Here is a 515,674-nt window from a genome sequence, read left to right as displayed (position 1 = left end):
GACCGATTTGAACACACCTACAGTGCCTTCGGAATGTATTCAGACCCATTAACTTTTTTCACATTGTTACGTTACAGCTTTATTCTAAAATGTATTAAATAAAAATAAATACTCAGCAATCTACATACAATACCCCATAATGATGAAGCGAAAACCGTTTTTGTTTTTATTGTAGCAAACGTATTAAAAATAGAAAAACATACCTTATTTACATAGGTATTCAGACCCTTTGCTTTGAGAATCAAAATTGAGCTCAAGGTGCATCCTGTTTCCATTGATCATCCTTGAGATGTTTTTACAACTTGATTGGAGTCCACCTGTGGTAAATTCAATTGATTGGACATGATTTGGAAAGGCACACAACCAAGCCATGAGGTCGGAGGAATTGTCTGTTGAGCTCCGATACAGGATTGTGTCGAGGCACAGATCTGGGGAAGGGTACAAAACATTTATGCAGCATTGAAGGTCCCCAAGAACACAGTGGCCTCCATCATTCTTAAATGGAAGAAGTTTGGAACCACCAAGACTCTTCCTAGTTCTTGCCGGTCAAACTGAGCAATATGGGGAGAAGGGCCTTGGTCAGGGAGGTGACCAAGAACCCGATGGTCACTGACAGAGCTCTAGAGTTACTCTGTGGAGATGGGAGAAACTTACAGAAGGACAATCATCTTTGCAGCACTCCACCAATCAGGCCTTTATGGTAGAGTGGCCAGACGGAAGCCACTCCTCAGTAAAAGGCACGACAGTCCGCTTGGAGTTTGCCAAAAGGCAGCAAAAGACTCTCAGACCATGAGAAACATGATTCTCTGGTCTGATGAAACCAAGATTGAACTCTTTGGCCTGAATGCCAAGCGTCACGTCTAGAGGAAACCTGGCACCATCCTACGGTGAAGCATGGTGGTGGCAGCATCATGCTGTGGGGATATTTTTCAGCAGCAGGGACTGGGAGACTAGTCTAGACCGAGGCAAAGTACAGAGATCCTTGATGAAAATCTGCTCCAGAGCGCTCAGGATATCAGACTGGGATGAAGGTTCACCTTCCAACAGGACAATGACCCTAAGCACACAGCCAAGACAACACAGGAGTGGCTTCGGGACAAGTCTCAATGTCCTCAAGTGGCCCAGCCAGAGCCCAGACTTGAACCCGATCGAACATCTCTGGAGAGAACTGAAAATAGATATGCAGCAACGCTCTCCATCCAACCTGACAGAGCTTGAGAGGATCTGTGGAGAAGAATGGGAGAAACACCCCAATTACAGGTGTGACAAGCTTGTAGCATCATACCCAAGAAGACTCAAAGCTGTAATCACTGCTGAGGTGCTTCAACAAAGTACTGAGTAAAGGGTCTGAATACTTATGTAAATTTGATATTTCAGTTTATTTGTATTACAATTTCTAAAGTAAAAAAAAATAACTGGTGTGTAGATTGATGAAGGGGGAAATAAGGCTTTAGAATAAGGCTGTAACCTAACAAAATGTGAATAAAGTCTGAATACTTTCCGAAGGCACTGTATCTCCCACTGTGAATTATCTTTTGTGATTTTTTTTTTTTACTACTGAGAGTGATGACAAATGATAAACCTTAATCAATCGATCAATCAAATGCAGTTATAAAGCCCTTCTTACATCAGCTGATGTCACAAAGTGCTGTAAAGAAACCCAGCCTAAAACCCCAAACAGCCAGCAATTCAGGTGTAGAAGCACGTTGGCTAGGAAAAACTCCCTAGAGAGGAACCAGGCTCTGAGGGGTGGCCAGTCCTCTTCTGTCTGTGCCAGGTGGAGATAATAACAGAACATGCCAATGATGTTCAAATTTTCATAGATGACCAGCAGGGTCAAATAATAATAATCAGTGGTTGTAGAGGGTGCAACAGGTCAGCACCTCAGGAGTAAATGTCAGTTGGCTTTTCATAGCCGGATAAGACAGGAGAAATGCTCCAGATATAACAGACTGACCCTAGCCCCCCGACACAAACTATTGCAGCATAAATACTGGAGGCTGAGACAGGAGGGGTCGGGAGACACTGTGGCCCCGTCCATCGATACCCCCGGACAGGGCCAAACAGGTAGGATACAACCCCACCCACTTTGCCAAAGCACAGCCCCCACACCACTAGAGGGATATCCAACTTACCATCATGAGACAAGGCCGAGTATAGGCACGAAGATCTCCCCCACGCATAACCCAAGGGGGGGGGCGCCAACCCGGACAGGAAGATCACGTCAGTGACTCAACCCACTCAAGTGACGCACCCCTCCTAGGGATGGCATGGAAGAGCACCAGTAAGCCAGTGACTCAGCCCCTGTAATAGGGTTTGAGGCAGAGAATCCCAGTGGAGAGAGGGGATCCGACCAGGCAGAGACAGCAAGGGCGGTTCGTTGCTCCATTGCCTTTCCGTTCACCTTCACACTCCTGGGCCAGACTACACTTAATCATAGGACCTACTGAAGAGATGAGTCTTCAATAAAGACTTAAAGGTTGAGACTGAGTCTGCGTCTCTCACATGGCTAGGCAGACCATTCCATAAAAATGGAGCTCAATAGGAGAAAGCCCTGCCTCCAGCTGTTTGCTTAGAAATTGTAGGGACAGTAAGGAGGCCTGCGTCTTGTGACCATAGCGTATGTGTAGGTATGTATGGCAGGACCAAATCGGAAAGATGGGTAGGAGCAAGCCCATGTAACGCTTTGTAGGTTAGCAGGAAAACCTTGAAATCGGCCCTTGCATTAACAGAAAGCCAGTGTAGAGAGGCTAGCACTGGAGTAATATGATCACATTCTTTGGTTCTAGTCAAGATTCTAGCAGTGGTCCTAAAATGGAGCCTTGAGGAACACTGAAATGTACAGTTGATTTGTCAGAGGAAAAACCATCCACAGAGAAACTGATATCTTTACGACAGATAAGATCTAAACCAGGCCAGAACTTGTCCGTGTGGACCAATTTGGGTTTCCAATCTCTCCAAAAGAATGTGGTGATCGATGGTATCAAAAGCAGCACTAAGGTCTAGGAGCGCGAGGACAGATGCAGAGCCTCGGTCTGACGCCATTAAAAGGTAATTTACCACCTTCACAAGTGCAGTCTCAGTGCTATGATTGGGTCTAAAACCAGATTGAAGCGTTTCATATACATTGTTTGTCTTCAGGAAGGCAGTGAGGTGCTGTGCAACAGCTTTTTCTAACATTTTTGAGAGGAAAGGGAGATCAATATAAGCCGATTCATTTAAATATATATATATTTTCTTGGTCAAGGTTTGGCTTTTTCAAGAAAGGCTTTATTACTGCCACTTTTAGTGAGTTTGGTACACATCCGGTGCAAAGAGTGCTGTTTATTATGTTCAACATCGGAGGGCCAAGCACAGGAACCAGCTCTTTCAGTTGTTTAGTTGGAATAGGGTCCAGTAAGCAGCTTGAAGGTTTAGAGGCCATGATTATTTTCATCAATGTGTCAAGAGATACAGTATTAAAAAACTTGAGTCTCTCCCTTGATCCTAGGTCCTGGCAGAGTTGTGCAGACTCGGGACAACTGAGCTTTGGAGGAATACGCAGATTTAAAGAAGAGTCCGTAATTTGCTTTCTAATGATCATGATCTTTTCCTCAAAGAAGTTCATGAATTTATCACTGCTGAATTGAAAGCCATCCTCTCTTGGGGAATGCTGCTTTTTAGTTAGCTTTTTAGTTAACAATGACAAGCCACCGTGGTCTGACAATCTGGATGGAAAATTACTGAGGATAATAGCAGACGATATTGCCTCTCCTATTTGCCACATCTTCAATTTAAGCCTACTAGAGAGTGTGTGCCCTCAGGCCTGGAGGGAAGCTAAAGTCATTCCGCTACCCAAGAATAGTAAAGCCCCCTTTTTCTGGCTCAAATAGCTGATCAATCAGCCTGTTGCCAACTCTTAGTAAACTTCTGGGAAAAATGGTTTAACCAGAAACATTGCTATTTCACAGTAAACAAATTGACATCAACATTTCAGCATGCTTATAGGGAAGGACACTCAACAAGCACAGCATTTACACAAAAGACTGATGATTGGCTGAGAGAAATTGATGATAAAATTATTGTGGGGGATGTCTTGTTAGACCACAGTGCAGCTTTTGACATTATCAATCATAGTCTGCTGATGGAAAAACGTATATGTTATGGCTTTACACCCCCTGCTATAATGTGGATAAAGAGTTACTTGTCTAACAGAACATAAAGGGTGTTCTTTAATGGAAGCTTTTCAAATATAATCCAGTTAGAATCAGGAATTCCCCAGGGTAGCTGTTTAGGCCCCTTGCTTTTTTCAATTTTTACTAACGACATGCCACTGACTTTGAGTAAAGCCAGTGTGTCTATGTATGCAGATGACTCAACACTATACACGTCAGCTACTACAGCGACTGAAATGACTGCAACACTCAACAAAGAGCTGCAGTTAGTTTCAGAGTGGGTGGCAAGAAATAAGTTAGCCGTAAATATTTCTAAAACTTAAAGCATTGTATTTGGAACAAAACACCCACTAAACCCCAAACCTCAACTAAATATTGTAATAAATAATGTGGAAAGTGAGCAAGTTGAGATGACTAAACTGCTTGGAGTAACTCTAGATTGTCAAAACATATTGATGCAGTAGTAGCTAAGATGGGGAGAAATCTGTCTATAATAAAGCGGATGCTACACCTTCTTAACAACACTATCAACAAGGCAGGTCCTACAGGCCCTAGTTTTGTCGCACCTTGACTACTGTTCAGTCGTGTGGTCAAGTGCCACAAAAAAGGACTTAGGAAAATTGCAATTGAACAGGGCAGCACGGCTGGCCCTTGGATGTACGCAGAGCTAATATTAATAATATGCATGTCATTCTCTCCTGGCTGAAAGTGGAGGAGAGATTGACTTCATCACTACTTTTATTTATTAGAGGTATTGACATGTTGAATGCACCGAGCTGTCTAAACTACTGGCACACAGCTCGGACACCCATGCATACCCCACAATACATGCCACAAGAGATCTCTTCACAGTCCCCAAGTCCAGAACAGACTATGGGAGGCACACAGTACTACATAGAGCCATGACTTCACGGAACTCTATTCCACATCAAGTAACTGACGTAAGCAGTACAATTATTCTTTTTTTTTAAAAGATTAAAAAAACAACTTATGGAACAGCGGGGACTGTGAAGCAACACAAACATTGGCACAGACACATGCATACACATACACACGCACACGCACACACGATAACATACACACTATACATACACATGGATTTAGTACTGTAGATATGTGGTAGTGGTGGAGTAGGGGCCTGAGGGCACACAGTGTGTTGTGAAATCTGTGAATGTATTGTAATGATTTAAAATTGTATAAACTGGCTTAATTTTGCTGGAACCCAGGAAGAGTAGATGCTGCTTTGGCAGCAGCTAATTGGGATCCATAATAAATACAAATACAAATGGTATCAATTTCAAAGCGTTTCTCGAGTTTCAACCTTCTGCCATCGGAGTTGCAGTTTCTCATTTTATCAGTTTCTCAGTTTATGTGCGTACATATGGGTCAAAGTGTCCATGGAGGACCGCACATTCTCCCGTCAAGTTTGTTTTTTATAAATCCCAACGTTTGCTTAAAAAGTGGCGTACGTCTTCTTTTGTGCCTATGCAACGCTTATAAATGAGGTCCCTGGTCTGGTGTCGTTGTGCTTGGCACTAGATGTAGATGACGCCTGTTCCTTTTGAACTGCTCCCCTTGGGCAGGTTCCACCCAGTATGACCGTGGGGTGGAGCTGGGGTCTTGAACAACAGCTGGTGTCTTCCAGTGTTTTGTCCATCAAGTTTCTGACTCCATTCCTGTTGTTATGACTCTCCAAGACATGACACTGTGGTTGTAGTAAAACGCCTGCTTCAGTGTTGCAGCAGCGTCTGCCTGTCTGACCTTCTCCTGGTCGGTCCAGTTTGGTTTCAGATTCTCTTCTAAGGAAGGGAGGGTTGTCCTGAACCTTCTCCCCATCAGTAGCTCAGCCGGGCTGAAACCTGTGGATGTTGAGGGAGTGGCTCTGTACGTCATCAGAGTAAGCAGAGGGTCTGTCTGCTTGAGTATCCACTTTGCTGTCTGTACAGCCCTCTCCTCATGTCCATTACTCTGTGGGAAGTGGGGGCTGCTTGTCACATGTATGAAGTCATACTCCTTACTGAGTTCTTTTAGCTCTGTACTTACCAACTGGGGGCCATTATCGCTAACCGGGATCTCAGGGATTCCAATCCTAGCAAAGGTTGCTTTGTGCTTGGCTATGACCTGGCTACTGATTGTGTTTGGAAGGTGGAGGATTTCTAGGAGTCTCTGACACTACTAGATAGTTTTGCTTTTTGTATTTACACAGATCTATTGCTATTTTCTGCCATTGTCTGGAGGGAAGCTCACTAGACATGAACGGCTCTTTTCTCTGTGTGCTCCTAGTTTCACAGCAAAATGTACACATTTGCGCCTCTATGATTATCTCCTGGGAGATGTAAGCCACCACACTGACTGGTTAGCGCTCTCCCTGCACTTAATCTAACCTTGGTGTCCATCATGAATCCTATGTAAGATTTCTTTCCTCATGCATGTGGGAATGACTATGCGGTTTCCCCTGATCACTAGTCCATGTGTCACTGATAGTTCCCCTTTCATCTGATAAAAGTCTCTTATCGATTCAGGGGTTTTCTCTAAGTACTCAGGCCACCCATTTCTGATGAACCACAGCACCGACTACAGCTGTGGGTCAGATTCTGTGTTCAGTCTGATGTCCTCCATTCTCTGTGGGGAAGCAGGTAGATTACTTACAACTGATGTGACAAATGAGGTCACGTCGCTGTGGGAGTCTGTTGCACCCTCGTGGTTTCTCAGTGGATCCCTGGACAGAGCTCAGCTACAGCGAATGTCTTTCCTGGTGTGTACTCTGCAATTCCACTGTAACGCATCAATCTCATCAACAGTCTTTGACACCTGATAGGAACATTGTCCAAGTCCTTGCTGTTAATGAGGGGCACAAGAGGTTTGTGGTCGGTGACCAGCCCAAAGCTGTCTAGTCCGTAGAGGTACTTCTCAAAGCATTCACAAGTCCACACACTCGCTAAACACTCTTTTTCAATCTTAGCGTACCTTGTCTCTGCATCACTCAGATTCCCAGTGCAGTAGGAGACGGGTTTCCAGTCCTCACCATGCTGTTGAAGTAGGATGCCTCCTACTCCGTAGCTGCTGGCATCAGTTGACACTGTTGTAGGCTTCCTGGAATCATAATACGTTAAAGCAGGCATGCTGACCAGGAAATATGCCCAGAGTTCAAAAGCACTTGCAACAAGTGTAATAAGAAAGGACATTGGGAACATATGTGTAAAAGTAAACCACAATCTTTGAGGTAGATCAGTTAGCAAGCAGTCTAGCGAGAAAACTGGACTGTACTGCCCAACATAGGGGACACCCCTACAAGCTTTAAAATAGACAGGCGCAGACGCAAACATTATTAGTGAAGAGACTTTTAAGCAACTCTCACCAAGGATGAAATTGAACCCCGCTGAAGTGAGTCTGAGCAGCCCAGGGGGCGAGTTATAGTGTCTAGGGCAGTTTCAGGCTAACACTAGCTACAAGGGACAACAGTACAGTTTCCTTGTGTACGTCATATCAGGAGGAGGTGTAAGTGCTGCAGATATGAGCCTGGTTAAGCGCATAAATGAGGTCAGTGATGTTTTCGGGTCCTGTGGGCAGCTAAAAACTGAACCAGTGAAAATAGTCCTAAGAGGACATAGCGGTAAAAGTAACAGAGCCGACAGAATGGTGTGCAGCTATGGTGCCAGTTCTAAAGCCAAATGGCAATGTCAATCTGTGTCGATCTGAAACCACTGAACAAAGTACTGAAAAGCACATTCTTCCCACGATGGAAGAAAACGTGTCGAAACTGTCAGGAGCCAAAGTGTTCACATCGCTAGATGCAGCAAGTGGGTTCTACCAAATCCCTCTACACAAGGAGTGTAGCAAGCTGACTACTTTCGTCACCCTTTTGGGAGATAGTGCTTCAAACGTCTCCCGTTCGGAATTATCAGTGCCCCCAAGATTTTTCCTGCAAGGGCTCAATGCCAACTGTGAGCAGAAACATGATGAGCACCTGGAAAACATGCTCAAAGTCATTGAAGAAACAGGCATCAAGCTCAACAAGGACAAGTGTAAGTTCGAACAATGCCAGCTTCGCTTCCTGGGGCACATCATTGACAGAAACGGCCATCAGGCCAGACCCGGAAAAATTCACTAGGATAAGTAACTCCCCCAGCTCCAGAATGTCAGCGAGCTAAAGCGTTTTCTCAGGATGTTACAGTATCTGGGGAAAAACATTCCTGAGCTCTCCACTGTGGGGCAGCCGCTCTACAAGCTCCTCAAAACAAAAAGGTAGAGTGGGTCTAGGGACACACAGGAGGCAGCACTTCAGAGACTTAAACATTCACTAACCACTGCTCCAGTGTTAACCTGTTTAGGATAGGGGGCAGTATTTTCACGGCCGGATAAAAATTGATTTTAAACAGCGTTTGACATGCTTCGAAGTACGGTAATGGAATATTTTGACATTTTTTGTCACGATACGGCGCGTCACCCTTCGGATAGTGTCTTGAACACAAGAACAAAACGCAGCTATTTGGATATAACTATGGATTATTTGGAACCAAAACAACATTGGGTGTTGAAGTAGAAGTCCTGGGAGTGCATTCTGACGAAGAACAGCAAAGGTAATCCAATTTTTCTTATAGTAAATCTGAGTTTGGTGAGTGCCAAACTTGGTGGGTGTCAAAATAGCTAGCCATGATGGCCGTGCTATCTACTCAGAATATTGCAAAATGTGCTTTCACCGAAAAGCTATTTTAAAATCAGACACCGCGATTGCATAAAGGAGTTCTGTATCTATAATTCTTAAAATAATTATGTTTTTTGTGAATGTTTATCGTGAGTAATTTAGTAAATTCATCGGAAGTTTTCGGTGGGTATGCTAGTTCTGAACAAAACATGCTAATGTAAAACGCTGGTTTTTGATATAAATATGAACTTGATTGAACAAAACATGCATGTATTGTATAACATAATGTCCTAGGAGTGTCATCTGATGAAGATCATCAAAGGTTAGTGCTGCATTTAGCTGTGGTTTTGATTTTTGTGACTTATATGCTAGCTTGAAAAATGGGTGTCTGATTATTTCTGGCTGGGTACTCTCCTGGCATAATCTAATGTTTTGCTTTCGTTGTAAAGCCTTTTTGAAATCGGACAATGTGGTTAGATGGAGAGTCTTTTAAAATGGTGTAAAATAGTCATATGTTTGAAAAATGGAAGTTTTTGCATTTTTGAGGTATTCGCGCCACGCTCTACCATTGGATATTGGTGAGGCGTTCCGCTAGCGGAACATCTAGATATGAGGTTAACCACATATTTCACAGTTCCTTGCACCGTGGCTTGTTTTAGAGCCACCATTACCTTGACTCACACCCTTTTTCTCCCAGTAGTCGTCAGGTCTTAGAGGAGCTGCGGCTAGCTACATATTGTATTAGTCTGTGCTGCGGTTCCCCTGTCTGCAAGCTAATCTGCATAGCAACATCCTCAGACTTGTTGAATAGCCTGTGCTAACGTCAATGTCAGCATCAACTGTAACTTTATGAATTAACCCATTCATCACACCACTTGAACAGAAACCAGTCTTGGTAGGATCTGCAGTGGTTGAGGCTTGGACCAAGAGAAAAATGGATACAACATCTCTGTAAACGTGATGTGATCAAAAGGTGTGGATATGCTGGAAAGCGCCTGGAGTATGATTGAAGAAGGACACCAACCCCTTTTTAAAGTCCAAGCGCACCCTGACTCGCTTGGGTTTTGGCTCGACTGTCTGTGGCCCACTCGCTTGTGTTTTGGCTCGACTGTCTACGATCCACTCGCTTGTGTTTTGGCTTGACTGTCTGTGGTCCTACCACAGTTTCTAATTTCTCTCGTTTTCTGGGCAAAGATTCTCTGGCCACCCCTACCCTCCAGTCCTCACTTTTCCCACCTCCACCTCCCAGTAGTGATTCCCTGAGGAGAAGCCCAGTGGACCCAGGACAGAATGGTATTTACCAAACCTGTAGGTTGAAGAGGGAGGTTCTGCTGTTAATCAACTTGACATGTCAGACTAGTCAGGTCCTGAGACCGATGAAGTGGGAGCAGTGGTGTTTGGGTCCAGAATCACAGGAGGTCATTTCAGCACCTTCTTCCAAACATTGAACTGGAGGTTGCTCATGTATTTGGCCACATCGATCAGTGCTCCTGGTCCCAAGGTCAGCTCTGGATCCAGTAAGGGAGGTAAGTTCGGGGTTCTCCTTCGCAGTCCTGTACAAACGCCAAATCATCACCCCTGCTAGCTTCTCCTCCAACTCTCTGATCTGGTCTGACATAACCACTTCACTCATCTCCATCACTCTCTCCTCCATCCTTGTCATCTTCTCCCTTTCTTCCTACAACAGAGCAACCAGCCTGGCCTCCTCTCAGAGGAAACGGTACAGCTCCTCAAACGCCTCTGACCTACCTGTTGTCTGGGCCGGTGCCCTGGTAAGCCAGTGTTGGTTCACATTCACAGCTCATTTTGCCTCTGTTGAAGGACACCATCTGATTTCGTAGCTCCTCTAGTGAGGTTCCTATGAGCTCTTTTCTCCTCTAACCTGCAAATTTTGCCACAGAGCAGAAGCTATGGTCTGGGCCTCCAGGCAGAAGTTCCCCATACTCTGAGAGTGGAGGCTACACACCCTGACCATGTGGTCTTGGAGCCATGGAACCGGTATCAGTGCGTTGGCACGTCAAGGGCCCGGGCCCCTCAGTAGTCTGCTGCTCTCTGGTGCCCTCAACTGGCCCGTGGGTCTCCCTGTGTGATACAATTAAATGTGCCTTAGTATCATGAAGAAATACAATAGTACAGCATCATGTGTATCAACAAGCAATATGGCAATAATTTATCTGAATGCGATAACTCCCCTTCCAGGGGTACAACAGCTGCATTCGTTTCCTCTCCCTCAGCATGGTCTCAGCTGCATTCCACAGAGCCAGGTTGGCAGGGGGCTGGGCCCAGGAGGACCTCAGTCTGCAGATGGGGCAACCCCAGGCCCCTCCTGGCCTCCAGGTCTCCTCCAGGCAGGGTCTGCAGTAGAGCACAACAGAGTCCCTGAAGATGTCATGGCAGATGGAAGGTTAGATCCTCCTCGAGAATAGAGAGTTTGGTTGGGACCGACAACATTCTCTTTGCTAGACAACTGGAGATCTATCTATCTATCTATCTATCTATCTATCTATCTATCTATATAATATGCAAAAGTTGTACTATATCAACAATTAGACTAAACAATTTACAAACAGTATTAAGAAATGTCAGAAACCTACAAATACACACTACAATTATGACAATTTACATTTATAAAACCCATAACATTAATGACAAGTGATGGTCTGACTATTTGACATTTTAGAAAAATTATACTGGTCTTGTATGGTTCAGTTGGTAAGAGTGTGGCATTAGCAACACCAAGGTTGTGGGTTCAGATAAAGCAACAACGTAAATACACAACTGGATGGAGGCTGGTTTCACTCAGATGCTTGGACCTCCCAACACAACACTGTCTCCAAACACCTGGCCCAAACTGCAACTAAAACAAAGATCAATTAATTAAGATCATTTGATCATCCCGGTGGCATATACTGTGTAACTTCACATACATTTTGGATTTTGTCAAACATTGTTAAAAATGCCCAACCCTCAACCTAACGTGACGCTAGTTTCTCTCACACCAAACACCTGTCAATCACCCTTCACAACTCTGCCAATTTGAACTAATTTGAACATAGTTCCTATCGTGTCAATTCTCAGTTAAATGAGAAAGTTCAGGCGATTTTATTTTAATTAACATTTTTTAAAAGTTGCCCTTAAACTACAGACAGCTCAGCAATAGCAAAGTAAAACAAATCTAAAATTGCTTCTTCAAAGAACGAGAGACGACAGTGCGTACAGTACATGTAGGTCTGAACTGCTTCACTGAAGAGCGAGGTATTGCATTGCTATTTCTATTCACACACACTTCAACTAAAAGTGCATCTAGTCTTTACACTAGCAAAATATGTTGTAAGATCTTCTATTCAACATCATATTTGTAACTTTTGGGGGCTGTATGCAATTTGGTGTGGGTCCAGGGTGTCTGGGATGTTGATGTGAACCATGACTGGCCTTTCAAAGCATTTCATGGCTACAGATGTGAGTGCTACAGGGCGATAGTCATTTAGACACGTTACCTTGGTGTTCTTGTGCACAGGGACTATGGTGGTCTGTTTGAAAGATGTAGGTATTACAGACTGGGTCAGGGAGAGGCTGACTCTGGGCCTGACAGGAATACTTACTCTGGGCCTGAAAGGGAAACTGCCTCAGCCTGACAGGGAAACTGACTGGAAAAGGGGAGCAGGAGTGCTCTGGGCCTCCTGGAGAGACTGGTAACTCTGAGCCAAGAGGGGCATGAGCCTGATGACCCACTGGGGCTAGGTACAGAGGGCAGACTAGGGCTAGTGACAGAAGACCTAGGACCTAGTGCTAGAGACTGAGGACTGAGAACCTAGCACAGGTAACTTGTGGGGTAGGAGGCTAAAGGCCTGGTGGGCTAGGGAGCTGTGGGCTGATTGTCTGGACAGTGAGCTTAGTGCCTACCAACCAAGGCAGGGGGCTGAGATCTGAGCAAGGCAGGGAACTGCAGACCTGGAAGAAGGGCAGCTAACTTAGAGCATAGGGTTCTAAGCCTGGCAGGATAGGGAGCTGCATACCCAATAAGCCAAGGGGCTGCGATCCGAGCTTGGCAGGAGACTGCAGACCTGCCAGCAAAGCAAATGTGGATCCTAGCTGGGTAGAATACTTAGGGCCTGGCAGAGCATCAAACCTAGGGACTACTAGTGCAGGGAACAGTGGACCTAGAATGGCAGAGGACTGGGGGCATACTACTAAGTCAGGATTCTAGGAAAGGAACCTAAGTCAACCTGCAACTAGTGCCAGAGACTGAAGACCGGGTATTGCCGGAAACTGAGAGACTCCTGGTGGGAGAGGGTGGGGGGCAGGATAGACGGGACTTACCAGGAAGGCAGGGCAGTCTATACCTACCACGGGGGCAGGATACACTTGACCTACTTGAGGGGCAGGACACTCAAAGCCTGGACACTAAACCTTACAGGTGGGCAGGACATGGAAACTCTGACCCTACCAGGAAGGAATGGAACTCTGACCCTCAGGAAGGAAGGGAACTCTGACCCTACCAGGAAGGAAGGGAACTCTGACCCTACCAGGAAGGAAGGGAACTCTGACCCTACCAGGAAGGAAGGGAACTCTGACCCTACCAGGAAGGAAGGGAACTCTGACCCTACCAGGAAGGAAGGGAACTCTGACCCTACCAGGAAGGAAGATAACTCTGACCCTACCGGGAAGGAAGGGAACTCTGACCCTACCGGGAGGGAAGGAAAGGAACTCTGACCCTACCGGGAGGGAAGGGAAGGAACTCTGACCCTACCGGGAGGGAAGGAAAGGAACTCTGACCCTACCGGGAGGGAAGGAAAGGAACTCTGACCCTACCGGGAGGGAAGGAAAGGAACTCTGATCCTACCGGGAGGGAAGGAAAGGAACTCTGACCCTACCGGGAGGGAAGGAAAGGAACTCTGACCCTACCGGGAGGGAAGGAAAGGAACTCTGACCCTACCGGGAGGGAAGGAAAGGAACTCTGACCCTACCGGGAGGGAAGGAAAGGAACTCTGACCCTACCGGGAGGGAAGGAAAGGAACTCTGACCCTACCGGGAGGGAAGGAAAGGAACTCTGACCCTACCGGGAGGGAAGGAAAGGAACTCTGACCCTACCGGGAGGGAAGGAAAGGAACTCTGACCCTACCGGGAGGGAAGGAAAGGAACTCTGACCCTACCGGGAGGGAAGGAAAGGAACTCTGACCCTACCGGGAGGGAAGGAAGGGAACTCTGACCCTACCGGGAGGGAAGGGAACTCTGACCCTACCGGGAGGGAAGGGAACTCTGATTCTACCATGGTACCAGGCGGGGCTGGAGAGGCCCCAACATTCTGGCTGCACTGGACATTCGCAGAGGCTGCAGGCTGTGGCTCCACCGCTGGAAACTTCATGGTTCTAGGCGACGATCAGGGGAGTGGCAGGGCTGCCTCGACGTATAGTAGAGGTCCCAACCGTCCCATGGTGGTGGTGAAAGCTCAGGCCGGAGGGGCTTGGAGTATTGTCACTCGGGGGAGTAAACTGCCTGACTCGGGGAGTAATTGCAGTGGCGCTTAGGAGAGTAGCGGTGGTACAGGTGCTGCCGCAACGGTGACTCAGGCAGGGAGGGTCTAGAGTACATCCTTCTGGACTCTTCCCTCTCATAGGGCAGCTCCTCGTTGTCGCTCAGAAGCTCCCAACTGATGAGGGTGATGAGGAGGCCTGGAGCAGGATTTGTAGTAGCTGATGAGAGAGATGAGAGAGATGCGTAAGGCCTTGCAGCTCATCTTCCTCAGGTGCATGAATGCTTCATGTAGCTGTGTGGGCTGAGGTGGGTGGTGACAGGCATCTCGTGAGACGCACAAATTCCTCTTCCGCGTACCTCAACATCACAACTATAGCAGGTCAGAATCCGGCGATACGAAAGACAATGAAAAAACGGCTATGGAACGCATAACTACATGGTTCACGTCACTGGAGATGGGGGATAACACACTATCACATTTCCTAATGCTTTATAAACAATTACCTACACTCCAGACTGCCAAATCAACCAATAGATGGAATATCCATCAGTTTATAGCGTCAAAACAAAGTATATATTTTGTTAAAATGTGCTCAATCTAAACAGTGTACAAAATTATTAAACTCAGTTGCTCCTTCAGGTACCAACTCACAATGTGCCCTGTGGGAAACCTGGGAAAGGGCCACTGTTGCCATAGCAACGTCCTCTGCACTCGAACTGCAAGTTGAACTCGGTGAGATAGAATCCTAATATGATAGTGCAGTTTGTTAAAGCGAGCAGAGTTTGATACTGTGACCAAAACTGTCGCATTTGCGACCGTTTGACTTGACTATGCTTTAAAAAAAAAATATTATCTTAATTTATTCAAACAGTAATGTGTGAATGGCCAAAAATAAACCAACTTTCTGAAGAGAAAACAACCGCACAGGAATGCCCCTGTCTGTGTGTGTGTGTGTGTGTGTGTGTGTGTGCAGTGCGCAGAGCGTCTTTATGTCTACCACTTTGTGCAGCCGTTAGCGATGCTAATGATAGCCGTCTTTGGGTAGATGAAAATGTAATTTAAAGGTAACAACAAAGTAGCCTATACCTACCTGGAAGAATCATGATTATTTGCATCAATCCAGTGGCCATTTGTTTTGAACTCCATCACAAGTGCACTACAGACAAGTGCACTACAGACTTTAGGGGAAGCTTAGTTTATGGGTGCGCGCCCATAAACTAAGCTTCCCCTAAAGTAAATTGAATACAATTTCAAAAATTATATAGCTTAATCGGCCTACTCCTGTGAACAGAAATAAATTAAATCATTCAAAATAGGCTACTACACCAGAAGCATGATTTGGCCACAGAGGATCATTAGCTTCTTTAAAAAAAAATTAAACAGTGGATTGTTTTATAGGTGCTACACCTAGAATTTTGCAGAATTTCTACCATATGTGGAAGCAATCTGAATTGCAACAGCACTGGGCTGGGCTGCATTCAAAATAAAATCCCCCTCCCCCACATGCCATTTCCGAGTAACATGGCGGAGAATCAAGCTTGAGCCTTTTACTTTCGGTTTTGGTCCACCAGATTCAAACAGCTGTAAAAACGATATTTTCTGTTATTGAAAATATATTTCACAGCAATTTAGTGGACACACTATGGTTCCCTACATTATTCAGTTCTTGTTTCCTCACATCATTTGAAATTCAGCGAACAGTGTAGAATTTTAGCAACAATGAAATGACAGAGAGACTTCTACTGTACATTTGCTGCTTGACCTGATTTCCACTAGATAACACAGCCACAAAGTCAAAAAATCTTTCCCATTTTGACAACAGATTCTGCTCCGGCAGGACAACTCAATAAGCAAATATTACAGCCAATCACAACAGTGGTGGGTATGTAATGCTGTGAAAAACGATCATTCCATGACTGCCGATATTGGGGGTGGTCCAAAATTCAATTTGATGGAAACAACTCTGATGGGAAAATGTGCATATTGTTTTTTTTGCATATTTTAGAATATTTGCTTGAAAATATGACGCCAATTGGTTTAAAACCTAGCTATAGACACCCTAAAGACTCTGGCAAGTGTGCTAGTCCAGTGTCACTTTGATTATGCCTACACATCATGGTTTACCACAGGCCCCAAACGTCTAAAGAATAAGCTACAGACCAGCAAAAACAAGCTTGTAAGAATTGTACTTAAACGCCCCCCCCTCATACTCACCTGGAACTCAAAAAAATTGTGTTTATCTCTGTAATGTGTCTGCGTCTCTGTAATGTGTCTGCGTCTCTGTAATGTGTCTCTGTAATGTGTCTGCGTCTCTGTAATGTGTCTGCGTCTCTGTAATGTGTCTGCGTCTCTGTAATGTGTCTGCGTCTCTGTAATGTGTCTGCGTCTCTGTAATGTGTCTGCGTCTCTGTAATGTGTCTGCGTCTCTGTAATGTGTCTGCGTCTCTGTAATGTGTCTGCGTCTCTGTAATGTGTCTGCGTCTCTGTAATGTGTCTGCGTCTCTGTAATGTGTCTGCGTCTCTGTAATGTGTCTGCGTCTCTGTAATGTGTCTGCGTCTCTAATGTGTCTGCGTCTCTAATGTGTCTGCGTCTCTGTAATGTCTGCATCACTGTAATGTCTGCATCTCTGTAATGTCTATGTAATGTGTCTGCGTCTCTAATGTCTATAATGTGTCTGCGTCTCTGTAATGTGTCTGCGTCTCTGTAATGTCTGCATCTCTGTAATGTCTATGTAATGTGTCTGCGTCTCTGTAATGTGTCTGCGTCTCTGTAATGTGTCTGCGTCTCTGTAATGTCTATGTAATGTGTCGGCGTCTCTGTAATGTGTCTGCATCTCTGTAATGTGTCTGCGTCTATGTAATGTGTCTGCGTCTCTGTAATGTCTATGTAATGTGTCTGCGTCTATGTAATGTGTCTGCGTCTATGTAATTGTACATGTATTTATGTAAAACATAGGGACTTATTTCCATTTTGGTCCCTGTCTTTATTGTGCAATCCCGGTCACTTAAAAAAATATTTGTACTGTGTGTGTGTGTGTGTGTGTGTGTGTGTGTGTGTTTGTGTGTGTGTGTATTTTTTTACTGACAAATAAAATCAATCAATCAATCCAAACTGTGCAGCGGCCATTTGATGAATGGAAAGAGAAATGTGTTACAAAACACCAAAATGTTGAATGACACTCGGAGATTGTCAAGCCAAACCTTCGATACTAGGTAGGCCTACAAGGTAGGGAGGGATGTAACCCTGCGTGGCATCGAATGTACCAGGAAAGCATGCTGAAGTGGCAAAGTCGATATCCATGTTTATGAAAACAGGGTCGATACAGATCATTGTTATTTGTGGTCGCAAACATTATTTTGAGTTCATTCTATTAGGGGGAGGGTGTGCAATTAATTTGACAGTACAAAAGGAGGGGGGGTGCATTTTTCCGTATGACACCTTGAGTTGGACCAACCCTTAGATCAGGGTTTTCCCAACTCAGTCCTGGGGCACCCCCTGGGTGCACATTTAGGTTTTTGCTCTAGACCTCTTTTCAGTTACACACACGTCAACTGAAAGTGCATCTGGGGCTTGATATTGTATAGAAGAAGATGGAGCTGTCTCTCTGTAGGTTGGTGGCCAGTTTTTTTTTTTTATTGTTGTGAATACTCTCTCATCACCGTTTGTGTACTCTCTTGATCCAATGTAATATGTTTGCGACTCCCTCCCCATGGCAACGTGTCTTCCCCTCAGTGCTAGGCCTTACAAACACTCTCAAGTTCAAGGACTGATGGAAAAAAAAATATATCTATATACAAATATCCATCTACACCATACCTACTGCAGCTCTCTCTAAGACTTTACAACCTCTTACATCTACACGTTCCGCTAGCGGAACGTCTGCTCCAATATCCAATGATGGGCGGGGCGCGAAATACAAACTCCTCTAAAATCCGAAAACTTCCACTTTTCAAACATATGACTATTTTACAGCTATTTAAAGACAAGACTCTCCTTTATCTAACCACACTGTCCGATTTCAAAAAGGCTTTACAGCGAAAGCAAAACATTAGATTATGTCAGGAGAGTACCCAGCCAGAAATAATCAGACACCCATTTTTCAAGCTAGCATATAATGTCACATAAACCCAAACCACAGCTAAATGCAGCACTAACCTTTTATGATCTTCATCAGATGACACACCTAGGACATTATGTTATACAATACATGCATGTCTGTTCAATCAAGTTCATATTTATATCAAAAAACAGCTTTTTACATTAGCATGTGACGTTCAGAACTAGCATTCCCACCGAACACTTCCGGTGATTTTACTAAATTACTCACGATAAACGTTCACAAAAAGCATAACAATTATTTTAAGAATTATAGATACAGAACTCCTCTATGCACTCGATATGTCCGATTTTTTTAAAATAGCTTTTCGGATGAAGCACATTTTGCAATAATCTAAGTACATAGCCCGGCATCACAGGGCTAGCTATTTAGACACCCACACAGTTTAGCCTTCACCAAAATCACATTTCCTATAAGAAAAATGTTATTACCTTTCCTGTTCTTCATCAGAATACACTCCCAGGACTTCTACTTCAATAACAAATGTTGGTTTGGTCCCAAATAATCCATCGTTATATTCCATCAGCGACGTTTTGTTCGTGCGTTCTAGACACTATCCCAACGCTAAATCTCGGTCACGAGCATGGCGCAGAATGTGACAAAAAATTTCTAAATATTCCATTACCGTACTTCGAAGCATGTCAACCGCTGTTTAAAACCAATTTTTATGCAATTTATCTCGTAGAAAAGCGATAATATTCCGACCGGCAATCTGCCTGTCTGTAAACTGAGGAAAAAACCGAAAGCCGGGGGCGGGGCGGGTCGCGAGCGTAAGGCTTACTCCACTGAGAGACCACTTAGCTTTTGCTCTCCTTTGTTTCAGCCAGGGCTTTGAATTACGTCATTCCTGTTTTTCCCGGGCTCTGAGAGGCCATTGGAGACGTGGGTATTGTCACGTAACAGCAGAGATCCTTAGTTTTTGGAAGAGATGTCAAAGAAAGAAAATAAATGGTCAGAGAGGGTACTTCCTGAACAGAACCATCTCAGGTTTTTGCCTGCCATAGGAGTTCTGTTATACTCACAGACACCATTCAAACAGTTTTAGAAACTTTGGAGTGTTTTCTCTCCAAAGCTAATAATTATATGCATATTCTAGTTTCTGGGCAGGACTAATAATCAGATTAAATCGGGTACGTTTTTTATCCAGCCGTGAAAATACTGCCCCCTAGCCATAAGAGGTTAAATGCTGCTTAATTAAAATAAGGGATTTGATGCTGTGCATTTATGCTTATGGTTTCAATTGTCTTTTCTTATGTTTACTCTGTGCTAGGGACGTCACTAGAGATGAATTTATAGGGGGGCTAAATGTCTTTTTTTGGGGGGGGGCATTCTGGGCATACTCCCCCAGGAGTATGCCATCATCCTGGACTACAACCACATCCTGGACTACAACCACAACAAAGGAGGCGTGGACAACCTGGACAAGGTGATTGGAACTTAGAGCTGCAGGAGGATGACTGCCCGCTGGCCCCTGGTCATCTTCCATAACATCATTGATGTGTCCTCATACAATGCCTTCGTGATATGGAACAAGATCAACCCTACCTGGATACCTGATAAGCGGAACAAGAGGAGAGTGTTCCTGGAGCAGCTGGGAAAGGCACTGGTAACCCCACATATTCAAGAAGGGAAAGCCTCTCCCGCACAGTAGCCTCTGCAGCGCTTGTGAAAGCTGTTCAGGGGGCTGAATCTTGTCCCGATCTGCTAAATTTTAGGGGTTTAGTGAAGGCGGGTCATTTTTTACCCTTAGGAAAAGGGGAGTATACACAATGTTAAGACTACACAAGGGTAGCATGATGTATCAAGGAAGTTTTGAGTTGGGGCTGCATGCCTGTATGCCTTTGAGCAGACCTGCATCTAGAGTCGAGAATCACTGGTCAAGCTCACAAACCATCCTGTCCAAGCAGGGGAGCAACAACTGTTTTCATTGTTTGGGAACATGACAATTCTGTGCCTAAACCCAAGGAGGTCTCCACCACAAAATCTCCCATTTTCCTTTGTTTGCGCTTTCTTGCTGCATCTGCCTCTGGAATGTTGTGAATTTCACAGAGTGCTTTTGTTCTGTCATATAGTTCTGTGGCAAATGCATCTGTGTGTTTGCCTATCAGTGTGTCACATACAGCTTGTTTGCCAAACAAGCTTCTGCCAGGTCTATAGTCTCTTTCTGGAGGAACTTGTGTAGTCCCCCCAGTTATAGAAAGAAGGGACTGAAACATCAGTAGCAAAAACACGGTGGAGAACTTAAGAAGCTTTGCTCTCAGACCAACAGCCATGGGGGATCCAATGGCAATCAAAAATAGCAGTTAGTGTCCAGGACTGCATTTATGGACTGTAGGTGGCATGCCCAGCGAGTGTTTGAGAGCTGTACAAGTTCAGCTGATTCCAAGTTTGAACTGAGCTTCTTTCAACTTGTGGGGATTAACTAGGGATGTACTGAAAAACGAAAACACATTCTCCAAGAAACTGAAAAACTCAGCAGCCTCTGGAATAGCCCTGCAAGTATGACACAACACCAAATTAAGCTCATGAGCATAGCAATGTACATAAATTGCCTCCGGATGCAGCACTTTGAAATGTGCTTGCACACCTCCTTTGGATCCACTCATGACAGCTGCACCATCATTTGTCTGTGCAACGCACTTTAGGCCTGCTACCCCTCTCATTTGGAGCTGCTGTTGCAACTCATTTGCTATCGATTGGGCATCAAATTACTTGATTTCTGCTAGTGCTAGTAAACACTTCTTAACTGTACCCTCGGTCACATACCTAACACACAAAGCCAACTGTTCAGGCTGCCCATCCCTTGCCTCATCCGCCATAATCGCATACATTCCAGACTTTGACATCTCAGAGACTATGGTGTCCGTAATCTCTTGAGCACAGCATTCGATCATGTCATTCTGAGATTCTGGAGAGAGAGATGTCGTATTTGATGGAGTATTGTACCTTTGCTGGAAAGGGTTGAACTCCTTCAAAAGCTCCATACATTCCAGAAAGTTCCCATTATTTGTGCTTTCACTAGATTCATCATTGGCACGGAAAGAGAGTCTGTCTTCCTAACATTGAGGTGACCGCAGCAATTCTAGTCAGATACCCCCTCTCTCTGCAATATCACTAGCATGGGTAGATGTTCAAATCTGAGCAATGTTCCCATAATTGATAGTTGCCTGGTAGCTTTGCCATGCCACAACATTGTCCCTGTGTGTTTGTATCTATTCAGTTTCACTTGTCTGGGCCCAGTGTCTTTGTCACCTAAATCGCTCTCATTTCTGGAAGGTGTTGCTGCAGCGTCTTGATTACTTTCTCTCTCCGGATCTGTTTGTTGTCCCTCCCTCTCTGGATCTGTTTGTTGTCCCTCTTTTTCTTGGCATTCTTGCTTTCTCTCACTTATACAGCTCACATATTGATCTCTGCCTTGCACAGAAGCCTCTCTTTCTGCATGACCCTTTAAGATATCATGAACATCATTTATTTATGCCTAACAAAAGTAAGACATATGCTGTACACATTTAACTGAAAGCTTAAACATCTACTCCCTTTTTTTATCACTAACCTTCACCAGACATGCTCCCTCAGCCTCCAGCTTCTTTCCCTCATTCTTGTCTGCTGTGTTTTGACATGTATTGTTATTAAACTCATATTTACAATAACTCAAGGCTTAATATGTGATTAATCAGTTTAAGTTTTAATTTGTTTGTTTGAACTGGTCATCTTAATTTCTCACCGGATTGGCCTTCTGCAGAGCTGCTGGCACTGCCTCTTGAAGAAGTTCTGTATATCCATCTAACGTTAGTCGTTAGCTAGCCTACAGTTGAGAAATTTAAGATGATACAATGACATTGTGATCAACACTGTCACCTTTTCTACACATGACCTACTGATAATTGTTTTGCAATGGCCTACTGAATGAAAGCAATTGAGTATGAAATATATGTGCATGATGTTACATCATCTGTCTCATTTATAGCCTGGCAAAACTACATTAAATACAACGTTAATTAGATATCATCACCACGTAACTTATGTCGAATTTAAAAGACACTGTTAACATTACTGTTAGCTAGCTCGCAATGTCTGTTGCACTAACTTACAGGCAGCCTCACATAAAAACGTGTTGGATAACAAAGCTTTGATTATGACCAATGTCTATAGTAGTGAATTCTCTCTCTGTTCTAACTTACCACAAATTCACATCGTAGCTTATCTGCATGAATCTATCCTGTCAGAGCCTTTTCCTGTCCGTTTACTGTTAGCTAGCAGTCTCAAGCCACAGCTACTAACAGTCACTAGCGCATGCAGCAACCTCTGCAGCAGCAGCCTCCCCCTGGTCCTAGTGCCCACCCGGTAAGAAGTTTAAGATGCGATGGAACGGTTGACAGAAAGAAAAAAAAAAATCACAGAGAAAATATGTTGACTGATATATTTATTTATTTATGTGGGCTAATGAATATTTTAGGCCTAGTGACGTCCCTGCTCTGTGCTATCATATATGGTGGAAAATTACTGTTTGTGTGTGTGTGTGCGTGCTTGCTTGCTTGCTTGCATGCGACACACACACCACACACCAACACCCAAGGGTATTACTATTCCATCCCAGAGTCCAGCCGGCGTCACTGGTCCTGGGGAGTTAGAGGAGGGAGGATGTGGGTACCATCCTTGTTAGGACCAGTGTGAGGTAGTTTGTTCCACTACAGAGCTCCAGTGGGCTCCAGACTGCCCCAGGCCTGCAGGAGAGAGACAGCTGCCTGATTGTCCTCCTGGGTCTGGGGCTCACACAGAACAGAAGCCCTGGATAGCAGCATAAAACTTCGGACTCACTCGTAAATAATTGCCTATTCTTTCTCTCTCTCTCTGTTTCTTATGTGGAAGGACCACCAGAGGGCAGGCTGGGCTCACGGATAGTAGCCCAACAAGGCATGTGAGACAAGGTAACCAGAGGCAATTAAGCACAGCTGACGGTACTAATGACATATTCTCTTTCCCCTACAAGAGAGAGAGGATGGAACCAGCAAGAAGGGAGGAAGATAAACTATCTCTGGAGAATGGCTACTGAGAGAGAGGTGCTATCCAAGAAGATCCATTAAGACGGTGACGAATATGTGATTGTTGTTATAGTTTGAAGATAATCGTAATGTGATCCTGTGTCATCTAAAGAAGATGTATGTTGTTCCTTTGGAGATTCTCATTGACTGTGGTGGAGTGTTTGTATTGTCAGAAATCCCTCAATAGAGAACTGTGTTGAATCAAGAAAACCTACTCTTGACTCGTTTATTCCACCTTTCCACTTTAGTGACACCAAATGACTTGGTCCACTCACACTTACAATCTCTGTTTTTCTGTCTCTCTCCTTCATTTTCTCTCTCTCTCCCTCTCCTCTTTTTCTCCCTATCCTCTTTTTCCTTGCTGCCCTGGTTTTTGAATAGATGCAAAGGACTTACCCACTCTTTCTGATCAAAAGGTATCCTGTCCTGTGTTCTACCCCTATCTGCATTGCAGATGTTTGGGATGGTGCAGCACTAGTCTAGTGCCAGGTTGATAGCAGCCTCATGCGGGGCTGCCAAGATTGAGGTATTTTCCCTGGTCATATCATTATGTGCCCTCAGGCATTTTCCCACTCCTTTCAAAATCGGTCTCTCCTCTCTCAACCTGACTCTTAAAAATCAAAATCAAGGGGAAGTAAGGTGTAGAGTTGGCTACAGTTGATTATGCCAGTCTCTTGCAGATGCCCTTACTCCTTTGGGCAGCACAGCGGAAGCTTTGAAGTAAATGAGACACATGATGACTGATATGAATAAACAAGCCATTTCTAGGCCCACTGTGCAGGGCTTGGGCCTGTATGTGGAGGCCAGTTTACAAGTCCACAGTACTCTCTGTGGAGTCGGCAAAAATCAGATGTTTCCTGTTTTCAGGAAAACAGTATTTTCAACCTAACTTTTATTTCCCCTGAAAAGCGGATGTGGGGACTCCACTCAGACGTAATGTTTTTCTTGTTCTTCAAATCAATGAAATTACATTTTATTTGTCACATGCTTCGAAAAAAAACAGGTGAAGACTAAGAATGAAATTAATGCAGAGAGAAAAATTGAAAAATAATGGCACAAGGAATAAATACACAATAAGTAACGATAACTTGGCTATATACACGGGGTAAGTACCGAGTCGAAGTGCAGGGGTACGAGGTCATTGAGGTAGATACTGTATGTACACTACCGTTCAACATTTGGGGTCACTTAGAAATGTCCTTGTTTTTTAAAGATTATTTTTGTACATTAAAATAACATCAAATTGATCAGAAATACAGTGTAGACATTGTTAATGTTGTAAATGACTATTGTAGCTGGAAACGGCTGATTCTTTTAATGGAATATCACACAGTCATCCGATGGAACAGCTGGTGCTCTCATGCATGGTTCAGTGTTGCATGTCTCAAAGCGAGCATAGAAGGCATTTAGCTCATTTGGTAGGCTCACGTCACTGGGCAACTCGTGACTTGGTTTCCATTTGTATTCCGTGATAGTTTGCAAGCCATACCACATCCGACGAGCATCAGAGCCGGCGTAGTAGGATTCGATCTTAGTCCTGTGTTGATGTTTTGACTGTTTGATGGCTCGTTGGAGGTCGTAGCGGGATTTTTTTTATAAGCGTCTGGATTAGTGTCCCGCTCCTTGAAAGTGACAGCTCTAGCCTGTAGCTCAGTGCGGTTGTTGCCTGTAATCCATGGCTTCTGGTTGGGATCTGTACGTGCGGTCACTGTGGTGACGACATTGTCGATGCACTTATTAATGAAGCCGGTGACTGGTGGTAAACTCCTGAATGTTATTGGTTGAATCCCGGAACAAATTCCAGTCTGTGCTAATGAAACAGTCCTTTAGCTTAGCCTCCACTTCATCGGACGACTTCCATATTGTGTACTTCCTATTTGAGTTTTTGCTTGTAAGCAGGAATCGGGGGGATAGAGTTCTGGTCAGATTTGCCAAATGGAAGGCGAGGGAAAACTGTGTGTGGAGTAAAGGTGATTTAGAGTTTTGTCTCCTCTAGTTGCACAGGTGACATGCTGGTAAAAATGAGCTAAGACGGATTTCAGTTTCCCTACATTAAAATCACCAGCCACTCAGAGCGCTGCCTCTGAATGTGCAGTTTCTTGTATGGCCTCATACAGCTTGTTATTTAATAATAACGAGCGTCTGTGTAGCCAGGCGCTAAAATAGAACTTGGTAAAATGGAACTTGGTTCTATTTTTGACGCTTGATGTGCTGCAAGTCCCGCTACGAAAAATATAGATGAAAACTCTTTGTAATAGTGTGGTCTACAGCTTATCTTGAGATACTCTACCTCAGCCGAGCAAAACCTTGAGACGTCTTTAATTTTAGATTTTGCGCACCAGCTGTTATTGACAAAGAGACTCCGACCACCACCCCTTGTCTTACCGGAGGCAGCTGTTCTGTCTTGCCGATGCATGGAAAACCCAGCCAACTGTATATTATCCATGTCATCATTCAGCCACGGTGAAACATAAGTTATTACAGTTTTTAATGTCCCGTTGGTAGGATCGTCTCGACTGGAGCTCATCCAGTTTATTCTCCAATGATTGAACGTTGGCCAATACGACGGATCGTAAAGGTGGGTTAACCACTCGCCAACGTATTCTCACAAGGTACCCGGATCTGCATCCACTATATCGGCGTCTCTTCTTCATGCGATTGACGGGGATTTGGGCCTGGTACGGTATCAGTAGTAAATCCTTTGCCTCCGACTCGTTTAAAGAAAAAATCTTTGTCCAGTTCGAGGTGAGTAATCACTGTTCGGATATCCATAAGCTCTTTTCGGTCATAAGAGACGGGGACAAACAACACGACTAACAGACAAGAGTGTACAATTGGTTAGGAGCCCGTAAAATGGCAGCCATCTCCTCCGGTGCTATTCCATTTACTCGCCGACAGTCTCATCAGTGTGCCCGCTCGTTTGCCTCTAGTCTCAGAGATGGCTGCCAATTCCTATTTCGAGTCCTGGGGATTAGGGCCTGGTCTGGATTGAGCAGTATGTCCAGAGCTGCTGACTCGTTGAAGTAGAAATGTTCATCCAAATCGAGGTTAGTAATATCTGTTTAGATGTCCAGAAGCTGTTTTCAGTCATAGTACATTATGTACAAAACACAGGAGGCTTCTCAAATGTCTGTGTGTTTGTCTTGGGTGCGAGATACAAATCTCTCACTTCAAGGAGGGCCAGTCAGTTTTTCCACCATCCAACCCATTGTGTCAGTCCTTGAGCTGTATTCTCTGAGACCAGAGCTGTTGCCAAGGAACCAAGATGAACTCCATATGAACTTCCCTCAAGGAACTTCACTGTGCGTGTGTGGGCTCACTGTGCCAGGCCAAACAGACATTATTCAGACTGAGGAACAAGAAAATGCACCTGTGACACAAGCTGCTGAGGCAACATCCTAATGAGCAAGGAGCAGAGGAGAGGAGGCAGCTATATTTTCTTCACAATAACACCTCTACATGTCATTCGACACTATCTGATTCCTCCTAAATACACTTGAGTATACCAAACATTAGGAACGCCTTCCTAATATTGAGTTCCACAGGGATGCTGGCCCATGTTGACTCTAATGCTTCCCACAGTTGTGTCAAGTTGGCTGGATGTCCTTTGGGTGGTGGACCATTCTTGATACACACTGGAATCTGTTGAGCATGAAAAACCCAGCAGTGTTGCAGTTCTTGACACAAACTGGTGGCACCTACTGCCATACCCCGTTCAGGAACAAGTCTAAATGATGGCAAGAAGAGCTAAGAATAAGCAAAGAGAAACGACAGTTATGTTTGGTTATGGTATAGTTATGGTATAGTGGGGTTGTGAGTGTTGGTTTAGGTTGGTTTAGGTTCTAGGTTAGGTTTTCTATGTGTAGGTTGGGTGCTGGACTCTCAATTGAAGGCAGGTGTGTTGAGTTGGCTTTGATTGGGAGTCCTATATTAGTAGGGTGTGTTTGTCTGTGTGTTTGTGGGTAATTGTATTTTGCACTGTGTTTCGTTTCACCTGTGAAACTGTCACCTTTCTCCTTTGCGGTTTATTTTGTTTTGTTTCCATCTATAATAAATATGATGTGGAACAGTCAACCCGCTGCGTATTGGTCATTGAGTGATTTCGACATATCTTCCGATGAGGGAGAATACGAGGAACGTGACACGGGTCTAACGGTCATCTCACACGGAACTGTGCATGTGCAGGCCGTCAAATCAAAGGCACTTCTTTGATATTAAGTTGTTTTTGACTAAAATTAAAATGTCAGTTTGTCACTTTCACAAGCTTGGAGTAATAACATATTCAACTACTTAAGACATTGGCTCAAATATAGTTAGTGCCTTTAGATTTCGAGAATATTAACAACTAAGGAACATATTTTTTTTACTTCTCTCATTGACTTCTCAAATCCCAAACCCAAGCCTGGTCTGCTTGGTCTGTTTCACAAGCATTCCCATAAGTCTCGCTGATGTTGTGCTTCTGGGTTTAGAAACTCTGGGCGGGTTTGAGTGGTAAGCACTGTTCCCTCTAAACTGCGCATGTGAGCGGGCGCCTAATAGCCCTGAGACTGCCACAAGGCAGTGCGCAGATTTCAGAAGAATTTCAGCCCATTTCAGCCCACTATAAACGTTTCCCTTTACTGTGGCAATATTAGACACTTTCAATGCAACATACCACAACAAAACGAACTATGCAAGAGATTTTGTTGTAGGCAGAACGCATTGGAGTAGGATTCTATTGTGCACTACTCAGCCCATACTCTACACAGACCAGTGTGCCATAACCAATCAGAGCTGCAGTAGGCCTATATGCAAATAGACCATTGCCAAATATGGATCTGGGTTGTCGGAGACGGCTTGGGAAAGATGGTGTAAGTGGATGATGAGTTCGAATCAAGCAGCACATCGAGCAAAGTTGGTGAAGACGACTGTTCTGAAAGGACAACAGTTGTATCGAAAACTGGAACAAAAAGGAAATTGTCTGACATTGGAGAGGAGGATATGTGTATGCATGATAATGAATTAAATCTTGTTGGGATGTGTTTATGGAGTAAGGATGCATATATGGGAGACTCGTTTGAGGTGTATGCACTGGGAAAAGTGGAGTCTGTCAAGAGTGACAAGGAGTGGTCTTACTTTGATTAATTGTATTTTTGAAGAACAGAGTAAGATTGCAGGGAGCCTTAAAAGAATCCGGACAATAGAAGTTTTGTGTTTTGAACTTCAGAGCAGCCCGTCAAAGGTGTCATCTCAGTGGTGATGATTGATGTTCAGGTTGAATCCCTGAAGATAATTCCTGGTGTGGTTGGTGCCCGGCGTCTGACCCGCTGGGTGAATGGAGATGAAGAAGAAAGTCTGTCAGTCCTGTTGTTTTTTGATGAAGAGCAAATACATACGCATGTGAAGCTTGGTTATGTAAGATAAGCTGTAAGAGCTTTAGTCCCCAATCCATTGCAGTGTAAGAATTGTAAAGGATTTGGCCATGTTTCAAGTGTGTGCAGACGGACAAAGTATATTGAAGAACGGTGTGTAGAAAGACAACAGTGTTGCAAGTGTGGTGGGGATCATGGTCCCAAGTTCCTGGAGTGCCCTGTAAGGGTGAAGGAGATTGAGGTGGCAAAAGACAGAGCGGTCAATCAAATCTCCTGTGCAGAGGCGATTAAAAGAGCACAAGCCTCAAAGAAAACAACTTAAACTATCAGGCACATACCTGGTTGAGCAGAGACACATGAAAAGTAGAAAGTATACAGAGGGTACGGGGCAACAGAGGACGAACATCAGAGGGGCTAATGATCTTGGAGCAGGGGGAAATGTCTCAGCTTCCGAGGGTGTAGTCGCGGGGCTATAGCGGCGTGCCAGCGCATCCGGCTTAACATCCTTGGGTACCGATCGGTGTTGCGGAGGCGAAGTGGTCTGGACCTTACTGAACCCCTCCTTAAGGTCCTGGTACTCCGCTGTAATGCTGGAGAGGTTCTGGGCAATTTCCAAGCCCCCGGGAATATGCTGATTTCAGGCAATGAGTGTGGCAGAATTGGCTCCAGCCCACGATGGCACCAGTAGACCAGTAAATCGTGGGATTGTGTTGCTGGAGCCAAGAGAATCCCAATACCACAGTAACCTGCAGAGACTCAATTAGCAGGAATTGGATCGTCTCGCTGTGGTTCTCCGACACTCGTAGGTTGATGGGGGTGGTATAGTGGGTGACCTGGCCTATAGAGCACCCGTGTAACACCCTAACATTCATGGGAATGGAGAAGGGTTGAGTGGGGATGCCCAGCTCGGACGCCAGGGTAACGTCCATAAGACTCACATCGGCCCCCAAGTCGATGAGTATCTGGAGAGACTTGAACTGGTTGCCCCACAGCAGGGTGGCATGGAGAGGGGGGCGAGTAGGGGGAGAAACAAAATTGTCCTTAAGACCCACCAGAATACTCATTCATACAAATGAGCTAGGTCTCTTGAAGGGACAGGTAGACACATAATGACTGGCAGTACCGCAATATAGACAACACTGGGTGTTAAGTCTGCTTATGCGTTCGGCTGGAGACTGCCTTGCCCTTCATTGGCTTGGGAACTTCATTGGCTTGGGAAGAGGTATATCGGCAGACTTCGGAGGCTCTATGAGGAACTCGGATCCTCTCGGGGGCGTAGACACTGGGGACTTCAGGAGTTCAGATGCAAGGTGGGATCCTTGAGTGAGCGATTGGGACCGCAATCAGACCTCTTCTCCCTCCTACGTTCCCGTAGCCATTCATCGATCCGGATGGTTAAAGCGATGACTGAGTCAAGATCTGGAAGCTCATCCTTCACTTCCTCTGACAATTCGTGCAGGAACGTGTCAAACAGAGCTTCTGGGTTCCAAGCACCCTCGGCTGCTAGTGTGCAGAAATCCACCGCACAGTCTGCCACACTGAGGGACTCCTGCCGAAGCTGGAGTAACTTCTGGGCAGCTTCTCTCCCGGACACCGGAGCCTCAAACTGCTCACCTTCACCACGAATACCTCCAGACTGAGGCAGATGGTGGATTGTTGCTCCCAGACCACCATGGCCCAGGCGAATGCCCTCCCAGACATCAGCATAATGATTTACGCTATCCTCGAGCGGTCTGAGGGGAATAAAGAAGGCTGCAGCTCAAAAACGAGGGAGCACTGGGAGAGAAATGCCCGGCAGGTTCTGGAATCTCCATCGCAGTGCTCCGGGGGAGATAAGCGGGGTTCCTGGGAAACCGGGGTGACTGCGCTGCTACCAGCCTGGTTACTGAGGGGCTGGGAGGTTACCGTCATGGTAGGGTGCCTAATAGGCAACCCATGGAACTGCTCCCGCAATGCGTCCAATGCTGGGTCGTGACGTTCGGCCATGTTCTGGAACCCTTCCATCAGACCGCGAAACAACTCCTCGTGCCTACCAATGGTGGCTCCTTGGGAGGAGATGGCGTTGCAGAACTGGTACAAGTCTGCTGGGTCAGTCATGGCCATCAGGTTTCAGGTAAGACCCAAATGTAGACTGTGTTGAAGTAACAATGTTTATTACAGCAACAGTGGCAGGCAAACGACAGGTCAGGGCAGGCAAACGGCAGGTCAAGGCAGGCAGGGGTCGATAATCCAGAGTAGTGGGCAATGGTACAGGACGGCAGGCAGGCTCAGGTTCAGGCAGAATGGTCAGGCAGGCAGGCTCGAGTCAGGACAGGCAAGGGTCAAAACCAGGAGGGCGAGAAAAAGAGACTGGGGAAAGCAGGAGCTGAGCCAAACCGCTGGTTGACTTGACAAATAAGATGAACTGGCAACGGACAAACAGAGAACACAGGTATAAGTACCCAGGGGATAATGGGGAAGATGAGTGACACCTGGAGGGGGGTGGAGACGAGCACAAGGACAGGTGAAACAGATCAGGGCTTGACAGAAACTGGACATTATTGTGGCAGAAAAGTTATTGGGACTTAAGGATTTTACATTTGAAGACTTGCAAGGATTACTGGCGCCGGAAGACACGCCCTCCCAGGATCCCCTTGAGCGAGCTTGTGTAGGGATCAGATCTGTTTTATTTTTTTAACAGAAAAGTTGTTTGATTTAGTTTATTTATTAATTTATTTATTGGTAGTTTGGTAGTGTTTTCTGTATTTTGTTAAATTTTGGGGAATCCTGTTTCCATCCCTTACAGTAGGTGGCGAAATGTACATTAAATTGTGCGATCGCCAATATACCATAGAAGAAGAATATATGGATCTGTGCCATTTACTTTAAACTGGACTGTGTTTACAGCTGTATTCATGAGTAGATGTGCTTGTTTTGAGATCAAAGCAAGAGCTAAATATAGTCACGGGCACATTTTGTTCCTATCCTTTGCTAGTTAGTGAGTTATTAGCCCAGTCATAGATAATTTGTGGTCAGCAATAGGGGAGTGATTGCTTCCTGCAATAACACAATACGTGTACATTTCATCTTTGAAAGGCAAGTCAGGTAAAGAGCTTTTTTTTGTCTTAAAGGGGCAGTGTTGTATTTTGAAACGGGCTTGACTAAGCTAAGTAGGTAATAGGCAGAGGGTAGCATAATTTGTTGATTCTCTCTATTCATTTTATGGGAATAATAATGCATTTTATTTTGTAAAGTGGTTTCTTGCATCAAACAACACAACAACATTTTCAGTCACCTCCTTGTCTGAAGGACAAGTGGAAAACAGGTTCATGTCAAGCCCTGCACGTTTTTTTAAAAAAGTCTCATGGAATGTAGGCCTACATTGAACACGACACATTGGCTGCTGCTATAGGCTGAATGATAGAACAGCTATTTCTAGGTGTTTCTTAATCACCAAAGCTTTATTAAAATATCACATTTGAGAGGAATAAAACAGTGAGCTGACGTTCCCTTTTTATCTATGCATTGTAGGCAGGCCCACATTATTTTAGACATGCAGGTCCCGTTTTGGTGTAGGCTTCATGTCCATGCCCATCATGAAACGAGAGATGAGAACATCGGTGAATTCCAGTGAACCTCGTATTTAGCAGTTATCTGTAACCTGTAAAAATTGCTTGTTTTCCGTTTCATATGTTCAAAACCCAAGCCCTCCCTTAGGACTACCATTATTTTTATTTTTTTTGGCAAGTCAGTTAAGAACAAATTCTTATTTTCAATGACGGCCTAGGAACAGGACTGTTCAGGGGCAAAACGACAGATTTGTACCTTGTCAGCTCAGGGATTCGAACTCGCAACCTTTCGGTTACCAGTCCAACGCTCTAACCACTAGGCAACCCTGCTGCTGGTTCAACAGCAATGCGTGTGTTTTTTATCATGCCGATTTTATGATATCATTACATTTTACATGTATTTATTGTTGTTAAAAAGAATGGATTGCTTGTTTTTTGTTTAATTTCATTACAACCAAACTTATTAGAATGATTCACCTTCCTGGTTTTATGGTGACAATGTCTGTGGCGCGCTTGCAATGTTACTTCTGGAGATAAGTGAATGCGATCTGATCTGTAAGATGGTTTCGATTATATTCATAAAACATAGGCCGATTTGGGAGCCATATAACGGTGAGTGGACATTCTCCCTTTCTCCTTTTAGGCCTTATCAATAACAAATTTAATCTTGCTCATTGACAATGTTTGGCAAGTCCATGCTCAACCATAATGCAATGTAAAGTAGGCCTAGCCCCTACAGTATATCAGTGTGAATGCTATTGAAGCCATGCTATTACTTCGAACAATGTGGACGGGAAATGGGTTCAGCAAAGATAGGTCTACATTTTGTTATTTCATTTCTTTAAGCCATTTAACCAACTATAACGGGCTAACATTGGAAATGGAGTTGATTCCAAGGCAACACATAAAAGACCGTAAGTACACAACTTGAAGCAACCACATATTTCACCGTGGAGCAAGTTCTGATTAGCCAGTGAGGGGCCAAGCCTTGACACACCCACAAGTTTATTAATTCAAACCCAGCTCTTTTGCGCCAACGCCAGCAAGTGCGCCAATAATTGTGATAGTGAAAATAGCTAAAATATTTCTGACACAGGCCTGCATCTATAACGCTACCGCCTGTGCTTAGATTTACCATTGTACAGTGGGGGAAAAAAGTTTGTGAACCCTTTGGTATTACCTGGATTTCTGCAGAAATTGGTCATGAAATTTGATCTGATCTTCATCTAAGTCACAACAATAGACAAACATGGTGTGCTTAAACTAATAACATAAAAAGTATTGTATTTTTCTTGTCTATATTGAATACATCATTTAAACATTCACAGTGTAGGTTGGAAAAAGTATGTGAACCCCTAGGCTAATGACTTCTCCAAAAGCTAATTGGAGTCAGGAGTCAGCTAACCTGGAGTCCAATCAATGAGATGAGATTGGAGATGTTGGTTAGAGCTGCCTTGCCCTATAAAAAACCCTCACAAAATTTGAGTTTGAAATTCACATGAAGCATTGCCTGATTTGAACCATGCCTCGAACAAAAGAGATCACAGACTTTGTTGACTTACAAAAGGGTTACAAAAGTATCTCTAAAAGCCTTGATCATCAGTCCACTGTAAGATAAATTGTCTATAAATGGAGAAAGTTCAGCACTGTTGCTACTCTCCCTAGGAGTGGCTGTCCTGCAAAGATGACTGCAAGAGCACAGCGCAGAATGCTCATTGAGGTTAAGAAGAATCCTAGTGTCAGCTAAAGACGTACAGAAATCTCTGGAACATGCTAACATCTCTATTGACGAGTCTACGATACGTAAAACATGAAACAAGAATGGTGTTCATGGGAGGATACAACGGAAGAAGCCACTGTCCCACAAAAACATTGCTGCATGTCTGAAGTTTGCAAAAGTGCACCTGGATGTTCCACAGCACTACTGGCAAAATATTCTGTGGACAGATGAAACTAAAGTTGAGTTGTTTGGAAGGAACACACAACACTGTGTGGAGAAAAAAAGGCAAAGCACACTAACATCAAACTTCATCCCAACTGTAAAGTATGGTGGCGGAAAATGGCAGAAAAAATGAATTCTTAAGTTTATCAAGCCTTTTTGCAGGAGAATGTTAGGCTATCTGTCCGCCAATTGAAGTTCAACAGAAGTTGGGTGACGCAACAGGACAACAACCCAAAACACTGAAGTAAATCCAAAACGGAATGGATTCAACAGAACAAAATACGCCTTCTGGAGTGGCACAGTCAAAGTCCTGACCTCAATCCGATTGAGATGCTGTGGCATGACCTCAAGTGAGCAGTTCACACCAGACATCCCAAGAGTATTGCTGAACTGAAACAGTTTTGTAAAGAGGAATGTCCAAAACTCCTCCTGACCGTTGTGAAGGTCTGATCCGCAACTACAGAAAACATTTGGTTGAGGTTATTGCTGCCAAACGAGGGTCAACCAGTTATTAAATCCAAGGGTTCAGACTTTTTCCACCCTGCACTGTGAATGTTAACACGGTGTGTTCAATAAAGACATGAAAATATATAATTGTTTGTGTGTTATTAGTTTAAGCAGACTGTGTTTGTCTATTGTTGTGACATAGATGATCAAATTTTATGACCAATGTATGCAGAAATCCAGGTATTTCCAAAGGGTTCACATACTTTTTCTTGCCACTGTATTAAGTTTGTTCAAATAAAGCCCTTACTGTGAAAATTATACCAATACAGACAATGTGATTATAGGCCTTGCATAAAAGTGATCTGGCGATCTGGATGGGGGACATGTCCAAAGCATAGGCTACACAGTTGTTTCAAAACACATTTGATAACCTTCCTGTTCAATACTAATAGATACGCTTATTTTATTCAAATGTTCTTCTAGCCTTGATGTTGCCAGGAACTACGGCTACTCAAGAGCCAGAATAATGTCCAAGAACTGCTTTGGGATCCTTGCTGTAAGATGGAGGATCCTGGGACGTGCCTTGGAATTTGCCCCAGAAAAGATGAGAGCATTGTTAAGGGCTGCGTGGTCCTCCACAACTAGCTTTGCACTACAGAGACTAACAACACAGAGTCATCAACACTGTGCATCCACCTCATATTTGTTGACCACTCCACACCCACTAGGGACCTCTGTCCAGGAGAATAGAGACAGGTGGTACAAGTGGACACCAACTTCCTAGACGCAAGAAACATGTAGGCAGACGGGGCAACCAGAGTTGCTGTACACGTCCGCAACAACAACAACAAGGACTACATCCTCACACCAGCTGTTTGAGTTTCATTCCAGGATGCTGCTATCACACGTGGCACCATACAGTAAATGTTCAAATGTTGGATTGTGGTTTAGAAAACATGTTTGTACTTACACTGTATGTTCCTTTCCTCTGGTTGATTATTGTTTTATACAGGGCATTCCGAAAGTATTCAGACTCCTTGACTTTTTATACATTTTATGTTACAGCCTTATTCTAAAAATGATTAAATTGTTTTTTTCCCCTCATCAACATACACACAATACCCCATAATGACAAGGTTGGCACACCTGTATTTGGGGAGTTTCTCCCATTCTTCTCTGCAGATCCTCAAGATTGTTAGGTTGGATGGGGAGCATTGCTGCACAGCTACTTTCAGGTCTCTCCAGAGATGTTCGATCAGGTTCAAGTTCGGGCTCTGGCAGGGCCACTCAAGGACATTCAGAGACTTGTCCTGAAGCCACCCATGCGTTGTCTTGGCTGTGTGCTTAGGGTCGTTGTCCTGTTGGAAGGTGAACCTTCGCCCCAGTCTGAGGTCCTGAGCGCACTGGAGCAGGTTTTCATCGAGGATCTCTCTGTACTTTGCTCCGATCATCTTTCCCTCGATTCTGACTAGTGTTCCAGTCCCTGCTGCTTAAAACCATCCACACAGCATGATGCTGCCACCATTTATTTTATTTTTATTTCACCTTTCACAATCCCTTCGACCTCATGGTTTGTTTTTTGCTCTGACATACATTGTCACCTGTGGGACCTTATATAGACAGGTGTGTGCCTTTCCAAATCGTGTCCAATCAATTGAATTTACCGCAGGTGGACTCCAATCAAGTTGTAGAAACATCTCAAGGATGATCAATGGAAACATGATTCACCTGAGCTCAATTTCGAGTCTCATAGCAAAGGGTCTGAGTACTTATGTAAAGAAGGTATTTCTGTTTTTAATTTTTAATAGCAAAAATTCTGAACCTGTTTTTGCTTTGTCATTATGGGGTATTGTGTGTAGATTGATTGTCACGTCCTGACCAGTAAAGGGGCTGTTTGTTATTGTAGTTTGGTCAGGGCGTGGCAGGGGGTGTTTGTTTAGGGTGTTTCGGGGTTGTTTGGGTTATGTTCTATGTTAGTGTATTTCTATGTTATTTCTAGTTGGTCTATTTCTATGTGGTGTTTATTGGGTTGACCTTCAATTGGAGGCAGCTGCTTCTCGTTGCCTCTGATTGAAGGTCCTATTTATAGGGGTGTTTGTTCTATGGGGGTTTGTGGGTAGTTATTTCCTGGTTTAGTGTTTGTTGCACCTGACGGGACTGTTTGGAGTCGTTTGTTTTGTATACGTGTTTATTTTGTTTTTCCTTCAAATAAAAAAAGATGAGTATACATTTTCCCGCTGTTTTGGTCCACTCCTTACGACAATCGTGACATTGATGAGGAAAACCTTTAATTTAATCAATTTTAGAATAAGTCTGTAATGTAACAAAATGTAAAATGTCAAGGGGTCTGAATACTTTCTGAATGCACTGTAATTTGTGCACAACATTTGAGAGAAATGTTTTTTTGTGCATTTGAAAAATGTCTGGGATCTTTTATTTCAGCTTATGAAATGTGGGACTAACACTTTACATGTTGTATTTATATTTTTGTTCAGTTTATCATGTTGTGAGGTACACACTTGGTTTTGGTGTTTGGATACTGCTGTTTTTTATTCACACTTTACAAATCACAATAATGACAATCACTCCAAAGGATCCTTCCTATTTTGACCACTGGAGCTGGGCCTGAGAGATGGGGCGGAGGATGATGGAGTTGCAGGGCTGAGAGCAGGGGTACTTCTGGGCGACTCGTGCATTGGTAAGAATTTCTGCTGTGATTTAAGTATAATTTTTTTTCTCAGCGACAATGATTTTTCTGACTCAATGGATGTTTTGTGCACACATGGGATGACCAAAGTGTCTTATTAGGAATTTTCAAATCTGACTTCTCTATGTGGCCGTCTATGGAAATGGTCTTTCTGGGCCGGGCGTCAGTTAAACTGCAGTACCGAAGCAAAACTAGGAGCAGTCCAAACCATGCTTCTAGACCGGAACCCTGGACCTTTGGGAATGATACCTCAGGTCTCAATTTCCAGTTAGAAAAAAAATTGTGACGAAAAACAACATTGCAACACTGCACTACGATGCATAGGGTCCATTTCCATAGGGTATAAATTGGCCTTAATGTGGATTTCCAAAAACAGGGCTCAGATCAACATGGCAGTGTTGCCTTTGTTTATAAACGTTTTTCTTAATGTCGAAATGAACATGGCTCCAACCCCATATCACAAACTCACAAACTGAAATCATATACAGTAGTGTGTGTAAAGTATAATATAGTGTATAGGCCTACATTGTACAATCAATCAGTGAGAGAGGGTCTCAAATATCACATTCATATCCACTCTATACATGAATCATGGCAAAGTTGGTTCCTGTTTCAGTCATGTCTTTGGTCATGTTAGCATGGTCAAAGAAAAACATCCTAATGATTGGTTGACAATAGATCCTCCCACATTGCAGGAGATGGCTGCAGGATGAAGTTGGTAAAGAGCAACTACAAAGATGTGCAGTCCATTGCAGTAAAAACTTCATCACCTTTGATCACATAAATATATTATATTTGCATACTTTTATTTATATATATATATATATATATATATAATGTAATTGTGGTTAGATACTTTATTGAGACAGTAATGACATGAGATAGGGAGACAGGCAAATGCTAGAAACAGTGGCAAGGTTGGAAGCAGGGATTGATCCCTGTTCTCAGGTGGAAAGTTGTAAGCAACACATGCCGGGGAGTGTTACCACTATACCAAGGCCCTGCACAGGAACATTTTATATTAATGGTTGATGGCAGTGGGTAACCAAATCATAGATTGCAGACTCATTTTCCATAGACTGCTTTCAGGGTAAGGACACAAACATTTTGTATTTTGCAATTTGGGAGAACTCTCTTTAAAATAGGGCTGGAAGGAAATCCTGCTTGCTCTCCAGGAGGGTTGGCCACACCTGATCTATGTTTCCAATAGTTTCTCAAAATCAGCCAACCTTCAAGAAAAATGTAATGAACATCAATATCCAGGTGCTTTATGCCTACAAGTTGAAGATACTTACCATAATCTTATTCTACATAGACAAAATATCATGTGTGTATGAGTTGTGAGTCCCCCTACCATCTCTGCCTAGTATGTGCAAAATACTAAAATGTCCAAAAATATATTTGATTCCTGGAGCATTTAATATCCAATGCTTATTTATATGACTTACTCAAAGCTGTCCATGAATGGCTGCAATAATGCATATAATACATTTTCAAAGACACAAGTAGGCATACCTATTTCAAATATGTGATTACACTGGAAACATTGGGAAGAAGTGGAAAAATAAAATAAGTGTGGGGAATAACAGTAGTGTTCTTCCTGACAAGCATAGTAATTACCCTATATTTTAAGAATGATAATTGTTCCACTGATCAGACTAAATAAAGTAAATATATAAAATAAGATGACAAAATCTGCCCCTACACCCTAACCAAATTATTATTTTATTAATTGTCCCCCTCTCTAGAATCAAAATTACACTTTTCTGTTGACAATCTGTTTGACAAAATAATGGACATAGTTACAAATAAGGTAACCCAACCAAATTTCCCTGCTAAAACATACCGTTGTTACAGCCTAAATGCCAATCACCAAACGAGAGGACTAAGCCAAGTGTGGATTAAATCGACTTTAGTACATGCTGTCAAAAGGCTGCATTGTGAAATAACAGGGACGGGAGAAACATTGTACATAAAACAACGCTACCGTGCTGCTCTTTTTTACAGTTTAATACATTTAGCGGAGAACGTTCTATCTCTCAATTCAGCTCCAATCTAATCTCGAGGGGCGTTTCTTTAAAACATGCACCCAATTCCCTTGATCCCTTACATAACTAGACTAATCATATGCTTCAAATGTACGGTTCACATTGTTCTGGCAAGACAGGACAATGCTAGAGGTTCCGCTCCTGATGTTCAATTTCACGTTCAGATGCTCCGATTTCAAAACGATTTGGAGCACAGTTTAAAAGTTCACGCACTGACTACACAATGGAACTATTCGAAAAATAAAAGCGGTACTTTTCAATGCGTTATATATGAGACGTGCCAAACGTGAGAAAAAGCATCAAATGCGTGTGTCTCACGGCCAATACGTGAGAGTTGGCAGCTCTGACTGGCTAGGATCATTTATGCAGCAGGTTAGGATAATTAACGTAGCAGGTTTGGAGACATGAGGTTAAGGAAAATAGTTAGCGAAAATGCTCTCCTAATCTGCTAGGAAAATCACTTCGTATCGAAGTGGCGTGAAAAGAGTGTCCCTTGTTACCGGTCAACCAATCCACATTTACGGGATTGGTTGAACAGTGCCGAAGACAACCGTTTTTTTCCTACTCAATAAGACCAGTATGTAGGGGATATATACTGAACAAAAACATGAACGCATCATGCAACAATTTGAAAGATTTAGCTGAATTACAGTTCATATAAGGAAATCAGTCAATTGAATCTATGGAGTTTCTCATGACTGGGAAGGGGCGCAACCTGGGAGTTCATACATACAGGTCCACCGACTTGGGAGCCAGCCCAGCCAATCACTCCTCCCTGATGTGGAAGTCCTGGGCTGCAGTTGTGAGGCTGGTTGGATGCACTGCCAAATTCTCTAAAACGAAGTTGGAGGCAGTTTATGGTAGAGAAATTAACATTCAATTCTCTGGCAACAGCTCTGGTGGACATACCTGCAGTCAGCATGCCAATTGGGCTCTCCCTCAAAACTTGAGACATCTGTGGCATTGTGTTGTGTAACACAACTGCACATTTTAGAGTGACCTTTTATTGTCCCCAGCACAAGGTGCACTTGTTTCTTAATATGCCACACGTTTCAGGTTGATGGATTATTTTGACAAAGGATAAAATGCTCACTAACAGATATGTAAACAAATTTGTGCACAACATTTGAGAGAAATAAGCATTTTATGTGCATATGAAAAATATAGTATTTCAGCTCATGGAACATGCGACCAGCACTTTACATGTTGCTTTTATATTCTTGTTCAGTGTAGTTTCAGGCGTTTATTTTACGCCTGTTGCGTTAGATTAATTGCGGAAGACAGGGTGTGAACAATAATGTACATAAACCCTGGATCTCTAATGCTACGCAGTTGACAGTGAAATGCACCGATCGGCCATATTGGCACTCCCCAGCAGAAGCAGTCCTCTATTGGAATGAATGGAATTCTACAGTATTTCAATAAAACATGTTTCAAGGACAGAATTACATGTATTTAAGTATTTTGTTGTTGTAGTGGGGACAGTAACATTATAACTTTCTAAAAATGATACTTTAAGGAAAATGTTTGCATACATTGTTTTATGTTTATCTCACTTAATGTAATTCAAACGTATGGATTATGGTGTCTACAATAGAATAATCGTGCCCAAAAAATATATCCTTGAATAAATGCATTTCTTTGCAAGGTGTGGGAGTGCCAAGATGTGGGCGCGGTGGCATCAAAACCGCGCCCCCTGAGATTCAACTGCTGTATATATAGATCATTGGGTGTGAACGATGGGACAAATTTCAGCGCACAGTATAGGGGACAAGGCGTGTTTCATGTTGGATTTATAAAAGCGGTTGTCCGACATAAAGTAATTTTCGGTTGTTGTAGCCAATATTATTCGGCTTTTATGTTAGTGATTGAACGCTGTGTCACTGTCACAATACCGACGGTTCCAGCTGGGACATCAATCTTGTGCTCGAGGGCTCTCCAAAACATATTGGTCCAGGCGTACTGCTTATTCCGGTGATTATTTCGGTGAGTGAAACTTTTTGAAATACCATTGGACACATTTGTTTACCCCACAATGTCATATGCCTGTCATAGCTTTCCTACTCTTATACGGGCATAGGGTATGGTCAATTGTGTATGCTATTGCAGCATTTGGAACAAAAGAACCTGGATTCATGCGTTAGGCTACCTGATGTATACTAATGTTCGCATGCACTGTACATGTTGCCTATACTGTAGTCTGTTCTTCACACTTTTATTCTCTCTCTGTCTGAAACGTCAAGACAAGTTTACATGCGGACGAACATCATGTCCACCCTTTGTTACAATGTAGTAGCGCCTTGACATTCAATTGACGTGTATGTTACGAGCTGCGATTATTGCAATAGATAAAGCCATTTGTGCACTCACAATTTTGGCATATCAAGGTAATATAGAATGTTCTGAATGCTAAAACAGTATACTGTCCTTCCCAGTGGCGATTTTAGCATGTAAATCTTGGTGGGGCAACAAACAAAAAATAAGTGGGATGCATGCCAGCAAAGCCACTACACAACACTAAACAATACATGAATTGCACTATAACGGTGACAAACGGTGCCCACAAACGGCCTAAGTAAAGCTGTCCCAACAGCAGTCCCAACATTTTACCACTGCTACACCTGACTATCAGCGGAGCATTGTCTGGCAGCAAAACAATTAATTCAGCATCATAGCCTTTAAAGAAAACATAGCTGATGTTGGCTGACTTGCTTAAACAAATGTGGTTTCTAATGACAATTGAGATGTACAAGCTATGGCATAAGGGGACGACAAGCAGATAAGAGGCAATCCGTAATTTCGATTAAGACATTAATGAGCGAGCTAGGACGGACATAGTCAATATAATATGTGTTTAGCACTTTTGAAATGTACAGTGACAGAATACAGAACATGGTCCGTTCTTACAGTGTTCTCCCTGTACACCAAGTCAGAACCGTAGGATAAATAAAAGGGGCATATAAGCAAACAATGAAAACTCTTACAATATTCGATGATTACATTTCTCTAAAACAGGTTATAGGCTACATGTGCACCACCAAGTCCGAACAGTAGGTGAAATTTAGAGGGGTAAATAGACCAAATTATTAGGGTGAGGTACATGGGCTACTAACATCTTACTAAATAACATACAGTATTACTTTCTTAGCTACAGTATACATAACTCCCTGGCATATTACATAATTTATGCAGCATCATACAATACATTTTTGGACTCACCTTGTTGTGCTGTTGCTCACTTGACAGGAAGGTGGCGCGGCGGTCCTTTGTGGGCAAATTTTGTCATCAAAGTCTGACATTCTCGGGATTTATTGTGCTTTCAAAACAACTAGGAACTCGGAAAAAAACATGATCGAATCATGATGACGTCATTAATCTTCAGGTCGTAGCTAGAAAACAGGACGGATTTACAATTCCGAGTTGGATGACCATTCAAAACGCCTTCTTAGATGGGCACTTCTAATGTAACTCTATGGCAGCACCCAAGGGGCTAGAATATTTGCTCTGCCCTTAGACTTGACTGTGACGTAGTGTCCCCATGAGTGACAGAACACTGAGCCAATCACGGTGCAACACTTTTCTGCTGGCTTGCCCCACCACCACAGAAAGCTCTGAGCTAGGCTGAAACACCTGCATTTTGGAGCTGCCTTACTCAAGAAAACAAAAAGGAAACCATGCTTATATGTGGCTTTATTAACTTGGTGATATATATATATATATATTTACATTGTTTGCAAACTGATATGTGACACGTATTAATGCCAAAATAACATGCAAAACAGGCAAGCCCCACCCCAAAAAAATGAATGATGCGTCCTTCCTATGCATGTTCTGTCAATGTCCTAGCCCATTCATATACGTTAACTACCTTAGCGCCTATTGATGATCATATCTTCTGGCCGGGGGTTTTGTTAAGCGCTCTGACGCTTGCTCTAAACTAGGGGTGTAGGACCTACATTCATATAGTTTATTGACTGTGTCCAGCTCGCTAATAATCAACGAAATGAAAGCTAGACACTCAGGGACCATCGAAAATAAATATTTATGTAGCAAATTTTGACAGTAAGGAAATATAACCAATTTTCAGTGCGTCCATCCAGACCTTCAGAATGTGGACCCCAGGGCAAAATTAGTTTGACACCCCTGCTCTAAACATTAAAGCGCATTGCTTGCGACACGGTTTTGGAAACATAAGGAAAGTATATTTCATATCAGCAAGAAATAATAATAATAATAATAATACTAAAATAATTACTACACAACTTTATAGGTTTAGGGTTCCCACAAGGCCATATTTCCACATTACACGCTTGTTTACAGAAAGCCGACAGAAAACAGTGCACTACCTGTGCTAATTAGCTACAGTATCTGCGTTTCCGAACACCTGTGTGTAAATGGAAAGAGGATGCCAAAAAAACGTTGTCACTGAAAAATACTGTTGGCTGCAACTGTGTTAAAACAGGTTCTATTTTGTATAATGTGGTATGGGCCTATTGAGTGATGTCATTATTTGAAGTCAGCAAGTAGTGATTCCTTAATTCACCATGCCAAGTCTCTTTGATACAGGCTTTGTCTACAGTGCTACCCAATACTTGCATGTCTTGGTTAGTGAGAAAACACAAGTAAAGCAGTAGTCACTGTCCGAGTGGCTGTGCACTTAGCAGGGCATTCATCAGCAAAACAGTAGTTGATCATGTTTTTGAGTCTTTGATACAGTCGTTGTGTACTACCCACAATACCACAGCAAAATTAGTTTCTGGCTATATAATGCTATATAGGGCTGTGCACTAGATTATTAATCAATGAGTCCATAATTGACTAATATACAGGCATTGTTTACTAGTAGTACCCACCACAACACATCAAATCGTAACTACTGTGCTGCTGCTCATTAGGCCTTATTACCAATATAGCCTATGATTGATCGGCCGGGAGAGGAGTGTCTGATACAGCTCATTACATTCACTGTCATCACAATGTGTGTCTGTCTGTGTGTGTGTTTGTGTCTGATTTGGTTTGTGTTGGCTGAGTGGGAGATGTGATGTGTAGGCAGCAGTAGCACTACAGGTTCTGTACGGGGTTTAACGAAACCGGTACACACACAACAGAGTCAGTTTGTTAGCTCGCCTTATTCAAATCTGAAATGCACCCTGTAATTTACATGACATTTTGAATTTATAAGTCTGTTACTGAACTCTCTCTCTTTCTCTCGCTCTCTCAGTATGTAGGATCTTAATTTGAGGCAGTTTGCTACAGCAGGAAAATGATCCTGCAGCAACAGAGAATGTGGATTATAATGAATGGCCATTTTTTTTATAAGGGTTGATACATTTTTCATTAGCGCAAATAAAGTCTGACATTTTAAAGTGGAAATTACAAACTTTTTATAAGCTTTTAAATCTCAAATACACTACAAGTTTGAATTTCCTGCTGTGCAGCAATAACAGGATGATCAAATTTAGTTCTGGCCTCTGTTCTGTATTGGTAGCATACAGTAGTATTGGCCACTGAGATCCTAATTTCCAAAGGAATGGTTTGTGTTCATTGGTGTGTATTTCAAGAAGCTGCAACATGTTTGTTTTAGTGCCTGTGTGTTTGCAACACAAACATCACTTGTTTCTCTACGTTTTCATTTACTTCCTGTAGTGCTGAGTGTGTAGATACAATAGGCAGGATTTGTTCAATATTTGTTTTATTTAACCTTTATTTAACTAGGCAAGTCAGTTAAGAACTACTTTTTATTTACAATGACGGCCTACCCCGGCCAAACCCTAACGACGCTGGGCCAGTTGTGCGCCACCCTATGGGACTCCCAATCACGGCTGGTTGTGATACAGCCTGTGTGTGGATGTGTGTGTGGATGACAGTCTTGCTTCCAAAACATCTAGTCACAATTTTCTTTTAAGTAGGTGTGTCCAAACTTTTGACTGGTACTGTAGTTAAAGGCATGTAATGTCTGTCAGATGTATGGTGATATCACTGCTGTTCAGTGGACAGATCTGTTTAACATGACAGTATTGACCAGAGGATTTGCAGCCAGGGAGGGGCCAACAGGCTGAGCTCAGACTAGCAACAAACGACATGACCATGACGGCTACTGTAGGTGGTGGAGGTATTTTTCTCAGGGCTTGTAACATTGACAGAAGGGTTTTCCACTCCCTAAGCCCTCTTCTCCTCAGTAGCAACCTCACATCGTCGGTTTCAGCCATGATGATGAGTTAGTTTGAGACTGTTGCTGCTCCTATCTGTTTCCTTACCCGTGTCAGAACTGATAGCTTGACAATAATGAACGTCATCCCCTTTTTTTCTATTGTTCAAGTGCTCTTGTACTTTTGGGTTTTGTTTTGTGTGCCTTGTTGCTGCAAGTTATGGTTGTCAAGTTGGATTAAAATAAGGATCTATTGCAGACAATTAGGATTGAATATAGCATATTGAGTTAGATGTACTGATATCATCATGAATTTAGTAATATTGAAGGGCACTGTTTGGTGTAGCCCAAAGGCCGGCAGATGGCAAAATTGAGTCGTTTCATTTTACCGTCCAAAGGGAATGCATACAGCTGACTATACACTTGTATCCCCGTGGACCGGTTTGTATATAAAACAATCTCCATTCAGGCTGCAAAGTTGTCAATTTCCTCCATAACTCGATTTAATGGTGAGAAGGCAGAAAAAAACAGGGAAAATATCCGGGACTAGCATTGCTAGGCATTAGCTACTTTAGCATGGTGGTGGAAAATGGTGTTTCATAAAGAAAGTACACTTATTTTCCCCATTTCTTTCCGGCTTCTCGCCATTAAACTGAGTTAAGGAGGAAATCAACTCCTTTGCAGCCTGAATGGAAAAGGTTTTATGTACAAACCGGTTCACGGGGGATACGTGTGTATAGCCGGCTGCATGCATTCCCTTTGGACGGTAAGATGAAACTACTCAATATCGCCATCTGCCATCCTTTGGCCTACGTATGGTGCAAAGCAGAGCTGTAGGCATATGAACTGTAGTGATGGGGGGGAATCTATACAGTTACATATTGCAATATTATTTTGGATAATGTTATATTGTTGACTCTAAATAATATTTTGTTACAGGAAGCGTTAGCTTGTGCTAGTCTGCTGTACCTGTGCCAAAACTTTTCATCCTATAGCTTTTTCTCCATCTTCTTTCTAAATAGGTAGCCAACGTGTTTTCAGAACTTTTATTTCCATGACTGATCAAAAATAATTTACACATGCTCTCTGTCGTCTCTCTGCAGCAGACATACTGTGAGCAATATGTTTTGAACATCAAATCACAATTAAATCGAACAGATTGTTTTCCATTTTAAATGGCATCTATCCAGCCAAACTGTCCAGCTAAAGACTGTCTCTGCTTCCCAAGTGGCACTCTATTCCTTATATATTGCTCTACATTTGGTCAAAGTAGTGCACTATAAAGGGAAAAGGGTGCCATTTGGGACTCACACAGACTTTCCTAGGGTGACCTACCCTTTATGTTTGATTGAAAGGCCCAGTGCAGCGTTGCAATACCCAAATATCCTTTTAAAATCCATATTGGATTTTAGCACTTTATGTACCTAGTCTTTCATGTTGTTGCTTGATGTTCATAGAAAAGAGCGGCCATGTTTCAATAACAGACACAGCCAGGACTCCTGGAAGTAAAGGTGTGTTTATGTAGCAACAACAGAGCAACTGCTTGGAGTGATATTTTGTGTGTTTCTGCCTGTCTATCTGTCGTATAAGGTGAACGACCTACCTACAAAGTCAACTTCATCACAGTATACTGTATAAACTACTCAGGCTTTTGGAAAATTTATTTGAAATGAATTCAATTACGGTACATTTACACACACTTGTTAAGAAAGGGTTTAAAAAAATAATAGTATACTTGTTTGATTATGTCCAATTTGTGTGTGCATGCATGTGTAACCGATGTGAAATGGCTAGTTAGTTAGCGGTGGTGCGCGCTAATAGCGTTTCAATCGGTGACGTCACTCGCTCTGAGACCTGAAGTGGTTGTACCCCTTGCGTTGCAAGGGCCGCGGCTTTTGTGGCGCGATGGGTAACGATGCTTCGGTGGGTGTCAGTTGTTGATGTGTGCAAGGGTCCCTGGTTCAAGCCCAGGTTGGGGCGAAGAGAGGGACGGAACCTACACTGTTACACATGCATGTGTGTGTGTCTGGCTGCCTGCCTGCATGTGTATAAATGTGTAATTACGGCACTGTAACAAACAGGCCAGGGCGATGCCAGCCCGGTACAGCAGGAGTGTCAGAGAGCAAACTAATGAATTTACTCAATAAGCTCTACCCCCTGATGGTCTCCTAGGATGTGTCACAAATGGCACCCTATTCCCTACATAGTACCCTATAGACCCTGATCAGAGTTTGGTCACTCACCCCCTCTCTCCTGTGTATGTGTGTGAGTCTGTATATTTAATGTCATTGACCAGGTATGTATTCCTGTGTATGTGTTATCTGTATGGTTAGTCCTTGTGTTTAAGCCCTATGTGAGGAGTTCTGGGAGCCTCTTTAAAAGGCCTGATCTGATCAGCCTGTGTTCCAGTCTGTTTTCCGCAGAGCCTCTCCCCCTGGGCACCAGCGCACTGGCTCTGGCTCTAGCTCTCTGTGCCCATAGATTATGCGTGTGTGTGTGATGTGCATGTGTGTAACCTGCGTCCAGGTCTGTTCAGGTAAATAAAGTATTTATTAGTTTACACCACCACCATCACAGGCGGGTAGGCAGTCAGGCCAATGGCCTGGTCTACAACGGAAAATGTTAGAGGCCCTCCTTTTTTTCTCTCTCTCTTTTAAAGTCAATTTCCTGCAAATCTACACATTTTGCCATAGTGTAGAGAGAACATTTTAGCATTTTAAAGTTAGTTTCCTGCAGTTCTACACATTTTGTCCTGGGGCTCAGAGAAAAAAAATCAGTTTTGAAGCAAATCTACACATTTTGCCATGCCTTATGCTGTGTTCTTATGCTATCTGAGTGACTCAAACATTATAACAAAATCAATTGGGACCCCATGCCATAACATTTTTAAAACATTTTATTCTCCCTGACTGTCTAGTTTTTTATTTATTTTGGTGGTTGTTAGTTCTCAAATATATAGCTCCATTATATATATTTTTACATACTTTATATCTGGTTTTAGTCTTTTAAGTTTACACTGAAAAGTTTTACCATCCTGAAAATTATCCCCCCCACAAAGACAAAATAAATAAATATTTTGAAATTTTTTGGTGTGGCAGCAACGATTTAGCAGCGGCGGCCCGGCGCTGCTAAATTAGTATAGGGGAAACAGAGTTTGGTTGTTGCAAGACCAATTTAGAGGGTAGAAAGTTAAACCTTGGAGCACACTGTACTATTTCTCCCTTTTTGTTTGACTGGTTGTTCTCTATGACTCTGAGTGCCATGCCATTTTATTTCTCTGAAACATTATCTGCCCTTGGACCACTTAAACTGATAAAGATAGCACTTTAAAACCCCAACACTCATAACTTAATTTGTGTCAATGTTTGCAGGGCATTTGTCAAACAGACCCTGACATAATAAGCACTGTCCTGCTCCTTTTATTGGTCCGATAGTGTTTGCCCAATGATAGGAGGAGACGAGCGTTGGCTGCCTGCTAATGATTGGGACTGGGGAGAACTACAAACACACTTCTGAAGTGCTGCCCAGAACAGGTTAAGTGATAGGCAGATGCCAATGAGCACAAGACAATTCTCTGAAGGATACTGTCACACCCTGATCTGTTTCACCTGTCCTTGTGATTGTCTCTACCCACTCCAGGTGTCGCTTGTTTTCTCCAGTGTATTTATCCCTGTGTTTCCTGACCCTCTGTGCCAGTTCATCTTGTATGTCAAAGTCAACCAGCATGTTTTTCCCGTGCTCCTGCCTTTTTCATTCTCTTTTTGCTAGTCCTCCTGGTTTTGACCTCGAGCCTGCCTACCACTCTGGACTCTGAACTGGTTTTGACCTTTTGCCTGTCCATGACCATTCTCTTGCCAACCCCTTTTTGGATCAATAAACATCTAAGACTCCAACCATCTGCCTCCTATGTCTGCATCTGGGTCTCACCTTGTACCCTGATAGATACAACTTAATAAAGACCCACGAGTGTCCTTCTGAAACACGAGATTGTTCAGTTCAGGCTTTCACTAAATGTTCTTCTGACACTCATTTCTAATGCATGAACTTTCACAAAGCACCAACAATTTATCCTCTCCTAAGTGTCCTCCATTATGTGTCCTCAGCAGGGTCACCACATCCAATGTGTTGTTTTCCCATGACAGGTAAGGTGAGGTAAGCAGGCTGAGGTAACAGATGGCTGTTCCCGCCTGTGTTATGTCTCTGGTCCTTTGAACAATCTAGGCCAGGCTCTATCTGTATTACTTTAAAATCCATACTCTCCTTGTCTCCCCTTCATCTGTACTGATTGAAAAAGACTTGACAGGTGAAAGCAATATAGCAGATGTTTCCCGTTAGAGTTGTTGGTCAGTCCTTCCAGATTAGTAAAATGAAGGAAAGGAGAGGAGGTAAGGAAAGGAAAAGAAAGAACAGACTTCTTAGACATCTGAAAAAAAGCCTAGAATCTGTCACTCAAGAAGAGCATGTCTCTGAGAACTGTCTGGCCCACAAACCCTATGGCTCACACCATAGACTTTTGGCTCACACTCCCTCTGTCTCTGTCATTGGAATGTGTCTTTCGCTGTGGCCCCTTGTGGTTTTCATCACTGCACAAGCACAGAGCGATTCCAAGGCTTTTTAGGAGTGTTTATAAACCAACTATCTTCAGTTTTATGGTATTGACTTATCCCGGGCTTACCAATAAAAGCCAGGATGTCATAGATCTTGGTAGAGGTGTATGGATGAGATTGGATCATGTTAATTATTAGATGTTTTTACACTTATTAATTCACATCAAAGCTCTTTACCAATTAAACTACACCGAACAAAAATATAAACATTATACAGTGCATTTGGAAAGTATTCAGACCCCTTGACTTCTTCCACATTTTATTACATTACAGCCTTCTTCTAAAATGAATTAAATAAATACAGAAATCAGCAATCTCCACACAATACCCCATAATGACAAAGCAAAATGTTTTTGTTTTTTTAAACGTTTGCAAATGTAAAAAAAATTCTAAACAGAAATACCTAATTTACATAAGTATTCAGAACCTTTGCTATGAGACTCAAAATTGAGCTCAGTTGCATCCTGTTTCCATTGATCATTCTTGAGATGTTTCTACAACTTGATTGGAGTCCACCTGTGGTAAATTCAATTGATTGGACATGATTTGGAAAGGCACACACCTGTCTCATATAAGGTCCCACAGTTGCATGTCAGAGCAAAAACCAAGCCATTTGGTAGAAGGAATTGTCCGTAGAGCTCCGAGACAGGATTGTGTTGAGGCACAGATCTGGGGAAAGTCACTCCTCAGTAAAAGGCACATGACAGCCCACTTGGAGTTTGCCAAAAGGCGTCTAAAATACTCTCAGATCATGAAAAACAAGATTCTCTGGTCTGATGAAACCAAGATTGAACTCTTTGGCCTTAATGCCAAGCGTCACGTCTGGAGGAAACCTGGCACCATCGCTACGGTGTAGCATGGTGGTGACAGCATCATGCTGTGGGGATGTTTTTCAGTGGCAGGGACTGGGACTAGTCAGGATCGAGGGAAAGATGAACGGAGCAAAGTACAGAGAGATCCTTGATGAAAACTGTTCCAGAGGGCTCAGGACCTCAGACTGGCGCTCAGGTTCACCTTCCAATAGGACAATGACCCTAAGCACACAGCCAAGACAATGCAGGAGTGGCTTTGGGACAAGTCTCTGAAGGTCCTTGAGTGGCCCAGCCAAAGCCCGGACTTGAACCCGCTCGAACATCTCTGGAGAGACCTGAAAATAGCTGTGCAGCGACATTCCCCGTTCCAACATGAAAGAGCTTGAGAGGATTTGCAAAGAAGAATGGGAGAAACTCCCCAAATACAGGTGTGCCAAGCTTGTAGCATCATACCCATGAAGACTCAAGGCTGTAATCACTGCCAAAGGTGCTTCAACAAAGTACTGGGTAAAAGCTCTGATTACTTATGTAAATGTCATATTTAAGTTTCTAAAATCCTGTTTTTGCTTTGTCATTATGGGGTATTGTGTGTAGATTGATTGAGGGGAACAAAATGTGGAAAAAGTCAACAGGTCTGAATACTTCCTGAATGCACTATATGCAGCAATTTCAAAGATTTTACTGAAATAATTTATTTTATTAAATTGAAATAAATCCATTAGATCCTAATCTATGGATTTCACATAACTGAGAATATAGATATGCATCTGTTGGTCACAGATACCTTAAAAAAAAAGTAGGGTCGTGGATCAGAAAACCAGTCAGTATCTGGTGTTACCACCATTTGCCTGCCTCATGCAGCGTGACATATCTCCTTTGCATAGAGTTGATCAGGCTGTTGATTGTTGCCTATGGTATTACTCCTCTTTAATGGCTGTGCGAAGTTGCTGGATATTGGCGGGACCTGGAACACGCTGTTGTACACGTCAGTCCAGAGCATCCCAAACAATGGGTGACATGTTTGGGCCTCAGGATTTCGTGACGATATCTCTGTGCATATAAATTGCCATTGATAAAATGGAATTGTGTTCATTGTCTGTAGCTTATGCCTGCCCATACCATAACCCCACCGCCACTATGGGGTACTCTGTTCACAACGTTGACACCAGCAAACCGCTCACCCACATGACGCTATACACACTGTCTGCCATCTGCCCGGTACATTTGAAACCGGGATTCATCTGTGAAATTCACTCTTCCCCAGCGTGCCAGTGGCCTTCGAATTTGAGCATTTGCTCACTGAAGTCAGTTACGACGCCAAACTTTAGTCAGGTCAAGACCATGTTGAGGACAACGAGCATGCAGGTGATCTTCACCGAGACTGTTTCTGACAGTTTGTGCAGAAATTCTTTGGTTGTGGAAACCTACAGTTTCGTCAGCTGTCTGGGTGGCTGGTGTCAGACGATCCCACATGTGAAAAAGCTGAATATGGAGGTTCTAGGCTGGCGTGGTCTGCGGTTGTGAGGCCTGTTGGTCGTACTGCCAAATTCTCTAAAACAACGTTTGAGGCGTCTTATGGTAGAGAAATTAACATTAAATTCTATGGCAACAGCTCTGGTGGACATTCCTGCAGTCAGCATGCTAATTGCACACTCCCTCAAAACTTGAGACATCTGTGGAATTGTGTTGTGTGACAAAACTGCACATTTTAGAGTGGCCTTTTATTGTCCCCAGCACAAGGTGCATCTGTGTAATGACCATGCTGTTAATCAGCTTCTTGATATGCCACACCTGTCAGGTGGATGGATTATCTTGGCGAAGGAGAAATGCTCACTAACAGAGATGTAAACAGATTTGTGCACAAACTTTGAGAGAAATACGCTTTTTGTTCGTATGTGTCACGTCCTGACAAGTAAAAGGGGTTATTTGTAATTATAGTTGGTCAGGGCGTGGCAGGGGGGGTGTTTGTTTTGTGTGTTTGGGTATTATGGGTTTAGGTTCTAGTTTTCCTATTTCTATGTTTAATTTAGCTTTTCTATTTCTATGTGAGTTTTGGAAATGACCTCCAATTAGAGGCAGCTGGTTGTTGTCTCTAATTGGAGGCCATATTTAGTTGTGTTTGTTTTCACTTGTGTTTGTGGGTGGTTGTTTCTAGTATAGTCTGTGCACCTTACTGGACTGTTTTTGTTTGTTTATTTTGATTAAGTGTTTTCTTTAATAAAATTAAGAAGATGAGCACTTTACCCGCTGCGTTTTGGTCCACTCAATACGAACCTTGTAACAGTATGGACATTTTCTGGGATATTTTATTTCAGCTCATGAAACATGGGACCAACACTTTACATGTTACGTTCATATTATTGTTCAGTGTAACTTCAACATAGCCCCTGCTTTGAGTCCCCACGGTAACCAAGATTACTGTAATGTACCACAAAACTCCACAGATGTGCTCACAGTCTGTCGTGTGGATGCAAAGCATTGTGAGACACAGATAGTGTTGTTTTGTTAGATTTTCAGAGCATACTTACTTGTTTTTGGGTTGGGTGTTTAGGCACGGCTGCACGGCTGGTGGAGGCTGTCTGTGCGTGCGTGCGTGCGTGTGTGCGTGCGTGCGTGCGTGCTTGCGTGCGTGCGTGCGTGTGTGCGTGTGTGTGTGCTTGAGTTCCGCTCTATCCATTACTTACATCTCTCCATCCCTCTGCTTTGGAGTCATAAAGTATGTGTGTAAACCCTGCAGTGGCATGGCAGGATTGCAGGCAGTCTAACAGTGCTTCCAGAGTGCTGTTGAGGGAGCAGTAAGCTGTTATTGATGACTGGGCTCATGTGTTTGTCATTTCAACGAGTGGAGTGCTGGGAGACGTTGGAGTCTGAAGGAGAGGAGGGTAGAACACGGCGAGCGGGGAGGGCCACACCTTGTTCTCTCTCTCTGACTGGCATTAGCTATCATTAAGGCCCAGAGTTTTTCCTTAGGTCAGAGTTACTCCTGGACCAGAGTTACGCATCAATCAGGCAGTTAATTGCTTCTATTTGGCCATTAGAAATGGACTGGGCTGACTCATCAGATAACCAATTAAGACAGAAATCAGGATCTCTGCTCGTTGTCAACGTGGAACATTATTTATTAAGGGAAGAGAGATGATTTATGGAGGGGCTGTGCTAAATATTTTGGAAACATTTATTTTGGAAACATTTATGCTTTATAACTGGCTTTACTCATTAGTAAAGATTGAAAAAGTAAGGGGCCAAGACAACTGCCAGGGGGTATTCCTCATTTTAACTGGATTATGTTGGAGAGGATTCCATTAAAGAACACCCTCTGTCTTCTGTTAGGCAGGTATCTCTTTATCCACAATATAGCAGGTGATGTAAAGCCATAACACATTTTCCAGCAGTAGACTATGATCAATAATATGAAAAGCCGGACTGAAGTCTAACAGAACAGTTCCCACAATCTTTTTATCATCAATTTCTCTCAGCCAATCATTAGTCATTTGTGTAAGTGCCGTGCTTGTTGATTTTCCTTCCCTATAAGTGTGCTGAAAGTCTGTTGTCAATTTGTTTTCAGTAAAATAGCATTGTATTTTCCCAAATGTTTACTAAGGGTTAGTAACAGCTATTTGAGCCAGTAAAGGGGCTTTACTATTCTTGGGTAGCGGAATGACTTTTGCTTCCCTCCAGGCCTGTCGGCACACACTTTATAGTAGGCTTAGATTGAAGATATGGCAAATAGTATTTTTTTATTTTTTTATTTCACCTTTATTTAACCAGGCAGGCTAGTTGAGAACAAGTTCTCATTTACAACTGAGACCTGGCCAAGATAAAGCAAAGCAGTTTGACACAAACAACAATACAGAGTTACACATGGAATAAACAAGTGTGCAAATGGTGTGAGGAGGTAAGGCAATAAATAGGCCATAGTAGCAAGTCATTATAATTTAGCAAATTAACACTGGAGTGATAGATGTGCAAGTAGAAATACTGGTGTGCAAAATAGCAGAAAAGTAAATAAAAACAATTTGGGGATGAGCTAGGTAGATTGGATGGGCTATTTACAGATGGGCTATGTACAGCTGCAGCGATTGGTTAGCTGCCCGGATAGCTGACGTTTAAAGTTAGTGAGGGAAATATTAGTCTCCAGCTTCAGTGATTTTTGCAATTCGTTCCAGTCATTGGCAGCACAGAACTCGAAGAAAAGGCGGCCAAAATAGGTGTTGGTTATGGGGATGACCAGTGAGATATACCTGCTGGAGCGCATGCTACGGGTGGGTGTTGTTATCGTGACCAGTGAGCTGAGATAAGGCGGGGCTTTACCTAGCAAAGACTTATAGATGACCTGGAGCCAGTGGGTCTGGCGACGAATATGTAGCGAGGGTCAGCCAATTAGAGCATACAGGTCACAGTGGTGGGTGGTATATGGGGCTTTGGGGACAAAACGGATGGCACTGTGATAGACTGCATCCATTTTGCTGAGTAGAGTGTTGGAGGCTATTTTGTGAATGACATCGCCGAAGTCGAGGATCGGTAGGATAGTCAGTTTTACTAGGATATGTTTGGCGGCGTGAGTGGCGGAATAGAAAGCTGATTCTAGATTTAATTTTGGATTGGAGATGTTTAATATGAGTCTGGAAGGAGAGTTTACAGTCTAGCTAGACACCTAGGTATTTGTAGTTGTCCACATATTCTAAGTCAGAACCGTCCAGAGTAGTGATGCTAGTCGGGCGGGCGGGTGCGGGCAGCGAACGGTTGAAGAGCATGCATTTAGTTTTACTAGCATTTAAGAGCAGTTGGAGGCCACGGAAGGAGTGTTGCATGGCATTGAAGCTCGTCTAGAGGGCTAGCTAGCTAACACAGTGTCCAAAGAAGGGCCAGATGTATACAGAATGGTATCGTCTGCGTAGAGGTGGATCAGGGAATCACCCGCAGCAAGAGCGACATCGTTGATATATACAGAGAAAAGAGTCGGCCCGAGAATTGAACCCTGTGGTACCCCCATAGAGACTGCCAGAGATCCGGACAACAGGCCCTCCGATTTGACACACTGAACTCTGTCTGAGAAGTAGTTGGTGAACCAGGCGAGGCAGTCATTTGAGAAACTAAGGCTGTTGAGTCTGCCGATAAGAACACGGTGATTGACAGAGTCGAAAGCCTTGGCCAGGTCGATGAAGACGGCTGCACAGTACGATCTTTTATCGATGGCGGTTATGATATCGTTTAGTACCTTGAACGTGGCTGAGGTGCACCCGTGATCAGCTCGGAAACCGGATTTCACAGCGGAGAAGGTACGGTGGGATTCGAAATGGTCAGTGATCTGTTTGTTAACTTGGCTTTTGAAGATTTTAGAAAGGCAGGGCAGGATGGATATAGGTCTATAACAGTTTGGGTCTAGTGTCACCCCCTTAGAAGAGGGGGATGACCGTGGCAGCTTTCTAATCTTTAGGGATCTCGGACAATACGAAAGAGAGGTTGAACAGATTGGTTATAGGGATTGCAACAATGGCGGCGGATAATTTTAGAAAGAGAGGGTCCAGATTCTCTGGCTCAGCTGATTTGTACGGTTCTAGGTTTTGCAGCTCTTTCAGAACATCTGCTATCTGTATTTGGGAGAAGGAGAAGCTGGGGAGGCTTGGGCAAGTAGCTGCGGGGGGTGTGGCGCTGTTGGCCGGGGTTGGGGTAGCCAGGAGGAAAGCATGGCCAGCCGTAGAGAAATGCTAATTGAAATTCTCGATAATTGTGGATTTATCGGTGGTGACAGTGTTACCTATCCTCAGTGCAGTGGGCAGCTGGGAGGAGGTGCTCTTGTTCTCCATGGACGTTAGTGTCCCAAAACATTTTGGAGTTAGAGCTACAGGATGCAAATTTCTGTTTGAAAAAGCTAGCCATTGCTTTCCTAACTGACTGCGTGTATTGGTTCCTGACTTCCCTGAACAGTTGCATATTGCGGGGACTATTCGATGCTATTGCAGTCTGCCACAGGATGTTTTTGTACTGTTCGAGGGCAGTCAGGTCTGGAGTGAAGGAAGGGCTATATCTGTTTTTAAATCAACATTTTTTGAAAGGGGCATGATTATTTAATATGGTAAGGAAATTGCTTTTAAAGAATGACCAGGCATCCTCGACTGACGGGATGAGGTCAACAACCTTCCAGGATAGCTGGGCCAGGTTGATTAGAAAGGCCTACTCGCAGAAGTGTTTTAGTGAGCGTTTGACAGTGATGAGGGGTGGTCGTTTGACCGTGGACCCATAGCGGATGCAAGCAATGAGGCAGTGATCGCTGAGATCCTGATTGAAAACAGCAGAGGTTTATTTAGAGGGCAAGTTGGTCAGGATGATATCTATGAGGGTGCCCATGTTTACGGATTTTGGGTTGTACCTGGTGGGTTCCTTGATAATTTGTGTGAGATTGAGGGCATCTAGCTTAGATTGTAGGACTGCCGGGGTGTTAAACATATCCCAGTTTAGGTCACCTAACAGAACAAACTCTGAAGATAGATGAGGGGCAATCAATTCACATATGGTGTCCAGGGCACAGCTGGGAGGTGAGGGGGGGTCTATAATAGGCGGCAACAGTGAGAGACTTATTTCTGGAGAGATTCATTTTTAAAATGACAAGCTCGAACGCTTTGGGCGTTGACCTGGAAAGTATGACAGAACTTTGCAAGCTATCTCTGCAGTAGATTGCAACTCCTCCCCCTTTGGCAGTTCTATCTTGACGGAAAATGTTGTAGTTGAGGATGGAAATCTTCTAATTTTTGGTGGCCTTCCTAAGCCAGGATTCAGACACGGCAAGGACATCAGGGTTGGCGGAGTGTGCTAAAGCAGTGAGTAAAACAAACTTAGGGAGGAGGAGTGGCATTTTTGCCCTCTATTATCCTTAGTAATTTTCCATCCGAGATGTCAGACCACGGTGGCTTGTCATTGTTGATAAACAACAATCATTTTTTCATTTCTTACAAATTACAATGCTTGTCTTTCATAATTTTATCAGTTATACTTGGATGTGTCTCCCACCGGAGAGGGAGACAGAAGAGGACGAAAGTGCATGTACCTCTAGATCCAGGGCGGCCAAGCTGTTTATAGTCTGTGTCCGGTCCAGGCTTAACATCTCCGAGGCCCCCGCTGCCAGAGGATTTCCACATCGAGTGACCCATCTCCATGGCTTGTTGGTAGGATCAAGAACAGGAACATCCACAAAGTCATCCAGGAACATCCCACCAACTCCATTCTCCATGGAAGAGGGAGACCCCTTCTGGGTGGGATTCCTGCAGAGTAACGACCAGTTGGCTGTGGAGAGCCGACACGGCGGCGACAATTCCAGCAGGCCAAAGCGTTGTTCGGTTCCTGATGTGGAAGAGAAAGAAAAATGAGGCGGGCTTGGATTCCCAGGTAGCTCGTTTAGGTTTGCTACCGGTTGCTAAGAGTAGCCACTTTGCCCCTGTAGTCCTGTGCAAGCAAGCAGTTGCTACATTGAAAGTCTGGGCGGTCCACATTGTACCTGAATAAAGCAAAATAAACACATCTTCTGCAGCTTTGAAAACGTTTGTTAGCATCCTCTATTTGAGGCTCCAGGCTAGCTAGACTAGCTAAGCCAGTATCTCCTCCTGACAGGGGAACTTCCAACCACACGCTTATCAAAAACATCAGGCCAAGGTAAGCCTACACCAAGCACACAATTAATTTGATTTTTTGTCAAATTCACAATGCAAAAAATGAATGGCGGTGTAGAGTATTTGGGTATTTGGCTTGTTTATAGGTCAAGTACCCTCGGGAGTCCTAGTACTCATAGATGGGAACCACTGCTTTAAATAATGTCTTATAGTAGGGTCATGGAGATAAGTGGTCCTCCCTGTAATGGCTAGATACACTGTAAAACTTTTCCCTGCACATTTACAGTATTATACTGGCACCAGAGTTGCCCACTTAATACTGTAAATTTGCTTTACAGCAGAGATGCTGTAATGTATTTTACAGTACTTTTTTCCTTACTGTAAAACGTATTACAGGATCCCTGCTGTAGATTTACATGGATGCTGTAATGTTTTACAGTAAGGGAAACAGCACTGTGAAATACTATTACAGAATCTCTGGGGTTTACAGTGAATTTACAGTGAAATTCTTCCTGAAATCTAAATTCTAATTCTACATAAAATAAAAATGTTTAAAATAGTAACAACAAATTAAACAACAATATTTAACAACAGAAGAAGTAACAACAGTTAACACATATGTAACCAAATAAGAGCATCATTACAACACTAATTTAAAAACGATATTGTTTTTGTGGGGTGTGGGGGGAGAGAGACAAAGAGAGGGAGTTAAAAATTGGGATAGGGGTACAATCCTAGATCTGAGATCAGGGGCAACTCTATTGGGGGTAAGGGGGTTCAGGGGTGGTGAAACACAACGGAACAGTTTGGGCTGGAGAGCATCCAGGAGAGAGAAGTCAACACAGCATCATGTCTTCCTCATGGGGCTCTGTAACAATCCTCCTCAGTTCTGATTTGTCAGCACTTCTCACCCCAAGTATAGAAAAATAAATAAGGGCTGTTACTCTGTGGGTAAAAAGACAGGTGACAAGGGACATATCAAGCCGATGTGTGTGTACTTATCTCACTGGAGGTCTTCATTCGAACTCAGTGAGCTCTTGGAAGAAAGGGGCAATGTAGGCATTGAGAACAGCTGGCTTCCTCTGGGCCACCTTGTCATGCACTTTGTCCCATTTTCAGGGTTCATCATCTTTAGTTGATTTGAACCAGGTATCTGTACAGCCATATATCCAATATAGTTTATAAAATGAATTGAGGCATTGAACAAATACAAATAAAACAGCTAGATACTAACAAACTCTAACAAATTCTAACAAACTAATACAACATTGCTATAGCCTACACAATTCTACAGATTATTTTACCAGACTCACAACATTTTCCTTTCTTTCTGTGCCACCAAACGTTTGCATACTACTACTATTAAAGTGAACAGGTTTAAGCTACTAATGGAACATTATGGAACAGTGTTAACTAATATTTGTAGCCATCTAGATGTCACCGTGAAACGGACAACTCAATGGGGAGAGCATGAAAGGCAACAGCACCAGAACACATTGTCCTCCTTAGCTGTTACAACCCTGTGTGATTCGGTTCACTCCGCTCTCAAGTGCGCAACATACGTCATCGCTTTGCAGGCCAGGAGTGTCCGTATAGCCTCTCCCCACTAACCATTTGTTTAATTTGAACAACATTGTTCCATAATGTTACACCATCTACTTTACTAGTAGTATGCAAATGTTTGGTGGCACAGAAAAACCCTCAGACTCCCTTGATTGATACAGTATGTTTCCCTACTGAAGACTCCAAAGCCAGCCGTCCTCAACAAACCCCACAAGCAGTCAACCAGTCTCTACAGGCAGTCAGACAGTTTCTCAGTCTTTCAGTCAACCAGTTGGTCAGTCAGTCTCTCAATCGGTCAGGCAGGCAGGCAGACAGGATAAGCTGGTGCTAGTCCCTGTCCAGAGCAGGCTCATTATTCATCAGGGTTGGCCTTGGACAGGCTTGCTTGGCTCACACCATTGATTGACATCTGACAGGCAGCCTGGCTAGCCTAGTGCTAACAGGGATGACACAGGAAGAAGCATTGTGGGGCATTGTGATACGTGGCTATCCTGGACTTAACAGGGATGACACAGGATGGTGCATGGTGGGGGCATTCCGATAGCTGGCTAGCCTAGTCCTAACAGGGATGAGAGAGGATGGAGCGTGATGGGGCATTGTGATAGCTGGCTAGGCATTACAACTTCTTTGCTTGAAAACTACCCATAGGCTATGGTAAAAGTTGAGTGTATCAAGTGTAGCCGACAGCCAGCAATTGATTGAAATTAAGTCACCACAAACACGGCATACATCAACATATTAATATGAATATATTATATTAAATCAGCCCAAGCAAGGCATTTGATTTGTTTGATGTGTTGCGAGGCGTCATTGATTTACACCAGGCTACTTCCTGCTATTGACTTCACCAGGCTTTCAAATAGGGACGCCTGGTTCTCGATGAGGCTAGCCTAGCCCTAATAGGGATGAGAGAGGATGGCGCTCAACAATAGCAGGGCATTCTGCCACTGGGAAGGATTTAGACAGTACAAAGGATCAGTCCCTGGAAGACTAACAAAGATAGAGTGATTTGTGGACGACTAAGTCTTTGCATTTTCAGTTTAGAGGATTCTTGCCACATGTTTTACTAACAGATACTTGTTGTTTAGGTCTATTCCTGTCGTGTAGGTAAGATATTGGATGTGTGCAGTCAGTGTAGCACCTCTGTTTTTTCCTGGCTTGGCTGGTACCTTATCTAAAACCCACCGGGTCTCCCACTGCACCATAGCTGGGTTTTCTAGACATAGTTCCCCCCTTACTATCCTTATGTAGCATCCATCATGTGAATGCAGTTCTATAAGTGTACACTCAGGCATGGAACTTCCACATCCACCTGTCAAGAGAGAGAGAAGCCTGATGACATATCCAGATTCCCACTGCCCCGAGGGTACAGTGGTACGATTACTTCCTACTAATCTCTTTCTGAACTTTCCACCGCTGGGCTAACTACCTAGCCCATATTAAAAATAGACACACAGCCAACCAGTGGCTTGCTGAGGTCATGGATGGGCTTAATTCAATGCAGGGCGGCAGGTAACCTAGCGGTTTAGAGCACTGGGCCAGTAACAGAAAGGTTGCTGGTTCGAATCCCCAGGGCGACTAGGTGAAAAATCTGTCTGTGACCTTGAGCAAGGAAGGCACTTAAACCTAATTGCTCCTGTTAGTCACTCTGGATAAGAGTGTCTGCTAAATTACTAAAATGTAAAATGGGCTCCAGTTTCTCACACCTGCCAGTGTGAGGGATACAGGGCTGCACTCGAGGGAGGACTTTTGGATGTTGGTTACACCAGGGAATTATCCTGAACTTCCCTGCCTCTGTCTCGAGGGCCCAAAGTGGGGTGCCTTGTTTCTCTGAGCCCCCTAGGCCTGGAACTTTGGCTTTGCCTGAGAGACCAGCCATGCAGAGGCTCCAGTCTCAGCCCATCTGAGAGTGTGAGTAGTAGGAGAGAACAGCAACTCTTCTCCTTTTCCTCCTCCTTCACACCTCTGTATCCTCCTCTGTAATCCTGATTTAGCAGCCCTGGTCCTGGGTCGGGTTAGCCATAGGGAGGTAGGTGAGTGTTAGCCCTGGATTTGGCTGGGATTGTCTGGCTCTATTTCTGTCCATTGAGATTGACAGTCTGCTGATGTCTCGATGTGTGTACTCATACACTGTGTGTACAAGCTGTCTGGCACTGCCTGGGTTTTCTAAGTGGAAACGGCTGTGTTTTGTACTGTGGTCACCTTCAAGTGTACAGGGAGAGATCTCTGACAGGTTTATTGCTAAGGCTAGCTGTAGCGGTGTGGCGAACTGTAACAAGCTAATCCAGCATCAAAGCTAATGATTTAATTAAAGCGTGCCTGATATGTAGGCTCTGATGGTTGTTGGCACAGGGGAAAGAGGCTGCTTGGAACTATTGCCTAGTCAACCACACTCAGTCAATGGGTCAATAGCTGGAAAGTATAGTAGGCTATACTTAGACGGTAAGTACAGAACCCTATTAATAACCTGTTATAAGCCTTTTATAAACCTTGCTATTAATACTGTAGCTAATGTATGGCCGTCTTGTTCCCATTAGCACCTAAGCTGCCAGAGGTATGTCCTAGTCATTAGATGCAGTAATCCACCCTCCCCGGAGTGTCTCATTGTCACTGATCATCACAGTGCTATCACAGACAGTCATCAGCAGAAAGAGAAAGAGCTAGTCTCTCTTTCTCTAGGTATGCTTCGTAGGGCACAGATAAGTCCCATGCTGAAATGTATTGTATGGAGGAGATTCAGTTCAGTCACTCGAAGGGGATGAGGTTCTCAAAAAGACTGCAGGTTTTTACTTCAGACAGTGGCATGGCACCACAGGCTGCCAACTGTTCACTGCCTATAGATACAGTGGGGTCTGAAATGATTGACACCCTTGATAAAGATTAGCAAAAATTGGGAAATTATATTATTTTATACGAATACGAATGCTCAGAGAACACGATTTTGTTTAACAGCCCTGATTTCAATACCTTTCAATTCCTCACCTGGCGAGGATAACGGCACTGAGACTTTTTCTAAAATGTTTATTGAGATTGGAAAACACATTGGAAGTGATCTTAGCGATTTCGACGCAAAACCCACGACTAGTGTGCGTGGCCAAAGAGCTCTATTTTCTTGTCATCTGACCATAGTACCGGTTCCAATCCACGTACCAATGCCATTTCACAAACTCCAGGCGTTTATAGTTGTTGGATGACATGAAAATAGGGCTCTTTGGCCACGCACACTAGTCGTGGGTTTTGCGTCGAAAGAAAGATGCATGGCCAGAAAAGAACCACATACCTACTGTAAAATATGGTGGTGGATCTTTGATGTTGTGGAGCAATTTGCTTCCACTGGTCCTGGGGCCCTTGTTAAGGTCAACGGCATCATGAACAAAAACCTGGTTGCCTCTGCCAGGAGACTGAAACCTGGCCGAAAGTGGATCTTCCACTAAGGTCCCATTTGGCTCAGTTGGTAGAGCATGGCGCTTGCAACGCCAGGGTTGTACAGTATGAAAAAGTATCCGATTAGCGACAGATTTCCATGCAAATATTCAAAAATCCACATAAAAACAATATGCGTATTTTCCCACCAGAGATGTGTTTCCATCAAATGTACTTGTTGCGGATAAAATACTGTGCGTGATGACATAGTGCACATAAAAATACCTTTTACGGTTCAAGTCCCATGTATCGAAACAAAAATGCAAGTTAAATGGGTTTCCATCACATTTTCAACTCTATTTATGGTTTTCTCACAAAAAATGTTGCGTTATATAGCGAGTGTGCCCACTCTGGTATTGGCACGTGCACTCTAGTCAACGGCTCGCAGATAAAATGTGAGTATTTGCCTACATGATGAGATTATTATGGACAAAATCGCAAGACTTATTTTTATTTGTCAAATGGCAGCCAAGCATCGATGATCATGTCACCAGAATAAGACCTTCAATATTAATTGGAAAGGAGCATCAAGCTCATCACCTTGCACTTTCATCTGTAGCTTAATAAACTGCACGCTTTCCCGACGAGTCGTTGTGGGACGACCACACAACATGTCATCGCGTGACTCCAAGTTTACTTCAATTTGATGGTTATTATATCAATATTTGCGCATAAAAGCGTTTCCAGCGTCATTTCTCGCACCGTCAGATACCACCTTGTCTAGCGTATTTTGATTTGTCGACATTTGGAAAGTTTACTGACAAATTTTCTGTTTCCAGCAGGACTGTCGTTACATTGTTTTCCGACATGTACTTTACTCACATAAAAAGGTTGTATGGAAACCTGGTTAGTGATCTGGAAAGGTTCTGTATGGAAGAATGGTCTAAGATCACTCCCAATGTTTTCCCCACAAAAGGGCTTTATTACAGACTGAAATACTCCTCAGCATTCGGATTTTCTGTTGGTGTTGTTTGGCATGACAACTAATGAAAAAAACAGGTACAGTAGAAGTTATGACAGGGTAGAAACCAAGGTTAACAGGGACCCTTATTATATTTGAATTCATGGTGCTTAAAAACATAATTGCAGCCTCTTGCGATATGGATATTGCACATGTCAATATTGCAATTTTGATTAAAATTGTATTAATTGTGCAGCCCTATTGAGGAGAACAAAGTCTTTGTGCCAATCTTTTGTATCTCTTATTTTATTCTTTCTCCATCTTTACCTCCATCCCCATCTTTCTCTCTCTCTCTTTCTCTCTTTCTCTCTCTTTCCTCTGTGCATGAAGCATGCCACAGGGCTGGTCTTCTCCTACATGTGTCAGCAAGCACTAGGCCAGGCTGTCATTCTTTACAGCTCCCCCTGCCCCCTCCCATATACCTTTTTACCTTTCCTTTCCCATCCCCCTCTCACCCCCCTTCTCACAGCATCTAATGTGGAAGTGTTGGCTTTCACCCTCCACCTCTCCACCTCTTCTTCAGCATCCATCTCTTGATCCCTCTCTCCCCTAGTCCCCCAGCACCTAATGTGTCACATACTCCCCCTGACTGGGATGAGATGTGACAGATGAGGCAGCCATGCGGACCTGGTCCAAACTGCTGGGCCCGGCGGGTTGTAACGAGGACAGGTAGCAGAGCAGCCTCTCTCTCTGGTTCTAGACAGATGACAGAAAGCCTCCTCTACCCTGTCTCCAGCCCCTCCTTTCTCAACTATCAGCACTGGGATCATAGTAAGAGAGCTGAATATCTGATGCTATTAGATGGGGAGTGTTGTTTTTTTTCGTAGCTAGCCAAACCCTTGTTATTCCAAATAGTGACCATAGCAGTTGGCTATATAGTATCAATAGGTCTGGAACCAGGCTAGGGTTACCTTGTACATAGGGTGATTCTGAGCCATGTTTCTCAATCTGTTAATGAACATTGAAGATAGTATTGTCTTCCTGCCATTTAGAACAATGGAGTGGGTGGTGATCCACTTACAGTGTCCTCTCTCTCACTCCTGACATTTGTCCTTTAGTAGTTTAAACAGCTTTGGAGAAGAGAAATCCTTTGTGTTTGTTGTTCGGGTGTTAAGAACTGAAGTACGCCTTGGCAGGCTTCCCATGTAGTGCTCTTTGCTTTGTTGGGCACTTGGGTTAAATAGAGGCATCAGCAGTGCTCTCTTTCTCTCTGTTGTTGTGGCCAACATTTTTCTCTTGGGTCTGGTCATTGGAATTTCTCTGGGCTTGACTGTGTGCTAGTTGGGCACAATGCTTGCCCCGACTGTGGAATGCGTATTGGTCTGAGTGTTAGATAAAGACACACGGTCACTGTATAAGGGGAATGGTTAAAATTGTTGTCTGCCTGGAAGACTCATGCAGAATCGAAACACAAAGAACCTGGTTGCATTAGGACTGTGAAAGCAGCTCCCCTTGTTTAGTGGAAGGTCAATCTCATGGTCCCTTGTGTGGCGGGCCAACATAGTGTGTGTGTGTGTTTTTTTGTGGGCTTTTGTGTAGCTGTTGTCGATGTGTTCAGAGGGTCTCTGGTTCAAGCCCAGGTTGGGACAAGGAGAGGGACAAAAACAATACTGTTACATATGCGTGTGTGATGATCTTTCTGAAGCCTTCTCCCCTTATGTTATCTCTGTTTATATGTACTCACACCACCGTTAAATGTCCACCACTAAAGTAGCCACCTTTGGACAGGTGCAGGAGGTGACAGCCCTCCTGCCCTCCTGCAGCTGTCAGGTTGCAGAGGCCACATTATTGTTACCAAAAGCTTTTCAACTCCATATGACTGCATGCAGAACATTATGCAGTATGAAGGCAACTGAATCTAGGCCTGCATGTGATCAGAGGTGATTGTTGGGCCTGTCGGACTGGATGATGGCTTTTGTTGTTTGATCGCTATTGTTCTATAAACTGTACTGACAGACCTCCTTAAGTAGTACTTAAAATCATTTTTACTTAATTACTTTACACCACTGGGGAATTGAAGGAGGTCTCTCAATACGATTTATAGAGCAATAGCGATCAGATACAACAACAAAAGTCATCATCCAATCCGACAGGCCCAACAATCACCTCTGATTATTGAATTAAGAATTTCACATTTCATGGTATACCCTTCTGTGTAGCACCGTCACATACATAATTACATTTAATTTAGACAAAGCCTTTTCAATTTCTTTGTTAAACTAGGCCTATGATTATACATTTTATGAATACTCTCGCAGACATTGAATACCAACGTCCGTTCGGATATTCAAGTATCTGTGCCTCTCCCTAAGTCAAATTGGACAAAACTGGTTGAAATTACATCTTAGTTTCATAGTTTTGCCTACTGGTTAGTTGCTGCAATCACTGTTGCTGACGGAATCGTAGGTAGGAGTAATAGTGAGGGCAGTATTTGAATCAATACATACAGTATCAAATCAAATTTTATTAGTCACATGCGCCGAATACAACAGGTGTAGTAGACCTTACAGTGAAATACTTACTTACAAGCCCCTAACCAACAATGCAGTTTATAAAACACAAACAAGAATAAGAAATAAAAGGAACAAGTAATTAAAGAGAAGCAGTAAAATAACAATAGCGAGACTATATACAGGGGGTACCGGTACAGAGTCAATGTGTGGGGGCACTGGTTAGTCGAGGTAATATGTTCATGTAGGTAGAGTTATTCAAATGACTACGCAGGGTCAACAGTTTGGACACACCTTCTCATTCCAGGGTTTTTCTTTATTTTTACTATTTTCTACATTGTAGAATAATAATGAAGACAATAAATAACACATATGGAATCATGTATTAGCCAAAATAGTGTTAAACAAGTCAAAATATATTTTATATTTGAGATTCTTCAAAGTAGCCACCATTTGCCTTGATGACAGCTTTGCACACTCTTGGCATTCTCTCAACACTTAGACTATATACAGTCGTGGCCAAAAGTTTTGAGAATGACACAAATATTAATTTTCACAAAGTTTGCCGCTTCAGTTGTCTTTAGATATTTTTGTCAGATGTTACTATGTAATACTGAAGTATAATTACAAGCATTTCATAAGTGTCAAAGGCTTTTATTGACAATTACATGAAGTTGATGCAAAGAGTCAATATTTGCAGTGTTGACCTTTCTTTTTCAAGACCTCTGCAATCCGCCCTGGCTTGCTGTCAATTAACTTCTGGGCCACATCCTGACTGATGGCAGCCCATTCTTGCATAATCAATGCTTGGACTTTGTCAGAATTAGTGGGGTTTTGTTTGTCCACCCACCTCTTGAGGATTGACCACAAGTTCTCAATGGGATTAAGGTCTGGGGAGTTTCCTGGCCATGGACCCAAAATATCGATGTTTTGTTCCCCGAGCCACTTAGTTATCACTTTTGCCTTATGGCAAGGTGCTCCATCATGCTGGAAAAGGCATTGTTCACCACCAAACTGTTCCTGGATGGTTGGGAGAAGTTGCTCTCGGAGGATGTGTTGGTACCATTCTTTATTCATGGCTGTGTTCTTAGGCAAAATTGTGAGTGAGCCCACTCCCTTGGCTCAGAAGCAACCCCACACATGAATGGTCTCAGGATGCTTTACTGTTGGCATGACACAGGACTGATGTGTCACCTTGTCTTCTCCGGACAAGCTTTTTTCCAGATGCCCCAAACAATCGGAAAGGGGATTCATAAGAGAAAATTACTTTACCCCTTTACCAGCAGTCCAATCCCTGTACCTTTAGCAGAATATCAGTCTGTCGCTGATGTTTTTCCTGGAGAGAAGTGGCTTCTTTGCTGCCCTTCTTGACACCAGGCCATCCTCCAAAGTCTTCGCCTCACTGTGCGTGCAGATGCACTCACACCTGCCTGCTGCCATTCCTAAGCAAGCTCTGTACTGGTGGTGCCCCGATCCCACAGCTGAATCAACTTTAGGAGACGGTCCTGGCGCTTGCTGGACTTTCTTGGGCGCCCTGAAGCCTTCTTCACAACAATTGAACCGCTCTCCTTGAAGTTCTTGATGATCTGATAAATGGTTGATTTAGGTGCAATCTTACTGGCAGCAATATCTTTGCCTGTGAAGCCCTTTTTGTGCAAAGCAATGATGACGGCACGTGTTTCCTTCCAGGTAACCATGGTTGACAGAGGAAGAACAATGATTCCAAGCACCACACTCCTATTGAAGCTTCCAGTCTGTTATTCAAACTCAATCAGCATGACAGAGTGATCTCCAGCCTTGTCCTCGTCAACACTCACACCTGTGTTAACGAGAGAATCACTGACATGATATCAGCTGGTCCTTTTGTGGCAGGGCTGATATGCAGTGGAAATGTTTTTTGGGAATTCAGTTCATTTGCATGAAAAAAGAGGGACTTTGCAATTAATTGTAATTCATCTGATCACTCTTCATAACATTCTGGAGTATATGCAAATTGCCATCATACAAACTGAGGCAGCAGACTTTGTGAAAATTAATATTTGTGTCATTCTCAAAACTTTTGGCCACGACTGTACATAGTGTGTACGTATGTGTCTATTCCCTTGTGTATTAAAAAAGCCTCCTTTCTCTAGGTAGCTGGAACACAATCCTGTACGTGACCTTGAAGGCTTGGACAGAAATGATCATATTGTCAGCATGTAGTCTCATCTCCATCCACCAACACAAAACTCTCTACAGGGCAGTGGAGGCCATGTTTAACACTTTTTTGGTTACTACTTGATTCCATATGTGTTATTTCATAGTTTGGATGTCTTCACTAGTATTCTACAATGTAGAAAATTGCAAAAATAAAGATAAACCCTTGAATGAGTAGGTGTGTCAAAACATTTGACTGGTACTATAGCTCCTGGAGTTGTAACGATAGTAGCGATTCTAGTGTTGTGCCTCTCCCCGTAACCATGGTAGATGTAGCATTAGTATCAAGTATTCACATTTATTTAGCTCACTCTCAATGTCCCTGTACTGTGGCACCTCTCTCCCAAGTTTAAACATGTTTTTTTTTTAAACACATGTATTTCGACTATCCGGATATACGGGGGGTAAGAATAATGATATTATTCGAATAGTGAAATTATTTAAAATGCCAATGCCTAGTTTGACTGAGCTAAATTGGTCCCAGTGTAATACTCCGTAGGCACAGAAGGCCTGTGCTTTCTGTCAGTGTGCTCTCTCTTCCGCCTCAGGAGCTTCTAGCCTGTAAATCAATACCCATCACATCAACAGCATACAGTACTCTGGGGTCCTCATTCACCAACACACTGCTATCTGTGATCAAGATTTTTATAGATTTTCTACACACAAACACACATTCATTATACCAGGGGGAGAGAAAGAGAAAGAGAGAATGACCTCCACTGCCCTCCAATCTGTAGAGAGAGTTTTGTGTTGGTGGATGGAGATTAGACTACATGCTGACAACATGATCATTTATGTCTAAGCCTTCAAGGTCACGTACAAGCTTGTGTTCCAGCTATCTAGAGAAAGGAGGCTTTTTTTAATACACAAGGAAATAGACACACACACTATGTATATAGTCACAGTGTTATATCAATGACTCAGCTGTCAACTGGGAATGAAACCCAGTGAGAAAACAACTCAGTGTGGAGCGAGAAAACCTCATTTCCAATTCGTGCTATGGCATAAAAACAACTCAATGAATTTTTGTTTTTTTCATCAGTAGTATTATTGAGATTTATTCATGGTGCTATCCGCTCAGCGCTGTCTCGCTCTGAAAACCTATAAATTATCTCCATTTTGGCCTTCGCAGTCTTTACTTGCTGCCTGGGACACAACAAACCAATTTAGAAGACAAATTGAGACAGAGCAGGAGGGAGATATGGGTTGCTAATAGAGGAACATGTGTCAATCAGAAGAACCTGTATGCACTCTCTTCGTCTCCTCCTAATTAGTTTGGCGAACGAATGTACTTTCAATATGAATTGGGAGAAAGATGTGGAAATTTGGCTCTCATTCATAAAAGGATCTCTATAAGTTTTTCCACCGTCAATTATGTATTTATTTATACATTTCCTTTGCTCTGCCTCTACAATATGCTATGAAAAAATAAGCTTGTATTATTATTATTATTATTATTATTATTATTGGATTGGATGGAAGTAGAGGAGCCCAAATGGGGTTAAAATGGTTCCCAAATGTGCTTCAAACAAGAAGGTTGGGGCTCCTGATGTATCCGTAAACGTCATGGAGAACACAGACTCACACACACAAGATGATGTCAGGCTTTTTCAATCTGTTCTGGCATTTTCATCATGGCTTTATTCAGTTGTAGACAGCAGAGGAGATGTGAACTGCTCAATTAACCGTATTCAACCATATGGAATTACACCATATGTTTGGTGGTGGTAGTGTGAAAGTGAAAAACTTTTCTCCTAGCTCCCATTCCCCTCCCTCAGTCACTTCTGTGCTAGCTTCAGTCGCCTCTTGCCACACAGCAAATTTGTGATCGGAAGTTTAACACCCACTTTCTTCTAAATTATATGTGACCATCTCAAATAGTGTTAAACTAACACTTTTGAAATTGTTGATAAACTAACACCCCAAGAGTGTTGGGTCCCTAACACAATGTGTGTTTCAAATTCCGACTTAAATTAGCACTTTCTCAGTGTTAGGGAACTTGTTAGTAACTTGTTTTGGGTAGTTGTTTTAACACTGTAGGGTGTAAAGCCTTATTTGCATATTTATTCCCCAGGGTGCCTTTCGAGTGATTTTAGAGGTACCAGTACCACCCATGACTGTGTTTGCTAGTGACAGAAACATGATTGTTGCATTTAGTGGCTTTCAGTCCTATAGCCTTCACCAATTGAGTGCCTAATATAATATTTGATCATAAAAATTATATTATTTATGACAATACATAACTTAATTTTGACAATACCATACTTCGACAGCCTAGTTTTACCCTAACACAATGGTCTGAAACTCCTGGTTTGCGGCCCCATCGGCAGGTCACATTATGCCGGCTTGCAAAGTGTTCTATAATTCCTATTGTAATCCAGCTACAGTTAGGTTAGCCAACAATTCAAACTTTTAATCACCCGCAACTGTAGTTAGAATGACTGCCAAGCAGTGCTTGATTTGTAAATTGGGAGGTGCCAGGGGAAAAAAAGTGAGCGCGGTAGGGGGGTGCTCTGGGGGTACTGGAACGCATGAGAAAAAAAAATCACCTTTAATAATAAAGCATTGCATGCATATCATCGCATTTGCGTAGTGCATTGGACCTTTTTAGAAATGCATTTTATGCGTTTGGCAGAATGGCAGAATGTTTTTTTAATACCGCGCAAATGATCGAAATGACAAGCTACTTTGACACTGACAAACTGAGAATATGAGATCAATAGAAACTACCTTGAATCCATCAGTAGCCTAGGCCTAGGTGTGTGGAGACATATTGTAAGCTACAATATGAGGAGGAAATTATAGTCCTAAACATGCTTTCCAGTTTCACTGACTCACCCAATGATGCGCAGCTCACTCACCAGTGATGGCCAAAGAATTCGTGCCAAAAGCCTATATCTCGCTCTTGTTTTACTTTGCAAAACAATATTTGGAAGTTGATCAAATATTTTGTTAGTCTACAGTAGACAGATTAGAGTCTTCTCTTTTCAGCAGGAGCCATTTGGTTTCCAATATTTGAAATATTGCAAAAGGCCTGTTTTGTCTGCATGCTGTTCACTGACAGATTTGCCGTGCGTTACCGACTGTAGGCTATGCCTTGTTATTGGGCTACACACAATCCACAGCAAGGCTATTTTTTTTAAAATAAGCTGTTGATCCTCTGTGGCTAAATTATGGCCATTTTCATGGTGTAGTAGGCTATTCTGAATTATTTCATTTATTTCTGAACAGAACAGTTATTCTATCACTTTGGCAATTGTATTTAAATTTATCAGGGTTGCTGCAGCTCCTCCTGAACCCTTTGCGAGGCTATGATTTTATAATGAAATGATTAAGTGCTACGCTGGAGATATGTAAGGACCAACGCTGGAGTAGAGAAGCAGGTACGGGGAGTCACACATTTATTCGGAACAGACATGGAACAAGACAAGAACAGCGTCGGCACACGGGTAAACAAGGACATATCACAATCAATGCTGAAGCGGGGAACAGACAGATATAGGGGAGATAATCAAAGGAAGTCAAAACATAGGTTACAATGTTACGCAAATCATAATCCCGGGCCAACCAAACCAAAATCAACTCTTAGAATATCAGGCTGAAAATCTACTTTTTCACATAATAAAAAAAAACGATCTAAGAGAGGCAAATTGAACGAACTTTGATCACCTTTATTCAATTTTTTACACTGCAAAAAGTGACAATTATTTTTCATGCTGCGAGAGGTACCGGATCCGGCCAAATAGTTCCGGGAACGAAACATTCCAAAACGGAGAGGTGCACTGCTACCAAGGTAGGGAAGATTGATAAATGAGACTACCTGAACCATAAAACTGGAACAACCATCTCAAAAACAGGTGAAATAAGTCCAACCACTTACAGATTGGATTAGTTTAGAAAAATGTATGTTATTTATCTTTGTGTAGTATTAGATCAATGTATCAATCAATGTGCATGCAGAAACATAGATATTAAAATTCACTATTCTAAAAAGAAACCTGCAACAAAGCATACTGGGAATGATATAATAATGAGCCCCCTCCCATGTCTTTTTCCCTCTGAGAGAGTGACAACACAGCCGATTAACAACACCACGCGGTGGTGATTCCATTGTGATTTAAAATAACACTTCATTTATTCACTGCAGGTGGTGTCAATTTCAATCCCGCTGGTGTTACTACTTGAATCAATACTCAGATACAACACTTTTTACCTCAACACCAAGATTTCAGCAAATTTTCTGTGCGGGTTGTCATTGCAAATAATAATTACTAAAAGTCATCACATCCTCTTGTTTATTAAAAGTCATCACAGTTCTCTTGTTTATTAAAAGTCATCACATCCTCTTGTTTATTAAAAGTCATCACATCCTCTTGTTTATTAAGTCATCACATCCTCTTGTTTATTAGAAGTCATCACATCCTCTTGTTTATTAGAAGTCATCACATCCTCTTGTTTATTAAAAGTCATCACATCCTCTTGTTTATTAAAAGTCATCACATCCTCTTGTTTATTAGAAGTCATCACATCCTCTTGTTTAGAACTCTTTCTCTCCCTGACATATGAATACCATTCCCTGATTGGCTCAGTCCCTATGAATGGGTCCTGAAGACTAGAGTGCTGCTGTAGCTAATAGAGAACGGTTAATACCAGTAAGTGGCTTTTCAATGGGGTCAAGAGTCAATGGTATTTGTCTCTAACTCTCTCCCTCCCCTGCGTCCGCCACTCCTCTCCGCCTCAACCACCATCCCAATCAATTAAAAGGCTTTCCCAACTGTTAGGTAGAACAACAGTTATCAGACCGGGGAACATTGGAAGCTATAAGCTGTAATATTTTGGTTGAATTCATGTGTGCGTTGTCAATATCCTCCACATTAATGGTTGTCAGGGGCAACAAGCAGCCAGCCCTCCAGGACTGAGATTGCCCGCCCACTGTGATGGAACTGTCATGGTGGGGTCGACAAGTACGCCCGCACACACACACACATACACACAAACGCTCGCACGCAAGCACACACACACGTACACATGCTGGCACCCACATTAACAAATACTATCATATACTATAGTATACACTGTAGTATATAAAAAAGAAATTGTATGCACTATAGTAATTACTGTAGTGTTTTTGTGGACTGTAGTGCACTATAGTATTCCAACAGTATACTACAAAATTCTACAGTAAGTACTACACATGATCAAGGTATACTACATTGTGTAGAACAGTATACTACTGTTTACTTCAGAATTCTAAGTACTGTAGTATTCTATATTGAGCTGAAGTGTTTTTTCATGTGGGCACACACACACACACACACACACACACACTTAAATGGACACTTTGTCTGCTGAAGCACAGAGTTCTCCATTTCAATAAGCCCTGACTGTTATCCCTCCAGGGATGGAAACAAATTGCCTTCCCCTTTGTGGAAAAGAGAACGCCATATTTATTCCCCCCCCCTGATATGTGTGTCCTGCCGTGCTTGTTGTGAGTGAGAGAGAGGCAGTGATACTTGATAAAATCAAACATGTATGTTTCTGTGAAAAGACTCCAATTGACATGGAGCCAAGACTGCCCTGGTGAAAAATAAAATGCGGCATGAAATCATTTGACCCAAGTTAAAACTGGAGCACTCAGCTATTTTAGAATATGAGGCACTCTTAGTCCAACTAAACGGATAGGGTTTTCGTGTCCTGAGAAATCTCAGGAATAGCAGAAGATGACGATGTCCCAATTCACTTCTCTGAATGTAACCTCTAACAGAGTATTGATATTCAGACAACTGAAACTCCTCACAAAGGTTATTGTAAATAGATTCACCATTTTATATCCAATCAAGCCCCTTTGTCTGGATTATCAACCCTAAAGAGGTGGACACATTGAGCTCTTGGAGGTAAAAGCATTAATCACCTTCACATAGCAGCTTTTCACTAAGGGGGTGTGTGTGTGTGTGTGTGTGTGTGTGTGTGTGTGTGTGTGTGTGTGTGTGTGCACGTGTGTGTATGTGTGGGTGCGTGCGTGCATTACTCACTGTGTGTGTTACTCCCTGACTAAGATATATGTAGAAGGGCTCTTTGAGATGGAAGGATTGTAACGTGAGAGATTTCTCATCAGTTCTTCTTCCCTCCCTGGCCTTTGGATGGATAACTGGATGGAGTAGATCTGGTCCACTTTGCATATCTGTGTTCTCTCATCTGCAGAGACAACAACACATCAACCAACTGGCTGCACAGCCTTGCTTTGATACCAGCTCACTATGACTATCTACTTCCCTGATTTACATTTGTGATAAAAGGGCTCACAATGAACAAAGATCTGCCGTGATTGTCACACAGGTTCAAGCACACACACATACACCTACACACACTCGGTGTAATTGCATGAGAAAGTGGATGTTGTTGATCAGAGCTGTGTTAACACACACACACACACACACTCACAGTAGAGGCATGTCCAGAGGAATGGATCATAATTAACTGTGCTGGGCCTAGATTGACTTTCATCACAGGGTCATTTATTTCAATTAGATCACCCATGCCTAGACAACTACACACGCGGCACACACACGCACACACACACACACGCTTGGACGACTTAATCTGCTGGCCGGCCCTGCTGGAACAATCGGCTTCTCACAGAGAGAGAGAGAGAGAGAGGGAGAGAGAGGGAGAGATAGAAGAGGGGCACTGAGGTGTCTGGATGACAAAACACTGTCCTTTAGTAGTTATTTACCTTGGCTGTCCTCAGAGCACAATGTCATAAACTTCCTACACATGACAGTGTGACCTTTTTAGATATGTGAACTTGACTCAATCAAACTACACAGTATATTGTGATACATGTTATTGGGTAGATTACATTGTTCTGGTTGTTATCACTTACCTGTTAATCATGGAACATAACACAATATCAATGTCCATATCATTCATTTCATATGATATCCATACCATAGTAGTGTGTTTGGTCTATGGCTTTTTATTGAGCTGCCATCTTGGCCAGCTCTTGGAAAAGAGGTCTCCTGACCTCAATGAGACCTCCCGGGTAAAGAAATGTGAACTCATCCCTCTCGCCTCTCTCGGTTCCCTGCAGATCCAGTGCTCCCCCAGGCTGGCCCAGACCCACACCACGTTGATGCTGGTGGGCTCTCACCTCCTCATCGTCCTGCGCTCCCCCATCCCTCCATCCAGTGATGGCGATGAGTACCGACCCGGGCTGCAGAAGGGACGACCTCAGCCCTGACCCCGACCCAATGACCCCTGACCGCAGTGACCTCACTGCCATGATGGCCACCGTGACTGTGACGACCACTGAGACGGGCGGCTCACCGGCCAATGGCGTGAGGATTGGGGCTCAGCAAGTAGGAGCTAAGAAGGGCCCTGCTCAGCGGCCACACCTCTCAGGGAGGAAGCTGTCGCTACAGGAGCGGGGCACGTACCCATCTGGGAGGTCAGGAGGGGCTCACGTCTCCCCCCGTGTGGTACGCAGACCCACCGTGGAGTCCAAACGGGTCTCCATCTCAGACGCCGAGGTGAGAGAACTGACTCTGCACCTACACAGGGAGAGGGAGAGAAATTCAATTCAATGAAATAAACATTATTATTGCTCCTCTGGAATAAATTGAGTTGAATTAAGAGGGCTAACTGTTAGGGTTATAAGGGGTTTGGAGGCATAGTTAAGTGGTAGAGCATCTGGCAGAATATCAAGAGGTTCACGTTCATCTGGGTTTAAATAAAGGATGAATAGAATAAAATACAAAATGTTGAGGACACGAACCAAAGCTAGTGAAAAAAAAATCATATTTTCTCCTTGTTGCAGTCAAGGTTGTCGTGCGTGTTTTAGCTGTGCGTGTTGTGACCAGGGTTCTCAGACATTGAATGAGTAGGATTGTATGGTCCATCGTGCTATTGTGACTCGTGCTTTTTAATGCAAAGTAGACTTCTGTTTCTGTATTAGATAGAAAGTGAATGTCCTGCGTGTGATGTGCCACTAAGCGGTCAGTCAGACAGAGGGGTCAGCTCAGGAGATTTCTCTCTCGTAGAGCTTAAGTCTTAACAGCGTGTGTGTGTGTGTGTGTGTGTGTGTGTGTGTGTGTGTGTGTGTTTGTTCAGTGCGTGTAGCCTACATGTGTGCTCTGAATGAATCAGTGCTCTGCTCGGGGACATGAAATCTGTAATCTACATCTTGAATATTCTGCCTCTAGCTGAATTACCATCTGGTCTCATCTGAGCGAGCACTAGGAAATAGTCTCCAAGAGTGCGTACTAAATGGCACCCTATTTCCTAGAGCCCTGGTCAAAAGTAGTCCCCTTAATAGGGAATATGGTGGCATTTGGGATGAAGACTTACTCTTCACTACTTCAGTTAATCTTCGACTATACACTCCTCAAGAACTGGAATCCAAATCATGTACCTAATAGTTAATACCCAAGTGGATCCAATTGCAATACTGTGGGGAATTGTGTATTACCGGTAAAACAAATACATATCTCCAGTCATGCATTCAATTGAGACTTCCTGTCATTTTCTTCCCATTAAAATGTATCTTTGGAGAATTAGTGAATGTCAGAGTACATCAGTCTTCACGTCATTATTGAGTGTTGTATTAGAATTAGGGTAATTGCATAAAGAACATGTGGTTGATTGGTCACATCGGTGAGCTCAGCAGGTACCTGAATCACTCACTTACATGTAGGTGCAATCAAGTCACACGTGTGTGTTTGAGAGAGGTGTGTGTGTGTGTGTGTGTGTGTGTGTGTGTGTGTAGTTTGTGCGTGCTGATAATGACATCCTATGGGCGGACAGAGAGAGCAGGAGAAGGGATCATGACTGTTAGTCAATACCGCTTTACCTTGTGTGGGACACATCCTCCTCTATACCAGCCCCCTGATAAACACTCAAAGTGGCATGGTGTTTTATGTACAGAGAGGCTCAGGAGTTGGTTGTCTGGACATGGAATGAGAAGGAAATAACCAGTGTAGTATATAGACTATTTCTTACATTTAAGGACCTGTACACAATTAGGTTTCACATCTGATGTAAAATGAATTTTTCACAATCGTTATGAAACATCTTATATTTTTGTGATAGAGGTTTTGTCTGCACAACCCTTGTGTACTTGTTTTTGTTCAGAGAAACTCTGTTGAATCACAACCATTATGCCAAATGTGTTGTACATCAGTTGAGTGTATTCCACCAGCTTCTCTGAAAGACTCTCTTTTTCATGAAAGGTTGGTTTTCCTCTCTTTTTTCAGTTCAGTTAGTAGAACTGTCAGGTAGGGAGATGAGTGTATCCTACTTTGGTATAACATGCTAGCCACTCTGACTGACACATGGAGAATGTTCAGAAATACAAATGTGGGAATGAGCAGTTTAAGAGTTCTTTCTGGCTCTGGCTGTCAGTTTGTCTCAAATGGCACCTTGTTCCCTAGTGCCCTACTTTTGACCGGGACCCATAGGGCTCTGGTCAGAAATAGTGCACTATATAGGGAATAGGGAGTCATATGGGACGCACAGAGGTTAGCAGAATCCGGGCTTAGGATCTGTCCCAGATGGCACCCTATTCCCCGTAGGGCTCTGGTCAAAAGGAGTGCACTTTTAGGGAATAGGGTGCCATTTGGGACGCATGAACGTTGTTCACGCTGTGCATTCTGTGGAGGTATACAGGCTATAGCGGTGCTGATTGACAAGGAACCAGGAAATGCTTCTGACCTCACCCACAATGGATAACCTACGGCAGGGGTCGGCAACATCCATTCGTGGGAATACTTGGTGAACAGATTCCCTAAACGAAACAATTTTCCTGCTGAATTCCTGCTAGTTTTAGCATTTTTGAGCAAACCTGAAACCATCCCACGGGTGATTGTTTTTAATAAAAAAATACTAAAATCATCAGGAATTCAGCAAAAAATGTGTTCACTGGGCCTCCCAAGTGGAGCAGCGGTCTAAGGCACTGCATCGCAGTGCTAGAGGCATCACTACAGACAAGTGGAGGCTGGTGACTTGAAAAATTGAGGAGGATGGGAGACCCACGGTATAGGTGCGGAACATCCAATGTGCCAGTGGTTGAGCGGGCTCGTGAGATGTGGCTTCAGTTCATGTCAGGAGAAAGTTGACAATGGTAGTGTATTGGAGTGGTCATCACCTTATATTTGTTCATATACAGTATATTTAGGGGAAAGAAAAAGGGTACCTAGTCAGATGTACAACCGTATGCATTCAACTGAAATGTGTCCTCCGTATTTAACCCAACTGAATCAGAGAAGTGTGGGGGGCTGCCATAATCGACATCCACGACTTTAGACTAGATTAGGAGAAGCATAGACAATACTCACAATACTCAAAACTCACAAGGCTGAGCTTGCTTTATGCATGTTTGCATCATGCAGGCCAATGCAACTGTAGGCCTTCTACATTTTTTTACTCTGTCATCACTATGAGGTTGATTGATTAATTCCAGTTAATAACATTGGAAATAAAAATGTATAGGCAGCCTAGCCAGCCCAATTTTGAATATAAACTAAATTTGATCACATTCACATTTTCTCCTGACACACAAATGGACTATAAATACATAACGTTACCAATTAGTTTACCCTGACCAGATGGACAGGGCGCATAGGCTGTATGCATCTGCTATTATTAGTAGCCTACGGTTGATCAGACTGAAACATAGTCTTGTTTTCATCCCATACAGAATTTCCGATTTCTAATGCTGCAACATTTATGTCATGAGTTTTTGCTTGTGTCTGTCCGGAGTGATTATGTGTTATCATCTTTGCTAAATAAATACTGGAGGAAAGTGGAAAGCTGAGCACACTCAAAAAAATGTGCTGCGTCTTTAATCTAACTTTTAATGGATGGTAGCTATCAAATCATTCGGAATTGTTTTTGACATCCCAGAAAAGACAGTCGAAAGTTCGATATGTTCAGCAAGTAAAGCATTGTAACGTGCAATTATCTCTGCAAGCTCCTTGTAGTTGCCCTTGTTGGCGGAACTTTCCGTCTTGTCGTGTGTCCTCTAAAAGCAAATTCTTGCATGGCCAAAAACGCAGTGGTGTTGAAACATCCCTTTTTCTTCTTACTTTCTTGTTTGAATACGCAGACCTTTGTCATAATCGATGCAGCTTTTTCCCCAGAAGGTGGAATCTGATGTAGGCATTTATCTGCTCCCTGCTTTTGTTTTGCCGTTTAGCTCAATGTTCTTCAGGTCACTGTACCCACCTTTTGACCAAGGCTCAGACTTTCAAAAAAGCAGGCAAGGCCAGCAATACAGGCGGCTTGATGAAAGGCTCCCTGTTAATTCCCACCTTTTCTGTGTACCCCAGAGAATGAAAGGGGTTCTTCAACAAAAAGTCCAGCATATTTTTGGCATTGTTGGCCATTCTACCATTCTGGTGGAGAAAACAGCACACTCAAGCTGGTAGCTAGCTAGCTACTGAAGTTAGCAAGGAAAATGTAAATAAATTGCACTAACTGGACACAAAAATGATCAGGAATCAAGGTAAGACCCAGATGCAGACTGTCGAAGTAACAATGTTTATTGTAGCAACAGGGAAAAGACAGGTCAAGGCAGGCAGGGGTCGATAATCTGGGGTAAGGCAAAGGTACAGGACAGCAGGCAGACTCAGGGTCAGGGACAGGCAGAGTTCAGTAATCCAGAGGTGGAGCAAAGGTACAGTCAAAAACTAGGAGGACGAGAAAAGAGAGGCTGGGAAAAGATAGAAGCTGACAGGAAACATGCTGGTAAGCTTGAACAAACAAGACGAACTGGAAACAAACAGACAGAGAACACAGGTATAAATACACAGAGATAATTGGAAAGATGGGTGAAACCTGGAGGGGGGTGGAGACGAGCACAAGGACAGGTGAAACAGATCAGGGTGTGATAAAAATAAAGTTCTAAAACCAAGAAAAACAATTTATAATTGAGAAGAGACATACACTGAGTGTGCAAACCTCCTCCGTCTCCTGTAATTAGAAAAAACACATTTGAGTTGAATAATATAAAGAAAATGCTCAACTATCACTCTTCAATCTTAATCTTTATCCAGCAATGACACCAAGCAACACATAGAACCCCCATAATGCTCTGTGGCATAACCCCAACACAACACACTAGGTTAATTCTCTGATCCTAATTCTATTATTGGATGGATAACATGTCAGTTCATACTGCAAAAGCTTTGATTGTTTGGAGGACGTCCTCCGGAAGTGGTCATAATTACCATGTATGTCTATGGAAGGGAGTGAGGCCTATGAACCTCCTAGATTTTGTATTGAAGTCAATGCAGCCAGAGGAGGACGGAAGTTAGCTGTCCTCCGGCTACACCATGGTGCTACCCCAGACAGTGCTGTTGAGGCTACTGTAGACCTTCATTGCAAAACAGTGTATTTTAATCAATAATTTTTTTGACATGAATATATTTAGTATAGCTTTATCTAAAAAGGATAACTTTTTTAATGTTTCACTTTTTTAAATTTTTTAAATGAAATTTCACTGAGGAGCCTCCACTGCTACAGACCCGGGTTCAATCCCGGGCTGTGTCGCAGCCAACCACGACCGGGAGACCCAAGACATGGTGCACAATTGGCCCAGCGTCGTCCGGGTTAGGGGAGGGTTTGGCAGGCTGGGATGTTCTTGTCCCATTGCGCTCTAGCGACTCTTTGTGGTGGGCCAGGCGCATGCACGCTGACTTCGGTCGCCAGCTGTACGGTGTTTCCTCCGACACATTGGTGCAGCTGGCTTCGGGGTTAAGCGAGCAGCATGTCAAGAAGTAGTGTGGCTTGGAGGGTTCGTGTTTTGGAGGACACATGGCTCTCGACCTTCGCCTCTCCTGAGTTGGTATGGGAGATGCAGCGATGGGACAAGATTGTAACTACCAATTGGAAACCACGAAATTGTGGAGAAAAAGGGGTAAATAGAATAAAAATGTGTTCACCAATTATTTCCATGAATAAAAGAAGAGACATACACTGAGTGTGCAAAACATTAGGATATTGAGTTCCTAATATTGAGTTGCACCCCCCTCTTTTGCCCTCAGAACAGCCTCAATTTGTAGGGGCATGGACTCTACAGGGTTCTACAGGGATGCTGGCCCATGTTGACTCCAATGCTTTCCAAAGTTGTGTCAAGTTGGCTGGATGTCCTTCGGGTGGTGGACCATTCTTGATACACACGGGAAACGGTTGAGAATTAAAAATCCAGCAGAGTTGCAGTTCTTGACACACTCAAACCGGTACGCCTGGCACTTACTACCGTACCCCATTCAAAGAGACTTAAATATTTTGTGTTGCCCATTCACCCTCTGAATGGCATACATACACAATCCATGTCTCAATTGTTTCAAGGATTAAAAATCCTTCTTTAACGTGTCTCCTCCCCTTCATCTACACTGATTGAAGTGGATTTAACAAGTGACATCAATAAGGGATCATTGCTTTCACCTCGATTCACCTGGTCAGTCTATGTCATGGAAAGAGCAGGTGTTCCTAATGTTTAGTACACTCAGTGAATGTGATCGTGTCTCAATGTAATCAAGGTATGAAATTATATATATATATTTTTGGCTTAGTTGTGGTCAATTTGCAGTGTACAAATGATTATAATTATGTCCCGCCCCCTCGACCATCCGCTCCGACAACAATCAGCCCGCGGCTGAATCAAGTTCCAACCCCTGACCTACAGTATAATGGCATAGAGAGAACATGTTTTTCCTCTATTATTAAGCGGTGGAGTATTTTTTTCAATGTTTGTCATTGTTTCTGTCTGTCTCTTTCTCTCTCAGTCACTATGCTTCGCCTCTCTTTCTTTCTCCTTCTGTACCTTCTTGCTCTATTTTTCTCCCTGCTACTCCCTCATCCCCCCCTCTCCACCATTCATTTGATTTATGTGGCTTTAATTTCAGTCTCTTGTTTTTAAACCGAGGATTAAACACAGTAAACTGTAGAGAAACACCTGAAACAAACAATGCAGAGATACTTTAACAGTATTCGACAAAACACAGCACACAGAAGCATGATTACAACCACATCCACAATAGCATCCCACATCCTTTGTCTCATATATTTTATGTTCCTGTAGAATCTCTCCCTTTCCTCTCTCTCTCTCATCTCTCGTCTTTTGTCTCTCTCCCCCCACACTCTCTCCTCACTTCCCAACCACAATGACAGCATCACCTTCCCACTTTGCAGAAAAAGCATGAGCAGCGTTGTGGCACCAATAAATCTCCCTTCTCTAATTATTGACTCATCACCCAATATTTAGTCAGGGTTGACTAATGTCTATCCTCCCGCAGTGCACTCAGGTATGTGTGTGTGTCTCTGCGCTCACTGAGGGGTTGGAAGAAACTATTGATCACTCTCTCCTACAGGGCCACTTCGAGTTGAGGGACAGAACTAAAATGGAGGTGTAGTTTATACTCTTCTCCACCTCCATGCTAAGTAAACTAAGGCAGGCTACACAGGAGGTTTGCTTGGTTGGAGATTCTCTTAGTGAGCTACAGTATTCATGACTTTGTCTAAGGGTGCATCCCAAATGACACCCTATTCCCTACATAGTACACTTGTTTTGATCAGTTACTAAATGAGGAACATGATAGCCATCCTCCCTGTAAGACATGAGGAGAAATGAGAAATCAATGGACGAGGAGAGGAGGAAGAGACGTGTCAAGGGAGAGATGCATAGAAGGAAATGACAGCTCAGCAACTCTCACCCCCGAGAGGGTAGAAGGGAGTGGAGGGATGGGTGGAGTAATAGAGGGAGGGAGGGAGGAATGGCTTTCTGGGTCATCTGATGCAGTAGCCCATCCGTGACGAGGACTTACAAGTTGTGCTTTCCGAGATGGCGTTCTGCACACCACAGTTGTACTGTGCCGTTATTTGCCTGTTTGTGTCCTTCGACCTCATTATTAACAAGCTGTTTCGCCGACTGGACTGCCGCTGACTGGATGTTTTTTGTTTGTTGCAACATTCTCGGTAAACCCTAGACATTGTTGTGCGTGAAAAGCTCAGGAGGCCAGACATTTTTGAGATACTGGAACCAGTGGTGTAAAGTACTTAAGTAAAAGTACTTTAAAGTACTACTTAAGTCATTATTTTGGGGATCTGTGCTTTACTTTACTATTTATATTTTTTACAACTTTTACTTTTACTTCACTACATTCTTAAAGAAAATAATGTAATTTTTACTCCATACATTTTCCCTGACAGCCAGAAGTACTCGTTACATTTTGAATGCTTAGCAGGACAGGAATATGCTCAAATTCATGCACTTATCAAGAGAACATCCCTGGTCATCCCTATTGCCTCTTATCTGGCGGACTCACTGAACACAAATGCTTCGTTTGTAAATTATGTCGGAGTGTTGGAGTGTGCCCCTGGCTATCCGTAAATAAAAAAACAAGAAAATTGTGCCGTCTGGTTTGCTAAATATAAGGAATTTGAAATGATTTATACTTTTAATACTTAAGTATATATTAGCAATTACATTTGCTTTTGATACTTAAGTATATTTAAAACCAAGTACTTTTAGACTTTTACTCAAGTAGTATTTTATATGGGTGACTTTCACTTTTACTTGAGTAATTTTCTATGAAGGTATCTTTACTTTTGCTCAAGTATGACATTTGGGTACTTTTTCCACCACTGACTGAAACTGGCGCGCCTGGCACAGATGATCATACAACGCTCAATGTCACTTAGGTCAGTCATTTTGTCCATTCTAACATTCAATCGAACACTAACTGAATGGCTCAATGCCTGTCTGCCTGCTTTATATAGCAAGCCACGGCCACGTGACTCACTGTCTGTATGAGTTAACAATTTTAGTGAATGGGGTGGTGTACCTAATAAACTGAGTATATATCATAAGGCCTTTAGTTGAGGGCCTAGTTATACCATTACGCAGTGGTGTTAGGAAACCCCTGGTTTATAGGCCACATCTGGCCTGCAAATCACATTATGTTGGCTTGCAAAGTGATGTGTAATTCCTATTGGAATCCAGCCAGTGTTAGGATATCCAACAAGTAAAAATGTGTATCATCTGCAACCTACATTCAGACTGACTGCCAGGCTAGGGAAGATTGAATACTGAGACTACCTCAATGATCTAAACTGGAACAACCATCTCAGTAATGGGTGCAATAAATCCAACTACTAACAGATTAGTTTAGTAATAAAAAAAACGTTATTTATCTTTGTGTAGCATAACATTAATCAGCCAATCAATGTACATGGCCGTCATTGTAAAATAAGAATTTGTTCTTAACTGACTTGCCTAGTTAAGTAAAGGTTAAATAAAAACAAAAACATGCAAAAACACATATTAAATAAACAATTCTGAAAATCACCCTGCAATACCGAATGTTGGAAAATATGATATATTTATGTAGAACCCTTCTTGCCTTCCAAAGAATCATCAAATAACCCTTTCTTCCCAAAACGCTACTCTGCATGTTAAAGATTCTAGGTAGAACCCTTTGCCTTACAAAGAACCGTTGTCTTCCAAAAAGGGTTCTTCAGTTCAAAACGAATCTTGGTAGAACCCTATCCCTCCGCCAAGAACCCTTTTTTCTAAGCATGTAGGGAGGGGACAGGGCCACTCTGATGATGATGAGGTGATGGAGTAAGACATTGTGATTTATGAAGACCTGGGTGATTTATTGAGGTGTGTGTGTGTGTGTGTGTGTGCGCGCGCATGTGTGTGTGCATGCTTTTGTATGTTTTGTATGTCCTTCAGCATGGCCCAGCTCTTTATCCATCAGCTCAGATACAGTATATACTGCAGTGGAGATGTCACTGAGCATGCGCCAAACAATAGCTGGACCTGGCACAATGGGCTAACGACAGTGTCCGGTTTCTCTTTATCTCTCCCTCGCTGTCCCTCTCTCTCTCGCTCACTCACTTTCACTTCCTGCATCTCACTCCACATACAGTAGCATACCTTTCACTCTGTCTCACTGTGTGTTTGTGTCTTCATACCTCTTGTAGTACTACGCTTGACTCACACCCTCTCTGGCTCTTCCTATGCAGTGGCACACGCCACTTATCCCCCATACTGTACAGTACTACACTACCTCACCCTCTGTGCTGTACTACACTACCTCACCCTCTGTGCTGTACTACACTACCTCACCCTTTATGCTGTACTACACTTCCTCACCCTCTGTGCTGTACTACACGTCCTCACCCTCTGTGCTGTACTACACTACCTCACCCTTTGTGCTGTACTACACTACCTCACCCTTTGTGCTGTACTACACTCCCCTCACCCTTTGTGCTGTACTACTAGACCCAAACTGCTACAGACCTATATCTATCCTACCCTGCCTTTCAAAAGCCAAGTTAACAAACAGATTACCGACCATTTCGAATCCCACCGTACCTTCTCCGCTATGCAATCTGCTTTCAGAGCTGGTCATGGGTGCACCTCAGCCATGCTCAAGGTCCTAACCGCCATCGATAAGAGACATTACTGTGCAGCCGTATTCATCGACCTGGCCAAGGCTTTCGACTCTGTCAATCACCACATTCTTATCGGCAGACTAAACAGCCTTGGTTTCTCAAATGATTGCCTCGTCTGGTTCACCAACTACTTCTCTGATAGAGTTCAGTGTGTCAAATCGGAGGGCCTGTTGACCTCTGGCAGTCTCTATGGGGGTGTCACAGGGTTCAATTCTCAGGCCGACTCTTTTCTTTGTATACATCAATGATGTCGCTCTTGCTGCTGGTGATTCTCTGATCCACCTCTACGCAGACGACACCATTCTGTATACCTCTGGCCCTTCTTTGGACACTGTGTTAACTAACCTCCAGACAAGCTTCAATGCCATACAACTCTCCTTCTGTGGCCTCCAACTGCTCTTAAATGCAAGTAAAACTAAATGCATGCTCTTCAACCGATCGCTGCCCGCACCTGCCCGCCCATCCAGCATCACTACTCTGGACGGTTCTGACTTAGAATATGTGGACAACTACAAATACCTAGGTTTCTTGGTTAGACTGCAAACTCTCCTTCCAAACTCACATTAAGCATCTCCAATCCAAAATTAAATCTAGAATCGGCTTCCTATTTCACAACAAAGCATCCTTCACTCATGCTGCCAAACATACCCTCGTAAAACTGACCATCCTACCGATCCTTGACTTCGGCGATGTAAATTACAAAATAGCCTCCAACACTCTACTCAACAAATTGGATGCAGTCTATCACAGTGCCATCCGTTTTGTCACCAAAGCCCCATATACTACCCACCACTGCGACCTGTACGCTCTCGTTGGCTGCCCCTCGCTTCATACTCGTCGCCAAACCCACTGGCTCCAGGTCATCTACAAGTCTCTGCTAGGTAAAGCCCCGCCTTATCTCAGCTCACTGGTCACTATAACAACACCCACCCGTAGCACGCGCTCCAGCAGGTATATCTCACTGGTCACCCCCAAAGCCAATTCTTCCTTTGGCCGCCTTCCATTCCAGTTCTCTGCTGCCAATGACTGGAACGAACTGCAAAAATCACTGAAGCTGGAGACTCATATCTCACTCACTAACTTTAAGCACCAGCTGTCAGAGCAGCTCACAGATCACTGCACCTGTACGTAGCCCATCTGTAAATAGCCCATCCAACTACCACATCCGCATACTGTATTTATTTATTTATCTTGCTCTTTTGCACCCCAGTATTTCTACTTGCACATTGATCCTCTGCACCTCTACCATTCCAGTGTTTAATTGCTATATTGTAATTACTTCGTCACCTTGGCCTATTTATTGCCTTACCTCCTTTATCCTACCTCCTTTGCACATACTGTATGTAGACTTTTTTCTACTGTATTATTGACTGTATGTTTGTTTATTCCATGTGTAACTCTGTGTTGTTGTATGTGTCGAACTGCTTTGCTTTATCTTGGCCAGGTCGCAGTTGCAAATGAGAACTTGTTCTCAACTAGCCTACCTGGTTAAATAAAGATGAAATAAAAAAACAAAAACAACTACACTCCCCTCACCCTTTGTGTTGTACTACACTACCTCACCCTCTGTGCTGTACTACACTACCTCACCCTCTGTGCTGTACTACACTACCCCACCCTCTGTGCTGTACTACGCTACCTCACTCTCTGTACAGTACTACACTCCCCTCACCCTCTGTGCTGTACTACCCTCTCCTCACTCTCTGTACAGTACTACACTCCCCTCACCCTCTGTGCTGTACTACACTCCCTCACCCTCTGTGCTGTACTCCACGCCCTCGCCCTCTGTGCTGTACAACACTATCCCAACATCTGTGCTGTACTACACTATCCCAACATCTGTGCTGTACTACCCTCTCCTCACTCTCTGTACAGTACTACACTCCCCTCATCCTCTGTCCTGTACTACCCTCTCCTCACTCTCTGTACAGTACTACACTACCTCACCCTCTGTGCTCTACTATACTCCCTCACTCTCTGTACAGTACTACACTCCCCTCACCCTCTGTGCTGTACTACCCTCTCCTCACTCTCTGTACAGTACTACACTCCCCTCACCCTCCGTGCTGTACTACACTCCCTCACCCTCTGTGCTGTACTCCACGCCCTCGCCCTCTGTGTTGTACTACACTATCCCAACATCTGTGCTGTACTACACTCCCTCACCCTCTGTGCTGTACTCCACGCCCTTGCCCTCTGTGCTGTACTACACTATCCCAACATCTGTGCTGTACTACACTATCCCAACATCTGTGCTGTACTACACGCCCTCGCCCTCTGTGCTGTACTACACTACACCACGCTCTGTGCTGTACTACACTACACCACGCTCTGTGCTGTACTACACGACACCACGCTCTGTGCTGTACTATACTACCACACGCTCTGTGCTGTACTACACTATCCCACGCTCTGTGCTGTACTACCCTCTCCTCACCCTCTGTACTGTACTACACTCCCTCACCCTCTGTGCTGTACTACACTACCTCACCCTCTGTGCTCTACTATACTCCCTCACCCTCTGTGCTGTACTACACTACCCCAACATCTGTGCTGTACTACACGCCCTCGCCCTCTGTGCTGTACTACACTACCCCAACATCTGTGCTGTACTACACACCCTCGCCCTCTGTGCTGTACTACACTATCCCACCCTCTGTGCTGTACTACACTACCCCACCCTCTGTGCTGTACTACGCTACCTCACCCTCTATGTTGTATTACGCTCCCTCACCCTCTGTGCTGTACTACACTACCTCACCCTCTGTGCTGTACTACACTACCCCACCCGTTACACAGTAGAACACTCCCCTCTCCCCCTGTGTGTCTGTGGCCTGTAATGTACAGTAGTTGGTTCCTCTCTAGATTTATTCCTAGGATCTTGCCTTCTAGGGAGTTTTTCCTAGCCACTGTGCTCTTCTGCCTCTGCATTGCTTGCTCTCTTTTGGGGTTTAGGCTGGGTATCTGTTAAGCACTTTGTGACAACTGCTAATGTAAAACGGGCTTTATAAAATAAGTTTGATTCATTGATTGACTGTATCCAGGGCTTAGTTTCAGCCCCAGTCAGTCTGTAAACATGCTCCCAGCTCCAGTGCAGATCCCCAGTTCCAGGGGCCAGGATCTGGGCTGTCTAAGCCTAAACCGCAGCTTTCTCACCGTAATGAGAGAACTCCACTCAATCACTCAATGTTCTCGCTCTTTTCCTTTCGCTCTTTGTCTCTCTCTATCTCTATCGATCAACCCAACAGAGCAGGCTAGCAACAGCACCCAGTTTAAATCCCCACCTTTCTCATTATTTTTCCTTCCTTCTCTCCCTCTTTATTTTAATTTTCCCTTGTCTGTCCATCTATCTCTTTCTGTCTCTCTTCTCTTTCCCCCTCCCTCTCTCTCTCTCTCTCTATTTCACTCACGTGTTCTTTCCTCTTATGTTGTTGATGTACTGTTGGGTCTTGACCCTATAGAACCCCACACTAGAGGTGTCATAATACCCATAAAACCTAGCGGTCAAACAGGGCGATTTTAGAAACACTTGGGGATTTTAGAAACACTTAAAATAAGGTCTGTGTTTCATGTAGGCTTACCCTGGTGTAACGTTTTGATAACCATGGAAATCTCTCTCGGACAAGGTGACTTTTATCAATATTTTTAGCTCTATTTACTCTCAGATTTGAAAATGCTAATTCGCATCAATGTGGGCATCATTCAAAACTACAAATCCCTGCCATCTCCTGCACGTCATCTCTAGCTGACACCTTTGCTAACAGGTAAAACTTGCACAAGACAGTTCACAGAAGTGTCCATTTAAAGACATTTCGCCAATTTATTCATTACTACATTTAGTTAACATTAGAGAGTTCATCCAGAGATTCTTACCCTAACATTATATAGTTGATCCAGAGATTCTTACCTTTGCCTTGATTCGGCTGTCTCGTCCAGATCATCATGGCATCTGTAGTTCTTTATGATAGCCACATTAGCAGCTATTTAGCATTTCATTTGTTGGAGGTAAATATATTGATTCAAGTCACCTGATCCTAGAGAAATTTACTCGGTTTTCAAAACATGACACCAGGGTAAGCCTACATGAAACACAGCCCTTATTTGAAGTGTTTCTAAAATTACCTATGGGAAAAATGAATGGTGGAAAAATGATTGGAACCATTTCCCTGTTTGACCGCAAGGTGTTATTGGTATTATGCTCTATAAAATAGAACTTAAATTAAAGTCTCTCTCTCTTGATCGACCCGACCCTGAAAGAGCGGTCTAGCTCCCCTCTCCCTTCCTTTCACTATTTTCCATCTGTCCATCTCTCTCTCTCTTTCTCTCTCTCTCTCTCTCTCTCTCTCTCTCTCTCTCTCTCGATAGATAGATAGATATATTTAGTTTCTCTCTCCTCTTCTTTCTATCTCCTCCTCTTTCCCATCTCTCTCTGCCCTGTTTAACTCTTTGCTCCTCTCTCTGCCTTGTCCCTTGTTGACTACATGCATTATCAGTGGTTGCTATGGAGCTCCAAGCAGTTTATACAGCACTGTAATGGATGTATGACTGTAAACAGAATTCAGTGGCCGTAGGCATCACTAATAACGTCTCTAAAACGAGCTAGTCGGTGGAGAACATATTGTTCATGTATCCAGCGCTGTATTTGAGTCATCCAATGTTCTATTTCTCTCCTCAGGTAGACATGGTAGATGGATGAATCATCCATCTCTTCTTTCATATTTTCTCGTTTAATGTCATCCCTTTGTTTTCTTCCTCCTGCAGAACTGTATCCAGCTGAACCAGTACAAGCTGAAGAGTGAGATCGGAAAGGTGAGCCTAGAACTAATTCAGAAATGCAGAATACCCTGTCTTCAATCAATCACCTTTCTGATATTTGTACATCATGTTCTTTTACAATTGTGTCCCTGTTGTATCGAGCTATTTCACACTGATTGTGCTGTCTGCTATCATTATCACTAAATACAAATTAATTAATTAATAAACTATTCTAATCAATATTATCCCTAAGCAGAATAGCTCATGTTCAATTACCTTATATCAACCCTGTTGTAACTATCAGAGAGGACCAATAGATTGTAATGTACATTCACTATTAGAGGGCCTGGCCATCAATACAAGAGGCCCATATTTTAGAGTTACAGTAGTAGCTGTTCAATCTACAGTGCATTCGGAAAGTATTCAGACCCCTTGACTTTTTCCACATTTTGTTAAGTTACAGGCTTATTCTAAAATTGACTAAATCGTTTTCACCCCTCATCAATCTACACAAAATACCCCATAATGACAAAGCAAAAACAGGTTTTTAGAAATGTTTGCATATGTATTTTTTTTTAATTACTGAAATCCAACATTTGCATAAGTATTCAGACCCTTTACTCAGAACTTTGTTGAAGCACTTTTAGCAGTGATTACAGCCTCGAGTCTTTTTGGGTATGTTGCTTAGCACACCTGTATTTGGGGAGTTTTTCCCATTCTTCTCTGCAGATCCTCTCAAGCTCTGTCAGGTTGGATGGGAAGCGTTGCTGCACAGCTATTTTCAGGTCTCTCCAGAGATGTTAGATCGGGTTCAAGTCCGGGCTCTGGCTGGGCCACTCAAGGACATTCAGAGACTTATCCCGAAGCCACTCCTGCTTTGTCTTGGAAATGTGCTTAGGGTTGTTGTCCTGCTGGAAGGTGAACCTTCGCCCCGGTCTGAGGTCCTGAGCACTCTGGAGCAGGTTTTCATCAAGGATCTCTCAGTACTTTGCTCTGTTCATCTTTCCCTCGATCCAATCTTGGTTTCATCAGACCAGAGAATCTTGTTTCTCATGGTCTGAGAGTCCTTTAGGTGCCTTTTGGCAAATTCCAAGCGGCTGTCATGTGCCTTTTACTGAGGAGTGGCTTCCGTCTGGCCACAATACCATAAAGGCCTAATTGGTGGAGTGCTACAGAGATGGTTGTCCTCTGGAAGGTTCTCCCATCTCCACAGAGGAGCTCTGTCAGTGACCATTGGGTTCTTGGTCACCTCCTTGACCAAGGCCCCTCTCCCCCGATTTCTCAGTTTGGCCGGGCGGACAGCTCGTGGAAGAGTCTTGATGGTTCCAAAATTCTTCTATTTGAGAATGATAAAGGCCACTGTGTTCTTGGGAACCTTCAATGTTGCAGAATTGTGTTGGTACCCTTCCCCTGATCTGTGCCTCGACACAATCCTGTTTCGGAGCTCTACGGATAATTTCTTTGACCTCATGGCTTGGTTTTTGCTCTGACATGCACTGTCAACTGTGGGACCTTATATAGACAGGTATGTGCCTTTCCAAATCATGTCCAATCAATTGAATTTACCACAGGTGGACTCCAATCTCAAGTATGATCAATGGAAACAGGATGCACCTGAGCTCAATTTTAAGTCTCATAGCAAAGGGTCTGAATACTAATGTAGGTAAGGTATTTCAGTTTTGTTTTTTTTATAAATTTGCGTGGCCAAAGAGCTCTATTTTCAGGTCAGATGACATGAAAATAGAGATCTTTGGCCACGCACACCAGTGGTAGGTTTGTCCTTGAAAAGCGGAATCATATGCAGAAAAGAACCACACAAAATATGGTGGTGGATCTTTGATATCACAGTAGACCTGATCCAATGGTAGTTTCTCTTTAGAATGATAACCCAGGCTAGCGTCTCTCCCATATTATGAAAGGCTCTGATCAGATCAGAACCTGAATCATACAGTATAGCTTGCCGATGAATCACCTCATCCCTCTTCACTACAGAATACAGTATTATGATATAAAAGGTGAAACAGGGGCCTCCCGAGTAGTGCAAACGTCTAAGGCACTGCATCGCAGTGTTAGAGGCGTTACTACAGACCCGGGTTCTTTCCCGGGCTGTGCCACAACTGGTCGGGGCCCGGGAGTCCCATAGGACGGCGCAAAATTGGCCCAGCGTTGTCCGTATTAGGGGAGGGTTTTGCCAGGGGGCTTTTACTTGGCTCATCGCTCCCTAGCGACTCCTTGTGGCGGGCTGGGTGCCTGTAAGCTGAGCGGTGTTTCCTCCGACACATTGGTGCGGCTGGCTTCTGGGTTTTGGAGCTCGGTTAGGCGGGTCATGTTTCGGAGGACGCATGACTCCTCCTTCGCATCTCCCGAGCCCGTTGGAGAGTTGCAGCGATGAGATGAGATTTTTTTTTTTAAATGGGGAGAAAAAAGGGGGGGAATAATATATATACAGTGGCAAGAAAAAGTATGTGAACCCTTTGGAATTACCTGGATTTCTGCAGAAATTGACCATAAAATTTGATCTGATCTTCATCTAAGTTACAACAATAGACAAACATAGTGTGCTTAAACTAATAACACACAAATTATTGTATTTTTCTTGTCTATATTGAATACATAATTTAAACATTCACAGGGAGGATTCATGGGAGGACACCATGGAAGAAGCCACTGCTGTCCAAAAAAGTTCGCAAAAGAGCACCGGGATGTTCCACAGCGCTACTTGTAAAATATTCTGTGGACAGATTAAAATAATGTTGAGTTGTTTGGAAGGAACAGACAACACTATGTTCAAAATGTTTAATAGAAATGCAATGGTTCATTGGATCAGTCTAAAATCTTACATACACTGCTGCCATCTAGTGGCCAGAATCTAAATTGCGCCTGGGCTGGAATAATACATTAAGGCCTTTCTCTTGCATTTCATAGATGATGGTAAAACAAAATACAAAAAAAACAATGTTTTTTTTCTTTGTATTATCTTTTACCAGATCTAATGTGTTATATTCTCCTACATTAATTTAACATTTAAACAAACTTCAAAGTGTTTCCTTGTTTCCTCAAATAGTATCAAGAATATGCATATCCTTGTGTCATATATGTCATTTTAGGCAAAAATTGAAAAAGGGGGCGGATCCTTATCTTCAAGCTCTGTTAAGTTGGTTGTTGATAATTGCTAGACAGCCATTTTCAAGTCTTGCTATAGATTTTCAAGCCTATTTAAGTCAAAACTGTAACAGGAACATTCAATGTCATCTTGGTAAGCAACTCCAGTGTATATTTGGCATTGTGTTTTAGGTACATTTGTCTCCCAGTGTCTGTTGGAAAGCAGACTGAACAAAGTTTTCCTCTAGGATTTGGCCTGTGCTTAACTCTATTCCTTTCTTTTTATCCTAAAAAACTCAGTACTCCTTACTGATGACAAGCATAACCATAACATGATGCAGCCACCACCTCTCTTGAAAATATGAAGAGTGGTATTCAGTGATGTGTGGTGTTGGATTTGCCCCATACATAGCGCTTTGTATTCAGGACAAAAAGTCAATTTCTTTGCCCCATTTTTTGCAGTATTTCTTTAGTGCCTTATTTGCAATAAGGATGCATGTTTTGGAATAGTTTTATTATGTACAGGCTTCCTTCTTTTCACTCTGTCATTTATGTGGAGTAACTACAATGTTGTTGATCCATCCTCAGTTTTCTCCTATCACAGCCATTATTAAACTCTATAACTGTTTTAAAATCACCATTGGCCTCATGGTGAAATCCCTGAGCGGTTTCCTTCCTCTCTGGCAACTGAGTTAGGAAGGGCACCTGTATCTTTGCAGTGACTGGGTGTATTGACACATTCATAATGAATAACTTCACTATGCTCAAAGGGATATTCAATGTCTGCTTTTTTACACATCTACCAATAGGTGCACTTGTTTGGGAACCATTGGAAAACCTCCTTGGTGTTTGTGGTTGAATCTGTGCTTGGAATTCCCTGCTCGAATGCGAGACCTTACAGATAATTGTATATGTGGGGTACAGAGATGGGGTAGTCATTTAAAAATCATGTTAAAACACTATTATTTTACACAGATTGAGTCCACACAATTTATTATGTGACTGTTAAGCACATTTTTACTCCTGAACTTATTTAGGTTTGCCATAACAAAAGGGTTGAATACTTATTTACTCAAGACATTTTAGCTTTTCATTTGGCTTTTCATTTTTAATTCATTTGTAAACATTTCTTAAAACATAATTCCACTTTGAAATGATGGAGTATTGTGTGTAGATCAGTGTGTGGCGGATGAATCAGAATTAGTTGGGTAACATAGATAATTAAGATGTTTTATTTGCTTAATATGCTTATGTGAGATACTTGTCATTAGAATGTATCCCTTTGGACTCTAGTGTTGGCAGTTGCACTTTTCCCTTAACTAGGGCTCAGTCACTTGGGGCCCAGAGAGGGGAGAGGTCAGGCTTGTCTTTCACATGTCCCTGATGCTATGCAGAATATCAGAAAGGGAAGAGGACAGAATGGAACATTGTGAATGTGTCTTTACCTATTCTAAACCATGTGAAGGGATGGCGTGATTAATGGGGAACCAATTACTTGTCTCCACAATGTCTGTGCGTAAGTCACTCCCTCCTTTTCCATTGGGGGGAGGTGTATGGCAGTGTCTGGAACCATTGTATGTCCCCTCTGATGTTGCACTTATTCTGGGATAGTGTATGACCTAGAAGCTCACTCCCCTCAGTGAGCTTGTCCGGGAGTAGGGTCAAGAGGGGGTTTACTTGAGATGGGAGTATCTAGAGTTGACAATTGATATATGCCATTGGATGAGTTTGTGTTTTTGTACTATGAAGTACCAGGAACGAGATTAGAACCTCGTCATAGGGACCAAACTGAACAATAATTTATAGCGAATGCTATCTGGCTATGGGATACTCCTCTCTCAAGTAAACATCTTTCTTTGTGAACAGTTCCTAAATATCTGTGGTTTGTCATGTCAAAGTGGGGTAGATCTTTGCTATAAAAGATCTCAGTAGCCATTGTGTTGACACTCTCAACGGTTCATTAGAAATGGCGAATTGTTGAAGGTCAAGTGCTAATGCAAAGCTCTTATTATTAAAGATGTAGTTTAAGTATAACTCTGACTGGTGTGTGAAGTTTGTAACTCTCCTCATTTGGTAATGCAGAAATTAGCCACCACAAATGACACAAAATCTCAATGTAATCCATTTTAAATGCAGGCTTTAACACAACAAAATGTGAACAAAGTCAAGGGATGTGAATACTTTCTGGCACTGTATGTTATTGCATTGAATGATTAAATATGTTCTATTATTGACATCTATCTTTTTCCTCTCCTGTGACTTTGCAGGGCTCCTACGGGGTGGTCAAACTGGCCTACAATGAGGATGACGACAAACACTATGCAAGTGATGTGTGTGTGTGTGTAGCCCTCTTTCTCCTTCTAAAAGGAGACAATTATGATCCATTAACCATTTTCAGCTCTTTGTAAAGTGGACTGCTTTGTTAGCTTGATAGGTTAATGGCCCAACTCAATGCATTTTATCTGCCTGCACACTGTCTTTGTTGCCCCCAGTGTGTGTGTGTGCGTGTGTCGTGCGTGCATGTGCATGTTTGCGGCTCACGTCAATGGTGTCGATGCAAAGCAATTATGTCAGCGGGAATTGGTTCCCCGTTCCCATGTTAGTGCTCATACTAGCTGGGAGATGGCCTGTAAATGCATGGACAAATTACATGTTATTACAGATTTGTCAGCCCCTCTCCCCTGCATGGTTCACAACAGAGACAGACTGGTCTTATCTGGAGAGAGATAGGGAAGCAGGGGAGAGAGAGATAGAGGGGGCGGGGGCAGAGAAAGATAGAGGGGGTGAGAGCGAGAGAGAAAGGGAGAGAGAGGTAGAGGGTGGACAGAGAGAGAGAGGGGGTGTGTGAGAACGAGAGAGAAGGGGAGATAGAGGTGGACAGAGAGAGAGAGGTGTGGGAGAGATATACAGAGGGATGAGAGAAAAGGGAGTACAGAGGGAGATAGAGGCTTGCTCCTGTCATCGGAGACCTTGCAAACACTCTCCTCTCTGCTCCGCTCCACCCTGGCTGCCGGAGAAGGAGAGATTGTTGACAGAAAGATGGAGATGAGGAGAAGGAGGTGGGCACCTGCCAGGGTTTAATTCTATTTCCTGGCATTCAAACTTGGCTCCACACTGTATTGATTGGATCTGTGCATCTGTGCCCACAGTGGGAGCTCAGCCCATACACACAGACACACACATAGACCAGTAATCTTCACACACACACACACACACACACACAGAGCACAATACCAGTCACCTTATCACGGCAACGGGGAAGGCTTCCATGCAACAGAAATGCCAAGTACATATTTTGATTTTGCAACAGATTATTTTGTGTGTTAGGATTTTGGTGTCCAGTTTTGCATGCTATAATCGCTTAAACAATCTAGCCAGATTACAAGATCATCTCGGATGTTCTCTCTCTCTGTCTGTGTTTGTGTATGTTTGTGTGTGAGTGTGTGTGAGTGTTTCGCTCAGCCCGTGTTGTAATTACAATGCTGACGAAGCTGTTACCTTGTCTCAGCCAACGTGACTGGCAGAGGTCCAGTACCATCGAGGTCTGGCAGTATTAGAGGGACTCGTGCTCTACCAGGCTCCAATCTCTGCAGCGTTCGCTCATTTCGTATACTGCTAAAAAAGAGCAGTGGGGAATAATTAGGAGTATCCCTGGTCCCTGGTTTTGTCTCTGGGGCTCCAGTCTGTTGTTCGGGAGGACGCATGCATGCACACACTTCCCTGACCACTGGGCTGAGACGGACAGTGTTATTCCCTAGACTATGGGATGGTGAATACTAGGGTTGCAAAGGGTCTGAAACTTTCCGGTAAATTTCCGAAAATTTTCCATGGGAGGTTAAGCCCGGGAATTTGGGGAATTTTTCTTAAATTCTTAAAAACAATTATCTTGTAACAGTGAACCTTTTTTGTGGGATACACATTAAAACCTGTTGAGGCCACGGGTTAGCAATGAACCCTGAGACGGGATTGCTAGCAAGGCTGGAAATTCAAAACATCAAAAATCTAATAATTTCAATTTCTCAAACAATCAACTATTTTACACCATTTAAAAGATAAACATCTCCTTAATCTAACCACATTGTTCGATTTTCAAAGAGGCTTTACGGCAAAATCATAAAGTTAGATTATGTTAGGACAGTACATAGCCACAAAAGTACAAACATCCATTTTCAATTCAAGGTCAGGCGTCACCAAAAGCAGAAACCAGCTAAAATTATGCACCAACCTTTGACAATCTCCATCAGATGACACTCCTAGGACATTATGTTATACAATACATGCATTTTTTGTTCCATCAAGTTCATATTTATATCCAAAAACCGCATTTTACAGTAGCGGTGAAATTCAGATTTTTTTCTTCTCTGAAATGCTTCCGGTGAACAACGTTACAATTTTCAAAATTACTATTCGAAAACATTGGTAAATTATAATATTGTCATTCAAATAATTATAGTTTAACATTTCGTAAATGATACTGTCTTGCCAGATTTCAAAATAACTTTACTGGGAAATCACAAGTTGCAATAAACCGGGTGCTGTGCTAAGAACAATAAGCTAGCCTAATTAGCTTAGCATCATCTTGTAACCATGTAATATCAATAATACTATTGTCAATAATCCATTACCTTTGATTGTCTTCATCCATTGGCAGTTCCAGGAATTCCAGGTCCACAACAAATGTGGTTTCTTTTGACAAAGTTCATAATTGATGTCCAAATAACTCCAAGTTGTTCCATGTTGTTAGCGCTTCGGTGGCTACTAAAAAGTAGCGCGGGGGGGGGGTGTGTGAAGTCACGGCGAAAAGTTAAAAAAGTTACAAAAATAATCTATTTATGTTTGTTCAAACATGTCAAACGTTGTTTAGCATCAATCTTTAGAGCCATTTTTAACGTGAAACATCAGTAATGTTTCAACCCGACCTCACCTGTGTCTAGAAAAACGTTTTTTAAAAATGTCTCGTGTCTCATGATTGCGCAGGTGCAGGCCATAATGGAAGTGACGACATCCCACGGACGTCAACTTCAATGCATCCTAATTTGCTCCCTGTTAATCATAGAAGCTTCAAACAACTTTATAAAGATCGCTGACATCTAGTGGAATCCGTAGGAGTTGCGAACTGAATCCTTTCTCACTATGGTATCTAATAAACAATGACACTAAATAGTACAGCCACAAAATTCTCATTTTTTTAAATCAATTTTTCTCAGGTTTTTGCCTGCAATATGAGTTTTGTTATACTTACAGACACCATTCAAACTGTTTTAGAAAATTCAGAGTGTTTTCTATCCGAATGTGTTAATAATATGCATATCCTAGCTTCTGAGTTGGTGTAGGAGGCAGTTAAAAATGGGCACATATTTTTTCAAAATTCTCAATACTGCCACCGTGGCCCGTAGAGGATAAATTAGATTTCCATTGATTATTTTTGTGTGTTTTTGTTGTCAGCACATTCAACTATGTAAAGAAAAAACTATTTAAGAAGATTATTTCATTCATTCAGATCTATGATGTGTTATTTTAGTGTTCCCTTTATATTTTTGAGCAGTGTATATTGGTCATATTGTTCATGGCTCCCGAGTGGAGCACAACGGGATTGCAACTATTTTAGCACCATTTTGCACTGCTCTGAGACAAGCATGGGGAATGGTCTTGATAAATCAGTCCAATTTTTTTATTTTCACTGAATTTCCATTTGGATGTTGGTTAGACTAGATTGAAAATATTAGGGTGTAGAAATGTTGTGCTCTCAGTCTAACCTTAATTTAACTAGGCAAGTCAGTTAAGAACAAATCCTTATTTACAAGGACAGCCTACTCCTTCCTCCCCGATGGGGAATTTAACCCGTCTCCCGTGTGCCCGCACGACACAGAGATTCTTTAGCTAAATCGCCCAGTACTGTACTCCCGACCGTCATGTTGTACAGCGCCATATTTTCAGTTCCATCCTAACGGACACCCAGAGGGTTTTTTTATTTTTCTTGAATAGGAACACCATAATATTAATCAGATTAATTAAGCAAGTACCAGTCAAATATTTGGACACACCTACTCATTCCAGGGTTTTTCTTTATTTTTACTATTTTCTACATTGTAGAATAATAGTGAAGACATCACAACTATGAAATAACACATATGGAATCAGTTAAGAGCAAATTCTTATTTACAAGGACAGCCTACTCCTTCCTCCCCATCGGGGAATTGAACCCCAGTCTCCCGCATGCCCGCATTCTCTAGTACAGCCATTATTGAAGGCTATCAAATGCTTCTCAAAGATGCCCTCTGGTGGTCAAACTAGCACTAACAAGCAAACATGTCAAACGTTGTATAACATTAATCTTCAGGGCCTGTTTCAACAAGAGAGCCAATAAGATTCGAGGGGGACGATTGTATTGTGTTTCAAAACGTTTCGAAAAGAGGGGGTAGACAGTCACAATGGTGATGGCCCTCCTACTGTGACCAATTTCCACAGCGTCTCATTCATTCAGTTTCGACAGTAGAAGGCTCAAAACACTTTGTAAAGACTGGGGACATCTAGTGGAAGCAATAGAAAGTGCTCAGTGAACGATAGCTCACGGTGTGAATAATAGGCAAAGATGTGAAGTCGAGTCCACAATTCAGAATTCCACTTCCTGTTTCAATCGGTCTCGGGGTTTTGACTGCCATATGAGTTCTGTTATACTCACAGACACCATTCAAACAGTTCTAGAAACTTTAGGGTGTTTTCTATCCACAAGTATTAATTATATGCATATCCTAGCTTCTGAGTTTGAGTAGGAGGCCGTTGAAAATGGGCACGAATTTTTTCCAAAATGCGCTGTGGCGCCCCCTATCCTAGGGTAAGTCCAAGAGGTTAAGCAATACTAGGTCTTCTGGCATATTTTGGTTAAACTATCCCAAATGTAATGGAATTGCAACCCTCTGCGTGCACAGTGCATTCTTCATCACATGTACAGCTGATTCTCACGATCTTGCACACTAATGAGATGCTATTGAGCCCACACTACTACACTGTCTGAGCCAAGGACTACATGCTTTCTGGTAAGTTTTGATTACAATACTGAGTGGGGTGAATATATTTTATTTTACATACATGATTTTTTGTTAACTAGTAAATAGTAGCCTACAGCAGAGTGTGTTAAAATCGGGCCTCGTGAGTGGCGCAGTGTTCTAAGGCACTGCATCGCAGAGCTAGCCGTGACACTAGAGATGCTGGGTTCGAGTCCAGACCGGGAGACCCATGGGGCGACGTACAATTGGCTCAGCGTCGTCCGGGTTAGGGGAGGGTTTGGCCGGCAGGGATGTCCTTGTCCCATCGCACACTAGCAACTCCTGTGGCGGGCCGGGTGCAGTGCACGCTGACACCGTCGCCAAGTGTACGGTGTTTCCTCCGACATATTGGTGCGGCTGGCTTTCGGGTTATGTGGGCATTGTGTCAAGAAGCAGTGCGGTTTGGTTGGGTTGTGTTTCGGAGGATGCACGGCTCTCAACCTTCGCCTCTCCAGAGTCCTTACGGGAGTATCAGCGATTAGAAAAGACTGTAGCTATCAATTGGATACCACAAAATTGGGGAGAAAAAAGGGTAAAAAAAATATATATATATAAATAAAAGTGTGTTTAAATCATAGTTTTTGCTACCATGTGGGTTTTAGTTTGCTTGAGCCTGCTAACTGAAGAGTGTTAATTCACCTGTTTCCATACATGTTTCATTTTAAAAGATGTATCTTACAAAGGAGTTGTTTAATCTAACTGCTTAACTTTATCTATACATGGAATTGTATTTGGGATTTTTTTTCCCAAAAAAATGCTCATCTATACAGGAAAATGCCACGGGCACTATCTGATGTCTGGAGACATTTCACTGCAGCTAATGTAGAAGGAAAGGCTGTGTACATTTGCAAATACTGTGCCAAATCATATGTGAAGAATGCAACAAAGATGGTAGAATCATCTGGCCAAGTGCAGAAAGTTCCCTCAGCGCTCACAACAAGCAACCTCTGACAAAAGTCCCTCTACTTCTATTTGAGGTGAAAATGATGAATCAGACACCTTATCGATAGCAACAGCTCATGGTCTTCCTGGAATCAGAAGTTTTGTCTCAATGAAGGAATGTAGTCAGAGAAATGCTGATGAATGTCTTGCTCGAGCTGTGTAGGCAACTGGTTCACCTCTGATGCTCACAGGCAATGTGTATTGGAAGAGATTTCTGAAAGTTCTTCACCCAGCATATACCACTCCAACCAGACATGCTTATCTACTAATTTGCTGGATGCAGAATTCAAGTGAAGGTCAGGCAAATCATAGAGAAAGCAGGCTGTAATGCAATCATCTCTGATGGGTGGTCGAATGTTCGTGGGCAAGGAATAATTAACTACATCACCTCCAACACTCAACCAGTATTCTACAAGAGTACAGACACAAGGGACAACAGACACACCGGTGTCTACATTGCAGATGAGCTGAAGGCAGTCATCAATGACCGTGGAAGGTATTTGCACTGGTGACAGACAATGCTGCGAACATGAAGGCTGCTTGGTCTAAAGTATAGTCCTACCCTCACATCACACCCATTGGCTGTGCTGCTCATGCATTGAATCTGCTCCTCAAGGACATTATGGCACTGAAAACAATGGACACACTCTACAAGAGAGCCAAGGAAATGGTTAGGTATGTGAAGGGTCATCAAGTTATAGCAGCAATCTACCTCACCAAGCAAAGTGAGAGGAATAAGAGCACCACATTGAAGCTGCCCAGCAACACCTGTTGGGGTGTTGTTGTCATCATGTTTGACAGTCTCCTGGAGGAGAAGGAGTCTCTCCAAGAAATGGCCATATCACAGTCTGCCGATATGGACAGCCCCATCGAGAGGATCCTCCTGGATTATGTATTTTGGGAGAGAGTGGTAAGCAGCCTGAAACTCCTGAAACCTATAGCTATAAGGGCACAAGGCGAGACCCAGATGCAGACACAGGAGGCAGATGGTTAGAGTCCAAGATGTTTATTAACAATCCAAAAGGGGTAGGCAAGAGAATGGTCGTGGGCAGGCAAAAGGTCAAAACCAGTTCAGAGTTCCAGAGGTAAAGAATGGCAAGCAGGCTTGAGGTCAGGGCAGGCAGAATGGTCAGGCAGGCGGGAATGGAGTCCAGAAAAACAGGCAAAGGTCAAAACCGGGAGGACTAGTAAAAGAGAATAGAAAAGCAGACAATCACAAGGACAGGTGAAACAGATCAGGGCGTGACAATAGCAGTAGCCACTGCACGGATTGAGGGAGACAGTGCCATCCTGTCTGATGTTCAGACTCTGCTTGCAGATGTAAGAGAAGAAATCCGTACTGCCCTGCCCACTTCACTGTTGCTCCAAGCAGAGGAAACTGCAGTTCTGAAATACAACAAAAAGCATGAAGATTTCTGCCTGAAGCCCATACACGCCACAGCGTACATGTTGGACCCCAAGTAGGCTGGCAAGAGAATCCTGTCTGGTGCAGAGATCAACAAGGCCTATGGTTTCATCATTACTGTGTCTCGCCACCTTGGCCTGGATGAGGGCAAGGTTCTTGGCAGTCTGGCGAAGTACACTTGCAAGCAAGGGCTTTGGGATGGAGATGCAATATGACAGTCGTGCCAAGATATCTCATCAGCCACCTGGTGGAAGGGACTTTGTGGATCTGAGGCTCTTTCCCCTGTTGCATCCATCATCCTCCAAATCCCACCAACATCAGCCACCTCAGAGCACAACTGGTCCTTGTTTGGGAACACACACACCAAAGCATGCAACAGGCTGACCAATACAAGGGTTGAAAAATTGGTGGCCATCTGGGCAAATTTGAGGCTTTTTGAGCTTGACAACGAGCCATCCTCAACAAGGTTGGAAAGTGACAGTGAAGATGAGGCCTCAGAGTCTGATGTTCAAGAGGTGGACATTGAGGAGGTCCAGGGAGAAGACATGGAAGCCTGACAGGAAGACAACCAAAGCTTTAGTTTCTAGACTATCATTTTACATGTGTATGTAGAAAATGTTTTTGGGAGATGCGATGGATCATTGGGGATCATTCAATATTCCCTTTCTTTTGTTGTTCAGTGAAATCATCCCATGTGAAGAGTCAACTCATTTAATTAAAGTTCAATTCGTAACTAAATTGTTTTTTAAAATTTCTATTGGAAGGATTTCATCATTTGCAATTATGTCTACTTATGATAAGGTAAAGGTTTATGTTTCTGTCTCCATATGATATGGTAAATATATCCAATGCAAAAAACATCTACATTTAAATGGTATTAATATTAATTTGTATATAATTCCGCTAATTCCCATATATTCCTGTTAACTCCCCTATATTCCCATTATTTCCCATATATTCCTGTTAATTCACATGGAAATTTTCCATGTCTGAAAATTCCCCAAAATGTGCAACCCTAGTGGATACGATACACACTGTAACACACTGTAAAAATGTTCTAATGACTAACAACCGGTCCAGCCTCCACTGCTATGGAAATGGTGTACTACAGCAGTGGTTGTGGTTGTCACTGTCTGTCCTCAACATGTCTGCTGGAGGCAGCAGGCAGGGGGCCAATAAAATGTCCTGTTGTCCTTTTACAAGTCATGGATGGAGGATAAAAGCGACATGAATAAGGATATGAGGATGCAACAGGAAGGGATCGCCAGGAGGGACCTGCATGGTGTCAGCTGTACAGTACACCACTGTTAACAAGGAGGTTGTTACATTTGATCATTTAAAGTCACTGTCCAGTGTTTTTCATTGCCAATAATTAAAGGAACATTTCAAATGTTTTTAACTTCATATTCATCATCTCCAGCACCACCCTAATATCAACATATGTGAAGATTGCGCGTTTCTATGTTTTGTAGTATAAAAGATAAAGGAAGAGAAGTGTTTCCAATGACATCAACCAATTAGTAGGCAACGCCTATTCATAATGGATTAAAATCACATGATGCACACCTTGGAAACACTTATCTTCCTCCAACTTTTACTTCAACACCTAGAAACGTAACATTTACACATGTTGATCTTAGGGTGGTCCTGGAGATGATGAATATGAAGTATAATTTTATTATTATTATTACAATATGAGTGAAAATTTTTTCCTTCCAAAATGTTTTTATTAAGTATGGTAAAAAGCTGCTTTTCTGTGTTTAAATAGTGTGGGTGTATAGCGGTCATGAAATATATTCATGACAATTAAACATCACATTATATGAGGAAATAGCAAGCATTTTTAAACAGTCTGTTTGACATACAAGTTTGAGGTGTGTTTTTTTAAAAGTGTTCTTTCTTTAATTTATGCTTTGGCAACAAATAATTGTATAGGACTAGCCCTTTCACACATACCATCACACATGGTGTGATCGTTCTACAGTGGTCCCTGGAGCGTATGATCACACCCCGTGTGATTAGAACACTCATTTAGAACGCTCATTTAGAACCGCCAGTTTCGAATGATGCAACAATCAGTATTTGATCTGGCCACACTTTTTTTCAGAAACTATTTACACAAATACAGTCCTTACAAAGTTATGTCCAGAATGTGAGCAGTTTATTTCTGGATGCAATGTTCAGATATTCACAGAAGTATCTATAGCATAACACAATCATCCTAACCGGAAAAATGTAGGCTACATTTGTCCTAGCGCTGAGGAAAGATTGACACAACACAAGCGGTCATATTTTCTAACTCTCAGCTGACATAAACTACACTATGAATTAGCTAATAGCAATTACTATGTATAATTAATCACATCACGGGTGAGCTCACCGTTGATCAAAATAATTGAGTAAAACACTTTCTAGAAATCAAAGTAATCCGACGATTAGTTTCAGCGCTCAGCCATGCTTTTGTACCTCACAGAAACCAAAGATAATAAGAGAAGACAAGATTAGTTTGGTCTGTTTATAGTATGCATGTTGAAGGGGTATGTCGTCTACCATCGTTCACATCCCACATTCACTTCCTGAAGTTCTCAAAAAATGAGTGAACCCTTACTCACCTCATTTTGTTATAGCATCTTTGGTCCGACAAACGATCAAGTGAAACCCAGAATGCATTGTATGTCAACAAACATGGCTCCATACACATAGCTGGAATTAGCTTAGCTCATCATAATCAGTACAACCTTCAAAACATTATCTTGCACACATACTATGTGCCCATTACAATTTATGCAAAAATCGGAACGCATGATTTATCACCGGTAATTGAAAAACGTGAATAAAATAGTAAATATATCAATAATACCACACAAAATATTTTCTGATAGTGATTTATTGATACAAATGGCGCGTGCAGGCAGTCAATCACGTAACCTCTCACTCCCACTCCGAGCCATTCAGTGTTGTTGTTTATGTAACAATCACATTTTGGAATGGAGAGAACGTTCTAACATCACGTGCATAAAAAAAACTCATGCTGGGGCGACCGTTTGAGATATTTGGAACTCACGCATGAAAGGGCTAGTTAACAACATTATTTGGGTATGAGTTAACAGAATATACACTTTTAAAGTGAGATTCTCACTTGACGGTTCCTTTAAAATGTAAATGAAGTTATTTAGCAAGTAAACACTCTTATCCAGAGTGACAAACAGTGCATTCAACTGAAGAAGAGCAGTTCTGGAAACCCTACTGTAGTAGTAGACCAGTGAGATGGTGTTTTCTGTCAGTGTTATTTAAATCTGTGTGATTGAAGAAGCGTTTTGCTATCTCTTCATGCATTTGTAATCAAGCCTAATTGCACTGTCAGCTCATTGCCACGGGCTCATTGTGTTCTCTCTGGCACTGTAGTAGTAATAGTAGTAGTACACTCCCTACCTGGTAGGGTTTTGAAAACAGCAGTTTTGCCTGCGTAGCACACACACAGACAGACAGAGACACACACACACACGGTTTTGCCTGCGTAGTGTTCCCCTGACACACCTTTTAATATGCATGACTTTCTCTTCCCTCTCTCTTCCCTAGCTTTGCTCTGACAAACCGATGCTTCTCAACTTGTCAGCACTACAAAGGCTCTGTAAATCCCTTTACCAAGGGAGGGATTGTCCTTGAACTCAAGAAAATGTCATTTATTTCTGTGGTGGAGAATTCAGATTATGTATGGCTCTTAGCAGTTTGTGCCCTTTTGGAATATTACTTTTATCTGTTGAGATAGTCATCAGGACCACCCCAGGCCTTTTGAAAAGCAGATAAGACATATAGGACATCAGTGGATGACTAAACTCTTAGAAAAAAGGGTTCGAAAAGGTTTCTGCAGCTGTCCCCAGAGAAGAACCCTTTTTGGTTCTAGATAGCCCTTTTTTTCCTCAGAGTGTACACTACACTGTAAAAAAATCCTCTTTGGATCAACCTAAAAAAATTACTTCAACTGGTTACAAGTAAATTCGTTTTCTCATTTGAAAACTACTCATTTGTTGAAACCAAATATATGATTCAATGTCAACTGTTTTATTTGATTATAATCAAACCTATATTTCAAGTTGCAACCTATTTCTTTAAACACTCAACTTACTTTTCCTCTTTGGTTAAACGTAATAAATAACAAATGGAGCAAATTTCATCTTGTTCCAAATTTACTTTAATTTGAAATGACCTTTTCAAATTTCTTACATTGAGTTACAAGCAATTAAATAAATACCCTGTAAATCAAGAAATAACTTGAAATAATGTCCAAACATATTCTTTACACAAGTGTCACAATAGTTGCAGCCGTGTTGTATGGACCAAACTGCAGACGGAATGTGGATACTCATCTTTTAATGTAAAGAATAATAAATTAAAGCAAAGTATACACAGGAAAACAATAAACACGAACTCACGACAGGCTAACCGGCTACGTACAAACGAAAGACTAGCAGTGTTAGCACAACCACCCACAAACCCAAGTGACAAACATACTCCTAAATATATGACTCCCAATCAGGAACAATGATCCCCAGCTGTTCCTGATCAGGAGTCACAAGACTAACACAGAAAAAGACATACTAGACAACCCATACAGACTTCTTCTGCCACGTCCTGACCAAAATACTACACCACTACTCCCTCTGCTGGTCAGGACGTGACAACAAGACTTTCAGATTTAGAAGCCACAATATCATAACCAAGCATTGGCTACCTTAACATATCACTCTCGTTATTAGAGGGTTTCCGAAAATGTGGCGCCCGACAACATGACCGGACCCATATGCAGTGAGTGCATAACTCATTAGGGCATCCGCCCATGGTGCTCAGAATGACAGAAATCACATTTAGATTATGGAAGTAGCGATTTTAGCATGTAAATCTTGGTGGGGCAAACATTTAAAAAAGTGGGATGCATGCCGGCAAAGCCACTACACAACACAACACTAAACAATACATGAATTGCGCTATAACGGTAACACTATAACTATAACGGTAACACTGATTCCTTCCAAACCACTCATTGTTGAATTTGCGATTTCCAACTTGTTGTTTAATGTTTATGTCCAATGGCTGATGAGCACCGATACGTTTTATCTACAATTTCTCTTCATTATTTATCTTCATATGACAAGGATTAAAAAGGATTTGCCAGTAGATTGTCCACTTGATTCATGATGATGACTTCTAGCTAAGATTTTGAAAGTTTGATGTTGACATGATCAGTCCAATCAAAGCTACTGTACATATAACGTGATTTGATGTAATTTGGTGGCCAATGACCTTGAGCCTTCTTGGATGGGCACTTCTAATGTAACTCTATGGCAGCACCCAAGGGGCTAGAATTTTCTAGCTCTACCCTTAGACTTGGCGGTGATGTAGTGTCCCCATGAGTGACTGACACTGAGCCAATCACGGCGCAATGCTCCATATTTTCTGCTGGCTTGCCCCACCACCACAGAAAGCACTGAGCTAGGCTGAAACACCAGCATTTTGGAGCTGCCTTACTCAAACAAAAAAAAGAGACCATGTTTGTATGCAGCTTTATTAACTCAATGATATATAATTTTTTACATTGTTTGCAAACTGATATGTGACACGTATCAAGGCCAAAATAACATGTAAAACAGGCAAACCCCCAAATATATAAATAAATTGAAGGGTCGCCACTGGATTATGGTATTGCATTTTAACAGAACATGCAACTTGTGTAATGAAGCAGCCAATAAAATATAATTTTCAAACGTTTGCTAAAATGCAATTTGCTGGAAAACACCATTTTAAACAGTGCAGCTGGGAAAAGTCCATTCTAAACAGTGCACCTGATAGCGGTTCCATATGTAACAGAGATGAAAATCTCTGTTAGAAATTTTGAAAGTTGGGGAATCTAAAAATGCAATAACTAGGATGGGTTGCTAATATGACTAGGATTGTGCCTTTGGTTTCTGTGCTTTTGACTTCATTGTGTGAATTGATCGGCTATGAAAAGCCAACTGACATTTACTCTTGAGGTGCTGACTTGTTGCACCCTCGACAACTACTGTGATTATTATTATTTGACCATGCTGGTCATTTATGAACATTTGAACATCTTGGCCATGTTCTGTTATAATCTCCACCTGGCACAGCCAGAAGAGGACTGGCCACCCCTCATAGCCTGGTTCCTCTCTAGGTTTCTTCCTAGGTTTTGGCCTTCCTAAGGAGTTTTTCCTAGCCACTGTGCTTCTACACCTGCATTACTTGCTGTTTGGGGTTTGAGGCTGGGTTTCTGTACAGCACTTTGAGATATCAGCTGATGTAAGAAGGGCTATATAAATACATTTGATTTGAATTGTTTGCCCTTTTTATAATGTTTTTTGTCAATTCCTCATTACATATGTCACCATTAGTAAATGTACCATTAATCCCTGTCATTTAGTTACATACATTTCTGTTAATGCATGTATTAATTACAGAGTTCTAAACCTGCTACACTTGGGAAAGGTTTTTGGTTTATTTCATAACCATCATTTATGAGATTTGTAAATGTTTTCATTGTCCTTTGTTTGGAGTGCTCAATGTGAGCAATGAACATGTGTCTGGTTTCTCTGGCCTGATAACGTTGAGGGAGTGTGCGTGTAACAGTTTAGCTTCCGTCCCTCTCCTCGCCCCTACCTGGGCTCGAACCTGGGCTCGAACAAAGCTCTGCACACACAGACAACAGCCACCTTCGAAGCATCGTTACCCATTGCTCCACAAAAGCCGCGGCCCTTGCAGGGTAAGGGGAACAACTACTTCAAGGTCTCAGAGCGAGTGAAGTCACCGATTGAAACGCTATTAGCGCGCACCCCGCTATCCATTTCACATCGGTTACACGCGCAACTGAGCACGCATAGGAGTACCTGGCCTACAGCGTGGACATTTAGGAAAGTGGTTTTTAACATCCATTGCGAATTATAATATATTAAAACTATAGTTTCTCACAGTAAGCTATTTGAAAAATCTTTACAACAATCCTCCCCTCAAATAATCACCAATCCTCGATGTGAAAAATCAATGGAAGTTATAGGCCTACTGCTGCATTGGCCTATTGGCAATGAATTCCATGCGATCGTTTCTTTAGCTGCCAATGGATCACGGTGTATCAATGTGTCCATATGGCAGAGGCTGGTGATCTGGCCTTAGTTGAGTTTTCAATTTGTATCATTTTAATTCCGATTTTTATAATTAACCACGTGACAATGATTTTGACAAATGAAACATTATTGAAATGAAACTGTTCCACAAAAATGTGCATATGAAAATCATAAATGACACATCAGAACGGTAGAAATGGTAGGATAAATTGTAAGCTTCCCCAAACATGAAACTCATGCGCTGCCTATAAAGTCTTTATAAAAGAATTGCCTCCATGTTGGTCAGATTTTGCCTATAGGCTACTTTGGAGCAAGGCAAGACATCCCTAATAATATGACAGTAAGTATTCAGGTTTTAAACGATTAAGTATGTTTTCAAAATGCATACTGCCTTCAGCTCACATTGTAAAGTGGTGGGTGACGCGCTGATAGCCTGTTCCCTGCACTTGATTGGTGAATGGGAGGTGCACTGCAAATCCCATTTGAGAAATAAAAATAGTAGCTATTTTTAGTCATGCACCAAAGCTGTTTTTAACACGTGATTGCATTTAGGATGAATGGGCTTATAAAAGCACATGTTTTTACTTCAGCAGCAACCAGCTGAGGAGCTGCAGAAGAAATCCTGCTCAAAATAGGTTCTGTATGCTGCGCCTGTGATAGTTGGATAAATAAGATACATGATCACTGACGAAATACACACAGGCCAATTTAATAGCACTAAATGATTAACCTATAGACCAATAATTATTTGATTTCAGACAAATTCAATAGAATAGGTTGAACGAACCAGAGTGTTTTCAATCATTCCAATCAGTTATACCTCTTCAGATGAACAATGGCTTCATCCCACTTTTTACAGTGTATGAAATCAAATCAAATTGTATTTGTCACATGCTTTGTAAACAACAGATGTAGACTAACAGTGAAATGCTTACTTACAGGCCCTTCCCAACAATGCAGAGAGAAAGAAAATAGAGAAATAATAGAAAAGTAAAACACGTAATAATAGATATATAATGAATAACAATAACTTGGCCATATACTAGTGGTACCAGTACTGAGTGGATGTGCAGGGGTACGAGGTAATTGAAGTAGATATGTACATATACTAGGAATAAAGTGACATATAATAAACAGTAGCAGCAGTGTATGTGATGAGTCAAAAAAGTTAGTGCAAAAGGGGTCATGCAGATAGTCCGGGTAGCTATTTCACTAATTATATAGCAGTCTTATGGCTTGAGGGTAGAAGCTGTTCAGGGTCCTGTTAGTTCTAGACTTGGTGCATCGGTACTGCTTGCTGTGTGATAGCAGAGAGAACAGTCTATGACTTTGGTGGCTGGAGTCTTTGACAATTTTGAGGGTCTTCCTCTGACACCGCCTGGCATAGAGGTCCTGGATGGCAGGGAGCTCGGCCCCAGTGATGTACTGGGCCGTACGCACTACTGTTTGTAGTACGTTGCGGTCAGATGCCAAGCAGTTTGCCATACCAAGCATTGATGCAGCGAGTCAATATGCTCTCAATGGTGCAGCTGTAGAACTTTTTGAGGCTCTGAGGGCCCATGCCAAATCTTTTCAGCCTTCTGAAGGGGAAGAGGCATTGTCAGGCCCTCTTCACGACTGTGTTGGTGTGTTTGGACCATGACTGATCCTTAGTGATGTGGACACAGAGGAACTTAAAGCGCTCAACCCGCTCCACTAAAGCCCTGTCGCTGTGAATGGGGGTGTGCTCGGCCCTCCGTTTCCTGTAGTCCACGATGAACTCCTTTTTCTTGATGACATTGAGGGAATGGTGGTTGTCCGGGCACCACACTGCCAGGTCTCTGACTCCCTCCCTATAGGCTGTCTCATCAGCGTTGGTGATCAGGCACACCACCCTCGTGTTGTCGGCAAACTTAATGATGGTGTTGGAGTCGTGCGGGGCCACGCAGTCATGGGTGAACAGGGAGTACAGAAGGAGACTGAGCACGCAACGCAGAGGGGCCCCCGTGTTGAGGGTCAGCATGGCGGATGTGTTGTTGCCTACCCTCACCACCTGGGGGTGGCCCGTCCAGGATCCAATTGCAAAGGGAAGTGTTCAGTTCCAGGGTCCTTAACTTAGTGATGAGCTTGGAGGGCGCTATGATGTTTAACGCTGAGCTGTAGACAATGAACAGCATTCTTATGTTGATGTTCCTTTTGTCCATGTGGGGCCGTGTGGAGTGCAGTAGAGATTGCGTCATCTGTAGATCTGTTGGATCTTGAATAGGCTTCAATGTTGTGATCTTTGACACAGGCAGGGAATAACTAGCAACACTACTGCTGGTGGTACTGTAACTGTAGCAGTGGAATTAACAGAATGAAAAAACATCTCTCCTCTGAGATATGCAACATCCATTCATCCTTTTCATCCGCTGAACGACAACTAGTCTGATGTCCCTGACGTTACACACATAGTCAGGGAATGCACTGGCATGGTGGTGGTACTGTCTGAAGAAATGGTCCATGGTCCTTCATCATCGTGTCTGAACAGCATCTGATGTCCTTAACATTACACACACAGGGAGAATATGAATGCTGCCATTAATAAAGCTGTGTGATGCTTTCAGATGGGTCTTATTCATTAGCCAACGCAAAAAAATACATTTAATCCGCAGGTGCAAGGAATTAACACCTAATTAGTGCTATAGAGGAGAAGGTAATTAGGTGTGTGTGTGTGTGTGTGGTGTGTGTGTGTGTGCCACTGAAGGAACTGGGCTCTCGCATCATTTGAACACCAGAATACTCTGAAGATGTGATGTCACAGAATGTTTTTAATTCTATCCTGAGCTGAAGGATTGAAAGATCTTACTTACAGAAGAATGTGTAGGATTTAACTTCAATAGCATTACTGTAGGTAACTAGTTAATGAGTTTATATTTGAATGTATGGCCAGTGGCCACCGCACCTTGTAGACCTACTGCATGGTGTCGTGTCTTTGGGCACCATTAACTGAAGACATGTTTATCAAAATAACTCCCTGTAATTATTATCACGCGATTAAACTGATTAATCGTTTAACTGTAATTAACTAGGAGACCGGGGCACCAAGGAAAATATTCAGATTACAAAGTTATAATTTTCCTAATATAACTTTCCAATATTATAACATTATATATTATATTATATTATAGTATAGGCCGATTATCTTCTGGTTTAAATGGTGTATTTTACCTCGCATCCAGTCTCATTCCAAACGTCGTAAATTGTTGTATCTGCACGAATCCAGCCTTTACTAAAAGTCCTCCATACATCAATTGTCTTAAAATCATTTATTTACTAAACTAAGTAATTCACAGAAAGCATACAAACAGTTGGTTATCGTTACAAAGCATTGGTGGAGTAATGTGCCCTAGTGGGCTAAACAGGCATGGCGGCCTGTTAAACAAATAAGGGGGGTGGGGGCAGCGGAGAAGGCACACAGAGTTGATAAATATTAACAATTGATATGCTAATCCTTTGCACATGAACGCTCACTCATTCGGGAACAATTGCAATCAATATATATTTACGCTCAGTGTGTCATCGGGATCCTTGTTGGAGAGTTTTTGTCCTTTTGGAGAGTTTTGTCCGCGTTCTCTCTCTCTCGGTTAGAATGGATCTTTCAAAGCGACATTAATTAATGTCGTAATAGAATGGATGTTTCGTCGGTCTTCGCGTTCAATGATATCAAGTACTTAGCTGCAGACTAATAATTAATATCAAAGACTTGTTCTTATTCTGTCGGTATCGATAGTCTAAAAGTTAACCACGTGGTGTAGTTAACTTTCAGTAGAGGAATTGGATGGTCAAACCTATTGGCCAACTCGTAATTGAGTAGAGGCCTGGTCTGATGAAAGAGAAAATCAGGGTGGGGGTTTTATACGTGAACATAGAACAGGCTTTCACATGACGCCTGGTCCTGTCTGTGTCCCTTGGGGGCATGCCGATGACTGATTTAAGCTTTGAACAGAAATACATTCTATCACATTAACATCACTACATAGCATCTCAACGTATTCCACTTAGCTTTATCCTTATTAATACATTTTAGACAACCATTTAGATGCAAGTCCCATAGCTGAGGCTATTATATAAACAGTATTATGGTAATATGGCTATATTGTCTCTTCTGAGTATCACAAAATTGTACCAAGCGGACCAGTTCATAGCTGGATTTTTCACCGATCTTTTATACCTTCTCCAGAACATAAATGTCGTTCGGTTCCCCAATTCTGTGAGTTGGAAGAATTTCCTTTGTCTCTCTATGAAACCACTCTGTGTCTCAACTGGGCCAGGCGGCAGGACATTCTCCTTTAGAATTTTACGACCCCCTTCACACAGGGCCTGGGTGGAGGGAGGTAGGTTGGGGGAGGGGGTCAACTGTCCTCCCTGTACTCAAAGAGGGCAACGTCATGACAATGGTAACAAACTGTAGGCTCCAGTATTGGACCATCAACTTGCTTTCTGGAGTCATTACCATAACTGTATTCTACATGGTAGCTAGTAGAGTTAAACTAGTCACTAACAGAAGTCAACCCTTCCTTAACAGAAGCCGTCTTCCACCGTGTATCACTTCATTTCTATAGTCATTTATGCAATCACTTACCCACCGGCAGAGAGAGTGGTGCTGGGAATTTTAAGTACGTCATTAGCACAAGAAACAATATTCATGAAAGCTTTTCTTTTATTAATATCGAAATGAATCCAGGAAGTTAGAGATGTTATTATGCCATCCATTTCACTAGAAATTAGGATGCTTTGACTGCGAGTGTCATGCCGACCATTGTGTACTGAACACTAATGAATATGACATTTATTGAATGCTGAAAGACTTCAGACTTCTTTACACCTTTTAAAAAAACAGCTGTTCTGTATGTACAGTATCTAGTAAGCCCCTTTTTGTTAGTCTCTCTCTCTTAATCCTGTTCAGCATGTAATGAATGAAGAAATGAATGAATGAATGGATGGATGGATGGATGGATGGATGGATGGATAAATAAATGGATGGATTAATGAATTAACAAACATTATTGAATAAACTTGATGTACTCAAATCTGTTCTGCACTAAAGTGCACTGTATGGTGTGTGTGTGTGTTTATTGTTATAGTGATTCAACTAATAGTGAGTGAGTGACCAGAATGAAATATATGGCATGTTAGCTCAACAATATCACCAATCTTATCCCCCTCTCCTTTCTTCCAGGCCATGAAGGTGGTGTCCAAGAAGAAGCTGATGAAGCAGTATGGATTCCCACGTACGTGGAACACGGTTTGGCTTTTACACATTCAACACTCATTGGTCTTCTGGTCCTCTGGAGCTCAGTTGGTGACTTTGTTTTTCGTGTGGGTGGTACAGGGAAATCGATGTATACACGCATGACTGTAAGTCATATTGGATAAAAGTGTCTTCTAAATGGAATATATTATATAATTACATTGCAGCTCAGAAGGAACATCAAACAAAGGATACAGTTAGGATGTTAAGTAGTGTGACCACATGCTCCAGATTGTGTGGGACAGTCACACATTTCAGTCCTTTGTCCCGCGTCCTGCAACCAAACAATCCTGCATTTTATCAACAAATTAAAACACCACTAATTTGCAAAAAAAGGTTGATTTGTCCTGTATTTCAGTCATACATTCCAACCTGTCTTTTGGGGTTGCACTTCTGACAAGATATACAGTGCATTCGGGAAAGTATTCAGACCCCATTACTTTTTCAAAATGTTGTTACGTTACAGCTTTATTCTAAAATGAATGAACAAAAATGTTTTCCCCTCATCAATCTACACACAATACCCCATAATGACAAAGCAAAAACAGGTTTTTAGAAATGTTTGCAAATGTATTAAAAATAACAAACTGAAATATAACATTTACATAAGTATTCAGACCCTTTACTCAGTACTTTGTTGAAGCACCTTTGGCAACGATTACAGTCTTAGGTCTTCTTGGGTATGACGCTACAAGCTTGGCACACCTGTATTTGGGGAGTTTCTCCCATTCAGCTCTGCAGATCCTCTCAAGCTCTGTCAGGTTGGATGGGGAGTGTCGCTGCACAGCTATTTTCAGGTCTGTCCAGAGATGTCACCTCCCTGACCAAGGCCCTTCTCCCCCGATTGCTCAGTTTGGCCGGACGGCCAGTTCTATGAAGAGTCTTGCTGGTTCCAAACTTCTTCCATTTAAGAATGATGGAGGCCACTGTGTTCTTGGGGACCTTCAATGCTGCAGAAATGTTTTGGCTACCCTTCCCCAGATCGGTGCCTCGACACAATCCTGTCTCGGAGCTCTACGGATAATCCCTTTGACCTCATGGCCTGGTTTTTGCTCTGACATGCACAGTCAACTGTGGGGCTTTATATAGACAGCTGTGTGCCTTTCCAAATCATGTTTAATCAATTGAATTTACCACAAGTGGACTCCCAGAAAGTTGTAGAAACATCTCAAGGATGATCAATGGGAACAGGACTCACTTGAGCAAAATTTAGAGTTTCATAGCAAAGGGTCTGAACACTTATGTAAATAAGGTATTTCTGTTTTTATTTTTAATACATTTGCAAAAATGTATAAAACCTGTTTTCGCTTTGTGATTATGGGGTATTGTGTGCTGATTGATGAATAAGGCACAAAATCTGTAAAAAGGAAAGGGGTCTGAATACTTTCCGAATGCACTGTATATCATAAGGATATGGCACTGGTGATGTAAAACAGTTCTCCAATTGCTGCCAATTGCTGTTGAGATCTGTTATTATGTGCAGCACAAAATCAAGACGTGGGCCAATGTCATATCGTCGACCAATCACATTTGTCAAATCGTTTAGGGCAATTTGGAGAGGACAGCTTGGAGAGGACTACTTAAGAAGAGCTACAAAAGTAAGGAGGCCTGTCACTATTATTCGAGTCACAGGCATATCTCAAGTCACAAGATCCCGTTCTCAAGTCGACTCCCAAGTAAAATGTGTCTCGAGTCAAGTCCAAGACGTGCATTCTAAGAGCAAGTCGAGTCACAAGTTTTTTCAAGTCCAGTCTCAAGTCAAGTAAAAAAAAAAGTAAACAGTTAATATTCTTGATCACCAAACAATTTTTTGAGCTGCATATTTATTTATGGAAATCCTCTCTTCATACAATTTCACATTTGAGCTGCACCCAATCTTATAGCTGTACAGGAAATCAGCAATCTGTTCGCTAGCTCAGTGGTTCTCAAACTTTTTGACCCTTGACCCCCAAAAAGGAGTGGTTCAAAGCTTGCTACCCCCTTGAACACGCGCGCACAATCGCTGCGCAAATGTAGCTTGTCATTAAAGCCATAAACGTTGATGCATTTTTAAAACACAAGATATAGAAATAACCTGGGTTTTAGACCTGCATTTTGAGCTGAAAGTCATTTGTGTTAGCAGTCAGTATCAACTAAGGATATCATTCCACATTTTCACTTCTCTGGAGTCCAGAGCGAGCAGGATCATATGGTCTACCTGTACACAGCGGAGAATACAGGATCTGATGGAAAGCGTGATTTGTCTTTAGCTTTTTTCTTCCTCACAAATATTGTAATTCATTTGTCAGAATATGTTACATCTTCATCCCATAAGTATCGAAGGTAGTATGATGTTACAGCTATCTCTAGACACATAACCACTGAGGTATATAATTAGATACTCACCCAAACTAGGCCTATTTGAAATATTAAAATAATCAATGGAATCATCACCAGGTCTGGCAAAGATGCGTCTGTAGCAGATTGCTAAACTGTATTTTATATGGATAATATGAGTGTAGGTAGACTACTCTGTTTTTGCCATGAAAACCCATAGAAAATGAAACAACCGCTTTCAGGTCACTAATCTGGATATGTTCGCCCATTATTGTGCACCAATGCTGATGACTGGACTGGTCATGACTGGTCACTGGTCAACAGTCAAAACAAGCAAATCTTTGGTTCTGAAGAACAGATTAGATGTTTTTGAAACAAGATTTGGTGCAATGCCGTAGGCCTATGTTAGTGATCAGAATGAATGAGAAAAAGTATTAATATGAAATACAAATGGTAGGCTATATGAAACCTATTAAAATATGAATAAAAAAAATCTCATTCAGTTTCACACTCGCTGTTCTATGTAAGCTACACTAGTCTGTCTCGTGAATGTCCCTCAAAATCATTCCCTTGTCCCCACAATTGGGTATTGTAAATGTGGTCACACTCATCTTAAGCAGTGGCATGACTCCTGTATACACTTTGCTTCTCTCATGTACCCAGATATGAGTGATTTAACTTGACTTACACACTGGTGAAAGTATAATTATTGACTTGTGTCTCATATATGCTTTGTGAGACTGCTAACAGGGACTTTGTTGTGGAGGGTGTTGATTAGGATGCTTTCAACTAAATTGCCTTTCTTAATTGCGCCTGAAGAGATTAATAAAATTGTATTGAATTTAATGGAATTGTCAGCTGACGTGAGGTTGGTGGTTTGTGTGGCTGTTGTGATTCCCTGCAGGTCGCCCCCCTCCTAGAGGACCCAAGGTGGCGGTCCAAGGAGAGCAGCCCAAAGTCCTAGGGCCCCTGGAGAGGGTCTACCAGGAGATTGCCATACTCAGGAAGCTGGACCATCTCAACATAGTCAAACTGGTGGAGGTGAGGGTAGAGCCTACCCAGCTAGCACATAACGTTCTGAGAACCATATGTTTTTTAAAGCTTGGTGAGAGCGTGGTTGTCCTATGCTTATTTTTACAACCTTCCCACAACTTTCAGGGAATGGTGCAAGAAAATTGCTTGGCTTTGGAACATTCTCAGCACATTTAAAGAACTTGACAAAAAAATTGTTATTTTATTGATATTTCATTACTTTACTCATAACAGAAGTTTCTTCAAACATGTTTACATTTAATACCATTTTGGGTAATGTTCTAGGGACGTTCTTCAACTGGTTTGACAATGGAATGTTCTCAAATAGTTGAGAGAACGTTAAGAAAAGAACGTTCTTCTATGGGAATTTCAGTACTTCTGCATAACGTTTCCTACAGGTTTTTTTTTAATTTATAAAAAATATACAGTTGAAGTCGGAAGTTTACATACACCTTAGCCAAATACATTTAAACTCAGTTTTTCACAATTCTTGACATTTAATCCAAGTAAAAATTCCCTGTTTTAGGTCAGTTAGGATCACCACTTTATTTTAAGAATGTGAAATGTCAGAATAACAGTAGAGAGAATGATTTATTTCAGCTTTTATTTCTTTCATCACATTCCCAGTGGGTCAGAAGTTTACATACACTCAATTAGTATTTGGTAGCATTGCCTTTGAATTGTTTAACTTGGGTCAAACGTTTTGGGTAGCCTTCCACAAGCCTCCCACAATAAGTTGGGTGAATTATGGCCCATTCCTCCTGACAGAGCTGGTGTAACTGAGTCTGGTTTGTAGGCCTCTTTGCTCGCACACGCTTTTTCAGTTCTGCCCACAAATGTTCTATTGGATTGAGGTCAGGGCTTTGTGATGGCCACTCCAATACCTTGACTTTGTTGTCCTTAAGCCATTTTGCAACAACTTTGGAAGTATGCTTCGGGTCATTGTCTATTTGGAAGACCCATTTGCGACCAAGCTTTAACTTCTTGCCTGATGTCTTGAGATGTTGCTTCAATATATCCACATAATTTTCCTACCTCATGATGCCATCTATTTTGTGAAGTGCACCAGTCACTCCTGCAGCAAAGCAGCCCACAACATGATGATGCCACCCATGCTTCACGGTTGGGATGGTGTTCTTCGGCTTGCAAGCCTCCCCCTTTTTCCTCCAAACATAACGATGGTCATTATGGCCAAACAGTTCTATTTTTGTTTCATCAGACCAGAGGACATTTCTCCAAAAAGTACGACCTTTGTCCCCATGTGCAGTTGCAAACCGTAGTCTGGTTTTTTTATGGCGGTTTTGGAGCAGTGGCTTCTTCCTTGCTGAGCGGCCTTTCAGGTTATGTCGATATAGGACTCATTTTACTGTGGATATAGATACTTTTGTACCCGTTTCCTCCAGCATCTCACAAGGTCCTTTGCTGTTCTTCTGGGATTGACTTGCACTTTTCGCACCAAAGTACGTTCATCTCTAGGAGACAGAACGCGTCTGCTTCCTGAGCGGTATGACGGCTGCGTGGTCCCATGGTGTTTATCCTTGCGTACAATTGTTTGTACAGATGAACGTGGAACCTTCAGGCGTTTGGAAATTGCTCCCAAGGATGAACCAGACTTGTGGAGGTCTACAATTGTTTTTCTGAGGTCTTGGCTGATATCTTTTCATATTCCCATGATGTCAAGCAAAGAGGCAAAGAGTTTGAAGGTAGGCCTTGAAATACATCCACAGGTACACCTCCAATTGACTCAAATGATGTCAATTAGCCTATCAGGAGCTTCTAAAACCATGACATAATTTTCTGGAATTTTCCAAGCTGTTTAAAGGCACAGTCAACTTAGTGTATGTTAACCTGTTTAGGATAAGGGGCAGTATTTTCACGGCCGGATAAAAAACATACCCGATTTAATCTGGTTATTACTCTTGCCCAGAAACTAGAATATGCATATCATTATTTTATTTGGATAGAAAACACCCTAAAGTTTCTAAAACTGTTTGAATGGTGTCTGTGAGTATAACAGAACTCATATGGCAGGCCAAAACCTGAGAAGATTCCATACAGGAAGTGCCCTCTCTGACCATTTCTTGGCCTTCTATAGCCTCTTTATGGAAAAATAGAGGATCTCTGCTGTAACGTGACATTTTCTAAGGCTCCCATAGGCTCTCAGAAGGCGCCAGAACGGGGAATGATGACTCTGCGGTCCCTGGGCAAAAAACAGTAGGGCTTTTGGAATGTGGTCGTTCTGAGAACAATGACACGGGTGCGCACGTGCATGTGAAGACTCCATTTTCTATTTTCAGTGTTTGAACGAAAACAAGGTCTCCCGGTCGGAATATTATCGCTATTATACGAGAAAAGTCGCATAAAAATTGATTTTAACCTCTCTGGCGCATGTGGGACGAATTCGTCCCACCTACGTAACAGCCACTTCAATCCAGTGGCGCGATTTTTGAATCGTTTGAAATACTATTACTTCAATTTCTCAAACATATGACTATTTTACAGCTATTTAAAGACAAGAATCTCGTTAATCTAACCACACTGTCCGATTTCAAAAAGGCTTTACAACGAAAGCAAAACATTAGATTATGTCAGGAGAGTGCCCAGCCAGAAATAATCAGACACCCATTTTTCAAGCTAGCATATCATGTCACATAAACCCAAACCACAGCTAAATGCAGCACTAACCTTTTATGATCTTCATCAGATGACACACCTAGGACATTATGTTATACAATACATGCATGTCTGTTCAATCAAGTTCATATTTATATCAAAAAACAGCTTTTTACATTAGCATGTGACGTTCAGAAAAAGCATACCCCCCGCAAACTTCCGGTGAATTTACTAACAGTTTGCTAAATTACTCACGATAAACGTTCACAAAAAGCATAACAATTATTTTAAGAATTATAGATACAGAACTCCTCTATGCACTCGATATGTCCGATTTTAAAATAGCTTTTCGGATGAAGCACATTTTGCAATATTCTAAGTACATAGCCCGGCATCACGGGCTAGCTATTTAGACACCCACCCAGTTCAGCCTTCACCAAAATCACATTTCCTATAAGAAAAATGTTCTTACCTTTCTTGTTCTTCGTCAGAATACACTGCCAGGACTTCTACTTCAATAACAAATGTAGGTTTGGTCCCAAATAATCCATCGTTATATCCAAACAGCGAAGTTTTGTTTGTGAGTTCTAGACACTATCAGAATGCTACATCACGGTCACGAGCATGGCGCATGGCGTGACAAAAAATGTCTAAATATTCCATTACCGTACTTCGAAGCATGTCAACCGCTGTTTAAAACCAATTTTTATGCCATTTATCTCGTAGAAAAGCGATAATATTCCGACCGGGAATCTGCAATGAGCCTAAACAGCCGAATGAAATTTCTCCACGGTCCTCTGATCGGCCACTTACCAAAGGCGATAATCTGTTTCAGCCAGAGGCCGCCTCGTCATCCTTCAGGTTTTTCCCGGGTTCTGAGAGCCTATTGGAGCCCTAGGAATTGTCACGTTACAGCTAAGATCCTTATTTTCAATAAACAGATGCAAGACGCACGACTCCTTGTCAGACAGGCCACTTCCTGCATGAAACCTTGTCAGGTTTTTGCCTGCCATAGGAGTTCTGTTATACTCACAGACACCATTCAAACAGTTTTAGAAACTTTAGGGTGTTTTCTATCCAAACCTGAACAATAATATGCATATTCTAGCTTCTGAGTTGGTGTAGGAGGCAGTTAAAAATGGGCACATATTTTTTCAAAAATTCTCAATACTGCCCCCTAGCCCAAACAGGTTAAACAGCGTTTGACATGCTTGGAAGTACGGTAATGGAATATTTTGAAATCTTTTGTCATGATACGCGCCGGCACGTCACCCTTCGGATAGTGTCTTGAACGCAAGAACAAACACAGCTATTTGGATATAACTATGGATTATTTGGAACCAAAACAACATTGGGTGTTGAAGTAGAAGTCCTGGGAGTGCATTCTGACGAAGAACAGCAAAGGTAATCCAATTTTTCTTATAGTAAATCTGAGTTTGGTGAGTGCCAATCTTGGTGGGTGTCAAAATAGCTAGCCATGATGGCCAGGCTATCTACTCAGAATATTGCAAAATGTGCTTTCACCGAAAAGCTATTTTAAAATCGGACACCGCGATTGCATAAAGGAGTTCTGTATCTATAATTCTTAAAATAATTGTTACTTTTTTTGTGAACGTTTATCGTGAGTAATTTAGTAAATTCACCGGAAGTTTTCGGTGCGTATGCTAGTTCTGAACGTCACATGCTAATGTAAAAAGCTGGTTTTTGATATAAATATGAACTTCATTGAACAAAACATGCATGTATTGTATAACATAATGTCCTAGGAGTGTCATCTGATGAAGATCATCAAAGGTTAGTGCTGCATTTAGCTGTGGTTTTGGTTTTTGTGACATTATATGCTATCTTGAAAAATGGGTGTGTGATTATTTCTGGCTGGGTACTCTCCTGACATAATCTAATGTTTTGCTTTCGTTGTAAAGCCTTTTTGAAATCGGACAATGTGGTTAGATAAAGGAGAGTCTTGTCTTTAAAATGGTGTAAAATAGTCATATGTTTGAAAAATTGCAGTTTTTGGATTTCTGAGGTGTTTGTAATTCGCGCCACGCTCTATCATTGGATATCGGCGAGGCGTTTCGCTAGCGGCACATCTAGATGTAAGAGGTTAACTTCTGACCGACTGGAATTGTGATACAGTGAATTAAAAGTGAAATAATCTGTCTGTAAACAATTGTTGGAAAAAGTACTTGTGTCATGCACAAAGTAGATGTCCTAACCGACTTGCCAAACCTATAGTTTGTTAACAAGACATTTGTGGAGTGGTTGAAAATGAGTTTTAATGACCCCAACCTAAGTGTATTTAAACTCCCGACTTCAACTGTAGATTCCGTTCTCATTGTCAGCAGAATTCTCTGTTTATCTTCTATCTTTTTAACCCTTTGACATGTACGAACAAATGGGTGTGATCATTCTACAGTTGTCCCTGTAACATACGCTCAAACGGGTGTGATTAGAACACTTATTTAGAACGTGCTGTTACAATTGATTACAACAGTCAGCGTTTGAGCTGGCCACATTGTTTTTTTACAGAAACATTTTGCACAAACAGTCTTTACAACATTTTGTCCTCAATATGAGCAGTTTATTTTTGGATGCAATGTTCAGACGTTCACAGAAGTAGCAACAGCATAATACAAATCTCATCCAAACCCGAAAATGTAGGCTACATTAGTCGTAGCGCTAACTGAGGAAAGTTACCTTACACAAGCGGTGTTAGGTCTCGACTGACAGAAACCTTATATGAATTAGCTAATAGCAATTACTATTTACAATTCATCATATCACGAGTGACCTCACCAGTGATCAAAATAATTGAGTAAAAATCTAAAGTAACCCGAAGATGGGTAGTGCACGCCGCCATGTTTTTTTGTTTGTTGTGTCAACTAAAGATAAGAGGTTGCAAGATGAGTTGGGTCTGTTTGTAGTATGCATATTGAAGGGGTTGTGTCGTCTATCATCATTTACTGCCATCATTCACTTCTGGAAGTTTACTCAAAAGACGAGTGAACCATCCCTTCACCTCGTTTTGTTATAACGTATTTGTTCTGACAGACATTTATGTGACAACCAGAATGTATTGTATGATGTCAACAAACATGGTGCCACACATAGCTTGGAATTGCTTAGCATCAGCTCATCATAATCAGTACAACCTTCATATGTGTCCATTACAATCTATGCAAGTATCGGAATGCATGATTTGTCACCAGTACTTGAAAACGTGAATAAAACAGTAAATACATTATGCTCCATACATACATACGGTGTGCAACAGTAGATACATTTAATAATGGCGCTGGAGGGGATGGCTGCCGGTTTACGAGTTCCTAACCAACTTTGCTATTTTGTTTGTTTTTTGCATTGTTTGTAACTTATTTTGTACATAGTGTAGCTGCTACCGTCTCTTATGACAGAAAATAGCTTCTGGACATCAGAACAGAGATTACTCACCTCGAACTGGACAAAGATTTTTTCTTTAAGAGTCCAACGCAAAGGATACAAGACAAGGCCCAAATCCCCGTCATCAGCGTGAAGAAAAGACTGAGAAAAGGGGGGAGGAGGGCGGGGTGCCTTGTAAGAATTTGCTGACAAATAGGTAAAGCTTTGCACACTCTTGGCATTTTCTCAACCAGCTTCATGAGGTAGTCACCTGAAATGCATTTCAATTAACAGGTATGCCTTGTTAAAGTTTATTTGTTTAATTTCTTTCCTTCTTAATGTGTTTGAGCCAATCAGTTGTGTTGTGAGAAGGTAGGGGTGGTAAAAAGAAGATAGCCCTATTTGGTAAAAGAGCAAGTCCATATTATGGCAAGAACAGCTCAAATAAGCAAAGAGAATCAACAGTCCATCATTACTTTATGACATGAAGGTCAAACATTCAAGAACTTTTAAAGTTTCTTCAACTGCAGTCGCAAAACCTTCAAGCTGTTGAAACGGTCTCTCATGAGGACTGCCACAGGAAAGGAAGACCCAGAGTTACCTCTGCTGCAGAGGATAAGTTCATTACAGTTATCAGCCTCAGAAATTGCAGTTCAAATAAATGTTTCACAGAGTTCAAGTAACAGACACATCTCAACATCAACTGTTCAAACGAGACTCCGCGAATCAGGACTTCATGGTCGAATTGCTGCAAAGAAACCTCTACTAAAGGACACCAGTAATTAGAAGAGACTTGCTTGAGCAACAAACATGAGCAATTAGACCTGTGGAAATCTGTCCTTGGTCTGATGAGTCCAAATGTAAGATTTTTGGTTCCAACCGCCGTGTCTTTGTGAGACGCAGAGTAGATATGATCAGATGATCTCTGCATGTGCGGTTCCCATCATGAAGCATGGAGGAGGAGGTGTGATGATATGGGGGTGCTTTGCTGGTGACACTGTCTGCGATTGATTTAGAATTCAAGGCACACTCAACCAGCATGGCTACCACAGCATTCTGCAGTGATACGCCATCCCACCTTGTTTGCGCTTAGAGGGACTATCATTTGTTTTTCAACGGGACAATGACCCGACACACCGCCAGGCTGTGTAAGGGCTATTTGACCAAGATGGAGAGGGATGGAGCGCTGCATCAGATGACCTGGCCTCCACAATGACCCAACCTCAACCCAATTGAGATGGTTTGGGATGAGTTGGACCGCAGAGTGAAGGAAAAGCAGTGAACAAGTGCTCAGCATATGTAGGAACTCCTTCATAACCATTGGAAAAGCAGAGATAGGTGGGGCTAAAGCTTAAGAGGGTGTGAACGATGCTGAATGGGTGTAGGCAAATAAGAGCTCTACAGTAGGTACCAAAACATTCAAAGGCCTTTTTTCTCAAAAGTGAGTATACAAGTTGATCTATTTTCAAAGCAGAATTACTTTCCCATTGTTTCTCAACTGTAGTGTATGATATACAACTTTGTATCGCTGAGTTTCTACTTTTATCCAATGTAAAAAACAATTTAAAATGTTGCTACATAAGACCAATTTGAGCCGGTCAGTCACATATTTAATTACCTTTAAATAACTTATATTTTCCATTCTCAGATCGCCCATAAAACATCCCAGGACAAATTTCACGGAAGCAGAGTAAAACGTTCTCAGAACATCCCAGAAACCTAAAAATGTACACAGCTTTGTACTAGATCTTCACTCGTTTGGCAATTTCTCACAGAATGGCCTTAATTTCTCAGAACAAGAATAGATTGACGAGATTCAGAAGAAAGATCTTTGTTTCTGGCCATTTTGAGCCTGTAATCGAACCCACAAATGCTGATGGTCCAGATACTCAACGAGTCTAAAGAAGGCCAGTTTTATTGCTTCTTTAATCAGGACGACAGTTTTCAGCTGTGCCAACATAATTGCAAAAGGGTTTTCTCATGATCAATTAGCCTTTTAAAATGATCAACTTGGATTAGCTAACACAACGTGCTATTGGAACACAGGAGTGATGGTTGCTTATAATGGGCCTCTGTACGCCTATGTAGATATTCCATTAAAAATCTGCTGTTTCCTGCTGCAATAGTCATTTACAACATTAACAATGTCTACACTGTATTTCTGATCAATTTGATGTTATTTTAATGGACAAAAAAATGTATTTTCTTTAAAAAACAAGGACATTTCTAAGTGACCCCAAACTTTTGAACGTTAGTGTATGTTCCCAGAACAGGCAACATTTTCACTTCTCTTCCCAGAACGTTGAAAAAAAACATTTAGTTTTACCCGTCATTCAATTTATGGCTTCATTCCCACAACAATGTGAAACCAAAAACAGACACACAATTTCCATGGATCCAAATGTGCTAGCTGGGAAGGAGTGTACTGTATATGGGATAGGGTGCCATTTGGGAAGCAACCAAGTTCTGCGCTGCTTACCACAGTGGCTTATGTAAAGGAGATGGGAATAGATGGGAGAGGCACTGATTTAGAGATGAGAGACAGACAAGCACCGCACTGACCCTCTCTCTCCTCTCCCAAGTGACATCATCAGAGTGCTCTTCAATCACAGGCAGATGGCGGGGGCTCCCAGCCGTAATTGGGTGCCTCATCAGAGCAGGATGGAGGGCTGGGTGGGTGGAGGGCTAGGTGTTGGTGGATAGAGGGATTGGGGAGGGCTGGGGCTGGAGTCAGTGGGTGGCACCATGCCAGGCCCGCCAGTCATAATGAGTTTACGGTGAAAGGAGGGCAGGGTGGAGGCACTGGGGATGGGATAGAGTCAGTGGGTGGCCATGGGTACCTCTGGGGCTCCCAGAAGCACTGTGCCAGTCATTCGTAATGAGTTTACAGTGAAAGTGGAGCTCCTCTTAGCTTAGTATTTCAACTCTACAGCCCCATCCCAGAGCAGCCAGCCGCCCTCCTTTCCCAGGGCCGGATTAAGAAACCGAAATGCGTGGCTAATCTGACAATGACAAACTGAGATCAATCTGGTCTTGAATTCAAACATATCCTGGCATTATGTGGCTGAGCAATGAGGAGAAACTGAAATGTTTTTTTGTTCATTGTGTATTTCCGTTTGCGGAATATTTAGATAAAGCCAGGAATAAAAGAAAAAGGGCTACATATAATTAAATTATGAAAATAATTAGCTTCCATGTGGTAAATGGCACGTGTGTATATCTTGTGTATAGGCTTGTGTCCCACATGAATCTTCTCATTGTGCCAGACTGGGTTCAAATGCCTTCTGTTTCATTTTTCTGTATTTATTTATCTGTATATGTTATGTATGTATATATGTACAGTACCAGTCAAAAGTTTGGTCACACCTACTCATTCAAGGGTTTTTCTTTATTTTAACTATTTTCTACATTGTAGAATAATAGTGAAGACATCAGAACTATGAAATAACACATATGGAATCATTTAGTAACCAAAAAAGTGTTAAACAAATCAAAATATATGTTATATTTGAGATTCTTCAAAGTAGTCACCCTTTGCCTTGATGACAGCTTTGCACACTCTTGGCATTCTCTCAACCAGCTTCACCTGGTATGCATTTCAATTAACAGGTGTGCCTTCTTAAAAGTTCATTTGTGGAATTTCTTTCCTTCTTAATGCGTTTGAGCCAATCAGTTGTGTTGTGACAAGGTAGGGTGGTATACAGAAAATAGCCTTATTTGGTAAAAGACCAAGTCCATATTATGGCAAGAACAGCTCAAATAATCAAAGAAAAATGTCCAAATAGGGCTATCTTCTGTACACCAACCCTACCTGGTCACAACACAACTGATTGGCTCAAACGCATTAAGAAAGAAAGAAATTCCTAATAGTTCAGACCAGAAAAGTCCAGATCAACTAGCCCATGTCAGCTAACGTTATTTAGCTAGGTGTTTTTGCTCATTGATTTTGCTATCACATGAACACACGTAAGACATGGCAAAATGTGTAGAATAACAGGAAATTAGCTTTAAAACTGCTAAATGTTCTTTCCATCCCATGGCCAAAAAAATTGAATTGCAGGAAATTAGCTTTAAAATGGCACGGGATGTTCCCCAATAATGTAAGGGGGGCCCTAGTGAAACAGTTTGGCAACCACTGTTCTACTGTACTGGGCCTGGGATGGGTCTGGGATGGGATCATATTAATAGTGCTTTGTTAATGAATTTACAGCCAATATTGGATTTTAGACCAGTAAAATGTTCTTACTATGCTCAGAACCTTTCTCTTCTTTTAAAAGATTACAGTCTCTGCTAGAGGAAAATATAAAACGTAATTTGCCAATTTCATTTGTCACAGATGGTTAGTACAATAATAGAGTACATGTTAGATATTAATATCCTCCTCATTTGGGCCTCAATTTGAACTGGCATCTAACATACTCTTAAGAAAGGTGCTTTAAAGGCCAATGAATACTTGTTACGCTGCATTATTCAGTGTAATGCTAATGCCATGTCCTTATTCTATAGGGTCTGTTGTGTATTCTATTATATGAGGTATTCCTGATGATGTACTATCGTTGTTGCAGGTGTTGGATGATCCTGCAGAGGACAACCTCCACATGGGTATGTACCTCACCAGACTGCTCTCTCCCGCTCTCTTGCTGTGCACTTAATCTCCCGTTGACATTAATGAATGATTTATGTGAAAGTCCAAGTTGAGCGTGCTTATCTCAAACTCTAAATCGGCCTGTTGCTGCCCTTAGCAGTTGGCAAAGCTGACTCCATAAGAAAATGCTAAACTAGAGGATAGCTCATTAATGAAGCCTTTACCACAAACTCTTAGAAAAAAGGTTTCTCCATTTGTCCCCATAGGAGAACCCTTTTTGGTTTCAAGTAGAACCCTTTAGCGGTGAAAAGGGTTCTACTTAGAACCTTTTAGTGGTGAAAGGGTTTCACGTAGAACATTGTATTAGTAAAAGGGCTCCACTTGGAACCCCCTGAAAATATTTTCAGAGTGTTCTCCTATGGGGTCAATTGAAGAACCCTTATGGTTCTAGGAAGCACCTTCTTTTCTAAGAGTGCACCACAACTCCACAGGGTACATAGACTATGGCTGGATTCCTTCGATCAGTACTAGTAGGGAAAGGGAAAGGGGGATAACTAGTCAGTTGTACAACTGAATGCATTCAACTGAAATGTGCTTACCGCATTTAACCCATCCCCTCTGAATCAGAGAGGTCGGGGGGGCTGCTTTAATCGGCATCCACGCCATCGGCTAGCGAGGAACAGTGGGTTAACTGTCCTGCTCAGGGGCAGAATGACAGATGTTTACCTTGTCAGCTCTGGGATTTGATTCAGCAACCTTTCGGTTACTGGCCCAAGGTAGTAGGCATGGCAGTAGAAAGAAAGGCTGAATTAGGCATCAAACCACCTAATCTACTGCAGCTAAGCATGGCCATTGGCTAATAAACTTATTTAGCTCATTTAAGGCCTCGTGTGAAAAGGTGTTGTAACTTGGTGTTTGTGTCTGTCAGTCTTCAACCCATTATGCGGATTTCTAGAATATACTACAGTCTCTTTGACAGACATGTATGTACTGTACAGTGCATTCGAAAAGTATTCAGACCACTGGACTTTATCCACATTTTGTTATGTTACAACCTTATTCTAAAATGGGTTAAATAGTTTTTTTCTCCCCTCTTCAAACTCCTGTAAAGACAAAGCAAAAACAGGTTTTTTGATATTTTTGCTAAAGAAATATATTTTTTTAAACATGCATAACATATTTACATAAGTATTCATACCCTTTACTCAGTACTTTGTTGAAGCACCTTTGGCAGTGATTACAGCATTGAGTCTTCTTGGGTATGATGCTACAAGCTTGGCACACCTGTATTTGGGGAGTTTCTCCCATTCTTCTTTGCTGATCCTCTCCAGCTCTGTCAGGTTGGATGGGCACAGCTATATTCAGGTCTCGATTGGATTCAAGTCCGGGCTCTGGCTGGGCCACTCAAAGACATTCACTCCTGCGTTCTTTTGGCTGTGTGCTTAGGGTGATCGTCCTGTTGGAAGGTGAACCTTCGCCCCAGTCTGAGGTCCTGAGCGCTCTGAGCAGGTTTTCATCATGGATCTCTCTGGACTTTGCTCCGTTCATCTTTCCCTCGCTCTTGACTAGTCTTCCAGTACCTGCCACTGAAAAACATCCCCACAGCATGATGCTGCCACCACCATGCTTCACCGTAGGGATGGTGCCAGGTTTCCTCCAGACGAAAGGCTTGGCATTTAGGCCAAATAGTTCAATCTTGGTTTCATCAGACCAGAGAATCTTGTTTCTCATGGTCTGAGAGTACTTTAGGTGCCTTTTGGCAAACTCCAAGCGGGCTGTCATGTGCCTTTTACTGAGGAGTGGCTTCCGTCTGACAACTCTACCATGAAGGCCTGATTGGTGGAGTGCTGCAGAGTTGGTTGTCCTTCTGGAAGGTTCTCCCATCTCCACTCTGGAGCTCTGTCGGAGTGACCATCGGGTTCTTGGTCACCTCCCTGACCAAGGCCCTTCTCTACCTATTGCTCAGTTTGGTCGGGCGGCCAGCTCTAGGAAGAGCCTTGGGGGTTCCAAACTTCTTCCATTTAAGAATGATGGAGGCCACTGTGTTTTGTGGACCTTCAATGCTGCAGAAATGTTTTGGTACCCTTCCCCAGATCTGTGCCCCGACACAATCCTGTCTCGGAGCTCTACGGACAATTCCTTCGACCTCATGACTTGGTTTTTGCTCTGACGTGCAATGTCAACTGTCGGACCTTATACAGACAGGTGTGTGCCTTTCCAAATCATGTCCAATCAATTGAATTCACCACAGGTGGACTCCAATCAAGTTCTAGAAACATCTCAAGGATGATCAATGGAAACAGGATGCACCTGAGCTCAAGTTCAAGTGTAGCATTTCGCTACATTCGCATTAACATCTGCTAACCATGTGTATGTGACCAATAAAATTTGATTTGATTTGAGTCTCATAGCAAAGGGTCTAAATACTTATGTAAATAGGTATTTCTGAGTTTTATTTTTAATACATTTGCAAAAATGTCTAAAACCTGTTTTATCTTTGTCATTATGGGGTATTGTATGTAGATTGATGAGATTTTTTTATTTATTTAATCCATTTTAGAATAAAGTTGTACGTAACAAAATGTGGAAAAAGGGAAGGGGTCTGAATACTTTCTGAATGCACCATATGTAGACTGATGTGTTTCTCTTCTCTTCCTCTCCTGCAGTGTTTGATTTGATGCCAAAGGGGTGAGTAGCACTTTTTTCAACAATAATTAAAGCCTGGTCCCCACCCCCATCCTGGTCTCATAGACTAGACATGACATAGTACATGTAAATTCAGGATACTTAAATTAGTATGGTATGTTATGTTTGGTATGGTTACAAAAGACATATGGTTACTTAATGCAAATACAAAACTAGGGTGGTTGGTCGGGGTGAATGGTTGGGGCATATAATGCGAACATCTAGCAACCCAAAGGTTGCAACTTATGCTTTAGCTAATTTGCAACTTTTCAACTACTTACTACTTTTTAGCTACATTGCAACTGCTCAGCATGTTAGCTAACCCTTTCCCTAACCTTAAATGTAACCGTTTTAGCTAACCCTTCCCCTAACCTTAACCATTTAACCTAACTCCTAAACTTAACCCAAACCTTAACCCTAACCCCTAGCCTCACTAACGTTAGCCAGCTAGCCATCTATCAAAATTTGTAACATATCATAAGTTTAGCAAATTCTGAACATATTGTACGTTTTGCGAATTCGTAACATATAATACGAATTGTAATTCGTAACATCTCATACGAAATGGGTGATGGACTTCCACAAATTAATACATACCATATGAAATGTAACATATCACATTCTCGCACAGCCGCGAGCTGCCTAGTGACACAAGCCTACCAGATGAGCTAAATGTCTTCTATGCGCGCTTCGAAGCAAGCAACACTGAAGCATTCATAAGAGCACCAGCTGTTCTGGATGACTGTGTGATCACGCTCTCCGTAGCCGATGTGAGTAAGACCTTTAAACATGTCAACATTCTCAAGGCCGCAGGGCCAGACGGATTACCAGGACATTACTCCGAGCATGCGTTGACCAACTCTATTGCACTCCACAGTTTGCAGACGACAAAACAGTGGTAGGCCTGATCACCGACAATAATGAGACAGCCTATAGGGAGGTCAGAGACCTGGCAGTGTGGTGCCAGGATAACAACCTCTCCCTCAATGTGATCAAGACAAAGGAAATGATCATGGGCTACAGGAAAAGGAGGGCCGAGCACGCACCCATTCTCAGTGACAGGACTGAAGTGGAGCAGGTTGAGAGCTTTAAGTTCCTTGGTGTCCACATCACCAACAAACTATCATGGTCCAAACACACCAAGACAGTCGTGATGAGGGCACTACAACACTTATTCCCCCTCAAGAGATTGAAAAGATTTGGCATGGGTCCTCAGATCCTCAAAAAGTTATACAGCTGCACCATCGAGAGCATCCTGACTGGTTGCATCACTGCCTGGTATGGCAACGGCTCTGCATCCATCCGTAAGGCGCTACAGAGGATAGTGCGCACGGCCCAGTACATCGCTGGGGCCAAGCTTCCTGTCATTCAGGACCTCTATACCAGGCGGTGTCAGAGGAAGGCCCTAAAATTGTCATAGACTCCAGCCACCCTAGTCATAGATTGTTCTCTCTGCTACTGCACGGCAAGTGGTACCGGAGCACCAAGTCGAGGTCCTAAAGGCTTCTTAACACCTTCTATCCCCAAGCCATAAGACTTCTGAACAGCTACACAAATGGCTACCCGGACAATTTGCATTGAACCCCTCATTTTACCTACCTACATGTACGTATTACCTTAATTACCTTGACCAACCTGTGACCCTGCACATTGACTCTGTACCAGTACGCCCTGTATATAGCCTCGTTACTGTTATTTTATTATTTCTTTTTTTCTTCTTTTTTTTCTTTCTTCTTTACTTCAGTTTATTTTAAGTAAATACTTTCTTAACACTTATTTTTCTTTAAACTACATTGTTGGTTAAGGGCTTGTAAGTAAGCATTTCTCTGTAAGGTCTACACCTGTTGTATTGATTTGATTTGATATACTAAATGGAGTGTCTCGGATTCAGTGGTAGAAAAAGTACCCAAATGTCATATTTGAGTAAAAGTAAAGATGCCTTCATAGAAAATGTGATAGTCACCCAGTAAAATACTACTTGAGTAAAAGTCTAAAAGTATTTGGTTTTAAATATACTTAATTACATAAACTTAAATATAAGTTTATATAATTGCTAAAATATACTTAAGTAGAAGTAAAAGTATGAATTATTTCCTATTCCTTGTACTAAGCAAACCAGACGCCAGAATTTTCTTGTTTTTTTTATTTATGGATAGCCAGGGGCACACTCCAACACATAATTTACAAACGAAGCATTTGTGTTTAGTGAGTTGCCAGACCACAGGTAGTAAGGATGACCAAGGATATTATCTTGATAAGTGTGTGAATTGGACCATTTTCCTGTCCTGCTAAGCATTAAAAAAAAAATTATGGAGTAAAAAGTACATTAAGTAAATGTCAAACGGTGGGTGTAGCTGGTGCATGGAAGTCAGGCGCAGGAGAGCAGAGATGAGTGGACCAAGCACTTTACTGAGGCAATTATTTGAACAGAACGCAACCACGTCACAAAAACAAATTTCCCAAAGAACAAGTGAGGCAGCACAAAGTACAATAACCAAGTACAAAGTACCTGCTGCCACAAAGCACGGGTGTAAAACAAAACCCGGCGCAAACCAGCCGGAAGCGTGCCAACCTGACAATAAACAATTTCACACACAGACATGGGGGGAACAGAGGGTTCTGAACAGCTAATCAAATGGCAAGTAATGAGGGAATGTAAACCAGGTGTGTGGGAAAACAAGACAAAACAAATGGAAAATGAAAGGTGGATCGGCGATGGCTAGAAGACTGGTGACGTCGACTGCCGAACGCCGCCCGAACAAGGAGAGGAAACGACTTCGGCGGAAGTCGTGACAGTACATTTCTTTAGGAAAGTAGTGGAGTAAAAGTAAAAATATAAATAATAAAGTAAATTACAGATACCCAAAAAACGACTTAAGTAGTACTTTAAAGTATTTTTACTTAAGTACTTTCCACCACTGCTCGGATTTACATACAGAATAATATGAAATGCTCTGAAACCAGGTTGCCATCCCCTCTTCCCTTTTCCCCTCATCCCCCTTCTCCTCTCTTCCCTCTCTCCGGTGTTCTCCTTCATTACTCAAAGCTGATGTAGTGCCTGTGTTTGTTCACTGCTCCCTCCCCCCTTCTCTCTCTCCCTCTCACCAGAGGGATTCATTATGTGCTTATGTTTTACACTTGACAGTTATTACCAGTGGTATTAGCACTACACCACTGCACCAGGGTTTCTCTACACTTTATGCCCCACTGGTTGGGCTCTGTTGGTTAACCCTTTCATGTCCAGTTAATAATTATACATCCCTTCCTGTAGAAAAATGGACCCAAAGACATTTTGGACCCATAGACGCTTTGGACATCAAAGACTCAAATGTAATATTAATATCAGCTATACTCTACGAAAGTCCTGCCTACTTCCTGGATCATGTCTCATATTGTTTTTGAATGGGATTCAAGAGTATTATCATCAAATTCATTAAAATGCTGTCATTTAAGATAAACAGTATGTAAAATTATATTTAAATCCCATTCAAAAACAGTATGGGACATGATCCAGGAAGTAGGCAGGACTTTCACAGCACATTATCAGCTATTAGTAATACTATTCCCCTGTTTCTATCACCAAGAAGCCACTTTGATGTGAAGCTAATGGCTTTATGACATTATGAAGAAAACATAAGAAATAGAGGTTGTCGCATGGGGGAGTTATTTCTGAATCATGACATTTTGCTTCAATGGAAGGGCAACTTTTCCCAGCTAATCCACCTATTGCCTTTTAACTGTTACTCAGACAGAGAGGGGGAGAAAGAGAGGAGAGGAAAAGAAAAAGGGGAGAGAGAGAGGAGAGGAGTGAGGTAGAGAGAGAAGTGATTATTTGATCTCCAGGGTAGGTACTGACCTTCCATTGCCAGACAGAGAACCAAGAGAAGTGGAAAGGAAAGGAGAGATAAGGGGGAGAGGGAGGGAGGGAGAGAGAGAGTGAGAGAGAGAATAGATAGATGAGTTTTTCTCACAGTCTGCATATTAGTAATAGTCTATTTCTTCCCGGAGAGGAGATGGAAACGCAGTTTCCCTTTAACTTCAATTCCAATACTCCTTCCATCTATACACACTCAGGATATAGCCATTTAGTTGGAGTCATGTAATGAAATGGAGGACTTCAGACACATTTGAGTGATGTAGCTAGCTGTCTGTCGAATAGCTGATTAGTGATTTGGTGGTTAAATCAAATCAAACTTTATTTGTCACATGCTCCGAATACAACAGGTGTATACCATACTGTGAAATGCTTACTTGCAAGCCCTTAGCCAACAGTGCAGTTCAAGAAGAGTTAAGAAAATATTGATCAAATAAACTAAAGTAAAAAATAATAAAAAGTAACACAATAAAATAACAACAACGAGGCTACATACAGCGGGTACCGGTACCGAGTCTATGTGCGGGGGTACAGGTTAGTCGAGGACATTTGTACATGTAGCTAGGGGTAAAGTGACTAAGCATAGATCATTAACAGTGAGTAACAGACTGTAGCTACGTCTCTAGTCTCTACCATTTTGTGGATAACATGGACAGATTGGTCACGTTCCTATTAAGCCCTGAATTAAATGAAATCTTGTCTATGTGAGCAGGAGACATTGAGCTGTTACCAGTGGTGCTGTTTTGGTCCTCGATTTGACATGGCTGATGTTGGGTGCCAGTGACGTGGGAGGTTGTGTGGTTGTCTTGTGTAACATTATTGTTTGTACAATCTGCTCCAGAGTGTGCTTGGATTTGGATCTATATATACAGGCTGTATTCAAATGCAATATGGAATGGAACTAAAGTAGCTTAACTGGTATCCTTCCAGTGGTTAATGACAAAAAGTTCTCCCTTTGTCTCCCTGTATCTCTGTCTCTCCATCTGTCTGTCTGTCTGTCTCTCTATCTGTCTCTATCCCTCTCTCTCTATCTACATCCCCCCCTCTCTCTCTCCGTCTTTTTCTCTTGCTAACTCTCTCTGTGTATTTGTGTGTTGGTTCCTGATGCGGTCCCAGTCCAGTGATGGAGGTCCCCACAGACAGCCCCTTCACTGAGGAGCAAACACGCCTCTACTTCAGAGACATTGTCCTGGGCATTGAGTACTGTGAGTACCAGCATCATACTCCTCCCTCTCCTCCCCTCTTCCTCCCCTCTTCCTCCCTTACTGCTCCTCCTCCCCTCCTTGCCTCTACTTGAGAGAGATCGTCCTCGATATCTTGGGCATGGAGCACTGTGAGTACCCACATACATGTATACATGATTGTAGGTACCAGCAGAGGCTCTCGCTCTGAGCTGCCAGACTACCCCACTACCCCCATATCAATCTCAGTGGAGAGGAGAAGCCAGCCACCACCACTGCCTCCATTGAACTGAACAGCGTTGAACAGTGTGCCTGGTAGACTTCCAATTCCATTTCCCCCCTCTCTTTGTGTTTTCCACTCATCCCTCATCAATCTCCCATCCTGCCACAGTATGTTCATGTCCTAAAGGGCTTCTCTATTATGGTGTGTCACACACAATCTCCCCTCAGCGCCATTGAGCTCATAACCAATTAGGGCTTTTCTAAGGCCATTTTAGACTGAGTGGGGTCTGGCTCACAGGGCTATGAGCACAATCAGTACATCAATAGGTAAACTGTACTGTAGTACCATTGTAGAGAATGGGCTACGTTATTTAATGTAGGAAGTGTATGCTCTCTATACAGTAGGGAAATTTGATTTGGTATGGTATTGTAAATGTTATGATTGGGTGTATGGATTTGTTGTTGGTCTCTATGTATATGTACAAGCATGTGGAAATTAATTTCCTTCTTGGAGGACAATAAAATCCAATCTAATGTGCTCTGTAGGCTTCTGTAGAAGCATGGCAAAGCTTGGGCTACACTTTTAGAAAAAAGGTACCATCTAGAAGGGTTCTTCGGCAGTCCCCATAGGATAACCCTTTGAATAACCCTTTTTGGTTCCAGGTAGAACCAAAAACTAGCTCCTGTTTGATCTCATTACTAACTCAAACACTTAATCTGCAAAAATGACAAGTTAATTAGTGGGTAATGGTGATTTCAGAAACAAAGCGGAAGGACCAAAAACATAGGCTACATTTGTTGCATTACAACCAGTAATTTAAATAGATTTTTATTTGGATTTCATGTAATGGACATACACAAAATAGTCCAAATTGGTGAAGTGTAATGAAAAAAATTACTTGTTTTCAACAACAACAACAAAAAACGGAAAAGGTGTGCGTGCATATGTATTCATGACCTTTGTTATGAAGCCCCTAAATAAGATCTGGTGCAACAATTAACTTCAGAAGTCACATAATTAGGTAGTTTGCACACAGGTGGACTTTATTTAAGTAACACATAATCTGTCACAAATAGTATATATACACCTGTTCTGAAAGGCCCCAGAGACTGCAACATCCCTAAGCAAGGGGCGCCACCAAGCAAGTGGCACTTTGAAGACCAAGGAGCTCTCCAAACAGGTCAGGGACAAGGTTGTGGAGAAGTACAGATCAGGGTTGGGTTATAAAAAAATATCAGTAACTTTGAACGGAGCACCATTAAATCCATTATTAAAAAATATAAAGAATATGGCACCACAACAAACCTGCCAAGAGAGGGCCGCCCACCAAAACTCAGGGACCAGGCAAGGAGGGCATTAATCAGAGAGGTAACAAAGAGACCAAAGATAACCCCGAAGGAGCTGCAAAGCTCCAAAGCGGAGATTGGAGTATCTGTCTATAGGACCACTTTAAGCCATACACTCCACAGAGCTGGGCTTTACGGAAGTGGCCGGAAAAAAAGCCATTGCTTAAAGAAAAAAGTAAGCGAACACGTTTGGTGTTCGCCAAAAGGCATGTGGGAGACTCCCCAAACATATGGAAGAAGGTACTCTGGTCAGATGAGACTAAAATTGAGCTTTTTGGCCATCAAGGAAAATGCTATGTTTGGCGCAAACCCAACACCTCTCATCACCCCGAGAACAACATCCCACAGTGAAGCACGGTGGTCGCAGCATCATGCTGTGGGGATGTTTTTCATCGGCAGGAACTGGGAAACTGGTCAGAATTGAAGGAATGGCGCTAAATACAGTGAAATTCTTGAGGGAAACCTGTTTCAGTCTTCCAGAGATTTCAGACTGGGACCGAGGTTCACCTTCCAGCAGGACAATGACCCTAAGCATACTGCTAAAGCAACACTCGAGTGGTTTAAGGGGAAACATTTAAATGTCTTGGAATGGCCTAGTCAAAGCCCAGATCTCAATCCAAATGAGAATCTGTGGTATGACTTAAAGATGCTGTACACCAGCGGAACCTATCCAACTTGAAGGAGCTGGAGCAGTTTTGCCTTGAAGAATGGACAAAAATCCCAGTGGCTAGGTGTGCCAGGCTTATAGAGACATACCCCAAGAGACATGCAGCTGTAATTGCTGCAAAAGGTGGCTCTACAAAGTATTGACTTTGGCGGGGTGAATAGTTATGCATGCTCAAGTATTCTGTTTTTTTGTCTTATTTCTTGTTTGTTTAACAATAACAAACATTTTGCATCTTCAAAGTGGTAGGCGTGTTGTGTGAATCAAATGATACAACCCCCCCCAAAAATGCATTTTAATTTCAGGTTGTAAGGCAACAAAATAGGAAAATTGCCAAGGGGGGTGAATACTTTAGCATGCCACTATCTAAATACGTATCGAATCGTCTTGAAAGGGAAAGATGCACATCCCTAGGTAGGTAGGTAGGTGTTAAGAGTGTTGGGCCAGTAACCGAAAGGTCGCTGGTTTGAATCCCTGAGCCAACTACGTAAAACATCTGTCAATGTGCCTTTGAGTAAAGCACTTAACCCTAATTGCTCTTGTAAGTTGCTCTGGATAAGAGCATCTGCCAAATGACTAAAATGTATAATGAGTAAGATGTCTTCCTATTTGCCTGGTATTAGAAGTAGAGGAGCTCCTGTCTCCTGATTCTGCCTCTTCGACCCTACTCTGCTCCCGTTCTGCATCCTATGACTTGCACTTTCTTCCCAGCCGGCTCGGCCCTCCTCTCCTGCCCTACCTTCCTGACCTTGTTCTCTTTCCAGATGAAATCCTGCAACTAGTGAAGTCCGGCCGCCCAACAACCTGCCCACTCAACCCCAACCCCTCCTTCTCCAGACCATCTCTGGAGACCTTCTCACTTTCCTCATCAACTCATCCCTGACCACTTGCCGCGTCTCCTCTCACTTCAAAATGGCCAGAGTCACCACTCCCTTCCTCAAGAAACCAACACTCGACCCATCTGACGTCAAAAAATTACTGACTGGTATCCCATCTTTCTTTTCTTTCCAAAATACTTGAGAATGCTGTCTGGGACCAACTCTCTCGCTATCTCTCTCAGAACAATCTTCTTGACCGTAACCAGCCAGGCTTCAAGACGGGGGTCACTCAACCGAGACTTTGCTCCTCTGTATCCCGGAGGCTCTCCACACTGCCAATTCTGACTCTCTCCTCAGTTCTCATCCTTCTAGATCTATCCGCTGCCTTCAACACCATTAACCATCAGATCCTGCTCTCCATCCTCTCAGGGCTGGGCGTCTCAGGCTTTACACACTCTTGGATTCTACCTGGCAGGCCAGTCCTACCAGGTGACGTGGGGAGGATCTCTGTCTGCACCACGTACTCTCACTACTGGTGTCCCCCAGGGCTCGGCTGTAAGCCCTCTCCTCTTCTACCTATACACCAAGTCACTCAGCTCTGTCATATCCTCACACGGTCTCTTCTATTGTTGCTATGCGGTGTTCAACCTTCCCACGTTCTCCCATGTCACCCCGCACACTCCACTGGCTTCCAGTCGAAGCTCGCATCCACTACAAGACCATGGTACTTGCCTACGGAGCAGCAAGAGGAACTGCCCCTCCCTACCTTCAGGCTATACTCAAACCCTAAACCCCAACCCGAGTACTCTGTTCTGCCACCTCTGGTCTCTTGGCAGCTCCCGCTCAGCCCAGTCAAAGCTCTTCTCTGTCCTGGCTCCCCAATGATGGAACCAGCTTCACTCTGAAGCTAGGACAGCAGAGTCCCTGTCCATCTTCAGAAAAACATCTGAAACCCTACCTACCTCTTCAAAGAGTACTTCATGAAAGGCAAAAAAATACTGCCTTTCGTGAAGCAACACTCGCACTTTCCCACCTTACTAGCATTGCCCTGCTATTTTCTGACCACGGAAAACGCTGGATCTTTGCCAAATCATAATGGTCAGGTGCAGGCCCATGGAATACGAAGCTCTACAAAGTGCTATTTTGCTGGAATACCCTGTAAAATGCCCATCTCTCGTTCTCTCTCTCCATTCTCCTCAGTGCACTACCAGAAGATAGTCCACCGGGACATCAAGCCTGCTAACGTGCTGCTGGGGGATGATGGCCATGTGAAGATTGCTGACTTTGGGGTCAGTAACCAGTTTGAGGGCAACGATGCCCTGCTCTCCTCTACGGCTGGGACTCCTGCTTTCATGGCCCCAGAGACCCTGTCAGATATCCACCAGAGCTTCAGTGGAAAGGTAGGGTCAAAGAGTGTGTGTGTCTGTGGGAGAGGGGTGGGGGGTGGGTCAGTGTTTGTGTGTGGGAGGGTGTGTGTGTGTGTGCTTTCTCGTTGCAGTACAATATTTTTTCTAACATGGGAAATGTATATTTCCCAGGCTGTTTACATAGAGCTGTGGATGTTCAAGGGTTGGCAGCATCGGTTGCATTAGATGTTGGCCTGTAGCCAGCCGATCCATGGAACAAGTGAAAGAACAGGAGGCAAAACAGGAGGAAGAGGAATAAAAATCATGAAATTAAAATGAGCCGCACCAGTCAAAGTGGAGCAGAGAGGAGAGCGGTGGGTGAGGAGAGGGGAGGGGAGGATAGGAGAAGAGAGGGGAGGAGAGCATTTGTGGGGCCACCCATGCCAGGAGGAAGCCTACCTCTCTCCCTCCTTCTCTCTCTCTCTATCTCTCTTTCTGTGTCCCTCCCTGCATACTTTAGCAACAAGCGTCAGGCAGCAAGACAAGAGGAGAGGAAAGGAGGAGAGGAGAGCAGAGTAGAGTCCATCACTAGGCAGCACAACACACATCAGCATCTTTGTGCTGCTTTGACTGACAGCTCATCTCTTTGTGCTTCTTTTTAATCAGCCCACCCGCTTTATAAGATAACTAATTCATTTTCAGGCCTTTTTCTGGATAATCCCCAAATGGCAGTTTGATTTGATGGGTTTGGTCATGGACGGGAAGACCCTGCCTGCAACTGAGAACTTGGAACAGAAAATTGCACGACAGGCAAAACTGTCAGCAGAGTATGAATTGGGTAGGAGACAAGTGCTCTAGGCTGCTAGCCTTCCTTCTGTCTATCTTCAGGGAACATGTTCTGTACAAGTGCCACTCCTGTTCTGATTTGTCAAGTAGTCCCTGAGCCTTGTTCGAGAGCAAACACTGTATCATTGACGTCTTCTAATTCTATACTCAGCAGCAAAACACAACCTAAATGATTTGATTTCAGTGGAAGATGTTTAAAAGCACACAAAACAAAAGCCACTCTCTCAGTCGCTCTGAAATTGCAGTAGCCTGTCTGTATCTGTATAGAAGAGATTGGCTGTGCAGTGCTCTAATGGTCCATGTGATAAAAGGCTGTGTGATAGAGTGGCTGGTGTCGGAGGGCTGGGTTTATCAATCATAGTGCCAGCCGGGCCAACCAGTAAGCAAGCCAAGCAGGCAGAGAGAGAGTGTCCTGGTCAGTCAGTGTGCTGCACATTGGAACCCAGCTGTTAGATTGAGGACAGAGAGAGAGAGAGAAAGAGAGAGGGGGGGTGAAGAGAGAGAGAGCAGGGCAGGAATGAGACTGGTGGATGGCTGCAGCCTGAGGCTCGATTGGCTCTCTGTTTCTGTTTCCTATCTGATTGCCCTGCAATGGTCCCTAGAGATACACTCGTTGGGTTGATAGTGGACTTGGAAAGTGGTATGAGCGGTGTGTGTGTCTGTGTGTGTGGGTGTGTGAGTGCTTGTCTATCTGTCTGTATCTACCTGTCTGTCTTTTTCTGTCTGTCTGTCAGTCTGTATGTCTGTCTGTGTAATCTTATTCTGAGTCTATGAGTCTGTGTTTCTCTATGTGTTCACTGGTACAGCTCCCCTTACCGTTTGACTGCTATTGTTTTTCAGGCATTGGATGTATGGGCCATGGGAGTGACTGTCTACTGCTTTGTGTTTGGGAAGGTAGGATTTCTGTGTCCATTTTCTCTTCTTTTCACTACTTCCCAGCCTGCCAACAACCATTCTTTTTTTCAGTGACGTTATATTAGGAGAAGCGGTGGAAGAGGGGTTTTTCCTATGTATAGATAGTCATGAGTATCTGCTAGCACAGCTGGCCCATCTGTATAACTTCTCACAGATGTCTAATGGAACAGTGGAACAATTAGCATTTCCTTTTAGTGCAGTCTGGTGCACATCATATTTATGCTCTTACCTAGGAATACAGATTTGTTTTGCCCCAAGATGTTCTTAGAATTGTAATTATAACTGTAATTTATAACGCTCACTTTTTTACCTCTTTACTCCTCTCTTCTCATCTGTCCTCTCCTCTTTTTCGCTTTTCTACTTGCAGTGTCCGTTCATTGATGAATACATCCTGGTTCTACACAATAAGATCAGGACTAAATGTGTGGAGTTCCCAGAGTCGTAAGTCTCTCTTTTTCTCTCTTTCCCATTACTCCATCACTCCTCCGTCCTCTTTATTAAATGAGGCAGACTTGATGTTCCAGACATCCCAGAGTTGAAGCCAATGCTGCCAACAATGCTGACCAACACACACCCTTCAAAAGTATGGTGATGTTCCTAGTGTTTTGTCAACTGAATGTGATAAAAAAACAGACCCTCTGAAGCCAAACCGGAGTGTCAGACTGTTACCTGCAGACTGTAACACTCACTCCTAGTCTCCTCTCTCCTCTTCTCTCCTTCTCTTTCATTCACTCTATCCTCTTATCTCCTTCACTCTGAAAAAACACCCAATGCCAGACAAAAAGTAGCCTGGGGGAAATTCTAATTCTCTGTGTCTGGTATAGGCGAGAAAGAAAGAAAGAAAGAAGAAGAGAGTGAGATAAAAACAGAGACGGGAGAGGGAGACAGAGGAACACAGCGAAACAGAGAGAGCGAGAGTGTCAGCTGGAGTATGTGTGGGGAAGACATGTAATCTTGTCATCCCCAGCTTAATGAAATAGTCTCCGTGCATGCGTGCGTGCGTCTGGTGTGGACCCTTAGCTGATCTGTGTGGGAAGATAGCATGCTGCTCCCTAGTCCTCCTAACACAACAACATCACATTACATAACGGGCTCATCTCAATGCAAACACCTTACAACAACACTGCCTGGGTTACCACTGTCATTATTTAAGACTGATACTCTTGGAGGATTTCTACCTCTGTTCATTGTTTTATATTTCAGATGTTCTGTCGCTCTTTTGACTATTACTGTGATCAATAAGTGCTGTTAACAGAACTGTCAACAAAAAAAAAAACACCCCCCCGGTCACTGTGTATCTGACCTCTGTGTCTGTGTTCTTGTAGGCCAGAGATCAGTGAGGAGTTGAAGACTCTTATCCTGAAAATGTTGGACAAGAACCCTGACACCAGGATCACCATACCTGAGATCAAGGTGAGGGGAGGAGAAACCAGTCAAGGGCTCCACCGTCATCCCCCTGACTTAGACGAATGGTACTGTAGGAGGTTACTTGCATAAGGTAGTTTCAATGGGACTAATTAACAGGCAGTGCTGAATGGGTCATGAGCATGACTGAACATGTTCTCCCAGTAGATTGCCAGATCAACAGATCAACAGCTGTCCTTAGTGTTAAAGATCACACACAAGTTCAAGTAAGCAAAGTCCCAAAACTAACAGTGAAGGCTGAATCCTCTCTCCCTACGAGTCTCTCTGTGACAGAGAGGGAGTTCTAACTTGTAATCTGATCTGTTGTCAGCGGATCATCTCTCTTCAGGGCTATGTGTGGGTGTGGGTATGGCCTCCAGTTCCTCCATCTCCTCATCAGAAAAGAGCCACTGCTCGTCAGAGTTCCCATGTTGCCTCATCTGTGGAGGCTCCACTACCTCTTCCTGTTCTTCAGCAGTGTCCTCAGAGTCAGACCAGGCCTTTATTTTCTGTGCCACTGGGTGGGTGCATGCGGGCCTCTCTCTCAAAGTCAGCCCTCTGCATCAGCTCCCTATATTAGAAGGCTTGAAGCTGGCAGAATAACTCATAAAAGGACTGGATGTTGTGCTGGAGCATAGACATACATTTGGATATGTACAGTTGAAGTTGAAAGTTTACATACACTTAGGTTTGAGTCATTAAAACTCGTTTTTCAACCACTCCACAAATTTCTTGTTAACAAACTGTAGTTTTGGAAAGTCGGTTAGGACATCTACTTTGTGCGTGACACAAGTAATTTTTCCAACAATTGTTTACAGACAGATTATTTCACTTATAATTCACGGTATCACAATTCCAGTGGGTCAGAAGTTTACATACACTAAGTTGACTGTGCCTTTAAACAGCTTGGAAAATTCCATAAAATTATGTCATGGCATTAGAAGCTTCAGATAGGCTAATTTACATCATTCGAGTCAATTGAAGGTGTACCTGTGTATGTTTTCAAGGCCTACCTTCAAACTCAGTGCCTCTTTGCTTGACATCATGGGAAAATAAAAATAAATCAGCCAAGACCTCAGAAACTACATTGTAGACCTCCACAAGTCTGGTTCATCCTTGGGAGCAATTTCCAAATGCCTGAAGGTACCACGTTCATCTGTACAAACAATAGTACCCAAGTATAAACACCATGGGACCACCCAGCCATCATACCACTCAGGAAGGAGATGCGTACTTTGGTGCGAAAAGTGCAAATCAATCCCAGAAGAACAGCAAAGGACCTTGTGAAGATGCTGGAGGAAACAGGTACAAAAGTATCTATATGCACAGTAAAATAAGTCCTATATCGACATAACCTGAAACGCCGCTCAGCAAGGAAGAAGCCACTGCTCCAAAACCGCCATTAAAAAGCCAGACTACGGTTTGCAACTGCACATGGGGACAAAGATCATACTTTTTGGAGAAATATCCTCTGGTCTGATGAAACAATAATAGAACTGTTTGGCCATAACGAGCATCGTTATGTTTGGAGGAAAAAGGGGGATGCTTGCAAGCCGAAGAACACCATCCCAACCATGAAGCACGGGGGTGGCAGCATCATGTTGTGGGGGTGCTTTGCTGCAGGAGGGACTGGTGTACTTCACAAAATAGATGGCATCATGAGGCAGGAAAATTATGTGGATATATTGAAGCAACATCTCAAGACATCAGTTGGGAAGTTAAAAATTGGTCGCAAATGGGTCTTCCAAATGGACAACGACCCCAAGCATACTTCCAAAGTTGTGGCAAAATGGCTTCTCGACAACAAAGTCAAGGTATTGTGGTGGCCGTCCCAAAGCCCTGACCTCAATCCCATAGAAAATATGTGGACAGACCTGAAAAAGTATGTGCGTGCAAGGAGGCCTAGAAACCTGACTCAGTTACACCAGCTCTGTCAGGAGGAATGGGCCAAAATTCACCTAACTTATTGTGGGAAGCTTGTGGAAGGCTACCCGAAACGTTTTACCCAAGTTAAACAATTTAAAGGCAATGCTACCAAATACTAATTGAGTGTATGTAAACTTCTGACCCACTGGGAATGTGATGAAATAAATAAAAACTGAAATAAATCATTCTCTCTACGATTATTCTGACATTTCACATTCTTAAAATAAAGTGGTGCTCCTAACTGACCTAAGACAGGGAATTGTTACTAGGATTAAATGTCAGTAATTGTGAAAAACTGAGTTTAAATGTATTTGGCTAAGGTGTATGTAAACTTCCAACTTCAACTGTATGTGAACCAGAAGTCCTGGTATTACTCCATGTACAACTCTAGGAGACTGGGGGTGGCCGCCTCCACTGGTTACTGAATTGGGCAAGGGATATGTATATAGAGGACACATTTTGAAAGAATGTATGATCTTTGATAGCACAGACAAGTCTAACATCTAGTCTTGGGGTTGTTGCCACCAAAACTGATATCCAAACAAACATCGGCCCCTATCAACCAAACATTTTCAATTTGAACATCTACAAAATTTGCTATGCTTGATTATGATATCATCATATTCAAATGTTATTGTATTCCTTCTAATCCAAATTGCCATGGTAATGAAATATAATGGAAGGATTATGATATCATAATTTTTATGACAAGAAAGGAAAGGAAGGAAGAAAAAGAAGGATGGAAAAGAAGGGCATGGACGGTTTCAAATCAAAATAGAATGGCTTAGCTGCCATCTTCGATTAGCTTTCCATGAAATGCTTCAATTTACTCAAAGCCACTGACACACAGAGGAAAGCAAGAACTATCCAGACCTGACATCCTGGTGTCATTCTTTCTTTCTTTCTTTCTTTCTTTCTTTCTTTCTTTCTTTCTTTCTTTCTTTCTTTCTTTCTTTCTTTCTTTCTTTCTTTCTTTCTTTCTTTCTTTCTTTCTTTCTTTCTTTCTTTCTTGACCGAATCCCTGACAATAGACAGCCTTAGCCATTAGAAGACTGTTTACAGCATCAGGCATTTCTAGAGTCTGGCCAATAGATGATTTCGATAGTTATTCCCCCTCTCTCTCAGCTAGACTTTCTGAGTGCTTTGTCTTTTTGCTTTTCTCTGTGTTTTTGTCCTGTTCCATCATTTCAGGAAGCCTCATTAGGTTGTCTTATCGTCCACGTCTCCAGTAATAATTTGACAAGGATCTTACAGTAACTTTAGGTTCTTCTGCATGGGCATATCTCTCATGGTAGGATTTGTCCAGTTGTGCCCAAGCACATACCATACCATTGTGACATTCTGGTTGTGTGTGTCTCCGTCAGTTGGACCCGTGGGTGACCCAAGATGGTTGTGACCCTCTGCCTCTAGAGGAGGATCACTGCAGTGTGGTGGAGGTCACTGAAGAGGAGGTGCAGAACTCTGTCAAGTTTGTCCCCAGCCTGTCCACCGTGGTAAGTAGTCTGAAGTGTGTGTATGTGTGTGTACGCATGCCTTTGTGTCTGCCTGCCTTCATGGATGTACAAAAATGTGTTTGTGTGGTCATGGGTCTGTGTGTGCGTGTGCACGTCTGTGTGTGAATCATCTGATTCTAAGACCTGTGTGTGTGTGTTGTGTGTGTGTGTTTCAGATCCTGGTGAAGGCCATGCTGCGCAAGAGATCCTTCAGTAACCCCTATGAGTGTCCCAGGAGTAGAGCGGAGAGGTCCATGTCAGCACCTAGCAACCTGCTCATGTGAGTAGTACAGCTCCAACACCCAAACTGCCAAGTTATCAGTCACCCACCAATATTATCTCTTCTGTGACTTACACGCCCAATAACAGATATTACATGGAGCCGATATTGTCGGCTGATTTTAGCATTTTACAGATGTACTGTATTTGTATTGGCGTAAACAAAAAAAGAAGGATTGATCTAAGATGTGGAGAAATGCTCGGAAAAAAGCTGTTCTTTGTAGAATTTTACTTTTTTTTGCATTTCATTATTTGTCCTGGAGTGGGTGCTCTTTACATGGCTATAAGCTTATCTTGCCTTGGCGCGCTACAGCAAGACTGGATACTATCACCCAACGCAACTACACCAGTAGGAGATGAGAGTGAAATACTGTGAACTAGCTGTTACTGTTTCTATGTGGCTATGAAGCTTCCCTGTGGCTCAGTTGGTAGAGCATGGTGTGTGCAACGCCAGGGTTGTGGGTCCGATTCCCATGGGGGGCCAGTACAAAAAATAAATATATATTTTTTTTTAAATGCATGAAATGGTATGAAATGTATGTATTCACTACTGTAAGTCGCTCTGGATAAGAGCATCTGCTAAATGACTAAAATGTAAAAAAAATGTGGAGTCCTGAGTTGACAGATGCTTGCCAGCTCAATAAAGTGACAGCAATGCGTACTGGCCATACACTTAAGCAATAAGGCACCTCGGGGGTTTGTGGTATATGGCCAATATACCACAGCTAAGGGCTGTTCTTAAGCATGACGCAACGCAGAGTGCCTGGATACAGCCCTTAGCCGTGGTATATTGGCCATATACCACAAACCCCCGAGGTGCCTTATTGCTATTATAAACTGGTTACCAACATAATTAGAACAGTAAAAAGAAATGTTTTGCCATACCAGTGGTTTACGGTCTGATATACCACGGCTGTCAGCCAATCAGCATTCAGGACTCGAACCACCCAGTTTATAATGTTACTTGAATTTTCACGGTAGGGTGTTGGGTGTTGGATGCTATGCCCAAATGTAAAGCAAGTGTCGTGCTAATAACGTTCGACTCTGTGGTAACGTTAACATTACAGCCCTTTAGTGAAGCCCTCGAAATCTGGTGTAATATTTGCTTTTTGCAAAGGGTATTCCCCAAGCTGTCATTAAAATGTTTTCAGAGACACAAAAAAAGACACAGCTGGTTACAAAGTAGAGCTTCGTAGCTACGTTTTCGTGTATGGGTTGTCACTTGTCATGTTTTTCCACCCCCATCTAGCCCGCTAACTAGGGTTAGTACCCTCTTGGGATCCTTGGGACGACCCTACGCTAAACCCTAACCGTAACCAAAATTCGGTCCGATTTTTTTGTTTTATCTAGCAGCACATGTTTGACACAGACACACATACTGCAATTAGCACACATCACTCACTCCTCCTATCCTCCTTATTGATCTTCTTCTTATTATTACAATTATTCATATTGTTATCATTCTAATAATAAGTCATGTCATTATCATTAGTAGGCTTAGTAGACTAGTAGCCTTGTATCGAGCTGTAGGCCTAAGAGCATGCATTTTACAGTAGCCTAGGTATAGCTATACCTAAAACATCCATTAATACATTTCAAGTCCCTAAAAATAGAGATCAACTCAGCAAGTCTATTGTCCTGATTATAGCCCATCAAGGGTGGATGGCTTGTTTTGTACTACAACAATACAGTAGCTTAGGCTGCCGAACGATTTACACCTGGCCCACAGATGAGGCATCTCCAGCTGTGAATTCTACTGGACACTTCAGGCAACCAAAGTGAATATCAAATATTGCAATGGTAAAACTATCATTTTTGCCTGACATGATAACTTTGCCTTCTCTTAATTATTGCCTTAAATGTTGGCATGCATAACATTATTTAACCAATTCTGATATTTTGATATTCTGAATCATACAGTATTATGAAAGCGGAGACACACTCGTCACTCTCGTTCATCAACTCTAAATCACTTTTGCATGCGCTCCAAAGGGATAACTTGAGATAAAAATATATAGATTCATGAAATAGTCAAAAGGAACATTTTATCATTTATTTGCCTAGTGGTTCTAAGTTTTCAGGCATATCATGTGAATTAGGCCTCGTGTAAAATCATTGTAAAAAGCACAAAGCTACTGTTGCATGTAGGTCTAGATTATTTATGGGTTGATCGTATAGAAATATCAAAACATTATTTGAACAACGCCAAAGCAAATGCCTGTCTATGGCACAGGAACCACTGACTCGCTGCCTTTTTCTATAATCAAGACACCTGCTGGTAACTCTTAACTTGAACAGCTCATGAAGCCTCCTAAATATCTGTCAACTAGGTGGAACTCTTATGACTAAAGAGGCTTCATACATAGCTTCATGAGTAGAAAGTTATGGTATTAAGACTAAACAGGGCGGGCACTTCGGCCTACAGCTCGCTGTTGGTTATACAAGGCTACTACTATAAGAAGCCTACTAATGATAATGACATTACTTATTATAATGAGGATCATAATAATAACAATAAGAAGAAGGAGATCAAGATAAAGGAGGGTGTAGGAGTGAGAACTGGGTGCATGTTATGTGTTAACGACCATTGCTGTTAGATTACAATATCATTTTTCTGCCTGCTTGGAACAGCGTAAACAACACAAAATACATTTTAAGTAATACCAGAAAGTCTGTTCTAAAAAATGTTTTAAGCAAAGATTAAAAACAGCCAGATTTGTAAAATTGCTTTATCTGACATTTTGTGGTTGCATGAGGCTTGGTGCACACAGGCTATTAAACAAACACTCAAACAGGGAACAGAAGCATGATCTGTCTTATTTCTGTCGATATATATGGATAATTTATAAAGACAGGCACCTTTAACAGTTAGGCTTTTGATTATAGAGCTATTTAAATTGGGGTTTGCTCTCCTCAATTTTCTTAGACAATCAAGGCAAGGGATGTTTCCCCGCTGCTGCCTCTACCGCATTGTTCTCAACACCAAAATGCTGGTTAACTTCGCTATGATGCACATAGCAACATATAGGGAAAAGCGCCAATTCAATGCTGCACTGAAGATTATGTTTCAGAACCGCAGACAGCTATATTTTTCAGCATAGGGCTGAGTGACACACTCATTCGTGGCTTTCGTTCATAATAAGTTAGGGTTAAAGACACATTCTTTCTGATCGTCTGTAGAATGCACAGTCTCTCTCTCGCTACAGCTCATTTAATTAGAATTATTATGTGGATTATAATAAATTGACATATTTGTAGGGTTTGATGCATTTTTCATTAGGACAAATCAGGTCTGTGATATTGAGTTAGAAATGTAAAACTTTAGTCATTTAGCAGACGCTCTTATCCAGAACGATTTACATACATTTCCATATTTTTTCGTACTGTTCCCCCATGAGAATCAAACCTACAACTGTGGCGTTGCAAGTGCCATGCTTTACTAACTGAGCCAAATGGGACTTAAGCCTTGAATACCTTGTAAGTTTGCCCTTTTTGTCCATTAGGCTACACTTTACAATATGACTCAACTCTGACTGACCGCAGCATCTATCGGTAGTATAAACTGTGGCACAAATTGGGGGATTTTTCACACCTGTCCGAGCTGTTAGACTATCCTTTTGTAAATTAATGGAGGTGTGAATGTTTATTATTTTCGGGAAAAAAGGATACTTGTGCCCTACAGCCCATTACATAAACAAAGAGTGGGTGCTCGTGGAGAGGGTGTGATTCACCATGGAGTAGGACAGTTCCCAGCTCCAAACTGTAGATAACATAAGGCCAGCTATTGTGAAAGAATACTTGTGGATCTTGTTGTTCCTCTATCGCTTCACACTCGACTTGGAGGCAAGCAAACAGCCTACTCTTCACATGGTTGTTTATCCAAAGGATAAACTGTCACCTACAGAGGGATGTGTCATTTCAGAGAGAAGCCAGCTGCAAGCCTGCAACCAGGCACGGTGGAGGACGTCCTTTTCCTGCACAGCAATTTAAAAAAATCAGAGTGATGAATGGACTGTTTTTGAAGTTATTGTTTTAGTAGCTTTATTTGTTGCCTAATATTACAAGGGTCTTTCAAAGCTAAATAAATTGATGTTATTTTGTTGAGTAACGGATCGGCTCTCAGAACTCATAAGAGGAAAATTCTTTCTTCAATATAATCATTCATTCAGAAGGTTGAAGCCATAGATCTTAGGCCCACAGTAAATGAAATTAGATTACCAGGTTCATTTTTCATCAAGTTATAATAATCCATGCCTTCTGGGAATGTTATAAAGTCCAAAAGTTATGGGTAGAGATAGAAAGTATTTACTTTTGATCTGTCTGCATATTTCAAGACATAGCATTTGAGGGTGCAGGTTGGATGCTACTTTTCTTGTCAATCATCTTGAAAAAAACGTACGAAATCAAACAATCCTCCGTTGTTAAAACAATGGAAAGGTACTATGCTTTATTATCTACATGTTGAAAGTGCGTGGGTGACAAAGAGAAACAAAATGGTGTAGTTTAAGGCCATGTGGTGGCGAGTGATGCTGGAGATGGGGGGGGGTGAGCATATGGGTCTGAGCAGGTGTGATGTAGTTGATGTTTGTGTGATGTTGTCATTTCTATCCGTATGTTTTTTATTGTAAAACAAAATATATATCTTACATTTTTTTAAGGAAAAATGACAGCTTGCCATAATTATCTGATTAATCATTATGAATAGGATTTCTTTTTTTACATTCTTCATTGTAACCACATCACACAAAAAATTAACACATACACACACACAACATGAGCAGATTAACATGATCAAAACATTTCTTTATTAAAGACGATCAGAAAGAATGTTGGTACTTACTTATTTTGATCAAAAGCCACAAATTAGTGAGTCACTCAGCTTTATGCTGACATCTATGCTTGAGCAGAGACACCAGGGGAAGTTCCATGCATGAGTGACATAAGTGGTCGCTTAGGGCCCACGGCCACTAGGGGGCCTCCGACCCAATTTTTTTAAACAAAAAATATAAAAGTGCCTTCAGAAAGTATTCACATCCTTTGACTTATTCCACATTTTGTTATGTTACAGACTGAATTTTAAATGGATTAACTGTAGATTTATTTGTGGGGCAAAAAAAGTATTTAGTCAGCCACCAATTGTGCAAGTTCTCCCACTTAAAAAGATGAGGTACACGTCAACTATGACAGACAAAATTAGAAAAAAAAATCCTGAAAATCACATTGTAGGATTTTTAATGAATTTATTTGCAAATTATGGTGGAAAATAAGTATTTGGTCACCTACAAACAAGCAAGATTTTTGGCTCTCACAGACCTGTAACTTCTTCTTTAAGAGGCTCCTCTGTCCACTCGTTACCTGTATTAATGGCACCTGTTTGAACTTGTTATCAGTATAAAAGACACCTGTCCACAACCTCAAACAGTCCCACTCCAAACTCCACTATGGCCAAGACCAAAGAGCTGTCAAAGGACACCAGAAACAAAATTGTAGACCTGCACCAGGCTGGGAAGACTGAATCTGCAATAGGTAAGCAGCTTGGTTTGAAGAAATCAACTGTGGGAGCAATTATTAGGAAATGGAAGACATACAAAACCACTGATAATCTCCCTCGATCTGGGGCTCCACACAAGATCTCACCCCGTGAGGTCATAATTATCACAAGAACAGTGAGCAAAAATACCAGAAGCACACGAGGGGACCTAGTGAATGACCTGCAGAGAGCTGGGACCAAAGTAACAAAGCCTACCATCAGTAACACACTACGCCGCCAGGGACTCAAATCCTGCAGTGCCAGACGTGTCCCCCTGCTTAAGCCAGTACATGTCCAGGCCCATCTGAAGTTTGCTAGAGAGCATTTGGATGATCCAAAAGAGGTTTGGGAGAATGTCATATGGTTAGATGAAACTAAAATATAACTTTTTGGTAAAAACTCAACTCGTCGTGTTTGGAGGACAAAGAATGCTGAGTTGCATCCAAAGAACACCATACCTACTGTGAAGCATGGGGGTGGAAACATCATGCTTTGGGGCTGTTTTTCTGCAAAGGGACCAGGACGACTGATCCGTGTAAAGGAAAGAATGAATGGGGCCATGTATCGTGAGATTTTGAGTGAAAACCTCCTTCCATCAGCAAGGGCATTGAAGATGAAACGTGGCTGGGTCTTTCAGCATGACAATGATCCCAAACACACCGCCCGGGCAACGAAGGAGTGGCTTCGTAAGAAGCATTTCAAGGTCCTGGAGTGGCCTAGCCAGTCTCCAGATCTCAACCCCATAGAAAATCTTTGGAGGGAGTTGAAAGTCCGTGTTGCCCAGCGACAGCCCCAAAACATCACTGCTCTAGAGGAGATCTGCATGGAGGAATGGGCCAAAATACCAGCAACAATGTGTGAAAACCTTGTGAAGACTTACAGAAAACGTTTGACCTGTGTCATTGCCAACAAAAGGTATATAACAAAGTATTGAGATAAACTTTTGTTATTGACCAAATACTTATTTTCCACCATCATTTGCAAATAAATTCATAAAAAATCCTACAATGTGATTTTCTGGATTTGTTTTTCTCATTTTGTCTGTCATAGTTGAAGTGTACCTATGATGAAAATTACAGGCCTCTCATCTTTTTAAGTGGGAGAACTTGCACAATTGGTGGCTGACTAAATACTTTTTTCCCCCACTGTACCTACACACATAATGTCAAAGTTGAGTTACATTTGGAATTTATTTTACAAATTAATAAAGAAAGAAAAGCAGAAATGCATTGGGTCAATAAGTATTCAACCCCTTTGGCTAAATAAGTTCAGGAGGTAAAATGTGCTTAACAAGTCACATAACAAGTTGCATGGACTCACTCTGTGTGCAATAATAGTGTTTAGCATGTTTTTTTTATGACTACCTCATCTCTGTACCCCACACATACAATTATCTGTAAGGTCCCTCAGTCAAGCAGTGAATTTCAAACACAGATTCAACCACAAAGACCAGGGATGTTTTCCTATGCCTCGCAAAAAGGGGCACAAAAGTAGACATTGAATATTCCTTTGAGCAATGTTCACTCAAAGCTGTGCGCGTGTGAGGGCGCGCAGTAGTCTCCTGCAGAAGAAATACTGTACCAGCCAATGGAGATTTTGTCTTAAAGGTGCAGTGTTGTACTTTGAGACAGGCTTGAATAAGCTAAGTAGCCAATAGACAGAGGGTAGCATAATTTGTCTGATTCTCTGTATGTCAACAATAAAGCATTTTATTTTGTAAAGTAGTTTCTTGCATTAAACAACACCATTTTCAGTCACCTCCTTGTCTGAAGGATGTGGATAAACAGGTTAATGTCAAGCCCTGCAAGTTTTTTTCAAAAGCCATGGAATGTAGGCCTACATTGAACACCACACATTGGCTGCTCCTATAGGCTGAATGATAGAATAGTTATTTCCATGTTAAAATGTTATGGGATGCATTTTCTCCATTGTTTTTGATGGTAGGCCACTCTGATAGGCCTACGTTATGATCAAATAGCCATAGTAGCCTACTTGGCCACTGTTAAAACTGCAACATAAAGTGTTCACAGTAAACGTGCTCGTTGGAAGTTTCACAGAATTTTCACAACGTTCAAGTTTGCGCTCATCAGACCTGAAATTTGCTCAGTGCCGAGAAAAATTAGAGGGAACATTGCCTTTGAACATGGTGTTATTAAGTCATTAATTACACTTTGGATGGTGTATCAATGCACTACAAAGATACAGGTCAGTTGCCGGAGAGGAAGGAAACCGCTCAGGGATTTCACCATGAGGCCAATGGTGACTTTTTAGTTACAGAGTTTAATAGCTGTGATAGGAGAAAACTGAGGATGGATCAACAACATTGTAGTTACTACACAATACTAACCTAATTGACAGAGTGAAAAGAAGAAAGCCTGTACAGAATAAAAAAAATATTCCAAAACATGCATCCTATTTGCAACAAGACACTAAAGTAATACTGCAAAATATGTGGCAAAGCAATTAACTTTTTGTGCTTAATACAAAGTTTTATTTTTGGGGCAAATCCAATGCTGAGTACCACTGAGGACCATGGCACAACATCCCAGTAATGCCCTGAAAAGTTCAGAGGGATAACTTCACGCCGAAACCCTTAAGGGACCTAATGGGAAGTCGCCAAATGTCCTCAGGACGTCCCCTGTTCTCTGGGTTACTGCTGTTTAATGTTCATTTCAATTAATGCATTTATGTAAGTGGATGTATTCCGTTTTTTGCTGTTTATAGTGTGCGGCTTCGTAAATTCTTTGTTGATATATTCTGTCTGTATATTATGTTTACAAAATTAATGTCTTTATGTTTAATTTCCCTTATTTTGATGGACATGGAATAGTCCCAAAAGTGCCAAACTCATCAATCCGGCACTCCAGGCAGGCTCAAGCAAACGCTCTAAGTATTACAATTTCAAAATTGGATGGCACCAAGGCAATTGGTGTTAAATTAACATGTTGAGTAAACTTGGCTGAAACCTGAAGACTTGTATTAGCTCCAAAAGCTAACACCTTGGCTTAAGCCCAGCAGAGACTATCAAAGTCTTGTGCTGCGCATAACTAACTCAGTCAGTAACACCAGCCAGTAACACCAGCAACCATCCAGCTCAATCCAAACAGATATATCTACTATAAAATAACGTATAATACTGTCATGAAAATATGACTTTTATTTTGAAGTTTACATATGATTGATGTTTAATGTTGTAATTTGCAGTGGGTGGTGGTATATGCATCAAATTGAGGGAAGTAGTACATAAAAACATGTTATTAAATGATTTGTTGAAGTTATTACGTTATTCATAAGAAAGTTTTTACTTTTTGGTTGTTGAACGATTTTATGTTATTTTTCAAACAATATAAACATACACAGACGGAAGACAACAGACAGACACAAACATCGCCTCCATCTCCAACACCTGCAAGACTATCCCACATGACCTCAAACTGCGCCACTCTGCCCTTCTCTGTCACCCACATCCTTTCAATATTCAAATAATAATGCATTTGACTCTTCCACCGTCCCAAGGATGGAGGATCACTTGATTTACAGTTTCTAAGCAAAAGTTTTTTCAAAATGATTGATGAGAAAAGTATGTTCCAACCCATTGGGTATCTCATAAGCCATATCTTGAAATATGCATATAGAGAGATTAAAATTAAATTTATGTTGTAAAAAAAAGTTCTTACTAACCGGTTAATGTAATAACCACTGGTTAATGTAATAGCTTACAATAATCCGCCTCCCCCCTATACACACACCACACATCCCACATCCCCTTCTGAGAGCAGATAAACCAAACACCTGGAGCTGCCAACTTGCTTTGCCATAGTACCATAATTCAGGGATAATATATTACCGTATGATTTGGAGCTAACAGCTTTACAATTACAAATCCCCTGCATGAAATGTGCCATCTCTCTGCAGATTCAAGCCCACGATGGCTCCGGCCAGGTGGAATGTCAGACCAAGCCCATTCTACTGCAGGTTGGGGTGAATTACTCAGAGACTCTTAGTTTTCTTTTGATCACGGCTCCCGAGAACCCCCTTATCCTAGGGTACTCCTGGCTAGCGCTACATAACTCACTATTCTCCTGCTCCCTGGACACCTACTAGACTGGGGTAAGGACTGCCAGACTAAATGTCTAAGACCCCCACCAAGAGCCTCGCCGTGTCTACCTGCATCCATTGAAGACCAAGACTTCTCAGCTCTCCCTCCCGAATACTTCAACCTCCGGGAGGCCTTCAGTAAGAGGCAAGCCGCCACCCTTCATCCATACGACTGTGCCATAGAACTCCTACCCGGCTCCACACCTCCCCAGGGCCGTCTGTAATCCCTCTCGACCCCTGAAGTAGCAGTCATGGACAATTACATCCAGGAATTGCTGGAGGCAGGTTTCATTCACCCCTCTACATCCCCAGCTGGTGCAAGCTTCTTCTTCATGGGTAAGAAGAATGGAGGCCTGCGTCCTTGCATTGATTACAGAGGGCTGAGCCTGTTTACGATCAAGAATCATTACCCCCTACCCATGTCACCTTGCAGTTGGCCCAAGGGGGCCGATTCTTCACCAAACTGGACCTCCGCAATGCTTACAATATGGTGAGAATCAGGGAGGGAGATGAGTAGAACAGGCATTTCTCAGCCTTGACGTACAGGTCATGCTCCAACAGTCGACCAAGCACCCTGCGCACCAGGGACACATGCTCGGCGCGTGTAGCGGAGTATATCAGAATGTTATCAATATACACCACTACACCCTGAAAATCTCATCTACAAAGGCTTGGAAGACTGATGGAGCATTCATCAACCCGTACGGCATTACAAGGTACTCATAATGCCCTGAGGTCATACTGAACCCCGTCTTCCACTCGTCTCCCTCCCGGCACCAGGTTGTAAGTGCTCCTGAGATCTAATTTGGTGAAGAAGCACGCCCTGTGCATTGACTCAATCGCTGTGGCGATGAGCAGTAGCGGGTAACTGTACCGCACCTTGATCTGGTTTAGACCTCGACAGTCAATACACGGGCACAGACCTCCCTCCTTCACAAAAAAGAAACTCGAGGAGACAGGTGAAGTGGAGGACCGAATGTAGCCCTGACGCAGGGATTCGGAGCGTCTACCAGAAGATTTATCGCACAATCGACCCATCGATGGGGTGGTAATTGAATCGCCTTCTTTTTGGAGAAGGCGAGAGCCAAATCGGTATATTCAGGGAGAATGCGCACGGTGGAGATCTGGTCTGGACATTCCACCGTAGTAGCACCAACGGAAACCCCTAAACACGTGAGAGCCCTCCGTTGCCAAGAAACAGTGGGGTCATGACAAGCTAACCAGGGTAGGCCCAGCACCACGGGAAACGCAGGAGAGTCAATGAGGAAGAGACTGATTCTCTCCTTGTGACCCCCCTGCGTCACCATACCCAGAGGAGCGGTGGCCTCCCTAATCAACCCTGACCCTAATGGTCGACTGAACGGGGAAGGGCACAGCCACGGGAACAATGGGGATCCCTAAACTAAGGCGAACGATCTGTCTATAAAATTCCCAGCAGCGCCTGAATCGACAAGCGCCTTATGAGGGGAAAAGTCAGGAAAAGTAGCATACAAAAACATGTGTGCAACAGAGGGCTCTGGGTGAGAATGGTGCCGGCTCACCTGGGATGACGCCAGAGTGCCCTGCCTGCTGCCTCGATCCCCAGAGGAACCAACCCGGCACCGACCGGCAGTGTGACCTCTGCGGCCACAGATGGTGCACGAGACGGAACCTCCTCCAGTCTCCCTACGCACAGCACCTCCCAGCTCCATGGGCACTGGAGCGGCGGTGCTGGGGGATGGAACCAACAGAACCTGATCTGGACGTCCACGGGTAGCCAGCAGGTTATCCAGCCGAATGGACAGGTCCACCAGCTGGTCGAAGGTGAGGGTGGTGCCCCTGCAGGCCAACTCCCGATGGATGTCCTCGCGCAAACTTTAGCGATAGTGGTCGATCAGGGCCCTATCGTTCCATCCCGCGCCAGCGGCCAGGGTCCGAAAATCCATGGCGAACTCCTGGGCGCTCCTCGTCCCCTGCCTCAGATGGAAGAGACGTTCACCCGCCGCTCTACCCTCGGGTGGGTGGTCGAAGACTGCCCGGAAGCGGTGGGTTTAATCCTCGAAATGGTCCAGCGCCGCATCTCTTTCTCCCCACATGGAGTTGGCCCACTCCAAGGCTTTCCCAGAGAGGCACGAGACGAGGGCGGACACCTTCTCACGGCCTGAAGGAGCCGGGTGGACTGTTGCCAGGTCGAGGTTGAGCTGCAACAGGAAACTCTGGCAGCGTGCAGCCGTCCCATCGTACTCCCGGGGAAGGGAGAGACGAATCCCACTGGGACCGGGTGAAGGGGGGGCGAGTAGTGGAGACCCCAGTTGTGCTGGTGGAGGCGCTGGAGGAACTCCCTGTCTCTCCCAGCAGTCCATGGCGGCGCCGAGATGGTGGAGCATCGCGCTCCTCCACCCCTATTCCAGGGGCACCTACTCCTGCTGACTCCACATGTTGCGGTGTGGGATTCTGTAGTGGGGTGCGTAATTGGCGGCAGAGAAGTCAGGCGCAGGAGAGCAGAACTGGGTAATAACCGGAGATTTATTAAGCGAAACCAACGGCATCCAGAACAACAAGATACATGGGCACAAAATAACCCGTTGTGCGCTAACGGGGAACGTGCACAAGCACTACAATAAAGAATCCCACACAAAGACATGGGGGGAACAGAAGGTTAAATACACAACAAGTAAATGAGGGAATTGAAACCAGGTGTGTGGAAACACAAGACAAAACAAATGGAAAATGAAAAGTGGATTGACGATGGCTAGAAGACCGGTGACGCCGAGCACCGCTCGAACAAGGAGAGGACCCGACTTCGGCGGAAGTCGTGACAATACAGTTGAAGTCGGAAGTTTACATACACCTTAGCCAAAAACATTTAAACTCAGTTTTTAAACAATCCCTGACATTTAATCCGAGTAAAAATGCCCTATCTTAGGTCAGTTAGGATCACCACTTTATTTTAAGAATGTGAAATGTCAGAATAATAGTAGAGAGAATGATTTCAGCTTTTATTTCTTTCATCACATTCCCAGTGGGTCAGAAGTTTACATACACTCAATTAGTATTTGGTAGTATTGCCTTTAAATTATGTAACTTGGGTCAAATGTTTTGGGTAGCCTTCCACAAGGTTCCCACAATAAGTTCGGTGAATTTTGGCCCATTCCTCCTGACAGAGCTGGTGTAACTGAGTCAGGTTTGTAGGCCTCCTTGCTCGCACACACTTTTTCAGTTCTGCCCACAACTTTTATATAGGATTGAGGTCAGAGCTTTGTGTTGGCCACTCCAATAGCTTGACTTTGTTGTCGAGAAGCCATTTTACCACAACTTTGGAAGTATGCTTGGAGTCATTGTCCATTTGGAAGACCCATTTGCGACCAAGCTTTAACTTCCTGACTGATGTCTTGAGATGTTTCTTCAATATATGCACATAATTTTCCTGCCTCATGATGCCATCTATTTTGTGAAGTGCACCAGTCTCTCCTGCAGCAAAGCACCCCCACAACATGATGTTGCCACCCCCGTGTTTCACGGCTGGGATGGTATTCTTCAGGTTGCTAGCCTCCCCCTTTTTCCTCCAAACATAACGATGGTCTTTATGGCCATTATGGCCATTTTTGTTTCATCAGACCAGAGGACATTTATCCAAAAAGTACGATCTTTGTCCCCATGTGCAGTTGCAAACCGTAGTCTGTTTTTTTATGCCAGTTTTGGAGCAGTGGCTTCTTCCTTGGTGAGCGGCCTTTCAGGTTATGTCGATATGGGACTCGTTTTACTGTGGATATAGATAGCTTTGTACCTGTTTCCTCCAGCATCTTCACAAGGATCTTTGCTGTTGTTCTGGCATTGATTTGCACTTTTCGCACCAAAGTACGTTCATCGCTAGGAGACAGAATGCGTCTCCTTCCTGAGCGGTATGATGGCTGCCTGGTCCCATGGTGTTTATACTTGTGTACTATTGTTTGTACAGATGAAAGTGGTACCTTCAGGCGTTTGGAAATTGCTCCCAAGGATTAACCAGACTTGTGGAGGTCTACAATGTTTTTTCTGAGGTCTTGGCTGATTTCTTTTGATTTTCCCATGATGTCAAGCAAACAGGCACTGAGTTTGAAGGTAGGCCTTGAAATACATCCACAGGTACACCTCCAATTGACTCGAATTATGTCAATTAGCCTATCAGAAGCTTCTAAAGCCATGACCTAATTTTGGGGAATTTTCCAAGCTGTTTAAAGGCACAGTCAACTTCCCGTGTGGCTCAGATCTCTCTGGATCTCCTCTCCTTTAATTTACGGCAGGGTGTGAGCTGTCAAACCGGCCCAGTTCCCTTCTCTCCTCTTCTGTGGGTGATTGAAGGTCTGGTTACTGTCATCCATTGCCAAGCTGATATTACCCATTCGAATCCTCACAGGACAGTCATGACAATCCTTCACAAGTGATAGGCTAATATTGTCACCCATCAGACTATTCTCAAATTAATGTTGTCTTTACAAATACTAAATAATATATGTGTGAAATTAGTTTTGAGTTGGAATGGACCATAATCATGCACCTGTCTCCGAACATGGGCATGGGGGAAAAATACATGTCATCTATACAATTAACCTCTACGGGCCACGGGGGCAGTATTGAGAATTTTGAAAAAAATATGTGGCAATTTTTAACTGCCTCCTACACCAACTCAGAAGCTAGGATATGCATATTATTAACACATTCGGATAGAAAACACTCTGAATTTTCTAAAACAGTTTGAATGGTGTCTGTAAGTATAACAAAACTCATATTGCAGGCAAAAACCTGTGAAAAATAGATTAAAAAAAATGAGAATTTTGTGACTGTACTATTTAGTGTCATTGTTTTAAAGATACCACAGTGAGAAAGGATTCAGTTCGCAACTCCTACTGCTTCCACTAGATGTCAACGATCTTTAGAAAGTTGTTGGAAGCATCTGTGATGAATACAGACCGAATAAGAAAGCTTACAAGTTGACACGTCATCACTTCATTTTTTGCGCCTGCGCATGAATCTGAGAAGAGTGCCTTTGTCATTATCGTTTATTCTAGACACTTGATAGGTTGTGTGAAAATATTACTGATGTTTACTGATGTTTCACGTTAAAAATGGACCAAAAGATTAATGATGAACAACGTTTGACATGTTTAAACAAACGTAAATAGATTATTTACTAGGTTTTCTTTAGCTTTTTGACGTGACTTTACACTGCCCACCTCATTTTGTGGGAGCCTACTGAACGCTAACTATTTGGACATAAATTATGAACTTTGTCAAAAGAAACCACATTTGTTCTGGACCTGGGATCTCTGGCAGCGCCTTCTGATGGAGATAATCAAAGGTAAGGGGATATTTAGAATGTTATTATCGATATTAGATGATGCTAATGCTAACGGTATAGCTTAGCTTAGCTTAGCATATAGCTTATTGTTGTTAGCATAGGACCCAGTTTATGCAAAATGTGATTTCCCAGTAAAGTTATTTTGAGATCTGGCCATTCGGTAGCAATTACGAGATGATAATATATTATTCTTTGAATGACAATATTATAATTTACCAATGTTTTCGAATAGTAATTCCGTGATTTGTAATGCTGGATTCACTGGGTGCATTCGAGCCGAAAAAAATTCTGAATTTCACCGCGACTGTAAATGCTGTTTTTGGATATAAATATGAACTTGATGGAACTAAAAATGCATGTATTGTATAACATAATGTCCTATGAGTGTCATCTGATGCAGATTGTCAAAGGTAAGTGCATAATTCTAGCTAGTTTTCTGTCTGTTGATGCCCTTCTTTGAATTGGCTAAACATTACACGCAGCTATTGTCAATGTACTCTCCTCACATAACCTAACTTTATGCATTCTCCGTAATGCCTCTGAAAATCGGACAGCGTGGTTAGATTTAGGAGATATATCTTTCAAATGGAGGAAAATAGTTGATTATTTGATTTTTTGAAATGATTACTCTTGCAGTTTTGAATTCCCCGCCATGGTCACATGACAATGAATCCCAATACCGGGATAAGATCGGGATAAGATCCTCAACAGGTTAAATAGCAAATGGAGGACGCTTTTCCCATGGTTTATTTTAATGCCAGCCAGGTAGGATATACTCCTGTTGCAAAGCAATGTGATTAATATTAGGAAAGTTGATAAATAAATATAGTAGGCCTAGCCTATAGAAAGCTGATGGGATCCTCCTATTTTTAATAGAGGCCATCAAAACTCTGTTTTCTCACGCAATTGAATAGACTATAGAAATGTTGCGCAACATGATTTCATGGGCTCTCATGAAGTGTTTGATTAGATTTTCAATTACCGCCAGTGTGGCGGTAATGTAGTCACCTTAACAGCCCTAAGCCCGTATTTATTGTCTCTGGGAACTTTAATAGAGCAAATCTGAGGAAACGCTACCGAAGTTCTATCGACACATGTCCTGCAGTACTCGTGCAAAAACGCTCAACCATTGTTATGCTCCCTTCTGGGATGGCTACAAGGCCCTCCCCCATCCTCCCTTCGGCAAATCAGATCACGACTCAATTATTCTCCTCCCTTCCTATATGCAGAAACTTAAACAGGAAGGACCCGTGCTAAGGTCTATTCAACGCTGGTCTGACCAATCGGAATCCATTCTTCAAGATTGTTTTGATCACACGGACTGGGATATGTTCCGTGTTGCCTCTGAGAATAACATTGACGTATACACTGACACAATGACTGAGTTAATCAGCAAGTGGTTTGTGACGATTAAAACCTACCCAAACCAAAAACTGTGGATAGATGGCAGGATTCGCGCAAAACTGAAAGTGCGAACCACTGCATTTAACCACGTCAAGGTGACTGGGAATATGGCCAAATACAAACAGTCCAGTTATGCCCTCCGTAAGGCAATCAAACAGACAAAATGTTAGTACAGAGACAAAGTGGAGTTGCAATTCTCAGACTCAGAGACGAGACATATGTGGTAGGCACTCCAGACAATCACGGATTGCTAAGGGAAAACCAGCCACGTCGCGGACACGGACGTCTTGCTCCCGGACAAGCTAAACACCTTCGCCACTTTAAGGATAACATGTTATGGGTGTAAGATGGCACGTTGATGCCATCTATTGGTAAATGTTAATTACTGCAACACCAGTGTTCTTACAGGTGTGCTTGACATACCCGGATGTATTGCAGTGTAATACACCCGGATGTAGAACAAGATTGATTGCTCGCATCAATGTCTCTGTTTCGTCGTTTAATGTCCAAACATGGTGTCAGAAGTGGGAAAACTATTCATGAGTGAAATGTTTGGGTGTACAAAAAATGCATCCGTGAGTAAAATATAGCCGGAATTTACCTTAGCTACAGTGAGTTTGCTAGTTAGTGTTATTAGTATCGGATAGACATGGCTGTGAACATTCCCCCTCCCACTGTTATGAAGCTCAGCGGAGATTAGAGCATGAACTGGGATATGTTCCGAGGTGAATGGGAGGACTATGCACTAGCCACGGGACTTCTGGAAAAGGATGATGATGTAGTGGCTGCCACTTTGAGCATTATAATGGGAGCTGAATACTGACACGTTTACCAACATAACCTGAACCTGACAGCAGCTCAGCAAGGTAACACAACAGCTATTCTTGATGCTCTTGAACATTACTTTAAGCCAGCAAAGAATGTTATCTACGAGCATTAGGTTTTTGGCTGATGCAAACAGGAGGACGGGGAGTCGATTGACAGCTTTGTCACCAGGCTAAGGGAAAAGCAGCTACATGTGAATATGGTGCTTTAAGAGACAAACGGATCAGAGATAAGATAGTGCTCGGTATAGCTGATGAGGGCATGCGCAGATCTTTGCTGAGATAATTTGACCTGATACTGGTCTTGGCAGTGGAGACATGCCGTGCAGCAGAGCTTACTGATATACGGATAAAGTCCATGGAGCTAGAAAGGTAGCACATGGACAATGTTAATGCTACATTCAGTCAGCCAGTAAAGAAATTCCCCTTTTCCACAGCTAATGCTAATTCTACAGCCAACTCTGCAATAGACAGCCCCAATACGTGCAGATATTCTGGCATTTCTGATGGTTGTGGAAAACAACACTGCCCAGCCTATGTGAAAATGTGCAAATACTGTGGCACAGCTAATCACTTTGCAAGGGTCTGCATGAAAAGCAAGAGAAAGGAGGGTAAAGTGCACTCCATTGAAACAAACACAAATCAAGGGAACAACAGCATGGAGAATGATTTCTATGCTAGCGAGTACATAGGGGCAGTGAGGACCAAAGAAAAAAGTTTTGTCACTCTACAATTTAACAATAAACCACAGCAATGCCAGCTAGATTCGAGGGTCACATGTAAAGTTATGAGCCTTAAAGACAAAAGGAAGCTCGCGCCCAGAGACAAACTCACAGAGAGTAGCACCAAGCTGAAGCTGTATACAGGCCAGTTGATGACCTCTTAGGCCTGTTTTTTACAGTGTATTGTGCGGGCGAGAAACACACCCTTAAGTTTGAAATAGTTGAGGCTATTACTGCTTGGGTCCACATGCGAGTGCCTCGGGCTTATTAACTACACCATCCCAGCAGACCTTAACACTGTAGACGAAGTCCAGGCTGGGCCCCTGAGCAAAGAGACACTTCTAAGCAAATACCATGGTGTCTTCAACTCAGCGGTCGAGTCGGTTCCCAGCGAAGTCCACTTTGAGTTGGACGCAGCAATCCAGCCTGTCCAGTGTGCACCCCGCAATGTACCAGTAGCTATGAAAGCAGCTGCAAAGGCTCAGCTTGACAAATACAAAGAAGATGTACACATCACAACTGTCACCGAGCCTACAGACTGGGTAAGTAATATGGTTATTGTCAAGAAATCAGACAATGCATTGATTCTAAACACCTCAACCAGACACTGGTTATTATTCCCACGTTAGAGGATGTTCTTTACAAGCTCCCGAAGGCCTGAGTCTTCATGCTCATAGATGCCAGAGCTGCCTTCCTGCAGTGCAAGCTCGACGAGGACTGCAGCTACCTGACCACCTTTTAGACAACCTGGGGCAGGAAAAGGTGGTTGAAGCTCCCATTTTGGGTCTCCGTGGATCCAGAGGTGTATCAGCGGAAACAGCACGAGCTGCTGGTGGGACTCAATGGCGTGGAACCCATAGCACATGACATCCTCGTAGTTGGCTGTGGAGACAGTGATGAGGAGGCAGAACGTGACCATGACTCCAAGCTGCTGGCCCTGATAGACAGATGCAGACAGGTCAAGCTAAAGCTAAGCATAAAAAAGCTTCAGTTCAAAGTGCCAGAGGTCCGCTTTCTCGGGCACATCTTGTCCTCCACCAGATTGAAGGCGGATCCTGAGAAAGTGAAGGCTGTCTTGGACATGGCCCCTCAATCTGACGTGAAGGCACTGCAGCGCTTCGTCAGATTCTTCACCTACCTGGCCAAGTTCCTGCTGTGGCTCTCGGTGGTGTGTGAGCCAGTAAGGAGGCTCATGGACAAGGACGCCATCTGGCATTGGCTCCCAAAACATGACACAGTCGTGAGGGAAATAAAGCACCTTTTCACCCAGACACCTGCACTGCGATACTACTATGTGTCAAAACCTGTCACGATTCAGAGTAACTCGGGTCAGCATGGACTGGGCTGTTGCCTCATGCAGGGGGGCCAGCCTGTGGCATTCGCCTCTAGGGCGCTTACTCCAACAGAGCAGAACTATGCCCAGAAAGAGAAGGAGTGCCTCAGCATTGTGTTTGTAAGGCAACGCTTCCACCACTACCTGTACGGGCACGACATCATTACCGCAGAGACAGATCAAGCCGGCAGAGCATGCTACTGGTTCTACAAAGCTACAACCTCAAGGTGGTGTATAAACCAGGGCCAGAGATGTATGTGAGTAACACCCTCAGCAATGCTACTACATCAGGCACACACATGCGCCATGCATGAACAACACACAGTTTGCAGCTTACAAACAGAGCAAGTTGATGTTGAACACGTCAACCAGGCTGACTACCTCAATGTTACTGACCAGCGCCGTGTACAATTCAGACAGCACACAGACCAGAGCGACAACCTCCAGGCATTGAGGTCTGTGATTCTGATGGGCTGGCCCAACTGCACGGAAGAACCTGTTCTAGCCATCAGAGAATATTGGCCAGTCAAAGAGGAGCTCAGTGTTCAAAATGGAGTGATATTCAAGGGTCAGATAGCTGTTCTTCCCCGGTCCCTGCACCATGAGATGTTGGTGCGTGTGCACTCAAGTCACATTGGAGGTGAGGCCTGTTACAGACAAGCATGTGACACGCTGTATTGACCAGAAATGCAGAGTGAAATAAATGACAATGTCAGTAAATGCACAATCTGCATTGAATATGCCATTGAGCAACAGAGAGGGACAATGATGTCCCATGAGCTACCGACGCGCTCCTGGCAGATAGTAAATCTAGATCTCTTCCAGCACAGTGTCAAAGACTTTCTTCTGGTATTCGATCATTACTCAGACTTTTGGGAGATTGACTTCCTCCCTGACCTCTGAGCAGAGACGACGATCAAATGTTGCAATGCACAGTTTGCCCGCTATGGCCAGCCATGTAGTGTAATCTCAGATAATGAACACCAATTCTCCTGTTTTGAGTTAGAATAGGAATTTGAGCATGTCACCTCATCGCCATGTCACCCTGCCGACTCTGCCTTCCCAAAAGCCAATGGGAGTCGGTAGTCAAAATCGCGAAGAACCTCTGCAAAAAAAGCTCTGCGAGATGGCAAGGATGCCTGGAAAGCGGTCCTGCAGTGGCGTAATACCCTCAACGGAAGGCATGAATAGCAGCCCGACCAAGCACCTCATGGCACGGAGCTTGAAAGCAGCTCTGCCAGTAGCCAACACTCTCCTGGAGCCCTGTGTGGTGACATACGTGCTGGCGAAGCTTTCTCACAGAGGACAGGTGTCCAAGTTCATCAATGACAAATCAGCGAATTACTTACCTGAGCTCATGGTGGGTGAAGCGGTGCGGATGAAGCCATTAACAGGGGACCAGACGGGCCTCTGGAGACTCGGATCCTGTGTGCATAAAGTTGAATGGATCACTGTACCGTCGTAATAGGGTTGACCTTCGGGTTGCTGAGCCAGCACCTACTCAGAACCCTGATGGTCTTAGGGGTCGCATGACAAAGAACGGACCCCCAGCAAGTCATGTGGGGCCTGAGTCACTGGGCGAAGGGATTACAGGGCAGATTACAAGGGATTACAGGTCAGCCGCTCCCTCGCCCATCAGTACTCCCATGCTCATTAGCACTCCCCTAAGGTAAATTAAAACATTTGAAAAGTGAAGAGATTATCAAAATGTGTTTAAAAATAGATTTTAAAAAATAATACTTTTTTATAAAAAATAAAAACTGAACTGTTCATGTTGGATGTTATTACTAGGTTTGTTTTGTTAGTGAATTGACAGCTCCTTTCCTATTTTATAAAATGGAATATGTTAAAAGTGTAAGACGGCACATTGATTCCATCTGTTGGTAAATGTTAATTACTGCAACACCAGTGTTTTTACCCGTGTGCTTGATATACCCGGATGTATTGGAATGTGCTGAACAAGACTGGTTACTTGCATCAATGACTCTGTTTCGTCATTTAACATCCAAACACAGTGCCACCCATATGGGCCGCTACAGAGGACTGTGAACTCTCGTTCTCCATGGCCGACGTGAGTAAGACATTTAAGTGTGTTAGTCTGCCTGCCCAGATGTAATCCTTAACCGCGTCCTCATAGCATGCGCAGACCAGCTGCCTGGAATGTTTACAGATATATTCAATCTCTCCCTATCCCAGTCTGCTGTCCTCACTTGCTTCAAGATACCCACCAAGAAAGTGAAGGTAACTGAACTAAATGACTATCGCCCCATAGCACTCACTTCTGTCATCGTGAAGTGCTTTGAGAAGCTAGTTAAGGATCATATCACCGCCACCTTACCCGACACCCTAGGGCCTAGACCCACTGCAATTTGCGTACCGCCCCAATAGGTCCACAGATGATGCAGTTGCCATCACACTGCACACTGCCCTATCCCACCTAGACAAGCGGAACACCTACAGCATGTAAGAATGCTGTTCATTGACTACAGCTCAGCCTTCAAGCTGGGTCTGAACCCAACCTGTGCAACTGGGACCTGGAATTCCTGACAGGCTGCCCCAGGTGGTGAAGGTAGCAGCACCTCCACTACGCTGATCCTCAACACAGGGGCCCCAAAGGGTGCGTTCTCAGCCCCCTCCTGGACTCCCTCTTCACCCATGACTGCGTGGCCACACACGCCTCCAACTCAATCATGAAATTTTCAGACGACACAACAGTGGTAGGCCTGATTACCAACAACGATGAGACAGCGTACAGGGAGGAGGTGAGGGCCCTGGCGAAGTGGTGACAGGAAAACCACCTCTCCCTCAACGTCAACAAAACAAAGGAGCTGATCGTGGACTTCAGGAGACAGCAAAGGGAGCACGCCCCCATCCCATCAGCATCTGGTCGGGCTGGACCACCGTCTCATATGGCAACTGCACCATCCGTAACCACAGGGCTCTCCAGAGGGTGATCTGGTCTGCCCAATGCACCCACACTGCCTGTCCTCCAGGACAGCTACAGAACCCTGGGTGTCACAGGAAGGCAAAGAAGATCATCAAGGACCTCAGCTACCCGAGCCACCGCCTGTTCACCCCGCTATCATCTAGAAGGCGAGGTCAGTACAGGTGCATTAAAACTGGGACCGAGAGACTGAGCACCAGCTTCTATCTCAATGCCATCAGACTGTTAAATAGCCATCACTAGCCAACTTCCACCCAGTTCCCTGCCCTGAACTTAGTGTCTGTCACTAGCCGGTTACCACCCAGTTACTCAACCGACATTGCTCATCGTAATATTTCTTATTTCCGTTCTTTTACTTTTAGATTTGTGTGTATTGTTGTGTATTGTTAGATATTACTGCACGGTTGGAGCTTGGAACACCTGCATTAACAACTGCTAAATACAGCTCTGTAAAAAATTAAGAGACCACTGCAAAATGATCAGTTTCTCTGGTTTTACTATTTATAGGTATGTGTTTGGGTAAAATGTTTTTTTATTTTTTTATTCTATAAACTACTGATGACATTTCTCCCAAATAAAATATTGTCACTTAGAGCATTTATTTGCAGAAAATGACAACTGGTCAAAATAACTAAAAAGATACAGTGTTGTCAGACCTCGAATAATGCAAAGAAAATAAGTTCATATTCATTTTTAAACAACACAATACTAATGTTTTATTTGGTGGAGGATTTCTGAACTCTTCCTAAGTTAAAACATTAGTATTGTGTTGTTTAAAAATTTATATTAACTGATTTTCTTTGCATTATTCGAGGTTTGACAACACTGCATCTTTTTTGTTAATTTGACCAGTTGTCATTTTCTGCAAATAAATACTCTAAATGTAATGATGGGGCGGTGAGTCGGAAGCAGGTGCAGGTGAAACGTTTTAATAAAACAACAAAACCAAGAACACGACACTAACATAAAGGCAGTACACCGATGCACAAGAACAATACCAACTGGTGAGTGAACATGGGAGAGTGACATATAAAGGGGAGGAAATGATGAAGGTAATGGAGTGCAGGTGTGAATCATAATGATCATAATGATTCACAGGTGCGCGCAATGATGAGTGCCAGGTGTGTGTAATGATGAATTCCAGGACCGGTGGTTAGTATTCTGGCGACATCATACACCGGAGGGGAGGAGCAGGAGCAGACGTGACACTAAATGACAATATTTTTATTTGGAATTTGGGAGAAATGTTGTCAGTAGTTTATAGAATAAAACAAAAATGTTCATTTTACCCAAACACATACCTATAAATGGTAAAACCAGAGAAACTGATCATTTTGCAGTGGTTTCTTAATTTTTTCCAGAGCTGTGTGTGTATGCGACCAATACAATTTTATTTTATTTTATTTGAACCCTGCCCATCAACTTGGAAGCACAACACCACTGCCCCCTGCTGAGGACATGACCTAACCACCCCGTCTCTATAAACCTTACACACTAATGTAGGCTAACTGACATTGCATGACAGATGGACGCTTTCAGGCACAGATCTAGGATCAGCTTACCCTCCACAAACCCTATCCCTAACCGTTAGGGAAAAACCTCAAAGCTGAGCTGATCAATGTTGAAGGGCAACTGACTCCCACATGTAGTGGTGGAAGGATGCTCATAGCTCTCCGTCACCCTCCGATGACCTCTCCTGACCTCAGGCTCTGACCTCTGACCCTGTGTCCGTTTTCTTCCCCGCTCTATCTGCTGCAGGGATGCGTGGCCGTTCCGCCACTCTTTAAAACTCCACCCCTCTCTAAGGTAAAGTTCTGTGGTCATTGGTCTGGCACGCTGTCTGTCAAAATTCCTAACAACCCCCCATCCTGTTGTCCTTATCCATTGGTGTTTCTTCATGAGAAAGGCGGGGCAAATGTTTTTCCCCAACTGTCAATCCAACTGTGACTCAAAAGTCTCCGACTGCCATCTCCCTGTGTTACACATAACATGTGTTGTTGTCACCATTTCTGTGTGTTGTCATTGAAGATGGTGTTTCTTGCCTTCCTCAATGCGATGACATTAGGTGGCTCCTGTTTCTCGCCATGTGTATGATAGAGACTAAATATGTGACTGGTTACAAGACCCTAGCCTTATTTTAATTTTTGACAAAAACAGGACTTTACAGTTTATAAAAGTACAGACTCAGAGCTTCAAAATGGCATATCGTATACTGCAATTGGAGAAAATTATGGGAAAGTAATGCTGCTATGAATGTTGATATACTTGTTTACCCACTTTTGAGAAAAAGCCCTTCAAAGTTTTTGTAAAAGTTTTTACACTTGCTGGAGAGCTCTTCTTTGTGTACACCCATTCAGCATCATACACACCCTCTTAAGCCTTAGCCCCACCCATCTCTAAGATTTCACATGTGAACGGGACTCTTTGTGAATGGATATTTTTTGTCTCCTTTGTTTAGCTAGCTAAATAAGTTCATCAGCACCATATTATCTGTTATCTCAGCCAATCGTGGCAAGTCAGGAACGATCCTGTCTTTCTCCCTATAGCTAAGTGCTTTCTCCTTGGCTACCCACATGCAAAAATACTACAGTTTACTATAGAATACTACTGTACTTACTATAGAATTCTGTAGTAAACTGGTATACTGTAGAATACTATACTACATACCTCGATCATGTGTAGTACTTACTATAGAAATGTGTAGTATACTGTGCAATACTATAGTAAATACTACAGTATACTACAGACTGCAAAAACATCACAGTAAATACTACAGTAATATCCGCAAAAACCCTACAGTCTGCAAAAACACTACAGTAATTACTTACTAGTATATAGTATATACTACAGTATTTCATTTGCATACACCCTGCCCATTCCCCTCCCCATATCTCAATTTGTGCCACTCATATTATGGTCTATACTTGGCATGTAGGTTTCTCATTTATGGGTAGCACAAATTGGGATATATTGTGTTCCCTACAGGTTATAGAAAAGAGCAGAAGCTCTGAACTATCTGTTCAGACTTCAGTCCGACCTACCTACCTACCTACAGGTTATGGAAAATTTGCTCTTGGAGTATTTTGTCCAGTAGATTTCCTCAAATACAAAGCCCCCACTGCTATTTCAAAGCAACAAAAAAAAACACTAGAGTAAATACTATCCTAAAGTCTGCAAAAACACTACAGTGAATACTATAGTATTTAACAATAGTATTTTTTCTTTTGGGATAAACTAGGCTTGTCATTTTATATTTTTATTCATATTTACAGATCACATACCAGTTTGTTATTAAGGCACATGAAAGTTCACATTTTCAAGAAGGCAACAACAACAAAAATATGTATTTTTTTTACAGTTTCTCTCTCTCCCTGTCTCTCTCTCTGTCTCTCGCTCTTCCCCTCTATATGTCTCCTGTCACTCTTTCAGAAAGGGCAGCAGTGGAGAGGGAAGTAGGGAGGGAGAGCTCGAAGACCTACATGAAGATGAACCCTTCTCCTGAATCCCGTTCCTCCTCCTCTCCTCCAGTCAGCTCAGCTCAGCCCAGTTTTACACAGCCCTCTTAACCGCCATCTTATGCTCCTACCTTCAGTGCTTCTGGACTGAAACGGTGCTTTTACTTGTGAGAAGTGGTTCAACTCAAGCATGGCCTCCCCTTTAAAAATGATATGCCCTTCCCCTTTAAAGCCCAATCTGTACATTGCCTCTCTCCCTTTAAATCTATGATGCACTCCGCTCTTCTAATCCTGTCCTTCCCTCCATCCCTCCCTGATCTCTCCTCACTCCATCATTGCGTGTAATCACCAAAAGAAGCACATAGAACCCAGACAACACTGTACCACTGCCAGGCGTACTCAAGACTACTGGAAATTCCTACTGTATGTCCGTCTGCCGTCTGCTGGCGTTATGTTGCTGAGGAGAAGAGGAATTTTTGTCTGTTGTGTTTCGATGTCACTTTACCTACACAATGCATGGTGAACGTTATCGCCATTCAGAGACTCTCTAGGCACCACTCACAATCATGGACAATATTGGTGCCCTAAGAGCCAGCATGACCAAGAGACTGGAGCATGCAACTGACATTATTACGCCCCCTACTGTTTGAAACAAGACATACACACAGGGCTTTTAACCTCCTATCATAATCAATAGTTTGAAGGGGCAACCTGCAGATGCTTCGTACATTTTTGGACTTATAAATTAATGAATGATATATACCTATGATTCTTGAAGAATATAACTTATAAATGCCTCATAAGCTTAGTTCAACTCTCATACCCCATCAGAACCAAAAGCGTGTTTTCCTCCAATGTTTGTAAACACACACTGTATAGCCTCAATATATGCTTGACACTATAATTTTTATATATTGAAGGGTCAGTCCTTGCATCCATAGCTCTGTCTATTAATATCAGAGTGGTTGCATTTCTCCAGGCCCATCCTTCAGCTTTTTACCAAAACAGAGGGAAACATTTTTGTTATTTTGTCATCTGTGGATTGCTCCTTTAATGCTGCAGCGTTGTACATAGATCATAAATGTGTGTGTCAGTGTAATGTCATTGTTGCCTATCTCACCCGTACATGCTAAGCTGTCAATATAACCCTTCCACACGCTTCTCTTAAGTAATAATAATAATAATATATTTTATTTTAAGCGCTTTACAAGACACCCAAATTCACTTTACATACACAAGATAATAAGCAGGATTAAAAGCAATAAAATCATACATTAAAATAAGTAAGTATATAAAACTACGCCAAACATAAGGACAGACTAACAAGGAAAAAAACTAAACAATTTAACTAACTAGGGAAGTGAACTTGTGAGGGATCTCTAAGACAACAGATCATGTGAAGAGGTGTGTCTTTAGTGTGGACTTGAATATGTGTATGGATTGTAAGGTTTTGACATGGAGAGGGAGGGAGTTCCAGAGTGGGGGGGGATGCAATGCTAAAGCATTGTCTCCCATGGAGCAGAGCCTGGTGTGAGAGATGGTTAGGAGGCCAATGTCAGAAAAGCGCAGTGAACAGGTGGGAGTGTAGGGGTGCAGGAGGTCAGTAAGCTATGTGAGCATTTTGAAGATGATCCTGTATTGAACTGGGAGCCAGTGGAGTTTGAGGGTAGAGGTGATGTGGTCCCAAGGTTTGGTGTCTGTGTGGACTGGTCTCTTCCTCTCTGTTGCTCTAATCGTCTCCCCTTCATCCTCTAATGTTTTTAGTAGGGTACAGAATTAGAGAAGGGCTGTTTCTCTGAATCTCAGGCATTAGGATGAAGCAAGCCTGTTTCTTTCCCGTCTCCTAGACTCTGACAAGAAGCAGCAACTTATCCTCCTTAAAACACATTTGAAGCCCACAATTGTGAAAGGGGGAACACTAATCATATTTATGCAGCCTATTAATCACTCTTAGAATACTTCCAGAACCAAGTAAATGTTTTTTTTTTTTTCAATTTAAGAAAAACTTCATTGGAAATTGGCCCATTCATTGATAGGGATGCATGTGAGATTGCACAGCAGTAAGCTGGTTTATTTGCCCTTTATACATTCTTCTCGATTTCAAAATGGAAGTGAAACCAGGTAATGGTGTTTGTATGTACTGTTTCTTGATTAGTAAAAGGTTAATTTATGAAATAAATGTGAATAATTGTGTTATTCTCCTAACATATTTTTATGTAACAATAGTAGTAGTTCATTCAGTTCATCCAAGCACGGTGACGGCTGCACAAATGTTATAATTGGTTATGACATTTAAATGTAGTTAAAGTAGGAGTTTGGTGGTCACTTTATGAAATGTTAAGAGTTAGACCAAAAGTTTAAAGTAATACAGAAATTATTGGTATTTTAGTTGTGTTTAGGATATATTGACCAAATTATCAGGAAAGTTTTGGATGTATTTTCCCTTCAAAATGCCCCTGGACGGCCCTAGAAGTGTGTGTGCGTGTGTAAGTGTGTGTGATGGATAATCTCCAGTTAGACTGTGCTGTAATCAGAGGGAGCTTTCAGAACTTTAATAGCTGTCATGGTGTGTTTCTTTGTTTGGTTGTGACAAACAGCTAAAGAGGGGACTCTCTCTCTCTTTCTCTCTCCCTCTCTTCCCCTTTCTCTTTCCTTCTCCCTTCCTCCACACCACTCTCTCCTTCTCTGTCTCCCTTCCTCTCTATCCCTCCACCTCTCTCTGTTTCCCTCCCTCTCTCTCTGCCAGCTCAGGCACTTTGTACTGTATATGTAAGCGTGTTGTCAGTCAGAGCACAGCGATCTCCAGGGACCATTACAATATGGTGATTAGGAACAACACAAACAACAACAACAACTATCTATTCACAACCACACAATCCCCATGTGGCAGAGAATGGCCCAGTAGAGTGATTTCCATTCATCCCTCTCTTCCGACTTGATGCAATTCTATTGTGCAAAACACTCCACTGAAAGTAGGTACTGAGGACCGATAGGAGGGCAGCATATACATATACAAGGGTCAATGCCACTTCTGAATTGAGCCTCTGTGATTTGAACCTCTCAATTTTAAAAACGACTAATTGTGTGCACAATCATAGAAATGATGGACACAATTTATGCAACTTCAAAACGTGTTACCTATAATATCATCTTAGTCATGCAGTCTTTATAGGCAGTATGGAAGACCTGATGTCAGTAGATGTGTGTTTGGGAGATGTGTATTATTGCTGTCGGTCTCTCTAAGGCCAGGATTCAGTCTTATCACACTGTGTTGACAATGCAGCTTTTAAAGGCAATGTTCCTACATTTGCTGAGATTGCTTGCATTCATGGTAAACGTTGCAGATGTCGGCGCATTCGGAAATGACCTTTGAATGGCACATTGTCGACAGCTGCGATATAGGGAATAGCAACTATATAGGGAATAGCCACTATATAGGGAATAGCCACTATAAGGGAATAGCCACTATAAGGGAATAGCCACTATATAGGGAATAGCCACTATATAGGGAATAGCCACTATATAGGGAATAGCCACTATATAGGGAATAGCCACTATAAGGGAATAGCCACTATATAGGGAATAGCCACTATATAGGGAATAGCCACTATATAGGGAATAGCCACTATAAGGGAATAGCCACTATAAGGGAATAGCCACTATATAGGGAATAGCCACTATATAGGGAATAGCTACTATATAGGGAATAGCCACTATATAGGGAATAGCCACCATATAGGTTATAGCCACTATATAGGGATTAGGGTGCCATTTTGGATGCATCGTAACCCTTTGGTGGACATATCAGTGCACCTGTTAGGTGCTAGTCAGAGAATGGGTAGAGTGATAGAGGGATTGTAGTGGAAGAAAAAAGCTTTATTATGCATAACCTGTAAGCCAGGCCAGATAGTGTTTTCTCTTTCACTCACTCATTCCATCTTCTCTTTTTCCCCGTCTTTTTCTTCTTCATTGCCCTGCTGTTGCCTTTACACGTCAGTTTCACCTATTTACGGCAGCCATATTTAATTGTGCTTCCGTCTTTGTGAATATATCTTTTTTAAATAATTTCTATTACCGGTACATGCAATTTCAAGTGCAGAGTTTCAATCAACCATATGAAGAGCTTGCTTTGTTTTCTGTTATGGCTTTTTATTTTGTTACCTTTACTTTTTTCCCTGCTACCTTTAGGGTGAACGCTATGTCCGTGTTGCTCTGGACGTAGTTGCTTTTTGATGGAGCTTTTAAGGGTTTGTCTTAGTCACCGGTCAGTCTGTGGGTTAACTTCTCCTAACTGAAGGGCTGTTGGGATCGGAACAAAGATGGCACCTGTTGTGAACCAGCTGTCTGCCATGTTCAAGTCCCCTCTGATGAGATGGCACTTTATATGTTGACGATGATGCTAAAGCGAAACACAGTTTTTTTGTACGTCTGTCTGGAGCACTGCACTTGCAAGAATCTTTATTAGTGTCTAAGGTGTATTCACATTTCTAATGTATGTGTGTGTATGTATAGGTATGTGTGTGTGTCAGAAGTGCAATATTGTCGTCATTAGATTACTTCAGTGTTGTGTTCTGATTCTAAATGCACTCAGGTGCTCTTTCTTTCTGTCTATTATTCCAGGTACATTACATTGTCTTGGGAGTTGAGCTGGATGATATTGACACTTTTATGCTAATTAATATGATGAATAATTCCTTCAACCAGGGGTAAAGAGGGAATCCTCTTCAACAGATGAAACAGGCCTGTGGGAGTGAGAGTGTACATAATGTTAAGATTAGAACAGTGTCATGGTTTTTGCATCGCTGCTATGTATCATATGTGATTGTCCAGTCTCTGTGTTAAAGGTCCTGTGTTGATAGATGTCTGTACTGTTCCGCATTTCTCTGAAGCCCTGTTTATACCTGGTGCTAATCTGTGTCATGTGTCCTGATCTCTTCCACAGTATTATTGTGTCCACATTTTTAGACAGGTCTAGGCATTTTAAAGACGTATTGTGAACTGATTTTCATCAGAACTTATAACGGATTAGATCAGGATGAAGGATTCATGTTAGAACCAGGTATGAATGGGGCTTGAATGTACTTGTCAAGGTTCGTCAAGTACCACAAACAAAACAAAAGCATGGCACACCTGTACTGAATGCAGCTGTTACAATGTAAATATGTACCAAATATATACAGAAGCTATTTTTGCATGCTTTTTGTACACCTAGACACACAATAAAAGACAATAAAAATTATTATAATCATTTTTGAATAATTTTGTATTTTGTAAGTAAACTGTAAAAGGGTATGGAAGAGTAAAACCTAAGTTCAGAACATTTATTGAATTCACGTGGCAATCGCAAACTTTAAATGAAAAGATATAACCTAAAATACATAATTATTTATGTGTCTTTCAAAGTGGAGTACCCCACCAGTAGTCATTCTAGTGTTGTCTCTTGAAGACAACATTGAGGGCTCTGTGCCGATGGAAGAGGTTGGAAATGGGTGGTGCTACCATAAAGTAGAGGGCTGTTATAACCGTGTTATAAACATGTTTTGGAACTGTGTTTTAATGGTCATAGGAGGGTGGCTGCTTCTGTCTCTGAAAGAATAATATTCTGTATTTATCTCAGTTTATCTCCTAAACAGATAGCGTCATTTGAGGTCTGTTGCCAAGATTTGAAGGTATAAATAAATAGCAGTTGAATAATTGAGCTGAAGAGAGAAGAATGTTGTTTGACAGTGTATTTTCCTGTCCAAGTGTCTTCTGCATGGCAGTACAGCCTGGAGTCTGTGTTCTGCTGTCTGGGGCCCAAGAGTCATGAATCTGCCCTTTGTAGGATCACTCCTGTAGGAGAGGAACAGAAAACATGGCCATGTTCAAATGGGACTCTTTAAAAACAGGCCATTTAGCACACTCGGCAGTTCAATAGGCCTACGTCACAGGGGGCATAGATTAGAGTGTGCACATAAAGAAAGAACTGTGTCAGATGTTAAATGTTTTGAAGTCTTTAGAATTGACTCCCCACAAATACTTTAACATTCTCATGTGGTTAACTGATGTGTTTCTTCTGGTCCATGTTTGAATACTTTCAAAATGCATCATTCCGTCCTCCTTCCCTTCCTTGAAGTAAGTATTGACGGTAAGTATGTAAGCAATGGTTCTAATACATAGCTTCTACCTACCCAGTCAAGTCAGATCAGGGATTACTGTAGTTAAGAAATAATCCACCAAAAAAACGATATTTTTTAATTAGTCCACTCCCACTGGACACACCACGTAATTTCAAAGTTGATAATTGGGTAATATTTGGTTGAGACGTTGATTAATTGCAACCTATACTCACCCACTCAAAAAGACAGCCAAAAGTTAGTTGAATTTCCAATATGCTTTCAACCATCTTAAAGCACAACCAAATTCCAATGGAAAAACAATGTCTGATTTTTGGTTAAGTTGTCAACCAAATGTCTATCACTGTGCTTTCAACCATTTAAAACCAGAGAAAAGTTCAAATAGGAATACAATGTCATATTTTTATTATTTTTACAACAGATTAATGTGTTATCACTGTGCTTTATCTAATAGCTAAACCAAATGACCTGGTTTGCAGTTGAGATTACAGCAAGTGATCGATGTCGTTCAAAATTCTGTACAGATTATTACAGCAATTGTGAAGATCTCCACAGACCTATGACAACCTATGCATACTATCTTGAACATGCACACTTCATATGATTACATAATAAGAAATGTACAGTTACAGTAACCTCAATGTGGACAGTAGTTAAGATGGCGCCGAAGAGGATGGCTGACGTTATACATGCCCATAACCAATTGTGCTATTTTGTTCTTTTTTTTGCGTTGTTTGTAATTTATTTTTGTACTTATTTTGTACATAATGTTGCTGCTTACGTCTCTTAGGACTCAAAATAACTTCTGGACATCAGAACTGGGATTACTCACCACGAACTGGAAGAAGCTTTTTCCTTTAACGAGTCCAACGAGAAAGATATACTGCTCTCCTGGGAACATGCCCAGATCCCCATCATTTGTGTGAAGAAAAGACGGAGGAAAAGAGCATGCAGATCGGGCTGCCTTGTGAGAATCCGTAGGCGAGCGAGTAAACTCCCAATGCCATCAATTCTACTTGCTAACATGCAATCGTTGGAAAATAAAATTGATGACCTACGATTACGATTATCCTACCAACCGGACATTAAGAACTGTAATATCTTATGTTTCACCGAGTCGTGGCTGAACGACGACACGGATAATATAGAGCTGGGGGGATTTTCAATGCACTGGCAGAACAGAGAAGCTACATCTGGTAAGACGAGGGGTGGGGGTGTGCGTCTTTTTGTCAATAACAGCTGGTGCGCGATGTCTAATATTAAAGAAGTCTCGAGGCATTTCTTCCCTGAGGTAGAGTACCTTATTATAAGCTGTAGACCACACTATCTACCAAGAGAGTTCTCATCTATATTATTCTTAGCTGTCTATTTACCACCATAGACTGCTGTGGTGCTGGCACTAATGCTGCACTCAACCAACTCTATAAAGCCATAAGCAAACAAGAAAACACTCAACCAGAAGCGGCGCTCCTAGTGGCCAGGGACTTTAATGCAGGCAAACTTAAATCAGTTTTACCAAATGTTTACCAGCATGTCACATGTGCAACCCGAGGGAAGAAAACTCTAGACCACCTTTACTCCACACACAGAGATGCAGACAAAGCTCTCACCCGCCCTCCATTTGGCAAATCTGACCATAAATCTATCCTCCTGATTCCTGCTTACAAGCAAAAACTCAAGCAGGACGTACCAGCAACAACACGTCTACCACGCTGATCCTCAACACTGGGGCCCCATAGGGGTGTGTACTTAGTCCCCCCCCCCCTGTACTCCCTGTTCACCCATGACTGCATGGCCAAACACGACTCCAACACCATCATTAAGTTTGCTGACGACAATGATGAGACAGCCTATAGGGAGGAAGTCAGAGAACTGGCAGTGTGGTGCCAGGACAACAACCTCTCCCTCAATGTGAGCAAGACAAAGGAGCTGATTGTGGACTACAGGAAAAGGCAGGCCGAACAGGCCCCCATTAACCTGTTGGGGATAGGGGGCAGTATTTGCACGGCCGGATTTAATCTGGTTACTACTCCTGCCCAGTAACTAGAATATGCATGTAATTGTTTGATTTGGATAGAAAACACCCTAACGTTTCTAAAACTGTTTGAATGGTGTCTGTGAGTATAACAGAACTCATATGGCAGGCCAAAACCGGAGAAGATTCCAAACAGGAAGCGCCCTCTCTGACCATTTCTTGGCCTTCTTTGTCATCTCTATCCAAAACAAAGGATCTCTGCTGTAACGTGACACTTTCTAAGGCTCCCATAGGCTTTCAGAAGGTGCCAGAACGTTGAATGATGACTCTGCAGTTACTGGCTGAAAAACAGTAGCGCATTTGGTAAGTGGTCGATCTGAGAACAATGAGATGTGCACGTGAAGAGTCCATTTTACTTTTTCAGTCTTTGAACGAAAACAACGACTCCCGGTCGGCATATTATCGCTATTTTACAAGAAAAATCGCATAAAAATTGATTTTAAACAGCGTTTGACATGCTTCGAAGTATGGTAATGGAATATTTTGAATTTTTTTGTCACGATATGCGCCGGCGCGTCACCCTTCGGATAGTGTCTTGAACGCACGAACAAAACGCCGCTATTTGCACGAACAAAACGCCGCTATTATATAACTATGGATTATTTGGAACCAAACTAACATTTGTTGTTGAAGTAGAAGGCCTGGGAGTGCATTCTGACGAAGAACAGCAAAGGTAATCCAATTTTTCTTATAGTAAATCTGAGTTTGGTGAGTACCAAACTTGGTGGGTGTCAAAATAGCTAGCCTGTGATGGCCGGGCTATCTACTCAGAATATTGCAAAATGTGCTTTCACCGAAAGGTATTTTAAAATCGGACACCGCGATTGCATAAAGGAGTTCTGTATCTATAATTCTTAAAATAATTATGTTTTTGTGAACGTTTATCGTGAGTAATTTAGTAAATTCACCGGAAGTGTTTGGTGGGAATGCTAGTTCTGAACGTCACATGCTAATGTAAAAAGCTGGTTTTTGATATAAATATGAACTTGATTGAACAAAACATGCATGTATTGTATAACATAATGTCCTAGGAGTGTCATCTGATGAAGATCATCAAAGGTTAGTGCTGCATTTAGCTGTGGTTTTGGTTTTTGTGACATTATATGCTAGCTTGAAAAATGGGTGTCTGATTATTTCTGGCTGGGTACTCTGCTGACATAATCTAATGTTTTGCTTTCGTTGTGAAGCCTTTTTGAAATCGGACAGTGTGCTTAGATTAATGAGAGTCTTGTCTTTAAAATGGTGCAAAATAGTCGTATGTTTGAGAAATTGAAGTTATAGCATTTTTGAGGTATTTGTATTTCGCGCCACGGGATTCCACTGGCTGTTGACTAGGGTGGGACGCAAACGTCCCACCTAGCCCAGAGAGGTTAAAACCTCTTATGGATCCCTTAAGCGCGAATCCCGCTCAAATCCCGTTAGCGGGATTGATTTGACAACATCCAGTGAAATTGTAGCGCGCCAAATTCAAACTACAGAAATATCAATATTCAACCTTCACAAAAATATAAGTGTAATACATCAAAATAAAGCTTAACTTCTTGTTAATCCAGCCGCTGTGTCAGATTTCAAAAAGGCTTTACGGCGAAAGCAAACCATGCGATTATCTGAGGACAGCGCCCCGCATACAAACACATGAAAATAATTTTTCAACCTGGCAGGTGCGACACAAAAGTCAGAAATAGCCATATAATAAATGCCTTACCTTTGAAGATCTTCTTCTTTTTGCAATCTCAAATGTCTCAGTGACACAATGAATGGTCATTTTGTTCGATAAATTCCTTCTTTATATCCCTAAAATGTCCATTTATTTGGTGCGTTTGATTCAGAAATACACCGGTTCCAGTATGGCTACAAAGTATCTAATAAGTTACCTGTAAACTTGGTCCAAACATTTCAAACAACATTCCTAATCCAACCTCAGGTATCCTAAAATGTAAATAAACGATACAATTTAAGACGGAATAAACTGTTTCTAATACCGGATAAAAACAACGTGAAGCACGCTCCAGTTCACGCGCAACAAAAGACTAAAGCCCTTCAGAGTGACACCTACAAAGAACAGCCCTACTTCTTCATTTCTCAAAAGAAAAACATCAAACAATTTCTAAAGACTGTTGACTCTAGTGGGAGCCATAGGAACTGCAATCTGGGCCCTAATAAATCAGGTCTCCCATAGAAAACCATTAGAAAACACAGTGACCTCAATTCTTTTTTTGCCCTGGATGGATTGTGCTCGGGGTTTCGCCTGCCAAATCAGTTCTGTTATACTCACAGACATTATTCTAACAGTTTTAGAAGCTTCCGAGTGTTTGCTATCCAAATCTACTAATTATATGCATATGCTAGCTTCTGGGCCTGAGTAGCAGGCAGTTTACTTTGAGCACGCTTTTCATCTGGACATGAAAATACTGCCCCCTAACCCAGAGAGGTTAACATCAACGGGTTGTAGTGGAGAGGGTAGAGAGTTTCAAATTCCTTGGTGTCCACATCACCAACGATTTATCATAGTCCAAACACACCAAGACAGTCATGAAGAGGGCACAACAAAACATTTTCCCCCTCAAGAGACAGAAAAGATTTGTTATGGGTCCCCAGATCCTCAAAAAGTTCTACAGCTGCACCATCAAGAGCATCCTGGCCGTTGCATCACCGCCTGGTACGGCAACTGCTCAGCATCTGACCGTAAGGCACTACAGAGGGTAGTGCGTACAGCCCAGTACATCACTGGGGCCAAGCTTCCTGCAATTCAGGACCTATATAATAGGCGGTGTCAGAGACTCCAGTCACCCAAGTCATGCTTTCTCTGCTACCACACGGCAAGCGGTAGGATCAAAAGGCTCCTTAACACCCCCCCATTTGTTGTTGCTTCTCGCTGTTTATTATCTATGCATCGTCACTTCACCCCTACCTACATGTACAATTTACATCTAACCTGTACCCATGCACACTGACTCGGTACTGGTACCCCCTGTATATAGCCTCGTTATTGTTATGTTATTGTGTTACTTTTTATTATTTTTTACTTTAGTTTATTTGGGAAATATTTTCTTAACTCTTCTTGAACTGCACTGTTCGTTAAGGGCTTGTAAGTAAGCATTTCACGGCAAGGTCTACACTTCTTGTATTCGGTGCATGTGACAAATTAAGTTTGATTTAATTTGAATAATAATAATTTACTACATTTATTTTCATAACAATCTCAAAGCACTTCAAAAGCAAAAAACAAACAACCAATACATCATTATGAGTAGCCTAGCTATAGTTGGCTAGGCCAACCAATAGAGGCCAAGTCTTTGAATGCATGCATCCTTCAAAGATGGAGAGGGACAATTCATGGTTTGATCAGAGGAAGGTGGTCAGGGAGATGGTTGACGATGGATGTGGATGTGTTACTCATTTTAGGTTGTAAGATAGCCTTAACTTCATGTTATTTACTGTGTTACAAAAGCAATATTGAATTGTGTTTGGTTGACAACACAACCAAAAAACATTTAAAGGAGATCTGAGCCACTGGCTTAGTCTCGTTCTTTAACTTTTATTTTTGGTTGAGATGGAGACGGGAATCCAACATATCAATTATTAATTTGTAGACAAACTGGAATTAAAGTCAGACTAATTCAGTGGCACAGATGAAACTATCCACTATATATCATTCAACTTGAAATCAACCAGAGCTTTAAACCCTAGGCCTATTTTTAGTTAGGAAATTGAAACAATAGCTGTTGATGACTTTGCGAATGCTACATTTAAGCAATAAGACCCAAGGGGGTGTAGTAGATGGCCAATATACCACGGCTAAGGGCTGTTCTTAGGCACCATGCAACAATAGTTGATTACTTTTTTCCAATCCAATGTATTTTCCACGTACATTCCACGTCATAATATGTTGACAAATGATGTTGAAACATTGATTCAACCAGTTTGTGCCCAGTGAACTGTTGATACAGTCCCAAAATGTTTAGCATGTCAGTTTTCAAGATAAATTACTTTCAAAAAGCAAAGTATAGCATGCCACATCATGCAAAATGCATTACATAATGCAAAAAGTATCATCATGATGATGTGGCATGCTACACGCATCTTAAAAGTGCTACAGCTTGAAAGCTTCACTGCTGACATCCAAACATTTTTGGGAACATTTCAATAGTGGACTAATGACCGGATTATTTCTTTAAGGAAGGGAGGAAAGGAGAAGGGATTTTTGTCATATTCCAACAGAAACCAGAGGACCCACACCAAGTAACACAAACCTCAGATTGACTGCAGTAAGTCACTGATGCACTAGCACCTCATCTGAATGTTTCTGTGTGGCCAAGAAGATGTCAATTCTATGCTACAGCACAATATCTTTTGGTCTTTCACTCACTTTAACCACAAACATTTACAGTTTAAGGTGATCAAAATGGTGCACACAAACACACATGCATGTGCACGCGCTGTCACGCATGTGTGTAGAAACGGACCAAGGCGCAGCGTGAGTATCGTTCCACATCTTTATTATATTGTGAAACTTAGCCAAGCAAACAATAAACTATAAACAAAACACAAACCATGACGACAGAGGTGCAACATGCACTAACTCAAAATAATCTCCCACAAACACAGGTGGGAAAAACAACTACTTAAATATGATCCCCAATTAGAGACAACGATGACCAGCTGCCTCTAATTGGGAATCATACAAAAACCCCAACATAGAAAAAAGAAACTAGAACACAACATAGAAAAAAGAAACTAGAGCACAACATAGAAAAAAGAAACTAGATAAACCCCCCAGTCACGCCCTGACCTACTCTACCATAGAAAATAAGAGCACTCTATGGTCAGGACGTGACACACACACACACAAACACACACAAAGTGCTTACCTTGGATACTTATTTTTCTGACGAGAACTCATCTAAAGGTTCCTGAAAGACAGACTCAGACTTAGAAGGATCCATTTGTATCTGACTAGTTCCTGTTCCCCTTGTTTTAAACCTAAAACTCTCAAGAGAAACCAAACAAAGCATGTAAGATATATTTCAAAAATATTTACTTCATGTGAGGGTTGAATATAAGTGAATTAAATCAAGATTAAGGTAAATAATATTCAATTTTAAACACTTTTTTGTAAGCTTTTTTTAACCAGAGAAGTCACATTGAGATTTAAGTCTCTTTTTCAAGTAAACCCTGGCCAAGAAAGCAGCATACATACACAGTAGTTACACATATATTAGACAAAACACAACATAAAACATAACAATGAATGGAAATTAAAACAGTGAAAAGATCATGAAATAACCTAAAATCCCTCAAAAACCCTCAATTGATTAGGGTTAGAACACAGCACGCACCAGCAACCTTGCCCCAAGACAAAGCACACTTTACTTTTCACTACATGCACTCACTTTATGTTGTAGGATTATATTGGCTGAGACTCGTGGTCCTGCATAGACGTCGGGGATGTAATAGATGAACGTGTTTATACCCAGCCTCAGGTTGTCGCACTGCAAATAAAAAACCAACGGTCTTCCTGTCTCATTTAGCCTCTTTTAAGAGAATAGCTGAGTAGGAGTAGTAGTAAGAGAAGAGGAGGACAGCAGGTTAAGATCTGCCCTCCGTTTTCTTTACTTCTGTCAGTCCCCAATAGATGCTTTATAGATGTTCACTTGTCAACAAACTATTCAAGTAACTATCCACTAATCCTTACTCCAACCTTAGATTAATTTCCATATCCCAGCTCAAACCTAACCCTAACCCTGAATGACAATGCGATACGGAGGCTCCGAACGGAGGGTGTGACGCAATTACAGAGCCTCTGGAGGCTTGTGGAGGCCAAATCGAGCTCTGTACAGTATCGCTGTGCACCTCCCAAAAGTTGTTACAATGTGGAGGGATCCGTATAGCTCCGTATTGACATGATTGGTTGACTGTAGATGGGGGCGAGAGGTCCTGGAAAAACACAAACTCACTTCCTTGACAACCTTCTTTACAACAGCTCTACTCTGCTCTGCGAAGCACAATAAGTATGAATGCCCTGACTTCTGCAGACACTGTATCACCGTAACTGCTGTACAACCAATGCAGACTTGGGATTGGTCATACAGCGCCTTTAACCCTATGTCCACATCCAAGCTGTTGCATATTAACAGCGTTGCAGTTGACAGGAAGATTCTCAATTGGGCAAAAGTTTGTCCTCTCCTCGACTCCTCCGTGACCCAGAAACCGATTAGTGGTTGCCATATGTATCAAATCAAAGTTTATTCGTCATATGCACAGGATACAGCAAGTGTAAATAGTACAATGCAGTGCTTTTGCAGGAGAGTGTAATTTTGTTAATAGGTGAACGGAGACGCGGAAGAGTTTTGAAATCCGCCGCACCCACTTTGAATCAGCTGTTATTTTCTCGGAGGAAAAAAGCATGCCCACATTCAAAAACGATACTCTACTTATCGTTTTATCTATAGAATGTCTAGCACAACTCATTACATACACATTGGTTGTTCTTGAATTGCGGTGGCATTTTGGAAAAATTAACTTCATTTTTTTAGTTTTGGATTTATTTAAATCTTCCCATTCTAAATCAACTAATATGGCAACTAAATTACTTTAAATATGTTTTACCATTATGATAAAATTGTGCCACCAGTAGCATAGCCGCGGGAAGTAGGGGTGCTGAGGGTGCTGCAGCACACCCTGATAAATCTGAATTGTTTTGTTTTTGTTTTCACAAAATTAGTGCACAAGGCCTTTATTACTCCTGTATGAGCAGAAAAAAAAATGTTTTCAGCAGCGCGGGAAGCCATGCATCTTTCCACAGCCATGCACCAATTGCACAATTTTGGTAATTGAGGATTTTTTTAAATGGATGCCACAGATGGCCACACAAAGGAGAGCGACGCAAATGCCACCACAATTCAAGAACAATTTCTCCTCTTTAATTGTTATTTGCCTGATGACACGCTGCTGGAGAAGGAGAGCCTAATTTTATACACGCGCATTTGTTTCCATGTTCTCTCCAATGAGGAGAGGATACAGGTAATCGAGCCAATCCAATTGAGATTCTCCCATAGTTTGCTGACAGTTTGAGCATGTATAGATCATCTCTTAGAGACTATGCAAATAAAGTGGGACCTAGTAGCCTTCCCCAAAGAAGGAGACAATTACACCATGTATTTCTTAGAGAAAACACATGAACTGTTGGGTAAATTACTATGTGTATTGTTGAGGGTCTGTCTGCCTAATTTTCTGTACAACTATTTATAGAATGCCTCTATGCTGCCATTTTTTGTTTAAACTGAATGACTGAGGGTCAACGCTACGCAAAAGTTTGAGTTTCTAACTCACCTGCTCTACTGTTTCTGTGACCTTGAATTTCATGTTGTTGTAGAACTCCCTCTTTGGTAGTAGATACAGAAGGATCAGATCGCATACTACAGTCGCCTTCGGAAACACAACACAATTATTAACATCATAAACATTAAGAAATAATATAGACTGACCAGGTGAATCCAGGTGAAAGCTATGATCCCTTATTGATGTCACCTGTTAAATCCACTTCAATCAGTGTAGATGAAGGGGAGGAGACGGGTTAAAGAATCATTTTCAAGCCTTGAGACAATTGAGACATGGATTGTGTATGTGTGCTGTTCAGAGGACGAATGGGCAAGACGAATTGAGGCTGTTCTGAGGGCAAAAGGGGATACAACTCAATAATAGGAAGGTGTTCCTAATGTTTTGTACACTCAGCGGACATTTAATTATGTGTTCATAACTACCGCTGTCACACGATTGAATAGTTAAATAGGTTTGTTTAGTCTACACTATGCAAGCTGTTTAAGAGATACAGTAGGCTACTTGAGATTCTGTATGCTTTGAAAAATCAGATAGGATGTGTAGTATTGCAAGACTCACCACTCCAAAGATTCCAACGCCAGACCCTATAGCTGTTAGTGTTGGGATGATATCAAATTTTCTGGCCTGGGAAATAACAATACGATTAACAATCTTCATCGTTTTCATCTACCATTGCAAGGGAGGAATTCAGAAACACTGGCTGGAACATTACAAGCATGGCAATCATGAACTTCATGAACTTACCACTGAACGAACAATGATGTCAAAACGAATCCCAAACACTTTCAGAAGTGTTCTTTTCTCCTGTTTGTCCTCCATATAATGCTTTGCATACCTAAAGCACAAAATGTAAACATTTGGGCAGCCTCTAGGCTAGTGCTTTAATCAGATCTGTATTTCTCTCTCTTCTGCCTTTTACATTTTAGTAATTTAGCAGACGCTCTTATCCAGAGCGACTTACAGTAGTGAATGCATACATTTCATACATTTCTTTGTACTGGCCCCCCGTGGGAATCGAACCCACAACCCTGGCATTGCACACACCATGCTGGCGTTGCAAACACCATGCTCTACCAACTGAGCACTTTTACATGACCTTAGCCATGCAACTAAGAGTAATCTGTATAATGAATACAGTGTAATCTTCTTAGTCATATACAGCGTACTCTTCTTAGTCGTGTGGTCCCGTGTGGCTCAGTTGGTAGAGCATGGTGTTTGCAACGCCAGGGTTGTGGGTTCGATTCCCATGGGGGACCAGTACAGAGAAAAATTTATGAAATTTATGCATTCACTACTGTAAGTTGCTCTTGATAAGAGCGTCTGCTAAATGACTAAAATGTAAAATGCATCCCTAACAAGACCCCTTTCTAAGTGTTTTTCTTTCACTTATTCAAAATTCAGAACAGGCTTTTCGATTTACAATAAGAAAGGGGCCCTTACCAGAAAGGTCAATAAATACTTCAGTATTGTTGCAGATGTTTTTTTCTGATTTATTGAGATAGGACTCTGAAGATGAGACAGGAAATGTATTCAAGATTGCGAGTCAGAAAGGCAGTGAGTCAGATTCAAACCCACACCGAATATGGGATAAAGTTGTACCAGAGTCTGCAGCACTAACCGCAAGACCACACAGGACACACATGGCAGATGTTTTATTTACCGGAAGTTGTATCCAACAGACGCTCTAGCCATGTCTGTCTCATTGGGATTTCCATAGAGACCGTGGAAGGTGTAGATCGGTTTACACTCTGACTGGTCATAGTCCAGGTTACAGGTCCAGTCAATGACGATACCAATCGCCCCGCCCTGTCACATAACAATCAGTACAATACATCCAGTCAATGAGGGTACAACTAACCCCAAACAACACAATACTATGCCATCAACATTGCCAATCAATGGAGGTACTAATAACACCTAAGTGAAAAAGGAGTCTCCAGACACTTAAATCAGAAGCAATTTCTGTGTTTTTACTAATCTTTCCCTCGGTAATGACCTTCGTCAGAGCATACCTCGTTACCAATAACACCACCATGGATCAATGACTCAACAATAAACACCAACACTATGATCACCAACACCGAACACACAGCCATCCCATGGATTGACAGGTGCTTGTAAACCTGCTTCACTCATAAATAGAATAGCATTATTCCTCACCATTTTGGCTATGGTGGCGAAGTTGAAGCCAGACAGCTGTACCAAGTCACCCAGTCTGAAAATGGGACACAGTGGGGACGTTGTCGGGTCATACACACAACTCTTGATGTACTGATTGTCGATACCTTCAACAAGGTTACTCCTGGGAAGGGAATGGGAAGAGATCATTGTTAAAAAGATGACAAGTTTATATCTTACTGTACTGGTTATTTAACTACATAGATATTTGAATCAATATCACATTTGGGATACTACTTGCCTAAACATGAATGGATCTGGTAATTATATCACTCCTACCACTACTTATGGATTAGCTGTCACATGCCATCCATGTTCAATGCATTACATACACAATACAGTGAATTTGGAAAGTATTACGGCCCCTTGACTTTTTCCACATTTTGTTATGTCACAGCCTTGTTCTAAAATTGAACAAATTTGATTAAAAGCGTCTCTGCACAGCTATTTTCAGGTCTCTCCCAGAGATCGCGTTCAAGTCCGGGCTCTGGCTGCGCCACTCAAGGACATTCAGAGACTTGAACCGGAGCCATTCCTGCATTGTCTTGGCTGTGTGCTTAGGGTCGTTGTCCTGTTGGAAGGTGAACCTTTGCCCCAGTCTGAGGTCTGAGGTCTTCATCAAGGATCTCTATGTACTTTGCTCCTTTCATCTTTGCCTCGATCTTGACTAGTCTCCCAGTCCCTGCCTCTGAAAAACATCCCCACAGCATGATGCTGCCGCCACCATGCTTCACTGTAGGAATGGTGCCATGTTTCCTTCAGACGTGACAGTTGGCATTCATAACAAATAGTTAAATCTTGGATTCATCAGACCAGAGAATCTTGTTTCTTATGGTCTGAAAGTCCTTTATGTGCCTTTTGGCAAACTCCAAGCGGGCTGTCGTGTACCTTTTACTGAGGAGTGGCTTCTGTCTGGCGACTCTACCATAAAGGCCTGATTGGTGGAGTGCTGCAGAGATGGTTGTCCTTCTGGAAGGTTCACCCATCTCCACAGAGGAACTCTGGAGCTCTGTCAGAGTGACCATCACGTTCTTGGTCACCTCCCTGACCAAGGCCCTTCTCCTCTGATTGCTCAGTTTGGTTGGGTGGCCAGCTCTAGGAAGAGTCGTGGTGGTTCTTCCATTTAAGAATTATGGAGGCCACTGTGTTCTTGGGGACCTTCAATGCTGCAGAAATGTTTTGGTACCCTTCCCCAGATCTGTGCCTCGACACAATCCTGTCTCGGAGCTCTACGGACAATTCCTTCGACCTCATGGGTTGGTTTTGCTCTGACGTGTACTATCAACTGTTGGACCTTATATAGACAGGTGTGTGCCTTTCCACATCATGTCCAATCAATTTAATTTACCACAGGTGGACTCCAATCAAGTTGTAGAAACATCTGGATGATCAATGAAAACAGGATGCACCTGAGCTCAATTTTGAGTCTCATAGCAGAGTCTGAATACTTATGTCAATAAGGTATTTCAGGTTTTTATTTTTAGTAAATGTGTTTTTGCTTTGTCATTATGGGGTATTGTGTGTAGATTGCTCAGAAAAAAAAAAGATTTCATTAATTTTAGAATAAGGCTGTAACGTAACAAAATGTGGAAAAAGTCAAGGGGTCTGAATACTTTCCGAAGGCACTGTATATGTGTGATGTAATACATTTATACAATGGATGGGTCTAATCCTTGACACTGATTTGTTAAAACCGCATTCCAGATGGTGTCTATTCCACAAGTTACCACTGGCTAAAGCTATGACTTTGAAATGCCTATTACTCTGTTCCATCTCACTGTGAAATCCACTGCCTCATCAGCCCAGTCAGACAATGTATAAAGTTCATCTCCACTGTAAAAAGCATCTAGACATTATCTTGCATTTCTTTTAGACTAGCAATTGGTTTTCAATAGCGGAGATTTGTATAAACCTTACTGTCTGTCTCTCTGACATTTGCAACATTGTTTCAGTATTGAAATTTGATCTCCAGCTTTCCCATAGTAATGGGAAAATGTAGGAGTGGGAGTTGGGATGAGACAGACAGGCAGGCAACTTTTCTCAGCCAGTCGAAATTATGAACCAGCATCATTTTTATGGATATATACAAAGAAATGTCAATAGAAAACAGGTAAAACAAAACAAAGTGCAGCTAGTTTGCAGTCTTTCCAGCTTCTGTTTTAAGTGATTGTGCTAGCTGAGTTGTTGGCTAGCTCCTCCGAACAACTGTCCTGACAAGAGAACACATTTTCTATGCCAGGTGAAATCGCGTATCATTAGCTCATTGTTATGGATGAATCCAAATGCTGTAAATTGTCACTAGAAAACAGCTTAAACAAATGCAAATGCAGCTATTTTGTTGTTATTCTGACTGCACTGTTAGATGTGACTGTAAGTTAGCAGTAGTTGGCTAACTTGCAAGCAAGAGATAACAACGTTGCCAGTATTTTAACAGAACGACTGGGTCGAGTCCATAGATGCAGAACAAAAAGACTTAACGACTGGGTCATGACTCTGGCAAACGAACCGATAGAATGAACAACCAGCCGGCTTGGGTAGCAAACCTAGATTTGTGTCGGGACTATGAAATAGTATGAATAAATTCATCAAAATAACGTTTTTAAGGCGGTGCACAATTGGCCCAGCGTTTGGCCAGCCTGGATTTCCTTGTCCCATCGCACTCTAGCGACTCCTTGTGGTGGTTCGGGCGCCTGCAAGCTGACTTCAGTGTTTCCTCCGACACATTGGTTCGGCTGGCTTCCAGGTTAAGCGAGCTGTGTGTCATGAAGCAGTTCGGCTTGGCAGGGTCGTGTTTCGGAGGACCCATAGCTCTCAACCTTCACCTCTCCTGAGTCCGTAGGGGAGTTGCAGCAATGGGACAAGACTGTAACTACCAATTGGATATCACGAAAAAGGGGTAAAAAAATGTATATGTAAATCATTATATGAATAATGTATTTTTGTTGTTGTTGTACTTTTACCCACCCGTTGTATAAATGTATTACATCACACATATACAGAGCCTTCGGATTGTATTCAGACCCCTTGACTTTTTCCACATTTTGTTACGTTGCAGCCTGATGATTAAATATAAAAATTTTCTCAGCAATCTACACACAATACTCCATTATAACAAAGCACATTTATTAAAAATAAAAACATAAATACCTTATATGCAAGTATTCAGACCCTTTGCTATGAGACTTGAAATTGAGCTCAGTTGTATCCTGTTTCCATTAATCATCCTTGAGATGTTTCTACAACTTCATGGGAGTACAATATACTGTACTCTATTGTACTATACTCTACTTTTCTTTACTGTACTGTACTCCTGTATTGTATCGTACTGTTCTCTACTGTGCCTACTCACTGTATAGTATTATTCAAACTTGTGAAACACACATCTATGATAGGTTCAGATTTGGTCCAGTCCGGTCCGTCTGTGGACATTAACATCAAGGCCAGGGTGGACTGACCAAATTTCAACTACTTTTCAACGTCCATGGACGTCTGGTGTTGTTTGGTGCTCAGTGGTTGAGGATACTGTATATAGTAAATGGAAAGAGGGGGGGCTCATGGGTAGGTGTCAGTAAGAGCTGGGAGAGGTGACATTAACTTGAAAGTGAGTGAGAAAGACAGAGAGGGAGAGGTTGTCCAGACTCAGACTGTTTTAACACTCTTGCTTTGACCATCAGACAACAGAAAGTGAAAGAAAACAGTTTTGAGCTGAAAAGTATGCCAGTGGAAGAGGGGACAGTAGCAGGTGACCCAACTGTGGTTTGTGACTATTATGATTTCGGTAACGGAATTACCAGACAAAAGGTAATATTTCTTAAACTTAGAGAAGGCAATCAATGTCTCCAAAACTAAATATGTGTTTATTAGTTGGCAGGAATCTTTACATCAACATTATTGTGTTTCGATGTATTTCTAAGACCCCTTATCCTGAAATCTTTAAGATGGAAAATGGTTGAAAAATGTATCTATGCCTTTGTAACGATGTGCGCTGAGAGTTGGGAAGCAAGTTCAGGGAGTGAGTGTTTTAATAAATAAATTCAACATAATACAAAATAAGAAGCACGACCAACGCACAGAACTGACACAGGAACAGAAACAATAACGCCTGGGGAAGGAACCAAAGGGAGTGACATATATAGGGAAGGTAATTAGGGGGGTGATGGAGTCCTGGTGAGTCTGAAGACACGCAGGTGCGCGTAACGATGGTGACAGGTGTGCGCCATAACGAGCAGCCTGGTGACCTAGAGGCCGGAGAGGGAGCACACGTGACAGCCTTCAATTCCCATATAGTCTATTAGCTTTCATTTGACTCCCAAATTGATATGCCCCTTTTTAACTATTTAACCCTTATTTTACCAGGTAAGTTGACTGACAACACATTCTCATTTACAGCAAGGACCTGTGGAATAGTTACAATGAGAGGAAGGGGGATGAATGAGCCAATTGGAAGCTGGGGATGATTAGGTTGGGATTGGGAATTTAGCCAGGAAACCGGGGTTAACACCCCTACTCTTACAATAAGTGCCATAGGATCTTTAGTGACCACAGAGAGTCAGGACACCCATTTAGCATCCTATCCAAAAGACAGTACCTTACACAGGGCAATGTCCTCAATCACTGCCCTGGGGAATTGGGATATTTTTGTTGGGACCAGAGGAAAGAGTGCCTACTACTGGCCCTCCAACACTACTTCCAGCAGCATATGGTCTCCCATCCAGGGACCGACCAGGACCAACCCTGCTTAGGTTCAGAGGCAAGCCAGCAGTAGGATGCAGGGTGGTCCTATTTGATGGAAATGCCCATATGATTTTAATCTATACAGAGACTTGCTCTTCTCATGTTCACTTGCCTCTTGTGGTCCTAGGAGAGTTATGCCCTGCTCCTGCTCTGACCTGTGCTCCTGACTTCAGCAACTCGCAGGGGAGCAAAAGGGGAGAACCGTCTTTATGTTGTTGCTATGGTAATTGGGCTGTATATTGTAAGGCAGGATCATGTAGGTTGAGTGAGACAGATACCACCTGCATCATGTGTAAATACTACAGATCTCGGAAGAACAAACTTTTTTATGCTTTTATGAGTGTAACAGACTAAACCATAGTGACTTTCCTCATACTAATAGAAGTTTATGAAAATATATACACTGTATCAAAAAGGGGTCACTCACCTCTTAACACCATATGCTGGAAAGGTGACAGAGTTTTTAATGAACAGTGTGTAGTTCTCTGCCGACATCAAAAGTGCGGGACTGCACAAAAAACAATAGAACATAGAAAACGAAGACAAACAAAGCATTAACACATCAGACACACATAGACATACAGAGAGGTCATCATAAAAAATGGATGGAGACCGTTTTCCTTTCATAAAATAGCTTACACATCACTTGGTTCAGTTCAAAGTACCATTCAGTACATAGAACTTATAACAAGTAATAACATATTATAGCTACAGGCTTTATGTAAAGTGTTAACATCATTTTCAGTGATCCGACATACTCTGGGATTTTGCGGTCATCTTCCACAGGGCACCAGGCTACAACCTCACACGTCTTGGTTGTGTTCCCCACACACTTCCCCGTCATATGTCCTTGGGGTGGGCGGAGGAGGGGGGCAGCGAGACATAGACATGAAGAAAAGACACGTGAGGGATATAGCTTTTCAACAAGAAGTATGTCCACTTTTTTTTTTCTCCGCTACTTAAAATCTTATCTAAAATGTATCTCATTGCAGAACACCAAAGGAAACTGTTTTAGTGAGCAAAAAGAGTGCTGAGATATCTCTTTTATATCTCTCTGATCTGAAAAGTATAATTTCCTTCTGCATGAAAAACATTGAAGCTGATGTGGTTCTGAGAGGTTGAAAGGGCTTAGATATAACCCATGGGCATATTGGGACAGTTACAAAATACATAGCCAACCCTTTCAACTCCCTACGTTATATAGGTTCATAATTCTACTGTATAGGCTTATTAGATTGGCTCCTACTACTCCCTATGTGTCTGCTAATCTGTCTGCCTATGTCTCTGACTGTGCTTATGACTTGTGTCGATTGCATTTGTCTGCGAGTTAATGGTTCAAATCCAATCTGTCACGGCCGTCGTAGTGAGGAGACCAAAATGCAGCGGGTATGTGAATGCTCATATTTACTTTATTAGAACACTACACAAAAACAAGAAAACGAAAAACAGCTAAACAGTTTTGCAGGCTATACACAGCAGTGCGAAAACAACTTCCCACAAAAGACAGGTGAAAAAAGGGCTACCTAAGTATGACTCCCAATCAGCAACAACGATGTACAGCTGTTCCTGATTGAGAGCCATACCAGGCCAACACAAATAAATACACAATATAGAAAAAACATAGAAATACAAAACATAGAACAATACCCAAAAACCCCAACAACACAAAACAAACACACCCCTGCCACGCCCTGACCAAACTACAATAACAAATAACCCCTTATACTGGTCAGGACGTGACACAATCAAATGTTATTAGTCACATGCGCCGAATACAACAGGTGAAATACTTACTTACAAGCCCCTAACCAACAATGCAGTTTAAAAAATAAGAATCAATAAAAGGAACAAGTAATTAAAGAGCAGCAGTAAAATAACAATAGCGAGACTATATATGGGGATACCTGTACAGAGTCAATGTGCGGGGGCATCGGTTAGTCGAGGTAATTGAGGTAATATGTACAGTTGAAGTCGGAAGTTTACATACACTTAGGTTGGAGTCATTAAAACTCATTTCTCAACCACTCCACAAATTTCTTCTTAACAAACTATAGTTTTGGCAAGTCGGTTAGGACATCTACTTTGTGCATGACACAAGTCATTTTTCCAACAATTGTTTACAGACAGATTATTTCACTTATAAGTGAAATAATCTGTCTGTAAACAATTGTTGGAAAAATGACTTGTGTCATGCACAAAGTAGATGTATCACAATTCCAGTGGGTCAGAAGTTTACATACACTAAGTTGACTGTGCCTTTAAACAGCTCGGAAAATTTCAGAAAATTATGTCATGGCTTTAGAAGCTTCTGATAGGCTAATTGACATCATTTGAGTCAATTGGAGGTGTACCTGTGGATGTATTTCAAGGCCTACCTTCAAAATCAGTGCCTCTGTCTTGACATCATGGGAAAATCAAAAGAAATCAGCCAAAACCTCTGTCTGGTTCATCCAAGTCTGGTTCATCCTTGGGAGCAATTTCAAAACGCCTGAAGATACCACGTTCATCTTTACAAACAATAGTACGCAAGTATAAACACCATTTGACCACGCAGCTGTCATACCGCTCAGGAAGGAGACGTGTTCTGTCTCCTAGAGATGAACGTACTTTGGTGCGAAAACTGCAAATCCCAGAACAACTGCAAAGGACCTTGTGAAGATGCTGGAGGAAACAGGTACAAAAGTATCTATATCCACAGTAAAACGAGTCCTATATCGAGATAACCTGAAAGACCGCTCAGCAAGGAAGAAGCCACTGCTCCAAAACCGCCATAAAAAAAGCCAGACTACGGTTTGCAACTGCACATGGGGACAAAAATCGTACTTTTTGGAGAAATGTCCTCTGGTCTGATGAAACAAAAATATAACTGTTTGGCCATAATGACCATCGTTATGTTTGGAGGAAAAAGGGGGAGACTTGCAACCTGAAGAACACCATCCCAACCGTGAAGCACGGGGGTGGCAACATCATGTTGTGGGGGTGCTTTGCGGCAGGAGGGACTGGTGCACTTCACAAAATAGATGGCATCATGAGGTAGGAGAATTTTGTGGATATATTGAAGCAACATCTCAAGACATCAGTCAGGAAGTTAAAGCTTGGTCGCAAATGGGTCTTCCAAATGGACAATGACCCCAAGCATACTTCCAAAGTTGTGGCAAAATGGCTTAAGGACAACAAAGTCAAGGTATTGGAGTGGCCATCACAAAGCCCTGACCTCAATCCTATAGAATACTTGTGGGCAGAACTGAAAAAGCGTGTGTGAGCAAGGAAGCCTACAAACCTGACTCAGTTACACCAGCTCTGTCTGGAGGAATTGGCCAAAATTCACCCAACTTATTTGGGTGAATAAATCATCTCAAATCTACAACCATGTGTTATCATTGGTTTGGGGAAAGCCCATGGCCAGATACCTACCATACATAATCTCTACTACAGTCAGGTTAAAGATGACTAGATCATGAAGGAACAATTGTCCAGACAGAGTTAGTTTGTTGGCGATGTGGACACCAAGGAACTTGATGCTCTCAACCTCCTCCACTACAGCCCCGTCGATGAGAACGGGGGCGTGCTCGGTCCTCTTTTCCTGTAGTCCACAATCATCTCCTTTGATCACATTGAGGGAGAGGTCGATGTCCTGGAACCACACGGCCAGATCTCTGGCATCCTCCTTAAAGGTTGTCTCGTCATTGTCAGTGATCAGGCCTACCACTGTTGTGTCATCGGCAAACTTAATGATGGTGTTGGAGTCGTGCCTGGCCGTGCAGTCATGAGTGAACAGGGAGTACAGGAGGGGACTGAGCACTCACCCCTGAGGGGCCCCTGTGTTGAGGATCAGCGTGGCGGATGTGTTGTTACCTACCCTTACCACCTGGGGGTGGCCCGTCAGGAAGTCCAGGATCTAGTTGCAGAGGGAGGTGTTTAGTCCCAGGGTCCTTAGCTTATTGATGAGCTTTGAGGGCACTATGGTTTTGAACGCTGAGCTGTAGTCAATGAATAGCATTGACTACAACTCAGAGTTAGGTGTTCCCTTTGCCCAGGTGGGAAAGGGCAGCGTGGAGTGCAATAGAGATTGCATCATCTGTGGATCTGTTAGGGCGGTATGCAAATTGGAGTGGGTCTAGAGATTCTGGGATAATGGTGTTGATGTGAGCCATGACCAGCCTTTCAAAGCACTTCATGGCTACAGATGTGAGTGCTATGGGTCAGTAGTCATTTAGGTAGGTTACCTTAGTGTTCTTGGGCACAGGGACTATGGTGGTCTGCTTAAAACATGTTGGTATTACAGACTCAGACAGGGAGAGGTTGAAAATGTCAGTGAAGACTCTTGCCAGTTGGTCAGTGCATGCATGTTTCAGTGTTATTTTCCGTGAAGCGAGCATAGAAGTAGTTTAGCTCGTCTGATAGGCTTGTGTCACTGGGGAGCTCTCGGCTGTGCTTCCCTTTGTAGTCTGTAATGGTTTGCAAGCCCTGTCACATCCGACGAGCGTCGGAGCCGGCGTAGTACGAATCGATCTTAGTCCTGTATTGACGCTTTGCCTGTTTGATGGTTCGTTGGAGGGCATAGCGGGATTTCTTGTAAGCTTCCAGGTTAGTGTCCCGCTCATTGAAAGTGGCAGTTCTAGCCTTTAGCTCAGTGCGGATTTTGCCTGTAATCCATGGCTTCTGGTTGGGGTATGTACCTACGGTTACTGTGGGGACGACTTCATCGATGCACTTATTGATGAAGCTAATGACTGATATATTGTACTCCTCAATGCCATCGGAAGAATTCTGGAACATGTTCCAGTCTGTGCTAGCAAAACAGTCCTGTAGCTTAGCATCTGCTTCACCTCCTCACTTTTTTATTTACCGAGTCAGTGTTTTCATTTTTGTTTGTAAGCAGGAATCAGGAGGGTAGAATTATGGTCAGATTCGCCAAGGGGAGGGCGAGGGAGAGCTTTGTGTGAGTCTCTGTGTGTGGAGTGAAGGTGGTCTAGAGTTTTTTTCTCCTCTAGTTGCACATTTAACATGATGATAGAAATTTGGTAAAAACAGATTTAAGTTTGCCTGCATTAAAGTCCCTGGCCACTAGGAGCGCTGCCTCTGGATGAGTGTTTTCCTGTTTGCTTATGGCTCATTGAGTGCGGTCTTAGTGCCAGCATTGGTCTGTGGTGGTATGTAGACAGCTACGAAAAATACAGATGAAAACTCTCTAGGTAGGCGAACAATACCTCGAGACTTCCTTAGATATCGTGCACCGGCTGTTATTACCAAATATACACAGTCCGCCGCCCCTTGTTGTATCAAATGCCGCTGTTCTATTCTGCCGATAGAGCGTATAACCAGCCAGCTGTATGTTGATAATGTCGTCTATCAGACATGACTCCGTGAAGCATAAGATATTACAGTTATTAATGTCCCGTTGGTAGTTTAATCTTCCTCGTAGGTCGTCGATTTTATTTAGCTTGTAGAACGGAAGGCAGTGGTTGTATGCATAATATGTGTGTGTGGGACTCTGTTTGCATGCTTTAATAGAATGGTGAGCCAAGGCGCTCAACCACCCTGCGTCATGTTGCTAAGAACATGGAAAGTTGTTGATCTGAAATCAAGTATACTTTTTCTTCTTGCATGCATGACTTTGGGCAGGGAAACAATGATGATACAACCTGAACACTTATCTCCCTGACAAGGTTTATGCTCTCTGACAAGTGAAATCATGTGCCATTTTAATTTATGTTAAACGACACCTGATTTTGATTACAAGTCATTAGAATCCAATACATACAGTAGTAATAATTGAACAAAGTAAGGGATAGACTACGAAGGACTGGGAATTATTATTTTCACTGAACTCACATCCCTTTGTTGTTTATCCCTTATTGTAGTTATAGATGGCCAGTGTGAGTAGTCAGGTAGGGAGGGTAGTGGCAGTAAAGAATGGTTAGTTTGGCTAGGTAGGTAGTGAAGAGGGTTAGTTAGTGCAGTTTTTCTCAACCTTTTTAATACCAGGGACCGACAAGCTATGGCCCGCTTGTGTCAGGAACCGGCAAACTATACCTCTTCCTCCTTTGGAGGACAACCTGCTAGCACTGTAGAACTGACTATATTAGTGTTCAGTTAACCATCTCAGGAACCGGCCAGGACCGGCCAGCAATGTGCCGTGAACCAACGCTGGTCCAAGGACCAGAAGTTGAGAAACACTAAGTAAGTGAGTGGGACTGTGTCACACTGTCACACTGCCATGCCGTCAGGACTTTACCATGTCCTGTACGTTCTACCATCCCTCTTTCACAGTCTGAGTCGGAGTTGCAGAGATACCTGGATTCTGCGAGCTGAAACACAGGAAGGAGTTAGAGTCAATGGGTAACTGTGTGTGTGTGTGTGTGTGTGTGTGTGTGTGTGTGTGTGTGTGTGTGTGTGTGTGTGTGTGAAACATGATAAAATAGGTTAACAAAAGACAATTAGTTTAAACCACATTTTCCTGATTGATAATCTCTGTGCAAATGTATTAGTTTTTCTTCTCTACATGTGTCATTGACAGCATCTCACAATGAAAGTAGATGAGCTGATATGATGGACTTTCCATTTAGCTTTAGTATTTATGAAAATAGATTAATATCAGAAAGATATACAAAGAGATACAGAAAATCCAATAAATACTTTTGAGATGAGTTGACATACCTCAGGACATTTTCCCATTTTCTGACCTTTGGTTATAATGTAGTTGGTCATCACCACAAAAGATGAGTCTCCCTGAGGTGAGGGTGAGTGAGAGAGAGAGAGAGAGAAGCCCCATTTACACCTGGTTCTAACTTGCGTACTTTGTTCTTATCTTGTCCACATTCTGAATGTGCCCACATTTTTAGACAGTTGTAGACAATCAAAATACACATTGTGATCCGATTGTGATCAGATCATCCTGCCCACATCCAGAGGTAGCCAGATACGCATTGTATCTGGATATCTTACAAGTGTAGACAGATCTGTACAGAAAAACTCTTTAAATCTTCATTATTTAGCCCTCTAAAATCCTTGACAGGTGGTAACATTGACTGATTACATCAATATGTCTTACAATAAATAAATAAATATTATTTTGAAAAAATACCTGTGAAATCATTTGCATAAAGGAAGGAATCAGGAAATGCAGACACAGTGGAGAGATAATAGAAACATTTCTGGAAATGTGGGCACAATCATAATGTAGACAAGATCAGGACAGAGGACCCATGTTAGCGCCATGTAAAAACGGGGCTAGAGAGACAGACACAGAGAGATTATAATTCTATCTAAATGTGACAATCATACAGTTTGAAGCCATTTGTTTTTATTTAGTATTATAGCCACTATTCTTATTGTTGTTGCTGTTGTTTTCATAATTATTATTGTATCACTTCGCTTTTTCAACATTGACCTTGTTATATCGAATTATTTGAATTTGACCTGTATATATAACGATACTCCATCCATTCCCTATGGGAACAACAAGGTCTGCTACCGGATATAGTTTTACCTGTAAATGTCATCACGTCAGAAGGTCATGAGGTGAAATCAGTTATTACCTTTCACAGACCTGCAGGTCATCTCTCCATGTTTATGTGACAAACCTTTTGTCGCTGTTGTTTTTGTAACAGATCTATAGCCCCCACCATGCAACTGAATTACATGAAGGTGCAGTCGAATAGCCCTGGTCTAAGGGACTTTTTCTTGTTCTAGTAATTGCATTTCTATGACCCTCGCTCTCCTGTTTCATTCTATTGGCCCTCTCTCGAGTCTCGACCAGGATGTCATTCATGTTAATGTAAACTACCTCATATGTAGAGGCCATATAAAGCCAAGGACATGTGGCCCTGAATTAATAAGGACTGGTACTGGAGCCTTCCTGCCTGGGTAACAGCATTAGATGGCATCAGACCTAGGTTCAAATACTATTTGACGCCGTTTAGCTCTGCTTGATTGACACTTTATCTGTGCTTGATTGAGCTTCCCTGTTGCAATGGAATCAACAGCAAAGTCTAACATCTCCAAAGTAGGTTGGCACTCCACCTGACACTCCAGGAAGGCTAAAGTTAACACTCAAATTATTTGAAAGATCTTAAATAGTATTTCAACACAGGTCTGGATGGCATGCTTGTGTAACTCGGTCACACGATGCTAAGTCACTGACTGTGACCACTTCGGGAAGTGGTTATTATCATGCAAAGACAGATGTTATTGCATCGATTCCTGTCAATGTTATGGCAGTACCACAATGGCATCTAATTGATAATGCAGTTAGAGTCAATATAATTTCTTTGTGGATGAATGTTATTAAGACATGTCTGTGTAGTTACAGTAGTACAAGACAGCTTTTACTACGACTATTAATACTACTACTACTACTATAAAACTGCTCAATATACTGCCTATTTCAATATCTAGAAAAGAAATACCTTTGGGTGTAATACAATGTTGAATCACTAAATCAATACTATATAACCAGCATCAATTACATTGTTTTGGAAATCACCATGAGACTCAGGTAAATACCTTGAATAAGTTAACATATACCATATATTATGATAAAAGACAAGATAATCTTCAGGTAAATACCTTGAATAAGTTAACAGATACCATATACCACTACTTGCCTAGAGAGTTTTCAGCTATACTTTTCGTGGCTGTTTATTTACCACCACAGACAGATGCTGGCACTAAGGCCGCACTCAGTCAGCTGTATAAGGAAATAAGCAAACAGAAAACCACTCACCCAGAAGCTGCGCTGCTAGTGGCCGGAGACTTTAATGCAGGGAAACTTAAATCAGTTCTACCAAATTTCTAGCAACATGTTAAATGTGCAACCAGAGCGAAAATAATTCTAGATTACCTGTACTCCACACACAGAGACGCGTACAAAGCTCTCCCTCGCCCTCCATTTGGTAAATCCGACCACAACTCTATCCTCCTGATTCCTGCTTACAAGCAAAAATTAAAGCAGGAAGCACCAGTGACTCGGACTATAAAAAAGTGGTCAGATGAAGCAGATGCTAAACTACAGGACTGTTTTGCTATCACAGACTGGAACATGTTCCGGGATTCTTCCGATGGCATTGAGGAGTCACCACATCAGTCACTGGCTTTATCAATAAGTTCATCGAGGACGTCGTCCCCACAGTGACTGTACGTACATACCCCAACCAGAAGCCATGGATTACAGGCAACATTCGCACTGAGCTAAAGGGTAGAGCTGCCGCTTTCAAGGTGCGGGACTCAAACCCGGAAGCTTACAAGAAATCCTGCTATGCCCTGCGACGAACCATCAAACAGGCAAAGCGTCAATACAGGGCTAAGATTGAATCATACTACACCGGCTCCGGTGCTTGTCTTATTTGGCAGGGCTTGCAAACTATTACAGACTACAAAGGGAAGCACAGCTGCGAGCTGCCAAGTGACACAAGCCTACCAGACGAGCTAAATCACTTCTATGCTCGCTTCGAGGCAAGCAACACTGAGGCATGCATGAGAGCATCAGCTGTTCCGGACGACTGTGTGATCACGCTCTTCATAGCCGAAGTAAGTAAGACCTTTAAACAGGTCAACATACACAAGGCTGCTGGGCCAGACGGATTACCAGGATGTGTGCTCCGGGCATGTGCTCACCAACTGGCAGGTGTCTTCACTGACATTTTCAACATGTCCCTGATTGAGTCTGTAATACCAACATGTTTCAAGCAGACCACCATAGTCCCTGTGCCCAAGAACACCAAGGCAACCTGCCTAAATGACTACAGACCCGTAGCACTCACGTCCGTAGCCATAAAGTGCTTTGAAAGGTTGGTAATGGCTCACATCATCACCATTATCCCAGAAACCCTAGACCCACTCCAATTTGCATACCGCCCTAACAGATTCACAGATGATGCAATCTCTATTGCACTCCACGCTGCCCTTTCCCACCTGGACAAAAGGAACACTTATGTGAGAATGCTATTCATTGACTACGGCTCAGCGTTCAACACCATAGTACCCTCAAAGCTCATCACTAAGCTAAGGATCCTGGGACTAAACACCTTCCTCTGCAACTGGATCCTGGACTTCCTGACGGGCCGCCTCCAGGTGGTGAGGGTAGGTAGCAACACATCTGCCGTGCTGATCCTCAACACTGGAGCTCCCCAGGGGTGTGTGCTCAGTCCCCTCCTGTACTCCCTGTTCACCCACGACTGCATGGCCAGGCATGACTCCAACACCATCATTAAGTTTGCAGACGACACAACAGTGGTGAGCCTGATCACCGACAACGATGAAACAGCCTATAGGGAGGAGGTCAGAGACCTGGCCAAGTGGTGCCAGAATAACAACCTATCCCTCAACCTAACCAAGACTAAGGAGATGATTGTGGACTACAGGAAAAGCAGGACCGAGCACGCCCCCATTCTCATTTGTTTTATGTGGTTCGGGGGTTATGTGTCACAGTCTTCTCCTTCATCTGACGATATGTTAAAATCACTGTCAGAAAAGGTGGACCAATACGCAGCGGGTTGCGTGCTCATCATCTTAATTTATTAAATGAATGTGAACACGTGAAAACAAGAAAACAACGAACGACTAGTGACAGTTTCACAGGCTATACATTCACTCGCAGTGCGAAATACAACTACCCACGAAACACAAAGACAAACACACCCTACTATATAGGACTCCCAATCAAAGACAACTCAACACACCTGCCTTCAATTGAGAGTCCAACCCCAATCAACTAGACATAGAAACACAGACATAGACCAGTGACAAACCCCATAAACATACATCAACTACCCTCTGCCACGTCCTGACCAAACTACAATAACCAAATATACTCTATACTGGTCAGGACGTGACATTATGTGTATTGTAGAAGGGTGTTTTATTTATGTATTACGGGGTTTTTGTGTATGTTCTGGGTTTTGTATTCTAGGTTGGTTTTCTAGTTTGTTTATTTCTGTGTGGTCTGTGTGGTCTGTGTGGCGCCCGATCAGGAACAGCTGTACGTCGTTGTTCCTGATTGGGAGTCATGTATTAGTTGCGTGTTTTCACCTGGGGATTTGTGGGTAGTTGTATTTCGCACTGCTAGTGATTATTGTAGCCTGTGAAACTGTCACCTGTCGTTCTTTGTTTATTGTTTTGTTTCGTGTTATCTTTATTCATTAAATATAATGATGAACATGCAACCCGCTGCGCCTTGGTCCTCTCTACAATACTACAGCCGTTACAGAACTACCCACCAAACACGGACCAAGCAGCGGAGGAAGGAGCGACAACAGGTGGACTATAGGAAGCAGCGCGCTCGGGAGGAGATGGCATCCTGGTTGCTGGAGGTGTTGGAGTCAAGGATTGACTGGACATGGGAACAATTATTGGACCACTGTGACCACCTGCCTGGGAGGCATGTAGAGCACCAGAGGCACCCCCAATAATTTTTTGGTGGGGGGGCACACGGGTAGTTTTGCTGGGCCAAGGGTGAGCCCTAAGCCAGCTACCCGTGCTTATATGGAGGAGTGTATGGAGTGGAGGGCGCCGAGTTATGAAGAAGTGCACACGATCTCGCCCATACGCACGCACAGTCCAGTGCGAGTTTTTCCAGCCCCTCGCAGATGCCGTGCTAGAGTGGGCATCCAGCCTGGTAGGAGGATGCCTGTGCAGCGCGTCTGGTCACCAGTGCGCCTCCTAGAACCAGGCTACCCTACGCCTGCTCTACGCACGGTAACCATCAAGCCCCTGCACAGCCCAGTTCACCCTGTACTAGCACCCCGCTCGTACAGGGCTGCTAGTTCCATCCAGCCAGGACGGGTTGTGCAGGAGGTGCGATCAAGGCCACCTGTGTGCCTCCATGGCCCAGTTTTTCCAGTTCCCGCCTCTCGTGCTGACCCGGAAGTGCGAACCTCTAGTCTGGCACGTCCAGTACCAGCACCACGCATCAAGCTTCCAGTGAGTCAGCCTAGTCCTACTCAGCCTGTTCCCGCTCCTCGCACTAGCCCTGAGGTGCGTGTCCCCAGGCTGGTACCTCCACTACCAGCCCCACGCATCAGGCTTCCAGTGCGTCAGACCAGGCCCGAGTATCCGGCAACAGTGCCTCATCCAGAGTATCCGGCAACAGTGCCTCGTCCAGAGTGTCCGGCAACAGTGCCTCGTCCAGAGTGTCCGGCAACAGTGCCTCGTCCAGAGTGTCCGGCAACAGTGCCTCGTCCAGAGTGTCCGGCAACAGTGCCTCGTCCAGAGTGTCCGGCAACAGTGCCTCGTCCAGAGTGTCCGGCAACAGTGCCTCGTCCAGAGTGTCCGGCAACAGTGCCTCGTCCAGAGTGTCCGGCAACAGTGCCTCGTCCAGAGTGTCCGGCAACAGTGCCTCGTCCAGAGTATCCGGCAACAGTGCCTCGTCCAGAGTATCCGGCAACAGTGCCTCGTCCAGAGTATCCGGCAACAGTGCCTCGTCCAGAGTATCCGGCAACAGTGCCTCGTCCAGAGTATCCGGCAACAGTGCCTCGTCCAGAGTGTCCGGAACCAGGTGAGACGGCCCACTGTCCGGAACCAGGTGAGACGGCCCACTGTCAGGAAGCAGGTGAGACGACCCACTGTCCGGAACCAGGTGAGACGGCCCACTGTCCGGAACCAGGGGAGACGGCCCACGATCCGAAACCGAGTGAGCCTGCCCACGACCCAGAACCGAGTGAGTCTGCCCGCGACTCGGAACCGAGTGAGTCTGCCCGCGACCCGGAACCGAGTGAGTCTGCCTGCGATCCGGAACCGAGTGAGTCTGACTGCGACCCGGAACCGAGTGAGTCTGCACCCGGAACCGAGTGAGTCTGCCTGCGACCCGGAACCGAGTGAGTCGTCCTACAGCCCGGCGCTCCCAGAGTCGTCCTACAGCCCGGAGCTCCCAGAGTCGCCCTACAGTCCAGGGTCTTTAGTGACTGTCCTCAGGCAGAGGTATGCAGTGGGGGTGGTTAGGTCAGGCAGGGGTTTAAGGCCTGAGCCTAAGCCACCTCCACTGTAGGAGGTTTGGGGAGGGGGGTGTAGTACAGGTGCCGTCGGTGATGGCAGCCACCCTCCCTTCCCTCCCTTTAGTTAGGGGTTTATTTTTTAATTTTTTTGTTGAGGTGCATCCGGGGTCTGCACCTTTAGGGGGGGTACTGTCACGTCCTTACCAGTATAGGGGTTATTTGTAGGTTGGTCAGGACGTGGCAGAGGGTATTTGTTTTATGTGGTTCGGGGGTTATGTGTATTGTAGAAGGGTGTTTTATTTATGTATTACGGGGTTTTGGTGTATGTTCTGGGTTTTGTATTCTAGGTTGGTTTTCTAGTTTGTTTATTTCTGTGTGGTCTGTGTGGCTCCCGATCAGGAACAGCTGTACGTCGTTGTTCCTGATTGGGAGTTATATATTAGTTGCGTGTTTTCACCTGGGGATTTGTGGGTAGTTGTATTTCGCACTGCTAGTGATTATTGTAGCCTGTGAAACTGTCACCTGTCGTTCTTTGTTTATTGTTTTGTTTCGTGTTATCTTTATTCATTAAATATAATGATGAACATGCAACCCGCTGCGCCTTGGTCCTCTCTACAATACGATAGCCGTTACAGAGGGCACGACAAAGCCTATTCCCCCTCAGGAAACGAAAAAGATTTGGCATGGGTCCTGAGATCCTCAAAAGGTTCTACAGCTGCAACATCGAGAGCATCATGACTGGTTGCATCACTTCCTGGTACGGCAATTGCTCAGCCTCTGACCGCAAGGCACTACAGACGTTAGTGCGTACGGCCCAGTACATCACTGGGGCTAAGCTGCTTGCCATCCAGGACCTCTACACCAGGTGGTGTCAGAGGAAGGCCCTAAAAATTGTCAAAGACCCCAGCCACCCCAGTCATAGACTGTTCTCTCTACGACCGCATGGCAAGCGGTACCGGAGTGCCAAGTCAAGGACAAAAAGGCTTCTCAACAGTTTTTACCCCCAAGCCATAAGACTCCTAAATAGGTAATCAAATGGCTACCCGGACTATTTGCATTGTGTGCCCCCCAACCCCTCTTTTACGCTGCTGCTACTCTCTGTTTATCATACATGCATAGTCACTTTAACTATACATTCATGTAGATACTACCTCAATTGGGCCGACCAACCAGTGCCCCCACACATTAGCTAACCAAGCTATCTGCATTGTGTCCCGCCACCCACCACCCGCCAGCCCCTCTTTTACGCTACTGCTACTCTCTGTTCATCATATATGCATAGTCCCTTTAACCATATCTACATGTACATACTACCTCAATCAGCCTGACTAACCGGTGTCTGTATGTAGCCTCGCTACTGTATATAGCCTGTCTTTTTATTGTTGTTTTATTTCTTTACTTACCTATTGTTCACCTAATACCTTTTTTGCACTATTGGTTAGAGCCTGTAAGTACGCATTTCACTGCATTCGGCGCTGTTGTATTCAGCGCACGTGACAAATAAACTTTGATTTGATATATTATGATAACAGACAAGGTCATCTTCAGGTAAATACCTTGAATAAATTAACAGATACTATATGTTATGATAACAGACAAGGTCATCTTCAGGTAAATACCTTGAATAAGTTATCAGATACCATATATTATGAGAAGTTGTTCTTCACTGACTTGCCTAGTTAAATAAATAAATAACAGACAAGGTCATCTTCAGGTAAATACCTTGAATAAGTTAACAGATACCATATATTATGATAACAGACAAGGTCATCTTCAGGTAAATACCTTGAATAGGCAAATAGATAAGTCATATAAGAGCACAGGCTGTATAATCTTGTGTGTTTGACCTTCTTGCTGTTTTTGGTAATTGATCTCCTTACTCCTAACCATCAGTCAAACTGGTTGGTTCTGAATTAAATAGACCCATCATGGCCCCACCCCTCAGAGTAAACAGTAGTGTCTTCTTTGTATCTCTTTATTGCTTAGTCACGGTCAACATGAGCTGACTACACTTAGGCAAACAATGTCACCGTATTTACAGAGACTCTCCTGCTTGTCTCTTTATTTGCCTAATGTGTGTGCAGGATCAGGATGCGTGCAAAGGAACCACTGATGAAAGTTAGGTACAGTTTCACCTGTGTGTTGACAATGATACCACAGTTCATCTTCTTCACCTTCTTCATTTCCTCCTCCTTTTCCTCCTTCTTTTTCTTCAATCTGTCAGAAACCATCTGTCTGACTTCCCTGCATGAACCTCGCTGTAGTACTTTATTATGCATTACTATTGCACTAGTATTACAGCACACTGGTAGATGTACTGTGAGGCTCAGTTCCTAGAGGGTGTAATGATATGTGACCTTTTAGGTCATTCATTCAGTTTCTCATTCATTACAGTACTAGTGTTGTTCGTCCACACTCAGCCACCTGTTCAAGAAAGATATTAGCCAATGACCCACCTGTTCAGGGAAGACGTAGTCGACCGTGTCCCAGACCCACTCCTCTCCATCCACCTTGGTGTAGGCCACCCCTTTCATCTTAGTAAAGACAGAACTCACGGCCGTGTCTGTCGACTGGTAGCCTTTCTCATAGATAAACACCCAACTGGATGGAGCAGAGGACACAGAGGATACCATAAATCCATCAATAGATCAATCAAATGTATTTATAATGCCCAAACAGTTGTCTCAAAGTGCTTTACAGTAACCTGGCCTAGATCCTAAAAAGCAAGCAGAAGCACAGTGGTGAGGGAAAAGTCTCTAGCAGTCAGAAACCTTGAGAGGAACCAGACTCATACAGTACTAGGGATTTCAGCATTTGAGATGTGAAACCACAGGCAAGGGCAAAGATCCATGAGTATTGCCAGCATTTCTATGATGCCAACAGCTACGGTATAAGTCAAGGTTACAGTACAGTACTGTATGTGTCATACATGTATGATGTGTTGTATGACTAATGTAGTTAATGTAAGTTCAATCAGTAAGGCTGGTCGGAATGCGTCTTCTCATGTTAAACTTTGTTTCAGTAGTATAACGTATTCACATTGAAGCTTTTATCATGGGACCTTTATATTTGTCATTTTTAATAATGGTCTCATCATTATCAGATTGAGCAGATGTGACGTGGTAGGTGGCAGTGACGTGCTGAGCTTCAAACCTGTCTCATTATTGACTGTTTAAAATTGTAATTTAGCCATCAGTTAAAAGAAGGAAGCAAACTTAAAGAGATACCAGACTTAGAGAATTTTATTGCTAAATCCTATGATATGCTAAGTCAACAGACAAAGCAGGAAAGAGCAGTACTTTCCTCCAGCGAGACAGAGGAGTTGTGGCCCGACCAAACTTTCTATCACAATGGACGGTTAGACTGAAGAAGGTTACCCAACAACATTCGCCAAAGACGACGTAGCTGCTTTGGAAAACATGAACGAGCAATTGAAAAAGCTGGATTTGCTCCCTGGAGCAATAGCAGAAATAGAGGCCCTCAAAGTATCGGTGGAGTCTAATAACAGCTTAATACAGCAAATAATGGCAGAAAATGAAACACAACATGCCACAGAACTACAGGATGATAACAAATAAATGAAGGCTGCAATTCTAGATATCAAATGCAGAAGCATGAGGCACAATATTGTTATAATAGCGGTGGAGGAAGAGCAAAACAAAGACTACCTGAAAGAACATCTCAGGATGACGGAGGAACACGCGTAGAATGTGGATTACCAAAGGGCCCACCGTTTTGGCAGGGAACAGACCCGACAGACCGAGACCTATTGTTGCAAGGCTAACCCATTACAAAATTAAAGTGACAGTGCTGGGAAGAGGAAGGGACCTGAAGGATATAGCAGCGGGAAGTAGTTTGGGGGTGGGGGTGCTGCGCTAGTTTGGGGGTGGGGGGTAGGGGTGCAGGGGAAAATGTTTTTTGCCCGCGCTGTAGACGGCTGTATCGGTCCACTAATACAGGACTATTAAAGGTTCAGTGCACTACTTTTGTGAGAATACAGTTGTTTTTTCAAAAAATATTTATTATAAAAGTAAAAAAACATTCCGATTTTTCAGTGGGTGCTACAGCCCCCTCAGCACCTCTACTTCCCGCGGCTATGCGGAAACAATTTATCTATCAATTGACAATATTCTTGAGAGATCGTGGACAATAGACGCGTTCTTTACCCTATTTTTAAACACCACAGGGCCAGAAAGTGTACATGGTCTTGGACAAGCTCTACATTAACAACCAGCTCTTCGGGGCCTCCAAGATAACAGCCTGGTTGTGAGTCCCTACAACACTACATCCCTATTTTGTTTATCTCTCTCTCATGACGAGCAACCCCATGATGGTAACATGGAAAATTTGAGTGTCATGCAGTAGCCTAAAGCTATCGATGTTACATTGAGCTGAGTGAATGGAATATGAATGCCAGTCATCCAATATGCTGTAATAGAAATAAGGCCATGCTCAGAAGAAAAAAAATGTGTCCTCCCTCATAACCGCCAACTGCCACTGACATTTATAGATTAAGTTATGTGGAAAAAGGAACTTCTGTCATGGGCAAAGAAATTCAAAAGGGGTGATGCCAAATGTGCAAACTGTCCAAACAGATCCGCAAGGAAGGTTGATCCTATGCTATTGAACGATAAACATATTTGGATAATTAATCTATATGGTCCAAATAATGATGGTCCACACTTTAAAAAAAGATTTCTAACAATCTATTGAGCTCACAAGCAACAAACGATCCTATTGTTATGGTGGGAGATTATAACACGGTTTTAAGTACTTCAATGGACCATAAAGGAAATCACACTACAAACTATCACCCTTATGCACTTAAGGAGATAACAAATATCATGGGCGCATTAGACCTGGTGGACACATGGAGGCTAACAAACCCGGACCTTGTGAGATATACTGTATGGAGGAGGCTTACTCAATATTATTATTATTGTATTATATTATTATTATTAATCAAGCTAGTTTCATTCTCACTGGCACCAAAAGTAAAAACAAGTGTTGATAGGAGACAGAATGCGATCAAACCATCATCTTATTGGCCTCCACATAACTCTTACAGAATTTCCACGTGGTTGGGATATTGGAAATGTAATCAAAGCCTACTGGAGGACAATTTGCTCGGCGGTCGGCGGTCGGCGGTCGGCGGTCGGCGGTCGACGTCACCGGTCTTCTAGCCATCGCCGATCCATTTTTCATGTTCCATTTGTTTTGTCTGGTTGTCACACACACCTGGTTTCAATTCCCTAATTACATGTTGTATATGTTCCCTCTGTTTCCCCCATGTCCTTGTCGGGAATTGTTTATTGTAAGTGATACGGGTTTTGTTGCCCATGTGTTTTGTTATTTTTGTATGCCGGTAGTTATGTACATTAAACGGCTCCGGCTATTTACCAAGTTCTGCTCTCCTGCGTTTGACTTCCATGCCACCAGTTACGCACTCCTGACACAAATGTACCTTTTAGAGGCCAATTAATTGAATATTCATCTTTAAAACAAAAGCAGCTTCGGTTAGTCTTCCCTGTACCTCAGTTGGTAGAGCATGGTGTTTGCAACGCCAGTATGGTGTGTGCAACGCCAGGGTTGTGGGTTTGATTCCCACGGGGGGCCAGTACCAAAAAAAAAAGTATGAAATGTATGCATTCACTACTGCAAGTCGCTCTGGATAAGATGACTAAAATGTTAAAAGAGATTAGACGAACAAAGGAAATAGAGGAGCTAACAGGACAGTTAGATAGCAATAAAAACTGTACATTTGAGCACAGAATAAGTTAGAGGAAAAACAAAAAGAACTGGAGGGATTTATTTAAGAACGATCAAGTGCAATGTATTACAAAAATAAAGCGAATTGGATGGAAAATAGTGAAAAATGCACTATATTTTTCTTGAATCTCCATCATAGAAATGCAAGCAAAAATAATTTACAGAAACTCGTTACAAATGAGTCATCCATGATTCACCAAATTATAAGAGTAAGCTAAATATTTGAAGCATATGTTTTCTTTCCAGTCTCCTCCATCTCCACTGAAGGATGTTAATTGTAAGGATTTTTTCCATAATTTTTAATTTTTTAAATTTTTTAAATTTTTTATCTTTATTTTAACAGGGAAAACAGACTGAGACCTGGATCTCTTTTACGGCTGTGCCCTGTGTAAACATGTTGACATATACAGTTTTAGGCATACAGACAAGAACATTTCAAACATACAAAACAAAAACACAATTCAACAGAAACAATCACAGATAACATCATATTGATCCTCCATAACATTTTTAAAATGGGCAAGGGACACCAGAGTGTAACTTAAGTTGGATCTGCAGTTTGTTCCATAAATAAGGCGCAAAGGAACTAAAGGCAGTCCTACCCAACTCTGTGGAGACCGCAGGAGTCTCTAATGTAATCCACATCTGTGATCTGGTTTTAAAATTAGTATATCTAGCGGAAATTAATGATGATATATATGGAGGTAGTTTTAAAAGAAGCGCTTTATAAATAAACAAGAGAGCATGTTGCTCTCGCCTCACAGATAGAGAGGCCCAACCCACATGTTGATAAAGGATACAGTGATGAGTTTTGTAACTATCACCCGTGATAAACCTGAGTGCACAATGGTAAATAGCATCCAGTGGTTTTAATGTGTTTGCCGATGCATGCATATAGATAATATCACCATAATCTAAAACGGACATAAAAGTAGCCTGCACAATTTGTTTTCTATTTACAAAGGACAGACAAGCCCTGTTTCTATAAAGGAACCCTATCTTGAATTTGAGCTTTTTTCCCAATTCAGTAACATGTTTTTTAAAAGAAAGCCTATCATCTAACCATACCCCTAAATATTTATATGCAGAGACCTGTTTGATTTGAGTACCATCCAAGCTAGTGATTACAAAAGTGTTTCTAACTGAGAGTTTAGACCTAGAAAAAAACATGACATTTGTTTTCTTAGCGTTTAAAACAAGTTTAAGCTGTAAAAGAGACCCCTGTAGTATCCTAAAATCAGACTCCAACTGCATTAAAGCTTGGTCCGCTGTTGGAGCAATAGAGTACATCACTGTGTCATCTGCATATAAATGGAATTTACAATATCTGACATCATCACCAATGTTGTTTATATAATGTGAGAACAATAGTGGGCCAATTATTGAACCCTGAGGGACCCCTTTAAGTAACTGTAAGGAGTCCGACTTGACCCCGTCGACCATGACGGCCTGAGTTCTATCTTTAAAACCATCGGCAGGCATCCGTGCCCACTCCTATAGATGACAGCTTACTCAAAAGGATAGCATGGTCTACAGTGTCAAAAGCTTTTGATAAATCTACAAACAACGCAGCACAGTGCTTTCTATCATCTAAGGCATTTGCAATATCGTTTACAACAAGCATAGTGGCCGATGTGGTACTGTGTTTAGATCTAAAACCAGATTGATTGGTGCTAAGAATACTGTTAGCAGAAAGAAAAGACTGTAACTGTTTGTTGACTATAGATTCTAGGATCTTTGCCAGACAAGGGAGCCTAGAGATGGGTCGATAGTTATCCAAATCACTACCGTCACCTCCCTTATGTAATGGCAGAACAAATAATAATTATAATGTCAAATGATCAATTGTACAGAAAGACCTATGTGAAGGCCAACTTACAGAGGAGGACCTTCTTGAGGCAATTAAACCCTTTGTCTGGAAAAACCCCAGGGCTTGATGGCATACCAGTAGAGGTATATCAAACCTTTTTTTATGTACCTTATTAGCATGTTTTAACTACTCCTATAAAAATGGTCGACTATCAGGTACTCAGTAAGAAGGTCTGATTTCACTATTGCTGAAACAGGACCCAGGTGGTAAGTATAAAGGTCCAGTCCATTTAAAAAACTGGAGGCCTCTTACACTTCAATGTGTGATGCAAAAATACTTGTGAAATGCATAACGCATAGAATTACTTAGTTTGCACATATTCATAGTGTGCAAAAAATACCATAAACCTTATCTTGCAGTGTGATTTAATTTTAAACTTTTCTTCAACAATGTGCATCATACAGAGGTGATTTAGTAAACTAAAGATAGTTTAGTAAACTGAGAAATATATAAACAGTCTCCTCTTTATAACTCACATTGTTGAAGAAAAGTTTCAAATCACACTGCCAGATTACGATGTTTATGGTCATTTTTGCACAATTATTTTAGTACTATCTTCACACAGACTGATGTATAGGACTCTCTCACAGCAGTGAGAATTAGGCAGAAACACAGTCATCCCAACGCAAGCTAGCTATCACCAGGTGATGTTGAATTGAGGTAGGATTAAAAGGACAATCAGCAGTTGCTACATCCATAATAAATGATATGGGCCCTTTGATTATTGAAGAATATAACTTGTAAATCCCTCATGGGCTTAGTTCAACTGTCGTACCCCATCAGAACCCAAAATATAAGGTTGTTTTACTCCAATGTTTGTAAACTATGTAAATGTAAACAAACCCTATATAGCCTCAAAACGTGGTTAAAACTATCATTTTGATATCACGGATGGTCAGTCCTTGCATCCATAGCTCTGTCTATGAATTTGAGAGCGGTTACATTTCTCCAGCCCCACCCCTCAGCGTTTTACCCAATCAGAGGCGGGGAGGATGCTTTGTTAGTGTTTCTACTGCTGATTGCCGCTTTAAAGAGTCTTTGGGTGATAAAAAGTATTATTCCCAAGGTTATCAGTGCAGGGTGATGCAAACCAGATTCCAAAGGTTGAGTACTGGATGACAACCTATTCCCTAAATAGTGCACTACTTTTGACCAGAGCCGTCAAAAGTAGTGCACTATGTAGTGAATAAGGTGCCATTTGGGACACTATCATAGATTTCCAGACTCCAAGGGAGTGAATGCATAGAATGTTAAGCGGCGGGATGGAATGAATGGAATGTATGACAATGAAATTATTACATAGTGTTACATGCACATTTATCTGCACACACAGGTGAATACACCTTACCTATATACCAGGTTATTAACCTATTTGGGTTCGTATTGAGCTTGAAGGCTGAGTCTGACATGCCTGTTACTGTATCTCTGTGTAGCTGATAAGTAAGGGACTTCCTTGGACAGCCTTTTTAATAGTAGCACTATCTGTCCGTCTGTCAGTCTCAACCTACCTTCTCCAGAATGATGGACACCAGCTTGTGAGCAAGAGAATTAACAGGTAAGTAGATGATGTCATAGGGCTATTCGTACGTACGCTGGTATAATATAAAAGGACATATAAAACAAGTACAAATGTTATATAAATGACATATAAAGTAATAACCCCTGGCATCAAGCCCCAGAGACAGGATGTTACACACATCTACAACTCCCTGCCTTACAGCCAGCTAAAGTCACAAGAGTCGCACGCGCACACACACACACAGCGTTGTTTGGCTGTAATTAAACTTTAAATAATTAAATAAACTGGTACGTTTCAACTGGATGTTTCCGTCAAGCTATGACTACAAATCCTATCGCTGTTGTTGTTTCTGAATTATAATTAAAGTCCACATAGAGAGAACAGTAAGTACAGCCGCATTAGAAGAAACCAAAGCGTGAAATGAGGAAAAGCATTTTCCACCAGAACAATCTAAAAAAGATCTGTATCTGTTCTGTATCCCAAGGCCTGGCAGACAGAGAGAGAGGAGAGAGAGACAGAGACAGAGAGAGACAGGGACAGAGAGAGAGAGAGAGAGCGACAAAGTCAGACAGACCATGCGACAGATCTTTTTGATGTGTGATTGGCTTTGTGGCTCTTGCTGAGTACACTGTTTTTCAGACAGATTTCTTTTGTCGCCCTACTTCTATTAAGGCCCATAGCTGTCTGATCCTGTGTGGCTCAGTTGGTAGATCATGGCACTTGCAACGCCAGGGTTGTGGGTTTGATTCACACTGGAGACCAGTACAAAAATGTATGCATTCACTACTGTAAGTCGCTCTGGATAGAAACCAATTGATGCTTGATCCGAAAATGTTGCCGGTGGCACCGTATGCATGGTGCAACGCAATTGCAGAGCCTCCGAAGGCATGCTGAGGTCAAATTGAGCTCCATGCCGTGTGCCACCCAAATCTTGTAACATTGCTGAGAGCTCTGTATACCTCCGCGTTGACGGTAGGTGGGGGTGGGAGGTCCTATATAAACACAAACCCACTTCCTTGACAACTTCCTTCACAACAGCTCTGCTCTGCTCTGCTCTCCTCGGCGAAGCGCAAGAAGAATAAATGCACTGACTTCTGCAGAGGCGGTATCGCAGTAAATGCTGTACGGCCACTACAGAGATCGGATTGACCATGCAGAGCCTTTGAGAGCATCTGCTAAATGACTAAAATGTAAATGTAAAATATGATCAGGTGCTGAAAGGCCCAGTCATTTTTTATGTCTGAGCTGTCAAAGCCAGTAGGGCTATGATTAAGAGAGTCCTGGACAGGTTCCTAATCACCCCCCAACCCCAGACAGCACACATAACACATACAGTTTAGACAAGCACAGGGTCAAGCTGCAGTGCAGCGTCCCTGGATGGAGAGCATGTTGTGGGGTTAAGGGCCTTGCTCAAGGGCCCAACGGTAGGGATATGTCTTTAGGATGGGGTGGCAGGTAGCCTAGTGGTTAGTGTGTCGGACTAATAACCGAAAGGTTGCAAGATCAAATCCCCGAGCTGACAGGGTAAAAATCTGCCGTTCTGCCCCTGAACAAGGGGAACCCACTGTTCCTAGGCCATCATTGAAAATAAGAACTTGTTCTTAACTGACTTGCCTTGTTAAAAATAAAAGGATATAAAGAAAGAACAAACTTATGAGGTATAATAATTCTGGTATGACTGAATCTGCCAAGCTGAGCACATTTAAGTTTCTCTGATGTGTTTTCAACAGAGAATGAACTTTTGAAATGTCACATGCCTTTCTGGCATTATCTCAAGGAGAAAATCTCTGAGAAATAGCAGTGTAGCTGTGAGTTTACCCATGTTTGATTGTTATCTGTGTGAGCATATGCCTCAGCCTGTTCATGTCCTGTAGCTCCTAAAGTCCAGATGCCTGAAGATGTATACAGACACACAAAACACACACGCGCAGGCACGCACACACACACATACACACACAAAGTGTAAACAAATCATTTGTTTTGTTGAGACATAACACAGTCTGTCTTTTGGTGCATCTCCAGTAAGAAAGTACAAAGTACAACGTGAAAGTCCAAAGAATTCATCCACCTTCCACAACACTGATTCATCACACTATTTGCAAACCTACATGTGGTAGCAAGTCTGCAAGCTAAGGAGAGGATTGGTCCAATGTGAACAAGTTTCCCAATATGCAGTAATGTTGCATTACACAAGACTGCTGATAAGAGGGATGTCTTTAGCTGTAGCTAATCTCTAGCTCCTTGCTCCTTATATGCTCACAGTATACAGTATAACATGCCAGCTGCTGTTCCATCATTCTTCACTATTCCTCCAGATAATTAATTCAGCTGCCACAACAGCCACTCACAAGAAAGTTCCTGTTTACATCTATTCATCCTGTATGCAAAAAGTGAATAGTATGTATAAGCTGGAAGTAGAAACCTACAGTTGAAGTTTACATACACTTAGGTTGGAGTTATTAAAACTATTTTTTCAACCACTCCACAAATTTCTTGATAACAAACTATAGTTTTGGCAAGTCGGTTAGGACATCTACTTTGTGCATGACACAAGTCATTTTCCAACAATTGTTTACAGACAGATTATTTCACTTAGAACTCATTGTATCCCAATTCCAGTGGGTCAGAAGTTTACATACACTAAGTTGACTGTGCCTTTAAACAGCTTGGACAATTCCAGAAAATGATGTCATGGCTTTAGAAGCTTCTGATAGGCTAATTGACATAATTTGAGTCAATTGGAGGTGTACCTGTGGATGTATTTCAAGGCCTACCTTCAAACTGTGCCTCTTTGCTTGACATCATGGGAAAATCAAAAGAAATCAGCCAAGACCTCAGAAAAAACATTGTAGACCTCCACAAGTCCTGGTTCATCCTTGAGAGCAATTTCCAAATGCCTAGAGGCACCACGTTCATCTGTACAAATAATAGTACGCAAGTATAAACACCATTTGACCACGCAGCCGTCATACTGCTCAGGAAGGAGACGCGTTCTGTCTCCTAGAGATTAACGTACTTTGGTGCGAAAAGTGCAAATCAATCCCAGAACAACAGCAAAGACCTTGTGAAGATGCTGGAGGAAACAGGTACAAAAGTATCTATATCCACAGTAAAACGAGTCCTATATCGACATAACCTGAAAGACCGCTCAGCAAGGAAGATGCCACTGCTTCAAAACCGCCATAAAAAAGCCAGACTACGGTTTGCAACTGCACATGGGCACAAAGATTGTGCTTTTTGGAGAAATGTCCTCTGGTCTGATGAAACAAAAATAGAACTGTTTGGCCATAATGACCATTGTTATGTTTGGAGGAAAAAGGGGGAGGCAGGCAAGCTGAAGAACACCATCCCAACCGTGAAGCACAGGGATGGCAGCATCATGTTGTGGGGGTGCTTTGCTGCAGGAGGGACTGGTGCACTTCACAAATAGATGGCATCATGAGGAAGAAAAATAATGTGGATATATTGAAGCAACATCTCAAGACATCAGTCAGGAAGTTAAAGCTTGGTCGCAAATGGGTCTTCCAAATGGACAATGACCCCAAGCATACTTCCAAAGTTGTGGCAAAATGGCTTAAGGACAACAAAGTCAAGGTATTGGAATGGCCATCACAAAGCCCTGACCTCAATCCCATAGAAAATATGTGGGCAGAACTGAAGAAGCGTGTGTGAGCAAGGAGGCCTACAAACCAGACTCAGTTACACCAGCTCTGTCAGGAGGAGTGGGCCAAAATTCACCCAACTTATTGTGGGAAGCTTGTGGACGGCTACCTGAAATGTTTGACCCAAGTTAAACAAATTAAAGGCAATGCTACCAAATACTAATTGAGTGTATGTAAACTTCTGACCCACTGGGAATGTGATGAAAGAAATAAAAGCTGAAATAAATCATTCTCTCTACTTTTATTTGGACATTTCACATTCTTAAAATAAAGTGGTGATCCTAACTGACCTAAAACAGGGAAAAACTGAGTTTAAATGTATTTGGCTAAGGTGTATGTAAACTTCTGACTTCAATTGTAAGTGTTATTGTTTATTAGTTTACTCCAATTAGGAGAAGGGTGGTAGGGTTTGCGGGGAATAATAAAGGAAGGTATATTATAAAAATGTGTATGTGCATATATGTATATAAATATGTTTGTGTATGTATGTATATATATGTGTATATGTATGGATGTTTATATGTATATAGAGTGAGCTCCAAAATTACTGGCACTCCTGACTGGCAATGCACAAACAATACTTTAAAAAATATAAACAATATAATTATAGACGGAAACTCAAAATACCAACATGTGAGAAATACTGTTATTTATTAATGTTTCAATGGAACCCACCAAAATAATTTATTGATTTAATCAAAAATCAATGTTCTCCAAATCAAGGTTTCACAATTAATGGCACCCTTAAAGATTATTGTAAATAACATCTACCAAAATTAAACCAGGAATTAAATTCCACTTATTTAAGTTTATCTGTCTTAATGAACTATACTGCTCAAAAAATAAAGGGAACACTAAAATAGCACATCCTAGATCTGAATGAATGAAGTAATCTTATTAAATACTTTTTTCTTTACATAGTTGAATGTGCTGACAACAAAATCACACAAAAAAAATCAATGGAAATCCAATTTATCAACCCATGGAGGTCTGGATTTTGAGTCACACTCAAAATTAAAGTGGAAAACCACACTACAGGCTGATCCAACTTTGATATAATGTCCTTAAAACAAGTCAAAATGAGGCTCAGTAGTGTGTGTGGCCTCCACGTGCCTGTATGACCTCCCTACAACGCCTGGGCATGCTCCTGATGAGGTGGCGGATGGTCTCCTGAGGGATCTCCTCCCAGACCTGGACTAAAGCATCCGCCAACTCCTGGACAGTCTGTGGTGCAACGTGGCGTTGGTGGATGGAGCGAGACATGACGTCCCAGATGTGCTCAATTGGATTCAGGTCTGGGGAACGGGCGGGCCAGTCCATAGCATCAATGCCTTCCTCTTGCAGGAACTGCTGACACACTCCAGCCACATGAGGTCTAGCATTGTCTTGCATTAGGAGGAACCCAGGGCCAACCGCACCAGCATATGGTCTCACAAGGGGTCTGAGGATCTCATCTCGGTACCTAATGGCAGTCAGTCTACTTCTGGCGAGCACATGGAGGGCTGTGCGGCTCCCCAAAGAAATGCCACCCCACACCATGACTGACCCACCACCAAACCGGTCATGCTGGAGGATGTTGCAGGCAGCAGAATGTTCTCCACGGCGTCTCCAGACTCTGTCACATCTGTCACATGTGCTCAGTGTGAACCTGCTTTCATCTGTGAAGAGCACAGGGCGCTAGTGGCGAATTTGCCAATCTTGGTGTTCTCTGGCAAATGCCAAACGTCCTGCACGGTGTTGGGCTGTAAGCACAACCCCCACCTGTGGACGTCGGGCCCTCATACCACCCTCATGGAGTCTGTTTCTGACCGTTTGAGCAGACACATGCACATTTGTGGCCTGCTGGAGGTCATTTTGCAGGGCTCTGGCAGTGCTCCTCCTGCTCCTCCTTGCACAAAGGCGGAGGTAGCGGTCCTGCTGCTGGGTTGTTGCCCTCCTACGGCCTCCTCCACGTCTCCTGATGTACTGGCCTGTCTCCTTGTAGCACCTCCATGCTCTGGACACTATGCTGACAGACACAGCAAACCTTCTTGCCACAGCTCGCATTGATGTGCCTACCTGGATGAGCTGCACTACCTGAGCCACTTGTGTGGGTTGTAGACTCCGTCTCATGCTACCACTAGAGTGAAAGCACCGCCAGCATTCAAAAGTGACCAAAACATCAGCCAGGAAGCATAGGAACTGAGAAGTGGTCTGTGGTCACCACCTGCAGAACCACTCCTTTATTTGGGGTGTCTTGCTAATTGCCTATAATTCCCACCTGTTGTCTATTCCATTTGCACAACAGCATGTGGAATTTATTGTCAATCGGTGTTGCTTCCTACGTGGACAGTTTGATTTCACAGAAGTGTGATTGACTTGGAGTTACATTGTGTTGTTTAAGTGTTCCTTTTATTTTTTTAGCAGTGTATATTGAGCCATTACATCACTTCCTGTTTCACTAGGGTATAAAAATGAACTAATGCAATATCACTTTGTCATCCAACATCATGAAGAAAACAAAAGAACTGGCAATTCAAAAGAGACAGATGGTTGTAGACCTCATAAATCTGGTAATGGCTACAAGAAGATCCACAAACGATTGAATATACCACTGAGCTCTGTCAGGGCAATTATAAAAAAAATCAAAAGATATGGAACAGTTGGAAACCTCACAGGTAGAGGACGCAAATGCATTTTGCCCCCCAGGATAGGGAGGAGGATGTTGAGAGAAGCAACAAAATCCCCAAGAATCACTGTGAAAGAATTGCAGGCCTTGGTGGCGTCTTGGGGTCACCAGGTTTCAAAAAGCACCATCAGACGCCACCTCCACAACCACAGGCTCTTTGGAAGGATTGCCAGAAGAAAGCCCTTTCTGACCCCAAGACACAGACGCAAGCGCTTGGAGTTTGCCAAAGATCATTTAAATTATGACTGGAAGAAGGTGCTCTGGTCAGATGAGACCAAAAGTGAACGTTTTGGTCAGATATAGCATCGGCATGTTTGGCATCTAAACAGAGATGCATACAAGGAGAGGCACCTCATACCCACAGTGAAATATGCTAGTGGTTCAGTGATGTTTTGGGGCTGTTTTATTTCCAGAGGTCCAGGGGCACTGGTTAAGATTGATGACATAATGAATTCCGCCAAGTGTCAGGCAATTTTGGCTGACAATCTGGTTCACTCTGCCAGAAGGCTGGGACTTGGCCGTAGGTGGACTTTCCAACATGACAATGACCCAAAACATACCTCAAGATCCACAGAGAAATGGTTCTGTTACAACAAAATCAATGTTCTGCCATGGCTATCTCAGTCGAAAACTTGTGAGCTGAGTTGAAGAGGGCAGTTGATAAGCGCAAACCCAAGAATGTGAAGGATCTTGAAAGGATCTGCATAGAGGAATGGTCCAAAATCCCTTCAAATGTGTTCCTTAACCTTGTCAAACATTACAGGAAAGAACTCCATGCTGTTATCCTTGCCAGAGGTAGTTGCACTAAGTACTAAATGAGGAGTGCCAATAATTATGAAACTGTGATTTTGGTGAAATTTATTTTGCATTAAATAATTGTATGATTTTGGTGGCTTCCATTGAAGCATTAATAAAGAACAGTAATTTCTCACATGTTGGTATTTTGAGTTTATCTCTGTAATTATATTGTTAATATTTTTTTTAAGTATTATTTGTGCATTGCCAGTCAGGGGTGCCAGTAATTTTGGAGCCCACTGTATATATGTGGATGTGGATGTATGTGTATATATATATATATATATATATACCCCCAAAATATATGGGGGATTGTAAATGATACAGACAATTACATTGATGGAAGCAACAATCTATCCGCAATATTAAAGAGCTGATCCACCTCCTAAAAAAAGCAAGTCATTAGGTTGGGTACACTTGTAACGTTCGTCGTATGTGGTAGTTGAAGTGGACCAAAGCGCAGCGTGGTAAGTGTTCATGATTTTTTATTCATAAACACACTCAAACAAAATAACAAAAGCGAAAACGAAAACGCACAGTTCCGTCAGGTACAAACACAGGAAGAAAACAGGCTGCCTAAGTATGATTCCCAATCAGAGACAACGATAAACAGCTGCCTCTGATTGGGAACCACACTCGGCCCAAAAACATAGAAACAGAAACCACAGAGTTTCCCACCCGAGTCACACCCTGACCTAACCAAACATAGAGAATAATAAGGATCTCTACAGTCAGGGTGTGACAGTACCCCCCCCAAAGGTGCGGACTTTGGCCGCAAACCTGAACCTATAGGGGAGGGTCCAGGTGGGCATCTCCTCTTGGTGGAGGCTCCGGTGCGGGACGCAGATCCCCCTCCGCTTTGGGCTTCCCCCACTTTCGTGGAACCGGACCGTGGATCGTCGCTGGAGACTCCGAACCCTGGATCGTTGCCGGAGAAACTGTACCGTAGATCATCGCCAGAGGCTCTGGACTGGGAACCCCCGCTGGAGGCTCTGAACTGCCGACTGTCGCTGGAGGCTCCGGACTGGGGACCGTCGCTGGAGTCTCCGGACTGCCGACCGTCGCTGGAGGCTCCGGACTGGGGACCGTCGCTGCCGGCTGCGGACAGGGGACCGTCGCTGCAGGCTCCGTGCCATGGATCGTCACTGGAGGCTCCGGGCCATGGATCATCACTGGAGGCTCCGGGCCATGGATTATCACTGGAGGCTCCGGGCCATGGATCATCACTGGAGGCTTCGTGCCATGGATTATCACTGGAGGCTCCGGGCCATGGATTATCACTGGAGGCTTCGTGCCATGGATCATCACTGGAGGCTTCATGCCATGGATCATCACTGGAGGCGTCGGACCATGGATCATCACTGGAGGCTTCGTACGTGGAGCCGGAACAGGTCTCACCGGACTGGGGAGACACACTGGAGGCCGGGTGCTTGGAGCAGGCACAGGATATACTGGGCCGTGGAGGCGCACTGGAGGTCTGGAGCATAGGCCTGGCACAACCCGTCCTGGCTGGATGCTTACTTTAGCCCGGCAAGTGCGTGGCGCTGGCACAGGATGAACTGGGCTGTGAAGGCGCCCTGGCGACACAGTGCGTAGCGCTGGCGCAGGATATGCTGGGCCGTGGAGGCGCACTGGAGGTCTGGAGCGTAGTGCTGGCACAACCCGTCCTGGCTGGGTGCTCACTTTAGCCCGGCAAGTGCAGGGCGCTGGCACAGGACGAACTGGGCTGTGAAGGCGCACTGGCGACACAGTGCGTAGAGCTGGCGCAGGATATCCTGGACCGAGGAGGCGTACTGGAGACCAGGAGCGCTGAGCCGGCACAATCCGTCTGGCTGAATGCCCACTCTGCGAGGCAAAGGCACAGAGCGCACCGGGCTATGAATGCGCACTGGAGATATAGTGCGCATCACAGCATAACGCGGTGCCTGACTGGTCACATGCTCCCCATGGTAAGCACAGGGAGTTGGCTCAGGTCTCAACCCTCACTCTGCCAATCTCCCCGTGTGCCCCCCAAAAGCCTCTCGGGCTTCCATTGTTGCCGTGCTAGTTGCTCATAGCGTCGCCGTTCCTCCTTTGCTGCCTCTCCTCCCTTGGACGGCGATATTCCCCAATCTGCGTCCAGGGCCCTTTGCCATCCAGGATCTCATCCCATGTCCAACTATCCTGGCCACGCTGCTTGGTCCGTTTTTGGTGGGAGGTTCTGTAACGTTCGTCATGTGTGGTAGTTGAAGTAGACCAAGGCGCAGCGTGGTAAGTGTTCATGATTTCTTTATTCATAAACACACTCAAACAAAATAACAAAAGCGAAAACGAAAACGCACAGTTCTGTCAGGTACAGACACTAAACAGAAAACAACCTCCCACAAACACAGGAAGAAAACAGGCTGCCTAAGTATGATTCCCAATCAGAGACAACGATAAACAGCTGCCTCTGATTGGGAACCACACTCGGCCCAAAAACATAGAAACAGAAACCATAGAGTTTCCCACCCGAGTCACACCCTGACCTAACCAAACAGAGAATAATAAGGATCTCTACGGTCAGGGCGTGACAACACTAGATTTCTTTCTAAATGTAATCCATTACAGTTGCTAGTTACCTGTCCAAAATGTTAATCAGTAACATAACTTTTGGATTACCCAAACTCAGTAACGCAATCTGATTACTTGATTACTTTCAGTTACTTTTAGATGACTTTTCCCTTAAGAAGCGCAGGTTAGTAGTTGGAACAGCCACAAAGTCATACAATCTGATTTTAAACCTAACCTTAACCCTAACCTTAAGCACACTGCTAACCCTAATGCCTAACCCTAACCTTAAATTAAGACCAAAAAGCAACCCAAGAAATCGTTTTTTACAATTCAGCAAATTTGGGATTTGCAGCTGGCCCATCTACCGAAAATCACTCAGTTCTGCCTTAAGAACAAGACTCATCCCAATAAATGTCAACCTAGTTAAGAGGCATTAGCAGAAGACAAAAATGTTTATTACAAATTGAACATCTATTGCAGGATAAATTAATGTTAGAGTTTACATAGCTGGCCATAAATGGATGTTGCATTTTACTTTATGGGTTGGTTATGTAGGCTATTTCTAACCTATTGCATTCTACTACAGATACTAATATGATTAGGCTAAAAACTCTACCAGATTTTAAGTAATTCCAATTTAATACCCCTTAATCTTAAAAAATACTTTGAAATTTGGAAATATAGATTAGGCAAATTGTTATACCTAAGCATAACCCCAAAACTAAGGACTAATTAGCCTACTCTATTGTTTATGATTTTGCTGTCATAGAGGACTGATTGGGCTCATTGCTTTGAGTTAAAAAATAAATAGGCTTTTATGCTTGATCCGAAAATATGGTTGGAGGCACCATATGGACGGTGTGACGTAGTTGTGGAGCTTCCGAGGCATGCAGAGGCCAAGTTGAGCTCCATACCACATTGTCGTGCTCCTCCCCAAAAAATGTAACAATGTGGAGGGTTCTGTATAGCTCCACATTGACATGATTGGTTGTCGGTAGGTATTTGTATTTGTCTTTATTATGGATCTCCATTAGCTGCTTCCTGAGGTCCGGCAAAATTAAGGCAGTTATACAATTTTAAAACATTACAATACATTCATATCAGAATTCACAACACACTAAGTGTGTGCCCTCAGGCCGATACTCCATTGCCACATATCTACAAAACAAAATCCATGTGTACGTGTGTATAGTTGCACACACTGTACATAGATTTTTCTATTGTGTTATTGACTGTACGTTTGTTTATGTGTAACTCTGTGTTGTTGTTTTTGTCGCACTGCTTTGTTTTATCTTGGCCAGGTCGCAGTTGTAAATGAGAACTTGTTCTCAACTGGCCTACCTGGTTAAATAAAGATGAAATAATTTTTTTTAAATAAAAAATAGTGCATACGTCTGTGCCTATGTTCGTGTTGCTTCACAGTCCCTGTTCCATAAGGTGTATTTTTATCTGTTTTTTAAATCTGATTCTACTGCTTGCATCAGTTACCTGATGTGGAATAGAGTTCCATGAAGTCATGGCTCTATGTAGTACTGTGCGCCTCCCATAGTCTGTTCTGGACTTGGGAACTGTGAAGATACCTCTGGTGGCATGTCTTGTGGGGTATGCATGGGTGTCTGAGCTGTGTGCTAGTTGTTTAAACAGACAGCTCGGTGCTTTCAACATGTCAATACCTCTCACAAGTAGTGATGAAGTCAATCTCTCCTCCACTTTGAGCCAGGAGAGTTTGACAAGCATATTATTCATGTTTGCTCTCTGTGTACATCCAAGAGCCAGCCGTGCTGCCCTGTTCTGAGCCAATTGCAATTTTCCTAAGTCCCTCTTTGTGCCAACTGACCACACGACTGAAAAGTAGTCCAGGTGTGACAAAACTGGACCCTGTAGGACCTGCCTTGTTGATAGTGTTGTTAAGAAGATAGAGCAGCGCTTTATTATGGACAGACTTCTCCCCATCTTATCTACTGTAGCAATATGTTTTGACCATGACAGTTTACAATCCAGGTTACTCGAAGCAGTTTAGTCACCTCAAATTGCTCAATTTCCACATTATTTTTACAAGATTAAGTTAAGGTTTAGGGTTTATTGAATGATTTGTCCCAAATACAATACTTTTAGTTTTTTGAAATATTTAGGAATAACTTATTCCTTGCCACCCATTCTGAAACTAACTGCAGCTCTACGTTAAATGTTGCAGTCATTTCAGTCGCTGTAGTAGCTGACGTGTATAGTGTTGAGTCATTTGCATACATAGACACAATGGCTTTACTCAAAGCCAGTGGCATGTCGTTTGTAAAGATTTTAAAAAGTAAGGGGCCTAGACAGCTGCCCTGGGGAATTCCTGATTCTACCTGGATTATGTTGGGGAGGCTTCCATTAAATACACCCTCTGTGTTCTGTTAAACAGGTAACTCTTTATCCACAATATAACAGGGGGTGTAAATCCATAACACATACATTTTTCCAGCAGCAGTCTATGATTGATAATGTCAAACGAGGGAGGTCCTGGGGCCAGGAGGTCCTGTATAAACACAAACTCACTTCCTTGACAACTTCCTTCACAACAGCTCTACTCTGTTCCTGCGAAGCACAAGAAGTATGAATGCTCTAACTTAGGTGGAGGCCGCATCGCAATAAATGCTTTATGGCCACTGCAGACGTCAAATTGACCCTCCACAATACCTAAAATAATAATTACAACATAAAGTGGATAGCAGAGAACATGCCTAACGTTTACCCTCACTCTTAGGACAGACCAGATCCTTTAGATTTGTGGTTTTAGAAACTGTTCTTTGTTTTGTAAGCATTAGCCTACATGACAAAGTAGCCAGAGTATGGATGAACATTCTGCCGCTGACAAGTTTAGCGGTGAAAATATCACCATGATAATAAAAGCAATGCATGAATCTATCATCTTATTATCTATCATCTTATCTATCATCTTGCTTTTTTATTTAATTTGATTAAAACCAAAATTAGAATGATTCACAATGTCCTGGTTTTATGGTAAGAACGTCCATGGTGCACATGCAATGCAACATCTGGAGATGTGTGAATGCGATCTGTAAGATGGTTCCAATATGTACAGTGCATTAGGAAAGTATTCGAAACCCCTTGACTTTTTCCACATTTTGTTACGTTACAGCCTTATTCTAAAATTGATAAAATATTTTTTTTACACCATCAATCTACACACAATTAAATAAAACACTGAAATATCACATTTATTTAAGTATTCAGACCCTTTACTCAGTACTTTGTTAAAGCACCTTTGGCAGCGATTACATTCTCAAGTCTTCTTGGGTATGATGCTACAAGTTTGGCACACATGGGGAGTTTCTCCCATTCCTCTCTGCAGATCCTCTCAAGCTCTGTCCGGTTGGATGGGGAGTGTTGCTTCACAGTTATTTTCAGGTTTCTCCAGAAATGCTTGATCAGGCTCAAATTCGGGCTCTGGCTGGGCCACTCAAGGACATTCAGAGACTTGTCCCAAAGCACCCTGCGTTGTCTTGGCTGTGTGCTTAGGGTCGTTGTCCTGTTGGAAGGTGAACCTTCGTCCCAATCTGAGGTCCTGAGCACTCTGGAGCACTCAAGGATCTCTCTGTACTTTGCTCCGTTAATCTTTGTCTCGTTCCTGACTAGTCTTCCAGTCCCTGCTGCTGAAAAATGTTTTGGTACGCTTCCCCAGATCTGTGCCTCGACACAATCTTGTCTCGGAGCTCTACAGACAATTCCTTAGACCTCATGGCTTGGATTTTGCTCTGACATGCACTGTCAAATGTGGGACCTTATATAGACAGGTGTGTGCCTTTCCAAATCATGTCCAATCAATTGAATTTACCACAGGTGGACTCCAATCAACTTGTAGAAACGTCTCAAGGATGATCAATGGAAACAGGATGCACCTGAGCTCAATTTCGAGTCTCAAAGCAAAGGGTCTGAATACTTATGTAAATAAGCTTTCACTTTGTCATTATGGGGTATTGTGTGTAGATTTAAAAAAAATCTATTTTAGAATAAAGCTGTAACGAGACAAAATGTGGAAAAAGTCAAGGGGTATGATTTTTTTACCAAGGGAAAAGTATAACGGTGAGTGGATATTCTCCCTTTCTCTTTATATTGGATATTTGTGAAAAGTTTGGATGTGCTTAGTCTGCCTTGTTTTAATAGTCTATTATATGCCCATAGGGATCAATGATGGTGCCAGTAAGTCTATTTAGACATAGCCGATTTAAAACAAGTTGTTGTTTCATTTTGTTTAGAATTTGATTAGAATTGTTTGCTCTGTTTTTAGGCCTTATCAAAAATGTCTTTTAATCTTGCTTATTGACACCGTTTGGCATGTCCATGCTCAGCCATAATGCAATATACAGTAGGCCGAGCCCCTATGTCAGTGAGAATGCTATGTAGGCTATATATTTCCACATTGAAGCCATGCAATTACTTAGAACAATGTTGACTGCAAACAGGTTCAAGTTAACATATTTTGCAAAGATGGGATGGGTCTACATTTTGTTATTTCATTTCTGTAAGCTGTTTAACAAACTATAACGGGACTAACATTTGAATTGGAGTTGATTCCATGGCAATACATACATAAAATATCATAAATACACAACTTGAAGCAACCACATATTGGCCAGTGAGGGGCTAAGCCTCGACACAGCCACAACTGGTTTAGTCATTAAAAGCCCTTTCGCACCACCACCAACAAGCACTGTAAAGATCATTTCTGAACGTGAAGATTGCAAAAATATTTCTGACACCCCTGAACCTATAGTGCCACCGCCAGCACTTATATTTACGATTGTGTTAGGTTTGTTAATCGATTACAAATTACATGACCCTTCCTGGACTAAATCAAAAAATACTAAACCCTCCCCCTGACTGAAATTGAAAAAAACATGACCCTCCCCCATTTTCCTCCGGGTTACAATTGTGTCAATTTCGGCCACTCCCTTACCTCCAAATGTTTATCCAAGTTGGATAATCTTTGGAGGCTGATAGCAATCGCAACATTGGAAGACATAGCTTGGACTGTAGCCTACAAAAACCTATTCCTGCTCTTTTCCTGCAATCCATCAAACTCATTTGGTGTGTCATCATAGTGGTCTCTGACTTGTGGTCAGACTTGCTCAAGCGGAACAAACTTAAACGTGCCTTTTTGCAATGCTGATTTGAATGTCAGTGAGAAAACAGAAAGGTTTGTAAATTGTAATGTACATGTAATGGACATGTAATCCGTTACTCCACCAACCCTGGTCATTAAACTCATTAGACTCATCACCCTAAATATCAAACCTGAAAATGAAACCTGAATTAGCCCAGATGTCAATAGATCCATCCACAAGATAGTTCCATACATACATCCCTCCTGTATGCCAAAAAATAGTTATATTTGCGTTATGAAGTCATCACCCTTAAATATAGTGGTGCTCTAAAGGTTTTGTATAATTTCAGCCAGTAGTTTGAAAGTAGCGCTCACAAGCAAAAACTGTCCCCGAAAATTGTGCACAATTGTGTGCTACATCATCCATTTCGTATATGTTATGTATACATTTTTGGTTTGCAATTTGTATTATATGTTAGGAATGTCAGTGCTCAAGAGCCCAGACTGCATCTTTAAATATCACTTCTTAATTTGGTCAGATATCTCGTGATATCTGTAGTGTTTTACTTTGTAGTGTTTTACTTTGTAAAGATCGCCACTACACACAACACACTTTGACATTTCAACAAACAAGCCACTGAATGTAAATAATGAAAGCTGGGTCATGCATTTTGCAGTCGAGAAATTACTCAGTCTTGCTGAAACTTGCAACAGACGAGCTCACACACTAACTCACATGATCACCACGCTCCACTCTAAGTTTGCATGCCTGTAGAGTCCCGGTAAATAACAGAATCCTTAAAAAGTCTTACCCGATGATGTAAGCCAGGACCCCCAGCTGAATCAATCGGCACACAACCCCCACTCTCCTGTTCCGCACCAGCACCTGGCGGGGGGTCTCATACTTGAAGAAGAAGTCAGAGAGGGCGTTGGCGATGTAGCTGTTCATCTTGCTGCTCCGTGGGAGACAGGAGGGTCTCTCCATCCCGCTGGCATGCATACACCCTGACCCTGCCTCTCTCTCTGTCTCTCACACCTCTTCCCTATTACCTATTTTTCTTCTTCAGCCTCTCTTAACCAACAGCTGACATGTTTCAGCAGCTGTGTTGGACTTTCTCCCCCCCTCTCTCTCTCTCTCTCTCTCTCTCTTTCTCTCTTTCTTTCTCCCTCTCTGACTCTCCTCACAGTCAAGTTTCTTCCTGTCACCCTTACCTCTCAAACACACCCTCTCATTCCCTCTCTTTCGCTCTCTTTACACTCTACTCCCTCTTTCTCTCTCCTTCCCTCTCTCCAAAACAAACAAATACTATAGAATCTTGCTGTAAACCAAGGTGTTACTGTTCCACAGTCCTTAAGTCAAAAAACAACTTCTTCACTTAGCTACTGATCAGATCATTCAACATCTGTCACAGACATAATAAACATTACATCCTTCTCACACCATGCAATCATTTCCCCCTGACACTGTCTTCCTGTGTGGTGTACAGAGATAGCACGGACATAGGCTTGACCTAAACTTAGGCTACAAAAACAGTTCCCTATACATGTATAATGCATGTGGGTTTTTTGTTTTCTATATTTTGTTTTATTCACGCAATTCAGAGTTCTATTGTATTCTGCCATGTGAATGAAGTAGATGAACTTGGACTACATGTTGCCTGCTTCTTTCGCTTTCCATTAGAGATGTTTCATATAGTATTAGGTTTTATTTTTGGTAGGGGTAGCCTAGGCAAAGTATGAGGAAGGAGACAAAAATGACTTAATAGATTGAATAAAATGCAATTAGATTGGATTAATAAATATTATGTTCTGTTAATCTGTTTGATTAACACATAACCATTAAAGTAATATAATTCAGTTACTTGTATGTCGCTTAGGGATGAGTTCAACACAACAACGCACCACAAGGGTGTTACTAATTTGAATTTTAAAAAGGAAAACGTCTCTGATCACTCCCAGTCAAAATTGCAGTTTGTAGTTTTACATTTTGTCTCCAGCACCTTCACCAATCGGTTTTGGGTGTGCGGTAGATTCTGCCTATTATCATGCTATTTTGAAATAAACTAGAATTTATGAACTCATATCTCTGTCCAGCAATGGAAAGTATCTCTTACAGTACATTAGTTATTTATCCAAAATGTTTGAATAGCAAATAAGCAAGCACTTAAAACTTCAAAACGACCACACATTTGCATAGTCACTTTAATTACTCTACCTACATGTACATAATTACCTCAATTACCTCGACACCAGTGCCCCCCGCACATTGACACGTTGACTCTGTACCGGTACCCCCTGTACATAGCCCCGCTATTGTTATTTACTACTGCTCTTTCATTATTTATTATTCTTATCTCTTACTTTTTGGGGGATTTTCTTAAAACTGCATTGTTGGTTAAGGGCTTGTAAGTAAGCATTTCACTCTAAAGTCTACACCTGTTGTATTCAACACATGTGACAAATACAATTTGTTTTGATTTGATTTGACATTTAGCACTATTTATCTGTGGTTGTTTTAGGTACCATATTTAGGTCATATTGAGCTAGTACTCTATGCTCTGATCTCCCTATTGTCTTCCATCAGATCGTGTCACTCCTACGCGACACTCGTCGTGCTATCTGACATGAGACAATGCTAATCTCCCATGATATTCAAATGTGGAAGGTTATTTCCAGTCTAGGGCTGGGTCAAATACATATTAGACGCTTTCAAATACTTCAGGTGTATTGATTGATTTAGTTTGCAAAACAATGGAACCAATAGTGCCGATAATGCAATCTCCAAGCTAAATCAAGTGTATCTCAAATACTTGCCCCTAGGCCTATATCAAGCAGGTCTACTTACTTCCAGATAATTTATTAAACCCCAGTGTTTGCATGACATACTGTACATTGATTTGTGTAGTTCCTATAAAGATACTGATGTTATGAGTCATATCCTGGGCTACCGTGTCTGTGTACTGACTACTGAGCTGTAAGCTACTGGAGAAAATAGTTCAATATATCAATGTGTTAGTTTATGACTGTGAGAGACTAGAAGTAGGCTAGGCTGGAATCATTCAAAGAACATTTGCAAACCATGTACAGTGTCTGCCTTTAATCTGGAAAAACATGGCTTGTAATTGGGTGAACCCTGCCTGATCCTGCTTCCACTGAATATTTAGAAAATACTGGAGAAATACTGGAGCGGGTATTCTAATAGCGTGTAACAGTTTCTTTAATGTTTGTTAATAAATGTCAATATTTGTATTTTTCAAATAAATCAATATGTGCACTGTCATAAATATTGCCGTGTTGAATAGACCAAATTGCAGCCGGGATATGAATGCTCATCTTTTAATTACTTTAGAATAAAGCATACACGGGAAACCAATAAACACGAACGACTCCAGACAGGCTAACAGGCTACTTACAAAATCATAGCAGTGTTAACACAACCACCCACAAACCCAAGTGACAAACATACTCCTAAATATATGACACCCAATCAGGAACAACGATAACCAGCTGTCCCTGATCGGGAGCCACACAGACCAACATAGAAACACAACACCCAGAACAAACATACACAGACATTTTCTGCCACGTCCTGACCAAAATACTACACAACTACACCCTCTGCTGGTCAGGACGTGACATGCACTGGTTGAAGGATACATTTAATCATTCTTCTTTAGTTTTCTGTTACACAACTTTTTATGCTGATAAGCATCCCCTAACACAGCTAGTGAGTGAGTGACATCTCATGTCACTATTCACAAACTTTGGTATTGAAATAGATATTTCCGACTACCCATTGTAACGGCACTACTCTAAAATGACATAATGATCAATGGGTTGGCTATGTCTAGGCCAGTGCTAGTGGAGATAGTCCTCAGTGTCTGGTCCTTCCATTTTTATCTTAATGTGGGCATGGCTCTACTGGACTGTAAGGTCTGGACTATTAAAGGAGAGGTTAGATAATTGGACTATTAAAGGAGAGGTTAGATATAACTGGACTATTAAAGGAGAGGTTAGATATAACTGGACTATTAAAGGAGAGGTTAGATATAACTGGACAATTAAAGGAGAGGTTAGCTATAATTGGACTATTAAAGGAGAGGTTAGATATGTGGACTGAATTTAATTCATTTCACATCAATCAGTCTGACAAACATGCTCACACTCTGAACTGAAACTATCTGGCTTATCTATCTGGTAAAGCCACAAGAGGATGGGCTTTACCGACTTAGAGCCGGGTTCCCCTCTAGGTTTCTCCCTTCTAGAAAGTGTTTCCTGGCCACTCTGCTCTTGCTTTTGCTTGATTTTCTGGATCTAAGCCAGGCTACTGTAAAAACCCTATAAAAAAGGGCTTTGCAAATAAAAAATATTGATGAACAATGCACAGTTTGATTAATTTATAAAACTATGACAAAAAAGATACTGGTGCTACCAATCTCGTTAAGAGATAAAAAAAAAAAAAAGGTTTACTGGCCGGATGGACCCCCTCTCGGGCCGGATTCAGCACCCGTCCTTGTGTTTGACACTCTTGCTCTAGACATACCGGTTGCCTAGCAATGTAGCAATGTTCCTAGTGCTGTTGCCCTAGCTCTGGGAATTCTGAGACCATTTTGTGACTGTCAGGGCTATACGGCATTCTTGGGATGTCCCTACTCTAAACCCTAACCTTAACCCCTACCCTTACTCTAACCTTAACTATTGCCTAACCCTAACCTTAACCCTTACATTAACCATTTTGATTTTGAATTTCAACTTCAATGGGGTAGGGATGTCCTAAGGATCCCTGATAGCACAGACCGTTATGTGACCTTCCACTAACTGTTTGTGATATTTATCTCAGCAGCTTGCTCCTGCATGATATTTCTTTGTGCTAACTTTTTTTGCATGTTAGGCTTTGGCGTCAAATCAGCCTCTAAAGTCCATTGCGCGCGAGATGGCTCTATCGAGCAAGAATAAACATCACTGAGCAAGCAAACACTGAATAGAGAGTGCAGAGGATATGTCCCATGAGCAAAGGATAAGTGAAACGAGCGCACAGACCAGTCGAGAGCACAGAATGTGGTCACGCGGGCAGAGGATGGGTCCTGCGAGCGCACAGGCAGCGGGGCACGCAAATTAAACTTCAATTGCAAGTGTGACTTTGAGCGAACAAAACATCATTGCCACACGCAAAATATTAATTTGAGACAGAGATACTTATTTTTGCAGAGATACTTATTACATGTCAAGAAGTTACTGCGCTCTCACAAATACACCTCTCACAACAAAAAATGTTGCTCTCACAACTGCAATCTTATACTATCATTTTATTACAGGTAAAAATTTGAGCCAATGAACATGGTCATCACTAGTTAACACAGCCACAAAGTCATAATTATTATGGGGCCCTAAACCCCGCCTATTGATCAAATGACTTGTGACTCCTGCATGAATAAAACTGACCATCCTACCGATCCTCGACTTCGGCGATGTCATTTACAAAATAGCCTCCAACACGCTACTCAACAAATTGGATGCAATCTATCACAGTGCCATCCGTTTTGTCAACAAAGCCCCATATACTACCCACCACTGCGACCTGTATGCTCTCGTTGGCTGGCCCTCGCTTCATATTCGTCGCCAAACCCACTGGCTCCAGGTCTTCTACAAGTCTTTGCTAGGTAAAGCCCCGCCTTATCTCAGCTCGCTGTTCACCATAGCAGCACCCACCCGTAGCACGCGCTCCAGCAGGTATATCTCAATGGTCACCCCCAAAGACAATTCCCTCTTTGGCCGCCTTTCCTTCCTGTTCTCTGCTGCCAATGACTGGAACGAACTACAAAAATCACTGAAGCTTGAGACTCATATCTCCCTCACTAGCTTTAAGCACCAGCTGTCAGAGCAGCTCACAGATCACTACACCTGTACATAGCCCATCTGTAAATAGCCCATCCAACTACCTTATCCCCATACTGTATTTATTTATTTATCTTGCTCCTTTGCACCCCAGTATCTCTACTTGCACATTCATCTTCTGCACATCTATCACTCCAGTTTAATTGGTATATTGTAATTACTTCGCCACCATGGCCTATTTATTGCCTTACCTCCCTTATCTTACCTCATTTGCACACACTGTATATAGATTTTTTTCTACTGTATTATTGACTGTATGTTTGTTTATTCCATGTGTAACTCTGTGTTGTTGTATGTGTCGAACTGCTTTGCTTTATCTTGGCTAGGTCGTAGTTGTAAATGAGAACTTGTTCTCAACTAGCCTACCTGGTTTAATAAAGGCGATATAAAATAAATAAATAAATAAAAATAAATAACACTGGTCGCTTCTCAGAGATAGGGTGTTGGTTGCATGTTGTTTGTTTGTTAGCCCGGGGCTTTGGAATGCAAGTGTGAATCCTTAGCCCAGGGATCAAGTTTAGCCCAGGGTTAACAAATGGTTGTGTAAACACAGACTAAGCTATCCCAGGGCTAGTCTAGCAGAGGGCTAAGAACAATACAGTGTGAAAAGGCCTAATGTGGTTGTGGAACGATGATAACAATGGTAATGATGCAACTGAGTGATGGAGGTTCAACCCATACTACTTTGCCAAAACTTTCCGAAACCATCTGGTGATTGTACTACTCTCTCTCTCTCTCTCTCACTCTGTACGCTTGTCTGTGTCTGTTTGTTTTCTATGTATTATGCCGTATCTATGTAAGCTGAATTAGGAATTTACATGGAAGATATTTCTTATATACTGCTCAAAAAAATAAAGGGAACACTTAAACAACACAATGTAACTCCAAGTCATTCACACTTCTGTGAAATCAAACTGTCCACTTAGGAAGCAACACTGATTGACAATAAATTTCACATGCTGTTGTGCAAATGGAATAGACAACAGGTGGAAATTATAGGCAATTAGCAAGACACCCCCAATAAAGGAGTGGTTCTGCAGGTGGTAACCACAGACCACTTCTGAGTTCCTATGCTTCCTGGCTGATGTTTTGGTCACTTTTGAATGCTGGCGGTGCTTTCACTCTAGTGGTAGCATGAGACGGAGTCTACAACCCACACAAGTGGCTCAGGTAGTGCAGCTCATCCAGGATGGCACATCAATGCGAGCTGTGGCAAGAAGGTTTGCTGTGTCTGTCAGCGTAGTGTCCAGAGCATGGAGGCGCTACCAGGAGACAGGCCAGTACATCAGGAGACGTGGAAGAGGCCGTAGGAGGGCAACAACCCAGAAGCAGGACCGCTACCTCCGCCTTTGTGCAAGGAGGAGCAGGAGGAGCACTGCCAGAGCCCTGCAAAATGACTTCCAGCAGGCCACAAATGTGCATGTGTCTGCTCAAACGGTCAGAAACAGACTCCATGAGGGTGGTATGAGGGCCCGACGTCCACAGGTGGGGGTTGTGCTTACAGCCCAACACCGTGCAGGACGTTTGGCATTTGCCAGAGAACACCAAGATTGGCAAATTTGCCACTGGCGCCCTGTGCTCTTCACAGATGAAGCAGGTTCACACTGAGCACATGTGACAGATGTGACAGAGTCTGGAGACGCCGCGGAGAACGTTTTACTGCCTGCATCCTCCAGCATGACCGGGTTGGTGGTGGGTCAGACATGGTGTGGGGTGGCATTTCTTTGGGGGGCCGCACAGCCCTCCATGTGCTCGCCAGAGGTAGCCTGACTGCCATTAGGTACCGAGATGAGATCCTCAGACCCCTTGTGAGACCATATGCTGGTGCGGTTGGCCCTGGGTTCCTCCTAATGCAAGACAATGCTAGACCTCATGTGGCTGGAGTGTGTCAGCAATTCCAGCAAGAGGAAGGCATTGATGCTATGGACTGGCCCGCCCGATCCCCAGACCTGAATCCAATTGAGCACATCTGGGACATCATGTCTCGCTCCATCCACCAACCCCACATTGCACCACAGACTGTCCAGGAGTTGGCGGATGCTTTAGTCCAGGTCTGGGAGGAGATCCCTCAGGAGACCATCCGCCACCTCATCAGGAGCATGCCCAGGCATTGTAGGGAGGTCATACAGGCACGTGGAGGCCACACACACTACTGAGCCTCATTTTGACTTGTTTTAAGGACATTACATCAAAGTTGGATCAGCCTGTAGTGTGGTTTTCCACTTTAATTTTGAGTGTGACTCCAAATCCAGACTTCCATGGGTTGATAAATTGGATTTCCAATGATTATATTTGTGTGTTTTTGTTGTCAGCACATTCAACTATGTAAAGAAAAAAGTATTTAATAAGATTAGTTAATTCATTCAGATCTAGGATGTGTTATTTTAGTGTTCCCTTTATTTTTTTGAGCAGTGTATAATATGTTATTCTTATATGTATGTGTCACGTCCTGACCATAGAGAGCTCATATTTTTCTATGGTAGAGTAGGTCAGGGCGTGACTAGAGGGTTTTGTCTAGTTAAAATTTTCTATGTTGTTTTGGTTCTAGTTTCTTTCTTCTATGTTGGGATTTTTGTATGATCCCCAATTAGAGGCAGCTGGTCATCGTTGTCTCTAATTGGGGATCATATTTAAGTAGTTGTTTTTCCCACCTGTGTTTATGGGAGATTGTTTTGAGTTAGTGCATGTTGCACCTCTTCGTCATGGTTTGTTGTTTTGTTTGTAGTATGTATTGCATAGTTTCACATATAAATAAAGATGTGGAACGTTACGCACGCTGCACCTTGGTCTCCTTCATACGACGAGCGTGACAGAATCTCCCACCACCAAAGGACCAAGCAGGGTGCCCAGGAGGAGCAGGGATCCTGGGCCTGAGAAAAAAGGGAGTGGAGGACATCCTGGACCTGGGAGAAGGTAATGGCAGGGGACCTTACCCTGCCATGGAAGCAGGGTAAGGAAACAGCGAGAGAGGAACGGCGACGATATGATGAATTAGCACGGCAACGACGGAAGCCCGAGAGGCAGCTCCAAAAACAAATTGGGGGAGGGGGGCACACGGGTAGATTGGCAGAGTCAGGGTTTAGACATGAGCCAACTCCCCGTGCTTACCGTAGGGAGCGTGTGACCAGTCAGGCACCGTGTTATGCGGTGATGCGCACTGTATCTCCAGTGCGCATTCACAGCCCAGTTCGTCCTGTGCCAGCGCCCCGCACTTGTCGGGCTAAAGTGAGCATTCAGCCAGGACGGGTTGTGCCAGCTCTACGCTCCAGACCTCCAGTGCACCTCCACGGTCCAGTATATCCTGCACCGGTTCTACGCACCAGGTCTCCAGTGCCCCTCCACAGCCCAGTACGTCCTGTGCCTCCTCCTCGCATTCTCCCTGAAGTGCGTATACTCAGTCCAGTGCGTCCTGTGCCTGCTCCTCGCACTCGCCCTGAAGTGCGTGTCACCAGTCTGGTGCCACCTGTCCCGGCTCCACGCACTAGGCCTCCAGTGCGCCTGCCCAGTCCGGTGCGTCCTGTGCCTGCTCTCCGCACTCACCCTGAGGTGCGTGTTACCAGTCTGGCGCCACCTGTGCCAGCCCCACGCATTAGGCCACCAGTGTGCCTTCCCGTTCCAGAGCTTCCGGCGACAGTTCCCAGTCCGGAGCTTCCGGCGACAGTTCCCAGTCCGGAACCTCCTGAGATGGCCCTCGGCCCGGAGCCTCCTGAGATGGCCCGCGGCCCGGAGCCTCCTGAGACGGCCCGCGGCCCGGAGCCTCCAGCGACGGTCCGCGGTCTGGAGTCTCCAGCGACGGTCCAGAGTCTCCAGCGACAGTCCGTTGTCCGGAGTCTCCAGCGACATTTTTACATTTATATTTTAGTCATTTAGCAGACGCTCTTATCCAGAGCGACTTACAGTAGTGAATGCATACATTTCATTTTTTTTTTTTTTTTTTTTTGTACGGTCTACAGTCCGGAGTCTCCTGTGACAGTCTGCAGTCTAGAGCCTCCAGCGACGGTCGGCAGTCCAGAGCCTCCACCGATGCTGGCGGGTTCACAGGATGAGAGGGTTGGTCATCCTGCACCTGAGCCGCCTCCTATGCTGGCGGATCCGCAGGATGAGAGGGTTCTTCGTCCCATACCAGAACCGCCTCCAATGCGGGAGGATCCGCGGGATGAGAAGGTTCTTCGTCCTGCGCCTGAGCCGCCACCGACACTAGACACCCCCCCTAAACCCTCCCTTTTGGTTTCAGGTTTTGCGGCCGGAGTCCGCACCTTTGAGGGGGGATACTGTCACGTCCTGACCATAGAGAGCTCATATTTTTCTATGGTAGAGTAGGTCAGGGCGTGACTGGGGGGTTTTGTCTAGTTTAAATGTTCTATGTTGTTTTGGTTCTAGTTTCTTTTTTCTATGTTGGGATTTTTGTATGATCCCCAATTAGAGGCAGCTGGTCATCGTTGTCTCTAATTGAGGATCATATTTAAGTTGTTGTTTTTCCCACCTGTGTTTGTGGGAGATTATTTTGAGTTAGTGCATGTTGCACCTCTTCGTCACGGTTTGTTGTTTTGTTTATAGTTTATTGTATGTCTTGCATAGTTTCACATATAAATAAAGATGTGGAACGTTACGCACGCTGCGCCTTGGTCTCCTTCATACGACGAGCGTGACAATATGTTTGTCATATTTTTGCTGTTGGGAAGAGAATAGGATGTTTTGCAGAAAAATACGTTGGTAGGACAAGGCTATGTATGTTTGTGCACCTGGAAGTCAGTGATTTATGTTTACTATATGTTAATGAGGCAATACAAATGTGATGTGACTAAAATGTGACTAAAATGAAAGGGCATTTAGTTGACTAAAATGGCCCACTGTTTGTCATGACAATAACTAGACTAAATCATTATTCAAATGACAAAAAATTTGATTATTTTATTTAGACAAAAATATAGTGCCAAAATAAACACTGCGTTTAACCACATATAAAAGTTACCAGTATCTTTGGTTTAACTGAAGATGGGGCGGCGGCGTAGCCTAGTGGTTAGAGTGTTGGACTAGTAACCGAAAGGTTGCAAGATTGAATTCCCGAGCTGACAAGGTACAAATCTGTTGTTCTGCCCCTGAACAAGTCAGTTAACCCACTGTTCCTAGGCTGTCATTGAAAATAAGAATTTGTTCTTAACTGACTTGCCTAGTTAAATAAAGGTAAAATAAAAAACCAAGAACATTCCAACTGGGCACAGACATCAATTCAATGTCTATTCCATGTTGGTTCAATGTAATTTCATTGAAATTAAGTGGATTCAACCAGTGTTTGCCCAGTGGGTTAGCTAGCTAAGTTAATGAGGGATTAGTATGGAAGGAGGACTTGAACAGACAGAGATGGCCCTCACTGGAGAAGAAACCCTTGATTGAGATGGGGTGAAGGGGTGCCAAGAGAGAACTCCAAACTAAATAGCCAATATTGTAAACTGCTAACTGTTCACTTAACCCGGAAGCCAGCTGCACCAATGTGTCAGAGAACTATCTTTCTAACCAAATAGACAACAGTTGGTCAAAGTCAATAACATGTTGGCATCCCGAGTGTCGCAGCGGTGTAAGTAGACACCCTTTGCCTTGATAACAGCTTTGCACACCCTTGGCATTCTCTCAACCAGCTTTATGAAGAATGCTATTCTAACAGTCTTTAAGGCGTTTCCACAAATGCTGAGCACTTGTTGGCTGCTTTTCCTTCACTCTGCGGTCCAACTCATCCCAAACTATCTCAGCCTTGTTAAAAGTTAATTTGTGGAATTTCTTTCCTTAATGCGTGTGAGCCAATCAGTTGTGTTGTGACAAGGTAGTGCTGGTATACAGAAGATAACCCTATCTGGTAAAAGACCAAGTCCATATTATGGCAAGAACAGCTCAAATAAGCGAAGAGAAATGACAGTCCATCATCCACCATTACTTTAATTTATGAAAGTCAGTCAATCAGGAACATTTCAAGAACTTTGAACGTTTCTTCAGGTGCAGTTGCAAAAACCATCGAGCGCTTTGATGAAGCTGGCTCTCATGAGGACTGCCACAGGGAAGGAAAACCCAGATGTACCTCTGCTGCAGAGGATAAGTTCATTAGAGTTAACTGCACCTTAGATTGCAGCCCAAATAAAGGCTTCACAGAGTTCAAGTACAGACACATCTCAACATCAACTGTTCAGAGGAGACAGGCCTAAATCAGGCCTTCATGGTTGAATTGCTGCAAAGAAACCACTACTAAAGGACATCAATAATAAGAAGAGACTTGCTTGGGCCAAGAAGCACAAGCAATGAACATTAGACCGGTGGAAATCTGTCCTTTAGTCTGATGAGTCCAAATTTGAGATTTTTGGTTCCAACCGCCGTGTCTTTGTGAGACGCAGAGGAGGTGAACAAATGATCTCTGCATGTGTGGTTCCCACCGTGAAGCATGGAGGAGGAGGTGTGATGGTGTGGGCTTGCTTTGCTGGTGACACTGTCAGTGATTTATTTAGAATTCAAGGCACACTTAACCAGCATGGCTACCACAGCATTCTGCAGCGATACGCCATCCCATCTGGTTTGCGCTTAGTGGGACTATTATTTGTTTTTCAACAGAACAATGACCCAACACACCTCCAGGCTGTGTAAGGGCTATTTGACCAAGAAGGAGCGTGAAGGAGTGCTGCATCAGATGACCTGGCCTCCATAATCACCCAACCTCAAACCAATTGAGATGGTTTGGAATGAGTTCGACCGCAAAGTGATGGAAAAGCATCCAACAAGTGCTCAGCATTTGTGGAAACTCCTTAAAGACTGTTAGAATAGCATTCTTCATAAAGCTGATTGAGAGAATGCCAAGGGTGTGCAAAGCTGTTATCAAGGCAAAGGATGGCTACTTTGAAAAATCTCAAATATAAAATATATTTTGATTTGTTTAACACTTTTTTGGTCACTACATGATTCCATATGTGTTATTTCATAGTTTTGATGTCTTCACTATTATTCTACAATGTAGAAAATAGTAAAAAAAAAAAAATGAAAAACACGAATGAGAAGCTGTGTCCAAACTTTTGACTGGTACTGTATGTGTCCCTCCACCTTCCTCAGTGGAGTCCTGACCAGGGCTATCAAACTCCAATGTCTATGTACCTGTTGTGTTGGCGTAGTTACCGGACCAGTGGGAGGAGGTGTTGATGACAGTGATGCGTCCCAGTGTGATCTCAACAAACAGCCACTATGCCAACACCATGCCTGATGATGACAACCAGATGATATTCCTCTACCCTTGATCACGGTTAACACATACCAAGACTCTCTCTCTCCCTGTGCATGTTTGTTCTGTGTGAGAGAGTGAGTAATAAGTCTGCATATGCAAGTGTGTGTTTAGTGTAGGATATATACGTTATGTTTATATGAGTCTACTTTTCTTGTGTGAGATTTAGTGCAGTGTTTTGTGGCATCCCTCTCTCTCTCTCATCTCCTTAAATATTTGGTGCTCCCCAGACCAGTGTTTAGAGAAAGGGATAGACTACACTGTTGGTCTGCGCTTGCCCCTCTACTCTGCACTCAGTGATGTCCAGTCTCCATACACACTCAATGACTCGTTTAGCTCCCCCACACACACTGTTAAACACCTATACACAACTGAGACTTTTGCATAAATCATGCATTGATGTCACTTGCATAAAAATTTGAGCTACAAGGATTTTAACCCTTTACACTCATGGGAATTGGCCTACATGGTTAGGGCTAAATGTATATGTTTCTTGCAGAAGAAATATGAAAAGCAAATGCAGAACTATGGTAGCAATTGAAAGGGAACAGTTTAGAGATCATAGGAAAATTATTAGACCAAAGGTGAGGACACAACAGTTCCCCTGACACAAGACTGAATCCAAACATTACACTGTAATTTTATGTTCATTTTACTTTTACTGTAATTTTCGCCGCATTTGTTGAAAAAAAAATCTAAAAATACTCTGGATACATTCAATAACATGACTAGACTATTCCTGGAAAATGTGGGGTAGGGACACCATAAGACAAAAAAATGACAATGATTTGAGTGATAGGACTAACTGGTGTCTCCAAGTGGCCACACACCTGTCCAAAGTGTACACAGTTCCTAAGCAATTTCAATGCACTTTTATGACTCAAAGAAGAGTGTTCAACTACACTGCTCAAAAAAATAAAGGGAACACTTAAACAACACAATGTAACTCCAAGTCAATCACACTTCTGTGAAATCAAACTGTCCACTTAGGAAGCAACACTGATTGACAATACATTTCACATGCTGTTGTGCAAATGGAATAGACAACAGGTGGAAATTATAGGCAATTAGCAAGACACCCCCAATAAAGGAGTGGTTCTGCAGGTGGTGACCACAGACCACTTCTCAGTTCCTATGCTTCCTGGCTGATGTTTTGGTCACTTTTGAATGCTGGCGGCGCTTTCACTCTAGTGGTAGCATGAGACGGAGTCTACAACCCACACAAGTGGCTCAGGTAGTGCAGCTCATCCAGGATGGCACATCAATGCGAGCTGTGGCAAGAAGGTTTGCTGTGTCTGTCAGCGTAGTGTCCAGAGCATGGAGGCGCTACCAGGAGACAGGCCAGTACATCAGGAGACGTGGAGGAGGCCGTAGGAGGCCAACAACCCAGCAGCAGGACCGCTACTTCCACCTTTGTGCATGGAGGAGCAGGAGGAGCACTGCCAGAGCCCTGCAAAATGACCTCCAGCAGGCCACAAATGTGCATGTGTCTGCTCAAACGGTCAGAAACAGACTCCATGAGGGTGGTATGAGGGCCCGATGTCCACAGGTGGGGGTTGTGCTTACAGCCCAACACCGTGCAGGACGTTTGGCATTTGCCAGAGAACACCAAGATTGGCAAATTCGCCACTGGCGCCCTGTGCTCTTCACAGATGAAAGCAGGTTCACACTGAGCACATGTGACAGATGTGACAGAGTCTGGAGACACCGTGGAGAACGTTCTGCTGCCTGCAACATCCTCCAGCATGACCGGTTTGGCAGTGGGTCAGTCATGGTGTGGGGTGGCATTTCTTTGGGGGGCCGCACAGCCCTCCATGTGCTCGCCAGAGGTAGCCTGACTGCCATTAGGTACCGAGATGAGATCCTCAGACCCCTTGTGAGACCATATGCTGGTGCGGTTGGCCCTGGGTTCCTCCTAATGCAAGACAATGCTAGACCTCATGTGGCTGGAGTGTGTCAGCAGTTCCTGCAAGAGGATGGCATTGATGCTATGGACTGGCCCGCCCGTTCCCCAGACCTGAATCCAATTGAGCACATCTGGGACATCATGTCTCGCTCCATCCACTAACGCCACGTTGCACCACAGACTGTCCAGGAGTTGGCGGATGCTTTAGTCCAGGTCTGGGAGGAGATCCCTCAGGAGACCATCCGCCACCTCATCAGGAGCATGCCCAGGCGTTGTAGGGAGGTCATACAGGCACGTGGAGGCCACACACACTACTGAGCCTCATTTTGACTTGTTTTAAGGACATTACATCAAAGTTGGATCAGCCTGTAGTGTGGTTTTCCACTTTAATTTTGAGTGTGACTCCAAATCCAGACCTCCCATGGGTTGATAAATTGGATTTCCATTGATTATTTTTGTTTGATTTTGTTGTCAGCACATTCAACTATGTAAAGAAAAAAGTATTTAATAAGATTATTTCATTCATTCAGATCTAGGATGTGTTATTTTAGTGTTCCCTTTACTTTTTTGAGCAGTGTATAAGGAAAAGCAAAAGCAGTCCATTATAAATCGCAATCTGGGTCAGATGGGTATGGTTTGAAAGCTTGTTCTATTGCCAACATGACTAGCTAAGTTATTAAACATGATTTTACAGTGTTAGGTAGGTGACGTGGCCACCAACTGTGCCTGCCTGGGATACGTTCCAGCGTTACCGCTGTCTAGAGAACAGCCAGAGCGTGGTCAAGACCCCCTCCACAGAGGGGGTCTTGACCACAACCTCATCTTTAGCGTGTCAGCTCTGCTGCACCAGGTTGCTAAAGGTATGGCACAGCACTCCCAACAGTAATGTATGACTGCTTAAACATCCTTAAACATACTTGTTTGCTAATTTATGTGTTTCTTAGCTAAAGGTCTAAGGAAGGTTTCTAATGGCTCAATAATAATGACAAATGGTGTGGATTGTACACCTCTGCTCAATCTCACATAGTGACATCTGCCATTCCATATTGAGGCAAACATGCAACAGCTCTGTGCCATTTTGTCTTTCCTTGCATGCTTTTTCCGTGCCTCCTAAAACCCCATCGGAGGAGAGGACCCAAAGTTCCTCGCCTCAAATATCCAATGGATTTTGAGAAAGATGCGAGTAGTGAGGAAGTGAGGAGTTGAGCTGAAATTAATTTGGACAGAGCTCATGTCATTGTTTTAGGTGGAATCTAATGTTGAATGATACATTTGTTATCTGTTTGAACATACATCTTTGTTCTACTTGTACTCTTTCCACAGATGGCTCTGGCTTGCTGATAACATTTGATCTGACGAGACTCCCTATACGATTTGACTCCTGTATTACTGCCTGTACTCCGTTAAACTTCCAATACCAAACTGAAATAATTTGGCACAGTAATATGATAGACAATAGTGGTTCCCAATCAGACAATTACTATAAAACAAATCTGTTTTCCTCAGTTACATGTTTGTTGAATGCACGCCGTTACTTTGTCCTCAGTCCTCCTTTGAATACTGTGTGCACCATGACATGAGTTTAACTGGTTAATCACATTAATTTCAGTTGACATAATTTGGCACTGGTTATGTGCTGTTAATGTAGCAGGTTCTCCCCTTTGTGTCTCCATATAGTTCAAAATCCCCATATGCTATGTATTTGTATGCCCTTGCATGCTTTTTAAAGGCCTTATTGGTGGAGTGTCCTTCTGGAAGGTTCTCCCATCTCCACCGAGGCGCTATAGAGCTCTGTCAGAGTGATCATCGGTTTCTTGGTCACCTCCCTGACCAAGGCCCATCTCCACCAATTGCTCAGTTTGGCCAGGTGGCCAGCTCTAAGAAGAATCTTGACGGTTCCAAACTTCTTTCATTTAGGAATGATGGAGGCCACTGTGTTCTTGTGGACCTTCAATGCTGCAGACAATTTGTGGTACACTTTCCCAGATCTGTGCCTCAACACAATCCTGTCTCGGAGCTCTACGACCAATTCCTTCGACCTAATGGCTTGGTTTTTGCTCTGACATGCACTGTCAACTGTGGGACCTTATATAGACAGGTGTGTGCCTTTCCAAATCATGTCCAATCAATTGAATTTACCACAGTTTGACTCCAATCAAGTCAAGTCAAGTCAAGGATGATCAATGGGAACAGGATGCACCTGAGCTCAATTTCGAGTCTCATAGCAAAGGGTCTGAATACTTATGTAAAAAATGTTTTTATTTTTAATACATTTGCTAAAATTTCTAAAAACATGTTTTTGCTTTGTCATGGGGTATTGTGTGTAGATTGATAAGGATTTTTATTTAATTAATCCATTTTAGAATGAGGCTGTAATGTAACAAAATGTGGGGAAAAATCAAGGGATCTGAATACATTCCGAATGCACTGTACCAGACACTTTGTGGAAAGGTGAAGAAAAACAATTAGCTAGTGGTAGACTATGGTGTTACTTAGCTAGAGCCGACTGTCTTTTTGTCTTATATATGAGCGTTGCTGGCTCACAAGTAATTAGCTAGCTAGCTAACTTTAGTATGTAGATTCCACTCAACTCAAGGTATAGTATTGCTATTTAATTTATTTCCCAATTACTTCACTTCTGTATCAAGTCCCAAATCGTTTGGCGCTTACTGTTCAAGTCAGACATTAAGCTAATCAGAAGCGCATCTGTTTGACGTCATGCATCCAAGAATACTCAACCAATAACACGCCAACAAGGGCAAGCATTTGTTAGTTAGTTAGTCCCTCACTCCAAGGTAAGGCCAAATTTCCCTTAATCATATCACAATCAACATTTACCAGTAGAATGTGGACACAAATATAATATTTTTGGTATTAAAATTGTTCTGAAATATGTTTTAGAAAAATGTAAATTAGGTGATCATTCATTAAATATGCGCACATTTGAATATCACGCAAATACATTTTTCTAGACACTGGATGAAGTCAGCCTAAATATTTTGGCTTCATTTTGTTAAGACACTCTGGGACCGGACCTGTCCTGAGCAGATTGAGGATAAACACTTTTTTCATCTTTCTATCTGTAAAATACTAAAGACATTTTTCCCCAACATTTTTTGTCTAGAAAAAAATACATTCAACATATCAACATTTTCCCTCTGGGAAAGTCTTGAGAATATATCTAAGGATAACCACACACAATTTTGTGAATGTAGATGCTTTTGAAGCTGAAAAAAATATGTTGGCGTGTGGGAAGAGTCTGACTTTCAGGAAATGACAGTTAAAGACAAGTAGACAGACTTTTTATTACCAAACGCCAAATGCCTATTTAAAGCCAATCGCTATCTCTTTAAAGTAAGTTACTAAATATAGTCCAGTTTGTAACACTCTCTATGAAACAGGCTATTAAATGATGTATGATTAAATGTAGTGAGCTTTGAAATTATGGATTTATGCCAGCAGCATACCACCCTGCATCCAACTACTGGCTTGCTTCTGATGCTAAGCAGTGTTGGTCCTGGTCAGTCCCTGGATGGGGGACCAGATGCTGCTGGAAGTGGTATTGGAGGGCCAGTAGGAGGCACTCTTTCTTCTGATCTAAAAAATATCCCAATGCCCCAGGGCAGTGATTGGGGACACTGCCCTGTGTAGGGTGCTGTCTTTCGGATGGGACGTTAAACGGGTGTCCTGACTCTCTGAGGTCATTAAAGATCCCATTGCACTTATTGTAAGAGTAGGGGTGTTAACCCCGGTGTCCTGGCTAAATTCCCAATCTGGCACTCATACCATCACGGCTGTCTAATCATCCCCAGCTTACAATTGGCTCATTCATCCCCCTCCTCTCCCCTGAAACTATTCCCCAGGTCATTGCTGTAAATGAGAATGTGTTCTCAGTCAACTTACCTGGTAAAATAAAAAATAAAATAAATAAAATTTAAATGTGGTTAAAATTCCTGAACATTTTGATGATGGTAGTATGATAAACAAAAGAAAATATACATTTAGGCCTACATTAAGTTTTTACATTTGTATGTTTACTTTTTGAAAGAACTACAAGGGAAAGGGAAATACCAAAAATGTACAAAGATTATGGATACACTGACAAGATATGTCTCTTCGCCCCAAACAATGGGAGTTGTTGTCCACAAAGCGGCAAGGCAGGTTGTCTAGCTCCTCCCGCCTATCCTTTCTTTGGATTGGTGGATACATCTCATTATTGTACCTTTTTGAATATTCGATGACGGTTGTTGATGTCAACCACCAGTATTCAATGGTGAGAAATGTCAGCCTAAACATCAGCTCCACAGGTAACTTCCACAAAGCTGTGAACGATCTGAGAGACAAGGCAAGAAGGGCCTTTCTAAGCTCTCAAAAGGAACATAAAATTCAACATACCAATTAGGATCAGGCTAAAAAAATACTTGAATCAGTTATAGAACCCATTGCCCTTTATAGTTGTGAGGTCTGGGGTCCGCTCACCAACCAAGAATTCACAAAAAGGGACAAATGCCAAATTGAGACTCTATTGATTTCTGAAAAAATATCCTGTGTACAAAGTAAAACACCAAATAACACATGCAGAGCAGAATTAGGCCGATACCCGCTAATTATGAAAATCCAGAAAAGAGCTGTTAAATTCTTCAACCACATAAAATGGAGCGTTTCCCAAAACTTCCATAACAAAGCCATCACCTACAGAGAGATTAACCTGGAGAAGAGTCCCCTAAGCAAGCTGGTCCTGGGGCTCTATTCATAAACACAAACAGATCCCACAGAGACAGCAACACGTTTAGACCAAATCATGAGAAAACAAAGAGATAATTACATGACACATTGGAAAGAATTAACAAAAAAACTGAGCAAACTAGAATTCTATTTGGCCCTAAACAGCGAGTACACAGTGGCAGAATACCTGACCACAGTGACTGACCCAAAAGTAAGGAAAGCTTTGACTATCTACAGACTCAGGCCGCCATAGGCAAACCTGGCTCTCAAGAAAAGTCAGGCTATGTGCACACAGCCCACAAAATTGGGTGGAAACTGACCTGCACTTCCTAATTTCCTGCCAAATGTATGATCATATTAGAGACACATATTTCCCTCAGATTACACAGACCCACAAATAATTTGAAAAGAAATCCAATTTCGATAAACTCCCATATATATTGCGTTAAATACCACAGTAGCAAGATTTGTGACCTGTTGCCACAAGAAAATGGAAACTAGTGAAGAACAAAACTGTTGTAAATAAAACCCATATTTATGTTTCCCTTTTGTACTTTAACTATTTGCACATCGTTACAACACGGTATACAGTCATAATATGACATGTGAAATGTCTCTATTCCTTTAGCACTTTGTGTGTGTAATGTTTATCGTTTATTTTACTTCTGCAAATTATTGTATTTCACTTCCTTTGGCAATGAAAACATGTTTCCCATGTCAATAAAGCCCTTTGAATTGAATTATGTTATGCTACTAGCCTCATGCCAGACATGAATATGCATAGTCATCTCGAGACAACTCCATTCAAAACGTATTTCTTGGTGGGCGAAACAACGAAAACACGCCACCTGCTGGAGGAGATAGATTTTCTGCCGAGTTGGGCATCTCTTCCGTTTCCTCTCTGTCATAAGTGACCAATCTAAAGTTTCTAGACACGCCTCTAAGCCCGCCCACCTGAAAATCCAAACGAGAAAAAAATAGACATTTTAACCCAAAGGTGCCAAGATATTGAAGGCAGCGCCATCTCGCGCGCAATGAGGCTAGGTGTTGGCCCCCATTGTCAAGGCACATAGTCACCGTTAGATGGTTCAATGACGTCAAACTGATGCGACGGAATTTACCACATGGGAACTGCGTCGATGAGGTAAACAGCTGTTTAGCTCGGATGTATGTGTCCATAAAAACGTATCTTCTGTTTCATTTCCTTTTGGACACGCGTTGAGAATAAGCTTGTTTCTATAGACCATGCCCATTCTCTTGCAACTGTTCGCAATAGTGTGCAACTGCATCACGCTACGCAATTTAGGGCAATGCTGCATATGCAGGAACGCCTCCCCCTGAGCATCTTCATGCTTGTGACACTTTTTATTGCGGGGCAAAAGGGAAATACATTTTATCCGTTTTCACACCTGCCTCCTTGCTAGGTAGTGGGAGTGACACCGGTAGTCAATGTCCTTCGCTCTCACCTGCTGAACACCCTCACCATAGTTAATAACAAAACTGCGGGAAAACAATGCCCGGCAAGAGGGGCCAAAGGACACTGTCTATCAGTCGCCCCCTCCTCCCTTTAGCACAGCAGCCGGGAGGTTTGGACGACACCATGTGCTAGCTTGCTAGTTAAATAAAAAAGCTAGGACATGTCGCCCCCGCCTTCCAACTGCTGTGTGCCGGAGAAAACTGCCTGACAGGCGACACTGGGTAACTAGCTAGCTTGCTAGTTAGGGACACCCGTGTGCTAGCTAGCACAGTGTCCTTCGCTCCCTCCTGCCGAACACCTGACCTCGCCGTCGTTAACAGAACAGTAAAAAAAAACAGTGCCCGACAGGCAGAGACGAAGGACACTGTCTACGGGTATATGGCTAGCTAGCTACAGTTATCGGCCCCGCCCCTTCTTTTTTGGAGTTTCTCGGCGGCTGGCACCCAACGTTTTTGTGCATTAACGCCACCAACAATACTGGAGCGCTCCCGCCTGTCCTAACTTACAAATTGCCCAATAGAAGTATAAAGATGTGTTCCTGCAGATGCAGGAATGCGCACATGCAGGAACGCCACGAATTGAAGACTGCAATTTCACCCTTCTCAATGTTCATAGCTTAACATGTGCAAAGCATAAATAAAGCCGCTTTCCAGACGCAGGTCTTTGATTGGATATTTTGCCTATTTATTAACAGTAAAGATAAAATCATAGCAAGGATGTAATTACCGTAGACTCACATAATAGTTCCAAATTGTGTGCTCTCCATACTTTTTCCTAATAAATCAGACTGTGATACCAATTATTGGTATACAGTCTGAAACAAAGCACTGCAAAAACTTGTAAAGTTCCCTTTAATACAATTACATTTGAACTTAGTCTACCGGTTGTCTGTGCAGTTGGTCATTCAGTGGGTCAAAACTTGAGACAAAATATCCACAGGAAAATATTATTTACCTGCTAGCTAGGACACTGGCACACAGTGCCCCTGCCTGCCGAGCACTGCTTTCCAACGAGGGGCCAGTACAAAAAAATGCATGAAATGAAATGTATGCATTCACTACTGTAAGTCGCTCTGGATAAGTGCGTCTGCTAAATGACTAAAATGTAAATGCTTTCCCACAGTTATTTTAAAGTTACAGCGAGGGTAATCACTGCCCGGTATTGCCACATGAGAGTTGGGTTGGCTACGCTAGCTACACTACATGACCAAAAGTATGTGGACACCTGCTCGCTGAACATCTCATTCCAAAATGGAGTTGGTCCCCCCTTTTGCTACTGTAACAGCCTGCATTCTTCAGGGAAGGCTTTCCACTAGATGTTGGAACATTGCTGCAGGGACTTGCTTCCATTCAGCTACGAGCATTAGTGAGGTTGGGCACTGATGTTGGTCGATTAGGCCTGGCTCGGAGTCTGCGTTCCAATTCATTCCAAAGGTGTTCGATGGGGTTCAGGTCAGGGCTCTGTACATGCCAGTCAAGTTCTTCCACAGCAATCTCGACAAACCATTTCTGTATGGACCTCACTTTGTGCATAGGGGCATTGTCATTGTGAAACAGAAAAGGGCCTTCCCCAAACTGTTGCCACAAAGTTGGAAGCACATAATTGTATGTTGTAGAGTTAAGATTTCCCTTCACTGGAACTAAGGGGCTTATTTATTTATTTACATTTTTAATTTAACCTTTATTTAACTAGGCAAGTCAGTTAAGAACAAATTTTTATTTACAATGACGGCCTAGGAACAGTGCGTTAACTGCCTTGTTCAGGGGAAGAAAAACAGATTTTTACCTTGTCAGCTCGGGGATTTGATATAGCAACCTTTCGGTTACTGTGCCAGCACTCTAACCACTAGGCTACCTGCCACTAGGCTACCTGCCACTAGGCTACCTGCCACTAGGCTATACCTGCCACTAGGCTATACCTGCCACTAGGCTATACCTGCCACTAGGCTATACCTGCCACTAGGCTATACCTGCCACTAGGCTATACCTGCCACTAGGCTATACCTGCCACTAGGCTATACCTGCCACTAGGCTATACCTGCCACTAGGCTATACCTGCCACTAGGCTATACCTGCCACTAGGCTATACCTGCCACTAGGCTACCTGCCACTAGGCTACCTGCCGCTTAGCCCTAACCATGAAAAACAGCCATAGACCATTATTCCTCTTCCACTAAACTTTACAGTTGGCACTATGCATTGGGGGCAGGTAGCGTTCTCTTGGCATCCGCCAATTGGACTGCCAGATGGTGAAGCGTGATTCATCACTCCAGATAATGCATTTCCACTGCTCCAGAGTCCAATGGCGGCAAGCTTTACACCACTCCAGCCGACAATTGGCATTGCCTATTGGGATCTTAGGCTTGTGTGTGGCTGCTCGGCCATGGAAACCCATTTTATGAAGCTCCCGATGAACAGTTCTTGTGCTGACGTTGCTTCCAGAGGCAGTTTGGAACTTGGTAGTGTGTTGCAACCCAGTGTGCTTCAGCACTCCGTGGTCCCGTTCTATGAGCTTGTGTGGCCTACCGCTTCGCGACTGAGCCGATGCTGCTCCTAAATGTTTCCGCATCACAATAACAGCACTTATGGTTGACCTAGGCAGCTCTAGCATGGCAGAAATGTGACCATCTGACTTGTTGGAAAGGAGGCATCCTTTGACGGTGCCACGTTGAAAGTCATTGAACTCGTCAGTAAGGCCATTCTACTGCCAATGTTTGTCTATGGCGATTGCATGGCTGTGTGCTTGATTTTGTACACCTGACAGCAACGGCTGTGGCTGAAATAGCTGAATCCACTAATATGAAGGGGTGTCCATGTACTTTTGTATATATAGTGTACAGTCGTGGCCAAAAGTTTTGAGAATGACACAAATTTTTATTTTCACAAAGTCTGCTGCCTCAGTTTGTATGATGGCAATTTGCATATACTCCAGAATGTTATGAGGAGTGATCAGATGAATTGCAATTAATTACAAAGTCCCTCTTTGCCATGCAAATGAACTGAATCCAAAAAAAAACATTTCCACTGCATTTCAGCCCTGCCACAAAAGGACCAGCTGACATCATGTCAGGGATTCTCTCGTTAACACAGGTCTGAGTGTTGACGAGGACAAGGCTGGATTGAGTTCGAATAACAGACTGGAAGCTTCAAAAGGAGGGTGGCGCTTGGAATCATTGTTCTTCCTCTGTCAATCATGGTTACCTGCAAGGAAACACGTGCCGTCATCATTGCTTTGCACAAAAAGGGCTTCACAGGCAAGGATATTGCTGCCAGTAAGATTGCACCTAAATCAACCATTTATCAGATCATCAAGAACTTCAAGGAGAGCGGTTCAATTGTTGTGAAGAAGGCTTCAGGGCGCCCAAGAAAGTCCAGCAAGCGCCAGGACCGTCTCCTACAGTTGATTCAGCTGCGGGATCGGGGCACCACCAGTACAGAGCTTGCTCAGGAATGGCAGCAGGAGGATGGCCTGGTGTCAAGAAGGGCAGCAAAGAAGCCACTTCTCTCCAGGAAAAACATCAGGGACAGACTGATATTCTGCAAAAGGTACAGGGATTGGACTGCTGAGAACATTTTCTCTGATGAATCCCCTTTCCGATTGTTTGGGGCATCCGGAAAAAAGCTTGTCCGGAGAAGACAAGGTGAGCGCTACCATCAGTCCTGTGTCGTGCCAACAGTAAAGCATCCTGAGACCATTCATGTGTGGGATTGCTTCTCAGCCAAGGGATGGGGCTCACTCACAATTTTGCCTAAGAACACAGCCATTAATAAAGAATGGTACCAACACATCCTCCGAGGGCAACTTCTCCCAACCATCCAGGAACAGTTTGGTGACGAACAATGCCTTTTCCAGCATGATGGAGCACCTTGCCATAAGGCAAAAGGGCTAACTAAGTGTCTCGGGGGACAAAACATCGATATTTTGGGTCCATGGCCAGGAAACTCCCCAGACCTTAATCCCATTGAGAACTTGTGGTCAATCCTCAAGAGGCAGGTGGACAAACAAAAACCCACAAATTCTGACAAACTCCAAGCATTGATTATACAAGAATGGGCTGCCATCAGTCAGGATGTGGCCCAGAAGTTAGTTGACAGCATGCCAGGGCGGACTGCAGAGGTCTTGAAAAAGAAGGGTCAACACTGCAAATGTTGACTCTTTGCATCAACTTCATGTAATTGTCAATTAAAGCCTTTGACACTTATGAAATGCTTGTAATTATACTTCAGTATTCCATAGTAACATCTGACAAAAATATCTAAAGACACTGAAGCAGCAAACTTTGTGAAAATTAATATTTGTGTCATTCTCAAATCTTTTGGCCACGACTGTACTTCCCTCACCGTAACATTAACAGAACTGCAGAACAGCAGCACTTGGCAGGTGGGGGACACTGTACTGTAGTTCCCTAGCTAGCTAGCAGCCTCCTCCTTCGGTAGGGTTTTTCGGTGGTTGGCATCCAACGTTGGTGCATTACCGCCACCTACTGTGCTGAACACCAGAGCCCTCAATGATATGACTATACTGCCACCTACTGGTGGGACGAGTATTCGGTGTTTAATGAAAATTAATGTCACAATAGTTTTAAAGCTTGTAGGCTTTGTGGCGGGATCTTAATGTTTTTGTTAACTGACACTTTTGATATTGTGCATGAAATGTATGCATTCACTACTGTAAGTCGCTCTGGATAAGAGAGTCTGCTAAATGACTAAAATGTAATGTAAATGTAATTATGGATTTCCTCTGATTGTCTCTGAGATTAAAATGTGTGTCAAAAGGAAAATAAAAGTCTTATCAGAGTTTTTCGTTTAGGCCAGGGGTGTCGAACTCATTTTGCCGCGGGGTCTGCATTCGGTCTTCAACGAGGTCCGGAGGGCCATACTGAAAATTGGTTATATTTCCTTGCCTTAAAAGTTTGCAAAACAATTCCTCTATCCATCGTTTTTGGAATTTTCAATGCTCCCTTACTGTCTAGTGATTCTTAGCTGGACAGTCTGGAAACTGTATGAATATAATTTATACACAGTTTCAATTTGGTTTTAGTCATTTTAAAGTATATTGAGTTTGTTCAACAATTTTTTACTAAACATATTACTATTTGAATTTTTTACTCAAGTCACCCGCTGGCCAGATTGGACCCCTATGTTTGACACCCCTGGTTCAGGTTATGCCATCATTGTAGTATAATCCATTATACAGCAATGTTTTAGCTTAAAATGTACAGTGAGGGGAAAAAGTATTTGATCCCCTGCTGATTTTGTACATTTGCCCACTGACAAAGAAATGATCAGTCCATAATTTTAATGGTAGGTTTATTTGAACAGTGAGAGACAGAATAACAACAAAAAATCCAGAAAAACGCATGTCAAAAATGTTATAAATTGATTTGCATTTTAATGAGGGAAATAAGTATTTGACCCCGTCTCAATCAGAAAGATTTCTGGCTCCCAGGTGTCTTTTATACAGGTAACGAGCTGAGATTAGGAGCACACTCTTAAAGGGAGTGCTCCTAATCTCAGCTTGTTACCTGTATAAAAGACACCTGTCCACAGAAGGAATCAATCAATCAGATTCCAAACTCTCCACCATGGCCAAGACCAAAGAGCTCTCCAAGGATGTCAGGGACAAGATTGTAGACCTACACAAGGCTGGAATGGGCTACAAGACCATCTCCAAGCAGGTTGGTGAGAAGGTGACAACAGTTGGTGTGATTATTCGCAAATGGAAGAAACACAAAAGAACTGTCAATCTCCCTCGGCCTGGGGCTCCATGCAAGATCTCACCTTGTGGAGTTGCAATGATCATGAGAACGGTGAGGAATCAGCCCAGAACTACACGGGAGGATCTTGTCAATGATCTCAAGGCAGCTGGGACCATAGTCACCAAGAAAACAATTGGTAACACTACGCCGTGAAGGACTGAAATCCTGCAGCGCCCGCAAGGTTCCCCTGCTCAAGAAAGCACATATACATGCCCGTCTGAAGTTTGCCAATGAACATCTGAATGATTCAGAGGACAACTGGGTGAAAGTGTTGTGGTCAGATGAGACCAAAATGGAGCTCTTTGGCATCAACTCAACTCGCCATGTTTGGAGGAGGAGGAATGCTGCCTATGACCCCAAGAACACCATCCCCACCGTCAAACATGGAGGTGGAAACATTATGTTTTGGGGGGGTTTTTCTGCTAAGGGGACAGGACAACTTCACCACATCAAAGGGATGATGGACGGAGCCATGTACCGTCAAATCTTGGGTGAGAACCTCCTTTCCTCAGCCAGGGCATTGAAAATGGGTCGTGGATGGGTATTCCAGCATGACAATGACCCAAAACACACGGCCAAGGCAACAAAGGAGTGGCTCAAGAAGAAGCCCATTAAGGCCCTGGAGTGGCCTAGCCAGTCTCCAGACCTTAATCCCATAGAAAATCTGTGGAGGGAGCTGAAGGTTCGAGTTGCCAAACGTCAGCCTCGAAACCTTAATGACTTGGAGAAGATCTGCAAAGAGGAGTGGGACAAAATCCCTCCTGAGATGTGTGCAAACCTGGTGGCCAACTACAAGAAACGTCTGACCTCTGTGATTGCCAACAAGGGATTTGCCACCAAGTACTAAGTCATGTTTTGCAGAGGGGTCAAATACTTATTTCTCTCATTAAAATGCAAATCAATTTATAATATTTTTGACATGCATTTTTCTGGATGTTTTTGTTGTTATTCTGTCTCTCACTGTTCAAATAAACCTACCATTAAAATTATAGACTGATCATTTCTTTGTAAGTGGGCAAACGTACTGCATGGTCGGAACTAGAAGCACAAGCATTTCGCTACACTCGCATTAACATATTAACATACTCGTTGCCAAACCCACTGGCTCCAGGTCATCTACAAGACCCTGCTAGGTAAAGTCCCCCCTTATCTCAGCTCACTGGTCACCACAGCAGCACCCACCTGTAGCACGCGCTCCAGCAGGTATAGCTCTCTGGTCACCCCCAAAGCCAATTCCTCCTTTGGCTGTCTCTCCTTCCAGTTCTCCGCTGCCAATGACTGGAACGAACTACAAAAATCTCTGTAACTGGAAACACTTATCTCCCTCGCTAGCTTTAAGCACCAGCTGTCAGAGCAGCTCACATATCACTGCACCTGTAGATAGCCCATCTATAATTTAGCCCAAACAACTACCGCTTCCCCTACTGTATTTATTTATGTATTTATTTTGCTCCTTTGCACCCCATTATTTATATTTCTACTTTGCACTTTCTTCCACTACACATCTACCATTCCAGTGTTTTACTTGCTATATTGTATTTACTTTGCCACCATGGCCTTTTTTTGCCTTTACCTCCATTATCTCACCTCATTTGCTCACATTGAATATAGACTTATTTTTCTACTGTATTATTGACTGTATGTTTGTTTTACTCCATGTGTAACTCTGTGTTGTTGTATGTGTCGAACTGCTTTGCTTTATCTTGGCCAGGTCGCAAATGTAAATCAGAACTTGTTCTCAACTTGCCTACCTGGTTAAATAAAGGTGAAATAAAAAAAAAAACCATGTGTATGTGACCAATAAAATTTGATTTGAATTTGTTCTTACCTGACATGCCTAGTTAAATTAAAAAAAAGAGAGGGGCCTGAGAGATGATGTCTGCAGCTGGACCCCTCTCACAGTTCTGTCGTTGAAATTTCTATCACCTGGCACATGCACAAAACCATGTGAACACCTGAAAAACTTTTGTTAATATGCATGCATCACGTGCATGTACTTCCATCTTGTGCACATGCCTTAGGTTATGAGCAAACACATCTTGATTGCCAGCCACACACAGAGAACCGCATTTTGAAGTCAGTTTAATAATACTTTCCTGTGGATATTTTATCTCAAATCTCAACCCACTGTAGCACCATGCTCCCTGTTTCATTCAGTTTGATTCTTTTTGGTTCCTAGTAATACAGTAATACAGTAATACACCATAGGTCTCACCTGTTCACCTGATTTAACAATGTTGACTTTCTTCTTCATGTGGTTGCATATACTGTAGATTTTTCCCTTGAACTATTATTATGTTAGCTACCTAGCTGACAAACCATTGTGTCTTGCGATGCCCTGTCCCTCAGGTGAGACTGGTTCTGGGAAGACCACCCAGATCCCTCAGTACTTGTATGGCATCGGGCGACAGGGCATCGTTGCAGTCACACAGCCCCGCTGACTGGCAGCTATCTCCCAGGCATCGAGGGTGGCAGAGGAGAAGAGAGCTCAACTGGGGAAGCTGGTAAATAAAAACAACCTTTTACATTACAATCAGGGGTCAAACTCTATGGCGAAAAAGACAGACACATTTTGAACACGCATCAAATAGCAAGGATGTGGTGCTCATACTTTCCCTCGCAGTTTAGATCATCATCAATGGCCGAGTGGCAGCAGCATGGCTGCATATATGGGACTGATACCATTACCAAACTCTCAAGATGGGCCTAACAGGAAATGCTCTTCAGGTTGGCTACACGGTGCGATTTGAGGATGTCACCTCCTCAGAGACAAAGCTAAAGTTCATGACGGATGGTATGCTCCTGCGGGAGGTCATATGAGACCCCTTACGGCTGCGCTACACTGTGGTGTTGCTGGATGAGGCTCACAAGCGCACGGTGCACACTGACGTGCTGTTTGGAGTGATGAAGGTAGCCCAACGCAAACGCAGAGAACAGAACAAGATTCCCCTCACGGTAGGTCACTACTAGACTCAGAAGCCTGGACTCAAAACTGATAGGATCTGAAACAACGGTGAAACAGAACATTTCAGTTTGAATTTCAGGCTCGGTCACTAACGTTAGACTCCATAGATAAAAATTGTCATAGGGTGGTTGTGTTTTTTAACATAAGTGTGTGTGTGTGTGTGTGTGTGTGCGTACATGCCCCCCCTGGGCTGATGTTTCATTCTTCAAAGTACAGATGTACAATGTCAACATTACTCTGCACAGACCACCTTAAGACTGGTGGCTTGTAGTCTTGTTCTTTCTGTAAAAACACTTTATGACAACTGCTGATTTAAAAAAAAAAAAGAGGGTTTATAAATAAATCTGATGTATTGTCTCTTCAATGTACCATTCTGGGTGATCGTGATGTCTGCCACCATGGATGTGGACCTCCTTTCTCAGTACTTCAACAAGTCTCCTGTGCTGTACCTGGAGGGCAGGCTGCACCCCATCCAAATCTACTACACCAAGCATCCCCAGTCTGACTATCTGCAGGCTGCACTGGCCTCAGTCTTCCAGATCCATCAGGTACATAAGTGTGGCTGGCCTGGCTGCTGGGGTGCTTTTAGCTGAAGAGAAATGTCTCATGTAGAAAGAGTTGATTCAGTTAATGATGGCCCAGACACCTGGCCTGGTTAAACCAGACTGAACGCTGCACTCACTAGTTCAGTCAGGCTACTAACCAGGCTATCACTACTCAACCTTATAACTTACATTAATCATACCTTTCTGGAAACACAAGTTGGAGACATGATTCCAAATCACCATATGATGACAGACAGGATGGGGTTGTGATGTGTCCATTCTAAACAGGAAGCCCCTACATCACATGACATCCTGGTGTTCATGACAGGTCAGGAGGAGATAGAGGCGCTGGCCCGTACCTGCCGTGACATCGCCAAGTACCTCCCTGACGGCTGTGGTCCCATGACAGTCATCCCCCTGTACGCCTCTCTGTCCCCTGCTCAGCAGCTCAGGGTCTTCCAGCCCGCACGTAAGGTAGGATACACCTACACCCACCTCAATGTCCTGCAGTCATCTACAGTTTCTTCAGAAAGTATTCACACCCCTTGACTTTTTCCACATTCTGTTGTGTTACTGCCTGAATTTAAAATGAATTAAATTGCGATGTGTCACTGGCCTACACACAATACCCCATAATGTCAAAGTGGAATTATGTTTTTAGAAAAATTGACAAATTCATTAAAAATGAAAAGCTGAAATGTCAATAAGTATTCAACCGCTTTGTTATGGCAAACCTAAATAAGTTCAGGAGTAAAAATTTGATTAAGAAGTCACATAATAAGCATGGACTCACTAAGTGCAATACTAGTGTTTAACATGAATGTTTTTTAATGACTACCTCGTCTCTGTACCCCACACATACAATTATCTGTAAAGTCACTCAGTCGAGCAGTGAATTTCAAACACAGATTCAACCACAAATATCACAGAGGATTTCCTATGCCTCGCAAAGAAGGGGAACATGTTACATTGATTTATTACATTTTGAATTCAGGCTGTAATGAAATGTGGAATAAGTCAAGGGGTATGAATACTTTCTGAAGGCACTGTATAATGTGATACATGGTCTCCTCAAGCAACTGTATTGTTTTGCCAGGGTTGTAGGAAGGTCATTCTCTCAACCTACATCGCTGAGACGTCGATCACCATCTCAGGGATCAAATACCTAATTGATACAGGCATGGTGAAAGCAAAACACTTCAACCCAGGTGAGATTCCTCACTGACTGTACACAATGCTTTTTAAACTCTGTTTCTCTACTTGCGAGTCACTCAGGTCTGTGGCCTAGTGTGAACAAATAAATGAATGAACTCGAATTATGAAATTTTATATTTTCAAAAAAATATAAAACAAAAATAGGCTTTAAAAAATCATTGAAGATTAACATATATAATAAAGTCTACAGACTTATTTTCATTGTGTTCCTCATTATTTGTAATGTGTTTCTGTCTGCCCCCCAGAGAGTGGTCTGGAGGTGTTAGCAGTGCAATGTTGTTCTATTTTTCTGTCTTATTGGATCATGTTGTCAAGCATGGTTTGTCTGACAGATGCCATTTCTATGTAAAATATTCTGTAACAAGTGTTGTTTTTGTGCTCAATGGTGGATCTATTCATAAATATTTAAGAGATGATTGGAAAGTGTAAAGCCCAGGCGTGGCAGAGGGTGGGCAGGGCTGGCAGAGAGGACTCCGGGTCTGTCTACCGCCTCTACACCGAGGACGAGTTTGACAACCTCATCCCCATGACCGTGCCTGAGATACAGAGGTGAGTAGGACCACCATGGCTTAGATTAGGAGTCGAAGCAAATCTAGTTACTGTCACTGTTCACCTGTTAAAAGAGAACAGGGTAATTTTTAGTAGGCACGAAATGGTGAGGCACCTTAACATGTCCAATAAGAAACGCTCGTTTTCATTCGCCACTGTAAACGTTTTTGCTACGATGTGCCCTAATGAACACGACCCAGTTCTTGCTGCAGCATAAGTTGATACATCTCTAGGTCATTATGAGTGAATGTTCTGCTCCTCTGTTCTCTCCTCTGCAGGTGTAACTGTTCTGCTCCCGTGTTCTCCCCTGTAGGTGTAACCTGGCCTGTGTCATGCTGCAGCTTCTGGCTCTGGGGGATTCCTGACGTGATGAACTTTGACTTCATGTCTAAGCCTTCTCCTGGTAAGCAGTCTGTCATCCAGTCCCAGGTCTGCTGTGTGTTCACTGTGATGTTAACGTCTTCAGAAGTGTTATTACATTAATCCACTGATATGTAGACTCAGATAGGAGTTAGTCGTACTACTGTAATTACGTTTACATTTTAGTCATTTAGCAGACTCTCTTATCCAGAGCAACTTACATTTAGTTATTGCATTCATCTTGTTGAAATAGTGTGATGTTGTCGACGTGTTTGGTCTGAGTTGGTTGTAATAACGTAATGTTAATATGACTGTTCAGAGGCAATGCGTACGGCAGTGTAGCAGCTGGATCTACTAGGGGCTGTAGAGAAGAAAGATGAGCAGGTCACCCTCACTCCTCTGGGCAAGAAGATTTGCCAGCTTCCCCCTGGAGCCACGCTATGCCAAGGTAAGACACAGACACACAGGAAAGGGGCTTTTTATTGGAGGTTGTTTGTATTGATCCCCATGACCAACAATAAATACTGTATTAACACATTCTCCCTTGCTGTATCTCTCTCTTGTGTGTCTACATCTACAGACCATCCTGCTGTCGCCAGACATCCAGTGTTCCAAGGAGGTGCTGACCATCGTTTCTCTGCTGTCGGTGGACACGGTGCTCTACAACCCCCCTGTACGCCGAGAGGAGTGTCTTGCCGCACGCAAGAAGTTCACCAGCGAGGGAGATCACTTGACCCTGCTCAACATCTACAGAACCTTCAAGAAAGTGAACGCCAACAGGGTCAGTGGATAACTCGAGGAAGAAGAAGCCTGTGGGGGAGTCTATACAAAATGCACTTCAGCTATGATCAGCTGTATACAGTACCTCTGGACATACAGTGCATTCGGAAAGTATTCAGACCCCTTGACGTTTTCCACATTTTGTTACATTACATTTGTTACATTTGGCATTCAGGCCAAATAGTTAAGTCTTGGTTTCATCAGACGAGAGAATCTTATTTCTAATGGCCTTTTAGCAAACTCCAAGCTGGCTGTCATGTGCCTTTTACTGAGGAGTGGCTTCCCTCTGGCCACTCTACCATAAAGGCCTTATTGGTGGAATGCTGCAGAGATGGTTGTCCTTCTGAAAGGTTCTCCCATCTCCACAGAGGAACTCTGGAGCTCTGTCAGAGTGACCATCGGGTTCTTGGTCACCTACCTGACCAAGGCCCTTCTCCCCCGATTGCTCAGTTTGGCGGGGCGGCCAGCTCTAGGAAGAGTCTTGGTGGTTCCAAACTTTCATTTAATGCTGCAATGCTGCAGAAATGTTTTGGTACCCTTCCCCAGATCTGTGCCTCGACACAATCCTGTCTCGGAGCTCTACAGACAATTCCTTCAACATCATGGCTTGGTTTGACATACACTGTCAATTGTGGGACCTTATATAGACAGGTGTGTGCCTTTCCAAATCATGTCCAATCATTTGAATTTTCCACAGGTGGACTCCAATCAAGTTGTAGAAACGTCTCAAGGATGTTCAATGGAAACCGGATACACCTGAATACTTATGTAAATAAGGTATTTCAGTTTTTTATTTTTAATAAATTGGCAAAAATGTATAAAAATCTACTTTCACTTTGTCATTATGGGTATTGTGTGTAGATTGATGAGGAACATTTTAATTTAATTTATTTTAGAATAAGGCTGTAACATTACAAAATGTTGAAAAAGAGAAGGGGTCTGAATACTTTCCGAATGCACCGCGTAGAGTTAAATTTCCAGGCTAAAATGCTGTTTCATTAGAGGTTCTCTATTGAGCATTGTTTTTAGCCCAGAAGTAGTCTTAGTCTGTGTCTGGGAAACTGGCCCTGTGTTCTTTGTGCAGTGTTATCATTTATATATAGTGTAGATTCAGTACAGGCTCTGATGTGTGTCCCGTGTTGTAGGAGTGGTGTCGGGAGAACTTTGTCAACAGCAGGAACATGACCGTGGTTGGAGAGGTCCGTGCACAGCTACGAGATATCTGCCTCAAGGTACCGAAACAAATCCATAACACCACAAGTAACCAGTTCTCTCAAAATTGCTGTTCATCAGCAAAAAAGGGGAATTTGCACACTGAAATGTATGCTTCCAAATGTGTTTGTGGCATTGTTTCAAGGTCTTCTTATTTGCTTGATGAACTAATACATGGATATCTTTCACCTGAACAAATCCATTGTATATACACAAATGATGTAGCTCTTTTCACACATAATGACCATCTCCTTCTCCCCTCTGGAGTCGTGTGGGTTGGACACGGGGAGCGTGCGTCGCTGCCTGGCCCATGGGTCTGTTTGTAAACGCTGTAGAGTTGCAGCCAGACGGCAGCTACATGGCCCTGGACACCCCCCAGCGTGTACCCATCCACCCCTCCTCTGTCCTCTTCCAAGCCAAGCCCACCTACGTGGTCTTCAATGAGCCCCTGCACACCTCTAAGTGCTACATGAGGGACCTGTGTCTGGTTGATGCTGATTGGCTGGTGGAGGCCGCACCCGAGAACTTCCTCCGGAAGCTCCGCCCCACCAAGAGCTAGCCTCTGACTGGACAGACCTCTGGAGTGACAAGAGACCACAGCAGATCCTAACCTTGCTGACCAGTGACACACCTAACCCCTGCTCACCCCCAACCCAGTGACAATACTGGATGGAAGCATGATAGAAAGAAGATTGACATTCTACTCTTTCCTGTTTGCTGAATCGCTAGTTTTTGTTTACACAAAGATTCACAGCATAGAAAAACTCTTCAGCACTCCTTGTGTGCCAGTCCAAGGCAGAACATTTAGCATTTGGACAGGTCTGAAAGAGAGAGGCGTGTGGGTTCTTTGTGATTTCTACCTCTTCATGGACAAGCAGCATGTTTTATTAGAGTTGACATCTGCTGAACAACAAAGAGCTAGATTCCTCTGGCCTATAGGCGCATGCACAACTATGGGGCAAAACAGACAGGGTTGGCTTAGATTGTTGACAACATGTAAACTATATTTAGTCTCCAATGTTTATTGAAAACATAAATACATTTGCACAATGAGCACTTGTTGTCTCTCAAATACATTGTTACAGTCATTGGTTAGCTAGCTTGTGAATTTGAACCATATTTGCATAGACGTGACATCAGTCAAAACAAGACATGGTATCAAGAACAAGATAAAACTAGCCCCATACGATTCCCCACATGGCAGCTTACTGTCATTTTTGCTAGCTATCTTGTCATCCAGAATCACAACACATGGCTTTCTGCCCCATTGAAGCATGCACATTGTTTTTGTGACTTCAGCTAACCTGTCTATGACTGAAGTTACAAACTAAAGTTCCTGCTACTGTTGTTACAAGCTGACATTTTTTTCTTCATTTGTTTTCTCTCTTCCAGCTATTGCCTAATCATTGCATGTTGCCACATATTTGCTACACAACCAGAAATGAGGTCTCATCATGATTGAGTTCAAACACTCATTATAAATATTTGCTTGTTTCTTAGCAGCATAGATTACCTCACAGAAGTAGGTGGTTATTCCTGGTTATTCCTTCAAACATAAATATTTAACATCTGACTTAAATTAAATGTTCATATTTAAATATTGGCGCCTGGTCTAACTTATTGGCTGTTTGTCACTTGCTTAAAAAATGGGACATACAGGTACTGTTTCTAGGCTGTCATTGAACATAAGAATTTGTTCTTAACTGACTTGCCTAGTTAAATAAAGGTTTAAAAAATAATAATTGTGTCACGTCCTGACCATGGTAAGCTGTTATTTTCTATGGTAGAGTAGGTCAGGGTGTGACAGTGGGGTTTTCTGGTTTAGTTTTTCTATGTTGGGTTGTTCTAGTTTTTGTATTTCTATGTTGGGCTTTGTTTGAGATGATCTCCAATTAGAGGCAGCTGGTCATCGTTGTCTCTAATTGGAGGTCATATTTAAGTTGGTGTTTGTCCCACCTGGGTTTGTGGGAGATTTATTTTGAGTCGTGTATGTTTCACCTCTGCGTCATGGTTTGTTGATTTGTCATTCAGTTTATTTATGTATTGCATAGTTTCACAGTATAAATAAAATGTGGAACGACACACACGCTGCACTTTGGTCTCCTCCTTTTGACAACCGTGACAAATTGTCCAGTTGGAACGTAAATCTTATCCCCTGTCTAAGATTGTTTGCACTCGAAAGCAGATTCTCGTCAAGGATATGCCTGTATTTAGATCCATTCATTGTTATGAAACTGCCTAGAGCTGGCCCTCCGACCAAACTGAGCAACTGGGCAAGAATGACCTTGGTCAGGGAGGTGACCAAGAACCCAATGACCATCCTGAAAGAACTACAGAGTTCCTTGGCTGAGATGGGAGAACTTGCCAGAAGGACAACAGTCTCTAGAGCACTTCACCAATCTGGGCTTTATGGGAGAGTAGCCGGACCAAAGCAACTCCTGAGAAAAAGGCACAATACTGTGAAGCATTGTGGTGGCCGCATCATGCTATGGGGATGCTTTTCAGTGACTGGGAGACTGGTCAGAATAGAGGGAACAATGATTAGTGCCAAATACAGGCAAATCCTTGATGAGAACCTGCTTCCGAGTGCAAACGACCTTAGACTGGGGATAAGATTTACGTTCCAACAGGACAATGATCGACAAAACAACACTAGAATAGCTTTAGAACAAGAATGTGAAAGTCCTTGAGTGGTCCAGCCAAAGCCCAGACTTGAATCCCATTGAAAATCTGTGAAAACGGGCCTCCTGAGTAGCGCAGCGGTCTAAGGCACTGCATTACAGTGCTAGAGGTGTCACTACAGACCCGGGTTCGATCCCGGCTGTATCACAACCGACCGTGATCGGTAGTCCCATAGGGCGGCGCACAATTGGTCGTCCGGGTTAGGGGAGGATTTGGCTGGGATAGGCCGTCATTGTAAATAAGAATTTGTTCTTAATACCCTGTTGGGGATACCCCTTCCCGTTCGGATCCCGTTAACGGGATTGCTTGACAAGATACAACGCGCGAAATTCAAAACAGTATAAATCGAATAATTTAAATTTCTCAAACAATCAACTATCTTACACCCTTTGAAAGATAAACATCTCCTTAATCTAACCACGTTGTCCGATTTCAAAAAGGCTTTACGGCGAAAGCATAAAGTTAGATTATGTTAGGACAGTACATTGAAAATAGCTGTGTGTAATGTTTTGTCAATGCAAAGACAGGCGTCAACAAAAGCAGAAAACCAGCTAAAATGATGCACTAACCTTTGACAATCTTCATCAGATGACACTCCTAGGACATTATGTTAGACAATACATGCATTTTTTGTTCTATCAAGTTCATATTTATATCCAAAAACAGCATTTGTGGCGGTGAAATTCAGAAAATATTTTCCCTCAAATGCTGCCGGTGAATCAGCGCTACAATTTACAAAATTACTATTCGAAAACATTGGTAAATTATAATATTGTCATTTAAAGAATTATAGATTAACATCTCGTGAATGCAACCGCATTGCCAGATTTCAAAATAACTTTACTGTGAAATCACACTTTGCAATAAACGAGGTGCTATGCTAAGAAAAATAGGCTAGGCGATACATGTTAGCGCCATCTTGGAACCATCTAAAATCAAATATACTATTGTAAATATTCACTTACCTTTGATTATCTTCATCAGAAGGCACTTCCAGGAATCCCAGGTCCACAACAAATGTAGTTTTGTTCGAAAAAGTTAATAATTTATGTCCCAATAGCTCCTTGTTAGCGCGTTCTGTAGGCTACTCAAAATGTACCGAAGCCCGCGGGACTTGTCACCACGAAAGAGCAACAAAATAATATTTACGTTCGTTCAAACATGTCAAACGTTGTATAGCAAAAGTCTTTAGGGCCTTTTTCAATCAGAACTTCAATAATATTCAAGGCGGACGATTGCATTGTCTTATAAAACGTTTCGGAAAGAAAGGGTCCCCACACGCATGCGCATCATAGTAGACATGGCCATCCGCCTATGACCAACTTTCCAGGGCTCTCGTTCGGTCAGTTTTTACAGGAGAACACTCAAACCACTTTGTAAAGACTGTTGACATCTAGTGGAAGCCTTAGGAAGTGCTAAATGAATCCTAACTCACGGTGTGTTTCATAGGCAAAGTGTTGAAGGTGATTCCACAAATCAGATTTCCACTTCCTGCATGGAATCTTCTCAGGTTTTGGCCTGCCATATGAGTTCTGTTATACTCACAGACACCATTCAAACAGTTTTAGAAACTTTAGAGTGTTTTCTATCCAAATCTACTAATTATATGCATGTTCTAGTTACTGGGCAGGAGTAGTAACCAGATTAAATCGGGTACGTTTTTTATCCGGCCGTGCAAATACTGCCCCCTATCCCTAACAGGTTGTTAACAGACTTCCCTATACATTGCACCCACCCATGTTCCATTCCCATGGTCACATGTGCATTGAATTACACACAGGTCCAGATGTAGATGCCATCAAGGATAACTAGCCAGCTAACATCACTTTCAATAGCTACTGATCGTTTCACTATCAGCTTAGCCTTTCGCACTGCTCTAGAACAAGCAGTCTTAACTGATAAACAAACTAGCTATGAAAAAGGTGGGCTATCTAGCTCCTGCCTTTCCATTCTTTGGATTGGTGGATACATGTCATTATTTTAATCCTATTTTTAATATTCGATGAGGGTTGTTGACGTCAATTGCCTGTATTCAATGGAGAGAGATGCTATGCTACTAGCCTCATGCTATTAATATGCATAGCCATCTCGAGACAACTCTGATATAAAGTGTTTTTTCTCAAAGTTGCTGGGATGTTACGTGTTCTACTTATATCAGTACACTCATAATAACTTAAGCATTACGAAACTTATTTTTGATCAAATAAACCTTAGGTAGAAAATAAGCCATAGATTTTTTTGTTGACCAAATCCAACACTCTCATTGACCTCCAAACAAAAACTCTTTGCTTGGTGGGCGAAACAATGAAAAAATGCCACCTGCTGGAGGGAGACAGATTTTCCTCAGAGTTGGGCCTCTCTCTTCCTATTCCTCTCTACCTTTACGGGATCGGTGTCCCCCATGCGGGAAGCTTGAGCTAACGTGCGCTAATGTGATTAGGATGACATTGTAAGTAACAAGAACATTTTCCAGGACATAGACATGTCTTATATGGGCAGAAAGCTTATATTATCGCTAATCTAACTGCACTGTCAAATTTACAGTTGCTATTACAGTGAACAAAGACCATGCTATTGTTTGAGGAGAGTGCAGTACAACAAAAGTTCTGTTTGATAAAATCTATTTTTAAATTCAAATGTAGGAACTGGGTTCTATAGTTTGAACCCCTGCTGTGTCTGCCCCCCCATCTAGATGTGTGAAGGTTAGTGTCTTTTCCATAGAGAAGCTAATTATCCATCATTTGACATTACTGGGAGTGTATAAACTTACATTTCTTATTACCATATAATTGTTGTATGTTCTCTATAGTTATGTACTTGAAAATGTATCAGTTGACCAATTTGGCACATTTGGGCAGACTTAATACAACATTTTGAACAGTAATGCAATGGTTAATTGGATCAGTCTAAAACTTTGCGCATACACTGCTGCCATCTAGTGGCTAAAATCTAAATTGCGCCTAGTCTCCTGAGTGATATAACGGCCTTTCTGTCATTTCAAAGATGAAGAAAAAAAAGAGAAAATGTATGTTTTTTTCTTTGTATTATATTTTACCAGATCTAATGTGTTATATTCTCCAACATTAATTTCACATTTCCACAAACTTCAGTGTTTCCATTCAAATGGTATCAAGAATATGCATATCTTTGCTTCAGATCCTAAGCTACAGGCAGTTAGATTTGGGCATGTCATTTTCGGCGAAAATTGGAGAAAAAAAGGGTCCGATATTTAAGATATTTTAATACCTATTATTTTCCCGCAAATGACAAAAAACGTTGCAAAACCTCAGTGGGCTGGACCTTCGGATCACTTCCGGTTCAAAGTTTGAGGAGGTCAGGGTGTCCTTCCCACGTGTTTTCTCAGGCAGTAATCTGTCTGTAACGTCATTAGTGGGTAACTGAAACTCTGTGATTATCTAACTTTTGTATTTTCTTATCTAGTCAAATTTACCAATCTATAACCATGCTAAAGTCTCTTTCCCGAGCGGTGAGTACTGCAGTTCGAATTTCTACAAGCACAATGTTTTCGGCCCGAGCTCTCCAGCCTCTTACGAGGTCGACATTATGTTCTTCAAACTCGGGAGCAATACGGCCTTTTAGCCGGTCTCTCTGGATGATGAGCCATAACGGGGCAGCATCGGTATACAGACCAAAACTCTTCAGTTCAAAAGGATTTACTCCTGTGTCGTGTGGATGTGGATCACTACACACAGAAGGTAATGACTAGCTAAATTAAGTATCTACTGTTGTGAGTACGCTAGCTAACGTTAGCTATCTAGCTGCTAGCTAAATATGACAATCCCTAAAAACACGCCTCTTCTATACGGCTATATTTACGCAGCAGGTCAGGATAATTAGGTTAAGGTTGGACATGGGTTAGGGTTAGTGAAAATGCTCTCCTAACCTGCTAAATAGGCCTCAACTTGGACTTGTTGAATATAATTACTATAGTTGCCTGTATGTAAAGCAGTGCAGGAATAGCTGCGACCATCATGCAGAACATGGACATCATTTATTTAACCGTTGTAATGTAGCTGACAGGTTGGACGAAATTGGCAACAGAATTGTCACCAATGCGTTTCAACTAATGTTTGGAACATTCGTCTGTGTACATCTATCCGTAGCTTGTCATATTCATAGCTAGTTTGTTTATCAGTTAAGACTGCTTGTTCTAGAGCAGTGCGAAAGGCTAAGCTGATAGTGAAACGATCAGTAACTATTGAAAGTGATGTTAGCTGGCTAGTTAACCTTGATGGCATCTGCATCTGGACCTATGTGTAATTCAATGCACGTGTGACCATGGGAATGGAACATGGGTGGGTGCAATGTATAGGGGTTGGTCATAATCTATGGGACAGTGTGTATATACAATTTTAACCTGTATTTAACTAGGCAAGTCTGTTAAGAACAAATTCTTATTTACAATGACGGCCTATCCCAGCCAAATCCACCCCTAACCCGGACGACGGTGGGCCAATTGTGCGCCGCCCTATGAGACTTCCGATCACGGCCGGTTGTGATACAGCCTGGGATCGAACCAGGGTCTGTAGTCACGCCTCTAGCACTGCGACGCTATATATGACTAGCATGTAGCTAATACTGACTTATCTTTTGTTCTAAGATCCTATATAATTGCTTGGTTTCAGGAGACAAAGCCTTTGGAAATTTCCTTTCGGATGAAATCAAAGAAGAGAAGAAGATCCAGAAAAGCAATACTCTTCCCAAGATGTCTGGAGGGTGGGAGCTACAGCAGAACGGCACAGAAGCCAAACTCATTAGGACAATTTCTGGAGAAAAGTAAGGCCATCTCGATATTAGTTTATGCCTGCCCGCTACACCAAGTAGATTAGTAAATGACCGGTACTGATACACTCCCTGCAGACATTTTATTTGACTAATAATTAACCTAGATGTTGTATTAATAAATCCATAACTGCACAAAATGAACCCAGTTAACATTATTTGAAAGTAATTTGAACTACATTTTCTATAAGCGACTCTACATTGTCTGACCCCTCGTCCTTTTACTTAGAGTGACCGTCACATTCAACGTCAACAACAGTATTCCCCCTAAGTTTGAAGAGGAGGCTGAACAAGCACAGGGACAGAAGTCTGCAGAGAATGAGGTAAACCTCTTTGTACTGTCTTTTCCGAAATGGACACGCACTGCACTGAACGTGTTGCACTGTTACATTGTTTTGGTTTTGAACCATGTGTATTTTGTTTCCTTAAAGCCAGATATTGTGTCTTCACCCAACTTCGTTGTCGAGGTGACGAAACAGGCGGCAAAACATTCCTTGGTGTTTGACTGCCATTATCCTGAAGATGAGGTAAGTTATCCTACAAGTGAATCATCATTGGCTTCATGTAAAGTCCAGACCAAGTTGAAACAAAATACATCTTTATCAACATAATTGGGAAGCATGCCCCCTCAGTTGCTAGTCACTTAAGGCTTTATTGCTTGTTTCTTACCACATTTTGTTAATAAGCAATATATCTGACAGTGTTAGGCTAAACACATTTTACAGGCAATTCATGGTGAAGGGGAAGAAGAGAGTGATATTTTTGCCATCCGTGAGGTCAGCTTCCAGCCTGAGGGAGATGTAGAGTGGAAGGAGACCGCCTACACACTCAACACAGACTCTCTGGACTGGGTAAGTACCTTATCTTGGTCCATCTGTCTGCAAATTAACCTCTCTCGGGTATGTGGGATGAAATCGTCCCACCTAGTCAACAGCCAGTGGAATCGAGTGGCGCGATATTCAAAAACCTTAAATGCTATAACTTCAATTTCTCAAACATATGACTATTTTACACCATTTTAAAGACAAGACTCTCGTTAATCTACCACATTGTCCGATTTCAAAAATGCTTTACAAGCAAAACATTAGATTATGTCAGGAGAGTACCCAGCCAGAAATAATCACACACTAATTTTTCAAGCTAGCATATATGTCACAAAAACCCAAACCACAGCTAAATGCAGCACTAACCTTTGATGATCTTCATCAGATGACACTCCTAGGACATTATGTTATACAATACATGCATGTTTTGTTCAATCAAGTTCATATTTATATCAAAAACCAGCTTTTTACATTAGCATGTGACGTTCAGAACTAGCAAACACACCGAAAACTTCCGGTGAATTTACTAATTTACTCATGATAAACATTCACAAAAAACAACACTTATTTTAAGAATTATAGATACAGAACTCCTTTATGCAATCGCGGTGTCAGATTTTAAAATAGCTTTTCGGCAAAAGCACATCATTTTGCAATATTCTGAGTAGATAGCCCGGCCATCACGGGCTAGCTAATTTGACACCCACCAAGTTTGGCGTTCACTAAACTCAGAATTACTATAAGAAAAATTGGATTACCTTTGCTGTTCTTCGTCAGAATGCACTCCCTGGACTTCTACTTCAACCACAAATGTTGTTTTGGTTCAAAAATAATCCATAGTTATGTTCAAATATCCTCTGTTTTGTCCATGCGTTCAGGTCCCTAGCCGAACGGTGACGCGCGGATGCATATGTCGTGACAAAAAAATTCAAAATATTCCATTACCGTACTTCGAAGCATGTCAAACGCTGTTTAAAATCAATTTTTATGCGATTTTTCTCGTAAAATAGCGATAATATTCCGACCGGGAGACGTTGTTTTCGTTCAAAGACTGAAAGAAGAAAATGGTGTCTTCACATGCACGCACGCGCCCATGTCATTGTTCTCAGATCGACCACTTTCCAAATGCGCTTCTGTTTTTCAGCCAGGGACTGCAGAGTCATCATTCCCCGGTCTGGCGCCTTCTGAGAGCCTATGGGAGCCTTATAAAATGTCACGTTACAGCAGAGATCCTCTGTTTTCGATAAAGAGGCTATAGAAGGCCAAGAAATGGTCAGAGAGGGCACTTCCTGTATAGAATCTTCTCAGGTTTTGGCCTGCCATATGAGTTCTGTTATACTCACAGACACCATTCAAACAGTTTTAGAAACTTTAGGGTGTTTTCTATCCAAATCAAACATTATATGCATATTCTAGTTTCTGGGCAGGAGTAATAACCAGATTAAATCGGGTATGTTTTTTATCCGGATGTGAAAATACTGCCCCCTACCCAAGAGAGGTTAAATATCATTACAAATACTTCTGAGTGTCAATGATAACTTGGCTGCCTACAATATTCAATATTTGTCTTAATGCAGCTTTGGTAGAATTGCGACATAATTTTTACAAACCTACTCCCACGACGGTTAAGGTGACTGGCTTATTTTATTTAACCTTTATTTAACTAGACAAGTCAGTTAAGAACAAATTGTTATTTACAATGATGGCCTACGCTGGGCCAAATGGGCACCGTCCTATGGGACTCCCAATCACGGTCAGTTGTGATACAGCCTGGAATCGAACCGGGGTCTGTAGTGACGTCTCTAGCACTGAGATGCAGTGCCTTAGACTGCTGCGCCACTCGGGAGCCCATATTATATTGCGGATCACATGGTTACGGTTTAATTTTGAAGTTCTCACTGGCCTTTCCTTTGTGGTTTACCTCAGGCCCTGTATGACCACCTCATGGACTTCCTGGCTGACCGAGGGGTTGACAACACGTTTGCTGACGAACTGATCGAGCTGAGCACTGCCATGGAGCATCACGAATACATCAAGTTCCTGGAGGACCTCAGTGGCTTTGTCAAATGCAATTAATGTTTGGAATTAAAAGAGTCAACAAGCTGTGTATAAGTAAATTCACAAACCAAACTCATTTCAGTAAGACACCATCTCCCTCTACATTGAAAATGTGAACAAATGGAAAGTGTTTACATTTGAGGGAAAGTATAGGCACTGATTGACGTCATTGCCCAGTTTGGACATGTCAGTTATCATTGAGACTGTTGTATGAGTTTCTGCTGCGTTGAACAGTAATTTAATATTGAACTACTGCTTTGCTGCAAATTTGTCAGTGTTGCAAATGCTTCTGTATTTTACTGTATCTGAAAATAAGGTTAATGAATGAAGGCTGTCATTGTCATTTGTCAACATTATGGAAGCATGTCAGTCACCACACAAGTCACTCTATGACAAAATAATATGTTTCATAAATGAGTGGTTTTAGCATGATTTTATTTCAGATAGTATCCAAGCATGGTCAACTGACATTTTACAAAAGGAGTAATGAAGATCCAGTCAGTGTCCACAGTCGCTGTACTCTGCATTCAAGTATTTGATAGTCAATACATAACCATTGAAGAAAAGGGTTATTGCTTTGACACCTTAAATGAACAATTCTATAAATCAATGCTACTTCCAGTTCTAGTGAAGGACCCCTTAATACTTCATCTCAAAATATGGTTTTATTAGATGAATACATTAGGAATGTTTAACATGCTAAGTGGAGGGAGCTCAGTAGTGATACTGGGTAAGTGTCATATTATGGCCTGGCTGACGTCCCAAACAGAATTCATTACGATAAAGTCTTCCTATGTCCCAAATGGTACCCCATTCCCTTTATAGTACACTACTTTTGACTAGGGCCCATAGGAAAGAAAAGATCAATTCAGGGCCAATAAGGCACTATATAGGGATTAGGGTGCCATTTGGGATGCATTCAAGTGTTTAACCCAGTCAGTCAGGTGGTTTATGGGGTTAGGCAAGCTGTCTCTATTGGAGGCCATGGAGACGACTGGGATTTGGTGACAGTCCTCCATGTGTTCTGTTACCCTCCTCTCCAACAGACACTGCAGCACCTCTGCGGTCATGTTCCTTTGCTGGAGACGAGATTAAAAAACACTGATAAGACATCAATCAGCCATGAGCATAGAACAGAAAAAAGTGGCCTACTTAAAATGATCGTGAGGAATATCAGTGGTCAGGACAACAGAAAATGCCCAACTATACTGAACAAAAATATAAATAAATTGTTGGTCCCATATTTCATGAGCTGAAATAAAAGATCCCAGAAATGTTCCATATGCACAAAAACTTTATTCCTCTCAGATTTTGTGCACAAAGTTATTTACATCCCTTTTTGTGTGGATTTCTCCTTTGCAAAGATAGTCCATCCACCTGACTGGTGTGGTATATCAAGAAGCTCATTAATCTGCAAGATCGTTACACAGGTGCGCTGGGCACAATAAAAGGCCACTAAACTGCAGTTTTGACACAATGCCACAGATGTCTCAACTTTTGAGGGAGCGTGCAATTGCCATGCTGACTGCAGAAATGTACACCAGAGCTGTTACCAGATCATTTGTTAATTTCTCTACCATAACTGCCTCCAACGTCATTTTACAACATCCAACCGGCCTCACAACCTCAGACCTCGTATAACCACGCCAGCCCAGGACCTTCACGTCCAGCTGATTCACCTGTGTGATTGTCTGAGTCCAGCCACCTGGACAGCTGATGAAACTGGGTTTGCACAACCTAAGGATTTCTGCACAAATGAGAAGTAGAGACGTATCCTCTTCGTGGATGAATCCCGGTTTCAAATGTACTGGGCAGATGGCAGACTGTATGGCGTCGTGTGGGTGAGCGGTTTGTTGATGTCAACATTGTGAACAGAGTGCCCCATGGTGGCAGAGCGGTTAAGGTATGGGCAGGCATAAGCAACAGACAATGAACACAATAGCATTTTATTGATGGCAATTTGAATGCAGAGATACCATGACAAGATCCTGAGGCCCATTGTCGTGCCATTCATTCGCCGCCAGCCACCTCATGTTTCAGAATGATAATGCAAGGTCCCATGTCGCAAGGATCTGTACACAATTCCTGGAAGCTGAACATGTCCCAGTTCTTCCATGGCCTGCATACTCACCAAACATGTCACCCATTGAGCACGTTTGGGATGCTCTGGATCAGCGTGTACAACAGCGCGTGCCAGTTCCCGCAACTTCCAGCAACTTCGAACAGCCATTGAAGAGGAGTCGGACAACATTCCACAGGTCACAATCAACAGCCTGATCAACTCTGTGAAGAAGATGTGTTGCGCTGCATGAGGCAAATGATGGTCACACCAGATACCGACTGGTTTTCTGATCCAGGCCCCTACCTTTTTTTGAAGATATCTGTGACCAACAGATGCATATCTGTATTCCCAGTTATGTTAAATCCATAGATTAGGGCCTAATACATTTTTTTTCTCAATTGACAGATTTCCTTATATGAACTGTAACTCAGTAAAATCGTTGAAATTGTTGCATGTTGCGTTAATATTTTTATTCAGTGTAAAAAGGGCATCTTGGTTTGGGAGGTTGGTCAATTTTAAAGTAACTGTCCAGTGTTTGAAGATTTCTATGAAATATGACCTATAATTTATTATAATATGAGTGAAATTGTTTTCCTTCCAATTTTTCAGGTTTTCTGTATTTGGCTTATTAAAAATATTTAAAAAAATTACATTTACATTTTAGTCATTTAGCAGATGCTCTTATCCAGAGCGACTTACAGTGGTGAATGCATACATTTCATTAAAAAAAAATGTTTTTCTCTGTGCTGGCCCCCCGTGGGAATTGAACCCACGACCCATGCTCTACCAACTGAGCTACGCGAGTAGCCAGCTGATTGGCCAGCTCATCCTCCTCAGTAGTACAACATTGTACTCCATTGCAAGGGCGAAAATCTGATATCAACTTTGGAGGGGCAATTACATGAAATTTTCTCAAGAGCAATTCCTGAGGGGGGCACCAAAAATAGTGCTGTAACACATAGCCTACGTTGGGGGTATCCATGGCATTTTCCAATTATGTTCCTATTTTACAAGTAAAAAAAATTGAGGACCTTTCATAATGTTGCCAAACAAAGACTCAACAAACGAATCTGAGACTCCCTGTCCCTGCCTATCTGTCCCCAACTCTGCTGTCTGTGTGCCATCTGTTGCCTGCTCTGCCTAATGACATCATTGTGAAACATTTCCATTAGCATTTCACTTATTTCTTATGAACATTTTATCAACTAGTCTGAGATATTAGGCTACTAGGGTTCTTACTTTGCGTTTTGGTATACTGAAAAACACTCTGATGTCCGTCTTTTTTCTGCCATTTTTCTACCTGGCTGGCTACACACACACAGTGTGTAGGTTATTTACAGTAGGAGATGGGCTTCTATCATCTTATCTTCTATCATTCTATATGGGCTTCAATCTAAAAGGTAGCTTAGCAAATGTGAAACGGATTGTAGTGACAAGAGTTGACAGCTGTATGAGTTCACCATTTACATAACATATGCTGCAACCTTTTGTAATTTTAATCGTTTGTTTCATATTGGCTGGCTTCCAACAATAGCTGAATTTGCAAAGCTAGCGAGCACCAATTCCGTTTCAGTGGTGTTTGCTATAATCTTTGCTACCCGGGTTAAATAAAGGTGAAATAAAATAAATAAATAAAAGTTCCCTTGCGACAATTTAGCTTTTGCAACGAGACCATTAAATATATTTAAGACAATGGTAGAAGAGAGTGTAGTTCTGTTCAGTTTATCGCTAACCTTATCACAGGGACTTAGAAGCACTAACTTACATGCATGCTCATCTAGGAATAAATTGACGATAGCAAAGATTCCATCTTTGACGACGCCACATAAATGGAATAAGTACTAGCTAGCTTAATAGTTAATATTTGCGCGCTAGCTCTGCATATTCAACTAGTGTGTCTGTGAACCCTGGCGCGATTGACTGGATGAACCTCCCGTCAGTTACGTGCATTGAGTGCCTTTCAGACAGTAGACACGAACCCTCTGTTACCTGGCCAGCTAGGGAACTGGCAGTGGATCAAACCATTGTGAGGCAAAGGGCGGGGCGGTCGCAATCTTTTGAAACTTAAAAACGCGCTATTAAGTGTCTATAATCAGCACAATTGCTTTCATTGCGTATTATTAATATTATTTAAATTACATAGTTATGTTTACAGTGATATATTGGGGGGGACAAATCATATTTTTCCCAGGATGGGGGGTCGTGTCCCCCCCATCTCCCCTGGGATTTCCGCCCCTGCTCCATAGCAAATCATTTCAATCATTTTTGAAACCGTATTATTTGAGATTCAAGTTTGAGGTGGGGTTTTTAAGTGTTTTTTTTCTTCTCCAATTTATGTTTTTGCCACAGGTAAGAGTATAGGACGAGTCAACAACATTATTTGGGTATGAACTTTTGAAAGTGAGATTTTCACTGGACTGTTACTTTAATGGTGTATGACATAATACAAACCCTTGTGTTGATATAAAACCCACAGGGACAGGAGGTAAAATGGCTGTTCACAGTCAGGTTGTTTCTGAAATTAAAAAAGAAGACAGTCACACAGTCAGAGTGGTTTACAGTCTAAACTATGACAAAATCTGAGCAAGTACAATAGCATATTAGTGAGTTTGGGGCAAAGGCACATCTCTGAGAGATTGAAACACTTACACATGCTATATGATTTCCCTTTCTCCGACCATCTCTTCCACAACTGAATACACATACAACTCTTCAAACTGCATACTTTTCTCATTTTCATCAATGATGTAGAGCGCTGTATAAAGACAAAATACCGTACATATTATTCACAGTGAGAACCATTCATTTTTGGGGTTTTGTCCCGTTTTCTGTGTGTGTGTAATGCATTCAGGCAACATTAATTTGGGAAATTAAACAGTGCTGACTCTCTCCCATTTGGCTGTACTTCTCCAGTAGCCTGGATCTGCTGTTTCTCAACCAATCCACGCAACGCTGAGGAACAAACAAAGTTAACCCTCAAAAGAAGTTACACGTCACCCCTTCTCCTCCTCAAAGAGACCCACTTGGGTCACAGCACCAATGTTACCGATTAGGGTTCGAACCCATGTTTCTGGGCCCTCCATAAGGCTGTGTCGACTGGAAGCTACACATCGTTACGGTGGTGATATGTGAATCCTTTCAAACAGCTAACCTTGTCTTGGCGATACTTTCTTAGTGCTTGATTCTGAAGAAAAGTGTGACTTATAAATGTTCGTGTTCAGTTGCAGGTGGTTCTCCAAACACCAGAGATTATTCAGAAAGATAGTAAAATCCTTGTTTTTCTCCGAGTAAGAGTTGCCTTGCCATTTTAGCTGCCAGACATCTTGGATTTCCCAACATCTTTGCAGGAACTAGTGGTTTCTATGCGACTCTGCCTCGGCCACGTGTAGAAGTAGACAGTGCATCACACAGTACAACCAAAACAAAGATCTACACACAAGCAAGAGGCATTTCTCAGTTCTCACCAGATACAAAACATTCTGAATATTCCCCCCAAAAAAATTTGTGGGGACCCACCTGCAACTGAACACGGACATTCATAAAGTATCGGCAAGAAAAGGTTAGTTGAAAAATTGCTTCCAACCCTTTCTGCTAGCCAAGGTATAACGGCTACTGAGATACTACTTGGAATGAAAAGCTCTATATAAATAAATCTATTATTATTATTTATAAGATACACTTTGTCCCCTGAATCGAGAACTTATAAAGCTGCTAAGACCAGGTTAGTTGGGGCGGCAGGTTGCCTAGTGGTTAGAGCTTTGGACTTGTAACCTTTAGGTTGCAAGATTGAATCCCTGAGCAGACAAGGTAAAAATCTGTTGTTCTGCCCCTGAACAAGTGTCACGCCCTGACCAGGTGAACTCGGGTATTTTGGTCAGGGTGTGTCATGTTGGGTATTTTTCCTTGGTTTGTTTTCTATGTTTGCGTTATAGCCTTGTGTTAGCTCTATGTGGGTTATTTCTATGTTGGGTTCTGTCGATTCCCAATCAGAGACAGCTGTCGCTAGTTGTCTCTGATTGGGATCACATTTAAGTTTCTTTTTCCCCCACGCTGTTTGTGAGGTGTTGCCTCTTTGTATTTGAGCAGTTAACGTATCGGCATTTTTCTTGATTTTGTGTACGTGTTTATTTCAGTGTGAAGAATAAACATGTGTTCGCTCCCAGCTGCGCTTTGGTCCGCTTCTTCATCACCCGACGACGATCGTTACAACAAGGCACTTAACCCACTGTTCATAGGCCATCATTGAAAATAAGAATTTGTTCTTAACTGACTTGCCTAGTTAAATAAAGGTTAAAAAAAAAGTTGGAAAATATTTGGTGCCATTTTCCATTGGTGTTAGACCGAGGTAAAATAGGTTTCATATCAGACATTCAGAGTTAGCCTATTTAAATGTTGACATCAATTTTCATTCCTCTGATTACTACGAAGGATCTTTCACGAGTTAATGTTTTAAATTATAATTTTTACTTGGGTGAAAGTGCAATCGCTATAAGGGCCCTTGAGAGTCTCAGTGATGTGGTAAATTCCACACATTTTTGTTTGTTTTGTTTGTATTTCAAAAAGGACCTCAACAAAAGAATCAAATTATTTAAAAAAAACTACTTTTACAATCTTTACAACGTAAAGTGTTGACTTGATAGTCAGGTGTTAGATCAACATGTTGACCAACATAGCTAATCCCGGCGATAGGCTATGATATGTAATCAAGTATGAGCTGGGCTGAAACAAAAGCTTATGCACACTCCTGCCATTCAGATCTGAAGCTGTCCACCCTTGTAAGTCATTATTCTGTACTATGGGTACAATTGGAGGTGGGTTGGGGGGAATTCATTTAGATGGTAATGATATATAATGCATGCTCCACTCTCAGGTAGAAGTTGAACTTGCTGACTGATGCCAAGGCGGCAGCTGCTAAAAGGTGCTGCATGGTCAATCTGATAAACGCATTGGCAGTGAAGCATTTATGGTGATACGGCCCCTGCAGAAGTCAGGGCATTCATACTTCTTGTGCTTCGCAAAGCAGCGTAGAGCTGTTGAGTAGAGCTGTGTGAAGGAAGTTGTGAAGGAAGTTGTCAAGGAAGTGAGTTTGTTTGTTTATACAGGACCTAATGCCACCACTTACCATCAACTAATCATGTCAGTGCGGAGCTATTCATAGCCCTCAGCATTGTTACAAAATTTGGGAGGCGTGGGGCGGTACAGAGCTCAATTTGGCTTCTGCATGCCTCCAGAGGTTCCGCTATTGCATCACACCCTCCATACAGAGCATTCGACCACGTTTTCAGATCAAGCATAAATTGTCTTTAAGAAGAAGGGAGCAGCTGCAGACCAGAAGCCTACAGCCAATGCAGCACTGGTCCACACCTGTTCTATCTGTCGGGTGAGTAGTATTAGTTGGTACTGTATGTGCCTTTAGGTTCCTCTCCATGTGTAGGCTATTGTACTGGCCTGTGTGGTACAGTCTTTCATATGTGTAGTAGTTTCTCACATCGTATTGCTTAGTTGATAATTTTTGTCTACTTTGAATTAAATCTAAGCCAATTCCTCCATTTTGCACTTGACTTTTTTAGACGCAGACCCGAAGTCATTTGAAGCAGCACTTTGAGAGCAAGCTGTCCTCAGTGCTTAATTTGTATCGTGAATGGATCATTTGTGGAAATGCTGTGATCACTTATCTTCTTTAATGTTGTGATTCACAGACAGATGATGACCATGATTTGAATGCTGCAACTGAGAATGTATGACATTGAGGGATACATGCTGAGACCCCGAGTATGACTGGACTTCGGCCAGATATTTGTGACAACGACATAAAAGGGGTGCAACAACACAACAACACACCGTTTTAAGTCTATTATATAGCCAACCATCCCTCTAGCTACCCCTTATTCCACACTATGCCTTTTATGACCATTGGTCCCTCAACTTCCAAAACTTTGGAACTCTCCATCTTATCTCTATAAACCCACCCTACTTTCACCATTTTCCCCTATGCTGCTTCCTTCACTTGTTCTTCTCTTGATTGGATGACATCTAGACTGAGTAACACATTTAAAAGTGTTGATGTGTACAGTTTAGGCTACCTTTTTTTCACCTGTGTAATGATGTCCTGCTTATTCTGGGGTTCAGACTGAATGCAGTGTTGAATGTGCTGCTAACAATTGACAGCAGCAACATGGACCTGTTAAATTGACAAGAAGGGTGTTGATATAGCTGTGTTTAGGCATGGCTTCCCGGTTTTGAGTCTGTTAAGTGTGTTTCTCATTCTGCTGGAGTTGACCTGGTATTTTATATAAAACCTACCTTACACATCCAGTTGTTTCTCCATCTGTATCTCACCCACCAAAAATCACAATATGCTGTTTTACATTTTGTGTTATTTCTGCAGGTCTAATTCCTAAAATGTAAAAGCAGAAGAATCTGTATGCTCTCGGATACAATTAACAGTTCATATGGTGCTCTTCGATGTCCCAGGTTTGTGGCAGGAATAAATCATTTAATCTTTACTTCAAGTCAGATGTTTATACAGTATGTTATGTTTAAAAGGCGTATGAATTGTTACTATTTTGATTTATTTAAAGCAATGTAATTCCTTTAATCTGTCATCTTTGTATCTCTTTCTTTCTTTTTCTCTGAGGACCTGAGCCCTAGGATCATGCCTCAGGACTACCTGGCCTGATGACTCCTTGCTGTCCCCAGTCCACCTGGTCGTGCTGCTGCTCCAGTTTCAACTGTTCTGCCTGCGGCTATGGAACTCTGACAAGTTCACCGGACGTACTACCTGTCCCAGACCTGCTGTTTTCAACTCTCTAAAGACAGCAGGAGCGGTAGAGATACTCTGAATGATCGGCTATGAAAAGCCAACTGACATTTACTCCTGAGGTGCTGACCTGTTGCACCCTCTACAACCACTGTGATTATTATTATTTGACCCTGCTGGTCATCTATGAACATTTGAACATCTTGGCCATGTTCTGTTATAATCTCCACCTGGCACAGCCAGAAAAGGACTGGCCACCCCTCATAGCCTGGTTCCTCTCTAGGTTTCTTCCAAGGTTCTGGCCTTTCTATGGAGTTTTTCCTAGCCACCGTGCTTCTACACCTGCATTTCTTGCTGTTTGGGGTTTTAGGCTGGGTTTCTGTTCAACACTTTGTGACATCAGCTGATGTAAGAAGGGCTTTAAAAATAATTTGATTGATTGATTAATTAATTAATTCAGTTCAGGTGTTTGATGTGGTGGGTAGGTGCATTCTTGTCAAATAAATATGCCAAATAAATATGCTTATTCATTCATGATTATGGATACATTCTGCAATTAGTTCATCTGGCTTTGAATCTACAACAGAACATGTCAACAAGTTTGTTCCAAATTGCTTTAATACATCAGTACACCATGAATTGAAATACGGTGCCTTCAGAAAGTATTCACACCCCTTTACTTATTCCATATTTTGTTGTGTTACAGTCTGAATTCAAAATCAATTAAATAGATACATTTTTTCTCACACATCTACACACAATATCCCATAATGACAAAGTGATAACATGTTTTAGAAATGTTTGCAAATTATTGAAAATAAAATACAGAAATAACTCACTTTACATAATTGAGCTCAGGTTTGTCCAATTTCCTTTGATCATCCTTGAGATATACAACAACATGATTGAAGTCCACCTTTGGCCAATTCAGTTGTTTGAATTTGATTTAAAAAGAATATACAGTACCAGTCAAAAATTTGGACACACCTATTTATTCAAGGGTTTTTCGCCCTGGCGTGACGCGTTGATAACCATCTCTCGGACAAAGTGACTTTTATCAATATATTTGTCTCTCTCTGACCTCTTTGCTGTCAGCTAGCTAGCTACAGTACTATCTACTTTGATCCAAAATGAAAAACAGTACAAGTCAAAAGTTTGGACACATCTACTCATTCAAGGGCTTTTCATTATTTTTACTATTTCCTACACTGTAGAATAATAGCGAAGACACCATACCTATAAAATAACACATATGGAATCATGTAGTAACCAAAAAAGTGTTAAACAAATCAATATATATTTTATATTTGAGATTCTTCAAAGTACACGCCCTTTGCCTTGATGATAGCTTTTCACACTCTTGGCATTCTCTCAACCAGCTTCATGAGGTAGTCACCTGGAATGCATTTCAATTAATAGGTGTGCCTTGTTAAAAGTTCATTTGTGGTAGTGGTGTTATACAGAAGATAGCCCTATTTGGAAAAAATCCCAAGTCCATATTATGGCAAGAACAGCTCAAATAAGCAAAGAGAAATGACAGTCCATCATAACTTTAAGACATGAAGGTCAGTCAATGCAGAACATTTCAAGAACCATCAAACGCTATGATGAAACTGGCTCTCATGGGGACCGCCGCAGGAAAGGAAGACCCAGAGTTACCTCTGCTGCAGAGGATAAGTTCATTTGAGTTATCAGCCTCAGAAATTGCAGCCCAAATAATAAATAATGCTTCACAGAATTGAAGTAACAGACACATCTCCACATCAATTGTCCATGAAAACTGCGTGAATCAGGTCTTCATGGTCGAGTTGCTGCAAAGAAATCACTACTAAAGGACACCAAAAATAATAAGAGACTTGCTTGGACCAAGAAACACAAGCAATGGACATTAGACCGGTGGAAATCTGTCCTTTGGTCTGATGAGTCCAAATTTTAGATTATTGGTTCCACCCGCCATGTCTTTGTGAGACGCAGAGTAGGTGAACGGATGATCTCTGCATGTGTGGCTACCACCGTGAAACATGGAGGAGGAGGGGTGATGGTGTGGGGGTGCTTTGCTGGTGACACTGTCGGTGATTTATTTAGAATTCAAGGCACAATTAACAAGCATGGCTACCACAGCATTCTGAAGCGATACGCCATCCTATCTGGTTTGTGCTTAGTGGGACTATCACCTGTTTTTTTAAACAGGAAAAGGGATATTTTACCAAGAAGGAGAGTGATGGAAGGCTGCATCAGATGACCTGGCCTCCACAATCACCTGACCTCAACCCAGTTGAGATGGTTTGGGATAAGTTGGACCACAGAGTGAAAGAAAAGCAGCCTTACCAGTCTCCCATTCCCTGCCGCTGAAAACCACCATGCTTCATGGTAGGGATGGTTAGACGGGTGATGAGCTGTGCTTGTTTTCTCCAGACATAGTGCTTTGCATTCAGGCCAAAGAGTTACAGTTTTGTCTCATCAGACCACAGAATGTTTTGTCTTATGCTCTCAGTCTTTCACGTGGCTTTTTGCAAATTCCAGGCATGTTGTCATATGCCTTTTTCTCAGTAGTGTCTTCCATCTGGCCGCTGTCCCATAAAGCCCAGATTGGTGAAGTGCTGTAGAGACTGTTGTCCTTCTGGCAGGTTATCCCATCTCAGCCAAATAACTCTGTAGTTCTGTCAGAGGGTCATTGGGTTCTTGATCTCCTCCCTGGCCAAGGTCCTTCTTGGCCGGTTGGTATGTTTGGTCGTATGGCCAGCTCTAGGCAGGGTCTGGGTAGTTCCAAATGTTTTCTATTTCCCAATGATGGAGACCATTGTGCTCTTGGAAACGTTCAACACTCTAGAAATTTTTGTATACCCTTGCCCAGATATAGGCCTCATCACAATCCAATCTTGGAGATCTACGGACAGTTCCTTGGACTTCATAGTACAGTTTCAACTCTGACATGCACTGTCAACGGTAGGTCCTTTATATATACAGTACCAGTCAAACATTTGGACACACCTACTCATTCAAGTGGTTTTGTTTATTTTTATGTTGAGATCGTTGATGGTGAGATTGTAGAATAATAGTGAAGACATCAAAACTATGAAATAACACATATGGAATCATGTAGTAACCAAAAAGAAGTGTAAAACAAATCAAAATATATGTTATCTTTGACATTCTTCAAAGCAGCCACCATTTGCCTTGATGACAGCTTTGCACACTCTTGGGATTCTCTCAACCAGCTTCACCTGGAATGCTTTTCCAACAGTCTTGAAGGAGTTCACACATATGCTGAGCACTTGTTGGCTGCTTTTCCTACATTCTGCGGTCCAACTCATCCCAAATCATCTCAACTGGGTTGAGGTCGGGTGATTGTGGAGGTCAGGTCATCTGATGCAGCACTCCATCACTCTCCTCCTTGGTCAAATAGCCCTTACACAGCCTGGAGGTGTGTTGAAAAACAAATAATAGTCCCACTAAGCGCAAACCAGATGGGATTTCGTATCTGTCACACCCTGATCTGTTTCACCTGTCTTTGTGCTTGTCTCCACCCCCCTCCAGGTGTCACCCATCTTCCCCATTATCCCCAGTGTATTTATACCTGTGTTCTCTGTTTGTCTGTTGCCAGTTAATTTTGTTTCGTCAAGCCTACCAGCATTTTTCCCATGCTCCTGTCTTGCTCTAGTTCCTGTTTTCTAGTTTCCATATTTTGACCATTCTGCCTGCTCTGTCCCTGAGCCTGCCTTCCGTTCTGTACCTTTCGGACTCTGCTCTGGATCACTGACCTCTGCCTGTCCTTGACCTGTCATTTGCCTGCCCCCTGTTTTTGTAATAAACCTTTGTTACTTTGAAACTGTCTGCATCTGGGTCTTCTCGTGTGATAGCCATGCTGGTTAAGTGTGCCTTGAATTCTATATAAATTACTGACAGTGTCACCAGCAAAGCACCCCCACACCATCACACCTCCTTCTCCATGCTTCACAGTGGGAACCACACATGCGGAGATCATCCGTTCACCTACTCTGCGTCTCACAAAGACACTGCTGTTGGAACCAAAAATCATCAGACCAAAGGACAGATTCCACCGGTCTAATGTCCGTTGCTCGTGTTTCTTGGTCCAAGCAATTCTCTTCCTCTTATTGTTGTCCTTTAGCAGTGGTTTCTTTGCAGCAATTCGACCAAGAAGTCCTGATTCACGCAGTCTCCTCTGAACAGTTGATGTTGAGATGTGTCTGTTACTTGAACTCTGTGAAGCATTTATTTGGGCTGCAATTTCTGAGGCTGGTAACTCCAATGAACTTATCCTCTGCAGCAGATGTAACTCTGGGTCTTCCTTTCATGTGGCGGTCCTCATGAGAGCCATCATAGCGCTTGATGATTTATGCGATTGCACTTGAAGAAACTTTCAAAGTTCTTGAAATGTTCAGCATTGACTGACATTCATGTCTTAAAGTAATGATGGACTGTCATTTCTCTTTGCTTATTTGAGCTGTTTTACCTTAATATGGACTTGATCTTTTACCTAATGGTGCTATCTTCTGTATACCTACATTGTCACAACACAACTGATTGGCTCAAATGCATTAAGAAGGATGGCAATTCCACTAATTAACTTTTAAGAAGGCACACCTGTTAATTGTAATACATTCCAGGTGACTACCTCATGAAGCTGGTTGAGAGAATGCCAAGAGTGTGACAAGCTGTCATCAAGGCAAAGGTTGGCTACTTTGAAGAATTTCCTATATAACCATATATATATATATAGGTTACTACATGATTCCATATGTGTTATTTCATAGTTTTGATGTCTTCACTATTATTTTACAATGTAGAAAATAGTAAAAATAAAGAAAAACCCTTGAATGAGTTGTTGTGTCCAAACTTTTCACTGGTTCTGTATTCCATTTTGGATCAAAGTAGCTAGTTGCTAGCTAGTTGACAGCAAAGGTGTCAGCTAGAGATTACGTGCAGGAGATGCTAATTTAGCATTTTACAGTCTGAGAGCAAATGGAATGGTGAAAAAACTATTTGAACCATTTTCGTGTTTCATCGCTAGGTTTTATGGGTATTATGACGCATCAACTGTGGGGCTCTATTAGCCTATTTGCCAACATATTGCCAACTCTTTGAATACTATATTGAAACTATGAAACTATATTAATTTTTAAAGAATTTCCAATTATTAATTGTTAACAATAACAAAATTGAGCAGATTGGACTAGAATGGGGCATAGCCTACTGATCTTATCATACACTGATCCAGATAAGTTGTTGTACGAAAGAGTGGCCTCCTTTCAGCTGGTTCCCAGCTGACCCAGGGCCTCTTAACAGGACATTTACATGGCATGGGACAACACATCTGATTTTGTGCCACACTAGAGGCTAGTGGGGCCAGTTTTGGATTGGATGTATCCCATGCGTTCCAGGTTACATCTGTCAATTTCGGCATGTTCTGCACTTACTCAAATGCCACAGTGACTGGCCAAGTTAGAATTGGACCAAAGTTGACCGAGATAAAATTAGTTTTATACTGGATATTCAGTGCTATTCTGTTTTCTCTCACCAATATCTATTGAACCAAGCATGCCATGACTATGAAGATGGTATATTCTTTATCAGTAGTGTATGGAGAATGTTTTTATTTTATTATATATTTATTTTTATAAGATGGGTGAGAGGGGGAATTGGCAAGGAGGGGTAGTTTGAGGTGGGAATTGTCCTAGTGTTTAGACAAAACATACCTATGAAAAATATATATTCTAAAATGGGGGTTGGATGGAAAAAAACAGCTTTTTGGGGGAGGGGGCTTTGAGAAGACACATTTTTTTCCAGCTTTCAATCTACACAACGTGTGCCATGACTATGAAAATTATATATTCTGAATCGGGGGAAGATAGACAAAAATCCATGGCTTAAAAAGTAATATATATTATAATAATTTTGTACTTTTTTGCAGTCAATCTTCTTTAGGTCTTACTCAAAGATTTCCATGACTATGGAAATGATTTATTTTATTGTTGTTGTTTTTGTTTATATATAAATCATTGAGTGGAACACGTTCTATTTCAGTGCCAACAATATGGGAGGGAAAGGGAGAGATTGTTATTAGATTTAAGGAGTAATGGTGTTGAAGAGCCAAGCTTAAATTAACTGCTGATAAAATCTTCAGGGATGGGGTGGGGGGGAATAATGTCTCTGGTCCACATTACAGTCCAGTTGGTGGCAGTAATGCAAAAAAATAAAGTAATGGCAGGCTTTGTGTAAACTATTGAAGATTAAAAGATAAATTGATGTCCATTTGACTATGAAAATTATATATTCTGAATTGGGGGAGATTCAGAATATATACTTTTCATAGTCATGGCAAGCTTTGGGTAAGGGCTATTGAAGATTGAAAGCAAAAAATGTAAGTCAGGGATTTGGGTCCATCCTCCCCTGATTCAGAATATAGTATCATTTTCATAGTAATGGCATGCTTTTTTAAGAGCTATTGAAGATTGAAAGTCAAAATCTTATTATATATATATTTTTAAATCTCTCTAGATAAAAACAAAATGCATTGGATTTTTGTCCATCCTCCCCTGACTCAGAATATATAATGTTCATAATCATGGCACGCTTTGTGTAAGAGCAATAGAAGATTGAAAGCCGAAATCTTATAATAATAAAAAATTAAAGAAAGTTTAAAAAGTGTGGATATTTTTCCATCCACCCCTGATTCAAAATATACCATCTTCATAGTAATGGCATGCTTGGTTCAATAGCTATTGACAAGAGAAACCCCAATAGCCACCGAATATCCAGTATCAAACTAATTTTACCTCAGTCCAAAACCGGGGGAAAAGTTCATTGCCGTGCGGAACAAGTTGAATTCTTTACTGGAATGGCAATGGCAGAAATAATGTCCCCAGAATTGTCTCATGGACAGGGACAAGGAAAGCAGAACCAGCTCAACGACTTAGAATCAGATTCGGACCAAGAGGAAGATCATGCGGCGACCACCGGGACTGGACCGGCTGTGGCTGGCTCTTTTCTCCGCGCGCAGGTTATCCATAGCGGACACTTTATGGTGTCCTCCCCGCACAGCGACTGCACCCCGCGGAGACGGAAAAGCGGAGCTACGGTGCGATATGATTTCGATACGGTGAACAGGACTTGGTGTCAAACATACAGATTCGGTCCGCTAAGTTCTGGGAGCCTTAGCATCGACCCAACGCTGACCCGGTTATTTGAGTGTATGTCACTGGCCTACAGGTAAATACCTCATTATTGATTATTGTATTGTTTACTTGTGTGTAAAGTTGTCAATGGTTTCAACATTTCCACGAGGGAAGTTGTCAAAGGTTTCTGTATTTCCACACTGCATGAAAATTAAGCACAGCACTGTACCACCAATTAAAAACGTTTTTGTTGCATCACTTCGTCAAAATATTGTCTGGCCTTACTGTAAAAGCTAGCATTACAAGTCTCCGTAAAAGCTAGTATTACAAGTCTCCGTATATGCCTAATATTATTACACTTTCATAAAACAATTGATTGATACTGTATGTATAGAGAATGATTAGGCTTTAATAGAAATGACATAAACTCAAACGGTGTGTGTGTGTGTATGTATGTGCGTGTGTGTGTACTGTGTGTGTGCGTACATGTGTGGTTGGGTGAAGGGATTCAGAACAGGCTGTATGTAGCCTACTTGCGAAACTGTTTTGAAGATCTTGACAGAGAAGTGGACTTTGGTTTGAGTTGGCAGCCGGTATGTTATGGAAGATTACAGTGTAACTAAGGGAAAGGATAAGAGACAGTTACCACAAAGACCCTGTTGCCTGCTAGCTCACCTCTATACCCTTACCATATTTTCAGTGTTTTTCCTTTTGTAATCAAGAATACAAACTGATGCCAACAGGGACTTTGGCATGCTGCAGGAGATTTCACTGCTGATTAGTCTATACATTATTATTAGCACTTCCCTTTCTGTGAATCAGTTACATCACAAGTATTTGTTATCAAAAAATATTTAACAACCACAGGTTGATAGACAGTATACAGTATGTACAGTGTCCAACATTGTTGCCCACCTTCCATTGAGTAAAGCAACTGTTTTGGGCTGAGTAATGGACAGATAGCAACACACAAATGTCCCAAAAAAATTGAAAATAAAATATTTTCACCATCATCAGGAATGATAAAGGAAGGAATGAAACAAGAATACCTGACAAAATAGTTTTATGATACATTGGCAATTTTGCCATGCAATGTTGCTGGCAACGGAGTGTGGTATGAGACACTGTAGCAATGATGAGCAATGAGCAACATGGACATGAATAATAGATGTTATATGAAGCATATATCAACTTAAAACTCAATTTCCCCATTTATTTACGAATCTCCTATAGCCATTTCTCTGGGTGCCCACTCAACCTACTGCCAGTCAAGTCAATGACAATGCAGACATAAGGATAATTAGATTTAGAAAACGTTTAACCTCACAATTCTAAGCTAGGAAGTGCAAACAGTATTCATCAAGCTAGCCAGCTAGTTAAATATAAAAAATATATAAAATTAAATGTAAAATCTACATGACTAGCTAGATAGCGAATTAGCCTGTTTGTCCCATTTACTTAGCATGGGTTTGCGGTTAGCATGCTAATCGATTAACATGCGCACCACCGTGGATGTTTACCTCACAATTCTAAGCTAGGAAGTGCAAACAGTATTCATCAAGGTAGCCAGCTAGTTAAATATACTTTTTTTTTTATATAAAATTACATGTAAAATCTACATGACTAGCTAGATAGCGAATTAGCCTGTTTGTCCCATTTACTTAGCATGGGTTTGCGTGGATGTTTTCGGCAGTTAAACCTGACAAACGGAACATAGTATGTATGTAATAATGTACAGTATCATGTTATAATATTGTAGTGGAGCAACATATTGGATGTGAATGGCCAACATTTCATTCCAACATGTGAGTTGATTTTCTCTCACTTCAGCTCAAAAACAGTCGCCATGTTTTTCTCAATATTTTGGAAGAACAGACGGTTCACATGACCAATATCTGTGCTCTGATTGGAGGATTCCTACAAAATTGCTCAGCAATATTGTATTGGGTCTTGGTTAGAAAGGATCCAGCTTTTTAAAAATTAACATCAGATTTGTTTTTCGTAACAGGGTAGAAGAACTTACGCATCAGGTTAGGAGAATTAACGTAGCAGTTTAGGAAAATGAGGTTAAGAAAAGGGTTAGAGTTACCAAAAACGCAAAAAATATAAACTTTTGACGTTCATTTTGACATAAGCTGGATCCCTTCTAGCCATGACCGCAATTCTGTTGTCCGCATATTAGCGGTGAATCATGGCCTTTATTATCTGGGGAATTTTGATATGCAGCGCCACCTTGTGGACAGTTGTATTTTTTTTTACAAATCCTCCAATTAGAGCACAGATATGGACTCCCGAGTGGCTCTACGGTCTAAAGCATTGCATCTCAGTGCAAGAGGCGTCACTACAGTCCCTGGTTCGAATCCAGGCTTGATTGGGAGTCTCATCCAGCCGTGATTGGGAGTCTCATAGGGCGGTGCACAATTGGCCCAGTGTCGTCTGAGTTTGGCCGGTGTAGGCCGTCATTGTAAATAAGAATTTGTTCTTAACTGACTCGCCTAGTTAAATAAAAACAAATAAACCATTGGTCATGTGATCAGTCTGCCATTCTAAAATATTTAGGAAAACATGGCAACTGTTTTTGAGCTGACGTGAGAGAAAGTCAAGTCCCGTTTTGTAGTGAAATGTTGGCCATTCACATCTCAAATGTTTTCTCTACAATATATGATCATGATATGTTAATACATCCATACTGTGTACAGTTTGTCATGTTTAACTGACGAAAATATCCATGGTTGGTGCATGCTAATCAGTTATCATGCTAACCGGAGCTCATGCAAAGTCAATGGGACAAACTGGCTAAATTAGCTAACTAGCTAGCCACGTAGCTTGTTAGCTAGCTATAGCCATTTACATTTAGTTTTCCGTTTTAGATAGTTTTTGTATGTTTAGCTAGTTTGCTAGCTAGCTTAAAACCATTGCCATCTTACTAGCTTATGATTATGACGTTAGATGTTTGCTAAATTTAGTTATCTTTACTGTATGTCTGCATTGCCATTGACTTGACTGGCACCTCTTTATTGCTTGTTTCTTAGTTGATGAATTTCAGTACAGCTGTGGCAGTCAACTGGCAATAACAAACTATAGGAGATGAGTAAATAAATGGGGAAATTAAGTTTTAAATTTATTTATGCTTCATATGAAATCTGTTATCATGTCCATGTTACTCATTGCTCCAGTGTCTCATACTCCTCTCCGTTGCCACCAACATTGCTCATCAATATTGCATAAAAAATTGCAAATGTGTCATGGCCTTTAGAACTGCCCTAACAATGTCTTCAGTGTGTGTGTGTGTGTGTGTGTGTGTGTGTGTGCCATCAACAATCCTTGGCACAGAGAGGAAGTCTCTTCCTTCTACTACTCCAATCTAGCTTTTACAATCTGATAGTTGCTTCATGAATAAAACAAACACAACCAGAGCCAAGAAAAATACTGCAGCCCTAAAGAAAGACTGCTACTAAATCCATGTTTCAGGTGTTTACTAGACTATATTCAGCAATAGACCTTACTTTGATTGAGGAAGGAAACTAGGAATATTTTATCATGCTAAGGATACAACAACAAAGTGTACTAGCATAACCAATCATTCAATCTTTAAGCATAACCAATCAATGAATGTATCCTGTATCAGTTTAAACAAAAGCTAGCTATTGCCAATGAAATGCAGCACTGAATCTGATAGGATACACACTATTAGCACAGGAATTGTTATTTATTTTTAATGTCCGCTGATGGATCTAATGAACATTGCTTTTTCAAACAGTTTTTCTGAGACATCTTAGTGTTAGCTTTTTTTGTAAGGTGTTAACAGCATAGTTTATGTCAGGTACTTTGTTAAAACAACATTTTACATAGAACATTTATTAGTCACCCTCCAGATGGGTGAACGTTATGGTTTATTTAACCCATTAGCTTCATCAAGTCAATTTGTACCCGGTTAATGTGCCTCCTCTGCTGTTTTGCTGAACGTGGATGCTGACAGGGTTATCACTTTAGCCATTTGACATCATCCAGCATCCAGCCCCTAGGAAATGATTCACCTGGCTTCCTAGCAACCCAATAAGCACCAGCCATTAAGTGGCCCCTTCTCACCATCTGATGTGCTGACTGTCTTAGTCTGACACTGGAAAGGCACAGGGTTGAAAACAGCCTGCTTTTTTGCTCAGTGGCATCCTTTTTCCTGTATAGTTCACCAAAAGTAGAACATTATTTAGGAAAGAGGGTGCCATTTTGGACACATACCCTTTCAGTGTTCTGGTGTATAGGCTCCTCTGATTGGGTGCAATCAGGGCTGTGTGGAATTGATGATGTCAAAGAAAGAGGCAGCATTAATATACAGTTTCAGTGCTCTTGTTTTTAACAATGAGGCAGAGGACTGGTCCTTTCATATATTGTAGCTTTTTCTCAATGCTGGATGATATGTGGAGAATAGAATAGAGAAGAATAGAATAGAGCATCCAGTTTCTGCATCTCTAATATTTATCCTCTGCTTGTAATCTCATCATTGTGTTTTGACAATCATTAACTCTGTCAATTGCTTGTCTCTCTGTCTCTCTTTGTAAATGGGAGGGAAGGAAACTTTGCCCGAGGTTGTCATAACAACCATTCCTTCCTAATAAATAGAATATCTTGAAGTGGGACACAAATTACATTGACGCAAATGTTTTACTTAAATCTCACAGGTATAATGCTTTGTTACTTGTTATAAGCATGTATATGCACCTTTATAATGTCTTAATTCCTTTATTTTGTGTGATTGTAAGGATTATGTTATGTCTTTTCAGTGGTAAAATTGTCTCTCCGAAGTGGAAGTCTTTCAAAGGCCTGCGGCTGCTCTGGAGAGACAAAATCCGTCTGAATAATGGAATATGGAGAGCCTGGTTCATCCAGTGTAAGCTCTCCTCTCCTCTCCGCTCCTCTCCTGTGTAGCTAAGTTGGTAGAACATGATGGTTGCAATACCAGAGTTGTGGGTTCGATTCCCACAGGGGACCAGTATGAAAAATTACCAAAATGTATGCACTCGTTTCTGTAAATTGCTCTGGATAAGAGTGTCTGCTAAATGACTAAAATGTAATTCCATTCATCTTCACTCTGAGCATCTTGCATGTCTCCTGTCGTCCCAGGGTTGTTTAATCTGATAACAGACAGGGAGAGCTTTGTTCAACAGAACTGATACATGGACTTGTTACTACAGTACAGTCACACAACAAAGAGAATAGCTTGAGTGGGATGTCTCCTACAACAACTACTGTACAATGTGGACTGAATACATTTTAACACAATGCAGCGTACAGCTTTCCATGCCAAAAACATACTGAGAGCTCCATTACTTTATGCACATAATGTTGAAGCCACATTTGGAAAGAAAACACACAAAAAACTAACAGAATTGACTGATTTATTGAGAGAATTGGCAGAGTTGACAGATTTGAGAGTCCATTGAACCATTAATCCAAGTCATGATTGAATGATCAGTTGTTTCTCATCCGTCCCGTGGTACAGACGTGGAGAAGAGGAAGAACCCTGTGTGTGGGTTCGTCACCCCACTGGAGGGCTCCGAGGCCGACGCCCATCGCAAACCTGAAGTAGGTGACCTTTGACCCCCAAGGCCTACTGAGGAAGTAACTGATATAGTGCACTGCTTTTGAGGAGGGCCTATAAGGCTCTTGTCAAATGTAATGCGCTATGTAGGGAATAGGACATACCCATTTAAAATCAACTCCTATTAACTCCTATGTTTTTTGTTTTCTCTTGCAAGGCAATAGTTCTAGAAGGCAGCTACTGGAAGCGTAGGATTGAGGTAGTGATCAAAGAATACCACAAGTGGAGGATCTACTACAAGAAGAGGGTGAGTGCTCATTTTGGACATAGATAAAGATCCTTTTGCATTATGACCTTTTGCTCTACATTCTTTTAATGTCATTCCAATTGTACTAAATTCCGTTTCTTCTTCGTCCATTGAAGCTTCAGAAAAACAAAGATGGCCTTTTGTCAATGCTACAGAAGGTAAGATAAAGACTTTAATAATTCAACTCTACTTATAATTTCCCTCTTTTTGGAACAGGTTTTAATTTCCCAACATTTTTGTAACAGGCCCTGCCAGTATGTGCACTCCTTAGTCAAACGTTGAAAACATGTGTGAGGAGAGTTTCCATATCTCAATAATGATATATGTTTGGTCAAGTATGGGAACTGACCATCGTCTGACAGCTGACCGTTTATGCCATTAAGTTTAGCCAAACGTGCATGCATGCGTGAGCGTGTGTGCGTGGCTGTGTGATATTGACAGAGCGGATTAATGACCCAGGTGTATTGTGTTTACCTTAGTAGGTTTGGAGCTCACAATATGTTTGTCAATGTCCTATCACTGTCTATTAATAGATTCCATTCAGATTCTTCCGGCCTTGGTCAGTCAGAGAAGAAAACAGAGGGAGGCAGAAAAAGGAAAAATAGAAAACATGCAAAAGTACTTGCGTCACAGGCCGACATTGGTGATCAAGTTTGTATTGCATTCTGTGACAATACCTCTAATCTCTCTCTCTATACCCCCACCCAATCTCTCTTTTTCTGCTCTGCCTGTCTTTCACCAAGGATGTGGCTTCAGACTTTAATATGTAATTTAATCAAATCTGACCCACTTGCTGATTGGTTGCATTGTGAAGCAGGGGGAAATGTAAGGTCTTTGTTGTTCTACTGGATGTGTGAACGTGAGTTTGTGACGTCGGTGTCACTCTGGCGCAAAAACAAATTAGCCATATTGGGAAGAGGATGTGGTTTCTTTTTTGTTCTTTTTTATATTTAACCTTTATTTAACTAGGCAAGTCAGTTCAGAACAAATTCTTATTTACAATGATGGCCGACCCAGGCCAAACCCTAACCCGGACGACGCTGGGCCAATTGTGCGCCGCCCTATGGGACTCCCAATCACAGCCGGTTGTGATACAGCTTGGAATCAAACCTGGGTCTGTAGTGACGACTCTAACACTGAGATGCAGTGCCTTAGACCGCTGCGCCATTTGTTTAAGAAGAGAGGCATTGGGAGGAAAAAAAGAGGTTGAGGGATGGAGAGGGGAGAGATGCTGGATATGTACCTTATTAATGACTCACATGAGCACACGTGCGTCCTCTCAACCCACAAAACCCTAAACCCACTCTGTGTGCAAAATACATGGTCAGGTGAAGTCCCACACCCACTCTGCATTATGCAGTACATGGTCAGGTTTCCCCTATGCTCCTGTGTTGTCTCCCAACCATTCTGTCACTCTATCTCCTTATTCATCTTCCCCATCCTTTCCTGCACCTCCTACTTTTCACCTCCATTTTACTCCATCTTAATCATCTTACTACACTCTTTAAAAAAAGTGTTCTTCATTTATCCCCATAGGAGAACCCTTTTTGGTTCCAGTTAAAACCCTTTGGTGGTGAAAACATTTCTACCTAGAACCATTTAGTGGTGAAAGGGTTCCACGTAGAACCTCACATTAGTTTAAGGATTCCTCTTGGAGCCCAAAATAGTTATTTTCAGAGGGTTTACTATGGGGACAATTGAAGAACCTTTTATGGTTCTAGGTAGCACTTTCTTCTCTGAGAGTGTACAGTTGAAGTTGGAAGTTTACATACACTTGGGTTGGAGTCATTAAAACTTGTTTTTCAACCATTCCACAAATTTCTTTTTAACAAACTATAGTTTTGGCAAGTCGGTTAGGACATCTACTTTGTGCATGACACAAGTAATTTTTTCAACAATTGTTTACAGACAGATTATTTCACATATAATTCACTGTATCACAATTCCAGTGGGTCAGAAGTGTACATACGCTAAGTTGACTGTGCCTTTAAACAGCTTGGATAATTCCAGGAAATTATGTCATGGCTTTAGAAGGTTCTGATAGGCTAATTGACATCATTTGAGTCAATTGGAGGTGTACCTGTGGATGTATTTCAAGGCCTACCTTCAAACTCATTGCCTCTTTGCTTGACATCATTGGAAAATAAAAAAAAATCAGCCAAGACCTCAGAAAAAAAATTGTAGATCTGGTTCATCCTTGGGAGCAATTTCCAAATGCCTGAAGGTACCACGTTCATCTATACAAACAATAGTACGCAAGTATAAACACCATGGGACCACGCAGCTGTCATACCGCTCAGGAAGGAGACGTGTTCTGTCTCCTAGAGATGAACGTACTTTGGTGCGAAAAGTGCAAATCGATCCCAGAACAACAGCAAAGGACCTTGTGAAGATGCTGGAGGAAACAGGTACAAAAGTATCTATATCCACAGTAAAACGAGTCCTATATAGACATAACCTGAAAAGGCCGCTCAGCAAGGAAGAAGCCACTGCTCCAAAACCGCCATAAAAAAGCCAGACTCCGGTTTGCAACTGCACATGGGGACAAAGATCATACTTTTTGGACAAATGTCCTCTGGTCTGATGTAACAAAAATAGAACTGTTTGGCCATAATGACAATCATTATGTTTGGAGGAAAAGGGGGAGGCTTGCAAGCCGAAGAACACCATCCCAACCGTGAAGCACGGGGGTGGCAGCATCATGCTGTGGGGGTGCTTTGCTGCAGGTGGGACTGGTGCACTTCACAAAATAGATGGCATCATGAGGCAGGAACATGATGTGGATATATTGAAGCAACATCTCAAGACATCAGTCAGGAAGTGAAAGCTTGGTCGCAAATGGGTCTTCCAAATGGACAATGACCCCAAGCATACTTCCAAAGTTGTGGCAAATTGGCTTAAGGACAACAAAGTCAAGGTATTGGTGTGGCCATCACAAAGCCCTGACCTCAATCACATAGAAAATTTGTGGGCAGAACTGAAGAACCGTGTGAGAGCAAGGAGGCCTACAAACCTGACTCAGTTATACCAGCTCTGTCAGGAGGAATCGGCCAAAATTCACCCAACTTATTGTGGGAAGCTTGTGGAAGGCTACCCGAAATGTTTGACCCAAGTTAAACAATTTAAAGCCAATGTTACCAAATACTAATTGAGTGTATGTAAACTTCTGACCCACTGGGAATGTGATGAAATAAATAAAAACTGAAATAAATCATTCTCTCTACTATTATTCTGACATTTCACATTCTTAAAATAAAGTGGTGATCCTAACTGACCTAAGACAGAGAATTATTACTAGGATTAAATGTCAGGAATTGTGAAATACTGAGTTTAAATGTATTTGGCTAAGGTGTATGTAAACTTCCGACTTCAACTGTATGTACCCATCTGAAGTGCAAATATATTCCATTGTGAAGTCTATACATTGCATGGGAAGTCTGAAGTCAGTTAAGTCATTGTTTACTGTGTCGAAGGTTCTGCAGGTCCTTGTAATACCTGATCAAGTTTGTGAGCACCAGAGATAATGTTTGCCTGTGTGTAGAACTCTGTGTTGTCTGGGACTGTGCTGTACTAGAAGGACAGAGAGATAAAACTGTGTATACAGGGCAGAATATTACAGGACTGACTGTGGTTCAAAGGAACACAAGCTGACAAACCTCACTGAGGCCAAAGTTCACTTGACAAGAGCGAAAGCACCTGCTATCAGCTCACAACATTCACAACTTTTGTAGTTTATCTTGTCTTGACAAGCTCGAATTTTGGTCAGTTGCGTATATGGCTTATGTTGGGCCCTTTTTGTTTAGTTCAGTATCCCTGTCCACTCGCAGTCCATCATCCCATATACGGCTTGAACATTTCAGATTTTGTCATTGATTAGCACCTAAATTGGAAACCAGTGGCTGTACAGTAACATGCTATATTGTCAGATCTCAGGTTCTCCATTTAACAGCGCGGTATAGGTTTTGACTGACAGCCGTTATAAACTTCAGCACCGTGCGCGACAAGAAGATGCCCCCATCTCTCCTTCTAATTGGGCTACTTTTGCACATTTGTTATTGTCTGAGTAAGGGAACTGCTGTACCTTAAGATGACTCTATGTATTTTGAAAGATGAGATGTTGAGGATTATAATAAATACCGCTTTGATGTCATACAAGCAAACCACACACCCATGAGTCCAAATGTGCACTTCATATTTTAAACCTCATGTAATTTACAGTATCAATGTTTATGATCGCTATGTTTGATCCACAGTTACAAGGAGGAAATGTGTTATCATTCAGTTAGTGAAATTACATTGAAAAGACGTCTTTTCCAGAAATTGACATCAAGTGAAAGGTTAAAAGACTTCTTTTTTTTAGGTCGAAAGTACATCTTATACGGACGATAAAAACACATCTTATACGGACTTCACAAATACAAAATACTTATTTCCTGGACGTTGAAAATATATATTTTCCGGACATTGAAAATACTTATTTTTCTTACGATGAAAATGCGTATTTTTCAGTCATTGATTCTATGGACAAATTTCAACTGAAATACATGATCAATTAGGTAAACATTATACCACAATAATAATTTTCCACACCTCTTAAAAGGAAAGAGGAGCCAAATGTAGATCGCAACAAAATATTTATTATTGCTCCCATAAATCACATGCAATTAAGTAAGCTTTTTTAAAAGCTTTAAATCTTAATGATGATGTTCAAAGTAGTCTAATACATATAAAAAAAGAAGAAAAAAACACTTCAACTACAATAAGGTTCTGATTACATATTATTTTTCTTGCTGTGACTATGATATGTTGTTGTTTATCTACCTTAGGTGAATACACTAACTGTAATTCACTCTGGATAAGAGCGTCTGCTGAATGACCAAAATGTAATTGCAAGGCATACTAATTATTATTCTTATGAGCTCCGCCCCCAAACAAGTACACATTTGGTCATTGAGGACCAGATCCAAATCTGAACAAATCATTGGGGTGGCAGGGTAGCCTAGTGGTTAGAGTGTTGGGCTAGTAACCGAAAGGTTGCAAGTTTGAATCCCTGTGCTGTCAAGGTACAAATCTGTTGTTCTGCCCCTGAACAAGGCAGTTAACCCACTGTTCCTAGGCTGTCATTGAAAATAAGAATTATTTCTTAAAACCTCTTACATCTAGATGTTCCGCTAGCGGAACGCCTCGCCAATATCCCACGATAATGCGTGGCGCGAATTACAAACTCCTCAAAAATCCAAAAAAGTCAATTTTTCAAACATATGACTATTTTACACAATTTTAAAGACAAGACTCTTCCTCTAATCACATTGTCCGATTTCAAAAAGGCTTTACAATGAAAGCAAAACATTAGATTATGTCAGGAGAGTACCCAGCCAGAAATAATCAGACACCCATTTTTCAAGCTAGCATATAATGTCACAAAAACCAAAACCACAGCTAAATGCAGCACTAACCTTTGATGATCTTCATCAGATGACACTCCTAGGACATTATGTTATACAATACATGCATGTTTTGTTCAATCAAGTTCATATTTATATCAAAAACCAGCTTTTTACATTAGCATGTGACGTTCAGAACTAGCATACCCACCGAAACTTCCGGTGAATTTACTAAATTACTCACGATAAACGTTCACAAAAAACACAACAATTATTTTAAGAATTATAGATACAGACTCCTGTATGCAATCGCGGTGTCCGATTTTAAAATAGCTTTTCGGTGAAAGCACATTTTGCAATATTCTGAGTAGATAGCCCGGCCATCATGGCTAGCTATTTTGACACCCACCAAGTTTGGCACTCACCAAACTCAGATTTACTATAAGAAAAATTGGATTACCTTTGCTGTTCTTCGTCAGAATGCACTCCAAGGACTTCTACTTCAACACCCAATGTTGTTTTGGTTCCAAATAATCCATAGTTATATCCAAATAGCGGCGTTTTGTTCTTGCGTTCAAGACACTATCCGAAGGGTGACGCGCCGGCGCGTATCGTGACAAATAAAATCAAAATATTCCATTACCGTACTTCGAAGCATGTCAAACGCTGTTTAAAATACATTTTTATGCGATTTTTCTCGTAAAATAGCGATAATATTCCGACCGGGAGACGTTGTTTTCGTTCAAAGAGTGAAAGAAGAAAATGGTGTCTTCACGTGCACGCACGCACCCGTGTCATTGTTCTCAGATCGACCACTTTCCAAATCCCCTACTGTTTTCCGCCCAGGGACTGCAGTCATCATTCCCCGTTCTGGCGCCTTCTGAGAGCCTATGGGAGCCTTAGAAAATGTCACGTTACAGCAGAGATCCTCTGTTTTCCATAAAGAGGCTATAGAAGGCCAATAAATGGTCAGAGAGGGCACTTCCTGTATGGAATCTTCTCAGGTTTTGGCCTGCCATATGAGTTCTGTTATACTCACAGACACCATTCAAACAGTTTTAGAAACTTTAGGGTGTTTTCTATCCAAATGAAATAATTATATGCATATTCTAGTTTCTGGGCAGGAGTAATAACCAGATTAAATCGGGTACGTTTTTTATCCGGCCGTGAAAATACTGCCCCCTATCCTAAACAGGTTAACTGACTTGCCTTAAATAAAGGTAAAATAAATAAATAGACATCTAGGCTGTTTCACAAGTTTGAACATCACAGTAGAACACAGGACAGTAGTTTTTTCAGTAGAGTACATTCCATTATGGTATATTACAGTAGTTTAATTCATTAGAGTTAAGTACAGTAGAGTACATTACGCATAGTTTAATTCAGTACAGTACAATACAGTAGTTTAATTCAGTACAGTAGAGTACAGTTTAGTTTAGTAGAGTAGAGCGCATTAAAGTAGGGTACAATACAGTACACTACTTTATACTTTACGGTACTCTAGTGTGCTCTACTGTAATGTACTGTACTCTGCTGTACTGTACTGTAGTATGCTGTCCAATTTTTGTAGGTCTGTTTTGGGGGTTTTATTTATTCGCACCAAAGAAAAGAAGTGAAAGACAAAACAGTACGGACAAAAAAACTGGTAAAAACGGTGTGCAGGTGAGGTTGGAAGCCCAAAAGCGCTGATATGAAAACCACACCACAAATAAGTACAAAGAGTGTGAGAGTTAGGCTACATGGAGGGTATTATTGGTAGTTTGGTTCATCAGACTGACCCCCAGTCTTCACTTGAAGTTATTGAGGGATGATGAAGTTTTGGCAAGATTAAGAAAATGATTCTGTAGTATGGTACCTCTCTATCTGATAGAGAATTGACTATGTGGGGAGGGTGAAGGTTATCGCGGTGTCTTGTGTTCTATAGATGGATTTCAGAATTAACCTTCAATAATCCATTGAAGGGTTTAGGTAAACAGTCTGGGAGGTATGAGTATTTGTGTACTGGCCCAAACAATATTACAGTAAATGAGATATGGGTAAATTAAGCTATAGTATAGAGTTAGGAAGCAAGCCTGATGAACCAAACCACTAATCTTTTTGATGATACCAACAGATTTCATTACTTTGCTAAAGACAAATTGAACATGATCTTTCCAGAATAACTTTTCATCAAATTCGAAGGAATCTAGTGGATGTGACTTGTTCCATTTCATTCCGACCAATTCCAAATCAAATCAAATAAAAGTTTATATGTCACGTGCGCCGAATACAACAGGTGTAGACCTTACAGTGAAATGCTTACTTACAGGCCCTAACCAACAGTGCAATTTAGTAAAAAAATAGGTATTAGGTGAACAATAGATAAGTAAAGAAATAAAAAAACAACAGCAAAAAGTAAGTGAAAAATAACAGTAGCGAGGCTATATACAGTAGCGAGGCTATAACAGTAGCGAGGCTATAACAGTAGCGAGGCTATATACAGGCACCGGTTAGTCGGGCTAATTGAGGTAGTATGTACATGAATGTATACTTAAAGTGACTATGCATATATGATAAACAGAGAGTAGCAGCAGCGTAAAAGAGTGGTTGGGGTGGTACAATGCAAATAGTCTGGATAGCCATTTGATTACCTGTTCAGGAGTCTTATGGCTTAGGGGTAAAAGCTGTTGCGAAGCCTTTGGGTCGGAGACTTGGCGCTGTCCGGTACCGCTTGCCATGCGGTAGTAGAGAGAACAGTCTATGACTGGGGTGGCTGGGGTCTTTGACAATTTTTAGGGCCTTCCTCTGACACCACCTGGTGTAGAGGTCCTGGATGGCAGGCAGCTTAGCCCCAGTGATGTACTGGGCCGTACGCACTACCCTCTGTAGTGCCTTGCTGTCGGAGGCCGAGCAGTTGCCATACCAGGCAGTGATGCAACCAGTCAGGATGCTCTCGATGTTGCAGCTGTAGAACCTTTTGAGGACCTGAGGACCCATGCCAAATCTTTTCAGTCTCCTGAGGGGGAATAGGCTTTGTTGTGCCCTCTTCACAACTGTTTGGACCATTCTAGTTTATTGGTGATGATTGAGATTCTGGCTTTTTTTTTTATCCTTACTAGTGAATACAATAAAGTTAGATTTTCTTTTTACATTTAAAGATCATTTGTTTATCTGGAACCATTCAGAAAATGTTGCCATACCTGAGTTGGCTTCATTAAGTAGTGAATCAAAATTATTGTGTGATTAGAATCAAATTGGTATCATCAGCAAAGAGAATGGGAAGTACAGTAGAAGACACAGCAGCAAGGTCATTGATATAGATTAGGAATAACAAAGGTCACAATTATCCAACCCTGTGGCACATCACAGGATATCTTGGCCCTGGTAGATGCACAGCCAGCCGTTTGCATAAACTCATTGTTCTCTATCATAAACATAACTATATAACCAATTATATGTATAATCATGAAAACCGTAATAATGCAATTTAGAAAGTAATATTTAATGATTCACCGTGTCAAACTGTCACGGTTGTCTTCGTCTTCTGACGATATAACGAAATCGTCATCAGAAAAGGTAGACCAATACGCAGCAGGTACGTGTATGCTCATTTTTTAGATTTATTAACTTTCAAATGAACACTCCAAAACAACAAAACACGAACGCGAACGCGAACGAACAACAAACAGTCTGGTAAAGCCTAGGGCTGAACACAGAACAATCACCCACCAATCACAAACACAAACACACCCTCATATATGAGACTCTCAATCAAAGGCAGATAGACAACACCTGCCTTCAACTGAGAGTCCCAACCCCAATTCACCAGACATAGAAACAGACATACTAGACTCCACATAGAAATACCTAAACATACACCAACACCCGGAATTACTAAAACCAACACCCTTAAATCAAACACACCACCCTGAACCACATCAAACAAATACCCTCTGTCACGCCCTGACCAAACTACAAACAATTAACCTTATATACTGGCCAGGACGTGACAGTACCCCCCCCTTAAAGGTGCTACCCCAGAAGCACCTTAAAAAAACAAACAAAAAAATAAATAAAAATAAATACCCCCAAACAATACCCAAAAGAAAAATTCCCCCTTACTAAAGGGAGGGAAGGGAGGGTGGCTGCCGTCAACGACGGCACTGTGCTACACCCCCCCTCCCCAACCCACCTATATTGGAGGCGGCTCAGGTTCTGGCCGTTCCAGGCAGTCTGGGCAGTCTGGCAGTTCGGGGCAGTCTGGGCAGTCTGGGCAGTCAAGGCAGTCTGGCCGCTCCGGCAGTTCAGCGCAGTCTGGCCGCTCCGGCAGTTCAGGGCAGTCTGGCCGCTCCGGCAGTTCAGGGCAGTCTGGCCGCTCCGGCAGTTCAGGGCAGTCTGGCCGCTCCGGCAGTTCAGGGCAGTCTGGCCGCTCCGGCAGTTCAGCGCAGTCTGGCCGCTCCGGCAGTTCAGCGCAGTCTGGCCGCTCCGGCAGTTCAGCGCAGTCTGGCCGCCCCGGCGACTGTTGACTGGCGGGCAGCTCCGACGACTGTTGACTGGCGGGCAGCTCCGACGACTGTTGACTGACGGGCAGCTCCGACGACTGTTGACTGACGGGCAGCTCCGACGACTGTTGACTGACGGGCAGCTCCGACGACTGTTGACTGACGGGCAGCTCCGACGACTGTTGACTGACGGGCAGCTCCGACGACTGTTGACTGACGGGCAGCTCCGACGACTGTTGACTGACGGGCAGCTCCGACGACTGTTGACTGACGGGCAGCTCCGACGACTGTTGACTGACGGGCAGCTCCGACGACTGTTGACTGGCGGGCAGCTCCGACGACTGTTGACTGGCGGGCAGCTCCGACGACTGTTGACTGGCGGGCAGCTCCGACGACTGTTGACTGGCGGGCAGCTCCGACGACTGTTGACTGGCGGGCAGCTCCGACGACTGTTGACTGGCGGGCAGCTCCGACGACTGTTGACTGGCGAGGCTGGGTTTACGCACTTGCCGTTTAGTGCGGGGAGCGGGAACAGGACGAGTCGGACTGGGTGGACGCACTTCCGGGTCCGCACGAGAGACAGGAGCTGGAAACCCAGGGCTATGGAGGCGCACAGCCGGTCTAGATCTTACCTCCTGCACAACCCGCCTTGGCTCGATGGAACTAGTAGCCCTGCACGAGCGGAGTGCTCGTACAGGGCAGACTGGGCTGTGCTTTGGCTTGATGGTAGCCGTGCGTAGAGCGGGAGTTGGGTAGCCTGGTCCTCGGAGGCGTACCGGCGACCAGATGCGCTGCGCAGGCATCCTCCTACCAGGCTGGATGCCCGCTCTAGCACGGCACCTGCGAGGGGCTGGAATAACTCGCACCGGACTGTGCGTGCGTATGGGTGAGATATTGCGCTTCTCAGCGAAACATGGCGCTCCCCACCTCATACGCTCCTCCATATAACCACGGGTAGCTGGCTTCCGGCTCTTCCCTCGCCTAGCCAAACTACCCGTGTGCCCCCCCAAAAATTTTTCTTGGGGGTGCCTCTCGTGCTTCTCCCTCAGCGCGTCTCTGGCCTCGTACCACCGCCTCTCTGCCTTGGCTGCTTCTATTTCCCACTGCGGGCGGCGATACTCCCCAGCCTGATGCCAAGGTCCGGCCCCGTCCAGAACTTCCTCCCAAGTCCACTTCTCCCGCCAGTCCAACTCGTAATTCCACCGCTGCTTGGTCCTTTGGTGGTGGGTGATTCTGTCACGGTTGTCTTCGTCTTCTGACGATATAACGAAATCGTCATCAGAAAAGGTAGACCAATACGCAGCAGGTACGTGTATGCTCATTTTTTAGATTTATTAACTTTCAAATGAACACTCCAAAACAACAAAACACGAAAGCGAACGAACAACAAACAGTCTGGTAAAGCCTAGGGCTGAACACAGAACAATCACCCACCAATCACAAACACAAACACACCCTCATATGAGACTCTCAATCAAAGGCAGATAGACAACACCTGCCTTCAACTGAGAGTCCCAACCCCAATTCACCAGACATAGAAACAGACATACTAGACTCCACATAGAAATACCTAAACATAAACCAACACCCGGAATTACTAAAACCAACACCCTTAAATCAAACACACCACCCTGAACCACATCAAACAAATACCCTCTGTCACGCCCTGACCAAACTACAAACAATTAACCTTATATACTGGCCAGGACGTGACACAAACGCTTTGGATAAATTAAATCAAAAAAGATGCCAAGAGCGTATTCATTGTTGTTAAGGGCTGTAAAGATTTTATCCACAAATTGCAAAAGAGCCATATCTGTGGAGTAGTTTTTACGAAAACCATATTGGTGCTCATAAAGAATACATTGTTGATTTAAATGTTTCAACATTATTTTATAGATACATTTTTCTAGGTTTTTAGAAAAACATGGTAATACAGATATTGGGAGAACATTTGTAAAATATCTTGATCCCCAGATTTATAGAGGGGAATAACTTTAGCATTTTTAAAATCTTTGGAGCAATACTAGTTTGCATAGATTTGGTGAAGTTTGGTGAAACGTAGATGTCCATGATTGGTTCAGATTTGGTCCGGTCATATTCTGAACGTCTATGTTTGGGCCAGATATAGGCCTGTCGGGACCTGACGTCTGTGGACGTTTAAGTTAAGGCCGGCCCGGGTCAAATCTGAACCAAACATAGACGTCCATGTTTGGCCCAAATCAAGGCCTGTACAGATCGGACCAAATCTGAACCAATTATATACGTCTGTTTGGCCCAAATATAGGCCGGTCTGGACCAGACGTCTGTGGAAATTGAAATCAAGGCCTTCTATGATTCGTTCTGATTTGGTCAGAATCGGACCAAAAACCTACGCCCGTGGACGTTGAAATCAAGGCTGGTCCAGACCCCATCTAAAAAAGACTTACAAAAGACGTCACCTGACGGTAAATGCTTAGCGGGTTGACTCCATTCTATTTGCACCAAAATTACAATCTGTTTGTCTGAAGTGCCTTTTGAAATCCTAACACTGTAAGATCATATTTTATAACTTACCTAGCTAGCCATGTTGGCAATAGAATACACTTTAAAATAATGACCACCTGACCCAGATTGTGATTTATATCGTTTTTGGATTGCGTAAACAACAACAGTAATTGTATGATAGTTGAAAGCTATTTTCTTGAGTCAGTAAAGTGCATTGAAATTACACTGAACAAAAATATAAACGTAACTTATAACGTGTTGGTCCCATGTTTCATAAGATGAAATAAAAGAGGCCAGAAATTTTCCATACACACACAAAGCTTATTTCTCTCAAATTTTGTGTAAACATTTGTTTAGATCCCTGTTAGTGAGCATTTCTCCTTTGCCAAGATAATCCATCCATGGCATATCAAGAAGCTGATTAAACAGCATGATTATTACACAGGTGCGCCTTGTGCTGGAGACATTAAAAGGCCACTCTAAAATGTGCAGTTTTCTCACTCAACACAATGCCACAGATGTCTCAAGTTTTGAGGGAGCATGCAATTGGCATACTGACGGCAGGAATGTACACCAAAGCTGTTGCCAGAGAACTGAATGTTCATTTCTCTACCATAAGCCACCTCCAGCTTCGTTTTCGAGAATTTGGCAGTGCGTCCAACCGGCCTCAAAACCACAGATCACGTGTAACCACGCTAGCCTAGGACCTCCACATTCAGCTTCTTCACCTGCGAGATTGTCTGAGACCAGCCACCCGGACAGCTGATGAAACTTTGGGTTTGCACAACCAAAGAATTTCTGCACAAACTGTCCAAAACCATCTCAGGGAAGCTCGTCTGCGTGCATCCTCACCAGGGTTTTGACCTGACTGCAGTTCTGGGTCGTAACCGACTTCAGTGGGCAAATGCTCACCTTCGATGGCCACTGGCACGCTGGAGAAGTGTGTTCTTCATGGATGAATCCCGGTTTCAACTGTACAGATGGCAGACAGCATGTATGGCGTCGTGTGGGTGAGCGGTTTTGCGGATGTCAACGTGCACAGTTTGGAAAGGTGTGTGGCCAGCTTGTGACATCAGTTAGACCTCTCACTCAAACCCTTCTAATAATTTTTTCTTATCGTGCACCTAATCAAAAATGTCTATGAATATTCTTATTATCTAACTGAATGTATCCAGAGTATTTTCAGATTTAGTTATTGACAAATTCTGTGAAAAGTACAGTAAATTTAAAAAGCACATAGTTGTTCTGTTAGAAACATTTAAATGTGGCCCTATCCATATAGGCCAATTTCCACGATTGTAAGGTGTTAATTATTGGCTTAATATTAGGGCATTATCACAATTGACATAGATTAATTATTGCTATTATTATTGTGATAAAGTGGAGGGAAAGTGGAGGGAAATAGCATGTGATTGAAAGAATAACTGAATTAAACAGGTAGAAGTGACAGAATAGGATAGTTAGTATTTCGTGTGTCTGCAGAGGGGCGGGGGTCTCTCTTCATGTCTGTCCGTCTGCACGTGAATGTGTGACTGACAGAATTAGGTCAGGGACAATAGGCTGCTGCTCTCATTATATGGAGAGACATTAAAATAAAGAAATTACTAAAAATAACGAATAATGGAACCAGGTTCCCGGCACATACACACAGCACATCTATGCTATAATTCCCTTTTTGTGAATGAAAAAAACTAAAAGGTGTAAACAGGGGGTTTGTCGTAATCAAAAGTCATTTCCGCCTCATTCAGGGCTTTTCTATAAATGTCTCCCCTGGTTTGGGACTGAATATTAAAAGGTTAGGACATGAGGGTGTAACACAGCATTTTAAACACAGAGAGCAGACAGAGACTAGATTAGCTGTGAATGATTGTGAATATTTATTTGATTATTGGATGGGCTTGGGGGACTTGATGAAGAATATTTAAACTATATTTAACCTTTGGGCTTCCAAATACTGTGCGTGAATAGCTGAATTGGACATTATTGGACACAATGAGGGAGGCAAGTGAAGTTCCATTATTGTTCAGTTGTTTTTGTCTGAGTTTAGTATATTTAGTGGACAGATAAGGACTGTGAAACATTCCTTTGCTGTTTTGATTTGAGTTGATTTTCATATTCTTGCATTTGTTTAGAATTAAGAGAATTGGCCAATTTAAATATTTTATCATAGTTTTAGAGCGGTTAAATTCACATGACACGCTGTGAATTACTTTCTATTGGACTTACTCTATATTCTAATGTGATGTTTGCCAGTCTTTTTCATCTACTTCTGTCAAATATTGTACTGTATTCCTGCACTCATCTGTGAAGACCTTTTCCTTATCACATACTTTAGTGTTGTTGTTAGTGCCCTCTAGTGTGAGGACCAGGTTTTGAGTTGCGATTTGTGTCCTGAAATCTCAATTTGGGTGTCCACTCTTCGGCTCTATCTCAACTAATCTTTCCGCATTTCCTTGCACCTCTCTACGCCTCCTTCTCAACCCTATTGGAGGAGAAGGTCCAAAGGCTCTCCCCTCTGACCTTCTTCTTCAAAGGGTTTTGAGAATGATGCGAGGAAATAGTATGGGAGGAATTGCATAAAGATGAATTGCGATAGAGCCTTTTTAGATCAGGGATTTCTTCAAGGGAGGCAGGAAGGATTCATTTTAGTATTGGAGCCTTCATGTTATCCCCACCCTACTGTGTCCAGGGTCAGATCTGCAGGGCGGAGCTGGAGAAATGGTCCAGTCAGATGTACCAGGAGCCTGAGGTCATGCCAGAGGAGGTCCACATGTTTGACCTGGACTGCTTTCTGTCCGATATCTCTGACACCCTGTTCACCATGACCCAGAAGCCCTGCCCGTGGGCCAACGACCGGCACAACAGTGAGTACCACACCACAACGTCCATTCTACTTACTTATCTACCTACCTACAGTATGTCTATTATACTTAGAGGAACCATTTTACTGTCTACTGAAGCCCTACAGAAGCCCTGTCTACGATACTTGTAACACTATGATACAAATCCCTATGAAATTGAAAATGTTTCTTCTTTTTATTTTATTGACAAAAATAACAGAATACACCACTTACCATTTGTCCAACCTATGGTCATGTGAGACAATAATGCAGGAAAGAAACCGCCCAACAAATGAGGAACTTCAAGTGAATAAATTAGGCTAAAGATGCAAAAAGAGGCACACACCCACTGTCTCCCTGTCTCTGGTATGTTTTTCTGTATGTGATACTAGTGTTCTACCTCATTCCACCTCAGCGTACACCAGCAATGCTGACATGATCCAGCCAGGTCTCACCCCACTGCAGCCCAATCTAGACGACTTCATGGATATCCCAGGTATTGTGTGTGTGTGTGTGTGTGTGTGTGTGTGTGTGTGTGTGTGTGTGTGTGTGTGTGTGTGTGTGTGTGTGTGTGTGTGTGTGTGTGTGTGTGTGTGTGTGTGTGTGTGTGTGTGTGTGGTTGTGGTTGTGTGTGTGTACTGGATTTCTCTAGCGGTTTACAAACTATCAGGTCTACCTGATCTGTTCCTGGTTGGCTCAGATGTTTTTTTCATGTCTTCTCCGATCTCTTAAAGTGAGCTGCTTGTAAGCGCGCTCTATCTTTAGTTTGATATGCCTATACACAATTGGTGATTGCCATACCATGTACATATAATCAAATGATTTTGCTGTCCTTCTAACCATATAGTCTAAGCACAAAATGTGCTTGAGACAGGGGACAGAAACACTTCCCACTGGGCACACCATGTCATTTCAACATGGACATTTGGGAAATATTTGGTTGAGATGTTGATCAGTGAGATTTCAACCTTTATTCACAGACTTTAAAAAGACAGCCAGAAGTTTGTTGAATTCCCAATGTGTTAAAACTGTGCTTTCAACCATTTAAAAGCACAACAAAGTTCACTTGGGAATACAATTTCAGATATTTTCTATTTATACAACAACTTAATGTGTTGTCACTTTGCTTCATCTAATAGCTCAACCAAATGATCTGGATTGCAGTTGAGATTACATTAAAAGTACATAGTGCAAGTGATCAATGCTGTTCAAGAGTCTGCACAGATTATTCTAGAAATTGTGAAGATCTCTACAGACCTGCAATCTTTTCATGCAATCTTGAATATGTACGCTTTCTATGATTACATAAGAAGACATTTATAGTTATAGTAACCTGAAAATGTAGTCATGGATGTTACTCATTTTAACGTTGAATAAATACAGTTACATTAGTTTGTAAGATAGCCTTAACTTTAGGCTATTTACTGTATTGCAAAAGTAATATTGAATTGTGTTTGGTTGCCAATGCAACCAAACATCAACATTTGAAGGAGATGTCTTTTTTGTTGCAGTGACCCAAAACCTAAGTTACAGAATAGGATTAAAACAAATCAAACTTTAAATGCACTTTAAACACATTTAGATTTAGTCTTATTCTGTAACTTAGGTTTTTAGTTGAGGTAGAGACGTGAATCCAAAATATTCATTATTAACTTGAAGAAAATTTGAAATCAACCCAAGCTTGAAAACCTAGACCAGGGATCATCAACTAGATTCAGCCGCGGGACGATTCTATCTTGAGCGAATGGTAGAGGGGCTACAACATAGTTACAAATAGTTTGGAGACTGCAAATTGATCGCAACAAGCCCAAACAGATGTTTGACTAAAACAATCATTTCAGACCTTGCTTATGTACGTTTGTATAACATCACGTGTCTCTATATTATTTGTGAGAATACTAGGGAACAGATTTGGAGCTGATTTCATGGTATTTTACAGTCTCATGTCCATTTAAAAATAGAAATTTTCACTCAGAAAGCTTGGGAGACGCATTAAAACTAGGGCCTATATGTATTGTCTATTTGTAGTTGAACCTTGGATTGAATTAAAACAATAGCTGTTGATGAATTTGCAAATGCTATATAGGCCTAAATAGTATCATTGATGATACACTACATGGCCAAAAGTATGTGGACACTTGTTCATCGAACATCTCATTCCAAAATCTTGGGCATTAAGATGGAGTTGGTCCCCCCTTTGCTGCTATAACAGCCTCAGTGGGGTCAGCCAGGTCTCACCCCACTGCAGCCCAATCTAGACGATTTCATGAATATCCCAGGTATTGTGTGTGTGTACTGGATTTCTCTAGCGGTTTACACACTATCAGGTCTACCCGATCCGTTCCTGGCTGGCTCCGATGTTTTTTCATGACTTCTCCGATCTCTTAAAGTCAGCTATAACAGCCTCCACTCTTCTGGGAAGGCTTTCCACTAGATGTTGGAACATTGCTGCGAAGCATTAGTGAGGTCGGGCACTGATGTTGGTCGATTATAGGCCTGGCTCTCAGTCAGCGGTCTAATTCATTCCAAAGGAGTTCAATGGGGTTGAGGTCAGGGCTCTGTGCAGGCCAGTCAAGTTCTTTCACATCTATCTCAACAAACCATTTCTGTATGGACCTCGCTTTGTGCACAGGAGCATTGTCATGCTGAAACAGGAAAAGGCCTTCCCCAAAATGTTGCCACAAAGTTGGAAACACAGAATCGTCTAGATTGTCACTGTATGCTGTAGTGTTAAGATTTCCCTTAATGGGAACTAAGGGACCTAGCCTAAAACATGAAAAACAGCCCCAGGCCAGTTTTCCTCCTCCACCAAATGTTACAGTTGGCACTATACATTGGGGCAGGTAGCGTTCACTTGGCATCCGCCAAACCCAGATTCGTCCATCGGACTGCCAGATGGTGAAGAGTGATTCATCACGCAAGAGGACGCGTTTCCACTCCTCCACAGTCCAATGGTGGCTGACGCTTGGCATTGCGCATGGTGATCTTAGGCTTATGTGCGGCTGCTCGGCCATGGAAACCCATCTCATGAAGCTCCCGACCAACAGTTCTTGTGCTGACGATGCTTCCAGAGGCAGTTTAGAATTCGATAGTGAGCGTTGCACCAGAGGAAAGACGCTCTGTGCGCTTCAGCACTCGGCGGTCCCGTGCTGTGAGCTTGTGTGTCTACCACTTCATCTGAGCTGTTGTTGCTCCTAGACGTTTCCACTTCACAATAACAGGACTTACAGTTGATTGGGGTAGCTCTAGCAGAGCAGAAATTTGACGAACTGACTTGCTGGAAAGGTGGAATACTATGACGACGCCACATTGAAAGTCACTGAGCTCTTCAGTAAGGCCACTCTACTGCCAATGTTTGTCTATGGAGATTGCATGGTTGTGCGCTCGATTTCATACACCTGTCAGCAATGGGTGTGGTTGAAACAACTGAATCCACTAAGTTTAAGGAGTGCCCACATGCTTTTGTATATATAGTGATATATTGAAAGCTTGGGACTATAAGGTTGTATCTGCATTTTTGTCAAAATTTTGTTATTGACATAGCCTTGTTTTGTTCAATGTTTTCTACCTACATAGTACTCTACGTACCTCCAATTCATGTTGTTAAGTTCGAAAGAGTACAATATAAAAATCGCCTACACCATTTAAACCAATGAGGGTTCGGAACTTTAAAGTCAATTATCTCAGAATCATCTTTTTGCCGATATAAACTTAAAGTCCCAAGCTCTTGATATGACTTATAAAGTATGGTTACATTTAATTTGCTCTGTTAAACCTACCCTTTGGAATGACTTCGACGCCAACAGTGAATCTATTTTAGTTAGTAAGAGATCCCTCAATAATCATTTTCATGACAGCACATTGGTAGTAGTCAGTGACAAATATCAATTCTAAGCATGGCTGGGCTTGGTTTTTAATATTTATTTATTTATGTAACCTTTATTTAACTAGGCAAGTCAGTTAATTAAGAACAAATTATTATTTACAATGACGGCCAAACCCGGACGATGCTGGGCCAATTGTGCGCCTCTCTATGGGACTCCCAATCACGGCCGGATGTGATACAGCCTGGAATCAAACCAGGGACTGTAGTGACGCCTCTTGCACTGAGATGCAGTGCCTTAGACCGCTGTGCCACTCAGGAGCGCTGGATGGTAGACCAAATGTATAGCTGTAGATAGATCAACTCTCCAGTAAGAGGTGATGCCAATCCTTTAGTTTTTTTTTTGATACTGGATCTCACGTTGTTTCAAAGGCACAAATTCAACATATTTTATGGATGGTTTGTCTATGTTGAAAATTGGTTACCATGATGACAATCCTGTGATTGACATTTCACCTTCAAAACAGCAGTTTACATTGACTACTTTTTTCAAATCAATGTACACTGCTCAAAAAAATAAAGGGAACACTTAAACAACACAATGTAACTCCAAGTCAATCACACTTCTGTGAAATCAAACTGTCCACTTAGGAAGCAACACTGATTGACAATACATTTCACATGCTGTTGTGCAAATGGAATAGACAACAGGTGGAAATTATAGGCAATTAGCAAGACACCCCTAATAAAGGAGTGGTTCTGCAGGTGGGGACCACAGACCACTTCTCAGTTCCTATGCTTCCTGGCTGATGTTTTGGTCACTTTTGAATGCTGGCGGTGCTTTCACTCTAGTGGTAGCATGAGACGGAGTCTACAACCCACACAAGTGGCTCAGGTAGTGCAGCTCATCCAGGATGGCACATCAATGCGAGCTGTGGCAAGAAGGTTTGCTGTGTCTGTCAGTGTAGTGTCTAGAGCATGGAGGCGCTACCAGGAGACAGGCCAGTACATCAGAAGACGTGGAGGAGGCCGTAGGAGGGCAACAACCCAGCAGCAGGACCGCTACCTCCGCCTTTGTGCAAGGAGGAGCAGGAGAAGCACTGCCAGAGCCCTGCAAAATGACCTCCAGCAGGCCACAAATGTGCATGTGTCTGCTCAAACGGTCAGAAACAGACTCCATGAGGGTGGTATGAGGGCCCGACGTCCACAGGTGGGGGTTGTGCTTACAGCCCAACACCGTGCAGGACGTTTGGCATTTGCCAGAGAACACCAAGATTGGCAAATTCGCCACTGGCGCCCTGTGCTCTTCACAGATGAAAACAGGTTCACACTGAGTACATGTGACAGACGAGACAGAGTCTGGAGACGCCGTGGAGAACGTTCTGCTGCCTGCAACATCCTCCAGCATGACCGGTTTGGCGGTGGGTCAGTCATGGTGTGGGGTGGCATTTCTTTGGGGGGCCGCACAGCCCTCCGTGTGTTCGCCAGAGGTAGCCTGACTGCCATTAGGTACCGAGATGAGATCCTCAGACCCCTTGTGAGACCATATGCTGGTGCGGTTGGCCCTGGGTTCCTCCTAATGCAAGACATTGCTAGACCTCATGTGGCTGGAGTGTGTCAGCAGTTCCTGCAAGAGGAAGGCATTGAAGCTATGGACTGGCCCGCCCGTTCCCCAGACCTAAATCCAATTGAGCACATCTGGGACATCATGTCTCGCTCCATCCACCAACGCCACGTTGCACCACAGACTGTCCAGGAGTTGGCGGATGCTTTAGTCCAGGTCTGGGAGGAGATCCCTCAGGAGACCATCCGCCACCTCATCAGGAGCATGCCCAGGCGTTGTAGGGAGGTCATACAGGCACGTGGAGGCCACACACACTACTGAGCCTCATTTTGACTTGTTTTAAGGACATTACATCAAAGTTGGATCAGCCTGTAGTGTGGTTTTCCACTTTAATTTTGAGTGTGACTCCAAATCCAGACCTCCATGGGTTGATAAATTGGATTTCCATTGATTATTTTTGTGTGATTTTGTTGTCAGCACATTCAACTATGTAAAGAAAAAAGTATTTAATAAGATTATTTCTTTCATTCAGATCTAGGATGTGTTGTTTAAGTGTTCCCTTTATTTTTTTGAGCAGTATATTTTCCACGTAGGTCCTACGCCACAATACGTTGGCAGATTACGTTGAAGCAATGTTGATTTAACCAGTTTGTGCCCTGTGGGTTACTATATGTATAGGGAAATCTGATGGACAGATGTGGTGACCAGAAACGATTGAAGCTCCTGATAAAAAGTTATAAATGCTACTTTATCAGTGTCTTTACCTATATATAGATTAGACTATGTACTCTGTCGAAGAGAGTTAGAGCTACAAGAATAGTTTTTCACAAACAGAATCACTGCATGTAGCCAAAATGACTCTGTTAAGCAGGTAGCCAGGTATGCATCTTTAATCGATTTATATTTAGGGCTTCTCTTCTAAATATGCAGCTGGGGCCACCCATATGAAAATGAATGTTTTGGCATGTATTGAGTTAAGGATTCCTCTGTGAGTGGCACCCCTGGGCTGGGCTCTCTGTTCTGTGTCCCCTGTGTGTTTATGCCATGTCCGGAGTGAGCAGGAGGTCAGAGGCTGGGTTGAGGCACAGTAGAGTAGGGAAGTGGAAGCGCATGTGGTTAACCGCAACACGTGGCAAAGGGGCCCAGAGGGATCAAGGGATAGAGACGGAGGGATAAAAGGATGGAAGGATAGACAATAGAGGGATGAAGAGATGGAGATATTGGAAGGTAGTATGATTTATTTTCTTCTCCGGTGGTTTGAGTAGAGGATAACATTGTTTATTACAGGAACTCTTTATTGCATTGTTGCAACTCTCAGTTTGATCACTTCCTAGGATAGTAATATGCCCTGGACTGCCATATTGATTTGATAATTTAGTCTCTCTACATACCGGTACTGTAGTCCCCTGTACTGTGTGTGTGAGTGGGTTGTCAGGGGTATTGGCATGAGCATGTTCCTCCCGGTCTGTTCTTATGGCCTTGCCAGTACAAGGGTCCTTTGGCAGTAGGGTCCTTTGGGATCAGCTTTCTGCCTCCGTCACCAGGGTCAGCAGGGTGGCAGGGTGCTTGTCAGGGCCCATGTGTTTAACTAATGGACACACAAATAGAGACTCCCTTCCCATCCCTCCATGTGACTGTGTCACAACATACACCATGCCATGATGTGACCGAGACAGAAGGAAACAAAGCTACGCCGCTGGTCACTGATCTCAGGTTGTATATCATACCAGGTTGGTGTGAGTGGGTATGATCCTCAGTTGTTAGTGTAGGGTTGCCCACTGATAGAGTGTCTTCTTGAACCTTCTTGAAGGATCACATTGCTAAGGAACTAAGGTTCATATTGGTAAGTATTCTTGTAAATTATCTCTGAAAATGTACTACTGCTAGATTTGATGGTATTTTTTTCACATCTTAACAGGTATTCCCTTAAAATATTGCATTCATTGGGGAAGGACATTATTTCGTTCAACTTGTTTTAAACTTTAAAAAACGATTTCCTGATTTCACTGAAATAAATTCCTGGTACCTGCTGTGCAAAAGATTCACAGAATGTTGTTATCATTGAGGCGGGAATTGAATAGGGTTAAAATGATAGAAACAACTAAATAAGTGATTGACAGCAATGGGCTTGGGCCAGTATCATGGTGCAGTGATGTACTCACATGTGTTTATTTGCTTTGACTGCTGTACTTTACAGTATTTGTCCTGAAAGGGTATACTTAGGGTTGTGACGGTCACAAAATTTCGTCAGCCGGTGATTGTCAAGCAAATAATTGTCGGTCTCATGGTAATTGAACGTTAATTAACATAAACAAATTTAGCATCTCCTGGCTTCCACACATAGCCTACAAGCCACTGATGCAGACCTTTGGAACATCTACATTTTAAAAAGTCTAATAAATCCATGTAATATAGCCTACACCTTCCCAATAAATCCATTATTTATTTTAGACAGGTCTAAAGAAGCATGATATGAAGAAAATGTTGTCTATTTCAGAAGAACAGAACAGAATAACATACTCTGAGTTGTCCTATGCCAAATGGCTGTTGGCTACACTAGTTCATTTAGCAGACTTCTAAGATTTGCTTAGAATTCCATGGCATTATTTTCTCCAAACGATTTGAGGGAATGTGGCTATTCTGTGTTGAGCGGTTAAAAAATAAATAGGTATTCCTATATGCTTAATTTGGAGTTCTTAATGTAACTTTAGTTGTTCTACAAACATTGGGCTATATGTTTAGATTTTTAATACATCGTAAGGCTGCATGATGCAACTCTAATGATGATTTGAAAAAAGTTGCTTGAAAGGCATGAGCTCTGCTTTGTTTTTTGAGTAGGCTATACACACTTTATCAGTCTCTCATTCAGAATTTGACAAGCACTTGATAATGCCTAGAATTTAACGGCGGAATCCCCATTGTGTGGCCGTAATACACCCTAAAATCTATGCCATTTGCGGGCAGTGTGCCCTTCTCCCTGAGTGCTGCTCGCTCCATCACGTGATCAGGTCTTTCTCACAGGCTACAAGTGAAGACAGACACATTAGGGACGCAACTGCGTGCATCCTTATCCAATTCCGAGGTACATATTGATGATATTGAACTGTCTACATTTAATTTTCATCAGCCATCAAGATGAGTAGGCCTAACAAACAGCAAAAGCACTAGGCTATGCCAATCCACGAACCCCCATAGTACAAAGGTCAACCTATTCAATTCTGTGCGATAAATAAATATTCCAAACATAGTCCGAGACAGTTGTGGGATGCGATAGGTCCCAAATGAATACAACCACTAGCATCAAAAAAATGTGGCTGACAACAAATCAGAACGTTGAGCTTAAAATGTTGATAAACTATTACGCTATTTCTTAACATTATAAGCGTAGCAATGCACACATGGTAGTAGGCTATAAGCTTGAATGTTTCATTAGCGGAAAACACTATTATCAAAAGTGACCGCAAATGCGATTATGCATGTAATGTAATAAAGGTGCATTTTTATGGTGAAAATGATCTTCCCCAAACTTGAAACTCACGCACTGCTTATGTATACCAGTTAGGCTCTACACCCCTTTTAAAGCAGATTAATGTGCTTAATTTTAAGAAGTTATTTGGCCACTTTAGTTGTAATACAAACCTTATTAAAACATATAGGCCTATGGGCTAGTCTACATAAGGTGTGTGACTATGATTAGAGAAAAAAAAGGCTTTGTTTCTTATGCTGGGCATCATTCACAGGTCATAATATATCATTCACAAGTGATAGGCTAATATTGTCACCTGTATCGAAACAGGGGCAGCGGAAAAAATACATTTTATCTATACACTTAAATAAAGGAGGACGCTTTTCCCCATGGTTTATTTTCATGCCAGTCAGGTAGGCTATACTCCTGTAGTAAATATAATTAATGTGCTTAATATTGGGAAAGTTTTCTCACGCAATTGCATAGCCTATTGAAATGTTGCGCGACATGAGCTCATGGGCCATTATGAAGTGTTTGATTAGATTTTTGAATACATTTGGATAGATGTCAGAGTGATTAGAGGGACAATAGAGTGGTGAGTACCAGGCAGTTAGCAAGTTTGGTAGGCTACTAATGGCCATCAGCAGTATCAGAGCTTGGAGAATCCTAATTACCGGTCGGTCACAAGGAATTTGACTGCCTTCATGACTCGTGACCGCTGGTGTGGCGGTAATACGGTCACCGCAACAGCCCTAGGTATTCCGTATTCTGCTTGAAAAGCATTTAATGCGAGGTGGAAACAATGTCTGTCCAGTTGGTACAGTATCACTGTGCCTTGCCAAGTTGGCAGTGGGCACATTGTTTTATGATGCGTCATGACCGCTGGCAAGGGCAGACATACTCTGGAAGCCCACCCAGTCAGATTCTATGATGTCATCATCACGCCACAAGCAGATAAGACCATAGAATTATGTACTGGATCAGATCCCTTTCCTGAGTAAGCAACAGACAGGCAAACATAATACTGAATGAAGTACACAGAATAGACTGTAATAGACTTGACTAAAATAGAAAACATCTTTATTTATTTACATTTAACATTTTAATCATTTAGCAGATGCTCTTATTCAGAGTGACTTACAGTAGTGAGTGCATACATTTTCATAATTTTTTCGTACTTTTTTTATCTATTTGCACAAAAATTATTACATGTACATTATTCAGTACAGATATTACATGTACATTATTCAGTACAGATATTATACTTGCCAAGACTGCAGATGTGTTTTATTGACAGTATGTTGATTCATCAACATGGTTCAGGTGTGATCTTTCCTTCAAAGTCAGTGACATAGTGCAACTAATGGCACTAGCAACAGTCATCAACATTGTTAAAAGGTTTTAAAAACAACTAATAAATGCAACATTTGGACAATGGATGAAGATACTTTTTCAAACTTTTTGAATTTTTTATAATCCATCAGATATTGACATAATTATAGCACATAAAAAAAATGTACTGGCACTGACAAATAATGAATAGAGTTCAGGGATTTTGGTTGGAATTCAGGTATTCATTTTATTGTCAAATTTCACATTTTAGTCATTTAGCAGACACTCTTATCCAGAGCGACTTACACTAGTGATTGCATACATTTCTTTTCATGCATTTTTTAAAGTTATTATTATTATATATTGTTTTGCACTGGCCTCCCGTGGGAATCAAACCCACAACCCTGGCATTGCACACACCATGCTGGCATTGCAAACACCATGCTCTACCAACTGAGCCACAGGGAAGCCAACCTTCACCTTTTTTATTAGAATGCACTCATATATAAATTGTCTTACTGTATCAGGTATTTTTTGTATATTTTGTGTTAAAATAAATTGAATTACATGCACCTCATTTGCATAAATATGGTGGCTGTGTTTGCATATATGAACACAGTAACATAAAGGTGTGGGACAGGGCTGCAACCACCAATCACTTGCTCTGTCTACCCTACCTTCACTGTTTAGACTGCCTCATTAATTACTGTTGTCACGTTCTGTTGCATAATTCAACAACTGTGTTAATAGCAGGATAACACGCTTGGCTCTAGATTACACCTATTTAAGCATACTCTACATTGTTTGCAATTTCAGACATAATGTCACTATAAACTGGGTGTTTTTGGAAGTTGCTTTCATTTCAGTGCATCTAATTTGTAAACATTTATTAAATTATTACTTTTTTCAATTCCACAAAAAAATGAACACCCATCAAAATAAAGTGACCCTTCTTCTCTTTCTTGTGATGTAAGTGTCGAGACTGTGTGTTTAATCGCTGACAAAGCTTTAGCGTTCTTATAGATTCAACAGTAGAACAATGTATTCCATTAAGCCCGTTTCAGCCATTACCAGGGTGGGTTTGACAGGTCATTACAAACATTTCCGCGGTCGTAACGTTAACGGGAAAAAACGTCACGCATAAGCAAGAGTATGAAAGAGTTGCAGGAGTAAAATGAAAGCAATCAATCCAGCGAGATTTAAGTGACAAGTGGATTTTGCACCCCACAAACACAGGAAATAGGTGGCTGAAAAAGACAGATCCTCAGGTGGGGGGGGCATATGCCTTGCTAATGGCAGGGTATCATCTCTTTCCATCTGTCCATGCAGGTTCTACCTGGAACCAAAAAGGGCTCTCCTATGGGGACAGCCAAAGAACCCATTTGGAACCCTTTTTTCTAAGAGTATAGGGTTGATGATTGTCTTTTTTCCTGTCCTGTGTTAGATATCTTTATGAGCTACCGGGGCCAGTCATTGGAGCAGGCTGCTTATGCTGACTGTGGCTACTTTGAGAGCTCCTCCAGCGGGGCTTTCCCCTCTGTGTCCAGCCCTGTGGTCACAGTTCCACAGCTACACGTCGACACTCAACTAGCTCAGGTATAGTAGCTAAGCACTTTGCTTGACACTTTGGAAACTGTTGTTCTTCCACTGTTAGGGAATGGAAAAGTGATGAAAAAGTAAACCATTCACATCAAATTTGGCACATATTGCCTGGACTATGTATTCTTTGTTTGGATTCCTGCGTTATCATTGCATAGTTTGTTTTACTGTTTACTGTTAAAGTGATAGTTTATAATATAAATTGTACCCAAAATGTTTTAGTCATGATTAATGACAATGAATCTCTCTTCCAGTCCAACCTCTCATCTGACAGCTTGTCTCAGCCCTCTTCATCCAACTCTCTGTCAGGCCCTGGCTACCACAGACAACCCCTGACCTCTGAAATTACCTTCAACCCCACTAACAACCCCAAGTTCAAAGGTCACCAACAACAGGATTACCACAGCGAGTACCATACTCCCAGCATGGTATCAGGGGCCATGCCCTCCTATGGACACCAGACATACTCCGGCGACGCCGTCTCCATCGCAACCACCAACATACAACAGCAACCCGTCTCCCCAGGAGACGAAACCTTTTTGTATCCGCCTCCCTGTCACAAGTACAGTTACCACGCCACCACTGCCAGCTCAGTGACCTCTACCGTCATCACCCACACGGGATCCACTATGGGTGGCAGTATTCTGGGATCGGATCCCCAGGGTCATCACGGGTACTCCACCACGGGAGACATGTACTCCCCAACATCCTGCCTCTCTCAGGGGTACTCGTCCGTGGTTTCGGCCCCGGCCCTCCCCTCTCTCAGTGTACCTCCTCACTGCTTCTCAGCCCCACAGCAGCCGGGTGTGGCGGGTGGTAGAAGGGGGAAGCACAAGCAGAAGACAGCAGTGGGGGTGCAGATGGGGTCCCGTCTGTCCACCCCTCAGACGGCTCCCCCCCAGACCAGCTTCCTGGCAAAACTGCTGTCCTCCAGCACCCAAGAACGTGAGCATATCCATTCACTTATTTTTTTCTTCGTCATACTTTCATACTGCAGTGATACACTGATGCACATGCCGTTCCAACACTCTTGGTCTTGTATTCACCATTATCCAATATCACTGTCTTACAGAAACATTACCCAAAACCATTGTACGCTTGTTCTACCTCCGCACAGTTCACTTTTGACCATCTTGTTTTTAGGCAAACCAACACTGGGATTCGATGCAACTTTAGTAGCAACCAAAGGGCACAGGTCAACCTCTCCCAACTCTCCTGTAAGGCCAATATAGTTTCTTTAGTTAACACAGGTGTGAGTTTCAAAGACATAATTCAAACCTTTACTGCAGATTACAGTTGTACTTTTAATCAGATAATGTGTTTGGTTCAGCATTCGAGCAGCAGCATGCGTATCGGAGGACTGTCTGGATCTCAGCTGCAGCCTGGGTCTTCCTGGCCCTCAGGGATCCCACTTCTTACACCAATTCACTGCCAGACGTCCACCCACAGCCACGCCGGTCTATACGCTAGTACCTCCCACGGATCTGCCGTCTCTGCTCTCCTCACCCAGGGCTCAACACACCCCAACATACCTCTCCTCATCCCCAAGACAGAAAAACTCTCCCCTGTACAGATCTATGGTTCTGAGAGAACTAGTTTAACAGGTAATTAAGGACGAACATAATTTCATGTAAAAATGTTAACATGTCATGTGTGGTTGTAAAGCAAAGAAAGCCATTCGTCTTTGTTTGTTTGTTTGTTTGTTTTTAGTGAGCTTCTCGGGTCACTCAGGGCAGATGTCCCCAACCAACCTTCTAGAGAGGGCATCCAACACTGAGTCTCCGCACTCCTTACCTGGACATTCCAAAATGGAGTCAAACAAGGTAAGTAAAAACAACTTGACCATTCATTACTCAACATACATCCTATGGAATACCTAAAACTACTGTCTGATAGAAAGACAATGATGAATAAACAAAATACTGAAAGGGAAAGGTAAGTTGCTATTATGTCTTTCCTAAATTGAACTCAAGATATGGTTATCAGACGACTTATGTGTTTTTTTACCAATCAAATCAAATCAAATTTTATTTGTAACATTCACCAAATTAAACAGGTAGAGCTTACCGTGAAATGCTATTCAAGAAATAGAGTTAAGAAAATATTTGCTAAATAAACTAAAGTAAAAAAAAAAAAAAAAGTATTACAATAAAATATCAATAACGAGGCCATATACAGGGGGTACCGGTACCGAGTCAATGTGCTGGGGTACAGGTTAGTTAAGGTAATTTGTATATGTAGGTAGGGGTAAAGTGACTATGCATAGATAATAAACAGCGATGTCAATGTGAATAGTCTGGGTGGCCATTTGTTCAGCAGTCTTATGGCTTGGGGATAAGGTTTAGGGATTGGGGATTTGGGGATTTTTTGGGCCTTCCTCTGACACAGCCTAGTATATAGGTCCTGGATGGCAGGAAGCTTGGCCCCGGTGATGTACTGGGCCATACACACTACCCTCTGTAGCGCCTTACGATCTGATGCCGAGCAGTTGCCATACCAGGCGGTGATGCAACTGGTCAAGATGCTCTCAATGGTGCAGCTATAGAATTTTTTGAGGATCTGGGGACCCATGCCAAATCTTTTCAGTCTCCTGAGGCTGAAAATGTGTTGTCGCGACCTCTTCATGACTGTCTTGGTGTGTTTGGACCATGATAGTTTGTTGGTGATGTGGACACCAAGGAACTTGAAACTCTCGATCCGCTCCACTATAGCCCCGCCGATGTGAATGGGGGCGTGTTCGGCCCTCCTTTTCCTGTAGTCCACGATCAGCTCCTTTGTTTTGCTCACGTTGAGGGAGAGGTTGTTGTCGTGGCACCACACTGACAGGTCTCTGACCTCCTCCCTATAGGCTGTCTCATCGTTGTCGGTGATCAGGCCTGCCGCTGTTGTGTCGTCAGCAAACTTAATGATGGTGTTGGAGTCGTGCTTGGCCACGGACTCAAGGGTGAACAGGGAGTACACGTGGGATCTAAGCACGCACCCCTGAGGGGCCCCCATGTTGAGGATTAGCGTGGCAGATGTGTTGTTGCCTACCCTTACCACCTGGGGGCGGCCCGTCAGGGAGTCCAGGATCCAATTGCTGAGGGAGGTGTTTAGTCCCAGGGCCCTTAGTGTAGTGATGAGCTTTGTGGGCACTATGGTGTTGAACGCTGAGCTGTAGTCAATGAACAGCATTCTTACATAGGTGTTCCTTTTCTCAAGGTGGGAAAGGGCAGTGTGGAGTGCGATTGAGATTGCGTCATCTGTGGATCTGTTGGGGTGGTATGCGAATTGGAGTGGGTCTAGGGTTGCTATGGGGTGGTAGTCATTTTTTCCCCTCTGGTTGCACGTTTTACCTAGAAATGAGGTAAAACGGATTTAAGTTTGCCTTCATTAAAGTCCCCGGCCACTAGGATCACCGCTTCTGGATGAGCATTTTCTTGTTCGCTTATGGCCTTATACAGCTCGTTGAGTGCGGTCTTAGTGCCAGCATCGGTTAGTGGTGGTAAATAGATGGCTACGAAAGATATAGATAAACACCCTCTTGGTAGATGGTGTGGTCTACAGTTTATCATGAGGCACTCTACCTCAGGTGAGCAATACCTCAAGACCTCCTTAATATTAGACATCACGCACCAGCTGTTATTGATAAATAGACACACTCCACCACCCCTTGTCTTACCAGCTGTTCTGTCCTGCCGATGCATGGAAAACCCAGCCAACTGTATATTATCTGTGTCGTCGTTCAGCCACGACTCGGTGAAACATAAGATATTACAGTTTTTAATGTCCCGTTGGTAGGATAGTCTTGAGTGGAGATCATCCAGTTTATTTTCAAGTGATTGCACGTTGTTCAGTAGAAAGGATGTGTCTCGACTGTCTGAAGGAGCGGACCAAGATGCAGCGTTTGTGTAGTTCCACATATTTTATTTAATCCGTGAAACGTAATGCAATAACAAAATAAACTTAAATACAAAACAACAAACCGTGACGCAGGAGGAACAAACACTCACAAAATATAATCACCCACAAAACACAAGTGGGACAAACATCAACTTAAATATGGCCTCCAATTAGAGACAACGACAACCGGCTGTCTCTAATTGGAGGTCATGCCAAACAAAAACCAAACTAGAAATACAAAACTAGAAACTAAACATAGAAAAACAAAAACGGACAAACATCCCCTGTCACGCCCTGACCTACTCTACCATAGAAAATAACAACTTTCTATGGTCAGGACGTGACAGGATGGTAGAGGCGGGTTACCCACTCGCCGACAAATTCTCACAAGGCACCCCTACCTCCGCCCCCTGTATTTCCGTCTTTTCTTCATGCAAATGATGTGGATTTGGGCCTGGTCTTGGAGATGCAGAATATCCTTCGCGTCAGACTCATTAAAGAAAAAATCTTTGTCCAGTTCGAGGTGTGTAATCGCTGTTCTGATATCCAGAAGCTCTTTTCTGTCATAAGAGACGGTAGCAGCTACACTATGTACAAAATAAGTTACAAACAATGAGAAAAAACACACAAAATATCACAGTTGGTTAGGAGCCCGTAAAACGGCAGCCATCCCCTCCGGCGCCATTCTTCATTGCACTCCACCAGTGTTAGAGAGATGAATAGTGTCTGTGTTGAGGAGACCGTCAATAGATAGATGTTGACAATCTCAATTTATAAGCATACAGTTCCTGATTTATGAGGTGTGTGTTTGTTGCAGACAGAGACCAGGAGGATAACTCACATCTCTGCTGAGCAGAAGAGACGTTTCAACATCAAGCTAGGCTTTGATACTCTACACAGTCTCGTCACCACACTAAGCTCTCAGCCAAGTATAAAGGTAGGTACTGCAGTAAGATATCCAAGACTCCGATTTTTCACATTAAAAGTATGCCAAACAAAAATCTTTGATTGCAAAGTTAAACAAACCATACTCTTCTATCCACCAGGACTACTTTTAACAATTTCCACAGGAAATGTTACAAAAATAAATGTGAAGTGCAACAGAATGACCCTCAGTTTTTTTTAATGTGACCACGTTTTCCAAAAATTCAGTTAAATATCTACTCCGAATTAAGATTCAAAGATGTCTGCAGAAAGAATGGGGTGTCAGCTATGACATGACAACTTGAGTTTGAAAAAATATATTCTGGTTCAGTACAGTACAGTAAAGTACAGTACAATACAGTAGATTATACTGTACTCTACTCTAATGTGCTGTACTGTACTAAACTCTACTGTACAATATAGTACTGTACTATATTGCACTGACCTATACTCTACTTTCCTTTACTGTACTGTACAGTGCTGTGCTGTCCAAACTTGTGAAACAGACTTCTATTATTGGTTCAGATTTAGACTGATCAAATTTCAACTACTTTTCAACATCCGGTGTTGGTCGTTGCACAGTGGTTGAGAGGGCTGGTTACAGTAAATGGAAAGAGAGTGGGCTCATGGGTAGTTGTCAGTAAGAGCCGGGAGAGGTGACATTAACTGGAGAGAGAGAGAGAGAGAGAGAGAGAGAAGATAGACTGGGAGAGAGAGGGAGGGATTCTTCAGACTGTTTTCACACTCTTGCTTTAACTACCATGTTACAGAAAGAGAAAGAAAAGAGAGGAAGGGAGGACAGTAGCAGCTGACCCAACTGTGGTTTGTAACTACTATGAATTCCCATTGTAGGCAAGTCAGTTGCAGTCATTCTGTTACTGATTTTGGGTTATTCTGTTACTGATCTGGTAGCAGAATGATGCATTTTAATCACTTAATAAATCATAAACCAAATTGCTATCAGTAAAAACACTATAGCTAATTGGTCGGTCTACCTTTACTTGTTACTTCCGTGAATTTTCATTATCCTCCATCCTCATGACGGAGAGAAATGAGAAAATATCATAAATATATGTGGGTTTTTGGTCACAGAAGACAAATCATTTCTGCAAAACTAACAATAAATGTTGATTTTAGTTGACAGGGCTCTTTACTTCAGCATTATTGTGTTTTGATGTATTTCTAATACCTTTTAAGACTTTTGCTGCTAGGTGTTTTCTAAGACCCATTTTCCAACTGTTTGACCAGAAATCAATGCCTTTGCTTTTTTACATTTTGTGAGAAAACTTTAGATTTTTTTTATATGCCTTAATTTCTCAAATATATAGACTCTTATCATTCATTTGACACCAACTTTTATGTGCTCCTCTGAACTTCATATGTTAGTGCTCATGCAGGTTTTTACATGGAAATGCCTACTGCACAACACAAGGCATAGTGGTGCAGAGGATGGGAAGCTGCAATGAGCGGTATTTAGGAACTGTTATCAACACCAATCACCTCAGTTACATTAACACAAAGTGGTTTTAGCAATCATATCCTCCCACTATTCCAAACACACAGCATGAGATTCCGTGTGGTGTTGCCCAGCAGTAACCCCTTTGTTCCATAGAAATAGAACAAGTAAATACATAGAGCATTATGTATCTACATTATCGTCTCTGTGCTCTGTCCCATGTCCCAGATCAGCAAGGCCACAACGCTACATAAGACAGTCGAGTACATCAGTAAGATGCAACAGGAGAGAGCTCAGCTACATGAGGAGGCTCAGAGACTCAGGGACGAAATTCTGCTTCTCAACTCTGCCATCAAGTAAGACCACCATCTTGAAACACATCAAACATAATCTGTGTGTGTGTGCGCGTGTGTGTGTATGTGATCATACCACTTCTCTCCCGATGCAGTGTATGCCAGCAGCAGCTGCCTGCCACTGGTGTGCCCATTACCCGTCAACGCTTCGACCACATGAGGGAGAAGTTCAGAGAGTACGTCCGGGCACAGACACTACAGAACTGGAAGTTTTGGATCGTATCTTTAAACTCAGTGATCGCACAATTAGGAGAAGCATAGATTCAGTGTTAGATCCAGACCTGGGTTGAAATAGTATTTGTTTTCTTTCAAATAATGTACTTTTTCTGGAGTGCCAGATGGTCTTTTTTTAATAGATGACTCCATTGTTTACATTGCACCAGACAAGATCAGTCAACCGCGCCTACAGTATTTGGAAAAAGCTAAACAAATGGTCTGGTTTGACTAGTAGCCCACATATGAACAGCCAATCAGAAGTATGGATATGTAAATGTTGTGTCATATATTGTAAATAGTGTCATGTGTGTCATAATAATACATGAATCAGGTGCTTTCCTAAACACGAGCTCAGTTCAGCATTATCATAGAGCCCTTGTTTGAGTCCTATAACGGGATGGTGTCCACAGCCAGTGTTGAGGATCTTTGTCGCACCACTCTGTCCTGGCTGGACCAGCACTGCTCTCTGCCTGCCCTCAGACCCAGTGAGTTCAACATCACCAGCTTCAATGACTATCAGTTTGTCATCTAGTCTGTCTGTCTGTTGGCCATCTAGTTTTTGTCTATATGTCTGTGTGTTTATCTGTCTTCTGTCTTCTGTCAGTTAGTCATCAAGTGTTACTCTGTGTGTCTGTCTCATTTTTCTCTTTCTCTCGCTCTTCATCTCCCTCTTACCTGATCCTCTCCTCAGTGGTCCTTAGTTCACTCCGTCTCCTGAGCACCTCCACGTCCATCCTGACAGACCCCAGCCTGGTGCCAGAGCAGGCCACCCAGGCGGTCACCCAGGGCCTCCCCCACCCTCACCTCCCTGGCCAACCCCAGAACCACTGAGAGACCGTAGCCTGCTCCCCAAGCAAGCCACCCAAGTTGTCACCCAGGGCCTCCCCCACCCTATCCATCCCCAGGACCACTCCCCCTCCACGTGGCCCATTAACAGGGAAAACACACAGCCTATGTGACCCTATGGAACATTATAATACCCTGTAACACAAAAGCCCAGTGACCTTATTAAACATTTTGAATACTGTAGGTGGAAAACCAAACGGTGCCAAAGGATCACAGAGCTGAACCCACTTTCATGCTCACATACAGTAGGTATGGTACGGTTTAGTGCCCAAAATGACTATATGATTCTTGGAGGGACCAGAACATTTCTATCCTTTACAAAAGGGATCATGTATATAAGGAGGACTGGAGGTTCAGCATGGAGGGACTTGATACTTAATCCCAGACCAACACCCACCACCTCACCATTTCCTGATGAACCAATGTACTCGAATGAGCACAAAACATTCCAAAGCTATAATCTTAGTTATATTCTTAGCTATAACCTTTCTATAAGGTTACTTCAGATAATGCACTTTTATGGGTGATTTTATAGCGCTGAAATAATTTTGAAGTGACCATTTTTGTGTTCTGTTGTCCCAATAAAATTCAAATGAGGGATTGAACGGGGGTGCTATTCAAATCCACATAGGCTACTATATCTGTGAATGAATTCTGTAACTATAATTATATCCTGTAGTTATATCATTTTGAAATGACATATGGTAACACAGCTGCCAAAGGTATTTAACTATTCTGTGCTAATTGTCTATCTCGGGTTATGATTGTATTGTATATTGGAAGTATGGTCATACCCAACAACACACTATCCCCTGCTTAATAAAACTCTGTCTTGAAGGCAAATAGATGAGCCATATGTTTCCTACAGGCACGCTAATATTTTGATATTAATCTGATTATGGCAATACTCCGAGTTTGGCATTAGTCATTTTAACGCCTTACTCTGATTATGTTTATTGGAGTAAGGTCATAATCTATGCATAAACCGATTAAAACACCTGGATTTTCAGCTCTTTCAAACATGTAAACCACACAGATCCTATTACATTTCTTTATATAGGATTCAACATGTAATTATATGATGTAAACACATTAATGGGTAAATCTACAGTTGAAACAATAACAAGGCAGACACCCCGCCTCTGTTTTTGGTAAAAAGCTGAGGGATGGGCCTGGAGAAATGTTACCACTCTCAAATTCATAGACAGATCTATGGATGCAAGGACTGACCATCCATGGACTGACCATCCATTTTAAAATTCAAGTTTTAACCATGTTTTGAGGCTATAAAGTATTTGTTTAAATTAACATTGTTTACAAACATTGGAATAATACAAGCTAATATTTTGGGTTATTGTGGGCTATGACAGTTGAATTAAGCTAATGAGGCATTTATAAGTTATTTACTTCAAGAATCAAATGGTATATATTATGAATTTATAAGTCCAAAAATGGATGTAGCAACTACAGATTGCCCCTTCGATCAGAGTACCTGTGGTGTGTTCTGTGCATACCCTACCTGTAGGCCTATGTGATACCTGTATATTTAAAATGTTTGGCCGAAGTAAAGCCGCCTCATCCTCTATGTAGACTACGCACAGACTACACGCAGGCCCCCCCTAGACTGAGTTTAGGAACTCAGTTGAGGTCTCAACTTACTGTTAAGAGTTATAAAAGTATAATACACAAGGTGCAATTTCAAAATTGTATTGTGCATCAGCAGTTTTCCACTTGTTATGTCAGTCACTGATAGTCACTCAATTAGCCCATGTCAGCTAACATTTTTTAGATTGCAGGCTAAGGTAATCTAGCCAGCCATCTAAACTGGTTATTTGGATCTTGGATGCTGATTGGTTGATAGCAGGGAGTTATTCACCACAATACCCGGGTAATGCCGGTTCACAGCTCCATTTAAATTGTGCCAAAGCCCAGCCAGGCCATTCATAAACTTCATCTCCCCTGTGGAAAAAAGCAGCAAGACATTATTTCCCCATGCTTGCATTTGCAACATTGAGGGTTTGTCTAAATCAGGGGTGCTCAACGTTTTGGTATTGGTGGCCCAAAATATAATCTGAGTGGTAGACCTCAGGCAGAAGAAATAGACAATATTTATTTAGAAAAATAAAAGGTTAACAATAGCTTTTTCAAGTCTTTAAACAATTGTTTTTTTGAAAGTAATCATAAAATTACACTTAAAACAATCAAATTGTAGCCATACAACTTGACACCTAACAACACATTCGGATTAACAGTATTAAAGATGTATTACATTTTTATCATTGTAACATAGAAACTGCAACCAAGTTTCTATGTTCATAAGGCTAATAATTTGAATATGTCTAGTGTTTTGGGGGCCCTAATCTAGATCTGGTTGCTTCCCCCCAACCTCGCAGGCAAAACATTTTAGTGGCTCCCCTCAGGGTCGCGGAGAGAAACATGTGAAGCTTTAAAGTTAATGTCCTGCAATTCTACACATTTTGCCATGGTGCGTGGAGAAAATGTTGCCGTTTTAAAGCAGATTTTCTGCAATTCTACACATTTTTCCATGGGCAGAGAGATAATATTTTTAAAACTAATTGAGTGAGAGTGACTTGGGTGCCCAGTCAGTAATTTGGCCATGAATACTACAAGGTTTAGATAGCTGGCTAGACTAACTTACCTAGCAATCTATAAAATGTTAGCTGACATGGACTAATTGATTGACTGTCAGTGACTGACATAACAAGAGGAAACGTTTTAAGCTTTTTTTTACGATAAAAATAAAGACTCCCTGCCTGACAAGGATTGTCCCGACTTTCAAGAGTCTCTGAGCTAATTTCCTGCTATTATATGCATTTTGCCATGAGGCTGAAGGGGGGTAGGATAGGATCACTAGACATCCCCGATTTTGGTGGCCTGTCCCAGGCTGGAGCTGTCCCCAGAAATGTCTCCGATCAGCCCTCAGAAAGAAAAACTATAAAGTTAAATTGAGGTTGATATTTCTATAATCAAAGCTCTATCCAATTGTCACATCCTGACCATAGTAAGATGTGATTTTCTATGGTAGAGTAGGTCAGGGCGTGACAGGGGGTGTTTTGTGTTTTTCTATGTTTTCTATTTCTATGTTCTTAGGTTCTAGTTTTTGTATTTCTATGTTGGCTTGTTTGGGATGATCTCCAATTGGAGGCAGCTGGTCCTCGTTGTCGCTAATTGGAGATCATATTTAAGTAGGGGTTTTTCTTCCTGGGTTTTGTGGGTGATTGTTTGTTCTCCTCAGTGTCATGGTTTGTTGTTTTTTTTTTTGTTGTCATTGTTCAGTTTTTTATGTATTGCATGAGTTTCACAGAGTAAATAAAATGTGGAACTACAACTACGCTGCACTTTGGTCTACTCCTTTGGACAACCGTGACAGAATCACCCACCACAAAAGGACCAAGCAGCGTGCCCAGGGGGAGCAGGGATCCTGGGCTCGGGAGAAGAGAGAATGGAGGACGTCCTGGACCTGGGAGGGAGTTTGGGGAGTTTGGCAGAGTCAGGGTGGAGACCTGAGCCAACTCCCCGTGCTTACCTTGGGGAGCAAGTGACGGGGAAAGCACCGTGTTATGCGGTGATGCGCACTGTCGTCAGGGCGCACTCACAGGCCGGTACGATCTGTGCCCGCGCCTTGCAGTTGTCAAGCTGGGTTGAGCATCCAGCAAAGACAGGTTGTGCCAGCCATAAGCTCCAGACCTCCAGTGCGCCTCCACGGCCCAGTATACCCTGTGCCACCTCTCCGCACTCGCCCTGAGGTGGGTGTCAGCAGCCCGGTGCCACCTGTACCGGTCCCACGCATCAGGCCTCAAGTGCGCCTCCACAGCCCAGTACGTCCTGTGCCTCCTCTCTGCACTCGACCTGAGGTGCGTGTTACCAGTCTGGCGCCACCTATGCCAGTCCCACGCATCAGACCTCCAATGCGCATCCCCGGTCCGGAGCCTCCAGCGACGCTCCCCAGTCCGGAGCCTCCAGCGACGCTCCCCAGTCCGGAGCCTCCAGCGACGCTCCCCAGTCCGGAGCCTCCAGCGACGGCCTGCAGCCCGGAAACTCCTGAGCTGGCCTGCAGCCCAGGGTCTTCAGCGGCGGCCTGCAGCCCAGAACCTCCAGCAATGATCTACAGTCCGGTGGTATTAAAGCAGAAGGATCAGCGGGTGGAGCGGGGGTTACGCCCCGGAGCCGCCTCCTCTGCTGGAGGTTAAGGTTATGTGGACTGCATTTGAGCCGCCATAGACAATTGTCACCCTCCCTTTTGTTTTGTGGTTTCTTTTGTTTTTTTAGGTGCATTCGGAGTGTGCACCTTTGGGGGGGGGGTACTGTCACCTCCTGACCATAGTAAGATGTGATTTTCTATGGTAGAGTAGGTCAGGGCGTAACAGGGGGTGTTTTGTGGTTTTCTATGTTTTCTATTTCTATGTTCTTAGGTTCTAGTTTTTGTATTTCTATGTTGGCTTGTTTGGGATGATCTCCAATTGGAGGCAGCTGGTCCTCGTTGTCTCTAATTGGAGATCATGTTTAAGTAGGGGTTTTTCTTCCTGGGTTTTGTGGGTGATTGTTTGTGGGTAGTGTTTGTTCTCCCCTGCGTCACGTTTTTTTTGTTGTTGTCATTTTTCAGTTTTTTATGTATTGCATGAGTTTCACAGAGTAAATAAAATGTGGAACTACAACCACGCTGCACTTTGGTCTACTCCTTTGGACAACCATGACACCAATCAGATTTGCAGTGGTGTAAAGTACTAGTCGTTTTTTGGGGTATCTGTACTTTACTTTACAATTTATATTTTTGGACAACTTTTACTTCACTACATTCCTAATGAAAATGATTATTATTTTTACTCCATACATTTTCCCTGACATCTAAAAGTACTCATTACATTTTGAATGCTTAGCAGGACAGGAAAATGGTCCAATTCACACACTTATCAACAGAACATCCCTGGTCATCCCTACTGCCTCTGATCTGGTGGACTCACTAAACACATGCTTTGTTTGTAAATTATGTCCAATTGTTGGAGATAGCCCCTGGCTATCCCTAAATAAAATGGTGCTTTCTGGTTTGCTTCACATAAGAAATTTGAAATTATTTTTACTTTTACAGTGGTGGAAAAAGTACCCAATTGTCATACTTGAGTAAAAGTAAAGATACTTTGATAGAAAAAGTGAAAGTCAAGAAAATACTACTTGAGTAAAAGTTTTAAATATAGCCTACTTACAGTGCCATCTGAAAGTATTCAGACCCCTTGACTTTTCCCACATTTTGTTATGTTACAGCCTAAAAACAATTCCTCAGAAGTCTACAAACAATAGGTATGTCCAAACATTTGTATTAGAAATACAAAATAGAAATACCTTATTTACATACAGTACCAGTCAAATGTTTGGACACGCCTACTCATTCAAGGGTTTTCTTTATTTTTACTATTTTCTACATTGTAGAATAATAGTGAAAACATCAAAACTATGAAATAACACATATGGAATGCATTTCAATTTTACAGGTGTGCCTTATTAAAAGTTAATTTGTGGAATTTATGTCCTTAATGTGTTTGAGCCAATCAGTGGTGTTGTGACAAGGTAGTGCTGGTATACAGAAGATAGCCCTACTTGGTAAAAGACCAAGCCCATATTATGGCAAGAACAGCTCAAATAAGCAAAGAGAAACAACAGTCCATCATTACTTTAAGACATGAAGGTCAATCAATGCGGAAAATGTCAAGAACTTCCAAATGCAATCGCAAAAACCATCAAGCGCTATGATGGAACTGGCTCTCATGAGGACCGCCACAGGAAAGGAAGACCCAGAGTTACCTCTGCTGCAGAGGATAAGTTTATTAGAGTTACCAGCCCAAATAAATGTGTGAATCAGGCCTTCAAGGTCGAATTGCTGCAAAGAAATCACTACTAAAGGACACCAATAATAAGAGACTTCCTTGGGCCAAGAAACACGAGCAATGGACATTAGACCGGTGGAAATCTGTCCTTTGGTCTGATGAGTCCAAATGTGAGATTTTTGGTTCCAACCGCCGTGTCTTTGTGAGACGCAGAGTATGTGAACGGATGATCTCTGCATGTGTGGTTCCCAACGTGAAACATGGAGGAGGAGATGTGATGGTGTTAGAGTGCTTTGCTGGTGACACTGTCAGTGATTTATTTATAACTCAAGGCACACTTAACCAGCATGGCTACCACATCATTCTGCAGCGATACGCCATCCCATCTGGTTTGCACTTAGTGGGACTATCTTTTTTTTTCAACAGGACAATGACCCAACACACCTCCCGGCTGTGTAAGGGCTATTTTACCAGGAAGGAGAGTGATGGAGTGCTGCATCAGATGACCTGGCCTCTACAATCACCCAACCTCAACCCAATTGAGATGGTTTGGGATGAGTTGGACCGCAGAGTGAAGGAAAAGCAGCCAACAAGTGCTCATTATACTCCTTCAAGACTATTGGAAAAGCATTCCAGGTGAAGCTGGTTGAGAGAATGCCAAGAATGTGCAAAGCTGTCATCAAGGCAAAGGGTGGCTACTTTGAATAATCTCAAATATAAAATATGTTTTGATTTGTTTGACACTTTTTAGGTTACTATATGATTCCATATGTGTTATTTCATAGTTCTGACGTCTTCACTATTATTCTACAATGTAGAAAATATTAAAAATAAAGAAAAACCCTTTAATGAGTAGGTGTGTCCAAACTTTTGACTTGTACTGTAAGTATTCAGACCCTTTGCTATGAGACTCAAAATTGAGCTCAGGTGCATCCCGTTTCCATTGATCATCAAAGAGCTGTTTCTACAACTTGATTGGAGTCCACCTGTGTTAAATTCAATTGATTGGACATAATTTGAAAGGCACACCCCTGTCTATATAATGTCCCACAGTTGACAGTGCAGGTCAGAGCAAAAACCAAGCCATGAGGTCGAAGGAATTGTCCATAGAGCTCCGAGACAGGATTGTGTCGAGGCACAGATCTGGGGAAGTGTACCAAAAAACTTCTGCAGCATTGAAGGTCCCCAAGAACACAGTGGCCTCCATAATTCTTAAATGGAAGAAGTTTGAAACCACCAAGACTCTCCTAGAACTGGCCGCCCAGCCAAATTGACCAATCGGGGCGAAGGGCCTTGCTCAGGGAGGTGACCAAGAACCCGATGGCCACTCTGACAGAGCTCTAGAGTTTCTCTGTGGAGATGGGAGAAACTTCCAGAATGACAACCATCTTTGCAGCACTCCACCAATCAGGCCTTTATGTAGAGTGGCCAGAAGTAAGCCACTCCTCAGTAAAAGGCACATGACAGCCCGCTTGGAGTTTACCAAACCACCTAAAGACTCTCAGATCATGAGAAACAAGATTCTCTGGTCTGATGAAACCAAGATTGAACTCTTTGGTCTGAATTCCAGGCGTCACATCTGGAGGAAACCTGGCACCATCCCTACGGTGAAGCATAGTGGTGGCAGCATCATTCTGTGGGGATGTTTTTCAGCAGCACGGACTTGGAGACTAGTCAGGATCGAGGGAAAGATGAATGGAGCAAAATACAGAGAGATCCCTGATGAAAACCTGCTCCACAGCGCTCAGGACCTCAGCCTGGGCGAAGGTTCACCGTCCAACAGGACAACAACCCTAAGCACACAGCCAAGGCAATGCAGGAGTGGCTTCGGGACAAGTCTCTGAAGGTCCTTGAGTGGCCCAGCCAAAGCCCGGACTTGAACCCCATCGCACATCTCTAGAGACCTGAAAATAGCTGTGCAGCAACGCTCCCCATCCAACCTGACAGAGCTTGAGAGGATCTGCAGAGAAGAATGGGAGAAACTCCCTAAATACATTTGAGCCTAGCTTGTAGCGTCATACCGAATAAGATTCGACGCTGTAATCGCTGCCAAAGGTGCTTTAACAAAGTACTGATTAAAGGGTCTGAATGCTTATGTTAATGTGATATTTCACTTGTTTTTTTTATTATAAATTAGCAAAAAAAAAAATTATAACCTGTTTTTGCTTTGTCATTATGGGGTATTGTGTGTAGATTGATGAGGGGAAAAAACTATTTAATCAATTTTAGAATAAGGCTGTAACGTAACAAAATGTGGGAAAAGTCAAGCGGACTGAATACTTTCCGAAGGCACTGTAAGTATGCTATCAATAGTAAATGTAATTGCTAAAATATACTTAAGTATCAAAAGTAAAAGTATATATAATTTCAAATTCCTTATGTTAAGCAAACCAGAAAGCACCATTTATTTATTTTATTTAGGGATAGCCAGGGGCTATCTCCAACAATTGGACATAATTTACAAACAAAGCATGTGTGTTTCGTGAGTTCGTCAGATCAGAGGCAGTAGGGATGACCAGGGATGTTCTCTTGATAAATTTGTGAATTTGACCATTTTCCTGTCCTGCTAAGCATTAAACATGTAATAAGTACTTTTGGGTGTCAGGGAAAATGTATGGAGTAAAAAGTACATAATTTTCTTCAGGAATGTAGGGAAGTAAAAGTTGTAAAAAATATATAAATAGTTTAGTAAAGTACAGATACCCACCAAAAATACTTAAGTAGTATTCTAAAGTATTTTTACTTAAGTACCTTATACCACTGCAGATATTCATATCATGTGAACATGGCGTAAAGCATGTGTAGAATTGGATGAAATTAGTTTTAAAACCTTTTGCCCACAAGGTGGGGCTGCCCGCGACCAAATATTGCTTGATATTAATCTACAAGGAAGTGATTTCGGAATCAATTGGACTTTCCCCAAAAAATCCAAGATTCACAATAACGGTATTAAATTTGTGCATGTGAACGTAGTCCTTATGATATTATTTTGTACTCTCCACAATCAACCAGGATGTGCTTGTGGTCCAAAAAGTCGCGCTAGATGGCGCTATCCGATCGTACACGTCCACTAAATATTACACGTCCACTAAATATTTTGTTGGCTATTTTTCTCAGACGTCATCCTGCGTTGTTCAGAGAGGCAATGTTCCCTCCCATCCGGTAGAGGTTACTGTGCAATATTTTGGGCGTGGAGCGCTGTGTTTTTTACAATACTGCTTTGCCGCTTCTTAGTGCTGTCCACTTCAGCACCAGGCAGGATAACAGTCGGCTCGAACTTTGGAATCCAGGACCACGAACAAAAACCTTCACAAGAGGACGGCACCGCTAAGCGTCACACGGTGTCCGAAATACATAAGCCCATCACCGCAGTCAGCCGTCCTACAACTCCGCTATTCACGAGAGAGAGAAGAACAAGGTAAGAAACATCACGTAAAACCGTGCTTATATTCGTAGAAAGGATGAAGTTGGCAAGCTCGCGACAGCAGGCTGTTCGCGCATCGGTGAAGAATGAACGGTAGCTCGAGCCCCGTTAGCATACGCAGGCTGGATTAAATAAACAGATTAACTTCGCCGTTTTTATTTGACAATGACTTCTGTGTTTGCATCAGATAAACACGACAATCTATTTTGCTATGGTGCCGGCTAACTTCTGCGTTCGAGAACTGTCCATGTACAAAAGAAAGACCGTTATTTTTGTTAATCACACTGATCCGTGCTCTGCAGATGTCCCTGATTTTTTATTTTTATTTCCGGAGCTAAGATGTTGCCTGCTACGTCTTTAATTTGCAGGTTCATGAGTAGAGATGTTTACTGTTGACCGTTCAGTGAATTGTCTGTTGTTGTTCATAATCATTTTTGTCCCGAATATGAGCCACATTGATATGAGCGGGTGATGACAAAGTTCATTGGGTATGCTTGGAGGAGATGTGTTTATAATTGCAAACTGTTATTCATCTTACTTGATAGTGAATTCAATGGAGTATGTTTCATCCTATGCTTGACTCCCTCCCCCAAACCCTTAGTTATACATAATCTTCAATGTTGCATTTCTCACTATCACAGTCAGAGTCCCGATTGTGATCAATGTCCTTGATTGCTCCCCAATAAATAATAATGGTACAGTATACAGTACATACTGAAATTGACCTGCATCCATGGACACAGGAATCCACTTCAGTTCAATAGGCTAAACTCAAACTCAATGGGTAAATGTCTGCAAGCGTTTTGCTTCACCCGCTAAATATGTGTACGTGACCAATAAAAATGGGATTTGATTAGAAATTTCCCCATGGTTCCTGATGCAGTTTGTACTTGTTTAGCAGTGGGTCTGTCTGGCTTAGTTCTGCGTGGAGGTAGACACATTTACAATAACTAAATGTACACATCATGACAGCATTGAAAGACAAGGAGAGAGTTGGTGTCATCCTCACCAATATCAAACAACTGTTCCTTGCTGTCATACGGTGTTGTTTTTCTTGCCATACTCTGTATTGGTTGTCAAATACGGTGTAGCAGTCGTTTGTCACATGGCGTTGCTTTTGCAGTTGTCGTCTTGCTGATAGGTCTCATCCAATGTTACTGTTAGTGTGTTTGTGTGGGTTTGTTTAGCCCTCACCTCGGCAACCCTGAGGCGGTCAGCTAGTCAGCCACCTAGTCCAGTCTAGCCCAATAGGCTGATAAAAAGGATTAGATTAGATTGTATTAAGATGAAGCTAGCTGCTGGCTGCTTGTTGTTCACACGCGAGGTGACAAAGAAAGGGAAGTTGTAGTCTGGCCAATAAGAGATCCCTAGTCACCTAGTTGGACTAGCCGTTGAAGCCGGTCACCGAACAGCTACTCTCAGAAATCTCTCCTGTACTCTATATCGCTCTCTTTCTCCTGCTCTCTTTCTTTGTCTCTTTTTATCTACATTTACCGTCTGTCTGCTGTTCTATTAACTTGGTTATTTGACGAGCAGTGACATTTCCCCCTGTGTGCTACCCCTCTCTCTCTCTGTGAGTCTAGCTACTCCTGCAGTTCTCTTTCTTCACATCCAGGCTCTGTCAGTCACTGCCTCCCTCCCTCCCTCCCCAGTGCTTCATCCCCCAGCAGACACACGCTACTCCTCCTCCTCCTCCTCCTCCTGTCCTACTTCCCTCATCCCTCTTTCTTATGAAGGACACCCAGCACAGCTGGAAGGGGGAGGAAGGGAGGGGGAGATGAAGGTTGTAGCAGGGAGAGGGTGCTGTGTCAGTTATGGGGTGCGGGGAGGACAAGAATGGAGGTGGAGGGGGGAGAGGGACCCAGGGAAGGGGGGGGTGTGTGTATCCTCAAACTACAAAACGAGGCTTCTTCGACAAAGACGTTTTCCAAGCAGCGAATGATCACGGCCTGCACATGTCGCCCCCATATCCATATTTAAATCCGAACTGTAAATGTTAGAGCACAGCGGGTGGCGGATAACTCTTCCTTATTTAAAGACAGCGATTCCTTCCAAATGATGCTCTTATCTCTGAGCAGCATGGAGAACGCAGCCAGAAACTGTTCTCCTTCAACCCCCTTGAACCACCAGGCAGCATTGGGCTGGTGTGGGTGTGCGTGTTTGTGCGTGTTTGTGCGTGTTTGTGTGAGTGGGCATGTGTGTGTGCGGGCGTATGCGTGTGTGTGTGGAGAACGGAGAGGACAGGAGGGGTGAGAGACAGTGTGAGGCACTAATGGTAATAAGTCATATACATTTTGCTGGTTGTATGTAAAGTCCCTGACAGTTCAATAGACCTGAACTTGGTCAAAGATGTATGACGAGGGCAGTAATGTGTGACTAGCACATGTTGTTTGATCCAGGAAGTCACCTTCAGATCTGTACTATCAAAGGAGGCTTTCTATTTGGGTTATAATGAGGCAAAGGATTGCAAACTGTATTGTATAGCCTCTTCAGTAGACAAACTACAGAGTGTAATATGAATTATCACATAAAGACAAGCCCCTAGTCTTTCCTGTCAGCCTGCCCCATATACGCCCAGGGACTCGACATACAGTTCTGGTGGCCAAAATAGCACACCTCTGTTTCCATGTTATAACACATACATATTTTCATCTTATCCCCCTCCATGCAATCACGCACACACTTCATTCTTTGTCTTCATCTGTCTCTTAATGTCATTCTGCGTGTTTGTGTATGTGAGTGAGATCTGGCAGCTGGCAGGCCTGTGTGTGTGTGTGTGTGTGTGTGTGTGTGTGTGTGTGTGTGTGTGTGTGTGTGTGTGCGTGCGTGCGTGCGTGCGTGCGTGCGTGCGTGCGTGTGTGTTTGCGTGTGTGTGAGAGTGAGAAACAGAGATCTGGCACACGTGTATGTGCATGTGTGTGTGCTTGTTTGCGTGCTCATCTGCCTGTCTGCACTACTGGAGACCTAGTCATGGTCCCAATGTCGTGTTCCTCACAGATGGGAGAACGTATGCTTCCTCTTCCTTTTAGAGTCCCTCTGCATGTACAGTAGTTCCCATGTATCCCTCTACAGCAGATGCTACTGGAGAAGGCTTGCATTACCACACCAGATGACTCGTCTACAAAACTAGACCTCGGCTCTTTATATTACTCACATCTGATAGAGGCTTTAAAGGGGCAATCTGCAGTTGCTATATCAAATGTATAATATGTACCCATTGATTCTTTAACTTTTGAAATGCCTCATGAGCTTAGTTCAACTGCTGTACCCCATCAGAACCCAAAAATAAGCTTTTTTTACGCTAATGTTTGTAAACAAAGTAATTGTTAACAAACACTGTATAGCCTCAAAACATGGTTAAAACTCTAACGTTGATATCATGGAAGGTCAGTTCTTGCATCCATAGCTCTGTCTATGAATTTGATGAGTGGTTACGTTTCTCCGGCCCCATCCCTCAGCTTTTTACAGCAACGCTTTGTTATCGTTTAAACTGCGGATTGCCCCTTTAAGATAAGCTACCATTCTGGCGTGCTGTTTACTTTATTTACTTAGATAGCTTGTGTGTGTGTCCGTGTGTGCTGGTGTATGTTGGCTACCTGAGGTATGTGAGTGAGGTCAGCATAAAAGCGTTTGATCTAGATATTCCTTTACATCCAGAAGAATGCTATTTTTCATATGATCAGAGACAGTCAAGGCTTAGATTCTCTCATCAAGCAGCAAAAAACATTACATACAATTTAGATCAAGGACCCAAATGGAATCATTTAATAATTAAACCAGCCAGATACATTTTTTAAACTGAGTCTTCTACGAATATATTGTTTATCTGCAGGCTGGTAGTTGTTAAATCAAGACTGATTTATTCTATTTTTTTTCCCCCCTTAGATTTGTTATTACTCAATTAAATATTGGTGTTGTTATTCATCATTTGGATGAATAATAAAAAATCATACTCCTCTACAGGGCTAACAGGCTTCTCTGCAGTATAGTAGAGCTACGTCCCAAATGGCACCCTCTTCCCTGCATAATGGGCCCTATTCCCTATGGGCCCTGGTCAAAAGTAGTGCAATGCACTAGTCTATAATAGGGTGCCGTTTGGGACGCTCCCTAGATATTAGAGCAGGGAAGGCTAGTGTTTTTGATGAGAGGATCAGATGAAACTGCATTATTGAAGCGAACACACAGTCATGACAAAAACTGGAGGATGAAAATGCTGAGCTTTTCACACGCACGCACGCACGCATGCACAAACACACACATACACAAACAGGCACACAGGCACACGCACACAGGCACACGCACGCATGCACAAACACACACATACACAAACAGGCACACAGGCACACGCACACAGGCACACGCACGCATGCACAAACACACACACACAGACACAAACAGGCACACAGGCACATGCACGCATGCACAAACACAAACGCACACACACAGGCACTCTTAGAGGGTTGGCTCTGTTTGAAGCTGTCACTGAGTTACTACTCTGCAGCGAGAGGAAAGGGCACACTGCGCCTTTGGACAGCTCTGGGTGCTGTGTGTGTGTGTGTGTGTGTCCTCTTGGGATCCCCTCTCTCTCTTTTCTTTCCCACTGACTTCAGAGCTGCTTTGAAGTTTCCTCCACAGTAACGGGGTGAAGGGAAGAGAGAAAGATGAAGGGAGGGAGATATGGATAGGAAAAGAGGACAGGAAAGGAGTAGAGAGAAAGAAAGAGAGTGACAGAAAGAGAGGAGCTGCTTTATTTCTTGCCCCTAGTCTCTTCCCTAAGTCCCTTCTCCTTCAGTGGAGTAGTAGGAGAAGAGGACAAGAGAGGAGAGTAGAGAGGAGAGAAGAGATGAGTAGAGAGGGCAAGAGAGGAGACGAGTAGAGAGGAGAGAAGAGATGAGTAGAGAGGACAGGAGAGGAGAGGAGACAAGTAGAGAGGAGAGGAGAGATGAGTAGAGAGGAGAGGAGAGATGAGTAGAGAGGAGAGGAGACGAGTAGAGAGGAGAGAAGAGATGAGTAGTGAGGACAGGAGAGGAGATGAGTAGAGAGGACAAGAGAGGAGACGAGTAGAGATGAGTAGAGAGGATAGGAGAGGAGACGAGGAGAGAAGAGATGAGTAAAGAGGACAAGAGAGGAGAGGAGACGAGTAGAGATGAGTAGAGAGGACAAGAGAGGAGACGAGTAGAGAGGAGAGGAGACGAGGAGAGAAGAGATGAGTAGAGAGGACAAGAGAGGAGAGAAGACGAGTAGAGAGGAGAGAGGGCAAGAGAGGTGAGATGAGGAGAGGAGATGAGGAGAGAAGAGATGAGTAGAGAGGACAAGAGAGGAGAGGAGACGAGTATAGAGGAGAGATGAGTAGAGAGGAGAGAAGAGACAAGTAGAGAGGAGAGGAGATGAGTAGAGAGGACAAGAGAGGAGAGGAGATGTAGAGAGGACAAGAGAGGAGAAGAGAGAAGAGACGAGTAGAGAGGAGAGAAGAGATTAGTAGAGAGGATAGGAGACGAGTAGAGGAGAGAAGACTGAGGGGAAAGAGAGTGTTTGACTTTGGAGCGTGGTGGAGCACAGTGCACCTCCCCTCAGTGAGCCTCTGAATAATAGAGGAGAGGAGTGTCTGGTTCCAGAGCTCACAAAGCAGGATCAGATGATGGCTTTCCTCTCCTGGCTTGGGTTACAGGGAAGGGGGGAGGTACAGGATATGAACAGCTGCCGCTCAACTGAACTGTTGAACAACTGATCATTTGTTGTGTTGTATTGAACCACACACACATATACACACACACACATACCCTGACCTATTCACACACTGAGTACCTGGAGAACCTATGAGACATCACACTCTCATCATCTCCTTGAAGGAGCCATCTACCTGAGAGAGAAAGAGAGGGAAAAAGAGTGAGAGGAGAAGTCAAGCTTTTATTTATTGTTATGACAAAACTCACACTGAGAAAGCAGCTCAGTCACACAGTGATAATGCTATAATTTTCTATAATTCGGTGCTGAAGGTATCAGTGTCTTATCCTACGCAGACATAACAGCCGTCATGTGGGGTTGTACTGCCTACTATCAGCTCCTCTACTGACTCTTTACACTCATACCTGTAAACAGGTTGGAAAAGGCAGGTTTTGGCACTGATAAACGCCTGAATTGGAACGCAGTGGCTGTACAGTAACATGCTACACATGACGTCAGGGCTCTGGCTCTGCGTTTCACAGCTGTGTAGGGGTTTGGACTGACAGACGCTCTGAACTTGAGCACCTTGTGCGACAAGAAGTTCCCCCATCCCTCCTGCTAATTGGGCAACTTTTGCAAGTGTTTTGTTGTCCGAGTGAGGGAAGTGCTGTAAAATACGATGACTCGGATGTACTTTGAAAGATGAAACATTGAGGATTATAATAAATAACGCGTTGATGTCATAAAAGCAATCCAAACACTTGTGAGTCTCAAACATTTACGAACACTTTGTGCGATGAACAGTGACAAGATGACTTTGGCATCATACCCCGGGTTTGTTCTGAACTGAATGAACTTATGTTTGTCTATTGCGAAGAAAGTTTGACACGGCACACGCACCTGAATGCACTCAGGCATGACTCCTTTCTATGCACACTGAAATTGCCTTGTCAAAGCCTAACACTGTAATATCGTATTTTATAACTTGGCTAGTTATGTTGTCGATAGCTCAGGCTTTCAAATGATGCCCAACTGCCCCAGATTGTGATCTATAATGGACCGTTTTTTGGATAGCGTAAAACAACAACAGTAATTGTGTGAGGGCAGGGATGCAGGCTTGTGTTTCAAACAGAACAACTTACAAGCGTGCTTGTTCTAGTTCCTCAATGACACAGCTTAGGAGAGCTCAAAAAAAGTACCTTATATTTGAAGACTCTTCTTTGAGTCATAAAAAGTGCGTTGGTATTACGTGCACACTTTGGAGAGGTGTGTGGTCACTCGGAGACTCCAGTGAGTCTCCTCACGCAAACCTTTGTCCATTTTTTTGGTCTTATGTTGCACCAACACCACATTTTACAGGAATATGTTTATCATGTTACTGAATGTATCCAGAGTATTTTAAGATTTCGTTATCAACAAATGCACCAAAAAGTACAGTAAATGTAAAATACACATAAAATCAACAGTGTAATGTTTTGATTTAGTCTTGTGTCAGGTGAACGGTTGGGTCCTCACCCATTATCTCAAAACTGTTCCCTTTCAATTGCGACCATAGTTAGGTATATGCTTTTCATATTTCTTCTGTAAGAAACATTTCACTTTAGCTCCAACCGTATATGCCAAATCTCATGAGTGCAAAGGGCTGTTTCCAATGGCCTGTTTTGGGAAATTACAAATATAAACGCAACATGCAACAATTTCAAAGATTTTACTGAGTTACAGTTCATATAAGGAAATCTGTCAATTGAAATATATAAATTATGCCCTAATCTATGGATTGCACTTGACTGGGAATACAGATATCCATCTGTTGGTTACAGATAGCTTTAAAAAAAAGTAGGGGTGTGGATCAGAAAAGCAGTCACTAACTTGTGTGACCACCATTTGCCTCATTCAGCATGACACCTCTTCTTTGCATAGAGTTGATCAGGCTGTTGATTGTTGCCTGTGCAATGTTGTCCCCCTCCTTTTCAACTGAAACACTCTGTCGTACATGTCGACCCAGAGCATCCCAAACATGATCAATGGGTAACATATCTGGTGAGTATGCAGGCCATGGAAGAACTGGGGCATTTTCAGCTTCCAAGAATTGTGTATACATCCTTGCCACATCGGGCCATGCATTATCATGCTGAAACATGAGGTGATGGCGGCGGATGAATGGCACGACAATGGGCCTCAGGAGCTCCTCACGGTATCTCTGTGCATTCAAATTGCCATCGATAAAATGCAATTGTGTTCATTTGTCTGCCATCTGCCCGGTGCAGTTGAAACCAGGATTTATACGTGAAGAGCACACTTCACCAGCATGCCAGTTGCCATTGAAAGTGAGCATTTGCCCACTGAAGTCGGTTCCGATGCCGAAATACGGTCAGGTGAAGAACTTGGTGAGGGCGACGAGCACTCAGATGAGCTTCCGTGAGACGGTTTCTGACCTCAGAAATGATTTGGTTGTGAAAACACACAGTTTCATCAGCTATCGGGATGGCTGGTCTCAGACGATCCCGCATGTGAAAAAGCTGGATGCGGAGGGCTGGAGTGGTTACACGTGGTCTGCGGTTGTGAGGCCGGTTGGACGTACTGACAGAAATAAGCTTGTTGTACATATGGAACATTTTTGGGATCTATTATTTCAGCTCATGAAACATGGGACCAACACTTTACATCAGGGTTCCCCAACTGGTGGCCCGCGGACCGAATTTGGCCCGCGGGTGGTTTTATTTTGCCCCACAAGCTTTCTGAGACAAACAACACGTTTACATTTTTTTTTTAATTATATATTTTTTTATTGACATAAAAGACTAAAAATAACAGGAAATCAGCTCCAAGTGATTTTTATTAAAGACATCTGTTCCGAAGTACACATAATAGAGAGACACGTGATCGTATACAAATGTAAGCAAGGTTTGAAATTATTATCTTTAGTCAAACATTAGATCTGTTAGGACTTCCTGCGGTTGATCAATTTGCAGTCTACAATTTGCAGTCTTGTAATTATGTTCTGGCCCCACGACCATCTGCTCCAGAAAAAAATCGGCCGGCTGCTGAATCTTGTTGATGATCCCTGCTTTACATGTTGGATTAATATTTTTGTTCAGTGTAGTCAAATTAGACCATACACCTCAAGTTGCTTAGAACCAACTAACAGTATTTTGGGTGTGATTAGCTAGCCGTTTAACTCAAGTCAGATTAGTGACTAACCAGTTGGCAGTAAGTGGGTCGTAACTAGTCCAACATAAAACATGATATCTGTTGCACCACCTGGGCATAAGCTCTTCTATGAGATACGACTGGGTGTATATTCTACGCGAAGTAGTGAGCAGGCGTAGGGTGTTCAATTGTGATGAAATAACCAAATGTAGCCTACAGACGGAGATTCAGTGAAACAAAATCACATTATGATTGATTATCAGACAAGTCAAGGGCTTTTAGTCGGGATATAGGCTTCTATAAACAACTTGCAAAATAATCCACTTGTTATACTAGGCTACATAACATGCTATCAAAATATTCTGATCAGTGCTAGATGAGCAAACTGGACTAAAGATGATAAATGGAAAATAATGTCTCTACTGACCTTTTCAAATCAAATTTCAAATCAAATTTATTTATATAGCCCTTCGTACATCAGCTGAAATCTCAAAGTGCTGTAGAGAAACCCAGCCTAAAACCCCAAACAGCAAGCAATGCATGTGAAAGAAGCACGGTGGCTGGGAAAAACTCCCTAGGAAAAACTCCTGAGAAAGGCCAAAAACCTAGGAAGAAACCTAGAGAGGAACCAGGCTATGAGGGGTGGCCAGTCCTCTTCTGGCTGTGCCGGGTGGATATTATAACAGAACATAGTCAAGATGTTAAAATGTTCGTAAATGACCAGCATGGTCAAATAATAATAATCATAGTAGTTGTCGAGGGTGCAACAAGCACGTCCGGTGAACAGGTCAGGGTTCCGTAGCCGCAGGCAGAACAGTTGAAACTGGAGCAGCAGCATGGCCAGGTGGACTGGGGACAGCAAGGAGTCATCATGCCAGGTAGTCCTGAGGCATGGTCCTAGGGCTCAGGTCCTCCTCAGGTCCTCCTGTCTTTTCACTCTTTTCTTTCCGGAACAGTCTGGGAATTCATATCAGACCTCTCCTGCTCATCCGCTGTCCTTTCAGACACAGCCAGGATTCAGACTGACATTCTTGGGCTGGATTTCAAACGATCAAATTTTCTGCCCAGAGACTGATAGCCCCACAGTGCAGAGATGAGGGGGGGGGGGTCCTCGATTGTCTTGTAAATGTCTTCTAAAAACACAATACACCAGCATTCTCATCATCATCCTATCATAGAGCGGTATGTGTGTGTTTTGGGGGAGGGATGTTGCAGTTATAAACCTGTGTCTCTCTGTGTGTGCACACTCGTGTGTGTGTTTTGACGGAAGGGTGTGGCAGCTGTATGTTCACTCAAGTCTGTCTATAGGTCTGTGTGTCTTGGTTTGTCTGTCTATAGGTCTGTGTGTCTTGGTTTGCCTGTCTATAGGTCTGTGTGTCTATAGGTCTGCCTGTCTATAGGTCTGTCTGTCTATAGGTCTGTGTGTTTATAGGTCTGTCTGTCTATAGGTCTGTCTGTCTATAGGTCTATCTGTCTATAGGTCTGTCTGTCTATAGGTCTGTCTGTCTATAGGTCTGTCTGTCTATAGGTCTGTCTGTCTATAGGTCTGCCTGTCTATAGGTCTATCTGTCTATAGGTCTGCCTGTCTATAGGTCTGTCTGTCTATAGGTCTGCCTGTCTATAGGTCTGTCTGTCTATAGGTCTGTCTGTCTATAGGTCTGTGTGTCTAGGTCTGTCTGTCTATAGGTCTGTGTGTCTTGGTTTGTCTGTCTATAGGTCTGTGTGTCTTGGTTTGTCTGTCTATAGGTCTATCTGTCTTTAGGTCTGTGTGTCTCTAGGTCTGTGTGTCTAGGTCTGTGTGTCTATAGGTCTGCCTGTCTATAGGTCTGTGTGTCTCTAGGTCTGTGTGTCTAGGTCTGTGTGTTATAGGTCTGTCTGTCTATAGGTCTGTCTGTCTATAGGTCTGCCTGTCTATAGGTCTGCCTGTCTATAGGTCTGTCTGTCTATAGGTCTGTCTGTCTATAGGTCTGCCTGTCTATAGGTCTGCCTGTCTATAGGTCTGTCTGTCTATAGGTCTATCTGTCTATAGGTCTGTCTGTCTATAGGTCTGTCTGTCTATAGGTCTATCTGTCTTTAGGTCTGTGTGTCTCTAGGTCTGTGTGTCTATAGGTCTGCCTGTCTATAGGTCTGCCTGTCTATAGGTCTGTGTGTCTAGGTCTGTCTGTCTATAGGTCTGTCTGTCTATAGGTCTGCCTGTCTATAGGTCTGTGTGTCTAGGTCTGTCTGTCTATAGGTCTGTCTGTCTATAGGTCTGCCTGTCTATAGGTCTGCCTGTCTATAGGTCTGCCTGTCTATAGGTCTGTGTGTCTAGGTCTGCCTGTCTATAGGTCTGTCTGTCTATAGGTCTGCCTGTCTATAGGTCTGTCTGTCTGTAGGTCTGTCTGTCTATAGGTCTGTCTGTCTATAGGTCTGCCTGTCTATAGGTCTGTGTGTCTTGGTTTGTCTGTCTATAGGTTTGTCTGTCTATAGGTCTGTCTGTCTATAGGTCTGTCTGTCTATAGGTCTGTCTGTCTATTGGTCTGTCTGTCTATAGGTCTGTCTGTCTATAGGTCTGTCTGTCTATAGGTCTGTCTATAGGTCTGTGTGTCTAGGTCTGTCTGTCTATAGGTCTGTCTGTCTATAGGTCTGCCTGTCTATAGGTCTGTCTGTCTATAGGTCTGCCTGTCTGTAGGTCTGCCTGTCTGTAGGTCTGCCTGTCTATAGGTCTGTCTGTCTATAGGTCTGTGTGTCTATAGGTCTGTCTGTCTATAGGTCTGTCTGTCTATAGGTCTGTGTGTCTATAGATCTGTGTGTCTAGGTCTGTCTGGCTATAGGTCTGTCTGTCTATAGGTCTGTCTGTCTATAGGTCTGCCTGTCTATAGGTCTGTCTGTCTATAGGTCTGTGTGTCTAGGTCTGTCTGTCTATAGGTCTGTGTGTCTATAGGTCTGTCTGTCTATAGGTCTGCCTGTCTATAGGTCTGTCTGTCTATAGGTCTCTGTGTCTAGGTCTGTGTGTCTATAGGTCTGTCTGTCTATAGGTCTGTGTGTCTAGGATTGCCTGTCTATAGGTCTGTCTGTCTGTAGGTCTGTGTGTCTATAGGTATGTGTGTCTGAAGGTCTGTGTGTCTAGGTCTGTCTATAGGTCTGTGTCTCTAAAGGCCTGTGTGTCTATTGGTCTGTGTGGGCGTAGTGCTTCATTTATGAGTGTTCAAGTGCCTACTACAGTCTACCCAGGTCTTGGCTGGATGGTTCAAACACCTGACTGTTTTCCTCTACCATCCGGCCATGCTGAGAGAACTATGTAAATAATGTATAGCTCACTTACCACACAAAAAGAGAAAGATGGGGAAAGGTCAGACATGCTAAACATGTACACACCTTTACACACAAACACATTGTTAGTTCTAACAATGTGTTTGTGTGTAAAGGTGTGTACATGTTTAGCATGTCTGACCTTTCCCCATCTTTCTCTTTTTGTGTGGTAAGTGAGCTATACATTATTTACATAGTTCTCTGAAAGTTCTCATGAAAGTCCAGGAAAAGCAGCCATTTGATCAAATGGCAATATTCTTTCCGCCCATTGACAATCTCTTTGACTCTGTGTAATTAGATCGGAATCGGGTGTCATAAATGTCTAAATTGCTCACTGACACTATTAGCCTACATAATGCTAACACAATGGGTAACATGCAATGTATTTCTTATGTTGAGTGTGTAATGACTAGTGTCTATTGTATACAGCAGTACTGTGTGTCTAAGACAATTTTCCCCAGACAGACTCTGTAGCTGAACCTAGTTCTAGTACTTGACCTCTTGAGAGGGATCCACAGGTAAAGGACATTGATAGTGAATAGTGAATAATTTAGAGGCTCAGTCAGTATCAGACATTGTCACATAGTGAGCTGGTTGTTTTATCCTCACTGTGGTTACAACCAGAACTGTTATGGAAGAAGTGAGGGTTATGATTGCACCCCCCCTAGTCGAAATGTTCTATCCCCTGCTTACACTAGATAGTGTTATGTTCCGTTGAAGTCGGAAGTTTACATACATTTAAACTCAGTTTTTTACAATTCCTGACATTTAATCCTAGTAAAAATTCCCTGTCTTAGGCCAGTTACGATCACCACTTTATTTTAGGAATGTGAAATGTCAGAATAATAGTAGAGAGAATTATTTATTTCAGCTTTTATTTCTTTCATCACATTCCCAGTGGGTCAGAAGTTTACATACACTCAATTAGTATTTGGTAGCATTGCCTTTAAATTGTTTAACTTGGGTCAAACGTTTCAGGTAGCCTTCCACAAGCTTCCCACAATAAATTGGGTGAATTTTGACCCATTCCTCCTGACAGAGCTGGTGTAACTGAGTCAGGTTTGTAGACCTCCTTGCTTGCACAAGCTTTTTCAGTTCTGCCCACACATTTTCTATAGGGTTGAGGTCAGGGCTTTGTGATGGCCACTCCAATACCTTGACTTTGTTGTCCTTAAGCCATTTTGTTACAACTTTGGAAGTATGCTTGGGGTCATTGTCCATTTGGAAGACCCATTTGCGACCAAGCTTTAACTTCCTGACTGATGTCTTGAGATGTTGCTTCATATATCCACATAATTTTCTTTCCTCGTGATGCCATCTATTTTGTGAGGTGCACCAGTACCTCCTGCAGCAAAGCACCCCGACAGCATGCTGCTGCCACCCCCGTGCTTCACAATTTGGATGGTGTTCTCCGGCTTGCAAGCCTCCCCCTTTTTCCTCCAAACATAACGATGGTCATTATGGCCAAACAATTATATTTTTATTTCATCAGACCAGCGGCCTTTCAGGTTATGTCGATATTGGACTCGTTTTACTGTGGATATAGATATTTTGTACCTGTTTCCTTCAGCATCTTCAAAAGGTCTTTTGCTGTTGTTCTTAAATTGATTTGCACTTTTCGCACCAAAGTACGTTCATCTCTAGGAGACAGAACGCATCTTCTTCCTGAGCGGTATGACAGCTGCGTGGTCCCATGGTGTTTATACTTGCGTACTATTGTTTGTACAGATGAACGTGGAACCTTCAGGCGTTTGGAAATTGCTTCCAAGGATTAACCAGACTTGTGGAGGTCTACAATTTTTTTCTGAGGTCTTGGCTGATTTCTTTTGATTTTCCCATGATGTCAAGCAAAGAGGCACTGAGTTTGAAGGTAGGCCTTGAAATACATCCACAGGTACACCTCCAATTGACTCAAATGAAGTCAATTAGCCTGTCAGAAGCTTCTAAAGCCATGACATAATTTTCTGGAGTTTTCCAAGCTGTTTAAAGGCACAGTCAACTTAGTGTATGTAAACTTCTGACCCACTGAAATTGTGATTCTGTGAATTATAAGTGAAAAAATCTGTCTGTAAACAATTGTTGAACAAATGACTTGTGTCATGCACAAAGTAGATGTCCTTGTTAGGCGTGTGTCACGTCCTGACCAGTAAAGGGGGTTATTTGTTCTTATAGTTTGGTCAGGACGTGTCAGGGGGTATTTGTTTTATGTGGTTCAGGGTGTGTTTGTGTATGTGTTCATGTCGTGGGGGTATTTGGTTTATATGGTTCGGGGTGGTTGTGTATGTAGAGGGGTATTTGATTTATTAGTCCAGGGTTTTGGTTATTGTTCTATGTTAGTTTATTTCTATGTTCAGTCTAGTCGTTTGTATTTCTATGTTTAGTTAATTGGTGTTGGGGCCTTCAGTTGGAGGCAGCTGTCTATCGTTGCCTCTGATTGAAGGTCCTATAAATAGGTATGTGTTTGGCATGGGATTTTGTGGGAGATTGTTTCTTGTTTAGCTGTGTGCTTGACGAGACTGTCCAGTTCGTTTGTTTTTTGTATACGTGGTTTCCTTCTTCACTCAATAAAAAGAAGATGAGTATACATTTTCCCGCTGCGTTTTGGTCTACACCCTACGACACACGTGACAGCGTGCATATGGGAGGCGAAGTCAAGTGCAGGAGAGCGGAGTATATTAAACAGGCGCACTTTAATACTGGTCAACAACGACAGCACATAAAACATACTAGTGCCAGAAACACTGTCTAATACAAAAGTGCAGCGCCTGACAAAATAATCACGTAACAATAAACAATTACACACAAAGACATGATGGGGAACAGAGGACTAAATACATGTAGATTGATTTGGGAATGAAAACCAGGTGGGTATGGAACAAGACAGAACAAATGGACATATTATAAATGGAGCAGCGATGGCTAGAAAGCCGGTGACGTCGATCGCCGAACGCCGCCCGAACAAGGAGAGGAGCCGACTTCGGCGGAGGTCATGGCAGTCCTAACCCGACTTGCCAAAACTATAGTTTGTTATTAACAAGAAATTTGTGGTGGTTGAAAAACAAGTTTTAATGACTATAACCTAAGTGTATGTAGGTGTGCTCGCAAAACCCAGAGTACTACATCAATCTATGCTCCAAAGAAATAGCTACATAGTTACAGACATTACTGCATTTTGAGTGAGCGAGGTTGATTGGATGTAAGTCTGATTGGTTGTCCTGCTGGCTGTGTGTGCTTGTGTGTGTGCTGCGTGTCATTGGGAGGATTATTGTAAGTCTACAGACATGCAAAGACAGGCTTCCATTAGTCTGACAGGCAGGCTGCAACACAACCGATAGCTTGTGTCTAAAAACATTTTAGAGTCTGTGTCACCCGACATCCATCCCGTTGTGACAGGGCAGGCGTGAGCAGTTCCTTCCCCAACACAATTTCTTAAGTGGCCCCAATTTACAGAGTGAAGTGTTTATCAGTCGTGGTGGCCTGCCTTCCTGATCCGCCTTCTGAGTGGGAAATGACCATCGTCGTAAAACATGTAATTCCCAACTGCTATTTTACAGAATCCATTTTTTTCTCTGATGTTTGACAGTGCCGATGTTCTAGGGCTGCATTAATCGAATTGGAAATTTGGATATTGACGTGTGCAATATCCATATCGCAAGACGTTCCGATTTTCTCCTTTCTTTGACACTCCATTAATACAACAAAAACTAAACTACGGTACCTCCTCCAATGAGATGCGCTAGAAAAGCAACTTACAGTCATGCATGCATACTTTTATTTTTTTACTTATTTGTGGTCCAGGAAATCAAACCAACTATCCTGGCTTTGCAAGCGACATCCTCTACCAACTGCGCTACAGAGGACCACTGTATAATTAAGCAATACGGCCCGAGGAGGTGTGGTGTATGGCCAATATACCATGGCTAAGGGCTGTTATGCACGACTCAAAGCGGAGTGCCTGGACATAGCCCTTAGCCGTGGTATACCGTATACAAAGGATATGACAAAACATGTATTTTTACTGCTCTAATTACATTGGTAACCAGTTCATAATAGCAATAAGGCACCTTGTGGGTTTGTGGTATATGGCCAATATACCACGGCTAAGGGCTGTGTTCATTCACTCCGCGATGCGTCGTGCCTAAGAACAGCCCTTAGCCATGGTATATTGGCCATATACCAAACCCCCTCGTGCCTTATTGCATAAATATACCACGGCTAAGGGCCTTATTGCTTAATTATACAGTGTAATAAACATCTTTTAAAGCTCTAATGCTAACTAACATTAATTTGAAACACCAACTACGGCAACAGTAATTGCTGTGTGATTGAGCTGTGTAGACATACTCTGCTTTCACCAAGAGAGGGACTATGTGGAGCAGAGAATCAGCAGCATGCAGCAGTACAAACAAACCACCAAGAGAAAGAGAAAGCATGATTCATGTGAATGCTGCTTGTGGCCCCTGGCTGCCCCTCTCTATCCAATCTCTTTACCAGGGAATGTTTCTCTTCATTGCTCCCTACGGCTCCCTCCTTGCTCAGAGAATTGGAAATTGGAACACACACGTACATGGAGAATTGGAAAAATGTAGGTGGTTGGAGGGGGCGGGCAGGGAGTAGCGTCGGTGGCAGTATGAGGCGAGAGCCCTGTTTATTTTTCTGTGCTCTTCGTCATGGGGCCTAATGACACACACACACACACACACACACACACACACACACACACACACACACACACACACACACACACACACACACACACACACACACACACACTTGCAGGGAGGAAAGATGGCGCAGTGAGGGAAGATGGAGATAAAGCTGGACGTTTTAGTATTTCAATTGTATTGAAGTCAGAGCATTTGTCGGCAGGCAATATAGAACTGCTATTTACCAACCGACCGTGGTTATATTACCAGTCTGATAAAAAGAGTCAGCGTGCAGAGACTGAGAACGGTGCCTTCACTTTGCTTTGTGAGGCTCCCAATGTTGTTAAACCACTGATGGCTCTTTTCACTTTTAAGGGATGAGATTTGAAGACTTGCTTTCTCAGCAAGACGGGATAGGAGGATAGGCCTATTTTATTTTTCATGGGGTTTTATACCTTCTCCTAGCATCAGCAGTGTTTCGGTTTGAAGTCTTTTATGATGTTCCACAGTCATTCTATTGGTTTTGTAATTGATTAGAGGCATGAAAAAGCCGTTTTATATGCTTCTTTGGTTCCTACAGAGACCATGAGCTCATGACTGCATCATTAAGTAACGTAAGTTACTGCAATCAGTGATGCTTCATCTCTGCACACAGCTGGCTGAATCATTACTCCAAGAATGGTGAGAGAGAAAGAGAGAGAAGAGAGGGAAAGAGAGGGAGAAAGAATAGAGGGAGAAAGAAGGAGAAGATTGAGGTAAAGGGAGAGACAGAGAAGAGAGAAAGATTGAGAGATAGAGAAGAAGAGAAAGCAAGATATGCTTAACATATATATATATATATATAGCTTAACACCAGGAGGTGTTAACTGCCTCCCTGTCTGCTGTAAGTGTGTGAACGTTTAAACGTTAAAACGTTTCAACAAAATTGGGATTAATGTTAAGAAAAATCCCTATCCGAAAAACACTGTTTTTTTTTATTACATACAGTGAGCTCCAAAAGTATCGGGACAGTGACAATTTTGTTGTTGTTTTGGCTCTACTCCAGAACTTTGGATTTGAAATGATAAAATGACTATGATACAATGACTATGAGGTTCGGGTGAACCGTTTAGAAATTACAGCACTTTTTGTACATAGTCCCGCCATTTTAGGGGACAAAAAGTATTGGGACAAATTCACTTATATGTGTATTAAAGAAATAGTGAAAGTTAATTATTTGGTCCCATATTCATAGCACACAATGACGACATCAAGTTTGTGACTCTACAAAGTCATTGGATGCATTTTCTGTTTGTTTTGGTTGTGTTTCAGATTATTTTGTGCTCTATAGAAGTCACTTTTATTGTAAAGAAGAATATAATATGTTTTTAAACACTTCTACGTGAATGTGGATGCTACCATGGTTACGGATAATCCTGAATGAATCGTGAATAATGATGAGTGAGAAAGTTACAGATGCACAAATATCATACCCCCAAGACATTCTAACCTGTCACCATTACAATAACAGGGGAGGTTAGCATTACTGTTGAGAGTTAGAATAGTAGAATACACAAGGTGCAATTTTGAAATATAATTTATAGATAATTACAGCCAAAATTATGTTGTTTTCATCCCTGCTATGTAAACAAAGCTGATTCCCACGACAATTTCGCTTCTTAAACTAGTTTTGTTTAGCTAATAAGATGAAAACAACTTTTGGGTACCTTGTTAACATGTCAACAACACGAAATACATGTTTTAAGCGTTGCTACATTTCCAAATAGCAAAGAGAACCTGTAATCTGCTTGACAAATCCATGTTACGTACCTTATAGATCACAAAGTCAGCTAATTTCCATTCCATTCAAACCCGTTTGATTCATACACTGGCTTGTCTGGCTGTCATGTTTTAGTTTAACCTGCCCTTTCCTCATCTACACTGAAATAATATCATTTCATTATTCCTCTATTATGATTCATTTTTTTTCTATCTCACATAGCTCATTAATACACCCTTGAATATATATGTATCTATTGTAGGTCCTAGGATACAACAATGAATACTATTGAACTAACTGCCACTTTGTTCTAAGTGTTTGCGGTGCTAGTGTATCTCACATATTATGTTCCCAGTATAATACAGCAAGCTAACTTTCTTACGGTGGTTGGTAATGGAGGACATCAGGTTGATCCATGTCTGGGTGATAGGCAGAACCCCTAGGTCCTGGAGAACAGGAGCAGAGATAAATGGAACAGGGGACGAGACAGAGACGTAAACAAGCAAACACACAGGTTACAGGTATAATTTTACTGCAAGAAATGCATAAATCGCCTGGAGTTTATATTATTTTACTCTACATGTAGAAGGTTATAGGCCTACAGTCAGTGTCCTTATTTCAGTTACTATTCCATTTAACCCATATGAACTTAAATGAGGATTTTCTGTTTATTCGTGGTTAAGCGGGATATCAAAGGTGCTTGTAAACTAGAGGTCGACTGATTAATCGGAATGGCCGATTAATTAGGGCCGATTTCAAGTTTTCATAACAATCGGTAATCGTTATTTTTGGCCACCGACAAAAAAACGTTTGTTTTCGAGATGATAGCTTCCGGATTCGACCATATTAATGACCTAAGGCTCGTATTTCTGTGTGTTTATTATATTATAATTAAGTCTATGATTTGATAGAGCAGTCTGACTGAGCGGTGGTAGGCAGCAGCACGCTCGTAAGCATTCATTCAAACAGCGCTTCGCTGTGCTTCAAGCATTGCGCTGTTTATGACTTCAACCTGGGTGGGTATAATTTGTGGAACGTTCCAACAGGAATCTATTCCAAAATAACAAGGTTTCCAAAAAACAACGTATAAAAAGTTGTATAGCGGCAGAATAAGATACCGAGTAGGGAGTGGTCTATTTCATTGCGTTTTTCACTCATCACGTTTATTCCGAAAAATGTCTATCCTCACATGTCTGTTTGCCTATGGACAAACATTAAGAATAAGCTACGTGGTGAGTTGATGCCTATTCGGGAGCTAGTTAGCTAGGTTTGTATGCGTTGCTACTTTGTATGCGTTGTTGGTTGGCAACCTTTTACTTTACCTTTTTTGGAACAGATTCCTGTTGGAACGTTCCACAAATTATACCCACCCCTTCAAGCCTATCAACTCCCAAGATTAGGCTGGTGTAACCGATGTGAAATGGTTAGCTAGTTAGCCGGGTGCGCGCTAATAGCGTTTCAAACGTCACTCGCTCTGAGACTTGGAGTAGTTGTTTCCCTTCCTCTGCATGGGTAACGCTGCTTCGAGGGTGGCTGTTGTCGATGTGTTCCTGGTTTGAGCCCAGGTAGGAGCGAGGAGAGGGACGGAAGCTATACTGTTACACTGGCAATACTAAAGTGCTTATAAGAACATCCAATAGTCAAAGGTATATGAAATACAAATTGTATAGAGAGAAATAGTCCTATAATTCCTATAATAACTACAACCTAAAACTTCTTACCTGGGAATATTGAAGACTCATGTTAAAAGGAACCACTTGCTTTCATATGTTCTCATGTTCTGAGCAAGGCACTTAAACATTAGCTTTCTTACATGGCACATATTGCACTTTTACTTTCTTCTCCAACACTTTGTTTTGCATTATTTAAACCAAATTGAACATGTTTCATTATTTATTTGAGGCTAAATTGATTTTATTGATGTATTATATTAAGTTAAAATAAGTGTTCATTCAGTATTGTTCTAATTGTCATTATTACAAAAAAAACAACAGCAAAAAATAATCGGACGATTAATCGGGACCGGCTTTTTTGGGCCTCCAATAATCGGTATCGGTATTGGCGTTGAAAAAAATCATAATCGGTCGACCTCTATTGTAAACAGCTTAAGACCTTAAGCAGGATATGAGTTACTATCCGGAATACTGTGCACATGTAAACGTGGTCAGTATTTGACCATATGGGGCTGACTCCACCCTACTGTGTAATGGGCCCTGGGACACTTCTGCCGTATTACTCAAATGTAGAACCTCCAGATATGTAAACACTAACTAGAGACCATGTCCATTTCCAAGCAACCCTGGCCTAATGTTTGATTTGGAAATGGACACAAAAGATTAATGGCTAGGGAGAAGGGGTTAAGGACCAGTAAGGAACTGGGCAACTGAACAGTCAATTGAACACTTCAATTTCAATAAATACACTGAACAAAAAATATCAACACAACATGTAAAGTGTTGGTCTAATGTTTATTTAGCTGAAATAAAAGATCCCTGAAATTTTCCATATGCACAAAAAGCTTATTTCGCTCAAACTTTGTGCCAACATTTGTTTACATCCCTGTTAGTGAGCATTTCTCCATCCACCTGACAGGTGTGGAGTATCAAGAAGCTGATTAAACAGCATGATCATTACACAGGTGCACCTTGTGCTTGAGACAATAAAAGGCCACTTCAAAACATGCAGTTTTGTCACACGACACAATGCCACAGATTTCTACATTTTTGAGGGAGTGTGCAATTGGCATGCTGACTGCAGGAATGTCCACCGGAGCTCTTGCCAAATAATTGAATGTTAATTTCTCGACCATAAGCCGCCTCCAACCTCATTTTAAAGAATTTGGCAGTACATCCAACCGGCCTCACAAACGCAGACCACGTGTAACCACACCAGCCCAGTTCCTCCACATCCGTCTTCTTCACCTGCGGGATCGTCTGAGACCAGCCACCCGGACAGCGGATGAAACTGTGGGTTTGCACAACCGAAGAATGTCTGCACAAACTGTCAGAAACTGTCTGAGGGAAGCTCATCTGCATACTCGTTGTCCTCACCAGGGTTTTGACCTGACTGCAGTTCGGTGTCGTTGCTGAATTCAGTGGACAAATACTCACCTTCAATGGCCACTGGCACACAGGAGAGGTGTGCTCTTCATGGATAAATCCTGGTTTCAACTGTGATTGCAGACGGTATGGCGTTGTGTGGGCGAGCGGTTTGCTGATGTCAACATTGTGCCCCGTTTGCGCTTTGCATAAATTGGGAGAACACGGCGCAAAACATCGCATCCAGAGGGCACTGATCCAATTCTGATCTGGTAAATTGTTTGATATTGTGATTTTTGTGTGATTTTTTTGTTTGTTTTACTTGTCCATTCAGACAAATTAAATCTATATTCTCCTTTCCCAACCATTTTTCTTACTTGTCCCAGACAACCGTTAATGTTGAGCACTGAAATAGACTTGGCTATTTATATAGTTGGTGATAAAATATAGACTTGTTTCAGAGTTCATGACCTCGGTGACTCAAAATGACCTCAGGAGCACCGTGGAGGTGGCATCGTCAGTCTTGTCCTTGATGGGTATCATACAAAACGAAAATGTATTTTTGGTTCCATGCACCCTTTTTAATGGGTTACAGAAAGGAATTCAGAGTTAAACACGTTCTCTTCCTTCACTGACCTCAGTGGGTATTGCCTCCCCACTTGGTGAAGTAATTGGTCGCCGTCAGACACTAGCGGTTCTGATGAGGTCCACCCCTAACATTTCAAGTGTTCGAGAGAAGATTACTTTATTCTTACCCATACAGTGGGGGAAAAAGTATTTGATCCCCTGCTGATTTTGTACGTTTGCCCACTTACAAAGAAATTATCAGTCTATAAATTTAATAGTAGGTTTATTTGAACAGTGAGAGACAGAATAACAACAAAAAAATCCAGAAAAACGCATGTCAAAAATGTTATAAAATGATATGCATTTTAATGAGGGAAATAAGTATTTGACCCCTCTGCAAAACATGACTTAGTACTTGGTGGCAAAACCCTTGTTGGCAATCACAGAGGTCAGACGTTTCTTGTAGTTGGCCACCAGGTTTGCACACATCTCAGGAGGGATTTTGTCCCACTCCTCTTTGCAGATCTTCTCCAAGTCATTAAAGTTTCGAGGCTGACGTTTGGCAATTCAAACCTTCAGCTCCTTCCACAGATTTTCTATGGGATTAAGGTCTGGAGACTGGCTAGGCCACTCCAGGACCATAATGTGCTTCTTCTTGAGCCACTCCTTTGTTGCCTTGGCCGTGTGTTTTGGGTCATTGTCATGCTGGAATACCCATCCACGACCCATTTTAAATGCCCTGGCTGAGGGAAGGAGGTTCTCACCCAAGATTTGACGGTACATGGCCCCATCCATCGTCCCTTTGATGCAGTGAAGTTGTCCTGTCCCCTTAGCAGAAAACCACCCCCAAAGCATAATGTTTCCACCTCCATGTTTGACGGTGGAGATGGTGTTCTTGGGGTCATAGGCAGCATTCCTCAAGGATTTCAGTCCTTCACGGCGTAGTGTGTTACCAATTGTTTTCTTGGTGACTATGGTCCCAGCTGCCTTGAGATCATTGACAAGATCCTCCCATGTAGTTCTGGGCTGATTCCTCACCATTCTCATGATCATTGCAACTCCACGAGGTGAGATCTTGCATGGAGCCCCAGGCTGAAGGATATTGACAGTTTTTTTGTGTTTCTTCCATTTGCGAATAATCGCACCAAATGTTGTCACCTTCTCACCAAGCTGCTTGGCGATGGTCTTGTAGCCCATTCCAGCCTTGTGTACGTCTACAATCTTGTCCCTGACATCCTTGGAGAGCTCTTTGGTCTTGGCCATGGTGGAGAGTTTGGAATCTGATTGATTGATTGCTTCTGTGGACAGGTGTCTTTTTTACAGGTAACAAGCTGCGGTTAGGAGCACTCCCTTTAAGAGTGTGCTTCTAATCTCAGCTCGTTACCTGTATAAAAGACACCTGGGTGCCAGAAATCTTTCTGATTGAGTGGGGGTCAAATACTTATTTCCCTCATTAAAATGCAAATCAATTTATAACATTTCTGACATGCGTTTTTCTGGATATTTTTGTTGTTATTCTGTCTCTCACTGTTCAAATAAACCTACCATTAAAATTATAGACTGATCCTTTCTTTGTCAGTGGGCAAACGTACAAAATCAGCAGGGGATCAAATACTTTTTCCCCCCACTGTATCTGTGACCTACTGTATGCAGATTTTCTTATTTGTAAGGGTACTGACACACGCGCACACATTCTTTGATATTGAACTCTGCTGTGATCAAATAAAGTAACCAGTGCAAAATTTGAATTGTGACACACTTACAGATCATGTGCCATGGTGAAACAACTTTGATGGGCTTCGGCGCCACAGTATTCACGCTTTCAAACTTCCGGCCGGCTAGACCTTGAAGAACAAAGTGACATATTGAAACATTATGTGCTCTCTATCACATTCATTGAACGCATAATAATTTCAGATATGATAGAATGTGATTGATAAACAAAATATTATTTCACTTTCCCAGCTGTCCACATCCTTAACAATCCCATGCCAGAAGAAGCGTAGGTTGATTTTGGCAATCATGCGCCTCGCTCCGAAATGGCCAGCATGCATCTTGGTCAGAACAGCCTCCTTCTCCTCCTTGGTGAAATAACCCTCCTGTGTGGCTGGCCATCCTTCCCCCGTAGGTACATGTGATTGCTTAACAAGTTGAAAGACAACAGTTGTTGAAATACTAAAGTCTAGGTCAATTTGCACTGCTGTCTTGATCTCTCTCTCTCTCTCGCTCTGTCTTTCACTCTCTTCTCACCTCTTTCTCTTCATCTCTAACTTTCTTCCTCTCGCACTTTCTTCCTCTCTCTCTCTCTCTCTCTCTGTCTGTCTGTCTAACGAAGACACCTAGTTAAGGGCAGTTGGAGTTATAATAGTTGTTTACACCTATCCATTTGATTGATCAGGGTTAACTTATAGCTAGATACCTCAATATGACAGACATATAACTAAATGTATAGCTAGCGACATTGTCAATGGTGTGCGTACTGGGAACGGAGTCAGGTGCAGGAGAGCAGAGATTTGTGAACAGGTGCACACTTTATTTAGGCAGGAGAAACCTCCATCCAATATGCCAAAGTGCAAAAACGCGCAAACAGTCACAATAATAAAGTACAAACAAATAAACATACCTCGTACAATATAAAACATGGAATAAACGCACACCAGAAATAGCGCGTCAAAAATGACACGTAACACGAAACAATCACACACAAAGACATGAGGGGGAACAGAGGAATAAATACATGCAGTGTGATTGGGGAATGAAAACCAGGTGTGCAGGGAACAAGACAAAACGAATGGATAAATGAAAAATGGAGCGGCGATGGCTAGAAAGCCGGTGACGTCGACCGCCGAACGCCGCCTGAACAAGGAGGGGAGCCGACTTCGGCGGAAGTCATGACAGACATGTAGATGACCAACTACAGTGACTTCAGAAAGTATTCACACCCCTTGACTTTTTCCACATTTTGTTGTGTTACAGCCTGAATTTAAAATGGACTACATACTTTTTTTCCCTCTGTGTAGATGGGAGAACCTTCCAGAAGGACAACAATCTCTGCAGCACTCCACCAATGGTAGTGTAGCCAGACGGAAGCCACTCCTAGCCCGCACCCTCCGATCCAACAGGTCCCAGACGTGCTCAATAGGATTGAGATCCGGGCTCTTTGCTGGCCATGGCAGAACACTGACATTCCTGTCTTGCAGGAAATCACGCACAGAACGAGCAGTATGGCTGGTGACGTTGTCATACTGGAGGGTCATGTCAGGATGAGCCTGCAGGAAGGGTACCACATGAGGGAGGAGGATGTCTTCACTGTAACGCACAGCGTTGAGATTGCCTGCAATGACAACAAGCTCAGTCCGACGATGCTGTGACACCGCCCCAGACCATGACGGACCCTCCACCTCCAAATCGATCCTGTTCCAGAGTACAGGACTCGGTGTAACACTCATTCCTTCAATGATAAACGCGAATCTGACCATCACCCCTGGTAAGACAAAACCGTGACTCATCAGTGAAGAGCACTTTTTGCTAGTCCTGTCTGGTCCAGCGATGGTGGGTTTGCGCCCATAGGCGTTGTTGTCGGTGATGTCTGGTGAGGACCTGCCTTACAAAAGGCCTACAAGCCCTCTCAGCCTATTGCGGACAGTCTGAGCGCTGATGGAGGGATTGTGCGTTCCTGGTGTAACTCGGGGAGTTGTTGTTGCCATCATGTACCTGTCCCTCAGGTGTGATGTTCGGATGTACCGATCCTGTGCAGGTGTTGTTACATGTGGTCTGCCACCGCGAGGATGATCAGCTGTCCTTCATGTCTCCCTGTAGCGCTGTCTTAGGCGTCTCACAGTACGGACATTGCAATTTATTGCCCTGGCCACATCTGCAGTCCTCATGCCTCCTTGCAGCATGCCTAAGGCACGTTCATGCAGATGAGCAGGGACCCTGGGCATCTTTCTTTTGGTGTTTTTCAGAGTCAGTAGAAAGGTCTCTTTAGTGTCCTAAGTTTTCATAACTGTGTCCTTAATTGCCTACCGTCTGTAAGCTGTTAGTGTCTTAACGACCGGTCCACAGATGCATGTTCATTAATTGTTTATGGTTCATTGAACAAGCACGGGAAGCAGTGTTTAAACCCTTTACAATGAAGATCTGTGAAGTTATTTGGATTTTTTACGAATTATCTTTGAAAGACAGGGTCCTGAAAAAGAGACGTTTTTTTTTTGCTGACTTTAGTTGGTATATGGGTAAAAATAAAAAAGCATACATTACATTTCCCTTTGAGCATGGTGAAGTTATTCATTACACTTTGGATGGTGTATCAATACACCTAGTCACTACAAAGTTACAGGTGTTCTTCCTAACTCAATTTCCAGACAGGACGGAAACCGCTGTGTTGTTGTATGTGTCGAACTGCTTTGCTTTATCTTGGCCAGGTCTCAGTTGTAAATGAGAACTTGTTCTCAACTTGCCTACCTGGTTAAATAAAGGTGAAATAAATAAAAAATAAAGCTCAGGGATTTCACCATGAGGCCAATGGTGACTTTAAAACAGTTACAATGGCTGTGATAGGAAAAAACTGAGGATGGATCAACAACATTGTAGTTACTCCACAATACTAACCTAATTGACAGAGTGAAAAGAGGGAAGCATGTACAGAATAAAAATATTCCAAAACATTGATCCGGATTGCAACAAGGCACTAAAGTAATACAGCAAAGCAATTCATTGTCCTGAATAAAAAGTATTATGTTTGGGTTAGTCTGCTTTCCACCAGACACTGGGAGATGAATTCACCTTTCAGCAAGACAATAACCTAAAACACAACACCAAATCTACACTGGAGTTACTTTCCAAGAAGACAATGAATGTTCCGGGGTGACAAAGTTACAGTTTTAACTTAAATCTACTTGAAAATCTATGGCAACAAACAATTTGACAGAGCTTGAAGAATTTTGAAAAGAATAATGGACAAATTTTGCACAATCCAGGTGTGGAAAGCTCTTAGAGACTTACCCAGAAAGACTCACAGCTGTAATCGCTGCCAAAAGTGCTTCTACAATATGTTGACTCAGGGGTTTGAATACTTATGCCAATGAGACAATTCTGTATTTCATTTTTTTATACATTTGCATACATTTCTAAAAACATGTTTTCTCTTTGTCATTATAGGGTATTGTGTTTAGATGTTGAGATAAAAAGGATGTATTTAATACATTTTGAATTCAGGCTGTAACACAACAAAATGTGGAAATATTCAAGGGGTATGAATACTTTCTGAAGGCACTGTAGATGGCTAAGTGCTGAAAAATGGTTAAATAAATCCTTCCAGCCATCTAATAGAAGTTAACTATTTAGCTAGCTACTTAACCTGAATAGTGAATTTCTCTGCCCTCCCTACGAATGTTGTGCCTCTTGTCGGGATCAATGCTTCATGGTACCTCGCCTAGGTTGGAAAGATACATAAAATCTCTTTGAGTGATGCCATTAAAGTGCAAGCTACATACAAACAGAAAGCCAGCTTCAATAACAGTTAGCTAGTTGAGAATTTCTCCTTTGCCAAGATAATCCATCCACCTGACAGGTGTGGCATATCAAAAAGCTGATTAAACAGCATGATCATGACACAGGTGCACCTTGTGCTGGGTACAATAAAGGGTGGCGGTGGGGTTATGGTATGGGTAGGCATAAGCTACGGACAACAAACACAATTACATTTTATTGATGGTAATTTGAATGCACAGAGATACCGTGATGAGATCCTAAGACCCATTGTCGTGCCATTCATCTGCCGCCATCACCTCAATGTTTCAGCATGATAATGCACGGCCCCATGTCACAAGGATCTGCACCGAATTCCTGGAAGCTGAAAACGTTCCAGTTCTTGCACACTCACCAGACATGTCACCCACTGAGCATGGGATGCTCTGGATTGACATTTACGACAGCGTATTCCAGTTTACGCCAATATCCAGCAACTTCGCACAGCCATTGAAGAGGAGTGGGACCACATTCCACAGGCCACAATCAACAGCTTGATCAACTCTATGCGAAGGAGATGTGTCATGCTGCATGAGGCAAATGGTAGTCACACCAGATACTAACTGGTTTTCTGATCCACATCCCTACCTTTTTTAAAGGTATCTGTGACCAACAGATGTATATCTGTAATCCCAGTCAAATCAAATTGTATTTGTCACATGCGCCAAATACAACAGGTGTAGGTAGACCTTACAGTGAAATGCTTACTAACAAGCCCTTAACCAACAATGATTTAAGAAGTTTTAAGAAAAATAAGTGTTAAGTAAAAAATAGAAAATTAAAGTAACAAATATTTAAACGGCAGCAGTAAAATAACAATAGCGAGGCTATATACAGGGGGTACCGATACAGACTCAATGTGCGGAAGCACCAGTTAGTCGAGGTAATTGAGGTAATATGTACATGTAGGTAGAGTTAAAGTGAATATGTATAGATAATAAACAGAGAGTTGCAGCAACGTAAAAGAGAGGTCTGGGTAGCCCTTTGATTAGCTGTTCAAGAGTCGTGCCTGGCCGTGCAGTCATGAGTGAACAGGGAGTACAGGAAGGGACTACGCACGCACCCCTGAGGTGCCCCCGTGTTGAGGATCAGCATGGAAGATGTGTTGTTACCTACCCTTACCACCTGGGGGCGGCCCATCAGAAAGTCCAGGATCCAGTTGCAAAGGGAGGTGTTTAGTCCCAGGGTCCTTAGCGTAGTGATGAGCTTTGAGGGCACTATGGTATTGAACGCTGAGCTGTAGTCAATTAATAACATTCTCACATAGGTGTTCCTTTTGTCCAGGTGGGAAAGGGCAGTGTTGAGTGCAATAGAGATTGCATCATCTGTAGATCTGTTGGGGCAGTATGCAAATTGGAGTGGGTCTAGGGTTTCTGGGATAATGGTGTTGATGTGAGCCATGACCAGCCTTTCAAAGCACTTCATGGCTACAGAAGGGTTGGTAGTCATTTAGGCAGGTTACCTTAGTGTTCTTGGGCACAGGGACTATGGTGGTCTGCTTGAAACATGTTGGTATTACAGACTCAGTCAGGGACAGGTTGAAAATGTCAGTGAAGACACTTGCCAGTTGGTCAGTGCATGCTCAGAGTACACATCCTGGTAATCCGTCTGGCCCTGTGGCCTTCTGAATGTTGACCTGTTTAAAGGTCTTACTCACATCGGCTTCGGAGAGTGTGATCACACAGTCGTCCGGTCATGTGGAATCCATAGATTATGGCCTAATAAAATTGCTGACGTTTTGAAAATGTTCTCTAGGCTAAGACTGGCCCTACATGACAGCATTGGCATTTTTTCTTTATGTCTGGATCAACACGTGATTCCAGCTTATCTCACATGAATGCTGCCCAGACTTCCTATCTGCCAAACTATTCTGTTCTTTCACAATAAAAAAAGTGATTGTTATGTTAAAAAGAAAAGGTATAAGACCGGAAAGAATGAAATGAAATAGACATAGAACAGAATGTGTCACGGTTGTCGTAAGGATTGGACCAAAATGCAGCGGGAATATGCATACTCATCTTCTTTTTATTTTGAAGAAGGAGAAACAAATAAATATGTATACAAAAAAAGAACAAAACGAAACAGTCCTGTCAGGTAAACAAACACTAAACAAGGAACAACTACCCACAAATCCCATAGAAAAAACACCCCTCTTAAATAGGACCTTCAATTAGAAGCAACTAGGCAAGAAGCAATTGAAGGTCAACCCAACAAACACCACATAGAAATAGACATACTAGAACACCACATAGAAATAGACTAACAAGAACATAGCCCAACAAACCCCGAAACACTCTAAACAAACACACCCTGCCACGTCCTGACCAAACTACAATAACAAATAACCCCTTATACTGGTCAGGACGTGACAGAATGTGATGCTGGTGAACTGAGATATGCCATAAAAGGTGTTCCATGTGTAAATAACAACAAAATATGTAGCTATGTATGTAAAACAGACAGGAAACCAGAACTTTTATTAATGTGATGCAGGTTAACTGTGTTATAAGTAGAAATGTATTCCATTATTTAAAAGGTTGACACACTGAACTAGGCTACTCTTGATGCACTGAATTAGTAATTAATGCACTGCATTACTCTTAAAGCACTTAAAATGAACTATTAGCAATATTTCATTTTAATAAAAGTACTTTATAAGATTGTAATTGTGTTTGTGCATTGTTTTTTATACCAGTCTTATGTAGAAAATGTCTGGCCCACCCTGTAAATAACCTTTTTCAAATCTGGACCCCGTAAGAATATAGTTGAATAGCCCTGGCATAGTGGGTTAATTTCCGTAAGAGTGAGGCTCAACTTCTCTGCTGTCTTGGTGCCCTGGCTACCACGCTGTAAACAGCTGAAGCAAACACGTGCACATGCGCAGATACTGTGTGAAAGGGGAAGTGTTGCATCTCACTCATCTCATTATCCTAACCTATTCATTGATGAGAGGGCCTGCTTCACTGAAGTTGCGTAACATTGCAATCCAAGAAATTGCAAGATAAATCATTCCATTGCCAGACACATCTTTTGATAGCCAATAGATAGGACTATTGCACAGCTATGACTGTCTGCCTGCTGGCTGACCTGCCTATACTGTGCCCCTCGCCTCTCTGTCCCTCGCTAGCTCGCTATGAAAGATGCAAGTGGTCTCAAAAGTACAACACTAATCAGTCTCTTCCGTTCCAAACATACTGAATTTTAGGACACTCAAAAATGGGAGTTGACACCGGGAGTCGACATGCAAGGAGTTTAGGAATCAATCAATTTTGAGTCAACTCTCCACCACCACATTGTCGTTAACAGTTGGAAAAATTGCAGAGAAAGGCAAGCGACAGCAGCAAAGTCCTGTATGATAATGCTTTGAGAAGTTAAATGAGAAGGAAATGCAAACTTTGCGAGGTATAGAGACCCTGTAACATGTACGCTGTGAGTCTAGAACAGAACAAGAAACACGGGTAGCGTTCAGACATGAACACTGGAACAGAAACAATAACGCCTGGGGAAGGAACCAAAGGGAGTGACATATATAGGGAAGGTAATCAGACAGGTGATGGAGTCCTGGTGAGTCTGATGAGGTGCTGGTGCGCGTAACGATGGTGACAGGTGTGCGTAATAATTAGCAGCCTGGTGACCTCGAGCACCAGAGAGGGAGGTTACGTAACAGACCCAAACAGTTGCTGGCAGGTGCATTGTGAATTCACATGGAATTTTATGAATTGTTCTTATCGTTTTAACAGATACATTTTTTTCAGTTTAAACATTAATGTTTCCATTTGTCACATCCCTAGTCTGCCCCACTATCTGCTGAAGCGCACAGTCAGGGGAAATGAGCGTGAAGGGAAGGGTGACCTGGCGGCCATGTTCTCCAGGTGGCCTCCGTTCAGAGTGACTGAGTGGGGCGGAGGGGGCCGCATGACCTATTCTAGCCCAGTGGAGATGGTTGCCCTTGGGCCACGGATGATCTGAGTCCAGCCTCCAGGCCTGGTTATTAACACAGTGGCTTCGATTGGCCGCTCAGCTCGCCTAGCCTTTTGTGTCTGATCCGCTACACAATGGTAGCTGTACGTCAGGAGCTCTGAGCTCTAACAAGGACAGGATGGATGGTAGGCAGAGGGAGAGAGAGAGGAGAGATAGAGAGAAGGGGAAGCCAGAGAGAGGGGGAGAGAAAGAGAGTGAGAGAGAGAGGGTGGAGAGAAAGAGAGCGAGAGAGACTGAGAGCAGGTTTAATCTCAGCAGGATTTCAAAAACAGAAAGAGACAAAGAGGGATGAGAAAGAGAGAAGCAATTTTAGAGGTGTTTATCTCTCCGTCTCTTCTCTCAACTCTCCTCTGTCTGATCAGTATTCTGCCTCTGTCACCCCCAGCCCATCGATTAACCCCACAGTGTATAGTATAGCATCAGATCCTCTGGTGGGTTTAGGAGAGATGGGCGTCGGGGGAGATTTCATGCCGACTGCCCTTTTCCATTAGGGAGGCAGGAACAGTGGAGTCCACCTCCCTCCTCTAGGGCCCAGCACTGTGACAATTTGTGAAGCGTGAACCCTATAGAGAAGAGGCGGAGGAGAGGAGGAGAGAATGAAAGAGAGAGATGGAGAGAAAGAGCGAGGGGGTAGAGAGAGCTTGGGGAGATGGAGGGAGAGAGATAGTAAGAAACGAAAGGGAGAGAGAGATGGAGGGAGAGTTGTTTGGTGTAGTTAGCTGCAGGCCTCTGGAGAAGGAGGATGAGGAAAGGTCAGGGAGAAGGAGGCAGAGTGCTTTTGGATTCTGTATCCGTACAATATTTTATTGACTGATGGGATGGTGCCAGTTTGAGCTGACCTTTCCAAAACTCTTCAAAGAAACAGCAACCACAAAACCCTGAGAAAACCTTACAGTAGGAGGCTTACTGCACATGACCTAGGCCAGTGAATCAAAGGATCCATGAGAGGATTGCATGCTGCTACAATATCCCAGTACATTCTCTAGATATTTATCCAGATATGTAGCAAGTAAGTACCTGACATTTTCCTCAATAGTGCATGCTCTGTCTCAGGGACTGGAGAAAGGAGAAGTCAGAGTAAAATTCAATTTAAAATCGATCACCTCAAGCTTTCTCAATACTATTATTAATTAATTAATAATCAAAGAACCTGTGTGTGTCTATTGCAGCCGTGTACTGTAGTAAGTAGTCAGTCACTAGCCTAACTAGTATAAAACCCTTGTCTTTAGCATTACACTCACTCGCCAAACTGCATCCTGCGTTGTGGGTGTCCATGTAAAAATGTGGGTCAGGTGGGGCAACTTTCTCTTCTATTTATTTATTTGATTTATTTAACCTTTATTTAAATAGGCAAGTCAGTTAAGAACAAATTCTTATTTGCAATGACGGCCTACCAAAAGGAAAAAGGCCTCCTGCGGGGACGGGGGATTAAAAATAAAAATATAGGACAAAACACACATCACAACAAGAGCGACACCACAACACTACATAAAGAGAGACCTAAGACATCAACATAGCATGGCAGCAACACATGACAACACAGCATGGTAGCAAAACATGACAGCAACATGGTAGCAACACAATATGGCAGCAGCACAACATGGTAGCAGCACAAAACATGGTACAAACATTATTGGGCACAGACAACAGCACAAAGGGCAAGAAGGTAGAGACAACAATACATCACGTGAATCAGCCACAAGTGTCAGTAAGAGTGACCATGATTGAGTCTTTGAATGAAGAGATGGAGATAAAACTGTCCAGTTTGAGTATTTTTTGCAGCTTGTTCCGGTCGCTAGCTGCAGCGAACTGAAAAGATGAGCGACCCAGGGACATGTGTGCTTTGGGGAACTTTAACATAATGTGACTGGCAGAACGGGTGTTGCATGTGGAGGACGAGGGCTGCAGTAGGTATCTCAGATAGGGGGGAGTGAGGCCTAAGAGGGTTTTATAAATAAGCATCACCCAGTGGGTCGCGCGACGGGTATACAGAGATGACCAGTTTACAGAGGAGTATAGAGTGCAGCTATGTGTCCTATAAGGAGCATTGGTAGCAAATCTGATGGCGGAATGGTAGAGGAACATCTAGCCACTCAAGTCCACCCTTATCTGCCAATCTATAAATTATATATCCGTAATCTAGCATGGGTAGGATGGTCACCTGAATCAGGGTTAGTTTGGCAGCTGGGGTGAGAGGAGCGATTATGGTAGAGGAAACCAAGTCTAGATTTAACTTTAAACTGCAGCTTTGATATGTGCTGAGAGAAGGACATTGTACCATCTAGCCATACTCCCACGTACTTGTAGGAGGTAACTACTTCAAGCTCTAAATCATCAGTGGGGAGAGGGGGATTCTTCTTACCAAACCACATGACCTTTGTTTTGGAGGTGTTCAGAACAAGTTTAAGGGCAGAGAAAGCTTGTTGGACACTAAGAAAGCTTTGTTGTAGAGCGTTTCACAGCCTCTCCCTCAGTGAGGTGTGTGGGTGTGTGCCGCTCAGAGCCACTCAGTGTGGTGTTTCAGTATGATGCTCTAGAGGTCAGAAATGCTGATCACTGCAATTTTATAAATGAGCTGGAAAAGCAGGGAGCACCATTCACAACTGACTTTGGCCTGAGTGGAGGCAGGAAACAGACGCACACACACACATACACACCCTGCCTGGACAGCTTATTTCAGCAAGGGGTTTAGTCACGTTGTAATCACGGCCGGGCATTCGTGCGGTTGAATCCGTGTCTGCTGTAAAATGGAATATGTTACAGCAGAAACGGAATCAACCGCGCGAATGCCCGGCCTTTCTGTGTTGTCAGCTGTTCGTTCCAAAGATTAACATTATTTTATTTTCATGACGGTCTTCATCCATAACCGTCAGTTACACGGTTATATAGCAATTGTTCTTGCATTAACTCTAACTAACTAAAGCACAGTTTAGATGCCAAACTTATGGCATGTCGAACTGAATAGATATTCAAGCGTGGACTGTCACGGTTGAGAGCTTTTCTTGATGTCCCGATTGGTTTCATACAACCGTTCTCAACACTGCAGACTTTCTCATTGATTTTAGGTCGCATTCAGGCATAATAGCGACCTCTTTTATGTTATAGAAACCACAAACTTTATTGCACTAAAAAGGCAAAGAAAGACCATTTTACACACCTGTGCAGTGCTGAAGTTAATGTTTGAAACATGATCGGTTTAATATATCTCGGTTAATGTAACGTGTCTTCAGATTTCATAACTCCCTTCTAAGGAATCACGAGTCTCCTCCCTAAAATAAACCCTGATATATGTTAGCAATAGCGATGTTACTGTGCAATATAGACGTTCTATTTTCTCCCGAGATTGCAAAATAATTCGTATGTTGAGAGGTCATGTTTTTACCGTCAGTTGCTGGTTTCCTGGGTCTGTTCTAACGCATCCACCTGCAAATCCATGATTGTGCTTCCGTTGTTGGTGTGGTAGCAAAACAACATTTATTTACATGCAATTAACATATGTTAATATGCATGACCATTTCTCCTGTCAGTGGAAAAACTGCTCTGGTGCGCTGCATGAAACAGAGGCGTGCTTCACCCGCACAGCGCAGAAAAAGCGGCAGAGGCTGCCAAACTATCGGCAAAAGTCCAGCGAGGCGCACCTCGTGGTTTCAGACGGCACTTTATCCAAGCCAAAGAGAAAGTGAAGTATTTTTTAGTTCGGTGCGGCGATGGTGCAGTGTTTGAACTAGGGCTAATGCTACCCTGGACTGGAGGATGGCTGCTGCTGCTCTCCTCACAGCCATTCTGTCACATGATACAGTCTCCCTCAGTGACCTCTGACCTCTGCAGTATAGAGGGGTCAGGACTGCGAGGCTCCAGGAACTTCTACTCTATCCCCTATGCTGGGCTAAAGAGAGCCGGAGAGAGAGAGAGAGAGAGAGAGAGAGAGAGAGAGAAAGAGGGAGTGACAGAGAGAGACGGTCGTGTTGGTGGAGAGGTGTGTCCTCTTCCCCCAGTGAGACCACTTTCCAGGTGCAGCTAGCACTATTTTTAGCTGAAGCAGGTGTCCTCATTCAGCTCAGCATGTATATTAAATGACTGGAATATTCTCTCTCTTCTCCTTCTCTCCAACTCCCTCTCTCCCCCTCACCTGCTCCCTCCCTCCCTCCCTCGCCTCGTCTATTCCTCTCACTTGGCTGGGTGGATTATTCTCCATCCTCTCACTCCCTATCTTCCTCTCTCTCCCACTCTCTCCCTCCCTCCTCTCCCTCTTTCCCTCCCTTTTCCTCACACCTGGTCTCTGTAGAGGCATCGGGTGATTTTGTCCCCCCACCTTTTGCCAAATGGATTTCTTTAACTAAGGGCTGTTGTAGCAGATAGTGTTAGGTGTGTAACGGCAGCATCAGCCTAAGTATTGACTTTCTCTGCTGTTTTATTGCATCCAGTGACAATTCTGGTATTATGGCCTCGCCTCTGGTGCTGCAAGGGAAAAGTCCAAACGGGATCTTTGGGATGTCCCAAAGTTAAAATTTCAATGGTGTGACATTAAAGTGGACTTACAGCGTTTTAGCAACATGAAATCTTATTAAACTCTGTTCATATACACTCCCAGGAAGAATAAAACACTTTAAAAAAAAGTGAGCACTTAAATATCGTATTTTTCACATTTTCATAAATTCATAGAATGTTTGAGAATGAGGTATAGTAAGGCCACAAAATACACCTGAATGGAATTCTGCAAATACCACGGGAGTCCTCTTACATTTGGCAACTTTACTGTCCTATTGATCAAACAACCATGAAAAGGTAGTCTATCTCGCCCTCAACTATGCACATTAACAACAACAAGATCAACAACTAATGCTAGCCAGAGCGAGATGAGATGAACTAAAATCTAACGAGGGAACATTAGATAAACTTTCTCAAACTTTTTCAGCTCGTTGGTCGTCAAAATTGCACTGATAAATAATGGGGAATAGTAGCCTCCTCATCCTTCTGCAGCTTGCCTGCCAATGCATGCTTGTCCCAACCCACGTATTGACAACTGAATGGGAACTTGCCTGCCCGCCCATTTGATCAATGCCAAATACATTTGATTGACAACTAAGGGTGCGTTCATTATTGGATAGTTCATAAATTCAGAGTGTTGTCAGATTGTCTGTTTGCAAATTCAGAACTCCGAGTGTTCAGAGCGCACACTGCGCTATTGACACTGGATGCTCTGGCCGAGGATTAGGGTTGATCCAAGCATTCCTCACAATGGCAGTCAAGCGCCCAAGCTAACTGGCTAAAATTGGCTAGCTTGCTAGCTATTTCCAGACGCAAATGAGAGAACACCTCACTCTGGCCATTTTACTCGCCCAAGCAGAGCTGGTTAGGCTGTTTAGATGTTATCTAGAGCATTAGTAACTGACTGTACTGCTTGCAACAATTGAATACCTTTTTTTGCCGACGTTTACTGACACTGATCATATTCAGTGGGTGTTGCGTGTTTGTAAATTATTCAGTTATTCTGCACTCTGGCACACTCAGACGAGAGTGCTCGGAAATCGGAGTAGATAGCAAGAGAGAATTTACGAACGCAAGAGATATGCTAACTGGATAACAGTTTTTCAAGTTCAGCACAGCTAGCTAGCTAGAGCGATTCACATTTCTTGCTAGCTAACCAAATGACACCTGCATCTCTAGCTGTAGCCACCGAAAAATGATATGATGGGAAAAAAGTAGGTCACTCAACCACTCCTCCAATGGCATGACATCCTCCTAGCTAGCTAACGTTAGGCTCCGTGTTGTAGCTTGCTAAATAAATAGCCACATACACTAGCCTACGTATTGGCTGACTTGTGATCACTGCCCTTGTTAGTTTGATTGTATTGACATTCCCAGCCTTAGTTACATTCATCCGTTTTTGTCCACAATATTGAGTCATTGAAACTGAAACAGTGCATCCCGAATGGAGGCAGCAAACAATGTAGCAGGCCAGCTGTGATTTACAACCTGATAGCAATATTTTGGGGACTGCCTAGAAATGCATTGGTGAAGTATATGAATCATGCATTGAACTGCATCCATCTTTTCTGCCAACAATTCCTTAGTGTACGTCATGGAATGTTGAGCGCCAATATAACCTATTTTTAAAACCTCTTATAAAGTTGGTTTTGTAGCATAAACTGGGGAACTTGATATTGTTGACTGATATTATGATTGTCTGTGTGTTTCATATCTGCAAAGTAGTTAAAACGCTGTCAGTTCCACTTTAAGGCTTACACGGTTGAGGGAAGGGTTAGTGTTAGGGCTAGGGTAAGGGTTAAGGTTAGGGAAGGATCGTCCCGAGGATTCCGGATAGCACTAACGGTGCCGCAAGGGGCTGGGGATAACCTATGAGGTGCCAAACTGATAGCGCTTCCAAAAATTAGCAAGCTGCTCAACTGACCTTTAGGAGCCGTCTGTCTGTCTGTCTGCCTGCCTGTCTGTCTGTCTGTCTGTCTGTCTGTCTGTCTGTCTGTCTGTCTGTCTGTCTGTCTGTCTCTGTCTCTGTCTCTGTCTCTCTCTCTCTCTCTCTCTCTCTCTCTCTCTCTCTCTCTCAATGGGCTTTATTGGCATGGGAAACATATTTTTACATTGCCAAAGCAAGTGAAATAGATAATAAATAAAAATGAAATAAACAATATAAAATAAATAGTAAACATTACACTCACACATGTTCCAAAAGGAATAGACATTTCAAATGTCATATTATGGCTATATACAGTGTTTTACCGATGTGCAAATAGTACAAAAAGGAAAATAAATAAACATAAATATGGGTTGTATTTAAAATGGTGTTTGTTCTTCACTGGTTGCCCTTTTCTTCTGTGATGGCACACTGTGGTATTTCACCCAATCGATATAGGAGGTGATCAAAATGTGATTGTTTTTGCATTTTTTGTGGGTCTGTGTTATCTGAGGGAAACATGTGTCTCGAATAATGTTATACATTTGGCAGGGGTTAGAAAGTGCATCTCAGTTTCCACCTAATTTTGTGGGCAGTGTGCACATAGCCTGTTTTCTCTTGAAAGCCAGATCTGCCTACGGCGGGCCTCTCTCAGTAGTACATAGTCTCTCTCTCGCTCCTTCTCTCTCTCTCTACTGGCTCCACTATAGCCCCCCCCCCCCCACCATCCTGCCCAGCTAGTCCCCTCCTGCCTCTGGCAGCCAGGCTGAAACTGCTGTTGCTGTCCCCAGCTCCCCTGAGTTCTGCCTGACCACCATAGCCTGTCTGTCTGGCTCTGCATTGAAATCCAAATCCACACACATGGATGGATGGATGGATGGATGTGACATTAGAGGGCGACCCACTGGCAGACAGACAGAGTGAATATCTATCTATATTCTAGTGAATTCAGGACTCCGGAGTGTCACCACTGACTGGTATAGTAGTGTAGTGTGTAGTAGTGTAGTGTGCAGTAGTGTAGTGTTACTTAGCCACTGATTCCATTGAGCTGTCATAGCACTTTCAGCTCAAGGTCACCTCCAAGGACACCAAAGATTCCAGCAGTTTAACACAAATCCACTCCTCTCCCCCTCCCCTCCCCTCCTCCTATGCTCTCCTTTCTGTCATTGACTCCAGTAGTTAGATCATCCTCAGGCAAGTCACCAGACTAAAAACGACAAGGACTTGATTGACCCATCTGATCCATTAGGATTGTAAAGGAAAGTGAATTTCCACAACAGGATCATTCTAGAATCCCCCTCCAACCAGCTCCAAATGACCCTGCTGCTAAAAACTAATCTTTATGATGCTCCCGTCTTTTAAATTACTTCTGTCTAGTAAATTATGGCTCATAGGGAACCACTGGGAACCACTTAGTATAAGGATTGAATTACACACAGCAGCTGTGAATCACTAAAATAAGATGTAGACTTCCATCCTCTACCTATCCTATTTATTGATCTTGATCATTAAAATAAAGAATAGGATATTTTCTTCTCTTCTCCTTGGGAATATTCCTGTGGTTTCTATTGACATAGAGGATTACAGGAAACAGACACACGCACACACACTCACACACATACACGTTTGGCGCTGGAATGTATAGCGGCTGTTTTACGGGCTACTGACCAATTCTGCTATTTTGTGTATTTTTTTGCACTGATCTTCACCTTTTGTTGTACATAATGTTTCCGCCATCATTTCCTATGACCGAAAAGAGCTTCTGGTCATTAGAACAGAGTCAGCGGAGCTGGACATACTGCTGACCCCGGACCAGGCCCTAACCCCCGAAACTAGGAAGAGAAAGAGACAGCGATATAGAGGCTGACGTGTTCTATTTGGCGAATATACAATCACTGGAGAATAAACTGGACGAGCTCTGTTCGAGACTGTAATATCCTATGCTTCTCGGAGTTGTGGCTGAACAAGGACATGGATAATATGCATCTAGTTGGTTTTTCTATGCATCGGCAGGACAGAACGGCAGCGTTGGGTAAACTCAAGGGGGAGGTGTGTGTCTCTTTGTTAACAACAGCTGATGTACAATCTCTACTATTAAGGAAGTCTTGAGGTTCTGCTCGCCTGAGTTAGACTACCTCATGATAAGTTGTATACCAAACTATTTACCAAGAGAGTTTTCATCTATATTTTGGCACTAAGACTGCACTCAATGAGCTGTGTGGGGCCATAAGCAAACAAGACAATTCTCATCCAGAGGCGGCACTCCGAGTAGCCTGTGAGTGGCCTGTAGTGGAGCAGGATGAGAGCTTCAAGTTCCTCGGTGTCCACATCACGAAGAATCTATCATGGTCCAAACACACCAACACAGTCGTGAAGAGATACCAGGCTTTTTTTGCACTAACTTTTTGGACTCATCACATACGCTGCTGCTACTGCTGACTATCTGTTACTTTATTCCTAGTATATGTACATATCTACCTCAGTTACCTCGTACCCCTGCACATAGACTCAGTACTGGTACCCCTTGTATATATCCAAGTTATCCTTACTCATTGACTCAGTACTGGTACACCTTGTATATAGCCAAGTTATCATTACTCATTGACTCAACAAGCAGGTGTTTTGGCAGGTTCACCTTTCCCTCAGTGGAACTTTCCCTATGTATGGCAGAGGAGAGAAGACGAACATTGAGAGAATATCAATTGCGTTGAGAAAGATAAAAAGGTTTCTCCCCTCTGACCTTTTCTCCCCTCTGACCTTGAGAATGACACAAATATACATTTTCACAAAGTCTGCTGCCTCAGTTTGTATGATGGCAATTTGCATATACTCCAGAATGTTATGAAGAGTGATCAGAGGAATTGCAATTAATTGCAAAGTCTCTCTTTGCCATGCAAATGAACTGAATCCCCCAAAAACATTTCCGCTGCATTTCAGCCCTGTCACAAAAGGACCAGCTGACATCATGTCAGTGATTCTCTTGTTAACACAGGTGTGAGTGTTGACGAGGACAAGGCTGGAGATCACTCTGTCATGCTGATTGAGTTTGAATAACAGACTAGAAGCTTCAAAAGGAGGGTGGTGCTTGGAATCATTGTTCTTCCTCTGTCAAACATGGTTACCTGCAAGGCAACACGTGCCGTCATCATTGCTTTGCACAAAAAGGGCTTCACAGGCAAGGATATTGCTGCCAGTAAGAACTTCAAGGAGAGCGGTTCAATTGTTGTGAAGAAGGCTTCAGGGCACCCAAGAAAGTCCAGCAAGCGCCAGGACCGTCTCTTGAAGTTGATTCAGCTGCAGGATCGGGGCACCACCAGTACAGAGCTTGCTCAGGAATGGCAGCAGGCAGGTGTGAGTGCATCTGCACGCACAGTGAGGTGAAGACTTTAGGAGGATGGCCTGGTGTCAAGAAGGGCAGCAAAGAAGCCACTTCTCTCCAGGAAAAACATCAGGGACAGACTGATATTCTGCAAAAGGTACAGGGATTGGACTGCTGAGGACTGGGGTAAAGTAATTTTCTCTGATGAATCCCCTTTCCTATTGTTTGGGGAATCCGGAAAAAAGCTTGTCCGGAGAAGACAAGGTGAGCGCTACCATCAGTCCTGTGTCATGCCAACAGTAAAGCATCCTGAGACCATTCATGTGTGCGGTTGCTTCTCAGCCAAGGGAGTGGGCTCACTCACAATTTTGCCTAAGAACACAACCATGAATAAAGAATGGTACCAACACATCCTCCGAGAGCAACTTCTCCCAACCATCCAGGAACAGTTTGGTGACGAACAATGCCTTTTCCAGCATGATGGAGCTCCTTGCCACATGGCTCGGGGAACAAAACATCGAAATTTTGGGTCCATGGCCAGGAAACTCAGTAGACCTTAATCCCATTGAGAACTTGTGGTCAATCCTCAAGAGGCGGGTGGACAAACAAAAACCCACAAATTCTGACTAACTCCAAGCATTGATTATGCAAGAATGGGCTGTCATCAGTCAGGATGTGGCCCAGAAGTTTATTGACAGCATGCCAGGGCGGATTGCAGAGGTCTTGAAAAAGAAGGGTCAACACTGCAAATATTGACTCTTTGCATCAACTTTATGTAATTGTCAATAAAAGCTTTTGACACTTATGAAATGCTTGTAATTATACTTCAGTATTCCATAGTAACATCTGACAAAAATATCTAAAGACACTGAAGCAGCAAACTTTGTGGAAATTAATATTTGTGTCATTCTCAAAACTTTTCCCAAATTTTGTTACGTTACAGCCTTATTCTAAAATTGATTAAATATTTGTTTCTCATTAATCTACACACATTACACCATAATGACAAATCAAAAACAAGTTTTTATAAATGTTTGTACATTTCTAAAAACAAAAGGGAAAAAAATGCCTTATTTACATAAGTATTCCCTTTTGCTATGAGACCCGAAATTGAGCTCCGTTGCATCCTGTTCCCATTGATCATCCTTGAGATGTTTCTACAACTTGATTGGAGTCCACCTGTGGTCAATTCGATTGATTGGACATGATTTCGAAAGGCACACACCTGTCTATATAATGTCCCACAGTTGACAGTGCATGTCAAAAACCAAGCCATGGGGTTGAAGGAATTGTCTGTAGAGCTCCGAGACAGGATTGTGTCAAGGCACAGATCTTGGGAAGGGTACCAAAAAATGTCTGCAGCATTGAAGGTTCCCAAGAACACAGTGGCCTCCATCATTCTTAAATGTTTGGAAGTTTGGAACCACCAAGAATCTAAAATAAAAAATATATTTTGATCTGTTTAACACTTTTTTGGTTATTTCATGATTCCATGTGTTATTTCATAGTTTTGATGTCTTCACTATTATTCTACAATGTAGAAAATAGTCAAAAATTAAGAAAAACCCTTGAAGGAGTAGGTGTCCAAACCTTTGACTGGTACTGTATATATATTTTTTGTTATGCACATTTTCACATTTTGTCTGCTCCTGACTGCATGTCCTGCATAGAAATATAATGAATAGAACAGGCATCCCCATTCACGTTAAGGATGGTTGGACGGGCGGCCATTGCGAGTGTACCCACAGGAGCAAAACAGAAAGTAAAAGCAGGAAGTGTACCCATTAATAAGTGCTGTGATTTGTTGAATCACTTCAACTGACACTACAAAAACCACATTCCATTGCATGAGCCACATCAGTTACCAGCAATTGAATGAACATTCTAAAATACCATGGAAATTATGCATCACATTACCAGGCAGCCATTGCGAGTGTACCCATGAGTTTACCAATCAAATTGCAAGGGTTAGATGTTCCCAGCCCATTCTATCCATAATTTGTCACAACACCTTGCTTGTTTCAGACAAGAGGCAACAAAGTTTCATCATGTTGTTCAGAGTCCATGTTATCGCAGAAACGGACTTAACCCCACGATTGCCCGGCCATCCTGTCTTTAGTCAGTTGTTGACAGATGTTCTTCCCCAAAATTTAAATAAACGTCTTCATCCATAACCGTCGGTTACACGGTTATACGGTAATTGTGCCAGCCCTAGTGTCACCGCTCCACTGCTCCTGTGAATTGTGTATTCCTCTGCATCTTATCTGTTATTGCTGTTGTCAGAGAGAGAAGGGTGGGTGTCAGAGAAAGACAGAAAGAGGTGTGTCTTGACTACAGACATCACCGTCTGACTTGCCCTCTAATTCCAGTTTGATTTGATAATCTCTCCGTTTATCCACATACTAAATGCTCCCCATCCAAAACCAGTCATCTGTGAATCTGTGAAATGGGTGCCTTTAATGATACAAGGGCACAATGAAACTGACTTGAGGTGACCCAAGGAGAGCTAAGATGGACAATCTTACCTTGATCTGTTGAGTTTTTAAACAACTACTTGATATCATCTATTTTACTATACCTGCGTAAGATATTCAACATGGATTACCCAAATTAAGAAGTAAAACGCCATTTTGTAGATCACTACAATTAAATGATGATTGATAACGCAATACCCAGTCATTCTTCCTCTTTTGATAATAAGCTTCTCCTTAATTCAAAGGAAGCACAGAAGGCAGATAAATCTTTTGTACATTTCTTTGCTTAGACAGAGTGACATTTTGCACTTCTTTCTCTATGTTAAATGGAATGTAGCCAGTGTCTGCTGTCGACCTACGTATCGGCTTAATTTGAAATTGAATGTCAGGGTTGCCTTGGAGACATGGTGAAGTGAATCCTTTCCTCCCTGTGTGATGTACTTGTATTGGCTGTCTGTCAGGGAGAGAACGAGCATGGGAAGGATGTTAAAGGCTACAGAATCAAGAAATTCATTTGTGAGGGTTGGGTGAGTGAGTGAGGGGTTGGGAAAGTCTCTCATTGAATATGATATAAAAAAATGGAGTTGAGAAAGTCATATTACATTACAAATAGGGTTCAGTCAGGTCATTCATGTTTGCCTTCTCAAGGCCAGCACACATTTCATATACAGTATGTCATTACAACAACACATATAGCATACTGCTAAAATAAATTGTTATATAGAACCTAAAAGGTTTCAATGGCTAACTTCACATATGACCTTTAAAAAGGGTTCTATATCCACCACATTTTTTAATGCTTTAAAACACGGAAGCACGAAAACTATGGATACAATTTCCAACGCGCTCGTGCATTATCATAATTCATATGTGCGAACTAGAAATCCCTGCATTAGCATATTTATGTTAGCCGAAACATCCTGACAAAATGCAGCATATTACTGGTCTTATGTGCCTGGACCTTGTTGACTAAATTGCCGAGAAAAAACACATAACTGATCCAAATGGTTTCCCAATCAGGCAGGCTAGATGCAGTTATTTCGAAAAGTATACCGGGATGCTTTCCTAACGCCAGGCTTTTGAGCGGTTATTCAAATGAGATAGGCTATTCACTGCAGTTTACAGGCTAGACTAATAATAACATTCTTCATTACATTGTGTTGTTGTAGACTAGGTAGCAGTGGCGGTTCTAGACCATTTCAACTGGGGGGGCCAAGCTGGGGCCAGTTGTACTGTTAGAGGGGCCAGTTACATTAGATGTTATTGTTGTCATTGTAACGGTCTTCGTCGTCCTCGGATGAAGGGGAAGAGAAATCAGACCAAAATGCAGCGTGGTAAGTGTTCGTCATTTTAATGTACAACTGAACACTAAAGCAACAAGCAAAACAAAAGAACAACCGAACAGTTCCGTCAGGTGCAAAACACTAAACAGAAAATAACCACCCACAAAGCCCAAAGGAAAACAGGCTGCCTAAGTATGACTCCCAATCAGCGACAACGATGTACAGCTGTCCCTGATTGAGAGCCATACCAGGCCAAAACAAAGAAATACAAAGCATAGAAAAAAGGACATAGAATGCCCACCCAAATCACACCCTGACCAAACCTAAATAGAGACATAAAAAAGGCTCTCTCAGGTCAGGGCGTGACAGTCATATCGTTTTCTTCACTGCATTGCAGGCATTAGCAGGCAAAACACCATGTTCCGTGTTGCTACTGTCTAATAACGGATGTAAAAAAAGAACGATAGCAAAAATTTGTTATGTAAAAATGATTTCATACTCCACATTTAGGGGGGCCACAAGGGGGTCCCAAATTGTTGTCACAGGGGCACTGGCCCCCCGCCCAGAACCGCTAGTGCTAGGTAGGATACATTTCTTGTCTCTAAGAAACTGAAACATATGGTTGCTTTTCCAATTGCACACCCGGGGACTCGGAGGGAGGGCGCGCACTCAGCGCAGCCTCGGGAGCGCAAATATTGTAGCTACCTATGAATTCGTTATCTGATAAACTTTTCTTATTTCACTGTGTACATTGACTGGATATATTCACTGCATTATTAATCCCAACATTGAGCATATGAATTATTGTCTAATATGCATACACTTCAACATATGCTATAGGCTGCATCTCGATCCTATCTGTCTTTGTTCTGTTGCGCACTTGGCCTCTCCACTGACACAGCTATTCCTCTTAAATCTTGTGGAGTCTGAAAAAACAGACTACAAAAGCTTTTTGGACACTTCAACATTTTTCTTTAGCCTACTAACAGATGCACGCTTGCTCTTGCTTGATGAATTTAAAACAGGCTACAGCATTAAGAACGGGCCAGGAATTGGAAAGCAGAAGCCCATATTCTCCTATAGTAGACCTATATTAATGCTGCATCCTGACAAAATATATCATATGAGGGGCCTGCTAATGTACTTTCTGGATCTTCTAAACTGTTGAGAATAGACCCAAACTGATCCAAAGGGTTGCATAATCAGGCCTAGGCTGTAGGTTATGATAACATTGTTGCACTGATGCATTGCAAATAGTTGTACAGGATGTAGCCTAGATGAATGAGCACAGTGAAAAATGAAGACACAAAGGAATTGACAATCATTCGAAAAATGGAAATCACTCGCAAGCCACTTGAGCAACGAGGCAATGACATGCTGTAAAATATGCACTGGCCCTGCGTTTGTTGTTGAATTGCCTCATGTAAGTTGCTATATTATTTTTTGTTAGGCCTACATGTACAGTACCTTGAAGTATCATTTACAGTTGTCACTATAACAATGAACACACCCTGAAAGTCTGAAGATGTAGACCATCTGTGTGTTAGAGACCTCATGAATGGTCTTGAGTTACCACCTTATTAATAGGCAGTGTGCAGTAGGATGCGTCGATCAGTTGATTAAAAGGCGCAGGATTGTAGGACGATAAACTGTAAACTTTCCTTTAGTGTGGATGCTCACCAACTTTTAGTAGTTATGTAGCCTATAGTTTATCATTATAGTAATCGTTATAGTTATTTGCTTGGTGGAGGCCCTGAACTCTTACACGACACAATTAAAGGAATCATCACAACATAACTACTAGTAAGTCTAGCCAACGTTGGTGAACTTGAATGAAATACATATAAAATTACACTTACACTTGTTTACTTGACTTTTATAGTCTATAAATTGACTCCTAATAATTTACTCGAGCAACTTTGCCACCGGCATACTGCAGTAGGTAAGTAAAGCACAAGTTGAATCCATCACTTCTGTTGTTTAGCTCTGCAAATAGCAATGTTAGAAAATTAGATGGATGACTAACAAGATGGCGCCGAAGAACATGGCTGACGATTTACATTCTCCCAACCAATTGTGCTATTTTGTAAAAAAATGTGCGTTTTGTGTAACTTATTTTTTTAACTTATTGTGTACATAATGTTGCTGCTACCGTCTCTTATGACCGAAAATAACTTCTGGACATCAGAAAAGCGATTACTCACCGCGGACTGGAACAAACTTTTTCCTTTAACGAGTCCGGCGAGAAGGATATCCTGCTTTCACTGGAACAGGCCCAGATCCACGCCTTTTGCGTGAAGAAAAGATGCCGGAAAAGGGGCCGCAGATTGGGCATCCTTCTGAGAATCCGGAGGCGAGCTAGTAAACTCCCACTGCCTTCCATTCTTCTTTCTAACGTGCAATCATTGGAAAATAAAATTGATGACCTACGATTAAGATTATCCTACCAACGGGACATTAAAAACTGTAACATCTTATGTTTCACCGAGACGTGGCTGCCTTTTATGGTCGCTTCGAGGCAAGCAACACTTAAGCATGCACGAGAGCACAAGCTGTATTGGATGACTGTGTGATAACGCTCTCGGTAGCCGATGTGAATAAAACTTTTAAACAGGTCAACATTCACAAAGCTGCAGGGCCAGATGGATTACCAGGACGTGTACTCAAAGCATGTGTGGACCAACTGTCAAGTGTGTTCACTGACATTTTAAACCCCTCCCTGACCGAGTCTGTAATACCTACATGTTTCAAGCAGACCACCATAGTCCCTGTGCCCAAGGAAGCGAAGGTAACCTGCCTTAATGATTACCGCCCCGTGGCACTCACTTTGGTAGTCATGAAGTGTTTTGAAAGGCTGGTCATGGCTCACATCAACAGCATCCTCCTGGACACCCTAGACCCACTCCAATTCGCATACTGCCCCAACAGATCCATAGATGACACAATCTCAAATGCACTCCACACTGCCCTTTCTCACCTGGACAAAAGGAACACCTATGCTGTTCATTGACTACAGCTCAGTGTTCAACACTGTAGGGCCCACGAAGCTCATCGCTAAGCTAAGGACTCTGGGACTAAACACCTCCCTCTGCAACTGGATCCTGGACTTCCTGACGGGCCGCCCCCAGGTGGTAAGAGTAGGCAACAACACGTCTGCCACGCTGATCCTTAACACTGGGGCCCCTCAGGGGTGTGTACTTAGTCCCCTCCTGTATTCCCTGTTCACCCACAACTGCGTGGCCAAACACGACTCCAACACCATCCTTAAGTTTGCTGACGACACAACAGTGGTCACCGATCACAATGATGAGACGGCCTATAGGAGGAGGTCAGAGAACTGGCTGTGTGGTGCCAGGACCACAACCTCTCCCTCAATGTGAGCAAGACAAAGGAGCTGATCGTGGACTACAGGAAAAGGCGGGCCGAACATTAACATCGACAAGGCTGTAGTGGAGCAGGTCGAGAGTTTCAAGTTCCTTGGTGTCCACATCACCAACGATCTATCATGGTCCATGATGGTCCGTGAAGAGGGCACGACAAAACCTTTTCCCCTCAGGAGACTGAAAAGATTTGTCATGGGTCTCCAGATCCTCAAAAGGTTCTACAGCTGCACCATCGAGAGCATCCTGACCAGTTGCATCACCGCCTGATATAGCAACTGCTTGGCATCTGACCATAAGGCGCTACAGAGGGTAGTGCGAACGGCCCAGTACATCACTGGGGCCAAGCTTCCTGCCATCCAGGACCTATATAATAGGCAGTGTCAGAGGAAGGCCCATAAAATTGTCAGAGACTCCAGTCACCCAAGTTATAGACTGTTTTCTCTGCTACCGTACGGCAAGCAGTACCAGAGCGCCAAGTCTAGGACCAAAAGGCTCCTCAACAGCTTCTGCCCCCAAGCCATAAGACTGCTGAACAATTCATAAAATCGCCACCGGACAATTTACATTGACCCCCCCCCCCCCTCCCTTTTGTACACTGCTGCTACTCGCTGTTTGTTTGTTACCTATGCATAATCACTTCGCCCCCACCTACATGTACAGATTACCTCAACTAGCCTGTACCCCTGCACACTGACTCGGTACCGGTGCCCCCTGTATATAGCCTCGTTATTCTTATTCTTATTGTGTTACTTTTTATTATTACTTTTTATTTTAGTCTACTTGGTAAAAATGTTCTTCTTCTTGAACTGCACTGTTGGTTTAAGGGCTTGTAAGTAAGCATTTCACGGTAAAGTCTACACTTGTATTCGGCGCATGTGACAAATAAAGTTTGATTTGATTGATTTGAAAGAATCGCAAAGCACCCTTAATTTTAACAGTGAATTACAATGTAACTGCCAGAAATATTCAGAAGTGTTAATTATTCCTCATAATTCTCACCCAAAAAGGTAGCAAAAGTAATTTCCACGTCCTGTCAGATGTGCTGATGAGGCTAATGAAGGAAGTTTGCTTAATGAATCGTCAGCTCACACTTAAAGAACCGCACTAACGAGCTGCACTTCGTTTATGGTGTTCTATTTCAGTACATCATCATCATTCTGTCTCTGAGGCTTTAGCCTTCTTTCTCTTCTACTCCTCTATTCCCATCTTTTCTCATAACTGAACACATTCTCCTCATTAACAGAACATGTAAATTCAGCTTGTTTAGACAGCAGATGGATGATGCTCAAAGAGTTTTTCTTCTTCTCCTAACTTCCAGATGTCAGAGTAGGCTCTCTCTCTCTCTCTCTCTCTCTCCAGGCAATCACAGCAGTGCTGTAGGGATATCATATGCTGCATATCCCAGTATCTAAGCCTACCTACTTACCTGATTCCCCTCTCTCTGTCACACCTAGTTGTCCCGTTAACAAGCCGTCTCCCTCCTGCAGCAGGAGTATTTTGTTGAGTGTTGATTTTAAATCAGATTTTAAATGGCCTGCTTGGTGTAGTCTAACCGATCAAATGTCAAAAAAATTATACATCATGTTTTCAAAGCGTTTTGTTAAATGGAAAATTGACTGCCTTGCGGCTCTCCAATACCCTCCCCCCTCTTCGCCCTCCTCTGCTGTCTGTCTCCCTTTTTCTCATCCCTCTCTCCCTCTCTCTTGCTCTCTTTCATTCTTTCTTTCTTTCTGACTTTCTCTCTCTCTCATGGCCATCTCACTAAACACTCTCTTCTCTCACTCCCAATTTTCTAAAAGATGGGCTCAGTCTTTTCTTTATCTCTCTGCCTCGCTGACTGGTTGTAATCCTGAGAGACAGAGTCTGTAATCTGTCCAGTTTTTTCCACTCTGCTGAGCAGGGAGCCCCTGATACCAGCCCACAATTGCCTGATCTTGTTTGTCTTTGCTTTCATTTTATTTTTCTCATATTCTCTCTCTCTCCGTCTCTCTCTCTCTCACACATTTGTTGGGTCTCTTTCTCTGCGTAGCAGCACTCAGTGTTGAGGAATTGGTTGGATAAGGACTCTCCGTTGCTCTCTGTCTGTCTTCTGTCTGTCTTCCTTTCTGACTGTATTTCCCTCCCCCTCTCGCTCTCTGTCACTCTCTCTGTCGTTCTCCCAGTGTGTCCCACTCTCTCTCTTTCTGTACCAGCACTCAAATTGAGGAATGGGAGAATGGTTGCTGGTTGGTCTCTCTCTTTCTGGTTGAGCTGTCTGTTGGTTCAGGGAGCTGGAGACTGTGTGTGACAGCGGGGCTGTGGATGCCAATAGGGATGGCTGAGTCAGAGTAGCCCCCATAGCTCAGCCTGCTTCATATGAGCTCTGACTCTGGCTGCCTCCCAAATGTTGTCCTATATGTAGGGAATAGGGTGCTGTCTGAGACTCAGCCTCTGACTCATGTTCAGTGCTGCAGCAGACTGACTTTAGCAGATGCATTGGCACAATAGCCAGAGGAGGATGCGGTAAACTGGATGGCATTTCCATAATTACGGTCTGATTAACTTCATCTTCTGGGTGTTTGTTCACTTTGCCTGGCTAGACATACTGTATATTCAGAAGGCATTATGTTCATACACATGCTCATGACACTAAAAGGCTTGCATTGCCAAGGCTAGCCTATACCATACTCGTTTTCCTTGTAGTCTCCATAAGCAGAAGATGTTTACTTGGCATAGGCATTTAGCAGGTGCTTTTATCCAAACCGACTTACAGTTCATACATTTTAAGTAAGGTGGTCCTGGGAATCGTACCCATTATCCTGGCGTTGCAACCACCATGCTCTACCAACAGAGCTACAGAGGACCGGATTCTTCTAATCTACAAGGATTGTTGTACCTTCTGGTCATGTCTTTAACCACTATACCACAGAGAGCACAGAGGGGTGTACATTACCATGCTATCTGAGGACACATCCTGTGGTGTGTGTGTGTCTCTCTCTGTGGTTTAGTGTCCAGCTGTGACTTATCACTCTGAGGAATCGTCTCCTGCTCCGCTCCTTCTTCCAGCTCCAAGTATTGCTTTAATACCTTCTCCTCCCTCTCTCCTTCTCTCTACCATCTTTGTGTACAGTTTTCTACTTTCTTAAAATGTCTCCCTGCCCTCTTTCTTCTCTGCCTCTTCCCACCAAAATAAAGTTAGGCTAATTCTGTGACCTAAATCTGAGAGACTCTTTGAACTGAACTGTTTGGCTGGTAGAGTGTGTGGTAGTCTGACGTGTGAAAGCCTTTTTAGAGATTCAGCCTTGTCTTGTAATGAGAGAGGGACCATTAAGTCAGTGAAGTGAAGTGAAGAAGGCCAAGGCCCCAGACTCTTGATCATTACTGACACAGATACATCTTAGAGTGGACTCAGCGAAGCTCTGGAGAAATAATATGAACCGCCTTAGTGAGTCTGTCCGTTTGTCCGTCTGTCTATGTCTGTCAGGTCCTTCAATATGCAGGAGTAAAAATACACTAGAGAAAAACTGTCTGGTAGACAAGGTTGACAACATTAGCAAAACATCCATATTACAACTCTTCCTCAAGTCTTTGTAACAGTTGTTTCACAACCGTTTTGTGGAATAAGATGTGTTGTATATTTCCTTGATATCCTTGAGATTCAGCTCTCGAAAGAATTAAGAGACCACTGCAAAATTATATTTTTCTCTGGTTTTACTATTTATAGTTATGTGTTTGGGTAAAATTAAAATGTTTGTTTTATTCTATAAACTACTGACAAAATTTCTCCCAAATTCCAAATAACAATGTTGTCATTTAGAGTATTTATTTGCATAAAATGTCAAATGGTCAAAAGAACAAAAAAGATGCAGTGTTGTCAGACCTCGAGTAATGCAAAGAAAATACGTCATCAGTGTTGTCAGACCTCGAATAACGCAAACGCAACATCTATGGCTGTACTAAATTCTACAGGGACTTCAGTTTATGAAAAAATGAAAGTGTGGGAACTGTAAAAATATCTGAACACTATGAAGTGGATATGAACACACACGTACTCAATTACGTGCTCGCTTACACATACGGACTTATACATACACACACACACACCTGATCTCACTCTCTTCTCTTCTGTCACTCTCTCTTTTCTCTTCTCTCCCTCTCTCTATTGTTGAGAACTGTTTTATAATTTCATTTGTTTCTTGTTTGTCTATCTTTTTATGTATTTGTCTACAAGTGTATTTAAGTTTACAACAAGCAAGGGGAAGATATCAGAATAGGGGCATTGGGGAATAACATATTGTATGGAATACATTTGTACTGTAGTGAAGCCGTCTCTAGAGTAATACAAGGTCTCTTTCATGATCATGTGAAACGTCAATTGCTATGGAAATGCTGGGATGGGTTTTTCAATGATGTTAAAGGTAATTATGATGCAACTATGACGGTGATATGATATGAATTACAATTATCATCATTAATATTAAGGCTATACGCACTACATGTTACACACAGAGACACTCAACCATGGAAATTGGCAGTTATTATTTATTTGGACAGCACACATTATAGTCTTACTTTTATACAGACATCGTACACACTCTCACTAAATCACATCCAATATCATTCACATCAACCTACTCAGATTTACTACACACATAATATCTTGTCTCAATTTTCTAACATCTGGGGCATTGGCTCACAGGCAAACAGGCAAGGGAATAAAACACATTTTGCTAGAACCTATTTCTTGAATTCTAAATATTAGACATTTGAAAGCTCTAATTTTGACTGTCATAATACCTCTGACGGCAGTAACTTTACAAGCACTAATTATGGTCAATTTAGACTGAGAATAGTATCTAGTTATGGTAAGGGGTGAAATAAATATAGCCAGTTATAATTGTAACGGTTTACCAGATTATAAATAAAGATTCTTTACGTGGCTAAAAGAAAAGGAATATAACATATACTGTTTACTAAGAAATTGTCACGGTTGTCGTAGGAAGGAGCTGACCAAAGTGCAGCGTGTGTGTCGTTCCACATTTTATTTTCACTGTGAAACTTTGCAATAAATACACAATAAACTGAACGACCAAAACAATAAACTGAACGACCAAACCAACAAACCGTGACGCAGAGTAGAAACATACACTAACTCAAAGACAATCTCCCACAAACCCAGGTGGAAAAAACCCCTACGTAAGTATGATCTCCAATTAGAGACAACGAGGACCAGCTGCCTCTAATTGGAGATCATCCCAAACAAAACCCAACATAGAAATACAAAACTAGAACCTGACAACATAGAAAAATTAAACTAGAAAACCCCCCTGTCACGCCCTGACCTACTCTACCATAGAAAATAACAGCTTTCTAAGGTCAGGATGTGACAGAAACTCACTCTACATCCTTAGATGAAGTTGCGTGGAAAAAGGAATGGGGTGGCAAAATAATTTTCTGTCATGGACAAAGGAACTCAACAGGTGCGATGATATCAATTAACAAACATTTCGATCTGAATGTGCAAAAAGTCAGGAATGATTCGCAAGGAAGGTGGATATTTTTTAAATGAAAGTGGACGAAAAATAGATTTGGCTTATTAATCTATATTGTCCAAATCAGGATGATCCATACTTCTTCAAAAACATTTATACCAATTTATTGAACTTACAGGCAACAAATTATCATATCATTATGGTAGGAGACTATAACACAGTGTTAAGTACCTCAGTGGACCGTAAAGGTAATCACTCTACAAACTATCATCACCGTGCCCTTAAGTGAATCACAAATATTATGGACACATTAGAAATAGTGGATATTTGGAGTCTAAAAAAACCCCGACCTAGTGAGATATACATGAAGGAGACTTAATCAAGCTAGTCGTCTTGACTACTTTCTTGTCTCATTCTCTCTTGCATCAAAGGTTAAAAAAGTTTTAATAGGAGACAGAATGCGATCGGATCATCATCGAATTGGCATTCACATAACTCTTATAGATTTTTCTTATAGATATATAAAACAACGCAAGATTCAAGACTTCGTGCTTTTCAGATAAAATTATTATATAGAATTCTTGCCACTAACAAAATGTTGAATATTTGGGGCATAAAAGCTCTGCAGATTTTTTTGTGATGGTACAGAATCAATAGACCATTTATTTTGGTATTGCCCTCGGGTAGTCTGTTTCTGGTCTCAGGTTTAGGAATGGCAGAAAATGCATAGCATTGATCTAAAATTGACCCTAGAAATAGTACTGTTAGGAGAACTGGAGAGACAGGGTCAGTCAATTACTAATAAGCTAATACTCTTAGTAAAAGTATTTATCTTCAATTCGCAATCTGTGGATTCTATTTGATTAGATAGATTGAAATTGTACGTTAAACATCACAGCATAGTTGAAAGATATATGTTGCGTAGAAATCCGAAGAGGGTGGGCAGCAGACATACGTAGGTGGGATGGGCTGAGGGAAGCTGAGGGTTGGGATGTGGAATTGGTGACAAGTGGGAGTGGAGTTGCTGTGCAGGAGATAGAAGGATGGTCAAAGATAAAAGTAAAAAATAAAAAGTATGTTTGAATGCAACTGAGGGTCAGTGTTTTTACAGCTAATGCCAGTTTGTACACATGCATATACTGTACACACACTGTCATTCAAGTAAATAAACACACTGTCATTCACAAAGACAAATCTGCCCGATTCCAGCCTTGCTGAAGCACCCCCAGATCATCAATCCTCCACCAAATTTCACAATGTCTGCCAGACCTGTTGAGGCCTATAAGCCACAGTGTGAATGGACCACAGGCATTATAAAGAATTCTAAAGCAGCCAGACACACACTCACACACACAAACATACACACACTCACACACACATACACAATATATACAAAAGTACTGTATGTGGACACCCCTTCAAATTAGGGGATTCGGCTATTTCAGTCACACCTGTTGTTAAAATGTGTATACAATCGAGCATACAGCCATGTAATCTTCATAAACAAATACTGGCAGTAGAATGGCCTTACTGAAGAACTCATTGACTTTCAAGGTGGCACAGTCATAGGGTGCCACCTTTCCAACAAGTCAGTTGGTCAGATTTCTTCCCTGCTAGAGCTGCCCTGATCAACTGTAAGTGCAAACGTCTTGGAGCAACAAGGGTTCAGCCGTGAAGTGGTAGGCCACACAAGCTCACAGAACGGGACCGCCGAGTGGTGAAGCGCGTAGAGCATAAAAATGGTCTGTCCTCGATTGTAACACTCAATACCGAGTTCAAACTGCCTCTGGAAGCAACGTCAGCACAAGAACTGCAACGTCAGCACAAGAACTGTTCATCGGGAGCTTCATGAAATGGGTTTCCAGGGCCGAGCAGCCACACAAGCCGAAGGTCACCACGCGCAATGCCAAGCGTCGGCATTGGACTGTGGAGCAGTGTAAATGTGTTCTCTGGAGTGATGAATCATGCTTCACCATCTGGCAGTCCGACGGACAAGTCTGGGTTTGGCGGATGCCAGGAGAGCGCTACCTGTCCGAATGCGTAGTGCCAACTGTAAGGTTTGGTGGAGGAGGAATAATGGTCTGGGGCTCTTTTTCATGATTTGGGCTAGGCTCCTTAGTTCCAGTGAAGGGAAATCTTAATTCTATAGTATACAATAACATCCTGGACGATTCTGTGCCTCCAACTTTGTGGTAACAGCTTGGGGAAGGCCCTTTTCTGTTTCAGCATGACAATGCCCCCATGCACAAAGCGAGGTCCATACAGAAATGGCTTGTCAAGACTTGACTGGCCTGCACAGAGCCCTGACCTCAACCCCATCAAACACCTTTGGGATGAATTGGAACGCAGCCTGCGAGCCAGGCCTAATCACCCAACATCAGTGCCGACCTCACTAATGCTCTTGTGGCTGAATGGAAGCAAGTCCCTGCAGCAATGTTCCAACATTTAGTTGAAAGCCTTCACAGAAGAGTGAAGGCTGTTATGGCAGCAAAGGGGAGACCAACTCCACAAGCAGGAGTCCACATACTTTTGGTCATGTAGTGTAAAACACACACAGATAAAGAAAACGTTCAGACAGAATGTTCAGGAGATTCCATTCGCTAAACTCTAGTTCTGATTGGGAGTTAGAAAATGAAGGCCTGGTGATAACTGGTAATTGGCAGGTATCAGGTTTTATTTGTGTGGTGATCTCTCTCCTCTCCGACAGTGCTCTCTCTCTCTCTTGGGTTTAATATGCTGTAAGCAGGCATATAGTGATTTGGCTCTCCCTCCCTCCCTACCTCGCTCTGACAGAAGAGACGTGTGTGTTGGAATGAGATTTCCATTCTTTCTCCATGTCATCCTGAAATGTCTTTAAACAGAATAGGTGCCAGTGTCTGGGATATGTATAGAGCGAGCTGTTAAACACTCAAACTAGTGCATCAACTTCAACATGTCTGCAAGGAAGGCAAGGGAAAGAGTGATACACCACAGGCATTAGAAGAGCATTTTGAAGCAACGCATAGGAGACGAAACAAACACACACACACATGCACACAGACTCTCTTCCTCCCACCGTCCCTCCATCCACTACCTCTCTCTGAGAAAACACTGTCTATCTCTGCTTCCCCTCCTCCTCACTGTTTTCACTCCGCAGCACTGGCTGATGTAACCAGTCTGGGGTTGGCACAGTGTGTGCACTGCTGAAGTTGGTTCACAGTTGTAAAAGTGTTGAAATAAAGATGTGAAATTGCACACAGTCTTCAATGTTTGCGTATATCTCCTTTAAAGCCAGTGTGTCTGGCAGGCTTGTGATGAGTTTTGTAATGGACTGTTGGTTTGGATGAGGGGAAGAGAGAGAGGGAGGGATGAGAGGAAGAGAGAGAGGGAGACGGCACCAGGTTTACCTTGCTGGTCTAATCCATAGATACTCACTGTCAGAGAGGAGGGAGGACAGAAGAACCGAAGAGGAGAGGCCCACTGCTCTCTGTCCTCGGATATAAGAAATTATTTATTTTCCTTTTTAAATTCCACTTTCTAATTTCTGTTGCTCTCAGAGTAAGAAGGCGAGTCACGCTGAGAAGGTTACTGGGAAGAACTTCTTTAGTTATTAGAACATGAAACAGAAAACTTTCGGAAATGCTTTTGTTTCCTTTGGGATTATTCCTTTCTTTTAGTGAAGAGGGTCACCGCCTGCCCACTTTGTAACCTCTTCTCTTCCGAAATGCAATATAAGGCTTAATATGATTCCAGATTGAACATTGCCTGCTACAAGGAAAGAGTTTCGACTGCAGCCTTAGATCTGCCTTATCGTGAACAGATGATCTTTGTCAGGCGAGTTGTCATCCACAAACATGCTGTAGCAATACAGGGGTACTGATACTTTGCCAAAAAGAACATTGAACCTATCACAGCGCTGTAGTTATGCTTCGGGCCCAAGACTTACTCAGCTTGGTGATACTGTAGCAAAACTGGATTAATAATGTCTAATTATGCCATTTAGCAGAGTTTTTTATATATACAAAACAACTTACAGTCATGCATGCATACGTTTTTGTATGAGTGGTCCCGGGAATTGAACCCACTATTCTGTTGTTGCAAGCACCATAGCTGGGGCTGTTAAGGGAGGTGGAGGGGGGAGTAATGCGAAAGAAGAAGATGAAGAAGGGGGGAGAAGAACAATTTAGAAAAAAATAGGAAAAGGGAATCATTGAGGGTTTTTCTTCATGATATACGTTTGTGCAAAGCTGTCATCAAGGCAAAAGGTGGCTACTTGGAAGAATCTCAAATATAAAACATATTTTGATTTGTTTAACACTTTTTTGCTTAGTACATGATTCCATATGTGTTATTTCATAGTTTTGATGTCTTCACTATTATTCTACAATGTAGAAAACAGTAAAAATAAAGAAAAAGGTCCATACAGAAATGGTTTGTCAAGATCGGTGTGGAAGAACTTGACTGGCCTGCACAGAGCCCTGACCTCAACCCCATCAAACACCTTTGGGATGAATTGAAACACTGACTGCGAGCTAGGCCTAATCACCCAGCATTAGTGCCTGACCTCACTAATGCTCTTGTGGCTGAATGGAAGCAAGTCCCCGCAGCAATGTTCCAACATCTAGTGGAAAGCCTTCCCAGAAGAGTGGATGCTGTTATAGCAGAAAAGGAGTGAAAATGTGTGAATGGATGTGTAGACATTCTGGACAGTATGTGGATAGAATATGTAGTATATCTGAATAGTACGTAGGATAGAATAGCATATGTACAGCAATAGTTGACTAGAATCCAGTATATACATATATACATATGAAATGGGTAAAACAGTATGTAAACATTAATATAGTACCAGTGTTCAAAGTCTATGTACATAGGGCTCTGCCTCTAAGGTGCAGGATTGAGTAACCAGGTGGTAGCCGACTAGTGATAGTGACTAAGTTCAGGGCAGGGTACTGGGGGGAGGCCGGGCTAGTGATAGCCTTTAGATAGAAGCTGTTTTTCAGTGTCTCGGTCCCTGCTTTGATGCAACTGTACTGTTTCCGCCTTCTAGATGGTAGCAGGATGAAAAGGCAGTTGCTCGAGTGGCTGAGGTCCTTGAAGATCTTCTTGGCCTTCCTTTGACCGGGTGCTGTAGATGTCTGGAGGGCAGGCAGTGTGCCCCCGGTGATACGTTGGGCAGAGTGCACCACTCTCTGGAGAGCCCTGCGGTTGTGGACTGTGCAGTTGCCGTACCAGGTGGTGATACAGCCCGACAGGATCTTCTCAATGGTGCATCTGTAGAAGTTTGAGAGAGTCTTAGGGGCCAAGCCGAATTTCTTCAGCCTCCTGAGGTTGAAGAGTCACTGCGCCTTCTTCACCATGCTGTCTGTGTGAAGGGACCATTTCAGATTGTCAGTGATGTGTATGCCGAGGAACTTGAAACTTTTCACCTTCTCCACTGCGGCCCCATTGATGTGGATGGGGGCGTGCTTCCTCTAAGATCAACTCCTTTCTTTTGTTGATGTTGTGTGAGAGGTTATTTTCCTTGCACCTCTCCGCCAGGGCCCTCACCACTCCGCACTGTGTTATCCTCAAAACGGGCGAAGAAGGTGTTTAGCTTGTCCGGGAGCAAAACGTCAGTGTCCGCGACATGGCTGGTTTTCCCTTTAAAATCCATGATTGTCTGGAGTCCCTGCCACATACGTACTGATCTGAGCCGTTGAACTCCACTTTCTCTCTATACTGATGTTTTGCTTTTTTGATTGCCTTACGGAGGGCATAACTGGACAGTTTGTATTCAACCATATTCCCGGTCACCTTGCCATGGTTAAATGTGGTGGTTGGCGCTTTCTGTTTTGCGTGAATGCTGCCATCTATCCACAGTTTTTGGTTTGGATAGGTTTTAATCATCACAGTGGGAACATCATCCCCTATACACTTCTGTTACGGAGTCTAGTTGATAGGTTAGCCGGACTCTTCCCCGGACTCCGCGCGTAGTGATTTGAACAATGCATGAACAAGGCTATTGAACTTGACATTGGTGTCTGTCTTTATTCCTTTATCCAACATATCATACTGAAACATGGTATCAGAAGTGGCTCGAAAACCACACGTTTGTTATTTTTGTAGCTAAGTACAGTATAGGCGCAGTTACGTTCCATATGCGAACACACGCCGTTTCCTACTCCTAGTCACACTGATCAACTCGTTGTTAGCTGGCTAGCTAGCATCACTACCTACCTCGATGACTGAAGGCAGAGAAATCTCCTATTCCATCGCTATGGCAGCGAACATTCCGCCACCAAATTCCATGGTTCTCACAGGGGACTGGAATACTATACTAATTGGGACAACTTCAGGGATGAATTCGAGGACTATGCGCTGGCCACCGGTCTACATGAGAAACCCAACGAGGTACAAGCGGCAACTCTGAGGAGTTTAATGGGCAGCGAATGCAGGCATATCTACCGGCACAATCTCACCCTCACAGCACGACAACAGTGTGATGCAAAGGCTATATTGGATGCATTGTAGAATTTCTTCAAAACGCCAGAAACGTAATTTACGAGTAGTTCGTTTTCGGAAGCGGCAAACAGGAAGATGGTAGTCAGTACACAACTTTGTAACCCGTTTGAGAGAAAAATCCGCCACTTGTGAATACGGGGGATTGAAAGATTAATTGATTCGTGACAAAATAGTACTGGGAATTGCAAATGAGGATACACGCCAGCGTTTACTGAGAGAGAGAGGCTTAACATCAGTAACTGCCATTGAAATATGCCGCACTGCTGAAGTCACTGACATGAGAATGAGAGCAATGGAAATCGAAACCCCACGCTCCGACGTTGATACTGTTCACGCTGTTGCTAGGCAGACATTCAGACAAAACCAATCGAGGCAGAGTAATTCACCACGAACGGTGAACACAGAGAGCCCCGTAGCATGTAAAAACTGTGGGAATACACACACACACACACCCAGCTGTGCCCTCGATACCGTATGTGAATTGATTGCCCCCCATCTATCTTCTGAGATCGTGCTACTAGGTGACCTAAACTGGGACATGCTTAACACCCCGGCCATCCTACAATCTAAACTTGATGCCCTCAATCTCAAACAAATTATCAATGAACCTACCAGGTACAACCCCAAATCCGTAAACACGGGCACCCTCATAGATGTCATCCTAACTAACTCGCCCTTCAAATACACTTCTGCTGTTTTCAATCAAGATTTCAGCGATCACTGTCTCATTGCCTGCATCCGTAATGGGTCTGCGACCGAACGACCACCCCTCATCACTGTCAAACGTTCCCTAAAACACTTCTGCGAGCAGGCCTTTCTAATCGACCTGGCTGGGGTATCCTGGAATGACATTGACCTCATCCCGTCAGTAGATGATGCCTGGCTATTCTTTAAAAGTGCCTTCCTCACCATCTTAAATAAGCATGCCCCACTCAAAAAATATAGAAGTAGGAATAGATATAGTCCTTGGTTCACTCCAGACCTGTCTGCCCTTGACCAGCACAAAAACATCCTGTGGCGTTCTGCATTAGCATTGAATAGCCCCCGTGATATGCAACTTTTCAGGGAAGTTAGGAACAAATATACACAGGCAGTTAGAAAAGCTAAGGCTAGCTTTTTCAAACAGAAAATTGCATCCTGTAGTACTTACTCAAAAAAGTTCTGGGACACTGTAAAGTCCATGGAGAATAACAGCACCTCCTCCCAGCTGCCCACTGCTCTGAGGCTAGGAAACACTGTTACCACCGATAATTGAGAATTTCAATAAGCATTTCTCTACGGCTGGCCATGCTTTCCACCTGGCTACCCCTACCCTGGTCAACTGCCCAGCATCCTCCACAGCAACCTGCCAAAGCCCCCACCATTTCTCCTTCACCCAAATCCAGATAGCTGATGTTCTGAAAGAGCTGCAAAATCTGGACCCCAACAAATCAGCCGGGCTAGACAATCTGGACCCTTTCTTTCTAAAATTATCTTTCGAAATTGTTGCAACCCCTATTACTAGCCTGTGCAACCTCTCTTTCGTATCGTCTGAGATTCCCAAAGATTGGAAAGCTGCCGCGGTCATCCCCCTCTTCAAAGGGGGTGACACTCTAGACCCAAACTGCTACAGACCGATATCTATTCTACCCTGTCTTTCTAAGGTCTTCGAAAGCCAAGTTAACAAACAGATTACCAACCATTTCGAATCCCACCGTACCTTCTCCGCTATGCAATCTGGTTTCAGAGCTAGTCATGGGTGCACCTCAGCCACACTCAAGGTCCTAAACGACATCATAACCGCCATCGATAAAAGACATTACTGTGCAGCCGTATTCATCGACCTGGCCAAGGCTTTCGACTCTGTCAATCACCACATTCTTATTGGCAGACTCGACAGCCTTGGTTTCTCAAATGATTGCCTTGCCTGGTTTACCAACTACTTCTCTGATAGAGTTCAGTGTGTCAAATCGGAGGGCTTGTTGTCCGAATCTCTGGCAGTCTCTATGGGTGTGCCACAGGGTTTCAATTCTCGGGCTGACTCTCTTCTCTGTATACATCAATGATGTTGCTCTTGCTGCTGGTGATTCTCTGATCCACCTCTACGCAGACGACACCATTCTGTATACTTCTGGCCCCTCTTTGGACACTGTGTTAACTAACCTCCAGACGAGCTTCAATGCCATACAACTCTCCTTCCGTGGCCTCCAACTGCTCTTAAACGCAAGTAAAACTAAATGCATGCTATTCAATCGATCACTGCCCGCACCTGCTCGCCCGTCCAGCATCACTACTCTGGACTGCTCTGACTTAGAATACGTGAACAACTACAAATACCTGGTTGTCTGGTTAGACTGTAAACTCTCCTTCCAGACTCACATTAAGCATCTCCAATCCAAAATTAAATCTAGAATCGGCTTCCTATATCGCAACAAACCATCATTCACTCATGCTGCCAAACACACCCTCGTAAAACTGACCATCCTACCGATCTTCGACTTCGGTGATGTCATCTATAAAATAGCCTCCAACACTCTACTCAACAAACTAGATGCAGTCTATCACAGTGCCATCTGTTTTGTCACCAAAGCCCCATACACTACCCACCATTGCGACCCACTGGCTACAGGTTATTTCCTTCCAGTTCTCTGCTGCCAATGACTGGAACGAACTGCAAAAATCTCTGAAGCTGGAGACTCATATCTCCCTCAGTAGTTTTAAGCACCAGCTGTCAGAGCAGCTCACAGATCACTGCACCTGTACATAGCCCATCTGTAAACAGCCCATCTATCTACCTACCTCATCCACATACTGTATTTATTTATCTTGCTCCTTTGCACCCCAGTATCTCTACTTGCACATTCATCTTCTGCACATCTACCATTCCGGTGTTTAATTGCTATATTGTAATTACTTCGCCACCATGGCCTATTTATTGCCTTAACTTACCTCATTTGCACTCACTGTATATAGACTTTTGTTTTCTTTTGTTCTACTGTATTATTGACTGTATGTTTTGTTTATTCCATGTGTAACTCTGTGTTGTTGTATGTGTCGAATTGCTACGCTTTATCTTGGCCAGGTCGCAGTTGCAAATGAGAACTTGTTCTCAACTAGCCTACCTGGTTAAATAAAGGTGAAATAAAATAAAATAAACAAGTGGCAAAGAGCACTGTTCTGCCTACGGAAAACCATGCAGAGCTTGTGGAACTAATAATCACTTTGCAAAAGTGTGTCTCAAAAGCAAAAGAAGGGTGAGTGAGGGCATGATTCACTGTGTTGATGATGTCACTCAATGTTCAGAGCTGAACAGTGAAAGTGACATTTACATGCATGAATCCATTGGGGCTGTACACTCAAGAGGGAAGAAATGGTTTGTGACACTACGATTACACAACAAGCAACAACAATGTCAACTGGATTCCGATGCTACATGCAACGTAATGAGCTACAAAGACAAAATCAATCTGGCACCTGACACACATCTATTGCCCAGCGATACTAGACTAAAGCTGTACTCAGGAGAACTAATGAGCTCTATGGGCACCTTTGAGACAGAATGTGTTATTCGGGGACGCAAACACAAGCTGGAGTTTGAAATTGTGAAAACCAGTCAACATCCTCTCCTCTCAGGCTCTAAATGCGAACGCCTGGGACTGATGCAATTCACTGTACCAAATGACCTGCACATTGTGGAGCATGTCCAGCACCCTATCCAAAGAACAACTACTCAGCAGATATGACGATGTATTCAACAGGCCCGTTGAATCAGTGCCTGGGGAGGTATACTTTGTAGTGGATGAGTGCATCACTCCAGTCCAGTGTGCCCCTTGCAATGTGCCCAATGCAATGAAAGTGGCTGGGAAGGCCCAGCTGGACAAGTATAAGGCCGATGGCCACATGACATCTGTGACTGAACCAACTGACTGGATCAGCAGTATGGTCATAGTGAAAAAACCAGAGAAGCTGAGGGTCTGCATCGACCCAAAGCATCTGAACCAAGCACTGAAACGATCCCACTACATCATGCTGACACTAGAGGATGTCCTCTACAAGCTTGCCAAGGCCAGGATTTTCACCTTGGTGGATGCCCGAGATGCATTCCTTCAATGCAAGCTGGATGAAGAAAGCAGCTTCATGACTATCTTCTGGACATCCTGGGGTCGGAAACGCTGGCTCAAGCTCCCGTTTGGTGTCTCAGTGGCGCCTGAGGTATACCAACGCAAGCAGCACGAGTTACTGGCTGGGCTCAAGGGCATTGAACCCATCGCCGATGATGTCCTGATCGTAGGCTGTGGTGACACAGACGAAGAAGCAGAACGCGACCACGATGTGAAGCTGCTGGCACTGATGGAGCACTGCCGATCAATTAAGCTTCGTCTTGGCCTGAAGAAGCTGCAGTTCAAGGTCAAAGACGTCCACTTCCATGGCCACATTCTCTTGGCAAAAGGCCTGAAGCCGGACCCAGACAAGGTCAGAGCGATACTCGACATGCCAAACCCGTCTGATGCAAAAGGAGTACAGCGTCTCATCGGCTTTGCAAACTATCTTGCAAAGTTCATGCCACACCTATCAGCAGTCTGTGAGCCTCTGCGCCGGTTGCTGGACAAAGACACACCGTGGCACTGGCTACCCAAGCACGAGGCCGCAGTGCAGGAGATGAAATCTCTGGCTTCATCCATGCCAGTGTTGCGCTACTACGACGTCACGAAGCCTGTCACAATCCAGAGCAACTCCAGCCAAAGGGGACTTGAATGCTGCTTTATGCAGGAAGGCCAGCCCGTTGCATTTGCCTCAAGAGCGCTCACCCCCACCGAACAAAGCTATGCACAAATTGAGAGAGTGCCTCAGCATCGTCTTATCCTGCCAGCGCTTCCATCACTACTTATATGTTCGAGAGCTGGTCACCTCTGAAACTGACCACAAACCACTCATTGCCATATTCAGTAAACCTCTCCTTAACGCGCCCAAGAGGCTTCAAAGCATGCTCCTGACTCTGCAAAACTACAGTCTGAAGGTCATTTACAAGCCAGGACCAGAGATGAGACCAGAGATGATCAGCGACACACTGAGCGGGGCAACAGCACAATGTACAGGCAGAGGCACTGCCCATCAGTGGCATGCCATCTGTTCCCTACAGCAGGAACAACAAGATGTTCAACAGATCAATCAGGCAGACTATTTAAACGTCACAGATCACCGCCTAGCCCTGATCAGGGCTGACAAGGACGAACACATACAGTCACTGAAGTCCATGGCTCTCACAGGTTGGCCATACCTGAAAGAGGAAACACCTTTCACAGTGAGAGAATACTGGACCTTTCGAGATGAGATCAGCGTGCAAAATGGCGTCTTGTTCAGAGGTCAGAAGGTCATTATTCCCAAATCACTACGTCCAGAGATGCTTACCCGCATACACTCCAGTCACTTTGGAGGTGACGCATGCTACCGCCAGGCTCGTGAAACATTAAACTGGCCAAACATGCAAGCAGAAATTAAAGACTTTGTAAGCAGCTGTACCACGTGCAACGACTACATTAATGAACAGCAAAAGGAAACCATGATGTCACACGAACTGCCCACAAGGGCCTGGCAAATCGTCAGCATGGATTTATTCAGCCACAGACACAAGGACTACCTTCTCATTGTTAATCACTACTCTGACTTTTGGGAAATTGAATTGCTCCCTGACTTGTCTGCAGAGACGGTCATAAAGCGCTGCAAGGCGCAGTTTGCAAGGCAAGGTCAGCCTGACAAGGTAATCACGGACAATGGCCCACAATTCTCTGCACAGTTCAAGCGTTTCGCCTCAGAATGGGAGTTTGACCACGTGACCTCCTCTCCAAGACACCCAAAAGCAAATGGCAAGGCAGAGTCAGCTGTCAAGATTGCAAAAAAACTGTTAAGCAGGGCCTTGCGTGACAGCAACGACCCATGGAAAGCGATCTAACAGTGGAGGAACACACACCAAAAACATGGACATCAGCCCAGCCCATCGCCTTCTGTCTAGACGTCTGAAGACTACCATCCCTGTAGCTAACAAGCTACTTGAGCCCTGCGTCATGGTTGGTGTCACGGACAAACTTAGTCACAGAAAGCAGCTCGTTAAGTGCTTCTACGACCGGACTGCTCGAGACCTACCAGAGCTGGAGCTGGGTGAAACGATAAGGATGAAACTGCTGCCGGGAGACCACACAGGATTTTGGAGGCAGGGCACGTGCCTACAGAGAGTTGCACCACGTTTTTACCTGGTGGAAGTTGGTGGCTCCCTCTATCGTCGCAACCGGGTAGATATGCGCGTAGCAGAGCAGATAACAAACCAGAACACATACACTCACCTAGATGAGCTGGATCACAGTCCAGGCCTAGGGGTAAGGGGTGCAGAATTGAGACATGAGCCAACTGAAGGTGAGGCTTCTACCCCACCAAGCTCTCCAGCTCGTGGCCCTAATCCTACCCCTGTCAGAGCCAATACTTACTCACGGGTGGGTCGGCTGTACAAGCCACCGGACAGGCTTACTCTGTAAGCAAGAGACTGTGTTAACTTGTCCTCTGTTTATAAAAAAAGAGGGAAAAAAGAGGAAGATGACAACTGAAGTAAAAAGAAAATGTCATGCTTTTTCAATTGTTATGACTTGACTGTTAAGAACTTAATGTTATGCCGTTATGTTTGCACTTTCTATTGAAAAGGATGATGTTACGGAGTCTAGTTGATAGGTAATCGACTAGCCGGACTGTTCCCCGGACTCCGCGCGTAGTGATTTGAACAATGCATGAACAAGGCTATTGAACTTGACATTGGTGTCTGTCTTTATTCCTTTATCCAACATATCATACTGAAACAACTGATGAACTCAGTCACCGTGTCAGTGTATAAGTCAGTGTTATTCTCAGAGACAACCAGGAACATATCCCAGTCCGCGTGATCAAAACAATCTTGAAGCCTGGATTCTGATTGGTCAAACCAGCATTGAACAAACCTTAGCACGGGTATGCTCGATCTGATTGAATCAAGCCCCTAATTTTAGAAAGAAGATAAAAAGGGCTGGAGTACAGCAGGGTCTATATGGACACCACTTATCAAACCAATATTTTTTTTTGCATGGGTGGAGTTGGCTGGCAGCAGACTGGGCTGTGGGTGAAACAGGCCAGGTACTGGTAGCAGCAGACTTGGTACTGGAGGGAGCAGGTTGGACTGTAATAGGAGCAGCCTTGGTGGGGTGGCAGCAGATAAGTCAGCAATGGTGGTGGTGGTGAACTCATCCAGAAGAGTATGAACTGTGAGTGCATTGCATAGTCCTCAAAATCAGTCTCCCCCGAGTCCTTCAACAATCTGCCTGAGCAGGTAGTGCACACCAATCCGCTCTCCTGAAAATGAAAAAGACAACAGAATGTTTTTTTTAATGAATTTGATTACTCACAGTATATTCATCATATCAAAACTCCATTTCCAAATTTAAAAAGGAAACAATTGCAGCTGAAATATAGGCCTATTTATTAACACTGTTACAAAAGAGAGAAGAGAACATTGGCCTAAATTGAAAATCTGACAAGGAAATGACTCTTTGGCACTTTTTGTATTCATCTCTTATTCACCCTGCATGTACAGTGCCTTCAGAAAGTATTCATACCCCTTGACTTATATTCCACATTTTTTTGTGTTGCAGTCTGAATTTAAGATGTATTAAATTGTGTTTTTTTCTCACCCTTCTGCACGCAATACTCCATAATGACAAAGTGAAAACATGTTTTTATACATTTTTGCAAAATATCTCATTCACTTAAGTATTCACAGTGTCAATACATGTTAGAATCACCTTTTGCAGTGATTACAACTGCGTCTTTCTGGGTAAGTCTCTAAAAGCTTTGCACACCTGGATTGTACAATATTTGTGCATTATTCTTTTTAAAATTCTAGACAGTCATTTTCAGGTCTTGCTATAGATTTTCAAGCCGATTTAAGTCAAACCTGTAACTAGGCCACTCAGGAACATTCAATGTTGTCATGGTAAGCAACTCCAGTGTATATTTGGCGTTGTGTTTTAGGTTATTGTCCTGCTGACTTCCTTCTTTTCACTCTGTCATTTAGGTTAGTATTGTGGAGTAACTACAGACCAAACAGACCAGGCCGGGCCGGGGTTTGGGGTTTGAGAAGTCAATGAGAGAAGTAAAAAAATATTTATGAGATGTACATTTTCTCACAATCTAAAGGCAGAACCTAGATTCGAGCCAATGTCTTAAGTAGTTGAACATGTTATTACCCCAACCTCGTGAAAGTGACTAACTGGCACATTTTAATTTTCATCCGGTGGGAGGCTTCCCTGAGCCTTGCTCGCACACACTTTTTCAGTTCTGCCCACACATTTTATATGGGATTGAGGTCAGGGTTCTGTGATGGCCACTCCAATACATTGACTTTGTAGTCCTTCAGCCATTTTGCCAGAACTTTGGAAGTATGCTTGGGGTCATTGTCTATTTGGAAGACCCATTTGCGACCAAGCTTTAACTTTCTGACTGATGTCTTGAGATGTTGCTTTAATATATCCACATAATTTTCTTTTTTGTGAAGTGCACCAGTCCCTCCTGCAGCAAAGCACCCCCACAACATGATGCTGCCACCCCCGTGCTTCTTGGTTGGGATGGTGTTCTTCGGCTTGCAAGCCTCCCCTTTTTTCCTCCAAACATAACGATGGTCATTATGGCCAAACGGTTCTATTTTTGTTTCATCAGACCAGAAAGACATTTCTCCAAAAAGTACGATCTTTGTCCCCATGTGCAGTTGCAAACCGTAGTCTGGCTTTTTTATCTTGATTTTGGAGCAGTGGCATCTTCCTTTGCTGAGCTGCCTTTCAGGTTATGTCGATATTGGACTCGTTTTACTGTGGATATAGATACTTTTGTACTTGTTTCCTCCAGCATCTTCACAAGGTCCTTTGCTGTTGTTCTGGGATTGATTTGCACTTTTCGCACCAAAGTATGTTCATCTCTAGGAGACAGAACGCGTCTCCTTCCTGAGCGGTATGATGGCTGCGTGGTCCCATGGTGTTTATACTTGTGTGCTATTGTTTGTACAGATGAATGTGGTACCTTCAGGCGTTTGGAAATTGCTCCCAAGGATGGACCAGACTTGTGGAGGTCTACAATTTTTTTCTGAGGGTTTGGCTGATTTCTTTAGATTTTCCCATGATGTCAAGCAAAGAGGCACTGCGTTTGAAGTTAGGCCTTGAAATACATCCACAGGTACACCTCCAATTGACTCAAATTATGTCAATTAGCCTATCAGAAGCTTCTAAAGCCATGACATCATTTTCTGGAATTTTCCAAATTGTTTAAAGGCACAGTCACGTTAGTGTATGTAAACTTCTGACCCACTGAAATTGTGACACAGTGAATTATAAGTGAAATAATCTGTCTGTAAACAATTGTTGGAAAAAATGACTTGTGTCATGCACAATGTAGATGTCCTAACCGACTTGCCAAAACTTTTGTTTCTTAACAAGAAATTTGTGGAGTGGTTGAAAACCTTCAACCTAAGTGTATGTAAACTTACGACTTCAACTGTATATACTCTCTCTCTCTCTATCCCTCGATCCCCTGTAAGTGGCCCTGCTAAATCTTCCAGCTTCTCTATGCTAACCGCTTTACTCCAGGACCTATTTCTGCTCTCACACAAACAGACTAGTATGAGAGGACACACACTGAAGGGTGTTTTTTTGGAATGTGTGCGCGTGCGTGCGTGCGCTGCCTGCTGAGGGCTGCTGTTGGTTCAAGCGCCTTTTGGGTGTGAATGCAGTTCAAGAGTTTGCCAGCCCGCCTGTTAGCTCATCCAGAAATAACCCAGCTGTAGAAATAAAGGAGTGGAGAGAGGAGGATAGCAGATATAAAAGCCAGAGCAGAGAAGCAGTCAGCTGGTCTCTGAGGAGGATTGCTCACAGCTAAGCAGTCTCATCCTGAGAGCTGTTTTCAGCTGGTGTTGTCAACCCTCACCCCCACTTAAAAGTATGAAAATGTTGCTTCATACTAGACTAGACTAGAAAGAGTAGGCTAGGTAATTGCCTTTCAGATTGTATCTCTTTCAGAATCTGTAGCCAAAAGTTAGTTTCGGTCGCTGAAATGAAACAAGACCGGAGCGGTGGTTTATTTCTTACCCTCTCCCTCTGTCGTGTTTGTGTCTTTCTGTCCATGTGTTTTATACTGTAGCCGCTGTGGGTGTTTTTGCACCGGAGGCGAGTGCTGTCTTCTCCACAGCCTCCTCTCTGATCCATGTTGAAAACATCATTTGTCCTCTACAGCTCTGTGGGTGTCGGGGAGCTAGCTCCAGCTCACCAGACACTAGTTTTTCACACAGCCTTGACTCATCATACTAATTGGAGAGAAATAAAAAAATGTCCCAAATCATAGGAATTGACCTGAGACCGGGTTGCCTTACAGAACAAAACAGAAGCAATAACATGACAGACAGAACCCCAGCTTCACCAGAACCACCTTTGTCAAGGACACTTGATATTTTCATTCCTCTGATTAGGACTTGTATAGATTAGTGATGAATGCTTCTTGGTCTAATAGGAGCAATTAAATAATGGTTGTTACCAGCCATGCAAGCAGCACAATCTCTCTCTCTATCTCTCTCGCACTCTCTCCTTCACTCTCTCCCACTCTCTCTCTTCTCTCCCTCTCCTTCACTCTCTCTCCCCTCTGTCTCAAAAGGCCTCTCTAGCTACTGCCCACGGAGCGATACATAGCCATGTCTATTACAGCCTCGCATTGCGCTCTGTGCTCCAGCCCTCAAAGGGCCAACAGAAATAAGTGGACCACTTTACAACACTCACTCTCTCTCTCTCACTCTCCTTTCTAGGAGAGTGGGCTGAAAAAGAGTCCAAATTGGTATTGTGTAGGTTGGAATGGGACCCATAGAAACCTGAGACCATCATTGAAAACTTTTATAGAGGCAGATCACTCAAAATCCCCAATCCCCATTGAACCCCATTCTGTTTCTGTCTTATTTTATCCAGTTCCCTCACGTTTGATGTTGTTCTATTTAAGCAATAAGGCCCGAGGGGGTGTGGTATTTGGCCAATATACTACGGCTAAGGGCTGTTCTTATACAAATTGCAACGCGGAGGTGCCTTATTGCTATTAGATGACGCAGATGCTAAGTTACAGGACTGTTTTACTAGCACAGACTGGAATATATTCCGGGATTCATCCGATGGCATTGAAGAGTATGCCACATTTACCACATTCATCAATAAGTGCATCGACGACGTCGTCCCCACACCAACCAGAATTACAGGCAACATCCGCAATGAGCAAAAGGGTAGAGCTGCCACTTTCAAGGAGCGGGACTCTAACCCGGACACTTATATGAAATCCCACTATGCCTTCCAACAAACCATCAAACAGGCAAAGCATCAATACAGGACTAAGATTGAATGCTACTACAACGGCTCTGATGCTCGTTGGATGTGGCAGAGCTTGCAAACTTTTACGGAATACAAAGGGAAGCCCAGCCGCGAGCTGCCCAGTTACACGAGCCTACCAGACAAGCTACATTAATTCTATGTTCGCCTCGAGGCAAGCAACACTGAAGCATGCATGAGAGCACCAGCTGTTCCGGACGACTGTGCAATCACGCTCTTCGTAGCCGGTGTGAGTAAGACCTTTAACCGTTTCACAAGTGAGTTCCAAATATCTCTAACGGTCGCCCCAGCGTGAGTTATTTTATGCACGTGATGCCTGAATGCACTCACTGTTCCAAAATGTTATTGTTACGCAACAGGACAGTTAACCCGTGCTGCCTGCTAATTATATATAGATTATGTTTCAACTTGTCAATTACAAATTATTTTCTAACAAGTTTTATTTCTAACTACAGTTTGAATTGAGGTGTGTTCCGCCTCCTCATTAATTCACATAGAAGTAGCCCATTTCACTGTTGAGGCTTTACTGAGCAGGTCAAATTTCTCTCTTCGAAGAGAGCCTAAGCACTTACCCAGTGTTTCCGCAGATCAAGTATGCAGACATTTGCTCAGTCTTGCACAAACCTTTTCGCCATTGCACATTTTCTGGCAGGTGCTCGCATTGCTTTCATTGTTGTTTTCCTTACAAATAATAACTTTGGACGTGTGTGTTCCTATCAAAGTAAGTGCCTTATTTTCTGTATATCGTGTTGTTGTTTCCACTGTAGCATACAGTATGTATGTATGTATGGAGCATAATGTCTTTACAGTTTTAGTCATGTTTTCAAGTATTGATGACAAATAATGCATTCCAATTACTTCATAGATTGTAATGGACACCTATGATGTGTGTAAAATAGTTTTTTAAAAGTTGTACTGATTATGATGAGCTAATGCTAAGCTATTTGCCAGCCATGTGTGGCGCCATGTTTGTTGACATTATACAATGCATTCTGGGTGTCCCGTAAACATCTGTCACACCAAAGATGTTATAATGAGGTGAAGGAATTGTTCACTCATCTTTCGAGTAAACTTCTGGAAGTGAATGAAGGGAAGTGAATGATCGTAGACGACACACCCCCTTCAACATGCACACTGTAAACAGACCAAACTCATCTTGTCTCCTCTTCTTATCTTTGGTTGATTTTTTTATTTTATTTTATTTCACCTTTATTTAACCAAATAGGCCAGTTGAGAACAAGTTCTCATTTACAACTGCGACCTGGCCAAGATAAAGCAAAGCAGTGTGACAAAAACAACAACACAGAGTTACACATGGGATAAACAAACATTCAATAACACAATAGAACATCTGTATACAGTGTGTGCAAATGAAGTAAGGAGGTAAGGCAATAAATAGGCCAATAGTGGCGAAGTAATTACAATTTAGCAATTTACACTGGAGTGATATATGTGCAGATGAGGATGTGCAAGTAGAAATACTGGTGTGCAAAAGAGCAGAAAAACCAAAACAAATATGGGGTTGAGGTAGGTAGTGGGTTGGATTGGCTATTTACAGATGGGCTGTGTACAGCTGCAGCGATCGGTAAGCTGCTCTGACAGCTGACACTTAAAGTTAGTGAGGGAGATATAAGTCTCCAACTTCAGTGATTTTTTCCAGTCATTGGCAGCAGAGAACTGGAAGGAAAGGCGGCCAAAGAGGTGTTGGCTTTGGGGATCACCAGTGAAATATACCTGCTGGAGCGCGTGCTACAGGTGGGTGTTGCTATTATGACCAGTGAGCTGAGATAAGGCAGAGCTATACCTAGCAAAGACTTATAGATGACCTGGAGCCAGTGGGATTGGCGACGAATATGTAGGGAGGACCAGCCAACGAGAGCATACAGGTCACAGCGGTGGGTAGTATATGGGGCTTTGGTGACAAAACGGATGGCACTGTGATAGACTGCATCCGATTTGGGAAAGATGCGAAAGAACAAACATGCTGACGCGCACAAACTGCCCATCGTTGGATTACTTTTGATTTTTAGAAAATGTTTTACTCAATTATTTAGTTCAATGGTGAGCTCACCCGTGATGTGATGATTTATAAATAGTAATTGCTATTAACTAAATCATATTGTTGTTTCTGTCAGCCCAGGAGTTAGCTTAATATGACCACTTATGTTACGTCAATCTTTCCTCAGTTAGCGCTAGGAATAATGTTGCTTACATTTTCTTGTTTGGATGACTGTGTTATGCTGTCGCTATTTCTGTGAATGTCTGAACATTACATACAAAAATAAACTGGTCACATTCAGGACATAACTTTGAAAGGACTGTGTTTGTGCAAAATTATTCTGTGAAAAAACAGTGTGGCCAGCTCAATCGCTGACTGTTGCAGAAATAAAAACTGGATGTTCTAAATAAGCATTCTAATCAAACCAGTTTGAGCGTACACTACAGGGACCACTGTAGAATGATCACACCCGTTTGTTGATATGTGTCAAAGTGTTAAACAGGTTAAGATTTACAAGGCTGCAGGGCCAGACGGATTACCAGGATGTGTACTCAGAGCATGCGCCGACCAACTGGCAAGTGACATTTTCAACCTGTCCCTGACCGGGTCTGTAATACCTACATATTTGAAGCAGACCAGCATAGTCGCTGTGCCCAAGAACACCAAGGTAACTTTCCTAAATGATTACCGACCCATAGCACTCATGTCTGTAGCCATGAAGTGCTTTGAAAGGCTGGTCATGGCTCACATCAACAACATCATCCCAGAAACCCTAGACCCACTCCAATTCGCATACTGCCCCAACAGATCCACAGATTATGCACTCCACACTGCCCTTTCCCACCTGGACAAAAGGAACACCTACGTGAGAATGCTGTTCTTTGACTACAGCTAAGCGTTCAACACCATTGGGCCCTCAAACCGCATCAATAAGCTAAGGACCCTGGGACTAAACACCTCCCTTTGCAACTGGATCCTTGATTTCCTGACGGGGCACCCCCAGGTGGTGAAGGTAGGCAACAACATATCTGCCATGCTGATAATCAAAACGGGGGCCCCTCAGGGGTGCGTGCTTAGTCCCCTCCTGTACTCCCTGTTCACCCACGACTGCATGGCCAAGCACGACTCCAACACCATCGTTAAGTTTTCTGACGACACAACGGTGGTAGACCTGATCACTAACAACGATGAGACAGCCTATAGGGAGGAGGACAGAAACCTGGCAGTGTGATGTCAGGAAGGATTTTTAGGAAGGCCCTAAAAATTTGACTTATCTCTGCAACCGCATGGCAAACGGTACTGGAGTGCCAAGTCTAGGTCCAAAATGCTCCTTATCTTCTCTGGGCTAGGTGGGACGTGACCGTCCCACACTATTCAACAGCCAGTGAAATAGCATGGCGCGAAATACAAAACAGCAAAAATCTTATAATTTCATTTTCTCAAAAATCTACTATTTTACACCATTTTAAAGATAAGACTCTCGTTAATCTAAGCACATTGTCCGATTTCAAAAAGGCTTTACGGCGAAAGCAAAAAATGTGATTATGTTAGCACATAAACTTCACAAGAAAATCCACACAGCCATTTTCCAAGCATGGACATGTATCACAAAAACCAAAAGTACAGCAAAAATATTCACTAACTTTGATGATCTTCATCAGATGGCACTCATATGACTTCATGTTATACAATACATGTATGTTTTGCTCGATAAAGTTCATATTTATATCCAAAAACAGCATTTTACATTGGCACGTGATGTTCAGAAAATGTATTCCCACCAAAACTCCCGGTGAATGTGCACATCAATTTACAAAAATACTCATCATAAACATTGATAAAATTTACAACAGTTATTGAAAGAATTATGGATACACTACTCCTTGACGCAACCGCTTTGTCAGATTTCAAAATAACTTTACGGAGAAAGCACATATTCAATTCAATATTCTGAGTACATAGCACAGCCATCGAAGCAAGCTATACAGCTACCCGCCAAGTTCTGGCATCAACAAAACTCTGAATTAGTATTGTAAATATTCTCTTACCTTTGCTGATCTTCGTCAGAATGCACTCCGAGGACTCCTACTTCCACAAGAAATGTTTGTTTTGTTCAAAATACTCCATATTTATGTCCAAATACCTCCGTTTTGTTCGTGCGTTCAGATCACTATCCAAAGGCATAACGCGCGAGTGCAGTACCAGAGACGAAAAGTCAAAATGTTCCATTACCGGTCATAGAAACATGTCAAACGTTGTTTACAATCAATCCTTAGGGTATTTTTAAGATAAAATGTCGATAATATTCCAACCGGACAATAGCGTATTCATTCAAGAAGAAAAAGAAGGAGGGGCGCGCTGTCGGGCTCGCGCATCACCAAGCCCTTTGTCCTCAGGCAGTCCACTCATTGACTGAGCTACTATTCTCTGCCCAGTAACAGGAGAATGATGGAAAAACTTTCAGAAGGCTGTTGACAGCCAATGGAAGCCTTAGGAAGTGCAACGTGACCCCACAGACACTGTAGTTTCGATAGGGATTCAAAAGAAAAACTACAGTTCTCAGATTTCCACACTTCCTGGTTGGATTTTTCTCAGGTTTTTGCCTGCCATATGAGTTATGTTATATTCACAGACATCATTCAAACAGTTTTAGAAACTTCAGAGTGTTTTCTATCCAAATCTACTAATAATATGCAAACATTTGACTCTGGGCCCGAGTATTAGGCAGTTTACTCTGGGCACGCTTTTCATCCGAAATCGAAAATACTGCCCCCTATACCCTAAAAAGTTAACAGCTTCTACCACCAAGCCATAAGACTGCTGAACAGCTAATCAAAAGGCTACCCGGACTATTTGCATTGACCCCCCTTTTTTTACGCTGCTGCTACTCGCTGTTTACCTCAATTACCTCGACTAACCTGTACTTTCACACTCGGTACCGGTACCCCCTGTATATATAGCCCCGTTATTGTTATTTTATTGGGTTACTTTTTGAAACTTTCAGGGTTTTTTGTAAATATTTTCTTAACTCATAGTTTTCTTAAAATTGCATTGTTGGTCAAGGGCTTCTAAGTTAACATTTCACGGTAAGGTCTACACCTGTTGTATTCGGCCCGAGCGACAAATTACACATGATATGATTTGAATTAGATTAGTAAAAATACATGTTTTGTCATACCCATGGTATGCGGTCTAATATTTGAAGAAGAAAAGGAGAGCCGCTCTAGGAGCTCAGGAACTCAGATGCAATAATTTAATAACCTAATATCCCATGTTTCGACAGACAAGCTGTCTTCATCAGGGTATAATGACAAACAATCTAACTGCCTGTATCAGTTAGACAGTTAGATGTCATTTTATGCGTAAATTGAAAAAAAGGGGCGGATCCTTAAGTGGATCCACGCAGCCTCTCGTTTTAACAATAAATTGTCGATCATATTACTCAGCCTTGTCTCAGGATGGTAAGTTGGTGGTTGAAGGTATCCCCTTTGGCCCTGTCCGGGGGTTTCATCAGATGAGGCTGAGACAGGAGGGGTCAGGAGACACTGTGGCCCCATCCGATGATACCCCCGGACAGGGCCAAACAGGCAGGATATAACCCCACCCACTTTGCCAAAGCACAGCCCCCACACCACTAGAGGGATACCTTCAACCACCAACTTACCATCCTGAGACAAGGCCGAGTATAGCCCACAAAGATCTCCGCCATGGCACAACCCAAGGGGGGCGCCAACCCAGACAGGAAGACCACGTCAGTGACTCAACCCACTCAAGTGACGCACTCCTCCTAGGGACAGCATGGAAGAGCACCAGTAAGCCAGTGACTCAGCCCCTGTAATAGGGTTAGGGTCAGAGAATCCCAGTGGAGAGAGGGAATCCGACCAGGCAGAGACAGCAAGGGCGGTTCGTTGCTCCAGAGCCTTTCCGTTCACCTTCACACTCCTGGGCCAGACTACACTCAATCATATGACCTACTGAAGAGATGAGTCTTCAGTAAAGACTTAAAGATTGAGACCGAATCTGCTTGTCTCACATGGGTAGGCAGACCATTCCATAAAAATGGAGCTCTATAGGAGAAAGCCCTGCCTCCAGCTGTTTGCTTAGAAATTCTAGGGACAATTAGGAGGCCTGCGTCTTGTGACCGTAGCGTACGTGTAGGTGTGTACTGCAGGACCAAATCGGAGAAAGATAGGTAGGAGCAAGCCCATGTAATGCTTTGTAGGTTAGCAGTAAAACCTTGAAATCAGCCCTTGCCTTAACAGGAAGCCAGTGTAGGGAGGCTAGCACTGGAGTAATATGATCACATTTTTTGACTTCCCTGAATACCTTCCCTATATATGTCACTCCCTTTGGTTCCTTCCTCAGGCGTTATTGTTTCTGTTCTTGTGTCATGTCTGTACGTTGTTCGTGTTTCTTATTTTGTATTATGTTGTGTTTATTTATTAAAACACTCACTCCCTGTACTTGCTTCCCGACTGTCAGCACACTCGTTACAGCTGGTGTCCTTTACAAAGGAGGGGAGCTGTTCTGCGAATGGTCTAATAAAAAAGTCAGCAAAAGTCGATAAAGGGTCCGGCACTGTGTAAATGCCCGCAAACAATAGGGCGCCATGGAGGTTTTGTAACATTCTTGTGTAATTTCAGCAAAGTTAAAAAGGGTGTTGAATAGCCAAAAAGTCATGTTCTTTTTTGGTGATTTGACCAGAGCTTAAATACCCATCTAAGACATTAAATATAGTGTTCTGAAATTGGGAAGTGGGGTCACTTCAGAGTTTCTTGTAAAAGGTGTTGTCAAGCAGTTGTCTGTGACACTAATTTACATAGACTGTCCTATCCATGAGTACAACCGTCCCACCCTTAACAACAGGGCGGTTAAGGACTGACGTATCGGATTGTAAATCAAGCAAAGCTTATTTTTCATCCTTAGGTAAATTATGGAAATAAACTCAGCAAAAAAAGAAACGTCCTCTCACTGTCAACTGCGTTTATTTTCAGCAAACTTACCATGTGTAAATATTTGTATGAACATAACAAGATTCAACAACTGAGACATAAACTGAACAAGTTCCACAGATGTGACTAACAGAAGTGGAATAATGTGTCCCTGAACAAAGGGGGGGTCAAAATCAAAAGTAACAGTCAGTATCCGGTGTGGCCACCAGCTGCATTAAGTACTGCAGTGCATCTCCTCCCCATGGACTGCACCAGATTTGCCAGTTCTTGCTGTCAGATGTTACCCCATTCTTCCACCAAGGCACCTGCAAGTTCCTGGATATTTCTGCGGGGAATGGCCCTAGCCCTCACCCTCCGATCCAACAGGTCCCAGACGTGCTCAATGGGATTGAGATCCGGGCCCTTTGCTGGCCATGGCAGAACACTGACATTCCTGTCTTGCAGGAATCACGCACAGAACGAGCAGTATGGCTGATGGCATTGTGAAACACCGCCCCAGACCATGATGGACCCTCCACCTCCAAATCTATCCCACTCCAGAGTACAGGCCTCGGTGTAACGCTCATTCCTTCGACGATAAACGCGAATCCGACCATCACACATGATGATACAAAACCGCGACTCATCGGTGAAGAGCACTTTTTGCCAGTCCTGTCTGGTCCAGCGGCAGGGGGTTTGTGCCCATAGGCACAAGGTTGCCTGTGATGTCTGTTGTGGACCTGCCTTACAAAAGGCCTACAAGCCCTCAGTCCAGCCTCTCTCAACCTATTGCAGACAGTCTGAGCACTGATGGAGGGATTGTGTCACTGAAGTGACCCCACTTCCCAATTTCAGAACACTATATTTACTGTCTTAGATGGGTATTTAAGTTCACACAGATGAGGCACGTTCACACAGATGAGCAGGGACCCTGGGCATCTTTCTTTTGGTGTTTTTCAGAGTCAGTAGAAAGGCCTCTTTAGTGTCCTAAGTTTTCATAACTGTGACCTTAATTGTCTACCGTCTGTAAGCTGTTAGTGTCTTAACGACCGTTCCACAGGAGCTTGTTCATTAATTGTTTATGGTTCATTGAACAACCATGGGGAACAGTGTTAAAACCCTTTACAATGAAGATCTGTGACGTTTCTTTTTTTGCTGAGTTTATATGTACTCCTGTTTGTTCTTAAGGAGAATACCAACATATTTTTCAACGAGTCTGCAATATGTCTCAAAAGAGTGATTGCGATTGGCTGGAGGTACAATATAACTCTTACTTCGAAAAGGAGTTGGTGTATGTGCAAGTGAGCAGCCTACATGATCAGTTGAAATATCATGATTAGGGGAGCTAAAGTATTCCCTTAAATGGATGTTTCTAAAAAAAAAACTTAAACGTCTACCTTAACATCGAAATCGTTGCACTGAGTTGTAGGCACAAAATATAACCCTTTAAGCAAGGAGACATGGGCAGGGCTCAATAATGAAAGACCGTGTGAACGGTCCCCTCTGCCTCTGGTAGTCGTTTCTTCTTACCCCGTCGGGGTCTAATATACCATGGCTGTCAGCCAATCAGCATTCAGGGCTCAAACCACCCAGTTTATAATGTAATTTATGTAACCATAATTAGTGGGTCTAATTCAATTCAGGTCATCAGTCAGTAAGTCATTGTATCCCCCATAGTCAGGGTGTTATGCTGAACATGAGGAAATATGCAATTACTGTGTGAAGATGATTTCCTCAATTTTTGAACCATTAATCAAGACACTTCAAATTATGCTTTGTACTGTGTAGGTCTATTCCTACCTTCTTTTGTATTCACATGAATATTCTCAAGAGCTCTGCAATTGGTATGCACTATACACCCTCGGACACTCGGAGTCTGATTAAAACAAAAGGTTGGCACAAGTCTGGTACCATACAGAAAGCGACACGTGCCTGGAATGAAGAGTTCCAACTTTGAGGATGACAAATACATATTTTGGGTACTGCACTGTAATAAACAAAAACAGCAGCCTCCAGCCAAGGGTCAGATTAGTATGGAGGATATTGTGAAGGAGAGAGAGGCGGAGGGTGATGAGAGGAGAAACAGAGAGGGAGGTGAGAGAGAGAGAGACAAACCCTTATGGAAAAAACACATAATTTCTCATGTGGAGAATAACATAATTTCACAGGAAATGTTCACATTTTGCACGTGAAATCATGTGAAACCATGTGGTTTTGGAACACTTCAAATGTGATGATATTTCACATGAAGTTTCACATGTGAATTTTCACGTGATTACATAACCTTTCACATGTGGATTAAAATGTTCACATGTAAATATTTTTCACATGAGATTTCACAGGTGATGCCCTGTAAACAAAAATAACTCGTTACACGGAACCCAAACCGGCTGTGCGCGTGCGCCATCGTGCGCTATCGTGCATACATTTATTTTGTCCCCCTACACCAAATGTGATCACGACATGCAGCTTAAAATATCAAAACAAACTCTGAACCAATGACATTAATTTGGGGACAGGTCCAAAAGCTGTATGGCAATTTAGCTAGTTAGTTTGCACTTGCTAGCTAATTTGTCCTATTGAGCTAGCTTGCTGTTGCTAGTTAATTTGTCCTGGGATATAAACATTGAGTTGTTATTTTACCTGAAATGCACAAGATCCTCTACTCCGACAATTAGTCCACACATAAAACGGTCAACCGAATCGTTTCTAGTCATCTCCTCCTTCCAGGTTTTTTAGTCTTGGAACTTATATGGTGATTGGCATCTACACCTTCATAGTATTACCACGACAACTGGCAAGAAAGTTTGTCTTTCAATCACCCACATGGGTATAACCAATGAGGAGATGGCACGTGGGTACCTGCTTCTATAAACCAATGAGGAGATGGGAGAGGCAGGACTTGCAGCGCGATCTGCGTCAGAAATAGGAATGACTTCTATTTTAGCCCTTGGCAACGCAGACGCTCGTTGGTGCGCACAAGCAGTGTGGGTGCAATAATTGAATAACATATATTACAAAATGTATTTTGCAACGCACGCAACGCGAGTGGTGTAGTCAGGGTATTAGGATGTCACGAAATAGCCGCAGTGTTTTCAATTTACATATTTCACACACTGACATACATGATGACATCGTGTATGTTTACCAACATGTTCCCACTGGGGATTTAACTCACACCATTTTAGTTCACGGCATTCTAATCTTCCTGCTACACCACCATGTCTGTGTCAATGACTGAATTCACCTGTATCCCTACATTTTGGACTTCAGATTAAATCTCAGCTTTGTTCAAAATACACACAAGAAAAACCTATTATGTTAATCATAGTGATTCCGGAGTAACATTAAACCAGAATAATATGCCCCACCAACATTAGACAACTATACAGAAAACCCTCAAATTGATGAAATAAGTAAATCAAATCAAATCACTACAGATGGCACTCTTTTGCTAAGTGCAAAAATGTGTTATAGACAGTGGCGATTTTAGCATGTAAATCTTGGTGGGGCAAAAAAATATAATTATGATGCAGGCCAGCAAAGCAACAACACCACACTAAACAATACATTTATTGCACTATAACGGTGAGAAATTTTGCCCACAAACTGTTAGGGCCTACATAAAGCTGTCCCAACAGCAGAGTCCCAACAGCAGTACCAACACCTTACCAATGCTACAGTTCATTCAGCCTCATTTACTGCCTTTATAAAACATAGCTGATATGTCTGACTTGCTTAAACAAATGTGGTTTCTAATGACAATTGAGATGTACAAACTATGGCATAAGGGGACGACAAGCGGATAAGAGGCAATCCGTAATTTCGATTAGGACATTAATGAGTGCGAGACGACGGACGTAGTCAATATAACTATTTGTTCAGCACTTTTGAAATGTACAGCGACAGAATTCAGAACATGGGCCGTTCTTACATATAAACAGACAATGAAAGCTCTTACAATATTCGGTGATTACATTTCTCTAAAACAGATTATAGGCAAACAAGCACACATCGGCCACGAACGATGTGTTTACAATACCGTGTTGGTGAAAATAGACCAAATTATTAGGGTGTGGCACATGAGCTACTAACAGCTTACTACACAACATACACTTAGTATTACTTTAGCCACAGTATACATATCTCTCTGGCATCCTATATAATTTATGAAGCAGCATAAGACATTTTTGGACTCACGTTGTGATGTGCTTGAACAGGAAAGTGGCGCGGAGGTCCTTTGTGGGCAAATTTTGTCATCAAAGAGAAAGAAGCCGGATTTACAATTCCGAGTTGAATGACCATTCAAAATGTATTTTCCCAGTTGTAGCTAATTCTTCCCGAGTTCCCAGTTGTCTTGAACTCACAGTTAGCCACTTATTCCTTCCCAAAACACTCATTGTTGAATTTGTGATTTCCAACTTGTTGTGTAATGTTTATGTCCAATGGCCGATGAGCACCGAGACATTTTATCTCTAATTTCTCTTCATATGGCAAGGATTGAAAATGACTTGATTGTTGACTTGATTCATGGTGACGACTGCTAGCTTGCTAGCTAAGATTTTGAAAGTATGATGTTGACATGATCAGTCCAATCAAAGCTATAACGTGATTTGATGTCATTATATCTGTGGCCAATGACCTTGAGCCTTCTTGGATGGGCACTTCTAATATAACTCTATGGCATTTTTTGAGCTCTGACCTTAGAATTGGGGATGACGTACTGTCCTATGAGTGACAGAAAACTGAGCCAATCATGACAGAAGACTGAGCCAATCAGGTGCAATGCTCTGTATTTTCCGCTGGCTGCCCCATCACCACAGAAAGCACTGAGCTAGGCTGAAACACCTGCATTTTTGAGCTGCCTTACTCAAGAAAGCAAAAAAGAGACCATGTTTGTATGCGGCTTTATTAACTCAATGACATGTTTTTTTGGTACATTGTTTGCAAACTGATATGTGACATGTATTAATGTCAAATAACAAGCAAAACAGGCAAGCCCCCCCCCCAAAAAATATATTATTATTTTATTAATTTTTTAAACCTAAAAATGTGGGGCTCAAAACACCTGCCCTGAATGACGGGTCATCACTGATTATAGATAATGAATGTGCAGGGAACTTCTGAGAATGCTACAGACTTTGTGGCGCAGCAAAAAGATCAGCATACTCCAAATACAGAGGTTGTGAATTGAAATCCCAGTTATGGTCATAGTGCAAATTCAGTATAGGTGATCATTTAAAATATAATCAACGTTTATTGGTTGTGTATGTAACCGATGTGAAATGGCTCGTTAGTTAGCGGTGGTGCGCGCTAATAGCGTTTCAATCAGTGACGTCACTCGCTCTGAGACCTGAAGTGGTTGTTCCCCTTGCATTGCAAGGGCCGCGGCTTTTGTGGCACGATGGGTAACGATGCTTCGTGGGTGTCAGTTGTTGATGTGTGCAAGGGTCCCTGGTTCGAGCCCAGGTTGGGGCGAAGAGAGGGACGGAACCTACACTGTTACATGTACACAGATTTGCAGGTGCAGAAAAAAATGCTTGTGTTTCTAGCTCCAATTGTACAGTAATACCTAGCAATAAAGAAAAGATGCACACATAATCCAGAAATATAACAAAATAAGTTATATAGGATGAGCCATGACTCGACTACAGTATATACATAAATTGGGTGAAGCAGTATGTAAACATGATTAAAGTGACCAGTGTTCAATGATTATGCACATAGGGCAGCAGTCTCTAACGTGCAGGGTAGAGTACCAGGTGGTATCAGGCTAGAACAGTAACTAAGGTTCACTAGTGGTTACTGGTGACTGATGGCATGGTGATAGAAGCTGTTTCTCAGTCTCTCTGTCCCAGCTTTGATGTACCTGTACTCTGCATTCCAGATGGTAGTGGGGTAAACAGGCTGTGGTTGAGATCCTTGATGATTTTATTGGCCTTTCTGTGACACCAGGTGCTGTAGATGTCTTGGAGAGCAGGCAGTCTCCTGAGGTCCCCGATCAGCTCTTTTGTTGATGTTGAGGGAGAGGTTATTTTCCTGGCTCCACTCCACCAGGGCTCTCAACTCCTCCATGTAGTACAGGACTCTCTAACCCTGTTCCTGGAGAGCCACCCTCCTGTAGGTGTTCGCTCCAACCCTAGTTGTAACTAACCTGATTCAGCTTATCAACCAGCTAATTGTTTGAATCAGTGGTGCAAGATTAGGTTTTGAGCGAAAACCTACAGGACAGTAGCTCTCCAGGAACAGGGTTGGAGAGCCCTGCTGTCTTATTGTTGTTGGTAATCAGGCCTACCACTGTTGTGTCGTCAGCAAGCTTGATGATTTAGTTGAAGACGTGCGTGGCCATGCAGTCATGGGTGAACAGGGAGTACAGGAGGGAACTAAGCACGCATCCCTGTGGGGCCCCCTTGTTGAGGATCGGTGTGGAGGAGGTGTTGTTTTCTACCTTCACCACTTGGGGTCGGCCAGTCAGGAAGTCCAGGACCGAGTTGCACAGGGAGGTGTTCAGACCCAGGGCCATGAGCTTAGTGATGAGATTGGAGGCACTATGGTGTTGAAGGCTGAGCTGCAGTTAATGACCAGCGTTCTTACATAGGTATTTCTCTTATCCAGGTGGGATAGGGTAGTGTGCAGTGCAATGGCGATTGCGTTGTCCGTGGATCTGATGGAGCGATATGCGAATTGTAGTGTGTATAGTGTTTTGGATAAGATGGAGGTGATATGGTCCTAGCCTTTTAAAGCACTTGATGATGACAGAAGTGAGTGCTACTGGACAATATTATTGTCATTGATTAAAGATTTTTATACTATTTTAGTTGAACAGCGTACCACTTACACACTTTTCATAACATTTTATTACTTCCCTTACAAAAAAACACATGTAAAACAAAAGAGACAGGTGACGTCAGTTGTTCACACGGGAAACCATATGTTCACATGTATTACATTTAGAGTTCATGTTACCACCTTTTCACGTGAGGAGAATAACATGTTTTTCACCTCATTGTGAATTGTAGTTTCACATGTGAAAATCACATTTGCATTTTCACATGTGAAAACCTACCAGTCATGAAGCATTCCAAAATAGAATTGCACTTTCACATGTGTAAAACATTTACATGAAAATCTAACTCTCACATGTGCAATTGCAAAATCGAATTTGCACTTTCACACGTGGAAAACCAAAGTGAAAATCGAATGTTCAGTTTCTCTGTCTGTGTGTGTGTGTGTGGATGAGAGAGGAGTGTCACAGAATATCAAGTGTTTATTTAGTGTAAAATGTGACTCATTTCAGGAAACTAGGCATATGTCGCGGGTCACTACTTACAGGAGAGCCATTTGAACATAAACTTTTTTTAAAAAATCTAAATGTGTTTTTTTGGCAGAAATGCCTTATGGAACATGTGAACTTTCATGTGCCTTAATAACAAACTTGTATACCATCTGTAAATGCGAATACAATTGTTAAATTACAAGCCTAGTTGGATTAGCCACAGAAAAAGTCAGCAACCTTACCGCTAGCCATGATTGGCTGAGATAATGAGTGGGCTGGACATGAGTTCGGATTGGTCTGCCATATAGCACGCTTCTGTTTATTTGAGCTGGTCAGTATGTGTAGGTAATCCTGTCTAACGCAGCTTTTTTTTAAATCGTTTGCGTAGTAGAAGTGTTGCTCTCCACTTTCTGGAGGACAGTGTTGAAACCAGTGGAATTAGAGTATGATAGCTAAAGAGATGGAGAAAACACCTGTCTCCGGATTACATCTTAAAACTAAGTGCAACCATGGCATCCGTGACAGTGAGAAGTGCCCATCCATGATGTATACGGGTAAGATAGTCTGGCTAGCTACGTTTTCAGATATTGCACGTTTCTAATTTTGACAGAAAGTTTTTTTCTTTTCAAGTTAAAGTGTACTGTTAGCTAGCTAACGTTAGCTGGCTGGCTCGCTCGCTAGCTAACATTACGTGTATGATCTTATTATTCGTATCTCAGAGCCATTTGCTTTGCTATTTATAGTCTAATGTTAGCTAGCTAACCTTGAACCTGGTTGGTTAGCTACCTGCAGATTCATGCAGGGTAGTAATGTCATGAGTTGGGATAGACGTAACTGGTAAATTCGCTCTGGCTATCTTCGCCGATTTCAGAGCACTTTCGTTTGAGTGTACCAGAGTGCAGAATAACTGACGAATTTACAAATTATCAACACCCGTTGAGAATGGCTGGTGTCAGTAAATGTTGGCAAAAAAAATTCCAGCACCACAGTTGCAGTCACCAACGCTCTGGATAACATAAAAACAGCCTAACCAGCTCTGCTGGGGCGAGTATAATGGTCAGTGAGCTGTTCTCTTATTTGTGTCTGGAAGTAGCCGGCCAACATTAGCTAATTAGCTTGGGTGTTTGACTGCTGTTGAAAGGACAGAACGCTCGGATCAACCCTTAAAGAGATGGGTGGGGCTGAATCATAAGAGGGTGTGAACAATGCTGAATGGGTGTAGGCAAAGAAGAGCTCTCCAGTAGGTACCAAAATGTTCAAAGGCCATTTTCTCAAAAGAGAGGTTACAGGTGTATCAACTTTCAAAGCAGAATTACTTTCCCATTGTTCCTCAAATGCAGTGTATGATATACCATTTTGTAACTCTGTGTCTCTTCCTTTATCCAATGTAAAAAACACAATTTCAAATCTTGCTACATAAGACCAAATCAAGGCATCAAGGCGATCAGTCACAAATAGATTCAGTGATGATGACTTCTCCTGCTGTCCTGCCACCTGTTCTGTTCTATCAGTCACACACACGCACACGCACACACGCACACACAACCAAAAAGATCCACCCTTCCAGAAAAACTCATCCAATAGATAAATACCCACCCAGGAAGCAGGTTTTCAGATTTTCTTGCTCTATCTCCTGGTATTTGGAGTGTCTATGTCTGTGCCAAGGTCAGGCCCCCTGTTACTTCAGCCTGTAATAATCTCAGATCGAGGTGCAGATCCAGTCATTGTGTGTGTCTTTATGCTGCACACACACATGCATGCACACACACATGCATGCACACACACATCAGTGGAGGCTGTCTGTTCCTACTCCCCACCAACAAGCAGCAACTCAAGAGGGAGCCACCAACACAGAGAATCAATGCTTCAGGACTGTTTTGAGAATACTGATTGGAATATGTTAAGAAATGTACCCACCCAGGAATCATTCACCAACATTGAGGAATGTACATCGTCAGTCACAGGCATCATTAGGAAATGTGTTGATGATGTTGTACCCACAATGACAATCCGGACATACCTCAACCAAAAACCCTGGATGAACAGAGATATCCGTACCATGCTGAGTGCCCGTACTGCAGCATTCAATGCCAGCATAACGAACCCCAATGACTCGGTGGCGTGCGACGCATACAAGGCAAGCGGGTACGAGCTCTGCAAATGCATTAGGGTTGCAAAAAGACAATACGGACTCAAACTTGAATTGATGTTGGACAACTCAGATTTAGGACGCATGTGACAAGGACCACAGACTATCACAGACTACAAAGGCAAATCCAGCTGTGTGGTGCCCACCGAAGCCTCCCTCCCAGATGAGCTTAACACATTCTATGCTTGCTTCGAGGCATACAATACCGACCCATCCAGGAAGACTCTCACTGCTCTGGGCGACCAGGTGCTTTTGCTCTCCGAGGCTGACTTGAGGAAAACTCTCAAAAGAGTGGAAACTCCTAATGGCACCGGCCCAGAGTGTGTGCTGACCAGCTGGCGGGCGTCTTCTCGGATATCTTCAACCTGTCCCTGTCCCAGGCTGTAGTCCACACTTGCTTCAATGAGACCATCATCGTCCCAGTGCCCAAGGAAAACAAGGCGACATGCCCAAATGACATTCCCGTCGCATTCACCAGGTCATCATGAAGTGCTTTGAGAGGCTGGTCATGGCCCACATCAAGGCCAGCATGCCAGGCACACTGGACCCACTCAAGTTTGCCTACCGCTCCAACAGATCCACGAAAGATGCCATTTCCATCGCTATTCACATGGCCATAACACATCTGGACAAGAGGAACACCTACTCTACATGACCAAAATATGTGGACACCTGCTCGTCGAACATCTCATTCCAAAATATAACAGCCTCCACTCTTCTGGGAAGGCTTTCCACTAGATGTTGGAACATTACAGCGGGGACTTGCTTCCAGTCAGCCACAAGAGCATTAGTGAGGTCGGCACTGATGTTGGGTGATTAGGCCTGGCTCGCAGGCTGCGTTCCAATTCATCCCAAAGGTGTTCGATGGGGTTGAGGTCAGGGCTGTGTGCAGGCCAGTCAAGTTCTTCCACACCAATCTTGACAAACCATTTCTGTATGGACCTCTCTTTGTGCACGGTAGCATTGTTATACTGAAACAGGAAAGGGCCTTCCCCAAACTGTTGGAAGCACAGAATCGTCTAGAATGTCATTGTATGCTGTAGTGTCACTGATCCCTCCGGAACTGTCATTACGCACACCTGGTCCCCATTTCCTTGATTCGTAATTGTATAAGTGTGCCCTTTGATCACCGTGGTCTTGTTGATTATTGTTACAATGTCAGTTGGTCGTGTGAGTACCTGTGCTGTGTTGTTTTGGCTTTCGTGCCACTTGTATTGCGCAGATGATTACGGGTCTCATCCTGTGTGGTATCATTGTGCACTTGTGTTATTTATTCGAGGTACTCCTTGGTCTTTTGTTTGGGTTTCAACCCTGTGTTTTGTATGTGTGTTTGTTTGGTCTTCGTCCCCGTGCCTGTAATTTGGGTATAATAAAAAACTCTGTTACGCATTCCTGCGCCTGTCTCCCGATCCTTCATACCAACGTGACATGTAGCATTAACATTTCCCTTCAGTGGAACAAAGGGGCCTAGCCCGAACCATGAAAACAGCCCCAGACCATTATTCCTCTTCCACCAAACTTTTCAGTTGGCACTATGCATTCGGGCAGGCAGCGTTCTCCGGGCATCCGCCAAACCCAAATTCGTCCGTCAGACTGCGATATGGAGAAGCGTGATTCATCACTCCAGAGAATGCACTTCCAGTGCTCCAGAGTCCAATGGCAGCGTGCTTCACACCACTCTAGCCGACGCTTGGCATTGTGTATGGTGATCTTAGGCTTGTTTGCGGCTGCTCGGCCATGGAAACCCATTTCATGAAGCTCCAGATGAACAGTTCTTGTGCTGACGTTGCTTCCAGAGGCAGTTTAGATCTCGGTAGTGAGTGTTGCAACCGAAGACAGACAATTTCTGTGAGCTTGTGTGGCCTACCACTTCGCGGCTGAGCCATTGTTGCTCCTAGACGCTAATTTATATCACACTGATAGTAAGAACATGTGGATATAAGCATCTGGTCCTCTGTACCTCAGTTGGTAGAGTATGGCGTTGGTGCTTGTAATACCAGGATAGTGGGTTCGATTCCTGGGACCCCCGGTAACAAAAATGAATGCACGCATGACTGTACGTCGCTTTTGATAAAAGCGTCTGCTAAATGGCTTAGTACGTGTGACCGATATACTTCAGTCTTGCAAGCAACCTTCTTCACCCTTGAAACAATGGAGAAAAATGTCTCCCCACCAGTAATAGATCTCAGATACACTCCCAGAGGAACAGGACTCACACACAGTTCTGTTCTGCCACCTTATCAGCCCCCTGACAAGCCTCTTTCTGCTGTGACTGTTTCATTAAACAAATTAAACAACTTAGTTGTTAACTTGAGAGAAAGGAAACAGATTTTCCATGGCCTCTCGTGGGAACAACAGGAAATGACCAAGGACCACCAGACATAACTAACTGGATTTACATGATGTGTTCATGTGGTGAGCTGTTATGTTCCCATCACCATCATTATTTTAGACCCAACACCTGGGATCTGTTGGGGCATTTCTGTGGGATTGGATCATCTGTTGTTTTCACACAGTTTTTTCTTTGACATGTTCATTTTAATGTAGTTCCAGTCTGTTGTTGTCCGGACAGACTCCGGTACAGAGTTGCAGTCACCCAAGTCATAAACTGTTCTCTCTGCTACCGCACGGCAAGCGGAACCGGAGCGCCAAGTCTAGGACCAAAAGACTCCTTAACAGCTTCTACCCCCAAGCCATAAAACTGCTGAACAGTTAATCAAATGGCCACTCGGACTATTTACATTGACCCGCCTTTGTTTTTACACTGCTGCTACTCGTTGTTTATTATCTATGCATAGTCACTTTACAAATGACCTCCACTAACCTGTACCCCCGCACATTGACTCGGTACCTTTACCCCCTGTATATAGCCTCATTATTGTTATGTAATTTTATTTTGTTACTTAAAAAAATAAAAAAATAAATGTTTACTTTAGTTTATTTAGTAAATATTTTCTTAACTCTATTTCTTGAACTGTGTTGTTGGCTAAGGGCTTGTAAGTAAGCATTTCACGGTAAGTTCTACACCTGTTGTATTCGATTTGATATGATTTGCCGGGAGGAGACGTTATAGTGTCAGCGTTGGAGTGTGTGTGGCCCCCCCATGATGCTTCAATGAGATGAGGTGATCTGTTCGTGTCTGTGGGAGCGTGCGTGCGTGCGTGTGTGTGTGTCACCTGGGGCAACCCAGCGACTCAGACATTTGGGCCATGGTGCACGTGAATAGCATGGGTAATGGCATCCAGCATCCAGCATCTAGCTCTGTCTCCTCTACATTGCAGGCTGATGTCAGAGACAGACCCAGGCCTGGTCTGCCCCAGGCTACTGGCAACAGCAGACGCAGTAGACTGATTGTAAAACAAGGAAGGATGCTGTTATTTAGTGAAGACAGGACAACATAGGAAGATTGTCTTGTTGTTGTGTTGTCTACCTAATATAAAAACAGTTATGGTCACTCAACATAGTCACAATTTATTTACCGGTGTAGGATCTTAATTTGGCCAGTTTCTCACAGCTGGATTCATGCAACAACAGGAAATGTGAATAATTGTGGGAATTATAATTAATGGACATTTTTGTTGGGGTTGATACATTTTTAGTTAGGGCAAATCATGTCTGACATTTAAAGTGGAAATTGCAAACTTTAGAAGCCTTTTTAAATCTCGAATACACTACAACTTTGCATTTCCTGCTGTACAGGACATTGACCGCAACAACAGAGTGATCAAATGAAGATCCCACATCTGTATTCTCATATCTGTCTTCAACGCCAGCCTGCTTGTCCTGTTCCAATCCCCCTCACCATACAGCAATTACAGGACAGTTTTACCAAACAAACAGACAAGAGTTCATGTCCACCTTGGAATCTTCTTCATTGCAAGTGCGTTTGTGTGTGTGTGTGTGTGTGTGTGTGTGCGTGTGTGTCTGTCTGTCTGTGTGGATGAGCGAGGACTGTCACAGAATATCAAGTGGTGCTTTACTGTAAAATAGATTCAGTGATGATTTCTCCTGCTGTCCTGCCACCTGTTCTGTTCTATCAGTCACACACACACACACACACACACACACACACACACACACACACACACACACACACACACACACACACACAAAGACACACACACACACACATACACACACAAAGACACACACACTCACACACACACACAGTTAACAGAGTCATGTCACTGTGAATTCACAACACAGCTTGTTTACCAACGCACAGCTCCCCAAAATCAAACATCATCACTAAAGTGCTACTTTACCCAGCAGAATCAGAGACAGAATCAAGACTCACTGTTGCCTCTCAACAACGAACGAAACACATCACTATATACAGTAATGCTGTTTTACCCAGTCAGTGACACACCAAAAAACTCCATTGGAGGTTATACATACAACTTTCTTTACACTTGAAGAGCTTCTTTCCAAAACGCTAACATTTTTCTTTTCACGGCAAGGGGCTGTTCAATGGCTGTATTTTTTTTTTTAATCTCTCAACAAAATCATGTTTTTTTGGTGAAACGCTATATCGTCTCACCCAGAGAATTTTTTTCTCCTATCTTTATTTAAATAGTCAGTTAAGAACAAATTCTTATTTTCAATGACAGCCTAGGAACAGTGGGTTAACAGCCTTGTTCAGGGGCAGAATGACAGCTCGAAGATTCGATCTTGCAACCTTTCAGTTACTAGTCCAACGCTCTAACCACTAGGCTACCTGCCACCCCAAATAAGGAGTACTCCTAGATTTTACACAGTCAAATGTAACAAATAACTACAAATTATACATATGTGACATCAATATTTAATCAAATGTAAAAAAAAAAATCAAAATGTATGAATACAGTAATATGAGATCTGTATGTAAAACATTTAAATTTGACATTTAAGACATTTAGCAGGTGCTCTTATCCAAAGCAACTTACAGTATTCTTCTTAAGATAGCTAGGTGAGCCAACCACATACATTCAAATATTAAGTATTCCATTCCAGCTAAACAATGGATAAATAGCATTTTTCAACAAAAAAACCCCACACATTTTAATAAACATCTCAAATCTAAGAATACAACATCTGAGAACACTAATATTTTACTCACTCGTGAAGGTACCCGTAAGAAATTATTTCTGGTGAAAAAACAAAAATGTAAAAAATTGGTAGATTTAGCGTTTTGAAAATAAACTCTTCACTTGCTGCAGTCTCTCGTGACAGACTTTTTTCCATTCAATGGTACTGTAGCTGACCAGCAAGCACGCGAGATTTGGGTCTGGGTGTCAAGATTACTCACTGTTGCTATGCTCATTGTCATTGAAGGCTAAAAAAACAAGAGCTTTGGACAGGGATTGGGCACTCAGAGATGATGGTCTACACTGACTCAGAGGGAGTATTACGTCGTTCTCATCCCCTAACTCTCCCATCCCAGGCTGATCACTAGTGTATTCACTTCTATTTTGTACGTTTGAAAAGGTCCTGAGAACATCGATATATGCCTTCCGCTGTGCTCACCAAAAAAAGAACAACTTATTGCCCAGCACTGGCACGAACTCATGATGCTCAGAGGCAAAGTGCACTGCTCAGACCGAAATGTGCTGTTGTGAACTGCGTCACAGCAGTTCACAATGCTCTAGCAAGCCTTCCCCAAACCGTAGCCCTAACCATGACCAGTCGGAATTAATACCTAAACTTAACCCTTTGAGTTGTTTCTGTTTTAGCCCTGTAACCTCACGGAATAAACCTTGTAACCGCGCTTAATTAATGCGTCAAAAATAGACATTAATCCATAATGCACAGAATTTCGAAGTGAAACTATGAGATCTTGTTACCCATCCTCCCCTAACTCTCCTATCTGTGACAGTGATGAAGTGCCCTGGCTGGGCTTTTCTGACTCCTCAGTGAAAAATGAAGCCATTAGTTTTGCAGGACCGACCGGTGCTGGGGTAGGCAGGGAAGATGTGTGTGTGTCGTGTGTGTGTTGGTATGTGTGTGCTCTTAGGCATCACACGCCTGCATCACTAACCTATCCGTCTCAATCACAACCCCAGCCTGAGCCTAGCCAGAACAGGACAGCATTCAGATGGGGAAATGTATACATCCACTTGTATTGTGAATGGAACTTTGGCAAGTCACATTGATACTTAAAGACATGTTCTGGAACTTTGGCGACTACAATATCTTTTTTTAAGTCTCCCGCTTTGGGCTGGATTTGTCGATGTGTAGTTCATACATGCATAATCTATGAGTAGAATTAGTCTCACCTCAATTTACCACAAAATCCCTAGTTTGAGAGCAACTGTTTTTTTGGAAGCTGTGCTGCACCATTTTCTCTACATTTCCACTTACGTGGGCCAGCCCCCTAGCAATTCGAGTTCTAGCCAATTAACTTCAACCCCTCGCCATTTGAGAGGCAGCTAGCAAGATAGCTCTGCTAGAGCAAGAGCAATAATGTGGTGCACTTATCTGCACATTTGTGATGTAGTACGCAATATTTGGGGACCACTTTTGGCTTGTGAGCGCTACTTTCGCTGGCTAAAAAGGCTAAAAAGTATACAAATGTACAGGATAATCACTTTAATACAGTATTTCAATCTAGCTTTTTGACTACAGCATAGCGATCCATTTTTGTTTATATTCAGTCTTTGTTGTGTGTTCAACACATGTCCAAACGTCCACATTGTCCTGGTGTTATAGTGTGTGTGAGTGATTTTCAATGTCCTCTCACTCACTGCAGGCTAAGCCAGGGCCTTTATCCACAAAGCGTCTCAGAGCAGGAGTGCTGATCTAGGATATGTCCATGCAATCTTATTCATTATGATCTAAAAGTCAAACTTGATCCTAGAGACTCCTTGTGGATACGGGCCCAGGTCTCTACACAGTATGTCCTGAAGGGAGTCATATTTCCCCAGCTTTCTCCTCTCCTCTCCTCTCCTCTCCTCTCCTCTCCTCTCCTCTCCTCTCCAACTCATCTATTAGGCTATACTTTGTTTATGTGACCTTGATCTACAGTGTGTGTACAATCGGTGTCACGAGACTTGTTTGTCCTACAGTATAGATCTGTCAGCTACTGTAGTGTTGACGCATGCATGGACAGAGGCTGCTGCTGCGGCTGCTGTCGGCGGCCGGTTCTGTTGGTAGTGATGCATGTCGACATGTGCCTACGATCCAAAATAACCCGGACTGTGTGTGTGTCTGTGTGTGAGAGAGTGTGTGGTGTTGCTCAGTTAAGGGACAAATACTTCATCCTGTCCAGAGATGTAACCATCAAAACTACCACAGCAGCAGCTCACTTTTCTGTGATGAGGAAAACAGTACAGTATATTATTTGCATGGTTGGCTTAACAGTATGTGTTATGAGGGCTCAAGAAGCCAAAAGTCTGAAACAGATAATGAGGGGCTTGTTAGGACCGTCCAGATCAGCCTATTGTTTGCCATCAGGTGAGACAGAGTAGTTTAGAAAAAATGTGACCCTCTCTCACCTCAGGAGCCTGCCATCCCAGGTTCTGTTACGCTTATAATAGGCCGCGACCTCCGACCTCCCCCTAATCATCCCTCACCCCTTATCTTAACATACCTACATTAGCTATTGTAACAGAGTTGGAAATGCATCCCTATACAGTTGGAAATGCAAATAAATGCATTTGTGTGAATATAAACTTATTGAACTGGTCCCACTAAATCCCTGCCTCTCTCTCTCTCTCTCTCTCTCTCTCTTGCACTCCCTCTCTATCTATCTAATCTCTCTTTCTCCATCTCTCTCACTATCTCTATCTCTCTATATCTCTCTCCTCTGTCTCTCCTCCTCTGTCTGTCTCTACAGAGCGTTGTGGCCATGTACGACGGGGCGAGGGTACCTTCCCCCCAGGACAGTGTCAACGGCGTACCCCCTGCTGCCGTGAACCTGGCAGGCACAGATGCGGGGTCAGGTGGGTCAGCGTCAGTGCCCACCCGGGCCGTGCAGCCCAAGCCAGAAGAAGAGGAGGGGCCTGAGGTGGAAGAGGAGGAGCCCAGACCAGAGCCTGTCCTGGTGAAGAAGGCCCATAGGGAGATCCTAGACCACGAAAGGAAGAGGAGGGTGGAGCTGAAGTGCATGGAGCTGCAGGAGATGATGGAGGAACAAGGGTGAGTTAAGTTTGGAGGGGTACAATACACACTGGGTTTACATTTGGAGGGATACACCCTTGTTTGGAGGGTCTCTCATGTAGACACACGCTGGGCTAGTTTGGTGGATACACAGCATAGGTGTATGCCTTGGTTAATGAAGATTTTTACATTGACAGGACCACACGTTGGAATCTTAAAAAGCTATTTTTACATGCTCACTACAGGTTACACGATGAATTAGACTCCTGATAACAATTAGACATCAAGATGCTCTAGCATGGAGAGAGAGAAACCAAAAATACCAAACAGACAGAGCCTTCAGGTTCTACCCTTTAATAATGATATATCATGCAGCATTTGATGCACATTACCATTCTAATCGAAAATCTCTGCACTAAAAGAATATGACAACACAGCACTTCTTGCCTCCAGTCAGTAATGGCTGCCAGTCAGTCTGAGCCAGAGAGTTCTGAGAGTCATTGGAAGACACAGCCACTCTCATTAGCATGCTATCACTCCTCCAGAGCTAAATGAGAGAGAGCCTTAGCGATACACTAACAGCTAAGAGGCAGGCGCTACACTATCTACACCACTACCATGGTGGATTTGTGTGGTGACTGGCATCTGCTCTAATCCTCCTAAGGCTCTGGCTGGCTGTGGCTCATCCATTCAGCCTGACTGTGTGTGTGTGTGTGTGTGTGTGTGTGTGTGTGTGTGTGTGTGTGTGTGTGTGTGTGTGTGTGTGTGTGTGTGTGTGTGTGTGTGTGTGTGTGTGTGTGTGTGTGTGTGTGTGTGCGTGCGTGCGCGTGTGTGCGTGTGTGTGTGTGTGTGTAAACAGGCCTTCAAGGCAGATACTTCAGGCCAGCAGACCAGCCTCATGGAGGGTACACTAAACAGGTGTTCCAGGGACAGACATACTTCTCCAGTCTAGCTGTGACAGTCCTTAAAAAGGTGTAGTGAGACCTTGTGACTGGCTGTGAGGTGTGAACAGAGTTATCCTCTGAGACGACTGCACTGTACACAGCCCTGGTGGAACTCAGAGGGTTCACACTTCACATTGTTGTGTGAACTAGAAAACGATTGAGCCTCGTCATTTCTGATAGAGGTTTGCTGTGACGTAAGTTATAGCATCATAATGTTTATGGTAAACACTTAAACCCAGAGATATGGCTATTATTTATGAATAGAGATTTTGGATGACACAGCAGCTGGATGGCACAGCAAAGCACACCGTTGACACAGCAATGTTACTGGATGGATAGCAGTATGCAAAAATGCAGACCTTGGAATAAAGTTGCCTCAGTACAAAGTGTATGCTACTCCCAGTTAGCAGCAGTGGTATGTTTGAATTGCAGGATAGGATAAGCATGTTCGCTAGTACTGCCAAACAGAATTTCTAACAGAAATTGGATCATCATGCCTACAGGAAACAGTGTAACTGTACGCAGAGTGTACAAAACATTAGGAACACCTTCCAAGTACTTAGTTGCACCCCCCCCTTTTGCCCTCAGAACAGTCTCAATTCATCAGGGCATGGACTCTACAAGGTGTCAAAAACATTTCACAGGGGATGCTGGCCCATTTTGACTCCAATGCTTCCCACAGTTGCTTCAAGTTGGCTGGATGTCCTTTGGGTGGTGGACCATTCTTGATATACATGGGAAACTGTTGAGCATGAAAAACCCAGCAGCTTTGCAGTTCTTGACACAAATCGGTGCGCCTGGCACCTACTACCATACCCTGTTCAAAGGCACTTCAATCTTTTGTCTTGCCCGTTCACCCTCTGAATGGCACACATACACAAGCCATGTCTCAATTGTCTCAAGGCTTAGAAATCCTTCTTTATCCTGTCTCCTCCCCTTCATCTACACTGATTGAAGTGGATTTAACAAGGGACATCAATAAGGGATCATAGCTTTCACCTGGATTCACCTGGTCAATCTATGTCATGGAAAGAGCAGGTGTTGTTCATCTTTTGTACACTATATTGTATATTCTCTGTCAGCTGTTTTCCAGAGAGTAGAAGGGTCATTCAAACTGTCCTTTAGGGGAGTCACAGGGAATAGATTGGGTAACATGAGATGCTGTCACGCTTAGGTGTGTTGTATGAGAAGTGCAAGTCTAGCTCTAACCCTAACAGGATAAAGGGTTTTGAAGTGCATCCCCCCTCCTCCAGAGCAATGAACTAATCCATGGCTCCTGCCTGGGGGTCTAGGATAAGTAGGGTCGGTTGCGTCTTAGCAACATTATCATATGTGCCTCTGCCTGGAACCCTCTTTGCTCCCCTTTCAGCCCCCCCATCCCTACCCAACAGTAAGCAGCCAACCACCCTCCCTCCCAGCCCCCCCTCTCAAGTGAGGAGCCATGCTGGAACCTGGCCTCAGCCTCATTAGGGCTGATAGTTAATGGCGGCTGGAAGGCCATGCCTGGCTGGGCCAGATTGATGTGGCTGATAGGGAGCTGGCTGCCTGGATGTCAGCAGCAGAGGATAGGAGAGCGGCACCACTGCCATCTGTCAGACAGGGAAGGGCCCACTCTCTCTGGGCTCCAGGCGGTCCTCTCCAGGCTCTGGACTAATTGCCTCTGGTTTGGTAATTGGGCCATATGTCCAATGGAGAGCCCCAGTGACAGCTATTATAAAGTAGAATCCCCTGACTACCAGTTTGTTTGTTAAGTACGATAGAGCCACGTGTTTTTATCCCAGCCCTCCATATTCCTCCACATTCAAACAAGGCCACTTTAAATGAAAAAGAGTGGGAGGGATTGGGGAGGAGGGGATAAATGGATGTAGAGAGGGATGAAGTAGAGGGCGATAGAGAGGGAGAGGAGCGCAGGGCTCAGGCATTAGAAGCAATTAAAATGGTGTCAGGAGTCTGTTTTCATCTGCTAGTGGATTAAAGCCAGCGGGTCACCCTCTAACCTCCTAAACACACACAGTGGCACACGCGCACACACACACACACACACACACACACACACACACACACACACACACACACACACACACACACACACACACACACACACACACACACACACACACACACACACACACAGGCACCCTCCAAGGCCATGGTCAGGGATTAGAATAAAGTGACAGGTTGTATACCAACCCCCCTCTAACAGCACCCCCATCATCAGTGCAACTTCTCTACCATCCCCCTCTCGCCCTCCCTCCCTCCTCCCTCCCCATCCAGGATGTATTAAATCAGTGGATTAATAGTCTGCCGTGTGTTATAGCCTCGCAGCATCACCCTGGGAGCCAATTAGAACAGCCAGGCAATTAAAGGAGCCTGCTCATTAAGGTATCTGGAGCCTGCCAGCCTCCCCCATTTACTGGTACTTAAGGCTTCCGCATGTTTCGGTTCGACTGACGCCTAGCCGAACGAGTGTGCTCACGTACCTTCGATCTTAGTTTGATAAGACCTTCGCCTGAAAAACAAGAAAAAAGCAGCAATAGTAGAGTTTGTCCATCTTGAGATGACATAGCCAGTATACACTTCCTCAAAATAGTCCTAATTACTCTAAAATAACTAAAGAAATCTGTTATTTATTTCGATGTTTTTGCGGAGGAGATCTTAGTTGCGTAATTTTACATCTAATTAGGATGTTTCGAGCAGTATTTCTCAAGTAAAAAAATGAGCATTAAAACGCTTAATTGAAGAATCCCTACTGTTGACCAATCACCGACGAAGGGGCATAGACTTGCCTCAAAAACCTTGCAGAAGGCCAGAACAAGTAAAAACATTCCAAAATGTCATCATAATATACAGTACCAGTCAAAAGTTTGGACACAAATCAAATCAAGTTTTATTAGTCGCATGCGCCGAATACAACAGGTGTAGACCTTACAGTGAAATTCTTACTTACAAGCCCTTAACCAACAATGCAGTTAAACTTATTCAGGATCGGTGGGTCCCCTGCGGGACGGTTGAGCTAATGTAGGCTAATGTGATTAGCATGAGGTTGTAAGTAACAAGAACATTTCCCAGAACATAGACATATCTGATATTGGCAGAAAGCTTAAATTCTTGTTAATCAAACTGCACTGTCCAATTTACAGTAGCTATTACAGTGGAAAAATACCATGCTATTGTTTGAGGAGAGTGCACAGTTTTGAACATGAAAAGTTATTAATAAACAAATTAGGCCCATTTGGGCAGTCTTGATACATTTTTAACAGAAATGCAATGATTCACTGGACCAGTCTAAGACTGCACATACACTTCTTCCATCTAGTGGCCAAAATCTAAATTGCACCTGGCCTGGAATAATACATTATGGCCTTTCTTTTGCATTTCAAAGATGATGGTACAAAACAAATACAAAAAAAACGGTTGTTTGGGTGTGACATTTTAGGCGAAAATTGAAAAAAAGGGCCGATCCTTAAGAGTTACCCCCCCCTCCAAAAACAAATAACCAATCGAAAATAAAAAGAATTGGCAAAAATATAAAATACTCACCCTACTAATTTATTTTCACTATTTTCTACATTGTAGAATAGTAGTGAAGACATCAAAACTATGAAATAACAGAAATGGAATCATGTAGTAACCAAAAAGTTGTTAAACAAATCTAAATATATTTTATATTTCAGATTCTTCAAAGTAGCCACCCTTTGCCTTGAACAGTTGGTGTTGAAATGGGTCTGTTACTTGAACTCTGTGAAACATTTATTTGGGCTGCAATCTGAGGTGCAGTTAACTCTAATGAACTTTTCCTCTGCAGCAGAGGTAACTCTGGGTCTTCCTTTCCTGTGGCGGTCCTCATGAGAGCCAGGTTCATCATCGCGGTTGATGGTTTTTGCGACTTCACTTTCAAAGTTCTTGAAATTTTGTAGATTGACTGACCTTCATGTCTTAAGGCACATGAAAGTTACCATGTTCCCGAAGGCATTTCTGCCAAAAAACGCATTTTGATAAAAAAAATTACAACTTTCAAATGGCTCTCCTGTGAAGTCGTGACTTGGGACATACGCATAGTTTCCTGAAACAGGTCATATACTGTATTCTCTCTGACCTCAGTTTACCCTCTCGGTCAGGTTGGTCTGAGGATGGTAGGCCATGGTCAGTTTGGCAACAACACCTCAGTAGGTACATAGCTCTTTGTAGATTCATGAGATGAACCTCGTCAGAGAGAAGATGATCTGGAATTCCATATCGGGTAAAGATCTCCCTTCGCAGAATGAGGTCAGCAGTTCATCTCAGGAATCTACAAAGAGCTATGTACCTACTGGGATGTTGTTGCCAAACTGACCACGGCCAACTATCCTCAGACCAACCTTACCTAGAGGGTATAACCGCACCCTGAAGGGGATGATTGCTTCATTCGTGGGGGATCAGCACACAAGTCAGAATCATCTTCCAGAGTTCCACTTTGCGCTGAACTCTGCTGTCCAGGAGACTTCCGGGGTCACTCACACCGAACTAAACCTGGGAAGACCACTGAAAGGCCGATGGACAGATACTTGCAAAGTTACAACTTTTCACCTGACTGCCCTGCCTTTGATGCAGTCCACCACCACCATACCTTGCTAGCCAGAGTGGAGGCCAGCAGAATCAAAGCCAAACAGCGATGGTGCAGAAGCTATGGCAAGCATAGATGAGCTGTGTGTTACCCACCCCAGTCTTGTGTCTGGGTCCGTTCTCATCTTCTGCCAAAGGTGGCCAAACAGTTCTCTGCAAAGCTGGCTTTGAGATGGAAATTCTCTGGAGAACACTGGGGAAGATGTTCGGACGGTACATACTGTTGACCTAAAGCCCTGCTACCCTATGGCAGAAGAGCTGGATCGCAGGCAAAAGCAACGCCGGCAGGAACTCTTCTTGGAGGACTCTGATGAGTACTTCCCTGGTTTTGCTTAGTATGAACCTAGCCTACCAAAGCCTGCATCCTCTCCGTTTCTACAGGCATTGTTTTTTCATGGGGGGAGGAGTGTGGCAAAATCCTGGATGGAGCCTACACCGTGCGCTGCAACTTTAAGAGTGCACTGTCTGTCAGAATGGAGGAAGTAAATATGGCTCTCCTAAATAGGTGTGAGAGTTCTTGGTCAGCGTGGCAGTTTTCAATGTGTGCGCAACCAATTGCAGAAGCCATGGTCATTTTCAGAGTGCTTAGATTATAAAAGTTTTGTGTTTGATCGCCTGTGTTTGATCGCCTGTGTTATCGCTCTACTCCTGAAGTGTTTGGAACCTGTTGTGGCCGTTCAACACTTGGATCTCTTGGATTACTAGCAACATTGTTGTGAAGCTTTGTCAAACAAACAAATGAAAATGGGAGTCCTGGAGTTGGCCTACAACTAAGACCCTCGCCCCCTTCTCTTCTTCTCCTTCTCTTCTCCTTCCCTTCTCCATCTCCTGTTCTCTGACTTTGGAACATTTAAAGGCCTTGTTTTGTTTTGGCACACAAATACACCCCCCCCACACGCACACACACACACTTACACACACACATTCATGCACCAACTCACTCTTCACTCTGTGAATGAATACAGATTATTGCAAATCATCTAATGTTGATAACTGGGTTCTTTATTGTCTGTTACCTCTATTAAATTGCCTTGGAGTTGCTCTAATCATTAATATTGTATAAGATATCATTGGTTGGTTTACCCCTGTGCTGTGACTTGTGTTTATATTGTGTGTCTTATCCATTCTCTCCACTGGCTATCTGGTAAACAGGCTACACTCTAGGCAGTATCTTCTGCTGATGTGTGTGTGGCTGGTAGCAGTACTCTATCTATCCTACTCTTTTCACATCGGCAGTGTAAATACCTGCCTGGCGCCCCAATAAAAATCTGTATCTTTATCCCTCTATAACAACTATGCTACGCACTGACTTATACTCAACCCTATAGCAGTGTGTTTTGGGGTATATATACAGTGCCTTCAGGAAGTATTCATACACCACTTATTCCACACTCTGTTGTGTTACAGCCTGAATTCAAAATGGATTACTTTTTTTCTCCTCTAACCCAGCTACACACAATACCCATAATGACAAAGTGAAAACACAGAAATATGAAACACAGAAATATGTAATATACATAAGTATTCACCTTCCTGGGTAAGTCTCTAAGAGCGTTGCAAACCTGGATTGTACAATATTTGCACATTGTTATTTTTTAAATTCTTCTATTTGTCAATTTGGTTGTTGATCAAATCCTCCCTGGGTTTTGTGGTTGAATCTGTGTTTGAAATTCAATGCTCGACAGAAGGACCTTACAGATAATTGTATTGTTTATTTTTTTATTTCACCTTTATTTAACCAGGTAGGCTAGTTGAGAACAAGTTCTCATTTACAACTGCTACCTGGCCAAGATAAAGCAAAGCAGTGTGACACAAAAAACAACACAGAGTTACACATGGAATAAACAAACATACAGTCAATAATACAATAGAGAAAGTCTATATACAGTGTGTGCAAATGAGGTAGGATAAGGGGGATGAGGCAATAAATAGGCCATAGTGGCGAAATTATTACAGTATGGCAAATTAAACACTGGGGTGATAGATGTGCAGAAGATGAGTGTGCAAGTAGCAGTACTGGGGTGCAAAGGAGCAAAATAAATAACAATATGGTGATGAGGTAGTTGGATGGGCTATTTACAGATTGGCTATGTACAGGTGCAGTGATCTGTGAGCTGCTCTGACAGTTGGTGCTTAAAGCTAGTGAGGGAGATATGAGTCTCCAGCTTCAGTGATTTTTGCAGTTCGTTCCAGTCATTGGCAGCAGAGAACTGGAAGGAAAGGTGGCCGAAGGAGGAATTGGCTTTGCGGGTGACTGGTGAAATATACCAGTAGGGTACAGAGATGAGGTAGTCATCAAAAAATCATGTTAAACACTGTTATTGCACACAGAGTCCATGCAACTTATTATATTATTATCAGGAGCGGCAGGTAGCCTAATGGTTAGAGCGTTAGATCGAATCCCCAAGCTGACAAGGTAAAATCTGTTGTTCTGCCCCTGATCAAGGTAGTTAACCCACTGTTCCCTGGTAGGCCGTCATTGTAAATAAGAATTTGTTCTTAACTGACTTGCCTAAATAAATTGTTAAATAAAAAAAAAATATATATATATATGTGTTCTTAAGCAAATTTGTACTCATGATCTTATTTAGGGGGTTAAATACTTTTTTACTTAATTTTTTATACATTTGTAAAAGAAAATCTATAAACATAATTCCACTTTGACAATATGGGGTATTGTATATAGGCCATTGACATTTTAAATTCAGGATGTAACACAGCAAAATATGGAAAAAGTCAAGGGCTGTTAATACTTTCTGAAGGCACTGTATCATAGTACACTGCCGCCACCAAAATGCTACTAACAGTGCACAGTAGCAGTGTGTTGTGGTGTTATTCCAGGAAGTAATTGAGCTGTAATGAGCATTGCATGATTAGTCCCTGTGGAGAGCCCCAGCCTTTCCTCTGTCCTATTAATGGGGGACGTAAACGATCAAGGACACACTACCTCACCTAGTTAAACCTACGCTACATACTGCTGACTGAACACTTGCTTTGCTAGGTCCTTCATCCACAAAGGCCTACAGCATCACCCACTTACTTAGTTAACACTCGTCTTTCACAACGCCACGCTCACTTAGTTAAAACTACACACTGCTGTATGCTGGCTGAACTGAGGCTTGTCTAGCTCCTCCATCCACAACACACTGATGGGCGATTTTAGAAAAGCTGTGATAAGACTGAGGAAAGTGGTCCTTTCACCTCCCTAGCCTCCTCAGGAAGATGAGAGTATTTGCACGCGGAGCTTCAGGGAAATGGTATTTGTTGTGTGAAGTAGGATTATACACAGACAGGGACAAACACGCATACACTCTTTGAAAAAAAGGTGCTGTCTAGAACCTAAAACAGTTCTTTGGCTGTCCCCATAGGAGAACCCTTTGAAGAACCCTTTTGGTTCCAGGTAGAACCCTTTCCACAGAGGGTTCTACATGGAACACAAAATAGTTATACCTGGAACCAAAAAGGGTTCTCCTATGGGGACAGCCAAATAATCATTTTGGAAAAGGACACACAAGGATACACATGGGATATTTGCAAACGCCTTTAAACCGTATAAAGCCATCATATTGCAAAGCCAACTTCATTACAAGAGTGTAGGCTATAGATTGTGTGCTTCATATTCAGAAACTCATGATATTGTATTCACTTTTTGGGGTTCCTGGGATTGAATTTGGCTTTCTCCCCAACACCTCCTCCTGACCTAGGTTCAAATACAGGTGTATTTGGTTATTTGTATTTGAGATACTTATTTTCTGTGTATTTGAGTATTTTAAAATAATGTGGCCCAGATTGTTTTAGAATTTCCTATAAATATCATATACTATTTGAAACTATTTTCAAGAACGTATTTCCAAATACATTATTTCAAGTATTAAAAAGACCTGGGTTGAAAAACATGCAGTATTGAAATATTTGTATTTGAAAATATGAGTATATAGCCAATACTGTAATTTAAATACCTAAATAGTATTTGAACCCAGGAATCTTAAGTCACTTAACATCCTGAATACCTTAAGGTTTACTTTAGTGTAGAAAAGAGAGGGGTGTTTACGCCTTGATCAGACAGACATCGTCATTGCATCAATAATAAATTCTGCAGTCTTTTTTCATTATGTAGTCCATATTTTTTTATGGATGTGGTCAACAAACTACACCTTTTGCTACTATTTCTGTCAAGTCTACGCATACATTTTAATGCATACGTTGGACCACACAGAACACAGAATGCACTGCAACTGCCTCTGCAATGCAATGCAAACGCAGCTTTCCATTGGAAATGAATGTACAGTTGAAGTCGGAAGTTTTAAAGGAAATCATTTGAAAGACATTTACAATAGGGGGAAAAAAACTGTAGCTCTTGACAAATACTAAATAAGGATCATATAACCTTAGCCAAATACATTTAAACTCGGTTTTTCACAATTCCTGACATTTAATCCTAGTAAAAATTCCCTGTTTTAGGTCAGTTAGAATCACCACTTTATTTTAAGAATGTGAAATGTCAGAATAATAATAGAGAGAATGATTAATTTCAGCTTTTATTTCTTTCATCACATTCCCAGTGGGTCAGAAGTTTACATACACTCAATTAGTATTTGGTAACATTGCCTTTAAATGGTTTAACTTGGGTCGAAGTGTACATACACTCAATTAGTATTTGGTAACATTGCCTTTAAATTGTTTAACTTGGATCAAATGTTTTGGGTAGCCTTCCACAAGCTTCCCACAATAAGTTGGGTGAATTTTGGCCCATTCCTCCTGACAGAGCTGGTGTAACTGAGTCAGGTTTGTAGGCCTCCTTGCTCGCACACGCTTTTTTAGTTCTGCTCACACATTTTCTATAGGATTGAGGTCAGGGCTTTGTGATGGCCACTCCAATACCTTGACTTTGTTGTCCTTAAGCCATTTTGCCACAACTTTGGAAGTATGCTTGGGGTCATTGTCCATTTGGAAGACCCATTTGCGACCAAGCTTTAACTTCCTGACTGATGTCTTGAGATGTAGCTTCAATATATCCACATCATTTTCTTTCCTCATGATGCTATCTATTTTGTGAAGAGCACCAGTCCCTCCTGCAGCAAAGCACCCCCACAACATGATGCTGCCGCCCCCGTACTTCACGGTTGGGATGCTGTTCTTCGGCTTGCAAGCCCCCCCTTTTTCCTCCAAACATAACGATGGTCATTATGGCCAAACAGTTCTATTTTTGTTTCATCAGACCAGAGGACATTTCTCCAAAAAGTACAATCTTTGTCCCCATGTGCAGTTGCAAACCGTAGTCTGGCTTTTTTTATGGCGGTTTTGGAGCAGTGGCATCTTCCTTGCTGAGCGGCCTTTCATGTTAAATTTATCAATCACATTTATTTATATAGCCCTTCTTACATCAGCTGATATCTCAAAGTGCTGTACAGAAACCCAGCCTAAAACCCCAAACAGCAAGCAATGGAGGTGTAGAAGCACGGTGGCTAGGAAAAACTCTCTAGAAAGGCCAAGACCTAGGAAGAAACCTAAAGAGGAACCAGGCTATGAGGGGTGGCCAGTCCTTTTCTGGCTGTGCCGGGTGGAGATTATAACAGAACATGGCCAAGATGTTAAAATGTTCATAAATGACCAGCATGGTCATATAATAATAATCACAGTAGTTGTTGAGGGTGCAACAGGTCAGCACCTCAGGAGTAAATGTCAGTGTCATTGAGAGCATCTCTACCGCTCTTGCTGTCTCTAGAGAGTTGAAAGCAGCAGGTCTGGGACAGGTAGCACGTCCGGTGAACAGGTCAGGGTTTCATAGCCGCAGGCAGAACAGTTGAAACTGGAGCAGCAGCACGGCCAGGCGGACTGGGGACAGCAAGGAGTAATCATGCCAGGTAGTCCTGAGGCATGGTAATAGGGCTCAGGTCCTCTGAGAGAGAGAAAGAAAAAAAGAGAGAATTAGAGAGAGCATACTTAAATTCACACAGGACACCGGATAAGACAGGAAAAATACTCCAGATATAACAGACTGATCCTAGCCCCCCGACACATAAACTACTGCAGCATAAATACTGGAGGCTGAGACAGGATGGGTCAGGAGACACTATAACGTCCGATGATAACAGCGGACAGAGCCAAACAGGCAGGATATAACCCCACCCACTTTGCCAAAGCACAGCTCCCACACCACTAGAGGGATATCTTCAACCACCAACTTACCATCCTGAGACAAGGCTGATGTCGATATAGGACTCGTTTTACTGTGGATATAGATACTTTTGTACCTGTTTCCTTCAGCATCTTCACAAGGTCATTTGCTGTTGTTCTGGGATTGATTTGCACTTTTCGCACCAAAGTACATTCATCTCTAGGAGACAGAACGCATCTTCTTCCTGAGCGGTATGATGGCTGCGTGGTCCCATGGTGTTTATACTTGCGTACTATTGTTTGTACAGAGGAACGTGGTACCTTCAGGCATTTGGAAATTGCTCCCAAGGATGAACCAGACTTGTGGAGGTCTACAATTTATTTTCTGAGATCTTGGCTGATTTCTTTTGATTTTCCCATGATGTCAAGCAAAGAGGCACTGTGTTTGAAGTTAGGCCTTGAAATACATCCACAGGTACACCTCCAATTGACTCAAATTATGTCAATTAGCCTATCAGAAGTTTCTAAAGCCATGACATCATTTTCTGGAATTTTCCAAGCTGTTTAAAGGCACAGTCAAATTAGTGTATGTAAACTTCTGACCCACTGGAATTGTGATACAGTGAATTATAAGTGAAATAATCTGTCTGTAAACAATTGTTGGAAAAATTACTTGTGTCATGCACAAAGTAGATGTCCTAACCGACTTGCCAAAAGTATAGTTTGTTAACAAGAAATTTGTGGAGTGGTTGAAAAACGAGTTTTAATGACTCCAACCTAAGTGTGTGTAAACGTCCGACTTCAACTGTACTTCTGGTGTACCAAAATGCAATGATGCTGTCGGTCTGATTGAGGTGTTAGTGACAGACAGGATGAAATAGAAAAATCAAGGGAGGAATGTAGCAAGGAAGTCTTATTAAAAGAGGAGACTGTGGTCTTGCTACTATCACATGAAGTTGTATAGAGAGAGCGAAATATCTTTCTCATTATGAAGAAGTCTTCTGATGAGAGTGTTTTCCACAGCCAAGTAGGGACAAGCTCTTTATAAAGTCTGCAGGGATTAATCTCCACCAGGCAGGAGCAGGAGGGATTTACCAGGCTAAGAGCAAATGCCCCTCTTATTCAATGTCACCAAGTTCAGCACTATCCTGAGTCCCAGACCTGTTTGCTCTGTCTTGCCAACGCCACATGACAATGACATCAAATGAGTTGACAAAGACAGCACAAACACAACTGGGACTCGGGCTATAGTTGCCTGCCCTACGTGAATCTGACTTGAATCTGCTTTGGACCATCTAGCCACTGTGTTTATTCCCCCAAATGTTGTTCCTATTGGTCAAGGGCTTAGTGAGGATGAGCAATCAGAAAGAGAGGCAGAGAATTGGTGCACTGTCATGTCATCCGCGGATCTGCTTATCCTCCTAGAGCTGCTGCTGTGTGGGAGATGTAGAGGGCAGCTTTGTGAAGAAATTCAGTATTCTCCTCTCTCCACACACCTCTCTCTCTGCTCTCTCTCTTTCCATCTTCCTCCCACTCTTTCTGCCTTTCTCGACTCTACAGTATAAGCACATCTCACTTGAACATGTGCAACTTTATAATTTGTTATTCAATTAAATTCCTGATTTAAATGTTCTCCTCCACATGAGAGTTGAACCATTTCATTATGAAGTTGTTGCTAGTCTTTTAATTTGGTCTCTGAAATTTAAATCAATTTCTTTACCCCTCTTCACCAAACCCAAAGCCACTCAATCTTACTAACTGCATCATATTGGCATAAACTTATTGCACAAGTATTGATGGCCACTGCCTTTGTCCGACGTGTGCTACGGCTGCACCTGGGGATGTGAGTTGAGATGTTGTAAAAACAGTCTCTCTCTAGCCCAGAGACATAAGCTATGTTCGAATACCCATACTAACATACTGTATACTACATACTTAATGAGTATTTACTGCATACTATATACTATTAGTTAATTTTAGTATACTATAAACAAACAGTATGCTTTCAGTTGAGCGTTCTAGCTCTTCACATGTCTACCGGAAGTTGATGCTGTTGCTATGCAACCTCTTGGTAGCTAATTAGTCAGTGTTGTCAGATTGTCCGTTTCTAAATTCAGAGCGTTTTGCTCTTGGAGCGTACACTGGAAGCTCGGGCCGAGGAGTATGGTTGAATTTGAGCGTTCTGACCTTACAACGGCAGTCAAGCACCCAAGCTAATGTTGGCTAGCTTGTTAGCTACTTCCAGACATAAATGGGACCACTCTGATCATTTTACTCGCCCTCGCAGAGCTGGTTAGGCTGTTATCATGTTATCCAGAGCGTTGGTCACTGTAACTGTACTGCTGGAAACAATTTAATGACGCTTTTTTGCCGATGTTTACTGACACCGGCCATATTCAACGGGTGTTGAGCGCTAGTAAATTAATTGTTCTGCTCTCTGGTACACTTAGACGAGAGTCCTCTGAAATCGGAGTAGATAGCCAGAGCGAATTTACAAAAGCACCCGAATGTCCATTGAGAACGCACAATGTCTAAACCATTTAGCTAAGCTAAGAATGACGGGACTAGTCAAGTCAATAAACATTGGGTGGGTAGTTAGTTAGTTAGTTAGTTAGTTAGTTAGTTAGTTAGTTAGTTAGTTAGTTAGTTAGTTAGTTAGTTAGCCTATAGTTATTATACTGGCAAGTTTGATGTATAAGTAGCCAACTAATGTTAGGTAGCTAGCTAACGACATACCGGTACATACTGCTGTAATGATACTTGAATACTGATTCTTAACATTTGTCATAATTAGTTTAAAGTAATGAATTTGTATCCGCTCTCGTTGTACTTCGACTGCGTATTTTCTGCCATTTTCTTCAAATCTGGAAACGATGTGAAGCCACGCCCATTTCCTGAAGAATTGCATTATGGACCATAAAGTACGGAAATAGTGTCCTCTACATGTATACTTCATATTTTGTCGAATTTAGTACCACATCGGGGAACTTTTGGCATACTATATCCATACTATGACCAATAAGCATATTATAATAATCAATTCACATCACAAATAGTATGGTTACTGCGGTTAGTATGAGTATTCGAACACAGCTCTAGATTTTTTTTTATGTGTATCACTTCGCTTTGACAACACTGGCCTTGTCATTCATGCCATTAAAGCATTTTGAATTTGATTTCCCTGAGCCCCAAGCTAATGGAGACTCTTTCTTTCTCTCTCTCTGTCTCTCTTTCTCTCTCTCTTGCTTCTGTCTAATTACTTCAATCAGGCTGTTTAATCGAGGTGATTTGTCAGGGCTGGGCTGGCGAGACAGGAACAGGGAGCCAGTCTGTCTGATATACTGTATGCCCTAGTCAGTCACTGTGACTGTGTATGTTGAGGGCAATGGGGCTGGCAAAATGGCCCTCGACTCATTTAGCGTATCTATCGCTGCTGTTCTCTCTGTTCTCTACTGTATGGACACACACACACTCGCACACACACACAATCCACACTCAGTTTAACATTAATTTAAACAGATGTGTGTGTGTGTGTGTGTGTGTGTGTGTGTGTGTGTGTGTGTGTGTGTGTGTGTGTGTGTGTGTGTGTGTGTGTGTGTGTGTGTGTGTGTGTGTGTGTGTGTGTTAATCAGTGACATTTAACCCCCACAACAGCACTAATTAACAGACAGGATCAGAGATGTAAAGTTTGGCTGCTAGTCCACTAATAGCCCCTGAAAAAAAGTCAATACATCACCATTTATGCACATTGATTTTGAGTTTAGAATAGATTTTTACCACTCTAATGCAACTCAAAAAGCAATCTTGCATCTGAGAGACCCAGAAAGGACAGATTTCGTTGTGTTACGGAACTACACTGAATAATTCCCAGTAGGTATTTGTCTGTGAATGGGCTCTAGTTTACCATGAATACATTTAGATCGCCCTTTTTTAGAATAGAGGTGTACCCCTGCACATTGACTTGGCACCGGTACTCCTTGTATATAGCCTCGTTTTATTTTGTTACCATTTCCCCTCAAAAAACGTATTTTCTTGTTTCTTTCTTTCTTTTTGTCTCTGCATTGTTGGGAAAGGGCTCGAAAGCATTTCACAGTAAAGTCTACACCTGTTGTATTCGGCGCATGTGACAAATAACATTTTGATTGATCTTTGTGTAACCGGTGTGAAATGGCAGGATAGTTTGCGGTGCGCGCTAGTGGCATTTCAATCAGTGATGCCACTCACTCTGAGACCTTGAAGTAGTTGTTTCTCTTGCTCTGCAAGAGTTGCGGTTTTTGTGGAGCGATAGGTAACGATGATTCAAAGTCGAGGGTTCCTGTTTCGATCCCAGGTTGGGGCAAGGAGAGGGACAGAAGGAATACTGTTACATTTGCGTCTGAAATGAAGAGAGAAAAAAAATGATCAAAATGCATAACCTCTGCAGAGAGGCCTGGAATCTCAAACAAACATCTTCTGGTCAGAAGATCCACAGGTGATGCAGGGGTATTCTAGCCCCACAGCACATCAACCTCAACCCCAGTATTATTGTAAAACCACAGCTGTTACACGCACCGTTAAGCGTACGCCCACTGCCCATGGTTAGCCAATCCCCTCAGACAATCCCGCAGGGTAGACCAATCGGGGAGAACCGAGGTGTCTGACTTTAGGCTTGGCTGCGCCATAAATCCATGTGAGAGGAGTCCAGAGAGGAAGGAGACTGTCGTGTATATTCTACACAGGGACACTTGAAGTCAATCTTAAATGAATCGTTGTATATTAACAGCAAGCTTGAGAGGTCACAGTCAAATTTAGATGCATAAAGTACCGGTCTGGTGTGAGCTCCACCAGGGCAGTCCCGTTAGTTCTCTTATATACTGCTTACACAGACAAGTTACATTTGCATGATTTAGCTTATTCATCATTAAAGTTTGGTTCATGCATGTGACCGACTAATACGTCACGAGGCTTCTTCTCTCCAAGCTGAGATCTTGAAACTGAGATATCCTTTCATTCTCAAAACAAGGTTCTGTGCGTACTGCCAAATTGCAGATACTGATGGTGAGGATTCGTTCAATCAGTCACTTGCATGAAGACAGAAATTGGTTATTAGAAAAGCACAAACATAACATTTTCCATCACAAGACGGTGGTGGAGGAGGAGGCCAGGAGGGTGAGGAAGAGGAGACAAGGGGAGGAATAGGAGAAGAGAGGAGGAGGAGGAGGACATTACAGTACACTATAACTATCCGTTCCACAGAGCTCTTATAGCTTGCGGTTGTGAGTCTGACACCTTATTTATGTCTTTACACTAGCTGTCAGTAAACAGAGCGGGTGTAAAGCGTTAATATATCTCAGCCTGCTATCATCAGGACAGTGAAGTGTGAAGGAAGGAGAGTGCCTAAAGCCAAGCATTTTGTTTTGGTGTGTGAGTGCACAATACGATCCTATTCTATTTTAAAGCTTTTCACCCTCTCCCTCTTTTTATAGCACTGTCAAGGCACGGAAGGGTAGAACACAATGTAGAACCCACACCCAGACATAGTATATACAGTGAGGGAAAAAAAGTCTTTGATCCCCTGCTGATTTTGTACGTTTGCCCAACTGACAAAGAAAGGATCAGTCTATAATTTTAATGGTAGGTTTATTTGAACAGTGAGAGACAGAATAACAACAACAAAATCCAGAAAAACGCATGTCAGAAATGTTATAAATTGATTTGCATTTTAATGCGGGAAATAAGTATTTGACCCCCTCTCAATCAGAAAGATTTCTGGCTCCCAGGTGTCTTTTATACAGGTAACGATCTGAGATTAGGAGCACACTCTTAAAGGGAGTGCTCCTAATCTCAGTTTGTTACCTGTATAAAAGACACCTGTCCACAGAAGCAAACAATTCTGGGATCTTTTATTTCAGCAATTTTTTTTATTTCACCTTATTTAACCAGGTAGGCCAGTTGAGAACAAGTTCTCATTTACAACTGCGACCTGGCCAAGATAAAGCAAAGCAGTGCGACAAAAAACAACAACACAGAGTTACACATAAACAAACGTACAGTCAATAACACAACACAATCGCAAAGAAAAATAGAAAAATCTATGTACAGTGTGTGCAAATGTAGAAGAGTAGGGAGGTAGGCAATAAATAGGCCATAGAGGCGAAATCATTACAATTTAGCATTAATATTGGAGTGACAGACGTGCAGATGATGATGTGCAAGTAGAGATACTGGGGTGCAAAAGAGCAAGAGGGTAAGTAATAATATGGGGATGAGGTAGTTGGGTGTGCTATTTTCAGATTGGCAGGTACAGTGATGGCAGTTACAGGTACAGTGATCGGTAAGCTGCTCTGACTGCTGATGCTTAAAGTTAGAGAGGGAGATATACAGTGGGGGAAAAAAGTATTTGATCCCCTGCTGATTTTGTACATTTGCCCACTGACAAAGAAAGGATCAGTCTATAATTTTAATGGTAGGTTTATTTGAAAAGTGAGAGACAGAATAACAACAAAAATATCCAGAAAAACGCATGTCAGAAATGTTATAAATTGATTTGCATTTTAATGAGGGAAATAAGTATTTGACCCCCTCTCAATCAGAAAGATTTCTGGCTCCCAGGTGTCTTTTATACAGGTAACGAGCTGAGATTAGGAGCACACTCTTAAAGGGAGTGCTCCTAACCGCAGCTTGTTACCTGTAAAAAAGACACCTGTCCACAGAAACAATCAATCAATCAGATTCCAAACTCTCCACCATGGCCAAGACCAAAGAGCTCTCCAAGGATGTCAGGGACAAGATTGTAGACCTACACAAGGCTGGAATGGGCTACAATACCATCGCCAAGCAGCTTGGTGAGAAGGTGACAACAGTTGGTGCGATTATTTGCAAATGGAAGAAACACAAAAGAACTGTCAATCCCCCCTGGGTTGGGGCTCCATGCAAGATCTCACCTCGTGGAGTTGCAATGATCATGAGAACGGTGAGGAATCAGCCCAGAACTACACGGGAGGATCTTGTCAATGATCTCAAGGCAGCTGGGACCATAGTCACCAAGAAAACAATTGGTAACACACTACGCCATGAAGGACTGAAATCCTGCAGCACCCACAAGGTCCCCCTGCTCAAGAATACATATACATGCCCGTCTGAAGTTTGCCAATGAACATCTGAATGATTCAGAGGACAACTGGGTGAAAGTGTTGTGGTCAGATGAGACCAAAATGGAGTTCTTTGGCATCAACTCAACTCACCGTGTTTGGAGGAGGAGGAATGCTGCCTATGACCCCAAGAACACCATCCCCTCCGTCAAACATGGAGGTGGAAACATTATGCTTTGGGGGTGTTTTTCTACTAAGGGGACAGGACAACTTCACCACATCAAAGGGGCAAGGAACGGGGCCATGTACCGTCTAATCTTGGGTGAAAACCTCCTTCCCTCAGCCAGGGCATTGAAAATGGGTCGTGGATGGGTATTCCAGCATGACAATGACCCAAAACACACGGCCAAGGCAACAAAGGAGTGGCTCAAGAAGAAGCACATTAAGGTCCTGGAGTGGCCTAGCCAGTCTCCAGACCTTAATCCCATAGAAAATCTGTGGAGGGAGCTGAAGGTTCAAGTTGCCAAACATCAGCCTCAAAACCTTAACGACTTGGAGAAGATCTGCAAAGAGGAGTGGGACAAAATCCCTCCTGAGATGTGTGCAAACCTGGTGGCCAACTGGTGGCCAACTACAAGAAACGTCAAGAAACGTGACCTCTGTGATTGCCAACAAGGGTTTTGCCACTAAGTACTAAGTCATGTTTTGCAGAGGGGTCAAATACTTATTTCCCTCATTAAAATGCAAATCAATTTATAACATTGTTGACATGCGTTTTTCTGGATTTTTTGGTTATTCTGTCTCTCGCTGTTCAAATAAACCTACCATTAAAATTATAGACTGATAATTTCTTTGTCAGTGGGCAAACATACAAAATCAGTAGGGGATCAAATACTTTTTTCCCTCACTGTATGTCTAGTGACTACAGTGATGCACACAAACACAGTAAAGTAACATTACGTATGGTGATGGGGCCTGCCTCATGCATGGAAAGATATGAATATAAAGTGAGTTGAGTTCTTTGCCACTCTGTTGTGATTGTGATGTGGCTGACAAGCCCTGCTAGGCTGAGAAATTACTAGAGATTGCTATAGAGCAGGGAATGACTGGTGTCTCACACACGCACACGCACACGCACACGCACACACACACGCACACACACACACACACACACACACACACACACACACACACACACACACACACACACTACAGTAGAGCAGGGAGTGACTAGTGGTGGTGTCACACTGGGCTGTCTCTGTTCTGTACTGTCAGACCTCCTAGACCACTACCTTAATCTCCTGTCCCTAGCCGCGGTACTGATATCGCTGGGCAATTCTGGGATAAATAGACACAGCACCTACACAGCTTTCTGGTCTGGTTCAGACTACTGCTATTATTTTCACTATTTATTGGGATTGGTGCCGTGACTGACTGGCAATGAACAAAGAGAGTCTCTTTTACTGAGTGGGAATGTGTTTCAGAGGCACCGACCACCAGTGGACAACTCCCCCAGTGTGTTCAGTTCAGCAGCTTTTGAATGTGTTTCAGCACCGACCACCAGTGGACAGCTCCCGCAGTGTGTTCAGTTCAGCAGCTTCTGAATGTGTTTCAGCACCGACCACCAGTGGACAGCTCACGCAGTATGTTCAGTTCAGCAGCTTTTGCTACATCTACAGAGAAAGATAGTGCCATTGAAACAACTGATAGAGAGAGCATGTTGTAAAATGCTAAGTAGCAGATTGACAAATTCTAAAATACAAGATATTGAACAAAAGGAATCATAAAGGGGGTCGTCCTTGATTCCTTCCACAGCTCTCTCTGCATTTGACCTTGAGTTGTGTTCTAAATAGCTCCTCTGTGATGCTCGCTGAACAGTTTTCCTTCTCAGAGACTGTGTGCTCTGTGTTCTTCTGGCAGTCCTCCAATAGAACTAACTGGCAGGGAGTCATGACTCCCATCCAGAACTGTACAATCTGTGTGTGGACATTGGAGCGGTTGTCAGTGGTAATGTCTGAACGGGTTTGTTACAAAGCTACGCTGAGAAATAGAGCTTGTTTTCCACCCACATACAAATACAGTATATCTAGTACTGCATTAGTTAACATAGCCACAAAACATACATTCAATAGGCAATTATCCCACTCTGGTTCTTCTAACATAAAGTATACGTATATACCACAGAGATCCTATTAAATTAGTAATATGTCAATCTGGGCTTCACCACATCGATCCTATTAAATTACTAATATGTCAATCTATGAGTTTTACCACAGAGATCCTATTAAATTACTAATATGTCAATCTGAGTTTCACCACAGAGATCCTATTAAATTACTAATATGTCAATCTATGAGTTTCACCACAGAGATCCTTTTAAATTACTAAAATGTTAACCTGAGTTTCACCACAGAGATCCTATTAAATTACTAATGTGTCAATCTATGAGTTTTACCACAGTGATCCTATTAAATTCCTAATATGTCAATCTGAGTTTCACCACAGAGATCCTATTAAATTACTATGAGTTTCACCCGCACATGATGGTGACCCACAGGATTCTAGCCAATGCTGATAACGTTGAGAAATTGGCTAACAGGATTGAGTGTATTGATGTGTTGTGTACCACTGGGGTTTAAAGTGAGCTCCACCCCTATTTCTGCTGTCAGAATAAAACATGGTATGTAGAAAGGGGCATCAAGGAATGACTCTGGGGAATTGGTGATCTAGCAAAGTGAATCATCTGACACATGCGCAGGCCACACGCACGCATGCCCACACACAGCGAATCATCTCTCTCTCACGTGTGTACACACACACAAACACAGGGGCCGGAAGAAAGGACTAGGGAGATTTTAAGTTGAGCTGGCACAGCAAATCACCTGCATGTCCTTTCCCCAGTTGTGTCGTGTATCAATTAAGCCATACTAAGGGAAACGCATTCCACTACATATGGTTTCTGGCCAGCCATCTTATCCCCTTCTGGTCAAGCTGTACATTTATGCCCCACGTTTGGAGATGACGTGGCGTTACACACGCACCAGCGCCCGTTGTGACAGATGGCGATAAGCCTTGCTGCTCTCTCTGATAGGACGGGAAACGTGTGATATTGAAAATGACTAGCCGTGTGTGTGTGTGTGTGTGTGTGTGTGTGTGTGTGTGTGTGTGTGTGTGTGTGTGTGTGTGTGATGCTGTTGCTCTCTGTGCCTGGCTATATTCTCCATCTCCTGTCTGCACCGTGTCTTAGTCACTAAGACTTAGTGGTTCCCATATTTTGCCTTTGCCATGACAGTTAGCCATCACTCCTCCTCACTGCCTTGCAAATATATCTTTGAGTCCTGCCCTGTCTGCTCTGTTCCACCGAGTAAATCAACCGTGTGTGTGTGTGTGTGTGTGTGTGTGTGTGTGTGTGTGTGTGTGTGTGTGTGTGTGTATTAATATCCTCATGGGTACCAGAAGTCCTCACAAGGATAGTACAACAAGGTAAATTCTCGCTCGTGGTGGTATTTCCCACATCCCCACGAGGACAAAAGCTATTTTAAGCTTACAGGTTAGGTTTAGGGTTAGAGAAAATATGATTTTGAATTGAAATCCATTTTAGGTCCCCTCAAGGATAGTTAAACATATGCTGTGTGCATGCTTGCGTGTGTGTCTGCGACTGTGTGTGTCTCTGTGTGTGCCTTGAGTGTGTTGTTGGTCTACTCCCACTGAGTGTGTGTTCTCTCCTGTAGGTACTCTGAGGAGGAGATCAGGCAGAAGGTCGGCACCTTCAGACAGATGCTGATGGAGAAAGAGGGGGTAATCACCAGAGAGGGAGCACACACACGCCCACCGTAAGTCATACTCTCCTCCGTATCGCTCTGTTGCTCTCTCTTTCTCTCTATATCTGTCTCTCTCTCTGTCTCTCTCTCTCTGTCTCTCTCCCTCCTTTCAGGCTGTATCACAACCAGCCATGATTGGGAGTCCCATAGGGCGGCGCACAATTGGCCCAGCGTCGTCCGGGTTTGGCCGGTGTAGGCCGTCATTTTAAATAAGAATTTGTTCTTAACTGACTTGCCTCAAATAAAGGTTAAAATATATATACAGTTGAAGTCGGAAGTTTACATACACTTAGGTTGGAGTCATTAAAACTCGTTTTTCAACCACTCCACAAATTTCTTGTTAACAAACTATACTTTTGGCAAGTCGGTTAGGACATCTACTTTGTGCATGACAAGTCATTTTTCCAACAATTGTTTACAGACAGATTATTTCAATTATAATTCACAGTTTCACAATTCCAATGGGTCAGAAGTTTACATACACTAAGTTGACTGTGCCTTTAAATAGCTTGGAAAATTCCAGAAAATTTGAGTCAATTGAGTCAATTGGAGGTGTACCTGTGGATGTATTTCAAGGCCTACCTTCAAACTCAATGCTTCTTTGCTTGACATCATGGGAAAATCAAAAGAAATCAGCCAAGACCTCAGAAAAAAATGGTAGACCTCCACAAGTCTGGTTCATCCTTGAGAGCAATTTCCAAACACCTGAAGGTACCACGTTCATCTGTACAAACAATAGTACGCAAGTATAAACACCATGGGACCAGGCAGCTGTCATACCGCTCAGGAAGGAGACGCGTTCTGTCTCCTAGAGATGAATGTACTTTGGTGCGAAAAGTGCAAATCAATCCCAGAACAACAGCAAAGGACCTTGTGAAGATGCTGGAGGAAACAGGTACAAAACTATCTATATCCACAGTAAAACGAGTTCTATATCGACATAACATGAAAGGCCGCTCACCGCCATAAAAAATCCAGACTACGTTTTGCAACTGCACATGAGGACAAAGATTGTACTTTTTGGAGAAATGTCCTCTGGTCTGATGAAACAAAAATAGAACTGTTTGGCCATAATGACCATCGTTATGTTTGGAGGAAAAAGGGGGAGGCTTGCAAGCCAAAGAACACCATTCCAACCGTGAAGCACGGGGGTGGCAGCATCATGTTGTGGGGGTGCTTTGCTGCAGGAGGGGCTGGTGCTCTTCACAAAATAGATGGCATCATGAGGAAAGAAAATGATGTGGATATATTGAAGCTACATCTCAAGACATCAGTCAGGAAGTTAAAGCTTGGTCACAAGCTGTATGTAAACTTCTGACTCACTGGGAATGTGATGAAAGAAATTAAAGGCTGAAATAAATAATTCTCTCAACTATTATTCTGGCATTTCACATTCTTAAAATAAAGTGGTGATCCTAACTGGCCTAAGACAGGGAATTTTTACTTGGACTTAATGTCATGAATTGTGAAAAACTGAGTTTAAATGTATTTGGCTAAGATGTATGTAAACTTCCGACTTCAACTGTATATATATTTATATATATATATATATATATATATATATATATATATATGTATGTATGTATGTATGTATGTATGTATGTATGTATGTATGTATGTATGTATGTATGTATGTATGTATGTATATATATATATATAATTCACACACGCTAACCCACTTCATATCGCTACGTGTATTTTCAGTTACATTTTCCCTCTGCCCCTTCCTTATGCCCCAAGCATCAATTGAAATAGAATATGAGCATAGCCAGAAGGTTATCACTGAGCACCCTTCCTATTTTATAGGCCTATCAGATCAGGTTCTCCAGTCCTGTCGTCCCATCTCAGAGCTAATGATGTGTAATGTTTCTGATGCCCCGTATCATCACAGAGGGCTGACTAATGACTGTCTCTCCCTGGCATGCATTGTCACCTTGGCTGTGACCTGACGTTTGCCTATGCATCAATTCTGAGAGAGAGAGAGAGAGAGAGAGATAGAGATGAATTTGGCCCTGTTCCTGAGGCATAGACATAATTCTCCCTTCTGCAGCATTCAGAGCTCAGGAAAGCCTTGGTGTGGAAAATTGAGACAGGAGGGTAGCAATTAGCAAAAGAGTTCGCTCCTTTGAGCCAAGTTTACTGACTCTCGCTGTTTCTCACACACACAAACGCACATTTTAGTCATTTAGCAGAAGCTCTTATCCGGAGTGAGTGCGTACATTTTCATATTTGTTTGTACTCATCCCCTGTGGGAATCAAACCCACAACCCTGGCGTTGGAAGTGCCATGATCTACCAACTGAGCCACACGGGACCAAAACACACACACACATTTTGAATAAGTGTCTTGGAGACAGAGTTTTTGGTCAGTTATCATTTTCCAGCCATAATATAAATTAAATCCGGAGGTACTTTATAACTTCCTCCTGTGGTTTCCATGGGGATAAGGAGCAGTAGTCGCAGTTTGCTTGTCTGTTGTTTCATGCAGGACCATCAGAATGCTACTGCTCCCATAGGCAATAATGTCTGCTTTGCATTGACCAATCATGATCAGACCTCAGCAAAAAGCCTTCCTCGTTAGTGATTCTGACCAGGAAGAACACACACAGATTCTGCAGAACAAGCAATAACCACCACCACTTGACAGTCTTTATCCCTACTGCCAAGTGTTCCTCGTATTTCAGTTCCACCATTGATTTCAGTCTGAGCTCAGGGGATTCTCTCTCTCTCTCTCTCTCTCTCTCTCTCGCTCTCTCTCGCTCTCTCTCTCACTCTTTCTCTCTCTTTTGTATGTAACGTGCAAAATCTATATACTCTTATATATGTTTGTCATATTTTTGCTCTTGTAAAGAGAATAGGAAATGCAGATTTTGTTGGTGTTGGGCAAGGCTATGTATGTTTGTGCACATGGAAGTCAGTGATTTATCTTTACTGTAGGTTAATGAGGTAATACAAATGTGATGTGACTGCAATGTGACAAGTTATTAGGCCCTTAGTTGACTAAAATGGCCCAGACAATAACTAGATGAAATCATTAATTAAATGCCAAAAATGTGACTAAGACTTAATACTATTTTAGTCAAATGACTAAGACTAGACTAAAAACTAAAGGAGTGCCAAAATTCACATCGCTTCAGAGACCCTAAAATGGTTCCCCTATGCCAGGGGTGTCAAACTCCAAGGAGGGCAGAGTGTCTGTGAGTTTTGGGGTTTTCCTTTCAATTAAGACCTACACAAACACGTGAGGGGAGTTCCTTACTATGCTGAACAAAAATGTAAAAGCAATTTAAATAAATTCATTAGGCCCTAATCTATGGATTTTACATGACTGGGCAGGGGTGCAGCCAGTCTCCCACTGGGGTAGCCAGGCCCAGCCAATCAGAATATGATTTTGCTCACAAAAGGGCTTTATTACTGACATAAATGCTCCTCAGATTCATCAGCTGTCAGAGTGGCTGGTCTCAGACAATCCCGCAGGTGAAGAAGCCAGATGTGGAGGTCCTGGGCTGGTGTGGTTACACGGGGTCTGCGGTTGTGAGGCCGGTTGGACGTACTGCCAAATTCGCTAAAACGACGTTGGAGGCAGCTTATGGTAGAGAAATTAACATGAAATGATCTGGCAACAGCTCTGGTGGACATTCTTGCAGTCAGCATGCCAATTGCACGCTCTCTCAACTTGAGACATCTGTGGCATTGTGTTATGTGACAAAACGGCACATTTTATTGTCCCCAGTACAAGGTGCACCTGTGTAATGATCAGGCTGTTTAATCAGCTTCTGTCAGGTGGAGGGATTATTTTGGCAAAGGAGAAATGCTCACTAACAGAGATGTAAAGCTTTTTGTGTGAATGGAACATTTCTGGGATCTTTTATTTCAGCTCATTTTTTTATTTCACCTTATTTAACCAGGTAGGCCAGTTGAGAACAAGTTCTCATTTACAACTGCGACCTGGCCAAGATAAAGCAAAGCAGTGCGACAAAAAACAACAACACAGAGTTACACATAAACAAACGTACAGTCAATAACACAATAGAAAAGAAAAAAATCTATGTACAGTGTGTGCAAATGTAGAAGAGTAGGGAGGTAGGCAATAAATAGGCCATAGAGGCGAAATCATTACACGGGAGGATCTTGTCAATGATCTCAAGGCAGCTGGGACCATAGTCACCAAGAAAACAATTGGTAACACACTACTCCATGAAGGACTGAAATCCTGCAGCGCCCGCAAGGTCCCCCTGCTCAAGAATACATATACACGCCCGTCTGAAGTTTGCCAATGAACATCTGAATGACTCAGAGGACAACTGGTGAAAGTGTTGTGGTCAGATGAGACCAAAATGGAGCTCTTTGACATCAACTCAACTCGCCGTGTTTGGAGGAGGAGGAATGCTGCCTATGACCCCAAGAACACCATCTCAACCGTCAAACATGGAGGTGGAAACATTATGCTTTGGGGGTGTTTTTCTGCTAAGGGGACAGGACAACTTCACCGCATCAAAGGGACGATGGACGGGGACATGTACTGTCAATTCTTGGGTGAGAACCTCCTTCCCTCAGCCAGGGCATTGAAAATGGGTCGTGGATGGGTATTCCAGCATGACAATGACCCAAAACACACGGCCAAGGCAACAAAGGAGTGTCTCAAGAAGAAGCACATTAAGGTCCTGGAGTGGCCTAGCCAGTCTCCAGACCTTAATCCCATAGAAAATCTGTGGAGGGAGCTGAAGGTTCGAGTTGCCAAACGTCAGCCTCGAAACCTTAATGACTTGGAGAAGATCTGTAAAGAGGAGTGGGACAAAATCCCTCCTGAGATGTGTGCAAACCTGGTGGCCAACTACAAGAAACGTCTGACCTCTGTGATTGCCAACAAGGGTTTTGCCACCAAGTACTAAGTCATGTTTTGCAGAGGGGTCAAATACTTATTTCCCTCGTTAAAATGCAAATCATTTTATAACATTTTTGACATGCGTTTTTCTGGATTTTTTTGTTGTTATTCTGTCTCTCACTGTTCAAATAAACCTACTATTAAAATTATAGACTGATCATATCTGTGTAAGTGGGCAAACGTACAAAATCAGCAGGGGATCAAATACTTTTTCCCCCACTGTAAGACTCCAGCTTCAGAGATTTTTGCAATTCGTTCCAGTCAGAACTGGAAGGATAGGCGGCCAAAAGGAAGTGTTGGCTTTGGGGATGACCAGTGCAATGTACCTGCTGGAGCGCATGCTACGGGTAGATGTTGCAATCGGTAGGATAGTCAGTTTTATGGTTGTATGTTTGGCAGCATGAGTGAAGGGGGCTTTGTTGCGAAATAGGAAGCCAATTCTAGATTTAATTTTGGATTGGAGATGCTTAATGTGAGTCTGGAAGGAGAGTTTACAGTCTAACCAGACACCTAGGTGTTTGTAGTTGTCCACATATTCTAGGTCAGAACCGTCCAGAGTAGTGATGCTAGTCGGGCGGGAGGGTGCGGGCAGCAATTGGTTTTACTAGCATCAAAAGCAGTTGGAGGCCACGGAAAGAGTGTTGTATGGAGTTGAAGCTCGTTTGGAGGTTTGTTAGCACAGTATCCAAAGAAGGGCCAGAGGTATACAGAATGTTAACCTCTACATCACCAGAGGAACAGAGGAGGAGTAGGATAAGAGTACGGCTAAAGGCTAAAAGAACTGGTCGTCTAGTGCATTTGGAATGGTGAGAAAAAGGAGCAGATTTCTGGGCGTGGAAGAATAGATTCAAGGCATAATGTACAGACAAGGGTATGGTAGGATGTGAATACAGTTGGAAGGAAAGCCTAGGCATTGAGTGACGATGAGAGAGGTTTTGTCTCTAGAGGCACCATTTAAGCCAAGTGAGGTCACCGCATGTGTGGGAGGTGGAACAAAAGGGCTAGCTAAGACATATTGAGCAGGGCTGGAGGCTCTACAGTGAAATAAGACAAAAATCACTAACCAAAACAGCAATAGACAAGGCATTAGGGAAAGGCATGTGTAGCCGAGTGATTATAGGGTCCAGTGAGTAGCTAGGCGAGCTGGAGGCACGGTGATTCAGACTGCTAGCAGGTTAGCAGATGGACCTCAGGGGGACGTGGCAACGGGAGAGCCTTTTGAAACCCCCTCGGATGGTTACGTCGGCAGACCAGTCGTGATGGATTGGCGGGGCTCCGTGTCGGCAGCAAAGGGTCCAGGCCAATTGGCAAAAGAGGTATTGAAGCCCAGGAATTGTCTGATGGTTCTCTTCGCCTAGCCGGGAGATGGGCCTTGCTCGAGGCTAGCTCCAGGCTAACTGGTGCTTGCTTCGGGACAGAGACCTTAGCCAGGAGTAGCCACTCGGATAGCAGCTAGCTAGCTGCAATGATCCGGAGTAAAGGTAGCTTGCAGTAGGAGCTTGTGGTAAGAATCCAGAGATGTGGTAGAGAAAAGCAGTCCGATATGCTCTGGGTTGATATCGCGATGTGCAGACTGGCAGAAGTTGACCGCACTTAGGCTGGCAGATGTCCGAGTTAACGGTGATGACCGCTAGCAGTGGCTAACTGACTACTAACTAGTAGCTAGTTAGCTGGCAATCTTCTGAAGGGGGTTCCGGTTCTAAAGTATAAAAAATAGCAGATCCATACCACATTGGGTGAGGCGGGTTGCAGGAGAGCATGATCAGTCCGTAGATGGAAATTGAGATTAAAAATGTTACAAATATATACGAACTATACACGAAGAAAAACGATATATACACAGGACGGGACAAGACAATCAGAACAGACATCCCACTGCTACGCCATCTTGGAAATGGGGACCAACACCTAAAACCTGGGACCAACACTTTATATGTTGCATTTATATTTTTGTTCAGTATAATTAGTGACCTTAATTCATCATACAAGAGTGGAGCGAAAACCCGCGGACACTCAGCCCTCTGTGGAATGAGTTTGACACCCCTGCCCTATGGCATCGTTCTCAAGAACCTTATTTGGTTCCAACTTGCACCTTTATTTTTAATTGTACATTGAAAACCCAGAGCATCCATCCCCATTCTTCTTAACTCTGATGTTGAACCCCAACACTACTTAGTACTTACAGCTGTCTTGTCTATTTCCATCTCCTTCGTCTTTCAAGGGAGTTCTTGTTTTCACTGATTTGAAATCTCTTCAGATGATTTCAGGCTGAAAATTATCATACCTCTCTAACTAAATTAGACCAGGGCATGCATCTATCTCTAAGGTGTGCATGTGGTTATTTAATATTTGTCTGTTATGCGCTACACTATTGTGTTCAGTGGTGCTCAGACAATTAACAGGTTTGCTGTCCTCCTCTCCCAAACGAACAGCTACGACAGGAACCGCCTCCCCCTTCATTGCAAAAAATGACACATGTTTTATTGTCACATACACAGGATAGGTGCAGGAAAATGTGTTGTTTTACAGGGTCAGCCATAGTGGTAGGGTTAAGTGCCTTGTTCGAGGGCACATTGACTGATTTTTCACCTTGTCGGCTCAGGTATTCAAACCAGCGACCTTTCAGTTACTGTCCCAATGCTCTAACTGCCAGGCTACCTGCCGCCTCAACCCCTCACACACAAACAATTGTGACAAGATTATTAATAAGAAAGATTCAAACATGTTTCAACTCTTAAATGTTATGGAATGTTGCTATATGTTCCCGCTTTATAGCTTATGTAATAGCCTAACATGAAAGAATTGATAGGTCAATTACTTTTTTACATTTACCTAATTAATGTAGACCCAATAAACAATGTTATAATGTGGTTAATGTGTTTATATACAGGCATTATAAACCCCACCTTGACAGATGATAAACAATGCAGGGGTCCTGTTAGTACAGTGGATTTTATACTGTGGAGTTAATTCCCTTAAGGCAGCTGTTTGGAATTGAATGAATCAGACGTTAACACGTTGTTGTTATAAATAAACTTGGTTGAATGGTAATCTTTTAAAATGTTCACGCGTTCACACATTCAATGGTTCATTTATGGCATTCATCACCCCTCATATGCGTGCGTGTGTGTTCCATGTGCCCTCCTCTCTCTGTGTGGGTGTACTGTTCATGGCCAGATGAGATGGATCAGCAGAGGGCAGGCCAGGAAGGGAAAGGGATGGGGGATTAGGGGGGGTAGGAGTGCAACACAGCCATCTGCATGTGTGAGAGGGAGAGATAGTGTGAGATGGAGAGATGTGTTAACTCTAGGATGAAGAGATGTTAACAGTCACATTTTAAGGTCAGATTTTTGTTATTTTATTTGTGCTCCGACAAGAACATTTGGACTCGGATAAGTAAAAGATTTGTGTTAGAACAAATGATTTTGTATCACAGAATGTTTAGAAAATAGGGTTAATTTTCGGAGTCGTTCTGAGCCGCATGCAGCTGCAGTGTTCCTCAGTTCTTGTCATTCTTACCACACATACACCCAATTCCTGGTCCCTGGTCTCCCATTGGCTGCTTCCAGTGACCTATCACCTGTGTTTTCCCTGTAGGGTCAAACACATGGTCCATGGAGAGCATGGTGAGGAGCAGACCGACCCAGCCCTGGCTAAAGGTTACCAGGAGGACGCAGACTGGCATGGAGACTACTACGATAAAGACGGTTATAGGTATGGAACAACCACACGTATTCTCACTCATACACACACACGTATAGTACACACACATTTATATTTGCATGTACGCACGCATGCACACACACAAAAACACAATCACACACACACACACACTCGCTGACCAATAACTGAGAATGGTCTTGGAGAGGATGGCTGCCGTTTTACGTGCTCCTAAACAACTGTGCTATCTTATTAGTTTTTTCACATGTTTGTAACTTATTTTTTACTTATTTTGTACATGTTGTTGCTGCTACCGTCTCTTATGACCGAAAATAACTTCTGGACATCAGAACAGCGATTACTCACCTCGAACTGGACAAAGATTTTTTCTTTAACGAGTCCGACGCAATGAATATACTGCTTTCTTGAGAACTGGCCATAAGCAAGCAAGAAAATGCTCATCCAGAAGTGGCGCTCCTAGTGGCCGGGGACTTTAATGCATGCAAACTTAAATCCGTTTGACCTCATTTCTACCAGCATGTCACATGTGCAACCAGAGGGAAAAAAACTCTAGACCACCTTTACTCCACACACAGAGATGCATACAAAGCTCTCCCCCGCCCTTCATTTGGCAAATCTGACCATAATTCTATCCTCCTGATTCCTGCCTACAAGCAAAAATTCAAGCAGGAAGTACTAGTGACTCGCTCAATACGGAAGTGGTCAGATGATGCAGATGCTACGCTACAGGACTGTTTGGCTAGCACAGACTGGAATATGTTCCGTGATTCATCCAATGGCATTGAGGAGTATACCACCTCAGTCATCGACTTCATCAATAAGTGCATTGATGACATCGTCCCCACAGTGACCATACGTACATATCCCAACCAGAAGCCATGGATTACAGACAACATCCGCATCGAGCTAAAGGCTAGAGCTTCCGCTTTCAAGGAGTGGGATACTAATCCTGACGCTTGTAAGAAATCCCGCTACACCCTCAGACAAACCATCAAACAGGCAAAGCATCAATACAGGATTAAGATCGAATCCTACTACACCAGCTCTGACGATTGTCGGATGTGGCAGGGCTTGAAAACTATTACGGACTACAAAGGGAAACCCAGCCGTGAGCTGCCCAGAGACGCGAGCCTACCAGATGTGCTAAATGCCTTTTATGCTAGCTTCGAGGCAAGCAACACTGAAACATGCATGGGAGCACCAGCTGTTCCAGACGACTGTGTGATAACGCTCTCGGTAGGCGATGTGAGCAAGACCATTAAACAGGTCAACATTTACAAAGCCACGGGGCCAGACAGATTACCAGGACGTGTAGGCAAAGCATGCGCAGACCAACTGGCAAGTGTCTTCACTGACATTTTCAACCACTCCCTCTCCCTGTTTTAAATACCTACAGGTTTCAAGCAGACCAACATAGTCCCTGTGCCCAAGGAAGCGAAGGTAACCTGCCTAAATGATTACTGCCCCGTAGCACTCAGGTCGATACCCATGAAGTGCTTTGAAAGGCTGGTCATGGCTCACATCAACAGCATCATCCCGGATACCCTAGACCCACTCCAATTCGCATACCGCCCCAACAGATCCACAGATGACGCAATCTCAATCGCGCTCCACACTGCCCTTTCCCACCTGGACAAAAGGAACATCTATGTGAGAATGCTGTTCATTGACTACAGCTCAGCGTTCAACACCATAGTGCCCACAAAGCTCATCACTACGCTAAGGACCCTAGGACTAAACACCTCCCTCTGCAACTGGATCCTGGACTCCCTGACGGGCCGCCCCCAGGTGGTAAGGTTAGGCAACAACACGTCTGCCACGCTGATCCACAACACAGGGGCCCTCAGGGGTGTGTGCTTAGTCCCCTCCTGTACTCCCTGTTCACCCTCGACTCCGTGGCCAAGCACAACTCCAACACCATCAATAAGTTTGCTGATGACATAACGGGCCCCCATTAACAAGCGACGGGGCTGTAGTGGAGCCGGTCGAGAGTTTCAAGTTCCTTGGTGTCCACATAACCATCAAACTATCATGGTCCAAACACATCAAGACAGTCGTGAAGAGGGCACGACAACACCTTTACCCCCTCAGGAGACTGAAAAGATTTGGCATAGGTCCCCAGATCCTCAAAAGGTTCTACAGCTGCACCATCGAGCGCATCCTGACCAGTTGTGTCACCGCCTGGTATGGCAACTGCTCGGCATCTGACCGCAAGGCGCTACAGAGGGTTGTGCGTACGACCCAGTACATCACTGGGGCCAAGCTTCCTGCCATCCAGGACCTATATACTTGGCGGTGTCAGAGGAAAGCCCCAAAAAATGTCAAAGACTCCAGTCACCCAAGTCATAGACTTTTCTCTCTGCTACCGCACTTCAAGCGGAGCACCAAGTCTAGAACCAAAAGGCTCCTCAACAGCTTCTACCCCCAAGCCATAAGACTGTAGAACAATTAATCAAATGCCCACCCGGAATATTTACATTGACCCCCCCCATTTGTTTTTACACTACTGCTACTCATTGTTTATTATCTATGCATAGTCACTTTACCCCTACATGTACAAATTACCTCGACTAACCGGTACCCTCGTACGTTGACTCGGTACCGGTACCCACTGTATATAGCCTCGTTATTGTTATTTTATTGTGTTACTTTTTATTATGTTTTACTTTAGTTTATTTGGTAAATATTTTCTTAACACTTTCTTCAACTGCATTGTTGGTTAAGGGCTTGTAAGTAAGCATTTCACGGTGAGGTCTACACCTGTTGTATTCAGTGCATATGACAAATAAAGTTTGATTTGATATGGTACCATTTTAGCCGAGCCGGTGAAATGTACCCCCATTTACGTTTTGGGTCATGGCTTCCCCTATGTTGTGTCTACATGGCCCCAAAACAGCTTAAAATGTTTGTATTTGTTTTGCGAACACATTTACTCAACTACCAAACAGTATGGCCTTTTGTTTATGGTTGCAAAAATTTGGAAAAAACGGCAACATTTGCAGTAAAATTTAGATATTTTCACTTTCAAAGGGTTGTATTAAATACAATGTTCCCTTTTACACTCTAAAAAAGCTATATGCGTTTTCCCTAAAGTCTACTGATTACAATAATACATATGATATTATTTACTGTGTCACTTTTAAGAAATGTCAGGAAGCCTGCCCCATACACCACTCCTACACAGCACATGTGTGCCACAGATAGGGGAGCGGAGGTGGGAGGCCTGCCAGTACAGGAGCTTACCTCCAAGCCCTCCGGAGAGGATGTAGTCCATGCTGTCAGCAATTAAGGTCTGCGGTACACACACACACACACACACACACACACACACACACACACACACACACACACACACATGCACGCGCATAGACAGACACAAGTACAGACAAAGCACGCACGCACACACACTACCCACCTCTTGAGATGGAAATTCAATCAGCCTTTATGTCATCCTCTCCATGTGGCCTTTACCGTTTCATATACACTAAATATACAAAAGTATGTGGACACTCCTTCAAATTAGTGGATGTGACTATTTCAGCTACACCCGTTGTTGATAGGTGTATAAAATTGAGCACACCGCCATGCAATCTCCATAGACAAACATTGGCCAACATCATTGCCCGACCTCACTAATGCTCTTGTGGCTGAATGGAAGCTAGTCCCTGAAATGTTCCAACATCTAGTGTAAAGCCTTCCCAGAAGTGGAGGCTGTTATATCAGCAAAGGAGAGACCAACTCCACTTTAATGCCCATGATTTTGGAATGAGATGTTTGACGAGCAGGTGTCCACATACTTTTGGTTATGTAGTGTATATGCAGATTAGATAGATATCAGTTGAAGAGGGCTCTTCAGACCAAGTGCCATAGCCTTCAGAATGCACCCCCACACAAAAACACACACAAACACACACACACACACATACATACACACGCTCAGTACAGGGAATTCTGACATACACTACACTACATTGTTGTTTGTCTTTTGAAGTATAGCCAATACACCATGGATTCATTAGAATGTATTATCGGAATTACATTTTCCCAGAAATTAATAATTGTATGCCAGATTGCCAGAGGCAGTACGAAGTGGTACGCTCCCATGCACTTGCATGCACAGTATGGATTGTCGCATCACTCAGAGGAAATTAAGCTTGCTCGCCTGGAGAAAATCTTGCCTGTAGCTGATCAATTTATTTGTGACTGAAGATTACTGTAATGACGAACGCTTGTATGTTTCACTCACTGAACACCCTCCCCTCCAACTCTCTCATTTCTCTTTTTTTCTCATTCTTTCTCTCTCTCTCGTTCTCTCTCCCTCTCTCACTCTGCCTGGCTACTACAGAATGAAGAGGAAATCTAGCAGCTCTCCATCTCCTCGACCAAAGAAGAGGAAGAAAAAGAAATCTGGACGCAGAAGGAGTCGGTCAGTGGCCTCACTAGATGTAGAACTATTCTTCCTCAGTGATGAGATATGCATTATGCTGTTGTTACATTGCATTTGAATCATTGCATATGTATTGTGTGTGTATTCCCTTTAAACACGAAGATGGGCAGGGCCATGGACACCGACGTGATGGTAGATACAGATTGGAATTGAAAAAGAGTAAGACAGCTCCCTGATTTTCCTCAAGGTCATCAAGGGAATGAGAGAGATTGGTCTGGATGACAGACAGAGAGACAGAGGCAGTGCTACAGATGAAAGCGAGAGACCGACTGTAGGGAGAGAAGGACACAGGTGAATAGAGACGTACGACACATAGAAATCTCTGGCCGCTCTCAAGGAGAACTGGCAAAGCTACAAGAGGAAATGTAACGATGAAATGTAAAGAATAGAATGGAGGACTGGGTTCATTGTTTGCTTTGACAGTACAGACAATTCTCTGAAGAAATAATGTATGAGTGGCCCTGCTATATCATTAATAGTGGCAAGGTTGGAGGTGTGCTTTGCTACGTTTTCTTAACAATCTTTCAATTCCTTCTGGATAAGCTTTATTGTGTAGGACTGCTCTTCTTTCGCTCTCTTCATCGCTCTCTCTCTCTCTTTCTCTCTCTGAGATCTCTCTCTCTCCCCATGTCTCCTCCAGGTTCGACAGCTCCTCTCCCTCCCGCAGAGAGAAGAAGAAGAAAAGTGGAAAGGAACACAAGCGAGACAGGTGTGTATGTATGTGCATGCACTTTTCATGAACATTCATCCTCTAGGTTACTCATAGAATGTGAGCATACCCTGATACTTTTCAGCCGGTTTGCGTAACATGGTGCTCAGCATAACTATCACAGAAAAAGGAGCACTCAGTACTGTACTTTCACTACTCACTTTCCTATAGGCCCAAATAGTATAGGAACCACAAATAAGCTATGTTTTCTAGAAAACAACAGACTATATATGACCGACCTGCTGTCTTATGTAGCAACATTTGAAAATGTGTTTATTACATTGGATAAAAGCAGAGACACAGATCTGCAAAATGGTATATCATACACTGCATTTGAGGAACAATGGGAAAGTCATTCTGCTTTCAAAGTAGATAAACTTGTAACCTCACTTTTGAGAAAATGGCCCTTGAATGTTTTAGTAAACATACTGGAGAGCTCTTCTTTGTCTACACCCATTCAGCATCGTTCACACCCTCTTAAGCCTTAGCCCCACCCGCCTACAGATTCACATGTGAGGCCATGTACTAAACAACCAAAGATTTCAAGACTAAAAGCTGGTTTATACTACATATATCGACAGATGTCGCAGTGATATCATGAACATTATATTGTCGTCCGACATCAAACTTGTCATTGTCGTTATGAAAAAGTATAAACACGAAAACTACAGACTGCATGACATCAGCAGCCTGGTGGTCCAAAATAGCATCACCAGTTGTCACGTTCTGACCAGTAAAGGGGTCATTTGTTATTGTAGTTTGGTCAGGACGTGGCAGGGGGGTATTTGTTTATGTGGTTCGGGGTGTGTGTTTATGTAGAGGGGTGTTTGTTTAGAGTTTCCGGGGGTTTGGTCTATGTTCTATGTTAGTGTATTTCTATGTTCAGTCTAGTCTATCTATTTCTATGTTTAGTTTATTGGGATTGGGCCTTCAATTGGAGGCAGCTGTTCCTCGTTGCCTCTGATTGAAGGTCCTATGTATAGGGGTGTGTTTGTTATGGGAATTGTGGGAGGTTGTTTGTGCACTGCTATGTTTAGCCTGCATTACTGTTTAGCTGTCATTCGTTTTTTTTGTTTTGTTTTTGTATAGTGTGCGTCATAAAATAAAGATGAGCATTCACGTACCCGCTGCATTTTGGTCCACTTCCTACGACGGCCGTTACACTAGTATATTTTAACACCAATGAACCCACCCGTTTAAAAATGAATTCAGTATATGTCAATCTAGCAAACCAGGCAACTAAAATCAACTTTCTAAACAATGGTTTGGTTTGTTTCTAGCTTGATAGCTAGCTAGCGAGCTAATGTTAAGTTAGCTGGCTAGCCATTTCAAATAATGACCATATCATATAGCTGAACAACGTCTTCACTTTAGCTCATTTGTCTTCATTATTACAGGAAAATAAATTCACAACAAGATCATCATTTACAAGTTAATAGCAAGCCAATTGAAGAAAATAGCTTACGGTTGTGAGTGTGATGAAATAAAAGCAAGTCATTCTACTAGAGAATTTTAGAACTTGGACACTGTCTCGGTGGCCTAACGTTATGTCCTAATTTGACTTTGGTGCAGGTCTTGTTCTTCACATTACCGTCTCTGGTAAACACATACTATATCAATTAAAATCAACATTTATTTGTCACATGCACAGGATACAGAAGGTGTAGTGAAATGGTTACTTGCATAGTGCAGTATTTTGTTTAGACATGTAGCTAGCTACATGGGTGTCTAGTGTTGGTGGCGGCTCTGGTGCAGGACGAAGAACCTTCTCATTCCGCGGATCCTCCAGCATCGGAGGCGGTTCTGGTGCGGAACGAAGAACCCTCTCATCCTGCGGATCCGTCAGCATTGGAGGCGGCTCTGGTGCAGGACAACAAACCCACTCATCCTGCGAATCCACCAGCATCGGTGGAGGCTCTGGACTGCCGACCGTCGCTGGAGGCTCTGGACTGCCGACCGTCCCTGGAGGCTCCGGACTGCCGACCGTCCCTGGAGGTTCCGGACTGCGGACCGTCTCAGGAGGTTCCGGACTGTGGACCGTCTCAGGAGGTTCCGGAATGTGAACTGTCTCAGGAGGTTCCGGAACGTGAACTGTCTCAGGAGGTTCCGGACTGTGGACCGTCTCTGGAGGTTCCGGACTGTGAAATGTCGCCAGAGGCTCCGGACAGGGGACCGTTGCTGCAGGCTCCGGACCATGGATTATCACTGGAGGCTTCTTGCCATGGATCATCACTGGAGGCTTTGTGCCATGGATTATCACTGGAGGCTCTGGGCCATTGATTATCACTGGAGGCTTCGTGCCATGGATTATCACTACAGGCTCCGGGCCATGGATCATCACTGGAGGCTTCGTACGTGGAGCCGGAACAGGTCTCACCGGACTGAGGAGACGTACTGGCAGCCTGGTGCGTGGAGCTGCCACAGGGCTTACCAGGCTGGGGAGACGCACTGGAGGCCGGGTGCGTGGAGCAGGCACAGGATATACTGGGCCGTGGAGGCGCACTGGAGGTCTGGAGCGTAGGGCTGACATAACCCGTCCTGGCTGGATGCTCACTTTAACCCGGTAAGTGTGGGGTGCTGGCACAGGACGCACTGGGCTGTGAAGGCGCACTGGCGACACAGTGTGTAGAGCCGGCGCAGGATATCCTGGGCCGAAGAGACGCACCGGAGACCAGGAGAGCTGAGCCTGCACAATCTGTCCTTGCTGAATGCCCACTCTAGCACGGGAAATGCGGGGCGCAGGCACAGAGCGCACCGGGCTGTGAATGCGCACTGGAGATACAGTGCGCATCACCGCATAACATGGTGCCTGACCGGTCGCACGCTCACCACGGTAAGCACCAATCTCCACGTGTGCCCCCCCAAAATATTTGGGGGAGCTGCCTCTCAGGCTTCCGTCGTTGCCGTGACTCCCGATCTCGTCGCCGTTCTTCCCTCGCTGCTTCCACCTGTTCCCATGGGAGGCGATCCCTTCCGGCCTGGATCTCCTCCCACGTCCAGGATCCTTTGCCGCCCAGGATGTCCTCCCATGTCCACTCCTCCTGGCCACGCTGCTTGGTCCGTTTTTGGTGGGATCTTCTGTCACGCTCGTTGTTAGAAGGAGAAGTGGACGAAGGCGCAGCGTGAGTATCGTTCCACATCTTTATTAATATGTGAAACTTCACAAGACATACAATAAACTATAAACAAAACAACAAACCGTGACGACAGAGGTGCAACATGCACTAACTCAAAATAAGATCCCACAAACACAGGTGGGAAAAACAACTACTTAAATATGATCCCCAATAAGAGGCAACGATGACCAGCTGCCTCTAATTTGGAATCATACAAAAACCCCAACATAGAAAAAAGAAACTAGAACACAACATAGAAATAAATAAACTAGATAAACCCCCCAGTCACCCCCTGACCTACTCTACCATAGAAAATAAGAGCTCTCTATGGTCAGGACGTGACAAGCCCATCCATTATCTCAGTCAATCATGGCTAACGGGAAGGTTCCTGACTTTTTCTATGACTAAACCATAGTATTTACAGATGGCGTACAAGTTTGTTTTTAAGGCACATGAAAGTTCACATGTTCCAGAAGGCATTTCTTCCTTTTTTTTAAAGTTTACGTTCAAATGCCTCTCCTGTGAAGTAGTGAAGCGTGACATACGCCTATGTTTCTTGAAACGAGTCACGTAGTATTGATAAGGATATTGAAACTCAAAGTGAGAAGTAGGATATTGGAGAGGATATTCTTCCAGCGCATTCATTCATTATTGATGATGTTTAATAAAACCTTGAAAAAATTTTGCTTATACTTTTCTTACGAAGCAATCCTCCTCCTCCGACAATAAAGCAATAATTATAGTGTCAGCACAAAATGAAAAAGAGAATGGAGAGAGAGAGAATGAGAAAGAGAGCTCAGCAGAGAATAATACTGCTTCGCCCAGGGATATCATAAGGACAATAAGCAATTCTAAATAGCACATCCCTCCTCCTTTTTTTCTCGCTCTTTTTCTCTCCTTCTCTATTTCTATCTCCCTATCTCGCTCTCTCTTTAATTCTCTCTCTCTTGTGGGAGCTAAACTCATTCTTCTAATAACCAAGCCTGTATGAGAGCCGCAAAAGAAGAAAAATGAGCCTCTCACCAAATTGCAGAGCATCGCTGTGCTGCCCCCCCCCCCATATACCCCCAAACACCCCTACCCTCCTCACACTTATAAAACTCTCCTCCTCCCCCTCTCTCCCACCTTTAGCCTCTCTCTCTCTCCCCTCCTCAGATTTCTCCAAACATCCACTGCATTGCAGGTATTGTCTACACATGAATAATGTACGGTTAGATAGGGGGAGAAGGAGGAGGCGGGTGCATCCCTAGAGTTAGCCTCCTGTGATATGCTCTACTGTGTGTGTCTGTCGGGGCATTGGAGGAGGCGGTGGAGGGGGAGGGGAGCTTTTTCCGATGCAGTTGTAACAATCTGAACTATGGTGTCCACCAACCAATACTCACTTTACTACACTGCCAACATAGAAAAGTCACTTTGTAACAACAGAAGATTACGTTTTCTTTGGTTTGGGCTACCATTTGAAGTATAGAATAGCACTGTATATCCCTTCAATTAGGAGAAAAGGAGGGAGGAGAGCGATAGAGGAGGGTGTTAATAATGTAGGGTTCTAAGACTTGATGGTATGAAGATAGTCAAGAACAAAAAAGACACAGACTTGAAACCAAGTTCAGGTTATTTAATAACGACTGGTCGTGGAAAAGAGCATTACAAGCATAGGCTTTTGTCTGAACACACTATATAGAGGAGGCTCTCCCTCCTTACATCCTGTGGGATCTCTGCCTAAACAGAAGCATAAATTACAATAGGCCAACCCAATGTATACATTAAACCCACATTCCTTGTCTTACGAGGGTGGGTCTTTCTAACACTGATGTCCCCCCAGCTAAACCTCTCCAGTTCAGGGGCGGCAGGTAGTCTAGTGGTTAGCCGAAAGGTTGCTGGATCGAATCCCCGAGCTGACAAGGTAAAAATCTGTCGTTCTGCCCATGAACAAGGCAGTTAATCCACTGTTCCCCGGTAGGCCGTCGTTGTACATAAGAATTTGACTTGGCTAGTTAAATAAAGTTTTAAAAAGTATAAATAAAAATGATAAATAAAATAACCTAAGCCATAATGGTGGTGGGCTAACAGACTCCCAAAGGCCCCTTGACTCCTGAGGGTCGACCGGTGTTCCTCCAATAGACTGAACAACTCACAAGGGCACAAAGGCACAGAGGGTGTAGTCTATATGGTAGACTGTATGGTTAATATAGGCTACTATTTGGTTATAGCCCTATAATAAGAAGACCACTATCAGGGGACATTGTGTTTGACAATTGATGGGAGTAAAATAAATGAAAGGCGAAGCCTCGTTAGAGCCCCCAGGCTGTTCTCTCTGGTAGAACAACAACATGGTTTACATCCCAAAAGGTACCCTATTCCCTAGTTAGTGCACTACTTAAATAGGGAATAGGGTGCCATTTGGAACAACCACATGGTCTCATAGCCTAGACGCCACAACAATTCTTCACTGGCCCTATATTACTCTGACAGCTTTATTAGTCTCTTTCTCTTCACTAGCACAGACCTGACATAGTTTTTGTGTTCCTCTCTCCTTGTGGTACATGTGCCAGGTGTATTATGTGTATGTGTCTATGTTCACATAAGGAGAATACAGTGTTGTGTAAAAAGAGGGAAAGAAGAGCTTTTGTTGTCCAGTCTGACGTATCACCGTGGCAACAGTAGTGTGAACGTACTAAGGACTTTGAAGTACTGTATGTAGTCAGTCAAGCATATATCCCCTCATTATATATCCCCTCATTAAGGTCTAGAGAGATGGTCAGGCTAACTGGAGTTCAGTGTGTGTAACAGAGGTTTAATCATTTGAATAAAAATAACATATGCCATTTAGCAGACGCTTTTATCCAAAGCGACTTACAGTCATGCGTGCGGTCCTGGAAATCGAACCCACTGTCCTGGCATTGCAAGCACTACTGACTGAGCTACAGATGACTCAGGTTTCTCTTTCTCTGTAGGTCGACGTCTGGTTCCAGGAGAAAGAGGAGATACAGGTGAGGATGCAGATCAATGAAGTACTCTGTGTACTGTACAGTCCACATCACATAGGTTTTACAGTCAGGGATGCTAGGTCAATGACTGCTTGTTACAGTGCACGTACCTTGTTACCTGTTTAAAGAAGATGCATCAACGTGTTTCCCTTTTCAGATCCGGTAGCCCAAAGAACAAACAGAAAGACAAGAACAAAACCAGAAAGAGGTAACGATCCCTCTTTTTCATAATCTAACAATAATAGACCCTGAACTGAGAATATCTGACTGAACTGAGAAGATTTTAGATGTTTCGTAGATTTTAGTTGCGTATACAGTTGAAGTCGGAGGTTTACATACACTGAGGTTCTACAAAAATAGAACCGTTTGGCCATAATGACCATCGTTATGTTTGGAGGAAAAATGGGGAGGCTTGCAAGCCGAGGAACAACATCCCAACCGTGAAGCACGGGGGTGGCAACATCATGTTGTGGGGGTGCTTTGCTGCAGGAGGGGCTGGTGCTCTTCACAAAATAGATGGCATCATGAGGAATGAAAATTATGTGGATATATTGAAGCAACATCTCAAGACATCAGTCAGGAAGTTAAAGCTTGGTTGCAAATGGCGCTTCCAAATGGACAATGACTCCAAGCATACTTCCAAAGTTGTGGCAAAATAGCTTAAGGACAACAAAGTCAAGGTATTGGAGTGGCCATCACAAAGCCCTTACCTCAATCCTATAGAAAATTTGTGGGCAGAACTGAAAACGCCTGTGCGAGCAAGGAGGCCTACAAACCTGACTCAGTTACTCCTGCTCTGTCAGGAGGAATGGGCCAAAATTTACCCAACTTATTGTGGGAAGCTTGAGGAAGGCTACCCGACACGTGTGACCCAAGTTAAACAATTTAAAGGCAATGCTACCAAATACTAATTGAGTGTATGTAAACTTCTGACCCACTGGGAATGTGATGAAAGAAATAAAAGCTGAAATAAATAATTCTCTCTACTACTATTCTACTACTATTTCACATTCTTAAAATAAAGTGGTGATCCTAACGAACATAAGGCAGGGAATTTTTACTTGAATTAAATGTCAGGAATTGTGAAAAACTGAGTTTAAATGTATTTAGCTAAGGTGTATGTAAACTTCCGACTTCAACTGTAAGTTTAATATTTGAAAGAAACAGACAGTATCTAAATAAATGTATGCATGCCACAAGCTTGAATGTGACATGGTGTCAGTCTTGTTTCATTGAAAACGCTTCAATAGATTTCATGACTGAGTTGCTGAATGTGTTTGTGTGTCTGTCATTGTGCGTGTGTGTGCTGGCAACTCTGTTGTGTATGTGTAAATTTACGTGCGTGTGTGTGGGCTTGTGTGTGCATGCATGCATGCGTCTGTCCGAATGTTTATGTTTGTGTGCTTGCGGGCGTGTACTCGTCTGTATGCGTGTGTGTCTCTGAATGTACGTGTGTCCCACAGGTCCCCAGTAGAGTCCCCCAGTAGGAGGTCTCAGCGTAGAGGCAGCTGCTGTAGCTCCCGCAGTGCATCACACTCCTCCACAGGCCACAGCCCCTCCAAGTCCCCCAGCAGGTAGGACTCCCATTACCCCCCCCCCCCCTAGATGCATGCCTTCACTGTTTCACACACCCTTTAATCATACTCTTCTTGTTCTATTGATGTAACACTGATTTAAGGTTTGCAACAGCTTTGCTAGAGATCCATGATTATTATTTGATCAGAATGTAGTTGACTGTAGTTGACTCATGACTGACCAGTTGAAAGGGTAATGATAGCCTAGACTATAGTGTTGAGTCTTAAACAGCCTATACGTAGCTGGTATAGTATAATATACTCTTGAGTCTGTGTCATTTCAGCAGCTTGGTTCAGTACTCCTGTTTGTCCGTCTGTCCCTCCAGGCCCAACTCCAAGCACAAGACAGACGGACACAAGGCCTGTGTGAGCCCGTCCCCGTCTCCCGGTCCTGGCGGTCCTGACGGTCCTGTCACGTGGCACAACGGGCACCACCACCAAGACCACGCCCGCAACGGCAAAGCCGGCAGACTCAACCACAACCACGTGGCCGAGGGCAACAAAGGGCAAGATGTATGTAGTCTCCTCTATCTCGCCCCGCCACCTCCCTAACCCCCCCCCCACATTCTAATCTACACTCAAATGGTAACCTCCACACTGTCTCCCTCTCCTATGAACATGATTGATTTTCTTTGTGTCGGTTTGTGACATTATCTCCTCTCTCTTTATTTGGTACTATTATAGAATGACTCTTCTTTTAGTTATTCCTGTTTTTGCAGGGTAGTTTTACTCTGTATATCTTCCAACCACTTTTGTCCTCCTGTGCAATCTTGCTGCCACTAATTATTTCTGTCATTACTTTGATACTTATACCATCTCAACATTCCTTTGATGTAACTGGTTAGAGGGAGGGATGGATGTTTGAGTCATACATACGTAACGATGAGTTTGCTGTGGCCTCCTCCCAGATCTGTTTGTGCTGCCTTGCCTCCTATGGTCATTTCCACGCCAAGACAGCACAAACATGTCCACGCCAAGACAGCAAAAACAGATCTGGGACCAGGCTAAGTTTGCTGGAGATAAGAGAAAAAAAAATGAAGACTGTCTATGATCAATTCATCACTGGCCCAAGTGAGCATTTGCATGGCACATGTGATGTACCGCACAATGATAATATGGAGGTTTAGTATTAGGCTGAGTCCTAAATGACACCAGATTCCATACAGTGCATTTGGAAAGTATTCAGACCACTTGACTTTTTTCACATTTTGTTACGTTACAGTCTTATTCTAAAATGTATGTTTCCTCATCCATCTACACTCAATACCCCATAATGACCAAGTGAAAACAGGTTTTTAGAAATGTTTAAAAATGTATTAAAAATAAAAAAACAGAAATATTTTAAAAAACAAGTTTCCTCTTGGTAAATTAAATTGATTGGACATGATTTGGAAAGGCACACACCTGTCTATATAAGGTCCTACAGTTGACAGTGCATGTCAGAGCAAAAATCAAACCATGAGGTTGAAGGAAGAGCTCCAAGACAGGACTGTGTTGAGGCACAGATCTGGGGAAGGGTATCAAAACATTTCTGCAGCATTGAAGGTCCCCAAGAACAGAGTGGCCTCCATCATTCTTTAATGGAAGAAGCTTGAAACCACCTAGAGCTGGCCGCCCGGCCAAACTGATCAATCGGGGGAGAAGGGCCTTGGTCAGGGAGGTGACCAAGAACCCGATAGTCACTCTGACAAAGCTCCAGAGTTCCTCTGTGGAGATGGGTTAACCTTCCAAAAGGACAACCATCTCTGCAGCACTTCACCAATCAGACCTTGATGGTAGAGTGGCCAGACGGAAGCCACTCCTCAGTAAAAGGCACATGACAGCCTGCTTGGAGTTTGCCAAAAGGCACCTAAAGACTCTCAGACCATGAGAAACAAGATTCTCTGGTCTGATGAAACCAAGACCGAACTCTTTGGCCTGAATACCAAGCATCAAGTCTGGAGGAAACCTGGCAGTATCCCTACGGTGAAGCATGGTGGTGGCAGCCTCATGCTGTGGGGATGGTTTTCAGTGGCAGGGACTGAGAGACTAGTCAGGCTTGAGGGAAAGATGAACGGAGCAAAGTACACAGATCCTTGATGGAAGGTTCACCTTCCAACAGGACAACAACCCTAAGTACACAGTCAAGACAACGCAGGAGTGGCTTTGGGACAAGTCTCTGAATGTCCTTGAGTGGCCCAGCCACAGCCTGACTTGAACCCGATCGAACATCTCTGGAGAGACCTGAAAATAGCTGTGCAGCTATGCTCGCCATCCAACCTGACAGAGCTTGAGAGGATCTGCAGAGAAGAATGGGAGAAACTCCCCAAATACTGGTGTGCCAAGCTTGTAGTGTCATGTCCAAGAAGACTCGAGGATGTAATGTCTGCCAAAGGTGTTTCAACAAAGTACTGAGTAAAGGAATACTGAATACTTATGTAAATGTGATATTATTCTTTTTTTAAAATATAAATTAGAAAAACAGTCTAAAAACCTGTTTTTGCTTTGTCATTATGGGGCATTGTATGTAAATTGATGAGGGGAAAAAATTTGTTAATCCATTTTAGAATAAGGCTGTATCATAACAAAATGTGGAAAAAGTCAAGGGGTCTGAATACTTTTCCGAATGCACTTTATATACAGGATAGTGCACTACTTTTGACCAGGACCCATATATAGGGAATAGAGTGCCATTTGGGACAGAGCCTCAGGGTTTGCTAATGAGGTGGAAACTCTTTGGTTTTTGCTACGCAGCAAGCTCCTGCAGTGATGAAGTAGTGAGAGCTCACTTCTGAATCAGTTTAGCCAGGGAAAGGAAACAAATAATACTTTTAAAGTTTGCTTTTGCTACAGCTCCCTCAAATGTAATAAAATATGAAACAGGAGGATGCTTATGTAAAAAGTACTTATTAATAGTTCTCATGAAGGCACTGTTTTATTTTTTTGATATGCTGTAGAGTTTAGGACATTTTGTAAATGTTAGTCAAAAGTTGTCATTTGATCATGCTGATGGTAATGCTTGATAACAGCCATCAATGAAACCATCTAAGAAACAAAGATGGATGTAAAAATGTAGGTCTCAACTATGCTATTTTTACATCTGAACTCAACCAGTTCTATCTTACGTTGTCATATGAGAATGATATTATCTGGTTTGGCCTGTGAGATTGTGTGGTGATTTGAACTGAACCTAATTTATGAAATGTCCAATACTTCTAGTTTATACACGTGATTGGTTTCAGTTTGGTTACGCGTTCAGCTCTAGTGCTACCAAAGGCCTCATTACAGTCACTGAAGTAGGCTATAACATGGATACAATTGCTCAGAACAGAATGAGCGACAGAGAAGTCATTGCTGTACTGGTACAGTAGCAAGAATGATAGGTGTATAAAAAGTGAATGTATAATTGCTAGGTATTTATCACTGAAACTAACCAGACATCTTGTCTAGTTTACTCAGAATTGATTTTGTCTTCTGTCATTCTTATTCCTCCCTAACTGTCTCGTTTGGAACTGTTTCCATGCTTTGGCTCCTTTGAAAACGGTAACCCCTCCTAATCTGCTTTATTTTGATCTATCTGTTAAACAACCACAAAGAACGACAGACTGACTAGACTGTTATGTTTTAAATCACTATCTTTCAGTCGTCACCATAATCTCCCTACTATAGATGGCTCATTAGAACTGAGGTAGCATTTTGCATTTGAATCTAACTTAACCTAACTACAGCGCCTTGCAAAAGTATTCACCCCCCCTTGGTGTTTTTCCTATTTTGTTGCATTACAACCTGTAATTTATATGGATTTTTATCTGGATTTCATGTAATGGACATACACAAAATAGTCCAAATTGGTGAAGTGAAATGAAAAAAAAAAAAAATGTTTCAAAAAAATTATAGAAATGTTAAACGGAAACGTGCTGCGTGCATATGTGTTCAACCCCTTTGCTAGGATTCCCCTAAATAAGATCTGGTGCAACCAATTCCCTTCAGAAGTCACATAATTAGTTAGATTGCATACAGGTGGACTTTATTTAAGTGTCACAAAATCTGTCACATGATCTCAGTATATATACACCTATTCTGAAAGGCCCCAGAGTCTGCAACACCACTAAGCAAGGGCCACCAAGCAAGCAGCACTATGAAGACCAAGGAGCTCTCCAAACATGTCAGGGACAAAGTTGTGGAGAAGTACAGATCAGGGTTAGGTTATAAAAAATATCCGAAACTTTGAACATCCCACAGAGCATCATTAAATGCATTATTAAAAAAGGAAAGAATATGGCACCACAACAAACCAGCCAAGGAGGGCAGCCCACCAAAACTCACGGACCAGGCAAGGAGGGCATTAATCAGAGAGGCAACAAAGAGACCAAAGATAACCCTGAAGAATCTGCAAAGCTCCACAGCGAAGATTGGAGTATCTGTCCATAGGACCACTTTAAGGAATACACGCGACAGAGCTGGGCTTTACGGAAGAGTTGCAAGAAAAAAATAAGCAAACATGTTTGGTGTTTGCCAAAAGGCATGTGGGAGACACCCCAAACTTATGGAAGAAGGTACTATGGTCCAGATGAGACTAAAATGTAGCTTTTTGGCCATCAAGGAAAACGCTATGTCTGGCGCAAACCCAACACCTCTCATCACCCCGAGAAGACCATCCCCACAGTGAAGCATGGTGGTGGCAGCGTCATGCTGTGGGGATGTTTTTCATCGGCAGGGACTGGGAAACTGGTCAGAATTGAAGGAATGATGGATGGCGCTAAATACAGGGAAATATTTCAGTCTTCCAGAGATTTGAGACTGGGACGGAGGTTCACCTTCCAGCAGGACAATGACCCTAAGCATACCGCTAAAGCAACACTCGGGTGGTTTTAGGGGAAACATTTAAATATCTTGGAATGGCCTAGTCAAAGCCCAGACCTCAATTCAATTGAGAATCTGTGGTATGACTTAAAGATTGTTGTACATCAGTGGAACCCATCCAACTTGAAGGAGCTGGAGCAGTTTTGCCTTGAAGAATGGGCAACATCCCAGTGGCTAGATGCACCAAGCTTATAGAGACATACCCCAAGAGACTTGCAGCTGTAATTGCTGCAGAAGGTGGCTCCTCAAAGTATTGACTTTGGGGGGGATGAATAGTTATGCACGCTGAAGTTTTCTGTTTATTTGTCTTATTTCTTGTTTGTTTCACAATAAAAAATATTTTGCACCTTCAAAGTCGTAGACATGTTGTGTAAATCAAATGATACAAACCCCCCAAAAATCTAATTAATTCCAGGTTGTAAGGCAACAAAATAGGAAAAATGCCAAGGGGGTGAATATTTTCGCAAGCCACTGTAACAGTGTGCTCTGCTAACAAAACAACAGACATCATTTAGACCAAAGGCAATAGCCATTACTGTTTCACTTTCACTGCTGACTAAGCAACTAAATGGGGTGTAGAGCAGCCTCCGAAAACATTCTGTCTAGAATAATGAATGACAGATGATGCTATCTCCTTCAATTTCCTTTCCTTCTCAAGCTTGCATGTGTTTATGAGAGGTCTCAGCTGCTCTATTTGTCTGTCTGTCTGTCTCTTTCTCTCTCTCTTACTGCTTGTATTCATTTATGACTGTTTTATTTCCTGCTTTTTATCAATTTGAGTAGTATTTACCCCATGAAATAAATGCCCAATGCTCCTTTTCTGTCTCATTTATGTAAAAAGCACTCATATGCTTTGGAACTGGACCAAGTAGGTTAACTGGGTATGTGTACTACTAGTTTTTCTTGTCAATACAGTCTTTATAAAGCACAATGTTTTGCTCAGTGATAGTTAGCCCCTTCCTTCAGAAGTCTGAGAGAGCTCCCAGACATCAGGTGTACAACAACCCCTTCTCTCTCGCTCTAGTCTCTCTATTTTCTCTATTCACTTCCTGTTTACTACTTCCTGTTTACTGTATCATGTGACCTACATGTTGCCTCAGGTGACAGTATCATTTCTATCAGACTTTCCCTGATGTTGATATACAGTATATTCTATATCTCTGTGTTCCAAGTCAATGGGGATTGGCATGGGGAGTCTCATGTGCCATTGTTGCATAATGAGGCTCAGTGTTAGAATATTTGAGCCAATCGGTTGTGTTGAGGTGAATGTAGAATTGCTAGGTGTTTATCACTGAAGCTCAAATCTGTCAACCTTTTGACAGTTCATCCTATACCATCAGCCTTAAACAGGTTTTTGGTTCATGAGACCTCTCCTGTCAATCGCCACATACAGGGGAATTATTGTTTCTCTCTCTTGCTGACAATTCATCAGCGCGCAGACACCTTGTGTATTTGGGAGGTTGCTCGCTCAATATTGTTCATTTTGGATACCAAACCTTTCTGGGAGATCATAGATCCAACAGAAGCTAGATAATACTGTAGTATCTCTATGGTTAGCACATGTGCAGCAGCAACTTGGGTCTTTTCTGTCTCTTCTATTTTTACATCTCGGTTTGTCCTTCTGATTCTGTCTGTAGTTTTCTTGTCCAGGGTAAATTTATATCTGCTAACACACAAAAAAACAGTGATACAAATGTTGAAACTAAATAGGACCACACACAACATTTAGTAACATTGGTATTTTAAAGGGACCCAAGCCATTTTGAATGCGAGTGCCGCATTTAATTTCCCCTTTGTATTGATATTGAAATGTTCAGTACCACCCTCCCCAAGGCTCACTGTACTATTCAATTTACAAGGCTTTAAATTCACCAAGATTCACCCTTTTATTCTGCCTTAATAACAATCGCCTTGTACTAACATGGGGCACTGTAACGACCCTGGTGCATTGCTGAGCCCAAAAGGAATATGTAAGAAGTGAAAGAGGCCACAATGTGCTTTCTGAGACGGATTCAATAGCTTTCGTAAACCACAATGGGTATTGTTCTCTTGTTGAATAATATATTTTCCAAAATGTGACTGGGGTCCCTTTTAAATGTGCTGACTCTATTAGTTGTCCATTCTAGCGGTGACTGCCCCGTCCTCAGCTTCCCTCCTTCCAACACTCATCCGCTCTATCTGTCCATCCGTGTTCTGTCCATCCGTGTTGTGTGTGACACATCTTTCTCGCCCTGCGTTGTCCGGACATGCTCTTCTCCCTTCTTCTCGTCTGTCATATGCCAGCTCTGCCTGCTCTTCCTTCTCTCCATCATCCCTCCATCCCTTCTTCCTTCCTTTCCTCTAGCAATTCTATCTTAACAATGGATTTCATTTTGTTTCATGAATCACTCTATTCACTTACCCAATCTTTACCCACCTCTCCCTTTTGATGCAACCATGGCTGCATTCGAACAAGCGAAAAAGACGGCAAATCATTTTAGTTTTTAGATTCATTTTTTAACCTTTTAGTTTGATTTTGATTTTAAGTGTTGGTTTTGTTTGTCCATTTTCTTTAGCTTTTTTGTCGGTTTGTTGGTTTGTTTACCTTCTCCTCCTTAGTCTCTGGAAGAAGTTCGTGGCGTTGATACTAAAAGAGGTTCATTGTCTTTTTCCCATTTCGCTGCGGAGAACATTCCTTTTCTCCTTGTTTTCTTTTTTCTTCCTTTCCTTTTTTTTGTTGATATTGCATACGTGTCACTGATTGAAATGGAAGGTAGGTAACGCTCTGCCTTGGCACGTGGTCTTTCTTTATGCAGAAATGAGAATGTCAGAAGCACCCTCTATCTTGATGTCAATGTTTCTTTGTCTCTCTTTCTATGATTTAACCACCAGGGAACTTTAGCTTTAGGAAGTTTATTTTATCGTTCCTTTTTTCTGTTATATTTTGCTTTTAAGATTTGGATTATAGTTTATCCTTTTTTCTCTATCCTTCTTAGATGTTCATACTGAATTCAGTCCAGTATCCCACCCTATATATATATATCAAGAAGGCCCATTTCTTTGTATACTTCTTTCTGTTTTGGTAGAATGCATTTATTCCTGTTTGTCCAGCATCTCTCTGTTCACTTGGTGAAATAGTAACGTTCGTCTTATGATTTGATCATATTTATTTCCTTGATGGCTGTTTCTAACAACTGTCATCATCTGCGTCAGTGGTTGTGTTTGTTTTATATCTACAGCTCAGTCTTTTGTTTGTTTTGTGGAGAAGGTTTTCATATTCTTGTTGTTTTCAATGAAGAGTTTTAGTCATAGATCAGCGGTCAGCGTTTACAGGGGAGAAGGTTAATGCATGCAGGAGAACTCGCTGTGTTTTGATATTTACCTGCTTTGACATTTGATCTGCCTTTATATCCCGGAGACACACACAGCCGTGCAATTGCTCCACAAAAAAACATCTGCACTCCCAATACTTTGTGAAACCCCTTGCCCTGTGTACACTGCTACTACAGAATATTCCTGCGTCCTAGTTCAATGTCCTCAGCATACCTTATCTCTCAACATCGTCCACTTGCTTCAAAGCCTCCTACTGAAGATCTACCAAACACATTTGTGTTTAAAATGAAGCTGTAGTTTTAAGAATCCCATCAATAAATGTCTAGAAGTACACAATATTTGCAGAGGTTCTGTTCTCGCAGAGGACTGCTGCTTTTGCTAGAGTTAAATTCAACAGTACAGATTTTTTCATATGAATGGATATTATTAAAACAGAGAACTAAAACAGAGATCTCAACAGAGCCAATTAAAATGTCATATGCCTGAAGCTTACAGGGGATGCGCAACCCAACACTGACAAGAAATGCCTTGGTTTGAACAAACTGTAACCTAAAATACAGTACCTGGGGGTTGAAGTCCTAAACGTAACTCTCTGGAAGCCCTAAACTTAAAGGTAGACTCAGCAAGATGACATTGCTACGAGCACCACCACAGATATTGAGATGAGCGAGATGAAAGACTTTGCTCTCACACAGTCACACACAGTATCTGCGCATGTGTACAGGTTCGCTTCACACCAAAACCTCAGAAGTTGAGCCTCTCGCTCCAACGCTCTTAGTTGTTGCAGAAATTGGTCCACTATGCTGTTTACTTTCTGCGTCTATGTCATATCGCTGAGACTACTTTTAACTCAATGGTCATTCACACAGACTGTCTGCCCTGCCCTCTGGTGGAGTGGGCTGGGCAGGAGAATGAATGATCTGGAAGACATAGCTACTCTCGGTGTGAGAGGTTCCCTGAACATTGTGGTGTGTTCCTTCCTCTTTTTCTTTTTGATTTAATTTCAGTTGATTTCCATGCATTGTCTGATGCCTCACTCAGCCAGGGAAGGGTTTTGTGTCTTTTTCTCTTGCATTTTGTGAAATCTAATGATGCACTTATGTTGCCCCACTTTTCCCTTTTCTTCATACCTTACCTACTAAAGGAGGGAATGCCACTTTATTGGTAAGTGGATGTTAACCAAAAGGGAGTTAAACAAGAGTAACAATAAAAAAATTACAAAAAATGGGTCGCTGTTCACATCTCAGCAATTGTCTACTACAGGGAAAAAAAATCCACAAAGAGAAAATGATTGAGTAGCAGACGATTAGTTTTTCTGATTCGATTTGACTCTATAATTGTTCCTTGACTATTTTATTTTGTTCCTTCCATTTCTGTGATGTTCTGTCAAGTTGTCTACTCTTTTTTTTTCATATTTGTTTTTTAACCATTACTAAAACTTGAAGAAGTCCTCCTTTTCTACTCTACAAAGTCTGTAGCTCTATACTCTCTTTTCTCTCTGCTCTTTAACTTAATTTGGGTCATAATACAAATAAAAAAAATCCCTTTCTCTTCTAGTTTTTTTCCGTTTATTTTCGGGATTATGATTTCTTCGACTCATTATGTTTTTGCATGCCAAGTATTGCATGCGCTGCACCATAGAGGACTGTCTATAAGCCATATCGAGAAAAAACCTAGATCTTTTCTTTTAGATGTTGACCCTCTTTTGCCAAGTACACCGTAGCGCTCAAACACTCCACTGTGACAAACTCTAAGGCCCTTTTTCTATTTTTTCCCCTTTTTTTTTTTTTTTTTTGTTGGTTATCATTTCTCTACAGAAGCTGAGAATGCTGACTGCTGCTACTCCGGGAGATCAGTCGACCATGATGCAGCCTCAGCTGAGAGGAGGAGAGCACAAGACCCACAATGCCCTTTACAGGACCCCAGGAGGAGGTTCTGCAATCCAGGCCGGACAGGCTGGAGAGGCCCTACAAGGAGAGGAAAGGCAGACGATAGGGTCGTCGGGCAGACGGGGAGGTCACAGAGGTCACAGAGCTCATGGGAAGAGCTCCCATTCGCCAGCTCACAGCAGTGACTCCGCCCACTCTCAACGTAACCTGCATCCTCACAGAGGAAAAAGCTCTCACCGGAAGAAGTAAGCAGAGAGATTCGACCTTCCATACTGACATAACCTTTACCTGTTCTGTCCTTCAATCAACTAAATATAATATATTTATAAAGCCCTTTTTATATCAGCAGTTGTCACAGTGCTTATACAGAAACCCAGCCTAAAACCCCAGAGAGCAAGCAATGCATATGTGGAAGCACGGTGGCTAGGAAAAACACCCTAGAAAGGCAGAAACCTATGAAGAACCCTAGAGAGGAACCAGTCTCTGAGGGGTGGCCAGTCCTCTAATCCAGGTGAAGATTATAAGAGTACATTAAGGCCAGATTGGTCTGGGACAAGTTCTAGGACAAGGTCTTCGCTCCTTCTTTTATGTCCATTGTGTTTGGTGCTTGGTTTGCTGTCCAGGGCACAGTCCTATGCACTTCCCTCTCCACTCTCATTCTCCTGGCTTGTGCTATCCTAAGATATGCTAATTAGAATGAAAACAGGCTGATCGCTTTGAGAACTAAACATCCTGTTTAGTGATCTTCTAATGTGGCACGTCACAAAAAAATGAGTGATGCATTTATTTGCCTCACTCTCCCATTTCATCATACATTACCTACTAAAGGTATCCAACAATCCTGACCCCTATCTTTCCTCTGTTATCAATAATCAATTGATACTCATTTATCCATCTACCTCAAGGACTAAAGGGGGTCACTCGTCCAAGCGGCACCACCATGGGGTTCGGGGACAGGCACATCACCAGAGCCAGTCTGGCTCCCCGGGGCGGCACCGCCACACATCTGGGTCAGGCAGGAAGAAGAGTGAGTCTCGGGGACGCGGTAGCTTTGGGGTCCGACAGCGTAGCAGCTCCTGGAGCTCCGGACGCTCTTCATCACGCTCCGGCTCCAGAGACAGAGGCCCCAGCAAGGCCAAGTCCCCCCACCCCCATGCCAGACAGAACAACTCCAGGTGACCGCTTACGGAAGGGTTACTTATTGGTCTATGAAGGATGGTTAACCTACCACCAAGAGGGGCCACTGGCTTTCCTGCTTACCTGACCCAGAAGGCCAGATAACACTAGTTTTGGATTAACTAGAAACTTTTGCAACTGTTCTTGCTATCCAGTGATTTATTTAGACACAAACATTACTTTTCTCATATATTCATTTTTTCTTTCCAGTACATGACAATTTCATGCGTATATTTTCCTTTCTCCACTAGGGAGAGAGACAGCCCTCACCACTCTGATGCTGACCGTGCTCGCCGTCGCTCCAGGAGCTATTCTCCCATCAGGAAGAGGAGACGAGACTCTCCCAGCTTCATGGAGGCTCGCAGGATCACCAGGTAACAGAGGCTCTATCTAACCATGCTCCCTCAGTGAAAGCAGAATACAAGTGTAACACTGACATCTATGGGAGAGTTTGTCAAGGTTTCTCCCTCTCAGGTTTTCTTTCTCAACAATTTTATTGTGAATCCTCAGCATAATTACTGTAAATGTGGGGTGCTTATATGTTCTCTAATCCGACATGCCATAGTATTTAGTGTATGTGTAAATGTGAGTGTCTGTTGTACAGTACCATCCAAGTGGAACTCAACACGTTATATTATTTCAGGTGAAATGTATTTATATCACAGAAGTGTACGACCTTTATCACCGATTGAATTTGCCACAGCTGAGTTATGCCACACTGTAGCAATAATATGATTCCATTGTATTTCCCAGAATGTGTGTGTAGTGGTTTCCCATAAAATGCAGGTGAAATGTTCTGTGACACTCCTCTCTCACTCCTCCTGTACGAAGGAAGGTTCCCCCGTCTCTCCCCCCCCCCCCCGAAGCCAAGACAACGGAATACTGCTGAGCTGCAGGCTAGGTTACCGTGGTAACAGTTGCCGTGCAGCATGACTCCCCTAGTCCTCCTTGCTGAAGCCTTGTGAAGCAGTTAACCAACCGAACAGACTTCCCTAGAGTAACGCTGCTCCCTCCCCTTTCCTCTCGATCTCCCTCTTTCTATCCATCTTTCTTCTTGTAAATCCACGTTCACCAGCACTAGACAAACAGTCACTGATGTGCACTAATTCTGTAACACACGTTTTTGATAAAGGCGCTATCAAGGTTCGTCAAACGATGTCTGCCTGTAAACCAGAAATTGTGGTTCTATATAAATTCTTTGGGATTCTGTATTTGTGATCCACAACTACCACATTTTTTTTGCCAAAACATCCCCATAGGTAGTGAGCACCTTGATAGCGCTGACGTCCTGCCTCTAGATTAACTCTCCTGATTCCTGGGTGATGGCTAACCTTCAGATGATTTCCTGTCTTTTTGCGGCTAACAGCTCTCAATTTACCAGCAGCAACCTCTGTGGGCACTTAAGTTGCACCTTGAGGGTGCTCACTAACAAGGCAATCTCAATGCTCCTAACCCTTTTGAAATGTGCGTGTGTGTGTGTGTGTGTGTGTGTGTGTGTGTGTGTGTGTGTGTGTGTGTGTGTGTGTGTGTGTGTGTGTGTGTGTGTGTGTGTGTGTGTGTGTGTGTGTGTGCTTGCGGACTCCTACTAACTAACACATGGAGCCGCTCTCTTTCAGCACTTCTCAATTTGACTGCCGCACCGAATAACTACTATGCCACATTTCTGGCCTGCCCCTTGAAGACAGCTGACCCAGACCCTTTTGGTTGACCTCTATTATGTTCCAAACATGACCCTCTCATGATCTTTTTATGCAATTATAACATTTGACGAAGTATAGTTGAAGTACAAAATATTTTGGGAATCAGAAAAGCATATGATAATATTGCAAACCTACAGTATTCCCATTGGAGTGTACGGTACAATGCAGAGGCATGCCAAAAGAGCAGATCTCAGATCAGCTGTCAGAGTGGTGGTCCTCCTCACACTAACTGGTCACAAGCCTTTTATACACCGTATAACCTTCTATCCCTCTATTGTCTCCTCTCCTCAGCGCTCGGAAGCGGCCTATCCCGTACTACCGTCCAAGCCCCTCCTCCTCCAGCTCCATGTCTAGCCCCTCCCACTCGGAGAGGAGTCGCAGCCATGACAGCTACAGCAGCTACAGCCGCAGTCACAGCCGCACCAGGAGCCACAGCCGCTCCCGCAGCCGCAACCACAGCTACTACAGTCGCAGCAGCTACGAGAGCCCCGGCTTCTGAGGAGAGAGAGACAGAGAAAGAAAGAAAGGGTGGGGGAGAAAGAGAGCGAGCGAGGGGGTTAGAGAGGGAAACAGAGAGGGAAATAGAGAGAAAGATAAGATAAATCGTGTTATGTATTCTTATGTCCCTGAATGGTTCAAACACAGGGCCAGACCTCTGGTCCATTTTTACCCTCAGTCTCCATCTCTGTATACTTCACGTTAACCCGCGTTAACCCGCAAGTATGGGTGGCTGCTGCCCATTATGGCGACCGGAGTATGGGCATTGGGTGAAAAGAAAGCAAATCATCTAATTGGGCAGAATTGTTGCCATTCAAGACCGTTTTGCGTGGCTGATTGGGCTGCACGATGAGTCAACCAGTGCACCGGTGTTGTATCAACATGCCTGCTGACTTGAAGTTCTTTGTACTGGGTATCACGGTCGTGTCGCTGGCGGTATCTTACGTGGACATTTTTTCACTAACGTGATTTTATTTCAAGTAGTATAGCATCCTTCACAAGAAATAGCTAATATTGATAACCATCTAGATGTCACCTTGATACAGTCTACTACTCAATGGGAAGGGCATGAACGTCAAGAACACCGCGACACCACTACCTAGTAGACAATATCAGGGTGACAGTCACAGTAAGCACACGTGTACAACGCATGAAGCAACAGTACACCCATCATCAATACCTTTAATCTAAAATAAACAATTGTCAGTTTTCTAACTGAAAATGTACAATTATTTGTGTAAAACTAACAGTGAAATACAACTCAGACTCAAGCAGAAGTCCAAACTCTCGCGGTATGGTAGGTCAGTGTACGGCAGTTGCGGGTAAGAAACGGAACAGAAAAAAACGGCTCAGTCAAAACATTCTAACCTATAGCAGAGCGATTTCGACACACCCACTCTTTTCCACACGCCCACTACTTTCCTTTCGACACACCCACTCCTTTCCACATGCCCACTACTTTCCTTTCGACACACCCACTCCTTTCCACACGCCCACTACTTTCCTTTCGACACCCCCACTCGCCCATACTCCGGTCGCTTTATTGCTACCCCTTTCTCTTAACCCGAGCCTGGATCAATGGAAGGAAGAGGGAGGTTTTTAATATTATAGCACATTCATTTGAAATATCGATTTTTTTTCCCACAGGTGGGAAGAAGGAAGAAAAAAAATAGATATTTCAAATGAATGTGCTATAATATTAAAATGGATGCAACACACTGGCAATTATTTAAAATAACATTTCTCGGATCATGGTTTTAGAAAATAAATGATAAAGCCTAAAGAACAAGTCTGTAAGCACTTTCTCCATAATCTTCCACGGAGCAAAAGTAACCAGAAAATAAAGTTGTTATTTTATTTGATATATTCTAGCATTGGGACACTTCATGAGTTTGTGGAAGAAGAGGAAAATAAGAGACACAAATGGAAAATAAGTCAAATTAAAACAGTACTGGGCCTTTTTTTCTCCAATATCATTACATCATTTCCCCAAAGACACTAATGCTCTATTTTAGGAACTTGAGAGATCAAGAGAAGCGATAAAGAACAAAACAAAAGTCGGCTGACAATTTAGCACACAGAAGGGAACTGATGTATGTTTTGCTTAAAGGTTGTAGCATATATGTCAGGATATATAAATGATTCTAAACTGTAAGTTCTGGCTTGTAAACTATGCACTGTATATTCCATGTGATTTTGAAGAGGCTTGTTATTTGATGGTGACTTAGTATGATGATGCACCAGGAATGAGGAAGGCTGCTGCTTGTACCAGAGAGCCCTGCTGGCTGCCACTACAGGTCCCAGGGTGCATCTGTCACGGACACTACAGTACTACAGGTCCCAGGGTGCATCTGTCCCTGTCACTAAAGTACTACAGCTCCCAGGGTGAATCTGTCATCTCTCCGCCCATTCTGATCTGTATTGTATGTGACGTACCGGACCTGTAATTACACACAAAGGCAAGAAGGGATATAAAAAACAATGTATTATTATGTACTTTTCCTCTCTTCCCTATTCCACTATTTATTGTGTTCAAACTATTAAAGCTGCAATATGTACATTTTGGGGCGGCCTGACCAAATACACATAGAAATGTGAGTTATAGATCTGTCATTCTCATTGAAAGCTTCTCTAAGAACCAGTAGATCTGTTCTATGTGCGCTATTTCTATTATTCCCGTTCTTAGGTTCCGTTTTTGCATCTTTTACTTTCGGTTTGTACACCAGCTTCAAACGGCTGAAAATACAATGTTTTGGGTTATTGACAATATATTTCACAGCGGTTTAGCTGTTACAATGATTCTCTACACTATGCATTGCGTGTTTTGTCACATAAACTGAAATTAGTCGAACTATTAGAATTTCTGCATACTGCACCTTTAATGTAGATACTACTGTACCTCTTCTGCAATGACCAATGAGGTGAAGTCGCTCTGTAAAGATGCCCTTTCTTAAGATACTTCAGAAACCTTCTGCAAAAGCATCCATGTATTCTTGTGGTTCTATATTTTATCCACAGCTATTTATTAAATTATTTATTCCAATTATCTATTAAGTTATTTATTGTTTATTTATTTGAATATTTATTTGTTTTGTCTCATCAAATGTTTTTAAAGCAATTTGAAGAATCGTGTCATTGAGATACTAATATATCATGGGAGAATTGCTGCAAATGTATTTATTCTCATCTTTGAATATACAGTATGTCCATTGATGTTTTAACCCAAATCCTTTTTATTTGTGATGAAAGCTTCTGCTTCCTTTAAGAATAGGGGAGGGAGCTGAGTTGGCGGTAGCTTGTTTCAATGGCGGTGTTCCCTTACCTGATGTATTTTATAATGCTCTTACACAGGGTTCATTACAGTACTGGAACAGTCCACAGAGACCATGTATTAAAAGTTTGTGTTGATGCAATCTGTTATTCTTCTGCCTGTCTGTTTCCTGGTGCAGGGTATACATAGTTAAAGTTACGTAGAGGGGCTGTTACTCTGCAGGGCTCCAAAGGTCCACTTCTACCAACTCCTTCTGTCCAAAACGTTGATCAGGCCTGGATTATCTCCCTCCAGACATAGACGTGTCGATTGGGCTAGTTTGTTGTTGGTCTAACCAATCACATTGCCCCTGCTGTAACAGGCTGGCCCTATCCCCTGCACCCTGCTTCTACCAGAGGTGTCCTAGTAACTGGCTCTGACCTGGCATGAGGTCTCAGACAGAGGGTCTACTCATTTTGCAAGCCGGTGGTCAGCTAAACTACGTACGCAGCAAATGCCCCTGCTTTCAAAACGCTGGAACCCAGACACAGGTAGTCCCACAAGAAGCCCATCATGTACCCTGCCTCAGTTTATTACTCTGTGCTGATAGGACAGCTGCTGGTGATGATGCAATCAGGGAACCCCTTCAGTCTTCCTTCCCATTCGTCAAGCCTCCTGTCACTCATGCAGTGTTACATTAAAAATGTAACCAGAGTTACTGTAACCTAGTATGATATTAAACAAAACCTGTTCCGATATTAAGAGTACAGCGCTAAACCTTTGGATTGTATAAAAGTCATTTAGTTGTAGTGTAAAAGTTATTATACAGGACAATAAATATAAACCAAAAATGAGCTACTTGTGTTGTCTTTCGAAAGATACTCTTTTTGACATGGGAATAAAATGTTGTCACTGAGGTCTACACGATGTTCATACGGTAATATGTGCATGTGCTATTTGTAGGTACCACCAACAGAGGTTACTAATGTAAATGTGTACTTTATTTCATAGTGATACTGGAAACCTCTGGCCTGAGAGAAAAGGACTGAAATATTCTGTAACCTGGTGTACTTTTCCAACTCCCTGTTTATCTTTCCTCCCAAGTCCATAAATTCAACCTATGTTATGTAACCTGTGAATATATGATGAATACAGGCAGCATCGCTCCCAGGAAATTACGACATTATTGTTGTATCTGTCTGAGTCTGAGGCACAGTCTGATGAATGAATGAAAATGCATTAACCTTAACCTGAACCACAACCCTAACCCTAGGCTCTGTACTTTTGATCTATACAACAACAGGTATCGTTTGACATGAGTTGGCAAATAAAAAAAAGCCAGCTCATGTATGTTCAACCATGCACTGCACTCTTGAGTCCGAGTTAAACCTGTGTGCTTGATTTATCTTGCCTGGCAAACGAAGTGTGTACTTTTGGAACTATTCCATTGGTTTCATTGTGCCAAACCAAATACACATTGAGAATTTCAAATATTTGGACCTTGCATTCAACTCAGTCTAGTCTGAGTTAATGTGATGGAATATTGACTCTCATCCAGTGCTGCTTTTTGGAAGAGACACAAGGCAATATTACCCCTCAATAAAACCCTCAAATAAGATGGATGAACTGTCAAGTTAGTGGTAGTGCTGATTCAGCAAAGACGAACACCTGGCTGTGCGGTACAGTATGCCAACGACCCATCCCATCCCTAGGTCCATGAGTTTATGGAAATAGTACAGTAACATGTAGACCCATAGTGATGTAAAGACTGCCAGGCTCACACAAGTATGAGGTCCACCCAAGCAGTAGCTCCAATTTTACACAGTAAATCAAGGTGACATTTAAGAGTTAAACATTTAAGAGTTAAATTGACTATACAGGAGTTATTTTAACTCAACAGAGTGATACGCTCCCCAGAGTTAGTGTTGATAACTGGAGTTGATTGGGACTGAGTACTTTTAACCAATAAGAGTAACCAGAGACAGGGAGTTAAATCTATGGCAGATGTCATATAGAGATTGGATGTCACGTTGCAAGCTACCATAATGTGACACGTTAAGAAATATGCAAATGAAACTTAAACACCATTATACCTCAAATGGGACCATATTAACCCCAAATTAGCGCTGCATTTGACTCCATAGGAGTTGAATTAGCTCTTGCGATTTTACTGTGAGAGTAAACAATTAACTCTAGAACACTGATCAACACTACAGGGAGTTTAAAAAGGAAAAGTTATTTTCAATTAATACTGTACAGAGTGAAACGCAATGATGCAGAGTTAAATATCAAGACTAAATTGAGAGAATACAACTCAGAAAAAATGACTCTGTTGCCAGAGTACATTTGACTCTTTTTAGACTGGGACTAAAATGTTATCTGTGGCATAATTCTATTTTCTTCAATCAGACTTAGATTTACTCTGTCAGTTTTACTGTGAACTCTATTACACGCTGGGACACGAAATGTGGCGCTGCATCTCTGATGTTACCTGTACAGGAGCAGTATTGATACCATGGACTAAATGGACATTTGTCCTAACATTTATCCACATTTTCTGAAATCAATATAATGTAAGCTGAGCATTAAAAGGTGCATACCAAAACCAAGTCCTTGTTCAAGATTGGTAAAAAAGAATTATTGGAGCCAAAATAGCACAGGGCATAGAGACAGCAGTGGAAGAGATGTGAAACTAAACAGGGTGTCCATGAGATTAGTGGGATGCCATTCTGTAGGTGACTTTGCGATCAGAAATAGGAAGGAGATATAGGGTCTACATCAGTATCAACCCCTGTCTAAATAAGCTCTGGTTCCATGCCTCTATATCAGGAGTAACTCATATCACACCAAATACCTCCATGTTTGTGTGCAGTCTCTGTGTGTTTTCGCGGGTTTGTGGGTGTGTACTTTATGCAAGCATGCTTGAGTGTGGCTGTGTGTTGTCAGTGTTGTCTGTGTTGTGTTTTGCTTGTCCGAGCTCCTAGGATTATAGTGTGCATTCTAATAGCACGTATGTGGCTGGTTGGCTTGTCACATAATGCCCTGTCCTCTACCAGCCTGTGTGTTAGAAACAGCATACTTATGTCTCCCCTCTATGCAGGGGGGCTCTAGTTCTGCTGAGCAGGGCTGTCTGCTTTACAACAGACTCTCAGATTCCTCTAGCCCTGTGTCATGGCTAGGATGGGCTCAGAGGGGGATTACAATTGGGAGGAAGGGCGGAGGAGGGGGTGAAACGGAGTGCTGGGCAGTTGTTAGAGGGGTAGTGGGGTAAAGCTTCTATTTTATTGAGATATTTCAAGTGTCTTTTTCATGCATTTCTAAATCAAGCCTGTGTTTTATGAACTGCACTGGTGTGGCACACCCCGTCATTGTCCCCAGGCTTTGGGAGTCGCAGATAGCATATGAACACGTCATATGCCATGACAATTTTAGGGGGAATAAGAGGAAATTAGCCTTAAAACTGCAAAATGTTATCTCCGCCTCATGGCAAAATGTGTAGAATAGCAGGAAATTACCTCTAAAACAGTAACATTTTCTCTCTAAGCCTCATGGCAAGTATGTAAAATAGCATGAGATTAGCTATAAAATCCCAGCGACACTGCTCTACGCCACTGCCTTGGACTTGGATTCCATTTTAGTGCTACGTCTGCCACAAATAGACCTAGTTCATTCTATAAATATCTGTCCTGGGAGGGCGAGGCAGATGGGATGTGAAGGGAGGGTCAGTGACAGTGTTGACTAGAAGTGGGCGGTGGCTGTGTGTATAAAAGCCCTCTGCCGAGGAGCAGACGGTACTTTCGGTGGAAGTTTGAGAGAGAGACTCCAACCAAAGGCATCTACAGCCAGCCAGCTTCACAGCTCTACTACTGCAACAGTACTACTCCTCTTCTTCCAGAAAACATGACAGAGAGACGCATCCCCTTCAGCCTGCTCCGCACCCCTAGCTGGGACCCCTACAGGGACTGGTACCAGGGCAACCGACTCTTCGACCAGTCCTTCGGTATGCCTGCCCACGCAGAGGGGTTACCCTCCTTCTCCAGCACCCACTGGCCCGGTTACATGCGCCCCGCCCTCGGCCACGACCTGTCCTCTGCCGGCTTCATGTCCTCTATGATGCCCCACCAGCAGAGTGCAATGATGCCCTTAGTCCCAATGATGCCCCAAGCCCCAATGATGGTCCAGGCCCCCATGATGGCCCAGGCTGGGGCAGCATTACACGCCCGCGCCCTCTCCCGCCAGCTCAGCACTGGCATGTCTGAGATCAAGCAGACCCAGGAAGCCTGGAAGGTCACTCTGGACGTCAACCACTTCTCCCCTGAAGAGTTGGTGGTCAGGACCAAGGATGGCGTGGTAGAGATCACTGGTAATAAACTCATATCTCTATCTAGCTTTGGCTCTGTCTTTGTTTCTGGCTCTGTGTCTGGCTTTGGCTCTGTCTCTAGCGCTGTCTCTGTCTGTATCTTTCTCTCTCTATAGTTGTGTTTACACAGGCAGCACAATTTAACAAAATTCTCTCACTAATTGGTCGTTTGACCAATATGATCATCGCTGAAAAAGAACTGATGAGAAAATATCTGATGGGATTGGTCAAACGATCAGAATTAGGCTGCTTCTGTCTCACTGGCTCTGTCTCGGTCTGTCTCTTTCTTTCTGTGTGTGTCTCTGGCGCTTGCTTTGTCTCTGGCCCTCCCTTTCTCTGTATCTGTCTCTTTCTCTCCCTGTGTCTATGTGTCTGTCTCAGTAGACAAAATCAGTATAACTTTGTAGCTACCACAGTACATTCAATTGACTTCATAATATGCAGAATTTGTTTATGTGCATCAAAACATTTTATTTTATTAGAATGAATACAGCATCTGTGTCTAGTGGAGCTGGTTTCTGTTTTGCATCTCTTAGCATCATAATGTTTTATTTAACCTTTATTTAACCAGGTTAGTCTCGTTGAGATAAAAATCCATTTTTCAAGAGAGACCTGGACCTGGACCTAATGAGTTTTAGTGGGTATATGTTACACATGCATTTAACGATGAATGAGGCACATGAGATGTCTCACTTACTAAATACTACTAAGCACACTATAGTGTTTCACTTGTCATAGTAAGTGAGTTGTTGCTGTGACATGGAGGACAGTGAGAGTAACACTTGTTGTAGCCCTGTGTTGATTGTTTTATGTGAAGGGCTTAGCCCAAAGTCACATCACATAACATCACAATATATTACACAGCCATGGTCTTTGTAGACCTGAGGGCGGGAGGGAGGGGAAGATGGACAGAGGGAGAGAGGGGTTGGGGGCTGCTGGAACAGAGCCCATAGATTCCTGATTCATTATTCACATTACAACAACAGAGATATGTATTGAACTGTACACTCGTGGAAGTAGACCATTACAACAACATCAAGTGGGTTTAACGTTATGTCCAAACCCATTTTATTGTGTTACATATGCTATGTTTTGAATAGACTATTACAACAATAACATTGTTTTATAGTGGGGACTTGGGCAGTATGTCCAAACTGTAAGCTAGACTTACAATAAGTCGCCTAGTGGTTAAGAGCGTTGGGCCAGTAATTGAAAGGTTGCTGGTTTGAATCTCTGAGCCGACTAGGTAAAAAATCTGTGCCCTTGAGCAAGGTACTTAACCCTAGTTGCTGCCGTAAGTCGCTCTGGATAAGAGTGTCTGCTAAATGAATAAAATGTAATAAGGACCCTGTATTTTATGTTGAAGTATAACATACCCTGTTAGGGTTAGGGTGTACAAACTGTAGATTGGACTTAAAATAACACTTTTTCATCTTGACAATGAATATCTTCCCTTACTTACTTGTTGGTTAGTCTGGAGCAGAAAGCACTTTCAAGGACCTGTATTAATAATGTCGGAGAATAGTTAATGATATCATCAAATCCATGAGAGAACCCAGACCCTCTCTGGTGCCATATCCACTCAGAGAGAGAGAGAGAGAGAGAGAGAGAGAGAGAGAGAGAGAGAGAGAGGAAATTTATCCATGACTCACTCTCGCTGTGTCTCTGATCTGCTACTTTAAATGGGCTGCTGGTCCAGTTCCAGAGCATATTCTTGTTTTCTCCTCCTCTAGCGGCAGACGGTTATGATCAACAAAGCTCTGACACTGGGAATGAACACTGCATCCTTGTATAGTTGCTTATAACACTTGCACACTTCTCATGTTCCTATCAAAGCTGAGAAACAGGTGTGGCTGTTTATCAGTGTTGTAGTCCTGCAGAAAAGGGGACTGGTCCCTGTGGCAAACTCCTATTATCAGATCAGCTGTTGTCATAACATAATCATAACAAAAAGATATGCTGTCAGTATTTCAAGCCTGGCATGTGTATTTGTAGGAACCTGGTGAGAGACATAGAGATATAAACCAGTTGGCACATACACTCAGTGGACAGTTTATTAGGTTCAAGAAAATGGATTGCTCCTACTGACAATGAGTCTTGTGGCTGTGGCTTGCTATATAAAGCAAGCAGACAGGCATCGAGGCATTCAGTTACTGTTCACTGAATGTTAGAATGGGCAAAATGAATGACCTAAGCGACTTTCAATGTGGTATGATCATCGGTGCCAGGCACGCTGGAAAACGGTCACCCTCCTGGGTGTCACAGCTGTTTGAATGATCGGACCAACGCGCAGCATGGTTGTGGTTCGACATATTTATTAAATGTGAAACTGAATGCAATACACTTAAATACTTGATAATACAAAAACAACAAACCACGACGCAGAGAGGAAAACACACTACTCAAAAGATAATCACCCACAAAAACAGGTGGGACAAACATCAACTTAAATAGGACCTCTAATTAGAGACAACGACAACCGGCTGCCTCTAATTGGAGGTCATGCCAAACAAAAACCAACATAGAAATACAAAACTAGAAACTGAACATAGAAATAGAAAAACAGACAAACACCCCCTGTCACGCCCTGACCTACTCTATCATAGAAAATAACAACTTTCTATGGTCAGGACGTGACACTGGGCTTTTCACGCACGTCAGTGTCTAGGGTTTACCGAGAATGGTACAACAAACAAAAAACATACAGTCAGCGGCAGTCCTGTGGGCGAAAACAGCTCATTGATGAGAGAGGTCAAAGGAGAATGGCAAGAATTGTGCAAGTTAAGAAGCACAATACAACAGTGGTATGCAGAATGGCATCAAGGAATGCACAACTCAATCCTTGTCACGGATGGGCAATTGCAGCAGATGACCACACCGGGTTCCACTCATATCAGCTAAAAACAAGAAGAAGAAGCTCCAGTGGGCACTCGATCACCAACACTGGACAACAGAGGAGTGGAAAAACATTGCCTGGTCCAATGGATCCCGGTTCCTGTTGGGTCATGTAGAGTCAGGATGGCAGAGTCAGGATTTGGCTTAAGCAGCATGAGTCCATGGACCCATTCTGCCTGGTGTTAACGGTACAGGCTTGTGGTGGTTGTGTACTGGTGTGGGGAATGTTCTTCTGTCATACGTTACGTCCCTTGATACCAACTGAGCAACGATTGAAAAACACAGCGTATGTGAACATTATTGCTGACCAAACCCAATAGAGCATCTTTGGGAGGAGATGGAATGGGCATTTCGCAGCATGAATGTACTGCCGTCCAATCTGCAGCAACTGCGGGATGCCATCATGTCAGCATGGACCAACATCCCTGTGGAATGTTTCCGACACCTTGTAGAATCCACGCCTCAAAGAATTCAGGGTGTTCTGGATGCTAAGGGGTGTCTGACCCAGTACTAGATGGTGTGCCTAATAAATTGGCTACTGTGTGTACATCACACAGGTAACATGCTAGGGAACATGTCAAATGGGGCATGCATGTACAGTACAGACACCAGGCAGGGGGACAGGGACATGACATCTATTCTCAGCCCCTTGTCCAACAGAAAACAAGGTTTTCCTAAAAAAATGCTCCCTTGATAGTGTTGAAGTATCAAGGAAGCTTGTGTTTTTGCACAAAATAACATTTATACACAGTGGTCATGGCACATGAAGTGACTGCAGTCCCCAGTGTGAGACAGGGCTAAGACTGACCCGTGTGTGTTTTGTGTCCACAGGCAAGCATGAGGAGAGGAAGGACGAGCATGGATTTGTGTCCAGATGCTTCACTAGGAAATACACGTAAGTAACACAACGTCATTGTCAATATTGACACATCATTGCCAATGTTAATAGCGATGATACAACTCACAGTGACACTCCTATCAACGAACCTGGCAGACTGTGCAACAAATGAATAACCCATTGTTGCACAACCCGTCGTAGCAATTTTGTCACCATGCTGAAAATGGCATCATAAAAATGTGTGTAGTGTCTCTGTCAATGACTGGCCAAAATAATGTCTCTCCCTGATTTCATCAACAAAAGTCTATTTTCAGTGGAGGGTTGTTTAAAGCTATTTCAAAGCTATTCCTAAGTCTTCTGCTACAGAAATTGGTTGGTTATTGTCACAGGGGTCGTTGAATGGAGACCAAGGCGCATCGTGTTGAGTGCTCATCTTCTTTATTTAACGTATAAAGTGAACACTTAAATAAATATTAACAAAATGACACACGACAGTTCCGTAAGGTAACATTGACTATACGAAAAACAACCACCCACAAACCCAAAGGAAAAAACAGGCTGCCTAAGTATGGCTTCCAATCAGAGACAACAAAAGACACTTGCCTCTGATTGGAAACCATACTCGGCCACACATAGAAAATGAACATAGAAAATGAAAACTAGAACAAATCCCCATGAAACAAACCAATCCCAAAACACACAAAAACAACACCCCCTGCCACGCCTTGACTATACTACAATGACAAATGACCCCTTTTACTGGTCAGGACGTGACAGTTATGCTACTTCATGGCAGCTTTTGTCAGCTTTCTGTCATATTATGCATGCTCCAGGATTAGTCCAGACTCCAGTGATACTGTTATCATGGGTCTGATCCTGTGAGCCTCTTTTGGTTGATTGGTCAAGCCTGCAGAGGGTTGAGTGTAGCGGAAGGCTGAGCAAAGCAATACCGGCGGCGACTGACTGTGTTTGTACAGCCAGCCGTCCTCCCTCTGAGCTGAGCTGCATGGGTCTCTGTATCGCCATCCATGGGCCACTACATATACCAGGACTCTGACAATCAACACTGCCCCACCGGCAGGCTGGAAAGCTTATAATAAATGAAGGTTCTATCAAATTACATTTCAAGAAAATGAAGATGTCTCAGTAAAGTATTTTATAGGCAGCATCCAAATAGAAGCCTTCCTTACTTGCTTAGGCTCATACTCCCCCTGGAGCATAAGCCATCGATAACAGCTTTCCAGCGTGTCTGGTCTTGCACAGTAACCTGACTGTGCTGTTATCTCTCCTCCCTGTATCCAGACTGCCCCCTAGTGCTGAAGCTGAATTTATACACCAGTGATTCTGAATAAAGTTGATATCAAATTACATTAAAGATACTGTATATTGCGAGATAAAAGCACTGTCTGCCTCAGTAAAGTATTTTTGTACTGTACAGTAGCCTGACTGTGATGTTACCTTTCCTCCCTGGTCCAGACTTCCCCCTATGGCTGACGCTGAGAAGGTGACGTCCACCTTGTCTCCTGAGGGAGTGCTGACCGTGGAGACTACTCTGAACAGGCAGGCCATCAAGGCTGCAGAGATCTCCATCCCTGTCACCATGGGCAGCAGCAAGACCAAGCCCTACGACATGACGACGAGGAAGGGAAGTGGCAATGGGCACCATCATGATGAGCATCATGAAGAGGAGGAAGAAGAGGAGTGAAACTCCAAACATAAACACACTCACACACACATAGTAGACACAGATGAAATGGTTAGGCAGAAAGAGGGAAGGTAGGCAAAACTGTGATAATTCCACACGTATTGTATAGTTACAGTAGGCTCTGGAAATGCATCTATGATGTTATACGTTTCACGTGTGCTCACACTAACACCACTTGCCTGCTCGATTCCACACTGCAGTAATTACTATCTGCATTTGAGTCAAGCAACAACAACACAAACAGTTACACACACACATACACACACACACTCCTCATTCCTATTATGCGCTTGCTAGGAACTGAAAACGATTAGATCTGCAAACAGTGACTGCAGCCCTGCTGTTGCATCATCATTCTGTGCTTTCTCTCTCTCTCTCTCTCTCTCTCTCTCCTCTCTCTCTCTCTCCTCTCTCTCTCTCTCTCTCTCTCTCTCTCTCTCTCTCTCTCTCTCTCTCTCTCTCTCTCTCTCCTCTCCTCTCTCTCTCTCTCTCTCTCTCTCTCTCTCTCTCTCTCTCTCTCTCTCTCTCTCTCTCTCTCTCTCTCTCTCTCTCTCTTCTCTCTCTCTCCTCTCTCTCTCTCTCTCGCTCTCTCTCTCTCTCTCTCTCTCTCTCTCTCTCTCTCTCCTCTCTCTCTCTCTCTCTCTCTCTCTCTCTCTCTCTCTCTCTCCTCTCTCTCTCCTATCTCTCTCTCTCTCTCCTCTTCTCTCTCTCTCTCTCTCTCTCTCTCTCTCTCTCTCTCTCTCCTCTCTCTCTCTCTCTCTCTCTCTCTCTCTCTCTCTCTCTCTCTCTCCTTACAGACATTAACACAGCCAAGAAGAGCCAGGACACCAGTGATTCTGTAGCCTAGTCCTAGATAATTGTGTTGACAATGACCATAGGAATTGGAAAGACTGCACATACTGATCTGGACCAGGCTAGTGATACACACAGAACACCAAAGAACCAATGGGCCAGCACACCACAGAAATTCTATTCATTCTTTTTCTATGATTTCACCATCCTCTGACTGTTACTGGCCAATCACTGTTGTTAAAATATGGTCTTTAATACTGGTCTGTACTGTAGTTGCTTTTGGAAAGCTGTACCCACGTATAACGGTGAATAAAGAAAAATCCTAATAGGCCTCCTTTATCTGTTATCTCTTCTATTTAGGTAAGATGCGATCTGAGTGATGTAGCACAATTATTAACATGTTGTTTTGAATAATATGATATCAATTGTGTCATATTTGTTTGTGGCGGTGGCATCAGTAGCATCTGACAATCTACCATGTGTTAGTCTGAAGATAAACACTGTAGAGAGAACGAGAGAAAGGAGCGATAGATATCAGGTAGATAGATGGCCAGACCGGAGATTGAGCAACACTGCTGTAAATCACATCCCAATACACATGATGGGGTGTGATGATCACTGACTTTGTCACACTTTGTCACACACCTGTTTCCATGGTTGCAGGTACAGTAGAGGACTCACACGAAGTGTTGATCAGACCACTGTGGAGAAACCCAGGACTGGCATTAGAAAAGGATATTGTGAGAGGAAGTGTTAAAATCCCTACTGTCCCTACATGGTTATACCATGCCTTAGTACACACACACACACACACACACACACACACACACACACACACACACACACACACACACACACACACACACACACACACACACACACACACACACACACACACACACACACACACATACACACACACACACACACACACACACACACACTCTGTCCCCTCCAGCAGCATGCTATTACCTAATGCCATCTACTGAAGTTCCTGTGGTAGCAGGCTACATGTATAACTCAAAATGTCAGTCTATGCTATAGATTTGCCATTCTGACATTTTCCCTGCGAGGCTGAATTAACTTACTACTACAGTTGTTTGGTTTTCTCCAACCTTCATTGCAGTTGGAAAGGTCTGTCTGAGTTGGAGGTGTAGTAGAAAGAGGCTAGTTGTTGTTTATTTCCAACTTTCATTCTCTTCCAGTTGAAACCCAGGCAGTGTACTAATGCACACGCACACTAGCGCTCCTCTCTTTCTATTTATAGAGGAAGAGGACTGCTTTCTATTCTCTGGGCTTCCGGCAACTTCTCTGACTACACTAGGAAGACATCTGATGAGCACCAGGATTTTTTTTCTTTCCCTATTGAGTGAAAAGTTGTTGATGGCCAGGCATTGGCACCTTGACCACACACCAGGGTTGGGCGGTATTCAGATGTTCATACCATCCTACCATTTCTGTACCATACCGGGGTATACAGTATTAACGGAAGTGCACACAAATGGCTCTATTTCGAAAAAACTAAACAATTTAATTTTGCAATGAGTAGGTCCAGAGACATGTTGAACAAAACCCACTGAGTCGATGATGGCTCCGGAAGCCTTTTGGAGTGGGTCTATGGACTTTTCCATGTGAATATTAAAGTCACCAAAAATGTGAATATTGTCTGCCATGACTACAAGGTCCGATAGGAATTCAGGGAACTCAGTGAGGAACGCTGTATACGGCCCAGGAGGCCTGTAAATAGTAGCTATAAAAAGTGATTGAGTAGGCTGCATAGATTTCATGACTGGAAGCTCAAAAGACGAAAACGCAGTTACTTTTGTTTTGGTAAATTGAAATTGGCTATCGTAAATGTTAGCAACACCTCTGCCTTTGCGGCATGCGCAGGGGATATGGTCACTAGTGTAACCAGGAGGAGAGGCCTCATTTAACACAGTAAATTCAACAGTCTTAAGCCATGTTTCAGTCAGGCCAATCACATTAAGATTATGATCAGTGATTAGTTCATTGACTATGACTGCCTTGGAAGTGAGGGATCTAACATTAAGTAGCCCCATTTTTAGATGTGAGATATCACAATCTCTTAAATAATAACAGGAATGGAGGAGGTCTTTATTCCAGTAAGATTGCTAAAGGGAACACCACCATGTTTTGTTTGCACAGACACGGTCTCAATGGAGATAGCTGAGCTGACTACACTGACTGTGCTAGAGGTTATAATTAACAAATTAATTAACTTAAGCAGTGGTGTAGCATGCAGCCCTGAGGTGAGGGTCAACCATGTTATGGTCAACCGTGTTAATTTATTAGGCACTTATTAGGCACTTACTATAGTCATTTTATAGTAATTTTAACCTCTTGAGATGGGAAAACATGTTTTTTAGGAAGTTGAAGACGTGCTCTTTATGATCATGTTGAAATTAGGTGAAATCAAACGTTTTTTCGGGACCAAGTTATACTTCTGAAAAGGCACTGATATTGGTTGAATGACTCATTACAGTATCTACTGCAGAGGGAGCTTTGTGGGAGTTCTATTTCAAAGTCACTGATAGGGCAAGACACTGAACTTCAGTCTTTTGCTTTTTTCTCGTATATGACTTACCATTCCCATTCCATTTTAATGTCTTGTTAAATTAGTAATCTCTATCTCATCTATCCTATCCAGCTGCAGCCACCCAGCCAACCCTAAGCTCGATCTCCATCTCTCAGCCCTGTGTGTGTGTGTGTGTGTGTGTGTGTGTGTGTGTGTGTGTGTGTGTGTGTGTGTGTGTGTGTGTGTGTGTGTTTGTGGGGGGGGGGCGCTATTAGCAATCAGCCCTCTTATTGGCTGCTTCATCCCCCCGGATCCCTCTCCATCCTCCCCCATCCTCCCTCTATCCTCTCCACCCAGGCTGACAGGTCTAAGTAGGCCAGCTCGCTAAAGGCAGCAGCCCCCTTAACATGATCTGGAGACAATGTTTATAAATGCAGGGTGGGAAAGAATGGAATTTGTTCAGATGCTTTCCCAACCGCTCTCAGAGGCATCACTTCTGTATCTATGTTACAGTACCAGTTAAAGATGGACTCTTGCCGCACCGCACCACCACCAATCCCCTATAACTACATTTAACAGGCAACATAAAGCCACAACACCTGTTCACTGTCATTAACACATAACTGTCAGGTAGAGGAACGGTGAAGACAACCAGCGTCCACAGATGATGCCCCTTTCACACCCAATAAACAAATAAGTTCCTCCTTGAACTCACTCACCACATAGGACTACATCACCCTGAGAAAATTGATTTCAGAATGTTTGTGAGAGAGACTGCACCATCAGCAGTACTCTGTGACCAAAAGTGAACACTCACTCCCAAGATCAGATGGATACACTCCAGCAGAGATGTCTGAGAACACAGGGTCACAGAAGCCAGTCAGGCCGCACAGCAGCCTGCAAGACATGAGGACAGGAGACACCTTCCTTATCTGGGAACAAACCAAGAATCCTCTTACCATATTAGTTTGTGACATGATAATGCATGGGGTCTTTTTCTGCTTGGAGGGGTGAATCACTGTTGGAAATGCAATCCCATCAATCCTGTGTCTCAGACAGTAACAGGCAAAGGTAACCCACGATGACACTGACTGTGCCATGTGTTTTATCCTCTCTAGGGTAGGGGGCAGTATTTGCACGGCCGGATAAAAAACGTACCCGATTTAATCTGGTTATTACTACTTCCCAGAAACTAGAATATGCATATCATTTTTTTGATTTGGATAGAAAACACCCTAAAGTTTCTAAAACTGTTTG

At 42.8% G+C, this 515,674-nt stretch overlaps 6 protein-coding genes and 2 pseudogenes across 9 annotated transcripts; 6 read left to right on the top strand and 2 right to left on the bottom strand.

Annotated features, from left to right (window-relative positions):
* The first annotated feature begins 41,171 nt into the window (after positions 1-41,171).
* Positions 41,172-177,117, top strand: LOC115148445 (calcium/calmodulin-dependent protein kinase kinase 1). Its single transcript, XM_029690337.1, has 16 exons — positions 41,172-41,464; positions 76,333-76,771; positions 91,464-91,511; positions 96,827-96,880; positions 116,286-116,337; positions 119,578-119,714; positions 130,262-130,298; positions 132,948-132,969; positions 137,957-138,045; positions 142,273-142,472; positions 144,105-144,158; positions 144,547-144,620; positions 145,505-145,592; positions 148,874-149,002; positions 149,179-149,282; positions 174,883-177,117. Exons 2-16 carry the CDS (start codon positions 76,433-76,435, stop codon positions 174,953-174,955), a joined length of 1,500 nt encoding a protein of 499 aa, XP_029546197.1. The 5' UTR covers positions 41,172-41,464; positions 76,333-76,432; the 3' UTR covers positions 174,956-177,117.
* A 3,038-nt stretch (positions 177,118-180,155) lies between these two features.
* Positions 180,156-235,627, bottom strand: LOC115148444 (P2X purinoceptor 1). Of its 2 annotated transcripts, XM_029690335.1 has the most exons (14): positions 234,979-235,627; positions 212,701-212,845; positions 203,973-204,044; positions 203,551-203,623; positions 198,071-198,161; positions 197,740-197,820; positions 192,561-192,702; positions 192,061-192,206; positions 191,145-191,235; positions 190,959-191,024; positions 190,392-190,487; positions 188,453-188,551; positions 187,931-187,972; positions 180,156-180,740 (listed from the first exon to the last, which is right to left on the bottom strand). In XM_029690335.1, exons 1-13 carry the CDS (start codon positions 235,164-235,166, stop codon positions 187,940-187,942), a joined length of 1,323 nt encoding a protein of 440 aa, XP_029546195.1. In that variant the 5' UTR covers positions 235,167-235,627; the 3' UTR covers positions 180,156-180,740; positions 187,931-187,939. The 2 variants fall into 2 exon arrangements, with proteins under 2 accessions (XP_029546195.1, XP_029546196.1); XM_029690336.1 differs by lacking the exon at positions 188,453-188,551 and having other exon boundaries at positions 234,979-235,625.
* Positions 235,628-254,961: 19,334 nt separating this feature from the next.
* LOC115148443 (ATP-dependent RNA helicase DHX33-like) lies at positions 254,962-270,889 on the top strand (annotated as a pseudogene).
* A 3,917-nt stretch (positions 270,890-274,806) lies between these two features.
* LOC115148442 (complement component 1 Q subcomponent-binding protein, mitochondrial) lies at positions 274,807-279,589 on the top strand. 2 transcript variants are annotated; one of them, XM_029690333.1, is made up of 6 exons: positions 274,807-275,203; positions 276,134-276,284; positions 276,520-276,613; positions 276,722-276,817; positions 277,016-277,141; positions 279,041-279,589. In XM_029690333.1, the coding sequence occupies exons 1-6, from the start codon at positions 274,951-274,953 to the stop codon at positions 279,188-279,190; spliced, it is 870 nt and encodes a 289-aa protein (XP_029546193.1). In that variant the 5' UTR covers positions 274,807-274,950; the 3' UTR covers positions 279,191-279,589. The 2 variants fall into 2 exon arrangements, with proteins under 2 accessions (XP_029546193.1, XP_029546192.1); XM_029690332.1 differs by having other exon boundaries at positions 276,998-277,141.
* A 479-nt stretch (positions 279,590-280,068) lies between these two features.
* LOC115149624 (RPA-interacting protein A-like) lies at positions 280,069-284,774 on the bottom strand (annotated as a pseudogene).
* Positions 284,775-294,749: 9,975 nt separating this feature from the next.
* Positions 294,750-336,472, top strand: LOC115148441 (carbohydrate-responsive element-binding protein). The gene is made up of 17 exons (XM_029690331.1): positions 294,750-295,224; positions 299,912-300,018; positions 300,631-300,713; positions 300,887-300,976; positions 301,093-301,134; positions 316,018-316,192; positions 316,584-316,664; positions 327,798-327,949; positions 328,207-328,897; positions 329,096-329,169; positions 329,283-329,556; positions 329,663-329,775; positions 332,652-332,771; positions 334,443-334,570; positions 334,663-334,786; positions 335,139-335,268; positions 335,475-336,472. Exons 1-17 carry the CDS (start codon positions 294,854-294,856, stop codon positions 335,612-335,614), a joined length of 2,895 nt encoding a protein of 964 aa, XP_029546191.1. The 5' UTR covers positions 294,750-294,853; the 3' UTR covers positions 335,615-336,472.
* Positions 336,473-344,560: 8,088 nt separating this feature from the next.
* Positions 344,561-502,145, top strand: LOC115148439 (serine/arginine repetitive matrix protein 3). Of its 2 annotated transcripts, none has more exons than XM_029690330.1 (14): positions 344,561-344,887; positions 440,911-441,212; positions 463,638-463,739; positions 472,209-472,325; positions 476,638-476,718; positions 477,380-477,448; positions 483,519-483,554; positions 483,709-483,759; positions 485,015-485,125; positions 485,452-485,638; positions 495,100-495,413; positions 496,074-496,343; positions 496,596-496,718; positions 498,336-502,145. In XM_029690330.1, exons 2-14 carry the CDS (start codon positions 440,923-440,925, stop codon positions 498,541-498,543), a joined length of 1,959 nt encoding a protein of 652 aa, XP_029546190.1. In that variant the 5' UTR covers positions 344,561-344,887; positions 440,911-440,922; the 3' UTR covers positions 498,544-502,145. The 2 variants fall into 2 exon arrangements, with proteins under 2 accessions (XP_029546190.1, XP_029546189.1); XM_029690329.1 differs by having other exon boundaries at positions 344,562-344,887; positions 495,097-495,413.
* A 2,922-nt stretch (positions 502,146-505,067) lies between these two features.
* Positions 505,068-511,481, top strand: LOC115148438 (heat shock protein beta-1). The gene is made up of 3 exons (XM_029690328.1): positions 505,068-505,654; positions 509,378-509,441; positions 510,861-511,481. Exons 1-3 carry the CDS (start codon positions 505,192-505,194, stop codon positions 511,087-511,089), a joined length of 756 nt encoding a protein of 251 aa, XP_029546188.1. The 5' UTR covers positions 505,068-505,191; the 3' UTR covers positions 511,090-511,481.
* The last annotated feature ends 4,193 nt before the right edge of the window (positions 511,482-515,674 follow it).

The sequence above is a fragment of the Salmo trutta genome, chromosome 15 (genome assembly GCF_901001165.1).
Source record: "Salmo trutta chromosome 15, fSalTru1.1, whole genome shotgun sequence".
NCBI lineage: Eukaryota > Metazoa > Chordata > Actinopteri > Salmoniformes > Salmonidae > Salmo > Salmo trutta.
Note: the sequence above shows the minus strand (reverse complement) of the source record. Positions and strands in the feature narration are given on the sequence as shown.

Coding starts and splice junctions, on each gene's coding strand:
- LOC115148445 (XM_029690337.1), top strand. CDS start 76,433: ATGGCGATGAGTACCGACCCGGGCTGCAGAAGGGACGACCTCAGCCCT. Junction 76,772..91,463: donor TCTCCATCTCAGACGCCGAG/GTGAGAGAACTG, acceptor TTCCTCCTGCAG/AACTGTATCCAGCTGAACCA. Junction 138,046..142,272: donor TGTCCTGGGCATTGAGTACT/GTGAGTACCAGC, acceptor CATTCTCCTCAG/TGCACTACCAGAAGATAGTC.
- LOC115148444 (XM_029690335.1), bottom strand. CDS start 235,166: ATGCATGCCAGCGGGATGGAGAGACCCTCCTGTCTCCCACGGAGCAGC. Junction 204,045..212,700: donor ACTACGTCTTCCCTGAACAG/GTGGGTCATTGG, acceptor CCCTCACCTCAG/GGAGACTCATCTTTTGTGGT. Junction 203,624..203,972: donor AAATGGGAAAATGTCCTGAG/GTATGTCAACTC, acceptor CCTGTGTTTCAG/CTCGCAGAATCCAGGTATCT.
- LOC115148442 (XM_029690332.1), top strand. CDS start 274,951: ATGCTAAAGTCTCTTTCCCGAGCGGTGAGTACTGCAGTTCGAATTTCT. Junction 275,204..276,133: donor TGGATCACTACACACAGAAG/GTAATGACTAGC, acceptor GCTTGGTTTCAG/GAGACAAAGCCTTTGGAAAT. Junction 277,142..279,040: donor ACACAGACTCTCTGGACTGG/GTAAGTACCTTA, acceptor GGTTTACCTCAG/GCCCTGTATGACCACCTCAT.
- LOC115148441 (XM_029690331.1), top strand. CDS start 294,854: ATGGCAATGGCAGAAATAATGTCCCCAGAATTGTCTCATGGACAGGGA. Junction 328,898..329,095: donor GTCCTCCAGCACCCAAGAAC/GTGAGCATATCC, acceptor TCTTGTTTTTAG/GCAAACCAACACTGGGATTC. Junction 329,557..329,662: donor TGAGAGAACTAGTTTAACAG/GTAATTAAGGAC, acceptor GTTTGTTTTTAG/TGAGCTTCTCGGGTCACTCA.
- LOC115148439 (XM_029690329.1), top strand. CDS start 440,923: ATGTACGACGGGGCGAGGGTACCTTCCCCCCAGGACAGTGTCAACGGC. Junction 477,449..483,518: donor AAGGAACACAAGCGAGACAG/GTGTGTATGTAT, acceptor CTTTCTCTGTAG/GTCGACGTCTGGTTCCAGGA. Junction 483,555..483,708: donor AGGAGAAAGAGGAGATACAG/GTGAGGATGCAG, acceptor TTCCCTTTTCAG/ATCCGGTAGCCCAAAGAACA.
- LOC115148438 (XM_029690328.1), top strand. CDS start 505,192: ATGACAGAGAGACGCATCCCCTTCAGCCTGCTCCGCACCCCTAGCTGG. Junction 505,655..509,377: donor TGGCGTGGTAGAGATCACTG/GTAATAAACTCA, acceptor TTGTGTCCACAG/GCAAGCATGAGGAGAGGAAG. Junction 509,442..510,860: donor TGCTTCACTAGGAAATACAC/GTAAGTAACACA, acceptor TCCCTGGTCCAG/ACTTCCCCCTATGGCTGACG.